Source organism: Lutra lutra, chromosome 5 (assembly GCF_902655055.1).
Source record: "Lutra lutra chromosome 5, mLutLut1.2, whole genome shotgun sequence".
In the NCBI taxonomy this organism is placed as follows: domain Eukaryota; kingdom Metazoa; phylum Chordata; class Mammalia; order Carnivora; family Mustelidae; genus Lutra; species Lutra lutra.
Genome location: NC_062282.1, coordinates 68,894,713 through 69,382,299, shown reverse-complemented (window position 1 = coordinate 69,382,299; position 487,587 = coordinate 68,894,713). Strand labels below are relative to the sequence as shown.

The following is a 487,587-nucleotide window of genomic DNA, read 5'->3' as shown; positions in this document are numbered from 1 at the left end:
ATACCACTAGTTTTGGCTTCAGCCTACTTTGGCTTCACCCTACTTTATGTCCAGGGTCCCAGCTCTGCCTTCAGGAGAATGACTCCGGGGCAGCCATATCTCTCTTCTTGCAAGATGAGCAGGAACGAAAATTAGTGGTTCCAAGAAGGGAGGAGGAGCTCTGGCCACGTGACCACACTCATTCTAATCGCAGCAGCTGTCAGCCCCTCACCTGAAAAGCATCTCGGGTAGAATGCATTTTCAGGGGCTAACGGCAGGCGGTAAACTTCACCACCAGATGGCAGGAGAGCACTCTGTATAAAAAGAACTGCCACGGGCACTTTTTCTTTATTTTCCACCCACCGAACTCTCCACTAGGTGGCAGCAACATGAATATAATTGGACTAGCCATTAATGGGTTATGTAAAAAATAATTTCAATTCTCTTAAATCTGCGAGCAGCACTTTTAAAAAGTATCCACCTTTGGAATGTTTTTCTCTAGGAAATTACCAGACACTCTGCTTTTATGGCTCCAACACACTTACCTAATATCCAAAAGCAAAACAAAGCACAACAAAACAAAACAACAGAACAAAACTTTTTGGGTGCTGCACCTTTGAAAGAGCCTGGGAAAGAATATGCTTTGACACCATTATTGTTGAAGAATTAGTGGAGCCCAGACTTTCTTACCCCAATTTAGAAAAAAAATCAGTGATTAAAAGAGTCACTTTTTTGAAGATAATAATATATATCATTTATTGGCTACCTATTATGTGCCAAGGATTGTATTTAAATACTTTAAAAACATTGATTCACTGAATCTGGATCAGAGCTTTTTTTCAAAAGCCCAGATTTGAACTTGAGCCTGCTTAGGGCCATCACCTCCGTATTTTCCATGACCTTATTGTGCTTTTTCTGCTAGAGCCATTTTCAAAACCCATGCTGAAGGAGAGGTTAGAAAGGCTTTCACAGTATGATTTTGAGTGCACATGGGGATGTATTCACTCAGCTTATGACTTTCCCTTTCGTGTAGATGTATAACATTAATCCAATGAGGGATAATAATATATTTTTTTTTTTTTTTAAAGATTTTATTTATTTATTTGACAGACAGAGATCACAAGTAGGCAGAGAGGCAGGCAGAGAGAGAGAAGGAGGAGGAAACAGGCTCCGTGCTGAGCAGAGAGCCCAGTGTGGAGCTCGATCCCAGGACCCTGGGATCATGACCTGAGCCGATGGCAGAGGCTTTAACCAACTGAGCCACCCAGGTGCCCCTAGGATAATAATATATTTTGATCCTACAGTTAGACTGAAAGCGAAAAGTGAAGATTGGTTTGGGAGCAATAGCAAAGTAATAAACACATTCATGCTGAAACATAAATGAGTGTTAGCATCATGGAAGAGAGCAGAGGAGGACTGGAGAGAACAGGGGGTTCCCAGGTGCTTGACTAGGCAGAAGAGAAAGGTAAGGAGGTGGGGGACAGGGCACCAGGAGATGAGGGGGGCAGACTGGCACACTTATGTGGTTGTCCCCGTGGAGTGAGTGCCCTTACAGAGTCTTTCCTGTATGTGGCCCCAGACAGCTGGGTGTAACCTGGTGCAGCACAAATGATTTCCATGAGGAGCAGGGACCTGAGTATAGTTTGAATCCCTTAGAGGCAAATGCTGGGCACTCAAGCTTTGAAAACAGAGTTAATACCAAGCGGCTGTCTGCCAGGCATCCACAATGAGTGGGTCTGCCCTCAGGAGTCCCCAGGACCTTCATCTCTCCTTAACTCAGTTCTATATTGGGCTAAAACCTATTACAGATGAGAGGAGGAACAAGAAGTTAAGCTCTACAAATATGGCTAAGACAATTGTGCACGATGAATTTCTTGTATCGTAAAGCTGCACTTCCGTGTTCTTTTTTTTCAAGTATCTTTAAGAGAGGTAGAATGATGCGGTAATCCCAAAGGCTGATTAATGGGAAGAAGAGGAAGTTCCTTTTCCACTTTATGCACTAAATTGTCTGGGGGGTGGGGGAGTCAGGGTCCGGTGTTCTAGAACAAAGAGAAGGCAGGTGACTTGATTCTCCATCTGTGACCAACATCACATCCCCAGCTATCGCGGCAGGCAATGGGAGGTGGCCTCAGGGTGCCAATAAGCTTAGCACATATTTGTAGCAAGAACCATCCTCATCTAGGCAACTGTGTACTAGGAGCCCCGTGTTGTTCTTACCTGTCTCTTACTTAGCCTTTAGACGAGTCCTACCAGGGAGCTGATTCTATCCTTTCTCAGAAACAGTAACTTGCTCAGGGTCCAACAGTTAGCAAAAGACACAGTTAGGATTCAGATGCTACTCCCTTAGCTGTTTTTCCTGTGCTTTTCTAGGGCCTTTTCTGAGACCATATGGGTGGTGATACATACTTCCTGAGAGCCACCAGGGCTCACACTAGCCAACGTGGATCAATCAGTAAGCCCAACTGGCTGTAAATGTAATTAATTATAGAACGAGGGCCCGTTCCAGTTTAGGTGTACGGAAATTGCTACATCAAACGGAGGCATTTATAAAGCAATCCTGAGAAAATGAGAATCGGTTTGAATAAAGCCCCCAACACACCTTTCCTGGCTTAAATTGGAATAAGAGCAGATAAAACAGCATGAACTCAACCCAACAGTCAGCACAACCAGTTTTCATCTGCACACCTGGGGCAGCCAAAAAAATGCTTTGCTCAACTTTCTTAGGGACGATGGCGGGAGGGACAGGGCACAGAGGTCTGCCGACAATTGTTGGTGCTATTTTGTTCTCTATCCTGTGTTTCATTTTGGTTGTGATAGCGCCTTTTCTGTGATTTTGATCCCGAATTCCTGGTCACCCCAGAATTCCTACCAAGGTGTCTAGAACAAAACAGAGAAAGCCAGCATATCTCAGGTAACATTTGCCTTCTGCAAAACAATGACACTTAGCTGAACATTCCACAGTACATTCATTCCACGTGAGCGTGTTTTTCTGTAAATGTTTATTTAGAAAGATTTTTAAGAAATTTCAAGCCACTGTATCTGCGGCAGTTTTCTTTAGGTGGAAAATGTGCAAACAGTCACTATGAAAACCAAGATGCAGGCAACAAGGAGCAAAATCAGACCTATACGACAGTATTTTGAATGCTTTTCTTGTTCCTCTTCCTTTTTCAATAAGGTATCAAAACCAGGTGTGTACATGTCTCCCAACCAAAACCGCAGGTCATTAGGATTTTCCTAAAAAGAAAACAAAAATTACGTAGGAGAATAGGATCAATCAGTAACCAGTGTTACAGACTTACTGACACTGCAGAACTGCTGATTTTTCATCAGCAACGGCTTGCAGCTGAGGTGCCCGCCTTCTCTCTCCCTCTCTAGTCTCAGTGAACTTTAAGCCAGCTTTGGGGGGTCAGTAGCACCCTGCTAGGTGCAAAACGGGCACACACACAGGGAGCTGGACAAATGCTGGTGATGGCAAAACAATTCCTCCACCGTGCTGCTACCATTTCAACTTCCTGGTCTTAAAAAGCTAGTGAAATAAAATTTGGATGGGCTATGCAGAAGGATAGATAATCTTGCAATCCTTGTCTGCTTGACTTGTATCCTTCACATACTTTGTGTCCTCATCAAAGTCAAGTCTAATGCCTACAATCCTTAGGAAGAACTTCCGTAATTCCAGACTCCTCTTACATTCTGCTCCTAATTAGCCCTGGTAGCTAAATGTGGGGCTTCTTTTCTCCTTTCTTATTTATCATTTAGAAAAATGGTATTGGCTAAAGGCACTTGGAGGTTTTACAGCCCATAAGAGGTGAAAAAGTTTCAGAAAATAAGTTAGGGGCTCTGTCTGCTGGTTATGAGATGCACAGGAATGGTGAGGAAAGAAGTTGAATTTATGAAGTATAGAAAGAAATTCTAATGAAAACTAAAGCTATGACTTTCAGAAGCATCCCTCAAAAGAGTGTTCATGAGGTCTGCAAAGGCTTTGAGAGAAACTCTATGTGTGGCAGATGGGTGAGGAGGGGACAGTCCCCAGGTTCAGTGAAGCAATGCACCCATCATATCGATATTTGCTCTTCTGCAACAGAGCTCATGGAATTTGCCAACAGAAATATTACTCATTGCCAATGATGTTCAATCTCCTTAGCCTACATCCAAACACTTTTTAAGTGTTTTTGAGCCTTATTTTCCTGTTATTCTATTAGTTAAATTGTAGTGACAATGACACCGCACTATTTACTGTTCTGACAATCTCTCTTACTTTCTGGAATTTGTGCTTTTTTTCTTGCTACTCCAGATGGAAGAGCCTCCCCGCTCATGCCAACCATCCATATCTTTTGGAATTCTATGCATCCTTCCAGGCCAGCCTAAATTAACTTTTTTCATGATGTCTTTTTATAATCCAGTGTGATTTTGTCCTTCTTTTAAGTCTGCATAGCCCTTTCTATTATTATTACAACATTATCCTCTTCTTTTATTTTGTTCTATAATTATGGTTTTGTTACTCTGGTCAGTTAGATGAACTTTTTGATGCAGGGACAGTAATACTCATCTTTATAACCCTTTTGCCATTCAGGTAAACAATAAAGAGTAGAGACGAGCCTCTGTCACACGGTCAAGAAATATTTGTGAAATAGAACAATACGTGCTTTCCTAATTGTAGAAAGTGACTTTTTAAGCAGCCTAAGTGTCCATCAAAAGATGAATGGATAAAGATGTGATATATAATGCGATATTATTCAGCCATAAAAAGAAATGAAATCTTGCCATTGGCAAAGACATGGATGGAGCTAGAGAGTAATTTAATGCTAAGCAAAATAAGTCAGAGAAAGACAAATACCATATGATTCCACTCATGTGGAAATGAGCAAAGGAAAGAAAGCAAATGAGCAAAGGAAAGAGAGAGAGAAAGAGCAAGAGGGAGAGAGAGAGAGAGAGAGAGAAGCCAAGAAACAGACTCTTAACTAACTATAAAGAGAACAGAGGGAAGGGGGCTGGGGAATGTGAAAGCCAGATAGAGATTAAGGAGCACACTTTTCATGATGAGCCCTGGGTGAATTGTTGAATCACTATATTGTGCACCTGAAACTAATATAACACTGTACTTTAACCACACTGGAATTAAAAACTTAATTAAAAAAAAAAAGAAAAAGAAAAAAAAACCTAACTAATTTCTTAGAGGACCTGACCTTCAGACTCGTGATAAGAACAAAACAAAACAAAACAAAAAACCCCCCACAAGATTACTGTTGCTATGGGGGAGCATCTGTTATGGAAACTTCTTTGGAAAAGAGGCTACATTAAGGAGGAGATATGTTCAATCTACTAGAAGATTAAAAAGCCTCAAAGACTCTGGACAAGATATTTCAAGAGTGCACATTCGGGATATTTAAAGTATCAGATTTTTTTTTTAAAGATTTTATTTATTTATTTGAAAGAGAGAGAGATCACAAGTAGGCAGAGAGGCAGGCAGAAAGAGAAGGGAAAACAGGCTCCCAGCTGAGCAGAGAGCCCGATGCGGGGCTCGATCCCAGGATCCTGAGATCATGACCCGAGCCGAAGGCAGAGGCTTAACCCACTGAGCCATCCAGGTGCCCCTAAAGTATCAGATTTTAAGGGGACACAATATTGTCTCCCTCGCGACAGAAAAAACTCTTCAGGTGCTTAACGTATGGGACTCAGAGCAGATACACCTTAAATGAAGTGTATGTGGAAAAAGTCAGGCCTCCCTGACCTCAGGGCAGGCAGAGGCAAGCCAAAGCTGGGGAGGAATCTGGTCCACTCAGAAAACAGAGGGCCATTCTCCTTGCTTTGCAGGTATTTCTAGATCTTCTATGTGATAGATGACACCAGGGGGAAAAAAGAAAACAAAGAAAAACTGAAGTTGGGTTTAAGCTGGGTGAATGAGTTCATTGCATACTTTTCCTGTGTTGAAATGTTTTTGTTTTGTTTTGTTACTGAGACACAGGAAAACGTCCAAAATGTAAATCTGTAATCTTAAATCACTGAGTGGGCTTGGAATACCATGACCCTTGATGAGAACTGCTTTGCCCCATGCCTAAGAGCATCGAATAGTTTTGAATCAATGTAGGTGAGGGAATTCTTGAGTCTTCATGAAATAAATGGTCACAAAACTAGGGGAAAACATACATAATCTGGTAAATCAATTTTCAAAAACCATTAACCTTCTAGGTAAATCTTTCTGTGTCACATCATTTCTTTCTCTCTACACCAGAGAGATGCCAGTAATTGCTGACATAGTAAAACTAAGAACAAATCCATAGGAGAGAGAAAGGGATGCCAGGAGCCAAAAGGACCTCAACTCTAGAGATCTGGGTCTAGTGAAGAGTGCTTGTCACCTTAATACTCAAGTTTTTTTTTAAAGGAATATTTGACAGAACTTCTTCATCAATTGAAGGAAGTGATTCTTTGGTTTGAGTACCTTCAGATGCCCAGAAAGGTTTGTGTGCAGGGAATGCCTGTCATATTCCTCAACCGTCCACGATGGATGCTTTTTTCTTTCTTCCATGGCTTCCTCCAAACTTAGGTCACCATAGAGTGGGTTATTCTTCAGAACTGAAGACAAGGATGGTGGGGGATAGTCCACAGCAGCAATGCCCTCTGGCCCGGATCTCCTCATTCGCTGAGCAGGAATGGTCTTCTTTTCTCTCTGTTAGGAGACACAGTGACAAGTCTTCTCTTATCACTGGGCCACGGGCAGCAGAGGATGAAATGCAAAATAATGGCCCCTGAAAATCTGCTGATTCTGCCTGGAAACCCAACAGATGAGGATAATGAATGAGGAAAGGATCCTAGGATCTAGTCTGACGTAGAATCCCACCATTAATTGAGTGTTTTTCTTTGCATGTGATCTTGTTCAGCTTCAGTGATCATTCATTCAAATGCTCTTTTATAACTACAGAGAAAGAACATTGTTCTTTAATTCAAATAGCAGAATTCTGAACAAAGCCAGTTTTTTTCCAGCTCACTTGCATTTAGATTTAATGACATTCTACTTCTATTTGTGCATCGCATGACTGATAAAAATAATATTTAATGTTGCTGTATTAATCCAGCAAAGTCAAGATTAAAAGGCATTTTATAGATATGCCTTGGCTTTCACAAAAACTCTCTCAGGACTCCTATTTCAGACAGCTTGGAGGACAGAACAGCATCGTACTCCTTTATGTGTCTACACACCAGCTGGTTAGTAGATGGCTCTAATATTGACTTTCAGATTTTTAAAATCTTTTTTTACTGAAGCCAAATTTACATGTAGAAAAGTACACATATAAATATATAGTTCAATAAGAAAGAGGACATTACCAGCATACATCCTGTTCCCTTCCAAAACCCTTTCCCTCTCCCTGCCCAAGGGCAACCAGTATCTCAAATGTAACAGTGTAGGGTAGTTGTGTTTTTCCTGTGTTGACCTTCAGGGTTTTATTTTGGTTGTGTTTGTTTTGTTTGTTTGTTTTTGTTTTTGTGACTATAAAATTACTATGGAAGTAGAAAAATCTAGCTTTAAAATGTGTTCATAGGCTGAATAAAATTAAGAAGAAACAAAAAGCTTATAGATTAATGCCTCAGTTATCATGGGGCATCAAGGGAAAGAATTCCATATAAGTTAATTTTCAGAAAACTTAGACTTAACCCTAATGGTGACACATTTCATGAATTTACAGCAATTTTTCAACACACGTTTCAATAATATTTAATAATATTCAATGCATGTGTTTCAATTAATATTCCTCTGAGTCATATTTATGAACATCAAGACACTGATTTGCTCAGCTCATATTGGGGTATATAGGTCACATTAAATATGTATTTAAGTAAGCTAGGTTGTGAACTAATACTACATACAGTTTCCTTCTGAAATGGTTGATAAACTAAAAAAAAAAAAAGCATCTAGATAAAACCATTCACATTCTCTTTGACCTTAGGTTTCCCTAATTTTCTTAACCTATTTTTTACATACTTAGAGGTCAAGTTGGAGATCTTCTCTGAATTTATTAGGTTGTCGGTCTGCTTAAAATCAATTTATATTCTTCAATACTGAAATTTGCAATGAAATAATACATCATCTTGACTTAGCATTTGTCTTTAAGATGGATAGCCTCATAAAAATGTTTCTGAATTGAGAAAAAACAGTTTGATATGAAATTTAGATCATTTCAGCTTAGCATAATTCTGACTCAAGGTTTTTCTTCAAGGCTAGACATCTTTGATCATCTTTGAGAGAGATAATTCTTCAGACATTGACAAATGTGCTTTGTCAGTTTTCTTGCCTGCTAGACAATTCCTTGAGCTTCTTAAATAAAAAAGCTCTATAAATGAGGAAAATACAGTTTTGGGGGTCAGGAAAAAAATAACAGAATCTATTAGAATGTATAAAGACTTTGAAAAACTAAAAGGTATAAGATAACAAAATAATTTTAATAACTAATAATTCAGAGCTATAGTCTAAAAGGAATATTCAAGCCCTTAATTCTAAACCACATTGTTGAAAGTCTGAGTTTATCCTACTATATGATGCCATTTATGTTTTGTGTTGCATGACAATTTCATGTCTGAAGGACATGTGAAGAGAAAATTAATAGAATATCTTTGCTAAGGATCTGATGACAGGATAAGAAACAAGCTTCATTTATATTTTGGTAATATTTTTCAAATACCTTAAGAAAGTAAAAAAGCATGTATTTGAGTCTAACTCTTGATACGACATTCTGGATAGATCACATTTACCAAAGAAAAACTCAAAAATAATTCTATTATTTTAGTCATATAAACTCTAAAATAACTTGTATTTTAAAATATTTAAGGAAAGTAACACTTCAAAGTTTACCTAGACTTTTCTGTGTTCACTGTTACCTTGTCCATTTATCTTTAATATCTTTTAGTCATTACTTATGTCATTTACATACAAGTAAACTATCATTCAGTAAAAGGAGTGAATTAGAATGCATATTAAGACAAACAAAAATTTAGACTACAGAATTAACAAGCCAATAAAGAAAGAACCTCTAAAAAAATGTACTTCAGGAAAAAAAAAACTTAATAATAAAAGTAAAGATTAATATGCAAAAAGAAATGCTGAGCAAAAGAAAAGAAAAGAAACAAGAAAATTGATAAATCTTTATTTACCTTAGATAAATCTATCTAACCAAGTATGGATTTTAAGGTAAAATGGAAATAATAATTACTAATTTGTGAGTTTTTAAATAAGGGACAATTAAATCACTGGACTGTAAAATTGACAGAGATATTTTTGATTAGAACATTTTAAGAAATCATGTCAGAGTATAGAAATTTTACTAAAAATATGGGGCGCCTGGGTGGCTCAGTGGGTTAAGCCGCTGCCTTCGGCTCAGGTCATGATCTCAGGGTCCTGGGATCGAGTCCCACATCGGGCTCTCTGCTCAGCAAGAAGCCTGCTTCCCTCTCTCTCTCTGCCTGCCTCTCCGTCTACTTGTGATCTCTCTCTGTCAAATAAATAAATAAAAAATCTTAAAAAAAAAAAAACTTTAGAAAAAAAAATTGTACTAAAAATAGAGAAAGAATATATAGTTTCTAAATCAGTAAAGCAATAGAAAAAAATGAAGGAAACTTGATCTTAAGACAATAAAACCAGAAGCAAAGAATAGGGGGAACCTCGGGAAAACAGAAAAATTTTAGAAATCATCATGTTAAATGTAAATAGACTAAACCTTCTATTTTAATGACAGAGATTGTCAGATGAGATTTTTAAAATTCAATTATGTAATATTTACAAGAAGAATTCCTAAAATATAAGCTCTCAAAGAATGAGAGTGAAAGAACATGAGAAGATATACTGGCAAATAGAGAGAAATGAGAGCTCTGTATTGTGGTGATTGGTTAGATGCTTATGAAGTTCATTCTCCCTTCCTGAGCATAAAGGATGACTGGTTTTCCCAGTCTGGCTTGAAGTTATAATGGGTCCAGCTCTTTCCTAGTTGATGATGTATGGATAAAAGTAACAGAAACCACCATGGAACCTGGTCCCTGAAATGTCCCATAGTGTTTTAGGCTCACTTTCCTCATTTCCATTTTTGTGTCACTATGAAGCAAGGGTTCTGTGATGGCAGAACTACAGGATGAAAGAACTTGATGCTCAGGGTTACTTCATGGAAAAGAGCTGCTCCTAAGATCCACTTGCCTTTCTCAGACTTTTCATGAGCAAGCAATTTATTTTATTTTCGAGTGCCTGGTGTGGTTCAGTCAATTAAGTGTCCAACTCTTGATTTTGGCTCAGGTCATGAACTCAGGGTCCTGGGATTGAGCCCAGCGTCAGACTGTGAGCTCAGCAGGGAGTGTGCTTAAAGATTCTCTCTCTCCCTCTGCCCCTCCCCCTGCATGCACACACTCTCTCTAATAAATAAACGGATCTTTAAAAAAAATTTTGTTTTTAATTAGTGATATTTTGTGAGGATATGTGCCATCACAGCATAGCCTACCTTATCCTCTCTAATACAAAAAGTAATATATCTTAAAATTCCAAATATGGGATGAAAAAATCATGAGCAGCTGGAATGGTGGTTATTAATATCTTATAGGGAAAAAAAATTGGCATACATGTCATCTGTCATATTTGGGAACCCAATCACCTGTAGCTCTAGAAGAGATTCTTATAAATAATCAGAACATTTACATATATATAATGACATTACAATTATCAGAACATTAATATGATACAAGAAAGAGATGAGATTAGAGATTAGAGAAAGAACCGGACAGTAGGAAAAAAGAAATGAAAGAGAGTAGAGAGGACCTAGAAATTCAATGCCTACTATCTTTCTACTGTTGAAAATCTACTTGTAGACCCCAACACTAAAACACAGAATTAATTAAAAAAAAAGAAAGCAATGAGCAAAATATGCTTATTGCAATTTCTCAATCAAATAAAGTGACTCAAGAAAAAGATCACATTAGGCTGTGCCTTCATAACTCTTATCCTTGAGAGATTCTACGTGGTTGTCACTGACTCTAAAAATATAGAAATGGAGGCCAAAAACCAAGGTATTAAAGCCTTTTGGAGAGTTATGCCTTCAAAGAACTTTGGGTGTGTTCACTAACATAAAAAAATTGACTGTAAGTAGTCAGGTCAGATAAGATTACATTAATAAATAATTTCCTAAATTCTGTAAGAAATATATGACCAAAGAAATCACATGCCTATACCTAAAAGCTTTTGAATGTTTAGAATTAATCACAAAACAAAACAAAAGAAAGCAGTGATAATAATCCTAGATTTCTAAATTTCCTTGAGGAGTAAACTTTGAAGCCTATTCTTGAAGAAGGGTCTAGTTCTGATGTGGCAAAAGAGAACAGTGAACAAGGGGATGCTTCCTAGAGGGTGGAATCAAGGACTATATAGAACAGTGCCTCAGAAGTTATTCTAAAAAGCAGAACTGTGGCCTAATCAATCGTCCACACCTTCAAGGAAGGAGTCCACATAAACTATTCCCATGAGACCTCAGAATTACTTTGGAAGAGTGACACCCATGTTTCTATTTTATTTATTGATCTATTTATTTTATCTATTATTTATTAAAGGTTTTATTTATTTGTTTTTGTGTGTGAGAGAGAGAGAGCTGACAAGTGTGGGGGGAGGGGCAGAAAGAGAAGCAGACTCCCTGCCGAGCAGGGAGCCCAACATGGGACTTGATCCTAGGACCCTGGAATCATGTTCTGAGACAAAGGCAGACACTTAACTGACTGAACCACCCAGGAGCCTGTGACTGCCATGCCTTTAATTTTTCCCATTCAGAAAGGGAGAATTTATAGATACAAAATAAATATTTATATATAATATATCATAATATTATTATAATTATATATTTATATAATATAAAAAATATGTTTATAAGTATACAAATTTATGTAACTATACATCATATATTTACATAATATGTAAATTATATAAATGTATTATATAAATATATAATATATATATATACATATATATATGTATATATAATGTAAATGTGTTTAAAAGAATGATAAACTGTGGCAGAGCCTGGCTAGCAAATCCATTTCTTCTTTATAGGCATGGGACAGTCCGTGGATTAGGATTTAGGACTGGATTGGGACATATCCCAACTCAGGGTTGACCCCTGAAATCCCTGGAAAGATTCCTGGATTACTCTCTTTCCAGTAGACAGATCCAACAGAGATTCTGATATAGTAGACCCACAGTGAAGGAACAGTCTGGATTCAACTTAGAGGTCAGGCCCCTATGACATCCATTTCCCCCACATCAGACCTTGTGTGAGAAATACATTCCATTGTGTTGTCACTAAAACTTTGAGTAGATTTGTATCCACAACGTAACTTCAGCTACCACTAACAATGTATATATAAGAGACCCTTAATCTTAGGAAACAAATTGAGTGTTGCTGGGGGGTAGGGGACAAGGGATAGGTTTGCTGGGTTATGGACACAGGGGAGGGTATGTGCTATGGTGAGTGCTGTGAATTGTATAAGACTGATGATTCACAGACCTGTACCCCTGGGGCAAATAATACATGATATGTTAATTAAAAAAGGATATATGTAATCCTTTGTTAATTAAAAAAGGATATATATATATATATATATATATATATATATATGGCAGACAAAATAGATTTTAGATAAAAGACTTTGTTAGATACAGAGGATTGCTATGAAATGAATAAAAGTAGGTATCATTAGTAAAATATAATAATTCTAAACTTATATGTATCTAATAGTCTCAATCTTTGTAAGGCAAAACTGGAGATAATTACAAGGAGAAATTTTTCCCAAGCAGACAAAACAATTACTAAAGATAAAAAGGATTTGAGCAATAAAATTAAGTTTGATTAAGTGATATATACTGACATATTTACTAAACAATTGAAAACATTAATTTTTAACATATACACTGCATATTTACAAAAATTGATGTGCTAGACTCTAAAGTAAATTTCAAAGACTCAGTATTACATGAATCATGCTGTTTGAACACAATCAACTTAGAAATTTATATATCAATATCAAAAAGTTAAAGTATGACATATTGTAGAAAACTAAAACACACACTTTAAAGAAACAATAATGGAAATTAAGAATGTAGAACAGAATGAAAATGAAAAATGCTACATTTGTAAAATTGTTGGCTGGAGCTGAAATGGTATTTTGAGAGACTACAATAGAAGTATATGTTTGCATGACAAAAGCAGAATGAGAAAATTAATGAGGTAATAAGAGACAATGAAGATAGAAGTAGGGAAAATTACCCTGTATGTTAACTGCAATTTAAAATAAAAATTTAAAAAACATAGAAATCATACATGGTACAAAAGAAAAAACAAATACACAATGAAGCGGATGAATGATGTTGAAAGCTATTTCTCTGGAAGGGCTAGAAAGACGGAAAACACTTCTGGCAATGCTGCTCAGAAAAAAAAAAGACAGACATCCACAGGGCTAGAAACATAAAGGAAACGAGTAAAGAATAGCAGAGGGGTGCCTGGGTGGCTCAGTGGGTTAAGCCTCTGTCTTTGGCTCAGGGTCCTAGGATGGAGCCCCATATCGGGCTCTTTGCTCAGCAGGGAGCCTGCTTCCTCTCTCTCTCTGCCTGCCTCTCTGCCTACTTGTGATCTCTGTCTGTCAGATAAATACATAAAAAATATTAAAAAAACAAAAGAATAGCAGAGATTAAGAAATGTAACATATGGATAATGAGAGGAATTTTGAGAGGAATTTGAAAACTTTACATGCAACTGGACAGTTTCCCACATAGCTTAGGAAAATTAAAGAAAAACAGAAAATGTTAATAAACCTGTAATCATTTTACTATGGAATCAGTAGTTTTAAATCTATCCCAACTGCACAAAAATTGAAAAATACCAGGCCAAGTGAGTATTGCAGTCAACTTCTACCAGATAGTCTTGAAAATGAATCATTCCTGTTATTGTCAAACCCTTCTAGAAAATGGGAAAACAAAGTAAATACTCCTTAGTTCACTTTATGAGGTTAGTATAAACTCCAGACAAAGGCAGTAAGTAAAAGAAAAGGTAATTTATCATAGGCCAATTTCTCCTATAAGCATAATGCAAAAATCATTAATAAACTATTGCTAAATAGAATCCTACAATATGTATAAATTATACATACCAGGACAAGAAAGATTTATACCAGGAAAGAATTTGTACCTAGAGGGTGATTTAAAAAATTAGAAGATTAATAAAATTCACCACATAAGGGAAAAAAAGTAGGATTTTGCAAGACAGATTCTGAAAAAGATTTTGAAAACATGAAAACATTTTTAAAGTACACTTTCTTAGCAAACTAGAAATAGCAAGGAATCTTTAAAAATGAATTAAGAGAATCTGCCCAAAACAATTTACCAAATAGTTTACCAAGGCACAGTTTACCAAATAGTTGCAATATGAGAAATGTTTGTTTTAGTTTCAGAATACAAGGATGCCAGTAATCACAAATATTTATATGTTATTGTAATGGAAGCCCTAAGCAATACAATAAGAACAGAAAAAGAAATAAAAGGAATAAAATTTTAAATAATGAAACAGAACAGCAGATGCCATGATTATCTATAGGGATATGTATTATCAAAATAAAACAGATTAACAGAATTTCCGGATTTAAGATCAATATGTAATAACTACATAGTCTCTAATAATCAGTGGCATACATTAGTAACAATTTATTATGAAATATGATTTAAAATGTTCTAGTCTTAAGAGCACAAAGCTTTATCAATATTTAGATATAAACCTAATGAACTTTATGAAAACTTCTACGCTGAGAATTATAAGACATCGTCGAAGGGCCATAGGAAGTACTGAAGAAATGAAAAAGAAGCATCATCTTTATGGATTGGGAGAATCAAGATCATAAAGATTACCATTTTCCCCCAATTTGATCTGTACATGCAATGAAATTGCTTTCATAATCGTAATGCAAATATGGCATTTTATTTATCTATTACTTGTGTCAGTACAAATGGACACAAACCAAATTTGTGGTCCCCAATGACTACAGTAATTCTGTTTCTGAAGTACTAGAATGGCTATTTTATAAAACAGATTGGATTACGTGATCCTCTTGCTTAAAAATTTTACCAGGCCCTCACAATTTTCAGGATAAAATTTAAAATCTCAGAAAACAAATCCCAAGCTTTTGTGGTCTGACCCAGGCCTCTCTTGAATTTTGTTTCCTGCCTTCCTCTCCACCTACCCAGGACTCTGGAGTCCCACACAAGCTTTTGTAACACTGATGGTGTCCTTCATAAAGGCTTCAGTGCCAGAGGCATTTGGGTCTGGTCTGAGAACAGTACGGTGGGACAGTGTTGGTGTTGTTTCTGGCCGCACACTGTCTAAGGCTAAATTCCAGACCCCACTGGAGATTTTTTAAACTGCATAAATTTAGACTAACTTGATATATCATGTTCTGATATTTGCACGTAAACCCCTGAGCAACAGAAAAATGCCCTTCAGTCTACTTCCTAGATAATAATTTAAGTGCCTCAAAGGTTCTATAGCATTTCCCCAAATATAGGATTAAAAATGGGAGAGTATTGTGTATGCAGGGCTGTTCTTTTCAGAATAGTAAGTGGAGGATTAGGAATAGAGACATTTTTAGGGAAGGCATGATGGATCTCATGGACCTGTACAGAGCCAGATTGCTAAAATGTACAATTATAGCCTACAAAACAAAAGCAACAACCAAAAAACAAACAAAAACAAAAGAAAACACAGCCCAAAAATACCCAAAAGAAAAAAACTGAGATAGAAGAGATGTTAAAATTTACAGGGAAAAGTTAGCTATTAAGACTTAAAAAAAAAAAAAAAAAAAAAAAGGCAAGGAAAGTTGATTGAGGAATAAACCCAGGAAATGACACTGTCTAGAAATCAAGGGAAGAGCAATCTCTTGTTCTTGGCCTTTTGGTCCAGCTCACAGGTTTAGCACCAAATGCTCCTGGAAACCAGGAAAAGATAAAACAAAAAGAGATTAGTCTGAAAAGATTACGAAGTCTAACTGCTAATCAAAAAAAAGGGGGGGGGACACTATAATATCTGAAAAAACATATTTTATCACTTAAACTAAAAAAAAGGTTTGCCTTTTCCTTTTATTATCTCATTTTATACAGGGATTGGCAGAAATATTTGGAATACAATTCCAAATGCCTTCATCAGATACATGCCCCAAATTATTTTAACAACCAGAAATATTAGATTTTGGCGAACGCTTGTTCATTGCACTGAGATGAAATTTATGGTGAAGCTTCTTTACTTCTCCAGTGAAAGAATTTAAGAAAAGTGTAAATACAGTGAGATCAGGAAATACATGCTAGTTCTCTCCCCCTGCAAACTTTGGTGACCTATGTGTTTGCACAGCGTGGAATCCAGTGTCTGGGGCTGCTGGCAAGCATGAGAATGAGGGCTCACTTTTCTATATGCCCAGAATTGCTTCTGCATGTAAAAATGGTTGACAGAAACAGATAGCAGAGAGAGTCAATTATCATATGGTTTCACTTATTTGTGGAGCATAACAAATAGCATGGAGGACAAGGGGAGATGGAGAGGAGAAGGGAGTTGAGGGAAATTGGAAGGGGAGGTGAACCATGAGAGACTATGGACTCTGAAAAAACGATCTGAGAATTTTGAAGGGGTGGGGGGTGGGAGGTTGGGGGCACCAGGTGGTGGGTATTGTAGAGGGCACGGATTGCATGGAGCACTGGGTGTGGTGCAAAAATAATGAATACTGTTATGCTGAAAAAAAAATAAAAATTTAAAAATAAAAAAAAATAAAATAAAATAAAATAAAATAAAAATGATCCTAAAACTCTAAAAAAAAAAAAATGGTTGACAGAACTTCTTCTGGAAATGGAATGTGAATTTTTAAAGAAGCTTTGAGATATAAATCATGTATAGAAATACGATGCATGTACTGAGAAATTCAACTTCATATTTGGGTTATAGGATATGGGTTTTAACTGCTGAGTTACCACTAATATTGAAGGCAATGGTTGGAGGTTAAGTCCTTTGACAGTCTCTGAGGTGGTCTGAAGCCCAAACACCAGGCCTCTGGGTGGTACAAGACCCTGGGATAAGCTGACACAACTCTGAAATCTGTGTGGATTTCATGTGAGTATAAAATCTACCGCTTGAGTTATGGTTTGACGGATGTATTGACTATATTCCCTAATACCACCCCCCCCATCCACACTATAAATTAAAAAATGCAAGTAGTATTATCTACTGTTTTTCAAAAAAATCTAAGGAAAGGATAATTTCAACACAATTTGGAATACTGTCAAATAATAATAATACACATTTCTTAAACTTTTATAGGAAACCTTTTCTCTCAGTTGTTTTTACCTCATATTATTTATATTTGTTCTCAGTTTTAAACAGATATGTAAAATTAATATTATACTAATTTCTCAAGTAGATACATTGAGGCATAAACAAAATAAAGGTGATAATACATGTCTCTTAAAGGGGCTTACTGTGAATTTGAGGCAAGAAACCAAGTTTCTGGGGCGCCTGGGTGGCTCAGTTGGTTAAGTGTCTGCCTTTGGCTCAGGTCATGATCCCAGGGTCCTGGGTTCCCTACTCCCTGGGAAGCCTGCTTCTCCTTCCCCGCCCCCATCCTGCTCTCTCTGTCACTCTGCCACATGCGCACTCTAATAAATAAAATCTTAAAAAGAAAAAGGAAATCAAGTTTCTCACCCCTTTATTCAATGCTCTTCCCATTGGCTCAATGTATCCCCAACAGAATGAGGATTGTAAATGAACTTTTGACAGCTGCCACCTTATGCACACCTAACACCTCAATACACCAGGTACACTCACTACAGCCACTTAAAACTTTCATATATCTTTTTATTTTAGATTTATATTTTATCCAACAAATATACCACTTCTGAATTTTAAGTTCAGCCACGGAAAGAAGAATTACTTCTTCTAGTAGTAAATATAAATCGTACCTAGTCCTAATTTGGGTCATGCCTAACAAACTATCAGAATTTGTAAGATTTATTCCCCCCATACTATGCATCATTTCAACAGTAAGTTGGCCTTTATTCTGTCATTTAACATTTTTTTAAGAGTAAAAGGAAAACTAAATTTAGTAAGTTTATGTACAGTTTACACTTACCAATAACATATCTAAAGACACAAGAAGCAGATTTTTACCTTGGGTAACTACTTCAGCTCATCAGAACGTACCTGTTGAAAGAGATTCCCCTTAAAAATTGGATGCATTTTATTGAGGTTTAGGAACAACATTCAACAGAGCTTTAAACTGTGAAGATTCCTATGAAGGAAATAGGTCAACTCTAGTACCAAACAAAAGACATTAGACTGATGTGTTCCAACCTCAAAGGAATTTACTGGATATGTTTTCTTTTGACTGAACTTCATAGCCTAGGAGGGCCAAGGTTTTCTGAATTGATTTTTGAGTTATTTTGTTCCACGATATTAACAACAAGGAAGGAAAAGGAGGAATTTCACCACATTTAAGTTAAAATAGGAAAACCATAACTACAAAGGTGTGTATGGGGTTGGTAGGGGGGAGAGTTTTGAAGATTACAAAGGGGAAGGATGTGAAATATTTTACAACGGCAGTTGTCCTAACAGACTGCCTGATGAGGGAAATAAATTAAAACCCTTATAGGTGGAGGAAACACTTACATAATCATTTGAGTGTACTTGGTTTTGAATGATCTCATGATAAAGGTCCCGAGGAGCCCACAAACACACCACAAAGGAGTCACTTTACACCAGGACTCATGAGTAGCAACTGTTTCTTAAAAGTAAACAAATTTCTGTTCAGGGAATTTGAACCACTCCAAAGGGTTTAATGACATGCAGGGGTTTGTAGGTCAGTCACATCTGTTCGGAAATGAAATGCTTCTTCCTGTTTCTAAATTGACTAACCCTTAACCCCATTAGCCCTCACATCTCAAAACAGAGATGATTCCTGTTTCATAGGCTGTCCAACAGTCAGGGTCCTTATGTTTATTCCAGCACATGGAACTCATCAGCTTTATTCTTCTTGTTCCGTCAGCAAAGTGAAGGAAGGTGTAAAAGAAGAAAGCAACAAATAAAGTCTGCATTGGGTTTGACAGTTCTGATCATTACGTCTTGTCCACATGGGTATCTGTGGAATAGAAGAACATCTAAGACAATAGCCAGCACCTTTCCAAGGAGGAGAGTTCCTCCTATTTTCCTTTCCTGAAGTCATTAGATATCCATTGTTGTGCTGAGTGTTCTCTGCATGAAATGAAAGGGAGTCAGTCTAAGAGGGGCAAAAGGGAGTTCCCTGGTTGCCTCAGAGGCTGTGCCTCAGTGTGAGCGTGGGCTGCTTTGTGCATAGAATACACCAGAAGATAGAGGTATGGCTGTTCCCCAGAGTCTAATTTGCAAATGTTAACAAGTGGTTTGAAAAATCCTGAGGAAAAGAAGTAAAATGAAAAGTAGGCACTAAAATGAGGACAGGCCGAAAAGCGAATGCTTAGAGGAAAATGAATGGTAGGGGGAATTCACATATTTTATAAAGTGATAAGAGACTTTCCTGATGCTAAGGAAGAAAGACCTTTTTTATGTTGCAGGCTTGAGCTGCTCCCTTGTACCATGTTCCCTACAGACTTTTTTTTTGGTACAAATAATGAAATGGTAGCTAGGGAGAAAGAAACGAACGAGCCCCGCCCCACGTGCTTCATCTCCCGGATTTTACCTGTGAGTACACGAGGTTTTGCCAGTGCTGTGCAGCAGGGTAATTCCCCCCTGGAAACCTCGCCAGGCTGGCTTGAAGAAGAGCTGAGCTCCTCATGAAAGACTTCACATCGAGCTGCAGGAATTTGTCAGGATGGTTGTTGTTTGGCAAAACGGAGAGATCCATGTTCCTCTTCTTCTGCTCTGGAAAACAAAGGAAATGAGGCTGCTCTCTCCAGACTTGTCCATTATTAATGAGCCCGAGGACGCTCCAACTGGCATCTGAAACCAGGTCTCTCAGCTACAGTGGGAGCCACTCTTGAAATGATATATCAACACACAAGAACAGTACAGCATGCTGCCTTGCCTTTCACACAACACACACACACACAGACACACCTGCATTCACAGTGCTTAAATGGGACAGATGGGGCTACGCTCATCAAATTTAACAAAATGCCAAAATTCGCTATGTAGCACTAAACGTTTCTCTGTACAGCATCGGAAAGAGCAGTTCAAGAGGAACTATTCTCTGGATAAAGGAGACTGCCAGCATTTCCGTGTCACAGCCCATAATTGGAGACCATGAAATATCACCTGTAAGGGAGCGATTACTTAGTTTTTCTCTCTGAATGTCGCCAAGCTCACCAGCTGGCTTGGCCCTGGCCCATGCAGTCTCCCACGTGACATGCAGGATCTTGTTTCTTTTTCTGTTTGGACTCCAGAGTCTTAGGCTCCTGTGAAACCTGACCATGTTTAGGTTGTCAGCTTTGGTCTGAACTGAGAAATGGCAAGAATTTGCTATAGGGTTTGCCATAGTAATTTAGCCCCCCAATCTACTGCCTTGACCCATTCATGAGCTGAAGTTTCCCTGGCTCTCTCCAGAGCTACATGATCTCCTTTGGTGTGTTTTGCTGTGCATACAGTACACTTGGTACCAGAGGGGATCATGGCTGCTGGGTTTGGACGAGGTGCTGTCCTAAGTGAACCCATCTGCAGTTCAGAGAGCCAAGGTGGGAGTGAGGCTGTGGACTGTGTACAGGGAGTAGTGATGACTTTAATGGAGATAAGCTCTCACATTTCAAGCTATTCTTTCTTGGGCAACCCATAGTTCTCATTGGGAAAGTATGGATTTCCATCTAGAAGAAGAGGAAAACTTCCCACCATGAGAAGGCAAAGGATAGACATATCAGCCATTTGAAAAAGATATAGGTTGTTTGTTACGTGTGCACCTCTGCAAACCCATCTGATTCAGCAGGAAGTTTTCTCTTCCAGGGGTAAATGGGGTCACATGTGGAAGGTATCAGCACCAGATTTCAGAAGAGTGCCATATAGCTTACAAGAAGCAGCAGCCAGAATGTTCTCAAATCAAGCAAGGCACTAGAGAGTACTTACCTTCTTTATAGCAATAAACATGGGGGAGTTAAAAAAAAAAATATCATGTCCTACTTACAGTTGGAAAACTGGATTAAACAATCAACGTTTTCTGTAATAATTATTTTTTGGACCCAAAGTCTTTCACCGACTTATAATATTTCCACACACATACATTTGAGGGGGGGTTAACAATACCTTTCCTGGAGAAAGTAAGAGGTCCTTCCTAATGACAGTTAACAACAAAACAGTTAAATCACAAGTGCTTCAAGAATCCAGTGTATTACGAGCATGTGCAAGCACTGGGTACTTTCTGGATTCTCCTGGCAGCTGCCAGAATCCATCTAATGAATAAATATTTCTCAGGCTGTTTGCTTTTCCTAAAAGATTCTTCAGGGAATAACACACATCTTCAAGAAGAACCTTACTTCTCTTTGGCTTTCTGTATTGGCAAGTGGAGACAAAGAACCCAGATCCAAATATATTTGATTAGGCCTTTTCCTTAGCCAAAATATGAGGTAGGTGAAATGAGACTTCAGTTTTCCTTAGGCATCCTTCCTTTAGATCCCTCCGCTGTGCTCTGGATGCCTGGAGGCTTGTGCATGGTCTCCTTCTGTTTTTAGGTTTAGTTTCAGACTCTCCATTTTCTTTCACCATCTTCCATGTAGGTAGCATGCATGACAAAGAGTTGAAAAATCAAGATTTCTTCTCTCTCTCCTGCTACTGGCCATCTCTTCCCCATCCCTGGTCTCTACCTCCAGCCTAGCCCAACCCAGCCCACTCTGTGCCTCTGGTAATGCCAGTTCTTCTGCCTGGAAACATTTCTTCCCAACTCTGGCTGTCAACCACCTCCTCATCATCCTTCACGGGCCACTGCCGGTAACTCTCTGCTCATAAAACCTTGAGGCATTTTCCCAAGTAGGTATGGTTTCCCCCTCCTTTGAAATCTTAGAGTGATTTGTTTATGCTCTCATCTTACTGTCCTTCATGATGATGTATTTCATACTTTCCTTTTATAAGCCCTACCCCAGATGATACATTACCAAAGGGCAGCCCTTTTGGATGCTTCCTGCCCCATGAGTCATGTCTGAAGACCCTCATGAAGTCCTTTGCTTGATAAATAATGATGGCGCTTGTCTTTTCCCAAAGCCCTAGGAAGGGCTCTACTCTGGTTGGAAATTGATAATCCAATTAAATTTGATTAAAAAATGACTTAGTGCTCTTTTCCAAGCTCAGTGAAAAATAGACTATTGCCAAAAATGTTTATGACATGCTCTATATTCTCTTCTGGTAGTTTATGAGGCACAAGCTCACACTGAAGGCTCTGAGAAGTTCTGCTTTGATAAGTCCAGCATTGTCCAAATTTATTTGGTCATATAACACCCATTTTATTGTTTTCCTTTTAACTCTTCAAAAAATTTATCTGAGTGTAACTGGACATATATTGGGTCAGGGTTTTTATTTCCTTATTGTCATTAGTAACTTCAGTCTCAAGTGACAACTGTCATAAATACAAAGAGCTTTAATTGCAGGGAAATCTGGTGGAAATATGCATACCTGGGCCTTCTCAACCCTTAGCATGCAGGTAATCATTTGGTCATTTTCTTTATAACACATTTTTATAAAAGTATCTTTTCCTCTTGGATTTGGACCCAGAATTACTGTTTTTTGAAACATGGGAATTGTAAAAATAGACTTAAATATGGTTCACTAGGCAAAATTGTCTACGTACTAATTAACCATATTTTCTTCTTTTCCTGTCCTCATTCTCTCCTTTTTCTCCCTTTTTTCTCCTACTTCCCTTCCTTGCTCACTCCCTCTCTGGTTGTACCAAGAACCAACTGAAATAGCTGTAAGAACGTCCCTCTGAAAAGCCTATACAATATCTGGATGAGCAGCTGGGGTTCATCAAATTATTGGAGAGTTTGAAAATTACTTGGATAGCTTTAACTATGAAGAAAGCCTGTGACTAGCTTATGAATCATTTTTTTCTATTACCAAACATCCTCAACATTGGTGAACAAAGGAGGTGATAAGGAAAACGGAGCGCACAGAAGTTGGAGTCAGAGTGGCAACCTATTCAACTGTTTTCTTGGGCAAGTTATGGAATCTCTCTAAGCCTGTTTCCTCACCTATAATGTGAGGATAACAATAGTACCTTGTAAGGTTGCTGTGATTTTTTTTTTTTTTTACAGGTAAAGTGGTTAACAGAATGGTTAGCATACATTAAGGGCTTAAAAAGCGTTCACAGTTATTTCGAGTGGATAAGAATATATATTTTTATTTCACTTGTCTCATAGAAAACTGAAAAAAAAAAAAAAGAGTTAAAGTCATACAGCCATCTTCAATTAAATGTGATTCTGTGTTAGAACTGGCCAAAAGAAGAACTTCATTGAGATTTGGACAGCAATATGAAACAGCACGCCTTAATCTGAAAGTCTTTTTGCAGTCAGGTGCAGTACGAGACAGAGGCAAAGGGGCCTGGCAGGTTCCAACTGCCTTTGCTTTCTTTTCTTTTCTTTCTTTTTTTTTTTTTTTTAAGACTTTATTTATTTATTTGACAGACAGAGATCACAAGTAGACAGAGAGGTAGGCAGAGGGAGAGAGGGAAGCAGGCTCCCTGCCGAGCAGAGATCCCGATGCGTTTGACCCCAAAACTCTTGAGATCATGACCTGAGCTGAAGGCAGACTTAACCCACTGAGCCAGCCAGGTGCCCCCTGCCTTTGCTCTCTTGAGTTCTGTGTCCATTGCTGCTTTCCAACTGTCAGTCCTGTTGACCAAGAGCAAGATTAGATCTACTACCAGGAGTTTGGCCACATACCCACAAGGGAGGAAGCTACAGAGGCAACCGCATCCCACAGACCTCTTAACAGATTATCCCTTCTTACCTGGCTACTCTGATTGGTCGGTGGCTACTCTGATTCTCTAACTCTGCTTATGGGTCTTCACTTTCCCAGTTCCTCCTGCAGTTGTGTGAATTCAAATCCGGTGAATGATAAAACTGGGTTTTAAATTCACAGTTCAAGGTTTAAGTTGGGACCCAGAAAGCTTCTTTGACTATCTTCAAATAAAATCTTTTAAACTGTACTGCCAATGTGTCATCATTTGTCATGTCTTCTAAATCCAAATGCAGATTCAAGTCCTAGAAGATTCAAGGGGACCAGTAGAAAGCAGGACATGTGAGGTGTTATGCACGTCAAAGGAATTGCAAGATTTCACCAATTATATTAACTGAAACCCAAAGTATATTTATATGGGGATATTTCTTAATGGTTTTGTATTAGGGCAGAAGAAATACAACACTGTATTAGTCTATGTGTTTTAAAATAGGTTCACTAAGAGGAGATTCTGGATTCAAAGTGTTACGTCACGTAACTAGGGGTGACTCTAATGATGTGCCTGAAATCTAGACCCAGTGGTGACCCATGCTGAATAAAATGGAGATGCCACATCTTCCTTATTACAATGTAGTCTATAGGAAAGTATGCAAATATTTAGGGAGATTGGTTTTATTTTTATTTTTTTTAAAGATTTTATTTATTTATTTGACAGAGAGAGAGATCACAAGTAGACAAAGAGGCAGGCAGAGAGAGGGGAAGGGAAGCAGGCTCCCTGCTGAGCAGAGAGCCCGATGCGGGACTCGATCCCAGGACCCTGAGATCATGACCTGAGCCGAAGGCAGCGGCTTAACCCACTGAGCCACCCAGGCGCCCAGGGAGATTGGTTTTAATATGATAGATGCTCACCTACCTGTTAAATAGGTCCCCTGAGAGGCTCCAGAGGGTTTTCCCTTCACCAAGACTTCGAACTCCCTTCACATCAGCAAAGGCTACCTTGGAATCCTTAAAGAACTTCTCAGGGGTGTTTCTCTGAAAGTCTGGAATAAGGAAATGCTGCTGCAGAACTGGGCTTCTTAAATTTAATGAGGATGGTGGAATTCCACAAGGACAGGAAAAAAGTACTGCATTTCACTATCAAAGACCATATGGGAATGGTTACCATAAAGGGCAGCAGAATCAAAGACGTAAGGGGACTGGTTTGACCTGCAAAGATTTTGGCTAATTGATTATGGAGTCCCTAAGGCTAAAACAGACGGGCAATACTACTGAAGCCTTACTTGATTTGTTTAAGCATAACATCTCTAGACTTTGTGAAAAGAGGTCTGATTTGGATCACCACATCAGGACATTGCATTCCCTTTGTCAGTCTCCATATGAGAACAGGTTCACTGACTCAGAGTCCTTGAATGAAGGGGAGGGTGGATCATTTTAAGGAAGGATCCTCCTACATTGTCCAATTTTATACTGTAAATTTACCTTCAAGTTTTCCCTGATGGACACAATGTACTTACTGGAGGAAGGGGAAAAAAAAATCAGACTTTTTCATGATTAATGAATCTTATCTGATACTATTCCTGGTGATCCTAAACTCCTACTGTAGCCCCGAAGTCAGAGCAAGAGTGTATGGAAGTCAAATAATTTAACCAAATTTTGACTTAAATCTGTCTCATAAGGATACCAAGAGTCTCTGAAGCCCCTCACCCCCATAGTTATCTTCCTAATTCTGGAAGGCATATTTGGAATAGAAATACTTAGAAACTGACAGACTCCTGCTTACCTTGTTGGTTCCATGATCTAGAGAATGAAGACTTTTAAAATGATAATGGCACTATAGACAAAGGGCTGATATCCAAGATCTATAAAGAACTCCTCAAACTCAACACACACAAAACAGATAATCACGTCAAAAAATGGGCAGAAGATATAAACAAGACACCTCTCCAAAGAAGACATACAAATGGCTAACAGGCACATGAAAAAATGTTCATCATCATTAGCAAACAAGGTGATTCAAATCAAAACCACATTGAGATACCACCTTACACCAGTTAGAATGGCCAAAATCAACAAGACAGTAAACAACAAGTGTTGGAAAAGATGTGGAGAAAGGGGAACCCTCTTACACTGTTGGTGGGAATGCAAGTTGGTGCAGCCAGTTTGGAAAACAGTGTGAGGTTCCTTAAGAAATTAAAAATAGGGCTACCTTATGACCCTCCAATTGCACTACTGGGTATTTACAATACCATCCACTAATTTACCAAATACCTCATTTCCTACTGGTATTCCAGATATTTGTTTCTGTTTAGGGAACCCATGTTACCATAAATAAAAAGTAGCACAGGCCCCACACTCAACGTAAATCTCTGGTACTACCATGTTCTCCCATCACCCTCTAGCAGATGGTCTCACAGAAAGGTGCAATGACTTTTTAATTTTTTCTTTAATATTCAGTTCTAGAACAAGTTGGGTGAAAATATGCCGACAATATTGTGTATGGTCTGATTCATCTGCCAATACAGATTTGCTATTTCTACCTAGATTCATGGATTCAGGAATCAAGGGACATAACTGAGAATGTCTCCTCCTACTAATTTTTACCTCTCTCATGCCCCAACTCTCTTACTTAAGATGTGTGGATATTGGTTAATTTTATATCTAAGCAATTAAATGCACGATATACATAAGTGCGGGGCCATCTAGAAACTAAATACCCCCTCCGCTTTAAATGAAGCCTCACAAATGCACAGGTGTAGAGGTTTTACTCTACTTACACTCTATCACGTGAGCCTGCACAATTTCAGGGCAAAAGACAGAAGACCCCTCCCTGGGTTAGAGGCAAAGGACTTTATTACTCACTGCAAGAGCAGTAGCAGAGAGTCAGCATTTTCTGGCACTGGTTTCCTTACCCCTAATTGCCCCAGAGGGACATGAAGAGAGCCACATAATATCTGCACATGCAGTGGCTTGTACCACAGGAGAGGGACCCCCATTTTAGGGACAGAAACCTATTTATAATGAGAAGTCAGCACGTCTGCCCTTTGCTCCACCATCTCGATCTTCTAAGGCTGCTTGTTATACAAACATTCCTTAGAAGATGGTCCCGAGCAAGAGTAGATGGTTCCGAGATGTGCAGAGATGGAAGAGACCTATGAAGAATGCCTCCCAATAGGAAGCTTCACAAATTTTATTGAAAAAAAAATCTAGAAATCATGTGAATCATGTACAACATTTTCTCACAAGAAAACATTTAAGCTGGTTTTTTAACGTTTCACAGAAGTGTAAAACATTTTTAGTTTTCAAAAGGAAAAAAAACACAATGAAACTACCACAGTATTATAAGTTTTTTTTTTCTTGTTTCTAGGGAAAAAGCTGAAAAATATTTGGTAAATTTTTTCCTTATGATTTGTGAGGCTAAGTACTATACTCTTTAACAAATCTGCTAAAAAGATACAAGAAAATGGGTGGATCACTGCTTTCTTTGTTCAAAATATTTCAAAAAGCTAAAATCTAATGACAACATGTTAAAATAATACATATTTTTGTAGGATGTTACCATTTCTATAATGGTTTCTCTACACTATATCAACAGTGCAATGGTGATTCAGTGTAAATCATTACAGTGTTTCATTGTTACAATACTTGTGTTCAAGTACATGTTCATGAACATGATCAAAGTCTCTATTTTGACTTTTCTTTTCCATTATTAAAATAAGGTTATAATTACAGTAGAATTTTTTCCTGTGGATTTCTCTAAATCTGAACCAAATTCATAATACATTCTCTAAAAACCTGTTCAACACTATGAGGTTTGTTATGTTTACACATTTCCTGTAGCTTACAGAAAATGGGCTAATTCTGCATCAGGACACCAAAACCCAAAAATGACTTCTCTCCATATAAAACTAAACTATTACACTAAGTTAGTATACATTCTGGATAACTCAGCGGTATTGGCGGGGAGAGAACAGCGCCTTAGAGACAGCCCTAACTGAAAAAAAAAATTTTTTTTTTTAAGAGCCTAATGATCTTATTTTTTTCTTATTTCCCCCCCCTTTTTATTTTGATTCTGGAAACTGGATCCAACTTATTCATATAAAATTATTCATATAAATTTATGAAGCCATATAGTATAAATCGAAATATTTGCATATCCAAAACAAACACCATATTGGATGTTTGGCAGGCACAAAAATAAATTAATTTGATTAAATTATATGTAATCTGATAATATTTGGTCTGAAAAACATGCTAGTGTGTGTGTTTATAAATAATGTAATTGCAAAGAGCTGTGAGCCAGCCAGCCTGCTCGAGGTCAACTCTTCTGCTGAAGCTTTTGGGCATAGAAGTCCCTACATGTCTCACAGCAGCGCTGATACCAGCGCATGTCCTGACATAGGTTCTTCTCGCGTATCACTCGGCAGTACACGGGCCACTGATCTCCCAGGCACTTGAACGTCAGCGCGGCTGTGAAGCAGAAATGAGGGAACTCAATACAGGCAGATAGCCTAGGTGTCAGGAGTAGAAACAAGTAGCAATCATTTAAGTGGGAGGATTGTGAACATTCATGTTGACTCATTTAATACTACTGTTGACTCATTTAATACTATCTTCTGGAACTTGAAAGATACACACACACATCCTATAATAAGAAGTAAAATGAATGAATAATGGTCTCACTTAGGAGCTCATTCAGACTCATTAAAGCTAGATTTCCCAAATTCAGTGAGTTGAAATACACATGGCTTTTAAGGTTCAATTTTATGGATTTCATTTAAGTTTCTTGTGGATTTTCAGTTGAGAAGATTAAAAAGAAAAAATGACTTTGGTCACTATATCCACTTTTATGGGATATAAATGAATAAGTATGGTTATGGATGAAGCAAAGCAAATACTCTCACACTTATCCCACATTCCTTATTTCTTAGAAAGCAGACATATCTAGGTGGACTATCTGGGGATCTTGATTTTCCAGATCTTTAAAATCAGAACTGATTATCAAAACTGACTGAAATTCACAGTAATAAAATATGTGGAATCTTTCTTTTGCCACCATTCTAAGACGACTCATTATTTTACTTTCAAAACCTCAGGTTTTCCACTGTGCTTGTGTGTGTGGCCATATACCTTCAAGAAATAATAAATAGAGAAAATGCAATTTTAATTAAAATTTTTTAATCCATTATTTTCTGCCACATGATACTTCAAGAAGGACTCAAGCTAATTGCTAGAGGAAGGGATTATGTTGTTTTGAATACATGGATTTAGGGCATCTGCTCTAGGATTGCTTAACTTTTTGTCTTAACTATGCTTAATGCCATTTGAACTGATTATTTCCTAGAAACGTTAATTATTTGGCTTGAAAAATCGAATTTTTGTATTTCTATGAAGAACCAGACTTTTCCATTTGATTGAATCCTATGCATAAAAAATACCTAAGACAATTAAACTCTTTGAATTTTGGCAATATTGTTCTGTATGATTAAATTGTTTCCCTGTAGATTGTACATACAGATTAAAAGTGAAGGTAGTAAACATAAATTAACCCAATGACAGTCAGGCAGTGGTGCTGTTAAAAGTCCCTAATTGCCAAAGAAATAAAGCCTAATTCATTTATGAAAATTTTTTAGGCAAGTGCAAGCTATATTTACTTAAAATGCATAATCTACTTCTTGATGATAGATTAAACAACATGAATTGAGAATATATATGAAACTATTTATAACATAACAAACTATGTAAATCAATATGTTACCAGCATTTATTTGTATATAATATTATGTCCTTAAAGATTCAAAAACCGTTACCTCTTTTTCAGTGGTTTAGATCCAGGCACCCATTCTTCTTGAAAGCCTTTTTTACTCTATGACTCTCCAAAGGACAATTTGTACCCAGGATCAAAAGGAAGGCTATTAACAATGGAGAGATCTAAGATATATACCCCAACCTCACCCTTCCAGAGATATTACCTTCATCAATAGTTCTGCCATGAAACTGGTCAGAACACCAAATATATCTACATCCTGCAACCCTTTCTAAGATGGCCTTGAGAATGTGGCATCCATATTTTCAGGGCCAGGCTGAGTAGACAGCTTCAGGAATCCTAAGTGTTTAGTCTTTAGGATTTTTTTACCCTCTGACCATTTGCACTAAACTGTAGTTAAATATATCCCATTAAGTCAGAACCAAACTAATTCACACAGATCAAGAACAAAGCTTTACAAAAATGTGCAAAAGAGGGGCGCCTGGGTGGCTCAGTGGGTTAAGCCTCTGCCTTCAGCTCAGGTCATGATCCCGGGGTCCTGGGATCGAGCCCCGCGTTGGGCTCTCCACTCTGTGGGGAGCCTGCTTCCTCCCTCTCTGCCTACTTGTGATCTCTCTCTCTCTCTGTCAAATAAATAAATAAAATCTTTATAAAAAATGTGCAAAAGAGAAGAAGCCATGGGCATTTCCCTATTTCTCAAAACCATCCCGTTTTTGGTCTGCTTACCCAGCCTGGGTGATGTTATGGTATTTACATTAATCTTCTCATTGCAGGGCTGAAGGTGACATGGCCTGTATGCTGCAGGTTTTTCTGAAGAAAAACACTCATTTCCATGTCTTCCGGTGATCTTGTGCATGCACTGAATGACACGGGACTGCATCCCTTTGCCACAGGTAACTGAGCACTGGAGAGATACAAGATGTGTTAAAATTCCTTGTTGCTCTTTCCTTGTTCTAGATTGTGAGCTACATTTTCCATCCCTTCCTTAAAATTTAACATGAGTCACAACATCCAGAGTTGATGCAGAACGTGGGTCAGAAATGTCAATGCTTACCTCAGGCACAGTGCTGGGGCGTGAAAGACAGAGGTGAGGAAAGAAGAGGAAAGAAAGATGGAGAGTATGACTCCGAGGGAAAGAGTGAATGATGCCAGTGTTGCACTCAGGTGGACGGTGTTTAAAGTTCTAATACCTGGTTTGCAACAAATTCATTTTTTAAAAATATTTTATTTATTTATTTGAGAGCGAGAGAGAGCACAGAGGGAGTGGCAGGCAAGGGGACAGGAAGAAGCCAACTCCCGTGGAGCAGGGAGCCTGACCTGGGCCTCGATCCCAGGACCCCAGGATCATGACCTGAGATGAAGGCAGATGCTTAACCGACTGAGCCACCCAGGTACCCATAATCTGGATTTTTCTAATAAAATATCCTTTTAATAGATTACTTATATTTTAGTGAAGTAGGCTCTGTCTTCATTTGTAAGACATTTTGCAAAGAAGAACATACTCAAATGTACAATTGTCTTTTATTAGACAAGTCTTTGGGGTCCAAATGTGTCACCAGTTTTAACTTGTTACACAGATAAACGGATGCTTTTTTTTTTTTTTAAAGATTTTATTTATTTATTTGACAGAGAGAGATCACAACTAGACGGAGAGGCAGGCAGAGAGAGAGGAGGAAGCAGGCTCCCTGCTGAGCAGAGAGCCTGATGCGGGACTCGATCCCAGGACCCTGAGATCATGACCTGAGCCGAAGGCAGCGGCTTAACCCACTGAGCCACCCAGGCGCCCAGATAAACGGATGCTTATTTGACTGTGAAAATACAACTATTTTCTGGGATCAAAATTACAAGTGTAAGAGTAAATATGGCTTTGTTTCTGAAAATAATGATTTATTTATTGATCATATTATTTTCTACATAGTGAAGATTTAGCCATATTTAGCCAAATAGTTGTAGAGAATTAAATCAACTCCAAAAGACATGAACAAATCAAAGTAACACATTGTTTTTCAGGGTTGTAAGAAATGAAATAAGTAACTATAGACACATGATGACTCAAAATATATAATTTTAGTAGATAATGGCTAAATAGTGCCTTTCATAACATTTGAAAACACTTGAGAAAAAGATGTTAATTGCATTCCTTATGTAAGTTAGGTTTTGTAACAATCTGGGAATAACCTGGAAATGAAAATAGTATCCAGGAAATAATGGAAGTTCTATAATTCATTTAACCAATACAGAATCATTTCTGCCTTTGGAACTAACAGAATAAGCTTTATCACAAAATTAAATAGTCTGAAACATTTCTTTTAAATAATAACTATAAAAAATAAAAATTAAAAATAGTCTAATAGCCTTAGGATCTAATTTTCATTAGCATACCTTAGCAATAAAAAATCAGGTTCTTACTAATAATAATCTTCTTTATAAAATACTTTTTGGTAAAAATTTTATTGCATATAGGTGAAAAATGAACAGATATTTGAAACGAAACAGTTGAAATCACGAGACATCTTCTAAACTAGCTCTTACTTTATTATAGAATGTACTAAGTAATTGGATAGTTCCTTAACTCGTGTCACTATGATTAAAAAGACAGGTAAGGAGGCCTGGGTGGCTTACTTGGTTAAGCGTTGCCTTCGGCTCAGGTCATGATCCCAGGATTCTGGGATCAAGTCCCACATTGGGTTCCCTCTTCAGTGGGAAGTCTGCTTCACCCTCTGCCCCTTCCCTTGCTTGTGTTCTCTCTCTCTCTCTCAGAAGAATAAGTTAATGAAATCATAAAAAAAGGAAGGAGGTTAAAAGAAAAAAGAAACAAAATAATTCTGGCCTTGAAATGAGGAGATTGAGTTCTAATCCTGTCTCTTGCAACTAATTTACCTGGGACTTATATTTCCTTTTTGTTAAGCAAGGCATTACAGTAGGTAACTATACTTTTGGGTCTAAATTACTATGAAAGTAAAAATTCCCAATCACTGATTATTAAGAGTTACTATAGTCTGATAATTTAACTGGCAAGGCTTCTTAATAGGAAAGACTCTCTAATTTCATCATCCAATTATTCAGTGTGCCAGCCAACAGTGAAATGGCACAGTTTCTGTCAAGATGGTAGTTTGATTAAATGTCTCAGAATATCCAATCATTTATTGAATTTTCAAGTATTTATTGATCATCCATTATGTTCAGGATCCCATGAAGAAAATAAAGACATTAATAATTGTTAATATGATGAAGTTGGTACTTTCACCAGTAAACTTTATTAAGAAAACTCTAAAACATGTAAAACAGATGGTCAGGAATAGATTATGAAACAATGCAGAAGTTGGGCAATTTCATCCACTTTCAGCTAAGTGTTTAATATTTAATTAACTTATTTATTTTTAATTTTCCCCAACTGTTTAGTATTTTAAATAATGAGTTGCTTATAGAATGACAGTTTTTTGCTTTAGGATCAAAGGAAACTGATACCACTACCTCCAGAAGCTTTTAATTCATAGGATACTAACATTAGTTAGCCATTACTATTTATTTATTATATGTAAGGCAGTATTTATTATATGTCAGGCACTGTGTTAGGCCATAATTATTTTGGTATCTCACATGCAGCCCATGAACTAGTTTTACTTCTTTCACACAGATAAGATAGAGGCTCAAATAAGTGAAATAAATTGCCCAAAACTTTACACTTAAGAAGTAGTGGAACTGGAATTTGAAGTCACATATACTAAATTCAGAGATCAGGTGCTTAAGCATTACTTGATAGTAGAACATCACTAATACTCCTCTTATGTTCATAGCCACAAATCTTTCCTTGTCTTTATCCTGCCAAATGGACATCTAATCCTCGTATCTTACAATTAAACAATTAGAAGGGTTTTTTTTTGTTTTGTTTTGTTTTGCTGTAACCTAGGTTATAAGATAGGAGATAAACTTTTTTGCCTTAAAGACAATTCACTTGCATGATTTATCTTGAGATAGAGTGAGCATATAATTTTTCACCCAAATCAGGTCACTTGTGAAAGAAGTGATTAAAATTATTATTCCTATACCATAGGCATACATTGGACAGTCATGGGTAATCTGGCACATACAGTCACCTCATCTACAGATATTTTACTGGTAGATCTATGTAATAGATGATAAATACAAATGAATGGACACAGGAAATAGGTATTACATTTCAAGCATTATATTTTACACAGAATACCTTGGTTAATCTTTATCATAATCCTCATAACTTTAAAAATGAAAAGAGCGAGGTTCATAGAGATTATTTCATTCATTCATTCAATATTTACTGCAAGTCCACAATGTGCCAGACACTGTTCTGGATATTGGGATATGACAGTACATAAAATAGAGAAAAACACATGCCCCCAAGGAGTTTACATTCTAACAGGAGAGAGCAGAAAAGTAAAGAATTAAATGACACTGTACATTAGATATTGACAAGTGCCATGGAAATACTAAGGCTGGGAAGGAGAGCGTGGGAAAGTCTTGGGTCTAAGGCTTTGTAATTCATCTGGGATGATCAGAGAAGGACTCATGGAAGATGTAATGGATTTGCTCCACAAAAAAAGAGAGACAAGCATCAAATGCAAGTCTTTTGAGTCCAAATATGATAATTCTTTCCATTGTGTTTCTATACATCTCGGATTAATTTCAATGGCTTTTTATTTCTCTCTCCTTCTTCCCTTTTCGTCTTCTTTCCTACCTTCCTTCCCTCTCTCCTTCAGTCTTTTTACATAATACATTTTCAATCTTGCTCTTCACAAAAGTACCCAGTAAATTTAAAATGTATTTGAAACAAAGCAGCACTCTAGACTTCTACTAAAGGCCAAAATGCTAAAATGTCAACATCAATTTGCCAGCAACTGGTAAAGAAACACAGGGTGTGCCTGATAACTTGCCATTGATATTTCCTTTACAAGGAAAGTTCCCTGACTGGAGTATTTTAAATAGAGAGACTTGTATTGTCTGACAAAAAACTCAACAGTTAATCTTGCCCAGAAGGACCTTTGAAACAAAGCACCTCATGAATCAATCCCATGAACTAGAAGCCTTTAATTCTGAACAGGAAATGCAATCTTGATGTCCCAGATTTACCAGAGAAAAAAGGAAACCGCAATCTTTAGAACAAACTTGAACAGTTTAGAAAATTGCTCACATGATTTTGGAGTTAATTTTGACCAAGATAACAAGGTACATGGAGAACTGCTGTTGGTAATCCCTCTTTCCCACAAAAAAAATGAGCCCCGAAGTCTTTGAAAGTGAAATTTGTTTTACTGACTTAGTGATATTCATCATTTCAGATTACCTGAGAAAATTATGACCTTCCCTGCACTTGGGAACACATGGGCCATATCTTTAGATAATATCCCCATAGATTTCTCTTTTATTGGAATGAATCCTTCCTGGCCCTGGGAGATTAGTGACAACTTCTAATACTGGATTAAATTATGTTGACAGAATATCAAACACTAAGCATGATTAGGGAATTTTGGACTAATAGTCCACATTTTGGACTATTAAAACAACTAGGAAAATCATTTAGCAAATGAGAACCATGAATTCAAGTGTTGGCAAATCAATAAGAAGGCTTTATCCTCTTTTAAAACAGGATACACATTGGTAGAATCTTACAACCATTTCTGTTACCTGAAATTTTAGTTTCTGTCATTCTTATGCCAGGTAATAAGAACTAAACAACTTTATGCTACCTAAGAAAATTTCATTTGAACTAAATGAAAAAAAGTATCTGGAGAAAGAAGCAATGTACACGTTGGGGGAAGTGTATAGTGGATGTTGCCTTGGCTTATATATTTTTTCTAGAAATGGTCAAGGATGACCTGGTGTTAGATACAGATAAAAGTCTTGGAAAGTTATATGTACTCAAATGATAGCCCTGTAGTGGACCAGATTTGCCAGCTTGGTTCCAGAAACTTATGAACTGGCCTAAATGCAAACAAATAAGGGGAAATAGAAAAAATGTAGGAAAAAAAAACACACTAAAAAATTTCTTAACAAACTTATAACTATGGGGCATTTTCATAGAAGGAGATGAAAGGAACTCAATGGCTGGGATATCCTTCTCATGGGCAGGCCAAGGTGTGGAATCCATCACAAAGGATGGATGAGGGCTGAAGCATTGTCTAATGTGTGAACTGCAGGGAGAAACTTACCATGGGCATTTCACTCCTGACATAATAGTATTTATGGCATTATTACAGTGTTGCTCAGGTCTTGGTTTAATACTTTGAAAAACATGTAAACACCTTAGAGGAGGTGTTCTAGAAAAGGCTGTGCATCTTGAGACATTTTATTGATGCCTGAGGAAATTATTTGTTTTCAAGTCTAATCTTGAAAGGTTGTAGATAATTAGATCTTAATTAACACAATGTGTATAAATAAGTTTTTGATGCATCAAATACTACATAGAAGGTATGAGCATCCTCTGCTGCTAAAATTTCATTATTTTATATAGAAATACTCCTTTTATGATAGATTTGAATATGTTTATCAAGAATCTGCATCTTTTGGGGGTGCCTGGGTGGCTCAGTGGGTTAGAGCCTCTGCCTTCGGCTCAGGTCATGATCTCAGAGTCCTGGGATCGAGCCCCACATCGGGCTCTCTGCTCGGCGGGGAGCTTGCTTCCTCCTCTCTCTCTCTGCCTGCCTCTCTGCCTACTTGTGATCTTTGTCTGTCAAATAAATAAATAAAATCTTAAAAAAAAAAAGAATCTGCATCTTTTAAAGATAATCTACATGTATTGTTCCCCAAAGTTTCTATGAATACCATTATGCTGAGTGACATAAATTTACTAAATAGTAGTAAATGACAGCAAACGTGTTTTGAAATACACTTACATTAGGAAAACATGCTCAATTCAAAGAATAAGAGCTACACAGGCACCAAGAAATAGCCATATAACAATTTATAAAGTATCAAAATGACAGAGGAGAATGATTTTCAGAGGTTCTCAAGGTCCATAGGTTCTTGGCCATCACACTACTTGAATCTACTTTTGCAAGGTAATAGAATTATCTTTCTGTCAATTGAACATTCATGAGTCATGTAGGAATTTCCATAATGGCTCATGGTAAAAAATCTACCATGTGTCATGTATCTGTTAAATTCATTGAAGAACATCATTTTCTTCTTGTCCAAGTGATCTATGTACTTCTAGAAAACTCATTTTCACTTAAGAACTCTTTATCAATGGCATATCTGTAAATGTCTCTTAACTACTCATCTATGTAGAGAGGAGACTTTCATTCTTTGCACTGATCCCTGATTCTTATAGTGCTTCTGTGCTTGATAGTTTCCGAGATCAAGTAGATCTATTCTGCATACGTGATTCTGAACATGGAGCTAAAAACCACTTGCACTCTAGTCTTAGGTATGAGGATTCTGTAGTAAAGTGCCAAACTTTAAAATTATTAATTAAATGATAGTTTCTTACCTCTCCTTTCAGGACATCAGAATAGTCACAATGACACTGTTTTGGTGCGAAGTTATTTGTTATCCTGGATATTTCATTAACTTGGATTTGGCAACAAACTGGGACAGTGTGGTATAAATAAATTTGCAGACTCCAGTTAAATAATCAACTAGTTTGCCAGTGAGTTTATAGAACCATTAATTTGCGCATGTTAAGCTGTAAAGTTCTTCAAGCTGTAAAGTGCTGTCAAATGTCTTCTGAAACATCCCACCGAAGAGGCAGAAAACCCAACAGTAAAAATACTACTGTAAGATATTTATTTGCAGTTTTGTTGGCTAACAAACATAACTAACACTGGTTTGCTTTTGAGTTCCTTAGAAAAACAAACAAATTTCAGTATATTCAGGGGTTAAAAATAGTAATTCTCACACTTGGCCAGCATAGAGATTACCCGAGATTCCTTCCTTCTAGACTGTGCCAAAGATATATATTTTGGAGAGAATGTGTGTTCTCTAGGCCAACAGCTAAGGAAGGCTCTGTAATGCTTTACTCATTTCCAGCTGGCCTTTGTAAGAAATAGGAATTCCTAAATTAAGAGAAAATTGTCACTGGCAAACAGAGTTCAAAAAAAATTTTTGAAACCAATATAATAGACAATCTCACAGAACCTGATATAATCTCTAATGATCAGTGCCAATCTATAACAAAGTTAACAGCCTCGACTTGGATAATTTGTCTTTGGGAATACGTGGATTATTCCAGAGTGGTTTAACAAGAGTGAAGTAGCATTCGCAGTGGAGTGTGGACCTCATAAGGAAAGTAAATGATGACTTCTACTGGAAATTATTAGCGCAGCATTCCTATTCATTTATGTATATGTTTGGCAGTTCCATCTTTCAACTTTTTAATAAAGTGAGTGTGAAACAAACATTCTAAGGAACAAAAGTTAGGTTTGTTTTTTGAGATTTATTTATTTTGGTCAGTGTTTCAGCGTCTTTTGAAAGTAGTTCATCTGCCTTATTTAACACATGGGTATTTGGACTTGAATCTATTCCTAGAGGTCAGATGTTTGAGGATTTTTTTGCATGTGTGTTTAATTAATTCATCATTTGATTCTACAGTTCAAACTATTCTTTTCTCTTTAATGAAAATGTCTGCATATCGTTAGAGCAAATCAAGGAAATGTGTGTGGCACAATCAAGCAGAATGCTTATGAATGATTAGCAGAGAAGTGAATATGTTATGAAAGGGCCATCAAATTAGATCCCCAAGTAATTTTTTATATCTAAGTACACATTGATCACCGCAATAATGGAAGAAAAAAAAGATGTTTTGCATTAAGAAGCAATTAATAAACACCAAGTCTTGAACACATTTGCAATTCTCCTATGAATCACACGGTGTTGGAGAGGTGAAAAAAGACTATCGAGATGTTTCTATTTTATCTTTCTCATTCCTGTGAAACATCTTCCCACCAGAGAGAACTGCTTGGAAGGACAGTGATTGAATTTCCTTTTCAAATAAAATAATTTCCAGGTCTAGTCCAACAATTCTGTGTCCAAAATGAATCAGATCCCTCCATGACCATATGAGAGAAATGTGTAGGTTTTGTTTTGTTTGTTTTAATAAAGTCTTGGTTTAAAATAGCACAGAGAGCACTACGTAGTTACCTTTAAATTATGCTAACCTGAAATAAACCAAGTATTTGCCAGGTCACAGAGAAGATTCTTAAGTGTGCTTTGCTTCCATCCACTGTTTTCTTTCCAGTTTCGATAACTGCCATCTAACCTTAGGACAGCTATTTCAGCCAAATGGGTTCAAGAGAATGCAGAAGAAGTCCACCAGCTACCTGAAAGCTCAATGTTAAGCCCTTTTTTGACTGTTATTCAAATAAGGGTTGATTTACCTTTTAAAAAATACATCACATTTTTAAGTAGTTTGATTTACCACACAGAAAAAGGTCAAAGGAGTCATACATTTACATAAAATTATATTGATTAATTTTCCTAAAGAAAAATAAGCTAGTTACTAATTTTTTTGTAGTAAAATATATGCAACGTTGGAGTTCTTACAGAACTAGAGTCAGAAAATAAAATGGATCAGAAGAAAAGAAAAGCAATGTTTAGATATATCCTACATTTTTTGCTTACTTGATGAAAAACCTTAGTGATCATTTATTCAATAAACATCTGTAAATGTAATGCAATGTTCTGGTCACTCAGAAAGATTTGTGAGAAGGGTAAAAAGCATTAAAATATTCCTTATTATTAGTTTTTAAATTTATTTATTTATTTGAGGGAGAGAGAGAGAAAGCAAGCAGGGGGAGAGAGAATCTTTTTTTTTTATATTTTATTTATTTATTTGACAGAGAGAGAGAGAGAGAGAGAGAGAGAGAGATATCACAAGTAGGCAGAGAGGCAGGCAGAGAGAGATGGGGGAAGCAGGCTCCCTGCTGAGCAGAGAGCCCCATGCAGGGCTCAATCCCAGGACCCTGAGATCAGGACCTGAGCCGAAGGCAGAGGCTTAACCCAGAGCCACCCAGGTGCCCCAGGGGGAGAGAGAATCTTAAGCAGACTCTGTGTTGAGTGCAGAGTCCAACGTGGGGCTAGATCCCAGGACCATGAAATCATGACCTGAGCTGAAATTAAGAGTTGGACATGTAATCAATTGAACTGTGCAGGTGCCCCAAGATATTCTTAATCAGACAGCAACAATATAAGGCAGTAAATAATTACTGGAGGAAAAAGTAACATAGTCATTAAGTCCAAAGAAATTATGTCATTTATTGTGAAAGCCTTTGAAAGATCGGACACTTCAGATGGTCCTTGAAGGACTCAGGTACTTGGAGGAAACACATTCTAGGCAAAGAGATATCAACAAAGACACAGAGAATGCACAAATACAAACTGCTCAGGCCTCAGCTTAGTGGAGATATCTAATTAATGAGAATAAAAAGACACTTCTCAATAGGTAAGTTAGGACCGGAATACGGAAAGCTATGAATGCCAGTGTGAGTATCCAAAGGCAATTCTCTGGAAGTACTTAAGCTATAGGACAGAGTGATAAAGTCATCCCTATGAGTGGACAGGTCTGAAATAGGAGGACATGGGGAAGGAAGCACATTAGAAACTGTTACTCTAATCCTAGGAAAAAAAGTAAAAAGGATGGCATTATTATACTGGAAGCAAAAAACAACAGAAATAAATCCCTACTTACATGAAGAAGAAGAGCCAAGGATAGTTTCCAGCCCAGGGAGCTGGGAAGATGATACTGACATTTTTCAAGAAAAAGGAAATTGGGAGTGGGGTATGGTTGGAGGAAATAAAATGAGGAATTTTGTTTTAAATATACAAAATTTGAGGAATTCTTGGCACGCTGATGGCAGAGGATGAGGGCAACTGAAGTTCGGGCTGGGAATAAAGACACAACACACCCCTGACCCCACTCCCTCCAGCTACACTCCCTTTTCTAGTTATGCTCCCTCCTTCGGCACACTTAGACTTGAAAAATTTAAAAACCATCTAAATGTGGATGATTCCAAAATTTATATTTCTCTTCTCTGATCTATCTTCTAGATGCCCGTGTTTGAGTCTTTTTTTTTTTTTTAAGATTTTATTTATTTATTTGACAGACAGAGATCACAAGAGGGAGGAGAGGCAGGCGGAGAGAAAGGGGGAAGCAGGCTCACCACTGAGCAGGGAGCCCAGTGTGGGGCCCGATCCCAGGACACCGAGATCATGACCCAAGGTGAAGGCAGAGGCTTAACCCGCTGAGCCACCCAGGCACCCCTGTGTTTAAGTCTTTTACAGGCCAAGGAAACACAGTTCAAAAGAGAAGTGGAAATATTTCCCCTCCAACTGGACTCTTCTCTTAGGGTTTCCTATTTCCCATCACAGAGGCAACATCTGTACATATTGTTTAGAGCAGAAAGCCAACCTGGGAGTCCTTCTTAATACCTTAACACCTGCCTCTTCCTCCTCTCTCCCACAAATAACCAGCTGCAGTTCTGTTCATTCCAACCTCAAAATAATTTCTCAAAGCCAACCATCTCTTCTCATCTCTACTTACATTACTATATGAACAGACAGCATTTATCTTGTTATTATGTATTTGACACTATGCTAAGAACTTTCCATGAATTATTTCATTTGGATTCACTAACTTATCTGAACCAAAGATTCAGAATTCAAATCCAAGGCTAAGGGACTCCATATACTGAGCTATTGTACCTGTTACAGATCCCAGTCCTCTCCCTTCCCTAGAAATTCTGTAATATTCTCTTGGCATCTTCCTATATCCATGACATCCACCATTTTTTATATGGTACCCTGGAAATATTTAAGTATTAGGAAAGCATTAGTTTTCTTTTAATTTCAGACAGAAAATGTTAACCTATTTATAAAATAAAAGTAACATATGGATATGGTAGAAGTATAAGCACAGAAGGCCCTTTTCTCCAATGTAATTCAAATAAACTATTCTTTGTATATCTGCGAAGAAAATAAAAAAAAAATTATTTGAGAGCGAGAGCAGAAGCTTAAAAGCTGGGGAGGGAACAGAGAAGGGAGGGAGAGAGACAAGTAGACTCCATGCCAATCACAGAACCCAACGTAGGGTTCAATCCCAGGACCCTGAGATCATGACCTGAGTAGAAACCGAGAGTTGGATGCCTAACTGACTTAGCTACTCAGGCACCCCCAAATTTTTAATATGTATAAAAATAATATGTAAACAACTTCAGTTCCTACTATATATAACTCTTCCATATAATATTTGCTCATTTAATAATAAGTCTTAGAGAAACTTCCTCATTTATAGATAAATGCATTTTTAAAAAACTACAGTATTTCACTGTTTGAATATGGTATTTTGACTTATGTAACTACTTAAAGGACATATGGGTCTTATCAAATTTTTGTTGTGCCAAAGAAGGCTACAATGAACATCTTCAAAAATATAGTTAGCAAATTAGGTGAAAATGTCTGTAAGGAAAATCTTTGGCAATGGACTTGAGTCAAAGAATGTGCGCATTTCAAAATGAGGTATCATTTTTCTCACCTATTAAATTGGTTTTAAAAAAGTGTGATAATATCCAATCTTAGTAGTATAGGGAAACAGATATGTGAGGCACCTGGGCAGAAAGAAGTAGAATTTGCTCCCTGTAGATGGAGCTTTTTGGTTGCCCCCATAGTGCTCCTCAGTGCTCTTCTCTTGTTGCCTTTCTGATCCCTGAAGTCATGTGTGTGTGTGTGTGTGTGTGTGTGTGTGTGTGTGTGTGTGTGTGTATCTAAACAAGTTTCCTAGTTTTATTTATTATCCCATATGGACTTGTACACATTCTATATATAGCATATAAAGTTACAGATTGGGGCGCCTGGGTGGCTCAGTGGGTTAAGCCGCTGCCTTCGGCTCAGGTCATGATCTCAGGGTCCTGGGATTGAGTCCCGCATCGGCTCTCTGCTCAGCAAGAACCCTGCTTCCCTCTCTCTCTCTCTCTGCCTGCCTCTCCGTCTACTTGTGATCTCTCTCTGTCAAATAAATAAATAAAATCTTTAAAAAAAAATAAAGTTACAGATTTATATTTTTCTAATCCAAACAATTTTTGTTTTGTCTCTAAAGTAGATCCTTCATTTCAAGCAGTTTGAAATACTCTTCTTTGGAATATGCACCATTTGGACCACTGCCTCACTGACACTGGGTTGTTACTTCTACTTGCACAGTTAGAGCACTGTGATACTGAGAAAGACCTAGAGTTGTTTTGGCACATTTTACAGATGTAGGAAGGAGGCTAGGGTCCCTGCAGAACAGCTCTCTGGCATAAAGGATTGATGCTGGTTGTGCTCCTGGGCTCTATGGATGCCCCAGATAACCTTAAGCAAAACCAGAGACCTGTTAGAATAACTTTCCCTTTTGTTACATTCTGCATCCAAAGATCCATATGATGACTTTCTAAATGGCTAATTATTTGCATATGTCTTGCATTTTATTTTTATTTATTTTTTTAAAAGATTTTTATTTATTTATTTGACAGAGAGAGATCACAAGTAGATGGAGAGGCAGGCAGAGAGAGAGAGAGAGGGAAGCAGGCTCCCTGCTGAGCAGAGAGCCCTATGCGGGACTCGATCCCAGGACCCTGAGATCATGACCTGAGCCGAAGGCAGCGGCTTTAACCCACTGAGCCACCCAGGCGCCCATGTCTTGCATTTTAAAGATGTCTTACTCCAGTAGTCCTGATGATCTGGTTATATCTATCTCTGGATATCCTCTGGTATTTGGTAAATATACACTACATTTAAGCAAAAAACACTCAATGATAAGACTACTGAATTTTATAACATTCTTATCAAATTTCTTTATATTTTGTATGTGGAAAATATTCTCTCCTCAACCACCTATTGACACTCATTGTCCCCCAAATGAATTTTGGTATGTTCCATGCTCTATACCCTATAAAGAACATTAAGAGTAATTTTTAAGTCATATTTATTTACTGAAATGTTTTCAGGTATGATTTATAAAATGAAATTACAGATACCCTAGCATGCAGCAAGAGAGCATTGATAGTATTATTTTATAAGCCTAGCAATTTTTCAAGGATTTATTAAGAAGACAGTTAATTAAGCCTTTTAGATTAAAAAAAATCCTCTTGCATTTTCCAATCCAAAGGATGTTAAAAACATATTCTTATATCTGCACTTATAATTATACATGTATATGCACATATAATATATCTACATTACATATACATACATACACATAGACACAGAGACACTACTTCGATCTCTCTAAATCATGAATTTTCTCTAGATAGAAGATATATACAGATAGTATGGGTTCATCATTCTTATTAAGCTAATATATTTCTGCCACATTCAATCATATCAGCCAAATGCTTTGACAAGTTTGAGTAATTCAAACATTAAAAAAAAAAAAAACTTGTAAAAATCTCTTACCCGGGATAAGAGATCAGATTCTTAGGAGATATTAAAAATAAAAATGGAGGGGGGGGGTGGCTCCTGGGTGGCTCAGTTGTTAAGTGTCTGCCTTTGGCTCAGGTCATGATCCCAGGATCATGGGATCATAGCCCCACATCCGGCTCCCTGCTTGGCGAGAAGCCTACTTCTCCCTCTCCCACTCACCCTGCTTGTGTTCCCTCTCTCGCTGACTCTCTCTGTCAAATAAATAAATAAATCTTAAAGACAAAACAAAACAAAATGAAAACAAAAGCAAAAAAAACCCTAAAAATGGTAACAATGCAAAAAATGTCCCATTCTCTTGCAGTATAAAGAGTCAGAGGCAAAACAATATGATAGCCAATTGTTTGGAGATTTTGAGCATGGTTTAGAAGACCACTATTTTCTCCAGATAGATAGCAAATTGTGTAAATGCTCGGTGGATATATCTGAACAATACAGTAGAAAGTCTTTCCTGATGAAAAGTATCCTATATATCACTAAGTAATTTCTTTAGTATGAACATTTACTCAGAGACTAGTGTATTTCAAATTTTCCTATAATGTAGAATATGTCTTCTGTTGGACATCTTGCCCAAATATTTAAAACCAAACCCACAACTTCTGATTTCTTTAATTCATTGCCTGTCCAAAAATGATGGATTTCAGTCTGATAGATTCATATTCGTTTATGAGGTAGCTGCTCAAATTTTCCATGTCTTAGGAGATTCTACTTATAAAAAATGATAGGCAGTTATCTTTTCCAGTGACTTATAGACATAATTAGAAAATAATGCTATATAGAAATGTAAATCCACGAAGAACAGTTTTCTAGGTTACCGATAATTTCAGTTGGGCTTAAATCTACAGATTTTGTCCCATTACAAAAAAGTACTTGCAAAACTAGTTTTTCAAATTTGAGTAATCTAATATAAGTCTTCCTGAAGTAAAAATACACTAAATAACAAACTAGCTATATGCTCTGCCAAAGTGATCTTTGGTTAAAAGGAAAAAGAAAAGAGAAACTCTAATCTCTCTTTGAGATTCACCAAGTATAGAAAAATGTTAAAGGATCTAAAAGTCCTATAGCAAACAGTATTTGATTATCTTTGTTTAACTACATTATTCCTCAGAACTGGAGACAATATCCCAAGAAATGAGCTTTCTATAGAACTTAATGTGGGGAATGCAAGCCTTAAGAATTCATAAATTAATATAAATTTAGTCTTATAAATGATGACATTTGGATCTTTGATAAATATCAGTCTTACTAATGTATCTATTTAACAATATATTTTCCTCATTATAGCAGTTGTCATTTTATCCATTCCTTTGATTCTCTGATGTAAGCTGATATTTAACATTTTCTATTTTTATATTCTATTAGGGTATTTAATTTGGTTATTTGCAGCTAACTATGTCTTTAAATTTGAATGGGAAATCCTTTAACAAGGGATTAAACTTCCTCCTACTACTCTGTAACAACCCACTTAGTTTAATTGTATTAAAAACCAGTAAGATATACATTTGGATTCTGTGACCTCCAACAAGTGGATTTTAATTGGGTTGTGTGTATGCCAGCATTGGGTCAGTCCAGATATGCAGAATTCCACAGTCCTAAAACCTAGCCTGGCCATGAGGCAATAAGAAATCCCTCCCTTGGGAATTCTGGCTCTGGTTCTTTTTGTCTCTTTTGACTTAATCAAAACTCTAGGCTCTATAGATGCCATATTAAAAACATGGTGTTATCTAGTCATTAGTCTAGGACATTCTTGATTACATTGGTCAGGATTTCTTTATATTTCCGTCAATGATTCACTGAGTTTTTCTCCAGTGGAAAGAAAGGTTCTCTGTGATTATTCATAATTTCATAGTTTTTAGATTCCTCTTCAACTGAATATACTGGATATAATTGTGGTTTCCTTTTACAGGGTGAGTTAAAAATGACTCATTGTATTGTAACCTTTATAGTTATCACTTCTAAACAAAGATATACCATGTTATCTGTACAATTAAATCATCCAAAATGATTTATTGTACTTCCAGCTTTATTTTGAATTATATCATCACAAAAAGACTCATCTCTTGTCCAAAAATCTATTTATCATGTCATAATTTGAGATGTTACATTTTCCAGAATTTTAAAGGACTAAATTAAGTTCAAATTACAGAGCATGAATTGAATCTAAGAATAAACCAGGAATAATTACATAGAATTCCAAGGTGTTTTGTGTCTCATTAAATTTCGCTTGAATGTGTTCTCTTGTTAAATACTGTACAGAAAAATTAATGCTGTAAAAGCTTCAAGAAGATACAGATTTTTCTGTAACAGGTAGATAAAACAATACCTTTTTATTTGCTCCTCTATAGGCCACCAATAATGAAAACAAGAAGCTGCAGACGTTCGAATAAAGGCAGAAAGGTCAAATTCTGGCAGAAAATAAGGCATTTCGTTAAACATAAGGGACTATGTTATTTTTCACTTCAGTATTCTAAGGACTGCTTAAATGAGTGAATACAGATTTTTACTGCCCAGAAACATATGGGTCATGTTCTGTTCTCCCAAGAAAGGCCCCAAGGCCGTATCTACATCCGAGATATAGTCAGAATGTGGCATATAATTGTGTGAATGGTTAATGCAAGCCAGAGCAGAGCAGCCACACTCTCTGTATCCTATTTTTGCCAATTTTCTAGTCTCAATGAAATAAACATTAGCACTGTTCAACAAAGGCTGTATTATATCTACTTAGAAATCAGAGGTAATGTTTTTAGGTCCGATTTTTCTCTTTTGAATATTCTTGGATTTATATTTTTCTCTCTCAAGCTGAGAGCAATTTCTCCACTGTTTACACAAAGCTACCAAAACATAGAGGACAGAAATCACATAGGCTGATACAAATGCAGTGAACACAGTTTGAGGCATAAACAAACTGTTTCCTTAGGAAGCCTCCATTTAGCCAATACACCACTGGCTCAACAGAGGTTAAAAACTTTTAGACAGTGGGACAAGCTGAGGATTTATTTGTGTTTTAACTGATTCTCCAATGATACACCCATATTACAGAGGGAGGAACATGGTTTCATAGCTAGATTTTTGTGGATATCTCACTGAATATCCCCGATTAAAGCCCATCCAAGGCTTAATTTTAAGTCTACTTCTGTTTATCAATAGTTTAAAAAATACTAGTAGATTTTGAGTGAAACTGACAGATTAATTGAACTCTGAGGAACACAGAAATCCACCCACAATTGCACACATCTTGTTGCTATTCCTGTTCCAGGGACACAGCTGATAAGAATAAGAAATCTATGTGCTCCCTCTGTCCGTGAATACTTTAATCACTGAAATTTAATAATCGCAGCATTATTCCTTTTCTCTGTAATTATTTTGGGATGGTTTTTATTTTAACATGAAAGTAATAAGTTGGGAGTGAAAAAGAAGGGAAGAAATCAATAAAGTTCAGATGGAGCCTCTTACTTTAACTTGTGCATGCTGTTTAAATCTGTTATGCTGAGACCTCAGTCATAAAAAAGAACAAGGAAGGGGCACCTGGGTGGCTCAGTGGGTTAAAGCCCCTGTCTTCGGCTGGGGTCGTGATCTCAGGGTCCTGGGATGGAGCCCCAAATTGGGCTCTCTGCTCAGCGGGGAGCCTGCTTCCCTTCCACTCTCTGCCTGCCTCTCTGCCTACTTGTAATCTCTGTCTGTCCAATAAATAAAATCTTAAAAAAAGAAAAAAAGAACAAGGAAACAGTTTTAAGGAAAAGAGAAGGCTTATATCTATATAAAGGAAAAAATGCAACAAACTGAATCTCATAAGCAAACAAACAAAAACAAACAGGCCAAGAGACAAAGGTAAAAAGCCATAGAACAAAGATGAATAGTTATTAGGCCTGTATACTCCTTTCCTTACCCACAAAGGCTATCAATGTTCAAGCTGGGTAGCAATATAGTAACTCAACAAAACCAACTTAAAGTAATTCAGTCTAAGTACACCTAAAAAGGGACATGTATATTACTCTGGTAAATTGGAAAAAACATTTTTTCAGGCTTAGCATGAAAAGCAAAAAGTTATGTTTTTTATGATCTCCCCAGTTAATTTTGACTTTGCTTAAGATTTAACCAGCGGCCACAGAATAGGCACTTTTATTAATCAATAGCAATAGTACATGTGACGCAAATAGGATTTGCTAGCCATATTTCCACATGCAGCAATGAAAGAGCTTACGGTTCTGTGTCATGAATTATAACAAAAACTAGATCTTCTCTTCTTTGCAATTACAATTTTTCTTTTTTATAGGTAACTAGAAGTTAACACTTATGAATTAAAATATTTCCTTTTATTTTTTTTAAGACCCCACCACCCTGAGATCTTGACCTGAGCCAAAACCAAAAGTCAGACGCCCAACCGTCTGAGCCATCCAGCTAACCCTCACTATCCCTATTAATTAATAACGCTGAAAAATTAGAGCTTATCTATTCTAGAGGTTTTTAAACTTTTTCTTAGAAAAATAACTGTTATACTTAAGGAAAACACCTCAATTTCACTAGCCAAAATAAATAAATGTGGAGTGACTACAGTGAAAAGAGAGCAGTGGGTGGTCTTCCCTACATCCCTCCAACTAGGACTTTCATTCCCTTGCCCTGTTTTATACCTTCAGTGCTGAAGAAAGAGTTAATATACACATAACTTGAAAACAACGGTATTATCTATTTTCCTTACTTCATTCATAGGGAAACAAAGATACAAATATATTCAATAGCTTGATCAATTGGTCCGTCTGTGTAATGAGGGAGTCCAAACTCTGTCCTTCCTGTCTTGACTTCCAAGCCACGGTCTTGCCCCTATCACCCCACTGTATCTCCCTCTTATAGAATTAGGAAAATGCTAACCCTGAAAATAAAATAGTTTATGGTTAATTTGGAATTCTCTTTCCCCTAAAAGTTGTTTCCTTTAAAGTGTGAGGTTTCCCTTCTGTGGTTCACCAGTTCAGAGCTGCATGGACTGGGCTGGGTATTTCCTAATTCTTTAGGGAGGGATTGATTTACATTTTTTACAAATGCATCTTTTAAAGAGTCCCAATGAGAACTTTAAATGTTGTAGGTCTTTGAAGGGAGAATACAGGTTATGAGAACATGTGATGTTAATATGCAAACATTTTTAGAGAGGAGAGGCACCAGTAATCACGAGAAAATAGATACTCAGTGTCAGGAACTTCTTTTGGGGCAACATTACACAAACTGGTTAACCACAGTGTGTTAGACATTGGGAAGATTTCTTCCAGAATGGCCTTTAGGATTCTTTATGAAAAGCCACCGCACTCCTTAGCATGCCTCAGCGACTACCACTTGTTTCTTCATATATCAAATAAAGGGAAGGAAGACAGGATTTATTATGTCTCTTCTAAGCTTTACAATTTATGATTCCATAATAATAAGTACATAATATCACAGCTGGATGTGCAAGGCACAGGGGATTATTTAATTAATACTTACATTTTTGAAGATGCATATTTGGGAGCTGTTTTAACCCAAAAATGATCAGAATTTTATCTTAAAACATAGGATTTATTAATACTTTATGTAGAATGAATAGATGAGCTGTTTTCTATGGTTCACTTATATATGAGGCTCAACTTTATTCATAAATTTAAATATTACTATCATGATGAAATTAAACTTAGTTTCCCTGCCATATGAATTGTGTCTACTTGATTTGAGCAAAGGACTTCAAGAATGCTGTTCCTTTCCCTTTCTCCTATACACAACCACAAAATTGGTGGGAAAAAGAATGCCTTTTACATATTAAGGTAGAAATTGCCTCTGCTTGATGCTGTCACTACCTCCCTTAGTTATATTTTCAATGTACTTATCTGATAGTATTGTTTATTAGATAAGCTTTATGCAAAAATATTCTGACAAAGAACGGTATCAATAAAAATTTACAACAAAATAACAATAGATAGGAGAAGGGAGTTGGGGGAAATTGGAAGGGGAGGTGAACAATGAGAGACTATGGACTCTGAAAAACAATCTGAAGGGTTTGAAGAGGTGGGGGGGTGGGAGGTTGGGGGAACCAGGTTGAGGGTATTAGGGAGGGCACGGATTGCATGGAGCACTGGGTGTGGTACAAAAACAATGAATACTGTTATGCTGAAAATAAATTTTAAAAAATGATTAAAAAAAGGAAAAAGGTCATGAACAAAAAAAAAATAACAATAGATAGTATTTTTTGAGGGCTTCCTTTGTGTCAGTCTTCAGTGCTTTATACGTTTTATCTTACTTGATCTTTAAAATGGTTTTATAGAACTCATGATCAAAGACAGATAGGATGTGAACCTGGGAATGTAAGACTCCATCTATCATGAGCAATACCTTTGTATAGATCCCCTAATATTGTGAATGTACAGAATTAGTCTCACCTTAGACCAGTCGCCCATTCGCCACACATAGCATTTCGAGTAATCCTCACAGTCCTCAGCCTCCCTGGGTCTGGTGGAGAGGACGCATTTCTTTCTAGGGTTAGTACACCTCACAGTCCGATGACGTACACCTTTGCCACACTTGACCGAACACTAGAAGATAACACCAGAGAGTCTGGATGAGGTTGGTGATTAGAGATATAGACCAATGGTTAAATTATGTTAAGTAATATTTCTAATATTCTCTCATAAACCTATCACTCACATAAAGACCAGGTTAAAGAATAAAGAGGAAAACACCTGGCTACACCCAGGACCAGGATCCAGATGAAGCTTAGGGCACAGTGCTGGAGGTAACAAGTTTCAGGAACACAGGACCATTACTACATAGAGCAATATAACTTGTGATTGTTGATGAGAAACAAATAATACACAGTGATCAAAATGTAAAATGCTAAACTTAATTGGCATCATATATGTACATATAGTTATGAAAGAAAATTCAAAAATGTATTTTTGCTAAGGTTTAGTCTGTTTTAGCCCTAAGAAATGTCTGTGGAAATGAAAATTTTTTTTTTAGAGGGTCATTTCTTACAGACTCTTCTTCAAGTGAAAACAGAGAGAATCTTAGCAAAAGGAAAGTATTTCATTGCATAATTATATGCCCCTAGAAATCATCATTCTAAATGACTATATGCATTGCAAATATAATTCCGTTCAAAAATAGTTTAGTTCATTTCATAAATAATTGATGCCTGATTTACAATGGTGACATAACATATAAAGCATGTATGTATATTACACCTATTTTTTTCTAGGAGCAACTTAGCATCTCATTTTCATTTATGCTCATTTTTATGGAATATGTGTAAAGCTTCTTAGTTTTACAAAGGTTCACATCATGACTATCTGGACATAGGGACCAAAAATAGCATTGGGCGGGAGAAGGGAGAAGAGGGAGAGTGAAGGGAAGGGATAAAAGATAAGGCAAAACTTGAAAATTCCATGAATAATTGTGTCTGAAAAAGGCCCAAAGCAAGAGTTGCAGCTGTACGTTTAACAATAATATAGTTATGAATATTAATATGAATAATCATGTGAACTCCAACAGTTGTGTTCCTGAAAACCTGAGCATGGAACTAATGATATTTTAAATATGATAAATTTTGCTGAAATGAGTGATTGTCTCATTTGTGTGTATGTGTGTGTGAGTGTGTATGAATATATGGAGTTTTAAAGTGGACTGCATGTGTAACTTGGCATTTTAATATTTATTTTTATTTTTTTTGCAGTTGGAACTAACCCTGTTCTATAAAGTCAAATTTTAAATTAAATTAAAAAATGAGAGATATTTTTTAATTGGTAGACTGCATTGAGGCATACTATTGCTTCCACCTGCTGTCAAAATTCTGTATAGAATATTTCTGGCCTATTTCCTCCTAAAAAGTTTGCAAAAAATGTTATAGTTTGGCTGGAGGTGGGGTGTGTTCCTTTGCTAGTGTGAATCTTCTCTCCAGATCCAACTGATTGATTCTGATGTAAAGTTAGATACTACATTCGTTGTCAAAAGTATACTTTGTCAATGAAAAAGGATCTGTTAAACAGCAAGGTATAGCCCAGAAAAGGAAGCCAACAGAAAGTCATGCTACTTGCTAATGTACTTTGGCGGGAGGGAGGGAGAGGTTGGGTAATTGAAGAATTTTCCCAAACCTTATTACCTAAGCTACTTTATCCTTGTTTTCAAAAGACTGGTTACTCATTGTAATCTAGCATTTGCCACTTGTCCGTTTTACATGCTATCTTATAGTCTGAGATTAAGCGTATGAATAATTCTGTGTGTGGGCGTGCATGCGTCTGCACACATGTGTGGGTGTGCAAGGATGTGTGTGTGTGTGTGTGTGTGTGTGCACGTGGCCACCTGTTCACCTAAAATGCTTCAGAGCAGCTAGAAAATCAAAGTAATAACTGGTGTTGATTATGATGCCCAGATATACATCATAATAACAGAAAAGAAACATACAGTTAGGTGTGGAACACACCTGTACTCAGCACACAACACGTTAATGGGTATGCGGTGCAGTGAGTGGGCCAGCACTGGGTTCAAACCTCACATCTCCCACTTAGATAGTGTTTTCGGTAAACCGTTGAACTTCTCTGGGCTCTATTATAAAATGGTGAAGCTACTAACCTTCTTGGATTGGTGACTAAACATAAATGATATCCTAAATAAGAAATAAAAACAGAGTACTTGCTTACAGGAGATGATTGTTAAATATTAATGTCCTTTCTCCTTTCCCTTTTAAATGCTCAGGGATAGAAAATGAAGCAAATGCGTATTAACATTTCTGCCCACTAAAGAGTATACTCATGATATATAAATGAAAAAGCAACATTCTAAAATGAACATAAAATTTGTTCTTATGTTACAATGTTGACTGGATGAAGAGTAAATAACTGTTTTTTTCTGTTTGCAAAATTATATGTAATGACTATATTCCTTTATTTATTTTTTAAAATATTTTATTTATTTAGTTGAGAGGGTGAGAGAGAGAGCACAGAGGGAGACGGAGAAACAGGCTCCCCACTGAGCCGGCAGTCCTTGGTGGGACTCAAACCCAGGATCCTAAGATCATGACCTGAGCCGCAGGCAGACGCTTAACTGACTGAACCACCCAGGTGCCCTGTATATGCCTTTTATTATGAGAAAAATTAAGAGATGGTATTGGACTGCTCTGCACAAAGATTCAGCATGCAACAGCCCATGACCTCACACAAGTTGAGAGTCAGAGGACAGCAAGGACATGAGAAGAGATGAGGGCACGTGCCTCACCTCAGACCACACTCCGGCCTCCCACACGGTCATGCAGTCCTGGCCCTCGCAGCGCTGGGCAGAGGCAGGCTTAGGTCCCGCACAGTCCCTCTCCCGGGCCCTGATCAGAGTCCCGTTGCTCAGTTGTTGGGTACAAGCCACTTGTCTGCTCTGCATGCCTTTTCCACAAGTCCGTGAACAGGGGGTCCATTCTGTCATCATCCATCTAAAAGTAAAGCAAGAACCACTAAAACTGGTTGAAAGATACCAACCCATTGTGTATCTTGTCATGTCTGGAGTCAAAATTTGCACAGTGAATTTTACCTTTTTTTCCTTCTTCTTCTTCTTTTAATAGTTTTCTCTAAAACACATGTGTTTTCTCTCATTTTGAGTTCTCTGTATTTCAAATCTCTGTCTTAAAAATCTCAAAGACTTAGATTTGGTCCATGTCATACTCCATGCTCTTCCTGTTACAGCTTATCACACTGGCCACACTGAGAAACCCAGTAAGTACACAACTGCTAACACATAGAAGTTATTCCTGTTCTTTGTGTTTTAAATCTTCACAATAGGGGCGCCTGGGTGGCTCAGTGGGTTAAGCCTCTGCCTTCAGCTCAGGTCATGATCTCAGGGTCCTGGGATCGAGCCCCGCATCGGGCTCTCTGCTCAGCAGGGAGCCTGCTTCTCCCCCTCTCTCTCTGCCTGCCTCTCTGCCTGCTTGTAATCTCTCTCCTTCTCTCCGTCAAATAAATAAATAAATCTTTAAAAAAAAAAAATCTTCACAATAATTCCAAGTGTTAGTGGCTATGACTACCGTGGCCTTTCATGGATAGGGAAACCAAGGCAAGGGGAGATTTTTAGCAACTTACCAAGGGTCACAGGTTGTAGGGTCAGAAATTACAAGGAGGTTGTAGATGACTTCACCGTGACTCAAACAGAGATATGAGCAAGGTAACAGAGCCCTGTCCCTGAGAATGACCCTCTTACCTGGGAGAAGCAATTGTTAGTACATCAACAATGGCTTGCAACAAGATTCCTGGGTCTGGGCCATATCCTCCGGATAAAGCTACGAAAGCTTCCTCCGGCTGGCTTCATGGAATCAAGACACTGGAGGCCAGTGACTAAACATGAAGCGACCTCATTTCAGAAGTCCTCAAGAACTCCAAATCTTTTTCTTGAATTTCACTGATTCAGTGATTCTGCCAATACATAGGCATTTTAACACCTAGATGGACATCCTTTCCTCAAACAATCCCCAGGACAGTGGTACATATCTATGGACACTTCCATTTCTAATGAGTTGAGATATAGCCTAAGGACCACTAATTTAAACACCTCCCCAAATTTATTTTGGGAAGAAGCATGGCCTGTGCCAGAAAATTGATTCATGAAATCTGTATGGTTCTTGTCAGTAAAACATTCTCTGCATTCCCCATTATTAGGTCAACCCTATAGCGGGGGAATCTAAATCCCCCCCAAACTACCTGCACAATCCTATTTCAGCACAGTGCAGAGCAGTCAAAGTCCTGAGCTTAATTCTGGGTTCCTTACTAGCTGTGCACATTCACAGTACAATACTCACAGCTGTGAAGTTTCCATCTTGTCCTTTGTAGAAGTGTTTATTATTATACTGTCTGATATACAATAGGGACCCAGTATATAGTATATACTATGTATGTTACAGTATATTTATAGGTAATTTATACTAACTCATTTCTCTAGCTTCATCTCTCATTTGTTTGGAAAAGAAACCATATGCTCAGCTTGCTCCTCAAACTCTTTCTATTTTCACCACATGGTACCTGTTTAGGGAGTGTCAACTGCCTGGATTCTTGACAGCCAGTTCCAAGTTCCTTCCTCCATCCAACCCACAACAACTGTGTTCTCCTTTGCCCTCTGGCACCTGGCCTGTGGCTCTCACATACCATTTGTTAGATATTCCCTAGGGAAGTAGAGGGGTTCACATTCTCCCTACAAAATTTGCCCTTCTTCTCCTGATTAGTATATGAACTCTTTAAAGGCAGAGATCAATGTCTTATACTTCTTTGCATCCATGACACATTGCATACAATAGTTTGTCATTAAACATTTCTCAAATTGGTATTTGTGTCTATGTTTTACAGAAATAGCATCGATTTCTCCAAATTTCCTTAAGCCCAAATGTTCCTGGCAATAATTCAAAGTTTGGAAAGTCACATCACATACAGTCTAGTTTTCTCATCTGTACAATGGCTTAATTCTAAATGATTCTATGCTTCTATTTCTGAAAAGGAAAAAAAAATCCTGATAACATTTGCATTCTAGTATTTCCTCTAACAGAGTTCTTGTCCCTAGTCTATCAAGTATGATGCTGATCTACCATTTTGCTTGGGAGCCTAGTGGATTTTTTTTTTTTAAGATTTTATTTATTTATTTGCCAGAGAGAGAAAGAGCAAGAGGGTGAGCACAAGCAGGGAGAACAGCAGGCAGGGGCAGAAGCAGGCTCCCTGCTGAGCAAGGAACCAGATGTGGGACTTGATCCCAGGACCCTGGATCATGACCTGAGCCAGCGGCAGATGCTTAATGGACTGAGCCACCCAGGCATCCCTCCCCTGGTGGATTTTTCCTAAAGTATTTATCTTCCAAATTCATTTAGTTTCTGATTCATCTTTCTACATGAGGATACACAGGTTATAAGCACTATTTAAACCCATGTATGTAACTTTCCCTCCAATTATGGAACCAAGAAGATACTACTGAAAAGAGAAGTATTTGCAATTTCATGGAATCTCCTTTTTTTTTTTTTAATAAAATAAATCTTTAGAGATCCTCAGTATAATGATAAAAGTCACTTTTTCCTTTTTTAAAAAAAAATCTTTTATTTATTTATTTATTTATTTGAGAGAGAGAGAGAACGAGAGAGAGAGAGAGAGCTTGTGCATACAAGCATAAGCCAGGAGGAGTGGGGCGGGAACAGGGAGATAGTCTCTAGTAGACTTAGAGCTGAGCATGGAGCCCAATATGGGGCTCCACCACATGGCCCTGAGGTCATGACCTGAGCAGAAACCAAGAGTGGGACACTTACTCCACTGAACCATCCAGGTGCCCCAAAAGTTACTTTTTCCATTCCTTGTGAAAACTCCTCAAAAATAATAAAGCCCTTTGTATTTTAGAATTAATCTAATTTGGAATTATCCCATTTCCTTATCTTTAAGATTCCTTCTTTCAAAGCTATTTACTAGTGCATTGATATATTTTGTATTTGGCACATAGAGTTCCATCAGTCTACTTAATGACTTTTTCAATACATGTAAATGGAAATAAGAATGTTTCTTGCTAGGATGGGGAAAAAGAAGAGGCAGGAAAACTAAAGGTTATGCTATGCCAGTAAGTCACAGAAAGTTTTCCTCCATGACCCCTAATAATTGCTCATGTCCATTTCTTACTTTTCAGTATTTTAGTTAACTTCACTGACATTGTTTCTTGGTGGTTTGCAATATATTGACTTCTTTTCCAAGGGAAGGAAGATAATAATCTCTAACAAAAAAGACATCCAGTGTCCAGCTGCAAAAATTTCTCACTCAGAAATGTAGTGACCTTTTAAAACTATTCATTTTACCAAGTCATTAGCAAGGCGGTTTCCCGCAAGATAGCTGAGGTCAGTGATGAACAATAAATGGTGTGTATTGTACATTCTGATTCTCTACAGACCAAGTTAGGAAGTGACAAATATGCTCTAGTCCTCAAATCCAACTCCTCCAGGATTCCTGATATATCAGAAAAAGGCAATGCTCTTTCCTCCAAATGGAAAAATTATATGGTATATGAAACAAATGGTGTTTTGAAATATTTTAGCAAATTATTTAACAAGATAAATTAGCATTTTAATATCTATTAAAAGAGATTAAAAAAAAAGATAATTCTTAAGAATGGTAAGAACAAAAATGATCCGGGTTCTTTAGCTAATGGGGCAAAGGCCAAAACCCTGCTTTTAAATCTGTCCAGCCCTGATCGGAAAGGAGTCAAAGACCTGACTGCAGGTACCAATAATTCCCTACATCACTTTTCCTGTTGATTACTACATCGCCTCAGAAAAAAGCTTAATTAGTTCATTTTACTTATGAAGTTAGCCTGAAAAGCAGACAGCGAGGTAGGTGGAATGGGAATAACATTACTAAGAGTCTGCTAATGTGCTTTTATCTTTTTGAACATCCTTTCACATATCATTCTTCTGTCTTGTTCCTTAGAAGGACAGGGGGGTTGGGGAGGGACAAGAATATTGAAGCAGGAACACAAAGGAAAGAAAAAGTTGATAATCAGCTTTTGTCACCTTAAGTACACCAAATCTACAGAAAAACAAGCCTTGGAATTTCAGCATTAGAGAGGAAGAAAGGATTTTCCAAATTCTTTTAAGCTCTCATTAACATAGCATGAGCTGGATCTGAAGGGCTTAAAAACTGAGTTTTGCAATAAACCAGAAACAAAGGGAACTCAGGATCAGTGCTACATCAGAGGTGGGGAGGGCAGGGGGGACCGGGAAGCCAGAAGAATCCAGCATTAGCCTGGATGACACTAATTCCCAAAGAGATTAAGACAGAAAGTTTTAAATATAGTTAATTGGCAACTTTGTTCCTCCTCCCTCTATACTTACTCACTGTGGTGGAGCGTCAGGCAGAATATTCTATTAGTTACAGACCAGCACAAAGCTACAGATTCTTTGCACATCTGAGATGCAGGACAGGCAAATCCACTGCAACTCCAAGGCAGGAGCCAGTGAGAGGGGAGCTCAATCTTTGTGCAGCTCCCTGGGAACTCACAACTACAGCCTTACTCACTGAGCCTCAACAGATCTCTGAGTGTCAAGACTCAACAGACATCCCTACCCCTAGATTCCAGAGGAATCAATGCAGGCTCATACTCTTTTCATTATTCTATCTCTGAAAGCTTTAAGGACCTTTGACACTAGGGGTCAGTCCCACTGAAGCCCATTAATTTTTATATGAAGCTCATGGATTTTCAAGGAGCCCTATGATGGGAACCACTCCAAACAGTCTTGCCCCTAGCTCACTTCCAAATTAGACTCGGGTTCCTCGTCTCTGTGGGTTACTAAGGCATAGTCTTCTTTCTACACCATTTTCAGCTGCTCAGCATCCCCATCTTACTTCTTACTCAAGAGTTTCTTGCCTACTTTGTAGTCTCATACTCATTGGGGAAGTCACAGGAGACCAAAACAGCTGACTGTTCTGTAACTAGGACCCAGCATGGGAATCCAGTGGGTAGAGATCAGGAATGGGGCAGTCAGACTGGGAGCTCTGGGAGAGAAAGTGAGGAGGCAGCCTCGGGAACCAGGAGGACGACACTGTCCCTGGTGTCCTGTGAGGGACTGGGTCCGAGCCAGTCTGGCTTTGGTTTATATCATCCTTGGCAAGTTCTAACACATCATTTCAGAGAACTGGAGAATAACTAGTTAAATTCAACCCATAACCAGATTTTTGAAGAAGTGACCAACAGATTATCACATAATTTTAATTATACGTCATCTGTCCCACTTAGTTGTTGTTTTCACACTGTGGAGAATACAATGAAAGTGGAGGGAAATCCTAGTTTGGCTTGCTGCTTTTATTCTCTTTCCATTCAGGCAATGATCTGTCTTTCCTAGACCTTGCCTGTCTAAAACCCTGCATTTTGGTACATATTCCTTTGCACTGTCTTTAGGAAAAAGCGAGTTTGTTAATATTTTGAGTATGTTTTGAATGCTAGTAACTGAGTGGCCACGTGGAGCTTTCACAGTGGGTGGGACACGGTTACCTTGTTTGGCACGGCTGCTCATGGCACTTGCGAATCTGCGGCTCAGGCTTGGTTAAGTATTTGCACTTCTTGTTGTCCACAATGCTGATGTTTTTGTTCATAATTTTTGTGCAAGACACTGTTGTCTTCCTTTCTCCTGCAAAGAGCAAAAAAACAAAAACAAAAACAAAAAACAAACACAAAAAGAAATTATAGGTCTTTATGTAAATGATGTAGAGGGTATGCATAGGCTTGTTGTGATTTTCAGAATTCGGAAGGAATTTTAAGTTAGATCAATGAAGATATTACTTATCATTTACATAAAAATGTATCTCTAGGCTTAAGGAAGGTAAATGGTTATTTTTTCCTCATTAGAAATTAAATGGCAGGGGCGCCTGGGTGGCTCAGTGGATTGGGCCGCTGCCTTCGGCTCAGGTCATGATCTCAGAGTCCTGGGATCGAGCCCCGCATCGGGCTCTCTGCTCAGCAGGGAGCCTGCTTCCTCCTCTCTCTCTCTGCCTGCCTCTCTGCCTACGTGTGATCTCTCTCTCTGTCGAATAAATAAATAAAATCTTAAAAAAAAAAAAAGAAATTAAATGGCAGAGAATCTGGGTGGCTCAGTCGGTTGAGTGTCTGACTCTTTTTTTTTTTTTTTTAAGATTTTACTTATTTATTTGACAGAGATCACAAGTAGGCAGAGAGACAGGCGGGGGGCTGTGTGGGAAGCAGGCTCCCTGCTGAGCAGAAAGCCCAATGCAGGACTCGATCCCAGGACCCTGGGATCATAACCTGAGCAGAAGGCACAGGCTTTAACCCACTGAGCCACCCAGGCGCCCCAAGTGTCCAACTCTTGATTTGATTTCAGGGTCATGATCTCGAGGTCCTGGGATCAAGCCCTTTGTCAGGCTCTGCACTCAGAACAGAATCTGCTGGAGATTCTCTCATTCCCTCTCCCTCTGCCCTCCCGCAGCTGGCACATGTGTGTGCATGATCTCTCTCTAATATAAACAAATAAATCTTAAAAAAAAATTAAATAACAAGTTTTATATTCCCAAGGGATTGTGGCAGCATAAGTTGCCAAGACATTAATTAAATTTGTTAGTAAAGACTATGCCATCTTTTAGCATGAAGTGGTGGAAAGCTGTAATCTGCAACCTGTATGCCATCATGAAAGCACATTCTAGAAATCCTCATTCCCTGCTTATTGTGATGTGCTCTAAGAAAAAGCCATGGGACTCCTGGTATTTTCCACCAGATTTCAGAAAAATGGCTTTTCTACTTTGTTAGGATAAACTCTGATTATGGGAGGTAAAAATGATGACTTGCATGGTGTATTTATTTTTATCTGGCCGTTTTTATGTACACTTACTTGACAAGATTTATATCTTCCACCTAAAGAGCCTATTACACATGTGCTAATTCTCTTTCTCTATAAGAGTCTAAATAGCTATATAAGATTTCATAATCTAATTTAACTGATTGTTTGACATTATGAAGTAATTAAATCAACTAACAATTTTAAAACCAGATGGGTCATGAAGGATTAGGAAAATAATCACAAGTCTTCTGGGTCTCTACTGCAAGGCCATTAGTTAGGGTCCGATGACTGTCATGCTGTGATAATTAGGAAGCTCAGAGCATTCATGCCGGTTGTGCCAAATATGACAGCCTGGGCTGGTAGCAGAGAGGTCACTCTGTCATCTAATTAACAGAGTGGGAAGGCTGGTGTCAAGAAAGAAGGAAAGAAAGAATGTAGAGAGAGAGCCACTTTGAATAATTTTTAAGTATCTTCTGCTCTGACCTGAATGGGGGATGGGAAGAAGCAACAGGGTGAAGAAGGCAGAAGAGCAGGTATAGGTTTAGGACCTTTCCTTCCTTTCCCACTCAACAACACTGGGGCACAGTCCCGGGACAATTTGTAGCCTACAAAAAAATGACTACCTCTCTCCTTTCTTTCTTCCTCGCCGTGTGTGTGTAGTAACTAACAATCATAACTCTGATTATTGCATACTATGTTATTGAAACCATTTAGTTTTATCTTCAGTTGTATCTCCTAGCACAGGCAGCATAATGTTGACCAATTATGCCCTATCTGGAGAATTCCAGGTCTGGTGCAATGCAACTTATTCTATGGGTGCTCAACTGAGACAACAGAGTGCCAGGTAGGTAAAAGGTCTTTTCCTGGATTGGCAAAGAGAACAGAGGCTAAATTGTAGGACTTTATGGCTAGTTGCTTACGTAAATGAACATCTCCGCTTGGAAGTCCTCTAAGCCTGCTCTGTGCACCCCACATGGTCAGGCAAGCTGATGGGAACTGGCAGAGAAGAGGCCACATTTTATGCCCGGGGTAAATACTTAGGGGCTGCCCAGGTTCTTCCCTGGTCGGTCAAGAAGGGGAGGAGTGTGGCATTAAATTTTACGCATAAGAAGTGTTCAATACCTACTAATTTCAATTTTTAAATAAACTGCAGAAAAAACAGATATGGCTTATGTTCATTCTTTCACAGAGAAAAACCAGCCTCACGAGGTAATGAGTTACTTAAGTATACAAAATTGGGACCAGGATTTTGGTTAACTTCCTCCTAGTTTCCTACATTCCAGGTGCTCCCTTATGACCCAATGCACATACTAAATAGATATTGTACAAATTCTGTATAATGTTAACAGATGTAAGAACAACTTCTACATTCTGATGATGCCTACTTTAAAGGAGGATTAACATATGCATTATTCTCATCAAATATAAATGTTAGCTTTAACATCTAATTTAACACCTTCCAGTTCATAAGACACTCTTTTGCATTATAGATGGAATTACCTAAACTAACTTAAATAGTGGTTTTACTGCCAACTACACCACAAAAAAATGACCAGCAGACATTATCCAGAGACGTTTTGCTGAACATATAGGTAGTCATGAGGTAAATAACTCAGGACTAATTACACAGCATTTTTTAATGAAAATACATAACTTTGGTTACTACCCTAGAGTTAACATGTTAAGCTCTTGAAAAAACCCTTTAAGTGTAAGTGTTGATATGTCAAAAGAGACACAGATACCTGTGTCATTTCAGGAATCACCTTGGTGTTCTAAGAAAGTAGAGAGGCATCTGATTGTGAATTGGGACTTCTCCATCCACAGTGTAGCAAGGAAGTTCACATCGCACATGTTTTAGCTGATAGGATAAGCCTGGCTCTACTTTTTAAAAATTTCATTGAATGAAAACAACAGAATTGGAGGGACGAAACCTATTGCCCATCTACAGGCACACCATGCCTATGAAAATACAACTAGATTGTAAAGCCATATGGAAATGTTATCGTTTGACTTTTTTCTTTTATATATTTTTATGTTCCAGCCAACACAGGAAATTTCCATTCTAGCATCTAAGAGCAGTATTTACAATGCATCCAATACTGTGGAACCTAGGGACAGGCAGAGAGTGATGAAGTACTGGATTTCTGCCTGAACCACAAGTAGCTGCATGCTGTTGACAGTGTATTATTTGCTTTATGGCAATTAACTTCACCTCAGGGTCATTCCCATTAAATCAGTATTGGGGAAATCAGTTTTGATGTTCTGAATACAATTAGGAATAAAAGAACATAACCATTATGCAATTGGTCTCATTACCGAGTATGGGCACAATCTGAAAATGAAGGGTGATTTTTATGTATTGACTCTTTTGTTGTTCTCTGAAGATACTTGATGAAGACTAGATATAGGATGGGGTGCCTTCTTTTCCAGTCTCAGATAAAGCTGTTATTTTTTTCTGTGCTCTGTATTTAACCCCAAGAAATGGATATTTTTAATAAAAATATGTTCTAGCCACGTAGATCACATTTCTCAAACTGGCATCATAAATACGGAAACATGTTCTTGGGAGTGTGTTCATTGTTTCAGTAGACAGCATCGAAATCCCCTCTATCTTACTGGACACCACAAATTTTAAATAAAATTCTGAACTTCTATAGGACTAAGACTATATATATATTCATTTGTCCTTATAATTTTCCCTCAAATTATGTATTTCTTTATTTTCTATCAAACTAACAATAGCCAGCAAATTAGTGAAACCAAAGTAACTGTTTTTTAATGAGGATGACGGACTTTTCTCTGAGAACTTCTTAGAAATATGTAAAACGCAGGGTTTCTTTAAGCATACATTTTTTAACTAGACGTCTTCCAAAATTATGCATGCCATATAATTCTTAGCCATTTTTTTGATATTTCTATAAAAATTTTCCCTCAGGGCTTAGGTTTAATGTTAAAATGACTATTTCATCCTTTTTAGTGAAAATATCTTTATTTTGTATTGTTTACAACACCCAATATATAACCCAAGCTGACCTTATCATTTTCATGCACATAAATAGTTTAATGGTATCCCATAACTTTCAAGACAAATTTCACTCGAGTGCTAACATAACACTCAGGAATCTTCATGCACTAACTTCTTTCTATAAAAAAGTGAAAAAAATGGCCAAAGTATCTCTCATTCCTTGATCCTCATATTTTGAACCCTAGAAATAAACATTCTCATAAACCTCAGTGCCTTTGCACGTATGCATATCCCTGGAATAATTTCTACATCTTCCCATATCACTCTGCACAGTGATTTTACTATTAGCTGATGCCTACTAAATGAACAGTGAATCTTCTAAAAGCAGAAAGCACTCATCATTGGGCCACTCAGAAATAGTGAATGCATATAAGGCATTGGTAAAGGAATCAACAAGTGAAGTACAAGAATGCAAGTCAAGGCCAAAGCGCTTTCTGTTCTAAGAGGTTCATCTCGAGACTATTTCCTAAAATGGTGAAAACCATTTGCAAGCCAAATGACCAATTACGGGGGATAGTTATCTATGGCATTTTCAGCTGATGAATCACGTACATATTAAAACTCAAGTTTATAAAGAGTTTGCATTAATATAAAAATGTTCTTATTAAAGAAAGTAGAATTTAAAACTGTATTAAATATTACTGAAATGAAATAATGTGGAGAAAAAATATATTTTGGTGCATTTTCATCAGGTAATAACATTTATTATGGTGTAGGCAATGGCAATGTGCCTTTAAAATGGACAATGGAAACAAACTGCTGGCAAAATGATAGGGGGTGTGTCCTCCTCGGATATGTCCCCTCATCTTGGACCCAAAGGCTTGGATCCTCCTTAGAATCTGTTCATGCACAAGGAAACCCATGTCTAAAGGATATCAAAATATAAGGTTAACAAAGTGAGGGTCTTCAGCTGGTTGGTTCTGGACTAAAGCGAAGAACGTGGGATGTTGGCTTATTTCTTCCCCTTTCAAACTGTATCTATTTAGATATCCTAGAAGCATGTCTATTCATTTATTTCAAAAAAGATTACTGAATTTTGGGGCTCTTACTCTAGGTTTATATCACTAATCTATCCACCAGCTCAAAATAAACTCTAGAGTAATACAGTTAACTATATGCCGTACTGTGAACCGCTAATTCAACGCACGACACTCAGATACCATGAAATGATAAGTTTTGAATGCCTCTGAAGACCAAGATCACTTAAAACAGGTCTTTCATGTCAAAAAGAACTTTATCCAGTGAACCATACTTCTGAGGTGCCAAAATAAATTTAAAACATCCCTTCAAAGAGTTTTCAGATGCTTTAGAACACCAATGCAAAATAAACATTTATTTCCCAAATACATTTTAAGCCATTTGAAAGTAAAAGGACTAATTTAAATGGCCAATGCTAAAATACAGAATGATATATATCCTTTCAAATCGTTCTAAAACTATCATTAGAATGTGAGAAGACGGTGCCAAAAAGCTTGCATATGTTACACTGTTGGAAAAATTTTCCTAAGATCATCAACATCCATTCGATATTTAAAAATATTCCTTCTAAAAGGGTTTTTCATATCTTATAATAACTGATACTAATAGAACTAATTAAAATGCACCGAATTAACTTTAGTTCAGCTTTTCATTCTAAAACAGTTTGCCATTCTGATGTTAAAGTTTATTACAATAAAAATTTAGCTACATGACAGTAGGTATCTTTTAAAAAAATTTCTTTTCCCACTTATTGCTGGCAGTCTATGCCTTACAACAGAATCCAAAAAAATAACATGTCAAACATTGAAATCTTATATTGCTGTGTGATATTTTATTTGCTCTTGCTTCATATAGTCCTGTGAAGTAAATAGTGCTGATATGGGGTGCCTGGGTTGCTTAGTGGGTTAAGCCTCTGCCTTCAGCTCAGGTCATGACCCAAGGGTCCTGGGATCAAGCCCCACATACCCTGCTTTCCCCTTCCCCTCTGCCTGCTTCTCTGCCTACTTGTGATCTCATTCTTTCTCTCTCTCTGTCAAATAAATAAATAAAATCTTAAAAAAAAATAGTGCCGTTACTCCTCTCTGCTGTTGAAGATAAATTTTATATAAATCTGTTTCCAATGTTCTGTGCTTTGAACTCACTTTCCTCTAATTCATGTATATGCTGAAAGATTACAAACTCTGGCTATAAAATGGACAGTATGAAGTTAGAAGTGATGCGATTCTTGAAATCCTGTCCGTCCGCTTTATTTATGAACTGCAAAGGAAAATAATATCCAAAAGCCCAGAAATATTTTGGCATTGAAAGGAGTATGTACCCTATTAACATTGTCAGAGATAATTGAAAACTGTTGACTAAACACAATGGAACAGATTTGAAAGAGAAGGTCTATTCAAGTGCAAATCATATAAAGGATGTGTCTAATTAGGACTATTTTACAAAATAACCCATTTGAAATAAAAAATAGGGACATATCTAAATTTTTATCAAACAGATCAAATAAAACATCTCTCTGAATCCAAACAAAATTTATATGATCTCTAAGGAACATGTCCTATTTTGTGAAAAGAAATGACATGAAGCCTCTGAGCTACTCTAAGGAAGTATGAGGCGTGAGGAGGAGAGATGATTTGAAGTTAGGAGTCCTGGATTCTAACATGACCTCTACCCACACTGGGCATGTGGCCTTGAGAAGTCACTTAATCTGTATGCATTTAAATTTTCTTGTGTTAATAATTAAGCAGTTATGCTTAAAACTATCTAAAAGCCCTTCTGACTCTGGAACTTAAGAAATTTATAGTAAACCTCTATTCATTAAAGTCTGGCAACTGGAAAAACATATTCTATGTTGTAAATAATATGATTTTGGGGAAAAAAATGTGACTCCCCCAAATTTGTTTGTTCAAAATGAAGATTGATAAATTCTGTATGTTTACTTCTAATGTAGCTCCTATTAGACAGCAATTACAAAAGCAAGAAAAAAGTGAGGCAAACAAAATTTATGGGGCAAACATTTTCCTGTCTAGACTTTAAATACAAACAGATTTTAATAATTGCCTTTCAGTGCTATATCAAGAACTCAACCTTTTTGTCACTCCATTTCCCCACAGTCCACCATTGGATGGGGGCTGGTCTTTCTTGTCTCAGGTATATTAAAGAGAAAATTCTAACCATATGGATTTTCATTTTCATTTTATCTATTTATTTTTATTTTTATTTATTTTTTTTAAAGATTTTATTTATTTGTCAGAGAGAGAGAGCACACACAAGCAGGCAGAGAGGCAGGCAGAGAGAGAGGAGGAAGCAGGCTCCCCGCCGAGCAAGGAGCCCGATGAGGGACTCGATCCCAGGACCCCAGGATCATGACCTGAGCCGAAGGCAGTGGCTCAACCCACTGAGCCACCCAGGCGTCCCTCTATTTATTTTTAAAGATTTTATTTATTTATTTGACACAGAGAGAGAGAAAGAGCACAACAAGGGGGAGCAGCAGGAAGAGGGAGAGGGAGAAGCAGGCTCACTGAGCAGTAAGCTTGATGTGGGCTTCTATCTCAGGACCCTGGGGTCAGGACCTGAGCTGAAGGCAGACACTTAACCAACCTAGCCACCTAGTCGCCCAAGATTTTCATTTTAAATGTGTTTGTTTCCATTTGTGTTTTCGTTTTTTATTTAGATAGAGGATGTGAAGCAGGACCCCCTAAGTCAAATGGCCTCTGGCATCACTGAAGAATGGGACTTTGAGGGTGTATGAGAGGCTTAGGAGGAGGAGACAGGAAAGCAGAGGATTCCCATATCACTTGGCGATATGGGGGCCCAAGAGAAACCTGGCCTTTGAAAATGTCACCGCGGAAAGGATGACAGATAACATTTTTGTTAAACTTCTAGAGTAATTTTGACATCCTTCTGCCATAATTACTCTATATCCTCAGGAGCGAAGTGTGTCCTATATACTCTCCTTCTCTCAATTTTCTTTTGAATCCACTCCATTTAATCTTTTTGGGCCAAAAACTTCATTAAAATTATTTTTGACAAGATCATCATTGACCTCTATGTTTCAAATATAATAAATATAATAAACATATTTAGATGTGATAAATAAATCTAAAAAATAAATAAATCTTATAATAAAGGTATTTAAATGCAATAAAACACATTTTAAAATACAATAAATATATTTAAATGTAATAATCAATTTTCAGTCCACATTATTTTTGACTTTATAGCTTTTGATGGAGTTGATCATTCCTCCCTTCTTATAATACATTCTTACTTGCTCTACAGGAAAGCATTCTCTTCTGCCTGCCTCTCCTGTGTTGGTGGCTACTCATTTTAATCTGCTTTGCTGGTTTCTTCTCTCTCCGAAGTCTAAATGGTAGAGTGTCCCAAGGCTCAATCCTTTAGTAGCTTCTCTTTCTTTTCACTCCCTTCTTAGGTGACCTGATTTAGTCTCAGTGTTTGAAAATATCATCCATATATTTTCTATCTCAAGACTCTGACCTTCTCTCCTAACTACCTAACTTATAGATCATACTTGATCACACTTAGATGTCCAAAAGGGATCTCAAACTTCTGTTGGAAATCAAACTCTTTCCTAATCCTGCTGTCCCACAGGCTTTCCTAGGTAAGGTGATGGTGACTCCATCCTACCAGTTCAGTTCCTTGGCCAAAACCATCACAGTCAATCCCTGGCATCTTTCTTTCTCTCACACTCCACATCTAGTCTTTCAACATATTCTATTAGTTCTACTTTCCAAAATATGCAGAACCTGACCACTTCCCCCACCTCCTCTGCTAACATTGGGGTCAGACTACAATCATCTCTTCCTTAGACTGTGGTAATATCTTCTTAACTGAACTCTTTACTTCTACTCTTTTCTTTTTTCCATCTACTCTCAATGCAGAAATGGAAATAACTTTTAAAAACATAAAACCAGAACAAGTCACTCCTTTATTCAAATCCTCTAATGGTATCTCACATCACTCAATAAAGGAAGGTCATACTAGCATTCTTACTACTCCTTGCTTTACTCCTGCCTCAGAGCCTTTGCCTGGGACTCGCTTCCACCAGACACCCTCGTAGGTGGTGCCCATCCACACTCGCTGCAGATTTTAAATCAGTGTGATCTCCTCACTGAGACCTTTCGGACCACTATATTCTGCACCTACCCCCTCCCAACACCCAACCCATATTTATTTCTCACTCTTGCTTAATTTTTATCATCACAATTTTATACTATGTTACTTATACTGTATATTTTGTTTCATTTTCCCCAAACACTCTCCCCTGAACACTAGTCTACTGTGTACTCTTGCCCCCTCTTGCTACAGCACACTTAGGGTATGTGTATCAATAGTTTCTTTGCCTAGAGAACAAAACTGATATTCTACTTCTGTACAAACTAGTTTATATTATACACATTATATATATACACACACATTATATTTACACATTATATTATACATTATATATGCATATATAAACATTATATTTATGTGTGTATTATACATGTATATAAACAATATATATCATACATAAATATATAATATAAACATATATAATATGTGTAATATAAACTAGTTTGTTCTTGTTATATATACAGACATATGTTCTATATGCGTTATAAATGAGTTTATATATTATATATACCAGTTTATATTATATATTATATTATTTATTATATAAATATTATGTGTATATTATATGTATATATGTATAATATATGTACAATACATGATATATGTATACATTATATAATTATATATTATTTATATTATATATTATATATAGTTTGTTTATATTATTTGTATATATAATATATAACATGTAACATATATATGTATATTATGTATCTATTATGTATATATTGTGCAATATAATATAAACATATACATATATACAATATGTTATATATATGTTATAAAACTAGTTTATATTATATATACATATATGTTTTTATATACACATATTATATATAATATTTTTAAAATAATTTTAAATATGTAAATATTTAAAAATAATTTTAGAAGGAAGCTATTACTCAAGAACTATAGCAAGTCTGTTATTAAGTGCAAAATACAAATGAAGTATTATGTTGCTGACATATGTGATACAAAGGCAAGCTGGGAGCCCCATGCCCTGAGATCTTGCCTTGACCTAACTGGTTCTGAGAGTAAGTGATAATCTGTTTAATCTCTGGGACTCCAGGATTAAGTGATTTGCTAATCTCACATTTTATGCTGAAGCAATTTTTTTTTTTGTTTTTTTTTTTACCTGCTAACTTCTAATACAAAAAAACAATCTAAAACCTTTGAGTGAGATTTTAGGATACATCTCTATTTATTGAAAATAGTTGATGGACACTTTTGAAGAATCAAAATGGAGGAACAGGGGGTATTAAATTATTTTCTGCAGGTGCTCTCTCTTTTCACACTAAGTATGCAAATGGCACAGAAGCAAGCCTGACGTTACTCTTTTACAGCACCTTTGTATTTACTGCAGAGCTACAATTCTTGTGGGTAGATGTATCTGGAAGTTAGAACTTTGAAGATTTTATAAAAATAAGAAGTTAATACAAAAAGTAGATATAAAAGGACATATATACTGTGTGGTGCCTTGAGCAGCCCCTGTAAACCAATACATTAATATTTATGCAAAGTAATGCCGTGATTAACTGTAAATGCCCTTTCTTCAATTTAATTCATACACAGTTCAGGCATTTAGGCACCACACTTGTCACAAAAAACTTTCAGTTTCCAATCCTTTAAGGAGTTTGGAATTTCAGATAAGGAGTTGCAAATGTGCCTTAATTATCAAGGATTAATCAGAAAATAGCTGCTGTTTTGATAAGATAAATGCTGGAAAATCCCCCACCTCCTCCACACGTGGCATCACAATCTTCCCAGCCTGTGTGTGTCCACATGAAAAGGGGTTCAGGTGCTTTTGAGCTCTGATTCTCTGGAAGAGGGTCTGATGGGATAGTGTATTCATAGTGAAGACCGTAATTCTGGTCCTGAAATAGCAGCACCTATAATATGTGAAAATGATAAAGGCAGCAAGGTTAAAGGAGAGCATAGACAATGTGAAGCATAATACTAAGGATACGGATACCTTAAAATGTTTGTTGCATGGTACGCATGCTCCTTTTATGTGTAGAATTGTGACATTATTACTGAAATCTTCAAAGTGACATACTTCTGCAAAGACTGGAGTTACACATTTAACCTCAGAGCTAAAGACATCATGACAAACAGCCCACCTGAATGAGGTCGGAGATACCAGGTCATGGTTTTTCAAGTTGTGAATGGACCAGGCAGTTTCCCAAAGTACGATACATATCGACAATGACTTTACTAGAGAGGAAAGGATTATCTGTCCTATCTAACATCAAGATATAACCACAATCTAACGTCAAATGTAGCCTTTCCACTCATAAAACAGCACGATGGATAGTGAGTCCCTGTGCCAGTAGAGGAAGAGGATACAAGACTGTGTGAATCACTTCATTCTCTAGAAGGTAGAGAACGTCTAATTGACCTGAGGACAATAATATTTTTCCATGTTGCTTACTGTTAAATTTCAGTTTGGCAAGATTATTAATTTTCCACTTGTAGGAAAGATCATTTCATTAGAAAAGAAATTTATGTTCAAATGAACTGCTAAATACTAATTTAACAATGGTACAGTTACATACACATATGTCAACAATGCGATAAACCATGAAAATTATCTGAGAATGACTTAACTTTGGGCCACACTGCACTGACCCATAGCAGGGATTTTGTCTCTTTTGCTGTCCCCTGGCACCCAGGGCCAAGCTTAGGAGTGCATGGGCAATAATCAGATCTATTTTAAGTGAAAGAAAAAATGCCTGAAGTATATTCATTTTAAATGAAAGAACAAATGAGAACGTATGTTCCTTTATAAACACATTTGTACAAAACATGTCAAAGAACGCCATGGACTATTTCATTTCTATGAATCTGAGGATTCAGGAAAGCAATCTATGTAATACAATATCATGCATAAAAACATACCTAGATTTAAATTCTGTTAAATTTTTCAAGAACTTTATTTGAGGGGCGCCTGGGTGGCTCAGTTGGTTAAGCAACTGCCTTCCACTCAGGTCATGAGTCTGGAGTCCAGGGATTAAGTTCCGCATTGGGCTCCCTGCTTGGCAGGGAGTCTGCTCCCTCTGACACTCCCCCTTCTTGTGCTCTCTCTCTCATTCTCTCTCTCTCTCTCAAATAAATAAATTAATAAATAATCTTTAAAAAAAAAAAGAACTTTGTTTGACATAAACCTCTATTAAGGTAGTTTTTTAAAAATTTTATTTATTTATTTGACAGAGAAAGAGATCACAAGTAGGCAGAAAGGGAGGAAGCAGGTTCCCCACTGAGCAGAGAGCCCGATGCGGGGCTCAATCCCAGGACCCTGATATCATGAGCTGAGCCGAAGGCAGAGGCTTAACCCACTGAGCCACCCAGGCACCCCACTATCAAGGTAGCTGTAATGACAGGTAATTCAGAATTAATGCTCAGTGTGGAAAACAGGACATGAGCACAGGGTTAGTTTTCTTTGCTTCTTTATCTCAATACTCTCTGCTCAATATATAAACAGAAATACTAAGATATATATTTTTATATGTGGATTTGGGAACTAATATAATGGAACTGTATATCAGCTCTATCAACAATAAAAAGAATAGTTTTCAAATTCACATATACATAACATACTGGGGTACTAATTCTAAGTACATCACAGTGCTTATTTTGGCCTTAAATATCTCATTTGATGTTGCCAGTTATGAGCGACCTCTAGCTAAATAAGTTAAAAAAGAGAGAGAGAGATTGACTTATCTCATTTATGGACATAACCAGACTATTACATAGTTTTTAAATTGATAAAAAGTACATAAATTATAGCTATTTGCCAACTTCTTTAACTTAATGAAAACATGTCTATTTTTCCTTAAAAAACTACCTTTTCATTGATAGAACGTTAGATTGTCCTTAAATACCTAACTCCACTTCAAATAAAGATATTGGCCACAAAATCATTAGCTCTTTCTTAAACCATTCGACTTTGGCAGTAGAGCTCTGCAAGAAGGAAAGTGTGACCGTGTTACCGTGGAGGGGCACACAGTGAAACATGGCAGCAAAAGGTATTGCCTTTCAAAGTTCAGTACCGGCTTTCAATCTGTAATAGTCATTAACGAAAAATATCTTAGAAGTGCAGTTTCCCTTGGATTACTGAATAAATCCAGGTCACATAGATGCCTTCTTTTAGACATAGTTCACTGATTTTAATTATGCTTCATGCTTCCAGGAAAAACCTTGGTAATTACCAGTCAGATTAAGGATTCTGCAGCAAGGAGACTCCCCGGCCCAACACTGAGGTCTCACATACTGTTTAAAGATGTTGAATTAGAGGCTCCATAAAGAGCTCCCATCTTGTTTCATTAAAAAAAAAAAAAAAATGTAGGTTACATTCATATAAGGCAGTTCACCCGAAGTCCTTCTCTGCTAACCCCATCCTTAAAAATATGTTTGTTGTTGATAATGTTGTTATTATAAGTGACCCAATCAAGGAAAGAGCCAAATATTGGTCATACGATGTTTGTTTAGTCATTTTTTTTTTCTTTCTCCAGATGGCACAAGGCACAGAGTGGAGTTTCCAGTTCAAATCAAGGAATAGGATCCAAAAGAACTGTGAGGAGATGAAGAACACAATTATTGAAACTATGTGTATACTTAGGATCCCACATTGTCTGCAGTAAAGAACTTAGATCTGAGCTTTCCGTCAGGAGAGGCAGCATAAAGGACTGATTAACACCTGGTTTATTCACAGCTAAATAACTTCCTGGGAGACACTGTGCACATTAATTAACTTTTTCATGCTGAGTTTTTTTTTTTTTTAAATCCGTACACTGGAGAAATAATAATACACAGCACACAGGGTCTCCATGAGGACTGAATGCCGTCATGAATGTAAAATGCTCTGAACAGTCTCTGGCTCAGTGTTCAGCGAATGGGATGTATTATCATTATGATGAAGATTTGGAGCAGAAGGTTCCCATGCATCTCCCTTTGCTCCCTTCATTCTTGTCGGTCAGGCCCATGAACGCAGTTCTATAAAAAACTGTGATCTGAAATGTGGTCATGGGCCAACAGTAGTGACATCAACTGGGAGCTGGTTAGAAATGCAGATCTCGGGTCCCTCCCAGACCAAATGAATCAGAATGTGCATTTTAATAAGAACCCTAGGTGATCTGCAGGCACATTCAGAAAGCAGGAAAAGCAAATGGGCTGATGCATGATTTGAACTCTGGCTCCCAGACCAGCAACACAGATGTCTCCAATTGAAGACAAATTCAACTTGAATTGTGCAGTGATATTAAATAATGTGGCACACCACACTCCAAATAAACAGTCAGTTGATCGTGTTTTAGAGTTGTTTTTATGTGTGGACTTAAGGAGGTGTTGAAGTGTCTGAATTTCAGACTCTGCCACTAGGATGGGGAACATGCCAGCTGTGCAGTCAGCCCTCAGGCTCCTGAGCCATTACCGCTGACTGCAAAGTTCAAGGTCGAGAGGAGCACATGAACCAGCCACCAGCTTGGATGCAGAGCCCCACTGCTCCGTTTCCTTCATTCTCTGTCCTGCCTCATATCTAGTCTTCTATTACACAGTGAAGGGGTATCATCCCGAAGAGTCCAACTTTCATACTTCTTTGCAGGAATCAATACACCCAGTAAGAAAACAAAAGAGGGTAACTGGATGTATCGTTAGGTATGTTTACCAAAGCTTTTCCCAGGGAAGGTATCATTTTATCAAAGGCATTTTATGCAGATTCAGAAAATGCCCATGCCATGGATGCTTGAAATGCTATGAGCTGCCAGAGTATCTAACACTGTCTTTACAGACGCCTGCTCCTGCTAGTGAGTCACAAAGACGCTGCTGGTAAAACTGCTCTTCTCGAAAAAATGGGCTCCTTGTTGCCGGACAATTCCCTTCTACTTTGAGTCTGTGAATTAATTCCCTAAAATGTCTTGCTCTTCTTGCAATAACTTCTGGTTTTGACATCATGATTTAAAACACATTAAAATGAAAACCTAAACGCCCCTCCCCCTTCAATGATGTTGAATGTCTACCTGACAATTCAAACTTGGAAAAAAGATCAGAGGAGGTACAGTGGGAATGGCTTTGGACATGGAAGTTGATTAGCAATATTATCAGTTGATCCCTTCATACCAGGAGGTGTAAAGGTGACGTAGTAGGTCCTTTGGCGGAGATCTTCTCCCAGAGGCCTCGTCTTACATAATGGACAGTAGTGCCTGCTAAGTTGAAAGCTCCTGAGTGCTCGATCTTCCAGTCACTATTAATAGACTGCTTTCCAGCGTCTCGTAGAGCTAGAAAGAGGTTCAAAAATATTACGACAGCTGAACAAGTTAGCATCATTAATCAATATCCACTTCCCATGATTTAATAGAAGCAGTTCATTTATTTCTAAGCTCACGGGTAAACACTCCCCAGTGCAAGACATGAGGCATCTCCTCCATAGGGAAGAACACAGTTGGAGCACATGCCATGAGCTCGCCTTCCCTCCTGGCACTGTCTACAGCTATGGTACCATGTTTATCATGGCCTCTTCCAACCTCCTTCGGACATGTGACATCTGTAACCCGTTTTCTGCCCCATAATGATTTGTTCTTTAACAAACTATTATCTTAAGACTATGTGTGTCCACCTGGCTGGCACAGTTAGGAAAGCACGACTCATGATCTTGGGGTGGTGAGTTTGAACTCCACTTTGGGTGTAGAGATTACCTAGGAATAAAAACTTTAAAAAAAAAAAGGCTCTGTGTGTCTGTTGTCTATGCGGTAATCCTATGAAGGATGTTGACACTACATCTTATATATTCTCTGTATGTCCCATGCCACCCAAAAAAGTGATTAAAGAAAGGTCATTACAAAGCATGTTAGCAAACAAATCAGGATGACAGACTTATTTTCATTACAAAACAATTCAAACATAAAATGTGTTTGTTTTATAAACAGAACTCAGGACCCTGGAACATCATGTTTGTGATTTGTTGTGTATAAGAATGGAAGATAAATGCTAATTCTCATCTATAAACAGCCCTCACTTACATGGGATTTTATGGAATAACTTTGTTTACCTACATGAATTTTTTATTTTTTCTTTGATCTCATCTCTGCTACTATTTAAATAAGATTCATGACAAGGAAGTGAGATGTCATAATTACCATTTTAAACTAAGGATTCCTTCTTACTTTGTTTCAAATGATTTTATTTGTCTAATTTAAACTTCCAGGCTCTTCCATATAAGTGAATTTTCATTCTAAGATACATCTACATGAGGATTTTTATGTCATAATGCTATCAAAATATTTTGAAAACTGGAGCCAGTAAATCTTCCTAAATATCATCAAAGCTAATCTCCATTTATTGACTATTTGAAGGTTTCCCAGTTTTTATATGGTAGATAATGCTCAGATAAATACACTGTATACTAACTCTATGTGTATCTGATTATTTCCCTTGGATAGATTCCCAGATTTGGAATTACAGAGCCAAATAAATAGAACAATTAAAGACTGAAAAACAATCTCAAATTGATTTTCACAAAGGTTGCACCAATACAGGCTTGCATAACAGTCACTGAGAGTGCCATTTTTGAATTTAGAAGCCACTTTTTCATGTAAAACATTTCATCATGACTGAATAATTACTTATTAACCTATAAAGTATAAAGTAGGAAATACTCAAAGTCCTTGGACCTTCCAAAATTAACAATTATAAATATGTTTTCTGGCTTTATGGAATTTATAATCTAACTGGAATTTGCTGGAACTTGTGTGGGAAGAATGAAGAAAAACTTTGAGCGACATCATTTCCTGAGGCTGGAAGCCAGGGGAAAAGAGAAAGTGGAGAGAGAACATTCAGGACTGAGGGAGCTACAGATGGGAAGGTCTTAAAGGTCACAGCTTGGTGAGAATCAGAGAGCAAGTGTGCAGGACGCCAGATGTACTGAAGTGAATCATGATGAGATGAGGCTGGAGAAGTAAGGGATCACCAGATCTTATGGACCTTGTTCATACTTTTAGGGCTTTTTTCCCTAAGAAAAAATACAAAGCTATGAAAGTTTCTGAACAATAGTGTATAGACATGGACTGCGTGTGGGGCAAATTTAGATAGCAAAAACAGGAGATCATTGTAACCCAACAGAAAGTAATGGTAGCTTGGATTCAGGTATTGGAGAAAAATATCAAGAGGCATTTAGGAATGAAATTGATAAAATGTGATGACTTGTTGTCGCAGGTGAAAGAAGTGTCAGGTATGACGTAAGGCTTCTCGGATGAGAAAACAGGTGGGTATGACAATAGTGCAAAGGGAAAGACTAGCAAAAGAACACGTGGGAGGAAAAAATACTAGGAATTAAATTATGAACTATGTAGGTTAAAAAAAACTTGTTTAATTGCTACTAAGGTTAAGGATATTTTTCATTTGCTTATTAGTCATTTGTGTTTTAAAATTTAAATTAATAAAATAAATTATTAATGGTTTATTATAGTGTTTCTGGTCCACTGAGGGATTTTTTCTGGGGCTGATATTCCCATTATTATAAGTAACAGATCCATAAAATTATTGAAATTTCACCTCATCAATCTTAATTTCTACCAAAAAAGATCTCCAGGTACTGCACATAAAGCATAATGTTTTAATAAAATATTAAGGATGTGTATTTTCAGATTTATGAAAAATATATAAGTATTCATTTTTAACTTGAATTTTAAACTTGAGGGGTTAATATGTTGACAGAAAATGTAACACTTTGAGAATAGCTTTTACTACCTACAATGGATATACATCAGATAATGCTAAACTGATGAAAAAAAGTGATTTTGCCTAAAAGGTAAAATATTTCATTGTATTTCTCTGAAGTCTATCAAATGTTTTAAGAAATCTTCTTGGTCTAGATTTGTAACTGTGGCCAGTATAATTCCATATTTTTCTGTGTTTCAACATATACTCAGGACACAATTATAAAGGAATATTTCCTGAAAATCTCTAATAAAATTGCCTTAAGCCTTCTGGGGATGGCTATAGTATAATGTTTAGAGTCAATCGATATTTCTGGAATTCAGTATTTCCCCCCAAATGGCATACACATACGTACCTGGAAACTCACATAATTTATAAGTTTAAGAGCATATGAAGAAGAACCAATACACTAAGTGTTTTTTTCTTGTTCTATGTTTTTGTTTTTAATCCATTAACTTTAAAACGTGTTTTTAGAAAATCTGTTTCTGGTCATACCATAATAAGTGGAACTATACTATCTCGTGCAATTTAAACAATGAGAAAACCAAACAGTGTATGATACAACTGTTTTCCAACACTGGACAACAGCGAAAGAACTGAGGTCCCCAAGAGGAGAACAAATGTGATGTCTTAAATTGCTTGACTTTCTGCCTGAAGATATTTACCAGACCAAACCACAGGCAGTGGGAACTCAAGCAGAGCACAGACAATGGGGACTTCTGTAAGATGACCACACAGAGAGCAGTTCAAATTGCCTGAGGCATCTGGAATCTGTTTTCTGGAATAGTGAAGAGGAAGCTGCACAGAGACAAGCTCTAAAAATCCCCACAGGTGCTCCTTTGAGCCTGTGGCTAAATACTAAGCTGCGAATAAGTGTGGTGAGATTTTTCAAGGCTGGGAAAAGAGCAATTACATTGATCCTGGAAACTATACAATGTCTGGAGCTCATGTAGGGTTGGAAGACATATGAGTTCTATTCAATTAGAGAGGATAGATCCTACTGAACATACAACAGAGACTTCAGTGGAGTACCTAAAAAAATAAAATAAAAATGTGCACATTAGAAGTGAGGTTGGACTAGTCTTAGAATAAAGGCTACTCGAGATCCAGCCCAACAAAGGCTTCACAAAAGCTTTAAGAACTTAAGCTGATCTGCAATTAATGAAGCTCAACAGTAAATAAAAAGAACAAAATGAAGCCAACAAAATGAAGCTCAACAGTAAATAAAAACAATAGTCATCTAGCATTCTCACATTAACAGTGTCCAGCATCCAACCAAAAAATTACTAGATATATTAAAAAGTTCAGAAAACATGACCCATAATCAGGGGAAAAAAAAATCTGTCAATAAAATGGGACCCAGAAATAACAGAGATGATGAAACCAGCAGACCATGACTTTAAAAAAGCTATTTATATATATATATATATATATATATATATATATATGATCAGTATGCACAAAAATTTAAAGAAATATACTTCTTCATATACATATATGAAGAAGTATGCACAAAAATTTAAAGAAAAACCTATAATATTAAAGAGAAAAGTAGCTCGAGTCATGATCTCAGGGTCCTGGGATCAAGTCCCGCATCGGGCTCTCTGCTCAGCAGGGAGCCTGCTTCCCTCTCTTTCTGCCTGCCTCTCCGTCTACTTGTGATCTCTCTCTGTCAAATAAATAAATAAAAATCTTAAAAAAAAAAGAGAGAAAAGTAGAAACTACAAGAAAATAAGCAAATCAAATTCCTCAGAATAGAAATATAAAATATCTGAAACAATAAATTCATTAAATTGGCTTCAGGTCTGATTAGAGATTGCAAAATAACTCAGTGAACTTGATGAGAAGTTGATAGACTAGAACTACATGGAATGCAGAAAGAAAAACAAAGCCCGAAAAAATAAACAGAGTTGGGGCACCTGGGTTGCTCAGTTCTTTAAAATGTCTGCCTTCAGCTCAGGTCATGATCCCAGGATTCTGGGATTGAGCCCTGCATCAAGCTCCCTGCTCAGTAGGGAGCGGGTTTCTCCCTCCCCCTGCTTGTACTCTCTATCAAAGAAATAAATAAAACCTTTTTAAAAAATGAACAGAGCATCAGTGACTCACAGAAAATACCTGGTAGACTCATACAGATGGAACTGGAATCCCAGAGAACAGGGAGTAGGCAAAAAAGTTATTTGAAGACACAATGCCCCAAATTTTTCCAAAGTTGATGAAAACCATAAACTTACTGTGCTAATCAATACAATGGAATCCAAGAAAGAAAAGTACAAGGAAAGATCACCAAAGCACATCATAATCAAACTGCTAGAATCCAATGATTAGGAGAATAATCTTAAATCTTCAAAAGGCACTTTATATATAAAGGGAAAAAAGATTACCAATTTTCTGGGTATACTGTCAGAACTAATAGAAGCCAGAAGACAATGAAACATTACCTTTGAAGTGAGAAAAAAAACAAAGCATAAGCAAACAAAATATAGAATTCTGTATCTAGTGAAAAGATCCTTCATATAGGGAGGAAAAATAAATACACTGTCATTAAAACAAAATATGGGATTTTTACCGCCAGCAGATATGCTCTACAAGAAATGTGAAAGGACATTGTTCAGGCTGAACGAACATGGCTCTAGGAGGAAATGGTGGATTATGTGAGGGCATGAAGAATGTTGGTTACAGATACATAAATATTTTTTTAATTAGTAAGTTCTTTATAGGATGATTGACTTTAAAGCAAAAGTGATTAAAACTTATTTTGGTGATTAAGACATATAAAAAAAAAGTGACTATACTGAAATGTAGAAATATGCATAATAGCACAAAGGAAGGGAAGCAGGTAAAGGGAAATACACTTTTAAGGAACTTAGATTACCTGCAAAACGGCATCATATAATTTGAAAAGAGACTGTAATAAGTTAAAAATGCATACTGTAAATCCTAAACTGGCCATTTAAGTATAAAACAAGAGCTATATACAGCAAACAGGCAAATAAGAGATTAAGTGGAATGTTTATTAAAAAAAAAAAAAAAAAAACCTCAGTCCGACAGAAGACAGAGACATAGGGAAAAAGTATTAAAAAGGGATAGAAAACAGAAAATAATTCAATATATCCATAATTATATTATGTTTAAATTATTGTTTAAATTAAATTTATGTTTAAATTATGTTTAAACATTAAGGATATTGCTTAAAAAAGAGAGACTGTCAGGACGGCGGGGGGGGGGGGAAGACCCCACTCTATTCAATTTAGAAGAACGCACTTTAAAAATAAAACATAGATAGATTAAACCTAAAAGGGTGGGAAAAATTAAGCACGAGACACTAATTATAAAAAGGATGTATTGGCTATTTCAGTATCAGATAGCATGGACTTCAGGGCAAGGGATAGTTCCAGAGATAAAAAAAGAATTTTTTTTTAAAAAATGCCATTTAAATTTTAATTACTTTAAATGTAAAATTCTAAATGACATTTAAAAAACTTATTATGTAAACCATACAATCCTAAGTGTGAAAGAGAGCATCAAAATGCATGAAGAAAGCTGAGATAGCTGAAAGGAGACATGGACAAATCCATAATTTCAGTTGGAGATTTCAATAGTTCTCTTTCCCTAACTTATAAAACAAGAAGAAAATCAACAGGAATACAGAAAATACAAACCAAATTGAGCTAAGTGATATTTAGAGAAGAGCCAGCAATTACATATAATTAATGCATTATACTAATCAATAAGAGCCATGGGCCATGAAACAAGTCTCAGCTGAAATCACACTCAGTGAATCCTCTTACCACAAAGACTGAAACTAGAAATCAATAACAAAATATCTATTAAAAAAATCTACAAATATTTGGAAATTAAACAATGCATTTATAAATGACCCATGGGCCAAAGTAGAAAATCACACTGACAATGCAAAAATATTTTAAACTAATATCACAATATCCTTGAATTGTGATACATAGCTAAAGCAGTGTTTAGATGGATAAATTGTCATATTAGCAAAGAAGGACTAAAATCAATTATCTAAAATCAATTAATTAACTCAGATAATTGATTTTAGTCCATTTTCACCTGAAAATGGTATAAAAGTGAACAATTCAAACCTAAAGTAAGTAGGAAGAAAAACAAAGAGAAGTCAATTAAATAGAAAGAATAACAACAAAGGCAATCGATGACATCAAAAGCTGGTTATTTCAAAAGATTGAAAATTGACAGAGGTCTAGTTTGAGTAAGCAAAAAAGAAAGACACAAATTAACAATATGGGAAATGAGTGAAGGAATATTGCTATAATATTATAGACATTGTAGTATAATAGGAAAATGTGATAAACAACTTTAAGAAAATAAATTTGATAAGGTAAGGAAAATGGCTTAATTCTTTAAAGACACCAATTACCAAATCTGACCAAAGAAGAAACCACCTGGACAGTTGTATACATACACACATATGACTGTGCACACAAGCATGCAAAGACACACACTAAAGAAATTAAGTTGGGATTTAAAAACCTTCCAACAAAGAAAATACCAACATTCAAACATTGAAGAAAACTTACTGCCAGTTTTAACAAAATTTATTATAAAATAGAAGAGGAGGGGCTCAGAGTTCTTTAAATGTACTAAAAATAATTTTTAAGATGGATAATAAGTATAAATACCTATATCATATTGTTTCCTTTGTAAGTAATACATTAATTAAGAATATTTATTGGTATCTATTAGATGTTCAGGAAAATTATATTTTTGTATAATTTACAGACAAGTTTTTTAAAAAGATAAGCGTTTTTGCAAATATTTTTCTGACACTATGACTTGCATTTTAATTTTCTTAATGGTGTCCTTTAATGAGCAATAGTTTCACTTTTGATTAACTTAAACACATTCATTTTTGGGTGAAGGGGTCGGTATTTTTGTACATCTGTTGTAAAGAAATCTTTGCCACCCACAATGTCTTGAAGGTTTTCTCTCTTTTTTTTTTTAGAAGATTTTATTCACTTATTTATTTATTTGAGAGAGAGAGAGAGAGTGCAAGTTTCAGAGCATGTGAGTGGTTTGAGGTTGGGGCAGAGGGAGAGAGAATCTCAAGTAGACTCCTGACCAAGCCTGGAGCCCCATGTGGGAACTGGATCCCCAAATCCAAGATCATGAACTGAGTGGAACCAAGAGTTCCACACCCTCAACCAACTGGGTCACCCAGGTACCCCTCTCTTATGTTTTTTGCTAGAAGTTTTAGAGTTTTAGTTTTTTTGTGTATATCTCCAATCCATTTTGAGTTAATTGTTGTGTATGATAAGAGGTAGGAGTTAAAGCTCAGTTTTTGCCCCTCACATTAATACCCAATTATTCCAGCATTACTGTTTAAATAATATCTTTTTCTGTGTTACTTAAATATGTTGGTTGGAAGTCAGTTCATGCCCTATTTAATGTTTAATTTCACTACGACAATAGATTGGTCAATTTTTGCCTAAGAGCTTTCAAGCTGAATTCCTGGGTTCATACAATTTTAAAATTATAATGTCTTAATGAGGAATTAAGTTATTTTTAAAATTATTCTGTGACTTCTTTTTATCTCAAATAATGCATTTTCCTTTAAAATGAGTTCTGACTTGGGTGCCTGGGTGGTTCAGTTGGGTAAGCATCTGCCTTCAGTTCAGGTCATGATCTCAGTGTCCTGAGATTGAGTCTTGCAAGGAGCTTCTTGTTTCTCCCTCTGCCCCTCCCCCAGGTCTCTCACGTATGCTCTGGTGCTCTCTCTCTCTCAAAAATGATTTTAAAAGAACCTTTAAAAACAGTAAATTCTGACTTACATTACTTTGGCTCTATCAGAATTATTTTTGCTTCTATTTTTTCTAGTATAGTTTTCCATTCTTTGATTTTCAGTTTTTTTGAATCTTACATGAACACCATATACCTCAATTACTTTTTAAAAATCCAGTCTGATAATTTTTGTCTTTTAAACAGAAATTGTAGTTTTTAAATGCTTAAGATTGTTGGTATGTTTTGTTTTATTTATAACATCTTATTTTATGCTTTTTTTTCTCCTTTTTGCTGTATATTTCTGTTATTTTTCTCCTAATCTTGTAGTCTATTGATTGAATTTTGAAAATTTAATTTTAAAAATTATATTTGGTTATTTTAATATGTCTTTTAGTCAATTTTGTTGATTCTTATTTTTAAATCCCTTTTTCATATTTTAAATCTATACTGTTTTTGTATTTTCTATATATGATCCAAATACATATCTAATTCTGCTCTCCCTTATTTTTACTGCATCTATTCCCTTTTCTGTTTCCTGAACATTTTTTTACTACAAAATTATATTTGTTGAACCTTATAAAATTCCTTTGAGGCCTGGTTTGAAAGTGCATTATTTCAAAAAGGATTCACATTTGTATATGCCTGCCCCCTTGGTAATTCATTAAAATAAATGTCTTGGAGGGGCGCCTGGGTGGCTCAGTGGGTTAAAGCCGCTGCCTTCGGCTCAGGTCATGATCTCGGAGTCCTGGGATCGAGCCCCGCATCGGGCTCTCTGCTCAGCAGGGAGCCTGCTTCCTCCTCTCTCTCTGCCTGCCTCTCTGCCTGCTTGTGATCTCTCTGTCAAAAAATAAATAAATAAATAAATAAAGTGTAATTTTAAATAAATAAATAAATAAATAAATAAATGTCTTGGAGTTTTGGACTTCCTAGTTGGGTAAGTTCGTGCTATAAAGCCATAGAGCATTTGCTTTGGGTTTGGAATCTTAAAGGAAGTTCATTTTCTACTTCCACTGAGTACCAAAATTAATACATACACATTTCCTTTTGTTCTCCTTTTATGGTGCAAATGCATTTCTATGTCTCCTTCACACTGAGCTTGTACTCCTTTGGGGTCTTGCTTTATGTAGGTGTCTCCTGTTCAAGCCTCTACTTTATAAAGCCTCAGGCTTTGTTTTCTGGCCACGGTCTGCCTTGGTGCTCAAAATCTAAACTGGTCACCAGGTTTAATAATAAGTGAGATTTCGGTCAGCCTAATATACTGGCTTCCTGTTCTCACTTTGTTTTTGGCGTGTGAGTGTTCCTTAATTTCTTTTCATTTTAGAGGTAACTTTAAAATGTGTTTTTTTTCCTCCTCTTATAATTTGCTCAACATTTTAAATTTTTCTTAATGAAAAGTTTTTCCATAGTGGTTTGTGTGTAAAACTGCAGGCGAGGTAAGTGGACCCATATGACCTTTATTTTTTTAGGCTTTTAAATGTCCTAAGCTATAATGATTTTGTAAAGCTATAACGTATAGTCCATCTGAACTCCTACCCATTTTAGACTTTCTCATTAATTTTTAACAAAACAATTGAGCCATGATATTCAGAAGTACAGATAATGATTATGTATAGGAATACAACTCAGAGAGTAATGAAAAAGAATAATTGTATTGGGAGGGAATTAATTGTCCCCTTTGAGATAATATATAGTTTTATGTAGATGAGTTAATTTGTTAAAGAATGATCAGCTTGCCAGGAAATAATCTATTTTTCCTTATGCTATTTCAGAAAAAAGATGATTTTCAATAACTTCCTTCCAGTGCCTGAAGAGGTCTTTAAGAAATGTGCTTTATGATATGTATTCTCTATAATAGACTTGAAATCTAATATTTGAGACTTAAAATCTAGGATTTAAATACTGCATCATTTTTTTCCCCAAATTTGCCCCCATCCATGTGTGCTAGCTCACTAAATGTCATTTATTTGCCCAGTTGTTTAATGCAGAAACCTAAAAGTCATCCTTGAAGCTTGTCTTCTATCAACACATCCATTTGCAAAAGTTTCATAAGCTCAACTTCCTCAGTGTCTCTAGAAGCCATTGGGTTCTTTCCATTCCCGTTCTTTGATAGGATTATGCAAGTGGTCACTTTGTCTTCATTCTTGCACCCTTCCCTTAATTCATCAGGAAAAGTGATTTCCTCAGTTGAGAAGAAAACTTAGTGGGGTTCTTGAATAAACATGGCAACAAGTTATATTTTCAATCCTAATCTCTTTAGTAGTATTTATGAGTGTTCAAGAGCACTCATGCGGTTTCCTTGTGAAGTAAAAGACCCTAGTAACTTATGCCTAATTCTAAGTACAAAGAAAACTGACAATAATGAGGCCAGATACTTAACACAGACATGTGATTCCATGTTAAATTAATTTTCTTTTCAGAAGAAAAAGTAGTTTGGATATTTATGTTTAGAGATATGCATCAGGGAAAGAAGATGGGATCTGGCTGAACTGGAGGCAGTAATAAGAGAAGAAAACTATCTTTTCATAATTTGTATTTCCCTGAGTTAGCTGTATACAATTGATCTCATTAATTAAGACAAGGGGGAAAGAAGGGAGTTTGGGGGGAAGTTCAAAGACAATGTGTTCGTATATGACATGTACCCTAAAATCACAAGTGTATTACTGTGAGAGACTATGAATAAAAAAGAAAAAGTAAAAAGGAACACTAGGAATCAGATACTATGGCCACACTGCCTGGTTTGAAATTCAAGATCACAGCTTTTTTAGATGTATGATCTTGGGAAAGAAACTTAAAACTCTCTTGTCCTCTTGTCTCTGGTTAAAAAAAAAAAATTAGTGGTGTCTACTTCATAGAGATGTGAAGATTAACTTAACAGATATATTTAATGAACTGGCCCATGACTAATTACTACACAAGTATGAACCATCTTTTCTTAATTAAAATTCACTCATAAAAAGTCTTTATTACTTTCTGTGTGCCAGAGTCTGCTTGAGTTTTTCCCAGTGAAGCTCTGTGCAACAGGATCTCTGCCTTCAGAATTAACCATGGAGATCCACACTGTAAAAGCCCACATGTGGACAGATAAGACAACTCAGACAATGATGGTGATAAATGCTCTAAAGGAGAGTAAGCAGGACTGGGCGGCAGTGGTTATGGAGGGAAAGTGATACATTTGAGTAACTGACAGGACTCGCTGATGCATTCACGTGGTAAAGACAGTCATCAAGGAGAACTAGTGCTGGTATAAACTACTGGATAGAAATTAGGGACTGTGGTGGGATAAATAATGTCCCGCAAGAGGTAACCATGTCCTAAAAAATAGACATCATACAAAGAACCTTCTCTGCCCACAAAAGGATGAAGTTAGATTAGAAATCTGTCACAGGGAAAACTGGAAAATTTACAAATGCGGAAATGAAACAACACACTCAAAAATCCAGTGGATCAAAGAAGACATTACAAGGGGAAGTTAGAAAAAATCTTGAGACAAATGGATATGAAAACCCAACACAGTAAAATGCAGAGGAGATAGCAAAAGAAGTGTGATGGGGGAAATTTAGAGCAACAAACACATGAAAAGAGAAGACAGATCTCGGGGTGCTGGGTGGCTCATTAAGTCTCTGACTCTTCATTTTGGCTCAGGTCATGATCTCAGGGTCATGAGATGGAGCCCCGTGTCAGGTTCCTCACAGAGCATGAAGCTTGCTTAAGATTCTCTCTCTCCCTCTCCTTCTGCCCCTACCTCCCCCCACCACATGTGTGTGCCCTCTCATTCTCTTTCAAAACAAAAACAAAAAACAAACAAAACAAAACAAAACCAACTCAGATTAACAACCTAACTTTACAACTTTAAGGAACAAAACTTTGGTTGTACTGACTGAGAAAGAAAAAAAAAAAAAGAGACAACTAAAAAGTCAGAAATGAAAGTGGGGCTATTACAGCTGATACTGCAGAAATAAAAAGGATTATAAGAAAGTTATTATAAATAATCCTCACACCAGTCAGAATAGCTAGTATCAAACAGACAAGAAATAACAAGCTTTGGCGAGGATGCAGAGATAAAGAAAACCTCGTGCACTGTTGGTGGGAGAGTAAACGGTGCAGCCACTCTGGAAAACAGTATGGAGGTTCCTCAGAAAATTAAAGATAGAAATTCCACATGAGCCAATAATTCTACCTTTGGGTATTTACCCAAAGAAAATGAAAACACTAATTCTTAAAGATATCTGCATCCCTGTGTTTACTATGTTTACTGCAACACTATTTACAATATCTAAGATATGGAAGTAACCTGTGCCCATCAATAGATAAATGGATAAAGAAGATACAGTGTGTGCATGTGTGTGTGCGCGTGTGTGTGTGCATGTGTGTGTAACAGAATGTTACTCACCCATTAAAAAATGAACTCTTCTCATTTTTGACAACACAGGTGGACCTAGAGGATATTATGCTCAGTGAAATAAGTCAGACAAAGAAAGACAATGTGATTTCATTTATATGTGGAGTTACAAACAAGCAAACAAAAAGAAAAATGGAAACAGACTCATGAACACAGAGAATACACTCGAAGCTGTGGGTGGTAGAGGGATGGATGAAATAGGTAAAGAGGATTAAGAAGTACTGACTTCCAGTTCCAAAATAAGTTATGGGGATTAAAAGTGGAGCATGGGGAATATAGTCAAGTTCACTAAAGTAACTGTATGGTGACAGACGGCAACTGCATTTGTCATGGAGAGCCTTGTGCAATGTATAAAACTGTTAAATCACTATATTGTGCACCTGAAACTAATATAACATTGTATGTCAACTATACCTCAACAAAAATTTAAAAAATCTGTATGCTAACAAATTGGATAACCTAAATGAAATGTACAAATTCCTAGAAACACAAAACTTACAAAGACTGTATCACAAAGAAATAGAAATCCTAAAAATATCTACAATTAGTAAGGACACTGAATCAATAATCAAAAATATCCCCCCCAAAAGAAGCGCTGGATGTTATGGTTGCACAGGCAAATTCCACAAAACATTTAAAGAAGAACTAACATCAATCTTCATATTCTCCAAGAAGTGAATTGGAGGAAAGACTTCCTAACATACAGTATGAGGCATAACTCATTCTTTGCTACCAAAGCCAGACAAAAACACACAGATACAAAATCAAAAGTACAGACCAATTTCTCTTATGAACACCGACACAAACATTCTCAATAAAGCAGCAAACTGAATTCACAAACATAAAAGGCATTCAAATCAGAGAAGAAGAAATAAAATTATTTCTAATTGCAGATGATACGATCTTCTTTCTATGTAGAAAACCCTAAAGATTCTACACACATACAAGAGAGCCTGTTTTAAAAGTCGCATGATACAAAGTCAACACAAAGAAAGGTAGCTGCATTTCTATATGTTAGCAATGAAAAATCTGAAAAGGAAATTAAGAAAGCAATCTATGTACAATAGTATCAAAAATAATTAACTCAACTGAGGGGGTAAAAGACTTATCCAATAACAAAAACCCAGAACATACTCCTGAAAGAATTAAAGAAGACATAAATAAATGGAAACACATCCCAGGTCTATGGATTGGAAAACTTAATACTGTTAAGATGTCAATGTTATCAAAATGATCTACAAATTCAGTGCAATCCTTACCAAATTTCCAATGGCCTTTTTTACAGAAATAATTAAACCTTTCTAAAATTCATATGGAATTTCAAGTAACCCTGAATAACCAGAACAAACCGGAAAAAGAGGAACAAAGCTGGAGATTCACACTTCCTGATATGAAAACTTACTAGAAAGCTAGTGTAATCAAAACAGTGTGCTGCTGACATAAAAACAGATATATACATAAACAATGAATGCTGGAACACTGAAAAGAAATAAAATAAAATAAAATGAAAACAAAACAAAACAAAAAAACAGACATATAGACAAATGGAATAGAATAGAGACTCCAGAAATAAGCCTTCGCATACAGAGCCAAATGACTTTCTGCAAGGGTGCCAGGATTGTTCAACAGACAAAGACAGTCTTTCTATCAGTGGTACTGGGAAAATGGAGTATCCACATGAAGAAAAATGAAGTTGTACACTTGACTAACACTATCTACAAAATGTAAGACCTGAAACCATAAAAGTCTTAGAAGCAAACGTAAGGCAAAAGCTTTACAATATTGAATTCGGCAGTGACTCCTTGGACATGGCACCAAAAGCACAGGTGATAAAAGAAAAACAGACAAACTTCATGAAAATCAAAAACTTTTGTGTATCAAAAGATACCAGTAACAGAATGGGAAAAAATATTTGAAATCATTTATCTCATAAGGGGTTAATATCCAGAACATACAATGACCTCCTAAAACTCATCGTCATCAACAGCCACAATGAATCAAATAACTTATTTCAAAAATGGACAGAAGACTTGAATAGACATTTCTTCATAGAAGATATGTCAATGGCCAAGAAGTACATGAAAAGATTTTCAGTTTCACTAATCATTAGGAAGGTGCAAAACAAAACCACACAAAAAATCACCTCACACCCATAAGGATGGCTACCACCAGGATAAAGGGAAAACCTCAAGAGTTGGTAAGAACTGGGGCACTGGGTGCCTTAGTCAGTTAAGCATCTGTCTTCAGCTTAGGTCAAGATCCCAGGGTCTTGGGATTGAGTCCTGTGTGGGACTCCCTACTTAGCGGGCAGCCTTGTTCTCCTCCCTCTGCCCCTCCCCACTGCTACTGTTTGCTCTCTCTCTTGCTTTCTATCTCTCTCAAATAAATAAATAAAATCTTTTTTTTAAAGAGTTAGTAAAAAAATACAGAAACTGGAACGCTTGCACACTGTTGGTGGTAATGGAAAATAATGCTGAACTGTGGAAAAGGGTGTGGCCATTCCAAAAAAAAATTAGAAATAGAATTACCATAAGATACAGAAATTCTACCTCTGGGAATATATTCAAAAGAATGAAAAACTAGATCTTGAAGAGACATCTGTACAATCTGTACACACATGTTCACAGTAGTATTATTCACAATAGCTAACTAGTGGAAGCAGCCCAAGTATCCATGAATGAATGAATTGATAAGCAAAATGTGGTCCATGCATATAATGAAATATTATTTGGCCTTAAAAAGGAAAGAAATTTTGACACATGCAATAGCATGATTAAGTCTTGAGAACATTATTTTAAGTGATATATGATAGTCACAAAAGAACAGTTATTATTGTTATGAAAGAACAAAAGAAGAGATTCTGCATATAGAGAATATCCACATGTGCAGAGTGGTCAAATTCATGAAGATAGAAAGCCTTGGTGGCTACCAAGGGATGGGAGGAGAGGGGAATGGAGAGTTACCATTAATGGAGACAAGAGTTTCAGTTTTGCAAAATGAGAACCATTCTGGAGTTGGATGGCGGTGGTGGTTGTAAAACAAAGTGATGCACTCAGAGCCACAGGAATGTACACTTAACATAGTTAAGATGGTAAATTTTATGTTGCATGTATTTCAATTCAGTTAAAAAACAAATGCTATTAAGGAAAAAAAAAAAGATATAAGTTTCTGAATTCCTGGAACAAACAAATGCCAACTTAAATGGCAAATAAATAAATAACTTGGCAGATATGATTAACGATCTTGACATGGGGAGATTATTCTGGATAGTCCAAGTGGGTCTGAAATACAATCACATGTGTCCTTATAAGAGGTAGGAGGAGAGAGCTTTGAAGACAGAAAAACAGGAGATGTCAAAGACACTAGGGAGGCAGGCAGTGGAATGATGCGGTCACAAGCCAAAGAATGCTGGCCACCGCCAGGAGCTGGAGAAGGCAAGGAATAGGGTCTCCAGAGAGAGCACAGCTTTGCAGATGCCTTGATTTTTGGTCCAGTGAAACCATTATGGCCTCCAGAACTGTGAGAGAATATGTTTAAACCACCAGATGAGTGATACTTGGTAGAGAAGTCCTAAGACACTCATACAGTAACACAGATTATAGCGGGGTACACTGAAGGAGGAAGAAGTTTCAGCATGGGGTGGGAATACAATTTTTGACTTAGACTTACTATTTCTGAGGTACACAAGAAATTTGATAATTTATACCCAATAGACATGTCAACCAATGGAGCTAGATGGGATACCCTAGGGAGATAAGACAGCAAGGAAGGCGGCAGGGCCCAGGCTTGAAACTCACAGTATGGGAACATACAGAAAACATGTAGGGGAAGAGAATCCATCGGAAGAGACCAGTAAGGGACATCCAATGACACAGGGAGCCTCAAGTCTTCCAAGTCAAAAGAAGAAAGTATTGAATGAATGATGACCATTGGATGTATTAATATGGAGGCATTTGTTGACCTTATATTAACTCCCTTTGACAGAAGGGAGACAGAAACAAGACTGGATTGGTGGAAGAGCCTAGGAAGTAAGGAATTAGAGCATGGAGATGCCCCATTTGTGAAACCGGCTGGTTCTTTTAGCCACATTTGTTAAGTTACTAAAAATCATAGTACAATATCGAGTTTTACATAATATGAGAACATTCCATTTGAGACATCCATATTCCCTTCCAGTTTGGAAAAAAGAAAACATATTCCCACGTGTAAGAGCCAATTGTTGGCTATTGAACAAATACCCTGAAATTGTCCAAGTTTCGCACAGTGTCTCCAAAAACCCGGGGTTAGTTTTAATCACAATTTGTATATCTGGGATGATTCACTTGCACTTAAAATGAATTTAAAAACCTAGCTGGTAAAAGTAAATGAAATTGGTAATTAGTAATAACAAACTAATGAGTGTGTCACATGACAAAGGATTTCTTTCACTGTCCCCTTTCCTCATATTTTCCTACTCCTAGAAAGCAAACCCTAATGAGAAAAATAATTCAATCCAAGAGCAGACTATTTTTAATATTGCAAAGTAGAAACAATCATATAATATTGGGTTATTTTCCATGTACAAAGTGTTTCCCTTGGGATATTATTTCTTTTGAGAAAGAATAATGAGAACATTATTTTTGTTAAGAAAAAAAGAGACATGTAGGCTTTCTTTAAAGATAACGTAAATACAATGTTTAAATTCTGGGAGAAGCTTTACTCTTTTATCGGACCTAATCACATTAGATCCCTTTATCCGGAGATGCCATGACTATAGACAATCATTTCCCATGACTTAATGGGTTTTTAATTTTGATATATAAACAATATGTATTTTGGCAACTACGTATTTTCTTTTACATATTTAAAATCACTAACTAGCCTAATTAAAACAGCTGAAACAATTCTTTCCACATACAACATTAAAAAATTTAAAATACTCTCTTCATAGGTGAAAATACCTGAAGTGAGGCAAGAGACAGCATCGTTTCTCCTTAAGAGATTAAATCTGTTCAGTATATCAGAATGTTTTTGAGAATCCCACAAGATTTTCTATTTCTAAAGTAATCATTCATATATATGTATATATATATACACACACATATATGCATTTGCACATGCAATAAATATATATATGTGTATGTATGTATGAAACAAATATATTTATGGAATATATATGTGCATATGTATGAAATAAAACACACCTAAATCCTCCAATGAATTTTTTTTTTTAAAACATGGACTAACATGTGGAAGCAATTTATACTCTCCCAAAAACATAGACAACCAGATTGCTTTTGCCCTGGTAAGTCCCTGGGAGAGAAGGAAAGAAATTCCTACTTGATATGACAGGAGGTGCTTCCTGGGAAATTCAAACATGTAACTAGAAACAGATTGATGTCCTCGTCATCAGACAACTGTCAGGGTGGAGGGAGGGGGACTCATACTTGGAATGGCTCTGTGTCAGGTTACCTAAATAGCTATGTGCTGGCTTTTCCTCTACAACTTTGATTCTTCTTGCTCCAGCAGGTATCACCAGCACTTCTATATAACCTGTAAGAGTCAATAAAACAAGAAATAAATCATGAGTTCTTTTAAGATCTCTTTTCTTAATTGACCTGTCCCCCCCTTTTTCCTTTTGGTTTCGGTTTTTCTATGAAATTTCAATAATATGCAAAGAAAGAAAGTTGTATATAAAAGCTGTCATAATTTCAAGTGGAGAATTTTCTTTGAAATATGTTGAGCCTATGGCACTATTAAGGGCAAGCATGTAATTGTATGTTATGTAAAAAAAAAAGAGAAGTTCATTGATAGCTTATGAAGTATGAGGGTGAAAAAAAGCACAATTGTCCAGCCCATTCAGAAACACAGTAGATCTTGGAACAAAGCAAATAACCTCAGATTTTGTTCATGAAACTGCTTTAAGTTAGCATGTGTGGGGAAGAAGGAAATGCAGCTGGAGAGAATACAGCTGGCAGGATCAGGTCTCTGGGTAGCTGAGTGTAGGACAAGAGAGACCAAGTACTCCCTTAGGAAATTAACAAAGGGTTTGGAAACTGGGGCTGAAGACAAGTAAGTGTCAGGCCACACCAAGAAATCTGGAGTCACCCTGAAGGTGTCAAGGTGATTTGGGGTAAATCGGAGGGGGAGACGAACCATGAGAGACTGTGGACTCTGAGAAACAAACTGAGGGTTTTGAAGGGGAGGGAGGTGAAAGAATGCGTGAGACTGGTGGTGGGTATTATGGAAGGGATGTATTGCATGGAGTACTGGGTATGGTGCATAAACAATGAATCTTGGAACACTGAAAAAATAAAATTAAATTTAAAAAATAAAAAAATAAAAAAAAACAGCTAGAAGGAAGACACATTTACACGTTTCTTAGGAAAGATTTTTCAGCAGAGGTTAGGAATGTAATAAAATGAAATAAGATAATAAAATAAAATGAGACAGAAGAGAGTGTGCAGAAGAAGTCAAAATTAAGACTTTAGTGCAGAATAGTGATAGAGTAGACACCTTATAGCTGAATAGTTACATCTTAAATTATAAAACATATGATATATATAATAATATTTAATATTCTTCTCAATATCTGGGTAGTTCCATATATCTGATGAGAGTCTAACTTCAAAGTTAGGGTTTTTTTGGAATTTTTAAAAAAGTTTTTATTTAAATTCCAGATAGATAACATACAGTGTAATATTAGTTCCAGGTATAGAATTTAGTGATTCATCACGTACATACAACACCCAGTGATCATAACTACAATTACCCTCCTAATGTCCATGGATGATGGGCAAAGTTAGTTTTAGAAAGGCACAATAGGGGCACCTGGGTGGCTCAGTGGGTTAAAGCCTCTGCCTTCGGCTTGGGTCATGATCCCAGGGTCCTGGGATCGAGCCCCCACATCGGGCTCTCTGCTCAGCAGGGAGCCTGCTTCCTCCTCTCTCTCTGCCTGCTTCTCTGCCTATTTGTGATCTCTGTCTGTCAAATAAATAAATAAATAAATAATCTTAAAAAAAAAATAAAAAGGCACTATAACAAATCCCAGAATTGTCATCTGTTGCTTAATTATTCAAATTCCTGAAAAGGTTTACAATTATTGGTATATAGCCAAAGGTAGCATACACCCCACCTGGGGGCAGCAGTGGGTGGAATTTGGGGCATGCGCTTTTCGAATAATAATTTCTATTAGTGAATGCTGCTCATCCAATTTAACCATTTTTAGTAACACCAAACCACACAAGCACTATCACTTTGATACATGAACAAAATAAGCAGTAATGAAAATAGAAACAAATGCTTACTGCCAATTTATACACAAAAATACGGTAAGAAGATCTGGGCACTCAGTGAGCTCATAATGAAATTGGACAGAAAAGGCAAAAATACCTTGCACAAATATGAGTTCAAAAAACTTCCAAAATTATGTAAAAGAGATCATATGCAAGATGATATGGTTAATTCCCTGCTTAGGAATATAAACCCATGTTTCAACTGTCCTCTTAACCTGATCACATCATCACTCGAAAGGTTCACTGCTATTTTTAATTCACAGAAGTGGGATTTTTTTTTCTTGTTTTCCTTTTAAAGTGTTATATACATGACTCATGTTTGAGAAACACTGGCATCAGCTGGAATCACCCTAATTCACAAAACATTTCAGAGAGTCAAGAAAAGCTTCACCAAAAAGTAAACAGACGAACTGTCTCTGAAGAATGGGCAGGATTTGGATATGTATAGAAAAAGTATGAGTTCACTGTATGAAAGGGAAAGTAAGAGACTCAATAATATTTTTAGTAGCATGTCAATAAAATAATTCTGTCAGAAAGAGGAGATGTTAGAATATGTCTCTGTTAAAGAGGATTTTAATGCATGCCCAAGACACTGAATTGATTTCTGTGAACAATGGCTTGGGAAAGCTTTTTAAATTTAATTCAATTAATTTATTTATTTGACAGAGAGAGAGAGAGAGAGAGATCAATCACAAGTAGGTAGAGAGTTAGGCAGAGTGAGAGGGGAAAGCAGGCTCCACGCCGAGCAGACAGCCCTATCAAGGTTTTGATCCCAGGACCCTGAGATCATGACCTGAGCCAAAGGCAGAGGCTCAACCCACTGAGCCATTCAGGCACCCCTGGCTTGGAGAAGCTTTATCTGACAGCAGTACTCAGGATGCCTGGGGATATAGTTATACATAACAGTTATCAGGAAGCTAATGTAAAAATCCCAGGAATATGAGAGGCTAAGGAAGAAAATCTATAGGGCCCTGTGAAGAAAAAAAAAAAAATTCTGAACTTGACAACCAGTAGAAAGTGGGGAAATAAACACTGAACACAAATGCGTTCTTCTTACTTCTGTGAGAATGCAGCCATAGTTTATAAGAACATGGAAGTCAAGTTTTGGTAGTAATCTGATAAGTCTGACTTTGCAATTTGTACTTAATAAAACCATGTAACACACTAGTAAAAATAACTGCTAAGAACTGTGGAACATCTGGAACTCCAGACAAAAATCAGGTGAGGGGAGTACTTTTGTGAGGCAGTAATATCAGCCATGAAAGTAACTGGAGAAAACGAAGAGAAGAGAAGGACTCAACCTAGGACAGCCATAGTTTTCAACAGGCTGAAAATAAAAAAGAATCCAGAGAAGGAATTATCACAAGAAGATGGAGATCTGACTGTTTTGGTGAGGTGGGATCCTACGGATTGGATTATCTCTAGCGGAGCCGTTGGTCAGTGGTGTCAAAAGCTATACAATAATCAAAGAAGGGCGCCTGGGTGGCTCAGTGGGTTAGGCCGCTGCCTTCGGCTCAGGTCATGATCTCAGGGTCCTGGGATCGAGTCCCGCATCGGGTTCTCTGCTCGGCAGAGATCCTGCTTCCCTCTCTCTCTCTCTGCCTGCCTCTCTATCTACTTGTGATCTCTCTCTGTCAAATAAATAAATAAAAAATCTTTAAAAAAAAAAATCAAAGAAAAAGGTGACAACGGATAGCCCATCAGATGTTACAATCAAGAGATGACTGTTCATCTCTGAGCAAAGGAATTTAGTAAAGTATTTGGAGATGATGTTAAATTTCAGGATGTTTAGAAAGAAGAGTGGAGAGAGAGAGAGAAATAGAGGAAGTAACTCAATTCCTATTTGGGTTTAGCAGTAAACTCAGGAGTTTGCTGTGCATTAGGACACCAGTTATATCTAAGTTCATAGATTCATCTGGAGCAGTTCTCTATTACTCAGCTGGAATGGCTTAAAGGACAGATGAGTTAGACTGAGTTTAAAGAAGGAAGGGAGGGAGAGAAATACTGAGCGAAGACATTTGAAGTCTTAGCCATAGCCAATGACTGGGGGGGCCTAAATAGTTTTCAATAATTAAGTCATTTAGCACAGTTAAGAATGCACTTTTTGGCAAGTTTTGATTAAATTCCAGTTAGTTAACATATATTTAAATCAGTGAATATGAGGGTGGCCATTGCCGAGTTCAGCAGTTTGAATAAAGTCTGTGATGTCAATGTCGTAAATTTGATCCTCGTGTTGGATAGTTGGTTTTGTACACAGAAACATCCTACTTGGGGCACCTGGGTGGCTCAGTGGGTTAGGCCTCTGCCTTTGGCTCAGGTCATGATCTCAGGGTCCTGAGATCGAGTCCCACATGGGTCTCTCTGCTCAGCAGGGAGCCTGCTTCCCCCCCTCTCTCTGTCTGCCTCTCTGCCTACTTGTGATCTCTGTCAAATAAATAAATAAAATCTAAAAAAAAAAAAAATCCTACTTAACAGACAGAGATCCTGTTCTTAAGCAGACCTCTTAAAATGCCAATAGCAGTCATTATCTTCGTGGCAGTAATAATGAGAAATGTCACATTTTGAACAACTTCTATGTGCTAGACACTATTATAGTCAATTGACATAAATTTTTCATTTAATTGTAATGATAACATCCAAGGTAGATACTACATTTCTCACTTGATAGATGAGAAAATAAAGGTAGAGGGAAGAAAAAAAAATACCATTTTCAAGACTGCTTTGTCAGTAATTAGCTGACTTCAGAGCTGTCTGATTCTACCATGGGCATCTAGCTATGACCCACTGTTACTATTTCATAAAATAGAATACATAACAGTATGACTATCCTCCTGCTGTGCCAAACATACAAACAAAAAGTCTAAGAGCATGTGTTCCTTATACAGGATCAGTATCATCATCTCTTCCATTAAGAATAACACATTTGGGGCACCTGTATGGCTCAGTGGGCTAAGCTTCTGTCTTTGGCTCCGGACATGATCTCAGGGTCCTGGATTGAACCCTGCATTGGGCTCTCTGCTCAGCAGGGAGCCTGCTTCCCTCTCTCTCTCTGCCTGCCTCTCTGCTTACTTGTGAGCTCTCTCTCTCTCTCTGTCAAATAAATAAATAAAATCTTTAAAAAAGAGTAACACATTTTATGCCCATTTCTTCCTAGTGTATATGGTTAGCTATCTAATTCCACAACCAGCCAAAAATACAATTTATCTTTAAAAATTCCTTTAAAAACTTATCCTGCAGCTAGGCAAGTTGAAATGAAAGACAGGATTAAAAAAAAAAAAAAAAACTCCTCAAGTTTATTTTCTAGCTCCAACAAAAATGATTTAGCAAACTCTAAGTAGAGCACAAGGACTGAAAACACCCACATGTGTCTGCACATGTGTTGCTCATACAATATATACAGTGAGCATGGCCAACTGGACCAAAGAAGCCTTCAATTTCTTCAAGAAATTCTAGGAAGTCCATAAACTATAAGGACAAAATTGTCTCCAGAGAAACATTCTTAAGTCACAAGTAGATGAAGCCCATGATATAATTAAGGACTTACACAGGTTTTTGTTTTTTAAACTCGCTAAAAAATAATGTTTCATTATTAATTATGTTAATAAATATTAATGGATCACACATTATGCAGGTCATTTGTAATATGGTGTTAAATAAAAGTAGTAATGAGATTTTTCCGGATTCATCTTTTAAAGACTAGTGGGGAAAGAAAGACGAGGAAATGTAACTTACAAATGTGATTAGAGCCTCTCTAGGTATGACACAAATATGGTATCATTAACCAAGTTCTTAGCGATGGGAGGTAGAGTTTGTCCAGTGCTCACTGAAGAAGTGCCATTTGAACTGAGATCTAAGTGATGTCTAGAAATGAGCCAGCAAAGCGAAGAGAAAGCTCACGGAACCATATTTTAAAATACAAGATGCCAGAGGGAGCATGGTCAGTTTGAACATCTATAAGAAATCTAGATGAAAGGAATGCTGGTGTAAGATGATGCTGGAAAGACAGGTAGGGACAACACCATGCAGGATCTTATGGTCCAAACTAATAATTCTAGTCTCTTCCCTGAGAGTCAAGTGAAACTAGCATAGAGTTGGAAGGAAAAAAGCAACATTAGTCTCCGATAATCCCAGTATCTTAGGCATCTCAGACATTTTCCAAATAATAGCTTCCATTAACATGAATTACCAACAGAAAATGAACAAATGAACAAAAATGAAATCAAAGTGCAATAAAAACAAAGGTTTGAACTAGAAATCTGGGGGAAAATGTACCCACACAAATGCAGTCAGAACGAAAAGCATCACTAATTTTTAAACTGGCATTTCTGTTTTCTATGCTTAGTGGAAAAACAAACTGTTACTACAACGAAATAAAGATGTTAGTTCTGAATGTATACCAGTAATCTTCAGTGAACTGTTTCCATGCATACTAAATAACCATGCAAGAATATTCTTTAAAAAATTCTTGTATCTTTAAAAAATCTTTGTTCTTTCAGACTTCATTTGAACTTCTATACTGTAAGCCCCCCTCCGCTACAATCATCCTGTAAAGCTCATTATAATTGTACTTCTTAGTTGAAAGTCTGAGAGGCTATTATGGCAAAGTATGACTTCTCTAAACGAGTTCTGGCGGATTTTGACTTGTAGGACCTGTCACATTTTTCACAGCTGTGGAGGTCGAGATTTTGATCTGCAATTTACCCTGTGCTTCAGTTATTTTTAGGCTTCAAGATCTTCAAGCTCACTTATCTTTTATTCTGCTGGGGCCCAGAAAAAGTTTATATTCAACTTTAGAGGGCTGTGTCTACATTTTCTTTTCTGAAGGCCTCTTGTATCTAGAATGAACTCAGTTTTCTTAATTATTCAGACAAAAATGGATCACTCTTTGTATTCAAACTAAAACATTCTTTAGTCTCAGATTTTTTTGATATTTGAAAGAATTTAAAATAGGAAAAAAACGGAGGAATATAATAGAAGCATACTAATAATGATGAAAATATAATCATAAATACTAAAGATAGTTGAAAAGACATCCAGGTAAGATGCTAATGTAAATGTCTGCTTACTCCCAGTGTTTTCTATTGGATAGGTGTTTTCTACACAGAAAGCAAACCCGTGGGTTGTTATATGTCAGTACAGCAAACCTATCACTTTTTGTTGTGGGTCACTTTAAAACTCACACTACGTGGATCTTTCATGGTCATTTCATTCTCACATCCCTGGAGTACCAGTATTTTAAATAAGGATATAAGAAAGGAGAGGATGACTTCCCACTATTAATATATCTGGAACTTTATCCTACATTTCCTGACTCTCCCTGTTATCATTCCCATTATGCTACACTGCTACAGACTCTATTTCCAAAATTGTATTCCTTCAAATTGAATGAAAACATTAAGGAAAAACAAACAAAATTGAAAGCTGAAAACCTGAAGACTGATACTCTCAATATAGCTGCTCCAGGCTGTTACAAATCATTATTCCCCGTTAGAATCATGCTTCACATTGGAGAATAAGGTCTGAAGAAACCTGATAACATTAGCCAATGCAAATTAGATTATTCCCTTTCTGCTCCAATATATTAAATGCATAACAGATGACTTCATATTTACATCAATGGGACACGGGGCTCTGGCTCATGTCACATGTATCATATGTCATCACAAAAAAATCACTCAATTCCCATTACAAAAGTCTTCAATTAGGGAGTAAGAACTGTGATTTCTAAGTCAACTTCAGTGTAATCTCTCCGTTCCCAAAGACTGTTTAGATTAGTAATTCTGAAAAAATTAAAAAAATAATTACCTGCTCCTCTAGTATGATTAAAATCCCCTTTAATGATTTTGCATGATTTTCCATTGCCGTTGCACACACCGCAGTGATCTTCCCTGGCGAGAGAACCTAATAAACCATCGCAGCCAACTTTCTGTAACAAGAGATTGACAGTAGACCATAAAGTGAGCTTTTTCCCCCTCCTTTTTTCTTTTTTTTAATCACTAATTTAGAACAAACCTATTATCTCCAGACTAGACATATTGAATTGACAGACTAGTGAAATGTCATATTCTCTGGTGCAAACTAATAGAGCAAGCTCATGTCAAATGATATCATCAATAAAGTGACCAAATAGCAGGACAGTGATGAGGGTATTTTTCCTGTATTAAGAATTAAATGGTATCCTAAAGCAATTTGGAAAAACATGATTGGGACAAATTCAATTTATATAAAACCCAAAGGAAATCACATTTCTATTAAACACAATATTATTAATCTACTTCATCCTACTTAACATAGAACAGATACACTTCATTATGTGGAAGGCTTCACTTCTTAAGGTGGTTGCAAAGCAAAGTCTGATATTAAATATTAACTTTGTGAAAATCAAATGTGAATGTTTATTTTCAATACAATTCACGAATCAGCTTCTATCCCCATCTTCTTTGGCATCCAGCACATGAATGCTGGGAAGGCTGCTCACAACCCACGGCCCCATGGCTGCTGTAAGAAAATATGAACAGTGGGGAAATACATTTTAATTTGCTTCCAAAAGAATTATGTTAATGTGAATTTTCTGGGATAAAATCACTGACTCTTTTCGAGTGAATAATGTTGGTCTCCCATTGATGTTCAGAAAATATGCTAATAATTTGCAAAGTTGTGCAGACTCAAAGGGCAGAATTTAGTAGGTCAGTATTGTCAGAACTAAATGGTATGATTATTCCATTACCCTTAATCAAGGAGTTGCAAGAGAGACTGATGATAACACCCATTTGTAAGGTTACAGTTATTTTAGAGGAATTTTTAACATCTTAAATAAAACATGAACAAAAACAGGGTCTTTTTCTGTGGTTGGTGTTCAGGTGGGGGGAGTAAGCAGATTATAAAATGCAGCTGTGTGATGAATATTCTGAGAAAGCCAAAATCACATTAAACCTGCATAATAGAGCTTCCTTTCCTTTTATCAAGGGGTGTCAGTGTCAAGAGGTGGACAAAGCAATGCATTAGTGGAGAAGTTTGATCTGCAAATCAAAGCTTATTCAGGGAGAAATAGAATGTCACAGATGAAAGAGGTGGCCACCATAGGAAATTCTCCAAACACAACAAAGGTACAGAAGAGCTCACTAAGCAGCAGCCATAAAAAGACCTGAAAAAAAAAATTCTTTCATTTATGTACAATTGAGGAAAAATTTATGGTAGAGTTTAGAGTGGCTTTGAAATGATAAACACAACTCTAATGCTCTATCCCTAGCTTTTTTCTTGGCAAATACAACAAACTCAATGAACAGTAGTTAAATGAGCTGAAAAAAATTAGTACCTACTAACTTATTAGTTATTTCCAACCCTTGTAACCAGGATATGACAAGTCTGTAAACCTACAATAAAAGCCAGGGACAGACATGATGTCATGGCTCAACAATCACACCTTTAAAAAATAAGAATAAGAGATTTAAAAAAAAATTTTGTAACTGATAGTTTCAAGTATCCATACTTATCACAACACACCCACATATCTCCAGAAGTTGAGGATGAATGACTTTGCAAAGGCAATGTCATTGCTCTGCTGGTGGCCCCCTTTAGTACCACTGGCATGTTGGAGATGGGCAGATAGCATGATAATACAGAGAAGGGCTTTTTCTATCCTTTTCCACAACAGAAATATCAGAAGCAAAATGGGTCACAAGGAGAAAACTATCTATTTTCAACTGTCCTCCTTCAGTTTTGGTGCTGTGTATTTTGTGTAGCCAAAGCTGAAAAATAGGAGCTTGCCAGAAAGGAAAAAAAAAAAAAAAAAAAAAAGTGTCATGCTTTTAATTATATTGAAAGACTGCATGTAGCATTTTAGTTAAAAAGCCAGAATCTTGAAGTATTCCAATTTTGTCAGAAGGCACAAACCCTTTCATGGAACTTTAATTATAACCATCAGATTCACTGAGCGCTTACACAGAATTTTGTTGTTGTTGTATTTAGGGATTCTGTATAAGATCTGGCTTACAAAACACTGTGAAGTGAAAATAACAGCAAGTTAGGCTATTGCATGTGGCATATACAGTTAAGGAAACACATTTTGGAAGAATAAATTCATTGAAGACATGCACTAACCTGAGAGATTAATAATAACGGTGAAATAAAGTTAAAAGATTTACTTGTACAACATACAGGTCTGAAAACAAAATGTATATAGGTAAATGCTTGCAATGATTTTTTTTTTTTTTACAGGAAAATGAAAAATTACATTTTAGATTACTGACAAGGCTGTTAACAAATAAAGGAAATTAAAATGTAATTATAAGACTGTTTCTTATGCCAATGGTATTACATGATTCTGTGCTTTAAACTCTACAGCATGCTGGCAAAATATAAAATCTTAGAGCTGAGAAAGCATTTAAGTTTCATACTGTTTCCAATTTTATACCCAGAATTCCACAGTCTCTCTTGGAATGTAGGTTGATCCACCCATACCTTGAAATTGTTTTCAAATATTGGTGCACACCTGCAAGAGCACACGTGTGTGTGTCTGTGCACGCAGATGGGAAGAAAGGAAACTTTTCATCAAATTCTCAAAGGAGCATAATGTACAAAAAAGTCAATGACCATTGGTCTAACAACTTCATTTGAGGGACTAGTTAATGTGCGCATACATAGTTTAGTTGATTTTCACAAGAATATAGTTTCTTACTGGCTGTCATGGATTCAGCGCTGTGCCACTCAGATACCTCTTTTATAACTAAGGAATTTATTTCCTTCCCATGCCTACCCAGTTTATCAGCTGATGTAGATAACCTTTGTATAAACCGCCTAGCCTGAAGAAAACTACCTTTCCTAAGGTCCCATTCCCCTTCTGGTGCAGTCTGCAGCCAGACCCTTGTAGATGTTTGGGGTAAAAAGGCCTGGGTTTCTCGCCACAAATGAGGACAATTCTAAAGAGCCATCCCAACTTCAATGCTCCTCACAGGGTGGGCTGAAGTCCTGTTGTGACTGTACCATAGTCCCCTTTCTCCCTGTGCCCAACTCTTGTCTTCTTCCCTTCTCAACATGGATGTTGAACATGAAGACACCTGGCATTAATCTTTCTGCCTATTAATCTCCCGGGGGAAGCGAACTTGAGATAGTGGTAGAATTATAAGTAGTAACTTCAAAGTTCTAGTTTTTGATTTTCCCACTATGCTGTCCATACTTGCTCTCCTTTTCTAAAGATAAATGAAGAAATGTGCATAAATGCATGTAGTAAATAGAGATCATTTTTAAAAAGAAAGATAAGAGCAAATGAAGTGTTTAAGCATTAGAAGAACAGATCAGTTAGTTCTAATATGTTGAAAATACCATAATATTAAGTGAGATAAAAGGACTGTTTTATAGCTTTTTGCCACATGGCTCAGCCGTGGACACAAGATTTGGAGAAATGGAGCACTTGAATTTTGGGTCTGGAATATTTTGACAGAAAATGCCACTTTAGATGTGTAATATGTACATTGCAGAATAAAAATCTCAGTTTCTTTGAGCTAATCATGGATTTTATAGATTATCTAGTCCAAACCCTTCATTAGACACATGAAGAAAGGGAATTTCAAAGCAGATCAGATTTGCTCAAGATGATAGTTGAATCAGGACTCCATCCACAGCTTTTGAATCTTGGTGCAGAGCTTTCTACCATCCTGTGCAGCCGCTCAAAGGAGGTAGAGCGGTCCCTCAGCTCTACGGTCTCCCTCAGCTGTATGGTCTCCTTCAGCACATACGGTCCCTCCCTCAACACATATGGTCTCCCTTCTGGAGTGTCTTACCTGACACCTGCCGTTTGCACAAACATCTAATCCCTGATAGCCACATGAAGTTCCATCCATCACTTTTTCTGACAGAAGTACAGGCTGTTCTTTCCCAACAGGAGAGCAAAACAAGGCACATGGTTTTTCTACACACAGAGTAGATAAAAAAAAATGAGCAAAAGTTACTCCACAAATATTTTTATCTTGTAAGCTTTATTTTTCAGGACAGTTGTTGAGTAAAAAATATAATTGATGTGAATTGAATAATGTAACTCTAGAGTAGTTATTATGAGTAGTAAATGAGAAGATGCCTGGGGAAAAAATAGATGTCCAATGAATATTTATCTCCTTCAGAAATACATCTTCAGATTATTTTCAAAATGTATCACTTATTTTCTGGCACCAAATCTCTACCACAGACAAACCAATGATTCTTGCCCCTAAATATTTTACACACCACCATTTCTTGCTTGTATCTTTTGGAATGAACTGCCCTTTATTTAAGGACATCGGAGAATTCCGGCTATTTCAGATTTACTTCATTCATGAAGACTTGCTTGATGTGTTACTTCTAAATTCCCATACACACATTTGTGAGCTGAAGCATTTGGCATTTTCTAATTGAAAGATGACTAAGTGGAGAAAAAAGAATTTCTAAGACGAGCAATTCTCTCAAGATCTTCCATTACAAGGATGTGTAGAAACGCAACACAATCCCATGAGAACATCCAGTGGAGCTCACAATTGCTGAAGGGCTAGCTAGGGCTCAACTCCCTCCATTGCTTCTTCGGAAAGCACGTCAGTATATGTGATATCTAGGGGAGGAACACCACTCTGGGTGAAGAGTTTCTGAATGGCTGGCAGTCTTCTTCAGTGCTTCATTAAGCAATAAGCTAGGACAGGTAGAGTTAAAACGCTGGACTATCAGGCTCAGTCAAGAGTGACAAAATATTTTTAAAGGGCTGTTTCTATTTCTAAGCATCCTACAGAAGAACTGTAGTATTTGGTAAGACCAGTAGGAGAATTATCCAAATCTGAAACTTCAGAGCAATTTCCATGCTACATTACTACTCTGTTGGCTTGATACCAGTCAGGCCCTTTACTGTTTATTAAGCTCATATAAATAGAATGGAAAATAGTTTACAGTCTTTGACACTGATCTTCGCTTATGTCTTCAGTAAAGTTCCACGTATGCTGATGGGATTCTATAAATACCAAATAACAGCCAGAGGCATGGAACAGGGTATCACTTTGCAAAGAGAAGACAGACAGTTAAATGAGCCTTCAGAATTGAACATTTCAAACAGTTTTCACATGTGGCTTCTGAATACTGCCCTGAACAATTCTGGGGAGTTGGAACATGGCCTTCAATGTGCATGGTTTTGAAATTTTCCTTTAAGATGCCATTATAAGCCGCAATAAAGCATTTCAGTATGCTCTCACACCTCAAAGTAGGTTATGTTTATTCAATGACTACTTACTATGTCATATCTTTGGACTTAAAAAGAACTGCTATAATTGCAACACTTTAAAAGTGGTTATATATATGTGTGTGTGTGTGTATTATTATGCGTATGTATATATATGTACTTCTCTTTCTGGAGTTTTCATTGAAGAGAGGAGCAAACCAGATAGAAGAATAATGCGGAAAGGAGCTCGTCTAGAAAATTCCATTCATATTCCACACAAGAATTCAGATAAAAATCTTCCTATTTCTCCTTTTACAACATATTGTCAATTCACTGTGCTTTACAGATGACATAAACATTTGATCCCAATCTTCCTTCCTGGAGTATACCCTTGAGATTGTGACATTAGAGTGATCCATGTAACATGCCAGTACTCACTTGGCAGTCAGGCTTTGTCTTGATTTAAGAGACCAACCTTTTCCAAGATATGCATTAAACATGGATTTCGGCCAAATCTCAGCACAGTGTTATGTAAAATACCTGAATGTTAAAGCCATGCCTCTTTTATTTGTCCCCTAAAAATAACTGTTCACTTCAGCACTGATACCCTGTATTTAATTTTCCTAGCCACAGATTCATGTATTACATAAGAATAACAGAAATAGCCCCTTGCATTTTAAGGTGTCATATGCTGTGTTTTTAAAAGAATCATATATTTCACTTTCTTCCATAGTGCCATGTAACACACAAAGACTACTGTTGTGTATTTTATTTATCATACCGACTGATGTGTTTGATGGGTTTGTGTTGTGAAATTATAAAGACTAGCTGACTAATTATATAAATATTTATTATGGATCATTCTGATGATAAACATGACTTTATAAGAGGTTTTAATATTTTAAATAGGCCCCCATCCAAACCTGATTTTTTTTTTTTTAATTTGGAGGGAACCTGTTTCCTTTCTCTTACCTCATTTCTGAATGAACAGGTTTCAAATAACTTTAATAGTATCAAACTGCACAGCCAGTTAGAGGCAGAGATAGGATTAATCCTCAGAGGATCAGATAATGATTTTCATTGTTTGAGCAGTCATATCATTTCTATAACAAAAATTTATACAACAAATATATGCAACAAATATTTGTCAGAAGCTTAATATCTGCAGTCTCTCCACTAAACACAGATAACAGAACACAGAAACATTAAAACCTGCTATAATAGGGTGCTTGGGAGGGCTTAGAACAAGCACATACCCAATTTGGAGGATCAGGGGGATTCTTTTTTCCTAGAGATACTAGGAAACTTGACATAAACTGAGTAAAAAAAAAAATCAACAGAAATTTTTTTCTGATACATAAATGGGGTGAGAGCAAGAGAGAGAACAAACCTCGAGAAATAAAAGGTATTATGCCAAGAAACTAGCATGTTTACAGGCCCAGATCTAAGAGAGCATGATGTATATGAGAGATGGAATGGAAGTTGGCCTGCGTGTGCTGGAGAACACAGAAGGGATTGATGGAGATGAGGTGAGACAAGCTAAAGGGGCAGGCCACACAAACAGCCTTAGAAACCAGGCAGTGATGTTTGAGATTGGTTCTGAGAGCAGTGGGGCTCATGGAAGGGTATTATTTGGTACAGTAGCTGAAAGGCAAGTCTGGCCAAAATGAGAAGCAGGGGCTGGAGAAGACTGGTCAGAGAGAGACAAGGAAGCTGTTTGAGAATCCAGGTTCAAGAGAGTGCAATCATGAGCCAACATGCTGGGAGAAGAAAGTCTTGGACTAACAGGGCTTGCTATTTGATTCCAGATGAATGGAGACTGAGGATGAATGATACTGGCTAATTGGGAATGAGGTTAATCCTGATGCCATTCTGTTGTGAGAGAGCATGAGAGAAGCAGATGGTAGGACCAAGAGAGAAGGAAAGGGATGTGTTGAGTCAGAAATAATGAGATGCTGAGTAGAGATGTCCATGTAACAGAAGGGTAAGTGATGAAGGGGCTCATGATGGAGAGATCTGGGTTGGAAATAAATACCAGTGTTCCTTCACCATATAGATGATAAATAAAACCTAGTGAACAAAGTAATATTATCCCAAGGAGAATGTTTAGTGAGAAGAGGGGCCAGGACAGATCAGTAGAAAATACCTGTAAGGCATATCACTCATTCACCGAGTTTATTAAGTACCTACTCCATTCAGGTACTGTTCACAATGCTACACATACAGCGGTGCAAAAATAGGATAATCCCTGCTCTTCCAACAATTATGGGAGGAATGTAATAAATAAAAGTAAAAGTAGGGGCGCCTGGGTGGCTCAGTGGGTTAAAGCCTCTGCCTTCTGCTCAGGTCATGATCTCAGGGTCCTGGGATCAAGCCCCGCATCAGGCTCTCTGCTCGCAGGAGTCTGCTTCCCACCCCCCTCTCCCTGCCTGCCTCTCTGCCCACTTCTAGTCTCTATCTGTCAAATAAATAAATAAAATCTTTAAAAAAAAAAAAGTAAAAGTATTATGGCAGATGGTGATGAGTTCTGTGAAAAAAGAATAAAGCAGGGAAAGAAAAGGCACTGAGTTACTATTTAACAAAAGACCTGAAGGAGGTGAAAGAATGAAGGCTATGGATAGCTGAAGACAGTGTTACAGCAAGGAAAGGAAGAGCTTCCAAGACACTAGGACTTATTCTAGGAAGACCAAGGGAGCCAATGTAGCTGAAAGGCTGATGGAGAATAGTGGAGATGAAATCTGAGAGTAGGAAGAAGCCAGGTGGCACAACTCCTTAAGGTCTTCCCCTTAGAAGGAATTAATATGGACTTTCAGTGAATTGGAAGAGTAACAGGACATGACACAATTTAAATGTATCACTCTGGCTGTTGAGACTTAAGGAGAACACAGGCATAAAGACCAAACAAGACGGCTTGTTGCAACCCTGGGGCAGAGACGGTGGCTTGTACCAGGGGAGGAGTCCTGACAATATTGGGAAATGATCAGACTCTGCATGTACTTCAAAGATAAGTTCCCATCCATTAAAAAAGAATGAAATCTTGCCATTTGCATCAATATGGATGAATCGAGAGTATAATGCTAAGTGTAATAAGTCACAAAAAGGGAAATTCTATATGATTCACTCAAATATGGAATTTAAGAAACAGAACAAATTAACAAAGAAAAAAAGAGACAAACCAAAAAACAGACTCTTAACTCTAGAGAACAAACTGATGGTTACCAGAGGGGAGGTGGATGAGAGGATGGGGGAAACAGGTGAAGGAGATTAAGAGTACACTTGGCTTGATGAGCGCTGAGTCATGGATGGAAATGCTGAATCACAGTATCGTATACTCGAAACTAACATAACACTGTGCGTTAACTACGCTGGAATTAAAAAAGATAAGGCTAGTGTCACCTTACTGATATTTTGAATGTATAGTAAAAGAAAAGAAAAAAAATGGCAAATCTAAGCATCTGGAAAGAAGAAGGTACCATTTATTAAGAGAATAGTGTGAATAGAGGATGGTGCTATCATGTCCTCTCAGCTTAGGAAACAGTATGTTTGGAGGCCATCAAGGGGAAGAAAACATGGCATGTTTGAGGCAGTTAAACAAGACCAAGATCTGGAGTGCAAACTGACAGGGAAATAAGGTTCTAGAGGAGACACGAGGTAAGAGAAGGGAGATTACCTCCTCACCCTCTCACTATCAAACACGTAACACTACTTATCTATAGTGGAGGAATCGGCCTTGTTATTCGGCCGTTGTCATTAGTGCTTCTATTCTCAGATGCTTACATGGAGAGAAGGGTTCTGTTAGGTACATTGAAATCCATCAACAATAGAATTTAGGCTGTTGATAGGCATGTTGTTGAAATGAAGGAAAAGCACAGTCCAAACTGGCTAAGGGGAGAAATAAGGACAGGAGAAAATGGGGGCCTGATGGTCAGGTAAGTCAGAGAATTCATCACCATGTTTGGTACCTGCAGCTCAAACTCATAGCTCACTGACTTACCACGGGCAGGAAATATCTTAAGTAAAGAAGTTATGAAGTTATTTGTAAATAATTCTCTTTTTTAAAAGATTTATTTATTTACTAGAGAGAGCATAAGCAGAAGAGGCAGAGAAAAATCTTAAGCAGACTCCCTGCTGAGCATCGAGTCTGATTCTGGACTATGACTTGAGCCGAAACTAAGAGTCAGGTGCTTAACCGACTGAAGCACCAAAACGCACCCCCAACTAATTCTTAAATAATGAAGCAGCATATAGTTTTCTTAACATTCTTATTCTGAAATAATTAAAGATTTATAGGAAGTTGCAAAAATACTACAGAGATCTCATGTACCTTATCCCTGGTTTACCCCAGTGGTTACACTTTGGTTAACTACAGTACAATAGCAAACCTAGGAAATGGACACTGATACAGGTATGTGTATACCCCTATGCCATTTTATCACATGTGTAAATTTCACAACCACCAGCACAATCAATATATTTAAGTATTTTATCAGCACAAAGTTCTGTCTTATGCTACCCCTTTATAGTAACACCCATCCTTTTCCCCACCACCATCCCTGACTTTTGGCAACCTTTATTCTAACATCTCTACATTTTGTCATATATATATATCTATGTGTGTGTATATATATACACATATATATATGGAATCATAGATTATATTATATACATTATATATATATGTGTGTGTTATAAATTATATAAGTGGAAACACAGAATATTTGATGTTTTGAGATTGTTCTCACTCAGCATAAAGCTCTGAAATCCACTAAGTTACTACACAAATCAAGAGTTTGTTCCTTTTATTGCTACAGAATATCCCAGGGTATGGATGTACCTCAGTGTGTCTGACTGTTAGGTACTCAGAACTTTTTTGGTTGCTTCCATTTTTGGGGCTATTGAAAATAAAGCTGCTATGAACATTCCTTCATGGGATTTTTTAACTGTTGTAAATTTTCACTTCACTGGGGAAAATGCCCAAGAGTGTGTTTCCTAAATTGTATGAAAAATGTATGTTGAGTTATTTAAGAAACTACCAAGCTATTTTTCAGAGTGGCTGTACCATTTACATTCCAATCAGCAACACAGGAGATCCAGTTTATCCTCATTCTCAGCATCATTTCCTACTGTTACTTTAAAAAAAATTTTAGTTCATCTAATTGGTGTGTAATAATATACTCTGCATTTAAAAAATATACTTGGAGTCAGTGCTTGTGACTGTTATAGGTCATTAAGGGATGAAAAAAGAGAATTCTGAAATATTTAGAATATATATTTAGAATATAATCTGTATCATCTGTTAAATAACATTGACTATTACTGTTAAATACTTGGCAGATTTAGAAATCTACTTCATTAAGATGGTGGTGACAATGAATCATGGAACACTGCATCAAAAACTAATGATGTACTGTATGATGACTAACATAACACAATAAAAATAAACAAACAAACAAAAAAAGATGGTGGTGATATGAGTCATACCTTCATCCATGACAGCTTGCCACTGAAGAACATGCTTTGGGTATGAAGTTCTAACACTATAGGCCTGACATTGCCAGTCTCTGAATCCAGGCAAACCTGCAGGACAAGGTGGATTCTCACATATTCTGTATTGTTTTCTGGGACCATTACAATCCCTTGCTTCAGAGCCTAGCCTAGAAAAGATAGTACAAATAGTCAATTTTATCTTATTTTAATGTTAATTACTCATTTAAAAAAATTTAAAGGCATTAAATTAAAAAGGTAGAATTCTTCATATTAAATCTATTTTGGAAAATGTGGACACGTTAAATGATTGCTAATGGTAGGAAATCTATATGCTTATTAAAAACCATATAAATATATATATATTATATATATATATATTTTTTTTTTTCTCCCTATCCTTGATCAAGTTAACTTCTAAAACACATGATAAATAAAAGCCAACCTGCCATAGACATGGAAGAGTAAAGGGCAGATGCTGGGGGCCAAATGGAAAGCCTATGATTCCTGTGATGGAGTTGGTTCTAATGTTTTCACACCCTTTCTTTAAAATTGCTTTTGAAGGAATTGGGCCACTGAGCTCACACCAAGAGTAAAAGCATAGAGCTGAAATGATTTTCTCATGTGCTTTCCTGGGATCACTCTAGCAAGTGACTGGGTTTGGGTGAGCAGACCCTGAAATGCTCCCTATCTGCATACATGCTAGCACGTCTTTATTTCTCAAGACTATTGGCTTATATTGACATTGATTTTGTTCTCCTTCCCTCCCTTCCTTAAGTCCTATTCACCTTTCTGCCTTCTCACAGTTCTCTTAATCATGGACTCACTTCATCTAATGCATGTCTCCCTGCTCATTTGAACGCACCAGTTTCTTGGATTTACTCAAGAAACCACCCCATGCAACATTTAATTCTTTGTTCTGAGAGGGGTTGGTCTCATTTTCTTCTTGAGGGATTTTATATCATTTAAACAACTTGAGGGATTTTTCTGTTACCCAACATGGGGTAGGGATTTGAGGGGCTTCTTCTGCCTTCCAACACTGTTTATCAGTAAAACCTTTGCCTTTGGAAATTGAGGGAAAAAATGCCCTCCCCCAATCCAGGAGCTTTGCGTTTACCCAGGACATTTGCGCTCTCGACTGCTGATCCCAGAACCGCAGGTTCGGCTACAGGGGCTCCACTCGCTCCACTCTCCGGCCACATGTCCAGGTGCCAAGGTCCTGCTGGTACATTCTCCAGCCTTACACCACTATTCCAAAAGTTATGTCTTAGGTGAACAAATCAGGGCACAACGGAAAATCATTCACTGGCCTACAGAGTCACTGGAATTGTGATTAAATCACACCTACTAGAGCCCCACACATATGAACTGAAAAAGACCAAACCCAAGTTGGCACTTGCTTCTTGTCATAGCAGTAGAATGGTCCGTTCTCCCAGTTCTCACCTCAGATCACACAGTCTTGTTATGAAAACAGTGCACATGTATTCGCCCTACAGCTCTGAGAATTCAGTACGTATGACAGAGACAGGGTAAAGAGGGAAGTTGGGGCGGCACAGCCATGAAAGGAAAACTAACACAGTCTGAGAAACTTTAACAGTTTAAAGTGGACACATGACAGAAGCAGAGTCCTACGTCAGAATGGAGAATAAAACCTAAATGTTCTTGCATAACTGGACTGAAGGAGACATTTTAGCAAACTTAATGACTGTGATTTGAAAGGTTGGTGGTTTTCTTTCCTTGTAATTAAAAAAAAACCCAAAACAAAAAACCCTGATTTAACTTCAACACTTCCCTTCATGACCTCTTTCTTTTTTCTGAAAGAGTTCCCATCAAACATAAACGTTAACATTACAGCAAGTTTTTGTTTGAAAGCACTTTACCTAAAAGACCTAGGCAATTGGATTCTTTGAAATTTCATCATTTCCTTCCAGTTATTCTGCAACTTGTTTTCTATTGATTAACTGAGAAAGATAATCACGAAAGAAGAGAAAGGATTCTATTCATTCTCTTGTTTATAATTATATTTTTATCCACTTCAAACAAAGGCAGCCAAAGAGGCAGTTTCTGTGGCCACCCAGGAATGGGTGCCCAGACGTGGAAGACTTGGATTTCTCCTTATTTCGGAAAAATCAGATACATCAGGATCATGGCAAACATGTTAAAAGTAAAATTAACTGAACAAAATTATGTTGAGAATAATAAGAAAATATTTGCAAAATTCAGATTCATGACTGTATAATGATGGAGTTGAGCAAGCTTATCCTTCCAGACCTAAACAATTTTCTACACTTAAGAGCAACATGACTTATTAGGGATTTTGCAGAAATTACAGAAACACTCTAATCTTCACATTTCCCATTTCAAAATGTGAATGATAATCATATTTACCTAATGGACTTTGCAGGAGTAGAATGAAGCACTAAGCACAATACGTAGTCCATACTTAATAAAAGTTAACAATAATTAATGATGTAACGATAAATTGTATGTACTATTATATTAATATCACTAATAAGTTTCTAGAAGTCTAATCAAAACTCTATTCATCCTGATCTTAACTGATCTATATTTCTTTAGAATTTATTTTGAGATGGTTATTAAATTATTTGAGATGGTTATTTTTTTTTTTAAAGATTTTATTTATTTATTTGACAGACAGAGACCACAAGTAGGCAGAGAGGCAGGCAGAGAGAGAGAGAGAGAGAGGAAGGGAAGCAGGTTCCCTGCTGAGCAGAGAGCCCGACGTGGGGCTCGATCCCAGGACCCTGAGACCACGACCCGAGCTGAAGGCAGAGGCTTAACCCACTGAGCCACCCAGGCGCCCCATTGAGATGGTTATTAAAGAGAGAATTTAGGAAAAAAACTATGCTACGTGGTTTTGTGTAGCCCAGTTAATGCCTTTCTAGGCAATAAAATAATTAGTTCCTGCAGATTTTTTCCATAATGTCAAACTTGAAATTCAACCTCTTTTAGATACAATAAGCTTTAAATCAATGCTTGAAAAAAATCTCAACAACTCAGAGTGTATTGATAGCACATTACATTGAGATTTTGTATGAAGATTGTCATTAAATTGCAATTTTGTGTGAAGATTCAGTCTGAAAACTGCAGAAGGGGGGAAACCATGTCCTTTTAAATAGTTTACTGGCTTTAAGGATAACAATCTAATGCCATTCATGAAAAAAAAATTCAACATGAAAGCTGTCAAACTTCAGTGGGTCAATTTGTTTTGGCCTATTTAAATGGTGTTTGTGCTTCCCGTGGTGTGTATCATAGCTCCTTGCTCATTTAGCAGCAAGCTGTCATTGAAAGGCTGGGCAATCATTCTCAGCAGACTAAAAAATATGCTGTGAAAGACCAGCATCTGGACGTGTACATCATTTAAACCAGAGCACACTGGGCAGATGAAGAGAAATGGAAACAGATATAGAAGTCAAATTTGCATACATAAATCAGTGAACTTTAAAGAAAGCATAGTACAGTATTTAAAGTCATCACTTTGCAGAGAACCAGATCTCTGGATGAAACCATGAAGAACCTGTCTTTGTGTCTTCTAGGTGGTAGTGTACTTCAACACTGAAAGAAGTGTTAAATGTTCTGTTTAAATGATCATACAATTCATTCCATTTGGTTTTTGTTTAAATTATCATATAATATATTCCATTTGGTTTATATATAAAATGACCTTAATGATGATTTTCATATGTTTTCTGGCAGCATATTTTTCTTCTTTTGTATTTTTGAGCCTCAAGAAATATTATACCTGGTTAAAAAAATATAAAATTTGTCATATCTACTAATTCAGTCTAATTTATGAAAATGCTAATGAAATATAAAAATATAGATTATTTCTGAGACAGTACATGACATAAAAAATTGACTGCATTTCCATTCTATCAAATTTCTAGGTGGACATGTCTGGGAAGTTCATAAAAACATAAGATTGGAAGAGGTCTGTGAAGATGACCAGGGGAACATCATTGTCCAATCAAATCTTCTTTTTTTTTTTTTTTTAAAGATTTTATTTATTTATTTGACAGAGAGAAATCACAAGTAGGCAGAGAGGCAGGCAGAGAGAGAGGAGGAAGCAGGCTCCCTGCTGAGCAGAAAGCCCGACGTGGGGCTCGAACCCAGGACCTGGGATCATGACCTGAGCTGAAGGCAGCGGCTTAACCCACTGAGCCACCCAGGCGCCCCAATCAAATCTTCTTATAAATACATTGTTGGATGAGAGAAGAGGAGGACAGAGGCAATAAAATCTACATATACAAATGTGTGAGTATAAGGATATTACAGTTGTTATATTTTTAATAAAGAATTACAATGGTAAATTTTAAGAATCTCAATTTAGGGAAGTAAATAAAATATATTATGTAGAATTCTTCAAAACAGGCTAAAACTACTAAATTTGCATTTAACTTTCCTTTCCTCTCCCCCAATTCCTAGCAAGTACTTTCCGTGAAAAAAACATACATTTCTTGGTTTTTACTAAGTCATTTACCAACTCTTTAGCATCTGTTAAATGTAAATGTAAACACAGATGATAGTATTATAAAGAGAAGAGAAGAAAGAAAAAGGTTGCTTTTAATTTGGAAAAGCCTATGCAGAAATTGTAAATAAATCCCCATCTTTACAATTATTTTGAATCATAAAATTCTGTAGGCACCTTCTCAGACTTAATTATACACTCTTAGATGAACTAGCTATATAGCTGGATTAACATCACGATACATAATAAAAAATTACATGATTACAAAATTTTGTAACAAACTATTAAAAAATTCCCAGTTTTGTTTCTTGGTTTGCAGTGGGCCAGGCAAGCAGTGTTTTGTGTGAGGTTTAACACTACAGCACTACTAAGCAGAGTGTTGGAAGCTATTTTCACGATGGCTTCTACAACAGCTGCAACAAATGGATATTTGAAGAAGCCCACACGGCCTGAGGAACTGAGAAGTCCATTAGTTATTTCAATACACAAAGCATTACGGAACCACTAAAAGAATACTGTTAGCACAATTAAAGGGAAATAAAAACATTTTACTTTTGATGAGCAATTGCAATTTTTTTTAAAGATTTTATTTATTTATTTGACAGAGAGAGATCACAAGTAGACAGAGAGGCAGGCAGAGAGAGAGGGAGGGAAGCAGGCTCCCTGCTGATCAGAGAGCCCGATGCAGGACTCGATCCTAGGACCCTGAGATCATGACCTGAGCTGAAGGTAGCAGCTTAACCCACTGAGCCACTCAGGCGCCCCAAAGCAATTGCAATTTTGATGGCTTAAAGAATAAGTTTATTTTAGAGACCTTCAATAATGGAAATCATTTTCATAAATATCAGATGGAAAAAATAATAGCAGAAAAATATTGAGGATATCAGTTTGTAAAAATGAAGAGATTTTATATTGTTAAAGAACTAAGATGAATGGGCTGTGTGATGTTTGAAGAAATACTGCTGAATAGTTGGTTATCTTTGTTTATTATGGTTTTCATGTTTCAGGAACAATAAAAATTATAGTTGGTGGAGAGTTTTATGATTCCAGCAATAAATTACTCAACATAATACTGTGAGGCTTGCCCAATATGCACACATTATTGTACTTTTGTGTATAATCAAAAAAAAAAAAAAACCAACTCAGATTCTGACTCTCCATATAAACTCACAGAAAAACATCTGGCATGGTCCATAAACAACTGGCTGATAATTAAGAGAAATTCCCTTTCAAAAAAGCATTTTTCTGTTGATTATATCTAAGTGATAAAATATTTCTAGTCTTAAAAGATATTTTGTACTTAAACAGTTTGTATATTTTTTTCTTTTTTAATTAAAGAAATCACAGAAGTAATAAATGACTACATGATTATGTCAAACAATCCAAAAGTGTCTGGGAAAATAATTTTATTTTCCCTCAGCTACCCTGCTTTCAGCCATCAATTCCATTTCCCTCTCAAGAGCTAACTACTAATTACAGCTTAGAGTTTATATTTTCAAACCATTTTCTATTAGTTTAGGAATGTACACAATATATGTGTGTATTCATAACCAGTTTTTTGGTAAATATCAAAGGGTATCATAAAGGATTATTTTTCTTGAGGTGCCTGTGTATTAACCATCATGTCTTTTTTCCAGTTTGTACATATTTATCTACCTCATTCTTTTAACAGCTACATTGTAACCATTCCTCACATCATGAATATTTTCATTGTTTCTCATGCCTCATCATTGCAAACTGCAAGCTTACATAAGTATTTGTGTGCCTGTGTGTGTGTGTGTTTATATGCACACACATCTATTTTTGTGAAACACATGTATTCCCTTTGCACAAAATTCTAGCAGTGGAATTGCTGAAATTCCATTATGTCCATTTTTAAAAACGTGTTTTTAATCTAGCATTCAACATAACTTCATTGTTTTCAATAAGTAATTCACTCCAAGTAAGCTTTATATTGTTGTTTCTTTTTAAATGAAATAAACATGTCTGTTCTTCAGAGGCGAGGTTTCTGATTTTATATCTAATGAGTAAAATGATTAACCATTCTGTTTTCTCTTTATAGAATAAAAATTAGAAAGTAATGTAAGCTATTGAACTGTTATCTTTTGATTAAGTTAACTATCACTATATATTTAGATGAGATCGACCTCCTTCATAGTCTTCAACAGAAAATTATTTTTCAACAGCAATAATTTTGATATGAAAATCAAAAGAAAATTAATTTTTCAACAGCAATTACTTTGATATGAAAATGTATACTAATAAATTTTCCTGAAACTCTACGAAACACATTAAAGAACTCAGATAGCTAAATATTTACTGATCTTCAAAATGTCAATTAGAATATTTTCTATATAATGCTTGAAATGACAAAGACAAATTCTACTCATTGTCTTTTCTGAGACAATGTTTTATAACTGAAAGGATTCATCAGCTCTGGAAGTTTGACATTATGCTATTATTTGTGATTATTTACCTATGTTTAACTTAAATAGTAAAAATAAATTCATTTTTTGGTTAAAGCGATACACACATCTTTCAGTCTTCTCATAATCAACAGTAAAAAAAATACCTGCATTTATGTTAACAAAACAACCATAGATTTGGTACAATGTGAAAGTTAAAATTGAAAATGAATGAAATACTGAAAAAATTTTTCATGTAATTACTGGAGGTATTCCACTGGTATTAAGATGGATATATATTTAACTGGAAGAAGAAGGTGTGAGTTTCTGGAATTTCATTCCATGTTCTTTTTTTTTTTCTTTTCACCAAAATGCACTGTTTATGCACCACACCCAGTGCTCCATGCAATACGTGCCCTCCATAATACCTACCACCAGGCTGACCCAATCCCCATCCCCCTCCCCTCCAAAATCCTGTTTGTTTCTCAGAGTCCACAGTCTCTCATGGTTTGTGTCCCCCTCTGATTTTCCCCAACTCACTTCTCTCCATCTCCCAATGTCCTCCATGTCATTCCTTATGCTCCACAAGTAAGTGAAGCCATATGATAATTGACTCTCTCATTTCATGTTCTTAATTAACTTAGACTTTGAATGACTTACCTTACCAGTGTCACAATCAGTTCCATCCATTGGTGGATCTAGCTTCGTTCTGCATTCTTTCTCACCCTCGACCTTGCACCATAACCCTGTGCAAATAACATGCTGAAAACAAGCCCATAATAAATAATAAGGAGGAGGTAGCATATTTTTGAGGTGAAGTCTATAAGTTTTGAGAAAGCTCTCTTGATAGAACAACAGAAATTGTTTGAAGAAAAATACGTTTTAGGTAATAAAACATATAAACGTATCACTAAAATAACATATGGCTTATGTATAGTCATTAGAACATTGATACATTAAAAACAGAAAATCTGTTTAATACATTTAAATATCTGTATGTTTCTTAAATAAAATACATGTGATTACTACTAAGATTATGTAGGTACAACAGAGAAGTGTAAGCTAAAAACCATTATTTGTATCCTTCCATGAACCAGGCTAGAAGAATAAAAGTGATGGGTTTGTGGTATGAATTAAGTGCCTGCTGTCCTAAAGCCTGTCCTCACTTAATGCTCTGCTTTACACTTAAAGGCCATGGTTAGTATTTCATTATTTCACCAAATAGCTTTGGCCTATGACATAACACAGACTATGAATGGGTATGTTTCTGGTATCAGTCATTTTTACCTCAGTCTGAATGAGTTTCAGATCTCTAGGATACAATGAACTTTTTCTAGGGAAAAGTTTGAGGGAATAACAAAAATCCTGGGATAAGATAGAAAAGACAGAGTCACTGTGAAGGATGAGAACTCAAAACAGGCAGGAAGGAAGCCTGTCAGAAACCCAAGCCCCAGCTCTAGGGGCCATCATCACAGACAGAATGAAGCACTCAGAACACATATGCATTTCATAGAAATAGGAAGTCCATGAGGGACAGTTAGAGATGATTAGAATAATCCATAGTGAAGATGACTGTGTTACCTATCCAGATACATGGAGAAGGTGGAAGAAGACAGATCAATAGAGAAGAAATCATGGCAATGTGAAAGGCACAGTCTCATACAAGATTTTAAAGGGAACAAAATTTTAAAGATTGAAGAACCAAACCTTGAATACCATGAAGGGCAAGGGACTCCATATTTGGAGGGAGAAAGAAACCACTTCGCCGTTGATCAGGAGGTTGAGAAGATAAAAAGGCTATTTTAGGAAGTTTACTCTGCCGGTATATGCAAAACAGACTAAAAAATCACTGCAAAGTAAAAATTAGCTTATGACCCAAATTTATTAAATATTTGGGAAAGATATTTAACTGAATGTTTTAAACAAGTCAGTTACAATTTTAACACTGAATTTGTTACAAAGCTCCAAATAGTATTTTCCTATTCTTTCTTTCTTTAAAAATATAATTTCTCTTAAAAATTATATAATGTATGGCAAGAGTGGGATGTATTCTATTCACCTTATTTTATTTGCTGTGATAGCTTTTCTGCTTCAAAATACTTCATCCAAATATATCGTATTATAGATTAAGCCTAACTTCTATAATTGGTTTACACAAATCATTCACCAAAACCTCATCCAGGGATTTATTTTAAAGAATGTCAATAATGTCTAAATCAAATTGCTTCTCTGCTATATTTTAGACACTTTGAAGTTAACAGGTTGTTTATCATGTACATTTGTGTACACATTTATATTTGAATTAATGGATCTCTAACCTAAGATCATAGTTCTTAAATGTATTTTTCCCCTTAATACCTTTCTATTAAGGATGTCTTATAATCATGGGATCAAATGTGAAATTTTCCAACAAAGAACAATTTTGCTTTATGTGTATTCCATAAAGCTTAGTTGTATTATAACATGAGTTATTTTTGCCAGGCTCATTAGTTAACCAGTGCATACTGAAGTGCATATTGAACAAAAAAACCCCAAATCTTGTATACTGTTATTTTGTCATAATACTGGTTACTGAACACCTGTTGGTGGTCTAAATTCTGACCTTCCACCATTATCTGCTATTCATAACAGCAGCTACTCTAATTGATTCCCACTTCAGGCACTGGGAGAATGAAAGCAGACTTGGCAACTTTTCAAGATAAGCACAATCATTTAGAATAAATCTCTCATAGAGGAGATCTCTGTACACTTTATATTCTGCAGGTCCAAGGATCTTATGGGAAGTAAATTACAGCCTCATTCTTAAAAATAACTCAGATTCAGGATTTCAAACTAAACTGTCAAAAGTAACACAAGAAAATGTTGAAGAAATGGTATGGACTATTTTCACATTGAGAAGTAGAGTATCTCAGATGTGTGATATGAGGGCCAATATCAAGCCCTTCTTAAGATATTACAAGGATACTATAAAGGGGCAAGGGACATCTGGGTGGCTCAGTTGGTTAAGAGTCCAACATTTGATATTGGCTCAGGTCATGAACTCAGTGCCCTGAGATCCATCCCTACCTCAGGCTCCCTACCGTGTATGTTAAGTTAGGGTCAAATATTTTTTGCAACTCAATTGCTGAAAGAATTTAATGTATCAATTAAGAAAAGAACTTTTAAACTTCAAATGCTTCCTATAGGAACCCAGGACAGAACTTCATACCTCAGTTCTTCCTAGAAAGCTAATAAATAATAATGTAATATTCTTTTAAAAAAAATTCTTCCATAATGAGAAAAGACCATTAAAAGCATATAACAAGGAGAGGAGCAAGATGCTGGGGGAGAAGACCTAAATATCATCGGATCCCAGGAGTTCAGCTATTCTGAACCACCTACAAATCATTCTGACCACCTACAAACTCAAAAGGAGATAGAAGAAGAGCAGCAATTCTAGGAACAGAAAAGTGACCGCTTTCGGGAAGTAAAACACGTGGAGAAGTGAATCTGAACTGATATATATTAAGAGAGACTGCAGGAGGGAGGGGCTGGTGAAATCAGAACTTTTAGAAATCTGCTCCACTGAGGGACTTTGCTCTAGGGGCTAAGCGGGGAGTGGAACACTTGTGGGGACAGTGTGGTCTCAGGACCCATGGGGTGGCAAAAAGACAAGGGGTGTCTGAATGTGGCAGAGCTCCCAGGTATTGGAGTGGGGAATCCAGCTGCAGAGATGGAGCAAGGTGGAGGGTTCTTAGCTCAGGGTTACCTTAAACCATGATCCAAGGCACAGTCAGACCACTGCTCTTCGAGCAGGGACCCCACAAGTGGCAGATCCAGAAAGAACCCCTCTTTCCTCCTCCAGGAGGAGGGCAGGAGCATGCAGCAAGAATCTGCTGGGTTTGGAGACTCCAATGAGACCGTGTGCCAGAGAAAGAAATGCTTGGTCACAGGCTGGGTAAGAGCAGAGTTCGGCCAGATACCAGGGAGATGGGAGGGATTGACTGTTTTTCTGTGAGGGTGCATTGAGGAGTGGGGCACCGAGCTCTTGGCTCCTCTGGGCTGGAGATTGGGAGGCCGCCATTTTCACTCCCATCCTCCCAAACTGTACAGAAAGTATTCAGGATCAAAAGCTCTAGAGAGTGAAACCGTGCAGACTGCTTAGCATGGCCCCTAGCATAGGCGGTACAATTGCGCCTTGGGCAAAGACATTTCAGAATCACTGCAACAGGCCCCTCCCTGAGAGGATTAGCAAGAAAACCCAGCCAAGACCAAGTTCACCAATCAATGAGAACTGCAAAATATCAGAGCTACTGGAGTAAGCCACATTGAATTCATGGTTTTTTTCCCCATGATTCTTTAGTCTTTCAAAGTAAATTTTTTAAATTATATTTTTTCTTATTCTATTATTTTATCTGCTCCCTATTTTAATTTTTTTAACTATTGTATCCTATCAATAACTTTTAAAAAATGTTTTTAGATTTTCATTGCTATACCCTTATTCAATCCCTTCATTGTATTTAACCTTCTTTTTTGTACACATACAGGTTTTTCCTTCTTTAAAATTTTGGGATACAGTTTCTTCTAATCAAAATATACACTAAATCTAGAGCATGGCTTTGTGCTAGTCTCTGGCCTGATCACATTCTTTCCTCCTTTTTTTTTCTTTTAAACCAATTTATCAGTTCCTTTTTTAGAATCTTTTTAAAATTTTTGTCTTTACAGTCATATTCCATCCCTTCACTGTGTGTACCCTTATGTTTGTATATATATATGTTTTTCTTTCTTTAAAATTTTGGGAGGCAGTTTCTTCTAACAGACCAAAATACAACAAAATCAAGGGTGTGGCTCTGTTCTATTCACCAACATATATATATATATAATTTTTTTTTTTAACCCGACCCCTTTCTTCTCCTCCCCAGGTTTAGGTCTCTTCTGATTTGGTTAGTGTATATATTTCTGGGGTCATTTTTACCCTTTTAGTATTTTGTTCTCTCATTCATCTATTCATATCTATAAAAAAATCAAGGCAGAAAAACTCATCTCAAAAAAAGAAAAAGAGGCACTACCGATAGGTTAGGGACCTAATCAATAGGGTCATTAGTTATATGTCAGAACTAGAGTTCAGAATGACAATTATCAAGGTGCTAGCTGGGCTTGAAAAAAGCATGGAAGATACTAGAGAATCCCTTTCTGGAGAAATAAAATCCCTTTCTGAAGAAATAAAAGATCTAAAAATCTAAACAAGTTGAAATTTAGAAAAATCTATTAATGAGGTGTGATAAAAAATGGAGGCTCTTACTACTAGGACAAATTAGGAGGAAAAGAGAATTCATGGTATAGAAGACCAAATGATGGAAAATAAAGAAGCTGAGTAAAAGAGAGAGTAACAATTACTGGACCATGAAGGAAGAATCCAAGATACCATACGATGAAACAATATTAGAATAATTGGGATCTCAGAAAAAGAAGAAAGAGAGAGGGGCAGAAGGTATATTGGAGCAAATTATACCAGAGAATTTCCCTAATCTGGAGAAGGGAACAAGCATCAAAATCCAGGAAGAACAAAGAAACCTCCCTCAAAATCAGTAAATAAATCATCTAATAGTAAAACTTATAGGTCTCAGGGGCAAAGAGAAAATCCTGAAAGCAGCTTGGGACAAGAGGTCTGTAATATACAATGGTACAAATATTAGATTGTAGCAGACCTACCCACAGAAACCTGGCAGGCCAGAAAGAACTAGCATGATATATTCAGAGCACTAAACAAGAAAAATATTCAGCCAAGAATACTATATTCAGCTAGGCTATCATTGAAAATAGGAGAGATAAAAGGCTTCCAGGACAAACAAAAATTAAAAGAATTTGAAAATACCTATGCAGCCCTACAGGAAATATTGAAAGGGGTCCTCTAAGCAAAAAGAGACCCTAAAAGTAATAGTCCAGAAAGGAACAGAGACAATATACAGTAGCAATCACCTTACAGACAATATAATGACACTAAATTCATAACTTTATTTATTTATTTTTTTTAAAGATTTTATTTATTTATTTGACAGAGAGATCACAAGCAGGCAGAGAGGCAGGGAGAGAGAGAGGAGGAAGCAGGCTCCCCGCCGAGCAGAGAGCCCGATGCGGGGCTCGATCCCAGGACTCTGAGATCATGACCTGAGCCAAAGGCAGCGGCTTAACCCACTGAGCCACCCAGGCGCCCCAAAATTCATAACTTTAAATAGTTACCCTGAATGTAAATGGGCTAAAAGCCTGAATCAAAAGACACAGGGTATTAGAATGGATTAAAAAAACAAGATCCAATGATACGCTGCCTACAAGAAACTCATTTTAGGCCTAAAGACACCTCCAGATTGAAAGTGAGGGCATGGCAAACAATTTACCATGTTAATGAGCATCAAAAGAAAGCTGGGATGGCAATCCTTATACCAGATAAATTAGATTTTTAGCCAAAGACTATAATAAGAGATGAGGAAGGACCCTATATCATACTTACAGGGTCTGTCCAACAAGAAGATCTAACAATTTTAAATATCTATGCCCCTAACATGGGAACAGCCAATTATATAAACTAAGTAATAACAATATCAAAAAAACACATCAACAATAATGCAATAATAATAGGGGAATTTAACACTTCACCTCACTGAAATGGACAGATCATCTAAGCCAAAGATGAACCAGGAAATAATGGCTTTAAATGACACACTGGACCAGATGGAAATCACAGATATATTCAGAACATTCCATCCCAAAACAACAGAATACACATTCTTCTCTAGTGCACATGGAACATTCTCCAGAAGAGATCACATCCTGGGTCACAATACAGGTCTCAACCAGTACCAAAAGATTGGGATCATTCCCCGCATATTTTCAGACCACAATGCTTTGAAGCTAGAACTCAATCACAAGAGGAAAGTTGGAAAGAACTCAGATCCATGGAGGCTAAAGGGCATCCTACTAAAGAATGAATGGGTCAACCAGAAAATTAAAGAAGAATTTAAAAATTCATGGAAACAAATGAACATGAAAACACATCTGTTTAAAATCTGTGGGACACAGCAAAGGTGGTCCTGAGAGCAAAGTATATAGTGATACAAGCCTTTCTTAAGAAACAAGAAAGATCTCAAATACACAACCTAACCCACATCAAAAGGAGCTGGAGAAAGAACAGCAAAGAAAGCATAAACCCAGCCCGAGAAGAGAAATAATAAAGATCAGAGCAGAAATCAATGAAATAGAAATTGAAAGAATAGGAGAACAAATCCAGGAAACTAGGAGCTGGTTATTTGAAAGAACTAATAAAACTGATAAACCCCTGGCCAGAAGTATCAAGAAGAAAAGAGAAAGGACCCAAATAAATAAAATCATGAATGAAAGAGAAGAGATCACAACCAACACCAAAAAAATACAAACAATTATAAGAACATATTATGAGCAACTATATGCATGCAAATTTGACAATCTGGAAGAAATGGATGCATTCCTAGAGACATATAAACTACTAAAACTGAACCAGGAAGAAATAAAAAACCTGAACAGACCCATAATGAGTAAGGAGATAGAAGTAGTCATCAAAAATATACCAACAAACAAGAGCCCAGGGCCAGACGGCTTCCCAGGAGAGTTTTACCAAACATTTAAAAAAGAATTAATACCTAGTCTCCTGAAACTGTTCCAAAAAATAGAAATGGAAGGAAAACTTCCAAACTCATTTTATGAAGCCACTATGACCTTGATCTCAAAATCAGACAAAGAACCCACCAAAAAGGAGAATTACAGATCAATATCCTTCACGAACACAGATGCAAAAATTCTCAAACCAAAATACTAGCCAATAGGATCCAAGAGTACATTAAAAGGATTATTCACCAAGACCAAGTGGGATTTATTCCTGGGCTGCAAGGTTGGTTCAATATCCACAAATAAATCAACGTGATACAATACATTAATAAAAGAAAGAACAAGAACCATATGATACTCTTAACAGATGCTGAAAAAGCATTTGACAAAGTACAGCATCTCTTCTTGATCAAAACTCTTCAAAGGGTTAAGGATAGAGGGCACGTACCTCAATATTATCAAAGCCATCTTTGAAAAACCCACAGTGAATATCATTCTCAATGGGGAAAAACTGAGAGCTTTTCCGCTAAGGTCAGGAACATGGCAGGGATGTCTACTATCACCACTGCTATTCAACATAGAACTAGAAGTCCTAGCCTCAGCAATCAGACAACAATAAGAAATAAAATGTATATGAATAGGCAAAAAAGAAATCAAACTCTCACTCTTTGCAGATGATATGATACTTTATGTGGAAAACCCAAAAGACTCCACTACAAAACTGCTAGAACTCATACAGGAATTCAGTAAAGTGTCAGGATATAAAATCAATGCAAAGAAATCAGTTGCATTTCTATACACCAACAGTGAGAGAGAGAAAAGAGAAATTAAGGAGTCTATCCCAGTCACAATTGCACCCAAAACCATAAGACACCTGGGAATAAACCTAACCAAAGAGGCCAAGAATCTGCACTCAGTAAACTATAAAGTACTCATGAAAGAATTTGAGGAAGACAAAAAGAAATGGAAAAAAGGTTCCATGCTCATGGATTGGAGGAACAAATATTGAGACAAATAACAAATATTAAGAAATGGAAGAAATAATCCTAAAATTTCTGTGGAACCAGAAAAGACCCCAAATAGCCAGAGGAATGTTGAAAAGGAAAACCAAAGTTGGTGGCATCACAATTCTAGACTTTAAGCTCTATTACAAAGCTGTCATCACCAAGACAGGATGGTACTGGCACAAAAGCAGACACATAGATCAATGGAACAGAATAAAGAACCCAGAAATAGACCCTCAACTCTATGGTCAACTAATCTTCGACAACACAGGAAAGTGTGTCCAGTGGAAAAAAGACAGTCTCTTCAACAAATGATGTTAGGAAAATTGGACAGCCACATACAGAAGGAAACCGAACCATTTCCTTATACCACAAACAAAAATAGACTCAAAATGGATGAAAGACATCAATGTAAGACAGGAATCCATCAAATTCCTTGAGGAGAACATAGGCAGCAACCTTTTTGACCTCACCTGCAACAACTTCTTCCTAGAAACATCACCAAAGGCAAGGGAAGCAAGGGCAAAAATCAACTATTGGAACTTCACCAAGATCAAAAGCTTTTGCACAACAAAGGAAACAGTCAACAAAACCAAAAGACAACTGACAGAATGGGCGAAGATATTTGCAAATGACATATCAGATAAAGGGCTAGTGTCCAAAATCTATAAAGAACTTATCAAACTCAACACCCAAAGAACAAATAATCCGATCCAGAAATGGGCAGAAGACATGAACAGACATTTCTGCAAAGAAGACATCCAGATGGCCAACAGACACATGAAAAAGTGCTCAACATCACTCACCATCAGGGAAATACAAATCAAAACCACAGTGAGATATCAACTCACACCAGTCAGGATGGCTAAAATTAACAAGTCAGGAATCAATAGATGTTGGCAAGGATGAGAAAGGGGAACTCTCCTACACTGTTGGTGGGAATGCAAGCTGGTACAGCCACTCTGGAAAATAACATGGAAGTTCCTCAAAAAGTTGAAACTACAGCCACCCTATGACCCAGCAATCACACTACTGGGTATTTACCCTAAGGATACAAATGTAGTGATTCGAAGGGGCATGTGTACCTGAATGTTTATAGCAGCAATGTCCACAGCAGCCAAACTATGGAAAGAACCTAGATGTTCATCAACAGATGAATGGATTAAGAAAATGTGGTGTATATGTATATATACATACATGGAATACTATGCAGCCATCAAAAAACCATGAAATCTTGCCATTTGCAATGACATGGATGCGACTAGAGGTTATTATGCTAAGCAAAATAAGTCAATCAGAGAAAGACAATTATCCTATGATCTCTCTGATATGAGGAATTTGAGAGGCAGGACAGGGGGTGGTGGGGATAGGGAAGTAAAAAAAAATGAAACAGGATGGATCTGAGGAGGGAGACAAACCATAAGAGACTCTTAATCTCAGGAAACAAACTGAGGGTTGCTGGGGGTAGGGGAATACAGTGGATGGGTTATGGACATTGGGGAGGGTATGTGTTATGGTGAATGCTGTGAATTGTGTAAGACTGTTGATTCATAGACCTGTAGCAAATAATACATTATATGTTAATTTTTTAAAAAGCATATAATAGGAATGTGGATTTTTACTCAAGTAGGATTTTTAAAATGTTTACATGAAAATACCATATATTTTAAATGAAATAATTTAAGTGGAACATTAATTGTCCATATATAAAAATCATAAATTTTATCTTCAAAGATAACCTATATTCATATCTTTCTTTACAGTAAATAGTTACATTAAGATGTTCTGAAATTTATGTCAAAATACAAAAGTCCCGGGACTGGAAGAGATTATGCTGAGTGAAATAAGTCAAGCAGAGAGAGTCAATTATCATACGGTTTCACTTATTTGTGGAGCATAACAAATAGCATGGAGGACAAGGGGAGATGGAGAGGAGAAGGGAGTTGAGGGAAATTGGAAGGGGAGGTGAACCATGAGAGACTATGGACTCTGAAAAACGATCTGAGAATTTTGAAGGGGTGGGGGGTGGGAGGTTGGGGGCACCAGGTGGTGGGTATTGTAGAGGGCACGGATTGCATGGAGCACTGGGTGTGGTGCAAAAATAATGAATATTGTTATGCTGAAAAAATAAAAAAATTAAAAAAAAAATACAAAAGTCCCAGGGCACTGGGTGGCTCAGTTAAGTGGCTGCCTTTAGCTCATATCATGATACCAGGGTCCTGGGATCCAGCCCCACACTGGGCTCCCTGATTAGCGAGGAGTCTGCTTCTCCTTCTCCATCTCCCCCCTCGCTCCTGCTCTCACTCACTATCTCTGTCTGTCTGTCTGTCTGTCTCTCTAATATATAAAATCTTTAAAAAATTTTTTTAAATTAAAAAAATTTAAAAAAAACTTAAGTGCACCCATATGGAAGTAACAATTAAATCTTTTACATGTAACTCCTTGTTCTACCACTTGTATTATCTTCCAAAATACAATTTCAATAACTTAACATTTGGTAGTAAATGTAATTCAGCATGGAATAATATTATTAAAAACATGATTTTCCATTACAGAACATCATAGTACTTTCAAGGATAGAAGAGAAGAAAAAGGGGGAGAAGGGTATTTTAAAACACAGAAAACAAGACTCTAAAGGAATAATAAAAAGCAGAAATCTAGTTCTTTGTAAAGAATAAAATTGAAAATTAAGAAAAAAAAAAAAAGAGGGGCACCTGGGTGGCTCAGTGGGTTAAAGCCTCTGCCTTCGGGTCAGGTCATGATCTCAGGGTCCTGGGATCGGGCCCCGCATCAGGCTCTCTCCTCGGCAGGGAGCCTGCTTCCCCCCCTTCTCTCTGCCTGCCTTTCTGCATACTTGTGGTCTCTGTCCGTCAAATAAATAATAAAATAAAATCTTAAAAAAAAAAAAGAAAGAAAAAAGAGAAGACAAAAAAAAATACCCACAAAAAACAAACAAACAAACCCACAACCCTTACTATTAGAATTAAATGAAGGTATAACTACAGATAATGTTAGGTTTCTACAAATAATATGATATAAACAGTTTTATGCCAATAAACTTGACAACTTATGACAACTTACATGAAATGAAAAGATATTTTAAAACTTCCTAAAAACTTACAAAAATCGACTCAAGAAGAAAAAGAGAAGCAGAGGTATTCTGTAAAAATAAAATAGTTAAAAGTGATTGTTAAATATCTTCCCACAAAGTATACAGCTGGTCCAAAATCTAACAATCTTTCAAAAATTTAGTTTCTCATTTTATGTAAGTTCTCTAGAGAAGAGAAAAAGAAGGAACACTTTTAAATACCCTTAGATACCCACACTAGACAGGGATTTCAAAAGATAATGAAAATAGTAATCTACCTAATTTATTAATCTAGACTTAAATACGCTAAGCAAGCTTTAACAGGCTGAATCCAGCAATGCATAAAAAAACGCAATGCCATGACCAAGTTGGGTTTTCCTTCAGAATGCAAGGTTACTGTAATATCAGAGATTTGATTAATGTAATCAAGTACATTGATAACTTTAAAATCTATGATTTCTGTACTTATGGTGCAAAGCTTAAAATGTAATTCAATATCTATTCTTTAAAAAAAGATCTTAGCACACCAGCCTTTGAAAAAAATGTCTTCACAATTACTGGACACCTATGAAACTCTACAACAAACAGTGTAAAAAAAAGTGAAATGTTGAAAAGTTTTCTTTTAAAATTCAGAAAATGGCAAAGATAGTATCTTGGCACCCACATCAGGAAATGAGTACATGGTGTATTCAAACTGGCAAGAGGAAAAAAAATAACTGTCAATATAAACTCCTGAACTCAGCTAAAATTTTATTCAAGACTGACAGTTAAATAAAAAGTCTTTCAAGGAAACAAAAATGGAGTATTTACCACCAACTGATCTGCTCAAAAGGAACTTCTAAATGATGTATTTCAAGAAGGAATATGATCTCATAGGAAAGGACTGAAAAACGACGGTGAGCGAAGAGACTGATAAAAATGAGGATAAAATCCAAATAAATGTTGAATATGGAAAACAACAGTAATTGGATTTTAGCCAATGCTATAAAACTTCCTCAAAGTGGGAAAAGAAATACTAAAAATGCAGCTCATTTACATCTCAAAAGCTTTATCCTTCTACAGAGAAATTTTGGCCCCTGGCAGTCAAATAAGCTTGATGTTTTCTCTTTTCCCTCCTCTACTCCAAAGATCCTTAGTGGCAGAAGTAGCATGAGTAGTCTGAGTAGCAGACATGGGGGAAAACACAACCCAAGCTGAGCCAACCAATGAGGTGACAAACTGCAAAGGACTCCTGAACAGAACACACCAGCAAGTGTGAAAGAAAGTCAAGGAGTGTGAAAAAATGTAGAAAAAGGAAGACTGTCAGGACGTAGTTAATGAAGCCCCAAAGAAAAGAAAAAGAATGTAAATAAAAAGGAACTCTTTGAAATATTAAAAAAAAAAAAATCCAGAAATCCCTAGTATGAAAGAGATAAAAAAATAAAAAGATTCTCCTTCTGCAAGGAGAATCTTGCCCATCCCCACAGATGGACCACCCTGTAAATTACAACCATCAGCTGTGGGGAGAATACAAAAAGCCACCTCATACTCGTTCTGGAGAATGAACAGTGGTAAGGGAACTTTTTAGGGGAGTCAAAGGGATTGAACAAACTGCGTTAAATACCTTTGCATTGTTGACCTGACTGTGGGCTGTGCTTATGGCTTGGCATTAAATGGCTAGAGCAACAGTGAGAAAGAGGCCATCTTTTTAGATTTGTAAAGACAGAAGCTGCTGTGGTGAAAGCTGTCAAAAACTCACAGGCCAGTCTGGACCCATACATCTGGAAAACACCCTCTCTGTAGGACAGATAAGGAAAAAGTGGACTGAAGATATGAGCTCTTATCCACAGTAGGGAAGACAGAGTTTCCAGTTTGAATCTAATGGTTAATATTCTGGGGAGGTGGATGGAGTGGGGGAGAGGAGATACTCTTTAGAGGAATACAACAGAATCCAGAGTACCCGCAATAATGATCAGCAAACTCATAATGTAAAGTGCCGAAGAATACATGTTTTAGGCTTGTGACCACATGGTCTCCGTTGCAAGTACTCAACACCATCACTGTAGCTTGAAGGTGTTCAGAGAGGACATAGGAACAAATGAAGGTGACTGTGTTCTAGTAAAACTTTATTTGCAAAAACAAGGAGCCAGCTCCCAGTCCACAGTTTGTGAGAAATTAATGTATTAATATGTAATGGGTTAATGTACTCATATTGCAGAATAAAACATGTCCACACAAACGTTCATTTACAAATGATCAAAGTAGCCTTAATCATAATAGCTAACATCCCAGATGTCTACTAAGAGATGAGTTAATAAAGAAAATATAAGTTTAAATAAGAAAATAGTTAAATAAGTTAAATAAGAAATAGTTAATAAGTTAATAAGAAATAGTTAAATAAGAAATAAAAAATAGTTAAATAAGTTTAATAAGAAAAAATAAGTTATCTACCAGTGTAATACTCATACCATGAGAGGTAAAACTAATTCTTGATACACATAAAAGTGTATAAAGAATGTATGATTTTTGGATAGAGAGGGAAGTATCATTTCTCTATAAGAAAGTGGTAAAGAAGAAAAAAAGGAAAAATAGAATATAAATATGAAACACACAAAACAGATAAATCCCAGATAAAACTAATTTAAATAAATGCAAAAATCAAAAATGTTAAATTAGATGGTGAAAATACAGAAGAACCCCATAAAACTATTACCTTGGTTTAAACAGAAAAATAGAAAATCTAGCTACTGCTTTACTCTAATAGACATTTCTAGATCTAGATCCATATACATAGTTATATTTATATCTGGAAAGGTTGAAGATATAGGTATGGAAAATAATAGCCAGCATAGAAGTTTTTACACTAGACAAAACAGATTTTAAGGCACAAGTCATAAAAAGATGGAAAAGGAAAAAACAGATCAAGCAAATGAAAAACTGTGTGTATATACTTAGTAATAAAAAATCAACATTACATAATATTTCTCTGCATGAATAAATTTTTAAAAATCCAAAATGTCTCTGGTGCTAAAGGAATATTTAAGCTAAAGGAAAGGGTAGGTACCATAAAAGAATTTAATCCCAAAGTTGGGAAGAATGTGTATAAGATGAAAAAACAAGGAAAAAAACAAATAAAAAAATATAAACAACACAACCTTCATGGGAGAATTTGATGGATTTGTCCACCTCAAAATTAAGAGACAAAGGACAAAGTATAAAAAGTTAGCACACACACAACAAATACACCGTTGCTAAGCCATAACGAATTTTCACCTAGAACATAGAAAGAACTGCAAATCAGCACAAAAAGAGCCAGAAAACTGAGAAATGGGTGAAAATGTAAATAGGCAATTTACAAAGATGAAAACTTAAAAAAATTAAAGCCCATGTCAATAAAAGTCACAGGTTAAATGAGTTCTAGGAAAAGAAGCAGCTGGATTATGCAGTCAAGTAAGTGGCCATGAAACTCATGCCTCCCAGACGAGTCAGGGCTAAAACTCCAAGGATAAGATGAAGCATTGATTAGAATACAGCACATTCAGAATCATTTCCTTCAAGTTCTAGCCCACCATAGTTTTACTGATCTTATAGGAAGGAAGGACTTAAAACAACAACTTCTCAATCTTGACAACATGTTTTATCAGTGATGCTTTCTTAGTTGCCCTAACAATTACTAGGCATTGAGGGTTACTTGATGTCACATCTTTTAAGGTCCAAATTCTTGTTGCCTCTGGAACAAATTCTTGTTGCCTCCAAATCGGAGGATCAGATTTCTAGAATTCTTCATAAGCTACTTCATTTCAATGCCAGCCTCTTCACTGAATCGAATGAGACGTTTTAGTAGTCCATTGTCTTTGATATACCAATTCAATATAAGAAAAATGTGAAACTGGAACTTCCCTCGTTACTTTTTTAAGTCACCATATGATTTGATCAAAGTAGGAAGTTTTCTATATGATATAATATACATTCAATTCACTATGTGCCTACCTCAAAACCAAAGGCAGAGCCTTAGGTCTCCTGGAGGTCTTCAGATTTTTAGCACACTTCCTTCTCACAAAAAAAAAAAAAAAAAAAAAAAAAAAAGCAACTCTCATGTAGTCACTCTTACTGTTTTAGGGAAACACCCATACCTCTGAATTCTGAGCCGGGGTAAGTAAGTTCAGGAAGCTACTCTAATGACTTGGTGCTTTTTCGAGCTGGCTCAGCCACAAGATGCTAGATGGCCTAGAAGTACCAATTGCTTAAGAATCAGGAACCAGCCATCAAGAAGTTAGCACATTAAGTCAGAAGACTGAGATATTATTACTGGAGGTTGACTAGTTTCACAAGTCTTTAAACATTGTTTTTTTATCTCAACAGATACCTATTCCTTTAAACACTGTGCAGACATTAAGTTATGATCCTAAGGGTAAATTTACATCATTAATTAGATCAGCATATACGTTATGTTGGAGTTTCTAGCACTTGTGTATAACTATCTGTTTATACATATGGAAAACCATACTTCTTAGTTAATTCAAATACTATGGACCAAGTACCATTTTCTCTAAGATTCTACCTGAGACAAACATTTTAATGAGTTGCGATGAATCCTCACTTCATGCAGCCTGATACTTACTTATAATTGATGGGAAATAGGATGATCATAGGATGCCTGATTAACTCACATACAAGATGTGAAACATAAACCATCTGTCCTTATAGGCTGGTTTTTGTGTAATCACTGAGTTAATACTGAATAACACTGAGGTTATCTTCATGCTATCTTGATGTACGATATATCCAAGACTGACTATGGGTGAAAATTTAGAATCTTTTTTTCCATCATTCAGTTGATTCACTTCTTCATTTAACAAATATTTATTGAGCACTCTTTCAGGTGCCAGAGGGACAGTAATAAAAAGGACTGATAGATAATTTCTTCATTGTTACCAAGCCTGTCTTCTAAGAGACTTGTTTTGTTTGTAAACGTTGAATGACTAACTAGTAGATATGGTGACTCCATTGTATCCAAGTGTGTGGCTTAACCAGGAGAACTCTCCAAAGTCTACACTTCACAACTATTTCCCTCATACTTTTAAGTTATACCCCCTGACACTTGTAGGTTCAGGGATTTCAAGATAGTTCCAACTCACAGAGTACTAAATCTTGTGGGAAAAGCAAGTCAATTACATATTATCAGACTTCCTTTTACTCCCGCTTTCTTCTGCTTTTTCATTCCCACTTTGAAAATGTCCCAACTGAGCCTTCATGATCTTGTTTTCTTTTGGTCCTATTCCCACCAACCAATGTCTTCAGAATTTTCTTTGTTGGTTTTTCCATATGTTCCTCATCTCCAAATACAGTAGTCAACAACTTCCTCTGTCTCTCCTTTGTCGTTTTTATCTAACTCCTTAACTAGCAGCTCTAACTGGATGTTTAATGAGCATCTTAAACTTGAAACATGACTGAAATTTCATTCCAGGGCATTCTGTTTTCTCTTTCCATATTCCTCCTGCTAAATATTCCTCTTTCCACATTCCTCCTGCATGATAAATGCATGGCCTGCTCTCTCACTGCCTTCAGATATCAAAATAAATGTCACCTTCTCCAGGAGGCCTTCCTAGATCACCCTATAGAAAAATAACATCATCCCCACCCTCCCAATCCCTGGTTTGACTCTCTATCTCTCTTATCTGGGTTTGCACCTTTCCAAAATACTTATTACCAACTGATGTGTTATAAATGTATTTGTTAAAATGTATGTATCAATGTTTTTGCCTGTTTTTTTGCAAAAAAAAAAAAAATGTAAGTTCCATGAAAGGTGGGGTCTTTGTTTCCTGCTCTATTACTAGTGTACAGAACTGTGCTTGAAAAGTAGTTAGAACTCAATAAATATCTATAAATCAGTGACTGCATTTGTCTTCAATAGCTCTATTGGTTTAGTTACTACATTCTGTACTCTGCACAAATTTGGAATTAAACTCATGATTTTCAAGAGTTGTATCAGAAAATGATTGTGGAATTAGAGAAGTCCATTCTCTTAGCTCTAAGACTGAGAAAGATAATATAGTCCAATTTCTTATTCTGCAGAGTGTGTCTTAAAGAGAAAAAGGTTTTGACTAAAGTTACACAACGAATAAAAGGCAGAAACATTATTAAAGACTGGGTTCACGCCACTCCAACCAGCATTCTTCAATCAAACCATGACCCAGGGGTGTTGTTTTCCCACAGCAGTCCTATTCTTTCTGGTATTGTTTTAAGAATAATTTTTAATAAATATTATACACAGAAATAAAGAAAAAACTGATTTTATCAATAAAAATGTCACACACATAAAGCCTGAAGGTAAAAAAAGACTATATCTAAATACCCAAAACTTAATTTTATTTACAAAATATCTAGTTTAAAACATAGCAACATCCTAGGACATTGAGAAATATAGATGTAAAATCCTGTAATAAACACATTTTCAGAGATGGAAGAAACTCCATGCAGGTAGGTTAGTGAGAAATAACATACAGTAGAGTAAAATAACTTAGAAAAATAAAATAAATCAATTAAGATATTTAATCCTGATGATGCAGGTGCTATAGCAGAAGAAACAAATTCAGTTAAAACACAGGATATGATTGATTGATTGATTGATTGATTGATTGATTTTTGGAGAGAGATAGAGAAAGAGCAAGAATACATGTGATGGGGTGAGGGCAAAGAAGGGCAGAAGGAGAGGGAGAGAGACAATCTTAAGGAGGCTCCATGCTCAGTGCTGAACCCAAGGTAGAGCTTAAGATATCATGACCCTGAAATCATGACCTAAGCTGAAATCAAGAGTCCCACACTTAACCGACTGTGCCACCCAGGTGTTGTGTGATCTGATCTATGATTTTAACCTTTAAAGAAGTTTGAGTTCCGTAAGATGTACAGATGTACAGAGCCAAGCTGCCTACTGTTGAATCATCACACCTGATGCTAAGTTCCAAGGGCCCCATAGGTCTGCCACCAGATAAACCCTTGGGAACCAGGTCACACACATACACTAGCAATCCTTTTTTTTTTTTTTTTTAAAGGATTATACATCTATGTGTGTGACAAAGAGGGGAAGGGCAGAGAGAGAATCTCAAGCAGAGAGAGAGAGAGGGAGGAGGAGCAGAGAGAGACAATCTCCAGCAGACTCCATGCTTAGCATGGATCCTGATGCGGGGCTTGATCTCACAACCTCAGATCAGGACCTGAGCCGAAAGCAAGATCGGCCGCCTAACTGACTGAGCCACCCAGACACCCTGCCAACAGTTCCTTTTGGAGTCCACTATTGCTAGATGGATTCTGTAGTCTACACTTCCTTCGACATGTCACATTTAACCCAGCTCTAACTCCTCCATACATTCACTTATTTTAGTCTTAAGTCACTCACTGAGTGCCCGCCATGTGCCAGACACTGGGCTAGATGCTGGAGAAATTGCTCTCTGCCCTCCTGGAGCTTACCCACTGGTGTGGGAAATGGATAAGAAGAAAATAACAAGTGAACAACTCCTTGGATAAAAACTACAAAGAAGAGAGAGCATCAAATATTTCATATGCTGCATGCTTTTTTTTTTTTTAACTTATAAAGGATTTTAACTATGCTGCTAGTACTCCAAAACAGCATTCTCTTCAACAAAGCCAAAGTCCTTTGAGGCAATCACAGAAACTTAGGTAGAATGAAATACAGCTACCAACTTACTCTAAGCATGACTATCAGTATATTCCTGCAATACAAAGTGTGTGTGTGTGTGTGTGTGTGTGTGTGTTGAGAAAAGGTGGGAATAGATGGGCGGTTAGGGGATGGGCAGCCAAAAGAAAGAAGGGAAAGGAAGAAGAGCTAAAATTCTTACATCAGTCAAGAAGGTCATTTTGCTCAATCTTTCAGACTTCATATTTTCTATACTGCTACCACTGGGCTCTGTGAGTAATGAGTGACCATTTGAATATTAATATATAGCTTAACAGCATGTATCTTACCCCACATATTTACCCCTTTCCTATAGTTTAGCTATTTAAAAATGTACTCTCTAGTTTTTGTCCTGGTAGAACATATTTTTAACATTTTATTTCCAGGGTTAAAAGATAAAAGTTTTCCTCTGCAATTACATGTTCATGTATCATTTTTGGTATATTTTTATCTGGTTCCCTAGCATGTAAGAAAGGAAGAGCTTTAAAATTGAAGCACTGAACTGGCACAGTAGAAATATTTCCCCGGCTTCAGTGCCATTTTTAAAATTGAAATTTTTGGGTCATTCCTTCCTGACTTAGATTAAATGTCCACACCTTATTTCTATCACTTCCAAAGTGCCAGGGGAAAAATTGCAGTCATCTTTTCTTAGAAAATCTCTCTTTTCAAGATTGGTGTGCTCTCCAAATAGCCACAAACTCTGAAATAAAGTCATCTTTCCCACTTCCAGACAATGCTTCTAAACAATGAATGTGAACATACACTTAAACAATCACATCTGGACACAACCCTTACCTGCATCTCTTGACAAAAGGAAGCCAATGGCCCAAAGAGAATCTGACATTGCTCGTCAGCAGTGTATGTCATCCCTGGCAACTTGGAGGGAACCATCACGGAATTGACACTCTGGGGGTTTGTCTGCAGCAAGCAGTTACTGGCCTTTGACCTGGCAATACGCACATATGTGTAAAATTTTGAATTTCATGTAAAAACTTTTTATAATTAGCATAGCAACAGGAAACAATTTTATAATGTTAAAAATATGTTCTTACTTTGATTTATAAGTTCTACTGAATATTCATAGAAAGCATCCCCATATGAGAATCATTTATGTACAACTATGTAAGATAATTCTAATAATAATAATAATAATAGTCAAGTTAACAGAATGTTTTGGATTATAAAGTTCTTTCATAGGGATTAATTCAGCTAATCTATATAACATGGTAAAGTGGTTATTACTATACATACTTATAAGATGAGGAAACTCAGACTTGGAGAGTAACTTACTCAAAAATAATGCATAAAGGTAAGAAATCAATTATATTTGGGGACTAAGAGAATATATGGAAGGCTCTGTCAAGTGAGTATTAGCTATAGATATTTCAGCACTTGACATTGTAATACAACTTCCATTTACGAGGTGACATTTAATTTTATCATGCATCTGATTCTTGTGAAGGCCACCATACAAAATCACTTATGTTCCTTAGGAACTACTCAAGGGTTACTGTTGCAGTGAGGTGGTGAGTTCACATACTACACGTTCTGTATACTGTTCTCTACACCATCACAGAATGTCCAGCATATAGCTAACACCAGAGTTATGGTAAGGCAGAAAACATATTTTGGTGGATTTTAATATTCATTGAACAGAAAAAATAGGCTTGCCAACTGAAATGGTATGGACACCTGAATAAGATTTATCTCTATAGTGAACTTGGCTAGCTAGGTGCCTCTCTCTCTATCTTCATGAGACTTGCAGATACTTGAAGCATCTCTCACTCACTAGCTACTTTGTATATCATGTACTGTTTCAGGGGCTCCTTTATTACCAAAGGGATAAGTAAATAACAGGGGCTTTAAAATGAAAACTAGAACAATAATAATATTTTTCATTTCTTTTTCCAACCAGAGAAAAACTGCTCCCACTGTTGAAAGTGGGGAAGAAGAAAATGAGGACTATTATAATGGTGACAACAATGTGTTAATGAAAAAAAATCAGTTTAGAAGTATCACAATGAAAGGGTGGAGCTTTTGTTAAAGAGGTTCTTTGTGATAACAGATGTGCTGAGTGATGAGCAATGAGAACATTTCCAATGGGAAATTTTGAAGAGGCAATTAAATACTGTGACAGATAATTTTCCAACCTTACAAATTGCCTTGCTCATTCTTTTATAAGAAAATGTGGAAACTAAGAAGCAGATGGGTTAAATAATATGTTCCAATTCACACTATGAGTCAGTGGAAGAGCCAGTGTTGGAACAGACTGCCTTGATTCCTAATCTGGTGTCCTCTCCACTCTACTGTGCCACCTTCCTTCATTGGTAGCAGAAGCAGGCACATGTAAACATTGACAATACAACAATGGTAAATGACCTTTGTACCTTAGAAATCTTTCCAAATCTTCCTTGCTACATCGGGACCATGAAACATCACCAAGATTTTGTCCTTTAATCCATTCACCAGACATGATATGAAGACCATCAGCACATGATGGGTGGTCATTGTCATGATTAATGCCCATGCTGATTCAGAATATAATTAAAATAAAAAAATTACATTAGATAAATATATTTTAACTTTTTATAATGGCAATAAAATAACAGATAAATACTTAAAATAATGGGAGATGAATTAGTTCTAAAGATCAAAAATAAAATTAGGTTGCAGATTGATTTTTTAAAAATTTTGTTATTTTGTTAAACGTAAATATTTTTATTTAGTAAAAAACATTTTCCCAGTCAATCTGGTAAATAACATGTTTAGTCACCTCTGTCAAAATGATCTGGAGAGAAAATTTTCAGAGAAGTATATATGAAACACAGAAACAGTTTAAGTTTCTAGTCAACCATACAAGATTCTTGTTTTTGCCCAGAGATCCTTTATTCATACCTTCTATCAAATCTGAAACCACATTAAAACTATTATTTTCCCCATCTGCTTCATTAGACAGTCTTCTTCCAATATAACACAAACTATCCCTGGGGAACTTTCCCATTCCTGGCCATCTTTATTTTTTTCTAGTGAATCTTGAATCTGTTGCTTTAAGTTGAAACTCTATTTAAAAATCTGACTTTTCTCCAAATGGTGTACTAGGAGAACATTAAATTCATTATGTGGAAAACTGCCATATTTTCTCTTTCAAACCTCTACTTCTGTATTCTCTTTTTCTTTCACTCTCTTCTTTGTGCCTTCACTTGCCACCCAGTCTGCCAAATCAAAAACCTTCAGGTGATTTATCCCTTCTCTCAGATCATCCCCCAGGCTATTTTATTTACTCTTGTGTGAGAGGGCAAGCCCTGCCAGTTCTACTTCCTAACATTTCTCTCATCTGTCACCTCCTTCCAATTCCTTTGTTACTATTAAAAAGGATTATAAAGTATTTAATCTCAACAATTATTACAGCATTATTAGGTTCCGTGCCTCTAAACTTTACCAACATTCTTTTTTTCCTACTCTGCCTCAGTGAAGTCTATTTAAAACACAATCCACTGCCATGCCTCAACTTCCCCATTACCTGTATGGCACCTCCCAGCTCTCTAACATGGTACAAAGTCTCTTTGTCTTGTTCCAAATCCTTTACTGCATTTTCTTTCTTTCTTTTTTTTTTTTAAAGATTTTATTTATTTATTTGACAGACAGAGATCACAAGTAGGCAGAGAGGCAGACAGAGAGAGAGGAGGAAGCAGGCTCCCTGCAGAGCACAGAGCCTGATGTGGGGCTCGATCCCAGGACACTGGGACCATGACCTGAGCCGAAGGCAGAGGCTTTAACCCACTGAGCCACCCAGGTGCCCCTTTTACTGCATTTTCTTTTCAGCAAATGATTTCTAGTGTCCCAAACAGTATATTCTGTTTTATTATTTTACAATTGTCATTTAGCATTTTCTGTGTCACACACCATACAAAGGGATTTATAAGTGTGAATTAAATGACTCTCTAAGGTAGGGACTGTTAAAACCCCATTTTTGCTGATGAGAAATAAATTTCCCCAGGTTCTACAGTGAGAGAGTGGAAAGTGGGGATGTCTGAAGCGAGATGGCTGGCTCTAGAATCATGGGACTGGCCGTGACACAGTTGGCATGGACAAATTCCATTCCCTCTCCTGCCCTGTCCAAAGTGCCTCTCCTTCAATGCCTTTGCCTGGATAAATTCTACTTGATCTTCAAGGATACTGTCAATCACCCTCATGAGGTTTTCTTTCACTGACTTCCATCTTATGTATGTGTGCTCTTTGTCCTACCATTGGATTCTGTGAACAACATTGTCAGAGCATTTTCTATGTTGCGTTATCCATTTTAACTTCTGGTTAATGCTACAACTACTTCAGGGCAAGAATTTGCTCATCTCTTTAAGATCCTGGCATACTGGAATGATACTCTATAAACTGACTTAGATGTTGAATCAAGTCACCATGTAGAACCACATCTATTGCAGGACAACGTTCATATAATCTCCCCTGAATTCTTATAATGAAGGTTAATAGTGAAGACACAGGAAGAGGAAAGATTCAGTTTTGCAAAAGCCAAGTTTGAAATAATGGCAGGATAGTCAAGGGTTCCCTTTTCTCATTCTGTATTATGTAGATAATAAAATAGTCTTTCATAATAAAAATAGCTCCATTATATTTTAAAATGCTAATAAAAGAATTATTATAAAAGCTGCCAAGGGACATCACAACTGGACTACCTATGTGTTCTCAAATCAAAATAAGAATTTTCATGACAATCAAATTGCTTTTTCATTGAGATAAATTAAAACTTTGAATCAAAATTATTATATTGATTTTGTTTTTTTAAAGAAGAAAATGATATGGCTAGAATAGTAATTAATTTCTGAGTTAAAAATAATGAATGAGGAAATCATGGTGTTTGCTAACTTCTGAAGACTCCCAAAATTCTGGTCTAAATAAAACTATAAATACATGACTAGATATCATTTTCCATTTTTTCATGTTAGAAAAATTCAGTTCTAGGTTGAACCATATTTTTCACTCCTATTCTAATTAATGTCTTTAAATATGGTCTGTATCAACACACATTAATATGATGACTGACAGATTAGGAAGCTAAATTTTTTCATACCTTGACGATAAAGAGGAAAAATAAGAGATGATGTGGAGTAGGTGTGGACCAGTTTAGTTACTGAGAGGCACAGTGAAAGATGTTGAAGTTGAAAGAGATGTAAATTCTGTATCTCCCATCCCCTTATTCATGGAACTTGAGACAAGCAAATAATAACAAAGAAATAAATGTGCCTCAGTTTCCTCACTTATGAAGTATACTTTCCTAACTGATTGTTAGGGAAATTACATGAGGATGATATAAAATGCCTGCACAATGCCTAGAATACAGTAGGAACCCATGATGATTCTTTTTATGGGGGCAAGAAATCAGAGAAATCTCATCATTCTTGTCAAAAAGCACAAAAAGGTAAACATAATGATGTGCAATTTGCGGTATTTGTGGAAGTTGCTTTGCAGAAAGTTGTAGACTTAAAGGAAAACCAAATAAAGAATAACAGCAAGAATTTGTTTTGCTCTGATGTTAAAATAAGAAAATGCAGAGGTGCATGGGTGGCTCAGTCGGTTAAGCATCTGCCTTCAGCTCAGGTCATGGTCCTGGGGGCCTGGGAACAAACCCTTCTCCCTCTCCTTCTGCCTGTCATTCTGCCTACTTGTACTGTGTGTGTGTGTGTGTGTGTGTGTGTGAAATAAATAAATAAAATCTTCCAAAAAAAAAAAAAAGAAAAAAAAAAAAGAAAAAAAAAGAAACTAAACGAGGCAGAATCTCACAAATTGAATAAAATGCCTTAATGCATTTCTAACAGTATGGCTCGGATGCAGTCCTTGCCAAGATCACCATGTCACCTCCACCAGGGAGGAATTCTGGCTGCAGCACACGTTGCTGGGTGACCCTGTTTTATCAACAGCCACTTGCCCCGTGGAACATGCTCAGCTCTTCCATCTGTGGTGGTACAGTCTTTCAAACCGTACACAAAAACTATTACTTCTGAAAGGCAACTGGTCTTTTTCAGAAACAATAAAACTTCTTAAATAATATGTCCATTTGAGAGAAGGAGAGGTTTTGTTTCCAAGACTTAGCAATTTGGACATTTTCCCAAAGTAGTATAGCGTGATTTTCCAAATTGGAAAGATGACAACTTCTCATCCAGATGATCATTTTCCTTTTGGGATCCTGATTCTCATGTAAGCAATTAGCTCTAGCCATGGAGAGATGTGATGATTCAAACATTGTTTACCATTAGTTCAATTTTCCTAAAGCTATTTAACTTGTAACAGAGAAGATTATCATTAAACTGGGATGGGCATTTTTTTTTTTTTTAACCACACATCTGGAACTATCCGGAAACACTGCTTAGTTCCGATTCTACAGATTTGAAATAAAATAAACTGTGAACTTTTATCTGCACCAGTCACTGTATTAATCATTTATGATGATGATATCACTTAATCCTCACAATATCCCCATTGGGTTTCTATTATCATGACTTCTATTCTCTACATGAAGAATGTGCAGAGATTAATGGTGGAGTTGGGACTCAGAGCCAGGCAGTCTGATGGTCAAGCAGAGAGATCTCTAGACAACCAAACTATAGTGGATCAAAACTCTCCATTTATGCATACGATTTTTTTTTGTTTCCTGAATAATTTTAAATGTCTACTCTCTGTTAGCAAAAATACACCTCCACATATATAGTTCTAAAACCAAGTTGCATGCATTGTATGGAAAACATTCTAAAAGTAAGACATTAGCAACACCTCTCCTTGTACTGTGCAACTGAGCTACATTTTAATAATCTCAGTTTAAATTCATTTTGACAAAGAGCCTTGGGCAAATAAACTCTCCACTAACATTGTACATGGTTGTCAAGTCAACTGAAAAAATATTTTTATCTTATAAAACTTCTCAACTTGTTTAAAAGTCACTGCCAGGAAGTTTTGTGATATCCTGCGGAAAGCTGGAGAAACATTTGGATTTTGAAGATGGTCCCTTTTGATGTTTAAAGAGTTAGAAAGGAGAACATTTATGAACTCACTCACATATTTTACATAATTCAGAAAGGATCAGATTTGCAAACAGTAGTTCTTTAGAAGAGTAAACTTTTTTGTGTTAAATATATTAAATAATTTGTCATGAGGTATTATTTCACACTAAAAGTCCATATATCATATGGAAAATTTTATTTTAAAAAAAGAAACAAACTGTCACAATGTCTAAGTGGAACTGTATTCTATTTCCAAGAAATGACAATTTCATACAATTCTGTGGCTGCGTCTGGTGTAAGTTCACTGCTTATGGGAAAAAAAATCCAAATAAGTTTATTACTTTTTAGATTTTAAATAATTTTAATCATCTAAATTTCATTCTTCATTAAACAATTAAATATGTACCACTGTTGGAAGTCAAAAGTCAAAGCAAAGCAAGTCGGCAACAGTTAAAACAAAAAAAATAAAAAAATAAAAAAAAAAGGAGAGATACCAAAAGAGGGATTCCTTTTGATTTTACTGTACATTCTAAGCCAGGTTTATCTAGGAACTGGACAAATACTTGTTGAAAATGTGCTGTATGCCGGGTCCTATACCAAGTTGGGTTCATAAAAATTAGTATTAAAGATCCAGTTCCTACCCTCAAGGAACTGGATCTATTGGGGTTAGGACACAATATCCTTTGCTCTTAGGAAGTGAACACATGCCTGGATCCTGTTAGTTCTGTATTCCTTAAAGCTCTCCCACCTATCCCACCCTTTCCATGACTAATTATATCAACCAAGACAAGCGCTAATTCTCACTTCTGGACTTCTGTAATGTTTGACTGACCTTGTGCCTCTTAACTTCTTGCTTTATTAAACCATGCCTTAATTGCCTTAGCTTGTTATGAATATATTAATATAAAAACTAGTTTCCTAGGCAATTTTTTTTAAGATAGAGAGAGGGTGAATGGGGGAGGGGAGAGGAGAAAGAGAGAATCTTAAGGAGACTCCCCACTGAGTGCCAAGCCTGAAGACGGGCTCATTCTCATGACCCTGAGATCATGACTCTAGCCGAAACCAAGAGTTAGATGCCGAACCCACTGAACCACCTGGGTACCACCTGCCTCCATGCAAAATATTTTAATATTCCTTGGCAAGCAGTGATACTGAAAATGGGAATAATGAAACATGTACATCAAAATCCTAGGGCATGCTGATGTTGGGTTAGTTAAAATGCAGAGTTCTGGGTCCTGCCACAGTGGATTGAAAGAGACTATCTAGAGATAAGGCCTAAGAAATTATTTTTTAATTTACTTTATAGATGATGCTTACTCAAAATTATAAGAAGCCATGATCTGTAGGACAAAAACCCAAGCTTTTATCTTATTTTTCAAGTGATCTGTAAACTGACTTCAATCTAATTTTCATTGGAACAGTTAATTCTCCCCTGTCATTTTGTAAGTCCCTTCTTAACAGAATGCTTTCCCCAGATTATCTATATTTACAAATGCAACCCAGATTTTAAGACCTTCTTGCTGTATAAAGGGGCCTTCAATAAATTCTAGCATATATTTCCCACGATTGTTAACTTCAGTGGTTTTCAAATATATGGAAGGTGTACATATCAGAACTACCTTCAATTTCTGGCAAATTCTAAGTAATACATATAAACTCTCACCATCTAGAATTTAAGTGTTTGGACAACAAGAATTCTTGACATTAAATAAATGTCTACAGACTTACCAGCTAATAGCGAATCATAGAAGCAACTGAATAGTCTGTAAATTTGACAGCAAGTTGAAACTAACGTGGCCTCTTCCTAACTTAGAGGAATTATAAGCCTGAAAAGTCTACAGATGATCTGCTCAAGGAAGGTTGCTTGCCTGGCCCTGGACCACACATTTGCCAGGATACATTAGAGAAATGCAAACAGAAAGCCAATTCTTATAAGACCATTCATTAGCTGGGTGATTTTTTCCCTTCTTCCACCTACTCACTCTGACATCCAAACCTACATTTGGAGAGAGTCTGTTGCGGGAATACTGCCACATCTGTACTGGCTGAAGTCCCATTATGATTATTAACTTGGACAAACTACTTATTACTCTAACTGGTATCATTGTCTAAACAATGGATCAAATACAAAAGCCATGTTAGTGATCTACAAGGGTCTCCATAATAACCTCACTTCCTGCCAACCCAGTAAGAATTCTGAAGAATATGAAATCAGTTCCTTGAATGAAGAGAGACATATATGGCCAATGGGAGTCAAAGATATCCTTTTTACATTACAGCATTCATAGAAATAAACACACTACTTCTAATTATTATTATTATTCATGCACTCTGTATTATGTGTCAGCCACTATTCCATGCAATTAAAGCATGAACAACTGAACAATGAACCTTGAAAGGAAAAATTATCCAAATTGTAGGGATGAAGAAAATTAGTACAGACACATTGACTTACCTCAAGTTTATTCAGTGAGTAGCTGGCATGACAAGAATTCAAGCCTAGGTCTATTTCTCTAATATATTTTCCCTAGCACTTGCCCACTAAGTAGTATCTAACCTTAGCCAAGGCATGTAGAGGTAGCCACAGGAAGTAGCCACAAGAAGATACTTGTGACTTCTGCTATAGGGAATCCTAAAATGTACAATGTGGTAAAGGATACAATATAGTTACATGTGGCCACTAACAATTTTAGTAGGTCAAGGAACATTAATTAAAGAATAATTAAACTTGAACATTTTAAGGAGCAATGGATTTCTAGGGGTAATTAAGGGTATAGTTTTTTTCTTTTATTATTACAGTAATTTGTTATTGGTTACTGTTATTCCCATCCTAATAGTCCTAGATTATGATGTAATGCCTTTATCTTCATTTCTCATTTACTCTTTACTGTTTGTTTACTGATCCTTTAGAATATATCCTCTCTTTCTTGTGGTAGATGCACATTAATGTAGAATGAAAAGCAAAGTTTTTACTCCCTTCTGAAATGTACTCTTCTGGCAAGCAGAGAGAGATTAGCCAAATTTTGGTTTGATAGGGTGTCTCCTAGGACATATGCTAGCTTCTTATTGAATTAGCAGAATGGAATATTACTCAGCCGTCAGAAAGGGTGAATACCCAACTTTTGCATCAACTTGGATGGGACTGGAGATTATGCTGAGTGAAATAAGTAAAACAGAGAAAGTCAGTCATCATATGGTTTCACTTATTTGTAGAACATGAGGAATAGCATGGAGGACATTAGGAGAAGGAGGGAGAAAATGAAGGGGGGGGGGATTCAGAGAGGGAGATGAACCACGAGAGACTATGGACTCTGGGAACAAAATGAGGGTTTTAGAGGGGAAGGGAATGAGGGGATGAGTCAGTTTGGTGATGGGTGTTAAGGAGGGCACAGATTGCATTGAGCACTGGGTGTTATATGCAAACAATGAATCATGGAACACTCCATCAAAAACTAACGATGCACTGTATGGTGACAATACATAGCATAGCAGTACATACATAGCAGTACATAACACAATAAAAATATTTAAAAAAAAGAATTAGCAGAATTTTAGATTAAATAATCAAAATAGCTAAAAGTGCTGGATTTGGCCCTTCCAAGTCCACAACTTCACGACTTACACGAAATAGATGGAGAGGCCTGTGCCCATACTTCAAGGTAGACTCATCATAACTGGCATATAATATAACTATTGCATTTCCACATAGTTAATTTTATATAGGAATACAAAATATCATCAGGCACCAAAAATATTTTGCCATATTTATATTTATGTAGTTATAAAACTACACATTTTTTCCTCTCAGTTAAGGCAACTGCATTCCTTGACCCAAACTAATTCTCCTTTTCTACTTCTGGAACTCAACTATCCTCTACTTTGAATTTCAAGAGGACTGCCCAAGAGACAAGTAGTTGTACAACAAATGCTTACACATTCAAACACATGTTTGAGTGCCCATGTTGTACAACACACTCAACACTGAGAGGAGAAAAAAAAATGTATCAGATAGTAAGTCTATTTTTCACAGAGACTGCTGCTCAGTAAGATATGTGTGTAGGGGTTTGTAAGTATCAGTACAAACCAATACCTATTAGAAATTAAGTAGTATTTACAATTAGCAGTACAAAGGAGCTAAAAAAGGAAATATATTTCCAGCCAGACTTTTAGGTCTAATTTCAGAAAAAGTGATAGCTTTTGCCTTGTCCATTAACATATAAGTAAAGTTGCAAGAGATATAAATCAGCGGGACTGGGAGTTGAAATAAGAAAAACACATTAAGAAAGAAAGTTTGAAAGTTATGATTCGTTTACATTCATGATATAGAGAAGTGGATTATACATTGAGAAAAGTAGACTGTGACCACTATAAAACCCATGAATCTAAGGCAAAGGAATTTGGAGTTCACTTATTTGGAGGAAAAGGGCAATAAAGATTTCTAAACTAATGGGTGAGACAGATCCGAAAGATAAAGCACTACAGTGTAAAGACCAAGCAAGCACGTATTGCAATAGTCCAAGCCTGGAAGAAGGACAGAAGTAACAGACAGATGGATAGCTTTCATTTGAAAAATGAGTATAATTTGGCAACTGATTATGAGAGGAATTAAAGGGAGAAAGAGTTAAACATGTTGCAGATGTCTCAGCTGAAGAACTGATAGCTGATGCCAGTAACAGAAATGCACATGTCTGAAGAAACAGGTTTATAACCTGGTCCTACCCTTGGTTCTATTCCAGGCACAGTTTCCAGCAGAGTATGTAAGCAAATGTCATTGATTTCAAAGCCTTGTTAGTTCACAAGACACCTGCATTCTTGGTACTCTGGCAATACTTAAAACTTCAGCAGGTGCCCCAAATATTTATTGCCTTCAAGGAGCTAACTATGCATATTTATTGCCTCATTATTCTCCCAGTTCTGAACAAACTCCTGAATTGCCAACTTGGTGGAAAAGCCGTGGCTCCACGCCAAAGTTCAGTAATAGCAATTAGTCTTTCCCCCTGGTTCAACAAGTAAAACAAAACCCAAAAACACCTAAGCATTTTTTTGGCCATATCAAAAAATGTTCTGTGTTTTTATAATGACATGATTTATAATTTCCCCTAACTTATGTAATTTTATCCACTCAACAGCTCTGCAAAGTAGGCAATCTAATGGCCACATGAAAGGTTTAATCAGTAAATAAATGATATATGGGGACGCCTGGGTGGCTCAGTTGGTTAAGCAGCTGCCCTCGGCTCAGGTCATGATTCCAGCGTCCTGGGATCGAGTCCCGAATCGGGCTCCTTGCTCAGCAGGAGCCTGCTTCTCCCTCTGCCTCTGCCTGCCATTCTGTCTGCCTGTGCTTGCTCTCTCTCCCTCTCTCTCTGACAAATAAATAAAATCTTTAAAAAAAAAATAAATGATATATGCTTAATGTACTTTCAACTTATCAAAATACATAACCCTGCTAGAGCTTTTTTATTTTCTTGACACTGTTACAAGTATAAGGCATCATAAATGTGTTAAAATCAAATTACAAAATGGTATCACATACCAATCTCAAGATAAAGAGTTTTGTCCACAACTTTATGATCCCTGGACTATTTAAAAATACAACATACCTTAAAAGGGCATTCTCTATGTATAGGAAAAGAAAGTACTGAGCCATCAGATACTAATTGCCAAAAAATAAGTATTGCTTTATTAATGTAAAACAGTGACCATTTTCAACTCTTTATGATTATTTTAATAGGCTGCATATTTTTTAAGTAATGGACCCAACTTCAGCTATTCAGAAAAAGGTGAGATGTTCAACTATTCTAGCCAGCAAAGAAACACAAATACAATTCAATTAGAATTTTAAAACTTGTTATACTCAAAGCTGGCAAAAGGAGCTGAAAATGTAGGCACAAGCAGTCCTCTAAATCTGGAGAACTACTGCCACATGGCCTCCAAAAATAGTGCACCACTTCCTACTCCTCTCAAAAACGTATAAGAATATCTGTTTCCCCACACATTGCAACGCTTTACACTCACTTACACTGTTACCAAAATATTGCCTAACAGTTCTTTATCGAGCACATAGGAAGGGTGTTAGACAATGTTAAATAACAACAGCCACAAAAAAGAACAGAAACAAAAAACCAAAACAAAACAAGACACAGCCCCTGTCCTTGGGAACCACAATCTAACTAGACACTGAGAGATCAAATAATGAGATAAAAATAATGTAAACCTACAACAGTGAAAAAATTAGGAATGAAAACTACAGAGAGCTTATGAGAACATATGTTAAGAGATTTAACCTATCCATAGAGTACTTTTTTGTGAAGAAATGATCTGAGAGAAAGTAAGAAAATGGGGTAGAAGGCAGGAAGAGTTTCCCTGCCAAGGGAAAGAAATGGTCCTTGTAGTGGAAGTAAATATGGATTAATCTATAGATTTATGTGATCTGACAGGTGAAAGGGGAACTGCTATTCTGAACTGGCATTCTATGAATGATGCTAAGTTTTTGTTTGTTTTAAAGCCATGGAGAGATCCCCTTGAGCTGTGTGGTGCCATTTTTTTTCTAATGGGACTTTTGTCACTTTTTGAATTGTAGGAGATCTATAATACTAAGGAAAATACTTCCAAATTGCAAATACTTTCACTGATGGCAATTTATCTTCTGACCATCGTGTTTCTTCCCTTGCAATGATGTTTGAGTTGTTAATATTATGTGACTTTTCCTTCAGAATTTATAGATTTCATATCTAGAGTGACAGACATTCCCTACTAAAAGACAAAAAAAGAAAAGCCAACAAAATGAAAAACATCAATGTATGCAATCATTTCCATGTGTTTTGATGTAATATATAATGTATAGAATTAGATTCCTGTTATATCTACATACTTTTTTTTTTTTTTTGAGAGAGACAGAGTGCACGTGTTTGTGGGGAGGTTGGAGAAGCAGAGAGGGGGAGGGAAAGAGAAAATCTTAGGCAGTCTCCATGGCCAGCATGGAACCCAAAGGGGGGGGGGGCTCAATTTCATGATCCTGAAATCATGACCTGAAATCAAAAGTTGGACACTTCACCAACTGAGTCACTCAGGCACCCCAGATTCCTGTTATTTATTTTTACTGAATGATTCATTTCTTTCCACTGATTATAGGTGCAGCTTTTATTATATGCTACATTTCTACATCTTTTCCTACCTATAAGTTTCTTTTTTTTACTCTCTCTTCCATTGACTTATTTCTTTATTCAAGCACTAACACAAACTGTTTTACCTATTATGAAATGTATTAGTATCTGGGAGAGTTCACCCTTCTCCTCCCCATTTTTTTTTCTTTTTTAACAACAAGTTTCTTGTGTTGATCTACATGGGCTATACAGCTGGTATGTCTAATTACAAAAAAAAAAAAAAAGAAAAGAAAGAAAGAAAATTTTAAGGGCATTTTTGGGCAGGTCACATTAAATTTATATATAGATAATTGTCATTTTATAATATTGACTGCTCCTATCCCAAACCTGAAAATGTCTTTCCATTTATTTAAACCACTTTTATGACTCTGTGTGGATATAAATTCTTCTTTTTATAAGTCTTGTACATTCCTCTGTAAGTATTTTCCTAAGTATTTTATCTTTTTTTTATTTTTTATTTTATCTTTTGCAATCTTTAATATAAATGGATTTTTTTTCTTTCTTTATAGTGTCCAAGTGGCTGCTGCTTATGTACTGAAAAGCAAGAATTTTTATATATTTTTGTAACAGGCCAAAAAAACTCTCTTGTTCTAATAGGACATTTTTTTAGTAGGTTGTCTTGAGTTTCCCAATTACACAAATAATGCTCATTTTGCCATTTCTTTCTAGTTTTAATTTTCTTTTAAAACTATGAAATATTTTCAGAAAACAAGTGTGTATTATATATACATTTACACATAATATATATATTTGTGTGTGTGTATACATGTTATGTAGTCTAATACAACTTAAGCATTAAGGGAAACCATCACACAAATAAAAAATCTTAACAATGTGATCAATTCTAAGATCCATGTCAAATCTTTCAATCCGGTCTCGTGTTTCAAAAGAAGGCCCAAAGTATGTACTGTTTTAGAAATCATTTCAATCCTGAAGTCCTAAATATAGTGTCATATATTTTCTCTTAAAAGTTTTGTCTGTGACATATCAGTGTTTATTTTATCCAGAATTTATTTTTATAAGTAATCTGAAGGTATCCAATTTCATTTTTATATGTGCAGTAAACTAATTGCATCATCATGTTTTTCTGAAAAGTCCACTTTCTCTACTGATCTGCCAAAACCTTGTTCAAACATCAGGTTTTCATGTAGGCATGGACCTGTTTATGACTCTGTATTTTGTTCCATTGGCCCATATCCGTCCCTATTTGTATAAATGTCAAAATGTCTTAGGTACTATACTTTTGAAATCGGTCTTGATTTCTGTTAGGGAAAGATTCCCATATTGTTCTCCTTCTCATCCTTCTCTGTCTGTGCCTCTATCTGCATCTCTACCTTCTCCAATTAAGTTTTGGCTATTTTGTCTATTTGTAGTTAAATATAAATTTTGAAAATATTTACCAACCACAATATAAGAAGCTGTAGGGGTCTATTTACTGGAATTTCCATGAATCTCTAAATCGTTTACAGCAGAATTGACATCTGAAGAGAATAATTTATCCACAAACAGGTTTATTTTCATTGACACAAATTTAATAATATTGTTTGTTGGATTCATTCCTATGTACTTGGTGTCTCTACTGCTATAGTAAACAGTATTCTCTTTGTTAATGGCATTTTGTATTTTTGTGTTGATCACTGATTTTTGTATATTTACCTTATATTTAATAATCTTACTAAATTCATAAATTAATTCCATACTTCTACATTATGTTTTTATAGGGAATCATACTATTTGCAAATTAAAGTAGGTACGTTTCTTTCATTCTCATCTCTACAGCTCTTCTTTATTTTTCTGTCATGCTTTGGGTCTCCAGTACACATATAGATGTAGTAAGATCCTTGTGATTTTCTCAATTTTGTAGAAATATTTCTTATGTTTTGCCATTAAGAATGATGTTTCTCAGGGGTGCCTGGGTGGCTCAGTTGGTTAAGTGTCTGACTCTTGTTTTCAGCTCAGGTGCTTCTCTCAGGATTGTGAGTTCAAGTCTTGTGTTGGGCTCCATGCTGGGCATGGTGCCTACTTTAAAAAAAAAAATGATGTTTCCTATCAATTTTGGTAAATAAAGTATCATTAAAATTTATCTTATTGGTTTCTTATTGGACATCTACTGAGATACTATAGTTTCTACCTCTAATCTGTTCATGTGGGTATTAAGTTTTTTAAATGACAAATGACCTTTGCTATCCTGCCACAAAGCCAACTTTATTCCCTTGTATTACTTTTACAGTGTTGCTTTATTTTGAAAACATTTTTTTCATTTTTTCATCATTCTCAGATAAGAAAGGACTGTAGCTTTTTTTCCTCGTAATTGTACTTGTTGATTTTTATTTTTAAGATTTTACTTTTTCATTTGACAGAAAGAGCACAAGCAGGGGGAGTGAGTGGCAGGCAGCAGGAGAGGGAGAAGCAGGATCCCCAAGTAGCGGGGAGCTCAATGTGGGTCTCTATCCCAGGACCCTGGAATCATGACCTCAGCAGAAGGCAGATGCTTAACTGACTGAGCCACAGAGGCATACCTCCCCTTATTGATTTTTATATTATATTAATACTAGCCTCAAATAATGAGTTGTAGAGTGTTCCTTTATTTTCTAGAAAAACTAGATTAATGTTAGCATTATTTATTCATTGAACCTATTTCTGTCTGAAGTGGTATTTTCTTTGGGAAGATTTTAATGCACTGACACAATTCTTTTAAATGGTTATAGGGCTTTATGTCCTTCTATTATGTTTTCTTAGAATTTTCCCATTTCATCTGCTTTTAGTTTTGTTATGATAGTATTCATTGTATGTTCTTAGTGTCTTTTAAATACTTTTGGTATCTGTTATGCCACCTTTTCTCATTTCTAATACTGATGAATTGTGCATTTTCTTCCTTGATCAATTTTATATTTGTCAATTTTATTGCATTTCATAATTTTGACTTTGCTTTTCAATTTCATTGTATTTTCCTATTTTATTAGTTCCTACTCCTTGCAGTTTCTCTCTTCTAATACCTTTTACTTTGCTGTTATTTTTCTAACCTCTTAATATGAAAACTTAAGGTCATTAATTTCATAATTTAGTTTTTATATATGTGTTCAAAGTTACTCGTTTTCTTCTATGTGCTGCTTTATCTGCAATGCTACAAACTTGTGAAGTGGTATATTTGTTATTGTTTAAAACTAAGTTCTCTAGTTTCTCTAACGATTTCTTCTTTGATCTGTGGGTTTTTCAAAAGTACGCTTATAAATTTCTTAATGTATGCATTTCTTAGTTTTCTTTTTGTTATCGGTTGCTTAACTAAATCATATTGTAATAAGAAAAAAAAGTTTGTATATTAATCTTAGGACACTTGTTTAGACTTCTTTAAGTCTAAAAAATGATATATGGTCCTTCTTCATGAAAATCTGGTGTTTTGAAAGAGCAGGTTTTCCTTATTAATTGGCTGCAGGTTTTATATTTGCCCAGTATATCAATCTTTCTAATTGTTTAAAATCTTTTCTCTTCCACAGAGATCTTTCTGTTCAGTTGATCTAACAGTTATAGAGTGCTGTGGTAAAACCACCTACTATTGGGGCCTGGGTGATTCGGCTGGTTAAGCATCTGACTCTTGATCTCAGGGTTGTGAATTTGAGCCCCATGTTGGGCTCCACCCGTGTGTGGAATCTACTTAAAAAACAAAAACAAACAAAAAGCAAAACAACAACAACAAAACCCCCCTACTATGACGGTGGTTATTTAACTGTTTTGTTAATTTGTCCATTTATGCTTTGAAGCTCTGTAATTAGAATCCGTTTCACCTCAATGGATTTTTTTTTTTTTTCCATTCCATGTCCTCAACCGAATTATTTGCTTCCAGGACGCTGGAAATACACATTGCCATGTGAGGGGCCATGAAACTTTGGCTCACATTTACCAGAGTGCATTCAACCCTTAGCTCCTCCATCCAGTACCAAGATTTAGACCCCAGTGAATGAGAAATTCCAGCTCTTTTATATGGAAAGATCCTACCTCTCTACCATGTGTAAGTTTCTCCTTTTGGCTCTTTATCTTGGCTATTTATATAAAAAAAGAAAATTTTCCTTTTGGGATTTTTGAGCATTTGTAATGGGAATGGGAGACTCCAATGTCTTTTCAACTTCCACTCAATCCAAATCTTAGTGTGAATCCTCCTGTGAATTTTCAATGTGAAAATAAATGCCAACATATTACTTAGATATAACAATGAAGTTCTGTAGGAAGAGTATTTTTTTTTTTCATTTCTGCTAGAAAATTAGTACATTTGTAAATTCAGCTCTTCAATAAGGCACAGGAGGTTATACAAGCTACACTTCTAAAAAAACGAATTTATCTTCATTTAATAAATACATTTTTGAGTTCATGCTATGCCAAGTATACAAATATTATTGTTCTAGGATGCTGGGAATATAATAGTGAACTAAGGAGGTAAGAATTCACTATATACATACACATATATTGATATATAGACAAATATATAGTTGGGATTGGAAAAGTTTTAGGAAAAAAATAAAAGCAGGAAGAGGGTCATAAGCTGGGGCTGTGGTTATGTCTACATTCTTAAGAAATGTTAACAGAAAGGTCTCACTGAGAAGGTGATAGTTGAGCAGATACCTAAAGAAGAAAGGCAAAGGCTTTGAAGTGGGTGTTTTGAGTTACAGAAAAGAAGCTGATGCATCTGGAGCCCTGTTAGTAATAATCCACATAAGAGATGATGGTGGTTTGTTCCAGAATGGCAATGGTAGAATTAGTGAGATACAAACAGAATATGGATATATTATGAAGGCAGCTTCAACATTCATGGACTGAATGTGGAAAGTGAGAAACAGAGAGCCTAAGGATAATTTTACTGTGTTTGGCTGAGCAACTACAAAGATGGAGCTTCCAATTATTGTGATAGGAAAACCTAAGGGGTAAGCCTTTCTAGGCTGTGGGGAGTCATTTCTGCATATACATAATGGAATAAAGTCTCACTCCATGTGGTCTTGGGTATATTTACAAATACACATTATTTTTATAAAACTTTACCTGATAACTTATTAAAAGATTCATACAATATTTAAAAACAGTCTAAACACTCTGTGCATATAGCGTCTTTTCTCTAACAAATTTTCATTGACATTCTATGTGTAAGACTATTTTACTATGAAAATTAATATATTAAAGCATTCACTTATTTTATACATATTTACTGCATGCCTAATATGTCCCAAGTACTATCAAATGCATTAGGAATCCCACAATAATAAAAAATGGGCATGGTTCATTACCTCTTGGAGCTTACAGCCTGTGATAGGTGAAGGAATATACATTTATAAAGAGATAGTGCTATTAAGTGTTTAATAGAGAGACTAACCTACACAGAACACATCCTGTAGGAAATAGTTATTGATATAATATATGAATTATGATCAGTAAGAGATAATAATGTGGCTGCAGTGCTGACAGTAAGAGGGATCATATGTGAGGTACAGCTGAAGAGATGAGGTAGAGACAGATAATACAGAACTAGCCCACCACTAAGTTGAGTAAATTTAAGGTACCTAGAAGTATCTTTCAGGGGCTACTGGGTGGGTCAGTTGATTAAGCGATCAACTCAGTTTCAGCTCAGGTTGTTATCTCATGGTTGTGGGACTGAGCCCAACGACAGGCTCTGAGCTGGATATTGAATCTACTTGAGATTCTTTCTCTCCCTCCCCCTTGGTCACTCTCCCCTCTGCACTAACGTACATACACTCTCTCTCTTTTAAAAAAAAGTATCTCTCAGGATTTGTGGCATAGTACAGTAACTAACAATATGAACTCTGGATTTGGATAACTTGACTCTGAACATCCACCTGGGCACTGAATTAGCTGTGTAAGCTTTGGCAATCAACTTCTCTAGAATAAAGCTAATTTTACTACTACCTTTCCTCTGCAGGAGGGCACAGAAGCCTTTGGTCTTGATGTACTAAGTGTAGTTTTGTTCAATAAATCTCCAGATTTAGCAAGGTCAGATAAATACTCATAGGTTTATATTACTAACATTATCTTTAAAATTGTTATTTCCCTGATAATTTATATAATCATAATATCTAAGTCCTGGGGATAAATTTTAGTAAGAGCTTGCCCAATATGAGAGGCTATTTTGCTTTCAGTTGGAATTCACAGAGAGGATTGAGTTATTTATGGCCATAAAGAAAAAAAAATGTGATATGTATATACAGTATGTATTTATATTTTTGTTATATAAATTATATATGTATTATGTATATATGATACACTCAATATAGTGATGTTTTATTATAGGATATATATATAAATATATATATATAACAAAACAATCTATAACACTGCTATTTGTACAAAAAATGACTTGTATTATTGGCAAAGAATTGTGTTGCAGAATTTACAGCTAAAAGTACTTCATAAATACATGAGAAGAGATGTATACAATTCAATTACAGACCACCTTTTAGGCTAAAAATAAAAATACTGGGCTCTCTACCAACTCAAACATGACTTCCATGCAGCACTCTCTTAGAGTAAGTATTATGTAGCAGGGATATTCAGAGTATGGTCTGTGCCCTGGCTGCAGAAGACGAACTCTTTTTTACAGATTTGTATCTAGATAAGTAGCTGGCAAGAGAATGTAAATCAGCTATATCACTAAGCACACAGTTGAACTGAGCTGACTGTATTTGCTCTCTTTTTTTCCCCCCTCCTTTCAAGACTTTTTCAATGGAGCAAGCAATGTGCTGCATTCTGGCATAGCCCTTACATCATCATTCTGAACAGTAAGACAATTTATTGAGCAGTTAATGAACAATCAAATTTAATGGAGAGAACTTTACTACATACACTAAAATAGGTTCTAGGTGGTCTTCTAGTGCTCAGTGGTGAAAAAAAGGAGAGAGAGAGAGAGAAGAGTGAGAGATGAGAGAGAAGAAAATATAAAACAAGCAGACAAAATGTGTTTTTTAAATATTAGAATGAGGAGGGACTTCTTTAACCATAAAAAGCTACAGAAGAAATATTAAAAAAAAATGACATTTGACTACTAAAAAAATTTACAGTTCAAAAGCATGAAAAAACAAGATTACTTTAAGAGAACTAGAGAAATCTTAAAAATATATTTGATGAAAAAAGGATGCTCTTAGCATCAAAAGAACTCCTAAAAAATTAATCTCTATTAGCTTTAGTTTCCTCATCTATAAAAAGATGATAATCACAAAAGATAGCTACACTTTTTAATGAAATTGTATTATAGAGGAATACACAGCATTTAGTACAATACCTTCTAATAAAATAAGACATTATTATTTTTATTAGGAATGTTTTGGCAATCTAATGTAAATATATCTTAAGACTTAAAAAATACTGTACAATTATGCAGCAAAAGTTAACTCCGCAATTTTGGGTGGTCCAAAGCTTGCACATAGGTCTAGACTTTGCCTAGCTCCTGGGAGGTAATCTGTAAGCTTTTGGAATATCTTTTGTGATAAGAATGTCTTTTTTTACCTGGGGGCCCTAGGACAAACCTGATAGCTTATACTAATGATATGATCTCGGGGTAGGGCCTGGCCAGTTTGATTTCTGAAGGGGATGGAAAACGAAGGTCTGCCTTGTCTGTGGTCGGTCGTGCCTCCATGACCAACATTACCATCTATTATAAACCCTGGATACCAAAGCTCAGGTTAGTTTCTTGGGTCGGCCATATTTTGTGTGTGTGTTTCACAGATCATTGCTTAGAGAATTAACTCACAGTTTGTTCTGCACCACTCCACAGGGAGAAGACAACTTTGAGTTTCTGCCATATATCCCCTGGACTCAGCCCCATATGCCTGTTCCTTTGCGGATTTTAATCTATTATCCTTTTACTGTAATAAACTATCATTTGAGTAAAATGGCTTTAATGAGTTTTGTGAGTCCTGCTAACGAATTAGGGAACCTGAGGGTGGTCTTGGGGACACCCCCCAAACACAGTAATCTAACTACAATTTATACATCAATAATAAAGTGTGGCTTGAAATCAAGGTAAAATTTCTTACTTTAATAAATTATTGTTTATAAAGATCATATAAAATATATAAAATATAGTGCATATGTGTATACATGTGCACGCAAAAAACTCCATCATATTCATGAACAATTTCCTAAGGTATTACTTATAAAGTTTTAGAAAATAAAGTTTTAGCCTTTATCACAGTAAATTAATGTTCATGACTATCAATACATTTAATACCAATAAAAACATTCTATTGTTGAAAATTTTGGTTATAAGAAAAAAGTCACACCCTCTTAACCTATTGTTTAGAAAGGAAAATAATTTTGAAAAAGAATCATAAACGTTGGTATAAATCATGTATTTCCTCTTTCTTGCTATGGATACTAATCTATACTTTTATATATCATTACATAGAAATTTTTTTATTTGGCAATTTCCCAAAGGAAAATTTGATACATTTTTACATTTAAGATTCTTTTGAAAGAGTAAAATGTTTTTTGTTTTTTTTTTTCTCTTCAATTTCTCAAATTCTCACTCTTAAGCCTCGGTTTTATTACTTGGTGGCCCTTACTGACTTCCAGCCATATGTGGAGTTTCTCTGGGAAATTCTAGAAACCAAATTCAAAGTATAAACACATAAAGTATAAAAACATAAACACACTCATCCCAAATCAATTTAGAAACATTTCATGTGTGACTACAAAGGCATTCTTTAATTGACAAGTTTAAGTGGACTCATTCTGCCATTCTTAAAATGGTGGTTGGCAGAATTTTATGATCCATTTTCTGTGTAAGGAAATAAACTGGAAAACGTTATAACCTCTCCCCCCACAAAAAAAAGAAAGAAATTCGAAAAGACAAAAAATAAGAACTTAACTGATTCAATCCAATATTTGTGAAAACTGTGTATTTGAGAGGCTATGTAAATATGAATTGCTTTTTATGTCTTCCTACATTTTTCTTTCACTGTGCTTTATATCTTATACTGGATGATGATGATATAATTAATACAGACCTCTCTCCTATCTATTCCTTTGTATGTACTTCGTTAAAGACACAATTACTCTGTTAGTGTATCCCACTTTCTACTTTGAGAAAAACAGTAGCCTCTACTTTTAAGACAAATATTGCTTACAAGGAAGGAGGATTTTTAAAAAAGTAACTAAGTAGTTCAACATATATCACATGTCCTGGTCTTAATCCATCAAGCATTACCCTACCTTTGGCACATTTCTATTGATTTTGGGTACAGCTCTATAAAAGTCAAATAAAATAATATTTTACTACCATTTTAGCCATTCCAACCTGAGTTCCTGGTCATAAACCAATGTTTCTAATACATAAAGCTCAAGTGGCCTTCCTTGAACTATTTCATTTAATTTTTTAAGTAGTTGGCGGTTCTTGACCAAGCCTTTGCATGTTAATAAATCAATTTGCATTGTAGCTGGTTCTTTTAATTTGTGTTTTTCCTACATTTTTAGAATACATCAGAGTTTAAAGAAATTTATTTTACATGTACTAAAGTAAAGTAAGTTTGCTTCATAGAGTGAAACTTCTACTATTCAGGTTACTTGTCTGTTTCATAAAAATATACTGAAGATTGCTTGTATACCACGCTATTAATGCATAGCTAAAGAGTGAAAATTATATTATTAGAAAACTAGCATTTAACTTTTAAAAATTGTGCTTAGGATGAATTTGCACTTGTGGTCTTAAAATTTTTCAAAATTCACTTTTACTAAACATTGTTTAGAATAAAGATGATTTTCAGTATGTTTTATTCAAATAAGGCTCTTGGTTTTCCTTAATATGATTAAACTGGAATATCTTTAAATGATGAAAATTACATTGGAATTAAGAGTCTAAATCCTATCATTCCTGGAGTGCAACATGGATCCATTATTGCAGGACATGCTTTCCCTCAAGGATGATGATCTTAAAGTGTTATTTATCTTTCTGTTGTTGTTTCTTTTTTGAATAACAAATAAACATTTTGTATTCTAGAACACTCCAGACTGACCCCTGAAAGGCTGCATGGGAGAAAATGAAGTATATTTATATCTTTAAAAACAGTGACATCAAAAACCAGCCACTGTTGAAAATGTCTTATTTCTTAGAGTAGGTTATGAGCACATGGTCATACTCAATTTCTGAGAACTCATTGAGCTGTATAATTCTAACTTGATCATTTTTCTATACTTCAGTTTACTTGAATAAAAAGCTTTTTTTTTTTAATCAAACACTGTTATGTTGTATATAAATCTTCTTGTGAGCTTTCTTATACCAACCCAACTCCACGGCTCAATTTACTCAATGGTCTCCAGAGTCCAAGCATATACTAAAAATGGAGTGACCTGGGTCTACAATATTACAATACTACAGAGCTACAGTCTGCGATGAGCTGGGAAAGATGGGCCCAGTCTAAAGGGTATAGACGCTGCTCAGCTCCAAGGAATGGCTGCCATATGGGACTGTGGGTCTAATGTTGCCAGGTCTGGAAATTTGAATTTTTATGTCAAATTTATACTTTTTAATGTTGGCAACTGATTCAAATTTTTAAGCTCTACCAGCCAATCTAAATATGTTTTTGACCAAAGAGGCCTCCATAAAGATCACCTCCCTGAGTAGGACCTCACTAAATCTGAGTCCAATTAAAATACTTTTCATATGTACTGCTGATACTGCTAGCATGCAGGGAAGGCCACAGTCAAAATTCAGTCTGACTCTACACAACTTCTACCATAGTACATAGTATAACTTCAGTTATATGGCCTGAGTTTAAATCCTTCCTCCAACACTCACTATTTTCATACTTTGGGAGGGCAAAGTAACTTCTCTATACTTCAGTTTTCTCCCCTGTAAGATGGGTATTCTAATAACCATACTTCCCCCAAATGTCTTGGCACATAGTACTACATAAATGTTGCTATTACTAGTTATATTACTATTAACATTATCTGTAAAATGAGATCCTTGCTTTTTGAGTTTTAAATGATCCAAACTATGTAAAGTACTTAGACTTGTTCCTGAGACACACTGTTCATTACATACTAACTGTGTGATCAGATGAAGTTTCTTTCAAATACATTAGTCCAAACCATGCAGATTTATTCCTTTACTCTGTATCGGGTAATAACAAACATGCTATTATAGGCTGGAAGTATTTTTATTTGTACTAAGTGTTTTCTTTGGACATTTGAATAATAAATAGCTCTGTAAGGTCATAATTATTGCCATGTTTATATCATTTGGAAATGTGTAGTGAAATGAATCATGTGCCATGTAATGAATGTCTTAAAGTGAATGCTAATAATGTAGTAAGATTTCGTATCAGGAACGGTTACAGGATTCAGAAGACATTTTAAATTTAGATGATATTCACCATCTTTTTGTTTCGCTAATTTCTAAAAAACCCTAACCCTCCCAAACACATAAGATATGAATGGAGTTCAATAACTCAAATTACAAAGTTATACGCAAATAGGTGGCATAGCCAGAATTTTTACTTACTTGTGACCCATTTCATGAGCAATTGTAAATGCAAGATTCAGGCCATTGTCTTCAGCAATAATACATTTTCTCTTTTCACTACACATTCCACTCAAATAAGCTATACCTAGAAAACATACACATGAATTATCACATGTCAGATTCAAATGCAAATATTTATGCTATGCATCAGTAGAAGAAATGAAAAATGATGTTTTTTCTATTGAAATGATGTCAGTATTAAACTATAAAATCTAGCCCTTATAAATGGAACTTTAAAGGAAATTGTGTATGTATGTGTTGCTCAATAAATTCTTATTATTTTCAAATTCATATTTCAGATTAAATCATTTGATCAACTGTCCAACTCTCAGAAAGTGTGCTCTAAGAATGTATTTTATAAATACTTTTCACTGTAACATAAGATAATTGAATGGATACAACTTTGACAATGTAAGTAAAAAAGCAATGATTGAGTTAAATGTTTTTCAATTCTTGTAAAGAACTTAGTTTCAGAGAAATACCCTAAAAGAAAATAAACTACGGGGGCACCTGGGTGGCTCAGTTGGTTAAGCAACTGCCTTCAGCTCAGGTCATGTTCCCAGAGTCCTGGGATCAAGTCCCACATTGGGCTCCTAGCTCCATGGGGAGTCTGCTTCACCCTCTGACCTCCCCTCTCATGCTCTCTCTCACTCTGTCTCTCTCTCTCTCTCAAAATAAATAAATAAAAATCTAAAAAAAAAAAAGAAAATAAACTACGTACATATGGCATTCTTGAACTTAAATTGATATTTTGAGTTAATAAAATTTTGAAATTTTATTTTCTAAAATACCATTTTAATTAATATGACATAAGAACTACCTGTGATATATGGAATATTGAAAAATATTTCCTTTGAACATTTTTTGGCTAATGAGAAGGTCCAACTGCAGAGTATATGATAATGATATACTATCTAAGATAACAATTTCCGTAAGATATTTGATCGTTTGGTTTTAATCAGTGGTAAGAAAATATAAAATGATTGATATTCCTTAGTCAAAGATTTATGAACTATATTACTAATTAAGATATCTCCCTGAGTAAATATCATTTAACACCTTCCAAGTGTAATTTTTAATGCATTTCCAAAAAACAAAGGTTATTTAAGTGATATCTAGTATTTTTTGAATTATTTGTATGTTCTGTAATCCTCACATCCTTATAAAATACATTTAAATTCATTATATGAAGAAATTAAGGCCTGCACAGGTAAATGATTTGCCAAAGATCACATGACTACTCAATATTATAGAATGAGGGGCGCCTGGGTGGCTCAGTGGGTTAAGGCCTCTGCCTTCGGCTCGGGTAGTGATCTCAGGGTCCTGGGATCGAGCCCCGAATCGGGCTCTCTGCTCAGCGGGGAGCCTGCTTCCCTTCCTCTCTCTCTCTCTCTTTCTGCCTCTCTGCCTACTTGTGATCTCTGTCAGATAAATGGATAAAATCTTTAAAAAAAATATTATAGAATGAGGATTTGAAATGAACTTTGAATCCATCTACCAACTAACGTTTCTTTTCCTGCTTATTACAATTTAGTGCAGAGTGGTCCCTAGTTAAAGATGGTTAGCTGACTGCTTGTGACTCTTCTTCTCTCTTTAGAAACCCCAAAAATAGTGTTATAAAATGATTACATTTAAATAAAAGAATAAATTGCCCTGCCCATGTTTTGGAGAAACAGAAATTTCATGGAAGAATATGAACTGATTTAGGGAAGCTACAGCCCCAATGACAGGGGAGAAGAATTTTATGACTGTGGTAGAACCTGAGAGACTCAAGACTGAGGCACACAAGTTTGAACAGAAGCATTCTTCGAGGATTGAAAATGGAGTATCTGAAAGGCTCAACTAGTCATTTGAATCTTCATGCAGACTCTCAAGGCCTGGTATCTACTGGCCTAACAGGAAAATGAAGATACATTCTCTAAGCAAAATATAGTATAATCATACTATTTTAAAAACATAATTACAGGAAGAAACAACAAGGGATGAAATAGGTAAGGATGTCATTTTATCTCTATATGTAAAGATATTTTATTAAAATATAAAATCTACAAACAGATGACATTATTTCCTTATGAATGGATGGAAGGTTGAACAGACAGGTGATAAGCCTTACTACTTTATTTGGCCGATTAAGACAACTGGAATTATTCTACAGTTAAATCAGGATAAGGTGGAAAGGAAATATGAAGGTGGGGGTAAACTCAGAGGGCTAGGAAAGGGAGAAAAAGAGGAGGAGAAAGACATATTCGTTATCTAGTTCCATTAAATAACAAATCAAATAAAAACATCAAGAGATTCTTAAACATAATGTGAATTTTAAGAGAGCTAAGTCATGCACTTATTAATGCAACAAAATATGGAGAACAAAGATACAAGAGTAACTGAAGTTGTGTTACAGTTGAAAGAAAGAAGGAAGAAAAGAAAGATGGAAGGAAGGAGTGAAGGAAGGTGAACAAAAAGTATCTCCTCATTATAAGATACTTAAAATTCTCTTGTGCATTTGAAAATTTAAAAAAGTTAAACTTGAGAATAAATACAAAAATACTAAATTAAGTTCAACTACAATTAGAATGCCAAAGATCATTATTTGGTACAAATTTCCCTTATGATATGCCCCTATATTTCACAACTACAATAATCTTATCACCATATGCAGATTAAAAGTCAGCTAATGTGGGCTGTCATCATGTCAGGTATCTTTGCTGTATGGACCAACACATATCAACTTAATAAGTTTTGCATTTCTTCTCCTGTACCCCTTCAAATAAATTTTTCCCACCAAAAATAGTCACTTGTTTCTAATTCTTACCTCTTCTTTATTATTCTTTCCATTCTATATTTTGTATATTTTTCCATATTTTTCTATATCTTACAACATTGGATAGGATATGTTTTTTAAAAGATTTATTTATCTACTTGAGAGAGAGAGAATGGGGGGCAGAGGAGAGGGAGAGGGAGAGAGAGAATCTCAAGCAGAGTCCCTGCTTAATGCAGGGCTTGATATCAAGAACCTGAGATCAGGACCTAAGCTGAAACCAAGAGTCAGACGTTTAACCAACTGCGCCACCCAGGCACTCCCTGGAAGACTTTCACAGGTGCCACTTGTTAAGTTAAAGAAATTACTTTCTGATATTCTTGTATGTCCAGTGAAAAAGGATGCAATGTTAGGTGTGGTGTGGGTCAAAGGTAGATGGGAGTTAGTATTTTTTTTTTTAAGATTTTATTTTATTTATTTGAGAGAGAGAGACAGTGAGAGAGAGCATGAGCGAGGAGAAGGTCAGAGGGAGAAGCAGACTTCCCATGGAGCTGGGAGCCCGATGTGGGACTCGATCCCAGGACCCCGGGATCACGACCTGAGCCGAAGGCAGTCGTCCAACCAACTGAGCCACCCAGGCGTCCCGGGAGTTAGTATTTTTTGAAAAAGAAACAGAAGTTTAGAATACCGAGAGAAATGGGAAGGAGAGCTGATTAAGTACTAGGGGAATACTTAATGTTCATGGGTAAAAAACAGATGATTCAGCCAAGGATGGTGAGCATGAACATGGACTAGCACTAGGATGTCCAAGTAAGTGATATCCAACCCAAAGGCTGAAACAGAGAAGAAAAATATTTGGATTAAATTTGGGCTGATGGGGCACCTGGATGGCTCAGTGGGTTAAAGCCTCTGCTTTCGGCTCGGGTCAAGATCTCAGGGTCCTGGGATCAAGCCCCGCTTTGGGCTCTCTGCTCGGTGAGGAGTCTGCTTCCTCCTCTCTCTCTGCCTGTGTCTCTGCCTACTTGTGATCTCTGTCTGTCAAATGAATAAATAAAATCTTTAAAAAAAATAAAAAAATAAATTTGGGCTGAGATTTTGTAGATGAGGTATAAAGGAAGAATCAAAGGACATAGAGTTGACAGTAGATTTGAGAATGAAAGAAGGGACAGAAATTATAGGGTTGGGTAAGTGAAGAAGTAAAGTCAAATATTTGGAGAATACAATGCAGTTGTCTGGAGAATGGTGTCATCAGTGGAAAAAAAAGAGCAGATACTCTCTGAAAAAGTACTTGAGAGCGTGATAAGAGACTGGGGATAGAGACATAAAATTTCAGAGATGAAGTTGCATAGTATGATTCAGTGTTGCCAGGAGAGCAGAGAGAGGTAGACATCACCCAGATTGAGGTCAAAGAACTATTAAGTAGTTTTGGTTGGACTGATTATATGAACGTGAAATTGCATATGATCTCAATGAACTCAGGAAGGGGGAAAAGATGACCAACATCCATGTGAAATATGGGCAAGAATGAAGGAGAACAATCCATCACAGAGACAGTTAAGATGGTAAAGCTGAAGAGCTTCAGCTCCAAATGAAGAGTTTTATTTGAGGATGAGAGTTTGACTTAGAAGCAGTAGCAGGAAGCAAGAGGAATGCAAGAGGTATGGAACTTTGATATTTTCCTAGCACTAGCCCTTGTAACATAGGGGAAGAGAAAGAATGAACAGTAATCTCTTTGGGGGCCCTAGATTCCTCAACGGGCTATAGGAAATCAATGACTACCGTGTAGTCATGAAAAGAAATTTGCTGATAAAAATTATAATTTATAATATAAAAGACATATTTTATACCATAAAATATAAATTTATATACAATAAAATACAATTTAGAAATGAGTACATTTTGGCATAGAGGTATGATTACACCTAAGTATTAAAAAATCCATACCATCACATTTCCATAGAACAGAAAGACTACATAAAAATGGGGGCACGTGGCTGGTTCAGTCAGTGGAGAATGTGACTGTACCTCAGAGTTGTGAGTACAAGCACCACACTGGACATATAGCTGACTTAAAACAAAAGACTGTATAATTACGATAATTTTCTTTTTTTTTTTTTTAAGATTTTTGTTTATTTGTTTGTTTGACAGAAGAGAGAGACAGTGAGAGGGAACACAAGCAGGGGAAGTGGGAGAGGAAGAAGAAGGCTTCCCACTGGGCAGGGAATCCCATGCAGGGCTCGATCCCAGGACCTGGGATCATAATCTGAGCCAAAGGCAGACACTCAACAACTGAGCCACCCAGGCAGCCACAACTGCCTGCCACCCAGGCACCTCAATGACAATAATTTTCTAATAGCAATTGCATCATGTGGAGAGATAATAAATAACTTTTCTTCCTCCTTTCCAATTTTCCAAATCCATTTAAGTGTTTACAATACTTTTATGATGAGAAGATTAAAGACATAAATATGACCATCATGTCTATGACATTTAAGTAGTAATTAACAGATTCCCTTATAGACCAGGAAGCAATTTAACAAGCATAATTACCCTCTCCTTCCCATTCTTTTTTTCTTATGTGTAAACTCAGAGTCTTCAACTGAGGCTCTGATAAATTTGAATTTAATTGTCTTACATTTGGCACACCAGGGAGATTTTCTTTAACTTGAAAGTTATGAAGAATAATTGTAACCATGACTAATTTAAATGACTTGCATTATTCTGTTTAAAAGCCTATGCTTTTCAGTTCCTTTCAAAAACTCACATGTTTCTTATTAATTAAAGGGTGCAATTTAGGAGGGGAAAGGATCTAACACAGCTGTTATTTAAATATAGATATAATACAGACTCTTTTTAAAACACTCTTTTAATATTAAAGGTTCTACAATCAAAAAGGACACCAAAAAACCCTCTAATTTCCACCTAAAGATGAATCAAGTCATATATGAGGCATCAACAGAATCTCCAGGTGAAAACAAAGCATACTATCCTAGAATGTAATTTGATACCTCAAGATAATCATAGACCCCTAAAACCCCACAGATAGCATGTTAAAATAACGAATGAATCAGGAAATCAGTTTTTATGTGACCAGGTGGGTGTATCCTAATAAAACAAAATCGTCCAGCCTCAACACTGTTGCTTTTAAGCACTAACGAGACTACCCAACTTCAAAATCTTGTTTCTCCTGGCACAAAATCTTGCACTGTCCTAGGTAAGGTATTTGTCCTAGGTTATATCCTGGAAGAAAAGTTATTTATTTATGAGTCGTATTATTGCTGGAAGCCTAATGGAACAAATAATGTAAGAGGTGACAAGTACGAAAGGTACAAAGATGAACATACACTGAGCATGCCTTCAGAAGTGTGAGCCATACCAACTCACTGGAAAATATGATCATTAAAATGTAAAGATGTACATAAGATATTATGGGAGACTATAAGGAAATACCAAATAGAGAAAAATTAAAGTAGAAAAGGCTTTTAAGGAGAGAAACAGCTTGGTGGTATCACTGAGTGGGGAGAGGTGGGCACTGAGCAGGGAAAAGGCTAAGCAGTGGTAAAAGTTGCTATTCTTCACAGAAAGGTAGGGTATGTTCTTTAAACGTGCATGCCATGTAGTACATCTCTCCATCAGTATGCATTTAACGTATCCTCAATAAGGAGTGGATGAAATGAATGGCATAGATGGAATTCCTTGAAACAAAGACCAATATAAAATGTAACTTAACATGGGGCCTTAACTAAAAATGTAATTTTGAAGAATCAAAATGTATTTCATCCGTGAATTAGAAAATTTTTTTAGAATGACTTAATGATGGTGCCCAAGTAATATGAAAACCATTTACATGATTATATTCAAATCAGCCTTTGAACATATTTTAAAATAACTTGCCTTACTAGCTCACTAATTATCTGCTTCTATTCCATTAAAAGACAAGATGATGATCTAGGAGTATAAAAGTACAATTATGTAAGTTATGAGGTTAATATCAGTAGAGTTATAAATGTATTTTAAAAAACAGTCTTCCAGATTCTCTTTAATGTCTAATCCATATCATTCTTCATAGTACGGTTTCTAAGAATACTAAGAAAAAAGTGACTTCTAACAACAAGAAATAAGATATCAGTTTAATAAAAACTATAGTAAATCTCTGTGGTCAAAAAGGTGGAATATTTCATAGGCAGTAAAACGTTGTTTATGTGTTCCCACAACATGGATGTTAGAGTCCTTTTGTGAAAAACATATACCGGTGCCAAATAAAATCTAACTACAAAGTTTTAGTGTATAGCTAAATTTCAAGAAAGAAAGATTCCCAAGTACAGGAATAAAGCTTGAAATTTTTCAAAGTCGGAATGATAATATCATGAGTTAATGTTGGTAAAGCCTGGGTATCAGAAAAGACACAAGTCCCATTAAGTAATGTGTGTGGTTTCAAAATGTTTGCAGGCAGAGAAATTAAGGAGGAAGGAACTGAAATCCATTGACAAATCAGAAAGCCTGAAATTGCTATTAATGTGTGAACATTACCTCAAAAATCCATATGCAGGAGATCAACGAGGAAGCCTGGCTCAAAATAAGTTTGAGGTATGCCAGAAAAGCTCCACTAATAAACCCAAACCACCAGCATGCACAGGTATGAAACCATAGGAATATGAAGCCATAAATACAATGTACAAATTGATCATACAACTTGGGGATCATACAAGGATTAGAAAAAGCTTTGTCAGCGACTGGAAATTAGACCGCGGGGGGAGGGGCTGGCTCCCGGCGAGCGGCGGAGCAACGGAGCACAAAATCAGGATTTTAAAATTCTGTTCCGCTGAGGGATATCACTCCAGAGGCTTAACTGGGGTGAAGCCCGGGCAGGGTCAGCGTGGCCTCAGGTCCCGCAGGGTCGTAGAAGGATCGGGGGTGTCTGAGTGTCGCAGAGCTTACCGGTATTAGAACGGGGAAGCCAGCTACAGAGACAGAGCCGAGGAGTGACTCTCAGCTCGGGGTGGCCTTGAACCAGTCGCAGGCTCGGTCAGCTTGGAGAGCGGCCGGAGGCCGGGGTGGCGGGAGTCGTTGGGCGCTGTTCTCTGAGGGCGCATGAGGAGTGGGACCCTGGGCTCTCGGCTCCTCCGGGCCGGAGACCGGGAGGCCGCCATCTTCATTCCTGTCTTCCGGAACTCTACGGAAAGCGCTCAGGGAACAAAAGCTCCCAAAAGCAAACCCAGCAAACCCGAGCGGATTACTCAGCCCGGCCCCGGGTAAGGGCGGTGCAACTCCGCCTGGGGCAAAGACGCTTGAGAATCACTACAACAGGCCCCTCCCCCAGAAGATCAACGGGAAACCCAGCCAGGGCCAAGTTACCTACCAAGGAGTGCAGTTTCAATACCAAGGAGAGCGGCAGAATTCCAGAGGAGAAGAAAGCAAAGCAAAGAACTCATGGCTTTCTCCCCATGATTCTTTAGCCTTGCAGTTAATTTATTTTTTTTTTCTTTTTCAATTTTTTTTTCTTTATCTCTTCTGCTAAATTTTTTTTAACTTTTACCGTTTTCTTTTTTAACGTTTTTTAAATAGTTTATCTAATATATATATATTTTTTTTTTCCTCTTTTTATATTTTTTCTTTATCGGCTTTATTTTTAATAGTTTCTTTTTTTTTTCTTCCCTTTTTTCTTTCTGAACCCCTTTTTATCCCCTTTCTCCCCCCTCACGATTTGGGATCTCTTCTGATTTGGCTAAAGCATATTTTCCTGGGGTTGTTGCCACCCTTTTAGTATTTTACTTCCTCCTTCATATACTCTTATCTGGACAAAATGACAAGGCGGAAAAATTCACAACAAAAAAAAGAACAAGAGGCAGTACCAAAGGCTAGGGACCTAATCAATACAGACATTGGTAATATATCGGATCTAGAGTTCAGAATGACAATTCTCAAGGTTCTAGCCGGGCTTGAAAAAGGCATGGAAGATATTAAAGCAACCCTCTCGGGAGATATAAAAGCCCTTTCTGGAGAAATAAAAGAACTAAAATCTAACCAAGTTGAAATCAAAAAAGCTATTAACGAGGTGCAATCAAAAATGGAGGCTCTCACTGCTAGGATCAATGAGGCAGAAGAAAGAATTAGCGATACAGAATACCAAATGACAGAGAATAAAGAAGCTGAGCAAAAGAGGGACAAACAGCTACTGGACCACGAGGGGAGAATTCGAGAGATAAGTGACACCATAAGACGAAACAACATTAGAAAAATTGGGATTCCAGAAGAAGAGGAAACAGAGAGGGGAGCAGAAGGTATATTGGAGAGAATTATTGGAGAGAATTTCCCCAATATGGCAAAGGGAACAAGCATCAAAATCCAGGAGGTTCAGAGAATCCCCCTCAAAATCAATAAGAATAGGTCCACACCCCGTCACCTAATAGTCAAATTTACAAGTCTTAGTGACAAAGAAAAGATCCTGAAAGCAGCCCGGGAAAAGAAGTCTGTAACGTACAATGGTAAAAATATTAGATTGGCAGCAGACTTATCCACAGAGACCTGGCAGGCCAGAAAGAGCTGGCATGATATATTCAGAGTACTAAATGAGAAAAACATGCAGCCAAGAATACTATATCCAGCTAGGCTATCATTGAAAATAGAAGGGATTAAAAGCTTCCAGGACAAACAAAAAATGAAAGAATTTGCAAATACCAAACCAGCTCTACAGGAAATATTGAAAGGAGTCCTCTAAGCAAAGAGAGACCCTAAAAGTAGCAGATCAGAAAGAAACAGAGACAATATACAATAACAGTCACCTTACAGGCAATACAAAGGCACTAAATTCATATCTCTCAATACTTACCCTGAATGTTAATGGGCTAAATGCCCCTATCAAAAGACACAAGGTATCAGAATGGATAAAAAAACAAAACCCATCTATATATTGCCTACAAGAAACTCATCTTAAACCCGAAGGCACCTCCAGGTTTAAAGTGAGGGGGTGGAAAAGAATTTACCATGCTAATGGACATCAGAAGAAAGCAGGAGTGGCAATCCTTATATCAGATCAATTAGATTTTAAGCCAAAGACTATAATAAGAGATGAGGAAGGACACTATATCATACTCAAAGGAACTGTCCAACAAGAAGATCTAACAATTTTAAATATCTATGCCCCTAACGTGGGAGCAGCCAACTATATAAACCAATAATAACAAAATCAAAGAAACACATCGACAATAATACAATAATAGTAGGGGATTTTAACACTCCCCTCACTGAAATGGACAGATCATCCAAACAAAAGATCAACAAGGAAATAAAGGCCTTAAATGACACACTGGACCAGATGGACATCACAGATATATTCAGAACATTTCATCCCAAAGCAACAGAATACACATTCTTCTCTAGTGCACATGGAACATTCTCCAGAACAGATCACATTCTTGGTCCTAAATCAAGTCTCAACCGTTATCAAAAGATTGGGATCATTCCCTGCATATTTTCAGACCACAATGCTCTGAAGCTAGAACTCAATCACAAGAGGAAATTTGGAAAGAACCCAAATACATGGAGACTAAACAGCATCCTTCTAAAGAATGAATGGGTCAACCAGGAAATTAAAGAAGAACTGAAAAAATTCATGGAAACAAATGATAATGAAAACACAACGGTTCAGAATCTGTGGGACACAACAAAGGTAGTCCTGAGAGGAAAATATATAGCGGTACAAGCCTTTCTCAAGAAACAAGAAAGGTCTCAGGTACACAACCTAACCCTACACCTAAAGGAGCTGGAGAAAGAACAAGAAAGAAACCCTAAACCCAGCAGGAGAAGAGAAACCATAAAGATCAGAGCAGAAATCAATGAAATAGAAACCAAAAAAACAATAGAACAAATCAATGAAACTAGGAGCTGGTTCTTTGAAAGAATTAATAAGATTGATAAACCCCTGGCCAGACTTATCCAAAAGAAAAGAGAAAGGACCCAAATAAATAAAATCATGAATGAAAGAGGAGAGATCACAACTAACACCAAAGAAATACAGACAATTATAAGAACATACTATGAGCAACTCTACACCAACAAATTTGACAATCTGGAAGAAATGGATGCATTCCTAGAGACATATAAACTACCACAACTGAACCAGGAAGAAATAGAAAGCCTCAATAGACCCATAACCAGTAAGGAGATTGAAACAGTCATCAAAAATCTCCAAACAAACAAAAGCCCAGGTCCAGATGGCTTCCCGGGGGAATTCTACCAAACATTTAAAGAAGAACTAATTCCTATTCTCCTGAAACTGTTCCAAATAATAGAAATGGAAGGAAAACTTCCACACTCATTTTATGAGGCCAGCATCGCCTTGATCCCAAAACCAGACAAGGATCCCATCAAAAAAGAGAACTACAGACCAATATCCTTGATGAACACAGATGCAAAAATTCTCGCCAAAATACTAGCCAATAGGATTCAACAGTACATTAAAAGGATTATTCACCACGACCAAGTGGGATTTATTCCAGGGCTGCAAGGTTGGTTCAACATCCGCAAATCAATCAATGTGATACAACACATTAATAAAAGAAAGAACAAGAACCATATGATACTCTCCATAGATGCTGAAAAAGTATTTGACAAAGTACAGCATCCCTTCCTGATCAAAACTCTTCAAAGTGTAGGGATAGAGGGCACATACCTCAATATTATCAAAGCCATCTATGAAAAACCCACAGCAAATATCATTCTCAATGGAGAAAAACTGAAAGCTTTTCCGCTAAGGTCAGGAACATGGCAGGGATGTCCGTTATCACCACTGCTATTCAAAGTACTAGAAGTCCTAGCCTCAGCAATCAGACAACAAAAGGAAATTAAAGGCATCCAAATTGGCAAAGAAGAAGTCAAACTATCACTCTTCACAGATGATATGATACTATATGTGGAAAACCCAAAAGACTCCACTCCAAAACTGCTTGAACTTGTACAGGAATTCAGTAAAGTGTCAGGTTATAAAATCAATGCACAGAAATCAGTTGCATTTCTCTACACCAACAACAAGACAGAAGAAAGAGAAATTAAGGAGTCCATCCCATTTACAATTGCACCCAAAACTATAAGATACCTAGGAATAAACCTAACCAAAGAGACTAAGAATCTATACACAGAAAACTATAAAGTACTCATGAAAGAAATTGAGGAAGACACAAAGAAATGGAAAAATGTTCCATGCTCCTGGATTGGAAGAATAAATATTGTGAAAATGTCTATGCTACCTAAAGCAATCTACACATTTAATGCAATTCCTATCAAAGTACCATCCATTTTTTTCAAAGAAATGGAACAAATAATCCTAAAATTCATATGGAACCAGAAAAGACCGCAAATAGCCAAAGGAATATTGAAAAAGAAAGCCAAAGTTGGTGGCATCACAATTCCGGACTTCAAGCTCTATTACAAAGCTGTCATCATCAAGACAGCATGGTACTGGCACAAAAACAGACACATAGATCAATGGAACAGAATAGAGAGCCCAGAAATAGACCCTCAACTCTATGGTCAACTCATCTTTGACAAAGCAGGAAAGAATGTCCAATGGAAAAAAGACAGCCTCTTCAATAAATGGTGTTGGGAAAATTGGACAGCCACATGCAGAAAAATGAAATTGGATCATTTCCTTACACCACACACGAAAATAGACTCAAAATGGATGAAGGATCTCAATGTGAGAAAGGAATCCATCAAAATCCTTGAGGAGAACACTGGCAGCAACCTCTTTGACCTCAGCCGCAGCAACATCTTCCTAGGAACATCACCAAAGGCAAGGGAAGCAAGGGCAAAAATGAACTATTGGGATTTTATCAAGATCAAAAGCTTTTGCACAGCAAAGGAAACTGAACAAAACCAAAAGACAACTGACAGAATGGGAGAAGATATTTGCAAATGACATATCAGATAAAGGGCTAGTGTCCAAAATCTATAAAGAACTTAGCAAACTCAACACCCAAAGAACAAATAATCCAATCAAGAAATGGGCAGAGGACATGTACAGACATTTCTGCAAAGAAGACATCCAGATGGCCAACAGACACATGAAAAAGTGCTCCACATCACTCGGCATCAGGGAAATACAAATCAAAACCACAATGAGATATCACCTCACACCAGTCAGAATGGCTAAAATTAACAAGTCAGGAAATGACAGATGCTGGAGAGGGTGCAGAGAAAGGGGAACCCTCCTACACTGTTGGTGGGAATGCAAGCTGGTGCAACCACTCTGGAAAACAGCATGGAGGTTCCTCAAAATGTTGAAAATAGAACTACCCTATGACCCAGCAATTGCACTGCTGGGTATTTACCCTAAAGATACAAACGTAGTGATCCGAAGGGGCACGTGCACCCGAATGTTTATAGCAGCAATGTCTACAATAGCCAAACTATGGAAAGAACCTAGATGTCCATCTACAGACGAATGGATAAAGAAGATGTGGTATATATACACAATGGAATACTATGCAGCCATCAAAAGAAATGAAATCTTGCCATTTGCGACGACCTGGATGGAACTAGAGGGTATCATGCTTAGCGAAATAAGTCAATCGGAGAAAGACAACTATCATATGATCTCCCTGATATGAGGGAGAGGAGATGCAACATGGGGGGTTGAGGGGGTAGGAGAAGAGTTAATGAAACTAGATGGGATTGGGAGGGAGACAAACCATAAGTGACTCTTAATCTCACAAAACAAAGTGAGGGTTGATGGGGGGAGGGGGTTGGGAGAGGGGGGGTGGGGTTATGGATATTGGGGAGGGTATGTGCTATGGTGAGTGCTGTGAAGTGTGTAAACCTGGCGATTCGCAGACCTGTACCCCTGGGGATAAAAATATATGTTTATAAAAAATAAAAAAAAAAAACAAAAATTAAAAAAAAACAAAAAAAAAATAAAAAGCTTTGTCAGTTCAGTGAAAACAAATGAAGGATCACTATGATGAGAAACTATCATCTCAGCAAGCATAAAATCCCCATAGGAAAAAAAAAACTCTACTGAAGATGAGCTCACAAATAAAAATGACAATCCAAATGAAGAAATGGCCCACTGTAAGAAGGTGGCCACTCATACAAAAACTAGAGAGAAAATGATGACAAAATAAAGACATTTTTAATATAAAGATGGGGAGCTTGAGATCTACATTTACTGGGTTCCAGCAACCCAAATGAATCTTTTTGTAAATCAGAGAAAGTAACCCTTTTCCATGATACTTTAAATCAAAGTACTGGTGTAAAGAAATGTCATATTTCTTCAAACAGGAGGAAAAATTCCAGACTAAAACATTAAAATAAGGAGGAGGAAATAATGGACACCAGAAAGTGTAAATGTATGAGTAACTATAAATTAATATTGAATACATGAAACACCAATTTTAATGTCTTCCAAACTTTAAAATAGAGAGAACTGAAGTAAAGCAACAATATGTAGTTCAAGATGAGTTCTACCAATAATCAGTGGTAAAATGATACATGTCATAATATACAAGGTTATTGCAAAACAACAGTAAAATAATATATAACTAACAATTACAATTACATAGGTTGAAAATGTAATACAAATATTAGATTTACCTGTTTTTAAAGGCAGGAAAGGAAGAGAATAAAAGAAACATGACCTAAAGGCAAATAGAAAACAAATATAGAAAGACATCATTTCACACCAAGAATTTCATTAATTAAAAAAGATTCTGCCATGAGTGACTGTCAAATTGAATGGATATTTAAACTCTCTAAGGTGAGAGAAGTGTGAATTAACTTGACTGTGATAACCATTTTCAATGCATAGGTATGTTAAAACATCATTGTCTACCTTACACTTATACATCTTTTATCTGTCAACTTTGTCTTGAAAAGTTGGAATGAATGAATGAAAAATAAAGAGTATGCTAAAGCCAAACTAAGATTTTAAGACTGAATTAAAAAAACAACAACAACTCTAACTGTATTGTGCTTATAAGAGATACAGTTTAAGAACATAAACAAGTTAGAAGTAAAAGAATAGAAAATGGTATAATATGCAAGCATCAACTAAATAGAGAATGGGTGACAATATAAATATTACAAATATACAAAATTAGACAAATTGAATTTAAGTCACAAGCATCTAGAGAGATAAAGAAGGATTTTTTTCATTATAAAAGGGTTACTCCAACAAGAAGATGTACAATTCTATATCTCTATTTACTCAATAACTAAGCCTCAAAATATAATAGAAAAAAATGAACCAAATTAAGAGAGAAAAAGAAATTCACAGTTAAGTTGAGAGACTTAGTAACTCTCTTAATAGCTGATAAAACAACGATTAAAAATCTTCACTCAAGACATGAGACCTGAACAAAGTATTAGCAAATCTGTCTTAAATGATGTAATAAAATATCACATCCAACTATAAAATTCATTCCTTTTAAGTGGATATGGTACATTTATAATACTTGACCATATATTGAGTAGCAAAAAAATCTCCACAAATTTCAAAAGTGGAAATAATCCAAAGTATGTTCATTGGCCACAATGGAAATAATTTGGAATTCAAGAACTAAAAAGGTAACTAGAAAAACCCAAACTGCCTAGACATGAGATGATACACTTCTAAAGAATCCACAAGTGAAAGGAATTATAATCAAAATTAGAAAATATGTTAAACATAGTTATTAAAAAAAAAAAGAACACAAAAAATGCGTAGGCTGAAATGACAGTGCTCAGGGAAATTTGTACTATATATTATAAAAAAATCAAAGAGACTGAAAATCAGTGATTAAAATTCCTTTCAGGAGCTGAGAAAAGAGAGCATCAAAGCTTAAGAAAAGAGAGGGAAAGAAATAATAAAGAGCAAAACCAATGAACTATAAAACAAACGTAAAAAAAATTGACAAAACTGGTAATTCCCTATCAAACCAATCAAAAATTACAAAAAAAAAAAAAAAGAGAGAGAGAGAGAGAGAGAGAGAGACAAATACAAGTTACCAACATCAATGAACAATAAGGAAATGTCTCTATAATCCTAAAGACATCAAGGTAATATATGTAAATGTATGCAATAAACCTTATAATTTGCTAAAGCTGTCAAAAGAAGAAGTACAAAATCTAGAATTTTCTATCATAATCCCATTTATTCATTTTATTCCAGCTTCATAGCTACATTTGGCTCCCCCCCTACACTTTTCTCTTCTCTTTTCTTGTCATTTCCATCTGAAGACCTCTTCACTGGCATTTCCCTATGGAACATTCCCTCCTTACATCTCTTTCTCCAGATCTTCTTGATAACCAAATTTAAATTAAAAATACCCTTCTCCCCACCCTGGAACTCCCAGATTACCTCTTACTTACACCCATTACTTTTTTCCCTCAGGGGTTTATCTTTTAATGTACAAGTTAATTAAATTTAATTATTTGGATACTGGACAGTAGATATTGACCATTCTCTCAATTAGAATGTAAGCACAAGGAAAGTACTGAGAAGTCAATTTGTTCATTTCCAGCATGTAGAACTGTATAGTATAGTAACACTACACATTGTATAGTACTATGATAATATATTTCAACCTGTATTAACATGCATTTCTCTTTTTCCACACAGGTCAATTACTTCTTGGACTTTGGGCTAAGATCAAGTATTGCATTTCCCCCCAGGTCATGCCTTCTTAGTCTTCTATAGGATTTGCTCTGAGGGCAGGTGGGAAGGGATAGAATTAGAAGGAAGGTAGCCTTTGAAACTCTGGAGGATAGCACATCGGGAAACGCCAGGCTGGTATCGGATGACTCAAGTAGGGAATTAATGAAAACACTGGGTGAGTAGGTGGAAAGAAGGGCTGTCATGTTTGACCCTACTTTGTCTTTTGTTTCCAGGAAGGCAAGAGAAGTGGGCAGTTTAATCTAGGGGGACCCACAGATGACATGACTGAGATCTGGCAGCATCTTTAGGAGCATTAAGAGCTGGACAGGTAGGGACTGAGGAGGGTGGGAAGATAAAGAGAGTGGTGGAAAGAGCTGAACAGAAGTTACAGTGCTCTGACCAAACCAACATTCTTGAGTTGAACCCACCAAATGCATTTGGAGTCCAAGTCCAGCAGATAGACAAAGGAATGCACTGCAAAGACGTAGATACCAAAAATCTCAGAGGGAAGTGAAAGCACTGTGATTTCTGATCTACAGCCCATCTCCCCAGCTATGGAAAGGATAAAGGGGAGGTGAGGAGAACTATCAGGAAGAGCCGAATATTAGCTAAAACCAAACCAAAACAAGGTAAATGAATAAAGTCATTTAAACTAGAAGAAAAATTAACATCAATTGACAAGTTTTCACTGTCCCTATGTCAAGGACATAGGGAGTTGTGAGGAAAGATTTAGTACACTGTAGGAAGCTAGATGCAGCATTTTCTTTTCCTAATTTAGTATCATCTTTGATCTTATAATGTGTATCATGACAAAATTAACTACAGGTGAGAATGTACATGTTTAAAAAAGTGTGCACATGTTTTCTAATTGGTTGCTAAAGGTAAATTAAACAGTGAACACTCATTTTATTTTATTATCTTAAGGTGTGATTAGAGGTATCTAAAATGAGTGAAGTACTGGACGAGATGGCATATGGGTACCATGTCAAATTCTTTGGCAAGCTTTTATATGGAATATTATTATGATGTAGGAAAAAAAAGGTGAAAGATGATTTAAGTGAGTGTTCAAAATATATAGTGAAAGGAAGTGAGTCCAGAGGGGGAGGGTACACAGACTAGGCAGAGGAGGCCAATTCCTAAATTCTGTTCTTTTTTTTTTTTTTTTTTAAGGGGGAAGTTTTTGTGTTTTTTTTTTTTTTTTTTTTAAGATTTTTATTTATTTGGGCGCCTGGGTGGCTCAGTGGGTTAAGCCGCTGCCTTCGGCTCAGGTCATGATCTCGGGGTCCTGGGATCGAGTCCCGCATCAGGCTCTCTGCTCAGCAGGGAGCCTGCTTCCCTCTCTCTCTGCCTGCCTCTCTGTCTACTTGTGATCTCTCTCTGTCAAATAAATAAATAAAATCTTTAAAAAAAAAAGATTTTTATTTATTTTACAGAGATCACAAGTAGTCAGAAAGGCAGGCAGAGAGAGAGAGGGGGAAGCAGGCTCCCTACCGAACAGAGAGCCCGATGTGGGACCCGATCCCAGGACCCCGAGATCATGACCTGAGCCGAAGGCAGAGGCCTAACCACTGAGCCACCCAGGTGCCCCCTAAATTCTGTTCTTTTGAGAGCTGGAGAGACCATCATGGTAATAGACAAGTTCCAAAAGAGGTTAATTCCTTGCTTTTCTTGTTTTCCCGTGTCCTTAATCTTTATAATAAACTTTCCCACCAAGCAGACCCATCTTCTTCCTATACTACGACAATGAAAAGGACTGCTTTTTTTTGTATGAAAGGAAGAAAAATTAGGAAAATTTACGTCTGCAGGCTAGTTTTGCACTCCTGCTATTGTATTCTAGATTTATTCTACTTCACATTAACTTCTCTCTTTTAGAAAATTTAAGGGCAGGTTATTGGATGGTTTCAGAAGTTAAACTATCAAATCCTTAGGGATTTTAAATTAAGCCAGACTCCAATGTACCTTACTGTGGTTGGATATATCTTTAATACATCACTAAAAACATATACCATTGGGACACCTGGGGTGACTCAGTGGGTTGAGCCTCTGTCTTCAGCTCAGGTCATGCTCTCAGGATCCTGGGATTAAGCGCCACATTGGGCTCTCTGTTCAGTGGGGAGCCTGCTTCCCTCTCCCTCTGCCTGCCTCTCTGCCTACTTGTGATCTCTCTGTGTCTGTCAAATAAATAAATAAAATCTTTAAAAAATATATACCATCTAAAATCCTTAATTTAGATTTCAGTGCAACCTGAAAATATAATGCTTGTGGCACACTGAAAAAAACGTATGTGGTAGATTACACATCTAATGTTTATAAGTCAGAAATGAGAAATTTACTGTGCAGTCTACCACAAACATGGATGAAAACTGGTATTTGCATTACTAAGTTAATTTAAAAATAATGAGTCAGAGTCCTCGGGCTTTCTGTATGACTTAGGTCACAAAAGCAAAAAACAAAACAAAACAAAACAAAAACTAGGCTTAATGATTTCATCTGCCTTGGAGATTAAAAAACTGTCATGAATTTAAAAAATAGGTAAGATGAATCACAGTTGAAGACTTCTGAGAAGTTGAAGGATACAGCTGGAAAAATTTAAAAGTGTTTTGATTGCATATAAATCAGGAATTTTGGCTAACACATTTTTATAATGTTATAACGTAATCATATCCTGAAGGCATTAAACAGGGACAATTAAAACTAAAAATATCGTGCTACTAAAAGGTTCTATAAATTGCTTTTTTAGAATACTAGTAAAAAACACTGACAGCATGCATTTATAACCATAAACCAACTCAGACATCAAAAGAGTTTGACACAACATGCTATTTTCATCATGCCAATTTTAATCATTTTGCTACTTTTTATAACTTGTTTTCTACTCACTATGGTTTTTATTCAAGTAAAGAAAATAAATAATTTTATAAACTGGAAAAAATCTAAAGAATACAATTACAATATAATTACAATTACAAGTATCTAATATTCTTAAATCTCAAATACTAAAATTTAAAATATTGAGTTTAATACAGAGATTTGACATAATTTGTTAAATAAAACACATTTACTCGAGGACAAGCATTCCAACTTTAGATGCATTTCTAATATCTCAGCTTTTTTTAAAGTGTATACACTGAGGGTATTAATAGTAAACTGGTTAAAAAACCTACTCAAAGATGATTTGATGTTTTCTAGAACTCCAATTGGAATTCAACAACACTTTTTATGACCTGTTTTCTGCATGAAGTACAGTACAGGCAAAATGCAGAGAATAAAGCTTTAAGAATCTAGGTTCTTGTATTAGATATTCTAGCGTTTGAGTCACAGCCTTGATTTTTAGCTGTGTGACCAAAGAAAAGTTACTTCTTTTTTCTGAACCTCAGTTTTCTTAACAGTAAAACTGGGAAATTAACCATTTGGCTTAGGAATGCTAACTAATGTAGATAAAATATATTAAGCCTGTACTGGCTTATGTGAAACATGGTAACCATTAAGTATTAAACTTTCTTATATCTAAAATGAGGTTTGCAATCCCTTATGACACAGAGGTTTTGAAGGGGTAAAGGAGGTGATGTATTTAAAGACCCATGGCATGTGGTCGATTCTCTTTTTTTTTTAAGATTTCATTTATTTGACAGAGAGAGATATATCAAGAGAGGGAACACAAGCAGGGAAAGTGGGAGAGGGAGAAGCAGGCTTCCTGCCAAGCAGGGGGTCTGATGGGGGACTGGATCCCCGGACCATGGGATCATGTGACCTGAGCTGAAGGCAGATGCTTAACGACCATGTGGTTGATTCTTACTAAGTGTTCTCCTACACTGACAACACCCTATAAGTGTGTGATGAATACAAAGTTGCACCTGTAGACCTTATAATAAGAACAACTCTGAGGAACTCAGAGTATTTTCTATATTAAGATGTGTTTTGTTTTCCAAGGATATATTCAGCATATTTTAATACTCACATAGTGTTTAACAGTACCATTAAAATATTTTCTAATATAAACAAATTCCTATAATCAAATGAAGCCTTAACAGTAAAGGATCTTGAGAAGGAAAGTACCTTATGAACCACTACTTTTCATAATAATTCCATAAGAATTATGTATCCAAGACTTACCCCTGCAACATGTTGTGCTAAAATAGAAATATAAAGTGTCTGATTTATGTTTTGGCCAGAGCCTAATAAGAAATACACCAGCATCCAAGAATTAAACAAGATAAGTTCAGCTTTCTTTTTATTCTAAACCACAGGAAAGATGTCATTTTCCCATCAGGAATTCATTTCTATTCAGAAATACATGGAGCACCTGTGTTCAGAAATACAATGAGCACACTCAATACTGCGCTATGTGATGAGGACACAGACAGGAAGCGAGCAAGATCCTTGATCACAAAGATATTAAAAGGAGAGGAAATGAATGCAAGATATATTGAATTCCTCCAAAAGCATGCATGGTAGAGTCAGAGAAGCTAATGATTCAAAAAGTGAAAATTAATTAGGGTTGTGAAAAATGGGTAGAATTTGAACGGGGGGAAGGAAGGAAAGGAAAACAAAGAAAGTCTTCTATTTAGAAATTCTAAAACAACACCTTTGAAAACACTCACTAAAGTCTGCAAAAGTTATCAGCTCTTCAGTAGGGCCTCAGTTTAGAAGAGTGCATTAGTGTGAATTTAAAAGGGACACAGTGGGGAGATGAGGTTTTAAAAAGGCTTCCCAAGTGAATGAGCAAAGGTGTTTGGTAGGTGACACCTGGGTGGGATTTCAGTCTCTTCTGTTCCTTAGGCCCTAGAGATTAGGGACTCTGTGCAAGATACAACCTGCAGAAAGCTTTGGGAAATCCTGGACTGGAATGTCAAAAGCAAGTCTAACAATCCCATAATGTCTTTCTCTTTTTGTTTTAAATTCATTTACAGTAACATTTACTTTTTATTCAACAGTTCTAAGAATTTGAACACTCATATTGATTCACTTAACCACCATCACCATCAGGAGCCAGAAAAGGTCCATCACTCCCCAAAACTCTTTTGTGCCTTCTCGTTATAGTTACACTCTCACCCACTTTTAAAACAGGTATGACCACTGGATCGCTGATCTGATCATCATTATAGGGTTGTCTTTTAGACACTGTCATGTAAGTGGATTCATAAGGCAGGCAACCTTTCGAGACCAGCTTCTTCTTCTTCTTCTTTTTTTTTTTAATTTCTTTTCAGCTTAACAGTATTCATTGTTTTTGCACCACACCCAGTGCTCCATGCAATACGTGCCCTCCCTATACCCACCACCTGGTTCCCCCAACCTCCTACCCCCCCGCCCCTTCAAGACCCTCAGGTTGTTTTTCAGAGTCCATAGTCTCTCATGGTTCACCTCCCCTTCCAATTTCCCTCAACTCCCTTCTCCTCTCCATCTCCCCATGTCCTCCGTGTTATTTGTTATGCTCCACAGATAAGTGAAACCATATGATAATTGACTCTCTCTGCTTGACTTATTTCACTCAGCATAATCTCTTCCAGTCCTGTCCATGTTGCTACAAAAGTTGGGTATTCATCCTTTCTGATGGGGGCATAATACTCTATAGTGTATATGGACCACATCTTCCTTATCAAGACCAGCTTCTTTCACTGAGCATATTGCTTTGACATTCCTCCTCGAGCTACTACAGATTGTTTAAACCATTCGCCTCTTGAAGACGATTGGATTGCTTCCAGTTCTTCCCAATTGTGAACAAAGTAGGTATCAGCATTCATGAAGAGGTTTTGTGTGACAGTAAGTTTTTGTTTTTCTGAAGTAAAGACACAGATATGGGCTTGTAGGGTCATATGGTATGTATATGTATAACTTTATAAGAAATTGCTAGATTATTATCCCTAGGGGTTATAAAATTTTGCATGCCAGCAGCAGTGTTTGAGGATTAAAGTTGATCCACATTATCCACCGCACTTGATGGTGTCAGTATTTAAAATTTTAGTTATCAAATAGGTATATAGTGATATCTCCTTGTGGATTTAATTTGCATATCCCTAATGACAAGTGACAATGACATCTTTGCACTGTTTATTTGCCATCTATATATTCTTCTCGTGAAATATCACGTCATGTCTTGCACATTTTAAAACTGTCTTCTTAGTGATGAGCATTGAGAGTTCTTTATACATTCTGTACAGAAGTCCTTATGTCTGGATATGTGATTTATCAAGATGGCTGACCCTTGAGAATGCAACGGGTAGAGGTGCTGGGCCCCCAACACACACACACACAAATCCACAAATAGCTTTCAGGGAGCCTGGGTGGATCAGTAGATTAAGCATCTCACTCTTCATTTCTTCTCAGGTTGAGATCTCCTGGGTCCTAGGATCAAGCCCCGTGTTGGGCTCTGTGTTCAGCAGGGAGTCTACTTGAAGATTCTCCCCCTATGCCCCTCCCGTGGCTTTTGCATGCTCTTTCTCTCTCTCAAATAAATAAATAAAATTTTTTTTTTTAAAAATCCACAAATAACTTTTGACTCTCCCAGAACTTAACTACTAAATGCCTACTTACTGTTAATCAGGAGGAGCCTTACTAATAACATAAAGTTAATTAACACCTATTTTGTATGTTATATGTTTTATGTACTGTATGCTTACAATAAAACAAGCTAGAGAAAAGAACAGGTTATTAAGAAAATCACAAGAAGGTAAAGTACATTTACAGTGCTGTACTGTATTTATAAAAAAATATCCACACATAAATGGACCCATGCATTTCAAACCCATGTTGTTCAAGGGTCAATTATATTTTCTCCTGGTTCATAACTTGTATTTTAATCTCTTAACAGAACAAATGTGTTTTTGGTTTTGTTTTAATATCGATGAAATCCAGTTCACCAATTTTTCCTTTAATGGATCATGTCTGTAGTATTGAATCTAAAGACTCTTTATCTAATTTAAGGTCACAAAGATTTTTCTCTTATGTTTCCTTCCAGGCATTCATAGTTTAACATTTACATTTAGATTAATAATCCATTTTGTATAAACACTTATAAAATTTTATTTATTTTATTAAAAAAGTGAAAGAACTTTATTATTCTTCATTATGCATAATGATGTCCAGTGTTTTCAAGACCATTTCTTGAAAGATCATTTTTTTTTAGGATTTTATTTATTTATTTTAGAAAGGGTATGTGTGTGTGTGTGTGTGTGTGTGTGTGTGAGAGAGAGAGAGAGAGAGAGAGAGAGCGCAGGGGGAGGGGCAAAGGGAGAGAAAGAGAGAGAATCCAAGCCAACTTCACACTGAGCTGAGCATGGAGCCCAGCATGGGGCTAAATCCCACAACCCTGAGATCATGACCTGAACCGAAATCAGGAGTTGGACACTTAACGTACTAAGCCACCTGGTGCTCCTCTTTATTAAATAGAATTTGTACCCTTGTAGAAAATCAATTGGCCATATTTGTGTGGATCTACTTCTGGAAACTCTATTTTGTTTTTGTTTTGTTAAGATTATTTATTTATTTATTTATTTCAGAGAGAGAGAGAGAGAGAGGGTGAGAAAGAGCATCAGCAGTGTGAAGGGCAGAGGAATAAGCAGACTCCCCACTGAGCAGGATCCCAATGCAGGACTCGATCCCAAGACTCCAGGACCACAGCCTGAGCCAAAGGCAGACACCCAACCAACTGAGCCACTCAGGTGCTCCTGGAAACTCTATTTTGATCCATTGACCTACATACTTATTTCTTAAACTATACCACACCATCTTGACTACTCAAGCTTTGTAGTAAGTGTGAAATCAAGTGGCATGATTCCTCCAAAACTATTTTTCTTTTCAACAGTGCTTTGGCTATTCAGTTATTTTCCTTTTCATATAAATTTTAGAATCATCTTATTTATATCTTCAAAAAAGTGCTCAGGGGCACCTGGGTGGCTCAGTGGGTTAAAGCCTCTGCCTTTGGCTCAGGTCATGATCCCAGGGTCCTGGGATTGAGCCCCGCATCAGGCTCTCTGCTCTGTGGAGAGCCTGCTTCCTCCTATCTTTATACCTGCCTCTCTGCCTAATTGTGATCTCTGTCTGTCAAATAAGTAAATAAAATCTTTAAAAAAAAAAAAGAGCTCAAACTTTCATTTTGTGTTAAATCTACAGATCAATTTGAGAAGAGTTGCCTCTGTACTATGCTGAATCTTCTAATCCATGAATACCATATGTATCTCCCTTTATTTAGATTTTCCTTTATTATTCTCATCAACATTTCATAGTTCTTATCACACAGATTCTGCACATATTTTGCTAATTTTATATGCAGATATTTCATTATGGAACTATCAAAAATTATAGATATATTTATATTACATATGTATTTATATGTATTGTATATCTACTTGTATGTATACACACACATAAACTTAAAATTTCAGTTTCAGAATGTTCAATTCTAGTACATTAAATCACACCAACCTTGTTGACTATATTCTGTGATCCCATTAAGCTCAAATATTAGCTTTAAGAGTTTTTTAATATATTCTTCATCATTTTCTATTATGCAAGGAGTCATTTTTTATTTTTTGCAAAAAGAGACAGTTTTATTTCTTAGCTCAAAATATTTATGCCTTTTCATTTATTATCTTATTCCACTTCTAGTCTTCCCTAGGAAGGATGAAGTGGACAAACCTGCCTTGTTCTAGACTAAGTGCAAAACTATTCCTTCTTTCATCGTTAAATGTGATGTCAAGTGTCAGACAGATAGTAGATATTTTTTATCAAGGCAGTTCCCTTCTATTCCTAAATTTCTGAGAGTTTTTATTGTGAGTACATAATGAAATTTGTCACATGCTTTTTCTCTGTCGGTTGATATGGTCATGCCTCTTCTTTAGACTTTAAGTTTAATAATATGCATTGATTTTCAAATATTCTATCAGTTTTCCTTTTCTGAGATAAGCTATATTTGGTTCTGCTCTGTTACTCTTACATATTACCAGGTTAAATTGCTAATTTTTATATCTATGTTCATGAAGAATATTGGTCTGTAGTTTCATGGGTACTTTTCTCCTTGGCGTCTTGGTTTGGTTTTTGTATCAGGGTAATGCTGACTTCATAAAATGAGTTTGAAATCGTCCTCATCAATCTCTTTCCTTAAAGAGATAATGTAAAATTGTATTATCTTTTCTTTGAAAGAATTCACCAATGAAACTTTCTGGTCTTGAAGATTTCATTCTTGGATGGTTTTAAACTACAAATTCAATTTCTTTAATATGTATAAGATTATTCAGGCTCTTTCAGATCAGGGTAAGTTTTGTTAGTTTGTGACTCTCAATCAATTGGTATATTTCAGCTAAGTTGTCAAATTCATAGACCTCTTTGTATTATTCCCTAATGATTTTTTTAAGGTCTGAGGAGTTTGCAGTAAGATATCCCTTTTGTTGTTGATATTATTTTTCCTATTTTCTTTTCTTTTCTTTTTTTTTTTTTTTGGTCAGACTTACTAGAGGTTTAGAATTTATTTGACATTTTCAAAAAACCAGGTTTGCTTTCATTAATTATCACTATTGTTTTTCTGTTTCCATTTAATTGATATATATTGTTTAATACCCCCCCCTTTTCTTCTTTGAGAGAGAACATATAGGAGGGAGGGAATAAAGGGAGAGGGACAAACAGAGAGGGAGAAAGAGAATCTTAAGCAGGCTACACACCCAGCATGGAGCCTAACTTGGCACGTGATCTTATGACCTTGAAATCATGACTTGAGCAGAAATCAAGAGTCATACGCTTAACTGACTGATCCACCCAAGCTCCCCAGTATTTCCTACCTTTTGGTTGATACAAATGTGTTTTTGTTTTGTTTGTTCCTCTTTTTTTGGTTATTTAGCTAGAAATTTAGATTATTGATGAGACCTTTTCTTTTTATAATAAAAGCATTTGATCATATAAATTTCCATCTAAACATTGTTTTACTTGCATCCCATAATTTATATGTTGTCTTTTCATGGTTTTTTCTTTTTTCAGTTCAAAAGTCTCTATTTTTTTTTAATTTCCTCTTTGACCCATAAATTATTTATAACATGGAGGGAGGAGTCAAGATGGCAGAGAAGTAGCAGGCTGAGACTACTTCAGGTAGCGGGAGATCAGCTAGATAGCTTATCTAAAGATTGCAAACACCTACAAATCCAATGGGAGATAGAAGAGAAGAAGAACAGCAACTTTAGAAACAGAAAATCAACCACTTTCTGAAAGGTAAGACTGGCAGAGAAGTGAACCCAAAGGGACGGGAAGATAGACTGCAGGGGGAGGGGCCGGCTCCCGGCGAGCGGCAGAGCAACGGAGCACAAAATCAGGACTTTTAAAAGTCTGTTCCACTGAGGGACATTGCTCCAGAGGCTCAACCGGGGTGAAGCCCACACAGGGTCAGCGTGGCCTCAGGTCCCACAGGGTCGCAGAAGGATCGGGGGTGTCTGAGTGTCGCAGAGCTTACAGGTATTAGAATGGGGAAGCCGGCTACAGAGACAGAGCCGAGGAGTAAGCTCTAAGCTCGGGGTTACCTTGAACCGGTCGCAGGCTCAGTCAGCTCGGAGCGTGGCCGGAGGCAGGGTGACGGGAATAATTGGAGGCTGTTCTGGGGGGCGCACTGAGGAGTGGGGCCCCAGGCTCTCAGCTCCTCCGGGCCGGAGACCAGGAGGCCGCCATCTTCATTCCCGCCCTCGGGAACTCTACGGAAAGCCCTCAGGGAACAAAAGCTCCCGAAAGCAAACCCGAGCGGATTACTCAGCCCGGTCCCGGGTAAGGGCGGCGCAACTCCGCCTGGGGCAAAGACACTTGAGAATCAATACAACAGGCCCCTCTGCCAGAAGATCAACAAGAAACCCAGCCAGGACCAAGTTCACCTACCAAGGAGTGTAGTTTCAATACCAAGGAGAGCAGTGGAATTCCAGAGGAGGAGAAAGCAAAGCACGAACTCATGGCTTTCTCCCCATGATTCTTTAGCCATGCAGTTAATTTCATTTTTTTTTCTTTTTCAATTTTTTTTTTCTTCTGCTAAATTTTTTTAACTTTTATCCTTTTCTTTTTTAACGTTTTTTAACTAGTTTATCTAATATATATATATATATTTTTCCTTTTTATATTTTTTCATTATTGGTTTTCTTTTTTTTCTGAACCTCTTTTTATCCCATTTCTCCCCCCTCATGATTTGGGATCTCTTCTGATTTGGCTAAAGCATATTTTCCTGGGGTTGTTGCCACCCTTTAGTATTTTACTTGCTCCTTCATATAATCTTATCTGGACAAAATGACAAGGCGGAAAAATTCACAACAAAAAAAAGAACAAGAGGCAGTACCAAAGGCTAGGGACCTAATCAATACAGACATTGGTAATATGTCAGATCCAGAGTTCAGAATGATGATTCTCAAGGTTCTAGACGGGCTCGAAAAAGACATGGAAGATATTCGAGAAACTCTCTCAGGAGATATAAAAGCCCTTTCTGGAGAAATAAAAGAACTAAAATCTAACCAAGTTGAAATTAAAAAAGCTATTAATGAGGTACAAACAAAAATGGAGGCTCTGACTGCTAGGATAAATGAGGCAGAAGAAAGAATTAGTGATATAGAAGACCAAATGACAGAGAATAAAGAGGCTGAGCAAAAGAGGGACAAACAGCTAATGGACCACGAGGGGAGAATTCGAGAGATAAGTGACACCATAAGATGAAACAACATTAGAATAATTGGGATTCCAGAAGAAGAGGAAACAGAGAGGGGAGCAGAAGGTATATTGGAGAGAATTATTGGAGAGAATTTCCCCAATATGGCAAAGGGAACAAGCATCGAAATCCAGGAGGTTCAGAGAACCCCCCTCAAAATCAATAAGAATAGGTCCACACCCCGTCACCTAAGAGTAAAATTGACAAGTCTTAGTGACAAAGAGAAGATCCTAAAAGCAGCCCGGGAAAAGAAGTCTGTAATGTACAATGGTAAAAATATTAGATTGGCAGCAGACTTATCCACAGAGACCTGGCAGTCCAGAAAGAGCTGGCATGATATATTCAGAGTACTAAACGAGAAAAACATGCAGCCAAGAATACTATATCCAGCTAGGCTATCATTGAAAATAGAAGGAGAGATTAAAAGCTTCCAGGACAAACAAAAACTGAAAGAATTTGCAAATACCAAACCAGCTCTACAGGAAATATTGAAAGGAGTCCTCTAAGCAAAGAGAGACCCTAAAAGTAGTAGATCAGAAAGGAACAGAGACAATATACAATAACAGTCACCTTACAGGCAATACAATGGCACTAAATTCACATCTCTCAATACTTACATTGAATGTTAATGGGCTAAATGCCCCAATCAAAAGACACAGGGTATCAGAATGGATAAAAAAACAAAACCCATCTATATGTTGCCTACAAGAAACTCATCTTAAACCGAAGACACCTCCAGGTTTAAAGTGAGGGGGTGGAAAAGAATTTACCATGCTAGTGGACATCAGAAGAAAGCAGGAGTGGCAATCCTTATATCAGATCAATTAGATTTTAAGCCAAAGACTATAATAAGAGATGAGGAAGGACACTATATCATACTCAAAGGAACTGTCCAACAAGAAGATCTAACAATTTTAAATATCTATGCCCCTAATGTGGGAGCAGCCAACTATATAAACCAATAATAACAAAATCAAAGAAACACATCGACAATAATACAATAATAGTAGGGGATTTTAACACTCCCCTCACTGAAATGGACAGATCATCCAAGCAAAAGATCAACAAGGAAATAAAGGCCTTAAATGACACACTGGACCAGATGGACATCACAGATATATTCAGAACATTTCATCCCAAAGCAACAGAATACACATTCTTCTCTAGTGCACATGGAACATTCTCCAGAACAGATCACATTCTTGGTCCTAAATCAATTCTCAACCGTTATCAAAAGATTGGGATCATTTCCTGCATATTTTCAGACCACAATGCTCTGAAGCTAGAACTCAATCACAAGAGGAAATTTGGAAAGAACCCAAATACATGGAGACTAAACAGCATCCTTCTAAAGAATGAATCGGTCAACCAGGAAATTAAAGAAGAACTGAAAAAATTCATGGAAACAAATGATAATGAAAACACAACGGTTCAGAATCTGTGGGACACAACAAAGGTAGTCCTGAGAGGAAAATATATAGCGGTACAAGCCTTTCTCAAGAAACAAGAAAGGTCTCAGGTACACAACCTAACCCTACACCTAAAGGAGCTGGAGAAAGAACAAGAAAGAAACCCTAAACCCAGCAGGAGAAGAGAAACCATAAAGATCAGAGCAGAAATCAATGAAATAGAAACCAAAAAAACAATAGAACAAATCAATGAAACTAGGAGCTGGTTCTTTGAAAGAATTAATAAGATTGATAAACCCCTGGCCAGACTTATCCAAAAGAAAAGAGAAAGGACCCAAATAAATAAAATCATGAATGAAAGAGGAGAGATCACAACTAACACCAAAGAAATACAGACAATTATAAGAACATACTATGAGCAACTCTACACCAACAAATTTGACAATCTGGAAGAAATGGATGCATTCCTAGAGACATATAAACTACCACAACTGAACCAGGAAGAAATAGAAAGCCTTAACAGACCCATAACCAGTAAGGAGATTGAAACAGTCATCAAAAATCTCCAAACAAGATGGCGGAGAAGTAGCAGGCTGAGACTACTTCGGGTAGCGGGAGATCAGCTAAATAGCTTATCTAAAGATTGCAAACACCTACAAATCCAACGGGAGATTGAAGAGAAGAAGAACAGCAATTCCAGAAACAGAAAATCAACCACTTTCTGCAAGGTAGGACTGGCGGAGAAGTGAATCCAAAGCGACGGGAAGATAGACCGCGGGGGGAGGGGCCGGCTCCCGGCGAGCGGCGGAGCAACGGAGCAAAATCAGGACTTTTAAAAGTCTGTTCCGCGGAGGGACATCGCTCCAGAGGCTTAACTGGGGTGAAGCCCAGGCGGGGTAAGCGCGGCCTCAGGTCCCACAGGGTCGCAGAAGGATCGGGGGTGTCTGAGTGTCGCAGAGCTTACCGGTATTAGAACGGGGAAGCCGGCTGCAGAGACAGAGCCGAGGAGTGACTCTCAGCTCAGGGTTGCCGTGAACCGGTCGCAGGCTCGGTCAGCTCGGAGCGCGGCCGGAGGCCAGGGTGACGGTAGTCATTTGGCGCTGTTCTCTGAGGGCGCACTGAGGAGTGGGGCCCCGGGCTCTCGGCTCCTCCGGGCCGGAGACCGGGAGGCCGCCATCTTCATTCCCGTCCTCCGGACTCTACGGAAAGCGCTCAGGGAACAAAAGCTCCCGAAAGCAAACCCGAGCGGATTACTCAGCGCGGCCCCGGGTAAGGGCGGTGCAACTCCGCCTGGGGCAAAGACGCTTGAGAATCACTACAACGGGCCCCTCCCCCAGAAGATCTACGGGAAACCCAGCCAGGACCAAGTTCACCTACCAAGGAGAACGGCGGAATTCCAGAGGAGAAGAAAGCAAAGCACGGAACTCATGGCTTTCTCCCCATGATTTTTTAGCCTTGCAGTTAATTTAATTTTTTATTTTTTTTTCTTTTTCAATTTTTTTTTCTTTTTCTCTTCTTCTGCTAAATTTTTTTTAACTTTTACCGTTTTCTTTTTTTAACGTTGTTTTAAATAGTTTATCTAATATATATATATATTTTTTCCTCTTTTTATATTTTTTCTTTATCGGCTTTCCTTTTTTAATAGTTTTTTTTTTCTTTCTTTCTGAACCCCTTTTTATCCCCTTTCTCCCCCCTCACAATTCAGGATCTCTTCTGATTTGGCTAAAGCATATTTTCCTGGGGTTGTTGCCACCCTTTTAGTATTTTACTTGCTCCTTCATAAACTCTTATCTGGACAAAATGACAAGGCGGAAAAATTCACAACAAAAAAAAGAACAAGAGGCAATACCAAAGGCTAGGGACCTAATCAATACAGACATTGGTAATATGTCAGATATAGAGTTCAGAATGGTGATTCTCAAGGTTCTAGCCGGGCTTGAAAAAGGCATGGAAGATATTAAAGCAACCCTCTCGGGAGATATAAAAGCCCTTTCTGGAGAAATAAAAGAACTAAAATCTAACCAAGTTGAAATCAAAAAAGCTATTAATGAGGTGCAATCAAAAATGGAGGCTCTCACTGCTAGGATAAATGAGGCAGAAGAAAGAATTAGCGATATAGAAGACCAAATGACAGAGAATAAAGAAGCTGAGCAAAAGAGGGACAAAAAGCTACTGGACCACGAGGGGAGAATTCGAGAGATAAGTGACACCATAAGACGAAACAACATTAGAATAATTGGGATTCCAGAAGAAGAGGAAACAGAGAGGGGAGCAGAAGGTATATTGGAGAGAATTATTGGAGAGAATTCCCCCAATATGGCAAAGGGAACAAGCATCAAAATCCAGGAGGTTCAGAGAACCCCCCTCAAAATCAATAAGAATAGGTCTACACCCCGTCACCTAATAGTAAAATTGACAAGTCTTAGTGACAAAGAAAAGATCCTGAAAGCAGCCCGGGAAAAGAAGTCTGTAACGTACAATGGTAAAAATATTAGATTGGCAGCAGACTTATCCACAGAGACCTGGCAGGCCAGAAAGAGCTGGCATGATATATTCAGAGTACTAAATGAGAAAAACATGCAGCCAAGAATACTATATCCAGCTAGGCTATCATTGAAAATAGAAGGAGAGATTAAAAGCTTCCAGGACAAACAAAAACTGAAAGAATTTGCAAATACCAAACCAGCTCTACAGGAAATATTGAAAGGGGTCCTCTAAGCAAAGAGAGACCCTCAAAGTAGTAGATCAGAAAGAAACAGAGACAATATACAATAACAGTCACCTTACAGGCAATACAATGGCACTAAATTCATATCTCTCAATACTTACCCTGAATGTTAATGGGCTAAATGCCCCAATCAAAAGACACAGGGTATCAGAATGGATAAAAAAACAAAAACCATCTATATGTTGCCTACAAGAAACTCATCTTACACCCGAAGACACCTCCAGGTTTAAAGTGAGGGGGTGGAAAAGAATTTACCATGCTAATGGACATCAGAAGAAAGCAGGAGTGGCAATCCTTATATCAGATCAATTAGATTTTAAGCCAAAGATTATAATAAGAGATGAGGAAGGACACTATATCATACTCAAAGGAACTGTCCAACAAGAAGATCTAACAATTATAAATATCTATGCCCCTAACGTGGGAGCAGCCAACTATATAAACCAATTAATAACAAAATCAAAGAAACACATCGACAAGAATACAATCATAGTAGGGGATTTTAACACTCCCCTCACTGAAATGGACAGATCATCCAAGCAAAAGATCAACAAGGAAATCAAGGCCTTAAATGACACACTGGACCAGATGGACATCACAGATATATTCAGAACATTTCATCCCAAAGCAACAGAATACACATTCTTCTCTAGTGCACATGGAACATTCTCCAGAATAGATCACATTCTTGGTCCTAAATCAAGTCTCAACCGGTATCAAAAGATTGGGATCATTCCCTGCATATTTTCAGACCACAATGCTCTAAAGCTAGAACTCAATAACAAGAGGAAATTTGGAAAGAACCCAAATACATGGAGACTAAACAGCATCCTTCTAAAGAATGAATGGGTCAACCAGGAAATCAAAGAAGAATTGAAAAAATTTATGGAAACAAATGATAATGAAAACACAACGGTTCAGAATCTGTGGGACACAACAAAGGCAGTCCTGAGAGGAAAATATATAGCGGTACAAGCCTTTCTCAAGAAACAAGAAAGGTCTCAGGTACACAACCTAACCCTACACCTAAAGGAGCTGGAGAAAGAACAAGAAAGAAACCCTAAACCCAGCAGGAGAAGAGAAATCATAAAGATCAGAGCAGAAATCAATGAAATAGAAACCAAAAAAACAATAGAACAAATCAATGAAACTAGGAGCTGGTTCTTTGAAAGAATTAATAAGATTGATAAACCCCTGGCCAGACTTATCAAAAAGAAAAGAGAGAGGACCCAAATAAATAAAATCATGAATGAAAGAGGAGAGATCACAACGAACACCAAAGAAATACAGAGAATTATAAGAACATACTATGAGCAACTCTACGCCAACAAATTTGACAATCTGGAAGAAATGGATGCATTCCTAGAGACATATAAACTACCACAACTGAACCAGGAAGAAATAGAAAGCCTTAACAGACCCATAACCAGTAAGGAGATTGAAACAGTCATCAAAAATCTCCAAACAAACAAAAGCCCAGGGCCAGACGGCTTCCCGGGGGAATTCTACCAAACATTTAAAGAAGAACTAATTCCTATTCTCCTGAAACTGTTCCAAAAAATAGAAATAGAAGGAAAACTTCCAAACTCATTTTATGAGGCCAGCATCACCTTGATCCCAAAACCAGACAAGGATCCCAACAAAAAAGAGAACTACAGACCAATATCCTTGATGAACACAGATGCAAAAATTCTCGCCAAAATACTAGCCAATAGGATTCAACAGTACATTAAAAGGATTATTCACCACGACCAAGTGGGATTTATTCCAGGGCTGCAAGGTTGGTTCAACATCCGCAAATCAATCAATGGGATACAACACATTAATAAAAGAAAGAACAAGAACCATATGATACTCTCCATAGATGCTGAAAAAGCATTTGACAAAGTACAGCATCCCTTCCTGATCAAAACTCTTCAAAGTGTAGGGATAGACGGCACATACCTCAATATTATCAAAGCCATCTATGAAAAACCCACCGCAAATATCATTCTCAATGGAGAAAAACTGAAAGCTTTTCCGCTAAGGTCAGGAACACGGCAGGGATGTCCGTTATCACCACTGCTATTCAACATAGTACTAGAAGTCCTAGCCTCAGCAATCAGACAACAAAAGGAAATTAAAGGCATCCAAATCGGCAAAGAAGAAGTCAAACTATCACTCTTCGCAGATGATATGATACTCTATGTGGAAAACCCAAAAGACTCCACTCCAAAACTGCTAGAACTTGTACAGGAATTCAGTAAAGTGTCAGGATATAAAATCAATGCACAGAAATCAGTTGCATTTCTCTACACCAACAACAAGACAGAAGAAAGAGAAATTAAGGAGTCCATCCCATTTACAATTGCACCCAAAACTATAAGATACCTAGGAATAAACCTAACCAAAGAGACTAAGAATCTATACTCAGAAAACTATAAAGTACTCATGAAAGAAATTGAGGAAGACACAAAGAAATGGAAAAATGTTCCATGCTCCTGGATTGGAAGAATAAATATTGTGAAAATGTCTATGCTACCTAAAGCAATCTACACATTTAATGCAATTCCTATCAAAGTACCATCCATTTTTTTCAAAGAAATGGAACAAATAATCCTAAAATTTATATGGAACCAGAAAAGACCTCGAATAGCCAAAGGAATATTGAAAAAGAAAGCCAAAGTTGGTGGCATCACAATTCCGGACTTCAAGCTCTATTACAAAGCTGTCATCATCAAGACAGCATGGTACTGGCACAAAAACAGACACATAGATCAATGGAACAGAATAGAGAGCCCAGAAATGGACCCTCAACTCTATGGTCAACTCATCTTCGACAAAGCAGGAAAGAATGTCCAATGGAACAAAGACAGCCTCTTCAATAAATGGTGTTGGGAAAATTGGACAGCCACATGCAGAAAAATGAAATTGGATCATTTCCTTACACCACACACGAAAATAGACTCAAAATGGATGAAGGATCTCAATGTGAGAAAGGAATCCATCAAAATCCTTGAGGAGAACACAGGCAGCAACCTCTTCGACGTCAGCCGCAGCAACATCTTCCTAGGAACATCACCAAAGGCAAGGGAAGCAAGGGCAAAAATGAACTTTTGGGATTTTATCAAGATCAAAAGCTTTTGCACAGCAAAGGAAACAGTTAAAAAAACCAAAAGACAACTGACAGAATGGGAGAAGATATTTGCAAATGACATATCAGATAAAGGGCTAGTGTCCAAAATCTATAAAGAACTTAGCAAACTCAACACCCAAAGAACAAATAATCCAATCAAGAAATGGGCAGAGGACATGAACAGACATTTCTGCAAAGAAGACATCCAGATGGCCAACAGACACATGAAAAAGTGCTCCATATCACTCGGCATCAGGGAAATACAAATCAAAACCACCATGAGATATCACCTCACACCAGTCAGAATGGCTAAAATTAACAAGTCAGGAAATGACAGATGCTGGCGAGGATGCGGAGAAAGGGGAACCCTCCTACACTGTTGGTGGGAATGCAAGCTGGTGCAACCACTCTGGAAAACAGCATGGAGGTTCCTCAAAATGTTGAAAATAGAACTACCCTATGACCCTGCAATTGCACTGCTGGGTATTTACCCTAAAGATACAAACGTAGTGATCCGAAGGGGCACGTGCACCCGAATGTTTATAGCAGCAATGTCTACAATAGCCAAACTATGGAAAGAACCTAGATGTCCATCTACAGACGAATGGATAAAGAAGATGTGGTATATATACACAATGGAATACTATGCAGCCATCAAAAGAAATGAAATCTTGCCATTTGCGACGACGTGGATGGAACTAGAGGGTATCATGCTTAGCGAAATAAGTCAATCGGAGAAAGACAACTATCATATGATCTCCCTGATATGAGGGAGAGGAGATGCAACATGGGGGGTTGAGGGGGTAGGAGAAAAGTAAATGAAACAAGATGGGATTGGGAGGGAGACAAACCATAAGTGACTCTTAATCTCACAAAACAAACTGAGGGTTGATGGGGGGAGGGGGTTGGGAGAGGGGGTGGGGTTATGGATATCGGGGAGGGTATGTGCTATGGTGAGTGTTGTGAAGTGTGTAAACCTGGCGATTCGCAGACCTGTACCCCTGGGGATAAAAATATATGTTTATAAAGCTGTAAAAAAAAAAAAAAAAGAAAGAAAGGATGAATCCCCAAGTTTTGTAGCAACATGGACGGGACTGGAAGAGATTATGCTGAGTGAAATAAGTCAAGCAGAGAGAGTCAATTATCATATGGTTTCACTTATTTGTGGATCATAACAAATAGCATGGAGGACAACGGGAGATGGAGAGGAGAAGGGAGTTGAGGGAAATTGGAAGGGGAGGTGAACCATGAGAGACTATGGACTCTGAAAAACGATCTGAGAATTTTGAAGGGGTGGGGGGTGGGAGGTTGGGGGCACCAGGTGGTGGGTATTGTAGAGGGCACGGATTGCATGGAGCACTGGGTGTGGTGCAAAAATAATGAATACTGTTATGCTGGAAAAAAATAAAAAAATTAAAAAAAAAAAAAAAATCTCCAAACAAACAAAAGCCCAGGGCCAGATGGCTTCCCGGGGGAATTCTACCAAACATTTAAAGAAGAACTAATTCCTATTCTCCTGAAACTGTTCCAAAAAATAGAAATGGAAGGAAAACTTCCACACTCATTTTATGAGGCCAGCATCGCCTTGATCCCAAAACCAGACAAGGATCCCATCAAAAAAGAGAACTACAGACCAATATCCTTGATGAACACAGATGCAAAAATTCTCGCCAAAATACTAGCCAATAGGATTCAACAGTACATTAAAAGGATTATTCACCACGACCAAGTGGGATTCATTCCAGGGCTGCAAGGTTGGTTCAACATCCGCAAATCAATCAATGTGATACAACACATTAATAAAAGAAAGAACAAGAACCATATGATACACTCCATAGATGCTGAAAAAGCATTTGACAAAGTACAGCATCCCTTCCTGATCAAAACTCTTCAAAGTGTAGGGATAGAGGGCACATACCTCAATATTATCAAAGCCATGTATGAAAAACCCACAGCAAATATCATTCTCAATGGAGAAAAACTGAAAGCTTTTCCACTAAGGTCAGGAACATGGCAGGGATATCCATTATCACCACTGCTATTCAACATAGTACTAGAAGTCCTAGCCTCAGCAATCAGACAACAAAAGGAAATTAAAGGCATCCAAATTGGCAAAGAAGAAGTCAAACTATCACTCTTCACAGATGATATGATACTCTATGTGGAAAACCCAAAAGACTCCACTCCAAAACTGCTTGAACTTGTACAGGAATTCAGTAGTGTCAGGATATAAAATCAATGCACAGAAATCAGTTGCATTTCTCTACACCAACAACAAGACAGAAGAAAGAGAAATTAAGGAGTCCATCCCATTTACAATTGCACCCAAAACTATAAGATACCTAGGAATAAACCTAACCAAAGAGACTAAGAATCTATACTCAGAAAACTATAAAGTATTCATGAAAGAAATTGAGGAAGACAGAAAGAAATGGAAAAATGTTCCATGCTCCTGGATTAGAAGAATAAATATTGTGAAAATGTCTATGCTACCTAAAGCAATCTACACATTTAATGCAATTCCTATCAAAGTACCATCCATTTTTTTCAAAGAAATGGAACAAATAATCCTAAAATTCATATGGAACCAGAAAAGACCTCAAATAGCCAAAGGAATATTGAAAAAGAAAGCCAAAGTTGGTGGCATCACAATTCCGGACTTCAAGCTCTATTACAAAGCTATCATCATCAAGACAGCATGGTACTGGCACAAAAACAGACACATAGATCAATGGAACAGAATAGAGAGCCCAGAAATAGACCCTCAACTCTATGGTCAACTCATCTTTGACAAAGCAGGAAAGAAAGTCCAATGGAAAAAAGACAGCCTCTTCAATAAATGGTGTTGGGAAAATTGGACAGCCACATGCAGAAAAATGAAATTGGATCATTTCCTTACACCACACACGAAAATAGACTCAAAATGGATGAAGGATCTCAATGTGAGAAAGGAATCCATCAAAATCCTTGAGGAGAACACAGGCAGCAACCTCTTTGACCTCAGCCGCAGCAACATCTTCCTAGGAACATCGCCAAAAGCAAGGGAAGCAAGGGCAAAAATGAACTATTGGGATTTTATCAAGATCAAAAGCTTTTTTGCACAGCAAAGGAAACAGTTAACAAAACCAAAAGACAACTGACAGAATGGGAGAAGATATTTGCAAATGACATATAGGATAAAGGGCTAGTGTCCAAAATCTATAAAGAACTTATCAAACTCAACACCCAAAGAACAAATAATCCGATCCAGAAATGGGCAGAAGACATGAACAGACATTTCTGCAAAGAAGACATCCAGATGGCCAACAGACACATGAAAAAGTGCTCCACATCACTCGGCATCAGGGAAATACAAATCAAAACCACCATGAGATATCACCTCACACCAGTCAGAATGGCTAAAATTCACAAGTCAGGAAATGACAGATGCTGGTGAGGATGCGGAGAAAGGGGAACCCTCCTACACTGTTGGTGGGAATGCAAGCTGGTGCAACCACTCTGGAAAACAGCATGGAGGTTCCTCAAAATGTTGAAAATAGAACTACCCTATGACCCAGCAATTGCACTGCTGGGTATTTACCCTAAAGATACAAACGTAGTGATCCGAAGGGGCATGTGCACCCAAATATTTATAGCAGCAATGTCTACAATAGCCAAACTATGGAAAGAACCTAGATGTCCATCTACAGACGAATGGATAAAGAAGATGTGGTATATATACACAATGGAATACTATGCAGCCATCAAAAGAAATGAAATCTTGCCATTTGCGACGACGTGGATGGAACTAGAGGGTATCATGCTTAGCGAAATAAGTCAATCAGAGAAAGACAACTATCATATGATCTCCCTGATATGAGGGAGAGGAGATGCAACATGGGGGGTTAAGGGGATAGCAGAAGAGTAAATGAAACAAGATGGAATTGGGAGGGAGACAAACCATAAGTGACTCTCAATCTCACAAAACAAACTGAGGGTTGATGGGGGGAGGGGGGTTGGGAGGGGGGGTGGGATTATGGACATTGGGGAGGGTATGTGCTATGGTGAGTGCTGTGAAGTGTGTAAACCTGGCGATTCGCAGACCTGTACCCCTGGGGATAAAAATATATGTTTATAAAAAATAAAATTTAAAAAAAATTATTTATAATATGACTTTCCAAATAGTTAGAGAACATTTTCTTATTCTTCTATAGTTCATTATTAGTTCAATTCCATTATGTTCAAGAACAGAAAGCATATGATTTGATTCATTTAGATTTCTAAAAGTTTGTTTTATGAGCTAGAATATGTTCTCTCAGAAAATGTCACTTGAAAAGCACATGTATTTTGCTATTCTGGGTAAAGCAATGTGTCCCTATCAGTTAATAATGCTGTTTAATTCTTCTACTTGTGTGCTGATTTTCTATTGACAACTACTAAGATATGATTGTCAGTATCTCCAAATATAACTGTGAATTTGTTTATTTCTCCTTTTAGTTCTGTTGGTTTTTTCTTCCATGAATTTTAAAACTCTTTTGGTAGGTTGCTGAAATATTTAACATCATTATATCTTCTTGGTGAATTGACCCTGTTATTATTATATAAAGTCCCTCTTAGTTCTTAATAATTTTCTTCATTCTGAAATGTACATTTTAGCCATAGAAGTGTTTTTAGTTTTTTTATTCATGGTATATATTTTTCATATTTTTACTCTTATCTTACATACTACACTCGAAGGAAGTTTCTCACAGACAGCAAAGAATCAGGTCTTTTTTTTTTTTTTGATCCAATCTGGTAACTTTTTAAATTGGTGTGTTTAGACTACTTTAGTTTATTCTAATTATTGAGATGTATATTGGGATTTCCGGTCTGCCATTTTGTTATTCGTGTTTTATTGTTGATGTTGTTTGTGCTCTCTTCTTTCCTTTCTTCTGTTTCCATTTCCTGTCTTGTTTCTGTTCTTTTGAAATAAAAGCTTTGATAAGAGGGAAGGTTGCAAATTTTTTTAGTATGCCATTTTTATTTATTTATTGTATTTCCAACCACATGTTTCTACATACCTGTTTAGTAGTTGCTTACTATAGGTTTTACATTATACATATCCAACTTTCAAAGTTTACTTAGAACCAATATTTTACCAGTCAAGTGAAATGTGGGAAGTTTAACATCATATAGGTCCTTTATACTCCTCCATATATGTTGGAGTTGTCTTGCATATTACATTTAAATCTATCAAAAATACCATCAGATGATATTATAATTTTGCTTTCAACTATCTAACATATTTAAAATATTCAAGAGGAGAAAAATTATATTATATATACCAATTCTCTATTCCTTTTTTTTTTTTAAAGATTTTATTTCTTTATTTGACAGAGAGAGACACAGCGAGAGAGGGAACACACGCAGGAGGAGCAGCAGAGGGAGAGGGAGAAGCAGGTTTCCCATGGAGCAGGTAGCCTAATGTGGGGCTCGATCCCAGGATCCTGGGATCATGACCCAAGCCAAAGGCAGATGCTTAATGACTGAGCCACCCAGGAGCACACCAACTCTCTGTTTCTTTTGCTCTTTCTTTATTCTCGATGTTCCAGTTTCCATTAAAGATAATTTGCCTTCTCTCAGAATTACTTACTTTGGCAATTCTTTTAAAGTTGCTCTTTTGGTTATGAATTCTCTTAGTTTTCCTTGATCTGAGAATGCTCTTATTTTATCTTTATTTATATTGACAAAACTTTCTGTCAGTATTTTAAAAATGGTGTGCCACCCAACTCGTTCTTATGGTTTGTGGTAACAAATACCCTGTCAAGAATATCATTGTTCCCCTAAAACTAACAATTTGTTTGTTGTGACATTTTGTCTTTCTCGTTAGTTTTCTGTTTGATTGTGATAGCTCTAGCTGTGCATCTCTTCAGGTATTTCTTATTTGGAATTTGCTTGGCCTCTTGAATCTGATGATTTAAATCTTTTGCCTAATTTGAAAACAAAATCAGTCATATTTCTTCCCTTTCTGTCCTTCTGGGACCCATAATGACTACTTCTGATATTTCCCACAGATCCCTAAGACTCTCTTCATATTTTTTCCCAATCTTCTTTTCCCTCTGGTGTTCAGACTGGATATTTTCTTCTGATCTACCATTAAGTTTGTGAACTCTTTTCTCTGTCATCTTGATTCTACCACTCTGTACATGCAGACAAATTCTTATTTTGCTTATCTTTCTTAAATTCTAATATTTCCATATGGTTTTTGTTATATTTGCTTATTATGTTTATTTATTGTTTATTATATATATTATATATACACATAATATATATAATATATATATATATAATTAAATATATGCTTATTTTGAGACTTTCTATTCTTTCATTCATGTTAAAAATATTTACCGTTACTTTTTGGAGTATCTTTATAATAGATATTTTAGTCTTTGCCATATAATTCCAAAATTTGCACCACGTTGAGAGTAGTATGTGCTGAGTGTCTTTTCTCATGCAAATTGAGACTTTCCTATTTCTTTATAGATGGTGTAATTTGGGGGTTGTTCTTGGACATTTTTAATACTATATTGTGAGACTCTCAGTCTTATTTAAATATAATGAAGAATGCTGATATTTAAAAAAAATTTTAGCATAAAATGATAAAAGTTCTGAAATTCCAGGGTTCTGTAGGCTTTGGTTTCATTGTCAAATTTCCATTGTCAATTTTCAAAGCTCTTTACACTCCTATCCTATAATGTTTGTCATCTAGTGACCAGGCTGGGAATTAGGAGGCTCAGCAGCTTAGTAGCTCATTTTGCAAAGAAATTTCATGGTCATGTTCACACATGCAAAGCTGAGGTAAGCAAGAATGGTTCATAAGCAGCTGTATGAGGTTCCTTTCTCTCACTCTTCCCTCTTCATTATCTCCTTTGTACCTTGTATGTTCTTATGGTTTCCACTTCAGTAATTAGTACTGCCAGAAAGTCTGGGCTTTAGGTACCCCACTCTATAGTACAGTTTTCATCACTGTGTCTAAGATTGAGCAGTAAAATGGCGGTTACAAAAAGCCATGGGGTTCACCCTTCCCTTTCAAAATAAAAGCTCTATAGACCAGAAAAGAAGATTCATCTCAGAATTTTATGACTCCTGTTACTGACACTGTTGCTGTCCACACTGTCACTATCATAGGATTGCTTGGTAAATGGGGCAGGAAAGAATGCAGACAACTTTTTTTTTTTTTTAAAGATTTTTATTTATTTATTTGACAGAGAGAGATCACAAGTAGACGGAGAGGCAGGCAGAGAGAGAGAGAGAGGGAAGCAGGCTCCCCGCTGAGCAGAGAGCCCGATGCGGGACTCGATCCCAGGACCCTGAGATCATGACCTGAGCCGAAGGCAGCGGCTTTAACCCACTGAGCCACCCAGGTGCCCCTGCAGACAACTTTTTTGAAGTGGGGGAATTTCCCCCACTTTCTCTGAGCATTAGGAGACCTTCCAGGTCCTGGATACAAATCTAAGGGATTTCCTAGCTCCCTCTCTCACTCTATATGCCCTAATGACCACCTTCAAGTTATGACGGTTTTGAGTCCAGGAGAGAGAAAAATAAACTTACTGCTGGTTTGGTGGTACTTCAAATTCTAACCTTATTCTCAATCTGCACATGACTATTTACCTTTTAACATCCCCAAATCGTTGTTCCATTCTCCCATATTTTACAGGTATATTCAATGAGAGGGTGGAATATGTTCATTCTACCTTACCTTAAACTAAATATAGAAGTTTCTTCTCTGCCAAAAAAACCCCCAAACAAACAAAACAACCCAATAAGAACTAGCATCTTGTAATTCATAGAAAATTACCTATGAAACTGTATTATTTCTACAATGCAAATGAAGCACCTCAATAATCTCAATATTCTTTAGAGTCATTACCATTCCTACCACTTAGGAACTAGAATTGGAAAGATTATGGCATGTGCAAAGCAACAAATGTGCTGGATCATCAGATTAGTTTGGTATTAATGACACAAAGTGCTGTAATATCTGGAAAAGCATTTCTTCTGTATGGGCTTACACAGTTGTTGCACTTTTTACCACCTAGTAATTAATAATATTCTACGTATCATAATAGAACTGACCTACTGAAAACTTTCATTAAAATTATATAGATTACATTGATATTAGTATGTACTAATAATTAAACAAAGAGAAAAAAATATTTATAAGCTCAATTTTCTTCAATTCTCTTATTAGAAGAAAATAAATGATACAGAAAAATTCTGAGGTCAAGACAGAATCTTCTGATCATGAGATTATTAAATTTGATGACCCCCATTTTCTTTTTAATACTAAGGCATTTGAATACTTCAGAGAGGTGTATCAATATATTTATGCTTGGAAGCCACAATGGTATAAATGTGGGGAGAATGGGTGGCTCAGAACAAAGGGAAACAAATGGGAAATTTTAGTTACCTAGGCAAGAATACCAAAAGGAAAGCAAAAAAGAAAAGACTTAAAAGAATGTGGATATAGTTTCATTTTATTCACCACTCTGTCCCCAGCACCTACACCTCATATGCTTTTAGGCACAGAGCAGGTACTCTAAAACACTGGGAAAAAATTGGATGAATGAAACACAATAAAGAGAAGGAGAGAAAAGTAAGTCAAAGAAGATCATCTGAAATGAAAGAACCAAGGAAAACTGAGGAAGAAGGGCATGTAAAGAAGCACAGTTCCTATTATCTTCTAAGACTGATTCGAGGACTTTCAGAGATCAGAATTGAGAAATGAAAATCATCATCCTTTTTCTATCTGACACTCAGACCCTAATGCTCTGTGGTATCTGGACTGAAGGAAAGGAAGGTTGAGAGAAACAATATAAAACCAGCTTCCAACACATGCAGCAAATACTCTTTTGCTGATTGATTCCTAGTAAATTTAATTGTTGTGATTGGGGGATTAAGTAATGAAATACGTAAATTACAGAGATAATTATTTTAGCTTAATATTTCTGAATTAAGCACTTTTAATGTATAATTTATAATTCTGAATAATATATAAAAGCATGTCTGAAATATGTTCATTAATAATAGAGTGACCATACAGTTAATTTGCCTGGGCATTGTCCTATTTTATGTTTTTGTTTCTTATTAATTATGCCTCCTTTAACTTTTCAAAGTTTCTAAGTGTAAATTATAGGTTATATGATCACTTTATCAGTATATGAACGTCATGGGCCTTATTGTTGCAAAACTAGAGTGGCCTAATCTGACTCCTTGGTTTTCTTATTTTCTTTACCAGAAGCCCAAACTTTGGTGTATTTTCTTATATTATGGGCTGGTGCCATCCAATTGTCTTCTTTTGATACCCAGTTTTCACCACCCCTTTCCTTGCTGCTCCACAGGGTTAGTGTTCAGACCTGTTTCAATTTAGTATGTTTTAATATTAATGCAACAATGGGAAAAAATTAAATGTTGAGAAATTGCAAAGACTGTAGGTTGTAGCAATTTCTTGTAAAATCCTCTTAAAATCCTTTCACAGTTCTACTGTCTCATCAGGTATGGTAAGTGAAAATCTCTTTGAATGTCTCCCTTAGCTTTTATTTCTTAACACCTTTTTTCCTTCTTCTTACTCTGGTTTCAGAGGGCCATGAATTATACTGTCATCTAAGATGGCTTTTGTTCTTCCAGTATATAAAACCCCAATGTATAATATATAAACATATGCAGCCTTTAGTCTGACAATGTTAGTTTTCTGTAACTGCATAGCAAATTACTACAAATGTAGCAGCTTCTGGGGCACCTGCATGGCTCAGTGGTTCAGTGTCTGCTTTCGGCTCAGGTCATGATCCCAGGGACCTGGGATCGAGCACTGTGTTGGGAACCCTGCTCCGTGGGGACCCTACTTCTCCTTCTCCCACTTCCCTTGCTTGTGCTCTGTCAAATAAATAAATAAAATCTTAAAGAATGCAGTGGTATGTAGTAACACCCATTTATTACTGTACAATCCTATATTGGTCAAAAGTCTGGGATCACTTAACTGAGTTTTCTGCTTAGAGTCTCACAGGGCCAAAATCAGAATGTCATCCAGGCTGGACTCTAATCTCACATCTGGAAAAATACCAGCTTCTATGTTCAGTTAGGTCATTGGTACAATTCAGTCCCTTGCCTCTGCTTTAATAGGTGAATGGAATTAGACCTCCAAAGCTTACGATAAACGGAGGGAGTGGACTTACATTGTGAAATCCCTTTCCAGCAGAACCTAGATTAATGGGGAGGCTGGGTGGCTCAGTGGGTTAAAGCCTCTGCCTTCAGCTCAGGTCATGATCCCAGCATCCTGGGATCGAGCCCTGCATCAGGCTCTCTGCTCAGCAGGGAGCCTGCTTCCTCCCTTCTCTCTCTCTGACTGCCTCTCTGCCTACTTGTGATCTGTCTGTCAAATAAATAAATAAAATCTTAAAAAAAAAAAAAGAACCTAGATTAGTGTTTGAGCAACCAGGAATGTCAGGAGTGTCATCTTCAGACATCTGTCTACAACACAGGATATATTCCATTTGCATTTCTGGGAACATCCACATTATTAAAGAGTGAGCAGCAATTTATAACAATATATCTCATACCAATATGATAAATTCTGGGTATTTCAAACCTGGATCCAATTTATATAAAATTAAACACATTTAAGGCAATGCATGTGTCTAATAGGTTTACTAATCCCTTTTACTGAAGTATACGTCCCACTATATTGAGTAAGCAAGACCCCCACTGTCATTGCTGAATCTAGCAAGGCCTTGGAATGGACTTTGAAGATGGTTAATACCCAAACATATTTGAATTCCATTGAAGACTTGATTACATTACTAATTCACTTACAAAGTAAGATTTACATAGGAAAAGCAGTAACTTCATTCTTTGCCTGGTCCAAGGGAATACAAATTTCAAAATCTTGAATATGGAACTAGCATTATTTTTTGGTAGAAGAAATACAGCTCTGACCCAAAGGGTATTAAAATAGAATGGATCTTAGCAATTTTTCCATAATTTCAGTCTCTAAAATTCTCTGTGCTTCAGGTGTCATAATGCAAAAGAAATGGACAACAGCTTTTTAATGAAAATTAAGCTACTTAAAAAAACTAGCTTGACCTCTTCTTCTCACCCAATAAAAATGATTACTTCTGCTGAAATGTGGTTTGGAGAATGTACTAGTGTTTGGACAGGGAAGTGTCTGGAGATTCTCACATGGGCAGTGTCAACATAAAATGGTTATTCAAGTATGTTTTAGCATCTGAATATGTTTCTTCTCGGCAGTTGCTTTCTAGGTGGTCTGTAGGCCTATTTGACAATTTGCAAGTACATAAAACCAGAATTATTCAGAAGAGTGTAGAAGAATAAATAATCATTCCAATCTGCTAACAGATAGGACAAGAAACTTTATTAGTAATACAAGAGCATCCAAGTCCTAGCAATAGAATGCAGAGAGGAGCAAATCATCCCAGAATGGAAAATCTGGTGGTAAAGGATGCATAGCCTCTCTTCTCAACAAGAGCTAGAAAAATATTCACAGCTAAAACCTCATACTGACCAACGCATATCTTTCCCAGCTCTACATATTCACCCACTGTCTACACTTCAATGTTCTTAGGAGGTTTCATGAAAAACACACACACACTAGCAATCACCGACTTCTCACCATGGATTATCAATCATTCCCAAATTAGGGCAGAATTTTTCAAAGAGTATTCTGCAGAATCCTGGGCTTCTATAAACTCTTTTTTAGACCTTTTCAAGAGGTCCACAAGGCCAAAATCACCATCATTTGTGCTAATGGGGCAAATGCCATGGCAGGTACAATGGCCTAGCACAAATAAAGGCAGGAGCACCAAACTTGATAGTCAGTCATTTTTATTTCTCATTGACACTCGCTCCCAGTGGGAAAAACTACAGTGTCCCTTTAAAATGTCCTAGCTGAAAAAGTAAAAGGTATTAATTTTACTAAATCTGCACCCAAGTACAGACATTTCTTAATATTTCAAAACAAAAAGGAAGTATGGATATAGCATGTCTGCTGCAGACTAAAAATACGATGTTGTCTCTAAGAACAGGTGTGTGAGACAGTTTGAGTTATGAGCTGAACTAATGTTGGTTTTTATTGAACACCATTTTTACTTAAAAGAATGTCTAACAGAGAGGAGAGGCGAGATGGCAGAGCAGTAGCAGACTGAAATGACATCAGATCCCAGGAGTTCAGCTAGATAGGTATCAAACCATTCCGAACACGTACCAACTCAATAAATAGGAGACAGAAGAGAAGAAGAGCAGCAATTCTAGGAACAGAATATTGACCACTTTCTGAAAGGTAGGATGTGGGGAGAAGTGAATCCAAAGCGACGGAAAGATAGACTATGGGGGGAGGGGTTGGCTCCCAGCAAGTGGCAGAGCAATGGAGCACAAAATCAGAACTTTGAAAAGTCTGCTCCACTGAGGGACATGGCTCCAGAGGCTAAGCGGAGGTGGAGCCCTCGTGGGGACAGGGTGGTCTCAGGTCCCGCAGGGTCACAGAAAGATCAGGGTGTGTAAGTGTAGCAGAGCTCGCAGGTATTAGAGCAGAAAGTCGGCTACAGAGACAGAGCTGAGGAATGAGCTCTCAGCTCGGGGGTTACCTTAAACTGTGACCCATGGCACAGTCATGCCACTGCTCTTTGAGCAGGGATCCCACAAGTGGCAGATCCGGGGAGACTCACCTAAATTCTCTGGAGTCAGGAATCTGCTGGGTTTGGAGACTCAAAACGGGGCTGAGTGCCAGACACAGAAATGCTTGGTCACAGACCAAGTGAACTCAAAGCGCGACTGAGACCAGGGAGACAGGAATGATTGAGTGCTTTTCCCTGAGGGCATACTGAGGAGTGGGGCCCCAAGCTCTCGGTTCCTCTGGGCCAGAGAGTGGGAGGCCACCATTTTCATTCCCATCCTCCAGAGTTCTACGGAAAGCATTCAGGGAACAAAAGCTCCCGAGAGTGAACCTGAGCAGATTACTTAGCCCACCGCTGACAACGGCAGTGCAATTCAGCCTCGGGCAAAGACACTTGAGAATCACTAAAACAGGCCCCTCTCCCAGAAAAGCAGCAAGAACAACCAGCCAAGACCAAGCTCACTGATCAAGGAGAACAGCGGAATTCCAGAGGAGGGGAAAGCAAAGCATGGAATGCATGGCTTTCTCCCCATGATTCCTTAGTCTTGCAAAGTTAATTAAAATTTTAAAATTTTTTTCTCTTATTTTAATATTTTTAAAAATATTTTATTTGTTTATTTGATAGACAGAGATCACAAGTAGACAGAGAGGCAGGCAGAGACGGGGGGAAGCAGGCTCCCCACTGAGCAGGGAGCCCAAGGTGGGGCTCGATCCCAGGACTCTGAGACCATGACCTGAGCTGAAGGCAGAGGCTTTAACCCACTGAGCCACCCAGGTGCCCCTTATTCTAATATTTTTAACTTCTTCTCTTTTCTCTTTTAACGTATTTTAACTAGTTTATTGTAACAATACCTTTCTCTAAAAAAATCTTTTTGAACCTTCATTATAATAGTCATATTTTATCCTTCATTGTATCTAACTTTATTTTTTGTATACATATAGGGTTTTCTTCTAAAAAATTTGGGATACAACTTCTTCAAATAGGTCAAAATATACCCTGAATCTAGCACAGGGCTTGATTCTAGTCTCCAGCCTGAGCAAATATTCTCCACTTTCATTTTCTTTCATTTCCCAACCAACCTATCATATCAGCTCCTTTTTTAGATTTTTTTTTTTAAATTTTTCATCGTTATGGTCATAGTCCATCCCTTCATCATGTTTACCCTTATTTTTGTGTATATATATATTTTTTCTTTCTTTAAAATTTTGGGAGGTAGTTTCTACTAAGAGATCAAAATATACCCAAAATCAAGTGGGTGGCTCTGTTTCATTCACTAGTCTAATATATATATATATATATATATATTTTTTTTTTAATTAAAAAAAATTTTTTTTTCTGAAGTTCCTTTTACCCCCTTTCTTCTCCTCCACAATCTGGGGTCTCTTCTGATTTGGTTAACACACATTTTTCTGGGGTCTTTGCCACCCTTATAGTATTTTATTCTCCTGTTCATATATTCTTATCTGGATAAAATGACAAGGTGGAAAAACTTAGCACACACACACAAAAAAAAGAACAAGAGGCAGTACCAAAGTCTAGGGACCTAATCAATACAAACATTGGTAATATGTAAGATCTACAGTTCAGAATGACAATTCTCAAGGTGCTAGTTGGCTTCGAAAAAGGCATGGAAGATTTTAGAGAAACCCGTCTGGAGAAATAAAAGCCCTTTCTGGAGAAATAAAAACTGTGGAAAGAACCAAGATGCCCTTCAGTGGATGAATGGATAAGGAAGATGTGGTCCATATACACTATGGAGCATTATGCCTCTATCAGAAAGGATGAATACCCAACTTTTGTAGCAACATGGACAGGACTGGAAGAGATTATGCTGAGTGAAATAAGTCAAGCAGAGAGAGTCAAGTATCATATGGTTTTACTTATTTGTGGAGCATAACAAATAACACGGAGGACATGGGGAGATGGAGAGGAGAAGGGAGTTGAGGGAAATTGGAAGGGGAGGTGAACCATGAGAGACTATGGACTCTGAAAAACAACCTGAGGGTCTTGAAGGGGCAGGAGGTGGGAGGTTGGGGGAACAAGGTGGTGGGTATTAGGGAGGGCACGTATTGCATGGAGCACTAGGTGTGGTGCAAAAACAATGAATACTGTTACGCTGAAAAGAAATAAAAAAAATAAAAATTAAAAAAAACCCAAAAACTAAAATCTAACCAAGCTGAAATCAAAAAAGCTATTAATAAGTTGCAATAAAAAATGGAGGCTCTTACTGCAAGGATAAATGAGGCAGAAGAGACAATTAGTGATATAGAAGACCAAATGACAGAGAATAAAGAAGCTGAGCAAAAGAGAGACAAACAACTACTGGACCATGAGGGGAGAATTCACGAGATAAATGATACCATAAAACGAAACAATATTAGAATAATTGGGATTCCAGAAGAAGAAGAAAGAGAAAGGGTGGCAAAAGGTATATTGGAGTGAATTATTGTAGAGAATTTCCCTAATATGGGAACAAACATCAAAATCAAAGAGGTGCAGAGAAACTCCCTCAAAATCAATAAATATAGGTCCATACCCTGTCATCTAATAGTAAAACTTACAAGTCATAGTGACAAAGAAAAAATCCTGAAAGCAGGCTGGGACAAAAAGTCTGTAACATACAATGGTAAAAATATTAGATTGGCAGCAGACTTATCCACAGAGACCTGGCAGGCCAGAAAAAACTGGCATGATATATTCAGAGCACTAAATGAGACAAACATACAGCCAAGAATACTATATCCAGCTAGGCTATCATTGAAAAAAGAAGGAGAGATAAAAAGCGTCCAGGACAAACAAAAATTAAAAGAATTTGTAAACACCAAACCAGCACTACAGAAAATATTGAAAGGGGTCCTCTAAGCAAAGAGAGAGCCTAAAAGTAACAGTCCAGAAAGGAACAGAGACAATATACAATAACAGTCACCTTACAGACAATACAACGGCAATACATTCGTATCTTTCAATAGTTACCCTGAATGTAAGTGAGTTAAATGCCCCAATTAAAAGACACAGGGTATCAGAATGGATTAAAAAACAAAACCTATCAATATGCTGTCTATAAGAAACTCATTTTGGACCCTAAAACACATTTGGACTGAAAGTGAGGGGTTGGAAAACAATTTATCATGCTAATGGACATCAAAAGAAAGCTGGGGTGGCAATCCTTATATCAGATGAATTAGATTTTAAGCCAAAGACTATAATAAGAGATGAGGAAGAACACTATATCATACTCAAAGGGTCAGTCCAACAAGAAGATCTAACAATTTTAAATATCTATCCCCCTAACATGGGAGCAGCCAACTATATAAACCAATTAATAGCAAAATCAAAGAAACACTTAAAAATTATACTATAACTCTAGGGGACTTTAACACTCCCCCCCCCAACTGAAATGGACAGATCATCCAAGCAAAAGATCAACAAGGAAATAAAGGCCTTCAATGACACACTGGACCAGAAGGACATCACAGATATATTCAGAACATTCCATCCCAAAACAACAGAATACACATTCTTCTCTACCGCACTTGGAACATTCTCCAGAATAGATCACATCCTGGGTCACAAATCAGGTCTCAACCAGTATCAAAAAAAAGACTGGGATCATTCCCTGCATATTTTCACCACAATGCTTTGAAGCTAGAACTCAAGCACAAGAGGAAAGTTGGAAAGAACTCAGATCTATGGAGTCTAAAGGGCATCCTACTAAAGAATGAATGGGTCAACCAGAAAATTAAAGAAAAACTTAAAAATTCATGGAAATAAATGAAAATGAAAACACATCTGTTCAAAATCTGTGGGACACAGCAAAGGCTGTCCTGAGAGAAAAGTATATAGCGATACAAACCTTTCTCAAGAAACAAGAAAGGTCTCGAGTATACAACTTAACCCCACATCTAAAGGAGCTGGAGAAACAACAGCAAAGAAAGCCTAAACCCAGCAGGAGAAGGAAAATAATAAAGATCTGAGCAGAAACCAATGAAATAGAAACCAAAAGGACAGGAGAACAAATCCATGAAACGAGGAGCTGGTTCTTTGAAAAAACTAGTATAGTCAATAGACCCCTGGCCAGACTTATCAAAAAGAAAAGAGAAAGGACCCAAATAAATAAAATCATGAACAAAAGAGGAGAGATCACAAGCAACACCAAAGAAATAACAATTATAAGAACATATCATGAACAACTATACACTGTAAATTTGACAATCTAGAAGAAATGGATATATTCCTAGAGACATACAAACTATCAAAACTGAACCAGGAAGAAATAGAAAACCTAGACAAACCCATAACCAGTAAGGAGATTAAAGCAGTCATCAAAATATTCCAACAAACAAGAGCCCAGGGCCAGGCAGCTTCCCAGGGGAATTTTACCAAACATTTAAAGAAGAATTAATACCTAGTCTCCTGAAACTCTTCCAAAAATAGAAATGGAAGGAAACCTTCCAAACTCATTTTATGAGGCCAGCATCACCTTGATCCCAAAACCAGACAAAGACCCCCCCAAAAAAGAGTATTATAGACCAACATCCTTGATGAGCACAGATGTGAAAATTCTCACCAAAATACTAGCCAATAGGATCCAACAGTACATTAAAAGGATTATTCACCACGACCAAGTGGGATTTATTTCTGGGTTGCAAGGTTGGCTCAATATCTGCAAATCAATCAATGTGATACAATACATTAATAAAAGAAAGAACAAGAACCATATGATACTCTTAACAGATGCTGAAAAAGCATTTGACAAAGTACAGCATCTTTTCTTGATCAAAACTCTTCAAAAGGTTAAGGATAGAGGGGACATACCTCAATATCATCAAAGCCATCTATGAAAAACCCACAGTGAATATCATTCTCAATGGGGAAAAACTGAGAGCTTTGCCCCTAAGGTCAGGAACATGGCAGGGATGTCACTATCACCACTGCTGTTCAACAGAGTACTAGAAGTCCTAGCCTCAGCAATCAGACAACAAAAAGAAATAAAAGGTATCCAAATAGGAAAAAAGGAGGCAAAGTCTCACTCTTTGCAGATGATATGATACTATATGTGGCAAACCCAAAAGACTCCACTCCAAAACTGCTAGAACTTGTACAGGAATTCAGTAAAGTGTCAGGATATAAAATCAATGCACAGAAATCAGTTGCATTTCTATACACCAACAGTGAGAAAGAAAAAAGAGAAATTAAGGAGTCTATCCCAGTCACAATTGCACCGAAAACCACAAGACAGCTAGGAATAAACCTAACCAGAGACAAAGAATCTGTACTCAGAAAACTATAAAGTACTCATGAAAGAAATTGAGGAAGACAAAAAGAAATGGAAAAAAGGTTTCATGCTCATGGATTGTAAGAACAAATATTGTGAACATGTCTATGCTATCTAAAGCAACCTACACATTTCATGCAATCCCTATCAAAATACCATCAATCTTTTTTCAAAGAAATGGAAGAAATAATCCTAAAATTTATATGGAACCAGAAAAGACCCCAAATAGCCAGAGGAATGTTGAAAAAGAAAACCAAAGTTGGTGGCATCACAATTCCAGACTTCAAGCAAGCTCTATTACAAAGCTGTCATCATCAAGACAGGATGGTACTGGCACAAAAAAAGACACATAGATCAATGGAACAGAATAGAGAGCCCAGAAATGGACCCTCAACTGTGTGGTCAACTAATCTTCAACAAAGCAGGAAAGTGTGTCCAGTGGGAAAAAGATAGTCTCTTCAACAAATGATGTTGGGAAAATTGGACAGCCACATGCAGAAGAAGGAAACTGGACCATTTCCTTACACCACACACAAAAATAGACTCAAATTGGATGAAAGACCTCAATGTGAGACAGGAATCAGTCAAATTCCTTGAGGAGAACCCAGGCAGCAACCTCTTCGACCTCAGCTGAAGTCAAAGAGGTTGCTGCCTGGGTTCTAGCAACTTCTTCTTAGAAACAGTGCGAAAGGCAAGGGAAGCAATGGCAAAAATGAATCACTGGGACTTCATCAAGATCAAAAGCTTTTGCACAGCAAAAGAAACAGTCAACAAAACCAAAAGACACTTGATAGAATGGGAGAAGATATTTGCAAATGACATATCAGATAAAGGGCTAGAATCCACAATCTATAAAGAACTTATCAACTTAATGCCCAAAGAATAAATAATCCAATCAAGAAATGGGCAGAGGACATGAACAGATATTTCTGCAAAGAACATCCAGATGGCCAAAAGACACATGAAAAAGTGCTCCACATCACTCAGCATCACAGAAATACAAATTAAAACCACAGTAAGATACCACCCTACACCAGTCAGAATGGCTAAAATTAAGAATTCAGGAAACAACAGCTGTCAGAGAGGATGCGGAGAAAGGGGAACCCTCCTACACGGTTGGTGGGAATGCGAGCTGGTGCAGCCACTTTGGAAAACAGTATGGAGGTTTCTCAAAGAGTTGAAAATAGAGCTACCCTATGATCCAGCAATCGCACTACTGGGTATTTACCCTAAAGATACAAATGTTGTGATCCAAAGGGACATGTGCACCCTAATGTTTATAGCAGCAATGTCCACAATAGCCAAACTATGGAAAGAACCTAGATGTCCATCAACAGATGAATGGATAAAAAAGATGTGAAATATATATATATATATATATATATATATATATATATATATATGTATAGTATTCCATTATATATAATGTAATACTATGCTATCAAAAGAAATGAAATCTTGCCATTTGCAACAACATGGATGGAACTAGAGCATATTATGCAGAGTGAAATAAGTCAATCAGAGAAAGACAATTATCATACGATCTCCCTGATATGAGGAATTGGGATGCAGAGTGGGAGGTTTGGGGGGTGGGGAAGGAAAAAATGAAACAACATGGGATCAGGAGGGAGACAAACCATAAGAGACTCTTAATCTTACAAAACAAACTGAAGGTTGCTGGGGGGAGGGGGGTGGAGAGGGTGGTTGGGTTATGGACATTGGGAAGGGTATGTTGTATGGTGAGTGTTGTGAAGTATGGAAGCCTGACAATTCACAAACCTTTACCCCTGGGGCAAATAATACATTATATGTTAATTAGAATAATTAATTTAAAAAACAACAATAAAAAAGAATGTCTAACAGACAAATACTGGTTATTCAAACTTGAGAATTGGGTTGACATTCACCCAAAAATAAACAGCAAGTAACCTGTCACTCTAAAGAAATGAACAGGTGGTATTTGTAAATATACATAATGAATTCTGTTTGCAACTCTACACATATAAATGCTGAATTAAAAATTACAAAAGTCCCCTAAATTCAAGGCTGAGTTTATAAATAAGGGAAATCCTCCTGCAGGCCTAAGGAAAAGAAAGGAGAATGTGGAGTTCTGAGCTGGCAGGCACTAATGTGCTAGTCCCTCTGGGATTTGCCAAACTTAAAATCAAAGGTGTTAAGTCCAAGACATGCCACTGAGACAAAAAGAGAATGCTCAAGGTAAGACCTCGGAACTGGAACTTTTACATAAAGTTATACCTACATAAATTGAGAAGGAGGGGATACCATTTTCCTTTTCCTCAACACAATTAAAGAGTAGTTTAGAAAAACAACCACTCCCTGGCAAAAGGTAACAGCATAAAAACTTGTCTACTTTGACCTAGACTCTTTTTTTTTTTTTTTAAAGATTTTATTTATTTGACAGAGAGAGATCACAAGTAGGCAGAGAGGCAAGCAGAGAGAGAGAGAGAGAGAAGAGGAAGCAGGCTCCCTGCCTAGCAGAGAGCCCGATGCGGGACTCGATCCCAAGACCCTGAGATCATGACATGAAGGCAGAGGCTTAACCCACTAAGCCACCCAGGCAGCCCCTAGACTCTGTTTTTTTAAAAAGGTCTCTTCTGAGAATATTCATAGTTGGCATATCTACTTTACATTACCCGAATGATCCAAGGAATCCAACCCTAGAAGTTAACTTAGACACTCCTAAGGTATATGTGAATAAATTTTTTTCACAGGTGGCCCTGTGGAAAAAAAATGTATCTTAAGAAAAGTACCTCTTTTTCAGGCTATACAGGATTCCCACAGATAAAAGAAATTAAGAAATAAGAACTCAAATACAAAATTATATGACTGAATGACAAACACCAAGTCACCAAAAACAACATTCAACAAAATGAGCAAATAGGACTACAACCACAAGAACATCAATAACAGAATTATTAAAGTGAATGTTAAAAAGTATACTTTTAATGATTTAGACCAAACAGGGTGCTTAGAAGTGAAAGACCTATTGAAATAAAAAAATCCTTGAAGCTGAACATATGAAATTATTAAGAAATATAAGAAGGGGGCACCTTGGTGGCTCAGTTGGTTGAGTGTCCGACTCTTCATTTTGGCTCGGGTCATGATCTCAGTGTCATGAGGTCAAGCCCCAAGCTGGACTCCATGCTCAGTGGGGTGTCTGCTTGAGATTCTGTCCCTCTCCCCCTCCCTCTGCTCCTCCCACCCCTGTGCACTCTATCTCTGAAATAATTTTTTTTTTTAAATGCAGGAAGAAAATAGACAGTTGGTATAAACTAAGAAATACTAATGAGAAAGTTACCTGGAACATAGCGCAGAAAGTCAAAGATGGATGTGAAGAAAGAAGATATATATAGAATCAGAACAAGAAACCACAACATGATTTTATTTAGGATTTCCCAAAAGAATGGGAGATTTTTGTTCTGATTTTAAAAAGCGTACTTGGTAATATCAGCCTTTCTTTTAAAATCACTCTCTTGGCAGAAATCTCCTTGTAACTTGAACATATATCTACTAATGGGGTTGACATACTTTTCCTTCCCTTCCCTTTCCTTCCCTTCACTTGCCCTTCCCTCTCCTTTCCTTCCCTTCCCCTTTCCTTCCATTTCCCTTCTTTCCCTTCCCTTCTCTTTCCTTTCCTTTGTTCCCTTCCCTTCCCTTTCCCTTCCCCCTCAGTCCCTCCCTCCCTCCCTTCCATCTTCCTTCCTCCCTCTCTCTCTCTCTCTTCCTTTCTCTTTTAATTTACCCTTTATGTATTCTGTTCTAAAAATGGTTGCTAGAGTCTTTGGTTCTATTCAGTACATATAATTCTTGTTTGTTTCTTGTTCTTGTTGGTTTCTTGCTTTTTATATTCTAAGTTCTAATAATTTTGGTTATGTGTGTTGCAAATACAATCAGTAATTCCAAGATTCACGTTATTTCACATTGTGATTTACCTTATAGTCGATAATGTCTTACAATTAAGAATTCCCTGCATTGTTGTTTTTTCCTCTTCAGTGGTACATTATATAATGTAAGTCTTAAAATCAATGACAGTCAAGGCACGTTAAAATCCATGAATATGATTATCTTCTACCTCAGAGAATCCTGTTCCCCGCCCCCATGTTATTTTGATATTTTTTGATACACAGGAATTTCAAATGTAAATATAGTTGAATTTATCAAGCATTTCCTTTATAATTAGCATTTCTGTGTTATTTTAAAAACCCTTGTCTGTACCTCAAAAATATGAAATTAATTTTCTATTTTCTCTTCTGATTTTTTATAAATTTAAACCATGCGATTCATTTTAACTTGTCTCCTTGTACATAAATATCTTAACAGCATGTGTTCTGCTCTCATAGTGTTCTGCTTTATTAGTCTATTTCCCTAACACGTGCAGCAGCCTTGTCCTATTTATCACATACCATACTTGATAAGTGATAGAGAAGATTCCCCTTCCATATTCTTTCTTCACTAGTGTCTTGGCAATTCTTAGGCCTAATGTCCTCTATAACATTTAGAATCAGCCTGTCAATTTTCCTCCAAAACTCTTTTAGAATTTTTATTGAAATAAATTCCATCACTAGGTCAATTTGAGGAAAATGCCCATTTGGTTTCACCTTTAGTCTTTCAGACCATGAGTATAGTTTATATCTTCAGCGAGTTATGCCCTCTTGGATTGAATTATAAAATAGCTCAATAATTTCCTCCATATGTCCTATGTATTTTGTTATTAGATGTATTTCAAATAATTTTATTTTTTTCATATATTTAATAGAATTTTTGAATTAAATGTCTCACTTCCAAATGCTGGTATATAAAATGCAAGTGGTGACTGAATATTGCTTGGATATTTAACCACCTCACTCTCCTGTTAATTTTAATAATTTAATTCCATATTTTTTTAATAGAGACAATCATCACATCTACTTCATTTTAAGGCCTAAAATTTCTAATGCACCGTTGAATAGAAACAGTGAAAATAAAATTCTCTCTGTTTCCGATTTTGAGAGGAATGCTTTTAATGCTTCACTATTTTTCAAAAGATATTTATGCATTTTGTGTAAATATCTTCAAGTGAGTTAATAAAGTTTCTACTTTGTTCTCTTTTGCCAAGAGTCTTTACCATGAATGTGTTTTCAGTTGTATGAAGGACATTTTCTTTATCCGTTGCGATGATCATATGGTTTTTATCTTTAATTGTATTACACAGTTACATTTTAAGATTTTCTAATGTTAAACTACCGCTGTATTTCTGGAATAAATCTAAAATAAAGTAACTCAACTTGGTTATTTAAAAATACCTTGTGAGATGATATCTGCTAATATTTGGTTTAGAATTCTTTCATTTCTTTCCTGAGTGAGAAAAGCTTATTGTTTTTCTTTCTTACACTATCCTCTTTAGGATTTGGTAAGAAATTTATATGGGTTTAATTAACCTTTTTCTATTTTCTAAAATAGCTTATATAATACTATAATGGTCTGTTTGTGTAATTTTAGTAGAAATCATCTGTAAAATCCTTAGCACGTGGTATTTTCTTGAAAAGATTTTAAAGAATTGATTATAGTTCTTTCACTATTCATAGATGAGAGAGACTATTTTTTTAGTCTGGTCTCTCAGCTAGAATTGGTCAACTATCGAATCATGTTTCTTAGCACAACCCTAGTATGTTGCTCTTTACACATATTTATATGTCATGATACAAATTGCTACCTTTTTTCTAATGCAAAAATCATTACCAGTTCTTAAACTACTGGGTGAGGACTGTTGACCCCACAGTCTATAAAGATTTGAGAGCACTGGATTCTGGATTTGTTCTCTATAAGTCATGGGAGGAGGTAATTATTTATTGGAAAGTATATTATTTTCTATGGCTACTGCAATATATTACCACAAATTAAGTGGCTTAAAACACCCAAGTTTACTACTTTAAATTATCTTCATTAGAAGCTTGACCCAGCTCTCACTGGCCAACTCCAGGGTATCAGAAGGCCGTCTATGCATTTTTCTGGAGGCTCTACAGAAGAATCCGTTTCCTTGCATTTTCCAGATACAAAGACTACTGATTTTTCACTTTCTTCCACCTTCAAAAGCAGTAATGATGAGTTGAAACCTTCTCATATTACATCTCTCTGGGCCTTTCTTCAGTTATTACATCTCCCTCTGACTCAACTCTTCTGCTTTCCTCTTAAGCTTTTAAGGATCCTTGCAATTCCATTGGGCATAGCAAGGCAGCCCAGGATAATCCCCCTATTTTAAGTTCAGTTAATGGGCAGCCTTAATTCCATCTGCAACCTTCATTTCCCTGTGTGATGTAACCCAACCTATTCCTAGATTCCAGGGCTGGAACCCGTACATCTTTGGGGATCATTATCCTGCTGCCACAGAAAGTAAGGCAACTTTACCAGCACCACCAGCGAACAGTTGCCTCTTGCATCCAGAATTGTATATTATTTCTCCTGAAATTTGAGGTTATCACAGGGTTCACACAACCTAAGATCTTAAAAATTCTGAATTACACTGGCACAATTCTAAGAGGTCTCTGGCTACAAAATGAATCTCAACTTCAGGAATGTTAAAAGGTGAACATGAGTATGTATTAGAAGTGATGCTGTGTTGATAAAAACATATAATAGCATCTTTTTCTTCCAGCATCTCTATATCTACTCACCAATCTACCAAACCATCCATGTGACAAAAACAATAGGAAATAGTGACTGAGTAAATGGCAAAACAACTTTTACTTTTTACCCTCTAAACAGCTTTTCAAATATAAGCTTAAAAAATATGTACAATTTATCAAATGAAGCATTTAGTTTTAATATCCCATAACACAAATATAGTCTAACACATTTAAGATGTACGTATCTTTTGCATCAGCAAATGAGCAAAATATTGTTACAAAGTTAAAATGCTGATAAATTAGTTATTTCCAAGTTTGTATTTGCCATTTCTTTATGTATTTTAATTTATATAATTTAATCTGTAACTTCGTTCAAACTTAAATTTTCTCACCTTCAGTCTTCTAACTGTATTGTCCTCTATTATACAAACATATCACATTATAGAGGAAACCAGACCCATTATTCTAAGATCTGAGACAGAGGCCAGTACCCACTTACTAACAGTGATGCTGGGCAAATTTGTAACCTCTCAACAGGAATAAAAAGGGACGTGACAGATCCTAGTGCATACTGAATGCCAATTAAAAATGAGCCGCCTTCGCAAATGTTACAGTTTCACAACATTCTGTGGGATCAGGAATATAGATTCTATGGCAAAAGTGAGTAATCCAAACTTTCACAATGTGTTAAATAATGTGTCCACATCTGTGCAGGTAATAAACAGCAGAAGTCTGATTTGAATCTGGATATCTGACTTCAAAATCCAAACTCTGTTCTATTTTGGTGTTTTCTTTACCTATAAAGTTATGATAATAAAATGTGAGAGTTTGGATTGTGAAAGAATTAAGTGAGATAATGTTCATTCATGTGTTGCTCAAATTACAAAATATAGCCTAAGTCCGACCATTGTTTTTAAAATGCAAGCATTCCTCTTCATGAGTAATTCAAATTAATACCATAAATTCAAAGCTTTGCCTGCTGTCTTTCCTCTCTTACTATACCTACTAGGAGACTTAAGAGAAATTGCCATCTTAAGGTCATCATTCAGGTCTATATTATCCAAGCTAATAAATACAAAATTCATTTTCCTTTCTCCTTCCTTTCTTGCAAAGTTTTCATTATATAGTATCCAGTGTGAAATGGGCTGCCTTCACATCAGTAATAGAAGAGTCAGGAAGGGATACACTGATGTAAGAAGAAGAGTCAGGAAGGGATACACTGATGTAAGAAAAGCATTTGACAGGTGAGCCTGGGTGGTTCAGTTGGTTAAGCAACCAACTCTTGATTTCGGTTCAGGTCATGATCTTGGGGTCATGATCTCGGGGTTGTGAGAATGAATCCCACATCAGGCTCCATTCTGGGGTGGAGCCTACTTAGGAATTTCTCTCTCCCTCTGCCCATTCCTCACCCCCAGCTCCCACTCCTACTTGTACATGTTCTCTCTCTAAAAAAAAGAAGAAAAAAAAAAAAGCATGTGGCAAGATACAGCCCATAGTATTACATAAGGAGATTTTTTTTTATTTTTATTTTTTTTACATAAGGAGATTTTAAAATGTGTGTCAATTAAACATTTTATTGATAAGACCTAATCTCTTTTGTTTTGTGACACTAGAGATTGAGAGCTGTTAAGATGACCTGTAAGCCACGTATATTTGTTTAACTTTGGGAAGAGGAGGTTAGCATGCATAATTATGGGACACTCTGCCCCAGCTGCTGATTTTTCTCAGATACTTGAATGAGGCAAGAAGTGGATCTGCCTATATTAAAGAAGGCTTTAGGGGCAGTATCATTGTTTAAGTGGAGGGAAAGGTAATTGTCTCGACACAGGCTTCATTGGTAATTCAAAGCTTGTGTGGTTAGGTTGATTGAAGCTCTACACTGAGAATTAATTTCTAGAGATTCTGACAAGAAGAGGAGAAAACAAACAAACAAACAAACAAATGAAACAGTGCAGCAAGCAGGTGAGAACATTAGAAAGATCATCCCTAAATCTAGTCAGCTTTTCCTTGGGGTGTCCAGATCTTTTTATGCTACAGCCCCTTGTGAACCAAATATTCCTTTGACTCCCATCATTAAGTGCTTAACATTATCTATAACTATTTTCCACTTACTATCTCAAATTTTCATCTCCTAAGGTTGATGAGAACTTAAGATGATGGAACTAGTTAGAACTGATTTTTTTTAAATACCTGTACCCCTCTATTCTGCTTTTGCCCTTTTTAGGTTGTTCATCTTACCAAGAACATTTGACACGTCAAAGATGGTTAAGTTAAAATACATCCTACAGAAATACAACCCACATCATATGTCAAAACCAGACCATGACTCTTAACTATACCTTACCAATAATGCTTTATTATATACAGCTACATGGCTTAAAAATAATATATGTATATAGCAGTATAATTAATATATGGTTATATATAGTTATGTATATTATATAGATATATCACTTATGTTAGCAAATATGTAGCCATTCTCTCAAAATTAAGAGCTGTGGTTTCATGGATTCTACTGGGTGTGTGGTTACTGTTTTAGGAATTTAAATATCCAGGTCAAAATACAGAAAATTTACTACTTTATGTATAGAAAATCAGGGAAATGAGATGAACTTCCTTGACACAGTCTGCAAAGGATTTCAAACATACATTACTAAAAAAAAAAGAAAATCCATTAGCCTGAAAAAGGTCAATCACATTGACATTAATACATTTTGCCTTGGTTTAGCAATAATAATAGAATTTTGCTGAACCCACGTGTACATCTCTGTGACGGTAAGAAAAAAGAACTCATGAGATTCTTAAAACCTAGTTTAAAATTTTTCTCCAGTATATAGTGTATTTGTGTCTTTAGGCTATTTCATTAATAACTGAAGTATTGACCAATGATTAAACATAAGGTTGGAAATACATACCTCCGACAGTCTAAAGACATTCCATTAAAACCAGCACTCTCTCACCTCAAAATGTTGAAAATAGAACTACCCTCTGACCCAGCAATTGCACTACTGGGTATTTACCCTAAAGATACAAATGTAGTGATCCGAAGGGGCACGTGCACCTGAATGTTTATAGCAGCAATGTCTACAATAGCCAAACTATGGAAAGAACTTAGATGTCCATCAACAGACGAATGGATAAAGAAGATGTGGTATATATAGACAATGGAATACTATGCAGCCATCAAAAGAAATGAAATCTTGCCATTTGCGACGACGTGGATGGAACTAGAGGGTATCATGCTTAACGAAATAAGTGAATCGGAGAAAGACAACTATCATATGATCTCCCTGATATGAGGAAGTGGAGATGCAACATGGGGGTTAAGGGGGTAGGAGAAGAATAAATGAAACAAGATGGGATTGGGAGGGAGACAAACCATAAGTGACTCTTAATCTCACAAAACAAACTGAGGGTTGCTGGGGGGAGATGGGTTGGGAGGAGGGGGGTGGGGTTATGGACATTGGGGAGGGTATGTGCTATGGTGAGTGCTGTGAAGTATGTAAACCTGGTGATTCACAGACCTGTACCCCTGGGGATAAAAATATATGTTTATAAAAAATAAAAAATTAAAAAAAAACAGCGTTCTCAAATAATTTCCTATACAAATGATGTATTAAAGGTGTCCAGAACTCCTCAAAGTGTAAAAACTTTTACGTGCACTTACCAACAGTATCACATGGTTCATCTTTGTGAACACAGAAATCTTTCCTAGAAAGGAAACAGAAAATGGAAGTAAAAATAAACTTTTCCACAGTCAATAGAGATTATGTGACTCATTTTTGATGGTTACATTAACAACTGAATCATATAGTTTATCTCCAACAATTTAACAGAACTGAAAATAAGATTAAATTTTAATTCTAAGAAAAAAATGAGAATTATTAAATTTTTTAAAAGATTTTATTTATTTGACAGATAGAGATCACAAGTAGGCAGAGAGGCAGGCAGAGAGAGAGGAAGAAGCAAGCTCCCTGGTTAGCAGAGAGCCCAATGTGGGGCTCAATCCCAGGACCCCGAGATCATGACCTGAGCCGAAGGCAGAGGCTTTAACCCACTGAGCCACCTAGGTGCCCCGAGAATTATTAAATTTTTAATGACACATTTTTTCTGATATAATACTGAAGCATGTTGTCTTATTTCATTAAAAATACTTAAAAAAAAATTCTATCTTGTTTTGAATTTTACCGGATTTCATTTTCTTATTACAAAAAATAGTATCGGGTATTAGGACATGGTTTTCTGTTTGATAAATACTGTTAAGATCTCTGCTTCACAGGCACAAAAATAATTTCCAGATAGAAGAGTCAAATGTAAAAAATACAGTTTAAAACAGCAAAATATTTTGGGACGCCTGGGTGGCTCAGTTGGTTAAGCAGCTGCCTTCGGCTCAGGTCATGATCCCAGCGTCCTGGGATCGAGTCCCACATCGGGCTCCTTGCTTGGCAGGGAGCCTGCTTCTCCCTCTGCCTCTGCCTGCCACTCTGTCTGCCTGTGCTCACTCTCGCTTCTCTCTCTTTAAAAAAAAAAAAAAAACAGCAAAATATTTTATATAATAACACTGGCAAAATTTTTAAAAGACTGATAGTAATCATTTTTTAAAAGGGCATGAGGAGGGCACCTGGGTGGCTCAGTGGGTTAAGCCTCTGCCTTTGACCCAGGTTATGATCTCAGGGTCCTGGGATTGAACCCCCGCATCGGGCTCTCTGCTCAGCGGGGAGCCTGCTTCCGGCTCTCTCTCTGCCTGCTGCTCTGCCTACTTGTGATCTCTTTCTCTCTGTCAAACAAACAAATAAAATCTTTAAAAGGGGGGGGGCATGAGGAAATTAGTATTTTTACACAGAGGCAGAATATAACCATGAAAAATACGCTACAACTTGCTATTTGAATACCGTATCTTGAAGAGCTTTAGAGCAAACTATATGAAAGCACAATTTTAACTACCTTTTCAATTTTACTAGTTATGTGACCTTAGGCAACTTACTGAACCTTCTTGTGCCTCTGTTATCTCTACATAAAAAAGGGGTAATAAGGTCACTATCTACCATGTAGGTTTATAGTGCAGGTTAGGAGATTTAATAAGATTAGATCTTATTAGATTTATTTAATAAATAATATAGATTAGATAATAAATAAATAATAAAGATTAATTTAATAAGACATACATACATACACACATTTACTTATTTATTTAAAGAAAGGGGTAGGGTAGAAGGAGAGGGAAAAGCCGATTCCAACTGAGCAGGGAGCTGAGCAGGGAGCTCGATGCAAGACTCGATCCCAAGACCCTGAGATCAACACCTGGGCCGAAGTCAGATGCTTAACTGAGTGTCTACATATAGAACACTTTAATGTGAGTTTAGTGAATGTGTTGGATAAGTAAACATAGAGAAAACTTAAAAAACAATGCCAGGCACCTACTAAGCTGTCCGGAATTAGTTCACGTTTTTGTTGTTTTGTTGTTCTTGCTGCTATTTCTATACTATAATTTAAGCAATTTCCTACTGATGAGCAAAGATGTTTAGATTCTACAGAATTTTTACTATTACAAACAATACACTAATTAGTCTTTGTGGGTGTGTGAGAGAGAAATTAAAAAAAATTTTTTTTATTCCTCACTCTGTTATAGCCATCTGAATGCTGTTTCTAAATTAAAAATCGTAAAATTGGGGCGCCTGGGTGGCACAGAGGGTTAAAGCCTCTGCCTTCGGCTCAGGTCATGATCCCAGGGTCCTGGGATGGAGCCCTGCTTTGGGCTCTCTGCTCAGCTGGGAGCCTGCTTTCTCTCTCTCTCTCTCTCTCTCTCTCTGCCTGCCTCTCTGCCTACTTGTGATCTCTGTCAAATAAATAAATAAAATCTTTTAAAAAAATGGTAAAATTAAGTGCAACCCTCCTGTCAATTACACCAACGACATCTACACTTTGATGATTAAAAGGGTTAGTTTTCAATTCACATTTTCCCAGCTCATCAGCAGCATCTGTGATTTAATATCTGTGCAGGTCTGTAAATGTCCCATGCATATTTAAAATGTAAAGAAATAAACAAAAAACCCAACCCTTAAATATAGAGAACTGGAGGATGCCAGAGGGGACGTGGGTGGGGGGAATGGGTGAAAAGGTTAAGGGATTTTAAGAATATATGTATGGTGATGAACAGTGAATAAGGTATAGAAATTTGAATCACAGTATTGTACACCTGAAAGTAATGTAACACTGTATGTTAACTATCCTGGAATTAAAATTTTAAAAATGTATATTTTCAAATGGTTTGGAACAAAGCTATACATGTGCATTAGATCTAGCGACATACCCAACTCTGACATAAAATTGCTTAAGAAAATTAGAAATTCTAAATTTATTTTTAAATCTGTAACTGAAAAAGAGGTGTTAAAATTCCATTGTGGTTATACATTTGTTGTTTCCTTCTGATTCTGGCTAATTTTTCCTTTATGTTGAAACTAAGTTAACTCTCTGAATTTTTATAATTTATTTTGAATTATTTTTTACTATTGTATAGAAACCCTATGTACCCTAATGCTTTCTGTATTAAAGTTTATTACATCTGATATTAACAAATATTAATATACTAGTAATACATTGATGTTTTCTTGGTATTTTTTTTCTTTGTTTTACTTTCAGCTTTCATTTTCTCCAAGTCTCTTACAAACAGCATATGGTTAAAATTATAAACCTAATTATATAATATAAAAATGAATTTAATATTTTATTATGGATATATTTGGATTTCTTTATTATTTGTTTTTTCTTTATTTTTTTCTTTATTATTTGTTAATTCTATTTCCCATTATACTTTCCTTCCTATCTAGTTTTATTTTCCTTTTTTTTTTTTGCTACTTGAAAAATAACGTTAGATTGTGTTTAATTGTTACTTCCACATTTAAATGGCATTGTATTATTTTCCTATTGCTGCTGTAACAAATTCCACAAATACAATGATGTAACATAAATGTATCATCTTACAGTTTCAAAGTCAGAAGTTTGGAGTTCACTGGGCTAAAATCAAGGTATGAGGAGTACTGGGTTCCTTCTGGAAGCTCTAAATAAGAATCCGTTTCTTTGCCTTTCCCAGCTTCTAGAGGTTGCTGTACTTCTTGACTCACAGTTCCCTTCCATCCTCAAAGCTGACAATGGTATCACTTGCTTGGTCTCTTTCTATCATCATACCTCCTTCTCTGACTCTCTTGCCTCCCTCTTTCCCTATCACCTGTGATTACATTGGGCTCCCTAGGTAATCGGGGATAATCACTCAATCTCAAAACCTGAAACATAATCACATCCACAAAGACCTTTTTTCAGAATGTAAGATAACATAGTCACAAGGTCTATGGATTAGAACAGGGACATTATTCTGTCTACAACATTCACTTGAATGTCTGGAGTTAAAAATTATCTTCAGGCTCCTCCTGAAGAAAGGACATCAAATGCTTTTAATTCAACCCCTCCTTCAGTCTTTCATGTTATTTTTATTTGACATTATAATTCTATCTCAATTTTTCAAATCTCAATTTAGATTTTCTAAACCATTATTAGATTTGCCCATGTATTTAGCAATATATTTTCTCAGTAATAGTTTGGATCTTTACTTTCTAGAGAGCTCCTTATTCTTTAAGTACATCCTTCAGGATTTCCTTCAGTGAGGATCTATGAATAATAAGCAGTTCCAGACTTTGTTTTCCATGTGTTTATTCATAATGAGACAGCAGGCACGTACAGAATTTTAGGTTAATTTTACTGGTCCTCAGCCAGTAACAAAGAGTATTTCATTTCTTTCTAGCATTCATAAATAGAGAAATCCATGTATATAAAATATATGTTTACAAGTTGGTGTGTATATATATAAATATATAAGTTGGTGATCAACTGGCTCTTCTTTTATGCATTTGGTTTCTGATTTTGCAGTCCCACCTTGATGTGTCTAGGTACTGATTTTGATTTTATTTATCTTCTTTGGTACTTGGCATGTTATCTAATTTGAAGAACCTAAGAACACATACAAATTCTTATTATCTATTTAGCCTATTCCTCTCATACTCCCTTTATTGTGCTACAACTCCATTAGGCATATTTTTGATTTTCTCATTCTGATGTCTGTAACTCTAAAGCACTCATTTGTAATTCCATCTTTTAACAACTCTAGCAGCCTTCTGGCAGGATTCCTCAGATCTCTCATCCAATCCACTAGTGCTCTCTTCAGCTGTATCTAATCTACTCTTAACTCAGAAATTGAGATTTTAAGTATAAGTACATTCCTTTTATAGATGTTTTATTTCTTCAATTTTCAAATTAACTTGTTTTCCCTGAAATATCTTATTCTCATATTTCATTTTTTGGTGTGATTGTTCAGTCATGTAAATATGATTTTTTAAAAGAATCCCAGCTTTTTAGATTATTCTTTACTGGAACTCCTGGCTCTTGTGAAGGAAGAGATGCTCTCATTTTGTGTTTTGAAATTTTCTCGTGAACTCACTTAGTTGTACTTTATTTGCAGTTGCCTTGTGTGGTATAAAATCGAGAGAGGGCCCCTTCAGAGTAGTTTTGCCTATGCTTTCAACAACAAGTGTTTCAGTGTTGAAATCATATTTGTGGTAATGAATACCCAGATGGGCTGTTTTTTCCTAACCTAGGGTCATGGCTAAAACAGAAGCTTTTTGTTGACAACATGCGCTTGTTTGCTGAGTTTCTACTAGATCCCATTTTTATCAAGGGCAGAGTTATCTAAGGGTTCTGGCTATATACAATCATTTCACACCACTTTCCCACTTTACAAAGTCTCAAAGTCTTTTTTCTTCATGTGCTAAGCCTAAAAACCCAGCTTTTTAGGTCCAACAAACTCCTCTCAAGGCAGTTACTATATTACCTCAGAAGCTCTGCATTTCTTTCTTTTCCTTCCTTCCTTCTGTCCTTCCTTCCTTCTTTTTCTCTTTCTCTCTTTGTCTTCCTTCCTTCCTTCTTCCCTTCCTCTTTCTTTCCCTTCCTTCCTTCCTTTGCTCATCTGCACATGTGGAAGGATTTTCCATTATATTTTTTGTACAATTCCAAGAGGTTTCTAATGGGAACAGTTTATGATTATCTAGTCAGTCAGATTATCACATAATTAAAGGAAGTGGATTCAATTTGACCTACCATATAGTAATTAAGTTTAGAGAAATACATATATATTGTTAACTTAGATCTCAATGTATATAGAATCAAGCCAGATAGACCTTATCCTATTGTTATACTTTCTATTATGCAGCTCCTTTCACCAAACTATTAAAAAGACTGTATAACTGCTTCAATGAGATCTTTACACTGACATCAAATAATATTTAACTTTTTTTCAAAGATATCTTCCTGCAAGGGGACATGATGTTAATTATGAATTATTGTAAAATTAGTGATCACTACAATATTGCCATTTCCTTTCCACAAGGTTGGAGCAGAAAGAAAAAGTTTGAGTGAATAGCCATGGATATGGTATGAATGAGGTAACTTAATATCAACAATTAATCATTATAACTTTTTACTATTCCTTCTGGCACATATCTGACAGACATGACTCCTATAAAATAGATATAGAATCAACCCTTGATTACTAGAGTAAAGGACGGAAGGGAAAGGTAGAGTTCAAAAGATGAAACATAACCTTAAATAATATATTTTCAACACAAGGCACAAAATGGACTTAATATAAACTTAATACATTTAAATCATATTCAGTATTTAGGAATATGTTTACTGTTCTGCAGTTATAAATAACAAAATAATACAAGTTCGTTTGTTTGTCACATGATTTTCTTCACAAAGAATCCCCTGAACTTTTATTATTCCTGGGAAACTCTTCCCTAAGAACACTTCTCTGATACTTCACTAGGATTCAGAGAAGGCATAAAATGACCCTCTTGCAGGTTATCCTTTCTTCTTCCTTTCCCCACTTAATTAACTCCACCCTTAAATATTTGGCTTTGGTTTGTTTTAGCAGCCATGCTTTCTCCTGCCTCTGGTTTATACTGTATATCAGAGATATGTTTGGTCTAGACAAGGCCCACTGTAGAGACCTCTCACTGGACTGCAAGGGAGTTGGTCATACCCAAAATGCAATATACACAATGCAGTGTTACAATGTGCTATATATACTGATAAATGCATATTTCCAAACAATAGGAACAGCAACATATGTTTTCACTCATTTAAATTTTTAAATGTTTTTTTCTCAAATAGTCTATTATTTTTTATTCTGTAAAATCTGAAAAAAACTTGTTGATTGATTCTGGATTACTGAAAGTTGGCTGTTACCACCTGATACATCAATCTTCACTGTACAAAACAGCTTTTCTTTTGTATATAGAAGATACAATCTTATCAATATTACTGGCATATGCCTTAAAAATCTACTGTTCCAACTGAATTAATGCTTTAAAGTAAGCTAATTTTTGTTAATTATTAAAAAGCAAATAGCAAAGAAAAAAAGTTTCATGAACTACACAGGCAGAATGTCCATCAGAATTGAGTGTCTTAATATTTATACCTTGTTTTTGTGTTAAATAAACACGGAAGATATTGGGACATGGAGAGGAGAAGTGAGTTGGGGGAAATCGGAGGGGGAGACAAACCATGAGAGACTGTGGACTCTGAGAAACAAATTGAGGGTTTGGGAGGGGAAGGAGGTGGGGGTTTGGGTGAGTCTGGTGGTGGGTATTAAGGAGGGCATGTATTGCATGGAGCACTGGGTGTGGTGCATAAACAATGAATTTTGGAACACTGAAAAAAAATAAAGTAAAATATGTGGTCCATATACACTATGGAGTATTATGCCTCCATCAGAAAGGATGAATACCCAACTTTTGTAGCAACATGGACAGGAGTGGAAGAGATTATGCTGAGTGAAATAAATCAAGCAGAGAGAGTCAATTATCATATGGTTTCACTTATTTGTGGAGCATAACAAATAGCATGGAGGACAAGAGGAGATGGAGAGGAGAAGGGAGTTGAGGGAAATTGGAAGGGGAGGTGAACCATGAGAGACTATGGACTCTGAAAAACAACCTGAGGGTTTTGAAGGGGCGGGGGGGGGGGGGGTGGGATGTTGGGGGAACCAGGTGTTGGGTATTAGGGCACGGATTGCATGGAGCACTGGGTGTGGTGCAAAAACAATGAATACTGTTACGCTGAAAAGAAATTTAAAAAAATAAATTAAAAAATTAAATTTAAAAAAATATCTTTTTGAAAATACATGCCCAAATTAGAAAGACAACTCTAAATAAACGAGGGAAGACACACTGAAATTTTATCCTGTTAAAGTTAATCAATCGAAATACCATGCCCTAAAACTTCAGAGTTAAACTAGTGAACTGCATCCTTTTCAAATATTCAAGACATAAAACAGAAAATTTTATACATCTGAAAAAAACATTCATTGGAACACTTGTCCCCAGGATTATAATTGAAAGTTTTTAAAATCCAACACATTGCTTGACAGCCACTGAGGAAGACCCTAACTATCCCCTGAACCCCAGCATCTCTCTACTGGTCAACCAGCTTCAAATATATCATATATATACATATATACATATATACATATATATACATATATACATATATACATATATATGTATATATATATATATAATATTTCACCAGCTTCTAATCACAGAATTTGCCTCCTCACCCTATCCTGACCCACACCCACTTTTCCCAGAGCATCTAAAGTGAATAATACAGTAGGAAAAAATAAATGGCCCGAATCATCCAAACCTAGTGGCTGACATTTCTAAAATTTCCATGCTCACTGCCTTTCTTGATGTCTAGTTCCTCAACTATTCCTCTCATTCTAAGTGCTACATAGAATTTTCTAAGTACTACACAGATTTTCCCCATCTACCAAAAATTCCAGAGAGACACCTCTTTTGTGCTCAACTTGGGCAAAATTGGTCTCTGTGGCTCAAAACCAACAACAACTAATGTAGGAAAACATATCCATGTGGTGGTGGAACATATTCAGAACCTGAATGTAACTACTGATAAGGAGGAATGGAAGAGGTTTTCTGACATTTTTATTAAAAGTAAATGATCAGATATATTTAGCTCCTTTCTACTTTCTATATCAGAAGATATAGAAATCAAATTTATCACAGGAATACCATGCCTGGTTGTATACATTGTGCACTGCTTAATTCTCAGGGTACATTTATATATACAACAATATAAAAATCCCTCTGCTCTTGCATAGTGTGAAACCTACACAGTTGGATGGCTTGGGTTCATTAGGTGCCTCGTACATGCCAAGTAGTGGATAAAAGGGAAGAATACAAAGATAAGTGAAAAAGGTTTCTACCTCGAAGACAAAGAAAAGAGTGACACACAATCATTTCTCTAATGTGATAAGAGCCCCACAATCAGTTAGAGGCTTGAGGAATTGTATTAAATAATGAATAGTTCTATTTTACAATTCCCTTTCCCAGAAAACAAAAGGAGAGAGAAACACCCACAATAGATGATACCAAATAATATGGTAATGCAGAAAGTTAAAGAACAACATAAAAATCAAAATCTTCACTGTAAGGCCAAGAATCACTGAGTGTAAAGTATATTCAGATGTAGACAGAAAGGAATTTTTTTTCTTTTTCTAAACATACAATACATCATATCATAATGCGTGAGGCTACAACATAACTATTTGATTTACATAATGTGAAACAAGGGACTTTATCTGTAACTAAACAACATGATAAAACTATGACAAATGTACTGCTTATTTTCAAGGACACTTAGAGTCCTTTGCCCAGCCAGTTTCTACTCAGCAAAGAAATGAAAAAAGCAAATTATATTTTAAAAATGCGAGGTCTTTTCTCCAAAAGCACTGTTAGTACCCCTCAGGACTACTAAAAAAATAAATTGTGAGCAGCATTTTAAAAAACTCCGATCAGATAATAATTCTTAATCTTTAATTCTTCCACTGTCAACCTCTTTAAAGAGGGCCCAAATAATGTATTCTTAGCTTCATAAAAATCAATGTTGGGGGGAGGGCAATGGGGGACAGTGATTTGTTTGCTGCCTAGACCCATGATCATGCATATTGAAATTCTCTCATCCTTGGCTCCTGTTGGCTCAGTGGGTCTGAAGACTGCATCATAGAGTTTCATAATGTGAGTTTATGGAAATGATAACTGTTAGAATCTGGCAACTGGGAAGGCCAATAAATTCTGTTCAAGTTCTGATTTATATTGAAAAAAAATGAAATGGAGCCTTTAATTTCCAAGAATGAAGATACATCTGAGAATAAGTCTCATTGTGAAGCTTTATGGTGCCCTGGGCTATACCTATAAATGATTCATTCAGATATTATTCTATGAGTTGTATCAAATTAATATATTTCTACCATTTGTATATCTTATTAAACTTTCTATTTCACTTGCCAATGGAATTAGTTTAAAACTAATTTTCAGAAGTAGTGCACATAAACCAAAAGTATTTCAGTAAATATGAGAAGCTAAACTATCATTAACAAAATTAAACTCTAAATTTTTTTTAAACTCCCAATTTGAGTATTTTCAAGAGAAACTTATGTCTTCTCCATAATTTCAAGGAGAAAAGTGATAATTACACTAAGAAATCATAGAGTTGACAGCTGGGAGGACATGTTTTGTGTTTCTGTTACTATGAGCCCATAAGCACTGGGTCAGCTTTAAAATATTTACTCCAAAACGATCTGAGAATTTTGAGGGGGTGGGGGGTGGGAGGTTGGGGGCACCAGGTGGTGGGTATTGTAGAGGGCACGGATTGCATGGAGCACTGGGTGTGGTGCAAAAATAATGAATACTGTTATGCTGAAAAAAATAAAAAAATTAAAAAAAAAAAATATTTACTCCATTTTATCACACAGAACAATTTAATAAATATATTGTGGCAGATAGGCTTGGATATATGAAAACATTATTTATTTTACTTGAAACCAAAATTAACAGCTATCTAAAATTCCTTCCTACTAATATGCTCACATAACATACAACATTTAATAATTATCTAAGATAAGAATATACTAGAAACTGGTCACACGGAGGTTAGCCTGTCACATGTGGATGAGATCATGGAATTCATGGAGATTTAAATTTTTGTTTTATCTTTCACAATGTCCTTACAAAGCTAAAGATTTGATCACCCTTATGTTTAAACTAACTAAAAAGGGATTCTTCTCTCTCAGTTACCCAAACCTTTGATTTACACTTTACTGATCAAATGGTACTAGGATACTCAGAATAGACATAACACATTCCCTCTGGTGGGTTGATTTTCACTTTTATGGCACTGATAAGGAGTGATATGGAGAAACAGGCATCCTTCAAATAAGCCTCATTCCCAGGGGGAAGTAAAGAGAGAATTATGAGTCAGCAGTTATCAGTATTTCATATGTGTATAACCTTTGAGAGTTTTTTTTTTCTATTTCAACCAAAAATTTTTCTACTTTCTATTTTATTTCTATTTATTCCTATGTGATCCAAAAATCAAAAGCAAATTATTAGGTCTTATTCTAAGTCCTAGCTATCAGAGTACAAAAAAATTGAAGTTAACATTTCTACTAAAGGATTGAAGGGGTGTACAAAGATTTTTTTTCCCCATAAAACATGAAAATCATAACAAATTTTACCCCTCAACAAAGACTTCTGCTTTGGGTTTTGAGCAGAAAGCTTGTTTAGACAATGAAACTTTGATTTTCTATCCATAACTAAAAGATCCCTTAGAAATAACCAGAATAGTCAGAATGCATTAGCCACAAAGAGGTTTTATAAACTTGTCACCTGATGACATCTGTCTTCTTTCTCATGCTTGTTAGGTGTTTGAAATAATGCTTCTGAGACTTTAGTCTCAGATACTCATAATTTGATTACTAATTCATATTGTTTTCCTCATTAAAATGTAGTATATTTCTTACAGAAATTTGAGAAATATAAGAATAAAGTTAAAACATTAGCCTATAATCCCACTATCTGGGAATACTTATAGCTAACATTTTAAAGTCTCTTTCTACAGTTTTATTTCCTATGTATTCACATAACTAAATACATTGTACATAACTAAATACATGTAAAATATATACAATATTAGGATCATACTCTCTACATGCAAGTCTTGCCCCACCAGTACTGTGACTTTAATGTCATTCCTCATTTCTTTTTTTTTTTTTTTTTAAGATTTTATTTATTTATATGGCAGACAGAGATCACAAGTAGACAGAGAGGCAGGCAGAGAGAGGGGGGGAAGCAGGCTCCTCGCTGAGTAGAGAGCCCAATGTGGGACTCAATGCCAGGACCCTGAGATCATGACTTGAGCCGAAGGTAGAGGCTTTAATCCACTGAGCCACCCAGGTGCCCCTCATTCCTTATTTCTAATAACATTTTTCTCTTCAGTCCTGAAAAAAAGAATCTATTGCGTCCACTATTTTTTCTTATGTTATAAAGGTTTAAAAGCCACACTTTTAACTAATCCTTCTTACTTCCCTTGTTGTTAGCTTTCCCTAGCAATACAAGACAAAATAAAATGTTCTAGAGCATACCTACTATAGTAAAAGATGATTCTTAAATGTATTAAGATAATGTGGGATGAAACTATAATTCTTCCAAAATTTTTTGAGTGTAGTTGACCCACAATGTTACATAATTATAATTTTATTAAAAAGGAAAGTGAATTTTAACTATGGGCTGACAAAACTAAATAAAAAAACATTTATAACATAATCATACAACAAATGGTCTTTCTGATAGTAGGTCTTTCACATCAGTATGAGTCTACCAGAATCTTAAACAATTATTTGTTTGGAGTAAAATTATTGAACATTCACTGTTTGGTAGGTATTATACAAGATGTCTTATATTTTTGTCCCAGTACTACTATCCTCACTTTGTTGATAATAACAAGACTCAGACAGGTCATTTAATCAATTTAAGATCACCAGCTAGTATTTGGACAAACACAGGTCATTTTTGTCTGATCATCTCTCTTACTGAGTTTTAATCTTTTTTATATTTATATATTATATGTGTGTATACGCATATATACATTTCCAATACAAATGCTTTGGTAGACAGAGGTATTGCCACTATTTTCTCCAATCCAGGGCTTGTCTTTTCATTTTCATATCAATGTCTTTTGGACATAAGATGGCTTAAATTTTGGAGATGTCCAAATGATTATTTTTAGAATTTTTGATTAGTGCTTTTCTTGTATCCTGTCCAAGAAATTATTATCCTCCCTATAGTCATGTAGATTTCCTCTGTTTTTCTTTCTTCTTTCTTTCTTTGTTTCCTTTTCTTTTATTTTTACTGAGAGTTTGATAGCTGTAGCTTTCTTGTAGCTTTCTATGTCCCATAATGAATTAACATCACACAAGGTGTAAAGCAGGATTGAAATTCATTTTTTTCACATGGTTATCCAGATGTTGTAGAGCCATTTCATTGATAAACTACCTTCCCATGACTCGATTATTTTGGTGGGTTTTTCTGAGAGTCAATTGAACATATCTATATGCATATATTTCCAGATTCTTTATTCCACATCATTCAACTTTGCCAAGTTTCTGCCAAAACCCCATTGTTTTGATTACCAAATCTTTATAATAAGTTTTGAAATCAAATAATGTAAGCCCACCCAGTTTATTCTTCTTTTACAAAATTGTTTTGACTCTTCTCTATCTTTTCTTTTTCCAAATACATGTTGGAATCAGCTTGCCAATTTTTACAACAACAACAAAAAAGATGGCACAAACTTTCATTGAGATTATGTTGACTCTCAGACAATGTGGGGAAGATGGCCTTCTTGATAATATTTAGTCTTCCAATAAATAAAAACCTTTACTTAGATCTTTAATTTCTCTCAGCTGTGCTATGGAGGTATCATTTTAAAGGTTTTGCCCATTTTTTGTTACATTACTCTTACATCTTTTACGGTTTGGGAGGTTACCATAAAATTTTCCTAACTATTCATTTCTACTATAAATAAATAAATTTGTTTTTATCAATTGACTTTATATTCTATGGCCTTGAAATATCCAGTTACAACTTCTGGCAATTTTGCTGCTATATTTCTTAAAATTTTCTTTGTATGGAGGTAGATCATCTGTGAAGAGAAATGCTTTGTATTTTTTCTTCCCAATATTTATACCTTTCTTTTTCTTTTTCCCACCTTACTATACTGGCTCTGATTTCAGTACAAAACTGAATAGAAGTATAAGAGTGGGCATCCTTGTCTCATTTCCAATCCTAATGGGAAACATTCGGTTTTTACCATTAAGTATGATGTCAGCTGTAGATTTTTTGTGTGTGTATGTGCATGAAGATACCATTTCATAGATTAAAAAAGTGTGTTGAAGAATTCATTGAGAGGGGCACCTGGGTGGCTCAGTCAGTTAAGCATCTAGCTCTTGATTTCAGCTCAGGTCATGATCCCAGAACCCTGAGACTAAGCCCTACATTGAGCTCCATGCTCAGCAGGGAGTCTGCCTGAGGTTCTCTCTCTCACCCTTCCCTCCTTCCACACTCTCTCTCTCTCTGTCTCTCTCAAATAAATAAGTCTTTAAAAAAAAGTTCATTGAGACTTTTTGTTGATAGGGTTCCCCTCCACCCCATACATTAGAGATACCATTTTTATTGTCTTTTGACTCATGTTTTTTCCGATAGGAAGTCAGTCATCGATCTTAACATTATTTCCTCTATGTAACTTCTCTCTTTCTCTGGCCAATTTAAAACTTATTTTCTGTATCTCTGGTTTTCACTCATCTACCTAAGATACACCTAGGCCTATAAGGGTTGTGGTTTTGGTTTTTGGTTTTGTTTTGTTTTATTTTCCCATCAATTTAGGAAACAATTTTGCCATTACATCTTCAAATAATTTTTCTTACCCATTCTCATTCTCTTCTGTTGAGATTCCAATTACAACATGTTGATCAGTAAATGCAATATGTGGAACTATCTCAGGATGAGTTTCTATTGACTACTTTTCCTTGACCATGGTCACATTTTCATGTTTCTTTGCTTGGCTTATTTTTATTATGTTTGAGACACTGTAGATAATAATGCTATAAAGATTCAATATTCTGTTATCTTCCTCTGAAGAGGGCTGACTCTAGTTTTAGAAGGGATTTCAATTACTGACAGGTCACTCTGAACTTAGACAAGGTTTGAGTGTGTTCCTTGGGAGGGAGGATCTATCTAAATCTCAACATAATTCCCAAGCTTTTGTAAACTGGTGGAACTCAACCTCCAAATTCTATCTTCCCTAAATATCTTATAGGTGCTTGGTTTCAGGCTTTGTTAGGGTAGGTCAGAGCAGACATTTCTTCAGATCAAGGTCCCTACTACGAAGGCTCAACCTTTCTGTTTTCTCAGCTAAATATCAGAAGTGATGGCAAGGTATTAATCAGGTTGCTTCACTCTTGTGGCCTGAATCTACTCAACTCCTAGTATCTTTTAAAAATCTAACTTGCATCGTTGTAGCACTCTGATGCTTTTGGAAAGTTTCTATCTATATATATTTAGACCAGCCTTGCAAAGTACTTACAGATGGTCTGCACATGGACCTCTTGGCACCATTCCTTGCATAGGACCCTCATCTCTGGTACGCTCCGCAGGACCACTGTGCTCTACCTAGATCCCAGCTTGTTTTACCAAAGAATTGTCCTGGCAAAAAGCTGGGTTGACTGTGGGGCTCACTTAATAAATTTTCCTTCTTTCAGAGATTGCAGTATGGTATAGCTCATGCTCCACTGACTAAAGCATTTGCCTCATTAATATTCTTCCATTTTTATCATGGTTTATTGTATAAGTCCAGTAGCAGGCCCACTTACATAGCTGGACATAGAAATCTGATTGTGTTGTATTTATATGTGTATTTTTCTCACCTTTATAAATTATTTATCATTAGATAGTTTTTATATAATTCTGCACCAATAAACTATCATGAAGTTAATATACCCACTACAGAAAATCATGTTTTAGATGTTACTGTGTATTCCGTGATGTGAAATGTCGATACTATTGATACTAAAATTAAATTGCCAGAGAATAATGAATTACTATTCAGTTTTAGTAGTTCTAAGCAAGAAACTTATTATTTCTACCATAGAGTACTCATATAGAGTATATTATTGCTACTTATTTCACCTTTTTATATTTACCCTTAATGCTGCATTACAAATGTGTGTTAGTGGTATAGACTTTCACAATGCAGCCAAAAATTAATTAGCTAGAGATTTAATTGAAACTTTTTCCTCAGACAGTACCAGAGAGTTTATTAATTGTGGAGTTTAATATATTGGGTGCTTTGTCCATATGGTGATGACTGAAAAACACACAGTGTAGGTGAAGGTTCATCATTTTGAAGTTCCACCAAAATTCACTTATCATCACCAAAGGCTTTCTCTTCATATTGGAAATTGAGAGTAAAAATCTTTTCTGAATTACCTAGCAAAAAATTTTGTCAATATGCCACCCAAAATGTGACTGTTCAGAAATCAGTTATAATAAATTGAGGGAGATGACAAAAATCATTATACCAAAAGTTTTTTGGAACATAAAACCAGGAATAAAAGCATTCCCTGAAGAAATTAATCCGATTAACAGCACAGCCATCGAATTAAGAATGTCATTTAATTGGCTTTGGAAAATTTACCTTGTTATAAGTATAGCTGCATCCACTGAAGTCATGTCCTCTCCCCAGCTTGTTGACATCTCTAAATGTATATCATTCTTTTTGCCAAATTCTTCATGCTGCCACTTACAAAAACTCTCTAGCATCTTCTCTCCATGGTGTCCAATGTATAGATCTGCCTGCAAAAGAAGATATTTCACTTTAAGGCAAATTATTCTCAGATATACCAAAAACTAAAAACTGAGGAGACATCATGAATTACTAAAGCAGACTGCTGACCATAACAACATTAATTAGAGTCTGGAAGACATTCAGAATTAATTTAGCCTGAGCTAAAAATCTTGAAACTTTGTGAGGGTACAATAACTACAAAATATGTTCCATGCTCTTCTGAAAAAGAAGAGAGGTGAATTAAGAATGTGGAACTTTGAGACTTAAATAACTTAATTATTTCTACAATTTAAGAACAAATGTTTTCCAAAGTTCTAGTTAAGCAGCATACTGAAAAAGTACCACAGAATATTCTCTAAAATGAATTACAGATAAGAAAAGGTTTTAAAAGCACAGGTTTAAATAAGAAAATAAAACCGTCATTAAAAATCACTTTTAAAAATTACATCTTGGAAAGTTAAGGTTTGTTGTCAGGAACCTTGGAAACTAAGAACATTCCATTTTTAGAATAAAACCAAGGTATTAACCAAATCTAAAGGCCAGTTTCATGTATAGTTTAAGGGATTTCGTGCATATTTCTGGATTTTCAAGTCAATAAAAAGCACACTCTTCACATTCACTTTACTTAAAAGTACCTGAACACAACTTCTCACCCCACTTAATAGGACAAAAAACTCAAGACTTTCTTACTGGAGTTTCATGGAGCAGAATAAGCTTTATCACACGAAGATTGACCTGTACACCAAGACTCTTGTGTTGGAAAAGGTTAAAAACCTAAAAACAAATAAAAATAAAAATCCTGAAATAAAACTGAAAATCATATTTATATTTCTTAAAGCCCAGACATGGGAGAAGTCTCAATTTTGTTGAGATATATATATGTGTGTATGTATATATATATATATATCCCAACTTAAAAACATTTAAGTAATTTTAAAGTTAGCTTAATAGGCAAGAATAATTTGGGTAACTCATTTTAAATACCAAGAAATTTAGACCGAGCCTTCTGAGATACTCATCACAACCTTAACTCTGTAGGCATTTCAGTGGGATACAGAGGGAAGGTAGGCCTTTCACAATACTGAAGACAGCATTTTAGTAACCAAACCCTAGAATTTTTCTTAAGACCACAAAATGCCAGTGTCCTCCTTTCTTCTGAGAAACAGTCCTGAAAACTGAGCCTGCTTTATGCCACCTCCCGATTCGTTCCTTGGAGTATTTTTTCTTTTTTTCTCCCCAAGCTAGCTGCCAAAAAGGAAAAGGTTTTCAAAGCTCTTCTCTTCAATGCTACCCAGGAAGACAAGCTCACAGGCCACTGTTGATTAATGGTATCAGATCCTCATTTACAACTGTTTTTCCCAAAGGATGGTGTGTGTAGCAATGCTGGAAAGCCAGATGAATTTTTATGTGGTACCTTGATTTTTTGTAAGATTTAGTATTTACTTAATTTGTAATAGAATATAAAACCAAACCCCTACTTTCAGATCTAGAACTACTTTGAAGAAACTGAAATTGGTAGGCTATGTTAGTCTACCCGGTACCAGAATGCTGGCGAGTGCTCTGGAAATAGCTGAACATAGAAATGACAGAAGGGTGGGAAAATCTGTTCACCACTCAAGTAAACCAAATGGTAAGAATAAGCAAAAACAGTAAAAAGTTTTGTGAAACATCATATATTTATCCTTGAATCAGGGCCTCCTACCTGCCTTACATGGTAACTGTAATCATAAATGGACATTTGCCTTTGGCTTTTATTTATGTTCATTCTCACCTAAGAACCACTCTTCACTCCAACTTTCTATTTCTGCCTTGCAGGAGGTTTAACCAACAGGGTAGGCAATTAAGTCAAAGGATTCATTTGGTGGTAAACATCTGTAAGATGCTAGGTACAAACTAGATTTCTGCAGTCCAGAAATTGTTAACTGAACTAAGCTATGTGTGATCCAGCTGATTAAAAACTGAGCTAACGGCTATTAGGTTTTACTCATAAACTAGTATTACATCTGACATCAAATTTTACATACCTAGTTAAGAGCTCAGTGGATTACAAGCCTCCCTTTTGTTCTACCTCATAATGTACAGTACTTTGGGTGGGGCCATGCATACAAAAAATCTAACATTTCTAATTTCAGCAAATGTTCTTTTATAAGAGAATGAAAAGAAGGGCATAAACAAAGAAAGAAAAGAGAGAGTTTTGCCACATCAAAATCAACAATAAGGATGGTTTCTTTTACTAGAAGATGAGAATTATTATTTTGATATCTTTTGAGATGGAGCAATTTGGCATACCCAAAGCATTTTTTTTAACTGATGTCAATAAAAAGAAAGGAACAGTAATGAGTTAATTTTTAAAGAATTTCATTATACTCACGCATTTCTTCCTTAGAGTTTTCTTGAAAAAATTCCAAGCGCACTTTAAAGTTTGCCTACCATATTTAAGATGGTTAGAATGAATCTCCTGGCTGCATCTGCTCCATGATAGGAAACCATTGCTGGGTCTGCAACCACTACAGTCTCTATGTTGTATTCTTGAGGTAATTTGTATGAATATCGTTTCCCTCTTCCACTTTCTGTTATTTTTTTAGATCTAGGTCTTCCTTTATCTGCAACAGAGAAATGGATTTTCCAGTGTAACTCCATATTGGCAAAGTGAATAAAAAAAATTTCTATTTCTTCAGTGATTTTATTTTTTTTTTATTTATTTTTTTTTAAAGATTTTATTTATTTATTTGACAGAGAGAGATCACAAGTAGACGGAGAGGAAGGCAGAGAGAGAGAGAGAGAGGGAAGCAGGCTTCTTGCTGAGCAGAGAGCCCGATGTGGGACTCGATCCCAGGACCCTGAGATCATGACCTGAGCTGAAGGCAGCGGCTTAACCCACTGAGCCACCCAGGTGCCCCTCTTCAGTGATTTTAAAAAGTGTTTATTTAATACCAAATTATGATGATCGTAATACAGTAGTGAGCAAAAAACAAAGAAGTTCCCCGCAACATGAACTCTAAAAGGGCATCTAGCTTTGGAGCATGACTTTGGAATCAAACAGACCAGACATCTACCATTTATTAGCTCTGCCACTCGGGAAACTAACCACTCAGGTAGGCTTGGTTTCCTCATCTATAAAGTGAAAAACAGTAACATCTAGTGTTGTTCATGTCTTATAATAAGATCGCATTACTCAAATTTCTAGCACAGAGTAAATAAAATAACCCAATAAAAAAAAATCACAATTTTCTTTTTGAAACCAGTGACAAAATAAAGGTCTACTTGAAGAAATTGCTTTAAGTGATTGCCTCACACATCCTCAATTCAGGCAGAGACCCTTAATTACTAAAACATTATGCATGGGTTACAAAAGACTTGGTTCTGTCTTCCATCAGGATCCCACAGTAGAAGTTCCTCGGGGAAATAAAGATTCTTCAAACAGAGCCAACTAAAAGCAGTAACCACAAATAAACATATTTATACATTTAAGTGCATAAAATGTAAAATTTGTTTATTAAAACATGCCACTATCAGAATGAAAAGCTTGCCACCAAGTGGGAGAAGATAGTTACAATACTTTTCCATAATAAATTAAAAGCTATTCTAAAACAGTAACAGATAACCCAACTGAAAAATTGGCAAAAGACTTGAACAGACATTTCTCACACACAAGAAAAGACATCCAAATAGTGAATTAGCATATGAGAAGGTGCTCAGTCTCATTAGTCTTCAGGGAAATGCAAATTAAAACCACAATTAGTTAAATTACCTAAAATCCCCAGAATGGCTAAAATAAAGAGATGATTATATTAAGTGTTGACAAGAATGTGGGGAGAAATGGAAGTTCTATACACATACAGGCTGAGAGTTTAAATTAGGATAAACACTTTGAAAAACTGGCTAGCAGTAGCCACTAAAGTTGAACACCTGCATACCCAATGACCAATGATCTAAAATATTTATTCCTCCAAAATGCATGCAAATCACATGTACAAATTATTCACAGTAGTATTTTAATAGTTCAAATAACCATCAATAATATAATGGATGAAAAATTTTGGCCTATTCATTCATACAATGTTCCAGACCTGGAATGTTCCAGAGCTAGGAAACTGAACCAATAACTGCAATGTGCAAGAACATGGGTGAACTTCAAAAACATAATGCTGAGCAAAAAAGCCAATTACAGAAAAGTAGGTGGTGTATGCTTCCATTTATAGAAACAGAAGCTGGGAAGATGTGACGTTAGATGTCAGGACAGTTAAGTATTTTGGGACATCTGTGGTGCTGATATTTTCCATATTGTGATCTGAGTGTTAACTACATGGGAAAATTTTGGGAAATTTTCATCTTCATTCTGGGAAAATTCAGCCATTGGACACATAATTCATACAGATGCATGTGATACTTCAATAATGAATTTCTTATTTTAACATCTTTATTGAGATATGTACCTGACAACACAGGGAGCCACTGAAGTGTACAATTCAATTAGTCTTAATAAATTTCTACACTTGGGCAACCATCTCCACAATGCATGGTTAAATCACTGATTACCTGTTCTGTTCCTTGCTATTTATTTATCACCTCTTTTCTAAAACTTGTACTTGGGAGCCAACATCTTTACTATATTCTTTACTATAATTTTAACGGAATCCCTAGAAGTAAACATGGGTGTTTAGTAGAGTCCTGTGGAGATAAACATGTGTGTTCAGTTGGCCATGTCTTCCTGGATGTCCCTAACTTTGTTCTGAATTTCAAAGAACTCACAGTTCTAGTCCATCATGGTGGCATCTGATAAATTGCTTTTCTTGAGTCCTGTTCCAGGTTGAAGCCCTGGCTTGTCAATCCAATTCAAGACTATTCCATTCTACTTTGCAAACTATCTATTCTACCTTTCTTGCCCTCCAACATCTTTCCATGGTGCCAGGATTAATTTATACCTTGAATTTTTGTACCACTGGTTTCCTTCTATTACTGTCTTCTAGGCTTGACTGAGTTATCTCTGAAATCTAACACGAACTGGATCCCACTACCTTTGCTGGAAACTCTACTGTTCTGAGATATCTTCATTATTTACACTTTCTCCTTTTCTGACTAGCAGTGACCCAGACTAAAGTCTATTTAATGAACAGTTTTATCCAAATTATCAGAAAGAATTTGTTAACTAAGGTAACAAAAGTGTTATAAAACAAATGCAAACACGCCCTATTTAATAATTTTTTAAAAAGCATTATATCATGAAACATGATGATGCTCAAGGACAAAAACAACAGTAGCCATCTGCAACAGGACTACAGAGTTAGAAGTGTACTTACTGGATCCATATTTAGTGATTAAAACCAAAGACCTTGATGAAAGACAACATAAGAAATTGGTTTTATCTGTATCTTGAGGTCTATGACAATTAGAAATGAATTTTGTAGTTTTTCTAATCATAATCACAAACCTATCCACAGTTAGTATATTGTTATATACACTTACAATATTTAGTAGGAGATATTCCTACAAGTAGATGAAAAGACTTGTCTTGGCAGGGTCAACACCAAATGAACTAACTATAGGAGGAAAGTATATATGCAGCTCTCTTACAAGGATATGTCACTGACCTTGTATGTGAAAATCATGCAACAGTAGGAAGACAAAGGATGAAAAGACAGGCAAAATATTAGAAAGCAGACATCATCACAAGTAAAATTAATCAGACTTAGGGGAAGAAAAGGGAGGTTGTTAGAATTATTCTCCTTTGTTACTGTCTTTATTTGTTTTGGTTTGTGCAGGGGTGGGTGGGAGGTTGTTTGGATTTTATTTTTGAGTGACTAGGCAGATAGAAGGCAGAGGATATTAGCAGAAGAATTTGGGAAAGAAGATGATGGGTTCCATTTTAGACTGAGTAAGTCTGAAGTGTCTAAGAGATAGCTGAGTACTGGTGACTAAGCACCTGACAGGAGAGGTTAAACTGGGGATTGGAACTAATCAGTGTATAAGCGAGGTTGAACGCATGGGTTTGGATTACATCACCCTTGGGAAAGCGTGTGGTGCAAGAAACAGAAAGAAAAGGAGGAAACCTGAGGAAATGCTTACATTTAGGGGATGTACATATGGAACAAGATATGCCCACAGAGGAGACAGAGATGTAAGAAAAATAAGATGAGAAGAAACCAAGGGGAGAGTTATAAAATGGGGGGCTTCTGAACTATAGCAAGAATGGTAAAAAGAAATGGTAAACAGAGAAAAAAGTTTGTTTCCTTTATTACCCCAGCTAGGGGCAGCTGTGCTAGCTCTAATCTGCCAGTGTGCTACACCCTTATTTGCAAGTTATATTTAAATAGATTACATGGAACATCCTAGAATGTTTCTTAACAATCTCAACTAAGTGGTAGACTCCATCATACAAGTTAACCATTGTGTATGAATCAAGCATATTGAAGTAATCTTTTTATTAAGTTGCGTTCTTTGATGGCTTCATTGTCTGCATCAACTACGCTAAGCTTGTTTTTCATCTCCCGAATCTTGAGACCATTTTCTACCCATACACATGCATGAAAACAACAAAGTTGATAGCACACGCTTCCAGTTAGTGAAGAAATTTTAAAATGTGTGGTCACCAATGCTCAATGTGTGCTCTCCATAATGCCCTACACATAGTGACAGTAGTCTCCACAACAGTTAAGGATGACATATGGAAACCATTTCTGGTGAAGTTAGCTCTAAGAATAGAGGGGATCTCTATGTCCCGCTCAAATTGATCGGTGTTCTTCAGTTTTACAAACCTCCTTGCAACAGTGAGTCCTAGACGTACAAGTTTTTACTAAAATGTTATATAATATATATTAACGTCACTTGCCTGCTTTAAACCTTTTTGCTCCCCTATAAAATCCTTATCACAGCACATATAGTGAAGTCCCTCATCATCCAGTTCATGACTACCTTTCCAGAGTTGTATCTCATGTCCATACTGCAGCCATTTGGTTTCAGCTCCCTCAGCTGATGCTGTCTCCTGCCTTCATACTTCTGCACGCATTTCTCCTTTTGCCTGAAATGTTCTTCCCTGCCTGACAACAGGCACTAAAAATTTCACACGAGTGTTTCACCTTCTGCCATAGTCTCATTTAATTTTGACAAGAGCTCTGAGGTTCAGATATCACTATCCCCATTCTGTCTACTGTAACATGAAGCTTTTGAGAGAGAAAGTCCATTTTCTAAAGTCGCACAGCTACAAAGTGGTAGCATAAGTTTGTGAACACAGGCAGAGACTCCGAAGTCTATTATCAGAATCCGCACACTCGGTTCCCCTTTCTCCCAGAGATGTAAGTCTGTAATCAAGATAAGTTTTACTTGATCTTTGCGGCTCAGGACCTGATATCAGATGCATGGTTTCTTGTGTACTGACCCTGTCAGAGTCCTTATCATACTACAGCATAATTACTCACTTACCAGTTTGTCTAAAATAATACACTGGTTTCCTCTTAAGAATAAGAGCTGCGCCATTTAGCTCTGTATCTCTGCAAAGTGACTGGTAGTGCTTGTGTTACAAACAGAGAAGCTATGGAGCTTGGAAAGTGGAAAACGGTATAAGGTTCCACAAAAACTTAAAAAACAGAAATACCACCTCACCCAATAATTACACTGCTAGGTATTTACTCAAGGAAAATGAAAACGAAAAGACATACCCACCCCTATGCTTACTGTAGCATTATTTACAATAGCTAAGATTAGGAAGCAACCAAAGTGTCCACGGAAAAATGAATGGATGAAGATGATGTTATATATATATTCAATGGACTAGCACTCAGCTATAAAAAAGAATGAGATCTTGCCATGCATGACAACAGAGATGGACCTAGAGGGCATTATGCTAAGATAAGTCAGTCAGACAGAGAAAGACAAGTACTATATGATTTCACATATATGTGAAATCTATAAAATATAATAGCAAACAACCAACAACAACAATGACAACAACAAAAACCCCCCACAAACAGACTCATAAATACAGAGAATGACCTGGTGGTTGCCAGAGGAAAAGGGTGCAGGGTAATAGGAATAATAGGGGAAGGGGATTAAGAGGTACCAACTTCTTTACAAAATAAATGCAAAGTACAGCATAGGGAATATAGTCAATAATACTGTACTGATTTTGTATAGTGACAGAAAGTAACTACACTTACTGTCATGAGTGCTGAATAATGTACAGAGTGTCAAATCACTATGTGGCACACATGGAACTAATATAACATTGTGTGGCAACTATGCTAAAATAAAATTCCCGGGGCACCTGGGTGGCTCAGTGGGTTAAGCCTCTGCCTTCAGCTCAGGTCACAATCTCAGGGTCCTGGGATCGAGCCCCGCATCGGGCTCTTTGCTCTGCGAGGAGCCTGCTTCCCTCTCTCTCTCTGCCTGCCTCTCTGCCTGCTTGTGATCTCTCTCTTTCTGTAAAACAAATAAATAAAATCTTTAAAATTCCCATAGAATTTATGGGAATTGACAAGGAGTACTGAGCTGGAATGAAACCAGAGCTATGCCTTGGATCCAGGGGGGTCTCTGGCTCTCAACCTCATGTGCCTTCTCTATATTATCTTCTATAGAAGGACACAACAAAGTCATCCTAAAGGATAAAGTTTTCTGTTCAGAAAAAAATATTCATGAAGTCAGTACACAGAAACATAATATACGAAGGCATTAAAATGATAAATGAGACTAGTGCAAGGACCAATTTGAATACAAGGAAACTTTTTCATTCCTCGGCATGAAGGCAAATACTGCAACATTATCCAAAGCTGAATCAAGGGTTTAATATGTTAACACATCAGCCTGATCTGAAGTAAAAAGGGAAGAGCTACAATTAGACAAATTGATATAAGTAAATCAATGTTTTATTTCACATATTGCTATTTTTAAAGCCATTTTTAAATTCTAGACCTAAATTTAAAAAGTATTTGAAAATAGGTAAACTCAGTGAATCACCCAATTGCTAGCTTAATACTCCTTGCATGCAAGTGCCTGACCCAAATAGTTTGGTCAATTAATATCGAACCGTCATGCCTTCAAAATAAACACAATAAGAAACTTCATGAGCAATGTTTGCCAAATAGTAACTGTTTATTTATGCTTTGTAAACCTATTAAAATTAAGAATTTTCTAGAAGTCTTTCTTCTACGCACCATGGCACACAAAGCCTGCTTTGTGTCATCCTGTTCATGGTAGTTACAACAGCTAGAACTTACTCCGATTTGGAAGTCACACAGCATAGACTGTTAGTATAACTCATACAAGACATTTTCCTTAAATGGACTAAATTCAAGGTGTTGCTGCTATCATTCGTCGACACAAGAGACTTTCTTTGGCTTGGTCATAACACTATGACTTCTGTTCAGCAGTTTTATCTCCTTGGTGTCTATATACTTCTTTGAAGAGAGAAGAGGAATATGTCTTACTTAAATTAACTAAATGAATGAATAGAGGGGCACAGAGATCTACTTAACCCGCTCTGAAGATGCTTGCCATACAGACTGATACCATGAGTTTTCATGGAAGAAAACAGAAATCATGGATTAATTTGAGATATATACACCAAAACAGAAATAGAGTGTAATTCTTCCTGAATCTGAACACTGTAAGCCAGCGATGATAGGAGCAACCTATGCCTGCTGTAAATGTTACTAATTGTCAAAAGTCATAGACCAAAACTAGCCTCAAATACCATAACCAACTTTCAAATTGGTATCTTGGCCCTCACTCTACTGACACCTAATTTTAAATCTGCAAGTCAATTTTTTATGTCTTTACAACAAAATTCTAACTAAATTCATGTTTCCTCAGATTCTAACTAGGAATGTTTCTCCTACCAGTGACTATTCACCAAGATGTCTGGATTAGATATCTAACAATTTTTCCTAGGGACACTTCTAATTATTTTCTGAGTGTTGGCTATTACTTTCGGATCCTACTTTCATAACAGAAATCATCCATTTTCCTTACCGTTCTTGCTAACACAGAGATCTCTGCCAAAGTAAGTAAGAAAGTGCACAAAACAGTCAGCCCCATTTTATCTCTGTGCAGAACTGGCAGAGACTAGGATTTGATGGTCGGAAATGTTTATGAGCTTCTGAAATGTCCAGATTGAAGGTATTCTGATACTGAGAATAAAATTCAAAGAAATAAATCTTTACTCTTCTTTCTATTACACTGTTAATTTTAACCTCCAAGATAATTTTATTTGGGCCAAATTTAAAAGAAGAGGAAGAAGGAGGAGGAAGAGGAGGAGGAGGAGGGGAATGGGAAGGAGAACAAGAATAAGAACAAGAAGGAAGAAGTAGAAGAGGCATCGGGTCGAAGTAAAGATAGCTATGATGGGCTCAAAGAGGTGGACTAAAATAAGGCCATGAGCTCACAGTATTCAGTTTCAGGAGATCGGGAATTCTCTTGATGTCATGTCTATGCCTGTGAGGTAAACAGTACACCATGAGGAACATTCCACCGTTCGAAAGAGATATAGGGCATGTTACATATTAATCTCTGAAGTCCCTCTGGAGTTCCTTTTTTTGACACTAAAATGTGGCACTTTGCAGAAGACTAAAAGAGAAGTGTAAGATCAATATATTTAATAGTTATTGACCAGAAGAGATTCCACATTTTGAGAAAAGTATAAAACTAGTATATAGAGGGATGGACAGACAAACAGACAGAAAGAAAGGGAAGAGAAAAAAATCTTAATATATTCTTCTCACATTGCATATTTGTGAAACCCTTCCAGGAGAAGGCATTACCTGAAATGATACCACAGTAATGACTGTGAGGAGCTGACTTCTCTGTGACTTTTTCCTCCACGGACCTTTTCTGCCTATATACACGGTGTGGGTGACCCGTTATGGCCATTGTATCATTGAGTGGTTCAATAAATATGAAGTCCTCATTGAGCTGTATAAATCCCATCTGGAAATATATAACATAAAAAGATATGTAAGAAATACTATTTGGATAAATTTCTTTCTAGGCTCTCCTACTCACACACACTCTATTTTCTTTCACATATATGCATACGTTCTAGTGAAGCCTTTTCAGGAACGCCACTAAGAGGTAACTGTCTTCCCATTTTAGTGCACTTCATTGCACTAGCATAAACTTCATTTAGTTAGACTTAGACTGCGTGGGTGGGAGGCTAGATGCCAGCAACAGATGCACAGTAAAAATTCTGGAATGGTTAAAGGCTCACTTTGGGAGACCCATGGGGTCACTTACATGTAGGCATGTATAGAAGACCAATACGGTTTTTAATTGCATGTACCACATAGTCCAACTTCCCGACAATCATTATTTAATAAAGTGATTCATGTAACATGTCAAACCAAAGGCAGGTGACATTGCATTGAAATTATTATATAAAATACTCCTGAAACCATGTACTAAGCATTTTTAAAAACTTTGCTCAGTAAAGTACAGAAAAAAATGAATGAAATGAAATGAATGAAAAAAAATGAATCATCACTTACACAAGCATGTTTCAAGTCATATACTGCCATGTTTTTAAACTTAGCCAATTGTAGACAGAGAGCTAAAAACTGTAAAATATGGTTATTATCAATAAAAAGAACTTATAACAAGTAGGTATCCTTTTATTATATTGAGGCTAAGCCTTGTCATTTCTTTCCTTCCTTTTTAAAACATAAATTTATATTATAACTAGGAAAGTATTCTACAGAGACATATGACTTGAACTTTTTGATTTTTATTATTTTATTCTGCAGTGATGTATATATTACATGTATAAAATATAAGTAATACATATACTTGACTATTCTGTTAACTCTTTAGCCAATGTTTTTGAAGAAATAATCCCTTAGAACCTGCATTTTTCATACCCAGTCTACTATCAAAGTTCTTCATTCTGTTTTGAATTACATAAAAACTATGTATAGTTCACTTTAATTTGATCCACATACAACTAGAATAGTAATAATATACTTACTTCTTCAGATACAATAATTCTTCTATACAGAATGTTAAGAAAAATTAAATCTATACTAAAAAGAGATGTGTTTTCCTAAAAAGTACAGAAGAGGCTCTTTCTTTTGTTTTAATCATTAAAGTGTATTATATCTTCTCTCCAGAAAGACTAGATGATTGCCAATATGCCATCTCATTTTATTCTATATTGAATCAATATTACAAAATATCTTAATAATAAATCTAAAAATACTCATCACTTTTTTAATCGAATTTTTGTAACACTAATAAAATTCTCAAGTACTAGAATAACAGTTCCATCGCCTCTGTCTGTTGTCCCCTTCTGTTTCTCCCTCTCCTTGTCTTTCATAGACACACACACACACACACACACACACACACACACACACACTGGGGGTGGGGATAATGGAGAAAAGATTTACTGTGACAATTCTTGTAAAACATAACAGGTAGGTATTATATACTTGTGCCATTTTGGGGGTGACTTTTAATACGAATTCCAATGAATTGTTTTCCACACATGTGTTCATTGTCTCCGATGTAAAACTAGAATGAATTTTGAAGTAATTACAAGAAAGGCAAAAAAAATATTCCCTTGATAGAAAAAAGGACAGTAAATATTTAAAACTTAAAGTAATAATCATTAAGATGTTGTACATCTACACAGGGATTGAGAGTGGATGGGATCACAGTATGTATCACTGATGCACACTGTGAAAATACATGTTTTCACATGTATTGTGAAATACATGTTACTCTCATCTCATGTATCAGTATGCTTCTGAGGTTCAGTCAGTACTGAAGGTCACTAATACAACTGACAGTGTGGCTGATGATGAAAATAATAAGTTTTATGATGCTCAGTAAGAACATCTCAAACAAACATGCTCAGTTTCCTTAAATCACAAATTTATAACCTGATACATTCTTTCAAAAGGTTATAAGTATAGTTGTATTTAGAACAATAAACCAAGGGGCACCTGGGTGGCTCAGTTGTTAAGCATCTGCCTTCGGCTCAGATCATGATCCCAGGGTCCTGGGATTGAGCCCCATATCGGGGTCCCTGCTCCACGGGAAGCCTGTTCTCTCTGTCCCTCTTCCCCAGCTTGTGTTCCCTCTCTCACTGTGTGTCTCTTTGTCATATACATAAATAAATAATCTAAAAAAAAAACCAAATAAAATTGAATTGCATACCAACATACAAAATTTAATGACTCCAAAAACAGATTGTGGACTGAAGATTATTTGGATTCATAACCTACTACTAAGCAACTTTGAGAAAGATACAGTGACTTAATCTACACAACTGTAGGACCGTGCAGAACATTGACTTTTGACAAGCACATGTAATGCTCTTATCATAGGGTGTGATACTGGGTAACCATTCAATAAATGCTCACCATGATTTTTATTTTATTAATTAGAATAACCACAAGAAATCAAAGCACCCAAACATTTGAGTATGAAGTGGTGACCTCAGGAGTCCAAAGAATCAAAACTGATCCACCTTTGTATTCCCATAGGACCATACTAAATATTTTCTGAAATAAATGTTTTTAAAGTTAGGATTTGGAAACCACTTCCTAGTAATTATTTGTTGTGTTAGAACTTTATCTGCAGACATTTTTAAAAACAAGAAGCCATTTTTGAAAAGGAAAAAATATTGGAATAATTATAAATGGTGACTCATATTCAATACCTATTTACTGTCTGACTACAGTGTGCCCGACTCAGCTCACTCTGAGGCAAAGTTAGCACTAAGTGATTAGCATTCTTTCTTCAGGGAAGGGTTTTACATCTGAGACCAGAATACTATCCTAAAGAAAGGAAAGTGCTCTAGCTTAGGTCAGTATCTTTCAAGATAATTCCTTATACTAAAGCAGAACCACAGAAAGACTTGAGGTCTTCGGTGTCACCATGAAAGCCTCATGTTTCCCATTAACCTCTGTGCACAAGGGTCCCTGCGCACAAGGGTCAAAAATCCGGCAGCATTCACATTAGTGCAAACATTGTCCTTTAAGTTTCAGAAGGAAAGAAAAGAGAATGTGAATGAATATCATATGGCACACCATCTAAAATAAATGCAAGACTTATAAGCACTTTTCTCCCAGATTGCTCTTATTTAGATTTTTCAAAATGATTTTAAATGTTTTGAGACATTTCACACAAAATTTGGAAATGAAATTAAGTTTAACAGGTGTTCCCTACCTTATTTCTGTTATCATGTGCATATTCTTATATGGTGGCATCTGTTCTTTTGCCGTTGAATGTTATTCTTTGATTTCACAATTTAGCAAGAATTTCAGTATTTTGCAAATTTACCCTCAATTACATTAATATGTTACCATTCGTTTCTTTTTTTTTTATTAGTTCTGACATCTTATTTCTCTATTTAGTTGCCTGTGTGCTTTCTTAAGACAACAAAGAAAATGATCTTCATGTAGGTGCACTGGAACTGTCACTAAATTCTAAGCACAGAAAATTTGATTTGGTGAATGTGCCATATATACTGTTGGTGAAGTGCTCCAATTAACCAATATAAATATTTCATGTTTTCAAATTCAAGTTAATTATGGTCTTTTAAATAGATCCTAAAACTCTAATGCAAACATAACTTAAAAATGACTTATGGACATCTGGGTGGCTCAGTCAGCTAAGCACTGGACTCTCAGTGTTGGCTCAGGTCATGATCTCAGGGTGGTAAGATCGAGCCCTGAGACCTTCAGCTCCACTCTCAGTGGAAGTCTGCTTGAGATCCTCTCTCTCTCTTTCCCTCTTTCTCTGTCCTTCCCGTACTCTCTTTCTCTCTCATAAATAAATATATAAAATGTTTATAAGTGACTTAAAAATTGGAAAACAACATGGCACTCTCCACTCTTGTTCCCCCTCTTCACTGACAGGGTACTTTACTTCCACCACCTCACTGCCCATTCCCTCACAGAACTGAAACACTACCATAGTTACCTCAGATTTTCTCTTCATTCTTCCCTGATTCTCTCTGGAAAACTATTTTCCAGAACCTTGGTTTTCTGGGTCAGCTTTCAATGGGTTGGCTGAAGATATTTATCTGAGGCTCAAACTGCATATTGTCAGTCTTTGATAACGTCCTATTTTAGAAATACGTAGCATATCATAAGAACTCCATAGCATAAGTGCTAAAGGACATGAGGAATGTGTTAGATCATTATAATTTCAGGATATCCGAAGTCTCTTGGGAGATAGCAGAATCTGGATACAATGAGGGCAAGGCTGTTCCCATGAGAAGAGATGTTATGAGCAAAGGCAAAGAGGACGTGGAGTCTAGCTAAGAGTTAAGAAGATGCCTGCTTTGAGTAGAGAGATGGGAAAATGTAGCATAAAAACAAGATGAACCCACATAATTGAAAACATCAAATGGTGAAATTCTTGATAGGAAAGTCAATGTCCTGAGGTCAATCATTCTGAGGATGATTACTCTCTTGTCTGACCACAGGTATATCAGAGAATTAGTGAGGCTCTAAAAGAAGCCCAAATGTTTTGTTTCTACACAGCAATTACAGAAGTTGTGAAAAGATCTGGCATCTTGAGATGCTTATGAAAATATTGTAGACACATGGCTGATGCTCTACATGAACTGAGCAATGTACATTTGGCTTTATTTGAGTATTTTTTTTTGTATAGTAATGTTACAGTATGCATCTCATTAAGTAAATAAAGTATATAAAGCATTATATAGTTCAGGGTGTAACCATAATATAGGGCTTGATGTAAATTATAATACTGTAAGTTTGATGCTTTATTCAAAAGACATCATTTTCAATAATACTATAAATAGCAGTGATTTTGCATGCATTTGTGTATTCAATACACATAAGCAAGTCTATGAAAATACACTTCTGACACCCTATATATCCTACTGTCTTACAATGCTGAACTCTTCCTGACTTGACCCTTTTGATGTTTCCCTTTACGCCCACAGGGGGAAATTCTAAATCCTTTGTGAAGATATATAAAGTGTAAGGTCATGATAAACTCTTGCCTACCTCTTCAGTTTTATTTTTACTACTTAAACTTTATATATAACCACAACAAACACATTTTTAAAGATTTTGTTTATTTATTTGATAGAGAGAGAGCTCAGAAGCAGGGAGAGCAGCAGGCAGAGATAGAAGCAGGCTCCCCACGGAGCAGGGAGCCTGATGTGGGGCTCAATCCCAGGACCCTGAGATCATGACCTGAGCTGAAGGCAGAGGCTTAACCGACTGAGCCACCCAGTGCCCCCAACAAACACATTTTAATTGTGTGAACAAATTTCATATTTTAACATATTTCAGAATAACTTTTAGTTGTATGATCCCATCTTGGTACATTGCACATGCTGGTTTCTCTTTCCAGAAAGTCATTCTTGATTATTTCTTCAAAAACAAGCTAACCTGGCCCTCTCTCCAAAGTAACCAGTGCCTTCCTGATCCACTTCTACACTGTACCTTTCTCGTTATTACACTAATCAGTCCACTATAGTCATGGTTGTTGTGTGTCCCTGATCAGACCATGAGCTATTTGGGGCAAGGCTTTGGGCACAGAGCTCAACTTCCTGCCTTCAACACATAAGGCCTAGTATACAGCAGGTGCTCAAGGAATGTAGCTTTTACCTTAACATACTCTTCCTTTTTGAGATAAAAAGAAAACATATCCATTCAATGCTCGAGACCATTTAATCCATCTACTCTACCTGTAAACTCCATCTGAGAGGAAATTACTATTCAATTTCTCCCCTCCAGCTTTCCCAGCATTGCCTTCCTTGTGAGCCCAAGTTCCATCTTTAGAAAAAGCTTTCATGAGACCTCACTGTTAACATTATTCTGTTTTCTTTCTTTGCCAAAGGGCTTCAGAAAGTATCCTGAACCTATGAGGGTAGAAGCAAACCTAGAAATCACTGGGCCATCAACGGAGTTTAAAATCAAGAAAACCGAGACTTGGAAATGTGGCCTAACTTGCCTAGAATCACACAGAGAGTTCATTCGAGTATCAGTGCTGGAATCTAATACTCCCAGTTTCCAAATTTGTTTTTGGTTTTAACACATCACTCTAAATTTGCGTGCTACCTGCATTTTCCTTTCCCTCATTGAACTCTGGAAATTGTTCTAAGGCCGCCCACCATTTCCTGTCCTTTGTTCTCCTCCCTGAGGCATTTGGCCCTTGACCACTTTTCTTCTCCAGGAATATTACATTGCTCTTGCTCTCTTCTCTAGCAACTGTTTCTGTTTCCTTAAACTGGTCATGTTCCTCATTCCAAAGCAGGTCTTTGGTCAGCAACTGCTGTCTGCAGTAATCCCTCCCAAAGGTTTTATAATACCCTCTATGGAGCCAATACCCAAATCCCCAACCCCCCTCTCAGCCCACTACTTCCATTGAAGATCCGTGCTCCTCCCTGTTCACTTCTCATCCCCTCACTTCAGATGTGTGCTCCTTCTCCCACACCAATGCCTCTCTCTGAATGTGTATCTCTGTTCATGCCTCAAACTAATCTCTAGTTACCTAGGCTAAAGAAAATATAGAGTCCTTTTCTCTTCACTTCTTCTAAAATATTTACAAGGAAACAATAATGTAAGAAAATAATATGCCTGAGTGCCAGGCACTGTGTATATATGTTTTCACTTAATCAACCAGCAAGCTTGTGCCATATAGGCTAACTTCATTAGTTTCATAGTTGAAAAAAGTGAGTTTCAAAAAGATTTACTGTGTCCTAAGGTCACAAATCAGTATGTGGCGAAGACAGGATTCAAACCAAAGAGTGCCTTTGTGAGGCCATCTGAGGCCATATCACTGTTATTCCAAATAACTCTCATCTTTAAAAAAATTTGCACTGAGGATTTGAGGTCAGGCACAACACCTCACGAATGGTAGAAGTCCAAAATTTTATATCAACAGCAAGGCCAGGTCCCATCCCTCACAAAGCAGAAGACAAATATACTGTGTTAGTCTCTGAACTTTATCCTGAGCGGACTGTTTTATATGATGAGACACATTAGGTGCCGAAGGCAAAATGGGTTTCTGAGAGGGCTGAGGGTTTCACTCCCAGAACCCCCTCGGTGCTATGAACCCAGTCACTCGCCCAAGACTGATTTGGGAGAACATTTCAAGGACTGAGTGTTTCTTTCCTTCTTCCTTTGTTTCACAATTCTCTTTTCTACTTTCTTCCTTAAAATGTCTCCAGATCATAAAACCAGAATGTTTAATAGCAGGACACTTAAAAGATATAATTAAAAAAAAGAAAATCATGATCCCAAATCCCATATCATACAGGATGATTACACAGGTACATGTATATTTATTCCTAGTCTATTAACATACACAAAGACACACAAGTAGATATGTGGGTATGTACCTGTGTGTGTGTGCATGTGTGTCTCCACACATGCACACATTTTTTTTTAAAGGTTTTATTTATTTGACAGAGGGAGAAAGATCACAAGTAGGCAGAGAGAGAGGGGGGATCAGGCTCCCTGCTGAGCAGAGAGGCCCATGTGGGGCTCAATCCCAGAACCCTGAGATCATGACCTGAGCCGAAGGCAGAGGCTTAACCCACTGAGCCATCCAGGCGCCCCCACATGCACACATTTGTTCAAGTTTTATATTCTACTTTACTTTTCCATTTAAGAATAGCTTCAATGCTACTTTGTTTCTTAATGGTATTAAATAATCTTTATAAACCTGGTTTTTAATTGCTGAATAACAGTGTACCCTCTGAACATATCATAATTTATTAGCTATTCTTTCATTTGACCATCTGTTCAATAAATGAGGATTGACTTCGTACAGCCAGAGGACGGGGACAGCAGTGATGGTCCAGGCTGGCAAGACCTGTCACCAATTTACCCACACTCCAGGAAGGGATACAATTTGCTATTTATTTGACTGAGTCAAAGCTACACATACAATTGCTCTATCACTGTTAATAAGCTTTACCTTGATGGTTTAGACACTCATTTATGACTGTGTTCTATTTCACACACACACACACACACACACACACACACACACACACACACACACACAGTTTCAAATATAGCCTGGAAGTATCCCCTCACATACCTAAGGGACAAGGCAGGCACTGAAAGTGACCAACTAGAGAAGACAAACCAGCCCTCTTCAAAAGACAACTGTGAAACCCCAAGAGACTGGGGGGTATCTCTGAAGAGGACAGCCTCCCAAGAACTCATAAATGTGGCCCATGAGAGGTACAGAGTCACCATTTTAAGCACCTATCAAACATAATGCTCAATACCACTATCCCATCACACAATTACCATGCCATGACTCTGTCACCAAGCCATGACATCACTAGTCACCCAAACATACTCCTCCTTCCTGCCTCCCTTACAGATTCTGCCCTCAAGGAGCCAGAGGAAGCTCAGGGCACTGAGCAGGAGAAATGGAAGCCCTGCGTGGGGAAACAGCAAGGACTCTGACTTCCTTCCCCCTTCTTCACTGCAAGTAAGTAGCTCTAAGCAAGCCTGAATGTGGAAGGCATGTGGCAGAGAGACTAACTCTATGGAAATTTGGAGGGTTTGATGATTAGAAGATAAATATTTTAACTACCAGAGACTTTTTGTGACTAAATTTACCAAGTGACTTCTCACAACCTAAGTGTGAACAACACCAGAAGAAGCCCAGGGGGAATAAGCCCCCAGTTTCATGACAGCATTCTTTGAGTCCTGTTTACTCAGTGAAAAGTTCTATGTGTACAATATGAATTCAGGTGCCAAGTATTTCAAGGATTAGAGAGTGATGAAGGGAAGGTCTTTTGGGTGAAGTGACATCTGAGCAGAGATCTGAGAGTGGGCCAGGGCAAGTAGGAGGGAAAACATTCTAGGCAGAAGGAGAAACAAAGACCCTGAGAGGGGACCAGCTTAGCATGTGTAAGGAAAAGCAAGGTTGGAATGCCAGGAGTGCAGAGATTCCTGGGAAAATGATGACTAGAAAGGAACTCAGGGGCATTCCATGACAGTATCACTTATCTGATACATATTCAAAAATAAACCCTGATGAAATCCTCCTGTGGTTTTTAGACTATTTATCTTCTCTTGGACACTGGCTACAGATTTTGCCAGGGATGCTTCATGATGATCTTCTGTGCTATGTTCTTTCAACAGTCTTATATTATCTCCATAATAATTACTCAGGAATACATGTCACTCTTACCAATGAAAAAAATATGGTTTCTCTCCCATTTTTTTGAAAACCATTGGCATCCTCTAACTTTTCACCAGCATTTGACAGAGAGATGCATTTTAAAACAATTTCAAAATGTTCCTTTTTAACTCCATTATAGATAAGCAACATCACAAGTATAATTATAAAGAGAAGCTGTAACTATGTTGAAGATGTGAAAAGTGGCAAGCACGTGTAAAGTGGAAAATAAATTCTCCATCCTAACATTCAGTATCCAAAATTACTGACTTTTTGTTATTAGGATGGTTGTCTCATTTCTCATTTTATAATCTATTTTTTGCTCAAATCAAAAATAGGCATTGATTTGATTTTCATATGCTCTCTAATATCCATTCACTTTACTGTAATCTCTCATTGCTTAGAATGATTTTTAATTTACTCCTTCAGGATTTTTTAGAAAACATTGATTTATTTATTTTATAGAGAACGCATTGTGGGGAGGGGCAGAGGGAGAGACAGAATCCCAAGCAGACTCCTCACTGAGCGTGGAATCAGACATGGGGCTCGATCTCATGACCCTGATATTATGACCTAAGCCAAAATCAAAAGTTGGATGCCTACATGACTGAGCCACCCAGGTGCCCCATCCCTCAGGATTTTTATGGAGTCTTTAAATGTGCAAAAACATGAGTTGAGAAATAGGCAGAAAATTCAGTTTTAAATCTACTTCTAAGTTTATCAACCAGTCTAGCCAAAAGTTATTGTGTCCTACTGTATCTTCCTGATGATTACATGTTACAAATGTACCTACTGAAAACCTGCTACATGACAGCATGCAGGCACTAATGCTTCAAAAATGAAAAGAGATTTTAAATCCTATCTTCACAGTCCTTATATATATATCAGGGAGAAAGACAGAAAAATCAGGTATCCAGACAAATACATTTAAGGAATTAGAAATAGTGAAAAGTATCATTGAAGAAACAAACAAAGATCTGAGAGAAATAGAATGGAGATTGAGATGGGGTGGCCCACTAAGACCTGTCTGAGGAGTGAGCGTCGAAGGCAAGATCCAAAGAAGGAGCCAGCCATATCAAAAAGCCTACAGGCAAGAGAAGATTGGTATATTTGACAGAGGATGCTGTATATCAAGACTATGGCCCTGGAGTAGACAACAGGAGGAACTCAACAGAGTTGAGTTGGGAGAAACTCAACAGATTGACTTTCTGTTTACAAAAATATATACCTTTTAATTATTATTTATACCTTTTAATGATTATTTATTACAACATAATTTTGTGTTCTATATATAGTTATGCCACAGTAAAGTTTATTTTAAAAATGAAAACCAAAGGATAAATAATGTAACAGTATTCCTTCGCAAGACAGAGGCAAGGGAAGTACTAAAAGAAATGCGCTTGCTCCCAGAAGGCAGAAATCAAGCACAAAAAGGAGAGAGCAAGATAGTTTATTTTTTCCACCCCAATTTTATAAGTATTAACTTTACAAACAGTGTATAAATGTGACTTAGATTATACTATAGTTTAAAATAGAGGTTGAAATGGAGGGATGACTTGTTGGGAGAGGGCACTGCTGTAATTAAAGCAATTAATAATGGCGGCACTGGTATAAAGTCTATCAGTTAGGAAGACCTATCGATGAGAGAGGACAGCATGAAAGGATTGACACGGAGACTGAGGCAGTGGCAGGAGTCACAGACAAATAAGAAGAATAGCAAAAACAGAACAGAAGCATTGGCAGGCCATGATTCATGAAGAGCTCTGAAGATCACAAGAAGACATTGAGATTTTATTGAAAATGTACCCGGAAGCAACCAATAATGGATGGCATAATCCAAAAGAAATTTCGAAGAAAGTAACTCTTGTTCTGTTTTTGGAAAACAGAATACAGAGTGACGAGAGGAGAATCAGGGAGACCAGTCTGAAGTGAGCTATAACGATTAAAGAGCAAGCCTATGGTAACTAAGAAGACCAAAGGGGGAACGCACAGTGGCTGAGCTAAGGATGTGGAGAAAAGGAAACACATTTGAGATTGATTTTAGATACTCGTACAGAGGGTGACCACTCCAATTTGTTAATGGTTTAGATGCTGGGACATGGAGCGACAGTAGCGCAGAGAATTCAGGATGACTTCAGGGTTTCTAGCTTAAGTACACCAGCAGGGGAGATAAGGTCTGCGACTGAGATGTAAATCAAAGGACCTTATTAGGTCTGATGTATCTGTGAAATATCCAAGTGGAGAAATCAAGTGGACAGTTGGAATATGGAGCTTAGTGCAGTTTTGAGCTGGAGACATATGTCTGGGAGCTGCCAACAAAAAGATAATCTTTCAATCCGCAGGGAAGACTGATGTTATCCAGAAAGGGAGTGTAGAGAAAGAGCAAAAGAGAGGCTACAACCAAACCCAGAGGACCCTAACATTGAGAAACAGAGAAGGAATCAGCAAAGGAAGGACCAGTGAGGTTAACGGAAAAGTAGGATCTAGTCTATTTTTTAAAACAAGAATTAACTCTTTCTAGAGGTGGCTTAAAAAAAACAAAAGGCAGGAATAAGCTCTCATTCAGTTCAGTTCACTCTGACCAGTTCACTCCAACCCACACTGCTTGGGTTAAAAATTCACTAGTCCTAGACAAGATGATCAAATACACAGGCTCATGCTTCTGTTGAATTCAACAGCCAAAAACCAAGCAGAAGAACCCTCTGCTGCCTACATCGACCAGGGTTCTCCAAAGTCCTAACAAAGCGTGACTTTTGTTCTGTGGCAAGTCCGAGAATTTTACGTGTTCCATTTTCTTGAGTCACAAGGAGAGTTTCAGTTTCTTAACTAACCCTGCTTGCCCGATGTGCTTTTTTAAGTTCGCTTCCAGCTCACTGCTCGCCCCAGCACTTTGTGAGCGGGTGGGTGCCTGTTCTGTTGCACACCTCGTCCTTAAATGGTTAGTCACTCGGTGACTCTGCAGAGCCACTCACCATGGTGATGAGCCCCTACAGCACTTATCTCATGCAATTCCAGCCCAGTTATGTGCTTCCAGTGGAACTGAATGAGACCACTGAGGAAGCTGCACAGCTGCGATGTGGGGAAGTACTCCTCACTGCCAGGTCTTACTGGTGACCTCACAATTAACAGAGCCATTGCCAACTTCCTACATACCCCTAGGGAGTCGATGCGAACTCACTTCACCATGGAAACAAGATCAGTGGAGCAAACTTGTCAAGGGCCATAGCACTGGTACTAGGAGACATGGAAAATGTGCTGCAACTTCTTTTCCAGATTCAACTAAAGGTCAAATAACTAAAGGTCAAAATAACTAATTTACTTGACATTATTTACTGAGGGCATACTACGGGTCAGCGGATGTGCCCAGATGCAGCAAATACAGCAGGGCACCAAATGTGTTAAAACAGCCAGTCTTAAGCATCTTTGCTAATACAGACAGTCCCCCAATTACAACGGGGTTGACTTATAAGAACACAACCTGACGATGGTAAAAAGCCTGCATATTCAGTAGAAACCATACTTCAGAATCTGAATCTGGGGATGCCTGGGTGGCTCAGTTGATTAAGTGTCTGCCTTTGGCTCAGGTCATCATCTCAGCGTCCTGAGATCAAGTCTTCTATCGGCTTCATGCTCAGTGGAGAGCCTGCTTCTCTTTCTCCCTCTGCCCCTATGCCCAATGGGCTCTCTCTCTCACTCGCGTCTGTCTCAAATAAATAAATAAAATCTTTAATAAAAGAATCCTAACTTTGGATCTTTTCCTGGGCTGGTGACATGCATAGAATCCTCTTTTGTGAGTCTGGGCAGCAGGTAAGCAACTGACTCGCCTCCTACAACCGTCCTGTACCCATTGAACCATTCTGTTTTTCACTTTCACTACAGTATTCAATAAATGACATAAGATAGACAGTACTATATTATTTTGTGCTGGATGATTCTGCCCAAATGTAGGCTAAGGTAAGTGTTCTGAACACATTCAAGGTAGGCTAGACCGAGGGATGGTGTTCTGTAGGTTAGATGAAGTGAATGCATTTTTAACTTACAGTGTTTTCAATTTGTGATGGGTTTATAAGGAGGCAAATCCATCATCAATCAAGGAAGATCTGTAAATAAGGAGTTTCCTTATTGTCGATTTTAAGTCTTCTTTCTCATTTTGCATGCATATATGCAGAAAGTGTTATCACTTTTCCATTTAGGACCCTTGGATAATTCAAATATTCTCCCCTTATTCCCATTTTGAATGGCATTAGGTAATTCCCAAGAAATTATATTGGTGTTTTACCCACTTAGAGGAAAAACTAAATCTTGTGCCAACAAAGTTCCTCCTTACGTGGCCTGTTTCTCAACTTCACGATCCCCGAATACCAATCTGTGACTAGGTAGTATTGAAAGAACACAACTGAGCCTCCTTCTTCCCCACCTTTCTCTACTCTCTTTTTGTCCCAACAATGAGTACATGGGCTCAAAAAGCTACGGTAATATCAGGCTGACTTAAGAGGTCATACACCTGAGGAGCAAAAAATCAGGAAATCCAAAGCACTCTGCACACACCAGACCACATCAGGAACATCATACCCATGCACCACGTTGTAAAAAAGACCTCTCTAAACAAGAATGTATCCAAACCAGAAATTAGGGGTCACTTTGTTCCAAATTCCAACCAGAGAAGAAATCATTCATCAACACCTCTGGTAAATATTTACTATTCCGCTTACGCATTTCAATCATTAAGACGGCAGTCACGGCTCTGAAGCCATCCAGGCCTCTAGTGGACAGCAGTAAGGCTCAGATTTATTTCTTAAAAAGGTCCAGAAGGCATCTTCACCACCACGTTAAATCATGAGTCCTCACTGTACTTCCTAAGCACCTTTCCACATTTCAAATACACGACAAATACTCTCATGTCCTCTCTGTATGTGGCCAGTTACCGTAACCATCCCTGATATGAAATCCGTCTTCATTCTTTTCGTTTTACTTGGATGCTTGCTAGTTTATCAACATCATTCTTACATATTATTCTCTTTGTGTTTAAGGTATGGAAGTGAATGTTCAATTAAAAAATGTCTAGAACTTAGGATGAGTTGAAGTAACAGATTATAAGAAAAGTAGTACATTAAGAACCTGGTACAGACTGGTATAGGACAACGAGAGAGGAAGGACTTTTATTTATAATTATTTACCATTCTTTATTAGGAAATATTTCAAACCTTCAGAAATATGCAAGACAACAGAGTGTCCGGGAATCCATTCTCAGTATTTAAGAAATGTTCACATTATGTTCTGTAGATAATTTTTTTTAAAGATTTTATTTATTTATTTGACAGAGAGAGAACACAAGTAGACGGAGAGGCAGGCAGAGAGAGAGAGAGAGAGGGAAGCAGGCTCCCTGCTGAGCAGAGAGCCCGATGCAGGACTCGATCCCAGGACCCTGAGATCATGACCTGAGCCGAAGGCAGCGGCTTAACCCACTGAGCCACCCAGGCGCCCTGTAGATAATTTTTTAAAAAATATAACAATCTCTTGATTCAGTTGAAATGGACCAGCACACCTTCCCAAAACCAAATCCCTTCTCTTATTGCTAAGGGATAACTACTACATTGAAGATGTGTGTATGTTTTGCACTCATGTTTTAAATTTCCACTACATATGTGTTGTCTTTACAAGTACTATAATGAGCATGCTTGGACCTATCTAAAAAGATTCACTCTAGTGGCCGTACTGAGTATAGACTACAGGTGGGAGAAAGGCCACATGAAGACAGGTTATCAGTGGCACAAGTAGAAGGTAGAGCTTGCGATGTTTGAATGTGCACTCCAAAGGAAAGAAAGGAGTTCAGGACAACACTACAACTTTTGGCCCTTGCCAAATGACCATCAGCAGGACAAAACGGAGAGAATTTGGAGTTGGGAGTGGGAGAAATGATGACTTCAGTTTGAAACAAGTTTGATATATCTATTAGACCTCATGTGGAAAAGTCAAATATATATCTGGACATACAAATTTGGAGCTCAACAGAGAGGTCTAAATTAGAATTACCTATTTTGGAATCCCTGGCATATAGTTGGCATTTAAGCTATGAGACTGGGTAAGATCACCAAATAAGAAAGCTCATGACTGAGCACTAGGTCACCCCTCTAGAAAAGTACAGAGAAGAAGAATGGTCAATGAAGCAGCCAGAGAGGGAGCAGTCAGGGTGCAGTACGGGCTGGATGGCAAGTGATAGAGACACGTATCAAGAAGGAGGGACAGCATGGTTAGCTATTCCCATTGCTGCTGCGGGTGAAGTAAGAGAAGAATGCATCAGTAACCCCAAGTGAATACTTGTCTCTATCAGGCCCACCTCCTCCTCCAACCTTTGCAATTAACTATTCTGAAATATAGACATTTGTTTATAATTCAAATAAAAAGTTAGAACAACTACCATTCAATGCCTTCTTTCATTAATGGTAAATGCATTATCAATTTCAATGGAAGATGGGGAAAATTTACTCTGTAAATTCTCTTAGCAATCTAGGATGAAATGACACATCTGTAGCAGAACACATGGATTTATTTGAAGGGTTAGGGACTTTCTTGTCTCATTACCTAACTAGACTTCAATGCTACATGGCCAGTACTTAATCCACCCATCACAAGCTTGAAATGAATTATTTTTTATTTGGTAGACTCAACACATGAATTTTAGCACTTTGTGTACCTATCATACAATATTACACATTGATTCTTACCTTATATAGTACTTAGCATAGACCCTAGGAGGCTACCCATACTCATTCTCTTCTCATTTCTGCTTCCTACACATTCTTCTGGAATTTTTGAAGGCTGTGTAGGTAAGTGAAGGTTATAGGAAAACAAGGAAATCAACCCATCATCTCTGCAGGTGTGCATTTTATAGTTACTTTGATCACTTGGCCATGAGAAGTCACTATGTCATTTATTTGTACTTGAATGGGGAAGTGTCAGAGTTCTTTTGGAAATCAGATCCTAGAGGCCACTTTAGCATTAAAAATTTGAAAGGGATTTTGGTGGAAGAATGTTAGTGAGAGATCTTCATTTAACTGCTCAACCAACTAACAGACATTTCCTGGAATGCAAGGGCTAATTAGGTTTATAGGTTTTCTTTTGGACATATTTAAACAGATTGGTGTATAAATCACCCATGGGTATACCACTACTTATCAACCTAATTTAATACTCCTCATTCATTTAATTAATTAAAGATATCTAGTAGGCATTTCTAAAAGTCTAGAAGATTATTTCATGCACAGACCAAAATATTTTCCATTCCTCATTTCCATTTTGCTTAAACACATTTTAAGCCCTTATGGTGATGCCAGATAATTTTGAAGTAACTTACTGTACCTTAAAAGGTGAAGACACAGACACTGAGAGGGTAAGTTAATTGTCTAAGGTAACACAGGATGATTACAATAAGGGAACTTGGATTCAAACCCACACAAGGGCTCCTGAGTCCATGCTCTTAATTTAAGGAGCCAAGAAGCTCCACAAGTAAGCTTGTTACCTCGAGCATTCCACTTGCAATTACTAATGACTAAGGTTTTTTTCCCTGTAAACTTTGTATAAACTTAAAAATATATATATATTCAGTTTTAGCTGCATGTAGAAGAAGCTCTTCCTAAATGGAGTTTTTCGGTGCTTGGGGTATGTGTATAGGTTGTAGCATATGAAATTACTTTTTATTGTATGTCAGACATTCATATATTGACAATTTCATACAATTCAACCTATCCAGAATAAACCTTAACCATAAAGGATAAGGCAGAGGACATGGCCATGGAACGACTAAATTCAGTATTTTGTCACATGATGCAAGCATAAGCAAGTCATATAACCTCCTTGGTTCTTATTTCTGTCATTGTTAGAGTAAAAAATGGTAAGGTGTATTGATCCCAACTCCTGAGAAATTAGAAGTTTAAAAAATTCTCATCAACTGCAACGTTCAAAACAAACATTATGTACCCTTCCAAATAAGAAAGCCAAAGAGCCCCAATCACAAAAGGTGGATCTTATCAAAGCATCTATATAACTCAAAATATGTTTCCCAGAAAATGTGAAAACAAGCAATCTCGGGAAATCATAACTGAGCTGTGCTTCCATCCAGGAAACTAAGAGCCAATGGTCCCGAAAAGATTCTCATAAAAGATAAAATGGAAGCTCTGAGATCACTGAATTAAAAAAAGGAAAGGTTAAGGGCCTTGCGGTTCTGTTTGAAAACTGAAGCTGCCATGGGCCAGTAGGTTTTGAAATGGGCTTCTTCACAGAGACTTCACTGAGCATCCCACCAGAGGTTGCAGAGATGAGATCACCGTGGTTACCAAAAAGACCTCATAGTCTGAGAAACAAACTGGGGGTTTGGGGGGGTGATGGGGTGAGCCTGGTGGTATTAATGGGGGCAGGTATTGCTTGGAGAACTGGGTGTGATGCATAAACAACGAATTCTAGAACACTGGGAAAAAAAATTAAATTAAAAAAAAAAAAAAGACCTCACAGATGACTAACATGTTCCATGTCGCACAGATGAACACAAGAAAGAGAATTCAAGGGGCACAGTTTTCTTCTCATTTCTGCCACATCACCTTTCTTTTTCTTCTGATCATGAGCCTGAAGGTGAGTAGACCCACCAACTGTTTTAATTAAGTGTATAAATCACACTTTACTTTTCATAATGGGCACCCAATACATCCTAGCCCATATAGGAAAATGATGTCAGAATTACTACCTACTGACTTGGATAGTAAACCAAAACTATGAAAGAAAGCTAGATAGGCCCAATTGAGACATTAAAAGTCTGATCTTCATAGACGACTGAGGCTTTATAACATTTTTAAATGTATTCTATACTCTGGATTAATTTCCTTAAATACCACTCATTCGTTTAAAGAACACTCTTGCCAAATTTGGTTCACTTTTCAGCCTTAGGAGCTAGGCTGATGCTTGGCAGATAAAAATGGGTGTGAGTGTCTGTGTAAAGCTTAGCCAGGACAAAGGCAACATTAAGAGTGAAATTAAAGCAACCCTTTCCTATCTTACGGATAACAGCTTCCTGTCCATTAAATGAAATGATATATGTGAAAGTACTTTATACAACTATAAATCTACAGAGAGCAAACTATGCCTGTACTCTACCTTACAAAGTGAGCAAACTATGCCTGTACAGAGAGCGAACTATGCCTGTACTCTACCTTACAAAGCCCTAAGTATTTTATCTCTAGATGACTAAGATTTTCAATTCAATGTAAAAGCCTGCTATGTTTCCTGGGCTATGACTGTTAATAGGATCTCTAGCAGAAAGTAAATAAAACCAGAGGCCTAAAAATCACACCACCCACACAATACAGTTACAGCATTGCCTTATGCTTTCTTTGGGTCTTGCAATTTATCTGGGACTTATTATTTATTCAACTTATCCAACATGTAGACTTCAAATCCGTATATGGGTATGAATCTCTTCAGGTTTGATTCAACAACTACCCAAAGAATACATATGAATTACAGTTCTCACTGATTCAGGATAAGCAAGAATAAGTTGCTTTAAAGAGTTGAAGACACATGTTTTATTGAATTACACTCCTAATTAGTAAGAACACAGACCACTCCTGCAAACTGAAAGTAATTATTTCAACAAACTGACATTATTCCAAACTGAGACAGTTCATCTAGAAAATGTTATGGTATTTAGATTTCACTACAGATGCCAACAGAAAGAATAAATGTATTTATTATTTACATACACAAAAAGAAGAAACACACAAAACTTTAAAATTCAGTTCTATTAATATATATGCTAATCATATATATATATATATATATATAATCCATGAATATATCCAAATATATATATTCATATATATATATATGAACATAATCCATATATATATGACCCATGAATAGGAATCTGACCATTTAGAACAGAATTAAGACACTATGCAAGATGGTAAACTGGATCTGCCCGATGTTATTATAAAACCATATATATAATTCTATTTTTGGCATATATACATGCCAAAAAATAGAAATACTCAATATTGACTTACTATAGAGTGAGATTTTTTTATTTTTGTTTTTTAAAGGGGGAGGGGCAAAGGGAGAGGGAGAGAGAGAATCAAAAGTAGGCTCCACACCTAGCACAGAACTTGACATGGGACTCGAAATCACAGCCCTGAGGTCATGACCTGAGCTGATAACAAGTCAGAGGCTTAGCCAACTGAGCCACCCAGGCTCCTCTACAGAGTTAGTTTTTAAGCAACTTTTTCTATAGAACTTTAAAATGGTAAGAGTTTAACTTTATGGTTGAAATGCATTGTAATATATATAATAAATAACATCATATGTTGAAAAATTATCATCTTGCTTTTTAAGCCCTGACTCAATTTTTTCTCTGCATCTTGACAGTGCCCAACTATTCCTTTGAAGAGAAGAAAATAATCTTGAAACTCTTCAGGAATTAAAATAAATACCCAAGTTGTAGAGATATCTAAGAAAGAAGTTTTAGCTGCCTCAACTTTACTGTTTGATTAGTAATAATTATACTGGAACAACTATCTAATTGAAGTTTCACATGTAGTAAGCTAAATAGTGTGTAGACCTACAGAGTTGAGCAGGAGGATGCTAGAAGGAAAGGAGAAAAGAAGTGATGTCTCCTCTCTTTCTCTTTCTCTGTCTCTGTCTGTCTCTCTCTCTCTCTCTCACACACACACACACACACACAAATATACACATTTTTTTTTTTTTTTTTTTTTTTTTTAGTTAACATAGAATGTATTACTTGCTTCAGGGGCACGGGTGTCTGAATCATCAGTCTTACACAATTCACGGCACTCATCATAGCACATATCCTGCCCAGTGTCCATCACCCAGCCACCCTAACCCTCAGGGTTTATCCCTGAGGGTTTAAATCAAACCCTCAGTTTGATTCCTGAGATGAAGAGTCTCTTACAGTTTGTCTTCCTCCCAATCCCACCCTACCCCCAACAACGCCCTGCCCTGACTCTAAAATTCCTCATATCAGAAAGATCGTATGATATTTGCCTTGCTCTAATTGACTTATTTCACTTAGCATAATACCCTCTAGTTCCATCCATGTCTTTGCAAATGGCAAGATTTTGTGGATTTTGATGGCTGCATAGTATTCCATTATATATATACACGTGTGTGTGTGTGTGTGTGTGTGTATGTCCATCGACAGATGAATGGATGAAGATGTGCTATGTGTGTATACACGTGTATATATATACACATACACACATAGCACATCTTCATCCATTCATCTGTCGATGGACATCTAGGCTCTTTCCATAGTTTGGCTATTGTGGACGTTGCTGCTATAAACATTTGGGTGCACATGCCCCTTCGGATCACTACACTTGTATCTTTAGGGTAAATACTCAGTAGTGAGACTACTGGGTCATAGGGTAGCTCTCTTTTCAACTTTTTGAGGAACCTCCATATTGTTTTTCAGAGTAGCTGCACCAGCTTGCATTCCTACCAACAGTGTAGCAGGGTTCCCTTTCTCCATATCCTTGCCTACATCTGTCGTCTCCTGAACTTGTTAATTTTAGCCTTTCTGACTGGAGTGAGGTGGTATCTCACTGTGGTTTCAATTTGATTGAAACCTGATGCTGAGTGATGTTGAGAACTTTTTCATGTGTCTGTTGGCCATTACACATACACTCATTTATTGTAAATTGGCATTATACCTTCTGACCTTCCCAAACTTCCCAAACGTCGCAAACTTTTTAGTCTTAGTAGCTATTTAATGGATTCCTTAGGATTTTTCATGTGTATAATCACATTGTCTACAAATAAAAACAATTTTACCTCCTCCTGTTCTACCTACACATCTTTAATTTTTAAATTAGTTTATTTACTTTTTTTATGGTACTGTTTAAGATCTCTGGTGCAAGATTGAATAGAAGTAGTTAAAATGGATATACTCATCTTATTACTGATAATTCACACATAGTCTTCTGCTCTTAAAAATTATGTCAATCATGTGTTTTATTTTGTTTTGTTGATGTGCATTGACAGGTTTTGGTAGGTACAATCTTGTCTTAGTTTGCTAAGCATTTTTATCAGAAATTACTGTTAAATTCTGTAAAACTATTTTTCTGTATTCATTGGCAGTGTTGTATAGTTTTTCTCTTTCATTTGTTTCAATATAGTGAACGACACTGATAGACATTTTTGAGGTTAAGCCATCCTTGTATTCTTGTAAAACCTTCCTAGTCATGATATATTACTCTTTTTAACCTATTGCTGAATTTGATCTGCTAATATTTGGTAAGTATTTTAGTATCTATGGTCCTCTGAAACTAGACTACAGGTTATTTTTTTTTTCCTGGCAGTATCTTTTTCTGGTTTTCATTTGTCTGTTTGTTTGAGGGAGAAAGAGAGATGGGGAAAGAGTAGCAGAGGGAGAGAGAGAGAGAGAGAGAGAATCCTAAGTAGGCTCCACTCCCAGCACACAGCCCAACGTGTGGCTCAACCGCATAACCCTGAAATCATGACCTGAGCTGAAATCAAGAGTCGGACACCCAAGTAATTGAGCCACCCAGGTGCCCCTCTTTATATGTTTTTGATATTAGGATAATTCTGGACTCATTTTGATATCAGGATTTGATATCCTGATATCCTGATTTGATATCAGGATAATTCTGGACTCAAAGTACTGGGAACTGTTCTGTCCCTTTCATATGATTTTAAAGAATCTGGTATTTCATCCATAGATGATTAACAAAATTCACTAACGAATACATTTGGACCTGGAATTTTCTTTGTGGGAGAAATTTTAACTACAAATTCAACTGTACTATATTTAGGGCTTCACAGGTGTTCCACATTATTTTTTTCAGTTTATTAATATGTATCTTTCAAGGATTTGTCCCTTTCACCTAGTGTTATGAACTTCCATGACATAAAGTTGTTCACAGTATTAACTTATTACAACTCTAATTCCAAAGAAAACGTTGTGGTGTCTCCCTTTTATCCTTTTATTCTCTTTTTTATTAAAGATTTTTTTAAATTTATTTATTTGACAGACAGGGATCACAAGTAGGCAGAGAAGCAGGCAGAGAGAGAGGAGGAAGCAGGCTCCCTGCTGAGCAGAGAGCCCGACGTGGGGCTCAATCCCAGGACCCTGGGACCATGACCCAAGCCGAAGGCAGAGGCTTTAACCCACTGAGCCACCCAGGTGTCCCTCCCTTTTATTCTTAATATTGATAACTTGTTTTTCTTTTTCTTTGCTCAATCTAGCTAAAGATATAGCAATTTTATTTTACTTTCTAGAAATTTTATTTTCCTCCACTTTTTCTGCTTTAACTTCAATGATTTTTGTTTTTACCTATATTATTTTCATCTATGCATTTTGGGTTCAATTTTCTCTTCTTTTCCTAATTTAACATTGAACTATTTTATTCCCTAACATTAAGTTTTTAATGTTTTATTTTCCCAGAAGTATTACTCAGCTGCATTCCATATATTTTGATATCGTGCTCTCATTTTCATTCATTTCAAAAATTTTTTAAGTTTCCTACTGAGTTCTTCTTTGATCTATGTACCATTTGGTAGTGTATTTATTGTTTCACTTACAATTAATACTAATTGTAATTAAATAATTGTAATTGTAATTAAATAAACACTAATTTATACTAATTTTCAGGTATTATTTTGTTGCTGATTTCCATTAATTCCACTGTTGCCAGAGAACACATTAATATGTTGTCAGTTATTTAAAATTTGTTGAGAAAAGCTGAACAGCCCCAACACATATGATCTGGAAGTGCCAGTTAAATCAAGTGGGTTGTGGTACTGTTCAGTCTTCCCATTTTTAAAAACAAATTTTTCTACAGTACACAGACTGTGTATAGCAGTCGGTTGAGCATCTATTGGTTTCAGCTCAGGTTGTGACCTTGGGGTCATGGGATTAAGTCCAGTGAGTCGCTCTGGGCTCAGCAGGGACTCTGCTTGGGACTCTCTCTCTCTCTCCCTCTGCCCCTCCCCACTATGCTCATACTCTCTCTCTCTGTCATAAATGCTTAAAAATTTTTTTTTAATTCTATTTGTTCTACTAATTACCAAAATGCAAGTAAAGATGAGAAGAAAAAGAACAGTTTGACAATACCAGAAGTTTGTTGGTATGGGTATGAGAAAATACATAGCTGGCAAGAGGAAACAGCATTATAATCACCATGCAGAATAATCTGATAATATGTAATAAATATGAAGGAAGATGGTACGTCCATAGTCAACACATTACTGATAGGTACCTACCTAAGAGAAACTCTCATACATGTGCACTCAAAACTCACATAAAGATGATCATCATTATACTGGTTATAACTCCAGGAGAGAAAAACTAAAGGGGAGGGTGAGGTGGATGAACATCTATCAATAGGGGGATGGATAAATAAACTCTACTGTACACAAACATACACTGCAGTTTAAAGGATAGACAAGATGTGCTCGCTTCAGCAGCACGTAGACTAAAACTGGAATGATACAGAGAACACTGGCAAGGCTCCTGTACAGGGATAACAAGCAAATTCATGGAGCATTCCATATTTTTAAAAATTAAATTAAAACAATGCAAAAATGCAACATGAATTTTTAAAAGCCAAGTTATAGAAAGATGTGTACAGTATGATTCCATTTGTGCAAATGTTTAAAATACAAAACACTGTTACAGATTTTTATGGATGCATACCTATTTAATATAATTATTAAAGCATGGATGGAAAATATGTATACAAATTTGAGAACATGGGTTACATCTGGGGACTCAAGAAAATAAGATGGTTGTGGAAGAGTACCACAAGGGCTTCAATACCATGTGAAAATCTCAAAATAAAAATCTTGAGCAAAAAATGCTAAAATGTTGGGACACCTGGGTGGCTCAGTTGGTTAAGCGGCTGCCTTCGGCTCAGGTCATGATCCCAGCGTCCTGGGATCGAGTCCCACATCGGGGTCCTTGCTCGGCAGAGAGCCTGCTTCTCCCTCTGCCTCTGCCTGCCACTCTGCCTGCCTGTGCTCGCTCTCTCTCTCTCTGGCAAATAAATAAATAAAATCTTTTTTAAAAAATGCCAAAATGTTAACATTCATGAAACCTGGGTGTTAGCTCTATTTAATCTCTGTGCTTTTCTGTACACTTGAATAGTTTTATAATTAGAGATTTAGGTACAGCTTTGAATACTAAAAGATTAATAGAAAAATAGGCAATGCTTATGTGCGTGTAATCCACAGAAGAAAGGTGAGTTAGGGAAAGAAACATAAAAAATTTGTAAAATATGTCTTAATACAAAAGGAACATTAGTATTCACTATGGATGAAGATATGAAGAAAAGGGCAATCTTAGGTGCAACAGATGAGAGTGTAGACGGGTCTAGCATTTTTGGAAGGTGATTTGGCAGATGTATCAAATTTTCAGTATGAGGTGCCTGGGTGGCTCAGTCATTAAGCATCTGCCTTCAGCTCAGGTCATGATCTCAGGGTCCTGGGATAGAGGCCCACAGCGGCCTCCTTGCTTGGCAGGAAGCCTGCTTCTCCTCTCCTGCTCCCCCCATTGTATTCCCTCTCTCTGTGTGTCTCCCTCTATCAAATAAATAAATAAAATCTTAAAAAAAAATCAGTATGATAAGACCTGTGTTGCCTCCCCCTTCAAAGATAACTTTTCCAGGAATATCCCTGGTATTTACACTCATATAGGTGTACAAAGATCTATGTAACTGATTGTGGGATTGCAAAATTAGTGTTATTTGTGGTAGTGTAAAAATGGTACCAACCTAAAGCCTGGTAACATGGGAAGATTTCTTAATGGCCACTACCAGGGAGAATTGAGGTGAGAGGCATCTACAATATAGTCGATGCAAAGATCATCCCCGAGAACTGTGTTGTGCATGTGTAAAGCTTCATGTAGCAGACTTACTACCATGTACCATTCCAGGCTCTTCTCTCCAATAGTGATTCTCAGTTGGTCTATTTGTATCCCTACTACAGGGATGAGGTGCAGAATCTGGCAATGTCTAGACACATTTTTGGCTGTCCTGATGGGGTATCTAGTGGGCAGAGACCAAAGATGCTATTAAACATTCGACAAATGCACAAAACAGTCCCACACAACAATTATCCTACCCTAAAGGTCATTAGTGGCGAGGTTGAAAAATTCTGATCTGGGAGTAATTTATTTGCATTATTTCTCTAATCTCAACTACAACCATATGAAATAGGAAATATTTTTCCCTGTTTTAAATATCAAGCAGAATGTCAGAGAGATTAAATATTTTACCAAAAGTAACAGAATTAATAGATGCAGAGCTGCTTGCTCTTAACTAAGAAGTTACATTAGCATTTTAAGTAAATTATTGTGGTCTCATATTATGGAATATTATATGACTCTTTAAAAATTTACATAAATGGCATAAAATGATTTTGAGGCTACAAACTTATAGAAGATATATGTAATGTATATAGCTAATAAAATAGTAGTATTCCAAATGAATAAAAATCTGCCATTCACTTAACAAAAAAGTTACAGAAGACACATAATATATAATCCCATTTATATTACATAAGCAAAGTTAAGTATATGAAAATACCAGAAATATTATTTACCTATGACCCTATCTACATACCCAAAGAAAATCCTAAGAACAGAATTTTCCTGAAAAGCTAACGCTTTCATAAAAATTCATTTGAAAAATCTCAACATGAAAGTAATATATAAAAATTTGCCATGATACAAAGCAAATGGTGATGGTGTGATCTCCAGAAATGTAAATAAGAGGTCCATGATCAGCAGGACAGGATGGTGTAGACGGTAATGGACAGTTACAGAGATGTCATGGAACATCGTCAATAACAGTTCTTGGTTCTCACAAGTTCTATTGCAACGTAAATAAGTGTTTAGAGTAGCACTTAACTGAAATTTTGCAAATCTATATATAATATGATGGAAATTTTTTTTTGGATCATTGTGTTCTCTGGGAATTAAGAAACTTAGTAGTTCTCTTAATTTGGAACAATAAAAGTAACAAAATACCCCACACAAAGTATCTTCCATTACGTGTATATGGTACAGAAAAATGAAAATGGTGAGGGGATAATTCAACTTGACACCTAACATGGCGTCTGGATGACTGAAGGCCCTTAAATTGACAGAATTCATGAGGTGAGTCACTTTTGCCTGGAAAGAGTTTTTAACTACAAATTCAATTTCTCAATAGAAATAATGCTGTTCCGGAGCACCTGGTTGGCTCAGTCAGTTAAGTGTTTGACTCCATTTCAGCTCAGGTCATGATCATAGGATCCTGAGATTGAACTCTGCGTCAGGCTCTGTGCTTGGCAGGGAGTCTGCGTCAGATTCTTTCCCTCTGCCCCTCCAAACCTTGCTCAAGCCCTGCCCCCACCCCCACCTCTCTCAAATAAATAAATATTTTTAAAAAGAGAGAGAGAAGGAGAAAGAAAGAATGCTGTTCAGATTTACTAATTTTTCTTCAGGGAGCTTGGGTGTTTTATGACATTATTTGTCCATTTTGTCTAAGTCACTGAATTTATTGTTACAAAGTTGTTCATTATAGTCCCTTGTTATCCCTTTCATGCCTACTGCATTTGTAATAATATCCTCACTCTATTCTCTATTTACATTGAGCATTTGTGTTTTTTACCTTTTTTCCTTAAAAAATCATTTATCGATTATTTTTATTTTTAAACGCACCAAGTTTTTAGCTCTTCAGCAAATTCTAGCCTCCTCAACTCCTCTCATATCCCAATCCTGTCTTTTTAATTCAGTAAAAACCCCGGGATCAAGTTTTGTTCCTTCAGTGCCACAGCCTTCCTCAGGCTGTAAACTGGGACATATGCTTGGATTCTTCATGGGTATCTTTTCTCTCAGAAATGACTGCCATGTGCTACTGTTTGCCCGATGCCTGAAAAAAACCACTGTTAATTCACGTAGTTTGCTTGATATTCTAGCTCCTGTTTCATCATGGCTGGAAGTCAAAGTTCTAGGAGTTCCAATAAAACTTTTTTTTTTTTTAATTTAGATTAAGTTTGTAGTCTCACATTCAGTCAGGACCATGTCCTTTCTTTCTTTCTTTTTTTTTTTTTAATTTAATTCACTTATTTGATAGAGAGACAGCAAGAGAGGGAACACAAACAAGGGGAGTGTAAGAAGGAGAAACAGGCTCTCCACGGAGCAGGGAGCCTGATGCAAGGCTCAATCCCAGGACCCAGGACCTGAGCCAAAGGCAGATGCCTAATGGTTGAGCCACCCAGGTGTCCCTAAAATTTTTTATTCTACTTGGAAACTTTTCAAACCAAATATTCCATGAAAATGACATGATATTAAACACAAAACAACAGAGATGATGACACTCAGGTTTAGAAGAGCCTAGAGTTCACCTTCTACTCTTAACCCTCCCCTTCATTCTCCCTCACTCCAAAACCTGAAACCTGGCAACTTCTGAAAGAACACTTCAGAACTTCATAGTCCTGCAGAACTCAATCTTCAAATCACTTCCATACAGAGTATTAACTTTCAAACCAGGCACACCTGGATTTGATTCCAAGCTTACTTCCTTGGAGACCTCAAGCAAATTCCTCAACTTCCTGATCAACAAAATGGGTATAAGGACACCTTCCTCACAGGATTACTATAAAAACTACTCAGGTAACTCTTAAAAACCACCAGGTACAATGTCCCAAACTGAACTGACTCATAAATTATCATTCTGTTTGTAGCTATTGTCACAGTCATTGCTGACTGTCATAAGAGAGATAAAGAATTCTATGCATTCCAAAGAACAAAACCAAGATTAATTCCAAGATCCCAGGATTTTCCAAAAGCATTTTCTAACAATGAAACTGGCAAGTGACATTAATAAATTCTTTGGTTTCAGAAGTGTTTATGGTATTGGACTCTGACAGGCAAATTTTTTAAAGAAAATCCCTCTACTGTGTGCTAATTTATTGTTTTAAACTTTTGAGAATACTAATACAAGAACAGCAACTAGAAGGAGTAAGGAAAGATAGGTTACATTAAAAATCAGTAATTTCTGGGAGCTTGGGAGGCTCAGTCAGTTAAGCGTCTGACTCTTGATTTCAGCTCAGGTCAGGATCTCAGGGTCGTGAGATGGAGCTTCTCTCTCTCCCTCCCCCTTACTCCTCCCCCAACCCTCTCTGGGCCTCTCAAAAAAACTAGTAATTTCTAATATGTCAAATTCTTTTCTTATATCTACTCCATGTCAATTTCTACCCTATACCTTGGATCAAAGAATTAAAATGATGTGAATGTTATACATCTCTGATAAATAAAACTGAAGTAACAAAAGATTTTCACCATGTACACATGCATGCTCACACATGCACTCACACATACACATAGACACAGAACACACACACAAACACACACACACACACAGGTGTGACTTTGAATTTTACCTCCTAGCGTTACCAGCTGCTTGATATGGGTGATTTACTCAATATCCATAAGCTTCAGCATCTCATCTATAAAATCAATCAAGAGCGTGTATCTTAGTGGGTTTCTATGAAAATCAGCCATGCTGTATGGCAATATGAGTGTGAGTGTGAGTACAGGGTATCAAGGTGCTCAGTAAATACAGGTATTATATACTGAGCCTAGAGTCTTTCTTTTTAAAAATTGATGCAAATAGAATTCTATTCGCCAATCTTTATTGATCTGAAAAAGAAAAAGGTAGAGGTGTCACCTGCTTCCTGCCCTTGTAGGTATGATTAATAGAAAAGTCCAATACCTCTATTTCTTGCAGGCATGTCTCTTGTATACCACTGCCAGGGTATGGAAAGCTACTCACACCTATGCATTTGTTGGAGCAGGTCACTTATTTTCTAAAAATGTGTAGACATACCACAATCAAAAGATTTTGTAAATGCAGCTTATAAACTATAAAGTACCTTACAGACCTGTTATTATCACAATTATAACCATTGATAGCATTATGGAGGTCCTTCATTATCTTCTTTGGCACTTACATTGTATTTTTTTAAGTCTCCAAGACTAATTTATTGGAATCCATTTCAGAATTACAGGAATGGGAGGGAATATAAGCACTGAACAGAACTGAGTGTGTATCTTCTAGTGGAATGGGTAATGGAAAGAAATGAGAGAAGGATTAAGTAGACGGTTGATTACGCAGTTCCAATATCAAGTCTGATGTATTCTCTTACAAGTCTATGGTGAGTTATTAATAGGTTCAGAACACGTAAGACCATGTGACCAAGCACCCAAAAATTGGACACTGTGCACTTGTGGAGTTTCCACAGCCAAGGCAAGAGCAGCCAAGTTATTAGAACACTTACTAAAATACCACAACTGAGCTAACTATAGGCAAATGTTTTGGAGCTCTCTTAAACCACACTGATGTGCAGTGCTGGGCTGTCCCCAGGGATGCAATAGTATGTTATTCCAAAAGCATTTCAAATAGAAATAAGGGCTTTCCACATTCCTAAGCTTAGAACACATTCTAAATATGCACCAGTAGATTTGCTTATCCTCTTTCATCTTTCCAACTGTTGACCTCCTTCAAGACTGTACCTCCCTCCAAGGAAGACTGTGTCAATTCACATAGATTACGTAAGCTCTTGGGGCTGACAAGGAGAAAGAACTATAGAAATAAACCATCAGGGGAATTAAATTAGTGGTCAAACATATTTCTTTAATTTACTATTCTACCAGCTTAAGTTTGGACCCAATTTTTCAGGTGGTATTTGTAAACATGTCTTGTCCATTTTCCACTAACCACTCCAAAGCACCTATCCTGGAAGAATTCTTGGACCATCATTCTATTTCTTACAGCTCAAATTTAAGATGTACAGGGATGAAAATCTGGTTTAATCCTGACCTACAGACAAGTTCAGCAGAAGAAATTTAAGCACATTAAGAAAAAAAACCTATAAAGATTTCCTGTGTATATCTCCCTACATTATCACTCAAAACCAAAGATTTAAATATAACTACTTGGATATCACTACTTTTTATTTTACAAGCCAAGTTTTTCCAGAACAAGTTGCAACTACGCATTCATAAACGTTCACTTCCTAACATGACACCAAGACCACATTTGCTTTCATATTAAATTTCATTAATTCTACAATGCTGTCAGTTTTATAACACAACCCTATGTAAAACCTGCTAAAATGTGAAAATTATCCACTGGAATTAACTAAATATAATATTTCTATTTTTTATGAGGCCTGTTTATATCATTATTAAATTAATGACACGGACATTAACTGTCTAAGGCTCCTTATTTTTGTAACATTTCCTCAATCATGATTCATATAGCTGGAAGACATCTGTCTATACTCATATTACCAGAGAAATCATATTGCTTTGGTTTTTAATAAAAGGCTATATACTGGAAATCTTGGCTCCATTTAAATAAACAGAATTATTTGGATATCAATTTACATTTAGGGAATAAGTCTGAATGCTTTTGACTAAGATCTACTTCTTGGATTTTCTGTTTGTTTGGACTTACTTGTTTATTTTTTTTGAACCTGACACTAACAATGTTGGTCTTTTTCACAGCAATGGGATATATGAAGCAGCACTGGAATATGATACCTAGATTCACATCCTAATTGTGCAAAGACACTAAGTGTACAACTTCCTATTTTGTATATCTTATTTGTATAACTCCAAATGAGTGGCTTTCCTTGTTCTCATAAATCCTTATGAATTTTAAATCTTGTACACTATAATATGAGCTATCAGTAGCTAATTCTGTTCCTTATCAATCAATGCAGTGTTTAAAAACATCCCCTAAGCAAGTTGGTGCAGCCACTTTGGAGAACAGTGTGGAGATTCCTCAAGAAATTAAAAATAGAGCTTCCCTATGACCCTGCAATTGCACTACTGGGTATTTGCCCCAAAGATACAGATGGAGTGAAAAGAAGGGCCATCTGTACCCCAATGTTTATAGCAGCAATGGCCATGGTTGCCAAACTGTGGAAAGAACCAAGATGCCCTTCAACGGACGAATGGATAAGGAAGATGTGGTCCATATACACTATGGAGTATTATGCCTCCATGAGAAAGGATGAATACCCAACTTTTGTAGCAACATGGACAGGACTGGAAGAGATTATGCTGAGTGAAATAAGTCAAGCAGAGAGAGTCAAGTATCATATGGTTTCACGTATTTGTGGAGCATAACAAATAGCATGGAGGACAAGGGAAGATGGAGAGGAGAAGGGAGCTGGGGGAAATTGGAAGGGGAGGTGAACCATGAGAGACTATGGACTCTGAAAAACAATCTGAGGGTTTTGAAGGGGCTGGGGGTGGGAGGTTGGGGGAACCAGGTGGTTGGTATTGGAGAGGGCACGGATTGCATGGAGCACTGGGTGTGGTGCAAAAACAATGAATACTGTTACTCTGAAAAGAAATTAAAAATTTTTAAAAAAATGAATAACAAAAAAATGCAGTTAAAGGTTTGGAAGAATTTTAAGGCTTATTTAAAAATAATTAAAGTATAATTGCTATTTTTAAGATCTAGAACATTATATCATAAAAATAAAGAGAAATGTATTAAGTCAAATTTGCATGAAAGAGATAAGATTTTCACAGGAAGTAATTCTTAATAAAGTTAAATTATAATGAAAAAAAAATCCCCTAAGGACTGCTTTAATAATAACAACTTCCAGATAACAAAAAAGCTTCTGTGTTGTTTCAGATGGAATTACTCCCCAAACCGATCTTTAAACACAATTCCTATCAAAGTCCAGCAGACCCTATGTCAATATTAACAATCTGATCCTAAAATTTTGATAGAAATGCAAAGGATAGAGAATAGCCAAAAGATTTTTTGAAAAGAAATCAAACTTGAAGTTCCCAAACTCAAAATATATTACATAAGGATAAACATATTTATGTATATAAGGAAGAGTACAAATTATTCAAAAGTAAACTTGTATTTATGGTTGACTTTCAACAAAAGTCCTATGGCATTTCATGAGCAAAGAATGAACTTTCCAGTAAACAGTGTTGAAAGAAATTGGATATATACATGCAAAGAGATTAATCTGGACCCTGACTTCACACCATACACAAAAACTAACTCAGAATAAATCGTAGACCTAAATATGAAAACCAGAAGTATGGAAGAAGACCTATGCCACCAGTGGGAGAAAGTCTATGCAACTTCAAGTTAGACCAGAGTTCTTAGATACAACACCAAAAGTACATTTGATAAAGAAAAAAAAAAAAAAAAAGATAAACTGGATTTTTTTTCAAAATTTGTAAAAATTAGCTTTAGAAGACACCATTAAGAAACTGAATAGAAATTCAGAGACTGGAAGAAAACAGTAGCAAATCATATGTCTGAAAAAACATTTACACCCAAGTATATAAAGAACTCTTGAAACCAAATAATAAAAAAAAAAAAAAACCCTAACTTAAAACAGGCAAAAGATCTGATATGCATTTCACCCAAGATGATTTATGAGTAGCTATGAGACAGCAGATGACAAGCTGCTCCATACAGCCATCAGAAAAATGCAAATTAAAACCACAAGGAGATACCACTGCACAGTCATAGAGTAGTTATGATCAAAATGAGATAATAACAGGTGTTGTTGAGTATGTGGAGAAACTGGAATGCTGATACATTGCTGGTAGGAATATAAACTGGCACAGTACTTTGTAAAAGAACTTGCCAATTTCCTAAATACATTTACCAAATGACCCAGCAACTCCACTCTTAGATGTCTACCCCCGGGATATGAAAATATATACCTACACAATGACTATTCACATTACCGTTATTCATAAGTGAAAAAGTAAAAGCAACCCAAATGTCCCCAACTTACAAAGAGATAAACAAAATGTGGTGTTGTATAAAAAATGGCTTATTGGGGCGCCTGGATGGCTCAGATGGTTAATCAGACTCTTGATTTCCATTCGGGTCATGATCTCAGAGTCCTGGACTCGAGCCCTGCACTGGGCTCCAAGCTCACCATAGTTCTGCTTGTCTCTCTCACTCCCCGTACTTATGCTCTCTCTCTCTCTCTCTCAAATAAATATATAGAACCCTTTAAAAAAAATTTTTTTAAAAACAATTGTTTATTATCCAGCAAGAAAAAAGGTGAACTACTGATACATGCTACCACTCAGACTAACCTCAAAAACATTACACTAAGTTTAAGCCTTAAACACAAGAGACCAAATTTTGTATGATTTCATTTTAAGAAACATAAAGGCAAATCTATTGAAACAGAAAGTAAATTAGTGGTTTCCTGGCACTGGGGGTAGGAACAGGGTGACTGGAAATGGGTATGAGTGACCACTTGGGGATGATGGAAATGTTCTAAAACTGGTTAGTGGCTATGGTTGCACAATTCTGTAAATGTACTAAAAGTCACTGCATTGTACATTTGGGTGAATTTTAGGGTAGATAAATCATACCAGTAAAAAAAAAGATAGTAGAAAAAAAGCATTCACAATATCCTTTATGTTACATTTTAAATAATGACTTACCCTACAAAAATCAGCTCAGCATATTCATGAATCTATCTTACTCATGAGAAATAGATTCTACTTAGAAAAATTTTTGCATAGCAACATTCAACTTAAGATACTGATTCAACACTTTTTAAAATATTTTGTTTATTTATTTGACAGAGAGATCACAAGTAGCAGAGGGGCAGACAGAGAGAGAGGAGGAAGCAGGCTCCTCGCTAAGCAGAGAGCTCGATGCAGAGCTCGATCCCAGAACCCCAAGATCATGACCTGAGCCAAAGGCAGAGGCTTTAACCCACTGAGCCACCCGGCGCCCCTGATTCAATACTTTTTAAAACATTACTAATTAGAACTGCCTATTGTGAACTGACAAGATTTTAACTGGAGATCTACAGAGACAAAGGGATTATATATGTTAGTAGACAAAAGAGAGGATGTTAAATTAAATTAAAAGACATATTTCCATAATGAATCACTCAGACATTATGCTTTGTTAGTTATATTTATACATAATTGTTACTTGTGTGATAAATGACTCAAACTTTCTATTTTGTTGTAATAAAATTCTGAAATGCTATGTGTTCTATTTGCAAGCACACAACCAGAGCAGAAAACAACACAAAGACTTTATGCTAATTATACATAAGTTCCTTGGTCAAAAACTGAACTGCCCATCTATGAACTGGGTATGCTAAAACATCTGCTGGTAATATAACACTTTTATAATGAAAATGTACCTATCACATTTTACTCACACACATTGGGATCCAAGTAATAACAGAAATACATCATTTGCATCTATCAGATTGTTGATGTGATTATCTGCCTGGTCATTCCTCTAAGCAGGTTGATATGTTTTGGCTATTAATTCTAATGAGTTTTACAGGGCTCATGACATCCAAATTGACATCCACAGAATGTAAATGAATAGATGAGACTTGCTATTTTATTTCTTTTTAGCTATTTCTGCCATTTGAGATAGCTTACCATTTAATTCTTACATATTTCCAAAGGTCCTCTTAACCCTATCACAGTGCCTTGCCATTCCAGAGTAGGTAATTTCTTGCAAGGAGTTTATAATTTTCTCAGTGATTTTTCTAATGTTCCACAGCAATGTGCCTCTGTCTTCACTTATTCACATCTAAAATGGCTGCCACCATAGACCCCCTTCAAGCTGAATGTATGTTTCTTCCTGTGTTGCCAATCAATTTTATTTCATTACAATAACAATTGTGAAACAGCTGGAATAAGTTTCCTGTTACATTACCCATACAACTGTTGGTGGCACTTCGAAATTATTTGCCTTTGTTGACTTCCAAATTCTAAAATGAGAAGCAAGTTTCAGTTTCTATATACTTTTTCACCTAAAGAGTAGAAAAACATTCATACTGGCATAAAGGTCCCACTATATCACCTCCCAACTAATGAGCACATATTTATAACTTTTTGAATAATGACTTGAAATCCATAAAATCCTTTCCAGCTCAATGAGATCTGAGTGGGTTCTGGGAGGATGTTAAAGACAAGGACAGAAGGTATCCAAATTCACTACAGGACCTAATAAGGAGCAATAAAATCCATTCAAGACACCTAGGGTGTAAAGTTTGTTGGATGTAACTCTAGTCGTGAAAGATGGTGAGTGCTAGAGTTTTCAAAGCCACTCAAAATTTAAATTCTAGTTAGTGAACACATAATGTAATATTGGTTTCACCAGCAGAATTTAGTGATTCATCACTTCTGTACAAAACCCAGTGCTCATGATAACAAGTGCCCTCCTTAATGCCCATCACCATTTAGCCTGTCTCTGGCCCCGCTTCCTCCATCAACCCTCAATTTGTTCTCTACCATCAAGAGTCTCTTATGATTTGCTTCCCTCTCTCTCTTTTTTTCCCTCTTCCCATATATTCATCTGGTTTGTTTCTTAAATTCCTAGTGGCCACCCTCAAATTTTAGCTTGCACAAGAATCACCTTGGGTTCTTTTTAAATGCATTTCTTGGATCTGAGACCCAGTCTGGAATTCTGATTTAAATGGAGAATTCCCAACTCCCTAACCTCACACTTACCACCATGATTTTGATAAAGCTATCTGCACACCAAATTTTAAGAAAAAAAGCAGCAAGAAGCATGAGCAAAGAGCCAGTGATGTGGCTCACTGCAGAAAGTGGTCATATTTTTTAGACAAAGCCTGGCAGAAATAAGAGGGAAAAAAAAAAATCTGGGGCAAAACATCTTTATGTGCTTGTGAAGGAAAAAAAAAAAACCAAAAAACAAATGTTTAGATCTTACTTTTTTTTTCAATGGAAAGCAGAATATGTTAAATAATGCCAAAATTGGCCTGGGCTCATCAGCTCTATTTCCTAATCATTTGACTTAAAGCCTAAACAGTTAATAATTTATTACAGATATATGCACATTAATTATGAAATGGAATCAAGTTTCTCTTGTTGGAAAAGTCAAGTACTAAACTCTCTAAACCCCAAGGGCCTTCTCAACACTGTCACGCAATAATTCTGTAGAAATATCTGGGTAGCATTAAAATGGCTTAGTTCCCATTTTCTCACTTCTCTCAGTCTAGGGTTTGGCATGAGAATAAAGATGAGATGGAGACAAGATGATGTGCTCACTATGGCTGCACCCTAAATGCACTCTGAAGCAAGTTATGGTCCTTGCTTAGCCAAGGGAATCTTAAAATTTCCTTTCAGGAAACCCCCCCCCAAATCATAATCCAAGAGGGACTACTGGTTGTCCCACTGCCTCAAAATATGTCAAGATTGCTTTCCTAAGGTAAGACACTTCCCATCTATCAGGAACCTGGAACTCCTCTGATTATGCGTTACTTTGTACAAAGAAATCCATGAAACCATCTGGGATAAAAATATAACTGCAATTACGCGGAAACATTCAATTGTGCGTGAGCTCAATAAAAATGTGCTGTTTTAGTGTTGCATAGAAAATACTTGAAGGCTCCTGTAAAGAATTTCCTGAATTTAAAAAGTATACCACACTATGATTCAACTAATAAATTCCAAGTACATACAAAATATTAATGTTAATAATTAAATATTTAATAAGCAAGTATTATTAAACAAATTTATTCTCATAAAATTGGCCCATGCCTGAATTCAAGATATTAAGATATAGATTAATATATGATTAAATAATTTATTGACTTTTAATGTACAATGTCAATCCTTCAGCACGATGATTCTTCTAAGATTAATTTTTTATTAGAATTCACTGTATTATTGCCTTAAATAAGACTGGAGGGTCTGCACAATCTACATACAGAAAATTCTCATGTGTCACCACTGGTAGGACAACAATCATATATGCCATCCTGAATCTTAAACCAGAAAACCATAGAATGCCTTAAAGAGATGCGTTCTTCAAGGTGATAAAGGCATACTGAACACTGACTAAATCACAGAGTTGTGAGGGATGTAGGGAGGGCAAGAAGCTGAAGCAAAGCAACAGTTCCTTGAAGACTATATGTATACTGAAACAAGGAATGACTTTTATCTTTTTTTTCTCCAGGCATTCAGCACAATATATCTATGTAAGTCACCCCCTAATGATGACTATTTACAATGTTCTGCCCTTGAAAACAATATTTTAATGAAGAGGCTCAATATGTAAGTCTTTTGCGCACATATGAATATTCCTGAAAAGAAGGGTAAGCATTTAAAATTTAAGTACATACAATACAAAAGACTCGACCAGTTTGCTCTCCTACAATGCGTAAGATTAAGTGTTCTCCAAGCATGCCCTATGGATATTATCAAATTGCATAATTTGTGCCAACCGAATGAACCAGCAATGATGTCGGAGGAAATTTGCTTTTACTAGCTTACTAATAAATTTGAGAACAATTGTGTTTATTTGATACTCATATTTCCTTTTCAGCATATCCACTAAAACGTGACTATCTATAGATGGTAAGCTTACAGATGACTTATTTCATATATTTTCCAAACTTTCTACACTTAACATTATTATTTCATTATTAACATTTATCTTGTTAAAATACTAATACAGAAAGAGCTCTGGAATAGAAATGAAAAAGACTAAAATTCTAATGAAAAAATGACTACCAGACATGAACACAACATTCACAGGAAAGGAAGTAAGAATAAAAATATGAAAAGATGCTCAGCCTCACAAAAAATACCCCCAAAATGTCAATTAAAATTGTACTGAGGGAATTTTATTTTATTTTATTTTATTTTTTGCCTATTAGATCTCAGAAACATCAATGTCTTTAACACCACCCATATTGGTAAAAGCATAGAGGAAAGATGTACTCTCATACTCCACTGGCCTGAAGAGTACAGAGTGGTACCACCACTGTGGGGTACAGTCAGACATCATCACCCCAAATTACCAGTACAACATGCCCTTTGACAAAGATTTACATTACATAAGCAAAATGGTATCTCTACAGAGTCCTATTTATTCAGTGCTGTTATTTAATAGGAAAATACTAGAATTAATCAAGTGGACTTCAACACCAAACAGATTAAGTAGATTAAGGAGCATACTTATAATCAGATAAAGGGAACTATCAAAAAAATAAAGGAGACTCTTTCTGTGCACTCATGTGGTAATCTCACATGTGCATGCATGTGTGTGTATACAAATAATATAAGCTTAATCAACTGCTTCTAGACCACACACTAGAAACTAATAACCCCAGCTACATCTAGGAAGGAATCTAGCAATAACTGGGAAAGGGTTGGAGGAAGACTTTTCATTGCATACAATTTTGGAGGTTGTTTGGTAAAGTTTGAGTCCTTATAACTTTGAAAATGATATTATTTTGCCTTTAAGTTTGCATGGTTATTTGGCTCTTAACTATAGAGAAAAAACTGGAGGGAAGGTGGGTGGGGAGACAGGTTAAACAGGCAAGGAGTAGTAAGGAGGGCACTTGTTGTGATGACCAGAGATTGGGTGTTGGAAGTGATGGAAGTGATGAATCACTAAATTCTACACCTGAAACTAATATTACACTGTTTGTTAACTAACTGGAATTTAAATTAAAACTTGAAAAAAATGATGACTGGTGTTGGGCTGAGTCCAGGATTCAAAATCCTATTTCCTCAGAACTCTCAAACAATCAACTCATGATCCTCTAGTGTCTGACACTCATTCCAATAGAGATAATCATTCCCTCATTAAGAGAATTTTCTCTTTCTCTTTGATTTTCTAATATTCTCCCACAGTGTGTCTAGGCGTGGGTCTCTACTTATACCACTGTGAGCTTGGTGACTTGTCCTTCGATCTGGAGGTGCACGTCTTCCTTTATTTCTGGAAATGTGATTGTGACACAGAAAAACTATCTGTCTAACCCATGTTAGTTATATCAGCCGAATCAACCCAAATCGCTGAATTAAATAACACTCTACACACCATCTTAAAAATACGGTCACCAAGGCACACAACATGCAGAATGCGCAGAGTTCGTACATTCCTCCCTTGTCTTGCTACACGCAACTATTTCCAACAGTCAGCCTGTGTGTTAACCAGGAATCAGCTGCATTTGCTTGAACACACATAGGTACAATATTCTGTAATCATGTAATTATGACACTAAATATTAAACAGCAAAATACAAGTGCAAAAGTGTCTTTGTTCCCTTGAAAATTTTGGAAAAGCTTGAGAAAGGTTAAGTTGCTAAAGGAAAATGACTCTAATTTTATTCGGGATGAAGCAGCTGTAAAAGATATGAAATTTTTAAAAGTCCAGGATTCTACACATAAGTTATATTGAGTGTGTCTTTAGTTTTTCTTCCAAATATAAAAGTCTATATTGGAAATGGTTTGTATGCCTACTGGGTGAGGTTCACCTGTATGACTTCACATCCAAAGCTTGGCTGATAAATATATATATATACACACACACACACATATGATAAATATTTATCATATAATATTTGATAAAATAAATATACATATATTTATGTATATAAATATAATATATATGATATATATATAAATCACATATATATGTGATTTAAATTAGAATCAAATGTTTAGGGTACATTGCATGCATTTTAAAAATTCTATCCTTTATAAATGGGTGGAGGTAAATAATCAGATGTGTGTTCAATGTACTGTATAAGTGTGTTTATCCTGGAGTTACTTATAAAAGTGAAAAAACTGGAACAACAGGACAATGGTCAAATAAATTACACTATACTCACATAAACAAAATTCTATCCTTTCAGTTATTTTAAAAGTTAACTACTATTAGACAAATTTGAACATCCAAACCTAGGATTCACGGCTCACAACTTTTCTTTCATACTGTTGACACATTTGTCCTTTATATTATATTCTGGGAGAATTTCTGGGCCTGATCTTCTAGATCAGAAATTTACCTGTCAGTTCATTGATGGAGTTTTTAATTCTAGTGACAACTTATTTTTAGATCCATTGTAACTAATCATTTTTTTCTGGACAGCAGGTATTGCTGTATTTTTTAAAATTTATTTTGTCCATGAATATATATTCGCTCTTATGCTCCATTTATTCTATTAATTTTGTTGCTTTGTATATTAACTGGCCAGAGTTTGATGACTCTCCTTTATGCGAGTCATTTTCTTAAAAGTGTGATATTCTTGGGTGTCAGCTCATATCTTTTCGATTTCCCCTCTCACTTATCTGTGGTGACTCCTCCGGTTATTTGATGAAACAGGTGGGCCGCCTGCTGGGGGCAGGGAGCCAATAGATCATCTTTTGAAAGGGGAGATGCTGTGTCCTCTGTGTCCTCTGGTGTCACCAAAATGCCTGGGAAAGCTCTGTCTTTGTCCTCTTGCCTAGACACGCACATGTGGATTCCAATGCTGGTCATTAACTGGACATGAGAAAAAGTCAATGCCACTTCTGCTCCCTGCATTCCTGCTCCCTGCACTTCTGGTAAAGCCTCCACCGTTCATGGAGGTTTCCTAATGTCTCCGCGTTCTCCATGAATCCACCCCAAACTGTTTTCAGTCTTTCAGGAGATATTCAACATGTCTGAGTTACTAATGGCATTCTTTTATAATATTGCTTTAGATTTATTTAGAAGATCTTTTCTGTGGCTCCTAAGACTTGGCTTGAACCAAGAAGGTGGATGTGTGAGATTAGTCGGCAATCTTTACTTTTTTTCATTTGGATGTTCATGCCACTTCTTCCCAGTTCTGCTAGTGCACAACCCTTGCCCCAACCCTGCCTGGACACTCTCCTCTCCTGCCTTAGTACTGGTACCTGAGAAAGTGCCTTGATGGAATAGATATCCTAAAATATTTAACTCTTCAGAACTTGCTGTGGCATCGAATACTGTGATACAAGAAAAAAGGAATAAACTGCCCAAAACAATTGAATTTACACAAGGCTGAAGATTCTCTTTAAAGAGCTAATCAAAATGAGTACTGTATAAAACTTAAAAATTATGGGGATAAAGTTTAAGTAGTCACTCTTTATCATCCTGGAAGAATAATCCAAATATTAATGATAACCATTCCAACAATCCATTGTAAGGGAACCACAGGCAATGTGTGTAGTCACCTAGTTTATTCTGCTTAGGTGTGCTTTTAAAAAACAAAAACAAAAATAAAAACAAAAACTAATATGTTAGTTTGGGGCCAATATAATTGTACTCTTTCATAAAATTTAATTTGTTGCATTTTTGTATTTTAATTTTTATAGACTTATTTAAAACATAATAAAGTACTGTATATGCTGTATTTTGTCCAGTGATTTTTACTGAGTGCTGACCCAGAACCAGGTATCTTACAGTGTTTGAAAATGAAGAGAAATATTTAAGAAAGTAGCATCAAAGCACTTGGGGCATACTACATTTGTAGCTATCTCAGCTGTTGTATTTCCCTGTTTCCATCTGTCACTGGCACACCAGGCTGGAAGCTCCTTGAAACATACATCAAGGCTTTTTCATCTCCTTTTTGTATTCTCCATATCTGCACAATGTCTTGCCCAGAAGACTTATTTATCAAATGTTTCATTGTTTAGTATTAGGATATTTATGTGCCCCCTGGATCTACTATGTTGCTCAGATAAGATTACTGTTCAATATTAGAGACTAAGAAGGGGAAACAGAAATAGCAAGAACACTTCATACATCTATTGCTAGATATGCAAATAAAATTTGTGTGTTTTATAAATAGGAAAAATGAGATCCAGAAAGATTAAGTACTTTGAAGAGGCAGCTCCTGATCATATACCCAAAATATCTATTCTAGCACTTCCCCTTTCATTGCACAAGCAGACTGGTATCTGGAGAATGAATTGGCCAACCTTATAAATGTTTACCACTGTGCAGGACTGGGTAGTTGATGATCTATCTCCCCGATAGAGACTCTTGGATCTTTTCAAATATACACTAATCCAAAAGGTGTGGAGGAGTTCAGGCACCAGAAGACAAAGCTAGCTGCTAAAAGAGGGGAGGAGACGGTACATTTAAATATCTACTCTTTTCTAGGAAACTAATGATCAGAAAGCTTTCACTTACTGGGAAGAAGAAAAAAAAAAACTGTTGCAAATTAAAAGCAGTTGCGTTTATGGGGCGCCTGGGTGGCTCAGTGGGTTAAGCCGCTGCCTTCGGCTCAGGTCAGGATCTCAGGGTCCTGGGATCGAGCCCCGCATCGGGCTCTCTGCTTGGCAGGGAGCCTGCTTCCTCCTCTCTCTCTGCCTGCCTCTCTGCCTGCTTGTGATCTCTATCTGTCAAATAAATAAATAAATAAAATCTTAAAAAAAAAAAAAAAAGCAGTTGCGTTTATAAATAATTCACCCCCACAGAAAGTCATCGTGACTCCTCACATTAGAATTAGAGAATCACAGATTTCTGGAAATACAGAGCACAATGTAGACAGACTTATGATAATCAATAGTTTGGAACAGCCTATAGTCTAGCCGACAAGGCTTTTGAGGTCTGATCTCACCAGATATTTTAGGGTCATTTCCCCTTATTGGACCTTCTAGCCCAGTCACAGGAGGTTCTTATTTTCATTTCCTTGATAGGTCTCTACTTTTATGTCTCCAGCATCATCTCTCTACCTAAAACACTCTTTAGCCTTGTTCTGCCTGGGAAAAGCCTCTTCATGCTTCAGTTGAACTCTGCTTTGGGAAGCCTTCCCCACCTTCCCAAGATGGATCCATAGCAAGAATAGGATTTGATTCAGCACCTCACTGCTCCATAGATACCCGGGTCATAACCACTTATGTATGCTGTCCTTCTCCTAACCTGTAAATCCCTAGTGGAGGACACAGGATACATTAAACATCTAATAGAATTTCAATTCTATCCTCCAGTTTTTAATTAAATCATCCAATTCTCTCATTTAACTAATGAAAACTGAAGCCCAGAGAGGTAAGGGACTTGTCAATTGTCAGGGTACAAGCCAATGTCAGAGCTCAGATAACAAAATTATGCTCTCTTTCCTAATCCACTCTCATAAGGGAGAAGGGGCTGGCATGGTAGAGTCTGGAGTAACAAACCCACTCTTCTTGGCTATCTGCCTAACTTTTAACTCAAACGTCTGACTGCTGTACTGTATTGCTGGCAACGTCAGATTTCCTCAATAACAAAGACTTCCCAGTTCAGAACATATACATATGTGGCTAATAGGAAAAGTGAGTAAAAGTCCAACATGATAAACAGAGAGGTATGTCAAACTCCTATTCAGTCTATGAAAAACCTACTCATAATTCTAACTTTGCTCCCGTAAGTATGGAGAGAAAGCATAGCTCATTTGGAAAATGTGACCAAAAGCCCACATTTCAACACAGTGAAATGCTTTATCCCCTATTGCTTCTACCACACCAGGAACTTTCTATATGTAATTATTTAATCCCTGGCCAAAAACTAGTGGACAATGAAAGCCCCACAAAATGTTTCCCCCAGTGAAGTGTTCAAACATCAGTTCCACAAAAAACATTTTAAAAAGCTTTTCGTGTATTTTTTCCATGCCAACTTTTTTCACTCATGGCTAAAAATGTCCATATTTGAATATTCATCATTATGAGCATCTGGTAAAATATAGCCCTGTCCAGCAATTTACATCATTGGACTATGAGACCTTAGGAGGGCATAGGTAAAAATTTCCAGTTTCATTTTGTCTGGATTTTGACCATCTTTTTCCATTTCATGACTTTGGGTGGCTTTGATTGTGCAGATATTTTCTGCTCTCCATTTCTATTAGATTCTTCTAGAAATGAGCAGGTTGTTTTCAGATAAGTCTTTGTGGATTTCATCAATGGCTCATTAGAAACAGCAAAATGAAGTCACAAATCACATGAGCATTTTCAATATCTTGTGGGTTTTGTATTAAACCAGTAATAAAGGCCACAATGATGATGGATGTACAATAAGGTGAAGGTACTTAATGCCTCTGAAGTGTACATCTAAAAATGGTTAAAGGGTAAATTTTATGTTATGTATACTTTACCATAAAGTAAAGGCCAACTTACAGGAGGTAACAATCATCCCCAAACCTGGGTCAGGGCAGAGAAGAGAAAATCCAAAGATGATCTCCATTGTTCAGACAGCGCAAATGGTTTCTATTTTCCCATTACAACAGGCCTCTCAGCGAGGCTCCCACCCCTATTACTTTCTACCATGGAGTGGAGAGAAGAAAAGCCAACTCCCACCAGGTAAAATGTAAACCTCAGAAAAGAAAAAGTTAAACCACAGAACCATGACCCTTTGCATACCGACTGGGTTCTAAGGTCATTCATCTGTCCACAGCTCCCAGTCTTTTGGTGACTCCTCCACTCCTGTCCCCACCCCCACCCCCGACACCGCTGAACAGGTGTCCAGCGTGGCTATGCATGTGTTTAAATTCTAGACAGCTGTCAGAATGTAATTCCCTAGAGAACTGTTCTGACAACTTTGAAGTAGGACATTAAAAAAAATTTTTTTTTTTATAATAAATGCAGAACTGGGGGTGGGGGCAGACCCGGAGGAGACTGTGGTGAGCAGATTGGCTGTCTTCCACACTCCGAAAAGACACCACGTGGTGGGCTTATTTTGGAAAACAGAAAGAAGTAAAACCAGTGGGAAGAGGTACCAGGAGGTAGTTTGATACAGTAATCAAAAGAAACCTATAACCATGTAGAAGGAGAAGGCTGTTCATCCGCCCAATTAGCCTTCAGATTCACTCACTGCCCTGGAGATGTTCAATGGGAGATAAACCGGTTAGACTTCCTGCGTAGTGGAGACAAGGGTGAAGTTCAGGGCGACCACTTTGGAAGGGGATGAGGGACGGTCAAACCAGCCCGGTGTGTGAGGGGAGAGGGCGGAGTGGCGGGAAAGTGAGAGCTGGGGAAGGAAGGGCGCTTACCAGGCCACCTCCACAGGTGCTGAAAGAGGCCAGCGAGCCAGGGTGCCGCAGCACCGCCCCGGTGTAGAAGCAGGAGGCGTCGGGCGGCGCGGGAGGGCGGGAGGCGGCTGCTGCCCGAGTTGGGCCCGGGCCGGGACTCGGCCGCTGTTCCACCTCGAAGCGCGGCGCCAGGAAGCGGCCATCTCTCCGGAGCAGCAAGTACAGGTCCCGGGAGAAGGCCGGGATCCGCAGCAGTACCTCGTCGCCGTCCGGCTCGGCTTCCTGGGCCGGGGGAGGAGACCGGGGTGGCTGTGGGGGCGGCGGTTGCCACGAGGCCGGGGCGCCCGGGGACAGGGCGGTAGCTCCGCTGGATCCCCGCGGCAGTTCCTGCGATTCGAACTCCTCGTCCTCCTCACCCGCCGGCGGCGACAGCGGCCGAGGCTGGGGCCGGGGCTCGGACTGGCCCTCCGCGGGCTCCACCAGCGGCGCCGGGGCCACGGAGCGCACCTCGCGTGAGCTGCCGGCCGCCTGCGCCCGGGCGCCTGCGCCGCGCACCCAGCCTGGGTCCGCGCTGCCCCCGCTGCCGCCGGCCGCGTCCACTGGCTCCCGGCGCCAGAGTGCAGGAAACACGACTTCCCACTCCTCGCGGTCGGGGGCGAACTGCAGCCCTGCGGGCGGGGCAGACAGAGAAGTGCGGGGCTTAAAGTGCCGCGGTTCCGGTAGCACAAGCATTCCCAGGCTCACATTCGGTTGGGACACAAGGTTCTCGTGTTAATGTGTTGGAGACCACCCGTCTAGTCCTTGAAACTCTTGCAACCCCTGAAGGCTTGCGATCAGATTACAGACCCCACATTTTCAAAATAAAAGTACGATGATATGGGGGGAGGGGAGAATGAGTGGGGCAGCAAAGTTTGGTGACACCACTTAGTTGGTGAAGGAAAACCGGTGCAAAGACATTACTTTCTTAAGCATATGTCAGAGCAAAGCCTCGCTATCAATTGCTGTACTTCCCCGTTTTCCTCCAGGTGCTGTAAACGCAAATATTACTGCTCTCATTAGAGGAAAGCTAATCATTCCACGACGCTTAAAATGAGGTCAAAAGGAGTGCATTTCGCTCGCGAGCATGCCCGCCTCATCTGCACCCGCACGCTCCTTTTTATTGCTACCCACTGAGCCCTGCTCACCGCGCACCGGCTGCACCAGCCCTGCCTCCCCGTGCGTTCTCGGTTTCCGCTGGGGAAGTTGGAAAGCCAGCCGAAAGTCTCGGAAGAACTTACCTGCAACGATCCCATTCGACAAGACCCCCAGCTGGTAAAGGAGGCAGCAGCAGCAGATGTGAGTAAGGCGCATCTCGCGGCTCTTTCCGGGACCGCGCTCCCGCGGCCGCGGCTCCCTGCTCCGCGCGCGCCTCCTTGCGCGATCCACCGCAGGCGCCGCCGCCTCCCCGGAGCGCAAGGAGGCCGGGCGGCGAGTTTGCCCAGGCCCTTTGTCTGCCGGGGGTGGGAGCGGGGGGTTGCTGTGTGACTCCGAGAGGCTGCCCGAGCCCAGGCGGAGGTGGGGTGGGGTGGGGTGGGGTGGGGGGAGGAGCGGGGGCAAGCAGAGCCGCGGCCCCGCAGCGCTCTGGCTCCCTGGCGAATTAGGTGATGAGTCTATTTTCTGTGTTCTGGACGCTGCGATAGTTTCCGGAGCCCCACAGGATAGACCCAAAGTTCAGGAGTGAGCCGGCGGGCGCAAGGCTGGCAGTGCTGCCTCCGGACAGGAGGGAGGACTGCCCTGCGCGGGCAGGAGCGCCGCAGTGTCGGAGCCGTGGCTCGCCGCCTGCACCCGCGCAGAACTGCCAGGAGCGGTTCCCAGCAACCTGGTGTGCCAAGCTCCGCGCACAACTCGGGTCCGGAGTGCGGCGAGCTCTTACCCTGAGAGGCGCGGGAGCGAATTTGTGGCGGGATGAGGAGGAGACACGACTCGCGAGGTGGGTGTGGAAGAGAAAAGATTCAAGCAGATCTGACAAGAAGAAAGGAGCAAGGGGTGCCCGCCTCTTGTGACTTTGTGGGACAAAGGTCCCAGAAAACCACACACGTGCTTACACACCCAGTTGGGGTGGGGACCCAAATTCCCTCACCTGACTGCTGATTGGCCACTCTTGGGAGACCGATTTGCATCCTTACTCTGCACCCACTCTCACCCCCACTCCCCAGTTGAGGTGTGTGCAGGTAGAAGCGCCTCTCCAGTCCATCCCACCCCCACGTCCCTCCCTCCCCAATCTTCACATCACACAAAGCAAAACTTACTGCAGGGTTGAGCACAAAGCTGTGGCCCCACTTCCCAAAGACTTTGATTTTTCTATCCATCTTTGTCTCTAGGAATTTTCTAAGCTGGGAGATAATGTAATTCGTCATGGAGTGTGCTTCAAAGGTTCCCAGGACAGTAGACACCCTGACATTTCAGAGTCCCTTTACCACCTTATCTTTCAGGCTTCCCATTCATCACTGCTATCAATTTCCATCCTCCTCCCCTTCTCTGGCTCTCACACACACACACTCTCTCTCTCTCATAACAAGGGTGAGATTAAAGGGACTGACATTAAATATTGTATGTTAAAGATCTCATAAGGTGAGATTATTTTGCCTTTTTTACTTTTTGTACATCGAAAATGTATCTTTGCTCTTTCTGTCTTTTGGGGGGAATGCAAACTTAAATATTCTTGCTTCCTTTGTCACAGATCTTCATGGTCCCCACTCCCTTTTGCACACCTCTTCCTTGACCACACCAAACATTTTCACATCAGACTCAAGAGGGTTTGATCTAACTTTCTGTACGCATCCTCTGTACTAGGTCAGTCACCTAAAAATTAGTTAATGCAAATCAGTATTTTTAAAAATTCCAGCATTGGGAGATTGGTTCCCCACATCCTTTGTTATTTCACCTTCTGTTCCTTGTGTCAAAGGTGACTACTATGCCTTTAAAGGAGGCAGACTATCTTATTTCAAAGGAAAGCCATTGTTTGAATAAGCTGGGTCCTAGAATACTTTCTTTGAGTTGTCTTGGGCTTAAAAACAAACATGAAGACACTCTAGGTGTTTGTCAAGAGTGCTCTGCCTCCAAACCTTGTCTTGTAAAATCCCTGGAACTGAGCACCTAGGTGGGTGTGGATTTCCAGACATTCAAGAAATATCTGGGTTACTTAGAAACCTACACACTCCTTATGGGACTTAATTATACAGACTTAAAACTAGGCAAGAAATCAAAGGCAGTTTATTTTTAACAAATATAGCAAGTATTAAGGCAGACAGCTAGTTTTACTGAAATATTTCCACTAGGATATATGAATTAAATAAAATGTTTCTTATATCATTTGAACAATGACAATAAAAATATAAGAGTAAAGTTTGAGGAGGAATGTATATTGTCTGTATTTACTGGAATAACTTTGTGATTCCTTAAAACTAGATGAGGTTTGATATGATTTGGTTAAATATACTCAGAAGCACATGTTGTCAATTTAAGTTCCCATCTCTGTCCTTTTTTGTTCCTATTGATACAGGATCCCTACCAATCCCTAATGGTAGAGGTTAATAGTAATTGTTACGGGAAGTTTTGTCTAATTCCCAGATAATTCTGATCTTTCTCCCATTTGACATACTGTTATAATATATTTGTATGTTTTCTGAGATTTTTTATAAATCATGTGGTTTGGTGTACGTCGTGTACATATTTCTTCTACTAAGCTATCATTTTTTTTTTTTTTGGAAAGGTAGGATTTCTTTTACATATATTTTTTACTTTTTTAAAATTTGATTTTTAAGTAATCTCTACACCCATCGTGGGGCTCAAACTCACAACCCCAAGATCAAGAGTCCTGTGCTCCACTGACTGAGCCAGCCAGGCACCCCTCTTTCATATATACATTTTTAAAACAACACCCTGCCTAATTAATTGATTTACACTGAATAGTTGTGGAAATTCTAAGGAGATTCTCTAAGATCATTTAGAAGATAATAGAAATTGATTTCTGTATGGTATTTCATTCCCATTCTAATTCCTTAATCCAGATTTACAACACTAACTCTGTTGGTGATCAGCTACTATCAGCATGATTTATCCGGCTTGAGAAAGAACAAGCCTAATAGAGAAAGGACTTGTAGGAAGTTTTTGTGCTCTAACTAAAGAGACTTAGATGTGCAAATAAGAACATCCCGTAAAGTGCCTTTGAGTGCGTATGCATGTATGTGAAAGAAAGAACTAGCCTGATTTGGAATTGAGTAAATTGTGCATGGTGAAATCAAGGAGAAAAGGCAGGACTGTGACATGTGTGTGCATGACTAACCTCAGAGGGAAGAAAGGAGCAGCTGGGGAAAATATGTTGCTTTAGACAGGTCACTACATATGTCACCAGATGGTAGTTAGCATCAAGCAAGCATGGCTTTTATGCACTGGAGGTAAGTGACAAAACATCAGAGTAAGTGGAACCAACTGTTCTTACCCACAAGGTGCTCACATGTTGCATTTTATAAACCATGCTTCTCTACATGGAAAGTTGGCTTTGATGACTTCAGCCCTTCCTCATTCCCTCAACTCACTGGCCCTAAGCCTCTCACAACCTAAAGCTAATCTTAAATCCTTTCCCTCCAGAAAACCTTAAAATATTAAGAAAATACAAAGAATGCTTTCACTGAGTTAGGTGAAGAGGCTTCTATGCACAGTGAGGAGAAATCCAAACAGAACTCTGAAGATGAGCTGAGTAGGGAAGACACAGCAAGATGACTAGAATTTACAGACCAGAGTGTCAGAGAGAAGGGAGCAGAATAGAGAGTATAGTAGTTTTCTACTGCTACATAACAAACTGAGTAATTTAAAAGAGTAGACATTTATCATCTCAATGAGCATCAGGAGTCTAGGAGTAGCTACGCTGGATATTTCTGGTTCAGGGTCTCTCACAAGATGGCAGCCAAACTCTTGACCAAAACTATTATTTCTTAAGACTTAACTGAAGAGAGAGGTTCTGTTTTCTAAATCCTGTGGCTGTTGGCAGGAAACTTGCCTCATGGACCTCTCCTTCTGGCTGCTCTATCATGTGTTCTCTCAGAACAAGTGAGTCAAGAGAGAGAGTGCACTCACACCGCAAACTTTGGTCTTTTTATAACCCAATCTTGAAAATGGCCTACCATTATTTCTACCATATTCTGTTCGTAAAAAGCAAGTCACTGGGACACCTGGGTGGCTCAGTTGATTAAACATCTGCCTTCCATGCTCTGGTCATGATCCCAGAGTCCTGGGATCTAGCTCTGGGTCAGGATCCCCGCTCAGCAGGTCATCTGCTTTGCCTTCTGGCCCTCCCCCTGCCCCTGCTCATTTTCTCTCTCTTAAAAAAAAGAGAAGAAGAAGAAGAAGCAAGTCACGAAGTCCAGCCCACACTGAAATGAAGAAGTATCAAAGAATTCATGGATATATTTTAAAAATTATCAGAGGGCATCTGTGCCTCCTAACCATAAATTATTTGCATTTCTTCCATATGTAGAATGCACTCATCCCTTCCCAGGGCCCTCAAAAGGCTATTAAAGCATCCCCTCAAAGTCCAGAATCTCAGTATCTCAACTGCATTATTAGGTGTGCATGAATGTTTTCAGCAACATTCATTAGGCAGAGCTCCTTTAATTCAGTCTTTCTCCCTCTATAGTCTTCTGAAACTAAAGGTACAGTATTTGCCTTCCCATACACCCAACATACTGTGGTGGGACAGGCAGAGATAGCTGCTCTAGCCGTTTCTGTTCAAAAGGGAGGCAAAGGGGAAACACAAAGGAGTCACTGGTCCAGGCACAAAGGGGCCTTTGCTCTGTGGCAATTCTAAAATCCAAGTAGGAAAATGTTTAAAGTTCCTTAATTATGTCTCAAGGTCTGGGGATAATTCTCCATGGTACTGGGTCTTCCCCTGGGAAATGGTTTCTCCTCTGAGTCATCCTTCCATTTTCATGATAGATTATATGCATTTAAAACTGATTAGTTTTCTCAACTGGCTTCCTGACAGTAGAATTTATGGATCCAACAACTCCGAATCATGTTATATAGTCTCTGCCCCTTTTTGTCCAGAAATATTTCTTCACATTTAACTGTTTTTCGAACTTTGCAAGTATTTTGTGAATCTTTATGGGTTTCACTTTCAATCCATGAGACCATGCCCTCAAATCTCTTTAAGATAAACCCTTCTCTACCTGGAGTTTCTGATGGGGAGCTGATGAGAACACTAAGAAGTGTTCTTAGATTTGTTAGAATTCCTAGTGTTTGGTCGAAAGGATCTGGGAGACACAACAGAAACACTTTAGAGGACCTTCACTCCTACACAAAAATGCTCTGAATGTCCAAGTGTAATTTCAATGAGTTCTTAACAAAGGATTTTATAGTCCTGCCTTTGGCTTCATCATTATGCCATGCTTTCCTGAAAATGCCCTATATTTCCTTTGTGTTCTGAGGCAATTTCTTCTTAATTTTAGCATTAGTTTATAGAAAAAGAAGCTTAAAAGGTCCAAAGCCATCAGGTCCTGGCAGTTTTTTGTGAACAACCTTCTTTAGTTTCTCTCCCTCCTTTCACATTTTCTATAGGCAGGAAAACACCAAGCACCAACTTCCAAAATTTTTGGAAATCCCCTTAGCTTGAAGAACAAGTACATTAGGTCCATTTTCTATAGCAGACAGCAGCCTTCCTAAATTGAAAGTCAATGATGTACAAAGATTCTCTTTTCTTTAGTTTACAATAATATTTACCTAATTTTCCTACAACCCCTCAGCTGTAGCCTAACCCAAGTTCATGTGCCTTAAACCAAAAGCCTTTTCAAAGTATTAAAGAAATTACATTTGTAGTTTAGAAACCTTGGAAAAAGAGATCTCTAGTTCCAGATGCTTTCAGTGAGTACTGAACATTTATTTTTAAAGTAACACCAATTCTACATCATCTTTCCCAGGAAATAGAACTTTGCAACTTAATTTATAAAGCTGGCATTACTGTCATACCAAATCCAGAGAAAGCCAGTACAAAAAGCCAACATACAGATTAATATATATCATGAATACAGAAATAAAATCAACAATTTTAATCAACAATCATGAATATAGAAATAAAATCAACAACTAGCAAATTGAATTCAGCAGTATATCAACAGAATAACATAATATGGCCCATGAGATGTATTTGAGGAATTCAAGGCTGGTTCAATATTCCAAAATCAATCAATGTCATCCATTATAACAACAAGCTATAGAAGAAAACCTGTGCGACTATACCAACTGATGCAAAAGGGCATTTAACAAAATTCAACATCTGTTTATGATTGAAACTCTCAGCAAACTGAAATAGGAACCAAAGGGAAATTGTTCAACTGGAGAAAGAATATCTGTTTTTTAAAACTACAGATGAGAATGAAGGACTGAATACTATCCCTCTAAAATTGGTACCAAGGCATGAATGTCCACTCTTACCACTCCTATTCAGCATAGTCTTTGAAATCCTAACTTGTGCAATAAAACACTTAAAGGAAATACCAGTAATTCAAATTAGAAAAGGATAGATAAAGCTGTCCCTGTTTGCCAATGACATGATTGCCCATGTAGATAATTCTCAAAATAAATGCAAAATAATTCCTAGAGTAATGAGCAAGGTCACAGGATACAAGGTCAACACCAAAAATCAACCATATTTTTAAATACTAGCTATGAAAAACTGACTACTAAAAATAAGTTTACCATTTATATTAGCTCTCAATGAAATACTTAAGTGTAAGTCTAATCAAATACATACAGGATCTGTATGCTGAAAATCACAAAACAGTAAAAAATAAAGACCTCAATAAATGTAGAGATATAGTGAGCTGGAAGAATAAGCATATAAAAGGTGACAATTATGCCTGAAAGTTCTTTTTGTTTATAGCAATTCCTATCAACATCCCAGCAGAATTCTTTTGTAAACATAGACAAGTTGATTTTTTTAATATACATGGAAACCATAGAAACTAAAATAGTGAAGAAAATGTTGACAAAAAATAATAAAGTCTAAATACCACGTGAGGACCGAATACCACCTCATATTAGTATTTAATCCACAGCTACAGAAACCAAAAAATTGTGGTATTCCATTGATCCATGGAGCAGAATAGAACCCAGAAATATTTTCCACACAAGTACAGTCAACTGATTTTTGACAAAAGGTGCAGAAGTAATACAATGGAGAAAGGATGACCTTTTCAACAAGTAGGGTCACAACAACAGAACACCAAGGACAAAATAAAAACACTCAACTTAAATCTCATATCTTATACAAAAACTAATTCAAAATGGATCATAGATTTAAATACAAAATATAAGACTATAAAACATGAAACTTCTAGAAGAAAATATGAAACAAAATTGTTGGTCTTTGTACCTTAGTTAACCCTAAACAAAGAGTTCTTAGATGTGCTATTTGGAAAAGAACAAAGAGTGTTTTTCTAGAAACAGAAATAAATATTAATAATAATAAATCCATTAAAAAGTGATAGATTCAACTTCAATTAAAAGCTTTTTTTCCCCAATGGGGTGCCTGGGTGGCTCAGTGGGTTAAAGTCTCTGCCTTCAGCTCTGGTCATGATCCCAGGGTCCTGGGATCGAGCCCCACATCGGGCTCTCTGCTCAGCAGGGAGCCTGCTTCCTCCTCTCTCTCTCTCTCTGCCTGCCTCTCTGCCTACTTGTGATCTCTATCTGTCAAATAAATAAATGAACTCTTTAAAAAAAAAAAGCTTTTTTTTTCCCTGAAAAGAATGTAAAACTGGGCCACAAACTGGGAGAAGATATATGAAAACCGCATATCTGAAAAAAGACTTAAATTCAGAATATTTTTAAAGATCTTTGAATTCACTACTAAGAAAACAAATAATCCAGCTAGAAAATGGGAGAAAAACTTGAAAAGCAAGTATATGCAGAACCAATAAGCACATGAAAATGTATTACATATCATTAATTGGTAAAAAAAAAAATGCAAATTAAAACCATGATTAAATATCATGCTTAATTAAATAACATGGTTAATTAAATAACATTAAATAACATGCCTGTTAGAATGGTTAAAATACAAAATACTGACAATTCCAAGTGCTGACAAGGATGTGGAATCAACTGGAATTCTCATACATTAAATGAAGTATTGAATGGATCTCAAAGGTATGATGATGACTGAAAGTCAATCTCAAAATGTTATATGCTCTATTATTCCATCTACATACTATTTTTGAAATGATAAATTATAGTGCTGGAGAACATATCAATTGCAGCCAGGGATTAGATTTTGGAGGAGAGTGTATCCATATAGAAGTGGCAAAAGGAAATTTCATTGTGATAATGAAATAGTTCTGCAGCTTAATCCTGGCTATGGTCACACAAATCAATAATGATAATATTTCACAGAAACATACACATACATACACACATACAGAGCTGGTGAAATCCAAGTAAAGTCTGTAGTTTATTTATAATATTATATCAATATCAATTTCCTTGTCTTGATAATGTGGTATGGTTATATAAGACATTATCACTGATGAAAAGTAGATTAGGTGTGGATAAGAAATATCTGTATTATGTTTATAAAATTTGTGAGTGCAAAATTATTTCAAAATAAAACCTGAAGTAAAGCTTCTTCAAGGTACTTTAGGCTTTCACTAACACTCTCCCCAATGCTCGCTACCCAGCTTCAAGCCACACTCACTACTTAAGTTGTTGTTACAGAAATACCTACCTCAAGGGGAGCCTGGGTGGCTCAGTTTGCTGAGTGTCCAACTCTTGATTTTGGTTCAGGTCATGATCTCAGAGTTAAGAGACTGAGTCCCACATCAAACTCGGTGTTTGTCACAGAGTCTGCTTGTCCCTCTCCTTCCACTGCTCCCCTTACTCAGGTGCTCTCTCACTCTTTTTCTCCCTCTCTCAAATAAATAAATAAAACATTAAAAAAAAAAACCCTACTTCAAGATACCAAAATATGTTAGAGCAATATAGTGCTACACAACAAATTACTCTAAAACTTAATATCTGAAAGAAAGAAACAGACAGACAAACAAACAAACACTTATTTTTCTAACACAGTCTCTTAGTGTTAAGATTTCAGGGACGACTTATCTGGATGGTTGTGGTTAAGATTTCTTGTAAGTTTGCAACTCAGAAAGTGACCAGAGCTGCAGGCTACAGTCACAGATGACTTGACTGGCGTGAAGGTTCTGGCCTCCTTTGGAGCAGCTATCTAAGAGGGAGCAAAATAGTATACCAAAGAAAGAAGCCACAGTGTTTTAATAACCTAACCAAGGAATTGATAACCCATTGTTTCTGCCACAGTCTCTTTGTCAGACATGGATCACTAAGTTTAACAATGTGAAGGGAAGAGAATGAAATTCTACCATTTGATGGGAGGAGTATCAAAGAATTTGTGGACATATCACAAAGAGAGAACTCTGGATGTTTGCTGAGCAAACTCTGAAGTAATTGTCTGTATTCTGATTTCTACAGGTATATGAAGAAATTATCAACAGTCTGGTGGAGAGGATGGGAGGCAGAAAATAGAACAATATTTCAACTGCTGCATATTTCCACAAGCTAGAGTAGAAGGTCCTCATAATGCAAAGGTCATTTGAGAGTGCTCTCAGAAAATTATATGCTAAGGAATGGGGCTAAATTTAGCCCTGTAATTAAAATTGATTTGAGCTCATTCCAACAAGGATTAAAAGTAAGCCTCAAAATGGTACATCTGATTCTAAGCAACTTAACAGGCTACTACAAAGTCCACTATATTTAAAGTTATAATAAGAAAAAGCATCAAGGATGAAAAACTCTCATTGTGTGGCATACAATACAAAATTGCAGGCATGCAAGAAGCAGAAAAATATTACCCATCACAAGGAGGAAAATGTCAGTTAGTAAAAGTAGATCAGGCATGATGGAAGTAATGGAATGAGCCAACAAAACCATGAAAGCAGTTATGAAGTTATGCTGTAACTTCACAAGAAGATAGACAAAAACATGAACGTGATGATGTGGGACATAAAAAAGACTCAACTATAAATTCTAGAGATGAAAACTAGAATATTTCAAATGAAAAACATACTGAGTAGATTGAAAGCAGGTAAGACTCTCAGAAAGAAAGATTAGTGAACCTGAAGACATAACAATAGAACTATCCCAAGTGAAGCACAGAGACAAAATAAACATCAGAAAACCCCAAACAAGAAGAAATGTCTTAAATATTGGTGAGTTGTAGAATAATAACAAATGATCCAACATATGAGGAACTGCAGTTATAGGAGAGAAGGAATAGAAGGGGAAACTATTTGAAGAAATTAGACTGAAAATTGTCCAAATTTATTGAAAACTACAAATGTATATATGCAAGTGTGCACACATAATAAAAATTATGCTAATATATATCTTAATCAAATTGCTAAAAACAAAAGACAAAGAGAAAATCTCAAAAGCAGCCAGAAGAATGACACATTATGTAGAGAAACAAGAATGACAGCAAATTGCTCAACAAAACCTATACAAAATGAGACAGGAGGGTGGGGGAATGGGAATCCTTGAACAGACACAAATTTTGTAAACCTTTTCTCCTAGTCTGTGGCTTGCCGTTTTACTTACCAAACAATGTATTTTGAAGAGCAAACACGTTGAATTTCTTTAAAGTCTACTTTATCCGTTTGCCCATTATGGTTTATCCTTTCCCATTTAAGAAATTTTTGCATGACTCAGTATCAAGTGTTTCTTTTTTCTACATTTTCTTCCAGAAATTTTAAAAGCTTTCCTCTTACATTTGCCTAAGTATAAATGTAACCCATTTTTACATAATTTTAGTAGATAAGGTGAGAAATGGTTCATATTTTCACATATGGATATCTAACACGATTAGTGATTAGAGAAATAAACATCAGTTACAAATTAAAAGCATCAACAGATAATGGTACACACACAGTAGATTGGAGAAAATTTAAACTATTCATAATACCAAATGTTTGCTAAGATGTGGAATGAATGGAACTCTCATGCATTACTTATATATATGCAACATGGTTGCATAGCCACTCTGGGTAAAAAGCTTGACAGCTTCTTATGTTTCTTAAATATATGTTTACCATATAACCCAGCAACTCAGTCCTAGATACTTACTAAGAGAAATGGATGTGTGTATCCAAAAGACTGCTGGCATTTTCATACTGGCTTTATTCATAATTTCCCTAAACTGGGAACAAACCATATGTCCATGAAGTGGTAAAAGGATAAATAATTCTCCTGTACCCTTCCATTGGTTTTTCTCTTAGCAGAAAAGGGAAACAAACTACTGATACATGAAATGATGTGGATGAATTTCAAAAGCATTATTCTAAGGTGACGTTATGTGAAAGTCTAGAAAAAGATAAAACTAAAGTGATAGATAGCATATCAGTCCCAGGTACTGTCAGGGGCACAGAGGACGAAAGAGTATGAGGAAATTTTTTGGGTGACAGTAATGTTCTATATCACGATTATACTGGTTATACAACTATGTTTCTCAAAACTTATTCCAACTGTACCTGTAACATCTGTGAAATTTACTATATGTGAATTATAACTCAACAAACCTATTTAAGGAAAGACTTCAGATGAATATGTGACATTCCCAATGCTTCAATTTTAGGTATTGATAAGTATATGTATAGCAAATAGGGATTTTCCTCCAGGGTTCCCCAGGTAAGTAAGAGCTACCACTGTCTATCCACCCAGATGCTCTGACCATGAGCCCAAGAAGCCATCCTTGACTTATCTTCTTTATCACCAACATCCCATCAGTCATTAAGTCGTGGCACCTTTTTTTTTCTTTAAATAGCCTTTAAATTCATTTACTTTCTCTAGCACTTCTAGTCTTAATCTGATACAGCTGTCTTTCCTTGATAACACCACAGATCCCAAGGTGCCTATCTAGTGTTCAGCATGTCTGCACCACGATCCAGTCTTTAGACTACCAACGAGTGGTGATTTCACATGAAAATCATATCCTTGGAATGAAATCCTTCAGCAGCTTTCCACTGTTCACAGAACAAAATTCAGCATCCTTATGATAACCTAAACACTTGGGTCATGTGAGTCCTTTCATATATTCAGTTCCATCCCATTCTACTCTTCTCATTTTGATCTCTCTAAATGCTTAAAACATGCTATGATTTCTCCAGCCTCAAGACAGCACTGCTGTTCCCTCTGCCTAAAAGATGTCCCTTCTCATCCTGTGCTTTAGCTCAGATAGCTCCTGCTTATTCTTGACACATAGCTCTCCTCTTGACTTCTGCAAGACTCCTCAGGATCGAGTAGGTCTCGTTGCGCTCTGCCATAGTAGGACTTTACTTCCTGCTCATAGTCATTCCTGATCTAGCATGTATTTGTAATTGTTCAATATCTGACTTGACCCAAATCCCTTGAACTGTCCCACAATTCTACTTTCTACAAATAATCACTGTGTGCCTCTGAGACTATTATAAAACAAAAGCATATACTACTGGGGGTTGGAGGGGGTGGGATAGGGTGGCTGGGTTATGGACATCAGAGAGGGTATGGAGAGTGCTGTGAATTGTGTAAGACTGATGATTCACAGACCCATGCCCCTGTGGCAAATAATACATTATATGTTAATTAATTAATTAAAAAATATTGACAAGTCAATATAATACTATATGACAGACAAAATTTTAAAATATCCATAGACTTCTCCCTCTCTTGTCTTCCAAGTGACAAGCTAAATTCCTCCTGTTCAGCACATGGGCCAAACAGTTGGTTAACAGGATAAAAGCTGATCCTTCAAATCCATGCAGGGTAAAGAACTTTTTTATTGGAAAAAATAACATATCTGGGAAGGAAAGAAGAGGTAACCAGAAAGAGAAGATCCTATGAAAACTAGCTTGGAAAGTTTCATAGAACTTTTAGATGAAGTGAGACAAACTGTTACAGTGGCAATTTCTATGTTTTAATTTCAAATGGACTTTGGAAAGATTGATAAATGAAGAAGATTATTACAAGTCTTTGTGATGTGTTATATGAGTTTATAGCACTTTATAGCATATGAATATTTTATTGCTATTTTTTTGGAGGAGGAGGAATGTGGGACTTGCATTTTATTTGTGACTGTAACATGAGGGCATGAAGTGTCTCAGGTTTATTTGGAGTTTAAATAAAACTCAACACAGGAATTGGTTCTACCTAAGCAGGTATTTTAAGTTTTTTTTTAATAGTAACCAAGATTTAGATTAAAATTAAATTAGATTTAGATTAAAATCTAAATTAGATTGAAATCTAAAATCTAAATTAGATTTAGATTAAAATCTAAAAATGGGGATCCTCAATCCTCGAAATAGTAAAGTCAGTTACAATAAATTCTTCAGCTTCATCAACCCCAAAGACTATACTTCAGGCTTCTACATATACCACTTACATGTCATGTGGCAAGTTTCTGTGCCACTGAAAGTTTACAGAATTATTCCCAGACAAAAAGGACCCTTAGTTAAAAAAAGAAAAAAAAAATTGAAAATCCTCCATTTCTCAACTAGTGATCAAAATAAAAGTAGACTTTCATATTAGTGGGCTATGAGGGACATTTCCTTTGTTGAGGCTTTGGCTGCCCATCATTTGACCTCCCTTCTCTTTGTCATGGGAATCCCACAGTTGAGAACACGCTGGGATGGGAGGGCATCAGTTCCCACTAAAGTAGCCCAAAAGTCCAGGTTCTCATTCTCCTTATCCACTGGGGAGCAGGCTGTTGACCTAGGTCTAGCTATTTGAATGTTCATAGCTGGCAGAACTGGAACAAGTAGCACAAAGGAAAGAAAAACAATTTGGAATTCCTTTCAACAGCAGTGGCCAGTAGCTACGGTGGCAGTCGTGCCAATACTTTGTTCTGAGTCCCAAGCCAGTTGCACAAGCATCCCACCCAGCTAATCCAGAGGCTGGGCCTGGACTACAATGAAGCTGCCCAGCTTCCTGGGGTTTCTGCCTACTCCCAGAGCTTGGATTTCTAGCCTTCCCATCCATTAAGCTACACGGCGACATGATTTTATTAAACACTTTTCTCCTAGAGCTAACCAGAATCCCATTTGGTGGCTACAAACAAGAACCGTAACTTAAATTGTCGTGGAGTGGGTTGCAGTCCAAACAACCTCAGAAAAAGCTAGGGAGTAGGGCATAGTTGGGGTTGGAGGCACTGAACATTCTGTAGGTATTCATCAGTAAGAATCTGTCAGACCATGATACACAGTGACAAAGTTTCTCTTTAAATTATTTTCTCTGGTCTACTGAAGTGAAGTGTGCATGAAGATCAGAATTTTTTGCAACCATATACTTACTGCATGGAATTTAAGACGGGGCAGTGGGCGGCCTGGGTGAGGGGGGGTACCTGCTTCTAACAGTCCTATACAAGGTCAGTGAACAACCCAAATCCCCAAATTCTCAGCAAAAAGCACTTACTGAATTCCAGGCCTAGGAGTGGACTAAAAGAGTATCTAACCTCTATCCATTCTAGAATTTCCTTCGTTTGTTGGGAAGAAGAAACCCTGAGGGCAGGAGATTAGAACACAGGAGGAAATTGATCAAGTGAGTCATGTGCCCCTTGCCTCTGCTGCCCAAAGACCTAGAAGGTTCTCCTTTCTCCAAAGCCTTGAGAAACAAACTGATGAGAAGACTATCATTAATCTCTAAAAATACATTAGTGACTGTTCTTCAAAGCTGCAAATTCTGTTGTGGGATGCCGGTGAAATGGTCTCTCTGACCCTAATAGGGCAACTTGGTTATTAACCATGTAATCTAAATGCCCAGACCCACAGAGATTTTGGTGATTTCTAATTTATCACAGGATTATTAGAAGTGCAAGGGGTGGGCTACTTACTGAATCTTGTTTGATCCGTGTTTAAAAACAAAATAGAATGAACAACAAAAATATCCACTGTGTCTAACAATCCATTATAATAGAGGATCATGATCTTCTTACCAATTTCCTACACCTGGCTCAATACATAGCCCCAGTCCTTTGAATGAAGGGAAGCCTGGACACCCCTGAGAAGACCTATGCTGATACCATCTATAAGCTAAGATTCTATTTTGCCTGCCAGAAAAGAACCTGTAACTATTTACTATGATTACTTTGCTTAGAGAAATAGAATATTCCCAGATCTTTTGAGTCTTATTGTTGGACACTAATTCTAACAAAACTCAAATACCTGGGGTGCTTGGCTGGGTCAACCCATTAAGCATCTGTCTTCAGCTCATGGCAGGATCTCGGGGGTGCTGGGATGGAGCACTGAGACGGGCTCCCTGCTCAGTGGGGAGTCTGCTTCTCCCTCTCCCTCTGCCCCTTCACCCACCTTCATGTGCACTCTCTTTCTCTCTCACTCTCTCTCAAATAAATAAAATCTTAAACAAAATAAAACAAACAACCCCCCCAACCCAATACCGACGACCAACATCCGCTGCAATTTACTTGTTAGTGTTTGGGCTTCTGAAAGTCACAAACGAATTTCCATCAGAGTCTGCTTATAATAGGCCCAGCAAAATCCTGAATTCACACTGTGTTAGACTACGGCAACTCTCAAATATATAATATGTAAATATGTATCATGCTACAGTATAGTGTAACAAATATACTTTCCAATGTATAAGGGCCATAACACAATAGAAATATTTCTCCCTTTTGTAAGAGTCTGGGCAGGTGTTCCTTATACTTTTCCCAGGCTCCTTGTCTCCTGGGACTCATTTATGTCCCACACCTTTGCTGCCAGACCTACAAAGGGGAGGGCATATGAAGAAGCAAACATGTTTCCAAAAATACTCGGAAGTGGTACACATCATGCCTGTTTACATTTTTTTCTTTCAAAATCAAATTATAGGATAATCTCTACATGCAAGGGAGGACAGGCAATATGGTAGACTGGCAATCTCTTCCACAATGCTGTGTATTATTCTCCACTTGTTAATGTGTACTAGGAATAGAAGTACTGAGAACTGGCAGAATTCCCACATTAGTTTCCTATCACACAGGGTAAGGGCTACTGTGGTAAGACACCAAACGGAAACCATTGGAATCCTCTTCCAAACCAAAATTATAAATCAAAGTAATCCTGAATTACTGTCCAACTACAAGGATTCGTGCCTCTATCAAAGACTTAGAAGATGCAAAGGTGGTGACTTTTTCTTTTTCATATTCCTACTAAACTCACCCAGGCAGATGACAGATGGGCCCTGGAAAACAAATGATCATCGCATATTTAGTTAATCTTAGCTGCAAATCTAGATGTGGCCCTTTTACTTAAGCAAATAAATATAACCTCTGATAATTAATAAGCAGCTACTGGTTCAGTTGTATTTCTTTTCTTTATCCATATTAATGTAAAGCAATGGAAACAATTTGTGTTTATCTGAAAGAGATCAAAGTACAAATTCCTGCCGGATTGTGTCTACCTTCTAATGTTTTCTGTAATTTGGTCCACAGGGACCTTAAATTTTCTATTCCTCCAAGCAACATGCTTTTCCTTAAATTAGTACTGATGCTGACAGGACACAGAGAGCATGACGTAGCTAGTCTGGACAGAAACCACATATATTAAAGGGTAGGAGGTGAAGGACCTACCACCTCCATTAAGTTCCTGGGAGCCCAGCAATTTGGAGCATGTCAGGATCTCCCTTTCAAAGTAAAGAATATTTTGTTGTACCTTGTACCCCAAAGTAAAAAACAGCATTTTGTATGTTCTTTGGATTTTGGAGAAAACATACATCTCGTTTGTGTTTGCCTTCCCAACCTATTTAACTCGTTGATCCCAAGGATGACATAGTTGGAGTATACTTCAGAGCAATCAAGGTTTCTACAATTGGTCTTGTTATGGCACAAATGCCTCTGCCTCTTTACCCTATAAGCCCAGTAAATTAAGAGGGGCATCAGGCACATGTGTATTATCTCATCCTTGTATGGAGTGGTAGCAAGCCATGATTAGAAAATCAAAATGGAAACCCTTACAAATCTGGAGCATTGTCAAGTCCTCTTCTGCAACTAACTATTCCCTTCTTTAAAAAAAAACTCTTGGCTGTGGTGCCTGGGTAACACCGCAGGTTGAGCGACCAGCACTTGGTTTTGGCTGGGGTCATGATCTCAGGGTCGTGAAATCAAGCCCGGCATAGGGCTCTGTATTCAGTGTAGAGTTTGCTTAAATTTCTCTTTCCATCTCCCTCTGGCCTTCCCCCCTGTGTCCCTCCCCCCACTCAAATAAATAGATAAATCTTAAACAAACAAACAAACAAACAAAAACTCTTGGCTTTCTACTAGGCCATTAAGACTGAATATATCTGACTACAGAAAGGCAAATGTTCAGATAAACTGAACTGCCCATCACAAACCAAGTGCTCTTCTGTTCTATTGGAACATTAACACCACAAAACAAGGCACTGGCCTGTCTTCCTCACCAATATCCCCTAGATTATGGAATAATAGCAGACATATAATAGTTGTTTAGTAAATTCTTGCTGATGGATAGAGGAAAGGAAGAAGGAAGGAAGGAAGGGAAGAAGGGAGAAAGGAACTGAGCTCAACTTGTCTAGAAATGCTCAGCAAAGAGAACTGGCTTACACACGACTACCATGCAAACTGGTGCTCACAGTCCATTTTCATCAACGATTCTCCCAGAAGAGGAGTAAGCTTATTCATCTCACTGAAGCCCTTTCCACATACCTTATCTTGTTGTTTTTGGGAAATTCTCAAAGAGCAGTTGATAACTAAAGAGGAACAAACTCAGCCAGATTCATAGGTTTCTCTGTGCACTTTGCTGGCATCAGCCACACGTGAACTGTGACATTGGTACAGCTCCACGCTGAAGTCATCCTGAAGGACAACAGGCTAGATTTCAAGCAGCACATCTTTTTTTTTTTTTCTTTTTTGTCTAACCAGCTGGAAAGATGCATGGCCTAAAGTTTCTATACTAATTAGTGAACTGGGTTATTGTTTTGCCACGGTTGTAAGAAGCTAGGAAGAAATCTGATGAAGGGAATGGGGAGAAAAAAGCTTGTGTAAGAATGATGGGTATGAACGTCACCTGAAAGTTCGAGAACTTTCTGGAATGGAAGGCATGTGTCCCGTGTGAAAGCTCCTCAAAACTCCACTCATTGAAAGAGGAGCTCATTCCTGGATTTTACAAAATAGCCCTCTCTGATGACATCAGCCAGTCTTTTCCTCCACATATGTGTGCGTGATCAATAACCACATTACTGAGAAGCACTGCAGCTTGTATGGAACTCTTCATTGACTCGCAGAATCTATTTCCCTCACGAAGGTTTATCGAGCTTCTGCTACTGCCAATTATCAGATATGCCAGTCGCAAAAACATCACTACATATCTGAATAATCTATGGCTGGGGAAGCCTTTGCAACAATATAGAAAGGGTAAAAATCATCAAGAAAAAGAAGGACATTTGACTTTGATTATTTTTTTCACTTCAATTATTTGACAATGTATATATTATGAAATATATTTTATAAAGTCAAAAGCAAACAAAACCAAGGGTTAATATCCCTAATATAAGAAAGAATGCCTAGAAATTAATTTTAAAAGAACACCAGCAGTCAGGAAGAAAAATGGGAAAAGGACAGAATAAAGTCACTGAGGAAAGAGAAAACACAACGGAGAAACAATCACAGTTGCTCAGCTTCACCACTAGGGTGAGTAATGCAGATAATTAAGAAAATATCCTGTTGTGATTTTTTTTTTAATCCCCCAAAATTAAAAAAAAAAAGTGGTAAGAGTCAGTGCAGGTGAAATGTGACAGGTAGAAACAGTCTTACCTTTCTTCTGAGACCCTGTGTGCTAAGCCCTCTTAGGAAATGGTGCTGGTCATCTATAGCAAAACTTAAAACGACACATTTTGTTGATCCAGTGAAGAAATGTGTCTTAGAGAGAGAAAAGCCCAGGCCCCTAAGGACTTCACACCAATTTTATGGCTCTGTTGTTCATAGTGGTATGGAATTGAATGAAAGTCTGAATGTTCACTATTAGGCAAATGATTGAATACTGCACATCTTACTATGGAAAATTGTCACTTACTTTTTAAAAGCATTTATTCTTTTTCATATGGACATGGAAAAGGGTAAACAGCATAATATAAAAACTTTAAAAAGTCATCATGCAATATGTGTAGCACTTCCTCTGACATGCAGTGGGTGTATATATGCGTATTAATATGCAGGAAGGAACGGCAGAACATGCAACAAACTCTTGATCTCACCCCAAAGACAGGTGAATGTATATAAAGTGTACTAAAGCTGTGGAGAGGGAAACTTTTCCTAATGTTTTCTAATGTGTCATTTAATTCTCTATAACCTTAAAAATTTACTCAAGAATGTATAAAGAAAAAAAATTATAAGTACTGAGTGCTTCTCTGTTTTATTTCTTTTACTTCATTGACTCATTAATGTTTATTGAGTACAAGTATAAAGAGAAAATCAGTCATTCTCGAACAACTGCCTTCTAAAAGAGGACTTTAAGTATTACATACCACAAAGTGTTCAGGAAAAGCTCTTTTTTTTTAAATTTTGTTTTGTTTGTTTGTTTTTACTATGATTTAGCTGTTAATTATTTGGGCATGTGTTTTAAACCTATGACTGATGATGCCCTTGAGGTTTGGTTTTTTGTTTTTTGGGTTTTTTTTTTCCAGCTTGGGAGACATTTGTTTTAGATTTTTTACAATTTAACAAAAATACACTTGATCCACAAAAGAAACTACCCTGGCCAGAATACCTCTTACTACATTAAGGTCACATATCATATGACTATTTAAATTAGAAACAGAAACATGTCTTCCTGTTTCTGGAAAGCCTTTCAAATGTTATCTCAGGATAATAAACTTAAAAAAAATTCAAGAAAGATTATAAACTGGTTTTGCATCTTAGAAGCATACGTATATGAGCTATATCTTGATTTTTTGTTTTAAAATGCTTTCTGAAAAATGGTGTCCTCTTCTATGAGGACAACAAGGTATTCCTGTTCATCTAAATAGTTAATTTATATCACATTAAACTCATGATTTTCAAACATTCAATGTGTGATTCTACACTATATTTACAGGCTTAAATAAAAGATTTATGTATATATATTCAATATACATACATATGCATGTATTTAAGATTACTTCAAAAGCTTTTTAAAAAAATATTAAGGAAACCTTGCTCTAGGACAAAGCCCATAGTAAAAAGGCTCAAATACAATACAGAAAAACAGGTAAAAGAAAGACATCAAACAGCTATGAAAAAATAGTGTGTTGTTAACAGGTTTTACTTCCTTCGTTTCTGCTTTTTGTTATCCTGCTAAAATACTTTCCTATTCTCTGAAAATGAGAAAAGATAATTTTTGTGCTTAAAATATTTTTATTATAGGACAAATATTTATGGATTTAATTGCAAATTCTCTGTGAAAAGCTGTCATGGACTTTCAGTGATCTGTACTTAAATGATATTAAGGGATTTATTATAAATTGAGTTGTGACTTGTTTAATGTAAACTACCAATGAGAAATCAGAAAAACATTACACTAATGTATTTACTTTATATACAGTGTTTTTTAAGAATAAAGGGGGAGAAATGAAAAGAGAAATTTATAGATGGACGTAAGCCTCAAAGCTTCACACTAACTGGCCTAGTTTATTCAGATTCGCTTGGCTGTCTCGGCTGGTTCTATTATAAACCCCCAGTGCAGGGGCTGTGTCTGTTCACTGTCAGCACTCAACAAATAATAAATAGTACTATTAACAGCTGTACATGTGGATAGATTTTGTGTGATTATTGTTTTTTTTAATAGCACTATTCAGCAGAACACTAACTGGATTGTCATTCAAGATTTTCTTGATTTTGTCATGTAGGTATTGTGCTGAGGAGAAATGCTCAAATTGATCGTTTATACTTTTAAAACTATGTCTTAATGAAAAAGCAATTTATTAAATTGTTGAGGGCTGTTTTGTATCACAGAGTGTTGTCTTCCCATAGAACAGTTCCATTTAATGCAATTCCCCTGGAAGTTTATCTAAGCTGAAACACAAAATTGTTGCTGCCTGAGAGGTTGCATGCTCGCTTAATATGCAGTTTCTAGAACAAGCATTCTTAGCTTCGGATACAAACTTTCCCCCCAATCTTTCCATCCAAATCCAATCACTGAAAATTAGAGGCATTATGCAGAAATTAATTCAGATGTTTTGATTAAATTTAAGGAAATCAGCTTAAAGGTACATTTACATACACACATATACATACACTTAAACACAGTTGAGTCAGTAAAATTACTTTTACTGAATTTGTTCTTATTTATTTTATTACTCAAGCAATCCCAAAGAAATACAAGTAAGTTTAAAACACTTGATTAGTCAAATCAGTCTGAGTTCTTGTATTAGTAAAAGTAAGGATATAAAACAACATAAGTTCATTTTCAGAGATATGAAACATGATAAATATAGAAAACTTCATCAATTTGAATTCTAATATTTCCATTAGCTTTGAATCTTTCCTATGGTTTCCAGCTCTATGTTAAAATTGCTCCTCTATTCCTGCATGTCATCTATCTTTTCGATCAGAGCCTTTAACAGATAATCCATAGTTATTGTAAGTTCCCGGTCAGTTCCAGCCTTTGGTTATATCTGAAGCTGGTTTTGATAATTACTTTCTATCTTCAGACTATGTTTGCTCTTGACTTTTCAAGTGCCCTCTAATTTTTGTTGGAAGCCAGGCATAATGTATAGTACAGCAGATCCTGAGACACATTTATCTCAGGCTTGGAGATGTGTACACTTTTTCTTCCCTGCATGAAGGTTTGCGTTGATCGAGGTAAACATGCGGTGGGGTTTGAAGTCTGAGGTTACCATTTTACCCTCCCTGCCCTGGAGGCTTTGTAGTCCTTTAGCGATACCCCATGTTTCGGGGTGGGCTAGTTCACCAGGGAGTGCTTCTCAATGTCTTTGTGCTGACAAGCTGCTTCTCACAGCTCTCCCACCTGTGTCTTATGAGTGTCTGATACCTAAGTGGGGAAGTGGAGGAGGAAGGGCATCATCCTCTGACGTTCTGAGTCAGCCTCCATCTTGGCAGTCTCTATGAATGGGTGGTGCATGGCCTTCACAGTTGCCCCGTCCCTCTTTTACCCGTCGTTCTGGGCCTACCAAGTACTCCTGCTCTGCCCCTAGGCAGAGCTTATTCCTTCTTCCTATTATCTTCTCCTAGAAATGAGAGCTGTTCATGCTTTTTTCCCTGCAAATTAAGCTTCCTCTCTATAAGAAAGACTGTGGGCAGGGAGTGGGGTGGCATGAGAGGGTCTGGTTGTGATTTCTGACAATGCCTGTTGTTCCTTTCTCCCAGCTTACATGACTAGGGAGCATTCTCAAGAGTCCCCTCAGTCTTTCCTTTGAACATCTGCTGAAGTTCAAGAAGGAAAAGGTTCAGCCCCCTGGAGTTATACACTCAGACACTAACCTACATTTTAACTGAATCTTCCTACAAGGTTATAAGGCATCTGAAGGTGTATGCCCCAGGGAAGCAACTACCTTTTGTGCAAGAAGTTTGGTCGAATAGAATGGAATGTGAGATCACATGCCAGTGGATCCATCATTCTGTAAAACTTTAATTAGCCGTGCTAGCCGGGACCCTATGAGTAGGAAAGGCAAACCCAAATTCTTTGTATTTATCTATTCTTTTGAGAACAAATTGCTGGCCTTTCTAGAATGAAAGGGGTCAAATACAGTCAATATGGCACCAACTGACCAGTTGGTCTTCTCCAAGATTGGTGCCAAAATTGCAAGTGATTGTTGGTATTTACTCTTGACCATCTGGACCTTTTTACGTTGGCTTAAAGTAGATCAGCTAGTAAGAGCAAATGCTGTTGGGCAGATAGCCTCCACCTTGGCCATCAGGGCCATGTTATTCATATGCCTAATGTAGCAGCACTAGAGTGGCCAATGAGAGAGGTAAGCCAATGTCCTGGCTGGGTTATTCTCAATTCTGGCCTCTTCTCTGAGGAATGTTTTCTTGTGAACATTAACATATGACACAACAATATTCACATTCTATACCCACTTTCATATATCTTTGTACTTCTGTTGAATCTTTTCCTTTCTTTTCCTTCCAGGCCCCTGTCAACCATCCAAAGCACTGATCACCACCAATTAATCTTTATATCTAACTTTAGTCCTCTCTTCTTTTAACACAGTGCAGATAACCAGATTCATAATCTGAAGAGCTACTAATTAGAAGGATTTTCTCTATCTACTGTCAGGTTACCCCTGAGTTAGGTGGTAAATCCATTATCCATTTTGTACTTATATACGGAGTCCCCAAAAACTCTTAGGCATGATATGAGGGATAGATGCTGCCACAGTGGTGGTGGTGCCTTGAGAATTAGGGTACCTTCTCATGCAGCTTGCTCGTGCTCCCTGGCACTGCTTATGCATGATTCTGGATGTTTCCCTTTCAAGTTAAGATAAATTATTAATGGGAATGCCCTACTTATGAGACTCACCGACAGTTGGGACTGACAGGATCTAGCTCATGATTGACACTTGTGGCCACATGCTCACATAATGTCCCACAGTCAAGTGCTCCAATTCTACCAATGCCCACTAACATGCCAGTGGTTGTTTCTTAAAACAGGGGTTTCCATTACAGATGGCATATGCACCAGAACCCCCAAACTCTTCACTGAGATTCTCCCAACGGGACTTGCCGTAAGCTCTCTACAGCCCTTTCACACTACTGACACCTCCAACATCACAAAGGTCTATTGGATCAAACGGCTCAACTTTGGACCTGCTACAGAGGCGATTCCTTGTCCAGAAAGGAACACAGTCCTGCTGACTCTTTGATTTTGGCCCAGTGAAACCTGTAGGTTTCGAATCTACTGTAGGTTCAAACTGTAGGACTTCAAACCTGCAGAACTCTAAAACAATAAATTGTGGTAATCTGTCATGGCATCAGTAGAAAACTAATGCAACAGAGAATACAGAGAAATCAAAAACAGTAATTAGGGGTGCCTAGGTGGCTCAGTGGGTTGAGCCTCTGCCTTCGGCTCAGGTCATGATCTCAGGGTCCTGGGATAGAGCCCCACATAGGGTTCTCTGCTCAGTGGGGAGCCTGCTTCCCCCCCTCTCTCTCTGCCTGCCTCTCTGCCTACTTGTGATCTCTGTCTGTCAAATAAATAAATAAATCTTTAAAAAAAACAGTAATTAAAATGTTACTTCATCTATTAGGACAACTGCAAGCTATGATAGGAAAAGTAAGAGTCCAAGTTAGGAGATAGGGTACTAATCCATATTCTTTTTTTTTTTTTTAAGATTTTATTTATTTATTTGAGAGAGAGGGAGTAAGAGAGAGCATGAGAAGGGAGAAGGCCAGAGGGAGAAGCAGACTCCTTATGGAGCTGGGACCCCCGATGCAGGACTCAGTCCCAGGACTCCAGGATCATAACCCTAGCTGAAGGCAGTCGCTTAACCAACTGAGCCACCCAGGCGCCCTCCATGTTCTTTTTAAAACTACCAATAGGGTACTCTGGTAGGTCATTTGGTTGAGCATTTGCCTTTCGCTCTGGTAATGATCCCATGGTCCAGGATCAAGTCCTGCCTCGGGCTCCCCATTCAGCAGGAAGTCTGCTTCTTCCTCTGACCTTCTCTCATCTTGTACCTTCTCTCTCACTTTCCCTCAAGTAAATAGATAGATTCTTAAAAAACAAAAACAAAAACAAACAAACAAACAAAAAACACTACCTATAGATCATTGGAAAAATAGTTCATGGATAGTGGGGATGGTAAAACAATTGGGTTTATCAAAGAGATTTGACTAGAATATTTAGAGAGTCAAGGTATAATATTTTGAAGAATGTAAATACTGATGGATTTGCATTAAATACATAATAGGAAGAGATTCTGATTAGAAGCAGTATCATTCTTAGTAATGGAAAAGACAACTTAAATACAACCAGCTGTACATGGCTTTTTCCTAGTTCATACTGAAAAAAATAAGAAGAGGTAAGCATTAAATTCCTTTCTGTCCAAGGCTGGTTTTGAGTAGACTACTATTTTATTTCTTAAGACTATTATACTCCATTTAGTTAATATTAAATAACAAACCTAAAGCAAAGATGTTTTATTTATGAATACTAGGCAAGCCAAATGACATGAGGCAAATTACCTTGCTGCAATGACAGCTTCCAAGTACAGCACCAAGGAAGTTTTCCCAGAGGACACAGAACAGGAAGGCCCGCAGATGAAATTTAAACACCGAGGTCATAGTTAGAAGGTACTCAGGAACAAGGGGAAACAGAACAAGCTAAGGCACATTAAACAGTCCTTATGTGGGGTACAAGGACCCTACTACCTGAATCCTGGCGTGCGGCATATTCATATGGCCTGCCATTCTCTCTCCTACCTCTGCTTTCCCTGCTGATGATGTGCTGACTAGTATCAGAGCTTAGCAAGAAGGCCCACAGGTAGAAGGTATCCTGGACCAAGGTCAAAAACTTCCTTTATTAGAGAGTCACAGGGACAAGTGTTCTTGGTCAGAGCTGGAGCACGTCAATTAGTCTTCCAAAGGACTTGGATTTTATTTATATTTCTTGGGCAGAGGAGACATGGGTCAGAATGGCTGTCGCCAATGGGGGACCAAATTAAGCACTCAACAATATTGAGTGTTTCATACATTTCATTTATACTGAGAGCATTCTCAATTTGTAGTGTATCACAGATATTTTGTACCTGGGGCCTCGTGAATATTAGGTAATTTTTTTTTTTTTTTGCTTGTTCTTTCTCCTTTCTTTTTCTTTATTGAGGTAGAAATGAAATGCAAAACTGCACATATTTAATGTGCATAAGTTGATGAGTTTGGACACGTGCATACACCCTTAAACCCATTACCATAATCCAGGTAAGAGACATATCTGTCATCTCTAAAAGTTCTCCTGTACTTCTTTTGTTGTGGTTGTTATAAGAACATTTAACATGAGATCTACCCTTCCAACCAATTTTAAAGTATACAATAAAGTACTGTAACTATAGGTACAGCAAATCTCCAGAACTTATTCATCCTACATAAATGAAACTTTATGCTCATTGAACAACAGCTTTCTTCCCCTCCTCCCCTCAGATCCTGACAACCACGCTTCTGTTCTCTGCTTCTATGATTTTGCCTATTTTAGATACCTCATATATGGGCAATCATGCAGTGTTTGTACTCTGTGACCAACTTATTTCACTTAGAACAATGTCCTTCAGGTTCATCCACATTATAGATGGATCACAAGTGTTGGTAAGGATATGGGGAAATTGGGGCCCTTATACACTGGTGACGGGAATTTAAAATGGTGCAGCCACTATGAAAAGTAGCATGGAGATTCCTCAAAAATTAAAAATAGAACTACCATGTGATCCAGCAATTCTACTTCTGAGTATTTACCTGAAGGAAACAAAAACACTAACTCAAATAGAAATATTCACCCTCATACTAACTACATCGTTACTTACAATAGCCAAAATATGGAAACAGACCAATGTTCACTGACAGATGAATGGATAAAGAAAATCTGATATGTTCATACACTGGAATACTGTCCACTCCTTTCTATGTTTAGGATTAATATGCTAAGTACTTATCATTATTGAATACATCTCATGAATTGTGCCTGCATCTAACAAAATCTTTGCTTACTAGCTACCTGTTTATACTTAAAATTTCTTTATCTGTGTTTTACAAACTACAGACCTGTTCCCATTTCATAATAAAATTCAATATTCTGAAAAGTAAAGGTACATTACACCAAGCCCCAGAATTTCCTTTCGTGTAAGGTGACATGATAGTCCTATAGGAGTGCTATCCTTTGGTTAAATATGAGTTATTGTAATTGGTCTAGAACATAGGAGTGGTCCATCAAAGTCTGGAAAAAGCTGCACAAGAGTCAGAGACTTCCTTTCTCTTGGTAAGCTGAACTATAGAGTCAGAGGTACTTTCTTCGTAGTGGGAACAGAGAGCTAAAGAAAGGAAAAGAGACTGCAAGTGGGGAGCATGGGAGGAAACAGGATCCATGTGTAAGCACGAGCCAAGGAGACCTTCATGGGAAAGCACGAGTGATAGGTCCAGCAGAGGGAACAGAAAACAAAGGTGAAGATACGTGTGGTAAAGAGACAGAAATGTAACGGATAAATATTAGTAAGATGGATATTGGTAAGCTTCTTATTCTGAGGAGACAGTTAGTGGGCTTCCCTTTGGATTTGAAAAACTGGCCAATCTCCAAATTTTCTGAGGTCTAATTCCTCTGAAAGTGGTAATTTTCATGACCTAGTTTGGGAGATTTGTGTACATTTACATGAAATATAGCCCAGTGATTAAGATTCCTGTTGACTAGTTTGTGCATTCACTATAATGGAATGGACTTAATTTTTTCAAGATGCATCCATATAATGACCTAAGTGTCTTCTCGGGAAGAATTATCACAACTTTATTGACTATGGAGTATTACTATAATGTATCAAATAATTCCCACATAAATGTTTAAAGGGCACCGAGTAGTATTTGGTACACAGACTTTTTGTTTTTCCTTCAAGGTTAATGTAAACATAAACATAAATAAAGCCAGTGTTGTACTTCCTTGCATTCTTCAGTACATCTAACATGTGGTGATAATATTAGGAAACTGACATAAATGATGATGATAGAGCTTGGTAAAAAGAATTGGTTTTGGAGAGGATATCTGCCATTTGGAAAATAAATGGCAAGTGGACCATCATTCCCTCTTCCCATTCTATGGTTGACATTATCAATTAATCAGGGTTTTGTTTCTCCCCAGATCCAGGTATGTTCCTAGTTAGACATATTCACAGTTCCGGTCTCATTACTAACAGATCTAAGCCAGCACTCACAATTAAATCTTTTTCCCAGCAGCATGTTATTTCCTCCTTTGGACTTTTCCTTCTGGGCTGGCTGTTTTCTCCAAGTGATTAATGTAACCTCATTAAGTTAATGAATCTGGTACTTCAGCATTTCTTCAGGGGTAGAAGAACTAAAATTATCGGCTATCTACTACTCTGTACACTAATACATTTTCTTAATTTATTAAAGGTGTTTATAGAAACTTAAACATGATTTAGAAAATCTCAATCTCTAAATAAGTACCAACCCCTAGTCATAAATAAAGAAGAAAGGAAACCAAGAAAATTTAAAAGAATATTACAGAGGGCAATGTCAAAATTAACAACTTTAAAAGACCAAACTCACCTTAAAGAAATTAAAAAAAAAAAAAGACCCTGGAAAAAATACTTCCAACATATACAGATTCCCAAAATGATTGATATCATTAGTAAATAGATTATTAGTATAAATAAAGAAAGTTCCCTGAATGACTGTTTATGAGGTGTTATAAGAAGAAGCACAAAAGTGAGGCCACACTTGGAAATACTTTTTCCCCTGCATGTATACTAGAATAAGTCCATATATGTGCAGAGTTTCTTTCTTTCTTTTTTTTTAGCCTTAATAATTACCTTTTAAAGTGATAGTACACTTAATAAAAAGGATGATTGTAATACGCATGAGTTAGAATTGGTTGGAAACAAAAATGCGACAATTTCCATCTTCTGGGCCAGGAAGAAATGGAGAATATAGTAGTTACACAGGACCTATGTAACTTTTAAGTACTCTTCAAATATTTTTCTATTGGTTTGCTTATTCCAAATATCATAAGATCACATATGATTCTAGGCAATATTAGCCATTGGCTTCTATCATCAGGCAGACATGGATGACGGAACTACACAGCACTATGTAATCCTGTCCTCCCTCTAACAAAGGTAACATGAATGTGGCCAAGACTCTGAATCTAATTAGAAGTTTACAGGATAGATAAGGGTCAGTGGAACATAGTAAACTGCACCACGAGAATGCAATTTGCAAGATACACACTGTATCTTGTGTGGGAAACTGTACATGATAAGCAGCCAGTTTCTTCAGTAAGAAAAACTAGAGTGAGGGAGGATGAGAGGAAGAGAGACTATAGATTAAAAATAGAACAAATTAATAAAACTAAAAAAAAAGAGGCATACCAACCAATTACAATTTATGCACTTTAGTTGGATCATAATCTGAAAACAAATTATTTGAAAAAAAATGACAATTCAAGAAAATGAACCCTGGGATGCCTGGGTGGCTCAGTGGGGTAAAGCCTCTGCCTTCCGCTCAGGTCATGATCCCAGGATCCTGGGATCAAGCCCAGCATCAGGCTTTTTGCTCAGCAGGGAGCCTGCTTCCTCCTCTCTCTCTTCCTGCCTCTCTGCCTACTTGTGATCTCTGTTTGTCAAGTAATGAATAAATAATTTTTTTAAAAAAAGAAAGAAAGTGAACCCTGATGAGTTCTTTGATGAGAATGAAAGTTTTTAGATATGTTAATATCTGTGATGACCAATTGTACTGCTTTTCCCAGGACTGAGAGATGTATTTTATTTTATTTTAGATTTTATTTATTTATTTATTTGACAGAGAGAGAGAGAGAGAGAGTACAGGCAGGGGGAGCAGCAAAGAGTAAAGGAGAGGGAAAAGCAGACTATCCAAAGAGCAGGAAGCCCAATGTGGGGCTGGATCTCAGGACCCCAGGATCACAGCCCCAGCTGAAGGGAGACACTTAACTGACTGAGTCACCCAGGCACCCCAGGATTGAGAGGTTTTTTGAGACTTGGAACTTCCAGTGCTAAAACCAAGAATGTCCTGCACAAATGGTGATTTCCATCAAAACTAGCTGGGATAGGAGTTGTGACATTGGTGAGGCTAGAGATAAACTCAGGAGACTTCTGGAGAACTGTTCAAGTGTAGGAAATATTTGAAAATGTCCAGTACTTTTTAAAAGTTACATGGACAAATATTGCTTACATGTGGAAAGATGGAATGGATTTTACCAATATTCAGAAACTTCATGAAAGCTTTATAAGTGGCTTGCTTTCTTTCTTTCTCTCTCCCCCACCCTCTCTCCAGTCTTTGTTGTTTATTTTTTAAAGTAAATTCCCCTCCCAGCGTGGAGCCCAACATGGGGCTTGAACTCACAACGCTGAGATCAAGACCTGAGCTGAGACCAAGAGTCCAATGCTTAACCAACTGAACCACCAGGAGTCCCTGGATTTTTTTCAAACCAGAAAAACATACTATCACCCAAGATAATGCAATGCTAATTATGTCAGTAAACTTGATTCTGGTATGTAATAAAATGAAATAGGCTGGTGATAACTTCTGGAAAGTCCATCTATCACCGTAAAGTTTCTTGTGTTATACTACTGCTAACAGACAGTACTTCCTGGGTGCCACGGCCCCGTGAGATCTCCTGACATAGCCCAAGTATGCAAATTAACCATAAGGAAGCAAAAGATTCTTTGTTTTTATAGAGCTCACAGGAGGAAGCACTCACTGATCCACATATGTATCTGAACATATGATAAGTATATGCATTTATCTGAAATTTAACAAGATCTATACATCCACTAATATTAGAAATGGAAGCTTGTAGGTGAATTTGCCTGAAAGAGATAGCTCGAAAATGTTCACAGAATCTGAGTAGTTGTGGGAGTCTATTTTAAACACCACAGGTATACCTTTGATGTATGCCTCTTTCTTTTTGTACAGTCCACAGGGTACAAGCGATGAATTGTGTAGTTTACTTCTTTTCCTAACAATGTTGAATCAACAATGTAAAAAACTGAAGTTATCATAAAATAACTTTCATAATCAAATTAGTAGCTTAGTGACTTGTGTGGATCACGTTCTGAATAAAACAGTCTAGCAACAAAGTCCAAATTTCTTAGTGGAAGAAAATTAATTAACCTACCAGCCATCCTACATTCAAATGGTGTGATGAATATCCTCTCTGCTCTGTTTCTCCCCTAGAATGGAGAAAGATTCCATTATTCTTGGCAGATCAAAAACAACAGCAACAACAACAACAGTGTTTCAGATTTATGTTTTTCAAATGCATTTATTCATAAAACTGAGATGCAGAAGCTTGCAGAACAGGTTTTATGAGACCACATGAGTTGTGAGAGCATTTGCCATGTCCCACACTGTGTCTTCAAGCTGTTCTTTAGGGGCAAGCAATCCAGGGCTCGAAATGGCACCAGAAAAGTTTGAAAACATCAAGGAGTGACAGAACAATGAAGCATAAAAATGCAGGTTCTTAGAGTAATCCTGAAAAATGAGCCAAGTGCCGCGAGCTTCACATTCATACATCCCCCAGACAATCTCTTTCTCGGAAGCATGAAGCAGAGAGCGCTGTGGCAACACGCTTTCTGGCTGCTTCCCACTTGGCTGAATGAGGACATCCAAAAGGAAAGGAAAGCTGAACCACAGAAGACTAAAGAGCCCCCCCCCGACCAACTAACTTGTTCTCAGAATATGCCCGGCTTTAAGTTCCTGCCTCTTATTGTGACTTGCTTCTGCATTCTTTCTTAATCCCCCGCAGTTACTTGTCTAACATGACCTATCCTTCTGTCAAAAGCCAGCCTAACTGCTTCTCCTGAAAAGTGTCTGACCATCTTCCCTCAAGTAGTAATTACTTCTCCTTCCCAGGTATTTTCACAGGGCTCTCCAGATACCTTTGTTATGGCATGTGTGACAGGTAGCTTTAATCCATTATTGCTTATACCTGTGTATCTTCCACTAAAGTGGAAGTGACTGTTTTTTTAAAAATTCTAATATTTACAACAGTTCTACTATCATAGAATATATTTTAATAATACTGGTGGAACTGAAATAATATATGGGAATTGGTTGCTTGAATTAAGGTCTCCTTAGAAAGGAGAGAGAGCTGGTAGACTCTTCTTCAGAATTTATTGAGCACACACACACACACACGCAAAGGAAAATCAGCAAATAAAATATATACCTGAGCTACTGGTTTAGTTTACTTATCTTTTACTCATTCTATATTTAAGCTGCAAATTTAAGAACTCAGATAATTAAGACAACTGATTCGTGGGTTACATATTTTCTTTTTGGAACGTGATATAAAAGTTAGGAAAGTAACTACTCAGATGTAAAGTTGAAGCTAAGAAACCCAACTCAAACCCGTTTCGAACATATCTTTGTCATTTGTTTAAACTTTAACTCAACATTATCAAAATGTTTACTGAATGTGCCAGGGTTATAAATGCAGTCAAATGTCAAAGTTTGTATTTTGCTCCTATCCCTTTTATTTCCATATAGGAAAAATGCTGTTTAAAAAAGCCTTTCAGTTTACATTTCCAAATGACTTCAGAATTTTAAAGACTGGTTAGATAAATTGCTTTTAAACTATAAAACTTTGCATTCCAGACCAGAAACCATTGTCATACATCTGCTTTATGATAAAAGGACAGAGTTATATCAAGATCAAATTACGTTACCCTTTTCAAAACTGTTAACATGAGGGTAATTACTATGTTTCTGTCATTTTCTTTCTCTATCCTGCCTCTTTGTTTCTTGACTTTCTTGCTCTCTGTCTCCCAGGTCAGCAAATGAAATAAACACACTTTTGTGACTACCTTCCTGGATCAATATAAACCTTTCCTGGGAAGCAAAAGCATGAAACAAAAAGCCTTGCAGAAAGTATTTCACTTAACTACCGAAGCGTTTTTTATATGTGTGTATTATATTTCTAAATTATTTGAAAAATCTATCATTTCCATTGTACAAGTTCTTGGTAATAGAGGTCAATGTAGACAGATAATTTGTAAAACAGTTTTAATGAGACATAATTCATATACTATGAAATTCACTCATCTAAAGAAAAAAGTATAAGTAAAGTATAAATTTTTGGTTTATTCACAGAAATATATAGCTATCACCACAATCTAATTTTAGAACATTTTCATCACCCCTAAAGGCAACCCTGTACCCAAACAGATTTCTCTTCCATTCTGTCTTCCAGCCCCCAGTAACTACTAACCTACCTTTTGTCTTTATAGATTATCATGTTTTGGATACCTCTTATAAACAAGTAATACAATATGCAGTGTCTTAGAACTGTTTTTTTCACTCTCCATATGGTTGAAAAGATTCATCCATATTGTAGTACTTCATTTCTTTTTTTGGCAAAATAATCTTTGTTGTCTGGATATACCACACTATGTTTATCTAGTGATCCTTTGATATCAGTTACATACATCCTTTGATGGTTATGAATAATCATTAGTGTATGGGTTTTTGTTTGGACATATGTTCTATTTCTTTGGGGCAGCCAGGTTATTCAGAGAATTTCACAAGAGTTCATGATTATAACTCTAGTTTGTTGGGAATAGTATAAAGAACACATTCACAAAGAAACACCGTGAAACTTGACTCCTTTTTCATACACAGCTAGATTTAGATATCATATAAAAAATGCAAAAGTCTGTGTAGACAGAACATTCAGTGTTGCAGTGATAGTGCCATGATTGGTTATACCGTTAACAAAAGAGTAGAGTTCAAAAGTAAAGAGAAAGAACAAAGCAGGCAAATTAAATTACAACACATTTCCCTTTTTTCTTGACTTAGAGATATGGCTAGATGGACTGGAATAACAAAGTTCTCATGATATTGGTTGAATTATATCTCCAAAATATGAATGTCATGAATTAATTCATTTATTGTAAACAATAAAGGAAAAAGAAAGAAGTGAACTCAGGAATAGAACAGGGCTTATTCAGATTTAAAAATTAATATGTGAAGGGACATACATGATCCAGAGTTAGCCTAAGAGACACCTGTGGTCACAGCTCAATAACTCAGTTACGTCTGGGGTCACCCGGTGGCTCAGCTGGTTGAGCATCTGATAAAATATGTCATGATCTCAGGGTTCTGAGATGGAGCCCTGTTTCCATATCCCTACTCATCAGGGAATCTGCTTGGGATTCTTTCCTTCTCCCCCTGCCTCACTGCTTACGCACTCCTTCTCTCTCTCAAATGAATAATAAATCTTAAAAAAAAAAAAAAGAACGAAAGAAAAGAAAAAGAAAGAATTCAGTTACATCTGGAGTCCTGATATCAATTTAGCCATGATCACTAGGACAATGGCCTCGGAGCTGCAGTTTCCTTTCAAAATGAAAACACTGGACTGGAAAATTATGAATTAGTCAGGCGGTATCCACACCCAATGGCTTTAGAGTGAGGTGTTAAAAATTTCCAAACCGATATCCAAAATATTAAAAGATAATCCAAACAGACAGTTCCGTTCCCCACTTGACTTTCCCAAATTCTTTCCCCTTCTCCAGAGTAGATCATTTACATATTTATACGGTTGGTTTTGGTGACTCTCAATACAGATTCAGAGACTGTTACAGCTCAGTAATCATTGGGTCAGTGATGCAACACTCTCGTTTTACTGATTCTAAAAACCAGTTATGACCTGTGCAAGGACACATCCCAGCAACTGGGGACGCAAGCTGGCCAGACCGCCTGGCTCTTCCAACTCCATCATGACACTTTTCCGAAGGATTCCTGGGAGTCCCCTGATCCAAAGGTCTGTAGCTGCAACTCTGTCTCTACACAGAGGACTACAGATTTTTTTTAAATAGAAACAAAGTATCATTTACTAACTACCTATTAAAAACAATAAGTTGCTGACAGACACTAAGGTTTTAAGTAAAGGTTATCACTTGCTAAATTCTTCCTTTTTTCAAACACCTGGAACATCAGTCAATACATCATTCCGAATGAAAGAATGGATTCTTTTTTAAATTACTCATATCACGCAGGGAGGTTAATGTAAATATGTACCAATGATTTTTTTTTTCCTTCTTAGAAACCCTCAGCTATGTCCTTTATTGATGGCATTGCTCTTGAAGAAAAGAGCAGTTACAAATTACTTGGCTTTGAGTAGGTGCCTTCTGATTATTCTCCCCAAGGTCACACTGTGTTTCTCCTTCATAACAACTTCAGTCATCTGTAATGATCATAATTACTGATGTGTTCCCTTTTTATCTGTATGTTTACAATCTGCCTTCCTAAGCTAAAATGCTCATTCCTTGGGCAACAGGAATTCTGCTTACCTTGTTCTCTGAGATGTCTACAGTGTTAAGCATAATGCCTGGTTCATGGTCAATACCGTTTGCTGAATGAAAGATATTAATACATATACCAATAAAGATTCTGCACGGGAGACAGTGAGGAACTCCATAATTTTGTGCATTCCTGTGAACGTCTGAATATGTGTAGACATGAAGATTGACGTCCAGATATCTCAGATGTTTCTAGGTCAACCTGGGGGAAAACTAGTTACATTCTTATTACTAATTTCTATACATAAAGATGATGTTATGGACTTACAAGTCATAATTAATAGTGTGAACTATTAAAGTACTAAAATACAACTTTAATGTCCAATGAATGAAGCTTATCTTTATTTAAAGGTGTAGGTCAAAGAGGGTAACTCTGGAATTAGGCCTACATTCAAATTTAGGTCTGCCAGTTCTAGTCTACTTCATCTTGGGTAAGTAAATTCATCTCACTGAGTCTCTGGGCTTTAGAAATATAGATATCAGATATCATATTTTCTACAAGTTCCTGATACAGTATGAAAATATTCAACCAGTCACAAATGTCTTCATTTATTGTAAGAATTAAGCTTTAATAATGCTACAAAATTAGTGATAATCAGCATTGAATACAGTAGGTATCTGACAGATATATTTATTTTTATTATTATTGATCCATGGCAACCCCAAAAATTCACACTATCTAAACAAAAAGTGATTATGCCAACCTGGTCACGCTGTGATCATATGGCCGCAGTGTGAACAGTGCTGAGATTTTTAAATTATCTGCCCTGTGGGCAAGGACTCCCTGTGGACAGACAGGACCTTGGAAATGTTATCATCTCTTGCCAACCTTTGTCCAGGCCAGCAGAGTGGGTTTCAAAGTAATGCAGCCACGATGATAAATGCCTGGCTTAGTTACAGAATTCTATTATCAGCCTTCCTGGTTTATGTTTTGCCAAATACAGCATGAAAAATAAGAGATGTAGTGAGTTGCCCGTCAACAGAACCTGTCCAAACATAAGCTATACAGTAAACTGGAAGAGGACAGTGTGAACAAGGTTTGGTCTTTGCTGCTTTGCTTTTTTTTTTTTTTTAATTTTATTTATTCATTTTACAGACAGAGATCACAAGTAGGCAGAGAGGCAGGCAGAGAGAGAGAGAGGAGGAAGCAGGCTCCCTGCTGAGCAGAGAGCCTGACGTGGGGCTCGATCCCAGGACCCTGGGACCATGACCCAAGCCGAAGGCAGAGGCTTTAACCCACTGAGCCACCCAGGCGCCCCTGCTGCTTTGCTTTTAAACTCAGAACACATTAGGGGTAACATTTGGAAGGTCACAAATGCTCTGCAGTCATTGCCCATAGGTGTTTTACTTTGTTGGAAGTCGTCATAGTATCGCTAATTGATTCCTAGGTGCTGCATGTGTTAAGGAAATCCTAATCAGAAGCCCAGAAGGCTCCTGTAAGACTAAGGGTTCTGTTATCTCTGACTGCTCTTGGCACTTAAAAATTTCCAATGAAGTTTATAATGGAGTATCTTGCCAGATTCTCTGAAGGAGGATCTTTTGATGTACTTTCCATCTCCTAAGGACCGGCTGATCCTTCACTAAGGCGCGTGCTGACAGACTGCTCTGTAACTCTTCAGTGCTCTCTCACTCACCCCACGGTGAGGCACTTTGATTTTCTCCTGCTAGATAAGGTCAAGAGTTAAGTTTGTACAGGATGCTAGAGGGCCCTATGTTCTGGGGATAATTTTCACTTTCCTTTTTCCTGTCAGCCTTAACAGCCCATTTACTTTTTATACATTTATTCCTAAACAACCAATTGAACACCCTTTATGGGTCCCAGTTCTTCACTATAGACTCTGGAGATTGTTAGTGTGGTAGAAAAATGAGAAATACTCACAACACATGTGATAGATGTCGCAGGAGGTAGAGAAACCTAAATACTAAGAGTGAGGCGCAAAGGAAGTCATTTCTCTTGGCACGGGCAACAGACAGTCTCACCAAAGCTTCACTCGGGAAGTGAAAACCTAGCAGGAATTCTTCATGTGAGCATGAGGGCCAAGAGCTCACCTGTCTCTGAGGCCCAAACCCACAAGCTTCCCACAGAGGCAAACAGATCAAGAACTTGGGCACACCAGGTTGGGTGCTGGAATTGGCTAATAAAACTGGATAAAGAACACGAATTGTTCACATTTGGGGAGTTTTGCAAGCTGGTCCTTAAACACAGCCATTACATTACATGTCGCATAATAAGTTATGATCAAACAAATCATGTTAAAAACAGAGATAATATCCAAACTTTATAACTTCCCACTTACTTTCATGCAACTCTTATGAATGTTTTTTTTTCCTTATGAATGCTTTTGAGGTTATTTATGTACACTGCCTATAAATGGTAAAAATTCTGAATAATAGTTGGCTACTGTGTGTCTTTTTCTGACCCTCATTTGGTGACATCTAGTTAGTAGCTTGAATTTGACCATGGTGGGAGCATTTATGGCAGGAAAAATGTGCAAACACTGCAAATTGAGTTTTTATTTATTGTTTTATTGGTCATCTGGGGTTAAGAAAGTGATGGAGGATATGTTTATGCAGATGGCACTTAAAATATATTGCAGTTATTGCTATTACATTGTAAATAGAGCAAAAAAAAAATTGAGTAAGGATACTTCCAATATCACAAAACCCTTTACTGATTAAGCCAAGTTGCTTATGTCATTGACTAGCAAGCGAAGTTCCAACATATGCCGTCGTCGTTCATGTTCATCTTAATCACTAATGTAAATAAAAATATCATTAACATTCCCATCAGAACTAAAGCTGTTTATCAACTGCAGTCAGAACATGGCTCAAGATATAAGAACGGTTCAGCAAAAATCAATTGGCTATCTTGAACTTATCAAAGTATTTCATGTTTATTTTATCTGTAAACTGTATGCTGTGCATGTATATGATGTATGCTTTATATCACGGAAATATACTGACCTCATGTTTATATATATATGTACATGCACACAAAAGTATATGTATATGTGTGTGTGTGTGTGTGTATTATACATATACCCCTTTTTTTCCCTCATGGAGAACAGGTTGTTAAACACTTACAGACTTACCACTGTGCACACGTGTTATTGCACTTAGTATACCAGGCAGAAAGCTCAGCGAAAGTTAAGGGAGCCATTTAATAATTTAAGAAAGGAAATTACATGACTATCTACATTTTGGCAAACTCCATTTAACTGAGGTAAGGAATGAAGACAAGAAAAAATTCAGGAGAAGATTCATTTAGTTCAGGTAAATAAATATTGAGGACCTTAGGTTAAATCAGAAAACAGAAAGAGATTATCTGAGAGACACATTCTAGTTAGAGTTGTAAGAACACAGTGGCTGATTAACTGTGAGAGAGGGACAACAGGAAGACCACCTCAGATGTGCAGCTCCAAAGAAGAGCGGGCAGCAAAGTAATTAAGTAGGTGAAACAGTTAATTTAAAAACCATACAAAAATGCACACACACACACACAGACACACACACACATTTACAATTTTGGGGAAAGGATTTAAGAGCTTAGTTTAGGACCCAGTTTGAAATATTTAAGATATTTAAACAGAGTTACCTGGCTCACAGTTGATGATAAGAATCTGAATGACCGGAAAGAGATCTGGTTTGAGCTAGAAATTTTGGAGTCTTGGAAAATAGACAGTGGGAGAAGACATGAGTTATGGGAGTTATAGAAGGAGGCATGAAAGAGAAGGTGAGAATACATTCAATCAGTAAAGCATGTGACTCTTGATCTTGGGATCATGAGTTCAAGCCCCACATTCAGTGTAGAGCTTATGAAAGAAAGGAAGAAATAAATAAATAAATAAATAAAGAGAGAGAGAGAGATAGCCTCTATCTTCCTTCCTTCCTTAAGAAATGGAGGGGAAAAGGGAGAATATATACCACAAAAGGGGAAGGAAGACAAGATTCAAACCTTGGAACCATCCATATTTAATGGTGAGATGAGGAAGGGGCTTGAAAATGGAGATGGAAAAGAATGAAGACGAGAAGAGAATCAGGAGAGTGGTGCCTCAGAAATGAAAGTTTGAAAAAGTTGCAACCATGGGTATCAGTGAGTGGAGAGAAAAAAAAAAAAAAGGCAAAAAACAAAAACCAGTTTCACTGAGCACAGTGGGCTGACGTTAGATTATCTGCTGTGGCAACACTAGTAGGATCCTGTTTCAGTTATCAATTATTGCATAACAAAATACCTCCAATTTAGAAGCTTAAAACAACCACAGTTTATTATTTCTCATGATTCTGAGGTTCAGGTGTGTTCAACCTGACAGTTCTGCTCTACATGGAGTTTGCTGGAAAGCCCAAGATGACCTCGCTTGCATGAGGCTGCTGAAATGGCTGGGAGCTCCCTGGGCCTCCCTCTTTCCCTTTGGAGTCTCTCATGCACCAGGGACAACTGGTCTTCTTTAAATGGCAGCCAGTTTTCAAGATAGCAAAATGGGAATGTACAGGGTCTCTTAAGGTCTGTCTTACACACCCCACACATTGCTTCTGTGATATTCTATTGGTCAAAGTAAATCACAGATCTAGCCTAGGTTCAGTGGTTGAGACCATATACCTCACCATTGACGGAAGCAGTAGCATACGTGAACAGGGACAGGAGAAATTGTTGGTGACCATCTTTGTTGACATTCTCTTTTCTTCTTTTGTGCAAATTGGGTATTTTTAAGTCTTGCCCCCACTTCTTATTGTAGTCCAGACAGCTCCAGAATTAATGCAGCATTCCATTTACATGCAAGAGAAACAGAGTGAGTGTGTGTATCTAAGATCCAAAAATGAGCTCCTACCCAAGGGCAGGTCTTAGGAGTCATGGAAATGAATATGTATGGCTAATGGCAAGATTTGGATTAGGATGTGGGAAAGGGGCCAAGGAAGAATGAACACGCCAGAGATCCTTATCTATATAAAGCTACAGAAACACAAACAGAGTTTACTAACTTTCCCACCTACAAGTCTGGGTACAAACATCCTAACAGCCTCATTCCATCTCTTTGCTTCAGCGCCCAGACATCTTTGGATCACTTGTGGCCGAGAGGTATCAACTAACTGAAAATGGGAGAGGGGATTTTTTGTGTTAACAACAGGCTCTTTGTCCACACTCAATGTGGACAGCGGTATCTTAATAGGCAGAGAAATACTGTAAATAGGACAACCTTTTGCAAGACAAGTTTTTAGGACAATTGTTAGCCTCATTATGTATCTCTATGCCATAGCACATAGGCTAGTGGATGAGTCTTCATGTTGATCATGCATACACAGATGACTAGAATCTTGTATTTTATTCATGCATTTCTAAAGCAAAGTAAGCTCTGCATATCTAGAGAGGTACCTTGAATCACTGTTTTATTTTCCATTTTTGGCTTTCAAATGTGCACACATGGGCTGATTTTATTATTTAGCATCATTTCTTAGGAGTAACTAATTTCCCTAATAATAAAATAAGTCCATAACACAAATGATTTGTACATATAAGTACTGCATGACGTATGAAGGCAAACAGGCTGAAATTTGTGATAAAATTCCAGACCCCGTAATTATAGGGGTTTAATTATAGAGTCCATTTGTTGAAGTCCTTAATTATCATGGTTGGATATAGTCTAGCCGGCTGTGAAATCTTGAGCTTCTCAGTTTAGGATTATGTTAGGACTAACAAATTTTTACACACACACAAAAACCACTTTTTATATATTATACAAACAAATCAATATTCCTGTGTAAATTCAAAACCCTGAATTTTATGAGAAGAAAACCTTACTGCCTTTGGTCTAATCTACTCTTGATGGATGTGAAACTGTGAGCTAGTAATTTAACTGCATTGGAATGCATTTTTACAACTTTCAATTGTAAAAAAGTGAGTAGAAATAGATCATTCCAGGGGCTCCTGGGTGGCTCCGATCGTTAAGCATCTGCCTTTGGCCCAGGTCATGATGCCAGGGTCCTGGGATCGAGCCCTGCATCTGGGTCCCTGCTCAGCGGGGAGCCTTCTTCTCCCTTCTCCCTCTACTGTACCCCCACTTGTGCTCTCTCACTCTCTCTGTCAAATAAATAAATAAAATCTTAAAAAAAAAAGAAATAGAGTATTTCAGTGGTCTTTCCCCATCTCTATAAATCTGCCATTCCTTGGTTCTGAAAATGATTTAGAAGTAACCTAACATAAAAACAATACAATTTCCAAGAACAACTTAATCTTTCTACAGTATACACAGCTAATTCATTTTCTAGGCCTCAGAGGATCAAAATGTCAGCATTAGAAAATGAGAACCTCATATTCAACTAAGTCCCAATGAATCTTCCCCAAGGCATCTCACTTTTCGACATAGGAATATTAAAAGGCAAAAATCACTATCCAACCTTTCACATGAAGAAGACGAAAAATCATGACTTTTCAGAGGAAATGTTTCCACCACAGTCACACTTCACCTGCTTATAAAGTCGGACTGTTTTAGATTTTTAAAAGTACACAGTTTCTCTCTACATTTAGCTTGATTTTCATTTGTTACAAAGACTTTCATTCTACTCTCATTGATGCTGATGGCTTTTGCCATCTTTTGACTACTACTGACATAATTTTTTTAATGAAGTTGTGTAGAACAAAAAAGTAGAGTTTGGATACTGACAAAAGAAAGCAAGGAATTGGCCATGGAAAGAAGGAGGCCTTCTGTTGGAGGGCCTCCCAATCTGAACCCGTCTGTTTGGGATGGCATGGAGATGAATATCCTCAAGAGAACCTAGAGTTACGCAGAACTGAGTTTGAATCCCAGCTACCCTACTTATGAACTTCATGTTCTTGGGAGAATTTCTTCTTAACTTTAAACCTCTTTCTTCTTGGAATAACTTTAGCAGCAGTATCATAGGCAGTTATTGGTGGGAAAATAGATTGAGTGGGTCTAGCTCTAAGCTTGACATACAGTTCATGCTCAAGTATTTGCTATTGTTGTTATTCTAAGTACTACGACTACCATCATCAAAGTTAGGATCCAACTGATCTTTCATTAAAAAGTCAAATATCAATGAAATAATCATGAATGCTGATAATGTAATATTTATATATAACTAATGTGCATTATAAAAATCATTACGTTTTTTATTATTTTATTTTAGTGTCATGCCAACCCTTAACAGGAGGTCTATTCTGCTAACAAAGTTGACTACTTCAGATACATCATGTAAGTGGAACTATGCACTAATTGTCTTACTGTGACTGGCTTATTTCACTTCACATAAAATCCTCAAGTTTTATCCCTGTTGTTGCATTTTACAGAATTTCCTTCTCTTTAAGGCAGCATAGTATTTCCCTATGTGTACAGACCACATTTTCTTTGTCCATCCATCAGTGGACACTGAGGTTGTTTCTACATTTTGGCTACTGTGGACAGTGTTGTAACAAACTTTGAGCTGCTGATTTCGGTTCTTTCAGATCAATACCCAAAAGTGGGTCTGCTAGATCATGGAGTAAAAATAAAGGCCACACACTGCCAAAATAAGACTTAAAACTAACCCAGGACTTTGACTCAGAATATATAAACAACATTGTTAGATCAATAAAAACAATTATCAAATAGAAAAGTGATTGAAAAACTTCAACAGGTATTTCACAGAATCAATGCACATGAATCGTAAGCCTATGTAACGAAGTTTAGCTATACACCTATTAGGGAAAGGAACTTAAATCTATAATAAAAGTCAATTTTATATTTAGCAATTTAACAGTAATGAAAGTTAAATTAAAACCCATCAATATGGGGCACCTGGATGGCTCAGTTTGTTAAGCCTCCAACTCTTGATTTTTGTTCAGGTCGTGACCACAGGGCCATGAGATCAAGCCCCACATTGTGCTAAGCCTGGAGCCTTCCTTAGATTCTCTCTCTCCCTCCCCCTTGTCCCTCTCCTCCATACCACACCCCACCCCCATGCTCTTGTGCGCTCATGCTCTCTTCTCTTTAAAAAATAACAAAGAAACACCTATCAATACTATGTGTGTCCTACCATGAATGGGATTGTGAACGACATACTTGTGTCGGTTGGTTGGTTGGTTGGTTGGTTGGTTGGTTAGTTGGTTGGTTTTGGCAATTCTAATAAAGATGAACATGCTTATTGGCAGTTATTCATTGAGGTTGACAGGAAAGCTACCTACTGGAACTCAAAGGAAATATCTCTTTTTTTTTTTAAAGATTTTATTTTTATTTATTTGACAGAGAGAGAGAGATCACAAGTAGGCAGAGAGGCAGGCAGAGAGAGGAGGAAGCAGGCTCACTGCTGAGCAGAGAGCCCGATGAGGGGCTCGATCCCAGGACCCTGAGATCATGACCTGAGCCGAAGGCAGAGGCTTAACCCACTGAGCCACCCAGGCGCCCCGAAAGGAAATATCTCTTATTGTGAGCAATGAAAACATATATTTTAATGTTATTATCCATTAAACTGAAGTGACTCCTTTTATTCAATTTTATCTCTACAACATACCACAAAAAATATTCAAAAAAGAAAAAAAAAAACAAAAGTAAAAATAAAAGTCATTACTATTCACATGTTTGCCTATGGATGTGATTTGGAGGAAAGATACCAAGGTTAACTATTATGTTCTAGGAATTAAAAAGATAAATCAGGGACGCCTGGGTGGCTCAGTTGGTTAAGCAGCTGCCTTCGGCTCAGGTCATGATCCCAGCGTCCTGGGATCGAGTCCCACATCGGGCTCCTTGCTTGGCGGGGAGCCTGCTTCCCCCTCTGCCTCTGCCTGCCATTCTGTCTGCCTGTGCTCGCTCGCTCTCCTCTCTCTCTCTGACAAATAAATAAAATCTTTAAAAAAAAAAAAAGATAAATCATTACAAATATTTGTGACACAAGCTATATCAGTAAGTCAAGGTTTTAATTTTATGAGCAATCAGAAAGGACTAGTGAAAGAAGTGTGTGTTAACAACAGTGTATGGAAGGAATCACCATGGTGTTTTTCTTTAGTGAAGGAAATTCTCTTGGAGAGATTAGACAATTACTCATTATGTAATTAAATTTTCTGGTCACTAATACAATATGTGATTCTTGTGAACATTTTTATTATAGAGAAGCATACAATCAAATATTACCAAGAAATCAGCTATCCAGATATTATTGCTTTTACTCTTTTTTTCAAGATGGTTTCTAGGGCGCCTGGGTGGCTCAGTGGGTTAAGCCGCTGCCTTCGGCTCAGGTCATGATCTCAGGGTCCTGGGATCGAGTCCCGCATCGGGCTCTCTGCTCAGCAGGGAGCCTGCTTCCCTCTCTCTCTCTGCCTGCCTCTCTGTCTACTTGTGATCTCTCTCTGTCAAGATGGTTTCTATTTCCATCTTTTATTTTTATAGTCTTTCTCTGCATAATTGGTATACATACTGTTTTTAAAATACCATATTCTCTCAGAACAATTTATCAAAATTAATATGTTTGATTATATAAAAATGGATATATACAGCTAATATTTTATTATGAGTAGCATTCTGAAAGAAGTTCTTATAGATTTAATTATATGCCTAACTGTTTCTCTAGGAAAATTCTCTTAATGGGAATTGTTGGGACACAGTTGATCCTGTATAAGGCTGTTGATATTCCATGACAGGACTATTTCGAAGTTTCTTTGAATTATTAGAACAATTTGGGGTTGGAAAGGGTCTTCTAGATTACTCCAGCTCATATTTACCTTTTCTTCCTCTGAATGTCCTACCAATTGCTACACAAGCATAGAGGGTATTGTTTGCCCTGATGTTTAAATATCTCATGCACAGGATTCTTATGTCTAAAATAGAGAAGTTGTAGGTTGTAGATAATGTATCATATAAAGTCTTAAGTGCATCACTAGCTACAAACAGAACTGTGTTGTGTAGTGTGCACTGCATATTCTCTGGTGTGCACAGTAACTCAATAAATATTGAGGAAAGTTAGAAAATGAAGACAACTCAGAAGAGGGAGAGCCAACTGCCAAGAAGAAATACTTAAGTGAGGACTTTTCAATACCTGATAATAACAGAAAAGAGAATAATACTTTGGTGGGTCTTTTTGGTAAATGAGATGGAGTGAAAATGTCCTAAATGGTACTTTGCAGTTCTGTCTTTCTGCTAACCAAGAAATAATATTTCTTGTTTTTTGGATAAGAGAGCAGACCTAACTCTACTGATGATATTTAATGCCAGAAGAATGGCTAAAGTAATCAAAGGGAGAATATAGAGAATGAAGGGAAAGTCTAGGATCCAGCCCTTGAAACTTGCAAATTTTATGGTACAGATTTAAGGAGAAGCAAGAAATGCCCAGAAGGAACAGTATACAAGGTAGAAAGGCTCATAAAACCTAGAAGAGGAGAATATTTTGAGAAAAACATAGTGCAACTGTGTCAAATGCTGCTGAGAATCTCAATAACCTCAGTAAAAAAAAAAAAAAAGAAAGAAAAGAAAAAGAAGTCAAACAGGATTTGGGAAAGTGGTGAGAACTGATAAGAACAATTTCATGGTGTCAGAGGCAGAAGTCAAATGGGAATGTATGTGGATGTTAGGTAATGAAGAAGCAGAGGGAGGACATACTGGTGCATTTTCCACAAGTCTGGTGACAAAAGGGGAGGACACAATGGAACCCCAATGGAAGGCAAAGTGGATCAAGGGGACTTCTGTTTTGTCTACGATGATAGGCATTGTCCATTTCCCTCCAAGAATGATTTGCAGAGAGGAGAGAGCAGTGAATCAGGAGGGATAGGTGCGAACAATAAGTGAAGTCCTAGGGACAACGGGGAGGGGAAGTCCAGTGGTTGAAGTTGTGCCATGACTCCCTCCAATAGCACTGCCATGGGGAAGGGTTAGTACACGTTTTTCAACTGTAAAAATGTGCTAATTCTTTCCTAGCTTCTAAAATCCTCCATGTGAGAATAAGCGATACTTCCTTATTGCACAAAGTCGAGGTGAGCCCTACTAATTCCATTTCTGAGCATGTGATAGTGAAAGGCTCGGCAGAAGGGCTGTGATAAAGATCAAAGTCGAAACAGGACTGTTAATATTGTGCATACCTTTTTTTTTTTTTACCATTCCTGGAGAAACTGCAGAAGCATCTAGGTTAAATGTGAAGCAATACTAAGCAGACTCTAGGGCTACAGCTGGAGAGTAAGCAAAACAAATGTCCATCATATGAAGACAATGTAAAGTACTGTGGACACAGAACAGATGTGAAACCGATGCACTTTGTCTCAGGAAGCACGGCAACTCTACCTATTCAAATAATCAGGCCAACATCTTCCCGAAAACACAGCCCATGAAAATATATTTACTCACATTTCAGATAACCCTAAATGAGAGCTTCAGCAGTTTCCAAAATCCCAGCAAGTTCCCCTCTTATTAATGCCATAGAGTGGGGTTTCTTTTGGCATTTAAAAATGAAATGAGATTATGTGTGTGAGAGTAGGTAAACCAATGCCTGGTACATGGCATGCCTTTAACGGTATGCTAATTAAATCCAAACCTTTACCCCAAGGGAAGTAAGCCAAGGAAATAAGGGACTATGACATTTGATGCTTTATGAGAGCTTCTGTGGTTAGGACTCCAGTAAGAAATATTTCACTTGATTTTATTTTTCTATTAAGGAGACAAAATAATAACTATTTCATAAAGTTCTAAACTGGGGAGAGGAGAGTAAATTGGCAAAATGGGACTTTTCGTAGATTTGAATTGAACTAATTTTTGCGTACATGACCCTTGGTACGTGCTAGTGTTCTTGGTTAGGCGAAACAGTAAGTAATATTCATTGACCTGATTTATAGACTTGCCTTTCTAAGAGAAACACTTCAGTCCATGTATTTCAACTTCGCTTATCAGAACAGGTTGAAATGAAAAGCACTAATCCTCATTAACTATCAATTTCACTTTGAAAAAGCGTTCGGTCAAATTCACTTTAATGAAAGTGAATGAGAGGACTTCCTTATAAATCTGAAAATATGACATTAATAAGCCTTGACAGTCACTAAAATTTTATGAGTGACTTTAATGCATATTCAAACTATTGTCTATTATATACGCTTAGGTTAACTATGCATTTCCAACTGTTAAAATGTCAGCTAGAATATATTGAAATATTTTAGGGCTTTAACGAAACACATCTCTTTTCAGCTTGTAGCTTATCTTCTGATCTACTTGCGTGAGACTGTATGCTTTAAGGGACTGCTTTCGTGCCAAAGAGTATTCTGTTCTAAACAACGTACTTTCATTTCTATGATAGAGTTTATATGATGTCATGGGATGTGGGTTATATTAGTCTTAAATTACTAAAATATGACTATAATTAATTGTTTCAATGTATTTTTTCTCTTTTAGAGAAAGGACAGAAAAGTTTATGCATCATGAGCCGGGGATTTACTGCTGACTTGGATGCCTAGTGGAAATTATACTCATCAGTCGGAACAGCGGGGACATGAGAGAGAGACAACAAAGATCTTGGAAAACCAGTCTCCCCCGTTTGCTCTGACTCGGGAGTCTTCCCAGAGGCAGGGGACAATACATCCACCCCTCAGCCTACATATTAGTGAAAGACATTACACATAGCTTGATAAAAAGGTGCCTGAAAGACAAAGTGACAAGTCTTCAAGTCACAAAACTTCAAAACGTCCAGAGTTCTATGAACAAATGGTGTCCTGAGATCAGATGCCACTATTTCTTCGACACCTCTTATGAAGAGAAAGAGGACCACGCTGAGGAATCACTGTGTTAAGTCTATTCTCCAGTCACAAAGGATATGAATCATTGAGGCACAAAGCCCTTGAGTCCCCTGTCTTGCAGCTGCCAACCTGGCGTGAGCTGAGCGACATCTTCTTTGAAGTTATCACCTCATCAGTATTCAGTTGGGCTGCAGCTTTCCTGGCATGCCCTCTGCTCCTGCCGAGGCTCACACTGAGAGGGAGGCACCTGATTATAAATGAGAGGACTGAAGGGTCTTCTTTAGATGTGACAGGTTGAAAAGAATGTGGAAGTGGTTACTTGAGAGCAGCCTCGAGGGCAAATTCCAACAAAATCCACTCTAACACTTAAAATGAGAGGCAAAGATTATTTAAACAAAGTGAAGTGACCATGGATTTGGATGTCTTGGAAGAATTTAAGGCATTTTCCAGTAAGTTTAAAGTTTGATTATTTTTCTGTAATTAGAGGGAAACACAGTGGGAGAGATCACCTATTCCATCCTCAATTTCCTCTTCTGTGAAGCAGTAAAATTGTTAAGCATATGACAATTTTTTTTTAACTCTCATCCCTAAAAGCTGTCACTTAGCATCTAGTGACTTAAATTATCAGAGGGAAAAAACCCTACATTTTAAGGCATTTTAATACTCTAAAGATAATCAGCTCAAGAAGAAATTAAGTATTCCTGTATTTCTCCAATACAGTTTCTCAGAGATATAGGTGAAAATATGTTTGAGCAAAAATATAAAAGATATTACTCAAGGGGTACCTGGTTAAGCATCCAACTCTTGGTTTGAGCCTGTGACCTTGGGGTTGTGAGATCAGGCCCTATGGGGAGCTCCAAGCTCAGGAGGAGTCTGCTTGGGAATTTCTCTCTCTCTCCCTTCGTCCTTCCCCTTCACGTGTGTGTGTGTGTGTGTGTGTGTGTGTGTGTTCATCTACTCTCTCTCTCTCAAATAAATAAATAAATCTTTAAACACACACAAAGAGAGAGATATTACTCAAGCCATACCTATATACCTATAGCAGACCCACTGGTCCTCTCTGTGAAACTAGGTGATAATGAGAAAAAACTAACCATAGAATTTAAGATTCTCTCTGGTATCATTTCAGGTACAGAGTGTGATTTGTATTTACTTGCCTAATAAGAGCTTGTTGTTAAGAGTCAAACTGCGTTTAACTGGCAATGTATATTTTACTGTTAATTGTCAAACAGTCTCAGCATCAGATTGAATGATCATTTCACGTTTAAATCATAGAGGAAAAAAATCTCCACTCACACTGTCTTCATTTGGAATGTTCTGGGATAACCGGATGACTTAAGAAGTTCTCCATTTCTCTCCTATCTGCTTCTCTTGCCCATATTTTCTTTTCTTTTTTTTTAAGATTTTATTTATTTATCTGACAGACAGAGATCACAAGCAGGCAGAGAGGCAGGCAGAGAGAGAGGAAGGGAAGCAGGCTCCCCACCGAGCAGAGAGCCTGACGCGGGGCTCCATCCCAGGACCCTGGTATCATGAACCTGAGCCAAAAGCAGAGGCTTTAACCCACTGAGCCACCCAGACACCCCCCCTTTTTTTTAAGACTTTATTCATTCATTCATTCATTCATTCATTCATTTTAGAGAGCGCGAGTAAGTGAGAGAGCTGGGGGAGGAACAGAGGGAAAGAATCTCAAGCAGACTCCCCACTGAGTGTGGGGCTCAAGGTGAGGCTCAATTTCACGACCCTGAGATCATGACCTGAGCTGAAACCAAGAGTCAGATGCTTAACTGACTGAGCCACCCAGACACCCACTCCTGCCCATCTTTGCTCATGCCCTTTGACACCCATGTTCCCTATACTTTATCAGTCTCCAGCCTCCTGCCATTATCGAAGGAATCTTGGTCCCTCTCTCGTCAGAAGCAACACACCTATTGCTTCTGCTCAAATCTTCTCCAATTTGCTGGGCAACTCCATTGCACCTTTCGTCATTTGGCCCACACCTTGTCATGGGTTTTCACAGATTCCTACAAGTAGGACTAATCATTCTCCTCCCTTTAATTCAGCACTTAGTGCCTTGATTAGGGCACTTGTCATATTCTACTCTAGTTTTTATCAACAAGGGCAACTACCATGTTATTTCCTTCTCGTCTTGGGGCCAGCTTTATTTCAATAGTGATGCATGGTGTCATGTCATGATGGTGGGGAGTCAGTTGCATGGAATCAGAATCTAGAAAGATGTCCAAACCCTACCTCCCTACTCCACTCATTCCCTATGTATTAGGCGAGTAATCCCTGGATGGTATCCTTGAAGCTTCCATCGATGGGTTCGAAGTAAGGAGGCCTCTGATGGAGCCAGGGAGAGGAAATTCCTTGGCATTCCAACACACCTCTGCTAAGACATTCTCTAAGTTTCTTCGAACTCAGTTCTTTCATAAGTTGTCTCAGGATGGTGTTACAAAAGTGGGGGTTTGTTTACTTTTACAAGCCTTATAAATTGTGTAAGTCGCTTGGTTTTTAAGTGAGTGCAAAGCTGCTAAAGACGTTCGGTTTTTGACCTTTTGGGGCTTCAGGTAAAATTAAGATTGAAAGTCATTTAGAGAAACAAGTTACTGCCAGGAAAGAGTTCTAGAAAAAACACACTAAGTTTCCCATACCCTCAAAGTGGAATTTGAAGGCATGTAAAAATTGCCTTGTCTCCCTAGTGGGCAGAAAGTTAGAACAAGTGGGCCTCCGTGATGTCTCCCTGCTGGAAGCTGCCCAGAGGAAGGAGGGGGCTTGGACAGCCCTTTTGGGGACTGAAGAAAGGCTCAAGCACAATAGAGCATCCATACAAGGATGAATTGAGTCAGTGCAAAGGCACATTGGAGGGACAATCAGGAACCAAGACTAACCTGCAGGGTGACATTGTGTGAATTAGGCAAATGCCCCCTGGGGTCCAAGCAGGGCACATACTGGAAGCAGGGTTCAGGTTATAGGGCAGCCCAAACATGTCCCCATGTTGAGCAGCATTACCTGAATGCGTGATGTCTTTCTTTTGAATGTCCTTCCTTAAAATGAGTATCTGTCAACATACTGAGAAAACTGTAATAGATTTTATTCCCAAACACTCTTCAAAACTTAGGATAATATTTCAAAAGCAAGAAACCTAACCAAACATAACTTCATTTAAATATCCATTAAATACTCATCAGCATTCTCAACATGAGGAAAACATTGAGAATTCATCCTCATCTCCAGGGATGGCATGAAGATGGCTCACAGTGTCATGAAGATGTTTAAGATTTTCGGGGTAGTGCCGCAAAATAGACAGACAGCCTTTGTAAAACCACGTGTTACTGGCTGACATGGAGTAAGGTGTCATAAAAAGTCCTTCTATTTGCAATCTGAGGCATGTGTTTCTAAAATAAGGGATCTTTTGAAGTTGATACTTCTTGGCATGGAGACATTCTTAAGTGCGTACTTAAAAAATTGGTTACTGTGCCCATTTATATCCTGGGACAAGAGGGCTAGCATGATTTTCTACCTGAGGAACTGTGCCTTCTTCACTGTGTGTAAATACACTAACCCCCAGATCCTTGTTACCATAAGATCTATACACCTTTTTTTTTTTTAAAGTGACTTCTCCATCAGATAACTTTTTAAGAAAAGATTTATTTATTTTAGAGAGAGAGAGAGCGAGTGGGTGGTGGGGAGTAGGGAGAGAGAGAATCTTTAAGCAGACTTCCTGCTGATCGCGGAGTCTTGACATGGGTCTCTAACCCAGGACCCTGAAATCATGACCTTAGCCAAAATCAAGAGTTCCACACTCCACTGACTGAGCCACACTGGCACCACAAAATCTATAGATCTTTCTAATAAAATGCTGGCACATTTTAGTCAGTGTCATATTTATACTAAGTTCCATATAGGCCTTGCCTCAATGATCTGTTAAGTTTTTTATAATTGTGATTTTGGCGACTAGGAGAAATTGGGCACCTAGTCTGAGGAAACTCATCTTCTCTGTACATTTGTACAATAATTCACCAGAGAATTTCAAACAAAAGTACATATTTTAGTAAGCCTCTTTTCTTATGATTCCCCTTTGGGGGCACCTGGGTGGCTCAGTGGGTTAAGCCTCTGCCTTCAGCTCAGGTCACAATCTCAGGGTCCTGGGACCGAGTCCCGCATCAGGCTCTCAGCTCAGCAAGGAGCCTGCTTCCCCCTCGCTCTCTGCCTGCCTCTCTGCCTACTTGTGATCTCTCTCTGTGTCAAATAAATTAAAAAAAAAATCTAAAAAAAAAAATGTGATTCCCTTTTAACTCTGATACTTGCCCTAAGCTCTGGCAGATACTTGCTTACCTCCCTGACATGGCTATGGACCGAGCTGTTTAGAATGGGTAAGGGTTAGGAGAAAATGATTTGCTAATTCCTAATAATTTCTATACATGGATTTGTTTTTCTCTGTCTCACTCTCTCAGACAATTCCTTAGAACATACCCACCTTCCAGCTTACATGCTTTTTTTTTCTCAGTCATTGTAAATAAGTATGTATATATTTATTACATGATCATATATTAAATTATATATAAGTAAATATATGAAATACAAACCATCCATCCATTGTCATTTTTATATCATACCACTCTGTTTAGATTACTCTCATTTCTACCATTTTTATTTGTCTTCTTACCACCTGGCACCTCTGATCTTCCATCTGAGATCCTTTCTGAAGAGATGTTTTCCTCCCAGTGGTAAGCTCCACCTGTAATAGTTTTTTCAGCATCTGTTTCTCTGAAAATATCTTTTTTTTTTGCTTTAATTTTCTAAAGGCACTTTCACTGTATATGGAATTCTGCTGGGCACTTGTGTTCTGTCAGCACTTTGAAAATAGCACTCAACTGTCTCCTGTTTTCCATTGTTGCTATTGAGAAATTAGGTTTTAATTTAACTGTCATACATTAGAATATAAACCCTAAAGTTTTCTTAACCTTCTGATTGCTTTTCAACTTCCTCTTTGTCTTTAGTTTTCAGCAGTTGCTGATGTGATTAGGTGTGGATTTTCTTTTGTATTTACCTTGCATGTTATTCAGAGTCTTTTTGAAAAAAGTTTTTTAAAAAATGGTTTTTGTCTTTCATCAGTTTTACAAAAATAATATTCACCATGTCTTCAAATTGTTCCTTCCATTTTTCTTCAGTCCTTTAGGATTCCAACTACAGTTATGTTAAACATTCTTTCCCTGTCCTCCATGTCTCTTGCGATTTTCCCCCCTTTGTCTCTTTATGTGTCATTCAAGATACCTTAGCTCTTACACTAAAATTCTTTTTAAGTTGCTTTTAATTTATTCTTACACCATCCACTGAGTTCCTCATTATAGTTATTTTGTTTTTCACATCTGGAATTTCTGTGCATTTTTTATAGTTTGTAATTTTCTCCTGAAAATTTTAATTCTGGCTATTACCACCTTATACAAAGTATAATTATTTCAAATTTGTTTCAGATATTTGGAACCTCTGTTGGTCTGTTTTCACATGTCTTAAGCAATTTGGGCTGCTATAACAAAATAATGGCTTCTAGACAAATTTATTTCTCACAGTTCTGGATGCTGGGAGTCCAAGACTGGAATGTCAGCATAGACGGGTGAGGGCCCTCTTCCTGGTTGCAGACTTCTCACTGTATACTCATGTGCACGGAGGGGCTCGGGAGTTCTGTGGGGTCTCCTTTACAAAGGCACTAATCCCATTCATGAAGGTTCCACTCTCATGATATATAATCACCTCCCCAAGGTGATACCTACTATTACCATCAACTCTGTAGGTTTGGATTTTGATGTAAAATTTGGGAAGACCCATTCAGACCATGGCACTATGATTTGTTCTGGCTGCTGGTTTTCAGTCATGCTGTTTTATCTCCTCATTTGTCTGGTTATGTGAGGATAATTTGATGATGATGATGATGATTTGAGAGAGAGAGAGAATGTTCATGGATGGGAGGGAGGGGCAGAGGGAAAAGCAGAGAGAAAATTTTGATCAGGCTTCACATGCAGTATGGAGCCCAATGAAGGCTCAGTCTCACAACCCTGAGATCATGACCCACGCCAAAATCAAGAGTCAGATGCTTAACCGACTGGGCCACCCAGGTGCCCCAGATTATGTGTTTGAGAAATTCTTTGGAGAAATAATTTGAGACTATATAGGCTCTCATGTTCCAAACATGTCATCTTATTTCAAAGTCTTTTTGTTTTCCTTCTACTAGATTCATGGGGTATTAGAAATCTGGGATTACTTCAATCCATCTGAGGGAATGAGATTAGTTGGATCTGGGCTCTGATTCCTGGAAAGAGCTATTTACACAAAGCTCACTCTTAGACTAGGGTGGGGCTCTCTTCACTTAATAAATGAGAAGTCATCTAATTCCTCTTCTTTGAAGGTTTCTGGACTCCAATCCCCATCTCCTGGTCTATACCAGATTGTCAAAGTGCCCAATTCACCTCTGAGCACTTTGGTCCTGTTGCCTTGAGTGGCATAATTAGAGGGGAAGATCAACCCCAAATTCCAAACTTATCTCACTAGGGCTCTATCCTTTCCCAAATTCTGGTCTGATAAATTTTAACTCTCTTTTCCCACCCTTCAGCATTTTCAGAATGCATGAGTTTTCCCCCAGGTTCTCTAGATATTCTTGTGAGAGTTTGGTCCAAATTATTTTATCTACTCTGCTAGGAGCAGAAATGTCTTCAATTATAGTTTTAATTATTCTCATATTATTCAAATATCATTTGTGATCCCTCATTTTGAATATCTCACCTTTGATTCGTTTTAAATTTGTGTTATAAAACATATCCCCAAAACCAAGGCATTAACATATACAAATGAACATTTGTATTATCATATTATCAAGGCATTATCATAAGAACAAATGAAATTTCTTCACTTGTAAAACTGTGATCAACAGATAATGACCGTATTCTTATAGAAATAGGTTGCATTTCTAATTATCCAGAAAATCTATTAATTGGAAATATTCAACAGAGGCAACCTGATGTGAATGTCCATCTACTTGAATCAAGATTTTCCACTCATAAGATGAGTGACTTTGGGCAAGTTTTTTCCTTACATGTGTTTCATTTTCCTGTTACATATTATGTGATAATGATACTTCCTTTCATCGGTTGTTAGGGTTTAAATAATATATTTACCACATCTTCTCACAAAATAATTAAAAACCTCTTCTTTTTTTCTAGGACTGGTAGTTTGCTATTTTTTTCTTCTTCTTGTGGCTCTCTAAATGACCCATTGTAGGAGAAAATTTATATTTTGGGCATTGCTTCAAGCTAATTCTCTGTCATTATTTTCAGATCTAAGTGATCTGAGAAATCAGATCACTTTTATTTTCAGAAAAGTGAAAATGAATGGTAAACATATTTATTTACTAGTTGGATTTTATCTTCATAGGGCATATCAACAGCAACAATGCTCTGAAGTGCTGTCACAATTTCCTAGTGTTCTCTCTCTCATCTACCACATATAACTTATGAAAGCAATTTTTATTTGCAGGGTCTCTATTATTGTATTGAGGTTTTTTTTTTTTTAAGATTTTATTTATTTATTTGACAGACAGAGATCACAAGTAGGAAGAGAAGAAGGCGGGGGATGGGGGGAAGCAGGCTCCCCGCTGAGCAGAGAGCCTGATGCGGGGCTCAATCTCAGGACCCTGAGATCATGACCTGAGCCAAAGGCAGAGGCATTAACCCACTGAGCCACCCAGGCGTCCCTGAGGTATTTTTTTAATAGAAGAAAGGAAAGAGTAAAGTTTTGTAATTCATCACTTTTTTAAACAAAAATGAGTAAACATGGTACAGGTCACAAAATTGTGCAGGTGATACACAGGTCTGCAAATTTTAGAAAACTCAATTTGGGACATGGTGGGGAGTCTTTTTCGTCAAATTTAAGAATGCTTTGTGGACTTCAGATGGTAGTAATGTTTAACAAAATAATAGTTACCTATAGTTTGGGAATAATTAGAAAAATTTACTTTATATTTTTATCTTTTAAACAATTCCATGAACCATAAGGAAATACATTTCTAGTTATAGAAATTCTTGACCTCTCTCATTAATCTTTATAGATTTGAAAAGCAGCATAAACAGCAAAAAAAAAAAAAAAAGCCCACTTTGTACTCTGACTAAATACACAAAAATAAATGGACTCATATCGATGCTAACTGTACACCAGGCACTAAGAGCACTTTCACATGTAATCTATCATTTGATGCCCAATACAAATTTGTGGTATCTGACTTGTGAACTGCGCAAACAGATAAGACCATAAATAAATACAGATAACTTGCAGACATAGCTCTTTTTTCAAATCATGCCTTTCCTGGCTCTTGTCTAGTTTTATTTTTGTTCAGGTCAGTCACATGCCACCTAGTGATATTATAAAGAATTGCAACTTATTATTTATTAATATACATTTTCCTACAGTGGATACTTTTCCTGTAACAACTTTCTTCTTTTCTTCTTCTCTTTCTCTCTACCCTGCCCCGCCCTACATGCTGAAAGGCTCTTAATTATGTGGTGGCAATGTGTGCTTAGCCATTGATGTGTGCTTGCCCCAGGCGACTCCAGCATAAGTTGTGCTACTAATTAATAGATAAAATCTCAGCTTTGGTAGTCACAAAGGAAAAAGGAAATGAGAAGAAAAGAAGTCAAGAGAAAATTTTAGTAAAAGCAAATATACTGAATGTCAATTACAGTTAGATGAAATACAAAAGGCAGTAACTTTTAATGTATTTTGGTCTTACTGTGTGCATAATACGTAGCTGCATGTCTTTTTTTTTTTTAAGATTTTATTTATTGATTTGACAGAGAGAGATCACAAGTAGACAGAGAGGCAGGCAGAGAGAGAGAGAGGGAAGCAGGCTCCCTGCCGAGCAGAGAGCCCGAAGCGGGACTCGATCCCAAGACCCTGAGATCATGACCTGAGCCGAAGGCAGCGGCTTAACCCACTAAGCCACCCAGGCGCCCCGTAGCTGTATGTCTTGTGTTATTCTTCCCATCCCTTCAAGAAATCCTAACTATTTAAACATTCTCAAATTTAAAATTTCTCTCAAAGGAATAAAAAAAACCTTGTCTTTGCTTAATATAATTTAAGCACAGTGTTTTTGAAGTTAGCTGCCTTATCTATATCTTTCTATTTTCCAGCATCAAAGAAGAGAACCTATCAGATTAGAGATTGAAAGAAAAAAATGCTATAATTGCAATAGCCATGTAATGAGGCATCCATGTAATGCTATGTATATTTTTCCAAATATTCCATATTGACTCTACTTTAAAAAAATAAAAAAGGTGATTCTACACTGATCCAGTTCGCTTACATCATGAAAAATAACAAGGACAAGAATTACTACTTTGTGCTCAATGACTCAATAAGGCCATAGTAGTAACCTCAGGGTACAGAATCTTAAAGTACTTTTTAAAAGAGCATGGCCTTCGGGGCTTGCTATATATAAACATAGCAGACAAGCTACCTGTGATGGGTTATTTGGGAAAGTACCCAAAATACCTCTCCAACATATTAGCTAGATTTTGGATTTTTTTCATTTAAGGGGTGCCTGGGTGACTCAGTGGGTTAGGCCTCTGCTTTCAGCTCGGGTCGTGGTCCCGGAGTCCTGGGATTGAGCCCTACCTCGGGCTCTCTGCTCAGCGGGGAGCCTACTTCCCCCCTCTCTCTGCCTGCCTCTCTCTACTTGTGATCTTTCTCTCTGTCAAATAAATAAATAAATAAAATCTTAAAAAGAAAAGAAAAGAAATTTAGTTTGGGGCTATACAGTTAAAAGGGACTTTAACGTGCAAGTGAGCCCACAGTAACAGCTAATGGATGTACAAAAAGGATGAGTACCTCCCTACCTGCATCACAGCCTTTCCTCAAGTCTCATGTCATAGCTGTCCTTGAGTCTGAAATGAAGCAGAATGAAGGACACAGTGAAGAGTGGGAAAGTGCAAAAAAAGCGGATGCCAGAAAAATACTCTGCCTACTCGACAGTTTCCTCAAGTGACCTTCATGCCTCTTGCATAGTTAAGAACTGAAGACTCTTCTAGAACTTCGTCCTTTACTTTTAGGCATGCCCTTGATGAAGGGAGGGCTATCGGCCAAGGCCAGCCTCTGTCTATGTGCAGAGTGACAGGAAGAGCTGGGGGCCACTAACTTCCTGTGACAGCTCTCATGGTGGGACAGATGTGAGGAGAATGGCAACAGCATGGGACCGCAAGCCATCTTCCACATGCCTGCCCTTGGCCCTGGATCTTGCCTTGGAGTTAATGTGGCTGAGTCACTGATGATACCAGTCCTCAGGATAACAATAAGTAGCAACATTTAAAAGGAATATATTGTACGTATAGGAGACCAGGAAGAGAAAAGCAGATTTAAGTCTCATAATAATGGGAAAGAAGTATTAACACCACATCTATGATGTCATTCATGTCATTCCACATAAAGCCAGTTTCGCTACAATTTTCTTTTTCACAAATGGCTTTATTTGTCTCTAGGAGGATGAGCAACAGTTTATGCCAGCAAAATACATATTTTATATATGTGTATGAGCTCTCAGTCTCTAGGAGAGAAAACATTATGTTCATTAATAACCATTTATGCCAATTTAATTAACAGAGAAATAAATTACTTAATATCTTTAAAGAACACGCAACATTATATGAAAAGAAAGCATTTTATATAAAATTTGTAGTGTTTCCTAAGTCTATCTATTATCTTACACACACATAAACACTATGCACACAAACTTCCTTTTTCATCTTCAATATTCTTTTAAATAAGGGAACTTCACAGGCCTGGTCTTGATGCCAAAATGAACCCCTTTCATTTGCTGATTGAGACCTAGCTCAACAGCCTAGGTTTCCTGCTGGGTCCTTACAGAGGGACCATTCATATTTTTTCCTAATTTATTCATTATCAAACATCAAACCTTTGGACGATAAAACCAAAACGGAGTGAACAATGCGGGGAGAGTTGATGGGTTTGTTTTCATCTTCACTCTCAGATGAAAGAATTCTTCAGTAGCACTACCCGCTCTAACAATACACCATCCAGGTAATTGGGAGTAGTGGGTGGGAGAAATGACAGGCTGGGCCAAACCAACCTTCTGCATCCACGGGGGTGCAGGATAATCTCCAATATCAAAAGTATCTAATGAAACCCTGAGAATCCATAGCATTGTATTAATTGACCCAACCTTGCAATTAAGTATCAAAAATCCCCAAGCTATTTGTGTGCATTTGTAAGTTACACACCCAGATCTCTGTATATGCAAAACAAAAGAGCCAAGTCATACTCTCCTTCTGGGAGGAAAGCTTTAATGACAGCTCTGGCCAAGCATCAGATTTTCAGTATCAAAGACCCCAGTTTCTGTGTCAGTGCTGCTGCTTCAAGATGGCATTAATAATGGCTAAGTCACATATTCTTATCCAGATAATGGGATATTATCTTCCTCAAGTGCATTTGAGAAGATGGATGAAATCATAAGGTGAAAGTTGCCTAAACATAAAGTCATATATACATTGATAGTATTGCTTGCACAAATCTGGTAAAGTAGCCAAGACAGCAATGTCCTTCATTGTAAGGGGCCTCAAGGAGGAGTGGTGGCAAATCTGTTGGGATTTAACATACTATGTCAGTATTGTAATAGCTCAAATATGTAGATTTCTGCCCTACTTAAAATACCAAAATTAAAAACTTATTTTTGGCTTAAGATACGTCATAATATGTTAACTGTGTCCTAACAACGTGAAGTAAGCATAATTCAGTGAATATCCCCTCTTGTGATTGTCACTAAAAATCAGGAAATAGCAGTCACAACAAGGCAATGGTACATGGAGTGGGAAAAGAGGTAAATTCACAACCATTATGGGCAGAAGCCAGAGCTATCTTTAGAACCCTGACTGGTTTGAGATTTTCTGGGCTGTTTCACTAGAGTTGACATCATTTTAGGTTAGTGTTGCTATTCCGGTGTAATCAGGGAAACCCTTAAAAGTCATCTCTGTCCTTTTTTGAATTACATGATCATTTGCAGTATGAAAACAATGAACATTTTATTTAAAAGGCTGCTCAACAATGGGCTGCCAAATGATCTGATGGATTTCCCTTCTCACTACCACCCAAGGGCATCAGGTATTCCTGAATGTTGGAGCACCTTCTTTAAAAATCAACCTAAGGGACACCTGGGTGGTGGCTCAGTCAGCTAAGTGTCTGATTCCGCTCAGGTCATGATCTCAGGGTCCTGGGATGGAACCCTGCATAGGGCTCCATGCTCAGCAGGGAGTCTGCTTGCCTTTCTCCCTTTCTCTCTGTCCCTCCTCCCCCACTCGTGTTCTCCCTCAAATGAACAAAATCTTAAAAAAAAATAAAAAATGAAAATCAACTCAAAATGATTTCTGGCTATCTCCATCACTTCCTACTAGTTCTCATACTTTATTAAAGCACTTTGGTCTCTTAATGTGGATCCAAGGAGAGGAGGACCATCTCCTTTTAGCCACTTCCTGTATAATGATCAGCTCAAAAGAAGTAGAGGGTTACATAGCAGTTTGGAAAAAAATCAGGATTCCGCTCGGGCCATTTCTGGATTTGATACTCCTTTCTTTCCCTAATTGTAAACTCAAGACAGCTTGGTTGGTAAGTTCTCTAGATGACACCTGGCTAAAAGGTGATTAAGGAATTAAAACTTAATTCTGGTTTGGCTATCCAGATTCTCTTATTGGAGTGACATGATTTTAGAGCATAAAAACAATGCTGCATATACTGGTCACCAAATAGTGCCAAATAGTGATCAATGGGTCTCTGTTGGATAAAAATGCCCTTTCCCTTCTTGTACTTGTCACTTCTTGACACAGGTCTGGGCACAGGTAGGGGATATCTGGGTCAAAGAGGAAGTCAGAGCAGCTAAGATGGGACATTCTGATTCTGTGGTGACAGAGAGATAACAATCTTTGCACCAGGGTCTGAGGGAATACCTTGGACCCCAAGAATGATAGGAAAGACAAGGATATGTTTTTAAAAAATCAAGATAACAAGGTAAAATCTTGAGCTTGAAAAATCTGGAAATACTGCTTAAAAAGTGAATCAATTCAAGGAACACTCTGGAGTATCCTGGATTTGTATGATGATCATATAAAAAATGGAGACACTTATTTGAAGTCATGAACAGACACTTCCCCAAAGAAGACATACAAATGGCCAACAGATACATGAAAAAATGCTCCACATCTCTTGTCATCAGGGAAATACAAATCAAAACCACAATAATATACCACCCTACACCAGTCAGAATGGCTAAAATTAACAAGACAGCACACAAAAATGTTGGCGAGGATGCAGAGAAAGGGGAACCCTCTTACATGATTAGTGGGAATGCAAGCTGGTACAGCCATTCTGGAAAACATTATGAAAATTCTTCAAGAAGTTAAAAATAGAGCTACCCTATGACCCAGAATTGCACTACTGGATATTTACCTCAAAGATACAGATGTAGTGAAAAAAAGGGGTACCTGCACCTCAATGTTCATAGCAGCAATATCCACCATAGCCAAACTCTGGAAGGAGCCAAGATGTCCTTCAAAAGATGAATGGATAAAGATATATACATTCGTATTTACAGTGAAATACTACTCAGCCATCAGAAAGTATGAATACATACCATTTATATTGATGTGGATGGAACTCGAGGGTATTATGCTAAGTGAAATAAGTCAATCCGGAGAAAGACAATTATCATATGGCTTCATTCATATGTGGAATATAAGAAATAGCATGGAAAATCATAGGGGAAAGGAGAGAGACCTGAATGGGAAGAAATTAGAGAGGGGGACAAACCATGAAAGACCCTTAATTCTGGGAAACTGAGGGTTGTGGAAGGGGAGGTGAGGAATGGGGTAACTGGGCGATGGGCATTATTAGGGAGGGCACGTGTAGTGATGAGCACTGGGTGTTATATGCAACTAATGAATCAATGACCACTACATCAAGAACTAACGATATATTATATGCTGGCTAATTGAATTAAGAAAAAGATTAAAACAAACAAACAAAAATGGAGATACTTGTTTGATCCTGGATCATGGAAACAGATTGGAGCCACTGAAGATTAAGCCACAGATTATGGGACACATAATCTGCTAAGCCCTATATGGAGTCAATTTAAAAAATAAAGAAAAATAAATTTGAGAAGAGTTGTTTTTTTTTTTTTTTACATATGAACAAATAGTCACTGTTTTATTTGATTCTTTCAGCCCTCTAGGGTTAATTTATCTTGAACAGATGTCGATTTTAACAAGACATCAATTTAATATTTGTTTGGAGATAAAGATTCAAGTTGATTTTTTTAAAGGTGCACAAAGGAAGGTGATGATCCTTTGGGCTTTAAGGAAGAATTCTAGACAACTGAAGAAGAATTCACTACAGATCACTACATAAAAAGATGAGTATAAATCTTATTTTCACTTTCAGTGAAAGAAAACTTTCAGTTTTCTTCCAAATATCTTAAATATACATCACTGATTAGAGCTTTTTAACTTTATTTTCATTTTTAAGATTAATGAGAATTTTAAAACATTTTAAATACATTATATTGGGGGCGCCTGGGTGGCTCAGTGGGTTAAAGCCTCTGCCTTCGGCTCAGGTCATGATCTCAGGGTCCTGGGATCGAGCCCCGCATCGGGCTCTCTGCTCAGCGGGGAGCCTGCTTCCTCCTCTCTCTCTGCCTCTCTCTCTGCCTGCCTCTCTGCCTACTTGTGATCTCTCTGTCAAATAAATAAATAAAATCTTTAAAAAAAAAATAAAAATAAATACATTATATTGGAAAATATATTGGAAAAATACAGTGGTATAATTATTCTCAAAGAGAATCAGCAAAGTGCTAAAAATAATGGATTATAGATAATTTCTGTTTACTTTTTAAAGATCTATTTTATTTATTTATTTATTTATTCATTCATTCATTCAAGAGAGAAAGAGAGTAGGGGGAGGGGCAGGATGAGGGAGAGGGAGAAGCAGGCTCCCTACTTAGAACAGAGAAAGACGTGGGGCTTTGATCCTAAGGCAGATAGTTAACCAACGAGCCACCCAGGCACTTCTAGATTTATTTATTTTAGAAAGAAGGGGAGAGTGAGAGCAAGAGCCAGAAAGAGCGTGAGTGCATGTGAACGGGGATAGGGGCAGAGGGGGAGGGAGACAGAATCCTCAGACTCCCACCTGAACATGGAACCCCATCGCAGGGCTCTGTCCCAGGACCCTGGGATCATGACCTGAGCTAAAATCAAGATTCAAGTGCTGAACAGACTTAGCCACCCAGGCACTCCAATTTTTTTCTGTGTTTAAAAAGCAGGTGAATACAACTTTGTAAGAGCGTAGTGCCCAAAATCTTTGCATTTTTTTTAATTTTTATCTTATTTCATGGATTGGCCTGTAACTAATATTTACCTAAAAACATTACAGTTTGGTCTTATCTCAAAGACACCAGTGCTTTGACTTCTTTCTCCTGCCTTCTTTTCCTTCCCTCTCTCTGCCTTGTTTTGAGAGTAGCAAAACTCTTCCAAAGCCACTGAGAAATAGTTTTTCCTTATAATATCACAAGACATTTCCTGAAATATTAACTCAATTGTTACTAAATATCAATATACCAATAACCAAAAGGAGAAAAAGATGCAATTATTATCCAAGATCTAGAGGGGAAATACCAGAAGAATTTTAGAGGATTTTACTTACTTTTTCTCCCTTGGGACCACAGGTTGATTCTTAATCTGTTGTTTCTGAATTAAAAAATATTTCTAGGGCTGTCTGAGTGGCTCAGAGGGTGAAGTGTCTGACTCCTGGTTTCAGCTCAGGTCCTGATCTCAGGGTTAGGAGATCAAGCTCTGCAAGGCAGCGGGCTCTGTGCTCTGCGGGGAGCCTTCTTGAAGATTCTCTCTTTCACCCTCTCCCTCTGCCCCTCCCCCCAAATCTCACTCTCTCTCTCCCTCTCTAAAATAAATGAATAAATCTTTAAAAAAAATACGTTTCTAGACCCTAATTTCCATGCTATTTTCTTTTTTTAGAAATTGGGCAGCATAGAACCTCTGTTTAGAGGCTGTATGAAGTTAGAAATAGAGGTATACAAACTAGGAGTAAATGATATATGCATAAAAACTTAGAAAATTGGAAAACCAAATTTACTCAAAGAATATGGTTATCGGAGCACCTTTAAAACAAACAAACAAACTATTCTCCATGCCAGAGCCTTCCAGCTTTAAAGTCATTTTATTCCCTGAAAAAATACGTTTAATACAAATAAACTTGGTGCTAAAAGAGGTTCCCATAGGATTCCAAATAAAGATTTGCATATTTGTGAATACACTGGGTCTTATCTTAAATCATTTACAAAAATTCATGCCACAAAATGCCCGATGAAGGTCAAGTGCTTTTAACAGAGGATTCACATGTTATCACCACCATTCCTTTGGGAAGATACGTTTTAATTTTGGCAAAAAGGTTCACAACATTTAAAAATTGGTAATACAAAGAGCAAGCTGTGTCCTTTATCTGATGAATAACTTCAATGGAGTTTTAAGTTACTACTCATGTTTCTGCTGCCCATTCAGATCACGTTTCCATTACTTTCTGTTCCTGTTGAAATTGATGAACGATTCTACGCAAAGGAAGTCTTTTGGAGGTACTGTGGAGGTTTTCAAGTCTCTCTTCTCTTTCTTCATTTAGGGCAGTTTCTTCCGAAAGCTAATGAAGCAAACACATTTAGGAAGAAAGGCTGAACTCCTGATGCTTAAAACTTTCACTTGAGGATGGAGAGTTTAGTTCCCTTTCTACAAAAAAAAAAAAAAAAGAAAAAAAAAAGTGCCGATGGAGAATCTGAACTTCTCAGTTGAATTCCAAGATGCTTCCACACAGCAAAGTAGAGGGGATGTAGAACAAACCTAACATTCTCATCTCTGTCGCAATGCCTATTAGGAAGGAAAATTCCCAGAAGAAAAACCAAACTCCAAGATCCAGGCATTCAGAGTGCCTACTCTAAATGTGGAGTTGTCTTTCTAAAAAAAAAAAGTCATATTTACTTGAGTTATCTTGATGTGCCTGCACAGTGTGTGATTACTTACATTTTTCTCTATTTGTGGATACCATCCATGTACCACGACATTCTGAAAATATTTGATTACACATATGCTTTATCTTATGCACATTCTTTTAAAAAATAACAAAAGTAGATTTAATAATTTAATTATGAGAATTTTGTTTTGAATTTCAAAAATAATATTGGTTCACAAAAATAATTTCAATACTTTGGAAAGTTTTACAACAAAAACAAATTCGTTTTGCTTTTCTCCAATTCATAATTCTCCAATGTGAAATTCTACGGAGAGTTACTGAATGTATTTTCAGACAGTTTAACTTATATACAAATAAATAAAATAGTTTTATCCTGTATTAAAATAGCTTCCACAAGATTTCTGTATGATTTCACTTGATTTTTCTGACCACTGTACTTTATTTGAAACATTCCCAGCTTATATTACGTAAAATTAGTCATTTTGTTTTCTTTTGAAATATCCATCCTACTTCTTACCCAGATTCATCTATTAATGTCCTACCCATCCTTCCATTCTCAGTTGGAGTACCACTTTTTCAAGGACAATTCTATTGCAGTGTGAGACCAGGGCAGTTGGTTCCCTAAAGGGGAGATTCCTTCCTCCTGCATAGCACCTATCAGAGTAATCATTTAAAATTTATTAATGAAGTATTTCGATTGAGAGTCCTTCACTATTGCAGCACAATCTTTAAGGAGACAGAGAATATATATGGTTTGAGCTTAGTTGTACCCTCAACAAGTTGTGGACTTTCTGGGAAAAAAAACAAAAAACCAAGAACTTAAGAAACAATCATTAAATAAGTCAATGAATCAATGAGTAAATGGATAAAAATTCTCCTAACAGAAATCAGAGAACAAATTTCATACTGTTCAGAACCTCTTCATTACAGAGTTCAGATATATCTTTAAACTCTCTTACATCTTATTGTGGACCAGTTATCTTCCACAATGAGTGCTAGGTATTGCTAGTTCATGTTTATGAGGATGGACATGGGATTAAATTCACTATGACAAGTACAAACTTAAAGTACTCCATCTAATCAAATTTGTGACAATACATTTTATAACATTGAATAATAACTGTAAACAAAACACAGTCTATAAAAATACTTGGGCCCAAGATGATAGTAAACAAAAAGAGAAATCTCAAGTGTTTATTCAAAGAAACTACTACAAAACAGATAAAACATATGGGAGGGTGGGTAACTATGAGAGAGAGAGGGAAACAAACCACAAGAAACTTTTAATGATAAAGAACAAAATGAGGGTTGGTGGAGGAAGGTGGGTGGGGGATGGGATGGATGGGGGATGGGATGGATGGGGGATGGATATTATGAAACTCACTTGTTAAGATGAGCACTTGGTGTTGTAAGTGATGAACCAGTGAATTCTACTCCCGAAACCAACTTTGCACTGTATGTTAACTAACTAGAATTTAAACAAAATCTGAAAAAAAATCAAACACCCAACTTGATTCAAACACATAAAAAAAAAAAAAGAAAATACTAATTGACTTTTTCCTTTGAAATTTGCTAATCAAAGAGCAAAAATTACTCTTTGCTGAAATAGCAACTATAGTTTAGGGTACTAACCAGCCCCATTAAATAAGGGAAAATAGAGAATTCTGTAAAAGAATCGGGAAGAATAATCAATTTTTGCAAATCTTGATGACAATATAGATTCTGACAACAATTAATCAATTGGCGTTCAAACTATAAGACTAAGATGAATGGTTGTTGAGAACCAGAAATTTGTGCAATACCAACTTATAAACTAGAGATTACTTTTATTTACATGGGAAAAACTTTAATTATACATTAGTTCTTATTTAAAAAAAATATAAGAAGAAAACTAAATCCGTGGTGTTAGGTTTCTCTTGGTTTGCATATTTTGGGGCAATAGGGCAAGTTTGAATTTAAATAATGATAATATAGCATATTAAGACACTATTATTTTATTTTATTTTTTATTTTATTATTTTTAAAGATGTAATTTATTTATTTGCCAGAGAGAGCACACAATCAGGGAGAGCAGAAGGCAGAGGGAGAAGCAGGCTCTTTGCTAAGCAGGAAGCCCAATTCGGGCCTTGATCTCGGGCCTCTGGGATCCTGACCTGAGCGGAAGGCAGATGTTTAACCAACTGACCCATTCAGGCATCCCAAGACACTATTATTTTAAATGAGGTAATATTATTTGGGGTATGGAAGAAAATACTGTTATTTTTTAAAGAAGTACACCAAAGCTGAGGAATAAAGGCAAAATAAAGATATTTTCTAACACACTTAAACTGAGAAGTTTGTTACTAATAGATCATTTTATCAAGTAGGAAAAAAAAAAAAAAAGACCTTGAAGGACAGGTGTGAGATGCAAGGAGTGAAGAACAGAGATAAAGGAAAACCACACAAAGATTTGCCAGTGGGGCACCTGGGTGGCTCAGTCCCTTGATCATCTGACTCTGGATTTTGGCTCAGGTCATGATCTCAGGGTCCTGGGATCAAGCTCCATTTTGGGCTCGGGAGCCTGCTTGAGGATTTCCTCTCTTTGTTCTTATCCTGTTCACAAGCACTGGCTCTTTCTCTCTCTCAAATAAGTAAATAAATCTTAAAAAAAAAAAAGGACTTGTCAAACAACAATGAGAGTAGTATCTATAGTGGTTTAAAAAAGAAAAATCAGAGGCGCTGGGTGGCTCAGTGGGTTAAAGCCTCTGCCTTCTGCTCAGGTCATGATCTCAGGGTCCTGGGCTCCAGCCAAGCCGGGCTCTCTGCTCAGCAGGGAGCTTACTTCCTCCCCTCTCTCTCTGCCTGTCTCTCTGCCTGCTTGTGATCTATGTCTGTGAAATAAATAAATAAAATCTTTAAAAAAAAAAAAGAAAGAAAAATCAGATAAATTAAAATAATGATAGGTTGGGAATATGAATTATAAAGAAGAATGAAGAAGTTATGTGGTTCTAAAGAGTTTCTACTTAAAAGGTGTTTCATGGAGCAGAAACATTACCCTCAGCTGGGAGTTTATTAGAACGTAGATTTTCTGGTTCACTCTAGACCTACAGAATTAAAATAAAATTGAAATTTAGTTTTCAACAAGGTCCTTGTGTATTTCCATATGAGCCTCAAAATCCGCAATCATTAATGTCTGGAAGCAGGTGAAATATTGTTAACTTTAGACTTGAATTACTTTTGTTTGAAATAATTTGAAATTAGTAATATAACTAAGCCAATTAAAGAACAGAAATTAGGGGCACCTGGGTGGCTCAGTGGGTTAAAGCCTCTGCCTTCGGCTCAGGTCATGATCTCAGGGTCCTGGGATCGAGCCCCGCATCGGGCTCTCTGCTCCGCAGGGAGCCTGCTTCCTCCCCTCTCTCTCTGCCTGCCTCTCTGCCTACTTGTGATCTCTCTCTCTCTCTGTCAAATAAATAAAATCTTTAAAAAAAAAAAAAAGAACAGAAATTAATTTCATATTTTCTGAACTAGAAGAGGGAGAAGGATGAAAAGGGAGTAACTAAAAAGACAAGAAATGAGATAAAAATGTAGACTAAGCAAATCAAGTAGAACCAGAAAATATGATATAAATTCAAAGAACATAGTACAAGCATTAACCCTTTTTTTAAAATAATTTTTTAATTTTTTAAAATTAACATATAATGTATTATTAGCCCCAGGGGTACAGGTCTGTGAATCACCAGGTTTATACATTTCACAGCACTCATCATAGCACATTCCTTCCCCAATGTCTATAACCCAACCACCCTCTCCCGACCCCCCTCCCCCTGGCAACCCTCAGTTTGTTTTGTGAGATTAAGAGTCTCTTATGGTTTGTCTCCCTCCCGATCCCATCTTGTTTCATTTATTCCTTTCCTACCCCCCACCCCCCACATTGCTTCTCAACTTCCTCATATGAAGGGAGATCATATGATAGTTGTCTTTCTCCAATTGACTTATTTCACTCAGCATAATACCCTCTAGTTCCATCCACATCGTCGTAAATGACAAGATTTCATTTCTTTTGATGGCTGCACAGTATTCCATTGTATATATATACTACCTCTTCTTTATCGATTCATCTGTTGATGGACATCTAGGCTCTTTCCATAGTTGGGCTATTGTGGACATTGTTGCTATAAACATTTGGATGCACGTGCCCCTTCGGATCACTGCATTTGTAACTTTAGGGTAAATACCCATAGTGCAATTGCTGGGTCATAGGGTAGCTCTATTTTCAACTTTTTGAGGAAACTCCATGCTGTTTTCCAGAGTGGCTGCACCAGTTTGCATTCCCACCAACAGTGTAGGAGGATTCCCCTTTCTCTGTGTCCTTGCCAGAATCTGTCATTTCCTGACTTGTTAATTTTAGCCATTCTGACTGGTGTGAGATGGTATCTCATTGTGGTTTTGATTTGTATTTCCCTGAAAGCATTAACCCTTTAAAAATTCTTGTGGTGCCTGGGTGGCTCAGTTGGTTAAGCATCTGCCTTCAGCTCAGGTCACGAGCCTGGGATCTTGGGAATCCCACATTGGGTTCCTTGCTCTACGGGAACCTGCTTCTTCCTCTCCCTCTGCCTGCTGTTCTCCCTGCTGGCATTCTCTCTGTCAAATAAGTAAATTTAAAAAAATTAAAAAATAAAAATAAAAATTCTCTTGAAAGGCAATCACAATTTCTTACTCTTCCTCGTCTGGGATGACATGTATGGTTCCTGTCCAAATGGTAGGAGTTAGAGAGTTTTTCCCAAAACTGTCTCCACTCACTTTCTCCCCCTCTTCCTGCCTGTTGATTTGAGAAAGAAAGACAGAAAACCAAGGGTAAAATCTATGGCTGACATAGGAACTCTTGTCAATTTCTGATGGTGAGTATGGATTGCCATTGAACCCTTTCTTTCATTTTATAGCTGCTCTGTGTGGCTTAGCTTTCTGGATTTTACTCATATTTTGGGTAGTACTTCTAGGTTTTGGAGGTGGTAGATATTGGGGAGTTTCATTTTCCCTGAGAATTCCAAGAATACTTTTGGATAATCCTCACATATGAACTCATGATTTGCCCATTGTTATGTGACAACTTATTCCAAGATCTAAAAGCTTAAGTCAGCAAACAGTCATCTCACAGTATCTGAGAGTCAAGGATCATGGTCTAGGTTAGCTGAGTGGTTTTGGCTCAGGGTCTATCACTGGGTTTCTGTCAAGGTGTCATCCAGGACTATAGTCATGCCAAGACTTGTATGGCACTGAAGGATCCACTTCCAAAATTTTCCCCTGACTGTTGCCAGGCCTCTGTTCCTCATGGGCTCTTGGACCAAGATTCTTAGTCCCTTGTCATATGGGATTCCTCAAAGCACTAATAACAACATGGCAGGTTGTTCACCCCATGGTGAGTGACCAGAGAGAGAAAGAGAGGCACTGTATTTTTTAACCTGAACATGGAAGTGACATATCATTTCTGGCCTATTCTATTTGCTAGAATTGAGAAACTAAATCTAGTGCATAATCACAGGTATTGGAATTAAGCATTACCTGGAGAAGAAGGATTATTAAAGCATATGTTGATGTAGTTTTAAAACCACCACAATGTACATGAAGGATGATGGCTAGATATTGTACGTTTTTACTAAGAATAAAAATGAAGATACAGTTATTGTAGTAATACATAAAATGGCAGATAAGACCATTTCTGCTCAATAAATTTCTTCAAAAATTTCATTTTCTTATTACAAAAGAGGTTCATGTTCATTATATTGGAAAGTATAAGAAAATATGAGTAAGAAAAGGATGTATGCTCTTATTTTGAGAACTGCAAATAACTCTATATTTAGACCATCCCAGTACCTTTTCTTCCAAACACTTTTATATACGCATACTTTCATATGCATGTGTATGTGTTGGCAAACCTCTCTTACTTGCTCCATACCTCTCTTTCTTCCCAATGGTTTATGATTTTGCATACTTTCACATTTAAAGTTTTCTTAGTCCCTAAGAGAGAGAGATAGCTTCTACTTAGACATAAATCTGAAAGGCATACTGTTTTGTTATGTTTTTTGTTTTGTTTTTCTTTTTTTGCAGAAACTTGACTAATTTCCAATGGCATTGTTTTCCTTATTAAAGCTGAACAAATATGAGCTGATTGGTGATTTTGGCTGATTGCTTTTTAAAAAGTGAGTTAAAATGGCAGATTTCCTTTTTTTCCTTTTTTCATTCCAATTTGGGTTTACTTAAGAGAGACCTATCAGAAAATGAAAACCAGAGCAAACTGCCAAAGATAATGCCTAATCACCATCTGTCATAATTAAGCTTATGACAGTGCTAATCTTGTGGAACACTTGGGACCTGGCAGTTATTGGAAGCCTCTCAGTTGTACTTTGCCCATTGTTCTAACATTTTCCAGCATCATTCTCCAGCGCAGAGTTTAAGATTCATTTTTTTTTCTTTGCATTTGAAATGACTCCATTTCAATTTTGAAGGAAAATCATTCTATAGCAACTGTTGTAATCAAGATCCGTGAATGCCTGAGTATGAGTCAGAGTGAAAATACAAACACTGTCTAGCTTCTTCGTATTTTGATTGTGGGTCCATTTGCTCACATGTGTCCTTGCAGAAGCATACATATGGTGCTACACTTTTTGTTGTTGTTAGTTTTGTTTTCACATACAGAAAAAGAGAAAAAACTTTTGACTCTCCTATTTCTGAAGCATAATGGATACTAGGAATTATCTTGAGCTGCTTATAGCAAAGACTTAGACTTGTATTGATTTCAGATTTTTTTCTCTCACACAACATGAGCTAGGATGGTGACTCCATAACGTTATCAGGGCCCAGGTTCCCAATTTAACCTTCTGACTCTACCACCCTTAATGTAGAACTTCCATCCTCACATTCATTACGTGATCACAAAATGACTACTAGTCTGCCATAATCATTACTGGATTCCAGATGGGGAGATAAGAAAAAAGAGTAAAGCAAAAGATTCCCTGGTAGTCCCAGAGCTCTTAAAGAACTTTCCCCAAAGCTCACTCAATAAATTCCACTTGCATATCATTAGCCACCACATAAGAAAGGGAGAGTAGAAAATGTGATTTTGGAGATGGGTACATCTCCAAAGATTCTGAAAATAGCCAAGAAGTGGGGAATAGATGGTGAGCAGGTACATAAGTCATAATGGGGAATATCTGAATGTTTACCACATAATTTAAAGGTTAGGAAAACTAAGTACTAAGATTCTTTTTTTGTGTGTGTTTTTTGATGATAGATGACATGCAATGTTACATTAGTTTCAGGGGTTCAACTTAGTGATTTGACAAGTTTATATGTTATGCTATATTCGCTACAAGTGCTTTTTTAAATGCTATCATCTTTTAACAAATGCTTGATGGTCACGACTTCACATAAAACTCTGGCCACTCAAATACTGAAGTTAATTATACATTATATCACCATTAGAATAGCACAAATTTAAAAATTTAATCTATTATACACAAAAATGAGGTCTCAGGATTGTTTCATTTGGATTTGCTAATACTATGTAGGTTCTTAATATATGAAGAAATCCAGGCTGAGAAATCAGGGCTGGCTATGTGATTGCTAACAATAGTCTTCTCCTTTCTAGCCCATTCTTTTAGATCTTAACGCATATCTCTGCAACTGGATTCCGAAAGAGAGTAACCAAAAGAAGATTATATATTGAAAAGGAGGTAAAATTATAGCACCATTTTACATTTGAGCAAGATTTCAAACTAAAAGCAGAGAAAAGCTTTTTAATGTATGTTATTTCTAAAAACAAAACAAAACAAAATAAAAAAAAAACCACATAACACTTCTATGAAATGGACAGGTACCCTCATCCCCATGCCACTGATAAGGAAAACCATTCATTCTAGAAGGATCACATAACTTTCACAACACCATCAAATACATTCATGGTCTTGCCGCTTCTTGAATAGAGATCACCTTACAACTCCATGATTCTTGCAAGAGGAAATAAACTCACCCCAATCATTCTCTCTCAGAAGAGGACACTCAAGACAAAGTCAGGTATCTGAATTCATGGCCACTGAGGGATAGGACAATAAGATCATGAAAGGGAAGGCTTGTCGATTAAGGGAAAATTAAGCCCACTGTGCTGATAGGTGTGGGAGCTATGGAAGAGACAGGTTAGACTTACTTGAATCACATGACTTTTTCAGTCTCAACAATCATTTGGAACATATATGGAGACAGTATAGACATGGGGCATTAGTGGCAGAGATGGTAATAGCTACTCAAACAGGTAATAACCAGGCAATATCATGACCTGGATCACATCTTTATTGCCTTAAATGCAAGTCTCTAGAATGAGAGAATTCTAGAGTCCAAATTTCATTTACTTGAAAAACCTGATTGAAAATTAATCAAGTGATTAAAAAGACAACCGTTGTCATTCATTTTCCAAAGTGAAAATGGGGAAGGAAAAATAGCAACTTTTTTCAGTGGAGCTGAAAGTTCAACTTTTCTAAGGCAATACTTGTTGCCAGACCACTCTATAAAGACAGCATAGATGACTTATTAGTTACCTCTTCTAAGAGACTGAATACAGTTGTAACATCTGCTCTTGTCTTAAAGCTAGAGACTCCAGCTATGCATCACAGAATTTTGATGTTCAGATCACAAACAGACTTAACATAATTCATCAAGAAAATGACTCATCAGCGGCCATGAATCAGTCACAAACTGCCACTGTTAAAATGCAAATATGTACTAATGCATAAACAGGAGGGCAGACAGCAGCATTCCCTTGTTAGACTAAATCTTAAAGTGAATCCTTAAAGAAGACTGGAAACAATTTTTTACAGCATCTTATACCGTATTTTGTGTGTGGGGAACTTGGAAAGGGTAGAGAGAAAAGTACAATAATGATTCAAAGGGCTAAAAAAGGAAGATAAATGATATGAATGAACTATTTATTTAGTTTTAAGAAGAAAAGTTCCAAGAGTACCTAATCTCAGATTTTCAAGTACATTATATGATTGGAGATTTGGACCATATATTTTTAATCCTTAGGGAACAACAGAAACACAGCTTAACAAGATACATTTAAAATATAAATATGTGGGGACGCCTGGGTGGCTCAGTTGGTTGGACGACTGCCTTCGGCTCAGGTCATGATCCTGGGAGTCCTGGGATCGAGTCCCGCATCGGGCTCCCAGCTCCACGGGGAGTCTGCTTCTCTCTCTGACCTTCTCCTCGCTCATGCTCTCTCTCACTGTCTCTCTCTCAAATAAATAAATTTAAAAAAAAAATCTTTAAAAAAAAATTCTTTAAAAAAAATAATAAAATATAAATATGTGGAAAATTGTTCACTATAAGAGTTATTCCTGAGAATAGTTGACAAGACGATTTGGAAAATTTCCTTCCATTACATACGCACCTTAGGCATAGGGTAAATAATCAACCAACTAGACTTGTTGGGGGAGTGATGAGATGTGTATTTACACGGTAATGTGGAGTGTGTGGGGGTAGTGACTAAAGACGTAGTTGGGTGCCATATTGTGAATGACCATGTAATCCAAGCTAAGTGATTTGGAAATTATTTTGGAAGCAATGTAGAAAAGCAGAAAATAATTTTTAACTGGAGAATGACATCAGTTTTACTGAAGAACAGGCTCTTAAACAGAAACTTAATCCTTTAAAAAAAAAGATTTTATTTATTTATTTGAGAGAGAATGAGAGACAGCGTGAGAGCGGAAAAGGTCAGAGGGAGAAGCAGACTCTCCATGGAGCTGGGTGCCTGACACGGACCTCAATCCCAGGACTCTGGGATCATGACCTGAGCTGGAGGCAGTCGTTTAACCAACTGAGCTACCCAGGTGCCCTGAAACTTAATCCTTTTGTGAGATCTAAGTTTCAATACATTTATGTTATTTGTTGCATTTTTTATCCTATACAAAGCACTCTTTTTTCAGAGTCAAAAACTGCCTATGAAATTGTTGGGAGGAGATATAAAGCCAAGTAGCATTCAGACTTCGAAACTGTCAAGAGAATTCCCTCAAAATTCAAAGTAAGCAGAGTTAAATTAAATATAATTTTACTCTTTTGTAACTTTAAATTCTCTGAGTCTATAATTTTTAAGGATACATAAAGTTACTGTATCCAAGAATAATCAGCTGGAGTCTACTATTTCGTTTTGTTTTTGTTTTTATTTGAGAGAGAGAAAGTGTGACAGAGCACAAGCCAGGGGAGCTGCAGAGGGAAAGGGAGAAGTGGGATCTCTGCTGAGCAGCAAGTCCAATACAGGGCTCATCCCAGGACCCTGGAATCATGAACTGAGCTGAAGGCAGATGCTTAACCGACTGAGCCACCCAGGTGCCCCAGGAATCTAAAACCTAGTTTTTAAAATACTGAAACATTAATTTTTTGTTAAATATGTGCTGTTCTTTGATTCCTAAAAGATGCCATACTCTCCTGATATCATTTTAAATAACTTAATGAGATTTATTACATAAGTGGTATTGCCAAATTAAGAGATCCTTAGAAAACCTACCCCCTAAATTCAAAAGGTCCCCTCTACTCCTAATCCAACCACAGTTAATTTGGATAAAGGCTTAACTTTGCACATACATCAGACATAGCTTCAAGATTTCTATAAGATACCAGTTTCTTATGGGCCAAGAGTTCTACCCATACTGGTAAGATTATAGAAGATAAACCCACCAACTTCATACAAACTCATCCCAACATTTACCCAGGCTTAGACACCACTATAGGAAGTCAGAAGTAAAAGACAGAATAAGATCATTCTGGAAGGGCTAAGAGATGTAGGACTGATCCCTTGAGTAATAGCCCTTGTAAATTTTTGTTTTGTATTTTTCCTTTTTTCAACTTCACCTGAAGCATATTTTAAAGTTATGGATTGAGGTTCTGTTTTCTTTAGATCCCTTTTACATTTTACTTGAGAGAATCAAGTTTATTTGCTTTTACTTGAGAGAATCAAGAATATAGGGCTCTCATGTCCCAGAGATTTCAAGGAACTGTCTTATTTTTCACAGGTTTCATGACCTCAAATTACCCAATAATTCTACCCTTATTTAATATGTGAATCACCTGTTACAGAACTCTGAAGATGAAAAGAGCTCCCAAAGTCACTTTCCATAGAAAAAAGAACTCAAATTGTCAGGGAAAAACAACTATAGTTTGTTACCTTACTTGAGGCATGATAGGCTTCAGGGAGACTTCTAACAGACTATAAGTTATTGAAAGCTTCACTAGGCAAATAACTAAAAAAACAGTTCTAGAGAATTCTAGTTCTCACCACCTCTTTGAGACATCGGGATCCCACCTTCCGCAAAATCATTTTTTCTCTTCATGGTCCAACATGAGGCTGCATTTTGCAAACTGAAGCAAGCTCTAACAACCCCCTCCTCTAGGTTTGCCTAACTCCATAACCCATCTCTCTGTATACTCATAAACCATCTGGTCAGGCTTATAGCTAATTATAGTCTCTCCCTTTATCCATTAATAGGGGCTAACCCATCTTTCGTCAAGGCTGTGGAAGCTGGGGCAAAACACAGGAAAGCTTCTGCTGACATATTTTTGGGGTCTTTCATGAACCTAATGATCACCTAGATGAATAAACTTTGCTGGCTCATGAAAAATACTTATTTCATCACAAGCTGGCTTACATTTCATGACTGTTATGTCCTCCTTTATACATTGCTATTTATCACAGTAACACATAAACATGACCTCTCCTATTGTCTTATCAAAAAAAAAAAAAGAAAGAAAGAAAGAAAAAGAAAAGAGGAAGGAAGGAAGGGAGGAAGGAGAAAGAAATGACTGTTTAGCATCTGTCTCACAATGATCTATGCCCCATATATTCTTATTAGAAACTCCTTAGGAAAATCTAAACATGACTGTTTTTATTGATGGATCATATATCTAAAGGCAGAATGAGAAATTATTAGTCTGGGTATTGCATTACAGATTTCATATCATCCACAGAATATAATCCTATAATGTAACAAATCTGTTACAATGACAAAAGTGATAAAACAAAACGAAACCAGAGAGGGAGACAAACCATAAGAGACTCTTGTTAATAGGAAACAAACTGAGGGTTGGTGGGGGCTGTGGATGAGGTAACTGGGTGATGGGGATTAAGGAGGGCATGCGATGTAATGAGGACTGGGTGTTATATAAGATGGATGAATCACAGACCTGTATCTCTGAAACCAATAATACATTATGTTGGTTAAAAAACATTAACCAAACAAACAAAACCAAAAACAAATGACAAAAGTGTTTGCCATCCCTAGAAGTTTCCAACTAGCTAGAGAAAGAAAGTTGATTTAGAAACAGACTCTAAGTATGTCTCTGGGTATCCATGACATTGAGATGCTTTAGCAATATTGAGTATCCTTAATTTCAGAAGGAACCCTGAAACACTGGACACTTCAAGCAACTTCTAGACACCCTAATGCAACAAAGGAAGATCCTATTATAAAAGCAGTTAAAAGAGTGAGTTTAAAATGGCTGATTTAGGGGCACCTGCGTGGCTCAGTGGGTTAAGCCTCTACCTTCAGCTCAGGTCATGATCTCAGGGTCCTGGGATTGAGCCCTGAATCGGGCTCTCTGCTCAGCAGGGAGCCTGTTTCCCCTCTCTCTCTACCTGCCTCTCTGCCTATTTGTGATCTCTCTCTGTCAAATAAATAAGTAAATAAAAATGGAAAAAAAAAAAAAGACTGATTTGGACTAAGGGAAATGCCCTTGCTCATCAATATGCTGACCAGGCCATACTTGCAGAGGGATTTGTGACATCCTCCCAAACCAAGTCTGGTGGAGTTAAAAGAAACCATTACAGAATGCCACAATGCCACCTCAACATCAGGTTTTATATATATATAAATATGAAATTTATATATATATATATATATATATGAAATGGTTTAGACATAAACTACTTTAAAAGAGTCTGACACTCTTAGACCATAAGTAGGTTCTGGCATAGGCAGTCCTCCAGAAACTTGCTAACACCTTACATGACATCTGTCCACCACAGCAGGAACAGATTGGTCACTGTTCTAAAGCAACACTCTAGGAGGTAAGTTTTAAGCCACAGAGTACATATTTTGTGCATACCTCACCTGCCAAAAACACAGCTCTAACAAAATTGTCAAGGTGGGGCATGGACAAAAGTCAAAATTCCAAGATACATGTAAATACCTTCAAACGAACTCCATGGTACTAGGCACTACAATGGAATATGAATGTGCTCTGGTTGTGGTCTGTTATTTTTAGGAGGAGTCCGGTCCTTCCCCTCTTGAAGAGCTACAACTCTGAGAATGGCAAAAATGCTACTCAGTTTCATGTTTCCTGCTTCGAAAAAGAGAATCCACCTTTACAATTACTCTCATTAATAAATCTGCAAAGCACCACCAGTTACTCAAATACTCAAATACTGTCTCTACCAAGGGTTGGCAAAACTATGGCCCATGGGAGAAATCCAGTCTGCCAACTGCTTTGTGAAGAAGGTTTTATTGGAACATAAATTCATGTCATATTGTCTATGAGCACTTTTATGTTATAGCAGCAGAGTAATTACAAGAAAGCCCACAGGGTCTACAAGCCTAAATTATTTATTACCTGACCCTTGAATAGAAAATCTTTATTACTTTCAGGTCTTTACCATCCTTGATCTTACTGCAAATGTAAGTCAGTCTCATGTTATACTGACCCAACTCTTCTCAACAGTTAAACTTTCCAGGCCCAATGAAATGTGTCCATAGTTACAGTACAAAGAGATCAACTTAGCTGGAAGTTAACTGGCTCTTTTTAAGTTAGAAAAAGCCAACTTATAAATCCAGCGATACTACTTTAACCTTCAGCTGCAAGAAGACATGGTCAAATAATGCAAGGAACTCACACAGGACACATAACCTTATCAAATGCTACCACCTCTCTTCAGCATCTGACTGATCAGCCCTTGCACAAACAAGGAACCTGGAGATTTGGTCTTCCAGAAGAGACATCAAAATGGAAATAGTCCTTGGACCCTTTTGGAAAGAACCTTATTAGTTACTCTGAACAACTATTTGCAGGGGTAATCTTCAAGATAGCTATGAGTCATGTATCTGTGAGTCCCTGTTAAAGAGACAGGTGCCTGCGGACTGTAGGAAGGCCGAGTAGAGAGCTTAACCTTCCACAAGGGAATCCAAGAATCTGTTTTACATTTTGAAAAGATCACTTGTACTGTTGGCTGGAAAATGACTTGAAGGGAAGAAAAAGTTAAAGAAGGAAAATTGTTAAATAGCTATTGCAACTGTCTAGGTTGTCTGATAAGTGTCTGATAATTGTTTTGGATTGGTCACTTTCCGTTGTGTTCCAGATAGGAGAGATCTGAGACATATTTTGGAGTGCAGACTCAGATGTAACTGGACAATTTTCAAGCAAAATATAATGAAAAGTAAAATTGGAAGAGACCAATAATCTTTAAAGGAACTGAATCCCAAATCAAAAATATCTATTTTTCCAGGTCTTTTGCCCCAAATCTCAAAGCCCAGATATTTGAAGGGACAAGTGTATTAAACTGTTAAGGAGAAAACAAATCTTGATTGTATACAAATTACTGAGAAGAAATACAAAGGAGGAGGGAAATAACTTCATTTTAGAAAAGTGTGGTAATACCGATAAGAAAATTGAACAAAGACTGTTCAACATAACAAACAGATAAGTTCATGTTACATATTCCCTTACATATAAATTTGACATCAAGCATTACCAAATAATTTCCTGAAGGTTATGAAAAAGGGACATTGTGTCCAAGTAGTGTTTACTCAAGGTATAAACAATATCTAATATGATTTATCATCTAAAAGATTAAGGAGAAAATTTTATGTGATCTCCTCAAAAGCTTTACATATTTTTATGTTTTGTGAAGAATAGTAATTACAATAGGTCATGAAAGGATCTAAATGCTTTTGAAGCAGCTTTCAGCAGCAGGTGTTCTCTGCTAGATGTTTTATTAGCATTGTTCAGGAAATGTGTGACATGAAGTGTCCTCTGCTCAGCTACCCTAGTGGCCAGTGGGTAGGTCAGACCCTGATATCCAGTATTCACTTTAGTGCAGCACAGGATCGCCCTGGACCCCAAAAAGAAGACGGAAAATCACTTTACTTTACAAAAAGGTAAATAAAAATAACATCTATTTATTTACTTTTAAAAAGTGCCAGGTCTTGAGTGGCAGACAATGGAAAGACAATGGAAAGGACTCAACATCCTAGGAGCACCGATGCCCAAATGTTCAGCTCTGTCGCCGGGGGTGAGTGGAGCGGATCCTGTCCTGACTTCTAAAGCTTAATTTAAGCATTCCAGGTTTTCTTCTTTTGGAGTGCTTCTGCTTTAAGATCTTGCTTCTCCACTAAAGGTTTTTTTGTTTTTTGGTTTTTTTTTTATTTTTTAGGAATTTTATTTATTTATTTGACTGAGAGAAAGACGGCGAGAGAGGGAGCATAAGCAGGGGGAGTGGGAGAGGGAGAAGCAGTCTCCCCGCTGAGCAGGACCCCGATGTGGGTCTCCATCTCAGACCCCGGGATCTTGACCTGAGCCAAAGGCAGACGCTCAGACGCTCAATGACTGAGTCACCCAGGCACCCTCTGCACTAAGTTTTTAATCGTGCCAGTTTAACAGAGAGCTAGTCTTCCTCAGTCCTAAGGTAAAAACCAGGAACCCTTCCTTGGTGAAGCTTAAATCTGAGTCAAGAAAGAGGAGGACAAACACCAGCATCTTAAAAATCTCAAATGAGAGGGGAACCTGGTGGCTCAGTCAGTTAAGGGCTTGTCTCTTGATTTTGGCTCAGATCATACTCTCAGGGTTGTGGGATCAAGGCCTGCGTCAGGCTCCATGCTCAGTGTGGGGTCTGCTTGTCCCTCTCCTTCTGCTCCTTCCCACAGGCATGCGTGCTCTCGCTTTTTCTCTCTCTCAAAGAAATAAATAAATAAAATCTTTTTTTTTTAAGCCAAATCATGGTGAAACTGGTGCCCGTTTAGAAAAGTACACATGTGAATATATGCTGATTATGTAGGTAGGTAGATAAAATTCAAAAGACAGAATATGATGTGAAAATAGAATGGTTAAAATTGAGCTATAACTACTGTCTTTCCTATCGTTTTTCTACCTCCTACACACTAGAGTGAGGTCTTGGTGCTGAAGAGATGCAGAAACAATCTTGAGAGTTACTAGAACAGTGATATACAAAGAATCCTTTTTGCTGGATGTCTTTCTGGCTTAGAGCCATTCACTTGCCATGGACTACTTACCATTTGTGGATTAAGAGAAACATAACCTTCTGTTTGCTTGAGCCACTACATTCTTCAGTTGCTTCATTATATAAACTTTGCTTTATTTAGAAATCAGCCCCTGAACAGGGGGATAGTACCCCAGTGAAACCTGTGATACCGATTTATTCATTAGTGCTGTGATACAGAGCAAGGAAACAGATAGAACATTCTGGAAGACTGATGATTGCTATTATACCACAGCAAACATGTGATAAAACTCTGCCTGAGCTCACTCTCAAGGCAGATTATGTGCAGAATGAGATTGTACCAATCGGGCAGGCATCGCGAAGAAGTCAAAACAATGATAGGTTTGACTGCTCTTCATTCCATCTAGCAAGTACAGTCTGGGAAGAAAAGCATCCAGTTTTCAAATATTTAGGACCATTCTCTTCTATAAAATTAGTACAGCTGATAGGACACCAAAGCTATGGTGAGAAAGAAAGCGCTAACACTGCCAAAGGCTCCCTGTGGCCCCAAACCCAAACTGACCAAGATTGCAGAAATTTGGGAAGCAACACTACTTGAGTACCATCAAAGATTAGGCAATGAAATGATACAGAGGGTTTCTTAAATGCCTCCCATTATTTTTCTCTGCTAATAAGAAACAATTCAGCAGCAAAATCCAGGTTAAGATTTTGACCTGACGGCAAGAACTGCAGATTCAGGAGACCTCAAGGTAAGTGCCATTAAGCTGAGGGGGAGAATGATACATATAATATGGAGGATCAGCCAGCAAACACGGTAAGGATGAAAATAACGAGCAGCGGGGCGCCTGGGTGGCTCAGTGGGTTAAGCCGCTGCCTTCGGCTCAGGTCATGATCCCAGGTCCTGGGTTCGAGCCCCACATCGGGCTTTCCGCTCGGTGGGGAGCCTGCTTCCTCCTCTCTCTCTGCCTGCCTCTCTGCCTGCTTGTGATTTCTCTCTGTCAAATAAATAAATAAAATCTTTAAAAAAAAATAAAATAAAATAAAAAATAAAATAACGAGCAGCTATAATGAGTTCCCGTTTCATACACAATAAGGCATCTGTAATCAAAAGACAGATAATGTCAAGTGTTGGCAAGGTTGGGGAAGAGATTGGAACCTTCACGTGCTGCTGGGTGAAGTGGTGGAGACACTTTGGAAGATAGTTTGGCGTTTCTTCACAATGTTCGAAATAAAGTTAACGGATAATCCATGTCCATGTCTCTTGGTATAAACCCAAGAGGAATAAAAACATACCTGCAAAATCTTGAACTCACATATTCATAGCAGCATTATTCAGAGTAGCCAACAAGGAGAAACAATCCAAATGTCCATCAAGTGATGAGTGGATAAATCACAGTATGTCCATACAGTGGAATACTACTAAGCAACAAAAGGAAATGGGGAATCATTACGTTCCACAGCACAGATAAGCCCTTGAAAACATTCTGCTAAGCATCACACAAAGTCGCACAAAGATCAGAGAGTAAATGATTTCATTTATACACAACGCCACAATGGGCAAATCCATAGAGACAACGTAGATTCACAGTTGCACAGGGCCGGCAGCAAATGGCAGGAAGGGGGATGACGAGGGTGGGAAGTGACTCTTAATGGATATGGGATTTGTTCTGGGGTGATCAAAATGTTCTTCAGTCTGTTGGGATGGTGGCACCATTTTGTGAATATGCTAAAACCTCTCAAAATACACACTTTAAAAAGGTGAACCGTGTGGTATGCGAATCGCAGCTCCATCAGGCTCTTTCAGTTGGGACCTGGTGAGAGATGAGCGACATTTGATTTCATAGGAAACTGACTGGAAATAAACAGATAAGAACAGTTTTTGTTTTTGATTTGAAGGAATAGCACTGCTGCCAAAATCACAGGCTTGACCTTCAATGTCTGTGTTGGCTCTACCCTTAAAGCAGACTCTAGGCTTCTAAAAAAATGCACAAGATCAACTCAAAACACAAGTTTCCCAAAGAGGATGCAGTCTCTACTGACCACTTCAGATCCACGTAAGAGTCTCTGAGAGAACCGAAACAAGGACAAGGACACTTAGGCAAGGGTGCTTAACCAGGGTCTAAATAAGCAGCTTACTCTACTATGAGAACACGGGGTCTTTACAATTCCTGCCCAGCAGGACTGTTTGATAGGATTCAGTGAGTGTTATGTTTCCCATTCTTCCCATTTCTGAATGGGGCTTTTATTAGTGCTAACTATTCTTACCCCAACCTTCTTTAATGAATGTGTGTGTGCACGCGCCCCATGCTCCCGTGTAGTGGGGATGCGTGGGGCAGTTGATTCATCCATTAGTTCATGTATCTCTGGACCACGGAGAACCACGTGTGACCTTAAAGACAAGACCACACTATGCTCAGAAATGCTGGACTCTGAGCTGGATAGCTTCAGTAGAAGAACGGGACTTTGGGTTGTCTCCCTTGGGGAGGAGGTGAGCATGTACTGTGTGGATAAAAATGGTATATATGAGAAAAGGGTATTATCGGATGGACCCCACCTTGTATCCATTTTTATCCTGGAAGACAGGAGACCACAAGAAAGATTAAAAAAACAAAAACACAGTTTAGGTGGACATAGGCTGGCAACACACTAGCTGTTCAGACTAACCAGGCTAAAGCAACCATCACAGAAACATGCCAGTCCCCCTGAACCCATTACATGCTTGTAACACTGACCATCCTTCCATGCCATCACAGAAGCAGGCCCTGCCAAAGCTGGGCAAGGACGAGAGGGGATTGCATTATTAGTGGGCTGAGATTCCTCAAATGCTCTGTGGTCTATCTCTTGATCTCTGATTTCTTCTTCCAATGGTATTTTCTGGCTTCCATCAAAGAACTGATAGCTTCAGCAAATCCTTATGCTTTTCTTCTCCTTTCTTTTTGTAGATCTTCTTTCTTCCCCAAAGGATTGATAAGGACAATTTAATGACTACAATAAATGCTAATTTCACACTAAGATAATAATATATAATAAAAGTGGTAATGGGACACTGTTCTTTCTTCTTTTGCTTCTTTTTTTTAAATTTTTTTTTAAGATTTTGTTTATTTATTTGACAGAGAGAGATCACAAGTAGACGGAGAGGCAGGCAGAGAGAGAGAGAGAAAGAGGGAAGCAGGCTCCCTGCTGAGCAGAGAGCCCGATGCGGAACTCGATCCCAGGACCCCGAGATCATGACCCGAGCCGAAGGCAGCGGCTTAACCCACTGAGCCACCCAGGTCTTTTTTTTTTTTTTTTATTACATTTCCTTATACTGAGACCTCATTGTATTTTTGGGTGACATATATTTGATCTCAGCATGTTATTTTTTAATGTGCTGTTAGTTTCTATATTTTTAATAGGTCAAAAGATTTTCATCAAAATTGAAAAATGAGGCTACTCTGTGGTTTTTAGTTTTTTTGTGCATTTTGTCTGGCTTTTGTTCATGGTATGCTAGAGCTATAAAGGTAAATTATGACAACTTTTTGGGCATTATATTACATTAGTAGATTAAGCTGGGGAAATTGAAAAAAAATCCTCCTAGCACTCTGTTTCCTTTCTGGAACAGAAAATTTCTCTTCTTCTTGAGAATTTGATCTAATTCACTTGGGGAAATGTTTGCACAAGATCCTTTTGGAAATCACATTGACAACTTCCCCTGTATCTACAATGGATCTAACCTGTTCAGGCTATCACCTATAGGTCAGTTTAGGTAATTTAGATAGTAACAGGAAAATTATCCATTTCACTAAATTTTTCTATTTACTGAAGTGTTACCTTCCAATCTATTTGAAATCCTTTGAAATAGTTTTTACATACTCACATCTTCTTTTATGTATGCATACTCTTTTAACATCTGTGATCTAGTAAATTATCTCTATGTTTTAAATAAGTGAGTTCTATCTTCCAGTTCTTTCAGTTTTTAGTTTTATTTTTGTTTTTACTTTTGTTGGGTATAATTTAATAACATTTTGAATTTACTGCATTTATATTTGGTCTTTGTTAGAAATATAAGCATTTATCACAATAAATAATACTTTATATACAGCTCTAGTCAATGCATCCTGTAAGTTGTATATCACAAAATTTTACTTACATTTTACACATAATCCACAATATTGGTTTGATTTCTTCTTGCGAACTGAGTTGAATAAGGGTAAATTTTTAAAAAGTAATTTGAACATAGTACTTTTTGTTTTGATCTTTTCCTTCTGTTATCCAATGATCAGTAAATGCGGCTTGGGATGTTATTTTGTTACTTGTAAATGTTTCACAGGAACTTGAAAAGAATTTTTTTTTTTAATAATTTTTTTATTTTTTCAGCATAACAATATTCATTATTTTTGCACCACACCCAGTGCTCCATGCAATCCGTGCCCTCTACAATACCCACCACCTGGTGCCCCCAACCTCCCACCCTCCACCCCTTCAAAATTCTCAGATCGTTTTTCAGAGTCCATAGTCTCTCATGGTTCACCTCCCCTTCCAATTTCCCTCAACTCCCTTCTCCTCTCCATCTCCCCTTGTCCTCCATGCTATTTGTTATGCTCCACAAATAAGTGAAACCATATGATAATTGACTCTCTCTGCTTGACTTATTTCACTCAGCATAATCTCTTCCAGTCCCGTCCATGTTGCTACAAAACTTGGGTATTCATCCTTTCTTTTTTTTTTTTTTTTTTTTTTACAGCTTTATAAACATATATTTTTATCCCCAGGGGTACAGGTCTGCGAATCGCCAGGTTTACACACTTCACAACACTCACCATAGCACATACCCTCCCCAATATCCATAACCCCACCCCCTCTCCCAACCCCCTCCCCCCATCAACCCTCAGTTTGTTTTGTGAGATTAAGAGTCACTTATGGTTTGTCTCCCTCCCAATCCCATCTTGTTTCATTTACTCTTCTCCTACCCCCTCAACCCCCCATGTTGCATCTCCTCTCCCTCATATCAGGGAGATCATATGATAGTTGTCTTTCTCCGATTGACTTATTGAAAAGAATTTTTAAATGCATTAATATATGTGTGGCACATAAGCTGCACTGTGCATTTTAAACTTTCTATTTGTTGGGCACATGGGTGGCTTGGTTGGTTAAGTGTCTGCCTTCAGCTCAGATCATGATCCCAGGGTCCTGGGATCGAGTCCCTACAATGGGATCTCTGCTCAGTGGGGAGTCTTCCTTTCCTTCTACCCCTCATCCCTGCTTGTGTTCTAGCTCGCTCTCTCTCAAATAAATAAAAAAATCTTAAAAAAAGAATAAAGAAATTTTCTCCTTTTAAATTAAATCTTCTTCACACTTACTTCCTTGCTTCCTCAATCTATTGTGGGCTGATAAAGGGGAACAAGAGTCTCCTATTTTCTAATTGTTTCCCTTACCCCTTACTCCTCACAACTTTTTCCAATTATGCTTTGTCATTTCATATCCCTTCAATTGTAATACAAGGGGATTTTTATTATGAAGTTTCCTTTGTCATTTTAATACTTTATTATGAATTAAGTATTTGATATATTTATTAACTTTTGCTTTTATATATGTCTACATTTGCCCATCTTTTTATGTCTACCATCCTTAATCATTTGGTTTGGAGGAGTATCTTCTATACAGCAAATGGCAGGATTGCTTTGCAATCAAACCTTTCAATCTAATAATATCCCATTTAAGGGGTGGATTTAATCTATTTAAATTTATTAATATGATGTGCTTATTGATTTTGCATTATATTTGAAAAAATGATCTTGAATGTTATGCTAAAAATACTCTAGTAAATAAATGGCTTGTGTTATTCTTGTTTGGTTTCCAGTGTTTTATGTCCGTTCTTTGCTTCTGTACTTCTGTAGCTGATTTGTAAAACTCAACACAAACCAATAACTAATCCACCGGAATGTTGAGGAAACCAGCATACAGCTCTCATTCTGTTCGTGTCTGATTTTCATTTTTTATTTTGTAACTTGTCAACGTTTATAAAGTTTTAAAACTGTTCTTGTGCAAATACTCATTATTCTTCAAACTTAGTTCTATATTTAAATGGACTGATTGATGATTTGTAATACTTATACTGTGTTTCTCTACTTAACATTGGGGGCCAGAGTTCACTTTTGTGTACATTTTCCACAAGGATGTCTGGATACTATATTCCTGGGTTCTTGTATACTTTACAAATATAAGGCTGTTCTCTATAGTGAATGAAAATTTGGCTCATACAAATGTAGAAATAACATGTTCTCACACTAAGGATAGAATAGGATCTACCATACCCATATATTTCTGACACATATGCAGCCATTCTTGAGTATAATGAACATACCTAATATTAGATGTTGAAAAATTTGACTTCGGTCTGATTATTTTTCCTTTAAGTGATTTGAATCTGTCCAGTGGATTTTGTTTTCCTTTTAACTGGTTCTATTGTTTTCCTCAGATACACTGTTTAATATACTACATTCATTTCTGTCCTTTGAAAATTTTTTATCTATTTTATCTGAAATACATTTTGAATACCTGTTTGTTTGTTTTTTTTTTTTTTTTCCTTTTACCACATCCATTTGCTTCAAGCATCTAAGCCCAAGAAATATAAGGGCCACAAATGTGTGGATTCTTTTCATTCACAGAGGGCACAGGATGAAAGAAATCCATTCTTCCATCATCAAAGGAATTATATGCCATGCATTTTATTTTTTATTTTTCTTTTTAAAGATTTTATTTATTTATTTGACAGAGAGGTCACAAGCAGGCAGAGAGGCAGGCAGAGAGAGAGGAGGAAGCAGCTTCTCCGCTGAGCAGAGAGCCCGATGCGGGGCTCGATCCCAGGACCCTGAGATCATGACCTGAGCCGAAGGCAGCGGCTTAACCCACTGAGCCACCCAGGCGCCCCTGCCATGCATTTTAAATGCTGGAAAATGACACAAGAAGGGTCTTCATGTTTTCATTACCCACAGTTAATTTCACGCCCCCTTTTGTTCTTCCAAACCACTGCTGTGTCTCCCTTTCTTTCAAATGTATATTTGAATCTTCTTTCAAACGTTACTGAACCTTGTTTACTGGGATATCCCTTACTTTCAAAAATACTGCTCAGAATTCTTTTCAGATATTAAAGAAAAACACTGACTTACTATGCATTCAGGGGATAAGTATTTAGAAGAAGACCAACGTGATGTTTGAAAGAATATTAACTGCTCAATAATAACTTCATTTGTTTAATAAACCACACATTTTAGCTCAGTAAAAGAGAGTTTTCATCTCCATGCATACAACGTCCTTGGGTTTTTAGGAGCCTAATGTGTTTTTCCTCTTACCTTTGTACAGATCTCTTGCTGATTTCTGATTCTGGCTATTAGTCATCTTTGAAAGGGAGGCCGTTTTTCCTTGGCCAGCTCCTTGTTAAAAGATGATGTGAGGCACAGCTCAGACAGGCAGGAGCTCAGTTAGCAGGCAGTTCCCTTTCCCGCTGGTCGTTTTCCTGTCACTTAGGTACCAGGCACCAACTCAACATCTGCTTGCAGTCTGAGTCCACCCCAAGCTGGCAGAGAAATGCTGGGCCCAGGGAAGATGGTCGTGTTTGGTGTGATGATTTGGAGGTAACTATTCTTTCTCTGAAGAAAACCAGCAGCTGCAGAGCTGCCTGCCCTGCCCTTTTCTCAGACCCTCCGACACACTGTCAACCTGCCCAGTGCCTGAGTCATTCTTGTCTTTTTTTCCATGCTCATACATTCAGGGGGGAGTCAGGGAGGCTTCCTCCAAGCACCATCTGAAGCAAGAGGTCACTGGATTTGCCCCCTCAAATTATAGAACACATTTTGAAGGGCTTTAACCGATAGTAACGATCCACATGTCCTGTTGAGTTTATATAACACCAATACCATTTTCTTTTTACTGCACTGTTTCAAAGAACGTGGCTCCTGGTTGTGGTTGCTTCCAGGTTCATCAGAAATAATAATTACTGGTTTATTATAACACAGAGTAAATCCTTACATAACACTAGAGTGCCAATCTCTTGAGTTCTGACAAAACCCATATGAGGTAAAGACATATTCAGTCTCCTTTTACAAATAAGAAAAACAAGACGCAGAAAGATTAAAGAAACTACCCCAGAACACACGGCTAGTGAAAGATCAATTCGAACCCAGACAGTCTGGCTCTTGAAAGCCTGTTTTTAACTCCTGTATTCTCCATACACTTTCACTTGTTCACTTTCGCTCATTTTTGAAGGAAGATCAGGACGTAAAAAGCACCACCCACCCTTTTTTGCTTCCGCCAGAAAATGTTACTCGAAATCCTCCCAACATTTTAAAGAGTATAAGTTCTTTGAAAATGTTAAGGTCCTGGATAACAAAGAATGAATTAGGAACACCAAATTTCATTTCATGATTTTATTCTACTTATTTACACAATCCTAGGAGCTGAGTCTGTAAACGCCACACTGTGAGAGTTTTTGAAAAGACTGACTGATTGATTTTTAGAGAGGGGGGCAGAGGGAGAGAGAGAGAGAATCTTAAGCACACTTCCCACTGAGTCCAGAGCCCAATATTGGGCTCGATCTCATGACCCTGAGATTATAACCTAAGCTGAAATCAAGAGTTGGACACTTAACTGACTGAGCCAAACAGGCACCCCCCAGGCTATAAGATTTTAATGGTTCCACTGCTTTTAGTTATTTGTTAGCTCTAGAATTTTGTTTTTATCTTCTTTACAATAATATAGTATTTCTTAAAAGAGCTGAATAATTTTGTAATGACAACCATAATACAATCAAGTTAAAAAGACTAGACAAAAAGAGATAAATTAAAAAGAGATACATGATTTTTTTTAAAAGATTTTATTTATTTATTTGACAGACAGAGATCACAAGTAGGCAGAGAGGCAGGCAGAGAGAGAGGAAGGGAAGCAGGCTCCCTGCTGAGCAGAGAGCCCGATGCGGGACTCGATCCCAGGACCCTGAGATCATGACCTGAGCCGAAGGCAGCGGCTTAACCCACTGAGCCACCCAGGTGCCCCAAGAGATACATGATTTAAAAATTTTTTTACTAATGCATAAACCAAGAGTGGATTAATACAACGAATTATGGCCTTTGTATGTACTAGAATACAGCACACCTTTGAAAAGGATGTTTATTTATATTCATCAAAAGACAAAATGTCTAATATTGCTTGCAAAATGAAAGAAATCATTTGCAAGATATATGATAATATGACTTACTTATATAAAATTATATGGATATAATACAGCAAAATGACAATATAATCATAGAAAAAGATGGAGAAGGTATAAAATAATGATTGTTATTATCCTTTGGGGGAGATTTCAAAAACATGTTTTCATTTTTATATTTTATATATTTTTCAAATTTTCTGGGAATTCTGAAATATATTAGCAGAAAATCTAAATGAGTATAATTTAAGTCACAGACAAAGAAAACTGATGTTAACCAGAAGGCAAATCCTGCCTAAAAAAGGAGTACATGGTGTTATTTCCAAGGATAATAAAAGAACTATCTAGCAAGACTGAAAATCTGGTGTGGAAGTGTGTAATTGTTGGGAAATAACACAAAAATGTATGAGAATCCCAAAGTACTGAGTCTTACTTTTGTCTTGTCTAAGTACAGGATGGAAAATTTTAGGTCTATTTAAAGTGGTCTTCATACAGCATATGCTAACAGATAATGGGCTACAAGAGGCTGAGGAGGGGTTGCCTACCAATTCCTCAAAAGTCCCCATGTCTTTTGAGCAGGGAGATGGGATGTAGCTAGGACTGAGCCAGGGGTTCTGCCTAGGGTTGCCAGGGTGAGGGATGAGGGCATTCTACCTCAGTTGCTCAGTTAAGGTGGTAAGACTCGGGAGGTTTGTCATCAGAGGGAAAAACAAGCTGTAGACAAATGCACATGAAGGACCAGGGGAAACCAACCAAAGCAAGGAAACTAGTCTTGAGTTTACCACACATGAGCACCAGGTGGCATTAGGGAGTCCAAGGAGGTGGCAGTGAAGAAACTACCAGAGAGATCAGTAATGATCCAGAGGACAGCACAAACCACCACGTCCATACACATAAACACTATCTCAGGGAGAAGAAAGGAAAGAATGTAAAAAAATAATGAAACTTTGGGGCACCTGTGTGGCTCCATTGCTTGAGCATCTGACTCTTGGTTTTAGCTCAGGTAGTGATCTCAGGGCTCCACACTCAACAGAGACTCTGTTTGAGATTCTTTCCCTCTGACCCTTCCCCTTGCTCTCTCTCTCTCTAAAATAAATGAATAAATCTTTAAAAAAAATTTATCCTAAAGAGACTTACCTCAGACTCCATAAAAACAAAGAGTTTGAAACAGCCTCAATTGGCAATATAAATTCTCTGACCCCCCCCCCCACTTCTAAGAAAGTTATCGATGAAAACTACAGCAATTACAGATATTCAAGCAACCACATTTCATTCATACTCTCATAGTAGAAAATGAATTGTTTGTAATCATGCAGTCTTAAAAATGTTTTTCCCTTAAAGATTGGAATGATGGGTATGTGAGCAAATCTTATAATGTGAGGTTAAATCCTTTCAAATGAAGGAAGGATCTCAGAGATGAACATAACTGTCATTCTATAATGCTACCACAGGCTTTGCAATAGAATGGGATGAGTCCGTATCTGATCCCCTGGTAGACCTAATCCAGAATGGTCAGTGTCATAGTGCATTCTGGCTATCATAACAAAATATCAGTGACTGGGTAGTTTATGAACAACAGAATTTTAATGCTTCAAGTTCTGGAAGCTAGAAGTCTCAGATCAAGTCCCCAGCATGGTCACATGATGGTGAGAGCCCTGTCTTCCTGGTTCAGAGCTGGAGAATTCCTGCTGTGTCCTCACCTGGTGGAAGGAGCAAGAGATCCCTCTGGAACCCTGTCACAGGGCACTAATCCTGTTAAAAAGGGCTCCAATCTCATAATTTAAGTACCTCCCAAAGGTCCCTCTTCCTAATTCTGTCATCTTTGAGGGGATTAGGAATTTGGGGGTTACATATATAGTCAGACCTAGGAAAGTCATAAGAGTGAGCTCTAGGAAATGATAACATTGGCCAAGGCAAACTAACTAGTCCTGCTACTGTGAAGCATGATCAAGGACCATCCAGTCACTAATGGGAACACCAAGCCCTAAACTGCATACTTGGCAATGTCAGAGGTCCTAACTTGACAGAGCATCATAGGATTGAGGCTAAGAGTCCCAGAAAACAAAGACTTGAAGATCCCAAGGAAACAAAAGAGAAGGAATTCAAGTTAACAAAGGTATAGGTTGAACTAATATAGATTATTTGGGTACCCAGAGATGAGGATAGGTAAGAGGTGAATTTCAACAACAGGATGAAGATGTGGCCAGAGGTCCCAGAAACCTAAGAGCAGAGATGTGGTGGATTTGTTTAAGATTTAACCAAAATTCAGTTTCTCAGATGAAATAATATTTCTGGTAGACATGAATAGTGTGTACTCAGAATTAGGATTAAGATCTTTATCCAAAATCAAAGCCAACTAAGGAATATTTATTCAAACTTTTCTTTGCATGTAACTTGATCTGCATCACTTTCAGCCCTCTAAATGTGTCCATTGTTTTGTTTGGTTTTACTTTAGCTCCTTCCTTGACTGGCTTTTCAGAGTATATTCCAATTTGTGAAGATTAACACTTGGGTCCCTGCTTTTTTGAAAATGTCAGTACAGAGAAGAGCCAGGTGTCAGGGCAGCAGGCCCATCTGGTCAGCGTCCCTGGGAGATTCACAAAACTCATTGGGACAGGTAGTAGGAATCAAGGCAGAGTATAGTCTAGACTAATCGTGACTCCTCCTGTCTGGATTCTTTGTGCCTGGCAGGAACATAAATGAGACTGTCACAGAAAATGTAGCATTTCTCTGTTATCAATTCTCTTCTTGTTCCTTTAATTATGGGATCCTCTCTTTTTATCTGAGTATGAAGCTACTGAATGAAAGGCTATGATCTCCAACCTCCATTGAAGGTAGGAGTAGCCAATGAAAAATGACCCTAAGGGAAGTGTCCAAGTCTGAGGGTATGCCCCTAAAAAAACCGCCCAAAACAAAAACGTGTCCTTCCCTCTTCTTTTCCAATTTCACTACCTAGAATGAAATGTAACATCAAGAATTTGAGCCACTTTCATTGACTCCCAGACGGAAGATTCCCATTGCATGTGGCAGAACAACCCAGTGGAAAGATTTTGGGTTTCTAACAATTGTAAAGCCTCTGTACCACTCTGGACCAACCCCTGAAATTTTTTACAAGAGAGAAATAAATGTCTACTTTTCAAGTTCTTGTTGAACACAATTTCTCAGAGCAGTGCCATCAGTCCTGTAGGGTGGAGACTAACAACATCTACGAGAACAGCAAAGATTTTGAAATGTGGCATCTGTGCCCGTCATCCATCTCTATACCAAATCTTCTCGTTTTTAAAGCATCTGGAGGTAATGTAAAATCTCAGGATCAAGATGCCAAAATTTCTGTGAAACTATTGCCATTGTCCCTTAGCAGTATGCTAAGATAAACATGGTCTAGCTCTCCAATGTCAGTTTTACTTGATGGTTCACAGAAAGAGATTAATCTGTGAAAGAGCACAATACGTAATATACAATGTTTCCTAGATTTAAATTCTTAACCTGCTTTGCTCCAAAGCCTATGGTTCAGTCACCACTTTTCATTACACCCCTTTCTTATCATGGAGTTATATATAAAATTACCATTACTTTTTAGATCAAAACTTGGTAATTTTGCTGTTGTCTTCCAATCATCAGGGATTTTCATTCATTTTTCTCTATTGCAAATACTACTCCAGAGATAAAGGTTTAAGAAGCAGTGTCTTGGTCATTTGACTTTACAAATCCAAGGAATTTCCACATTGAAACCGAGTCCATTGGATTTCTGTTCAGGATAAGCAATTAATGTTGATGATGACTTTTTTTTCTCTATCATTTTTCCATCTTTAGACTTCATATATATGACTGTTCCTTGTCAAAGAAAATGAGAACTTCTACTTATTGAGCAACTACGTATAAGAGAATGTGTTACATGTATTTTATTAGTTATTTTATTTAAGCTTTAGGACAGGCTGCATAATGTTATTCTCCTTTTACAGAAGACCAGCTGAGCTTCGAGAATGTAAAAACAAAACAAAAACAAAAAATACAAGGAATAAGAGAAGTAATGAACAGTGCCTATTTAGAAATACTAAAACTTACAAATTATGTTATTTGGATAACAAATAAAAATGTTTACTTCAAGTGGAAAGAGTACTTTTTTCCATGTATTTTCCCAAAGGAAAGTAAGTTACTCTTCTAGCATCCAACTCAGAGATCATCTTCAAAACTGGTAAAAATGTCCAATAGCAACAACCCACTGAAAATTAGTGGATGATAAAACTACATTTCAAACTTTTATACAAACTTTTTCAGACCCAAACATAGATATGCATTACAGAAATAACAAAATATATAACCATTCCCAGAAATATACACATATATTTATAAACATACCTGATGCTTTCAGTTTTCCACTTGAAAATTTAGATAGTTTTTCCAAGGGGGACATGACAAAGAAGAGCTAACATTTATAAGCAAACTGAAAAGCTCACAGACCCATGGGTCCAATAGCTTCAAAGGCCCCAGAAAAGCAGGTGTACTGCCTATTTCGCTAAGTTTCACACTTTCCACTGTTTATCGCTGTAACTGACAACTTATAAGCACTTGGTGAAGATTGACCATTGACTGGTTTATCTCATGAAAAGGAAAAGGCAGAAATTGTGTTTGTTAGTAAAGCTTTTGATAGATTTCACTGTTTTGGGAATGCAGTCACTGACTTCTCATAAAGGGTCTTAATAAGTAAATCAAGGTGAACTAAATAAGAGTAGTCTCACTAGAAATTTCTAAGAATTTGAATCTATGACACTCTTCTATAAGTATTATGGGACAAATTAAAGAAAGCTGACTTCAAGCAGGCCTATGCTCAAAGCTTCACTAACTCTTGAGATCTTGTCAGTGCTAAGTTTTCAGGGTTATAGCCATTACCATTAATATTTTATTCACAAAAACAATAAACTATGTAAGTTTATTTAAAAAAAAAAAAAAGAGGGAGCAATGTCTGTTCAATCTAAGACCAAAACGTACCCTTTACAAGCATGATAGAAATCTAGAAGTTGTATGCAAAGGTGCATTTTACTAACAAATTCGAGAATTCCTTGCTGCTCTTCTGTAAAGGAAGAAGCAGGGTAAATAGACTAATTGGATAAACCATATTATCACCATATCATTTTATACTTAGTAGTCACTATAACAAATGCTTTAACTATGAAAAGATTTAGAAGATATGTCAAGTGACACAAAGAATTCCTCAACATTATATGTAGCTTGATGCTCTTGGCAAGTCTGGAGGAATATAAAAGAAAACATACTCCTGGTAAGAGGTCCGTGTTTAGGATAAAGAATGTGTAACATTTATGTAATACCTACTTGTAGGGTTACATTTTTCTCCCCACAAATGGCAGTTATTACGTCCAAAAGATTGAAAACCATCTGTCACATTAAATGGGAAAAAAAGGTATCCCATTTTTTTAAGTATTAAATTTTTTTTTCATAAATTTTGAGCTGATGCTTCTTTTCTTTTCAGCCACAAATAAGGTTAGCAAGGGTTTCATCTCAAACCCGTGTTATTATGAAAGTAAATGTACTTTTTTGTGTTCACACAGAAGCCTGAAAATAGTGCAGGTGTTTATAGTCAAAATTATTTATGACACTAAATATAAGAATTTCTTCAAGTGGAAAAATTCTTCTCAAGTGAAGGACTAATTTGAAATACATCTTCTATCACTTGTCCCAAGTCTAAAATGTATTTATTATCTCTCTTTAAAGGAAGGCTTGAGATTTTTTTGAAAACACAGTCAAGAACTTAGTAAAACATTTGCCCTAAGTCTTAAATTGAATTGACTATTAATTTGTTCAGAACTTATCTGAATTTTCCTCATGTCATAGAAATGTAAGTAAAATAGAAGCATTAAAAGTCATTATGTATTTTTTTTATTCAAAAGTAACCATAATTATTATTTCTTCTGGGTAAAGGATATTCTTATAAATGTGTACCATCTAACACTTGAAATCAACTTGGGTAAAAAGCATTTACTGTTTTTTCTTAGTTACTGTGTAGCTTTCCTATTACGAAAATATTTCAACTTTACAAAGGAGAACTGATTTCCATCATGTTAATTTAACAAAAGCAATGAATTTTAGGAGTTTGAAACATTTACTCTAAAATATCAAACATAAAATGACTAGGAGGCACCATCTTCTTCCAAGCTTGTATACTTCTGTCACACAACAGACCACAATTAGAGCAGTTAACAATCCGATGTTGTACTGTAACATCAAATATATTCTGAGAATTCCAGAACAAGATTATTTATATATATGGTAAGTCAATGACATTGAGAAAGCATTAAAAGTGTTGGCCATTTTGAAGGGTTTGCTCCAAAGCAACATTATTTTAATTTAAATGTTTTAGATAAGCTGAACGTGTAATATCCGATGTTACTGCTTCATGTTTGCAAGTCACCTATTCTAATGAGCTTGCCTGAGGGAGTCACATGTCCTTTCTGCGCCTTCAGAAGGATGAGAAATGGAGCCAGATTCCATTTCCCTCTTCTTCACTTGCTTATTTGGTGGGAGCTCCTTTTGAAGCTGAGAAGGAGTAAGAATTTGGCCTTTTGTTTCTGAATGGATAGTTAATCCCCCTTAAATAAATTCCTCTGATCAACCCGCTTCTAATTAGGATTGGATCTTTTCTCCCACTTCAGAACTTTTCTGTGGGACTTGGGAAGTCTGGTGAATATTATACACTAAGAATAAACACACTGTGTTGTAATTGGCATTACAAAACAGCTTGTCCAATTAACATTTTCTTCATTTTTTAAAAAAAGTAGCCCTTCACCAGGGTATTTTTGAGACAAACTGCATAATACTTCAAGACATTTTATTACATGACTATGTTTCTTTTTGCCTCCACATCAATGAAGTCCCATCTCTGAAAAGGCACAGCCTCCTCTAATTATCTCATTGGGAAATTATGAGCCACAGTGTTATATTTGGTTGGTAGATTTACTGGATATAACCAAAATTCAATTAGATGAGCTCCAATTTGATCTGATCCAAAAGATTAATTCTTTCAAAAATGTTTGTATGCAAAGCAGAATGTCCCCACTTTTTTTTATTTCTTTTAAGGGAGGACAGGAATGTTTAGGCAACTAGACCCAATTTTCAATGCAATTTGTAAAGGATCCAAATTACTATATGATGAAAGGTATACTGGCCTTGGGTCCACAGCCATAAGTTCTAAACTTTGATATATTAATTAGCTTAGCTTTGCAGTCTGCCTTTCTGTGTTATAATTATTTTTTAATTCACACATTTATTCAACATATGTTTATGAAGTTGGCACAGAGTAACACATCAGTATATGATATTTCTTTCCCTTCCCCTTGTCAGAGGGACACGCTTTTTCCTCACTCCCCCTCACTTCTCTATTATCACTGTTTAAAATAGATTTATCAGAATAAACCCTGTTTATTTTTCTAAATGCACCAAAATACTGTGTGCTTCCTAAGCACAGGGACCCCAGCTTGTCTCACTTTAATATTGTGGCCACTGGAACACAAGAGATTTAATACATTCTTGATGATCAGAATAAAATTACGTTTATTAATTTCAAAACTGCCATATATATTGTCTACACAGCAGCCATACTCTCTTCTTTCCAGCCACAAGAACCCTGTTTTTCTTTGAACACAAATGTGCCTAACTCTAGGGTCCAAGACAGTTATGGTGGCATTATTGCCAGTAAGGGTGGTATTTAGTCCCATTTCTCATTAGTGAAATGCAAGGGGAAGTCTCCTGGAGAAGGGCTTTTGGGAAAAATATAAGGCCAGACTGAAGCCAAGAGAATATCCCTAAGTTCTTTCCTTCTCAACTGAGAGGCTATCATGCAAGGATATAATTTTTTATTGTTGTTGTTGTTTGTTTTTGGTTTTTATTTTTGTTTTATTTTTGTTTGTTTTTATTTTTTATTTTTTATTTTTTTATTTTTTTTTAAAGATTTATTTATTTATTTATTTGACAGAGAGAGAGAGAGTACAAGCAGGCAGAGAGGCAGGCAGAGAGAGAGGAGGAAGCAGGCTCCCTGCTGAGCAGAGAGCCCGATGCGGGGCTCGATCCCAGGACCCTGAGATCATGACCTGAGCCGAAGGCAGCGGCTTAACCCACTGAGCCACCCAGGCGCCCCTGTTTTTATTTTTATTTTATTTATTTCTTTATTTCTTTTTTTCAGCAAGCCCTCTGCATAATGTGAGGCTTCTTCTCACAACCTGGAGATTGAGTTGCATGTTCTACCCATTGAGCCAGCCAGGTACTGGCTTTTTTTTTTTTTTTTTTTTTTTGCTCACACAGAGAGCATAGGGTCAGGACATTTCCTAAATGCCATTACCTACATTCCATTCCAAACTGTCATGCAGCCTAAACCTTTCTGGGTATGTCTGTTCCTATAAAGGATCCAGATACATATTTTTAAATACCAAAATAATGGTAATGCACTGATGAGATATCTGTATTCTTAAAATACCCCACGTAGAGGACTTGGCAAACTGGCCCAGCCACCAGCAGGACAGGTCAGGAAGGCAGAGCTGACGGGTAGGGTGAGCATCTCCCCAGAGAGGCTGGCTCCCAGCCAGGAAAGAAGGAGCTCTGGGAGGTAAAGTGTGCAGAGCGAGGAAGCAAGAACTGAGGACATGGGCGGAGGGATGCTCAGATTTACAGAGAAGGACATAAGGACATCAAACAAAGACGCCATGGACACAGCCCAAGAGGAAGATGCAGGACAGGCATCCCAAGTAAGATGTGATTCTTAAAGATGCCATGTTCATCTTGTGACCAAGAGGGGAGACAGTGATGACAAACAGAGACTGACAGACAAGAAACCTAGAAAAAACTGGATCCTTTCTAACCTCACTGTGCAAACAAATCAAAACCATAGCATCTGCAAATAACGACAATTTTGGTCCTTCCTTTATGGATTTGGATGCCTTGCCTAATTGCTCTAAGCCTTCCAGTAAGATATTGAATACAAGTGGCCAAAGTGGGCATCTTTGTTTTGTTCCTGACCTTACAGGCAGAAAATCAACAAGGAAACAGTAGAATTGAATCAGACTTTAGACCAAATGGACTTACCAGACGTATATAGAATACTCCATCCAAAGGCAGCACAATACACATTCTTCTCAAGTGCGCATGGAACATTCTGCAGGATAGATCATACGACAGGACACAAAACAAGTCTTAGCAAATTTAAGAAGATTGAAATTATACCAACTATCTTTTCTGATCACAGTGGTATGAAACAGAAGTCAACAGCAAGAAGAAAGCTGGAAAATCTACAAATATGTGCAAGATAAACAACACGGGTTTAAACAACCAATGGGTCAAAGAATAAATCAAAAGGAAAATGTTTTAAAATCTTCAAACAAATGAAAATGTTAAGTATGATATACCAAAACCTGGGGGATGCTTGGAAAACAGCTCTGAAAGTTCAAAGCAGTAAGTGCACAAAGAAACTAGAAAGACTGCAAACAACCTAACTTCACACCTCAAGGAATTAGAAAGCAAAGAATAAATTAAGCCCAAAGTTATCAGGAAAAAGGCAAAAAAGAAATATCAGAGTAGAAGTAAGTGGAATAGAAAGCAGAAAAAAATAGAATCAACAAAACTGAGACCTGGTTTTTGAAAAAGATAAAGAAAGTTGACAAATTTTTAGCTGGTCTAAGAAAAAAAAGACTTAAATAAATAAACTTACAAATTAAATAGGAGATATTACAACTGATACCACAGACATACACAAGACTTTATGAGACTACTAGGAACAATTACATACCATCAAATTAGAAAACTGAGAAGAAGTGGATACATTTCTAGAAATACACCAACTACCAAGACTGAATCAGTAAGAAATAGAGAATCTAAACAGGCCAATAATGAGTAAAGAGATTAAGTTAGTGATTAAAAATGTCCCACCACAGAAAACATCACACCCAGGACCAGATGGCTTCACTGTTGAGTTCCACTCAACAGTTAAAGAGTTACTACCAATCCTTCTCAGACTCTTCCAAAAACATGAAGAGGCGAAAACACTTGAAAACATTCTATGCGGCTAGCATTACCCTGAAAGTGATGCCAGATAAAGATACTATAGGAAAACTATAGACCAATATCCCTGATGAGCGTAGATGGAAAAATTCTCAACAAAATATTAGCCCACTGAATTCAAGAACACATTCAAAGGATTATAAATCTTGACCAAGTGGGATTTATCCCTGGGATTCAAGGATGGCTCAACATAGGCAAATCAATAAATACAATGCATCACATTAACAGAAAGATAAAGATCACACGATGATGTCAATAAAGGGAGAACAAGCATTTGACAGCTCACAACACCCTTTCATGAGAAAAACCCTCAACAAATTGGGCACACAAGGAAAACACCTCAAAATAAGAAAGGTCATATACAACAAATCTACAGCTAACATTACACTCAATAGTGGAAAAAAATTACAGAATTATTAAAGCTGAAGAGAAGCTTCTAGGATATGAGTGTCTTACACAAAATGACCTCATCATTTACCTTTAGAAATGGAATAAACATCTAGGTTCCTAATTATCTGCTCTAATATCCTTCTCTTTCCACTGTGCTGCCTAATAATTATCTCTATGCAGAACAAAGTTTCAAGACTGTATTATTCAAAAGACCCATTTTATGCTTTAGGAGAGCTTATATTTGAGATTCCAATGCCATTCCTACTTGCAAGAAATAATCTCTTTTGACTATATTTTGTTCTTGTTTGAAAACTTCTAATTATTTTTCATGTTTTGAAGAATAATATAAAATATTCATTTGGCAGTTGGGTCTCATCATTTTCATCGTACATCCTGCTTTCCGATATTCTTCTCCTTATTCCCTACACATAATTAACTCTCTAATCTATTTACTCATTGTCCTCTCAACATGCTTTGTGTTTTCTTTCTTTTCATTCCTGTACCTATGCCAATGTTTCTTAGGGAAGGTCCACTAATATGATTCAACTGATCCATTAGTGCTTCAAAACAGCTCACTGACTTATTTAAGTATGTCTGTGAATTGTTTCAGAAGTTTTTTTTGTTTTTTTGTTTTTTTGTTTTTTTTTTTTTTTTTGGCGACCGCGGCAGGACACGAATGTTTCAGAAGTTTTTTTAGCTTTTGTCAAACTTACCAAAATTCTAAGCAAAAAAATTCCTGATACATCATTCGCTTTCTTCTCCTATTGAAATACTTTTTACTTTTATGTATAGAATCACCCTAATGCCTTTTCTACTCAAATCGCCCACAATGTTGTTTTGTACCAAAATAAACTGTTGAGAATCTTGGAAGGATCTTAATAAATATCATCCCTTTTTGCAACATGAGTTATAAAAACTGTGATGGATGGTTTAGCAAATGAAACACCATACCTACTACTGATAAAGTCTAAGGTATCTTAGCCAAGCGGTCTTGCTAATGTGATATTGGTAGATTTATTCAACCTGTTCACTGTTATTAGACCCAGGCAGGATTCCATGGAAGGAGTAGGTCCCTGCACAATTTGCGGTGGAAACAATGGAAAACCCTTGTTCCCTATGAGCAGGTTTGTTTCTATGAGGAAGAAAGAGTTAGCGAGGAGTGAGTTAAGAAGAGCTGAGAGAACTTAGCTGTTAGAATGAGTAGATGATGGGGCACCTGAGTGGTGCACTCAGCTAAGCAGCCAGTTCTTGGTTTTGGCTCAGCTTAGGATCTCAGAGTCTGAGATTGAGCCTCGCGTCGGGTTCCACACTCAACATACAGTCTACTTCAGTTTCTCTCTCCCTCTCATTTTGCCCTCCTCCTTGCTCTCTCTCTTTCAAATAAGGAAACAAATCTTGTATTAAAAAAATCGGTAGATTATTGTATATATGGAAGTAAACATCAGAAGAGGCCAATGAGTACTCCTCTCAATACAGTTCAAGAAATAAATAAAATATACTTATATAGTAGCATATCTGAAAACTCAACTTTCACCAAATGTGAATCCTTTTTATCAAATTCTTCTAAAACAGCTATAAAAAATATAATGTTTTTAGGGGCGCCTGGGTGGCTCAGTGGGTTAAAGCCTCTGCCTTCAGCTCAGGTCATGATCCCAGGGTCCTGGGATCGAGCCCCACATCGGGCTCTCTGCTCCGCAGGGAGCCTGCTTCCTCCTCTCTCTCTCTCTGCCTGCCTCTCTGCCTGCTTGTGATCTCTGTCTGTCAAATAAATAAATAAAATCTTTAAAAAAAAATAATGTTTTTATTCATAAATAAGGTAACAAGTCAGAATTTCTTTCACTAGCTAGAAGCCATGTTTTAATGTATAAGTAAAGCTCCTTAGGTAGATAACATCAACTAGAGACTTCTGTAACTAGAGGAATATTTGTTCCACAAATCCAGCCCCAGGTCAGGTATCACAAATGGATTATGGTCTCAGTGGGTGTTTCTGAAACTGGATATTACCACCATTTGGGGTACAGAGTGTTCACACACCCCTTCAAATGGTTATAGTTCCAGTATTTAAATACAGGTCTCTCTATAGAAGTAGCACATACCATCTGCTTTGCATGGCACCCATTTAAATTGTTGTTGTGAATTAAGAGTGATAGAGAACTGGGATGCCGGGGTGGCTCAGTTGGTTAAGCATCTGCCTTTGGCTCAGGTCATGGTCCCCGGGGTCCTGGGATCCAAGACTGCTTTGGGCTCCTTATGCAGAGGGGAACCTGTTTTTTCCTCTCCTTCTGCTGCTCCCCCTGCATGTGCTCTCTCTTTTTCTCTCTGGGAAATAAATTAATTAACTAATTAATTAATTAAAAAAGAAAGAAAAGAATGATAGAGAACCTTTGAACTGGCAAAGGCCAAGAAATGATATTGAGAACCAAGATGGACTCCATAAACACTCAGGTTATAGGACAATTTTTCAGTAGAGTCCTATTCTATTTCTTAACATGCATTAAATTATGATCTTTCTTTTGTGTAATTAAAAACACTAGGAAATCATATTTTACAAAGATATTCTATAATACACATTAGGTATTAAAGGTATGCATGATACTTTTATACTCAAGGTTACGTACCTGTAACCACATTTTGCATCATTTATAAGACTACTCCTGACTCTAAGGTATCTTTCCAACTTATGTATTGAAACTATCACCTACAACAGTGTAGACACTTTACAAAAAGAAAACCTCAGTTTTTTTATTTAACAGGAGAAAGCATTCAGTTGGCCCTGGTGGTTGGGTAAGAAAGCTGTCACGTGTGCAAGGCGAAGCCATTTACAAGGCTGTTGTTTGTATGCGTGTGCATGTGTGTGTGCACTGTCATCCAAAAGATGGAGAACATATGTAAGATTTAAGAGCAAAAGGAGGTGTCCCTCTTTATCTAAGTCTCTCCATATCCCTATCAGTGTTGAAAACAACCCTGGGCACCATGTCACTCTTTGTCCTTGCAGTCATCTAGAAAACACATTGGTGTTTAAAAAATTTTTAACTATGTGCCTCTTTCCAACTCCCACTCTTACACATACCTATTCAAAGACATGGATAGAAATGCACAGAGGGGTGCCTGGGTGGCTCAGTGGGTTGAGCCTCTGTCTTCGTCTCGGGTTATGGTCTCAGGGTCCCGGGATCAAGCCCCGCATCAGGCTCTCTGATCAGCACCTGCTTCCCTTCCTCTCTCTCTGCCTGCCTCTCTGCCTACTTGTGATCTCTATCTGTCAAATAAATAAATCATTTTTTTAAAATGCACAGAAACAACAGAGAGTACATAAACCATTTATATACTCTGAGTCTTAGAGACTAAGACAACAGGACATTTGATAAGAAAAAAAATATTATGAGAAATTTGACTGGAATATATAATATGTATGGGATGGAAGGTGGGTGGCAGGTTTGGGACACTCGATCCATTGTGAGAGAGTTACAGTGTACTGGCCTTCAAAATCTTCTGGTAGAAAGTAGTAAATGCGACTCCTTGGGGCATAGAGACAACATCTTATTCACCTTTGTATCTCTGACCTTATTATATCATGTAATAGACTTTTCAATGTGCAGTGGTTCAGAATTATTTTTAAATACAAATAATCTTCCTGTAAACCAGTTACTACTAAATCTGAAATGCTATCTGCATTTTTAAAAAGGTGAAATACACCTACAACTCTGTCCATAATCAACTCTATACAAAAGTACCACAAAATAGAGTTCTTGCTCTTATTTGGAGTTCCCACTGGCCACATCTAATAATAATAAATGGTTTAAATCCAGTCTTTATTTGTCAATTGTACTGTATAAGAAGTAACAAACACATGTGTATTAAGTTTGACGTGCATTATGTTTTTTAACCTCCTCACTTCGTGATTTTTATGAAATTTAAAGAGAGAATCAGACAGTAAGCCCTGGGTGAGCTGGAGGGAAATCAAATTAAAATCAAAGACGTTTCATTCTCCGTCCAGATTCCCAAAATCAAAGCCCTCAATTATAACTAAAACAGCAGCTGTGGATGTTTTGAAGGAAGTCCACCAGGTTAAGCACCTAGGAATCATCTTGCCAGGGGTTCTCTAACGTTTTGCTAACATGTGACTTACACTCTCTCCCAGGTGGGCTATGGTTGAGTCTTAAAAAAAAAAAAAAAAAAGCGAAAGACATTGCTTTTGACAGAAGAATGATCTGATGTAAGAGAACTGGTTGAATTGTGTAAGACTGATGAATCACAGACCTGTACCCCTGAAACAAATAATACATTATATGTTAATTAAAAATATGTTAATAATAATATATGTTAATATATGTTAATAATAATAAATATGTTAATAAAAATTCATATATATGTGTGTGTGTATATGTATGTGTGTATATATATGTATGTGTGTTTGTGTGTGTATATATATATATATATATATAAAGAGAGACAACTGGTTTGTTTCTAAATATGGGTAAGTGTCTTGTAATTGAGAAAAAAACAAAGTCCAGTTCTCATGCTGTTCTTCCAGAAGGACTCACACGCCGGTAATTGCATTGATTTTTTCTTTTTAGTTAAATTAACTTGCATGTAAACTTTGTCTTGATTTCCTACTCTGTTTTCTAGAATTTTGTTGGCAAACTATGTCCGTAAAACCAAAGTGAGTAGAAAGATGGTTTTAATTAAATAAGTGTTTTCCTTTTAGAGAACCCAGCAGCCCCTGCACAGACTCTATGTTCTCATCACACAGAACTACAGATAGAACTAAAATATTAAAATAATATCAGCATGAAAATTATTCTTGAGGCTTGCATGTTTTAATATCAGACTTCACAGCTTAAAAACATTCAAATCAGTCTCTTGATCAGGGAATGGTTCAGTATCAACCATCTAAAGAAATCTTTAGACAATGTCTTATATGTAGTGTCCAGAAGATTGTAGGAGTCCAATCGATTTAGGTTTAATATAACTTCCACCTTTTTCACTTATATACTGTGCACTGAGATCAAAACGCAAAAAGGACAACAGCAGTATTAGACAGTGTTTGTGATTTCCCACATAATAAAGATCAGAGCGCAGTGAGCTAGAGAGGTACATTTCATTTGTGTTACTTATTTCAGCACATGTACAGTCGTGATTCCTCATTCCTTCTTATTCTGAAAGAGGAGAAAAAAAAATACAGGTTGCCCCTCAAGCTATTAGTCAAGTGACCTACTTTCAGACATCCCTCTCCTGGGTTAGGCCAACTCTGATTTTTCCCAGATGACCATATTCTCTTTTTATTCCCATTCAGGCATTCTTAGAGTTTTAAAAGGAAATTGTGGAGTTCCTCCAAAATCTGTGGTCAGAACACAAATATTTTGAAATAGTCTCCTTTCCGGCCTGCTGTAGCTATCAACAATATCATTAAGAGTACTTTTTAAGGAGAGTCTTTGAAAGATCTTGAAGACAAATTTTTAAAAATCCAGTTTTATAACCCTTCATTTTTGGGACAGTCAATTGTACACAATTGGCATGCTTTCAAGTTGTTTTTTTGTTGTTGTTGTTGTTGTTGTTGTTGTTTTTCCATATGCTTTTAGTTTTGTTTGTCAGTTGCTACGGATGTTCAACATAATCACTATCATTTAAGAATAAAGTCTTATACCACCAAACAATGGAGGAATAGATAAAGTATTTTGTAGGAACTAAAGCCTATAGCTTTGCCCTTGTAGGAGAGGAAGGAGTTGTAGGTCATTTTAAACTCCTGGTGGGTTTAGAGTTAGCACGAAGAGGGCCAGGACTTGCAAAATCCTTTTTGCTCAAGTAGAAGGAAAAGTGAACAGAGAAAAGCAGCTATGGATTTTTCCTAATTCAAAGTCTCTGGACTTTGAATGCCTGACACAAAACACACACACACTGAATATTATACACACACATATGTAAAATATGTAACAACTACTTATTCCTGTTTTTCTTATTTTACATAATAAAGTGGTGATTAATATTATAATTTAGTGTTTGCATTGGGAGCATTTAGGTGAGAATGTGACTAAGTTTAGAAGGAATTAATTCTGCCTGTGGATGGCTATCAGTATAGCTATCTAGAGATAGCTACCATGACTACTGAGATGTGTCTCCTTTAAATAGGTGCTAAGAGCATCTCTCTTTGTATGAAGAATGGTTGTTAGTGACCTCCTATCAAATGGAAACATGTATTTCTTGTTTTGTGGAAGGTCAGAATGTGTAGGAATGTGTATATGAGTGACTAAATTACATTTAAGTGTGCAAATGTATCCACAAAGTCAGTACATTGACACTGTGTTAACATAAATAAGGTCCCCAGTATTTTCCCATCTGTTTTGAAGATCATTTAAAAATATGGTTCCCCCGTAATCCACATTCAATATCTTCTTCCATTACTGGTGTTAACAATCTTAAGTTTTCATCACAGTAATCTGTGAAGATGAGCCAGTATCAGCTTTGTGAATGCATGGAGATTGAGGTCTCTGGGAAAAATCTAACACTGTTCCCCAGCTGTGACCCCTGGACTAGAAGATTCACCAAGAGCCTGACACCACAACTACATACATCCCTTTGAGAATACTTGACAGCTGCTAGTAGGCTTTGGTGGAGATCTCCCACCACGGAGGCACAACAAATTATCCTGAGAAATGAAACACCTATTATGTTATACTGCCAGAAAGACATTCCTATTCAGCAGCGTTTATCAATAAAATGGAAAAAATATATACAGGAGCATGGTCCTGAAAGGGACTCTGGTCTGTGGGGGTTCAGATAGAGGATGGATTGGTTAGGGGGAATCATTGTTAGGGAGATCCCCAAAGGTGGGGCTGCAGCCCTCTTTTGGGGACTGATTACAGAATTCCCAGAACTGTTAGCTCCTAAAACTGAAGATTTTTCTCCTATTAGCAAACTTTCTTGTGTCTAACCAAAGTTCCTGAATTCAGACACACAGCACAGTCTGGAAATCTGCCCATGTTTTCCTTGCATTTGATCAAAACAGTTGAGGAGGCTGAGTGGAAGGATAAGCGACAGGCAGGAACGAGGAGTGTATACGGCAATTCAGAACAACTGGGCTCTTACCTAAGAAAATTGTTTATATTTTTGTGGACTCATGGGCAATGGCCAATTATCTTGACATGTGGTCAGACAAATGCACCCTCCATGATTGTCCAATTAAGAATACAAGTGTGTGGGCAGTATACTTATGGAGATGCTATAGGAATTCTAAGGAAGAATGAAAGTGAATTCATGTAGCTACTCAGCAGAAAAATTCAGCTCCTGGCTCAAAAAGGAACTAGGTTGCAAAAACAGAGGACTTCTTCAGTCTGAGTTGTAGCTGCGTATCTCAAACAAACTTTGGCAGCGCCATGTAGAATAACTGTAGACTTCTCTACCACATTATGAACTTGCTCATATCATTAAATATTGTACAGAATACCAACAGGAAATGAAAGTGTGTAAGATTTCCCAATGACAGTAGCTGACCAGAGCTGGCAGGCCAGATACCGAGGACCTGACCAGGAGCAACAAATGGCTTCAAATGAATTCTGGCTGGAATGGAAATGTATTCTATGTCCTTTTTGGACTTTGGGCTTCATTTATTCTGGAAAGGAAGCAACAGCTAGTGATACTACAAAATTTTGGGAATGGAATGCTTTTCAATTTGGTCCCAGGCTGTACATTCAACAAATGCATATATTTCACTAAAAAACCTCAGATCGTATGGGTTTATGTCCATTTTCATATTCAAAATAATGGTTTGACACTAACTCAAAGGGATGCATGCATGCCTATGTTTACTGCAACATTACTTAAAATAGCCAATGTATGGAAGCCACCCAAGTGTCCACTGACAGATGAGTGGATAAAGAAGATGTGGTATATATATAAAGGTAAGCATATAAACACACACATACATACACATAATAGAACACTACCCAGCCATAAAGAAGGATGCGACCTTGTGACAACATGGATGGACCCACAGTCTATTACGCTCAGTGAGAAAGTCTGATAGGGAAATAAATACTGTATGTTTTCAATTATATGTGCAATCTCAAAAAACAAATGTGTAAGAAAACAAACAAAAAAGCAGAAACAGATCCCTAAGTGGAGAACAAAGTGATGGTTGCCAGAGGAGAGGGGAGTGAGAAGATGAGCAAAATGAGTGAAGGGGAGTAGAAGATACTGGCTTCCAGTTATGAAATGAGTACGTCACAGGAATAAAAGCCACAACATAGGGAATAAATCAATGGTAATACAGTAGCATCTATGGTGTCACACTTGGGGTGAGCATAGCATGTAAACTTATTGAATCACTGTGTTGTACACCTAAGCTAATGTAACATTGTGTGTCAACTACACCTCCACAAAAATAATAAATGAAATAATACTTGAGAATTAGAATGGAATAATTGAAAGTAAATGAAAGTGGGCGTGGTAAGGGATGAAGGTCTATCTGATTTGACTGAATGAATGTATGTAACATCTGGGTATACGTAGTAAGTAAGGGAGGCACCTGAGTTTTCTGAGCTATGAAAGTGGGAATCGAGGGTGGAAAATGATATATCCACAAACGATCTTTTGCACCTGGCAAATTCTTTTGTCTTGTCCAGTCTGGCACTGTACTGACCATCTGCATTAAGGGAGATATGACTGAGTTAATTCCTCTGAATTGTGTACATTCTTAAGGGAATGATGGCTAGATAGTGACTTCATTTTGCATTGTTGAACAAGGATGGGCTCTACATTCTGCCTGTTTAGTTATGGAAATTGCCCTGTTATATTTTTTGAATCTGTATTTGTACCAAAGGAAGCTACATCTGCCATGAAGATGGGTGGGTGCCTGAATCAGAGATCCTCCCTAGGGTGGCTGAGCCTCCATCAAGAAATAAATGAAATTTTAGCAAGAAACATATAAATGAACAGGAAATTCTGACAGAAGAGAAGTGATCATTTACAGCAGTAATCATATCTTAAGGAAAAAGAACATCTTAGATGAGAAGAGCAATTTTCCTAAGAGTAGGACAATTTATGGTTCATTCCTAGATGAAAACTCTGGATTTATTTTTTGCTGATCAGTATCCTTGAAGGTGATTTTCAGACTTAACCTTAGAAGTCTATTTGGATGATTTGTAAGAACAATATTAACCATCATCCCTCGATGATAATGGTGATGGTAATCCTATTAAGACTGCCTGAGTAATTGCACTTGGGAGTCACTATATGGACTGTGCGTTTTGTGTTTTGCGTGTGTGTGTGTGTGTGTGTGTGTGTTTTGTTTTGGTTTGGTTTTGATTTTCCTAGCTTTGCGCTGAACCACACATAAGTTTCCTGGAAGCTGGTAGCTGATATATTGCGTTTCTGTAAATGAGGATATTGTCTATTAAGGTAATTACCTGCAGTATAGATGACAGTGTATCATTATCACTCACCCTCTAGACTTTTTAAAGTGATTTTACTAGGTGTATATGTATATGGGATGTAACACAAATGCCGGTTCAAGAAACTGGATATGGAAAATGCTGACCATTGCCATGATATCACAGCCACATATCTTCAGGGATTTGTCTCAGCATACGCAAAAATGGAATTTTACAAGTCTTAGGACACACCCAAACTGAACGGCAACTGGAAGTAGGATATGTTTTGTGGATCATTTCCCTGAGCACTTCATACTTTGGGAACACACAATATGTTTGACCCTTTCACAGAATTTCCATTTCTTTGCTCACATTCTAATCTGTTCTTTCATGTTTGCTACTTATCCATCAGAGCCCTTATTGTTTAATTATAATTGATCTAAATGCAAGGTCTGCTCATTCCCAAATCCCTGTCATAGCAAAATCTTGTTCTGTTGTTTGCCCTCTCTCTTTAAACTGTGCTGACTGTTAATCTGTCTTGTAATTTTTTGTTGAAAACCAGCAACATCAACTGGGAGAAAGAAACTCCAGGAAAGAGACCTTGAGGGATGTGGTGCCAAGGTCTGGCAGGAGGGCAAGAGTTCTACAGTCTGAGGATAAATTCTCAGTCTTTCAGCACAAGGGCTTCCCAGTGCAGGAGCTGGTCAGGGATATTCCTTTCCCCTGGCAGGTTAGGCTGCTATAAATCCCCCAAAAGTTAAGGTTCTAGTCAAACAGTTTCTTTTGAGGCCAATTCTCATTTTTATAAAAAAGAATTTCTTATTTATGTATTTGACAGAGAAATCACAAGTAGGTAGAGCAGCACGCAGAGGGTGGGGATGCGGGGGGAAGCAGGCTCCCTGCTGAGCAGAGAGCCTGATGCGGGCCTTGATCCAAGAACCCTGAGACCATGACCTGAGCCGAAGGCAGAGGTTAACCCACTGAGCCACCCAGGCACCTGAGGCCAATTCTCATTAATAATCGAATACTCAGGCATACTCCAAAAGTTACTCTTGCCCTCCCTCTTCCAGAAGGGTGAGGGAATTGTTCTCTGGCATTTCACTTTAAGAACCTGAAACAACTCTGGGTGACAAAACTCACAAAAGTATGGGAGTTTTTCTGGAGTTTTAACTTGGACGTCTATCCTGAGCCTCCAACAACTCATCAATTATAGCTCAGGCTTTCTCTGCTGTGGTAAAGGTTTCCAGAGTTCCTATTCCTGGATTTCTACTCTGTTGTGATTCTTCATATCCGCCTGTCCGTCTCTCAGTTGTCAGGACAGTGGTTGGCTTTGTGACTTCAGTGCTCCTAAAAATCTGAGTAAAGCTGGTGATTTTCCAGTTAGTTCAGTCTTTTATTTGTTAGGATGGAGTGATAACTTCCAAGGTACTTACACAGTGGATGGAAAACTAGAAGTCTTCCATAACACACTTGAGTTGCACTCATGCCATAAATACTCAGAAGAAAACACTTACTGTTGTTTCATTCAACACTAGCCCCCATCTACTGAGAGGAAATAAGGTTTGGGGAGCTGGAGTATTGAATCATGGAACTGGGTCAAGACACAAATTTAGCTTAAAAAAAGTTACACGTGGGACACCTGGGTAGCTCAGTGGGTTAAAGCCTCTGCCTTCGGCTCAGGTCATGATCTCAGGGTCCTGGGATCAAGCCCCGCATCAGGCTCTCGGCTCGGCAGGGAGCCTGCCTCCCCCCCCCAACTCTGCCTGCCTTTCTGCCTACTTGGGATTTCTGTCTGTCAAATAAATAAATAAAATCTTAAAAAAAAAAAAAGTTACACATGCAGGTCAATGCCTCTGTCCAACCTTTAAAAAGCTGCTAATTACGTATGCCTCAGTGGGCAAAAGTATAATCCAAATGGTAAAGAAATACCATAACTTTATGAACAGGTATAATCAAACTTAATGTGTCCCCCCCCACACACCTGTTCATGGGATGATGGAAGTCCTTGTAGTTAATGATGTTTTGATGCTTTTGTAGGTTTATTTTTATGCCAAAAAATACCATAGAAATGTCTGTATTAACAATTATAACAAAAAGATGGAGGGAATGTAAAAATATTGACAATATTTGGGTAGAACCTGGAAGTAAGGGTTAACAGGGAATTCTGTGACCTTTCTTCTAGCTTCGGGGAAAAGATTATCTAAACTTTGGCTGAATCTTCCTTGTAACACTAACTTACAATATTATTAGGAGTATACCTACACTTTTTTTCTTTAAAATTTTTTTTCTTGATCTTATCTTCTTCCCGTATACCTATACTTAATCCAAGATAAATCAGAATCTGATTGAAGATGATGTACTACACTTAGTACCTGTGCCACATTCTTGATATTTTTCAAGGAGAGAATGATCAATATTGATAGTATTCAGTTACATCTGAAGACGGAGCAGTAGTCTTGTACATTCATTGGAGGATCACATGTGACTAACATTATACAAAAACTGAAGGAATACAAAAGCTGAAGGAATCAAAGAGCTGATGAGTTTCCTAAATGGAGACTGTCCTTCTCCACGTAGCCTCCCATCTCTGAGCACACATTCCTCAAGTGTTGCAAGGGCATCAGACACCATGCCTGGGAGTTATGAGACCTCAGCTCTGTCATTGCTGCATTATTATTTCTGTTCTAGGGTCTTTCTTAGAGCTTAAGATATCTTATGCTGCATGAAGACATGTATTTTTGGTTTTTTAGTGTGACAGTCAGTCCAAATCCAAGACCACTGATACTAAAAGAAAATGTGATCAGGGGGACATTGCAATACGTATATTGAAAGCACTGTATGTCTCAAGGTCTATGTGCACCACTGGACTGATAGGAAGTGTTATGGGTATTCTATATCCTGAATAGCTAGAAGTTGGGTTGTTTGATCAATGGCTATTAGAACAGTAAGAGTATATGTGTTTATTGATCCAACCAACATTTGTTGAGCACTTTCCATGTCATAGTTATCATGATGGATGTGAGCATACAACGTTAAAAAAAAAAAAAAAAAAAGACTGATATGGCCTGTCCAAGTAAAGCATGTACTTTAGTGAGAAATTTTTTAAAAATAATATGCTAACAAATAAAATGGTTTTATTTCATGATACTGTAATATAATAAGCTTTTGTCCAATGGCAGGAGAAACCTAAATAGAGCACATTCTGGAGAATTTAATATTAAATAAAAAGTTCACTGTACTTAAAGATGATGAAAAATGAATTAAAGAAAACCAAAAGTTCAAAAATTTTGTAAAGATCCTCACCCTCACTAGGAATTCTGGATCTCTAAATTTAAAAACAGTAGTATTTCTTCCCTATATATCTGGCAAAAAGTAAAAAGCTTGATTTAATAAAACAGAAGGCAGATGATAGCTACATGTATGGTGAGGCTAGAATAGCACATAAAACTATTGAATCACTATGTCAGACACCTGAGACTAATATAACATCGTATGTCATCAAGTACAGTTTTAAAAAAGTAAAATAGAAAGCTTGACTGCTCATGGGAGTCTAATTAATACATCAACTTAAAGAACAATGTGGCTGATCTAAATATGTTGAAAATGAACATAACCTCCTGCCTAGCAATTCTACATCTAGGTATATAACCTGGAAAACTCTCTTACTCATATATGTACTGTTGTATAGCCACAAAATTTCTTAATGTGAACGCACTAAATACACCAGTAGTTCACCACTTACACTTAAACTAAAACACAGAATTGAAATGAATGTATGTGTTGATATCTAAAAAACAAAAGGGTAGAAAAAAATTGGTTACCAATATAAAGCATGATTTTTTTTAAATTTAGAAAACAAAAATTTGAATATTCAAAACAATACTAGGTAGGGTTTATAGACATGAGCCTATATCATAAATTATAAAAATCCAAATGAGTGGAACGCACATACTTTTTCATACAGTGAATGAACCAGAGTGTTTGCCTTTTTGTGTATACTTTGGGGAAGGAACTACACAGATGTAAATGCACAGATGATAATAGGAGGAAAAGGAGAAAAATACTGAGATTATGAGAAGCAGGGCTGAAAAATGAGCATAATACTATCAAAATGTATCTTATACACACACACAAAATAATGCAACTCTCACAGGTCGGGGTGACTTTGACATAGGTTTACAGGACCCAGAGGACAGAAATCAACACAGTTTTGAAACATTTTACATGAATCCATTTTAAGAATGTAAATCAACAAGTCACACATTCATTGGTATTTTTGTATTTTGAAAATGTTCTTCTTACCTTCCTCTCCTTGAAAACATCTTATTCTTCTGATTTGCTAAAGTATCTATCTCCCTATTTTCTGAAGTATTTTGGACCAGAACTTTTCTCTGTTTTGTTTTGTTTTTCTCTTCACCCCTACACCCTTACTGAGCTTTTGCTCTTATATGATCTGAACTATTTCCAGGATCATTTGTTTCTTATGGCTATAAATTTTAAGTGATAGAATACATCTGATAAAATCATTCTACATCCTTTCTCTACTTCTGTACAGCTTTTTAATATAAGCTGTATTAAAAGCTAGTGAAAATAGGTTATATAAATACTATCAGAACCATCATGGCATAAAACAAGATTTAATCTCAATGAGGCATCTTAATAGTTTGGGAACAACAAATTCATCTAGTTTTAGCAAAAACTCAGATTGACTCAGATCTACAGCTGCAGACAGAACAGGAAATAAATGCCTTATGAATGTAATATAAAGAATGAAATCTCACCCATAAAACCCTTAGGAGATTAACTGTATTGTATACTATTGCTATAAAATATTAATAAACATATATTTTTGGTTGAAATAAAATTTCAGATTACTATCCTGACGTTCTTCAAAATCTTTGAAAAAATCCACTAGAGGTTTTGTACTATCATTTAATAAATAAATGTTAGAGAGAAAGACAGCATTAATGTAAAGACCATGGTGGATGTTTTTTCAAAGCTCTAAAAAAAAAAAATGGTGTGTGCATGTGTGTCTTATAGAGAGAGCAAGAAAGACAAAGAGATTAAGATCTGGAAAAATTCTGATGGAAAAATAGTCATTCCATAGAGGTAGATTATTTTATATTGAGAGAAGAATTTATTCTGTTATGTAGAAATTTATAGGATTTATTTATATTAGGTTAAAATTAACACACAATTTCCAGGTATAACAAAGATACTTTAAGTTAGTCATTTTTTTCTGGAAATTTTTAAAGATTTATTTATTTATTTGACAGACAGATCACAAGTAGGCAGAGAGAGAGAGAGGGAAGCAGGCTCCCTGCTGAGCAGAGAGCCCGATGTGGGGCTCGATCTCAGGACCCTGGGATCATGACCTGAGCCGAAGGCAGAGGCTTTAACCCACTGAGCCACCCAGGCGCCCATTTTCTGGAAATTTTTAACTGCATATAGGAAGAGTCTATTTTTAAGACTCATAGTTTCTCAATTTATATAAGTGCATTCTTTTTTTAAGATTTTATTTATTTAGCGGTGCCTGGGTGGCTCAGTCGTTAGGCATCTGCTTTCGGCTCAGGTCATGATCCCAGGGTCCTGGGGTTGAGCCCATTAACAGGCTCTCTGCTCAGCAAGGAGCCTGCTTCTCCCTCTCCCACTCTCCCTGCTGTGTTCCCTTTCTTGCTGTGTCTCTCTGTCAAATAAATAAATAAAATCTTGAAAAAAATAAAAAGACTATTTTTTTGACACAGAGAGAGAGAGAGAGAGAGAAAGCACACAAGCATGGGGAGGAGCAGGCAGAGGGAGAAGCAGGGTGCCCGCTGAGCAGGGAGCCAGATGTGGGACTGGATCCCAGGACCCTGAGATCATGACCTGAGCCCAAGGCAGATGCTTAACTGAAACACCCGGGCATCACTATATAAGTATATTCTTAACAGTTAGATGATTTAATGTCTCTGTACAAGGAAAGGATCATTTGACATTTAATTTCCAGTAATTAGAAAAGTGGGATTAGAGTAACTGTAAGTAATTGCTGTGTGCACCATTCTAGGCTGTAGGAAAAAATAGTACTGAAGGATAAGCCAAACAGCCTGAACGGGAAGATGTCAGCAATAACTCCTTTGCAGCTGGCAAGTGTGGGTATTAGGAAGCAATAATGAGTATAAGTACTTTTAATGCTCTACTACTACAATGGTGTGATGGGGAGAACATCGTACATCTAGCCTGCAATGGTAATTTGTTTATAAACCAACTCATTAAGACTCTGATACCACAGGGGAGAGGAAATCACCATGCTGATCTCACAGTCATGCTTCTGATTTTGATAGCATTAGACAAAGCCCAAAAAAAAGGACAAGAAAAGAAAAACTTTAGATTAATGGAATGGTTTAACTCTTTTTGACATAGAGGATTTCTCTGTTTATATTAAGAGAAGTGTACTTGTTTGGTTAATTCAGTAGCTAAATTTCTGTCGAGTACCTTTTTGCAAACAGAGGGGGAAAAAATTACTTATTTGTGAGCTTTCCAGTTAACCAGATGAACTTCAGAGAAATCCCCTGGGCTGGAAGAGAGAAGTGAGTTTCCTGTTAAGAAGCAATCTACCCAGGGTGGCTCAGTGGGTAAAGCCTCTGCCTTCCGCTCAGGTCATGATCCCAGGGTCCTGGGATCAAGCCCCACATCGGGCTCTCTGCTCAGCATGGAACCTGCTTCCCTCTCTCTCTCTCTGCCTGCCTCTCTGTCTACTTGTGATCTCTCTCTGTGTCAAATAAATAAATAAAATCTTTAAAAAAAAAAAAAAGAAAGAAAGAATAGGAAGAAGAAGAAGCAATCTACCTCCAGCATTTGCAGAGAGTGTGAGGATTACAGATACCGTGGGTAGTGTTTGACAGATAGAGGGTGATCAAAAGTCGTTATGTTTACTTGAATTTAAATAAAATTTTGGGAGAGAGAAAAAGCTGTTAAATAAAATCTTGGGAGAAAAAAAGCAACAATTTATGGTATTATTTTTATTATATTTGGAGATAGGATTCATTTTTAAAGGGTCAGGGTGTTTACATGTTTTTACTCTCCTTGTGCTTAAAGTTCTTTTCCTAGTGAAAGCCTATGCTTTTTTCTAACACAGTAGCATCAGCTTGACCCATCATCAATTTACTGACCCATGTTTCCTCCTATTTTCCTGTTTATTAATTGATTTTTTAATTCCTCATTATAGAGAACTGTTTTGGATTTGTTTTTATACAATCTATTTTTTAAACTTATTTTATTCTTTTCCTTTTGTGAGTAATTTGGTTGTATCTGCCTTCTTCAATACAAGAGCCATTTTCCTCTTCTTGAATTATATTTCTTAACGTTTTTCTTTTGTTACAAAACTCACCACTGCATTTAATAAATTAGTGATTGATTCAAGGGTTACTACTGTTGGCCTCATACAATTTGGTTTTATAAGTGGGCATAATCTCTAATAAGCCACATTAAAATCTCATGTGTGTATCAAAATATATATCATACACAGTCTAAATGAAAGCTGGAATGTGGGATGCCTGGGTGGCTCAGTCAGGTAAGCGGCTGCCTTTGGCTCGGGCCATGATCCGAGGGTCCTGGGATTGAGTCCTACAACCAGCATCTTGCTCAGTAAGAGAACCTGCTTCTTCCTCTGCCTCCTGCTCCCCTTACTTGTGTGTGTGCTCTCTCTCTCTGACAAATAAAGAAATAAAAAAATCTTTGAAAGCTGGAATGGTTAGATTAACAATAAGAAAGTAAAGTTTAATACAAGAATAAAGCCAGGAATAGAAAAGGACATTTCAAAAAGATACATGGGTAAGAAGAAATTAAGGACCTAAAGGGTATGTACCTAGTAACAGGGATTCAAAATACAGACAGGATTGAAAAGAAGAGGTAAATCCACAGATTGATGAAACCACAGCCTGGCTTTCTGCAGGAAACTCTCAGTGTTAAACCAAAGGTAACTAAGGTTATAAAAGATTTGAACAAAACAATCCACTGACATTTCCTCATTGCCACTTACCAACACCAAACCAGAGCACAGAATACACAACCATTTCAAACCTACACAGTAAGTTCACAAGGAAAAACCTCATTATAGTCCATAAAACAACTTCCAATAAATTTAAGAGGACTTAAGTCATACACAGTATGTGCCTTGTCCCAAGTGGAATTAAACTGGGAATTAGTAACAAAGATGTACTCATATCTAGCTAATAGAAATAATAATCAATAAAAAAGAAATTAAAGAGTCTATGTGTAAGTGATCCATGAGGCAGAAAATTACTAAGGAAATCATAAAATCTTTTTAACTAAATGAAATGAAAAAGGAAATGAAATTAAAAACCCAACTAGGGGTTGTCTTATTATTGGTGTCTCATTTTGATTCTATTAGAATTTCTTCCCTACCTCAAGGTCATACAAAGATTATCTTGTATTGTCTTCTAGTAATTTCATTGTCTAAAATGTCTTCCGTGATTTTCCGCATGTTTTCCACTTTTAGAATGACTACTACATGAATGTGTGGAGTCCTTCGATCTAGCTTTGTTGTTAACTTGTTCTTTTGGTTTTCATCTTATCTTTCTACTACATTTCCTGTGAACCCCTCTACTGTGTTTGTGAATTCTTCAGCACAATCTTCCCATTCACAAATCTTTATGACCAGTATGAGGTTCCTTCCATGCACTGGTTTTTAATTCCAAAAGAAACACACACACATACATATATACACACACGTGTATGCATTTGATGAGGAATTCTAGTGATTTTTCTATTGTTTCATTTTTCCCTGTTTCCCAAAATAATTTGGCCTTTTTTATGATTCTTATTTTTCCCTTAACATTTTTGAAGTTTAAAAAAATAAGTGAAAGATACACTCAATATTACCGGCAGGAGTTCATTCCCCATTGTATAATTTATTTCCTTTCTCAGAGTTACACTGGAATTAAGTGAGCTAATTTTAAGTTAAACACAGAATCTAAGAGCTATAAAACTGACAGAACCTGACTAAATATTGTGCCTGACATTCACCTGATAAAAAACAAAACCAAAAGCAAAACACTCAAAAAACCCAACTATACCACTTGTTAGGACTATAGAGCCTTCTCAAGCGGCCGTGATTAAAAACACAATGGATTGTATATAAAAAAGGTCTGCAAAATGACATTTCAAGACTAAGTTCTAAGGGAGGTGGGAGCATCTCCATTCAAGACCCTCTCTAATTTACAGCCTCTCTCTCCCGTCACTGTGATAGCTGTAGCCTTTCCCCCTGAAGTACAACTAGGTGCCTTGCACAGCCTTGATTGTGAAATCCTCCCCTGACTTGGCAGGAACGGCTCATAGGTGAGTAAGAACTTTGGAGTCCTGGCCAACAGTCTGGGCAAACAGCTTCATGGTGTCTGTGACAAGGCCAGATGTAACATTTGGATGATATAATGGGGGTCTCTGAAGAAAGAGCAACCACAGCACTTAGCAACATTCATTTCAAGCCAGATAAGTTTGCTATTTTAAGACACATTTTAGATAGGTGGGGGCTTCTCATGTTTTACTTTGTTTTATGTGGAAGAATTTTTGAAGCTTCTACCACCAGGTGATTCCTTTCCTCTATTGGAAGCCAGTATAATTATGAAGATGACATGTGCCTGGCTTTAAAACTTAGATGTCTATATAATTATTATATATATGTATATATAATATATATTTAATGATTTAATAACTTATAATTTAATAATATATAATTATTATTATTTTCAAGTAGCCAACATATAGTACATCATTAGTTTTTGATGTAGTGTTCAACGATTCATCAGTTGTGTATAACAGCCAGGGCTCATCACAACACGTGTCCTCTTTAATACCCATCACCCAGTTACCCCATGCCCCACACCCCTCCCTTCTGTCACCCTCAGTTTGTTTATATCTGCACAGGAGCTAACTTTTGAATCTGTGGCCAGTTTGAATTTAGTTACAACCGAGGGACAGAGTAAGTTGAGCTTATTCTGTGACCACCTGAAACTCTGCCTCTGCTACTGGTTCCCGCTAGACAACAATTTATTCCCCAACCATATCATTGTATTTTCAGTGACAAATTAAACTAACAGTATGTTTTAAATGTATGCAGAACATCCTGGAGATTCTCATATATTTACTGCCCACAGCTTACCGTGCAACATGGCACCAAAAGCTAAAACCATGACATGAACACTGTTGCAAATATTCCACAATACAAGAGAGAAAAATGAAACCTTGTTTTCCCCATGGCTATCTAACCCATCATTCTGATAGACGTCTCTTTCTCTTGCTATTGTGATCCATTTACTAGGATATTTTTTTCTACACGTCAAAAAAATTCTTTTGATTGCCACTTGAACAGAGGGAGAAACATTATTGCTTAACAAAAGGCTGATAGAGATTCTTCCTTACATCTAATTTAGGGAGTTGTCTACTTTCTTGAGTCACCAGATGCTAGAACTTCAATGACAAAAACTTTGTAATGAGAATTCACGTCTATTTAAACCATGAACCCCATGTGGCAGCACTGGAAACAATTTCTCACCCTTGGGGACTCCATTTGGGCCACAGTGCTAGGCATATAAAGGAATGCTTTACTCCTAACTTCTTCCTGTATTTGATGTGATTGTCTCTTAGCCCCGTCCTGACGGCACATCTCTGGTGTTTAAAATGACCAAATGCTGCCTCTAAAAATTTCCTCCCACCAACGTATACAGTTTATATTCCAGGTAATGCACCTCTGATCTGTATCAGCACACACGGATTCATTATGCTAAGCACAGAGACTACATTATTTCCTTTAATCCTCAAGACTCCCAGATGACAGGAAAAAATGATGGCTTTGAGAGATCAAACAACTCCCCCAAGGTCATGAATCCAGTAGTAACTGGTTGAATTGTGATTCATATCCACACCTTTTTCTATTCCAGAAGAGCTCTGTACTTTACAGACAAGCTAGAAATGCAGTTCTGTGAATTCTCCTTCTAACAACCTGAGAAACCCTCAGGACTGTTTTGTGTAATGTTTTAGAATACAGTTTCCCCTAATGTCCACACACAAGGCATTGCTTATAGTGGGATCCTGATTTGAACAAATCAGATATAAAATCTACTCAGAGAAAAAGGGTAGAGATTTGAGTATGGATTGGGTATAAGATAATACTAGGGAATTATTAATTTTCTTAGCTAGTTACTACCATTTTGGACATGGAGGAGAAGGGCCTTCTTAGGAAATGAAGGCTGAAGACTGTGGAGATGAAATGGTCATGTCCATCATTCCCAATGTCTAGAAAATTTTTAAATGCATAGATAACACAGACATACAAATAAAGCAAGTATTGTAAAATGTTAACATGTGTGAGTCATCAGGCATTATTATACAACGTGTTCCATTTTCTGTAAGGATAAAACTTTTCACAATAAAAAGTTAATAAGGGAAAAAGAAAAGGATTTATCCCTGAAGTCATCATCTATGAGCAGGAAACCTTCTCTACCACTTCCTATCTTGAGAAATGTTATATTTATGGGCTTCATATTCTCATAGGTTAAAAGGTCATAACAGTAATAACTACTTTATGAAGAGTTGAGTTCTTAGTAACTACAAATATACTTTGATATTATTCAGCATTCCCAAATTATTCTTAGAATGTGATTGTCCATCAAGCCCATATAATGCTGTTTGTATTACCTGGAATCCCTTTGGGAACTGATCTAGACAACCTCTCAAAAAAAAACAAGTTAAATTAGTAAGAACATGTATAGCCAGGACTGGCTAAGAGGAGGTTTTTTGTCCTCTGTAACTACAACAGAACCATGAAAGTTGGTGGTTCTTACATTCTGCTGGGTGTAAAAAAAATTTTGACTTACACTTTTAAATAGTAATTAACCATTTGGTATAAAACTAGGATAGGAAAGCTCTTTGCCTATGATAATGAAAATTCTGAACCAGACAGGTTTTTTATGCATGGTTTTGAAGATAATCGTCCTAGTGATTTCAGCCGAATATGAAATCTCTTCAAAAGGTTATATAAACATTGGCTAATGGACTCTTAGGAAGTATTCAGAAGTATAACTCTTGGACCTTAATAACATCCAATGAATTCAGAAGCAAAAATAAGTTAACTCATTCTATAAAAATAAAACCATGGTTTCTACTTCAACTTTACCACAGCTAAAGCAAATTAAATCTAGATCATCACACAGTAAATGTAATCTGTGTTTTCTTCATCCCAACAGCCTTTAAGTTTTAGTTTTTGCATTCCTAGATTTAGTGACATTTACAAAGATATGCACAAGTCCTTGCTAAAAAGGTCATCTTCAAAATACCATCACTGTGGTATCATCTCTAGCATTCAATTTCTTACCAAATACAAACATATAACTTGTACAGAGCCTAACACAGACTTCCTCAATCCTCTAACTGATAAACCTATCTTCCTCGTCTCAAAATTTAACCATAGCATTGTTTAAAATTAAAACCCCTAAATGTCAATAATTCTTGCCAAACTTAAGACTTGTGTAACAGATAAATTTTTGTTACTTTCCTAGCATACTCTTCCTCCTTCACCTTTTCTTCTTGCTCAATGATCTCTAATTCCTCTTTGGAAACTCGTAACTTCTGAGGAGCCTGACTCCAACTTAAACCTCATAACAAAAATTAAGCTGATCAGCAAATCTCATTTTAGAGTGACTGGATGGAGCCTGGGCACATGACTCATGGCAGTTCAAAGGGAAAGAATACTAAAGATTTGTTGTGAAGAGTAGGAAAAGATTTATTGACGTTTTCATTAATGTGCACAATCAGGTCATACAAGGAGCTGCTGAATGCCATCTTGGATCCCAGAAGTGGTCAGTCGGAAAATAAAGCTGCCCTGTGGAAGAGGGACCAGTGAGATGGAAAGAAACCATGTCTTAGATGGCAAGGTGGTACCACCAGATTAGCCTCATATGAAACCATCTAGATCTCTGGATATTTACAAAAGGCACAATTAGGAACTTCTTCCCTGCTTCTGCTAGTGGAATCTGATTTCTGTTATTTGAACCTTAACATTTTCTAATACATGTTATTAGATATCTGCTATGCTGTTGGTGCTAACATAAGCCACACAACTTTGGCCTCTCATACAATTCCATGCTATTATGGAAACCAGAGCATGACTGAACCTGACCCTTATTTGAAAAGTTTTTAAAAATTCAAGTCTTCAAATGTGTAAGCCTGATGATTCACAGATCTGTACCTCTGGAGCAAAAAATACATTATATGTTAATAAAAATAATTTTAAAAATTCAAGTCTTCAGAGAAAACAAATCATTTGAGTTTATTTTCAATCTAAAACTCAAGAGTTTATCAACACCAAAGCTTATGATTAGAAAATAAATATTATCCCATGGGTATGCCACCATCTGCATTGCTGCTTGTACCCACTACCTTTTGGGTTTTGACTTGGCATTTTCAAACCAATGTTAACACGAGAGATGAGCATTTGCATAAACTTCTAATCAGAATTCTGGGAATCAGTGTTTTGTTTTGGCGAGCACCTAACCACTATTTTAGTTGGCATTGTAATTCAGTGGTAGAAACGGAAGGCACCAAAGGTTTGCCTTTGATACAAAATTCTAACTGCACACCTAGCCATCCACCTAACTGACCACATATATAAATACACACCTAAACATCTTGAAGCGTACGCCAGCCTGAACGTTCAGTCCCTCAGTTCTGTTTCTGCTCAGGTCTCCTGTAATTGCCTCTTTTAAACCTACACACATGCTGATGCAGAAAACAGTTCCTTCACCTTTGGCTCAGGACTCAGTAGGACTAGAGTACTGGTGATGTGATATTGATAAAACCCAAAATGTTGAACTGGATGTTACTTCATTTACCTGAACAGGCGTATTTTGTGCGTACTTTATAGGAGGTAAAAGTTCATTTTGTTTCCTAGGCAGAAAACAGCCTTGCTGAAATACCTGTTCACAATTGCTCCCTCAGCCCCAACCCCCCAACCCCTTTCCATCTCCATAAGACTTAAATCAGTCTATAATCAGCCTTGCAGCTCTATGTCCTATACAGTAAATGTGATAACAGCCCTGAGTTCTTTCCAGCACTCCTTGGCTTCAGATCATACGAAGCTTTCTTAGATGAGGGGAAAAATGGACTTTCGAAGATTAGAATTACCACTTAACAGATACACAGGAGCCAAAACCCACAGACCATTGAGAAGAGATTAAAAAAAAAAATACTGACTGTGATGTCTTTCACTTTCCAGTTGAACCAAGAGAGTCATTCCCCATCTCTGGCACAGTTACTGGGCTATAATCTTATTTACAGATAAGATTAAAAGATTTTTCTGTTTTAGGGTCTGTCTCTCTCTCTTTCTCTTTTTTAAATGTGAGTTTAGCTTCATTGTTGCTCACCAAAGCATCTTAAATCAACTCTTATGTTGAATTCTAAGTTCAACAGGCCACTTGGGGGTACTGTGTAATCAAGCCAACAGAAAAAGAAACAAGGAGGGGTAGAAACATCTCATTCACAGTCTAAAAGTTATAGAGGGACTCCTGGAGTGCTGATGTTCTGACTGTAGCCAGGAGCTTTGTGTGAAGTGCAAACTGCTGTCCTAAAAGACAGAGGGAAGAAGAGAAACAAGAATTCTGCAATGACTTTAATGTCTCTGCTAGCAGGAAGCCTGGGTGGCTCAGTCAGTTAAGCGTCTCCCTTCAGCTTATGTCATGATCCCAGAGTCCTGGGATTGAGTCCCACATCGGGCTCCTTGCTTACTGGAGAGCCTGCTTCTCCCTCTGCCTCAGCCTGCTGCAGCTCCTGTGTGTGTGCTTTCTCTCTCTGACAAATAAAATCTTTAAAAAGTAAAGCCTCCACATGAACAGACATTTCTGCAAAGAAGACATCCAGATGGCCAACCGACATATGAAAAAGTGCTCCACATCACTTGGCATCAGGGAAATACAAATCAAAACCACAATGAGATACCAACTCACACCAGTCAGAATGGCTAAAATTAACAAGTCAGGAAATGACAGATGTTTGTGAGTATGGGGAGAAAGGGGAACTCTCCTACACTGTTGGTGGGAATGAGAGCTGGTGCAACCACTCTGGAAAACAGCATGGAGGTTCCTCAAAAAGTTGAAAATAGAACTACCCTACAACCCAGCAATTGCACTACTGGGTATTTATCCTAAAGATATAAACGTAGTGATCCAAAGGGGCACGTGCACCCGAATGTTTATAGCAGCAATGTCCACAATAGCCAAACTATGGAAAGAACCTAGATGTCCATCCACAGATGAATGGATAAAAAAGAAGTGGTATATATATACAATGGAATACTATGCAGCCATCAAAAGAAATGAAATCTTGCCATTTGCAATGACGGGGATGGAACTAGAGGGTATTATGCTGAGTGAAATAAGTCAATCAGAGAAAGACAATTATCATATGATCTCCCTGATATGAGGAAGTGTAGATGCAATGTGGGGGGGTTTGGAGGGTAGGAAAAGAATAAATGAAACAAGATGGGATCGGGAGGGAGACAAACCATAAGAAACTCTTAATCTCACAAAACAAACTGAGGGTTAATGGGGGGAGGGGGGCTAGGGAGAAGGTGGTGGGGTTATGGACATTGGGGAAGGTATGTGCTATGGTGAGTGCTATGAAGTATGTAAACCTGGTGATTCACAGACATGTACCCCTGAGGCTAATAATATATTATTATGTTAATACAAAAATAATATAAATTAAAAAAATAAATGTAATGAAGAAATGAACACTATAATGTTTATATGAAAACTGTTACGTTGGATTATAGACAGAACACGTGAGTAAGTTGAGAATGAGTAAAGGTCACTACTGAAAATTATATTAGATTTATTTTAATTAACATAGGAAAACTATCACTTTATGGCCCACAAAATTAAGTTTTGCCTATTTAAAAAAAAAGGCTCTAATAGCCATGAAACTTAAAAAGCCGATTAAGTCACTTGGTTGGGGTTTTATTTTTCCTCTATATTCTTATCTGAGTTTCCCCAAAGACACTATGTGTGTACATGCATGTATATGCACATAGATGTGTATGCCAACACATATACAAACACACATATGTACATGTACATATACACACATTTATATAAAATATTCAGCTGGGTATCTTGAGATTCAAGCATAATGCCTTAACTTGAAAAAAAGGAACCAAAAGTATCAACTGGCATTGGGCTAATGGTATTTTTGTAAGGGCATAAAATGTTTCACTTGTTACTTTTTATTTTAGGAACTCTATGCATCCCATAAATATTTATTATAAGTCAACTGAGTGCCAGATTTTATAGTGAGTTGCCCTAAAGTAAATATCCTTTAATATCCTATGATCAAATGAAAAATTTTTAAAGATTTTATTTATTTATTTGACAGACAGAGATCACAAGTAGACAGAGAGACAGGCCAGAGAGAGAGGGGGAAGCTAGGCTCCCTGCTGAGCAGAGAGCCCAATGCGGGGCTCGATCCATGACCCTGAGATCATGACCTGAGCCAAAGGCAGAGGCTTTAACCCACTGAGCCACCCAAGTGCCCCTCAAATAAAATTTTGAGTAAATGTTTGTAATATGTAAATTTGTATAAAAATAATGAAAAATAATGGAATCAAATTTTTCCCCGTCATATGAGTTCTTCCTGTTTTTATTTTGTTTTTGTTTTTGTTTTCTCTGTCCTCAGTGAACACAAGGCTTTTGTAAACTGGGTCCATTTCAGGCACCTCTTTTGTAGGGCATACTGGTGAGGGGCCCAGCCACAGGAGACAGAGTGAGACCTGATGTCGGATGGGGACGTGAGTAAAGAAAAGGTTTGAGCAGCTACTATGTGGGACATGGGGAGCTCACCAAATGGGAGTTTCAAAAAAGCTTTCCATATGAGATGCACTATCAAACTACTCTAGCTATTCCTCCAAAAAAATCCAAATATAGGTCTCTATTTTCAAGGCCTCTGGCATTGGATACATTCCCTCTGAATGGAACACCACTTAGACTGAACCTCATGGGGTTATAATCAGGTATTACTAATAGATGAGAAGATTGTAAATTTAGCACAGTATGGGCAAGAGGTCCCAGGACAATGGAACCCCAAGAGTCAACTCTGGTGTCCAGGAGGTTAGCTCCTGCTCCTGAAAGCCACCAGGCTTTCTTCCATTTACACAAGACAAACACATGCAAGCAAATTTCTAGAAGCTAATCTTGTTTGTGGGTTATCTCCAAAGTGTTTGCTCCAGTCCAGCATTCTATGCTCTACACCCATGCTTGTTGCTGACTCTCTAGGTTTTGGACCTGAGGCTCTTTGATTACTGGGTTTAGGGTATTAACCTCTCACAGCATATGCTCAGCCACATTCCCTTCAATTCAAGGGGTTACTGTCTTGGGTTACAGTTCCTCTCACCCATTCCCAGAGACCCGGGGATTCCTTACATCACCTTAGTAGCTTGAGTACAGGGTTTGGGGGCATGACAATTCCTGTAGAATAAGATGCCGCTCAATTCCAGAACAATTCAAAACCACTACCTTTTACTGCTTATCATGTGCTGTGAAGCAACACATGACTTCCTAGCATCAGTTCTGTGATACATTAAAGCCTGTGAAGAATGGATGGTAATCATCACTGCTCCAAAGCCAAACAAAGTCAAGTCAAGTGAAATTTTAAGGCATCAAGTTTTGGGGAAATAATGCAATGCAGGGACCTTTCTACCTACTCAATGAGGAATTTCCACACAAATATGAAATTTTCTGTTTGCTTTTGGTTTTCTGTTCAAACTATTTCACCTTCTTCTTTCTTGTGGTGTTCACTGCGTGAGAGCATGACTAGCGGTTTCTGACATGTCTGATTTACAGAAAAAAGTTCCCTAACCTCTTATCCAAGTGGTAACCTATTTAACAATGAATCCTTAAATGATTCCTTCTTTCCTGTTTTATATCTCCAGTCTCCTACTAGCACCTTCCATATACTTCATGCACCTTCATCCCTGTCTTGTGTCAGCTTCTGGCGGACTCTAACTTAAGGCACAAGACAGTCTGTAACAAAGACGGAATCATTTCTTTAAGTAAGGCACATATACATAAAGCATAAATGGGAAATATTTCACTGATTATGACTCTTTTGATAAAAAAGAATTGATAACTCTAAAATTATTCAAATAATGTCCATGTAATCTATAGTTATTCATGTTTCTGTATGCACAAATATACTTATGTGAGTTAAATGTGGGACTATTTCAACTATGTGAAATCAATATGTTTGTATGAAATAACTGGGACTACTTTAATTATTGATGGGTAAACATGTGTGTGCAGACATATGTTTGCCTGAGTAACCTGTTCACTATGTGACCATTTATAAGGGGAGGTTTTTTGTTGTTGTTTTTTTTTGTTTTTATTTTATTTTTAAAGATTTTATTTATTTATTTGACACAGAGAGAGAGAGAGAGAGAGATCATAAGTAGGCAGAAAGGCAGGCAGAGAGGGGGGGGGAAGCAGGATCCCTGCTGAGCAGAGAGCCCAATGCAGGGCTCGATCCCAGAACCCTGGGATCATGACCTGAGCCGAAGGCAGAGGCTTTAACTCACTGAGCCACCCAGGCACCCCGTTGTTGTTGTTTTTAAATATTTTATTTATTTATTTGACAGAGCAAGTGAGAGAGAGACAGAGAGACAGAGAGCAAACACAAGCAGGGGGAAGGAAGGCAATAGAGAAGGAGGCTCCCCACTGAGCAAGGAGCCTGATGTGGGGCTCTATCCCAGGATCCTGGGATCATGACCTGAGCCGAGGGCAGATGCTTAACCAACTGAGCCACCCAGGTGCCCCAGGGAGAGGTTCCCCCCCACCTTAAGATTTTATTTATTAGAAAGACAGAAAGCACAGGGTAGAGGGGCAGAGGGAGAGAGAATGTCTAGCAGTCTCCGTGCTGAGCACAGAGCCCAATGCAGGGGTCAATCCCACAACCCCAAGATCATAACTTGACCCAAATCCAAGGGTCAGACACTTAACCAATTGCTCCCCCTCGGTATCCTTGCGTGGGGAATTTTTAAAAGAATATTATTTTGATGGTAGGAAAAGAGAGTTTGAAAGCCCTATTCAATAGACTTTTAATAAGAACATTGTTCATAATAAACTCCATTGTTCATGGAGTAAACAAATTAGATACAATATTCAATAATTGAGTAACAGGTGGCCAAACAAGTGGGCTTGACAGCTTTTTTGACTAAACTTTGTCTCCCTAAGGAAGGCATTGATTCAGATAAGTTCAGAGGCAGCAGCTTCTGGGAAGTACTTGAGTAGAAGGGGCCAAAATGCCGTCCTTTTGAGTGTCTGTGGCTGTTACTCATGCCTCTCATGCCTGCCCTTTATAGTCCAGGCTAGTCTCCAAGGCTGCTTCTCAGTCAACCTTACTGCAACAAGGACACATGTTTCTAACACTCAACTTCAGAAGCTGCTTGACAGCGAAGACCCTGAGGATGGTCCCTTGAAAATCAGTGATGCAAACAGAATTCATAGGTCATCCTTTGGCAGTTATTAAGGAGGAATCTATGGGCCCACTAAGAAGGTTCCCATTCCAAAAAGATGGTATTTTAGTGCCTGTTTCTCATTAAATATCTACCATTAGGGATGTATTACATTGCCTTTTTATTTCCTTTCTTCTCAGAGGGCGTGCTTCTTCCCTCCTTCCACCTGAAGTCGAACATGGGGAAGTTTAGGTAATGGCAAGGTGGTCTCAGAAGGAATGCTTGTGTAGGTGCTTTGCTTTCTCGTCCATGACCAGTGCTCTGAGCTGAGTTTCCGGAGATCTCCAGTGCTGTAGGACACATACAATTCTTGCATATCCTGAGTGACATCTACCAATATGTGGCTCATCCATCTGGCCTTTAGGATTATCACTCCAGCACTCATGACCAGGTTTATAGTCTGTAAAACTGTATCTCATGCTGGTCTCCTCACAGTGGATACAAACATCACTTACTCCTTTGATTTGTTTCGCACCAACACGTCTCTAGAATAGGCACATGGAACTTTCTAAGCCTGGCTTGGTATGTATGGCCATCTGGGCTCTGTCTCAAGCCAATGCTTACAGACATGAGCAAAGGTCATCTGCCTTTGCTCTTCCATTCATATGCCATGTTGTCCATGATAGTAAAGCGTTGTACCAGCAGAATTTTCTTAGGGTCTTCTTCCATTTCTCTAGGATTTTTTTCATGACATGCATCAACCACTCAGCTAGTTTTTTTTAGCACCTCTCTTTTATTGTTCTTTCTTAGGGTAAACTTCCCATATGAAATATCCTTTGTCTACATGGCATTTTGACTAACTGCTAAACACTACACTTACTCATTACATTACTCAAGGGTTGCATTTTAAAAAATATAAATACAATCCAAAGGCCATTTGAGGGGGCACCTGGGTGGCTCAGTGTGTTAAAGCCTCTGCCTTTAGCTCGGGTCATGATCCCAGGGTCCTGGGATCGAGCCCCATATCAGGCTTTCTGCTCCATGGGGAGCCTGCTTCCTCCTCTCTCTCTCTCTCTGCCTGCCTCTCTGCCTACTTCTGATCTCTATCTGTCAAATAAATAAATAAAATCTTTAAAAAAAAAAAAGGTCATTTGAGAAATCAAAACTGGGGCAGGGTGTCCATGTTTGTGTTAGTGCAACAGAAACACAAGTGCTCTTAAGCTAAGGGATGCCTCAGTGTGCCTGGGTGGCTAGTTGGTTAAGCAACTGCCTTTGGCTCAGGTCATGATTCTGGAGTCCCAGGATCGAGTTCCACGTCGGGCTCCCTGCTCGGCAGGGAGTCTGCTTCTCCTGCTGACCTCTCTCCAATCATGCTCTCTCTCTCTCTCTCAAATAAATAAATAAATAAATAAATAAAATCTTTTTAAAAATTGCTTTAAAAAAAAAGTCAATGGATGCCTATAGTTGAGAGAGAGAGAACACTGAAGAAAAATAAGAGAAAAAGGTCCATTACTGTATTTCAAAAATAGAGTAATTTCCTGTATTATTTTAACAAATGGCACATAAATTCACACTTCCATGGTCCTACTTAGATTTTGAAAGTTGCCCACTTTGGGATGAAGTCGTGTTACTGACCTTTTTTTAAGTCCTTTCAACTCTCCTTTTCCTTATTAGTTGACAGTAGATCAAATCCAACTTTCAAAAATTACAAATGAGCTGGTAAGCCCTCCCTTAAGTCAGAGAGCACTTAGGAAGAGAAGCAAAGGCTGCAGCTTCCATTAGGAACTAAAAGCAAACCATCCCTACACGAAAGAAAATTTACTAGAGAAATTTTATAAGATAAAGACAGCAACCATGACTTTATCCTATTCTTTAGTTAAGCAGTGGTCTCTTACATTTTTTTTGGTGGATGACTTAATATGGGACAAGTGTTACAAAATTGAGAGACCCACTTTATTATTAATAATGCATCCAGCAGTTAAAAAATATAGGACAGGGGCGCCTGGGTGGCTCAGTGGGTTAAGCTGCTGCCTTCGGCTCAGGTCATGATCTCAGAGTCCTGGGATCGAGCCCCGCATCGGGCTCTCTGCTCAGCGGGGAGCCTGCTTCCTCCTCTCTCTCTGCCTGCCTCTCTGCCTGCTTGTGATCTCTCTGTCAAATAAATAAATAAAATCTTTAAAAATATATATATATATAGGACAAATTGTAGTGTCTTATCCAGTAACAAGTCTTAAAAGGATAAGGTAGTAAAGATGTGGAGGGATAAAATGAAAACCTAAAATAACATAGTATTAGTCAAGGCATTTCTTATGAACTTGTGGAATGTGATCACATGAAAAAAATTATACTGTCTCTCTAGGTAAAAGTTTATTTGCCAATAGATTTTTATCCTTCTTGTTCCTGGTTAACCTCGCTCCTCCAGCAGACAAGCTACATAGAGAGCAAAGAAAGAGGATTTTCTGTGTTCATTATGACTAAGAAAACACAGTTTGATATGAATTTCTATCTCCTATCCATGTAAATTCTCATAGATTTTGAATTTCACCTCAAAGTAAAGTAACTCAAAAAGAATGGTGCTTTTCATGAAAGAATAGAGAAGTATCATGTTTCTTATGATGTCAAAAACAAAAAGCCAGCAGTCATGCACTGATGAATAACAGATCACAGAGTCCTTTTAATCATGTCTTCTAAAATAAGTCTTTACTTTCTTGTTACATCAAAACTACAAAATTACTTCATAAAGTCCAAATGCAAATACTGCAAAATAAAAGTTACTGCATTATGTTGTCCCCCCAACAGTAATTTAAGCCAAATGTTTTTTTGATTTATACGGATTCAAATTTATATTTGTAAATCAAATTTTGCACGAAATATACGCACAAACATAAAATTTTGGTTCACTACAGCCTGAGATAGGAAGAAACTTAATCGCATTTCATTGATATTATGCCCTTAGCCTGAAAAAGTACTTAAGGTTTCTAGTTTTGTTGTCTTTGCCTGGTAACTTTTTTGAAGGGATAGCTGCAAAAGATGCACTTGTGTTATCTCAAATGGAAATAGGAGAAGGTGACTGGGATACTAAGGATACAGAGTACTTTACTTTACAGTAATTATTCCTGGGTGGAGTTCAGGGTAATCAAGCTGAATCTTTTTATGCTTTTAATATAATCTATAACACAGGAAACCTTAGATTGAGGTGGGGGAATCTAGGTAAATTGATTTCACAGGCTAGTGGAGATAGTTTGGGGCAACTACAGAAATTAACAAGAATTATGTCTTATTGTTCTGGTTATGCCTTTAAAACCATCTGTAGGTAAGTTGTACCACCAAAGCAACTTTTTTCAAACATTGTGAGATGATACATATTGTCATGTCCTCCTTTTTTCTTTTCACATAAAGCTAGGCCATACCAGGGGGTCCTAAATGGGAAGACAAATAGGAGGGAAAACTATAAATGGTTCAATGTTTAGGAGCCCATCTTCAGTACCTTCATTTGCCTACTGAAGGACTTAAGCCATAAATGCATAAAACTGATGATACTCGTGGTAGTCACCAATATGAAAACATAAATATACAATAGTAAGACCTGGGTGGTCCTAGAGGGAAAGGGGCATTACTGTGACTTACATAAGGAAAACTTTAAGTCAGTTGCCTCAGGGAGCCAAAGAGCCACATCATAAAACCAACCCGAGCCCACAATAAAGTCAGAAGGAGAGTCTCTCCTAAAACACTTCACATCTAAAACCTCTTTTGAAAAAGATGTCATTGAATGAACTCTAACCTTCTAAATCAGAAGTGAAATCCAGGGGCACCTAGGTGGCTCAGTTGGTTAAGCGACTGCTTTTGGCTCAGGTCATGATCCCAGAGTCTTGGGATTGAGTCCCACATTGGACTCCCAACCCGCATGGGGCTCCCAGCTCCACGGGGAGTCGGCTTCTTCCTCTGACCTTTTTCCCTCTTATGCTCTCTCTAACTCTCTCTCTCTCTCTCTCAAGTAAATAAATAAAATCTTAGAAAAAATAAAGTAAAAGTGAAATCCAAGCAGGAAGAGGCAAGTTACCAGCAACTAAGGATAAAGGTAATCAGGTAAACAATCTTGAACAGCTGCCACACTATTCAATGTATGATATAAAAAATCAAGATAATCGTGCTCATTCATTCAACAAATATTTCCTTATTGAGTGTTTACAATGTACCTGGTCCACTCAAGACCTTGGGAATGTGTCAATGATCAAAAATAACAGAAATCACTGTTCTCATGCAGATTACTTTTAAGTGGTAGATGGTAGAAAATAAATGATAATAAATAAATAATATAGTGTGCTAGATGATAAGTGCTATGTAAGAAACAAAACCGATTAAGGCAGATAAGGAATTTTGTAGAAAGGGAACTGGATCAAGAAAGTTTTCACTGGGGGCTCCTGGGTGGCTCAGTGGGTTGAGCCTCTGCCTTCGGCTCAGGTCATGGTCTCAAAGTCCTGGGATCAAGCCCCAAATCAGGCTCTCTGCTCAGCAGGGGGCCTACTTCCCCCACGCCCTCTGCCTGCCTCTCTGCGTACTTGTGATCTCTCTCTCTCTCTGTGTCAAATACATACATAAAATCCTTAAAAAAATTTTTTTTTCATTGAAGTAAGCAAGTCATGCTGACCTCTGCAAGAAACATGGTCCACACAGAGAGAATAACAGGGATAGAATCTTACCAAAAAGGATGTGTCTGGCTTGTTTGAGGAGGAACAAGGAAGCCAGTGTGACTGGAATGGAGAAAAAGTAGCAAGAGAATGGATTCAAATGAAGTAGATCCTTACAGGCTATTCACTCTAAGGACTATGGCTTTTACTCTGAATGAGAGGAGACACCATGGGAAGATTTTTGAATAGATAAGATGATTTTTTTTAGAAGGTCACTGGCAGGCTACTGTGCAAAGAAGAAATTACACTGAGGTGAGAATGGAAACAATCTTGGTAGCAATGGAGCTACCATTCAGGTGAGAAAAGAGGGCAGCTAGAAATACCAAAGGAGGTGATGAGAAGTGATCCAACTGTAAAGCAGGGTTTCTCAACATTGGTGCTACTGATAATTTTATTTGTGAAGATTGTCCTGTACATTGCAGGGTGTTGAGTAGCATTGCTTATCTCTTAGATGCTGGAAGTAAACCCTCATCTCATTTGTAACAAAAAGGTTGGTAAACAGTTCCAAAGGCCCTGGGGTAAAGAAATCAAATTTTGTTTAGAACAATTATAGCTATATTTCCTGGACAAAGTCAAACACACTGCAAAGACATGAGTCATCTGTAACGCATTTGCTACAGGATGATCAAACTTTGGTCACCATAACACAAAAATTAGAATGGCACAAATAAAACAAATAGGGATCATCAAGGGACCAGCCTGGAGGGGAGCCTGCCATCCTAAACATCTCTCATCTATCAGGTAACTCATAAGAACTAAACTAATTTTCAACTTGTGGAAGAGAGAAATAAACAATATGGAGATCAAATGACAAGTCTAAGCATATAAAGCTTGCAGTCTTCACTTTCATTCATATCTCATGGTAGAAAATCAAACTATATGGTGTGAACATATGAACATGTGAACAGTACTGAACACAATAAGGTGTTTAGCTGACATCCAAGTAGAAATATTTACTAGATCAGAACAAAGTTTCATAGTAGAGTTATAAATGTGGGAACTCAATATTGTAAAATGGATCAGCTCACAAAATGGATCAGCATTGCAAGGGAGAGAATATATAGTAGTAAGGGATCCCAGGAGGTAAGTCTCAGGGTCCTCTACTGCTTCAAATTCAGAAAGAAGAATCAAAAATGAGACTAAGAAGTAGCAGGTAATAGGAAGAAAGTCAGTGAAATGTCCCTGAGGCTTGGTGGGAAAGGGCTCTGAGGGAGATAAAATGATCAATTACATTAAATTCTGATAAGGCCATAAGATGAAGATGAAAAATTAACTATGGTGATCTTGATAAGACTAATTTTGATGGGAAGTCGTATGTGAAAATGGTTTAGGAGAAAATGAGACAAGGGAACTGGAAACAACCATTAGGGCAACTTATCCAAAGAGTTCTATTATGTAAAGCAAAGCACAGAGATGGGGCAGACACTGGGCAGGGAATGGTAAAATAAAGAGATTTTTTTACAAGCAGATTAGTAATCAAACATGCTATGGAACTTATCAAAACTATCCAGAAGAGAAGGGAGATGGTCACCAATTTCTAATTATTTCCAGCACCACAAAGGTTAGCCAGCCTGAGTTCTGTTATAAACCAAATCCAAATCCAATTCATTATTTTCTACTTAAAAAGTAATATACCAGGGCACCTGAGTGGCTCAGTGGGTTAAGCCTCTGCCTTTGGCTCAGGTCATGATCTCAGGGTCCTGGGATTGAGTCCCACATCGGGCTCTCTGCTTGGCAGGGAGCCTGCTTTACCCCCCTCACTGTGCCTGCCTCTCTGCCTACTTGTGATCTGTCAAATAAATTGAATAAAATCTTTAAAAAAAAAGTAATATACCATGGAAAATTTTATCTTTTCATTCAGAAAATGAAATATTATGCAAAAGACATAGTATGTTTATATATTAAACACTGTATAAGAGATACTACATGGAATAAAAAGGTCGACTAGTGCTGACATGGTCTTCAACAACCCTAAATTTTTCCCTAAATTGATAATCTTTGTATCTAGCTATATACTAGTCACATTAAACACAATGAAATAATAAAAATAAAAGAGGATGGATGTCTGGAACAGAAAAGGAGATAATAGCTAAATACTAACAAAATGAAGATTGATATAACTAGGAATATAAAAAACAACTTTAAATCAAAAAGCAAGTCAACATACAAAAAGGAATAATACATGATGAAAATAATTCAAGTCATTTGGAAGGTAAAACATTCTTAAAAATGTATATACTTAATAGCACAGACTTAAATATATAAATCAAAAATGGACTGAAATCCAGGTAAACAGTGACAAGTGCATACTTGCAAGAATTTTAATACCCAGTAATTACTAGAACACGTACACACAAACAAATCCATAAGATTGATCTAAAGGCCATAAATAGAATATATCTAATAAATGGTGAGAATATTTTTTCCAAGCACAAATGCAACATTTGTAAATATTGGTTACATACTATAACTGCAAGCAAGCATCAAAAATGGTTAAACTCGGATCATAGCACAAGTTAGAAAAATTTTAAAATATAATTCCAAATAACACATAGGGCAAAGATCAAGCAGTGCCATTTTCAACTCATGAGTGTCTGTACTATGGTGCTCACCAAATATTTTTGTAATACTACCCTTGAAAAGATTAATGTAAAAGATAAACTTCTGGCATGATTAAGAAATAAACAAGAAAGAGAAAGCAAAAAAATATTAGAAAGAAAAAGAATAAAGATATACATGTATTTTTAAAATTAATGGAATCGTAAATATAAGTAATGCAAATTTTTATGTTAGAAAAATACAATTCATTAAAAGTTGCTCACAAAGATATAGCAAAAAAGAGTATCCCATAACTATTAAGGAAAAGGATTAAAAATACACATGGTTTTCCCTCTCTCTCGAAAGAAAACATGAGCCAAAATCATTATCAATTCAAGCAATAACATTCCTGAAGTATAAGCTCTTCTACAGAACATAAAATTAAAGAACAGAGAATGAATGAGGCTAGTTAGATCTCTGATACCCAAACTAGACAAGGTAATAAGAGAATGTCAAGTTATAAACAAATCTTATTCAAGAACATAAATGGAAAAATTCTATGTAAAACACTATCACACTGATGCCTAGAATGCAGTAAGAAACTATAATGGCCAAATTGATTTTTTCCGGGGAAGGCAGGGACTGTTCAACATTAGAAAATCAATGAACTCAACCTGCATTCAAGTGATGTAATAAGTAGATGCTTTTAAAAAAACAAACCCTGGATTCCCAACTCTTACAGATGACAGAGTAGGCACAAAAGAGAGTCCTCAAAAGTGCTTAAAAGTGCCAACTCCCAAAAGACACAATTTATTAATCTGTCATGTCTTTACCTTATAGGAATAGACCTTTGGTCATGGTATATTCATCACTGAAAATACAAGTGTATTTTATATAGGTTTTTTATTACAAGTGTCATTTATGAAACAGACCACGATTTTATTTCTTCTCTGTGAATTGAGATTTCTAATATATGCTAATTTTGTAGCAATATTTCAGTAGCGTATAACCAGAAAAACTTTTTAAGTTATTATCTGTAAATTTAAAAATCGCTAGAACTTCCCTCTGGTATATCTGCCTTGCACTGTCTTGGAAATGCTTTCCACCACCAATCCAAGATTTTCAAGAACCCTCGGTCTATTGAGGGGTTTCTTCTTGTGCCAGTTTTGGTATTTCACATTTTTATAAAAAAAAAAAAAGTTTTACATAGTATTTTGATTATTCCTATATGGTTACTCAAAGTATTCCTTAATAATTTATAACTCCTGTTATCTATACAGCTCTTCCTTTTTTATTTTGTATTTTATATTTTCTCATTTCTTTCACAGTCTCAGAGAAAGTCGTCTACTTACATTAATCTTTTCAAGAACTACCAACAATTTCCTTTGAAAAGAGAAAAAACCAAGTATTTTAAATCCTCTAGTATCTTTTTTACAAAAGATTCATTAAAATGATTGATATATGCATCCTAAGGATTTATCAGTCTTAACTAAAAGTAGTGAAAATGCTAAGACCATAAAAACAGACTACAAAATGAAAACCATGAAAATGACCATTAGCCAACTATTATTTAGCCTTTCAAGACAATTATTACTATTCACTTACCATCCAAGATTTGAAATATATAAAGCTAAAACTGATGGGGGCTAGTAGGAGAAACTAAGAAATCATACTGAGAAAATGCCATAAAAATCCTATCAAGAAAATATAACTTTCTAAGAATTCAAGATCAAACAGACCCTAATTAAAAAAGATAAAGATTTGGGGCGCCTGGGTGGCTCAGTGGGTTAAGCCGCTGCCTTCGGCTCAGGTCATGATCTCAGAGTCCTGGGATCGAGCCCCGTATCGGGCTCTCTGCTCAGCAGGGAGCCTGCTTCTTCCTCTCTCTCTGCCTGCCTCTCTGCCTGCTTGTGATCTCTCTGTCAAATAAATAAATAAAATCTTAAAAAAAAAAAAAGATAAAGATTTAAATAATATGCTGAATAAGAATATATATATATACTTGATAAATTTTGATAAATAGCTCTGTATCCCATAGAGAATATATTCTCATTTATAATATGTATTGGATATTGATAAACTTCAAAAAAGATAATAAAGGTGATATCTATGTGTCAAAATGAAATAATTTGAGCCGTCCACAAAATCAGGCTCACCCACAGAAAATCTACAGAATGAGAGGCTAAATCACATATGCGGGGATTGCTGATTTCTTGGCTATTCTATGTTGGCCCACTGTGGGAAGACAGACAGGACTTGGTTTTGCTATTGTGTTCTCCAGGCTGCAGATTCAGGCGAGTTCTGCGGGTAATAGGTGAGTGCATGAGTCAAAGGAAAACATGCGATGCCTCTTGAAGCTATGCTTGGAAGGAAGGGACACACTGTCAGTTTCAGCTCATATTATTATTCTCCAAAGCAAGCCAGAAAGAAAACCCTGATTCAAGGGACAAGGCACTGGACTGCCCTTATTCGCTGAGAGGAGGTAGGAAATTTACATGGCAAAGAGAGGCTCTAAGGCAGGGTGAAGAAGGGAGACCATTCCTGGAATCCAACTGCCACAGGAGAGCCTAGAAAAGAGGGCCTTTAGGGGGGGCTTAACAGCTAGTAAGTTTATATACAGTATATGCTCAAAGACTATGAAAAGGAGAAATATGACCTCCCTAAACACTCTCCAAAGTAAATAGGATACAGCACAACAGGAGGATTGTGGGAAAATGTGTTTTATGGGCAAATAACTCCTACGTCTTCATAAATCCAAAAGAAGGAAAATAAATGCAGGGTTTGTTCCAATGGGCTGGAATATCATCTTGATAAACTATTAGCACATCGGTATTAGTATGACTGCTAGTTGCCCTACTAATGTTTTTCCTTTCCTTTCTGCTTTCCACTTAACTCTGCCCTCAAAAAAACAGTGAAGGAACTTTAAACATCCTGTTGTGATATTTCAGTCTTTACAGGAGGAAAAGTTATTTAAACGTTTCAGAGGATTCTGTGAAAAGTAACAGTTTCTCGTCTCTGATACATATATGACTTCATAATATTACCCCCTCCTGGGGAAAGGAGAGCAGCTTTTTGCTTAGCTTCCTCATCAACTAAAATCTCACAGCAAAAGCTTTGTACATAGTAGGATGAAAATAAGGGAAGTCCTGAAGGTCATCCCTAAGCACTGTGAACTGATGAAGAATGTTAATAATGGGTGATGAATACGATACTATCATACTATAATGGTTTCATTATGTTTCATGATATTGCCACCTATGTATCCTTGGGCATTTTTCATTTATGCTGTGCCTCAATTCAAAAAGGATTTGAAGTTCTGAATGGTCCTGACTCATTAAAGTTTCCTTCAATGTTAAGAGACCATTGTTTTATGATTAACACCTGATATGCAATACGAGAAAGAAGGGGAGCAAGGACTATTTTTCTTACTCATATGCCATATTGTAGTAGAAGTAAAAGACCACAGCAACACAGTGACGCTGTCAGATGACTTCTAACAGTAATCTGCAACAGTATTTTTAATTAAAATTGGAGTTCTCGATACAGAATGGCTACATTTTTCTGCCCCCGCTGGAATCTCAAAATAAATAAATTATACTTTAGTTATACGTGAAGAATGCTTTATTTTCAGAAAATTTTTAAACATGCTGCATGAAAGATTAATAGATTCAACAAAATGTATTAGACAGATGTGGCTATAGTACCGGCTCCAAACGCCAGCTGGATTTGTAATTACATTTTTGGAGAGACTGAAGACCTGAATGGCTGCACTGAATGTGGTATATAATATTTCCTGAGAGTCAGTACTGCTTATCGGACATATAAAGTTATTTAATACACACAAAGCTTTTTGTTATATTTAATATTTTTAAATTGAAGATATATATCTTTTAATAAATATGAGAAATTAATGTTAGAATAAATACCCTCTAATAAAAAAGAGATAGGTGTGTATGATTTTTTTTTTGCAAGATTTAATTTCTATCTCCTTGCCTTTAATGAGAGATAGAAGGCAATTCCTAGGAAAGAATACAGAGAAATAACTCCCAGATTATTTTAAATAAACTATTTTAAAATAGTTTGATCAACAGCCCTGATAGTTCTCTTATTAGCACAGATACGAACAAATTTATCTGCCATTTTAATAAATGTGTAATTGAGAAAATCAGCAGATGGGTCAAAAAGGACAATCAATTCAAAATTAGATGCAAGAGGAATCTCTTCAAAACCAGCTTGCTAGATTTACATACTCTTAATTAAAAGACAGGGGATCACAGATCAGGATTAAAGACCAAAAGATGATGGGATATCTGGGTGGCTCATTGTTTAAGTATCTGACTCTCTATCTCAGCTCAAGTCTTGATCTCAGGGTTGTGGGTTCAAGCCCCCACATTGTCCAGTGTGGAGCCCACTTAAAAATAAGGACCGAAAGGTAAGAGTGAATTGCCAATGCCTAGGTGTATGTAAGGAAATTGCTTTTTAAAAAGGACAACAGTGGTACTTTATATGTCTTTAGGAATGCATCCATTTCTTCCAGATTGTCAAATTTGTTGGCGTAGAGTTGCTCATAGTATGTTCTTATAGTTGTCTGTATTTCTTTGGTGTTCGTTGTGATCTCTCCTCTTTCGTTCATGATTTTATTTATTTGGGTCCTCTCTCTTTTCTTTTTGATAAGTCTGGCCAGGGGTTTATCAATCTTATTAATTCTTTCAAAGAACCAGCTCCTCATTTCGTTGATTTGTTCTCTTGCTTTTTTGGTTTCTATTTCATTGATTTCTGCTCTGATCTTTATGATTTCTCTTCTCCTGCTGGGTTTAGGCTTTCTTTCTTGTTCTTTCTCCAGCTCCTTTAGGTGTAGGGATAGGTTGTGTACCTGAGACCTTTCTTGTTTCTTGAGAAAGGCTTGTACCGTTATATATTTTCCTCTCAGGACTGCCTTTGTTGTGTCCCACAGATTTTGAACCGTTGTGTTTTCATTATCATTTGTTTCCATGAATTTTTTCAATTCTTCTTTAATTTCCTGGTTGACCCATTCATTCTTTAGAAGGATGCTGTTTAGTCTCCATGTATTTGGGTTCTTTCCAAATTTCCTCTTGTGATTGAGTTCTAGCTTCAGAGCATTGTGGTCTGAAAATATGCAGGGAATGATTCCAATCTTTTGATAACGGTTGAGACCTGATTTAGGACCAAGAATGTGATCTATTCTGGAGAATGTTCCATGTGCACTAGAGAAGAATGTGTATTCTGTTGCTTTGGGGTGAAAAGTTCTGAATATATCTGTGATGTCCATCTGGTCCAGTGTGTCATTTAAGGCCTTGATTTCCTTGTTGATCTTTTGCTTGGATGATCTGTCCATTTCAGTGAGGGGAGTGTTAAAGTCCCCTACTATTATTGTATTATGGTCGACGTGTTTCTTTGATTTTGTTATTAATTGGTTTATATAGTTGGCTGCTCCCACGTTAGGGGCATAGATATTTAAAATTGTTAGATCTTCTTGTTGGATAGTTCCTTTGAGTATGATATAGTGTCCTTCCTCATCTCTTATTGTAGTCTTTGGCTTAAAATCTAATTGATCTGATATAAGGATTGCCACTCCTGCTTTCTTCTGATGTCCATTAGCATGGTAAATTCTTTTCCACCCCCTCACTTTAAATCTGGAGGTGTCTTCGGGTTTAAGATGAGTTTCTTGTAGGCAACATATAGATGGGTTTTGTTTTTTTATCCATTCTGATACCCTGTGTCTTTTGATTGGGGCATTTAGCCCATTAACATTCAGGGTAAGTATTGAGAGATATGAATTTAGTGCCATTGTATTGCCTGTAAGGTGACTGTTATTGTATATTGTCTCTGTTTCTTTCTGATCTACTTCTTTTAGGGTCTCTCTTTGCTTAGAGGACCCCTTTCAATATTTCCTGTAGAGCTGGTTTGGTATTTGCAAATTCTTTTCCGCTAAGGTCAGGAACACGACAGGGATGTCCATTATCACCACTGCTATTCAACATAGTACTAGAAGTCCTAGCCTCAGCAATCAGACAACAAAAGGAAATTAAGGGCATCCAAATCGGCAAAGAAGAAGTCAAACTATCACTCTTCGCAGATGATATGATACTATATGTGGAAAACCCAAAAGACTCCACTCCAAAATTGCTAGAACTTGTACAGGAATTCAGTAAAGTGTCAGGATATAAAATCAATGCACAGAAATCAGTTGCATTTCTCTACACCAACAACAAGACAGAAGAAAGAGAAATTAAGGAGTCCATCCCATTTACAATTGCACCCAAAACTATAAGATACCTAGGAATAAACCTAACCAAAGAGACTAAGAATCTATACACAGAAAACTATAAAGTACTCATGAAAGAAATTGAGGAAGACACAAAGAAATGGAAAAATGTTCCATGCTCCTGGATTAGAAGAACAAATATTGTGAAAATGTCTATGCTACCTAAAGCAATCTACACATTTAATGCAATTCCTATCAAAGTACCATCCATTTTTTTCAAAGAAATGGAACAAATAATCCTAAAATTTATATGGAACCAGAAAAGACCTCGAATAGCCAAAGGAATATTGAAAAAGAAAGCCAAAGTTGGTGGCATCACAATTCCGGACTTCAGGCTCTATTACAAAGCTGTCATCATCAAGACAGCATGGTACTGGCACAAAAACAGACACATAGATCAATGGAACAGAATAGAGAGCCCAGAAATAGACCCTCAACTCTATGGTCAACTCATCTTTGACAAGGCAGGAAAGAATGTCCAATGGAAAAAAGACAGCCTCTTCAATAAATGGTGTTGGGAAAATTGGACAGCCACATGCAGAAAAAATGAAATTGGATCATTTCCTTACACCACACACGAAAATAGACTCAAAATGGATGAAGGATCTCAATGTGAGAAAGGAATCCATCAAAATCCTTGAGGAGAACACAGGCAACAACCTCTTCGACCTCAGCCGCAGCAACATCTTCCTAGGAACATCGCCAAAAGCAAGGGAAGCAAGGGCAAAAATGAACTATTGGGATTTTATCAAATCAAAAGCTTTTGCACAGCAAAGGAAACAATTAACAAAACCAAAAGACAACTGACAGAATGGGAGAAGATATTTGCAAATGACATATCAGATAAAGGGCTAGTGTCCAAAATCTATAAAGAACTTAGCAAACTCAACACCCAAAGAACAAATAATCCAATCAAGAAATGGGCAGAAGACATGAACAGACATTTCTGCAAAGAAGACATCCAGATGGCCAACAGACACATGAAAAAGTGCTCCATATCACTCGGCATCAGGGAAATACAAATCAAAACCACCATGAGATATCACCTCACACCAGTCAGAATGGCTAAAAATGAACAAGTCAGGAAACGACAGATGCTGGCGAGGATGCGGAGAAAGGGGAACCCTCCTACACTGTTGGTGGGAATGCAAGCTGGTGCAACCACTCTGGAAAACAGCATGGAGGTTCCTCAAAATGTTGAAAATAGAACTACCCTATGACCCAGCAATTGCACTGCTGGGTATTTACCCTAAAGATACAAACGTAGTGATCCGAAGGGGCACGTGCACCCGAATGTTTATAGCAGCAATGTCTACAATAGCCAAACTATGGAAAGAATCTAGATGTCCATCAACAGACGAATGGATAAAGAAGATGTGGTATATATACACAATGGAATACTATGCAGCCATCAAAAGAAATGAAATCTTGCCATTTGCGACGACATGGATGGAACTAGAGGGTATCATGCTTAGCGAAATAAGTCAATCGGAGAAAGACAACTATCATATGATCTCCCTGATATGAGGGAGAGGAGATGCAACATGGGGGGTTAAGGGGGTAGGAGAAGAGTAAATGAAACAAGATGGAATTGGGAGGGAGACAAACCATAAGTGACTCTTAATCTCACAAAACAAACTGAGGTTTGATGGGGGGAGGGTGGTTGGGAGGGGGTTGGGATTATGGACACTGGGGAGGGTATGTGCTATGGTGAGTGCTGTGAAGTATGTAAACCTGGTGATTCACAGACCTGTACCCCTGGGGATAAAAATATATGTTTATAAAAAATAAAATTAATTAAGAAAAGGAAAAAAAAAAAAGGACAACAGTGAAAAATTTCCTCCCTGCTTCCCTTCTCTGCTGTCGGGGGTCATCTTCTGCAGATGTCTTTGAAAAATGAAGAGGGTTTGTCTCGTGTGCACTCTTCCATTACCACCAAGACAGCTCTCCATGACCCCGCACTTCTCCCAGGTCTGTGGTTGCTTATCATTTTACTCTTTCCCTACAGAGCTCACCAGGGACTTCGAGGTTGGCTCTCTTCCACACCAGGCTGTTCCTGGTGTGGCCACTTCAGCAAGGGGGACAAGTGAGCATGATGCCTTTTCTCTCCCAACATCTGAGCCTCATTCCCTATTTTCTGAAATCTTCAGTTCACTGCAATATAGGAAATATCTAGAAAGCATTTTAACAAAGCTGTGTATAGGAGGGAGGAGATAGTTTTAAAAGTATCTTCTGAAAAAAGATGAATACCCAACTTTTGTATCAACATGGACGGGACTGGAAGAGATTATGCTGAGTGAAGTAAGTCAAGCAGAGAGAGTCAATTATCATATGGTTTCACTTACTTGTGGAGCATAGGGAATAGCACAGAGGACATTGGGTGGAGGAGAGGAGAAGGGAGTTGGGGGAAATCAGAGGGGGAGATGAACCATGAGAGACTGTGGACTCTGAGAAACAAACAGGGTTTTGGAGGGGGCAGTGGGGGTTTGGGTGAGCCTGGTATTAAGGAGGGCACATATTGCATGGAGCACTGGGTGTGACACATAAACAATGAATCTTGGAACACTGAAAAAAATAAAATAAAATTTAAAAAAAGAATCTTCTGAAGATGAGTCTTCAGGGAATCCAAGAGAAAAATTAAACATTTTTTCACAAAGGAGCTCCTTATGGGAAACCTCCTTTTTTCTAGCTTTTACCTGTCTATCTAAAGGTCTCCCCCTTCATTCCCTCAGAGGTAAACTCTGTTTTTCCTCTTACCTAGGTAAACCCCTAGTTTTCTTCAAGAGATTCTCAGTGCTTTACCTTTGGAGGAACTACTGGCCTGGGAATCTAGTTCACTCCTCAAATGTTCTAGTTCATCCATTCGTCCAGTTGGAATTCCTGAATAAAGAGTGATAGTAACTCAGGATGCACTAGCAGGAGACCACAGTCAGGACATGGTGACCTGTGCTCAGGAAACTCAGTCTGCTCTGCTCAAGACTCCCGCCCACCTTTCAGAGAGAAACACATGCTTTCTTGGTCTTCATAAAACAGGCTGGGTTGATACTTTCTAAAAAACACATCCACACATAATTTTTATCATGTGAATATGTTTTTCCATAAATGGAACATTTTATCCAGTGAAGATAAACTAAATCAATAGGACTTAATTAAATTTAGCAAAGTCTGTGTCCCTTTGTTCAAACTTATTTTTCCAGATGGTGCGTTGAGGCACCATTTTTGAAGTATGGTTGTGTGGACTTCTGGAGGTCCAGAAGGTCAAAACTATTTAAAAATAATAATTTATATGTCAGTTGCTTTTCTTAAACTCATTCTAAGTGTACAGTGAAATTTTCCAGAGGCCAGATATCCCTTATTGCCATCATTGTTCTGACAGGTAACCACATACATGATTGGGGGTCCTTGCATCTTCTAAAATATTCTAAACTAAGTTCTTCAGGGTCTTTGTTAATTTTTAAAAGTATAAAGAGGTCTTGAGATCAAAACATTTGATAACCATTGGCGTATGAGGTAATAGAAACAAAACCATTCATTTCTCCTTTAAACCATAGACTGATTCACCTCTGATGGGCCCTCTTCAGGTACACTACAAACACTGAGAATTTTACAATGACATCTTCCTGCCCTGAGTTTGCCAAATATGTGGCCCAGGTGTTCTCCCACACACATCCGTTTTAGCACAAGGCTACCAATGTGGTTTCCCTTTAGCTCAAAATTTGGATTTTTATTCCCTCCTACCTCCTAAGTTAAGCTTTTCTTTCCATAGGAGGTATCTATCTCTATATCTTTATCTATATATGATATATATAGATATACTATGCATGGGTAAAGTCTTGCTGTTAAAACTGACCCTTCTTATAGACTACAGATAAGACATTGAGCAATTTCTATAGATACTAAGTCATTTCTATAATTGATAAGCATTCAGACTTTAGGAAATGATAGTTGGTATAAGAACATACAAACACAGCCCCTTATTTTACTAGAGAACAAAATGAAAACATAAACCAAAAGAATGGGATTTGAAAAGCATCCATATATTTTATCCAGAATGAGCTATAATAGGTAAACCTTGAAAAATATCAGGATGTCATTTGCCATGAAGCTTGAGAGCAAACAACTAGTCAATGCTGACCACCTAATTATAGTTAAATAGTGAAAAATAAGCTTTCTAGTTTTGGATTTCTTTTGGATTCCCTGTATTATAGCCATCTTAACAACAGCAGGAAGGAAAAAAATGTAGGAGAGCTGTATCAATAAGCTAAAATTCATCTGTAAGGCTGATTTCTAGTATTTCTATTCCATATGGCCTCTATGTGTACTGAGAGGTTTCCTATTATATACTTAGAAAGTACCTTTCTCCTTGACTACGGGACCTACCCACTATTTTATCCCAGATCCTCAGAGGAAAAGCAGAGCTCAAGCACTTATAAAATGCAACTTTTTACTCAGAGACTCTTTCCCATTTGAAAAGTTACCTCCCAGTGCCAGATGTACTGAAAAACCACTAAAAGTGGGTCACAACCAAAAATAATGGGTCAATGCAAAAAAACTTAAGAATTAGGGGGGAAAATGACCTCTATTTCATAATTACTACTTTAAACATGTTTTTAAAAATCAGCTTTGTTTTATGATCATTCAAGCATTGTAAAACCTAGTTGGAAGTTACTTCAAAGTCTTTTTCCCTGGCTTTTCATTTTGTTAGTGTTAATACACAGAATAGAAATAGCAGGCGTGATTTAGAACTGAAAACAAACCCCAGAACCTACACAGTTCCCAAGTGCTTATATCTTGGAAAAAGGACAAAAATATCTAACATTCCCTACTTTGTACCTCTAAACTCAGTACAACAGTTAAAAGAGAAGAGGCTTCTATATATACCTGCTTTGTGAAATGGTCTCAGTATTTATTGTTGTCATAGTCATGTTTCAAGGTGCCAGCCAAGCCCAAACACAATTCTTTAGAACTGAGCTTTCAGACACATTCTCTGCTCAGCTATTGAGCCCATCTACAAAGTTCATACTTTTCTGATCACACCTGACCTAGAGAGTTCGATAAGTGGGGTTGGGTCAAACAGATAGTATCTTCAAGAATTTTAACTAAGAAGAACATATGAACTAACACATGAAAGTAACTAGATGGGGGAAAAGCAACTCCCCTCTTACACAGAGGTGTACATGTGTGCACACACATACACACACATGTCTATACAAACCCCATCTGGAGAGCATGCATAAGCCTCACTTGAGCCACATGTCCTGCAAGAAAATACTTGCCCTTCTCAAGATCCATCCCACCTCTCCCTCTGGCTGATACACTAATAACTAGGATCAAAACCTCAGCATAGCCCAGGAAGGAAAGTACTGTCCCTACAGAAGATAAAGAGATCATCCCAGCAAGGACTGGCAGGACCTGGCAGATAGGCTCCACCAGGAGCTGAGAGAACATGTCTGGGGATAGGCTCTGCATGTACTAAACCAGGGCTCAGTTTACAGCTGAATAATGCAGAGTTTGCTCACTGGGCATATTGTCCCAAGACTTAGAAACCATGCAGTTGCCAGAACCCTTAAAGGGGATCCTGATGAAGCTGAGGTGCTAGAGCTCCTTGGCCTTGACAGCCAAAGGAACAAAAGGCTCACAGATGTAGCATACTCAAATGGATCTACTATGTACAACTCCAGAACTTACCAAATGATTGTGTTCACTAGGGAGACATGGCCCACACTAAGACATAAAGAAATGTGCTAGTGAAGAGTTCAAAGCATCACCAATCTCAGTAATGACTCAGTAATGGTCCTCTGCTGGGCAAGACCGGTGGGATGGATGGTTTTACAGAAACAGGATCTTGGACAATTGATGAGAAGTTTCTGAAATAAAAGAGGCCAGAGAGCAGGACTTACCATAAGATTCAAGTCAGATGAGGGGTGCCTGGGTGGCTCCGTTGGTTAGGCGTCCAACTCTTGATCTCAGCTCAGGTCTTGATCTCAGGATCATGGGTTTGAGCCCCACATTGGGCTTAACACTGGATGTGGAGCCTATTTAAAAAAAAAAGATTCAAGTCTGATGGAATTATTGTAGCAGGCAGCAAGACCAGATTGCTAACCAAGGGACTGTGCCCCATGGAGATTCATGACAAATAAACATAGGGGCAACATAGATAGGAAAACCAAGAAGGTTACTGCTTGATATAGAATCAATAGATTCTATATCAGTCCCTAGCTTGCTCAGTTTCCAGTCCCAAGCAAGTTCTCAAGCCAGGGCCCACTGACTGAAGGAGAGCATTAAGGTACAAGGTTGGGTCTCTGTAATACTAAAGCAAGTTGTAAAAAGAAACCTATGGCCAATTACCAAGTGAAGGAATGTAGGAAAAAGCATCCAGATATTTACAAAGATTTTGTTTACAGGATCTGATCTATTGTTGATACTAAAGGTCCCCAAACACTGTGATAGCCCCCCTATTACTGGAGGACATATGCAGGCCAGGTAATAATATCCTGGCCCAGGTCCATCTCATAGTGAGGACAGGGCATCCAAAACACCACCTGGTGGTCATTTTCTGAATGCCTAATCACCCTGAATATATTTGGGAGCTGGCAGAATCCTCATAGTGGCTCCTTGCCCTGCAGAATGAGAGCTATTACAGTAGGATATTCCAAGTAGAGGCCTCAGAAACAGTCCCCTCTGACAGAGACACTTAATTACAGCAATACAGCATTCAAGTGCGGGGAGAGTGTTGCCTAGGTATCTCAGTCAGGTAAGTATCTGCCTTCAGCTCAGGGTCCTGGGATCCAGCCCTGAGTTGCTGGGCTCCCTGCTCAGCAGGGAGTCTGCTTCTCCCTCTTCTTCATCCCGCTCTCCCCACCCCGCCCCTCTTGCTCTCTCTCTCCTAAGTAAATAAATCTATACTTTAAAAAAAAAAAAAAGAAATCCAACAATGCAGCATTCTGGGTAAAACAGAAACATCTGCAGACTCAGTAACTTCAAGTTCCTGGTTATGTTGTGCTATCCCCAACAAGGTCAAGAGCACTTCACACTGCCTATCACTAAGAGGCACAGAGCTTGGCAGTCTGCTTCAGGCTTTGGAAGCAGTATATACTCCTTGAGAATACTACTCCAATCTATTTTTATTTCAAGTTTTAAGAGGAGAGCAGAGCAATGACAGGCTATGCAGTAACAAGTGGGAGTCTGCTTGGGCCACATGACCCAGTGGTTGGCCATGTGCTAGACAAACGTGGGATAGATAAAATACAATACAGAGTTCCTGGCATGCGACAATGGGGCATGTGCACAGACATCGAAGACTTAGGAGCTAGGCTATCCCTTCAGAAAACAGTTCCTGGCATGCTATCTGGCCCTAGTGGAGACTGAGCGTCTGACCCTAAGAAACCAACTGCCTAGGACCATAGCCACCAACTGTGAGCTGTGTGCTAGTGCACCTACAAGACTAAAATCTCAGGTGGGCACAGCAGATATCCGTTGGATGACAGGAGTGGTCCATTGGGGATTAAGCCCTAGAATGCCCGGAGGACACAAGTAAATTCCAGGAAGAGTTATCTCAGACCTCCCTCCCTCAATGTCATATAGCTAGGTTGTACCAATGACCTCATAGCTGCTGGCATTAGGAGGCCCCTAATGACTAGTTGAACAAAGACAAAGACAAAACACAGGTCTGATTCAAAGATGTATCAACTCTCTATGTTGATGCTGGCCAAACACGGATTGCAGTCACATTATAGCCCACTCAACTGGAGGCCCTCAAAGAGAATGTGTACATGTGTTTGGATGATGGAGTATGTTCCAGCGGGCAGAACTTAGGAGTCTGTGATCTCTTGGTTTACATGTAAAGAGAGAGGAGCTTGAGGAAAGAACACCTGGGTATTCTGGAGCAGGGAAAAAGGGTTTGGCTGGATGGTGTGAGGACAGGAAGGAACAATATTGCAAAGTTGGGGCCCAGCAGGTCTGCTAAAAGGAAGTGCCTATTCTAGACTTACTCATTTTTCCATGAATTTTTATTTCTTTACTGATTTAGAAAAGCTCCTTGCTTATTTTAGATACAAACTCTCTGTTGTCATATGTATTTCAAGTATGTTTTCCTACTGACTAGTTTGCCATTCCACCTTTCTTAGTGTAAAATTTGATGAATACTCCTAATTTTAATCTAGTGCAATGCATGAAGTTTCTATTTTCCTTTAGAATTCATGCTTTTGTGCGTGTTTCGTAAACGTCTCAATGTCAAGAACAGCCTTTATTTTTGTCCAGATGGTTTTGTGTTGTATTGTTCCCATTTCGATATAGATAATAGCAGGAGCTAATTTCTGTGTAAAATGTGAAATAGGATGAGGGTGAAATGAAGTAGGATTTTCTTTAATTTTTTTTTTTTTTAACACAGATAGCTGATTGGTCCAGAGCTATTTATTCAAACACAACCCTGTCCCCTCTGCACAGCAATGTAAACTTTGTCACAAGGTAAGTGACTTTTAAGTATTGGGTTTGCTTCTGGAGTCCCCATCTGATTCCATTCATCTGTTTCTATTTTCTTCTGAGAATAATTATCTGCTTTAACTATTACATCCTTAGAATAATTCTTGACTTGAAGGCTTCTGCTTCATTGCAGGTGGGTGTTTCTTCTTTTCTTCTTCTTCCCCCAATTGTCACAGCTTTTTTGTCTGTTTGTTTTTCTTAATATTTATTTATTTATTTTAGAGAGAGAGAGTGAACAAGGGGGAGGGGTGGAAGGAGAGGGAGAGAGAATCTCAAGCAAACTCCTTGCTAAGCCCAGAGCTGGATACAGGCTCCCTTCCATGAAGGTGAGATCACGACCTGAGCCGAAATCAAGAGTCTGATACTTAATGGACTGAGTCCCACAGGTGACCCCAAGTCTTTTTGTTCTTGACATTTGTTACCAATTCTAGAATCAGCCTTGAATTATAGCAAATGGCAACTGCTACTTTTGTTGAGCTTCAGTGAATCTACAGATGAGTTTAAACAAAACGGACATCTTTACAACAGGGCTTCTTCCAAAAGATGAACAGGAAAGGTGTCTTCAGGTTTAAGTCTTTTTAACTTTCTTTCATTAATGTCTTGATAGTTTTAGTATAGAGGGAACATGCACATCTTTTGTTAGATTCGTTCATATATATATGATGTTTTAATATTGTAAGTACTTAGAATTCTGTTTTGTTCTGGTCACTGGTTTATAAAAACAATTGATGTATACATACTCATCTGGATCATACCAAGTTCTTTCCTCTGGGTTTTGGGGGGTTGTTTTGTTTGTTTGTTTGCTTGTTTTTGGTTCTTTGTTTTTTTTCTTGAGAGTAGGAGACATTATTCTTTCTTTGAGTTTTGGGTCACTTCACAACCTATCCTGGATGTTACATTTGTTATATTTTGAGGCTTTGGGGTGCTGTTACGTTCCTCCCAAGAGTGATGCTTTTGGTTTCACACACAATGTGTCTGATTATTATCTGCAACTTTGTCTGGAAGGCAGCAACTCGAGTTCCAGTTCAGCACCTGCCCACTAAACTAGGTCCTTCTTAGTCCACCATGTGTATCTTTGGTTCAGGTATCAGCCAGATATTTTGCAAAGGTTATCAGCAGAATTTTGGTTTTCCCTTCTTTGGCTTTTGCTTCTTATTTCTTTCCAGTGTCTTTGGTAGCCCACAACTCTGTTCTCTGGTTCCTCTGGCCAGTAATACTGCGGGTCTCCCTGTCAAGCTTTTTAGTCATACTACATGGTACAGAATGAGGTCTGCTTGTAGGCAAGAAGCTCTGAAAAAGGGAAGCATTCACTGCCCTTTTGTTTTTTACACAATTCACAGTGTCTCTTGCTTTGGTTTGAGTAGTGTGGAGTACTTCCGTCCACAGTTAATGGTGATTATCAGAAGAATGGATGGGTGCTTGGTCTGACAGGAGCCCCCTCATGCTATCATAGTTGTTTTAACCTTCAACTTGGCTTGTCTGTTATTTTCTTTTCCTTCCTTTTTCCCCCTCTTAGTCTTCTTTTGGGGGTATTGTATGCAATTATTTTATTAATTAACATACCTTATATATAAAAAATGTAGAAACTCTGGATAATGTTATTTCCTTCAGAGAAGGATAACCATCTTGAGGAGGCAGGGCACCTTAATCCAATCAGGGCTTGGGTTGGCTTATAGCACCCTAAATTTGTTTACTTGTTTCTGGGACTGTAGCTCTTCAGAGCTCCCAATTAAGAGAACAAGGTATTCAACAGGACCTGTCTTCTTTGATCCTAAATTCCAATTTTTCCCTCATCCCTGGGTATAAGTATTAAACCCCCTCACTCAACTTTCCAGAGGCTTTCTGCTTAATATCTAAGTCTTCTGTCTTACATATTTTAAGAATTTTGGCACTTCTGTAAGGGGGGAGTCAATATTGAATGTGTGTCGCTCTGCGGCAACTACTCCTTCCTATTTAGTAATGGAAGCATTTACTACATTATTTATTTTGAATAAGTGGATGAATGAAAATCCTTTAAAGAACGCTGTAATCGCACATCACTCTATATAGTGAGCGCAGTGGGCTCTTCACTCTTCAAAGCAAAACATAAATATCTTACATACGTATATTTATCAAATACATTTTCCAAGTGAACAGGAAAAACAATACACATTAAGGGTAATAAAAATAGTGCATTAAATCACACAAATAGAAGAAGCTCCAAATTTCACATCCAGATTACAGATGAATCTTGAAAGTGTGCCTTCAATATATAAATTTCAGGACAGATTCAAAACATGGATGCACAGACAAGCCTGGAAACACGGCTACAAAGACACTCAGTATGACAAGGAACTTCAATACTTTTCATTGCTGTTTATCAGTTTTAAGGAACTGCTTCGTAAAAGTGTATGGGAAGTCCAAGAAGGATGCTAGGGAGCTTAAGGCTCTTGTCTGTAGAGCGGGGTAAGAACCAGTCCAACCCAGTGGAAACAGATCTCCCAACAGTTGAGACACAGAATGCAACTATGAGTCCAAAAAGATGGCAAATCAGATGTTCCTTTTCTATACCCTTAGAAGATCTCTTACTTATTAAAAAAATAAAACCAAAACCAAACCAAAACAAAAAACACCCTCTTTTTATACAAGAAAAGGTTTAAAAGCTCAAAATAAAAAGAGGGACTTCTGGGTGGTCTTTTGAATGCTCAAATGCAGTTTAGCTCTTTCTCTGGTTACTCTTTTACAGAATTCACATATACTTGTAAAATTAATGTAATAAAGAACTTTTAAAATAAGTACCTAAGTCCCTCCCCATTCCATCCACTTACCCACTTCCCTGTCAGCATCAAAATGTTAAATGTGAATATATCCCTGGGGACTTTATCTTCCTATGTGCATCTATATGCTTACATCTTTGCTTATGTGTGTGTATGTTTAATATATATACACACATTTGTAAGCATTATTTTTTTCTTTAATCTTGCTCTTTTCACTTAATTTATATTGAATACTTTCCGTGACAGTTCATAAAGATCTAGCTCATTCTTTACATTTTGTATGATGGTACCACTTTTTTTTTTTAAGATTTATTAATTTATTTGAGAGAGAGAGTGTGTGTGCATGTGTGTGTGTGCATGAGTGCAAGGGGCAGAGGCAGTGAGAGAATCACAAGCGGACTCCCCATCAAGTATGGGGCCTGACGTGTGGCTGGATCCTAGGATCCTGAGACCATGACCTGAGCCTAACCCAAGAGCCAACTGCTTACTGACTGCACCGCCAAGGCAACTCCACCTTTTTTTTTTTTTTAAATTCCACGATCAATTTACTTACTTTATTTCCATGGGGTTTTGTTTTGTTTTTGTTTTTGTTTTTGCATTTTTAAATAAAGTTGTAATAAATGCCTTTGGATATTAACCTTTTGACATTTGTTAGACTTGATCTATGGGACAGAATTTTTGAACAATAAATCCCAGCAAAATGTTTGCTAAGAGACGTTCCACATTTATGTCCCTACTACAATGTCTACAAAGTGCTGATTCTCCATATTCCTTTTGCTTTTTTCACGTTTATTTTTTTTTACCAAGACTTTATTTATTTATTTGACAGAGAGGGGGGGCAAAGAGACCACAAGCAGGGGGAGCTGCAGACAGAGGGAGAGGGAGAAACAGGCTCCTCACAGAGCAGAGAGCCCAAGATGGGGCTTAATCCCAAGACCCCGAGATCATAACCTGAGCCAGACAAAACCTTAACCGACTGAGCCACCCAGGTCCTCCAAGGTTCTCATAATCCTAATAAAACTCAGTACATTTCCAACCATTTTCATCAGGTAATAATATTTTTATCTCCATTGTATTTAATTTAATTTTGTTTTATATTTACCTGATTTGTTGTTGATTTCTAGGAGAAATTTATTCTTTTTTATTTTTATTTGTTTTTTATTTCATTTAATTAACATATAATGTATTATTGGTTTCAGAGGTAGAATTTAGTGATTCATCAGTCTTATGTAACACCCAGTGCTCATTACCTCACGTGCCCTCCTTAATGCCCATTACCCAGTTACCCCATCCCCCATCCACCTCCCCTCCAGCAGCCCTCAGTTTGTTTTCTACAGTTAAGAGTCTCTTATGGTTTGTCTCTAGGAGAACTTTAAATAGCATGGCTATTAACCCATTAATATTCATGCTGCAAATATTTTCAAGCCTTTTTTCTAAATTTGGCAGATGGTATCTTCTGTTGAGTAACATGTTTCTCAATTTTAGGTAACTGTATAAACTTAATTGTATTTTTCAAAACCTGTGGATCCTTGGGTATTTTATTGTTTATTTGGTCTTATCTTTTATAAAAAATAAAATTCCCACAATGATTCTTGTTTTCTCTAGTTCTACTTGCTTTTTGAATTTCAAAAAAAGTTTGCCCTATTTTAGGTGTAAACTTATTCATGACCTAATCTTTTTGGAAGATTTACCTCATTGCCTCAATAAATGCTGTTCTTCCTTAAAATTTCCCACTTTTCCTCTTTTCTGCTTGTCATTTCTTGATTCATATAGGTTCAACTACTTAGATTCATTTTTGGTCTAGATGGTTCCCTTAGAAGCAACTACCTAGATGGTCTTTTGAAAACAAAGCATAGGATCTTTGTCTTTAAAGATATTTCATTCATTAAATTTTTTTACTCAGGACGTTTGATTTTTTTCCTTTGCTGTTTGATTTTTTTTTTTTAATTTTTACTGACGTGTTTCTTACTTTCCCATATTTGAAGATAATTTGAGTTAAGTTTGCTGTGGTTGTTTTATTTTAGCAAATAATTTTTTAGTTAATTTTTAAAAATTAACCACTCGGACCAGATTTAAAGGCGTATTATTCTGAACATACTGCAACTTGAAAATATTTTTTGATGACTCCTAGAATTCCTGATTATGACGGTCTTATGGAGCATTTGGAAGATTTTGGAGAAGCCAAGGCAATGAGTCATATATGAGTCTCCATATGTCATTGGAGACATAATTGTAAAGTTTAGAATGAATTTTAAGAGAGCCAAAGACAGAACGTTTGGGTCAAATATAAGCCAAACTGTTCCCATTTTCCTTTTGCTCCTGCTCAGTGAGATACTGCAAGCAGCCAGAGCTTGCGAATACTTTCTTTCCTTCTTTCCCATAAAAAGGAATGGTCACAAAGCTTCTGAAAGTTTAATTCTATTAAGTAAGAAAGGAGTGGAAACAATCTAAAGTGTTCTCCAACATTACTGGTATTTTAAAGGAATCCTAGACAAAAGAAATCAAGCTCTCTTATGTGGAATTTCAGGTACTATGCAATAGGCAGAAATACACTCTTTTAGCAGACTCTCCTTTTGTCCTAGAAGCCACAATGCCAAGTGTTTTGCTGACACTGAAAAAAAGAGTAAAAACAAAAAAAGAGAGAGAGAGAGACTGTTTTAGCTAGTAAATCGGTATAATAATACATAATGCAAAGAAAATGCCCCTTTTTAGATTAAGGTAGTAATTAAAAATCATTGCCACTGGCATCAGAGTGGCTTTAACCCTCAGTCTATGACTTTACATCCTTGTGACCTGGATTCATAGAACTTCTGTGCCTCATTTTTCTCATCTGTAAAATAAATAATAACCCACAGCACTTATTCTTTAAAATTATAATTTAACGAGCCCATATATTTATACACACACACGCACAAACACATTTAGCACTTAGCATAGTGCCTTTATGGCATATCATGAGTGCTTGGAAAATATTAGGTTATTTTTATCCAAGAGAATATGGCATGTAGCTTTCCATGTCATGATAGCCTCATATAATAATTAAAAAAAAGCAAATCCTCATCAATAGACTATTTCTCAAGAAAGGACAAAATTCTGAAACATGTTTACTTTATAGAAATTCATAATGAACACTAACAATGAGAACAAAACAATTTCTAAATGATTTGGGCAACTCTTGTCCAAAAATGAAGATACGACATGAAGATAGGATATAAGAAGGAAAATGCTACCTTTGTACTTAAGCCATCCCCCCTTCCTTTTTTTTTAAGCTTTATTTATTTATTTATTTGACAGAGTGACAGAGAGAGAGAGACGCAAGAGAGGGAACACAAGCATGGGGAGTGGGAGAGGGAGAAGCAGGCTTCCCACTGAGAAGGGAGCCCCACGTGGGGCTTGATCCCAGGACCCTAGGATCATGACTTGAGCTGAAGGCAGCCACTTAATGACTGAGATACCAAGGCGCTCCCTTTTCCCCCCACTTCTGGTATGAAAACAGATTCTTACAATATCTCCACATAAAGAAAAAAATAGTGTGACTAGACATAGATTCTAATTCTGCTTTATTGCCACTTCTTTATCAAATATATAATTGTACTCATACAGGTGCTACTTAAGCCTCTTTTGACTCAAAGCAGATTGGCAGATATTTTTGTTTAAGACTTTTACTTATTCATTTGTCACAGAGAGAGAGAGAGAACATAAGTAGGGGAGGGACAGGCAGGGGGACTGAAACACTCTCCACTCACACGTGTGATGGCTATTATATAAAGTACTGACTTTTCTGGGAAAATCTCTTCCTACTCCCTGTCTTCTTTGGAGGTTACAAAAAATGTATGAGGGGAAGAGAGATACCCCGAGAGACCTGAAGAAAAAGTGCAGGAGACTGAGAGCCAAACGAGAGGAAGAGCTGCGCCCAGAGAAGCAGCTACGGAGATGGAGGTAGAGAAGAAGATGCAGAGAGGCAAAAAGGTGGGTGGAGAGAAGAGAATAGATTTTCTTACCCTGCTTTTTTCCCCTTATTCAATCTCTAGGACCTCTGTACGTTTGGAACTCTGTTTGTATTCAGCACGTAAAGATCATCTACACCATTCTAGCCAGCCCTGGAACAGTGTGGGATAGGAGGGAAGTTTCTAAGATGACCTTCAGGCTCTAGATATTCCTCATTCCCAGACACAATTTTTCAGACACTCTTTACTCTTGGTGGATGCCCTTGTTTAACTCCCATCTGTGACCAAGGGACAAATGTCCCCCCCCTTTTCTTTCCCCCTTGAAGCTCAGAAAATTACATCTTCTGATGGTGGATGTAGGAATTGGAGCCCGCACACTGCCCAAGCATCTGTGAGGGGCTGTGATAGGGATGAGACTAGCGTCACCTGGGCGTTCCTGTCCCTGGTACTGTGGAGGGGGGCATCAAGATGCCAGGGAGGTTTCCAATATATCCATGGGCTGAGTTGACCTTAATCCTTGTATGATAGCATATCAGGAGCTTTATAAATCTACTGGATCCCACAGAGGAAACTGCAGTATAAACACACTAAGTACTTTGTTCCAAAGACTGAAAAAATTGGCTGAGACAGTGACATGTGGAGTTGGAATTAAAGATTCGCCAATCTGGGGACGCCTGGGTGGCTCCAGGTTGGCGAGGCACTTGCATTTCTCTCAGGTCCTAGGATGGAGTCCCGGTGTCAGGCTCCCTGGGACCCTGTTTCCCTCTTTGCCTGTCCCCCTGCTTGTGCACTTTCCCTCTGTCGAATAGATAAATAAATAAAAATCTTTAAAAAATAAATAAATAAATGGACTCCGAGCAGTTCGTCAGCTGTGAAGCCAGCTCCCTCATTATACTTGCCACTAGCTTTTTTTTTTTTTTAAGATTTATTCATTTATTTATTTGACAGAGAGAGAGAGAGAGAGAACACAAGCAGGGGGAGTGGGAGATGGAGAAGCAGGCTTCCCGTTGAGCAGGGAGCCCGATGTGGGCCATCGTTCCCAAGACCCCACCATCATGACCTGAGCCGAAGGTGGACACCCAGTGACTGAGCCACCCAGGCACCGCACTTGCCACAAACTTTCTCCAGCTTCTTTGTGTTTGCTCCTCAGAGTATCTTCATCCCCTCGAAGGGCCTCACTCTTTCACACCATCTGTAATATCGACTCTTTTAACTTCTGAAGAAGCTTCCAGTTACAGCCTTCTTTTTATCCCCCCTAAGATTCCAATTGTTTTGAGAAATAAGAGATAGTCTTTCTCACATTTCTACCATTAGTGCTTGAGAATAGATTTTTTTTCTATAGAGTCCCTTTAGTGTTAGCAGAGTTATAATTTCAATCTCTATCCCCATCATTCACAAAGGGGTGAGTCTGCCTTGACAATTTTCATCATGATAAACATGCTTTATTTTGTAATGTTTCTTCACTAGTTTATTAAAAATATAAGACTACCCCGCTTTTCCATTTTTATCCTGCTACAACATTTGCTTATAAGCATGAGAGTACATGCTCTGTTACGTACTTTACTCCCACTTAAATGGGTTTTATGAGGTTATTAGCCTCTGAAAATCCCAAATAAGTGCCCTAGTGGCCTGGTGGGTGAATATACAAAGAGATGAATGCACACTTACATAACCGACCAATGTTCACTGGAAGCATCTTTGGCATGTTTACAAAACACACGAAACTGTTTTTGCTTCTTGCCTGTTCATCTGCATTTGACCTTCAGTCTGTTTAAATAATTTGCTTGGATTCTTTCTGGTGATGGTGAAGGACAAGGAGGAGATGATGCCATTTGTGTATTTCAAAACACATCTTTTTTATTCTCAGCTACTGTTTAAGAAATAAAGTTATATGGAATGGCAGAAATAGATGAAGTAGAAACACCTTTTTCCTTCAAATTTATGGGAAATAACAATTTTAAAAATTCTAGATGGCAACAGCCGTTCTGCCACATTTTTTTAAACTTCAAAATTCTCCAAAGTATCTTAAGAGTTCATCTCTGTTATCACAGTACAGTAATACTAGGTCCTGAACTAAAAGACTATAATGTCTTAAATAAACACAACAATAAAACTTGGAGCTGGGGTGTACAATAATCATAGTTTTCACCAACTGTTGAATAGCATCCACATTTACATGAGTGGATTGTAGAATATTCATCTTCAAAGTCTGTAAAACTTTATACCCTTAAAAACAATTCCAATTTCCTAGTCTCAAACCTACTTTAACATTTTGTCTTTAAACTCATTACGCATGTGTGTACTTCCAGATTAAAAAGAAAAGCCAGAAGATCATTCTAAAATGTAATTTAAATTACATATTCCTGTTATAAAAAACTCAACATCAAAGAAGAAAAGTTCCCTTCTCTGCATTTCTGCCTCTGATTCTACTGCCCTCCTACTCTTCTCATTTCTCCATGGAGAACATTTTCATAGACTAACACTAATGTATTTGGATGAGTGCAAATATTTAGTTTATGCTTAAGCTTTTTATTAAAAAAGTAACACCGTCCATGGTCACATTCAAAGACTACAAAAGGGTATACAATCCAATATAAGCCTCTTTCCATACACAGACTCCAAGTCCCTCTCCGAGAAAGACTGTAAGCTTATGGTGTATGTGTTATGTGTATCTAAGAGATATGTACAGAGAGTCATAGAAATAGAACATACTGGACTCATTTTGGCAAATAGAAGCAGACTACATTAATTGTTTTGGTCCTTGCAGTTTCCCCTTATGATAATCTTTCCAAATCAGCACACAGAGAATGACTTGTTTTTAACCACACCATTGCAGAGTGAAGTCACAATTTATTCAACCGAATATATGACTACTTAAATTCCTCTTTTTTAAGATTTATTTATTTTACTATTATTTATTATTTCAGAGGGGGATGGAAAGAGAGAGAGAGAGAGCAAGCACGTGCAAGGAAGCAAGAGAGAGAAACTGTAGCAGACTCCATGGTGAGCATGGAGCCTGATGGGCTCCGTTTCATAACCCTGAGATCAGACCTGAGCTGAAACCAAGAATCTGACACTTAAATGTCTACACCACCCAGGGAGTCCTGAAAACTTAGCTTCTTTAAAGTCCTTTGTCAATAAAGAGAATGCACCTGTGAACACAGTTTGAAGTAAATCTTCACACATGTGAGTACATCCGCAGTAGAACTGTTGAGTTAAAGGGCATATTTTTCACTCTGATATTTGTTGCCAATTGCCCTGTATAGATAGTCTCTTTCCACTTGTATCTTTCATATATTGTGCATTACTTACTCTTTTTCTGGGTGAGATAGTACAGTGATTTAGAGTTCCTACTCTGGTGAGTAAGGGCTTGATAGCATAAATTTTTTCAGCCACTGATGTGCTTTGTGTCTTTGGGCAACACGCTTAACTTCTCTGTGCCCTGGGTTTGTCATTTGTAAGGCAAAAATTAATCCTATCAGTCAATATTTATAGAGTACCTATTAAGAGCCAGACACTTTTCTGAGTACTAAGGATCTAAGAGTAAACAAAGCAGGCAAATTTACAAATTTACAAATGCCCCGCTTAGGACACAGCAGACAAATTTACCTGTATCCATGAATGTTGAACTCTAGAGGGAAATAGTAATCCCTTGGGATTTCATGAGCATTAAATAACTTGATTCATGTAAAATACTTAGGACAGGAGCTGGCACATAGTAAATGCTTGGTAAACCGTTACTATTGTTGCTGTAGTTATCATCACTACAACCTCATTATTATTGTCAATAAGAAAAAATAACTTCTAAATGTTTTCATTTCTACTCATTATTATTGTCAATAAGAAAAAATAACTTCTCAATGTTTTCATTTCTACTTTGATTATTTCACCAATACTGAATGTATCTTCATAGGCTAAAAATATTTGAGTTTCTTTTGCTGCAACTTGCTACTTTATGTTTCAGTTCAACTTTTAACGCACAGAGTCTTTCAATATTTTGTAAAAGCACTCTAAACATTTAATCAATTATCTTTTATATGACACGTGGTTTACTATGTAGAGACCTAAATATTTTAAATCTTCAAATGTGGCAATCTCTCCTTTTTTAAGATTTTATTTATTTATTTGACAGAGAGGGAAAGATCACAAGTAGGCAGAGAGGCAGGCAGAGAGAGAGCGGGGGAAACAGGCTCCCCCTCTGCTGAGCAGAGAACCTGACGAGGGGCTTGATCCTAGGACCCTGAGATTGTGACCTGAGCTGAAGATAGAGGCTTAACCCACTGAGTCATCCAGGCGCCTCTAAATGTAGCAATCTCTTAACTGCTACATTTCTAAGTTTCATGTTTTTATAATGGCTTTCTTAATCCAAGATTATCTTTCAAAATTCCTTAATTTTATTCCAGAATTTTAAGACTCTTGCTTCTTTTTAAACAATTTCTTAGTGGATAAAATTTTCAGTTCACAAACTCAAGAATGTAGAAATTGTGATTTTATTTTTTTCTTGACTCAGTTTTTTCAAAAATTTGAATTCCTATCTGACTTCATTGGTAGGAAACCCAATCTCAGTCTTCATGTTTCCTTTTAGTCTCCCTCAAATTCTAAGAAGTTCTAGGGACTCTCATAAAGCCAAATTTTGGGAAAATAGTCCTTATCATTGATTCATTTGTCCAAACAAGGTTTGCCTCCCATCAACTCAGCACTTGAGAACTCACAGCTTAAAAAATGCCCTGCTTAGGACACAGCAATCTTTTGTTTGAAAACCACCCATGACCTCATCTACCTAGTTGCACTCCCCAGCCATTTCCTCCCTGGGGTCTTGCTGCCTTGCTAAAAGGCAAGTTAGGAAAGCTTTGCACAGACATCTCTTCCATCCCCATATCCTTAACTCTCCTTGTCTCAGTCCTCAAAAATTCCTAATTTGAGATGAACTATACTAAACCTTGATTCTGTCCCAGACATTTTGTCAATCCCATTCCAAAGCATAAGTTTTTCAAAAACAAAGCCAGAATTTCTTCTGAACCCAACTGTATCCCTTTTCTTAGGCAATGTGGCAAGAAGGCTGAATAAGTACTTAAATGGGACAAGAGGAAAGTGAGAAATCTGAGTAGAAAAAAGAAAAATACACAGATCTGGGTATTTAACTTTGCAAATCAAGAGAAATTAATTCTAGCCACATAAAACAAAAATAATGATAATTTATGAAAAGGATATTAGTTAACTCCTAATCTCCAGGATGACTGCAGGACCTAGAATACAAGGCCAACAATGTCTAGAATCAGGCCATTATAACAGACCCCTATAAACATCACTGCTGCCTCCACTAAGTCCAGACTTCACAGCAAGTACTGCTTGATGGCAGCCACCGATCTCACCACCACAGCCACTGTGCTATTGCTAGTGTCCAAGCATCCAAATTACTACCACCACTGCTATGTAGGTGACCATCACAGACATAACGTTTGATGGTTGATGTCTCTCTTTATGTCACAAGATACTGATTGAAAGTCTATCTTCTGGAGATTGATTAGTAGGGATTCAGTCATGGGACTTCAAGGAAAAGAAATCGCCAGCAGAGTGTCTGGCATTTTCAGCTTTTACAGACTTTGATAACTAAGGTGAATGTATGTTTCTCCAAACATAAGATAGAAATTTATGACTGAAAAGACATGTTTACTACAGAGTCTCACCTTTGGCTATGGAAAGTAAGTATTCTTATTTGTGCTTCCAAGCACAACAAACTCAATCCTGCCTAACTCAAGTAGCCCTCGTTAAACAAGGACAACAAAAATGCATGTAACTACATTCAAGATATCGTCAGTTACCACTTCCAGATCCAAGTCCAGGATCTCTGGGAGACAACTGCCCTGCAGTTGCCTTTACTTAGGGGAGATTTCCCACAGTGGGTCATGACTCATCTGAGAACAAAAGGCTATTCTGGAAATTGCTTTTCCAGAACAATAAAAATTATGAGTGCAAGTATAGGACCTTTGGAATCACTCTTAAATTGGAAAGGGGACTGGATCCACCATATGCATTTCTCTAATATTTATTTATTTATTTATTTATCTTTACTTTCTATTGTAGAAGCAAACAGATGAATGAACTTGTAGAATGTCTGAGATGGGAACTCACAAAAAACAATGGCAAATTCTATACTTGCCAGTCTCACCTCAAGTTTTTCTTTTTTTAATTATTTTTATCAACAATGGCACATTTATCACCTTCATGTGAGCAGAAATCACAGGACTGTGTTTGTGGACTCCTGGGCAGCCTTTAGGATATCAGGCCACCTGTGGCTCATGCTTATTTCTATCTCCCAGGCTCAGATTGCCCCCAGAGAGGCCTTACTAAAATGAAATTTAAAAAAAGAATTCTCTTGGTTTTCTAGGTGTCATAAACTCCTTGTAAGTTTTTCTTCATTTTGTTTATTTTGGTAATACCACTTCCAAGCGATGGTCAAAGGAATCATATCCCTTCAAAAAGGAACAACAAAAAGGAATAACTGTAGAATTTCTGATTTTACAGTGACATTTAAAATAGTTAACGATAACCACGCAAACCATTAGGATATCGTTATGCATTTCAAGTAAACAATTTTTGTCAATTCAAGAGTTAATGCTATTTAATGAAATACATTCCCTGGTAACTAAGACAACTAGTATTTTTTTCCCCCGAATAATATAAATTCATTGTTTTCAGGTTTTAGAGACAGGTAATACAATACCATCAATTTATACTTGCTCATTATGGAGCCCCAACAGGGATCTTTAAAAGTTGGAGGCTTATGAACATTCTTTTTAGCAAGATAAAGGACTGCTCTTTTGGCTAGGATTCAAACAATTGAGGGAACAAAAAAATTTACAGATTTTGGTGTGAGTGATGTGACTTAGGTTTTAATATCTATTTGTGAATCTATTCTCATGAACATCTCATAGCCTTTTGGTGCTTATGTATCAACACAGAAACATAGTAAATTTAACAAAGGAATTTGATTTGATCTCCTGGCCTCTTCTCTTACTGCATGCTTAATCCTGTTACTAAACTACTCTATTCCTGCTGAAGTGAGAGCAATCAAGAATGAAAATCCAACAATCTCAGGAAAGAGGTGAATAATACTGAGACACATGAAATATAAATTAGTGATAAAGTTTATGAACTTTATTTATTAAACATGCAGGGGCGCCTGGGTGGCTCAGTGGGTTAAAGCCACTGCCTTCGGCTCAGGTCATGATTTCAGGGTTGTGGATCAAGCCCCGCATCGGGCTCTCTGCTCAGTGGGGAGCCTGCTTCCTTTCCTCTCTCTCTGCCTGCCTCTCTGCCTACTTGTGATCTCTGTCTGTCAAATAAGTAAATAAAATCTTTAAAAAAAAACACATGCATAAAATTAACATTGTTCAGTATCTGTCATGTACCACACAACTGTGCAGCATGCCTGTAACAGACATTACTTAAATTATCTCACTAATCCTTATCAGCACCCAAGAATGCTATTAGCAGTGTCTTTCTAGAGGTGAATAAACACATTTAGAAAATGAAATGATTTTCCTAATACTTAGTTAATTTTTTTTCCAGTACTTAATTTAAATCCTAGGGTTTAAACTCGGTTCATGCTCCTCCAAACCCCATCCTATTTGCATAACATCATATGGACATTTAGCTAAGGAAATAAATACAATACACACATATGTATATCTACACATATACACATGACTAGATGCAAATGTACTTATGCACATACTTAGGCATTTATTTATATGAAGAACTACGGGATATCAGAACATGCAGGAACTTTGAATCTGCACCTACCAGCACTAGATGCAGGAAAAAAAGAGTTGAAAATAAATTATCCAACTGATAATTGATTATTATTATATATCATATTGATGGAATAAGATAAAAGCGTTTGACAATAATCTAATATTTATGATGAAAACTCTCAACAATAGCCTATGAGTAGAAGAAAACTTTCTAAAGCCTATAAAAGGAATTGATTAAAACCTACAACTGTTATCACAGTACAGGTGAAAAACTGAGGGCATTATGATCAGAAACAAAACAAAGATGTCCATCCTCATCAATCTTAATACTATTCTAGAAATTAGTGCCAGTATAATCAGGCAGGAAGAAGAAAGAATATGGATTTAATTGATTAAAAGGGAGTTTAAGAAAGAAAAACTATTGATATAAACACTGTCTATTCAGGAGTTAGCCCTGAGTAAAAGAAAATGGAAATGCAATTTCAGTTGATTGCAAATTTTATGTGAGCTTCTATAGTGATATTATTGTTAGAAATATGCCATGACAACAGAATGTATTAGACCCAACCGGTATTTTCGGGTAGAGATTTGTATCTCTTACTTCACCTAGAAATTATCTGCTCTGCGGAAGGCAGAATAATACCTTTCCCACCAAAGAAGTCTACAGCCTAATTTGTGGAATCAGTGAGTATATTCCCTTACACAGCAAAATGCACTTTGCGAATGTGCTATCAGTTAAGGAATTTGAGATAAGGAGATTATTCTGAATTATCTGTGTGCACTCAAACAAATCACATGAGTCCTTAAAAACTGAGAACCTTTCTTTGCTATAGCCAGAGACCTATGAAAATAGAATAAAGGTCAGAGAAATGCAGTATTTCTGGATTTGAGGAGGAGAAAGGAGACACAGGCCAAGGAACATAGCCTCTAGGAGCTGGCAGATATAAGAAAACGTGTCCTCCCATGGAGTTGCCATAAGGAGCACAGTCCTGCCCACACCTTGATTTTTGCCCATTTTTGTCCAACATTTACTCATGTCGGACATTCAACATGAAGAAGCGTTTGACAGTAAATCTGTGTTAAGTCACAGGCTTTGTGGTAATTTGTTACAGGACCATCAAGAAGGTAATATAGCTCTTAATTAAGCAGTATCATGAGTCCTATAAAATTACTAATGTTTATGAGATTGTCTTTCTGTTCTTTTCTTAAGATATCTAACCTTACTAGAATAGTGTTACCACAGTATAAAAAACAAGTTTATGGCTTGCCCAGGTTTCCCTAGTCCTAACATTTAAAGTTGAGGTCCTTATTTCAACTACAGGGCTTTACAACTCTAAGACTTCTCTGCTGGAAGTAATCTCATCCTTGAATTCCCATGTCTAAATTTTAGTCATGTAATTATATGTATATATTTGTATACCTTTTTCAATAATTTATTTTTAAAATTCCCTAATATTTGCTCTTACATGAAGGCAATGTCCTGCTCAAACATAATCTGAAGAGTCCACCAGTGGAGCCTAAATCTTTCCAAAAGACAGTTATGTACAGCTTATAGAAACAGAGCTTCACTCATAAGAAATGTGATACAGAAAGACAGGTATCTAATCAAATTCCAGTGGCATTTTATAAGCTAAACATATTGATGGGCTTTGGTAAACAGTTATTGTAGTCACTCCACTGAACAACATAATAACTTATGTATTAGTCCTATCAGTGGAGGACAGCAACCATCATCAAAAGGAAGAGGAAAGCTTTAAAACTCCTTTCAGCCTCCAATACACAAAGCCCTTCTTGCTCCAGTTGGTCTCCATTTCCATGAGCATAGACAAGATTAGGTCTTTAAAAAAAAAAAAAATTGTCCTTTTCATTTTTAACAAGTCAGTGCTAGACCCCTGTCTAGAGTAAGAGATGGATTTCCTAATAGCATTCCGAGTATCTGGATGAAATTACAGTTCCCTAAACAAAACATCACATTTTTCTTGTATACATACATCTTTATAACAAAGATAAAATATTTTTGTGGTTGTTAGATTCATTTCATATTTTCAGTCTCAGCCAAAAAAATTTAATTGAACAATAGAAAATAAACAATAACTTCATCATAAACATAGGAGACATCTCAAATAGTTGTTCTCCTGATGTAAAATTAACTGAGAGTATAGGGAATATAGCCAATAATATCATAATTTGTGTGATGATGACTTACCATGGGGGTCTTTTTGTAGTGTAAAAAAATATCATATCACTATGATGTGTACCTGAAACTAACAGGACATTTTATGTCTTTATATTTCAACTTAAAAAATAAAAAACTAACTGGGGCGCCTGGGTGGCTCAGTGGGTTAAAGCCTCTGCCTTTGGCTCAGGTCATGATCCCAGGATCCTGGGATCGAGCCCCGCATCGGGCTCTCTGCTCTGCAGGGAGCCTGCTTCCTCCTCTCTCTCTCTCTGCCTGCCTCTCTGCCTACTTGTGATCTCTCTCTGTCAAATAAATAAATAAAATCTTTAAAAAAAAAAAACTAACTAAAGGGATCTCATTAAGAAATTTGGACCCTTACAAATTCTATGATTAAGAGACTAGCCATTTTGGACACTGAACAGAAGTTTATGAAGAAAATTGGTAAGACCATTTTAAGATCAGTGGGATTCCACAAGACAGAAGCTCTCAACAATGTTCAGGAAAAAGAAATAAAAAACTGCCACTTTTGTGCTTCACAATTACAACAAAAGTAATAAGAAAGTATCTTTAAGACTAGGAGAATATCCTCCCAATGAAAATGAAGTGTAATAAGAACATAATACAAACATGAAAAAGAGGAATCTTAAACTAGAAGAAACCAAAGGAAATTCTAGAAAAAAATTAAAGCTCTTGATGGTTTATGCTTTCTCAAATAAAAATACAGACTTTTTCCCCCCAAAAAACCTATTTGTAACATTGCTTAGAAGGTGGAAATGTTGTTGTTGTTATTGTTGTTACTATCCTTATTTTCTTTTTTAAGAAATTACTTGAGGGGAACCTGGGTGGCTTAGTCCTTTAAGCGTCCAACTCTTGATTTTGGCTCAGGTCACGATCTCAGTGTCATGAGATCAGGCCCTGTGTGGGGCTCTGTCCTTAGCATGAAGTCTGCTTAGGATTCTCTATCTCCCTGGCCCACTGTCCCCTAACCATACCAGCTCAAAGGCACTCTCTCTCTCTTAAAAAAAAAAAAAATTACTTGAGAAATTACTCTTCAACATAGAGTATTTAATAGATAATTGTGGTGACTCACCCAGTGCATTGGGCCAATGTACCCATTCTCCAGCTGCTCTAACTATTCAATGATAACTATTCGGAGCTGAACATATCACCTGTGATTTGACTCTGGCCTGTGCAATCACTCTTTCAGGCATGGCTCCCAATCAGGAGCTGTCTAACAAAGGGGCACATTAGGGCCTCTTGTCTCAAAGAGAGTGCCATTCATATATTGGAGCTCCCCATGGTATTAATTCCAGGCCAGGCTTCAGCTGAATCACTGTCTTTGCCTAGCTTCTCTGGTCTTAGCTTTGCTCACTCCCTCACAGATTTCTCTTGAGAGCATTCCTTCAGTAAGTGCCTGTACTAGACTCCACATGTCAAGCTCAGCTTTCAGGGTAACAAACCCAAAATATGAAGAAAGTAATGAAATAGAAAATGAAGAAGACAGAGATGGAAGATGAAAGGCCAGTAAACAGAATATATAAGACTTCAAGTAAGAAAGGCTATAGGATAAATAATCAAAGAAATCAAAGAATTTTCCAGCGTTGAAGAATGTCTTGAATTCTCTCAGACTCAAAAAGTTCCCCAAATGACAGGAATATCTAAAATTCACTGCCATCATTTAAGACTATTTGGAGATTCTAATCACTAAATGAACTCAGAAAAATCAAGGGTACCAGTTAGAAGATAATAAAATCACCATTATTTGCAGATAATTTGACCACAAACCTAGAAAATCAAAGAACTCAAGAGGGAAATTATTCAAACTCCAAAAGATGGCCAAACTATGTAATTAAGAAAAGAAAGAAAAACAATAGCTTTCCTTCATAGTTGCAGTGGCTATTTAGAAAACATAGTGGGAAGAAAATTCTGTTCACAAGTTCAACACAAATTATCAAGTTCTAGCAATAAAATCAATATTCAGAAACTAGATCCATTTTTTAAAATAATTTTTTTTAAAGATTTTTTTTTTTTATTTGACAGAGAGAGATCACAAGCAGGCAGAGAGGCAGGCAGAGAGAGAGGAGGAAGCAGGCCCCCTGCATTTTTTAAAATAATTTTTAAAACTTCACTAAAGTACAAAAAATGAGACCTATATAAGCAAATCAAGGCTCCTAAATGAGAAAACTATAAGGATGTCAATTCTTTGGAAATTAAAATAAAAATATGATGTAATACAAATACAAGTGCCAAACTTGGGGGACAGTTTTGTGGTATATCCAAATTTTAAGAAATTAAAAATGAGATTCATCTGGATAAATAAATTCATGTGTTCCATTTAATTAAAGATAGATTTTTGACACAAAAGTCTTATAATTTTTAAAATTTTATTTTATTTTTTCAGTGTTCCAAGATTCATTGTTTATGCACCACACCCAGTGCTCCATACAATCTGTGCCCTCCTTAATACCCACCACCAGGCTCACCTATCTCCCTACCCCTCTTCCCTCCAAAACCCTCAGTTTGTATCCCAGAGTCCACAGTCTCTCATGGTTCATCTCCCCCTCCAATTTCCCCCAATTCACTTTTCCTTTCTTTCTCCTAATGTCCTCCATATTAGGAGAATCAAGAATATTAAAAGAGTTAGCAGGCAAGTGATCTCATTAGTAACTCAAAATTCACCCTTAAAATCAAAATCCAACTATGTTTCTTAAGACTCACTCCAGCTATCTCACAAGATCAAAAATTTCTACTTTTTAAGTGTAAAATATTAATGTATCTGGATAATTTACCAGGTCATTACCCCTATGGGATAACATACTTAGAAATGTAACTTTGCCTACGTATTCCTCTTTCCAAATCATTAAGTTTATAAGGCAGAATACTAATGTTTTATTTAAATATTTATATGATACCTGAGTATACAAGTTATTTCAACAATGGCTATGTTTGGCCATGTGGGGGCAATGTCTATGAAGCTATCTTAATATGTATACAATTATGCCTCAATTGCATCTCAATTAATAGTAACTGGGTATAATTTGCCCTGATTCATCTAGGAAATACAGGAAAATTCAGATAGAGGCTCTGAGCTCTTAAAAAAAAAAAAAAAGCTCAGAAGCTGGGCGCCTAGGTGGCTCAGTGGGTTGAGCCTCTGCCTTCGGCTTAGGTCATGGTCTCAGGGTCCTGGGATCAAGCCCCGAGTTGGGCTCTCTATTCAGTGGGGAGCCTGCTTCCCTTCCTCTCTCTCTGCCTACTTGTGGTCTTTGTCTGTCAAAGAAATAAATAAAATCTTTAAAAAAATAAAGTAGCAAATGGCCAAAATGGGGGGGGGGAGACAAAACTCAATTCATTGTTCTGCTTAATGAAGTACCAAGATATGCCCCTTATATCTCATGAAGAGAAAGGTACATGTATCAGTAAATGCAAGGCCCAAAACAACATTGGTGAGATGTAACTCTTCTCCAGACTCAAGTCTTCCAAGACAAAATGTTTCCATTATAAATTCTCAGAGGCTTCACTTTCCTATGGAGAACTAGAGTAACCTAGAGTATTTATCTGCAGTTTTTCCTCAGACATAACAACATCTATGAAAGGTTATCCTGAGTGTTGGAAATAAAATAACACCTAAAACCACACACACACACACACACACACACACACACACACACACACACACTGTTCTGAGAAATGTGAAGTACTTTTCATATGTTACCTTCAAGTATCTTGGTAAGATTCAAAGTCCTTACCTCTGCATTACAACAGACTCAGAGAATATAAACTGCCCTTTCAATATTGTGTGGATATTGAGTAGCAGAGCTAGAAGCATAGCCAAGCCTCTAGAATCCTGCCTGTGTGCCCACTGAGTGAGAGGAAGGGTATGAGTTTGGAAACATTCGAGGGGCAGGGTGTTTTAAGAGCAATCAGCCAGCTATGTTTCTTTTATATAGTCTCTAGAGTTCCAAGATAACAAACCAGACAGATGGGACAGAGCCTATCCAAGCACATCTCTAGCTGCTGAGTGCAGGGGAAAAAAATAATCCCAGGAATGAAACAAAGAAAATAACTGCTCACGTTTTGGCAAATATATAGCAGTGTTACATGATGAAAATATATGTGGATGCATAAACCGTTCTTAAGAACTGGAAAGGAAAACAGTGCACATTTCACCCAAACACAACACAGAAAAATGCACATCTTTCATATCCTAGGGAACACATCTCCCTGAAATTTATGTCAACTGCTTGACATTAGTGGTCTTTTTCATCACTTTTTCATCTTTCCTGAAGAACACCATCAGTGGGAACCCAAGAAGTCCCCCAAAAGTTTCCATCCCCTTGAGATTAATGCTCTATTAATAAAATCTCAGAATATGCAAGGTATTTGACCCATTTTTTCAAGTCCCCTATTAACGCATGCTTCAATAAATCAATACTCCCATTTCCTTCCTGTTTGATCCCATGTTTCAGTCTCTGTCCATGCCATTCTCAATACTGGCAAGGACAGACTCAATCACCTACTTTTCCCATGCTCATTTTGGGACTGTGTCATTGCCAAAACCCACCTTAGAGATGACCTTCAACTTTATGGCTTTTTAGATAAGACTAGCACTATGGTTAACAGGCAGATCCTGGAATTAAACCAAATTTGACATCCAGATCAACTATTTCCTAGTTATGGGCAAATTAACTGTCCTTTGCTATAGTTTCCTCCTCTAATAAGTAACGATTAAAGATTTAACCTACCACAGGATTACTGTGAGGATTAAATAAATGAAGATATATGAAGGGCATGTATTAATGTATACATGTATTAATGTATAAATCTTACCCGCATGCTTAATTGTGATTGTGTTTTCTCTGAGCATATGGGAAAAGCCTGCCATAACCTTTCATATTATAATAACTGGAAATCATATATATATATATATATATATATCTCACATACAGGTAACAGTATGTGCCAGAAATTATGTGCACTTTTCATATTCATTATCTCATTTAATCTCCATAACCACCTGATGTGGCAAGTAATATCAATCATCTCCACTTCACAGATGAAAGGACAGGTTAATAGGGATTCTCTGATTCTAAATCCCTAACTCTTAACCACTATGTTCTTCAGTCTCTGGTTGCTCTGTCATAAATGTGTTGAATGACACAGTGAATGACTATAACCTTCACCATAAAGATTTTTATAGGCTTTGCTAGGTGGTGGGCACATTTGTAAATAAGCACTACCTTTCTTGGAGAGCCAGCCTTGACAGCATCACCCAGATGACTGCTACAAATGCAAAACAGTCTTGGACCTAGGGGCATTGAACATTATCTCTAATTTAATAAAGCCTCTAGTTTAAAAATCATTAGTATAGAGGTCATCAACTAGCAATCCTCTATTTCTTAAGAATAGAATAAATGAAAATTGCTTAGACTTAGGGAGATTTTCTTTCTGAAATCAAATTTAAGATATCATGGAGTAAATTACAGAAGCGATGTGTCAGAGTGCCTTTTCAAGAAGTTACTTTTAAATAATAGAGTATCCTTGATCTATAAAACCTCAGCTAAGAAAAGGGCCTTATTTCCTGTGCTTCTGGAAGACTATAGTTCATTCTAGGATATAAGCTTCCTATAAACAGAGTCTTTGTCACATTTATTGCTGTGTTTTTAATGCATAGGACAGGGACTGGCACATAGCAGGAAGACAAGAGAGCTATGCTGAATCAACGGATGTTTATATTTTTAAGATGAGTGTATCCGGGCGCCTGGGTGGCTCAGTCATTGAGGGTCTGCCTTCGGCTCAGGTCATGATCCCAGGGTCCTGGGATCGAGCCCCACATCAGGCTCCCTAATGGCGAGAAGCCTGCTTCTCCCTCTCCCAGTTCCTCTGCTCGTGTTCCCACTCTCACTGTATCTCCGTCTGTCAAATAAATAAATAAAATCTTTAAAAAAAAAAAAAAAGATGAGTGTATCCTCCAAAGAGTAGAATTGGGTCACCTAACTTTTAGGGTTCTAACTGGCTCTAATCCTGAGGTGTCATTGTCTATATGTCCTAATAGAGAAGAAGTTTTCTGTCATTAAGAAGGACCCAGGAAATGAAGAGAGCACAGTGTTATTACTTTAATGTGTCTTACATGGGGATCAATTATAAATTTTTCAACAGAAAGGAAAAACATCTTCTCTTGATGGGTAGGTAGCAGTTCCTTTTTCTTGCCTTAGAAAACTCTTGGACATAATAAACACAGATTTCTTTTTTCTTTGAACATTTTCCCAGGAGTTTGGCTTGGGACAAAATGATTGATTCGGCACTCTTTCTAGACTAACCAGCAAACACATCTCGGACTAGGCCCCAAAACAGAGACAGAACTTGAACTCAGCTAGTGTTAAGAGAATAGTTGTTTTCACTCCAGTGTCTTACTCACAACGAAATCTTGCACTGGGTCCTATCTTCTGAATTAAGTCTCCCACCCCAAGAAACAATACTGACAATATTATAAAGAAAAATATCAAACCAGTCTAATTAACCCCTAAGTTTTGAGTTCAAGAAAACAAATGTAGACACAAAACAACTGTCTTATTAACTATATACTGCATGACCAAGATTTCTCATTATCTCAGAGTACTGATAGTATCTGATTCATTTACCAATTTCACTCTTAGAATGTTGTTACAATTTTTGCTAAGGTTCAACAACAAGGCATTCACCATTAACGATCGAGTCTTAGAACCAAAAGTGCTTTATCACCATTTCAATATCAATTTTGAATGCTTTTAGCTAAATAACTAGAATAAAACCAGGACCACTTTTATTACTGTCTCACAAAGCCATCTATATTAATGTCATTTTCAATGTATTCATACTGTCAATTAACAACAGCAAAAATTTTTATTGAGACATTTTCTAAGTAGGAGAATACTAAGGTTTTTTGGTTTGCTTTACCATCATGACAGAAGTGCAATGTTTAAGGGAAAAAGGCTATTTTCTAAGAATTTATGATAGCAAAGCACTTAAACAGGGCCATTGTTCTTCGCAAATGTCCTCCGCTGAGCTCTCGCTGTGCCTGCTTCTGAAAGCCATCTGCTTACCTCCCTGATAATTCTCGTGGGTAAACCCAGGGCAGTAACTCCTATGACAAGGAAAGACTGAAAATATCCGTAGAGGAATGAAGCAGTATTTCAATCTACCAAGCAAAATAATTCGAAAGGGTTGATGGATGAGAGGTCAAAAATGTCAAGTGCTCCAAAAATTAAATAGTTCACTCATAAATCATTCAACGCAAGCAAGAGCAAAAATAATAGTGCTTGTCCCAACAATCACCAGAAAGGACGGACATATTCCAGCCATCATGAGCACACTGCTTTCCGTGGACTCTCTGACAGCGGCATGTTTGGGGACATACGTAGGGCAAAGAAGACAAACAGCCGGCTTAATGGGCGGCCCTCTAGGACAGATCTCTCAAGAACCATGAAAAAGAACTGCTGGTGTTTAGACAAAAATACAAAACAAACCAAGAAACCAAATGGTGCCTTTCAACAAAGAGAAATACCTAACATACCCATAAAACTACAGAAGTGTGGAGTCAATTTTAGCCGATCTAGACAAAGCAACTGCAAGGACATAAGGGTCAGAGAGGCCTGTTCTTCCCATGAGGTTCACACCAAGAAGCAAACAATGCTTAACAGGTTCAAGGTCAATAGTTAGGGTAGCCGATTAATCATACAAATATGAGTTACTGCGTACATATACCTAGAGCTGCCTGAGGCTGCTTACCTCCAAGTGCAAACTGTCAAGCCAATGACCTTTGTCTTTTTTTTTGTCCTAGTTCTTTTTTTTTTTTAAGATTTTATTTATTTGACAGAGAGAGATCACAAGTAGGCAGAGGCAGGCAGAGAGAGAGTCAGAAGCAGGATTCCCGCTGGGCAGAGAGCCCAATCCTGAGATCATGACCTGAGCCGAAGGCAGAGGCTTAAACCACTGAGCCACCCAGGTGCCCCTGACCTAGTTCTTTGTTTGAAAATAATATTGCTACCAGCATATACCTCTTGAATTTTGCCTTTGTGTATATATATAATATATTTGGCTTGTTTGATTTGTTTTCTCCACAAATCAAAGCATTTTTTTGTATGTATACAGGCACTATTCCGAACCTGGTCTCTTTTTGCTGAAAATATATTTCAGATCTTTCTTTATGGGCACATAAACATGTGCCTCACTTTTAATGGACTAGATAGCATTATACTGATTGAATGTCTCATCATTTATGCAACTAGTCATTAATACTAAGGTTATTTTTGTTCTTTACATTAAAAATAACACAGTGACTCTATTTTTCAGCTCGTATCTGAACATGAATAGATCTGTAAGTTGGCAAATATTGAATTATTGACCAAAAATCTATCTTTCTTCCCAATTTTGATATAAATCAAGTTGTCTTTTAAGGATGCCAATTTGTTTTTTGAAAAGAGTTTAATCCGCCACCAAACCTGTGGGAGGACGTGTTTACACATACCCTCAACCACTCTGTACTTGATCTGTGGTGAGTCGAACAGGTGAAATGGCATTTTCTTTTTCATCTAAATTTTTATTTTCAAAATTATAAATAAGATTAACATCTATTCATCCTTCTAAGCACCATTTACGTTTCTTTAAATGTAAACTTGAATTAACTTTCACTGATTTGTCAAAACCCATTGTATTTCATATTCCATCAAATCTAAGACATCATTAATTTTAACAAGAAAAAAAAGTCCCTGACTATGAAATTGAGAAAAAGTGCTTTCTTATCACCTATAACTTCTAATTGGAGCATATTAAAATCACTCTTTGACAGGTAAGTAGGAATTTTTGTCAAGTTTCATTCTCTCACAGATAGACAGGAAATGAAGCAAAACCACATGTCTCCAGTTCTGCGTCTGACCCTTCAAAACCCCGCTCAGGCAACAACGAATCCTCCACGTCCACGGTTTTTCCTGAAACAGGATCCTCTGCACAATTCAGAGCATTGGCATGGAAACATTTCTGAAAACAGTCTGTAAAAAACAGTCTGTAAAAAACCAAAACAAAAAAACAAAAAACCTAAAACCCAGGCTGTGCTCTCACACAGACACTGCCACTCACTGGAGCCAGCCTGCTCTTGACTCCCGCGGCAGGAATATTGCTGGGCAAGTCGGATACACCACCTGCCAGTGGGTCTGGGGCCTCGTGTTTCACCTGGCCATGCCATTTTAGGAAGCTTCCACACATCCCCATGCCACACAAGTTGAAATGTGGGGAAGATGTGAATTACAATGAACAAAACCCTCAGTAAGGAAACGAGCCTTGCATGAACGGTTGGAAATGTCTTCTCTCAGTTTTACTTTTATTTCAAATAATTTTTTAATCACTGAGAGTGTTTGTCTTTTCATGTAGTCTTTTTTTTTTTATGGAGTATGAATTTTATGTCTGGAGCTTCCTCACACCACTATTACAGAAAAAATTGCCACTACTTTCCAATAAAGAGTTTTGCTTTGTTTTTATAACTTTTTAACTTGGGAATCTAATAGGAGTTAAGGGTGTATATTTTTTATTTTTCGTAGGACATCTGAAATAAAATTCTAGCCCTTTTTTTACCCCCAAATAACTACCCATGGTTTCCATCATCATCATGTACTACATTTCTGTGTTTGTGTTGATTAATTTTACAGTATAACATCCTCTCTTTTATACACGGATCTTTAGCCCCATGGAGTGTGACAAAATCATCATATACTGCAACTTCATGAAATACTACAAATCTTGCAAAGCTAATGAACTCTCAATATTTTTTCCTTAAGTTTTCTGCATCTTATTTCTGTGCCACTTTCTCTGAATTTTCTGATCAGTTTAAGGTAAAAAAAAAATCATTTTCCTGTTTTAATTGTTAGGCTATTGAACATACATAATTTAGAGAATTGAAATCTATTTCCACTTTTGAGTTAATTTAATATTCCCATTAAAACTTCAAATAATATATGATGCTTACTAAGTGCTTCAATACAGCTGTTTAACATAGTGTAGGATGTTGGTTCACAACTAGGCTTAAAGTTCAAAACACTAGCCTAAATATCGAAGTCAGACTATGAAATTATCACAACAAAATTTAAGAACAAGGATGAATTCCATTTTTTTAAAGATTTTGTTTATTTGACAAAGAGAGAGATCACAAGTAGGTAGAGAGGCAGATAGAGAGAGGGGGGAGCCAGGCTCCCCGTTGAGCAGAGAGCCCAATAAGAGGTTCGATCCCAGGACCCTGAGATCATGACCTGAGCCGAAGGCAGAGGCTTAACCCACTGAGCCACCTAGGCACCACATGAATTCCATTTTTGACAATGGAATGGGCTTGTTGCCAAAATCAACTGTTCTACCCAAACCAGTAAGTATTCCTTGATATAATATGGAATATTACATCTTCCACAATACATCAGTGAGTTAGCATAAGAATAAGAAATTCTCAGGGGAAGGAAGGAAGAGAGAGGGGAGGAAAGAAAGATGGAAGGAAGGAAGGAAGGAAAAAAGAAAAGACAGGCTTTAGGGTTCTAAGTAAAAAACTTCTGAGTGCAATTACCTTGAGGGTATTTGTCTTTTTAATGCTATAATAGTATGTTCTTCCCTAGGACTGTATTATCCTATGAGTAATCTAGAAATCCTATTACTCCCTCAGAAATTTGATTCCTTGTACCTGGATATTAAGTTCAAAAACAGAAATATCACCACTAATAATTTGCAACCAAAATCTATTTTTAAAACCCAAATTGAAACCATTCTCACTGAAAGAAAATTCAGGCAAGAATTTCACTGAGAATCATTCTGAGCCATTATGGTCTCCAGGTCTCAGCAAGATCAAGTAAAAAGTCTCTCTGGAGAAGACCTTTCCTTCCAAGTTCACAAAGAATGTTCAAAAATAAAATTCAAAAGCCAATAAACATCATACCTATAGAAACTAAACACTCAAGAGCTCTGTAAAAACCAACAGCAAACAACAGAGCCAAACTACATATGGCCCAAATATTCAAAGTGGAAAATAACTATAGTTAATAAATTCAAGGTTTCAGAGGAAAAGGTAGACAATATATATGAACACATAGGGAATTTTAGCAAAGAGCTAGAAGATATTTAAAAAGAGTCCCTTGGATAAAAATCCAACACATGATAATGGATAAAGAATGACCTCATTAGCACACGTTGTGATGAGCACTGGGTGTTCTACACAACAAATTAATCATTGAACACTACATCAAAAACTAATGATGTACTACTATATGTTGGCTAACTGAACATACTATTAAAAAAAATTTTAAATGACCTCATCAGTTGTGGGTGGCTCAATCAGTTAAGCATCCGACTTTTTTTTTTTTTAAAGATTTTATTTATTTATTTGACAGACAGAGATCACAAGTAGGCAGAGAGGCAGACAGATAGAGAGAGAGGAGGAAGCAGGCTCCCTGCAGAGCACAGAGCCCGATGTGGGGCTCGATCCCAGGACACTGGGACCATGACCTGAGCCGAAGGCAGAGGCTTTAACCCACTGAGCCACCCAGGTGCCCCAGCATCCGACTTTTGATCTCAACCCAGGTAATGGTCCCTCCCAGGACCACTTAGCTGCCTACCTTCTTCCCTAACCCCGGGTTGGGGTCTCATCTTTTCCTCAAGATGGGGAGGGAATGTGATGGCCTCCAGCCTCCTCCCCAGGCTCTAGTTTGAGGGGGGTCCCGGCCTGGCCCCATTCCCAAAGTGCAATATGGCATCCAGCCTCTCCTCCCCTCTACCCACATGCTGCAATCTGTGTGTTTGTGTAGCTGTGTCTCCCCTTGTGCTGGTCCCACTCCTCACATCCTCTCCACACAAGCCCCCTGGGATAGGAAGCTCAGAGCAATATCCCTCTAACCCCCATACAGGAAAGCCCCCTCACCACCAGCTCCCTACAACCCCCACCAGATACTTCCAAAAAGTTTACTACAAAAATAAAAGAACGGAAAGGAGGTTAAAAAAAAAAAAGTCTCAGGTCCTGGAATCAAGCCCAGAATCAGACTCCTGGCTCAGCAGGAGTATGCTGGAAATTCTCTCTTTTCCCCTCCCTCTGCCCTTCCCCCTACCCCCACTCACACACACCTCTCTCTTTCTCTCTCTCTCTCTCAAATAAATAAATACTCCTTTAAAAAAAGAAAAAAAGAATGACCTCATCAGGACCAAAAGTATATTGGATATACCTGAGGAAACAAATCAGTGAACTAAAGGAAGATCAGTGTGTATTACCCAACCTGAAACAGAGAGAAAAATCAGTGTGTATGGTGGGAGAGGAATACATAAGAACCACAGCATCTAAGAATTGTGGGAAAGTATCAAATGGTCTAATATACATGTAGTTGAAGACTCAGAGGGAGAACAAATAAAAAACCATTTTAAGATCATGCTTAAAACCATGCCTAATTGCTTTTTAAGGTAATTCATTATGCAGCAAACATAGTAACAATGTACTCTGGATTAATACATATATAAGAGTAATACATATTATCAAGATAACACAAAGGATGTGAAAAGGGAATCTGAAATAAATTGTTGCAAAATTCTTACACTACATATGAAGTAAAATAATATTATTTGAGGGTAGACTAGTTATTTAGAGATGTATATAGTAAACCGTACAGAACACACTTTTTTTAAAAAGGAAGAAAAGGGGTATCAGTTGTAAGCCAGTAGTGGAGGTAAAGTGGAAGCAAAATAAAGATTATTAAAATGCAGCAGAGAAGAAGAAATGATGGAATTACTATAAATTATTCAGTAAGGTGGTAGCTTTCAGCCATCTAAATAATCAGATGAAATGTAAATGGTCCAAATATGTCAATTAGAAGAAACACTGTCAGATTGGATTTAAACATGACTCAAATATGTGTATGGTTTCTATAAGCAACACCCATCAAGTATACAGAAAGTTAGTAAATGGAAATATATGGACAATGGAAAATATACTGTACAAACACTAATCGAAGGGGAAATTTACTGACAATGTTTATTTCAAAGAAAGTAGACATAAAGAGGGATAAAGGAGAACATTTTATCATGATCAAAAGGTTCATTCACCAAAAAAGTTACAGCAATCCCCAAAATGTATACATATAAGAAGAGAGTTTAAAAATACCTGACACAAAAACTTAAGGAACTGGAAAGAGAGCTAGAGAAACCCACAACTACAGCTTGAGATTTCAGTACTCTCTCAGGGGCAGCGGGCTGATTCAGCCAGTTAAGTCTCCAACTCTTGATTTCAAATCAGGTCTTGGTCTCAAGGTTGTGAGATCAAGCCCCATGTCAGGTTCTACACAGGGCTTGGAGCCTGCTTGACATTTCTCTCTCTTTCTCCCTCAGCCTGTGCTTTCTCTTATTAGGAAGGAAGGAAGGAAGGAAGGAAGGAAGGAAGGAAATTAAAGAAAAGAAAAGAGAAAAATTCAGTACGCTCAGTACTTTACAAAACAAGAGCAAATCACTAAGGACAAAAAAGGCCTGCAAAAAACTACTAGCCAATTTGACTTTAGTGTTATTTACAAAACAATTCACCAAACAACACAATACAAATTATTTTCAAATACATGTCTCTAAGGAAGTAAGCCACAGTGGAAGCTATATTAACCTGTGACATCTCCAGCATTCTCCCTCTTCAAGTAGACACTATTTCCAGTTTCCAAGGCATATTTGTTCTTCAAAAATGACTTTTGCTCAGAAGCTTGTCTTGTGCAAGAATTACAAGGAAGAAAAAAAAAATACAACGGAGAGCTGTTTCCCCTAAGAGCTAATAGGTATTTCAAAGAACTGAGCTCACAGAATATGTAGTTCTATGGGATGCAGTTAAAACTGTTCAAAATTTATAGCATTAAATACCAATATATGAAAAAGAGAAAAATGTACCAAATAAAGTAAGTTTTAATCTGAAGAACCTTAACAAAGAAGAGTCAATAAAGTTGAAGCAAGCAAAAAAGAACAAAAATTGGTAAAACTGTAAACGAAGAGATGGAAAGGGAGAAAGCGATTAGTGAAATCAGAACCTGAATCCTTGTAGAGATCAATAAAATAGATAAACTTCTTGAGAGTGATTAAAAAAAAAATCCAAACCACCAGAGAAGACAAAAAAATACCCTTATCAGGAATCAAAGGGGGAACATTTTTTGTGGCTCCTAAAGACATTAAAAAAAAAATCAAAAGACAGTATTACCACCAATCTCTATCCAAAAACTCAACAAATTAATGAAGCAGATAAATCCCTTAACAGACACAACTTGCTGAATCTTATACAAGAAGAAACAGATCATCTGTACAGTCCTGTACTAACAAGAAGAATTTATAATAAAAACACTTACGGCACAACAATCTCAAGGCCCAGATTGTTTGGCTAATGAATTCTACCAAAACATTAAAAAATAAAACCAGTTTTCACAAACTCTCCCATGAAATCATTTTATAAAAATAAAACCAGTAAAAGATATAAAAATACAATTTAACATTCCCTTATGAACATAAATGCAAAAAATCTTAAATACAGTATTAGCAATTTTAATCCAGCAAAATAGAAAAAAGAAAAAAAAGAGAGTGTCTCATGATCAAGTGTGATTTATCCTGGGACCCTAAGACTGGTTTAATATTCAAAATTTGGCCAGAAGGATTCATTGTATCAGCAGACTAAAGAAAAGCCACATGTTCATCTCAATAGATGCAGAAAAAGCATTGCTAAAATTCAACATCCATTCATCATCAAAACTCAGCAGATTAAGAACAGAAGGAAAGTTGCTTAACCTGATACAGAACATCTGCAAAACTCCTGCAGTTAACGTGTAATGATGAGAAACTGAATGCTTTCTCCCTAATGTCGTGAAAGTGAGGATGTCCTCTTGCATTACTTCTGTTCCATGTCCTAGCCAGTCTAATGAGGTAATAAAATTAAATAAAAAGCATCCCATTTGTGAAGTAAAAGATAAAACCATTTCTATTCACTGATTATAACTGTCCATGTAGAAAACCTCAAGTGATGTATAGAAACATTCTTAGAACTGAATTTAGCAAAGTTTCGAAATAAATCAGATATACCTAAATAAATGAGCGAATGAGTAAGTGCATCACTATATACTAGTCATTAATTATTTAAAACTCAAATTGAAAAAAGAAAACAGTACCATTACCATTGTCTTTTTTTTTTTTTTTTAATTGGCTCCATGCCCTGCCTAGAGCCCAACACAGAGCTTGAACTCAGGAACCTGAGATCAAGACCTGAGTTGAGATCCAGAGTCAGACACTTAAGCGACTGAGCCACCCGGCCACCCCAGGACCATTTTTGCTGACACCAAACACATGAAATACTTGGGTCACAAAGTAAAAGCACAAGTAAGATGAGAGCAATAAATAAATGGAGCCTAAATAAATGCAGAGCTATAGCATGATTATGAAGCAGAAAAACCACTGTTTTAAGGCGTCAGTTGTTCTTAATGACTAGATTGAAGACATTCTAATCAAAGGGCACCTGGCTGGCTCAGTTGGAAGAGCATATGACTTGATCCTTGGGGTCATGACATCCCTCTCAAAATTCCAGCAAGAATTTTTTCTTAATTTTTTATACTTCTTATTTTTTAAAATTTAACTTTTTTTTTTATAGGTAACGCATACACATGATTGAATCATCCAGTGAAATTTACACTTTTCTCACTGTGCTCCAGCAATCCTGCAATTCCCACACATAATTAATTTTATTTCTCATTATATGAGAGTGACGTTATTTTTTAAGATTTTTTTTAAATCTATTTGACAGAGAGAAAAAGATTACAAGTAAGCAGAGAGGCAGGTGGGGCAGGGGGAAGCAGGCTCCCTGCCAAGCAGAGAGCCTGATGTGGGGCTCAATCCCAGGACCCTGAGATCATGACCTGAGCCGAAGGCAGAGGCTTAACCCACTGAGCCACCCAGGTGCCCCAAGAGTGACTTTTTAAAATTTAAATTTGATTAATTAACATATAATGTATTATTTGTTTCAGGGTTACAGGTCTATGATTCATCAGTCTAATACCCAGTGCTCATTGCAACACATACTGTCCCTAGTGTCCATAACCCAGTTACCCCATCCCTCCACCCTCCTCCCCTCCAACAACCCTCAGTTTGTTTCCTATGATTAAGAGTCTCTTACGGTTTGTCTCCCTCTTTGGTCTTGTCTTGTTTCATATTTTCCCCCTCTTCCCCTATGATCCTCTGCCTTGTTTCTTAAATTCCACATATCAGTGAGATCAAATGATAATTGTCTTTATCTGATTGACTTATTTCACTTGGCATGATACTCTCTAGTTCTAGCCAGGTCATTGCAAATTATTTCATTTCCTTTTTGATAGCTGCATAATATTCATGTGTGTGTGTGTGTGTGTGTGTGTGTGTGTGTGTGTGTGTCTCCACAACACACTTTCTTTATCCATTTATCTGCCGATGGACATCAGGGCTCTTACATAGTTTGCCTATTCCATAGTTTGGCTATTGTGGACATTGCTGCTATAAACATTTGGGTGCATGTGCCCCTTTGGTTCACTCCATTTATATCTATGGGGTAAATACCCAATAGTGCAATTGCTGGGTGGTAGGATAGCTCTATCTTCAACTTTGTGAGGAACCTCCATACTGTTTTCCAGAGTGGCTGCACCAGCTTGCATTCCAACCAAGAGTGTAGGAGGGTTCCCCTTTCTCCACATTCTTGCCAACATCTGTCGTTTTCTGACTTGTTAATTTTAGCCATTATGACTGTTGTGAGATGGTATTGCATTGTGGCTTTGGCTTGTATTTCCTTGATTCCAGCAAGATTTTTTTTTTTTAAACACTGATATGCTTATTCTAGAATGGATGTGAAGAGTCAAAGGAACTATAATATCCAAAACAATGCTGGAAGAAAATGGGTGGACTCACATTACTCAATTTCATGACTTCATATAAAGCTACAGTAACCATGACAGTGTGGTGTCAGTTAAGGACAAACACATAGATCAAAAGAACAGAATGAGAGCTCAGAAACAGACCCATGGGGGAGAAAAGGATCTCAATCATACCTCATACCGTATACAAAACAGACCTAATACAAAGCTTAAGATTCATTAGATGAAATTTTAAGATACCATTATAACAAACATGACCCATGAGGGGTGTACTTAAAGTATGCCTGACCTTTACAGTTTTAACTACAAATACTATACAGTTATTAAGGATGATGTATATAATTGCAGAGGTATATCACGTTTAGCTTGGAGAACTTATTATTACTAAGATGTCATTTTCCTTCAATCTGGTTTGTAAATTTTAAAAATGTGTATATTCCAAGATACTCATTTATATAAAAATGCCAATCCCTAAATTAATATAAAAATGCAAAGGATCTAAAATAGCTTGCACAAATTTTTTTAAAAATGAAGTTGTTGGAAATAGATTATCTAATTCCAAAACTTACAATAATACTATAGTAACCAAAACTTCTTAAGGATAGTTATGTAGATCAATTGAACAAAATATGAAGGTCAGAAATTCATCCACATATATGTGATCAATTGATTTTCTATTTTATTTTCAAGATAATTCAATATATTGAGGAAAGTATTCCTAGCAAATAGTACTACTATAACCAGATATTTCTACATGGAAAAACATTAAAACTTGAACTTTTTCCCACAAAACACATGAAAATCAACTTTAAATGTCATTGATTTAACATGAAAGCTAAAACTATAAAAGATAAATTTGCTTTTTGAAAGTCACTGTAAGAAAATGAAATGTCAAGACACAGCTGAGAAAAAATGTTTCATTGCAAATGTCTGTATGCAAGTTATACCTCAGGAAAAATTTATAGAAATCCAAATAAACACTGACAATATAATAGTAACCATAACAATAATACTGTCTTGTTGAGTTACTAAAACAAGACTAAAATGCACAGGAGCTTTGAGCTCTTAAATAGGTAAGGAAAAGTATAAACTCAACATTTTCTGAAATCCTTGTATCATCTGCAGTAGATTTTTAAAAATCAACTTTTGTTTTTGATATAGTTTACAATAGATGAATCACAACTTAGAGAAGCAGTTTTAATTATAATTAATTATATAATTATATACTAATGTATATAATTATATAATTAATTATATTAACAGTATTAAAATAAGTGAGAAAGGGATGCCTAGGTGGCTCAATCAGTTGAGTGTTTGACTCTTGATTTCTGTTTAGGTCATGATCTCAGCATCCTGGGATCATAACCTGGGATATGCAGCCCAGTGCGAGACTCCACACTAAACAGGGAGTCTGCTGGATATTCTCTCTCTCCCACTGCCCCTCACATGCTATGTACATTTTCTCTCTTTCTCAAATAAATAAATAAACAAATCTTAAAAAAAAAAAGTGAGAAAAAAACACTTAATCATCCCAGAAGTCAAGAAAGGAAAGAGAAATGTACAACATGCAGGGGGAAAAAATGAAGTAAGTCTAAGATTGTCTGACTTGATTTTTCAAAAATCAATTTTAATATACTTACAAACACATGAAAATGTAAGGGCCAAAGTAAAATGATGAACTAGTTTTACCACGCAAACTGTCACCGAGAAATAGTTCCAGGATTACTATCAACATAGATGTGAAGGCAAAAAGCATTACTAAAGACAAAGATAATCACTTCATGGTGGAAAAAAAATTCTATTCCCTAGGAAGAGTTCAATTCTAAGTTTTAAATCTAGATGAACCTAAGAATACATCAAAATATATGAAAACCTAGTGAAAGGGAAGTAGGATTTATGTTCTTAACAAGTTGGCCATGGTTCAAAGCTCCAAAAATAGAAAAGATTTTCTCCTACAAAAATGCCAGCTATATCCTGATAGAATCCAATTCTCTGATTTAAGGATTTTTCCCTATTTGCACCATGACTAAAGCATCTTGGGTGCACTCAGCCGCAATAACTGGTCTCCTCCTCACAAAAACTCCACAGATGGAAAGTCTGCACAGAGTGGGTATGTTTTCCTCCATTCATTATTCCTACTAACTGTTAGCATAGCACATTCCTCAACTAAATCCCTTTTTAACTGATGTTATAGAAGAGCCGTGACCTAAAATGATCAATGCTGTGCCACTGAAGTCTAATGATGAAAAATGAGAGTTGAAATGTTTATTTTGGATTCAATAATGAGTACACTGAAAACGATTTAAAATGTTGATAAAAATAATTTTTCTTCCTCTCTCCGAGAACTCACATTTCTGTAACAGGCTGACCCTTGCCCATAAAACACATAATCTGCCAGCGGCCCTACCATGTGTCAAACCTAAAACAAAGAAATTTGTTGGTGTTTGGGTAGTAGGTAATCTTTTAATGTCCTATGACATAAACCTGGAAATATACGCAACTTTGTTTGTTCTGAATTTTTTATGATTACAGTTTTTCAAGAAGTCAAGACATTCAGCATGGCATTCAAAAATTCAAATATGGCAATAACCTATAGAATTTTATACCCTTTACTTAGAAATGCTCCTAAAA

The 487,587-nt window shown here is 37.1% G+C and overlaps 2 protein-coding genes and 1 non-coding gene across 3 annotated transcripts; 1 reads left to right on the top strand and 2 right to left on the bottom strand.

The window, feature by feature from the left end:
• Positions 1-3,025: 3,025 nt before the first annotated feature.
• On the bottom strand, positions 3,026-25,380 carry MINAR2 (membrane integral NOTCH2 associated receptor 2). Its single transcript, XM_047731217.1, has 4 exons — positions 24,829-25,380; positions 19,726-19,902; positions 6,416-6,643; positions 3,026-3,213 (listed from the first exon to the last, which is right to left on the bottom strand). The coding sequence occupies exons 2-4, from the start codon at positions 19,888-19,890 to the stop codon at positions 3,034-3,036; spliced, it is 573 nt and encodes a 190-aa protein (XP_047587173.1). The 5' UTR covers positions 19,891-19,902; positions 24,829-25,380; the 3' UTR covers positions 3,026-3,033.
• Positions 25,381-26,747: 1,367 nt separating this feature from the next.
• Positions 26,748-300,311, bottom strand: ADAMTS19 (ADAM metallopeptidase with thrombospondin type 1 motif 19). Its single transcript, XM_047731597.1, has 23 exons — positions 300,144-300,311; positions 298,888-299,534; positions 253,677-253,842; positions 245,356-245,528; positions 243,616-243,699; positions 242,776-242,933; positions 226,784-226,827; positions 163,261-163,366; positions 139,978-140,118; positions 138,386-138,536; positions 118,870-118,971; positions 112,433-112,563; positions 111,313-111,485; positions 104,441-104,568; positions 100,467-100,587; positions 92,839-92,919; positions 74,637-74,794; positions 70,258-70,411; positions 59,089-59,224; positions 53,323-53,527; positions 50,493-50,645; positions 30,406-30,583; positions 26,748-28,382 (listed from the first exon to the last, which is right to left on the bottom strand). Exons 1-23 carry the CDS (start codon positions 300,214-300,216, stop codon positions 28,231-28,233), a joined length of 3,615 nt encoding a protein of 1,204 aa, XP_047587553.1. The 5' UTR covers positions 300,217-300,311; the 3' UTR covers positions 26,748-28,230.
• On the top strand, positions 277,521-277,627 carry LOC125101419 (U6 spliceosomal RNA). The gene has a single exon (XR_007127832.1). It is a non-coding gene; the product is annotated as a U6 spliceosomal RNA (small nuclear RNA).
• Positions 300,312-487,587: the final 187,276 nt, after the last annotated feature.

What these genes read in the sequence shown, in the direction of transcription:
- ADAMTS19 (XM_047731597.1), bottom strand. Translation starts at nt 300,216, where the DNA reads ATGCGCCTTACTCACATCTGCTGCTGCTGCCTCCTTTACCAGCTGGGG. An exon ending in GTGCAAACGGCAGGTGTCAG is followed by an intron (nt 100,588 to 104,440) that starts GTAAGACACTCC and finishes CTCTTGTTACAG; the next exon opens with AAAGTTGGCTGCGATGGTTT. An exon ending in GAGCAGCCGTGCCAAACAAG is followed by an intron (nt 53,528 to 59,088) that starts GTAACCGTGTCC and finishes CTTTACTTTTAG; the next exon opens with ATGGATGATGACAGAATGGA.
- MINAR2 (XM_047731217.1), bottom strand. Translation starts at nt 19,890, where the DNA reads ATGGATCTCTCCGTTTTGCCAAACAACAACCATCCTGACAAATTCCTG. An exon ending in AAAACCTCGTGTACTCACAG is followed by an intron (nt 6,644 to 19,725) that starts GTAAAATCCGGG and finishes GTCTCCTAACAG; the next exon opens with AGAGAAAAGAAGACCATTCC. An exon ending in ACCTTTCTGGGCATCTGAAG is followed by an intron (nt 3,214 to 6,415) that starts GTACTCAAACCA and finishes TTTTCTTTTTAG; the next exon opens with GAAAATCCTAATGACCTGCG.